This window comes from Microtus pennsylvanicus, chromosome 7 (assembly GCF_037038515.1).
Source record: "Microtus pennsylvanicus isolate mMicPen1 chromosome 7, mMicPen1.hap1, whole genome shotgun sequence".
In the NCBI taxonomy this organism is placed as follows: domain Eukaryota; kingdom Metazoa; phylum Chordata; class Mammalia; order Rodentia; family Cricetidae; genus Microtus; species Microtus pennsylvanicus.
Window position 1 is genome coordinate 10,076,987 of NC_134585.1, and position 558,106 is coordinate 10,635,092.

Here is a 558,106-nt window from a genome sequence, read left to right on the forward strand (position 1 = left end):
AAGTTCTACATGAGGATAGGCAGGCAGCGTGAAGTGAATGAAACACACTTCCTCCAACAAGGCCACCCCTCCTCAGAGTGACCCTCCCTATGAGCCTATGGAGACCATTTTCTTTCAAACCACTACATAATGTCTTCTCTTACATGTGGATGTCAGCGTTTAGGCCTTCCATAGGTATACTATTATCTGAATAATCAGAGAGGTCAGGAATTGAACTAGTGAGAAAAGAATGCCAGGGGAAATAGAATATATAGTTAGAAACGGGGATACTGGAACGAGAGGCTGAATAGAGGGAGGGAGAGAAGAGGAGGGTAAGGCAGGGAATGCAGGAGGGACAGCTAGCATTTGGGGCCATCTGAACACTTATACAGAAACTTACTACAGTAGAGGCTTCTTATAATGCATGTATACATGAAATAAATCTAAATGAAATCTTCAAATAACAGGGAAGAAAAAGCCCCAACAGACATCGTATGCCGTCAAACAAAACCTCTAGAGTCAGGAATGGGTTAGATCTGGGTCCAAAGGGGCCCCATGGAAATTACCAAACAATGCATGCTGCTGTAAAGGTTATTGGTTGCTCCCACAAACTGAGAGCAAGGCCCTACTGCTGAAGACAATGCCTATATAGTTAACTGAGAATGGAGAAGTTGAGCTGGGCCCACCTAGAGCCTCCACCCCACTGACTAGTGTGCATGGTACTGGAAGATGTCCTATGCACTACCAGAGGAGGAAGGAAAACCTTCTCCATCTATAAACCTTTCAGACACAATGGTGTCCTGCCTGTGTGCAACAGCTGCACAAAGGCTATGGGCATAACCAACCACTAGCTGATTTGGGGATGTAAAGCACACTCCTTGAGATGGAACTCAGGCCTGACACTGCTCAAGTGGCCAAGAATCTGAGACTCAATAGACCATGGACCTAGAAGAAAACCAAATAGCGCTGTTCTGCAGAAGGAACATCGCAATACAATGACTACTGCAGCCACTGAGTTACCCCATAAATCGGTGTCCCCCTCAGTCAGCGTCTGAGAACCTCCCTGCTGCAGTAGACGGGAACTAATACAGAGATCCACCACTGTACACTGTGCGGAGAATGAGAAGCCTAGTGACATTCAGTCCTAAACAGGACGTCTTTATCATCTCCTCCCCTCAGGGCTCAGGGAACATGGAAAAGGAGGCGGAAAGACTGTAAGAGCCAGAGAAAATGGATGACGCCGAGGAAACGATGTCTTCTAGACGTGACAGAGCTGACACCCACATGAAGGCTGTGACAGCGTGTGTAGGGCCTGTCCAGATGCGAACCAGTGGGGTCCCAGTGCTGCGATGGGGACACAGAGACAGGAACATAGACTGGAGCTCCCCCACCAATCAAGAAGCTATCTCCAGTCAACCAGCACTCATAACAGAAACCTTAGTTTCTTCTAGGGACTCTCACGGCACAAGAACCATATTTAAGGGTAGGCCCCATACCCACCAGTTAAATGGCTAATACAAAAGAAAATTAAAGGTATGTTTTGGAGTTTTTTTTTTTTTAATCTCATATTGCTTTGGTTTGTTGTTTGTTGGGTTTTGGTGATTTTTTTTTAAATCGTACTGGTCTTTTGCTTGTATATCTGATTTTTCAGTTGTAATGGGTTTGGCTTTTGTGCAAGTCTGTATATGTTTCTCCTGTTCTTTCTTAGCTTCCGTTTTTGATTGTTAGTTTGTTCATTCTCTTTTTGTATTTGTCTGTTTGTTTTCTAAAAAGAGAGAGAAAGAAGTTGGAAAGGTAGGGAGGTAGAGAGGATGGGGAGGAGATGAGAAAGGGGAAACCGTGATCAGAATATATTGTATGAAAATAACTTTATTTTAAATTATCAGCCCCAAAAGCATTCAGACAAGTCCATTATTCACACTGAGCAGATTATACTTAGGGATATATATGCATATGAACATAAGTACATATAACAATTAATGAAGGAAGAGGCATGAATTTGAAGGAGACCAGGGAAAGGGTTTAGATAGAGGGAAGAGAAAGGAGAAATGCTGTCATTATTTCATAATCTCAAAAGTAATAAATTTTAAAGATGGAAAAGAAGGTTGAGTGCCTGGCAGCCGTTCCCCAGCCCTCCTCCTACGGACAGTCTATCTGTAAGTCCAAGACTTCGGAGCTCATCGGTACTGGTAACCCGCTGAGTCTCTAAATTGACCCAGCTGTCTATGAATCATGAAAGCAACATCTGGAGCCACGTAGTGCCCATTGGGCAGCTGGCATATAGGCCAGACTTCAGGAAGGGGAAGGAGCCAGGGCTGCCTCACCCAAAGCAATAGGTATGCAGCAAGGCCTCTGGGCATCAGCATGGAGGCTGGGGGTTGTTACCCCTCTATAGGTCAGGGTCCAACTGGGAGCTGTGGACAGCAGTGTAGTGGAGGAGGCTGGGGTCCATCCTAGAGGCGGCACAGGGATAAGCAGGGAGCCAACCAAGACTCCCGTCCAGACCAGGAGACAGAAACCCTTCAGTCCCCAGACAGGACTGGGAAGGGGGAGGAGCAGCATTGTAGGACCTGTGAGCTAAGGTGACACCCCTCCCCCACAGGCTAGCTTCTCTATTAGGAGTTCCTCTGGTCCTCCTCACAGGTTCTCACTGTTCTTTTGGGCTACATACACAAGGGTAACCACAGCAGTGTGTGAGGAGGGGCATTGATTTTTGAGGAAGTGTATTGATTTTTGAGAAAGGGCATTGATTATTGACGAAGGGCATTGATTGTTGAGGAAGGGCATTGATTATTGACGAAGGGCATTGATTACTGAGGAAAGGCACTTATTATTGATGAATGGCATTGATTATTGATGAAGGGCATTGATTATTGATGAATGGCATTGATTATTGACGAATGGCATTGATTGTTGACAAAGGGCATTGATTGTTGATGAAGGGCATTGATTGTTGACGAAGGGCATTGATTGTTGACGAAGGGCATTGATTGTTGAAGCAGGCAGGATCTGCACGGTCTTGTGGAGCTAACAGACTCTTAGGAGAGAGGACACTGTATGGTCTAACCTGACGGGAATCATGCTGAAGTCACTCATGGGCCCAGAAAATGAACAGCTGTAGGAATATGAGCAGGGTGTGACAGTTCCAGGGTCCCATAGTGTCATCTCTCTCTCCCCATCTACTCTGCCCTGCACTGCCCCTCAACCTACCTGTCTCCTCCTTTGTCCCCTGGGTCTCAAAACCACAGAACAGTGACTCTGTGAGGCCCCTTCCACCAGTCTTCACGGATGTCCCGCCCTCTGAGGAGTTAGCACCCCAGTGTTTGTGGGCTTGTCTGGAGATCCAGGGAGGTTTCTGAGATATTTCAGAGTCGGGGAGGCCAGATTGGTTTCGATATCTTTATCATTCTCTCAGTGCCGCACCAAGTACTAAAGCTCCCTGCTAGACTTCAGATGGCCTTACCCTGGGATTCAGGGTCACACTGAAGAGCATCCACCTCTAAGGCCATCCTGGTCCTCTCCTTCCCTCTGCTGACTCAAGGCCCACTTTTCCCCAGCAGCCTTTACCACAGCTGGAATACAGCAGGCCTGGCAGCACAGCTGTCTCCCATTAAGGCCGCAGTGAAACCCCTAAGAATGTACAGTGGGGCTGCTCTTCTCGAGTCTTTTCTGTTTGGGAAAAAATGTGTCTTCATTAAAAAAAAATAATAAACTCTTTTACTATGTGATGGGTTTATTATATTCATTTTGAATCTATATTTGTTTTCCTCTTTTAATCTTTGATTCAAACACGGATCGATAAACAGTTGCGTGAACAAAGCCCTTCTGAATTTCCACCATCTGGAATGGTGGAATGAAGCTACGAGCCACAAGGGAGACAGCTGTCTACCTGGTGGAGGCTGGGGCCCTGGGTGACTGTCCCCTGGCAGCCCCTCCCATGCCTAGAGTGTGAGCCAGTGAAAGACAGAATGGAGCCCTGGGCAGATGCATCCCGGTTTTCTTGGCAATTTTCCCTGGGGGAGGGGAGCTCTTCCCTCCCAAACAGTGGGACCACCCAGCCATGTTCTTAGCCTGCTTCCCCCACATCCCTCAGGGCTGTAAGGATGCTTACCACCTCTCTCACTCTCGACCCCCCTTTAGCAGCTTCACGGCCCCCACGGAAAAAAGGAGTGCATGCATGTGGCCTAAGAGCCAAGGCCTTGTGACTCACCTCACCCTGACCAGTGCCAATGGACTGTGTTGCCCGCGATCACTGTGGCAACCCTGACCTCAAGCTGACTGTGTTCAGAAAGGGTGGATTTAGTGGGCAAGGTGGGTACACTGGGGTCTCAGGGGTGGGCCTGATCCCTGAGGATTGAGTCATAACAGGGAGAGAGTCAAGAGTATACGCTCCCCATCTCTGTCTCTGTGAGGACAGAGCAAGACGTGTTCCTTGGATGACAGGAGGGCAGCTCAGTGGGGGGTGCTTGTCAAGAATGTACCAGACCCTGCTTGATCCTCCCTGGTACCACAGAGGAGGAGGAGGAAGTGAAGAAGGTGGAGAAGGTAGCAGGGTGTGGAGGAGAAGAAGGAAAAAGAGGAGGCAGAGGAGGAGGAAAAGAAAGAGGAAACGGAAAATGAGGAGGAGGAAGAAGAGAAGGTGGTGGCGTGTGGCAGAGGAGGAGGAAGGGAAAGCTGAACCAACTATGAGCCAGGGAAGGATGCCTCACCAGAAACCAGCCCCGCCACACCGCGATCTTGAGTTTTTGACTCTAACTTTGAGGAGACAGCCAGACATGATGACACACACCTGTGAGACCCAACGTTTAAGCGTCTGAGACAGGTGGACCATGAATTCCAGGGCAGCCTGGCCTACATTGCCATGAGGACACAGAGCTGTCTGAAGCATTTCTGGCTGACACAGGCTCCTACCCAATGCCTTTCAGGGCTGAACCAACTATGAGCCAGGGAAGGATGCCTCACCAGAAACCAGCCCCGCCACACCGCGATCTTGAGTTTTTGACTCTAACTTTGAGGAGACAGCCAGACATGATGACACACACCTGTGAGACCCAACGTTTAAGCGTCTGAGACAGGTGGACCATGAATTCCAGGGCAGCCTGGCCTACATTGCCATGAGGACACAGAGCTGTCTGAAGCATTTCTGGCTGACACAGGCTCCTACCCAATGCCTTTCAGGGCCCATATGGCTGGTGTCTTTTATAAAGTTGGATTTTTTTAATTATTATTATTTTTCAAGACAGGGTTTCTCTGTGTAACAGTCCTAGCTATTCTAGAACTTGCTTTGTAGACCAGGCTGGCCTCAAACTCACAAAGATGGGTCTGCCTCTGCCTCTCAAGTGCTGGGATTAAAGGCGTGTGCCACCACTGCCCAGCCGCCTTTTATAAACTTTTATACTCAGTTTTCTTGAGGTATGTATACCCCACACGTGACATGGGGTTCTGTTTGGGTGGGGGACAGGAGATGGTAATGGGAGCGAAACAGTCAAGCACCTGATGGACTTGATGACAATGTCATCATGAGACCCATTATTTGAGCACTGCACATACAGCTAATAAGAGGGAGGCGTGTGCATTTTGACTGTGCGCTTTAATGACTGCACAAATGCACACCAGTGTGAGCACAGCATCCTCAAGCCGCGGAATCTGTCTCTCGGGTGAGAGTCTGCACCAAAGGGCCAGTCCATACGTGCCCAGCCACACTGACAAGCTCCCAGCCTATGCGGCTGCTCTAGCCCGTTCCAGATGCTACCAGAACGGGACCCTGCACATCTCTTCCCTGTCCAGCTTCCCTCCGTCTGGCTGCATGTGGGAAGCCGATGTCTTCATAAGAACTGAGCAGGTCCCTGTTGCTCACACGTGGGACTTATGATCATATTCACTGCTTAAAGGGGTGAATGAGACCGTGAATGTCCTTGCATTAGCTGTCAATGGCCGTTGTCTTAAGGAAACTCTTGGAAGTGGAGGTGGGTGAATTAGCAGATAGGAGGAAACATAATTGTATAAAGTTGCCAGTTCTCCAAGCTCCTGTATCATTTGAACTCCCAATGTATATGTTCCTGTTGCTCCATGGCCCCATTGGTACTTGGCTTTATGGGGCTTTGATTTTGGATACCCTTGAGCATCAGATGACCGAGATTCACACAACCAGGAGGGAGTCATGGCTAGGGCTGGGCACACGATTCCAGATGTTGAGTCTCCTATCTGTGGCTGTGGGAGGAGGGGTGGCTTTATCTTGACTCTCAGAAAAGCCTGATGCCTGAGGCTCTTCCATGATGGAGGTCGTGGGGATGTGACAACCCACTGTCAGGAAAGACTGGCTGCGACCCCTAGTGTGCCTGATGGCCATGCCTAACCGCCCATATCCATGGGCATCTACCTACAGATGCCAGAACCCTGTGATCCCAGCAGGAGTGGGGTATGTCCTTCCCCTGGGGTTTCTACATCCTGTATTTTATTCCCCTTGTTGGCTACTCTTTTGCGACAACTCAGTGACCGCTCAGAGAGGAGGAGACACGAAGAAGAAAGCGGACATCTTAAGCTCAAAGCTAAGCTCACTGGCAGCAGATTAAACACTCTTCCAACAATCTCTAAATACTTATCTCTTGGGCCTGGTTTTCATTAGGCCGGCCGAGTCTGTGGGTGCTGGTTGGTCTGCGGTATACGCTGCATGGCTTGCATTTCGTGTCTGCATCTGCCTGGGAACGGTTTCCTGCCAGCATTAGTCAGCCCTAAGTTTGAAAAAAAGAAAACCCTTTTCCGTTAACTTCTAATGGACTTTGAGGAGGCTAAAATGGAGACTTTCTTTAAGCAGTTGAGAATCTTAACAGCCCACCTTGGCTAGAGAGCACAGGCTGAGGAGCCAGGAGAGAGTCATGGCTATTAGGTTATTAGGGACCATGGTTCCCTAATAACGCTCCCTGGTCCCTTGTAACAGCCCAGAGAGTGCCTGCTGGCAGGACTCCTACCCCGCCGTTTATCACTGGTGTTGCCAATGGCCCCTTCTGAATGTTGCCATTTATGGTTAGAATTCATCCAGGCTTGGCCACACAGATGGGAACACTTAAACGATCAGAGCGTTTACGGGTTCTCCCAAATGCAGCCAAAGTCAGAGGGGGCTGAGGGAAGTGGGTGGGAGGGGCCGTGCTGTGGCTGACAGTAATAGACGCAGCCCCCACGGTTCCTCAGGTGGGGTCCACACTCAGCTTCCACTGCATCCTTGCCAGGATCATTCAAACAATTTGGGTCCTGCAGAGAACCTGCTGGGGCTCTCAGGGACTCCACACTGATATGTCCAGATGCTGCTTAGTTCTGCTTCCTGGTTGTCTGATGGGGCCCTGAGAGACTGAGTCTTTGTGGCGCAGGGCCCACCTGCGCATGGGAGGGGTGGCCGACGGTAAGGACTGAAGGAAGGTAACACTCATCTCTGCTTTAACCAAATGAACTTTGCCCAAGCATACATTATATGAGGCCCAGAGGGGGCTGCCAACCAGAGGCCAGGGAGCAGGGACAACCTGGTCCCTTGGGGATGCAGTTTAACACCCCTGCACATACACTTCAGGGATCACATTCCACTAGAGATGCCCTGAGCCCCACTGTGTCTGGAAGTCTGTCTTCAAGGACCTCGTTCCTAAGGCTGCTCAATTCTCTCAGAGGCTCTTTCTCCAAGTCACACCCACTCCACCCCCCAGTAGCACAGGAGCCTGATTCCTACGACTTGGGAGCCAGAAGAGGATTCCAAATAAAGAATGAAGCTCTCCAGCAGACAACGACCTTCCGTTGTGCTCAGCTAAAGTGTCACCAAATCACAAAACCATGCTGTGTCCTCTTGGGGTTGGATGTCGATACCAGTCTCTAGGAGACCCGGGGCTTGGTCTCACCACCTGCCACACAGTGGGGAAGTTAACACGGTTGGTGCCTTTGCAACTCCCTGTAAGAAGTACGCTTCTGTGCCTGTGGAAAGCCAGACTTCAAGCGCTCCTGCTGGAGGCAGGGGCAAGCCAGAGCCACCGTCACAGCCTGGAAGGTCCGGTGCCTAGGAGACACCTCTTAAAGGTTTGCCGGGCTCATCTCTGCTGCAGGCTGGTTTTGAGGTTCTCTGCCACACGACAGACAGGCGAGGCCTTGCCATGGATGGCCATCAAGGCATGTTATCGGCATCCAAGGAGAATTTTCAGACAGTTAAAATATGGTGCTTTTGGTCCAAACAGTATGAACACACTGATCACTGGGTACAGCCCATAGTTATCTGTACCAGGGCTATGTAGAAAGGACAAATCCCTCACTGCTGTGGGCTTTAATAGTGGAAAGCCGCAAGCAAGGACACAGGACACACCTGGGCATCCACCCTGGTGTCTGCATGGACAGACGGCTACTCTTTTCTCTTGGCTTTGTTCATTCAGTGTCTTACAGGCAACCATCCCACAATAGCCAGGATGCCTCTACCCAGGACCCTTGCTTAGCCGAATCTTTCGTCCGATGCTCTCTCCATTTGGACACGCTACTGGACCACTGTGTCTCTCTACTTAGAGGGAGCTCTTTAATTGTGCTCAGCTGTAAAGTCAAAACCCTCTACCACCAAGAGCACCGTTGGCTTGTTCAGCATGGTGAAGACAACCTGTGTTCAGCCAGAGCAACCCACCCAACCCCTGAAGGTTAAAGGGGTCACATGCTAAACCGCTACTGAAAAGCACAATGCATTTAAGGGTTTTCAAATGACCAGAGGAAGATGTTTAACTCTCCTGGTGGCAAGCCACCAGCTCAGAAGCAGGCATTTTGGAGCTGGCTCTAGATTTGTATTCCCAACTCCCCTCTTCCCAGATGCTCAGCATGCAGAAGCAACTTTAGCCTGGCTGGGAGCAATCCAGGGAGCCCTGGGGAGCTGGGGGACCCGCCTTTCCCTCTAAACCCTCCATCCACACCCAAAACCATAGTTGCCAAATTCAGCATTGCCCACACCAGCTTGCTTCACTGAGCCTCGATTCTCACACGGAGGTGGCGGTGGTGACAGAGGGGTGCCATGGGAATCCTCTCTGCCAAAGCTCACAGTGGAAAGTAGGTCACAGGGTGACCACAGTGAGTCACGCTGGACAGCCTGGGTCCTGCGGGAACTTTCTGTGGAAAGTCGTCTTCTGACTCAGAGAGTGGGAAGGAATGTGGGAAGTTGGTGCAACCCAATCCATTTGAATGTTCATCAAGCTTGTATGAATCACTTCCAGACGCTGTGCAGCATCCTAGGGTTGAGAAGAAACCTCAGGGGAAGTCTACTCCAGGTCTTGAGTCAGGGGTGGTAAGGATGGCAGAAGGTACTTTGCAGACATAGAACACGAGGGGAATTGGGAAGACCCATTGGGAACATGGGAACATAGGTGGAGCTGGGAAGACCCACTGGGAACACGGGAGCTTGGATGGAGATGGGAAGACCCACTGGGAACACAGGAGCACGGGTGGAGCTGGGAAGACCCACTGGCAGAATACGTTCAGCCTGGGCTGCGCCACTGCTTCTCAGGTCCGTGTATGCAGAGCATCTCTCCACCTAGCCTCACGCCATTCTCCTGTACACCTTCTCACACCCACACAGTAAATATATACAAACTGCTTTGAAGGGGCCAAAGAGACGGCAGGTAAAAACACATACTGGAGTGGACCCAGGTTCAGTTCTCAGCACCCACACGGTGGCTCACGACTGCCTGTAACTTCAGTTCCAAGGTACCAGACATCCTTTCCTGGCCTCTGCAGGTGCCAAGCAAGCACACAGGGCACATGCATACATCCAAGAAAGACACTTATACACATAAAGTCAATCTTTAAAATACTTTGAATGTGGACCTGGGTTTGATCCCCAGGACCTACATGGTAGGAGAGAACCCATTCCTGTATGTTGCCCTCTGACCTCCACATATGTGCTAGCATGCAATCTGCCCACTTGTACATACAAAAAATAAGTTTAATAATTAAAATCTTAAAATGTTACTGATTATAAGTACACAGTGCTGTGTCTAAGCATTGACTCCAGCAGTCTTTAGATTGTAAGCGTTGGTTAAGGATTATCACCATATTCTTCCTCTGAAAAGAGTGAAACGGAAAGGGGATGGAGTCTGCAGACAAACCATCAAAAGTAATTCTTGTACCAGGTGTGGTAGTGCACGTCTTTAATCCTAGCACTAGAGCTGCAGAAGCAGGCCAATCTCTGAGTTCAAAGCCAGCCTGGGCTACTTGAGACCCTATCTCAAAAATACCAAGAAGATGAGGAGCAAAGGAACACTCAGCGATACTCCTACCTTAAGTGGAGATACGGTCTTAGAACTTTTCCATTAGATGGATTTGTTCAGCAAGCTTGCAAAGGAAAGACATCGTGTCTTGCCGCACCACTTCCACCTGTGTGGTCTGCTAGCGAATGAGATGCTGTTGGGCAGCTCATGATACCTTTGATTTACTTCTAGCTGCTAATCAGCTTGGTTTCTTCTATGGTTTGGCTAAATGCCTCCAAAGGCGTTTTAATGTGCTAAAGGTCTGGTCCCCTTGGGTGGCCTCCTTTACACTCCTTCTTTATCTGGAGCTCCAGGCTTACTAGCTCAAGAGGGCTAGCAACTGCCCTCCACTGTATCTCCCAGATCCCATCCCTTGGCCATCTTCACTTAGTGTGATCTACAACCTCTGCTCCAGGCTATTGTCTGGGACCCCAGGCCCACAGGATCCCTCATCAATGTGGGATTTGTGAACACCAACGCACGGATTCTAGAGCTCTAGGTCCCAAGAATTCACAGTGAGTATGAAGTATTGACAATAGAGAGGAATCAGAGGGGATGGGGAACCAAGGGAAGGAGGATCAAGGGAGGATGAATAAGTCACAGTGCAAGAGCCAATGAGGATGGAGGGTCCATAGCCGGGATGAAGGATCTAATGGGGATCAAAGATCCAATGAGGATTGAGGGTCCATAGTCGGGATGAAGGATCTAATGGGGAACAAAGAGCCAATGAGGATGGAGGGTCCATAGCCGGGATGAAGGATCTAGTGGGGAACAAAGAGCCAATGAGGATGGAGGGTCCATAGCCGGGATGAAGGATCTAATGGGGAACAAAGATCCAATGAGGATGAAGGGTCCATAGTCGGGATGAAGGATCTAGTGGGGAACAAAGATCCAATGAGGATGGAGGGTCCATAGTTGAGATGAAGGATCTAATGGGGATCAAAGATCCAATGAGGATAGAGGGTCCATAGTTGGGATGAAGGATCTAGTGGGGAACAAAGATCCAATGAGGATGGAGGGTCCATAGTCGGGATGAAGGATCTAATGGGGATCAAAGATCCAATGAGGATGGAGGGTCCATAGTTGAGATGAAGGATCTAATGGGGATCAAAGATCCAATGAGGATGGAGGGTCCATAGTCGGGATGAAGGATCTAATGGGGATCAAAGATCCAATGAGGATGGAGGTTCCATAGTTGGGATGAAGGATCTAGTGGGGAACAATGATTCACAGTTGGGATGAATGATGATGCAAGGAGGATGAAGGATGCAGGAGAGATGGAGGATCACAGCTGGGATAAAGGAGCTGTTGGAGATGAAGGATACAGAGGGGATGAAGAATTCGAAGCTAGGAACTTGTTCCCCACTTTCTCTGCTGTATCACACACTGTATCTTTGTGTGTCTCTGGATCACACACTTCTCCTAAGAAGCTGTGTTTTATGTGTTCTTCTGTTATTCCCTGGGGATGGGTGCCTTGGACTGTGCTGTGGACTCACTGACCACAAAGACAGCCACAGCCTGGCCCTGGCCCCTAAGTGTTGCATATGCCTCCATTATGTCCCCGTGTCGGGGGGCAGGGAGCTCAACATGTTGTGGTCCTGCGACTCTCTCCTGCCTTGACCCACAGAAGGTACCACCACTGACCTCTAGGTGGGAATGCCAGTGACCCTCACCAGCGTGCAGGGATTGCCTTCTGAAGCTGTGTCGTCTGGGTTTTTCCAAGATCATAAGGTTCTGGGTGATTTTCTGGTATAGTCATGAACATGCCCCCCTGAAAACCAGGACTCAACAAACAAGAGGATGCAGGGGGTCTTATGGCTTGAAGAAATTATTGCTTACCTATGGGAAGGAGATGAAAGGGAAGTCCACGGAGCTGAATTAGAGTCACAAACATTTGTAGTAAAGTACTTTGCCTGCACCGGCACATGTGTGTCCCGTGAGCAGACTGAGAGGCTGGAAGGAAATCATGCCAGCCTGCACCAGGGGCTGGGGACTGGGAGGGAAAAGCATGGACCCTGAAATCTACTTGACACAGAGAGGCTTCCACTACTCAGAGCCCCATCATGGCCGCCTCCTACAACGCGGAAGCGTTGGCTCTCTCTTGTACTCAAGACAACTGTACAGGCCTAGGGTGTGACCATAACTATCTGGCATTGATCAGTAAGAGCTCAGGCCCAGAACGTTTGGCCACTGACTTGGCGAAAGCCCTCCTTCCTGTTCTGACTGGAATGGCTCTCAGAGGTGGTCTGCCATCCCAGGGATGATAAAACGCTCATTTTCGTGTGTGTGTGTGTGTGTGTGTCAGATTCTGAAGTTTCTCTGACCCCTGTCCAGGAGCTGTAGATTCTAAACACACCAACTGGCCACATCACTGACTTCATCCTGGTCAGGCAGGATGAGCAGGGTGGAATTCCCCTCAGAGACTCTTGTCTTTAGAGCCAGGGCAATAGCTCACCCACTGTGCCCTTCTCAGAGTCCTATGAGAATCGTGGGAACCTAATCCCAGGACCCTAGAGGAGACAGGAACTCCATTACGGCTCAGTGAGTGCCAGCAAGGCTGATCAGTAGTTCTCAGCCTGGCCCCGTGGTCACAACTGTCTTCCCATGTAAACATAGGTAAACATAGGTCTACTCCCGTGAGTCACAGGACTCTACCGAGGGGACCGAGGGATGAACTGGCTCAAGAGCTGCTATCTGTCTGGACCATTTCTGCTCCTGAGTTAGTCCCCATCCTGTGCCACTGTGGCTCCTTGTCCCTAACTTTCCCAGACACGTCCTGTACATCTAGTCTAGTTCAACACCTGCTTCCCCAAGAGCTGACGGAAACTTTGTCCTTCTATTGGGCAGTGTCATTTCAAAATCCAGGTCCTATGATTTCCCTTCTTCTTTGGAAGGAGGATTCTGTCCCAGGGGCTCAACTTAGAACTGCAGTAGCTCTGTCTGGGACTGGGCTCTCCCATCGCATTCCTTCACAAGCTGATGAAAAGATTTCCCCAAAAGTGTGTGTCTAGTGAGAGGTACCCCAGAAGCCCAGAAACAGAGGACCTGCAGGCAGAGCTTACTGACCCAGGAAGAGTCCTGGGGTCTCCCAGAGCTGCCTCCTCTCTGCATAAACAAGGATCCGGGGTCTTAGCACCACCCAGACCTTGGCTTTGTCTCCTGGGCCAGGGTCACTATCAGGGGCAAACAGCCCTCAGCTGGTCCTGCCCCGTGTAGCATTAGTACAAAGGCTGGACTGGACGCTCTGGGCAGGGGCCCAGCTTTCCCTGGCTTCTGGCCTGGGTACATTTTTAAAGAGGGTGGGGAATTTCTAGCCCAGATGCATTTGAAGGGTTCTGGGATGGGAGAGTTAGGACTGCTTTTCAAATAACTAATCTGCCTGAAATTCTCTCCCCCAGACTGAATTATAAGTTACTGTAAATTAATTCTGTATGCTCTAAGTATAGCATAGCACGCACTGAGAAGAGATCGTTTAGACAACAATAAGATAACTCTGGCCTTTGTTGCTTTCCAACAGAGGCCAGAGCAGTTGACCATTTGATAAAAGCTACACAGGGGAGCTGATGGGAACAATGGCCATAGGAACGCAGGACACTAGGACCTTTGAGATTTTTATGATTGTCTAGTACTCTACTACTTTAGGTTAGAAAGAAGGCAAAAGAAGTTTGTTGGGAAGCCGAAGCTCCACGTCCCCTCCCTGTCAAGTGTTGCAGAAGGAGTGTGTCCCCTGCTGCAGTGCTGTTCCTGACACTTGCATGCACACCCAGCTGCGTCACACAGGACCTTGCCCTCTGACCAGGAAGCCTGACATTTGGTACTCTGGGCCATGATTTGCTAGGCGAGTTTGAAAAGCCCCCGTGCCGTCAGAGTACACACTAGGGTTCAAAAACTGGATGGAAATAGGGAATTCTTTGTTTAGATAAAAAGAGGGGAAAAAAAAAGAACAAGTCAGCAGAAAAGATTGAAGCTGCCAGATCCCAGGGCCTGCAGAACAGCCAGACAGCACATGCAGCTGCCTCCCCCAGCACCTCTCCACCCCCATGGGGCCACATAACGGGGGACGGGGGCTGGGCGGAGGCCCTTCGTTCTACCAGTTCATTGTGTGGTCTGTCTGGGCTTCTCAATTCTCTAATTCTACCATGTGAAGGCGCTTGTTTGCATGGTGGGAAGAGCATCCCTGGCCTATCCTGAGCCTGCAGATGACCTTCCCAGGAGGGACCTGAGACCAACCAGAGCTCAGAAACCCATCTGGGAGAAGTTAAGGGTTAAGGCTGCCTTTGCTCGGGTTTCTGGCGCCCACAGCCTACTGAGTTTTCCAGCCCTAGGTGTCTGCCGGGAAATGCAGCTGGGAGCCAGGTGACATGGCTATGTGGGTTTGTTTTGGTGTTACCAGAGAAACAAGAGGGAAAAAATAAGAAATGAAGTTTCCACAAAAGATCCAAACTGACTTCAAAAATGTCTGTGTGCGTGGAGAGAGAAGAAACACTGACTCCCTTCTGCTTGGCACATGCCACCCACCTGAGAACACACGCCACACTCCCCCATGCTGGAGACGGGAAGGCCAGGAGGTTTTTCCATGTGGGGATGGGCTGCCCGTGTCTCTGGCCAGGAGCTGTGCCACCTCTGAGGTCATGCCCAGCCCAGATTGGAGACACACTGCACTAACTGTCAGCATTAGATCAGAAGTAGATTAAACAAAACCAACCACGGAGGACAGTGCCTTACTCAGGGTTATAAATAGAAGGGAGGGGTCCTTACTAATACATTAAACATCGGGGCTTAGCGACCGGAAGGGAGGAGTCTGTGGATTTAAAGACAAGGCATAAGGCCAGACACCAATGCCAACTGGGCCTCCAGTCCTTTCCACAGCATCCAACACTGGTCCCTTTGCAAATCCAGGCACTTTGGAGCACTGTCCCTGGCAGAGCAGGGTCAGGCTGGTCTGTTTAACCAGGTTCTGGAAATGGCAGTCCACACAGAAGCCAGGAAATGCCAGGAGTGGGCACTTCAGCGCTCAGCTCTGCTGCCAGCTGGTTGCCCTGGGCAAGCACTCAGCTCTTGACCACTCTGTTAGTCAGTATCTGCTGCTGTGCTAAGAAATCAAGAAAATCAACAGAAAGCAAGATAGGTATATATATATATACCTATATATATGTGTGTGTATATGTGTGTGTGTGTGTGTGTGTGTGTGTGTGTGTGTGTATTGCTGTGATCCTCAAGCAAACGGATCATCATGATGGGGAAACCCTGGTATAGAGAAGCCACCAGGAAGGACAAAGCCAGCTTTGATTTTATGGGATTTATTATTATTTTGTTTTGTTTTTGTTTTTCAACACAGGGTTTCTCTGTGTAGCCCTGGCTGTCCTGGAACTTGCTCTATCGACCAGGCTGGTCTCGAACTCACAGAGATCTGTCTGCCTCTGCCTCAGAGTGGTGGGATTAAAGTATGTGCCACCACTTGCTCGGTCAAAGCCAGCTCTTATGACAATGTCCTTCTCCCTGTGCCCAATTGGCTGTGAGAGAGCGAAATTAGCAAGTGAGTGTCCTATTGAACGTGGGCACAGCCATGCCAATGACCCCAAAGCCTCAGACCCTGGCATAGCAAAGCTTCCCTGCGGAAGGCTCAGAGGGGTGATAAAGCCTCCCTCTTGCCCACGTGTGGATGCTAATAGTATGTGAAAAAATGTTCACTGTAGCTTTTTGCCCATGGATGTTCACTGCCTGATGACGCCCCCTACAAAGACTGCTCCTCCTGAGATTAGCTAAACCTCCCCCCTTCTTCAGCTGCGTACAATAACCCTGCCTCCCAGTTCAGCTGTTCGCAATGATCCCACCTCCTGGTCAACTGTACACAGTACCACACCGAGCTTTTGTGTTGCTGGGGCCTCTCCACCTGAGAACCCAAACTACTGGATCCCAGTTTTTCTGTGTGTCTACCCATGAGTCCATGCTGTATCTTATGTGACTCCAGGGAGAGAATGAAGAAAATGACAAGCATACATAGACCAGGGAGGTGGGATGTCTCTGGACCTATGTGTCGGACAAGCCACAAAGTGCAGTCATGTGACCTATAGCTTTCCGTGTCTGGCCTTCTTCAAGTATGGCTCTCTGGTTCACTCCTGCGGTTGTATATTTAGCCGCTTCTTCCTTTTCGAGGCTAAATAGAATTCCACCCAGCTAGGTCCTCCTTTGGCCTCTGTGAGTGATGCTATTGTGGCTGGCCTTTCTTTGGAAAGGAACTGGAAATTAATGTGAGTGCAGGCAGCAGAGTTGGACATAAGCTGCTTCTCTAAGCACTGACGGAACAATCTCCAGACAGAATGACATGTTGCCCATGACCCAGGGGCCCCAACATCCAGGCAGTAGGCCCAGGCTCTCCCAGCTACCATGTGCTTCCCAGGTTGTGGGGCTGCTTCCTGCAGGTTCAGATGTCCGAGGCAGGTTTTGGGCTCGTTGCTCTCAGTGAGGGGCTTATGGTTCTCTCTGGACAAAATGCCAGGCCTCTTCCTGAGTACAGTGGGGTTCAAGACCCCTGGGGCTGTAGGTTGAGCCCTCAGGTGCAGGCAGAGCTGCCTCGGTCTCCCACGTGCTGAGTTTATCAGTCGATACCACAGGCCCTGCTCAGTGTCCCGGTCTTCACTTTGTGCCATGTGCAAAGGTCTACGTTTGTCAAACTCACCAACTTACAACTGGTACAATTTAAAGATGTAAAGTACGCATTGATAAGTTTTATATTTTAAAAAGATCAGTCAAGGACTCTTATTCTGACAAGGTAAAGAAGTCAACTCCCTGAAAGACAGGAAATACAACTTAAAAGGATAAATTAAAAAAAAAAAGTTTAAATGCATTGCTGACTAGAAATTATAAACCCAGATAATGAAGGTGAAACCACTGACCAAAGTCTGAATTTTCATAAGGATACCCGAAGACAGTTGATGACTCTTTGTTTCTCTGAAAAGTTTTAAAAGGTTATGTCTTAGTTGGGGCTCCTATTGCTGCAGCAAAGCAACATGGCCATCAGCAAACTATGGCGGAGAGGGTCAGTTTCAGCTTAGAGTTTCACAGCCAAGTCCAACACTAAAGGAAGTCAGGGCAGGAACCTGGGGGCAGGAACCTGGAGGCAGGAGCTGACAAGAAGCCAGGGAGGGGTGCTGCTTACTGGCTTGCTCCTCCTGACTTTCTCAGCTTGCTTTCTTGTACACCCTGCACCCCTTGCAGGGGTGTCACCACCCACAACGGGCTGGACCTCCCACATCAATCACTAATTAAGAACATTTCCTACAGCCTTGCCTACAGGCAATCTTAGGAAGGCGGTTTTTTTTTCTCAGTTTAGATTCCTCTTAATTAAGTTTGCATCAGGTTGACAAAAACCCCAAAATATCATTAATATCGCGATATAAAACCTAAATAACTTTAGAAGCCCCACGTACTTTCAAAATTCAGTGCTTTTACAATACCCAAAGTCTCTTTAGAATTGCAGAGTCTCTCTGAAACACCAAAATCTCTCAACGGCAGGCTCCTGTAGCAGAAACAAGTCACACACTTTTCTAACTCTCAAAGGGAAGAATGGGAGACCCGTCACCATCTAAACAAAGCAAACTCAATGCTGTTAAACAGTTCAGTGTCCAGCGTCTGAGACTCACAGGCGTCTACTCCCAAGGACTCACCACGGCTTAGTGTCTCATAGGCTCAGGTCCACTCTGCTCCATGGCTACTTCTGTCCATGGTGATTGTCCCACGATACTGGTTATTTCCAAAACATTGGGGTTCCCTTCTGCAGCTGGGCTGCACTTTCACCCAATAGCCTCTCCTAGATATTCTCCAGGGACTTTGATTCCACCACTGGATGACAAGACTCGACTTTTCTCCACTCTTCAGGCCTGGGTCTTTGACTGCAGCCCAGGCTGCACCCACACTAATGGCCTCTCCTTAGGGACTCCAGCCCTGCCACCCTCTACCATGCCTCTGCTGCCCTCCTATGCCTTCTAAAACCAGTATCCCCCAGCCGACTCTTACACACTACCAAGTTCAGCTGCTGGCATAGGTACAGCCTTGGCCACCTCTGGACCACAGCCTCCGTGTGCTGACCCTGCAGAGGTACCTCACAGAAGATTCTGCCTCCGTGAGTCTGGTCTCTTCCTAATCATAGCTGACACTCCATCCCCGGCTGACCAGCACCCACAGATTCATGACTCAAAATATCAAACTACCCCAAATGAGTCTTTGAGGAATTCTCCAAACTTTTCTCTGGTACTTCATAAGTCAGGCTCCAACATCTGCATTTTTCTCAACATTCTTCTCTCCCGAGATCCCAGTATTGATTGTTCCCCCCCCCCCTCTCTCTCTCTCTCTCTCTCTCTCTCTCTCTCTCCTGTTTTTTTCAAGATGGGGTTTCTCTGTGTAGCCCTGGCTGTCCTGGAACTCACTCTGTAGACCAGGCTGGCCTCAACTGCTGACAGTCTGCTGTCCTAATTGAACAAGTAGGACACAAAAGAAAGTGAATGCCAAACACTATCAAGACAAGGAGGGACAGCCCTTCAAAATACCCTGCCTCCAGGAATCTCAGAATGAGATTGTGTGTGAGAGCTTATATTTGTTTTACATTCCTCTCTAGGACTGGGATAGTAGGTGTGTGCCATTACTGCCTGGTTTCAATGGTAAACTAGTGTGGTTACTGGGATTAAAGGTGTGTGTCCCCACTGCCTGCTCTGTAAGCTCAGTGTGGCTGTTTTAGTCTCTGATCTTCAGACAAGCTTTATTTATTAAAATACGAATGAACTCTCACTACACATGATATAGGTTTCCCCCTTGCCATCAGTACCAGGTTCGTATTCCCTGGAGTCTTTCTGCATTTGGCCCCTTCCACAGCACCCTCCCTCCCATGTTCTGGATCTAACCAGATCAAAGAGAAAAGAAATGGACCTATGTCACCTTTCATGCTTTTAAGTCTTAAGAAGAAAATAGAAGGTTCTTAGTAGGTACATAAGATTCTAGAAAATTCTGGGTCACTGACTAAGCCCGAGGTAGCAACTTTGGGAGGTGACATAGTGAAAACATGGGAGAAGTGACCTCAACAATGAGCAGGGCCTGGGTCCTAAAGGTGGGGAGCATCCCCTGCACACCCTGAAGGACCCCAGAAGCAGTACTAAAGTGCCTCTGGGAAGCTGAAGATTTGCCTGTTCAGAGACCCTGATATCTCTATGCCTGGGTGGCAAGACAACCTGTGTGCTCTGGGGACAGTTGGAAGGATCCTTGGGATGCAGATCAAGCATGAACATTTACCCTTGACCCAAAGACAGAGGCATAACTACCGCTAACTGAGTTGTGGGGACATGAGGTAAAATATGCCCTGCCGCCCCTGAGAACAGAACAGAGAAGGTCCTGGGGGAATAGAGAAGATGCCCCCAGGACTCAATCTCATGCTCACCATGGTAGGGACAGCCACCAACTCATCACAAGTCCCCAAGACTCAGGCAGACAGTCCTAAATGTGGGATCAGAACCAGAAGGCTCTGGGAGCAACAGCCATACCACAGTCTGGCTGAGTCCTGGGCTCTCTGTGGTACTGTGTGGATTGGGGGTCCGAGGAGCAGGTAACAGTCTAAGCACACTCTTGCAGACTATGAGGCCCCGACACGACATTTTCTGTGCTGGCCGGACTCATAATTGGAAACAGCCTGAGTGTGTGACTCAGAGAAAGCCAGCGCTGTCCCACCCGCTCATACAGCACATCCTGTTCCCTCCTTGAGGACTTCTAAGAAGGGGGTTTAGCTTCCTGTGAGCCCCCAGCTCCGCCTGGCTGACATGTGTTGGCTGCTCAGCTGATCTCATCTAGCTGCTGTGTTCTAGAAAGATGTTTCCCACACATATCCAGCCAAATTCTGGGATAAATCATCCAAGTCCAGAGCATCTGGATACATTTAAATACACATTTATATATGTCAACATACACACACTGTGCATATATATATATATATATGAGCATATGCATGACTATGTATACACATGATTCACATATGTATTAGAATGCAGTAATATGTGTACCATATACACATGTGCTCATGGGTATATGCATGAGCATTTATGTGTATTTCACAAGCAATGTGTACATGCGTATGCAAGTATACGCCTACACAGGCATAGATATGCATTTGTGTGCAACACATACACATTTGAAATACATGTTTGTGCCCACATATGCTCCACTTACATGTCTGTGCTCACATGTGTGCCGAGGTGCGTGTGCATGCACACGTACAAAATACATGTATAACCACACACATAAGATACTTCCTGTAACCATTCATGGATGCCCTGAGCACAGGATCTCAGAATCCTACCGATGACCACTAAGGAACCCCAACATTTTGTCTCAAGCCCTTGCCAGGAGCCTTGGGGAGAAACAGCAGGTCCAGATATTCTGCACCACTCTTACTGCCAAGCACCCCCTACCTTGGTGGTGAGGATGTCTTTAGCCACAAGATTAGTGCTGTCAATCAATCCTGCGGAACCTGGTCTAGTTAAAGCCCTCAGCCCCTGCGGTTGGGGTGAGTCTACTGTTCCCACTCTCAGAGGGTGCTATTCACACTGCACCCTGCAGAATGTTTGGGGTGGGTGGGGGCTCCTCTCTGATCTCCTGCTGTGGCTGTCCTCAGGCTGCTCATCGGGATGTAGGTGGGGAACACTGCCAATGTTCTGTGAGCTGGTGTTAGTACTTAGACATCTATACTGCTCCCAGTCAGGGAACCAATGTTGTAATTAAAAAAAAAAATGCTGCAAAGAGAAGTCACGCCACACAGCAAGGCTCACATAGGAGGTTTATTGGAAGAGGCGAGAGAAAGGGCAGCAGGGGGCAGAGATGGGTCCCTGGGGACAAGAGTTACAGTAGAAGAGACAGAGAGAGTGGGAGAGAAAGAAAGAGAGAAAGAGACAGAAGGTGGTCAAAGCCCACCTTTTAAGGGGGAACATAGCGAATGTGCACAGGAGGTGCTCTTAGTGGCTGCAGCTGAGGACGTGTCCTGTCAGGACCCTAAGGGTAAGTCAGCACAGATGCCTGAAGGGCTAGCATTGGACAACCTGCTTCCAGTTTGTCCAGCAGCACCCTGACCCTGTCCCCTCTGTTTCCTGGGCGTTGGTGCAGACATTGTCCTGCCTACATGACTTCCAGCTTCCTAGCTCAGAGTCACGGGGGCTTCTCATCTTGACTGAGAAGCCCAGGCAGTGGCATCAAGGAGAGCTGACCTGCAAGTGGGTGAAGTCCTGAGACACACCCAACCTTAAATCGTAAAACATCTTAAAATAGTAACCAGCCCACAGAATGGTGGCGCTGAGGCTGCTTTGGGAGGAAAGAAAGCTGTGGAACCTAGAGAGGACTACAGGACCTGGAGGTGCCCTTGAGTGACAAGTGCCCTAGCTATAGGACAAATGACCACAGAGAGCAGCCTCAACAGCTTTCTCTCCTCTGCCACTGTCCCCCTGCCCAGGGTCCTAGGCTGTGTTCACTGGGGGCTTAGAGGCTTCCCAAGCTCACTCCCAGCTGTGGGGTTACATCTTCTGGCTGGCCATGTGATGTGGGAGTCCCCTCTGTGTGCTATGATTACCATTAATGAATACAGAAACTGCTTTGGACCTATAGCAAGGCAGAACTTAGGTTAGGGAAAGCTAGGATGGATGCTGGGAGAAAGAAGGGTGGAGTCAGAGAGACGCCATGGAGCCCTGCTAGAGACAGACACTGGAACTTTAGCCGGTAAGCCACAGCCACGTGGCGATATATAGATTAATAGAAATGGGTTAAATTAATATGTAAGAGTTAGCCAATGAGAAGTTAGAGCTAATGGGCCAAGCAGTGACTTAATACAGTTTCTGTGATTATTTTGGATCTAAGCTAGCTGGGTGGCCGGGAACCAACAAGCAGCCTCCTCCAACAGCTCTGAGCTAAGACCCCACTCTACTGCATCCACATGGCCCCACCCCCACAGCAGGTCCTCCTGGGGTTTCAGACATCCCCAGCAGAGGTGCTGTGGGGTTCCTGCGATGGAGAGAGGGTTCCCTATCTCAAGATCAGCTACTTGGCAGCCTTAGTCTCATACAACAGGGCATGGGGGCAGAGAACTGGGAGGTGCAGAGGCTAAGCAGACTCCCCGTGCTATAGGTGGGAACTGAATGCTGGCCCAGAGCAGACCGTGAGACAGTGTGAGTCAACAGAAACCAGAGCGTCCCCCGCTCCCTGCGCAGGCTGCTTGGAAAACGTGCTAATAATCCCTACCAACCCACGGGACCGGACACTCTAGATGTCTGTGGAGTTTCTTTGTCTTTACTATGACCCAAACTCTGCTCCTCTGAGCTCAGACACAGATGTCTGTGTGGAGAAAAACCTGTGTTTAACCGTTGCTACAGTTACTCACTGGAAGCCCAGAGTCCTTCCTGAAATGTGTACTGTGACTCATGTACCTGGACCAGTCACCTCTGGAACATTCTGTCTGAGTAATAAAACTGCCATTTATGAGATCTTGGGGGCCAGCTGGGTTGCTAGATGTCCATAGCAAGGTAAGGGCTGCGAAAAGTTCCTCCAGCTCTGTGGAAACCCCATACCCAGACCAAGGAATGAAGGGTAGACATGAAGTGAAAGGAGGGCAGTCTCTTCTCACTTGGGGTCTCACTCAGCAGGTCCTAAGTTACTCCAGGGTCTTGAAAGACATGGCGGGGAGAGAAACGGACACCAAGCAGTATTCCTTGTCAAGGCATCACCTTTATTGAAGCAAGTTTTATGTCTTATATACTCCTCAGTGAGGAGCTCAGGCAGGGGGGAACTAAGGAAGGGGGAAAGGGGGGAAGGAAAGGAGGGGCTAGGTAGCTAGACAGCTAAGCTGGGCAGTTGCAAGGTCAGTGGCTAGAGCACCTGCTGTTAGTGATAAGCAGCGAACAAAGAAGACACTCTGAGGTGCCAGTCTGAAGCTTGAATATCCAAGGTCAGTATACAATGTCTTAGTTAACTTTACGTTTTTCTGTCTCAAGATTTCCACCTCAAGGCCCTGTGAGACGTGAGAAAGGAGAAGCCTGAAATGGCTCCTGACACCCAAGTAGTGGGGGGAGGCCAAGATAGCAAGCAGCATACAATCAGCCACAGTAGGAAGTCAGAGAGGAGAGAAGAACCCCTACTTAGAACATTTTGGAGAGCCCAATGTATACACACACACATGAGCATGCACACATGCATGCACACACACACCAGGGTTGGAAGAGCATACATTCCAGCCTCAAGTGCTGATGGTTTTAACTGGAGCAGCTTTGTCAGGACTGACCAAATAGCAATAATCCTTCATCTTGAGATGTCATCACAGGCTTCTCAGACAGGTCAAAGAGAGTCGCTGATAGCCATGAATACCTCCACTCCATGGACAAACTCACATAACACATGAGTCCATCTCATAAGTGGGAGTTGTTGGGGCACAGAGGGAGCATGTGACTTGCTTCAGGTAGGACAGCTAATGAGTTTGGGGCTCTGTCTCTCAATTCCTTACAGGATGTGGTGGAGGTGGAGAGAGGACATAGACAGTGAGTGGATTCTGGAGAGCTCTGCAAAGAAGAGAGTGAACTCCATCTACGTTGTGTGTGCGAAGGCTATGGTCCAAGGAGAAGCTGTTCCTAGTTATGCTGTGGCTAGTTGGCCCTGGGAGGCTAGCTATGAAAGTCCAACAAGGCCAATGCCACGGTGCAGGAGATGTATAGAGACCAGGCAGGATGGAAACAGACACTGAGAACCACCATTTGATGCCTACATCATGTCCTGTTCTACAACTGAGGGCACTGAGGGTGGGAGGGGGCCACTTGCTGCTCTCTTTCCCTTGGCGGTGTCCATGGAGTCCGCCGCTTATGGTAAAGAGCATTCGCACCGCTATAGCTGACCATCTCTAACTGTAGCTTCCATGGAGAAAGCACAGCACAGGAGGCTAGCAACAGCTCTCAGAGTCCCCGAGCCCACAGAGAACACAAGCATGTCTGTGGAAGTTTCATTCACTCCAGAAATCCCAAACCCCTCGAGTGCCTGAGCCCTGAAGCCAGAGGCCTTTGAAGTCACTTCCAGCTCTCAAATCCTTGGTCTCCTGCCCTCAGCATCATGCACACTCTCACGCAGGTCTAGAGGAGCTTCGATGCCCCTGGCTTGCTCTGAGCCTCAAAGCTGGTTAGACCTCAGACAAGCTGGTTCTACTTAGGGCTTGAATTTGCTAGACAATTTAACATTTTCTTCCTGCCAAGAAGCTGCTTCTCAAAGGGAAATGGTCCTTCTCTGTGGTTTATGTTGCTAAGCTTCCTCCAGAATCAACTCGTGGAGAGTACAGGCTAGAAGGCAGCACGGGGCCAAGCCAGGATGCTGCACAATTATCGGGAGACCCAGACTCCAGAGGACAGCAGTAGGAAATGAGATCCTGCAGTGTCCTTCCTGCTTTTCTGATGTTAGTACCACAGAGGCGGGGGAGGAGTAGGCTAGTCCTGGAGTCCTGAGCCTCATAGGGAGACCTGCAGCAACCTTCCACTTCAAGGAGGGTTCTAGGACACCTTGTAGGCAGAACTCTAATTTTCTGCGAACATCCATTTACATATGTTGGCTGCATGAGCTCCATGCTTTTCTCTGTGGTCTGTCTTCTGGCAGTCAGAGGATTTAGGAATGCTTCCTGGGTTCAGCTACATGTAATTTATACACTATCACGCCAGTACTAGGTGCTGGGGAAACTAACATCACAGCCCTGCATCTGTGATGTTTCTTACATGGCTCAGGTCTGTGAATGACCCTCTGACAGAGGCCTGCCCAAGAGTCTGTGCCTCCCCATCCTGTCACACAGGCTGGCTACAGGTATTGTTCTCAGGTAAACAACAGCAAAAGTCAATAAAATGAAAAGACTGACAAACTTGATTTTAAAATAAGAATTCTGAAGAAAACTTTAAAAATGCTACATATACTGAATTTGAAAAGAGTCTGAGATGGTGGGGTGGGTCAAAGGTAAAGTGCTTGCTCCAAGACTGATGTCCTGAGTTCAGTTGTAGGCAGAGTTTCTCTGTGTCCTGGCAGCTGCGCCCAAATTACCACTCAGAGACTTCTTATTAATTATAAATGCTCAGCAGTAGCTTAGGCTTGTCTCCAGCCAACGCTTACAACTTAGATGAACACATCTCTATTAATCTATGTGCTGCCCCGAGGCTTGTTTGCCTCATCTATGAACAACCCACATTGCTTCTTCAGAATCTGGCTCAAGACTCCTTAGACTCCGCCCTTCTTCTTCCCAGCCTTCTCTCTGCCCCCCAAATCCTGCCTAGCTATTGGCCAATCAGCTTTTTATTAACAGTGAGAGCAACACATCTTCACAGTGCACAGAAGGGTTCAATCCTTGTGGGCCAATTTGGGGATGAGGGAATCAACTCATGGTATTTTCACACACACACACACACACACACACACACACACACACACACACACACCATATATAAAAGTATCTTTTTAAAAGGTAAAAGAGTAACTAATGATTAATATTGTAGCAAGTAGGAGGCTGAGGCAGGAGGGTTGAAAGTTAAAAGCTACCCTGGACCATAGAGTAAAATAGTCTTTGAATAAATAAGCAAATAAAATTTTTAAAGGAGAGAAAAAAGTAAAAGAACTTAAAAAGGAGTCATCAAAGCTGGGTGGTGGTGGCGCGCCTTTGATCCCAGCACTTAGAAGGCAAAGGCAGGCGGATCTCTGTGAGTTCGAGACCAGCCTGCTCTACAGAGAGAGTTCCAGAACAGGCAGGGCTACACAGAGAAACCCTGTCTCAGAAAACAAACAAAAAAGGAGTCATCACTACAGATCTGACAGTCATAAAGACAAGAGATGTGGTGATCAGCTTTATGGTAATAAATTTAGGCAACTCATAGGAAAGGAACAGAGTCTTTGAGATACACAATTATCTAAACTAGCCAATGAAAAGGCAGCCCTGTGCTTGCTAAGAATATTGAATTCATTATCTGAAAAGTATTGTACCAAACATTTGAGACAGAAGCAACATCGACCCTGCAAAAACGCTTTCAGCTTTCCTCACATCGTGAAGAGCATCTCTCCAATGACGGATATCATAAGGCAAAAGCCAGAAGCTGTTCTCTCACCAGAATATGAAGAGCTCCATTTTCACTGCCTATTATTCAGTGGCTTAACAAATTTATGCATAAATTGCGAAAAAGAAATTCATGCAGCATGTATTGGAAGGAAGAAACAAAAGCTGTCTTTATTCAGAAAGGCTATAGCCTAAGAAATTCTACAGAATCGATTTTGTGTTTATAGTGTGTGTGTCTGTGTGTTAGAGGGACAGAGAGAGAACACGTACATGTAGGCACACGCCAATGTCAGGTGTCTTCCCCCACCTCTCTCTCTCTCTCTCTATATATATATATATATATATATATATATATATATATATATATATATATATATATATATATATTTGAGACAGGGTCTCTCACTGAACCTAAAACTCATTGATTTGGCAAGACTATCTGGCCAGAGAGCTCCAAGGTGCACTGTTCCATCTTTTTGCATGGGTGCTAGGGATTTGAACTTGGGGTGTCATGCTTGTGCGGCAACCACTTAACATACTGAGCTGTCTTCCCAATCCCAGCATCTATTTTTCTTAAACTATCACAACCAGTCGGTCTCTCAGAATGCAAACTGACCTGTACTACCTGACCATTCAGAATCCTATGACAAGGAAGCTTACATTAAATAGAACTCCTATGGTATTTCACACATATCTAATATTTAATCAAAAATTACCTACCAGGCAACTCAAGAGATTGTATCAAAGACTATGTGGAAATATAGACAATAAAAATGTGTAGCCCTGATTTTGGAGTTCTCAGACAAGAACCCTGAAATATATGTGATAAGTACCTCACAAAATTGGAAGTGAGATAAAAGACTGTGTAAGGGACCAGTAAACTACCCTGAAGGAAAGAAACCCCAAACATTCTAAAAAGAGAACGTGGGGGAAGAGATAGTTTAGTCTATAAAGGACTTGCTTGTAAATATGGGATCTGAGTTGGAGTCTCCAGAACCCATGCAGAAGCCAGGCACTTGCTAGTCAGCCAAGTTAGCCAAACCAGTGAGCTCTAGTGAGGAACTCTGTTTCTAAACAGAAGATGGGGGCCTGGAGAGATAATCTGTTTTCCCAGAGGACCAGGGTTCAACTGATGGCACCCACATAGAGGTTCACAAAACTGACGCCACCCATATAGTGGCTCACAACTGTAACTCCAGTTCCAGGGGATCCAATATGCTCTTCTGGCCTCTGTGGACACCAGACATGAATGTGGGGCACCTATATAGCTGCAGGCAAAACACCCAAACACATAAAATAAAAGACTAGTTTCTCGCCAGGCAGTGATGGCGCATGCCTTTAATCCCAGCACTCCAGAGGCAAAGGCAGGCAGATCTCTGTGAGTTTGAGGCCAGCCTGGTCTACAAGAGCTAGTTTCAGGACAGGAACCAAAAAGCTACGGAGAAACCCTGTCTCGAAAATCCAAAAAAAAAAAAAAAAAGACTAGTTTCTCAGAAGGTGGAGAAACTAAAGAAGACATTGACCCTTGGTCACCACACACATGCACATGCTCAGAGAAAGAATAAAAATAAATAAAACAATAGCTAATATTAAGAGGTTAGCTGATAGAGTTACCATCAGGATAGACGTGACAGAAAAGAAAATAAATGAATTGGAAGAGCAGGCAAAGAAAAAACAATAAAACACACACACACAGGAAGAGCAGGGAGATGTGGAAATCGAGGTCCAGAAGAGAATAAAGGCAGAATGGGGCAGAAGTGACATTTTAGAAGTTAATTGCTAAAAGCAATAAAAAGATGTTTTGTCATCAATTTTTAAAACCCCACTTGTACATGGCAAAGAGGCTAAGTTCAAGAAGTAGACTCAGGGACATCAGAGCAAGGCTGCTACAAACCAACAAGAAAATCTTCAAAGAAGCCAGAGGAAGAAAGCTCATTCTCTTCAAAGACAGGCTTTCCCACACATCTGGAAGCCAGAAGACAATGGAATGCCATTGAAAGGAAATACACTAAGCTGGGATTCCTACCCAGGTGAATATCCTTCAGAACTGGAAGTTAAATAAAAAGTTGCTTGGACAAATGGAAATTGAATAATTTGTGTCCACACTACAAAACCCAGTAGAAGGGATGGTGGCGGCCAGTATCTAAAGTGGCCCCCAAATATCCCACCTCTCTGGGCACTCATCATTTGTGAAGAACTTCCCCTTGAGTGTGACCATACCTAATGACTCTTTTCTAACAAGTAGATAACGGCAAAAGTCACAGGTTGTCACTTCTGAGATGAGCTTACCCAAGAGCTGGCTTCTCTCTGACTGGCCTCCATTCCCTTCCCCCACCCTCTGTCTCTTTGTGTCTTATTCACTGAGTCCCCACCTCCCCAGTATCTCTCTCTGGTTTTCCCCTACTCTGAGGAGATGAAGCTTCTGTACAGTAGTGAAGTACTGGCTGTGGTAAGAAAGTGGTGTTTGGGGCCCACAGAGGCTGTGGCTTGCTGCTGGCACACGGGACCTTGAGGAAATTGGAGGGGGGGGCTAGGCACCCACTCTTTATGCTCTTGTCATATCGTGTCTTTTTACTTTTGTGCAAGGAACATGCACTGTCTACACAGAAATAATAACTAATAATACAACTTCAATATACAACTTTAGTTAAAAATTGTAATTAGTAAAAAAATAAAAAACAGAACACACACACATATCTCTTTCCACTCCTGTATCAGAAAGGTAGACAGACAGAGAGAGAGAGAGAGAGAGAGAGAGAGAGAGAGAGAGAGAGACAGACAGACAGACAGACACACACACACACACACCCCTCCTCCACTCCATGAGGAACCATCCCTGTCACCTGGAACGTCCTCCCCTTCTTCTCCCTCAAGAGAGCTGATGAGAATAAAGGAGGGGCCTGACGTGAGAACATCCACACTACCACACTCAACATGGACACAGCAGGGCCTTTGCTAACAGAGACTGTATTTTTCCGACCCAAGCCCCTGACTGGTCAGTCGGGAAAGAAGAGCGATGGCAACAGTGGGATCTTTGCAACCCTTTCCAACCAGAGCTGAGGTCTGGTTCTCCATCTCCTGGATTCTGCTTGGCCTGAAATTGCTTTGATCAACAAAACGTGACAAAATGATACATTTCTGGGCCCAGAGTTCAAGAATCTTAGCAGCTTTTGTTCTCGCTCTGTTTACTGACTCCATGTAAACAAGTCCGACTGGACCTTCTGGAGAGCTACATAAAGGAGCTTAGGTTTCCTGGCCAACAGCCTGCCCTACAACCCTTCAAGACCCAGAAGGAATGCATTTGTGATAGGTTTGTAGATGGGAGAGGGAGACAGGGTCGCATTCTGGAGCCCTGGCTCTGTAAAGGCAATTCTGCAATGGTGGCTGCATTCGTTACTGTTCTGTTCTGTGATATAATACCATGGCCAAAGGCAGCTTAATAAAGGAAGCATGTATTTGGACTTATGGTGTGTGTGTGTGTGTGTGTGTGTGTGTGTGTGTGTGTGTGTGTGTGAGAGAGAGAGAGAGAGAGAGAGAGAGAGAGAGAGAGACAGAGACAGAGACAGAGACAGAGAGACAGAGAGAGAGTCAGTCCAGACAGCCAGAGGAGAAACCTAAGAAATCACATCCTAAGCCACAAACATGAAGCAGAAAGCAAACTAGAAACAGGTATGGCTATAAATCCTCAAAACCTACCCCCAGAGATGTACTTCCTCCAACCAGCATGCATACATCCTCCCATAACCTCCTCAAATGGCACCACCAAGTGGGGACCAAGTGTTCAAATGCACTTATGGGGGCTCTTTCTCCTTTAAACCACCATGATGGTCATAGTGGGGAAACAGATGAAGGCAATAATTGCAGCAATGATAATGGAGGAGATAATGTGGGTGGGTGACAGTGATGGTAGTGACTGCGATGATGATGGCTGTGATGATGGTGACTGTGATGATGGTGGCTGTGATGGTGGTGGCTGTGATGATGGTGGCTGTGATGATGGTGACTGTGATGATGGTGGCTATGACAATGGTGGCTGTGATGATGGTGGCTGTGATGATGGTGGGATGATGGTGGCTGTGATGATGGTGGCTGTGATGATGGTGGCTGTGATGATGGTGGCTGTGATGATGGTGGCTGTGATGATGGCTGTGATGATGCTGGCTATGACAATGGTGGCTGTGATGATGGTGGCTGTGATGATGGTGGGATGATGGTGGCTGTGATGGTGGTGGCTATGACAATGGTGGCTGTGATGATGGTGGCTGTGATGATGGTGGCTATGATGATGGTGGCTGTGATGATGGTGGCTGTGATGATGGTGGCTATGATGATGGTGGCTGTGATGATGGTGGCTGTGATGGTGGTGGCTGTGATGATGGTGGTGGCTGTGATGGTGGTGGCTGTGATGATGGTGGCTGTGATGGTGGTGGCTGTGATGATGGTGGTGGCTGTGATGGTGGTGGCTGTGACGGTGGTGGCTGTGACGATGGAGACTGTGATGGTGGTGGCTGTGATGATGGTGGCTGTGACGATGGAGACTGTGATGGTGGTGGCTGTGATGGTGGTGGCTGTGACGGTGGTGGCTGTGACGATGGAGACTGTGATGGTGGTGGCTGTGATGGTGGTGACTGTGATGATGGTGGCTATGATGGTGGTGGCTGTGATGATGGTGGCTGTGATGGTGGTGGCTGTGATGATGGTGGCTGTGACAATGGTGGCTGTGATGATGATGGTGGCTGTGATGATGGTGGCTGTGATGATGGTGGCTGTGACGGTGGTGGCTGTGACAATGGTGGCTGTGATGATGGTGGTGGCTGTGATGATGGTGGCTGTGATGATGGTGGCTGTGATGATGGTGGCTGTGACGGGAGTGGCTATGACAATGGTGGCTGTGATGGTGGTGGCTGTGATGATGGTGGCTGTGATGATGGTGACTGTGATGATGGTGGCTGTGATGATGGTGGCTATGATGATGGTGGCTGTGACAATGGTGGCTGTGATGGTGGTGACTGTGATGATGGTGGCTGTGACGATGGTGGCTGTGATGATGGTGGCTGTGATGGTGGTGACTGTGATGATGGTGGCTGTGACGATGGTGGCTGTGACGATGATGGCTGTGATGATGGTGGCTGTGATGATGGCTGTGATGATGGTGGCTATGATGATGGGGGCTGTGACAATGGTGGCTGTGATGGTGGTGGCTATGATGATGGTGGCTGTGACAATGGTGGCTGTGACGGTGGTGACTGTGATGATGGTGGCTGTGACGATGGTGGCTGTGATGATGGTGGCTGTGATGGTGGTGGCTGTGATGATGGTGGCTGTGATGATGGTGGCTGTGACGATGGTGGCTGTGATGATGGTGGCTGTGATGATGGTGGCTGTGATGATGGTGGCTGTGATGATGGTGGCTGTGATGGTGGTGACTGTGATGATGGTTGCTGTGATGATGGTGGCTGTGATGATGGTGGCTGTGATGATGGTGGCTGTGATGGTGGTGGCTGTGATGATGGTGGCTGTGACGATGGTGGCTGTGACGATGATGGCTGTGATGATGATGGCTGTGATGATGGTGGCTGTGATGATGGTGGCTGTGATGGTGGTGGCTGTGATGATGGTGGCTGTGACGATGGTGGCTGTGACGATGATGGCTGTGACGATGGTGGCTGTGATGATGGCTGTGATGATGGTGGCTGTGATGATGGTGGCTGTGATGGTGGTGGCTGTGATGATGGTGGCTGTGATGGTGGTGGCTGTGATGGTGGTGGCTGTGATGATGATGGTTGTGATGATGATGGCTGTGATGATGGTGGCTGTGATGATGGTGGCTGTGATGATGGTGGCTGTGATGATGGTGGCTGTGATGGTGGTGGCTGTGATGGTGGTGGCTGTGATGATGGTGGCTGTGATGATGGTGGCTGTGATGATGGTGGCTGTGATGATGGTGGCTGTGATGATGGCTGTGATGATGGTGGCTGTGATGGTGGCTGTGATGATGGTGACTGTGATGATGGTGGCTGTGATGATGGTGGCTGTGATGATGGTGGCTGTGATGATGGTGGCTGTGATGATGGTGGCTGTGATGATGGTGGCTGTGATGATGGTGGCTGTGATGATGGTGGCTGTGATGGTGGTGGCTGTGATGGTGGTGGCTGTGATGATGGTGGCTGTGATGGTGGTGGCTGTGACGGTGGTGGCTATGACGATGGTGGCTATGATGATGGTGGCTATGACGATGCTGGCTATGATGATGGTGGCTGTGATGGTGGTGGCTATGATGGTGGTGGCGTTGACAATGGTGGCTGTGATGATGGTGGCTGTAATGGTGGTGGCTGTGACGGTGGTGGCGTTGACAATGGTGGCTATGATGATGGTGGCTGTGATGATGGTGACTGACGGTGGTGGCGTTGACAATGGTGGCTATGATGATGGTGGCTGTGACGGTGGTGGCTGTGACAGTGGTGGCGTTGACAATGGTGGCTGTGATGATAGTGGCTATGACAATGGTGGCTGTGATGATGGTGGCTGTGATGGTGGTGACACACTTCCTCCAACAAGCCACACCTGCTCTAACAAAGCCACTCCTCCTAATCATGTCACTCCCTATGCACCTTATGGGCACCATTTGTATGCCAACCACCACAGTATGTATTTGAGAATTCAATTAAATCCATGCATTCCTATCTCATAGAAGTACTCATAGGCAAGGTTTTTCTCATACCTGGGGGACTTGGTGCCCTCCAGAGGGGCCCTGTGCTAACATTCTTCCATCCCAGTCGGGCCAGGCAGCATGGGGTTACTTGGCTCAGCCTCCACATGCCAGCGCAGAGCTGAATTACATGACATTCAAGTGACCTCTTCATTCAGCACAGCGCATCTGGTGAAGAGGAAGCTTTTGTCAAAATATAAATATTTTGAAGTATTTTGTAATCTAACTCCATGTCGTTTACATGTTCTCAGAGCGGTTGAGGGGAGAAAAGAAGCAATACCACTGAACTGGAAGTTAAAACAGGACATTCTTCCTCATCCCAGTCGCTCTTCCCTCTGTGAGGAGAGTGGCCTCTGCTGCCTACCCTTCATGGCACACGGTCCTCCAGTTTGGAAGCATGAGTAAAGCTTCTGCAGGGTGTTCCATCGCTGGTCCAGCTTTACTCCCTGATAGATGACTGACTCTCTGGTAAATAAACGCTCTGATAAATGTCACACACACACACACACACACACACAGAGGAAATTAAAAACTACCTCACCATAGCTGTGACTGGGCTCTCCCTGACTGCTCTTGAGACACCCCCCTGAGGCATTTGTCCCCCAATCCCCTGGCCTCCTCATCCCCCCTGGGCCCTGAGAACCTGTCCTCTGCTCCTGGACCTGCTGGAACTGAAAGCAACTGTTCCTGCAGCCCTCACTGCCCTCTATGCAGTTGTAAAATTAGAAGACAAAAGCACAAGGGCCCAGCAACTCGAGACCGGCAAGCTTCTTGAGAACACCAGGGTGTCAACAACTTGAGAAAATGAACCTTGTAACTCTACCACCAACGCTGGATAGTCATGTGGTACCACAGAGCAGCTGATGTGCTCACCTACAGCAGGGGGCTTTGTGGGTTGTTGTTTCTCCTCCCCCCTGCTTTGTCTTTGGAGGACAGTGAAGCTCTGGGAGCTGAGAGATTGTTGGCACATTGACTCTGTGCCTAAGCAAAAGAAACAGGCCTTTCTCTGAAACGCGCTCAGCATTTTCATGCCTGAAACAACACCCCTGGACCTAGAATGATCTCACAGATAACAGTGTAAGAGGGCCCAAAGGGCTCCGCACAGTCCTACTGCAGTCCCCCATAGGCCTGACGACATGTGGGCAGGAGTGATGGAATGGCTTACTTGTCCTTCTGACCATGACAGCGAATACAGCCTGTTATTCCTCACAGGGCATGCGTGTCTTGTTCCAGTCATTCCTTGGTTCAACAGACAGCAAAGTATGTCTGTGTTACTCACTGTCCTACAGTCTCACCCAGAGGGGGGGAAAGAAAAGTCATGTGACTTTGGTATCTGAATTCTCCCTAGTGGCTGGGAATGATACTTAACTGAAGGGCTTCCTTGAGCAGGTGGCCAGCTTCACGGGATCCATCATGGGTTGGCACCCAGAAGGTACCTTATCTGAAGTACTACAGGCCTGGTTAGTACCACGTAGGTGCTGGAATGATGAGCTACCTGGAAACGGAGCTGAGGAGAAGACTGCCTAACCCTCCTATGGCTTTGGAATGCGAGCAGGAGGTGATCTCTTCTCCTCCGTAGGTGTGAAGGCCAAAGGGACACCCCTCCAGAGCCCTCATTCACACAAGCAGATTTTCATGGAAAAAATGGGGTGTCTAGAATCCTTGCTCTGGTGTGAAGCCTGCGCCTCTTGCTCATGGCCACCATGCAGCTGCACACTCAGGCACACCCTGACCCAGACAGATGCTCACTCTCAGGTGCACACATGCTACAGCTCAGGGATGTACACACATACAGAGAGAGACAGAGACAGACAGACAGATGCAAATACCACAAATAAGACACTCCGTCATACGCATGCTCACACCTCCGGCTCTAGTCGCTCCCTACCCACTCAAAGGCCTCTAGAACAGAGAACAGCCATCGCTGGTGCTGCCCATGATGCTAGTCTAGACAGGGTTCCGGGTTCTAGGGACTGCAAAGGAGAAGGGATAGGGGCAGGTAGCTGAGGCTGGGCCCTGTAGGGGCAGTTCTCAAGACATGGCCTTAGTGGCATTTCCTTCCTCCTTACAAGAAATGCTGTTCCCCAACCACTGCTAGGAACAAGGACACAAGAAACTGTCAAGGCGCCTTCAGCCAACTTCTCAGAGGTGAGATATCAAAAGAGAGAGATGACCAAGGGAGGAAGGCCCTGAAGACAAGGGTATCCATAGGGAAGCCACATCCAGTGTGGGCTTACCAAAAGTAGTTCCTCCTGGGACAAGGGACAGGACACAGGATGGGGGAGGGGAGGATAACAGAGTGGACATTTTATGGAGATTTTATCAGTTCTCATGGGAAGCAAGCTACTCTTCACCCTCAAGAACTACCCTGAATTGAGCTACTTTTTTTTAAGTTTTTATTGAGAAAAAGAAAAAAAAAAGTTTCCGCCTCCTCCCAGCCTCCCATTTCTCTCCCCCTCCTCCCACTCTTCTCCCCCTCCCCCTATTCCTCTCCCCTCCCTCTCCAGTCCAAAGAGCAGTCAGGGTTCCCTGCCCTGTGGAAAGTCCAAGGTCCTCCCCCACTCCGTCCATGTCTAGGAAGGTGAACATCCAAACTGGCTAGGCTCCGGCAAAGCCAGAATTGAACTACTTCTGAGCCACACCTACTCCAGGCTGGAAAACCGGAACTCTAGCCACTGCCCGCCTATTCACCCTGCCTGCCAGGGATGTGAGCAGGACCCACTCAAAGCCCACCTTTGGGATTCTTGTAGAAAGGGGTGATATGCCAATATCAAGGTCCTCTCACCCCCTCCTACCTCTATGACAGGTCCTCTTGCCTTTCCAGGGGCCCTTTCAACTCCCAAGGGCCTTGAGAACAACCCACTGTCCAGGGGACCCTAAAGATATACGCATTGTGTGGATCCCTTCACTGTGCTTGGGAGCTCAACTCCACATCCCGCCCAACTTCAATTAGGATACTCGGGGAGGGTGGGTGGAGGAGGGGAGAACCCCGGTCCAACAGGGTGGGAGTAGCTCCTACTAGGCCAGTCCTGGCCCCCCTTCCTTTGGGGAAGTGAGGAAGGAACTTGAGCAAACATCTGGGAGACCTGTCAGCCCAAAAATTTGCTAGGAAAAAAAGCCATCAGGTACTACAGTGCAGACAGGGTCCAGCCCCACCGCTGCAGCAGCCTGTGCTGGCCGCTTCCTCCACCTCGCCTCCCTTTCCTACCCTCCCCCAGCTTCTTCTCCGGCTCCCCTCGCTCCCCCCATACCGCTCCCCCTTAGTGGCTCCGGCATCCCCACCCGCTGACCCCGCCCATCCGCGGGGCCGCAGCGCCTCCCGGTGGTCGTGCTTCCCAGGCATCCGCCCGCCCGGGGCAGGGTTAAAGTGGGAGGCCTCTGGCTTCGTCCCCTCCCGCTCAGTCCCGGTCCCCTCCCTCCTACCCACTCGGCGCCCGCATCTCGGGCCGTCAGGACCGGGCCTCTTCTCGGAAGTGCCCAGATGGCCTCTTTTTGGAAGTGCCAAGTCAGGTAAGCTTCATGTGGGGTCGAGCCTGACTTGGGGAGAGGAGAAACAGGGTTCAGGAGCTGCACCTCAGGGGTGTACGGTGGAGGCTGAGTTCTCAGGGGTCACCGTTCTAGCCAAACTGACTGTCCAGCCTGGGGTTCTAGTATCCAGCTGGCCCCTAGTCTATGCCGTACATAGCCTGATTGGTGTGCAGGTTTCCTCTTGGTCTGAACTCCACAGCTTTCTACTGACCACTGATGGCCCAGACTCCCCCTACTTCCCCAGTCCACAGAGTGCCTGGCATCTGGTCAGACCCATGGCCATTTCTAGCAGGTCTGAGTTATCTCTGGCCTGGAGGACATCTCCCGAGGGTTAAGGAACCTAAATTGTCTCAGTGGGAGGACATGGTGTGACCTGGACTTGAACACGGGCCCTGGTGTCCTCTCTGCAGGCTCCAGGAAAGGGGATTCCTCCTGGGGAAAGTATCTGCCACTTGAACTAGCTCCTCAGATGGACTTCAAGGGTGCTCTGTGTTCTACAGAGGAGTCTCAGGTCCAATGGGGGGCAAGCCAGATGCTCTCAAGGAGATACCAACCCTCACGCTGAACCTCCTCGGTGCTTAGGGAGAGACACAGGAGCTGAGGGACCCTAAGATGAGGGGGACCCAAGTTAATATCTGTCACTCTCGGCTCCATCCCACCCCTGGGACTCCCTGGAGCACAGAGGATAACAGTAGAGACACCTTCCCTAGACAGAACAGCACAGAACAGCCCTCATGAAGCCTGGGTGTTCAGGGACTATCCTCACGCTCACCTGAAGACATGGAGCCAGTGCCACAGAGGGACCAGGTACCTAAAAGGAAGGTTTGAGGTTCAGAATAACTCGCTGGGTTTTTTTTTCCCAATTAAATAGTTCAGGCTTTGAGGCCAGCACTCACTTAACAAGAAAAAAGAAAAGGAAAGGGGCATTTGAGAATTCCTCTTACAAATATTGGCAGTAAAGCAGGTATCTGCGGTCCCTTAGAGAGAAGAGGTAGGGCCAGGAACTGTACTTGGACCTAGGGTTCCAAGGAACAAGTGATGTCAAGTGCCACAGACCAGACCGGGGGAGCTGAATATGGGAGTGTAGAGCAGCCATTCTGAGGACTGTGCGTTAGTCTTGGGGGACAATAAAATTCTCTGTCTAATGAAATGGTGTCAGGGAGCCGGCACAGACTTTGGAAGAAGCAGACAAGGCTGCTGCCACTTGGGCAGTTTGTCTGCTGGAGAGTGGGCTCCTTCCTGTCCAGCAGTGTTCTGCCAGCAAATCCAGGCAGCTGTGCTTTGGAAGGGGCCTCTCAGCAGGACTTGGGAAACACTGGGCACTAGGGGCTTTCTGATATGACTTTCAGAGTCCTGGATGAGAGGGACTGGGAATTTTCACAGACCCTGGCAGACACCAGCCATACCCGCCCTCCTGGAGGAGTTCTGCTTTCTGGTCTCAGATAAGGTCAGACTTAGAAGCACTTACTGGTCTCAGCTAGCAGGGAGTCTGGGCGCCAGGATACACAGTGTAGATTGCTGTTCACCACCCAAAGCACCCAGTTAAGATGTGGGGATGGTATGCTTCCTAGAAGGCAGGTGGCTAGTGTGGTTTTGTTTATGTGTTTGTTTTCCTTTTACATGGTCCCACATTTCAGTAAGTCAGCCTTGCTGTGTCTCTTTCTGCTCATTTATGAAAAATGTAAGAATCTAGGAAACCCCACAAATAGACAGGGATTGTGGGGTACCTTCCTAGTCCATGTGGCAGACAGGGAAACTATCATGGAGAGGAGAGCTCAGTTCTAGGAGCCCCTAGAGCCGTGTGTTGCCAGACACCCACAGAAGAAGCGGGGCAGAACCCGTGTCCTTTGGTCTCTGCTGATGTGCCCATCTTGGTGTGCCTCAGTTAGGCAATGTTATCTGGTCACTGGCCATTTGTAGGCTTATGGTGATTCGCCCGGCCACAGTTTCCCTGTGTTCCTAATAGATGTTCTTTTCTTTTCTTTTCTTTTAACTGCTTGGCTATGTGGTGAGGCCCTGGAGAGGGAGGGGAAGGACTAAATCTCTGTATACGTACTCTGAATGCATGAAGACATAGCCAGAAGTGGAACTTTTGGCAGTTCTGTTTATAATCTTTTGAGAAACCATCAAGGTTTTGACACCAGCTTCACCACCTTACACTTTCATCAACAGGGCACAAGGTGGGGACCTTGTGCTTCATTTTGCGTCATATCCCTACCACTTGTCATTTCCTGATTGGTTGGTTTCACTGAAAGAGACAGACAGACAGACAGACATGTATACACTAGGGCTCAAACCTGGGACCTATGCATGCTAAGCAAATGCTCTACCACTGAGCCACACCCCCAATCCTGCTCTGTAGTTATTTTTATTATTAAATAGGTGTATAGAACTGGTTAATATGTTTCCACTTTCATCTATGATTGAGTTTTCTTCAAAAAGATTTGTTGATCTAGCTAAATATTTTGTCAATTTTGTTTGTGTTTTCTAAGTATCAGGTTTCGTTTCATTGACTTTCTCCATTTTTCCTTAATATGCATCTTGTTTTCCTGTACTCATCTTTATTATTCTCCACTCCCCATGGATTTACTCCGTTGTCCTTTCTCCACTCACTGTAAGGTGGGCTGTTGATGTGAGCTCTTTCTTAGCCTTGGTGTAGCCTCTTACAGCTGTGTGCCTCCCCTCTCAGCATTGCTTCTGCTGTGTGTGTTTTGGAATTTGTTTATTGGTTTTTATTCATTTTAAATGTAATTGGTTTTTTTTTCTTTTAACTTTTTGGTCCTTGGGGCCCACCACCCAGCTCCCAAATAAATCACACACGGAAACTTACTCTTACTTATGAATGCCCGGCCTTTGCTTGGCTTATTTCTAGACAGCTTTTTAAAAAATTATTCTGTCTACCTTTTTACCTTTCTTCTATATTTCTTTCCTTCTTACTCCGTAGCTGCCTGTGTATCTGGGTATCTGGGTGGCTGGGTGGCTGGGTGGCTGGAGGGCTGGGGGGCTGGCCCTTGACATCCTGTCTCCTTTTCTCACTCCCTCCACGTCTCTCTCTTTATTCTCTCTGCCTGGAGCTCCACCTATCCCTCTCCTGCCTCGCTGTTGGCCATGTGACTCTTCATTAGACCAATCAGGTGTTTTAGACAGGCAAAGTAACACATCTTTGTATCATTAAACAAATATTCCATAGCATAAACAAATGTAACCCATCCCAAACTAATATTCCACAACCCTTGTGTTTTTTTTTATTTGTGGGTTGTTTTAAGAGCATAATGTTTAATTTCCACAATTTTGTGATTTTCCGAGTTTCTCCTTGTTACCAATATCTAACTTCACTTCTCTGAGGCTGAAGAAGATGTATTTTTGGGTGTCTGTCTTGGCAAAGCTATTGACCTGGGCATTATTGTGTCTACCTCCCATTGCCACAATCCTCTTCCTGTCTGGACAACATGACTTCCCAAGGACTTACAGGACTGAAACTTTATTCCCCTTATTCTCCTCTGTTCCCACTTTGGAGCCATTCATGACAAAGCCATGACATGACCAGAGGAAATTAGAAAGTTTCTGCAGGTGCCCGTGGACAGGGGCAGGTGGGGGGATCAGAAGGAGCCCAAGAAGGCTTCATGTTTTACTCAAGCTGATTCTTGTCACAGAGGCAGCCTGAAACTGTAAAACACAAACAAACAAAAAAGTCAAGCCATCAGAGAGGAGGAGATTCTGAGGTCCAGAGCTACTCCGTTATTGGACTCAAACCTCCAGTTTTCAGGAAACTGTCACACATAACATGAAAGAATGACGCTTTCCAGGATGGAAGAGAATTGCAACGGCAGATAAACAGTTGTCACATCAGTAGATGTACCAAGAAAGAGGGGAAGGCATAGCTCAGTGGTAGAGTGCCTGACCGATAAAGGAAGAAATAAATCACTAGGACCTCTATATGACAGCAACTCAGTGGTAGGTCTACTTGACAAAGACTTTAGGCATCTTTAAAATGCCTTAAGAACTAATGGAGGATATAAAAAAGTTTGGGGAATAATGTATGAATGAAATGAAAATGTCAACGAAGAGCCAGAAAGAATTAAAAATAAATGAAAAGATCTGAAAAGTACAGAATTGAAATAAAATTTTTTACTAGAGAGAGTCAGAGGCATATCTATCTGCACAATTGGAAGAGAGAATCAGTGAACTTGAAGACAGAAGAAGGGAAATAGTCAACCTGTGGAAAGAGAATTCTTGAGAAAAGTGAATGAAGCCTAGGGGGCCCATGGAGCATCATTGAGATCAACAAAAGCTCTATAGGAGTCTCCTAAGAGGAGAGAGGGCGGGGAGTAGAGAGTTTGAAGAAATGATTTCTGGGAGAACCTCATAGATTTGATTAATGGCATGGATATAAACATCCAAGAAGCTCAAACTCCAAGCAGGATGAACTCAGAGAAGCCTACACTAAGACCCATCATAATTTAACCCCAAGGATGACATCTTGAAAGCCATAAAAAAAAAAAAAAGACTTGTCAAGTACAAAGGAGCCTTGACAAGTTTACTGGTAGATTTCCCATGGACATTTAAGTCCAGAGGCCGAGGGTCAATACAGTCAAAGTGCTGGAGGTAAAACACTATCAGCCAAGAAGCCTGTTTCTAGCAAATTGTTCTTTGAAAGTAAGAGAGAAACAGACCTTACTAGAGCAGCAACTGAACAAGTTCATCATCACTTCCCTTCCCCTGAGAAGAATGCTAAGGGAAGCCCGGAAGGCTAACATGAAGGATGACGGACAATAACTAAGCCAATCTCAGAAAAGGGAAATGCGGGCAACTGTTAAAAGCTAGTGTTACTGTAGCCGTGGAGGGAGCTCCAGTGTTTGTTTTCGAAAATTATTTGAAAAGCATTTTAAAGGAAGCAATTATTAGTTTAAGAGCTAGTATTTCTATTTTTATTTGTAATTTCAAAATTTCTTTGCTATATAATTTAAGAAACTAGTACATTAAAATGTTAGTTATGGGGATGGAAAGATGGCTCATCTGTTCAGAGCACTGACTGCTCTTCCAGAGGACCCAGCTTTGTTTCCCAGCACCCATGTGGTAGCTCATTACAGTATGTAACTCCTGCTGCAGGGGATTGAACACCCTCTTTTGGCCTCCTTGGGCACCAGGCACACATGTGGCACACATACATGCATGCTTGCAAAAAACCTATCCACATAAAATAAAAATAAAATAAAAATTTAAATGTGTATTAGTTATGTTTTTTTTTATTTTAAAGACTTATTTATTAATAATGTATACGGGGTTCTTCCTGCATGTATCCCTTCAGGCCAGAAGAGGGCACCAGATCTCATTACAGATGGTTGTGAGCCACCATGTGGTTGCTGGGAATTAAACTCAGAACCTCTGGAAGAGCAGGCAGTGCTCTTAACCTCTGAGCCATCTCTCCAGCCCTAGTTATGTTTTGAAATGGTAAATGGTGAGCCTTCTGTATTCACTTTTTCCTCATCTATAAATTCAATCAATCACAGATTGAAAATAAAATAGTGTCCATGCTAAATATTGACAGACCTTTTACTCCCTGTCAGTGTCTTTAAATGTCATATAACAAGTATTTATATAGAATTTCCATTGTACTAAACATAAATACCAGTCTAAAGATGATTTCAAGTGTATAGGAGGATATAAGTAAGTTATATGCAAATACTGTGGCTTATTATATAAGGGAGATGTGCAGGCAGACATAGTGCTGGAGACAGAGTTGAGAGTTCTATATCTTGATCTGTAGGCAACAGGAAGTGAACTGAGTCACTGGATGTAGCTTGAGCATTAAAGACCTCAGAGCCCCCCCCCCCCGTGACACTCTTTCTCCAATAAGGCCATACCTACTGCAACAAAGCCACACCTCCTAATAGCTACTCCCTATGAGCTTATGGGAGCCAATTACATTCAAACTACCACACTCCTGTATAGTCTATTTCATCTTTTTTTGAGAGAGGATCGTGCTATGTAGACCAGCTGGTCTTGAGCTCATGGCTTCTGTCTCAGACTCCCAAATGCTGGGATTACAAGTGTGTGTGCAATACCTGATACCTTCCACCCTTAGCATCGAATATGCTGTTTGCTGATGCTACTTATTTTTCAACTAAAATCCTATAACATCTGAAATCTGGAGTTCTTTCTGTGATTGAAGAAATTTTCCAGATGACAAGTTAGGACACAGTCTCCCCAGGAGCACCGCCATAGAGAGTCCAGAGGTTTTGCTGCACCCACAGAAGGGAAAAGGTTGCCCCTAGTCTGCTGGCACCTGGTGGAAAGTTATACTAAAATTCACTGTACCTGACTAACCCTGACCCACTCAGTCCACACCAACGCCCACGTGAAGGAGGATCAGGCTATAGGGAGCGGGTATGCCCGGGTCCCACACTGAGCCTAGGACCTGCCCACGGAGTAGTAAAGTGGGCGTGTGTCTCCCTCCTCCTGTTCCCAGTGCAGGCCCCGGAGAGGGATGTGTAAAGAGACATGCTCCCTGGTGTTTCCAACTCACTCAAATGATCCAATCATGTGTACTCTGCCCCCAGACAAAAGGGAAAGGCTGGATGTCTGAATCCAGCCTAGAACTGAGCCCTGCAGCCAACAGAGTTGGGGAGCCACACTTCCCTGTGGGTGGGGTGATAACATGGAGGCCCCTGTTTCCTCAGGCAATTACCAGCTATGTGCACCCCACCCTGGGAGGGCAGCCATGTGTTTGTGGGGGTGTCTGTAAATGGTCCCCTGTTTTATTGCAGGACATCAGGGCACATGACAGCTGTCAAGATGCTCCAGGGTTCTTTTTCTGTGTTCCTACTTGGGGGACTCTTGGGAGTCCTCCACGCTCAGCAGCAGGAAGTCATCTCTCCTGAGATCTCCACCACCGACAGGAACAACAACTGTCCAGGTACCTGGGCGGGGCTCTGGAGTTCTGGGACAGATCTGTATTCATAGGGTGAGGGTGGGCTAGCCCCGACTTGGCAAGCCCTGATGGGTTTAACATTGTCACGCCCCTCCCCCCTGCCCCCAACTCCAGAAAAGGCCGACTGCCCTGTCAATGTCTACTTCGTGTTGGATACGTCGGAGAGCGTGGCCATGCAGTCCCCCACAGACAGCCTGCTCTATCATATGCAGCAGTTCGTACCGCAGTTCATCAGCCAGCTGCAGAATGAATTCTACCTGGACCAGGTGGCCCTGAGCTGGCGTTACGGTGGCCTGCACTTCTCAGACCAGGTGGAGGTGTTCAGCCCACCCGGCAGCGACCGGGCTTCCTTCACTAAGAGCCTCCAAGGCATCCGCTCCTTCCGCAGGGGCACCTTTACTGACTGTGCCCTGGCCAACATGACACAGCAGATCCGGCAGCACGGAAGCCGAGGGGTGGTCCACTTTGCTGTGGTCATCACCGACGGCCACGTCACAGGCAGTCCGTGTGGGGGCATCAAAATGCAGGCCGAGCGGGCCCGTGAGGAGGGCATCCGGCTCTTTGCTGTGGCCCCGAACAGGAACCTAAACGAGCAAGGCCTGCGGGACATTGCTAACACCCCTCATGAGCTCTACCGCAACAACTACGCCACCATGAGACCCGACTCTACTGAGATTGACCAGGACACCATCAATCGCATCATCAAGGTCATGGTGAGCGCTGGGGCAGAGGTTAAGGATAGTGTCCACTCACCAGTGAGGCAGCAGTCAGAGTACAGTGGATCCCCCTGTGAGTGAGGCAGTTGGTGGAAGTCAGGGTCAAGTCCTCTCATATCCACGATCCCCAACCAGACTCAGGAAGCATCTCACAGGTCCCCAGGCTCAGGCTAATCCAGTCTCTGTCTTTTCTGCAGAAACATGAAGCCTACGGAGAGGTGAGTTGTCCTGTCACTACAGCCCAGCTTATGCTGCCTGTTGGCAACCAAGACTGCTGACCCAGCAGAGGGCCAGGACCTCATTTCCCAGGACCTCGAGCAGACCAGAGCGGCAGAAGGACTGACGTCCACCTGCTCCATGGGGCCAGATACTCTTGAGCTTGCACGAAGCCCTATTCCATCCCCAATCCAATCCTGGCTGTTGAATCCCTAGAGGGCCAGTACTAGAGTTCTCTACCAAACACATGACTTCTGGGGAAGCTGAGGCATGTCCCAGACCGGGGGCTTTATCCAACCCAGACTGGAAGCCGTGTACCTGTCTCGGGGTCCTACAGCCTTGGGTACCCAAAGTCCCACCCACTCCTTCTGTGGAAACAAGCCATCCTAGAGCAGCTACTTCCAAGAACAGCACATCAGTCCCTGTATACAGATGGTGCCTAGCCATGACCAGAGCTCGTTGGTCCTTGTTGTTGTCTGTCATTGCTTATTGCAGCCTCTCTTACCCCAAACCTGGCTAGATGATTTGACTAATCACCGGCCCCCACCTATCTAGTACCCTGTGTGTCTGGTCCTTCCTTCCACTCTGCTTGTCTGTATGGGTGTTTGGGAGCTTCCTCTGAGAGTCTGAGGTTATGCCTGTCCCCACTCCATACCCAGCTGGGGACTTGACCCACCAACCTGACCTGCTGTTTGTCTGCCTCATTCCAGTGCTACAAAGTGAGCTGCCTGGAGATTCCTGGGCCCCATGGACCCAAGGGCTACCGAGGACAGAAGGTAAGAGGCCTGGAGAGCGTGTGGCCCGTGCTTCAGGAAGCCCCTGACCTGCGGGAATTCCACAATGAGGGCCAGCTGGCTGTGGATGACTCAGCACTTCCAAGCTTGGAAAACCTAAACTTCGGATTTTATCCATTCCCTTTCAAATGGTATTTTGAGAAAAGTAGGAAATGTTTAAGAAGTTTTTTTTTTTTTAATATGCCACTTAAAACTCATTTGTGAGGTAAGCAAGGTTCCTGTCAGTGGCGTGGTTGCTGATTGACAAGAGGCATCCACTTGGAGGCTTATTTGATTCTAGGCTTTGAGGACTCTGCTTTGAATGGCTACCTGGTATTTTCCTAACAACAGAGCTGTGTAAAATAAATCCCTTCCGATTTCACCACCTTAGCGTCTTTAACCAACAATTCACGGGTCAGAAAGCAGAGGGGTAGGAAGGAGATGACGCCAGTCACATGCAGAGGCTTAGAAAGGAGGTAGCACATCCTCCTTTCTAAGTGAGTGAGAGCCTCTACAGCAGCAGGCTGGGTGAGGTGTCTCCTGCGCCAGCCACTCCTTGGTCTGGCTTCTTCCAGTCCTGACCGCAAGTCATGCCCACCCTGCTACGGGGCCACCATACCACTTACACAGAAGTGATCGAGCCCTTTGGGTGACCCAGGGACTTCAGAGCAGAGCACAGCTGTGACCTGCAGGATATCTGACCCCTTGCTCTGCTTGATCTCCTCCATCCTCTTTCCTTTGCCTCTTGTCTTCTTCTCTGTCCCTTTGCATTTAAAGTGGAAGGATATTAATAAGTTGTTGCCTTTATTTAGTGGTGTGTGTGTGTGTGTGTGTGTGTGTGTGTGTGTGTGTGTGTAAGGTTAAAACTTTAGCTCCCTGGGAGTCTAATTTTATGTAGTTTTCTGAAGCTCCAGTCTTTCTAGTTCTGTCAGTCCATGTCGTACCCATGCCAATTCCTTTCGAGAGGAATTAATGTCCCATGAGTGCCATGCTGGCCTCTGGAGAGCCCAGGGTCAGCTGTGGTCCGGGCTATGGTACAGAGGTCCCGAGCCCCAGCATCCCCAGCTGAGAAGCTGCTCAGCCCCATTTGCAGTGTGGCTTTATGGAGAGCTGTCATCAAGACTCGGAGAAGAGTCAGCAAGAGCCTGGTGGGGACCACCAGGGCTCTCAGGGGCACCTGACCCTGTCCTAAGATGTTCCTACCTGGGGAGGGACCAACAGCTTCTGCCATACCACCTCTTGCAGATGACAGGATTCCCTTGCCTCAATTTACCCTTTACCCTGTCCTCTACTTTTAGGGTGCCAAGGGCAACATGGGAGAGCCAGGAGAGCCTGGACAAAAGGGACGACAGGTAAGGCCCCCACATAGCCTCTGGCCCCTGACCCGACTCCCAACTACTCTCCCCACCTCCAGGGTTGGGGTCACACCCAAGGTTCATTGTTCCTTCTTCACAGGGAGACCCTGGCATCGAAGGCCCCATTGGATTCCCAGGACCCAAGGCAAGTTCCCTACCTAGGGCTAGGATGGGGGAAGGGAAGTGGAGGAAGGTCAGTTTGGGTCAGTTCCCCACCCTGCCCTTTGGGACGTCCACAGCCCAGCCCCTGTTGCCAAAGAAGAGGAATTCCTCTACAGTTTGAAGATCACTCCAAAACTATGCATCCAGCTGGACCCCTCTTCTCTCAAGCATGCGTTCAGGACCCACATATGATCTCTAGGCATGACAGTCACTGCTGGGTCTCGGCTGTCCGCGTCTGTCTCTTCAGGGTCCCACTGCACTTGCAGGAATGCCCTTGGTAACACACTGTCTTTTCCTTCTGCCCTTAGGGTGTGCCTGGCTTCAAGGGAGAGAAGGTAGGTTGGCATAGAGAGCTACTGTGCCCTGACAGCCCACAGCCTGTGGGCTCCTGGAGGCAGACCTAGGTACCTCCCTCGCCTGGAGGCAGATCTAGGTACCCCCCCCTACTTGGAGGCAGACCTAGGTTCCCCCCCTGCCTGGAGGCAGACCTAGGTCCCCCCCCAACTGCCTGGAGGCAGATGAAGGTTTCCCCCCCTGCCTGGAGGCAGACCTAGGTCCCCCCAACTGCCTGGAGGCAGACCTAGGTTTCTGGCCTCATGTTTGGGCTTGCGGGGGCGGGGGGGGGGGGATCTACATTTGCATCCCAAAGACAACAGTGTCTGTGAAGCTTGGAAACTCACTAACACTTCACTTGCCTCTTGCACAGGGTGAATTTGGATCAGACGGTCGGAAGGTAAGCCTGAAGGGATGGGTGTGCCCTGTCATGTTGCTCGGAGGGAACACGGATTGGGGCTAACCAGTCCTTTCTCTGTCTTCTCCAGGGAGCCCCCGGCCTAGCTGGCAAGAATGGAACTGATGGACAGAAGGTAGAGTCCCCAGCCCCACCCTGACTGCTAGCCACTGCCTCTCCCCACATGCTCATAAGTCTATTCGCACAGATACGTACTGCACACATACACACACACACACACACACACACACACACACTCGTGCATGTGGTGAGGACAGTCCACACCCATGCCCCTGGCCTGATCCTGGGAGTCTGTCATGAAGACAGAATGCAGCAAAGTGGGAATCACCTCACCGTTCTGTGCTCTGACTAGGGTACAGCTGGCGCCATCACTGATGCGTGTAGACCCCCAGATCTACCCTCTGATATTCCCTCTTCTTCTTTCAGGGAAAACTGGGCCGCATTGGACCTCCAGGTTGCAAGGGAGACCCAGGAAGTCGGGTGGGTAACTTCACCATCCTCTCTGTCTATCACATGAAACGTCATTCAGGGGACATGGCTACCAGGCTGGACTGGAAGCAAGTCTTTGGATTCGCTCTTCTGCCCAACCTCTCCCTGCCTGGTCTTCACCCCAGTCTGGAGCTCTTCTAGTCTTGGGGTCCCAACCCACCCACCCCCAGGAGCCTATGAGCCAACCCTTGGACATACACAATTTCCAGACCAGATGGAGCTCGAAGTCCTAGGCTGGGAAGTTCTGAAACCTGGATGCCCATCAAGGGCAGTGTTAGGCATGGCTCCTGTGGAGCCAGGACCTCAGAGCCTGAGTGAGCAGCATCTCTGGCGGCAGCTCTGTGTCAGTGTTCTTGACCCGTGGGAAGCATAGTCCACCGTGGCAGCATTCAGAGAAGCCTTTCTCACCTCCCTCAGGGCCCCGATGGATACCCTGGAGAAGCCGGAAGCCCTGGCGAGCAAGGAGACCAAGGTGCCAAGGTAAGGACTTGGCTAATAGCTCTAGAACACACTGTCACCACCCTCAGGAATCCCTGCCTTGGGACTCCCTATGCCAGCTCACGCCGGGGTGAGGGGACAGCCCAGGCTGTGAAGCCTAGCAGGGAGGTCCCATCCTCAGATTCACTATTCAAGAGCAGGGTCACCAGTCACCTGTGGCACAGCTTGCCCACCTCCCCTTCCAATCTGGCAGAGACCCTGTGTCGTCCCCACCACTGCTCTTGGTAGCCTAGACCTTTAGCCACAGAATAGGCAGCCTTCCCTAGGAGACCAGACCATGCCCCTTCTGCCTGCTTCTTCCTTTGACTCCCCTCCCTAGCAATCCTGCCATCACCAGGGCCTCTCACATAGGGCCCCTTCCCCAGAGGGGGCAGCAGACTTTACACTGGGCTCATGGGCTGGTCTTTTGGGTACCATGGCAAGTTCTTCCCCCATTATGCCTGGCATTCTGCATGCTCCAAGAATATGAGGGAATTTAGATGATCCTGCCCCACTGCCCAGTACCTGTCCATGCGAAAAGCTGATGTCTCCCTCAACCCTTCCAGGGGGATGCTGGCCGCCCAGGACGCAGGGGACCACCAGGAGACCCTGGAGATAAGGGAAGCAAGGTGAGTTGCTGGCCTGTTCACTACCCTTGCCCAGGATGTGATCCACACGGTTCTATGCCCTCACACGTGTGGGGAGGGACGGTACAGAATGACTAAGGGAGACATCATGTCCTGGCCCTGGTGCATTCCTCAACCATGCTCCCAGCCCTGCTGAATTGTCCCTGCCCCACACAGGGATACCAAGGCAACAACGGAGCTCCTGGAAGTCCCGGAGTGAAAGGAGGCAAGGGAGCACCTGGACCCCGTGGACCAAAAGGAGAACCCGTGAGTTTACCCTAAGTCTCTCAGCCTGAACCAGGCCCCTGCTTTGGGCTCTTCTGGGGCACCACTTTGGGCAGCAAGGTTGATGAAGGGCCATTGGCAAATGGCACTGAGGATGGGCAGAACCCTCTGTTGCCCGTCAACCCTTTCACTACCGTTCCAACAAAGCTTCCCCAGGGCTGGACGTGGTATTGGGAACCCCATCCCAGGGCTGATCCTTAGAAGAGACAGTCTGAGGAGGCCTAGTAAGGGAATGATCAGGAATGACCATACTGGTTATCCAAGCCACTCCCAGCCATTGACCAGGACTTCCAGCCTGACCAGGAGCACCCCCACACCGAGCCCTGACTCCCCCGACTGGGACAAAGCTGGCACAGAAGCAGTATGAAGACAGAGCCACAACCCCAAGCAGATATATGGGGAGGCAACACCAGGCTCAGGGTCCCCAGCATCCTAGGGAGAGCAGGGCTACAGGTGGCCTGCGTGGCCCTCCCGGCCATCTCACTCTTCCCTTGTCCTCACGTCCATTCTCTGCAGGGACGCAGGGGAGATCCTGGAACCAAGGGCGGCCCAGGCAGTGACGGTCCAAAGGGGGAGAAGGTGAGTTGCTCTGTAAGGACCCAAAGGGTCTGCTCTGGACTCTCCCCAGAAAGCTGAGGGGCTTTGGTCCCTGCACTGTCTGAGACAGTAAGAACCAGACAGGCGAGCTCCCACTCCCAGCTGTCCGCCGGGCTTCTGGAAGGGCGCCGCCCATCCTATATGTGCCCTATACAACTACTTAGGCTCCGTCTTCCAGTATCTCCACGGCAGACATACACGTTCCCGCAGCTCCCACTGCCACAGTGGAAGGCGGTGAAGGAGTTCTCCCCTGAGCTGGTTAGGGTCCCTTCGCCCCTGGAGTGGCCTCAGTAGGTCTGTGGAGATGAGGGGATGTCAGGAGGAAGGACACTGCCATTCTGACACCGCCCTTCGCACACCAGGGTCTTTGTCCTAGTGGACTGAATAGCTCATTCCTCTAACCCCATCACCCCATCCCCCTAATACTGCCTCTGGAGAGGGGAACTCCGAGTTACTCCCTGGCAAAGCCTGACCAGACCTGTCTTCTCACAGGGAGACCCTGGTCCTGAGGGGCCCCGAGGCCTGGCTGGAGAAGTTGGCAGCAAAGGAGCCAAGGTATGTAAGGCAGAGGGTGGCAGATACCAGACAGAAGGGGGCTATCTCCAGGACAGGAGGAGCAAAGGCCAGGGTGGGGGAGGCCACACCCAGGACAGGGAGTAACAAAGGCCAGGCTGGAGGAAACTGTGCCCATCGTCTTCCTGCCTCACTTAACCTCGCAGATCCAGCCAAGGCAAGACCACTGGTGGGCAGTGGGCCCAGGGCAGGTTGGCCTCACCCTGAACCACGGGGTTGAGGTCAGGACTCTAGATGCACTATTAGACCGCAGCAACTCACTGTCTTCCCCTCATTGCATTTCTTCTCAGGGAGACAGAGGTTTACCTGGACCCAGAGGCCCCCAGGGCACTATTGGGGAGCCCGGAAAACAGGTTGGTAGCAGGACACTAGAAGCCCTGAGGCCATGACAGCACCTGCCCCCCAGCTCCCACCCACTCCTAACCCCATTCTTAATCCCTAACTTCTCCACCCACTTCAACCCTCCACATATCCCCTGTCTTGTTCCATGACTCCCTACTCCCTACCCTTCCCCCAACCTTTTATCAAGTCCCAACTCTGCCCCCAGGCCCCTAGCCCACTCCCAACTCTGCCCCCAGGCCCCTAGCCCACTCACTCTGCCCCAGACCTCCTACCCACTTCCCACCCTACTCCACAGTCCTACAAGCCCATATTTACCTACTCCCCACTCATCCCAACCCCTAACCCCAGGCAAGGTGGTGGCCCTGGTGCCAAGACCTACCATCTTCTCCGAGCTGGTCAAAGCAGGTTAGGTCATCACCATTTCAGGTGACAAGGCCACCTCTGACTGCTCTCCTGCCCTCAGGGATCTCGAGGAGACCCTGGTGATGCTGGGCCCCGTGGAGATTCAGGACAGCCAGGTCCCAAGGTACGTCCCTTCCTCCGGTCGATATGGGATGGGGCCCAAAGCAGTTGCCTGTGGAGGAACCCCAACAGAAAGGTTTCAGGAGAAGCTTGGATGCCTGGAGGAAGAGAGAGGCCTCCAGTGAGCCTCCTGTTCCCAGCTCCTAGTGAGACTGGAGAGAGCAGCAGGAGACCATGCAACCTGTCTTCTGCCCTCCCCAGCAATGACCTGCCTGAGAAGATGGCAGGGTCCTGAGGGATGGACAGCCATTTGGGTACTGCATGATCCTAGTGGCCTCTCTAGTGTGTGCCACAGCCCCTGGCTTATCTGCATATCAATCACACACAATCCCGTCCAGAGGTGGACAAGCAAGGCGAGGCTCACACTTTGTATTCTTACCCTACTCAAGATACCCCCAGTCTTCATCTGCACTATTTGGAAACCACCTCCTCCTCAGTCATTTCAACTAACTCAACCTTCTCCTTCAGGGAGATCCTGGAAGGCCTGGATTCAGCTACCCAGGACCCCGAGGAACACCCGTGAGTCATGGCGTAGAAGAAGAACCCCCAGGAAAACCCTGTGGACTGGGTCCCAAGGCTTCTGTGGTTCCCTTGATGTGGGGACTAGGAATAGGGAGGGGGCGGGGGCCACCTGTCACTTGGTGCAAAGGCAGATCCAGCCAGCACTCAGAGACACCAGGGGTTAGATATAGCTCAGGATTGGCTCAGCATGTGTGGGTTCTGTGACCTTTACCTGAGGTGTGTGTGAGCTTCTGTATAAATTCTGATATCCAAGAAATCATAAGGGGTGATCCCAGCTCCAGGGGATGGTGGGCTTCTCTGCCTGTACTTAGACTTGGGGTCTGTGACTGAGCCACCCGTCGGACCTTTGCTTGCTTCACAGGGTGAAAAAGGAGAGCCCGGCCCACCAGGCCCTGAGGTACTTGGGGGTCTTGTCCTGGTTAGCCTTTTCCTGGTGGGGTCGTGGAAGTCCTGCATGCCATGTCCACTTGGGAACCATCTTTCGGGCATGTCCTTGATCCAAGACAGGTCACATGAGCCCTGGCTGGGCTTTAACTGGTGTGGTGGTTCCTGTGTTGTGTCCTTTTCCAAACAAAACCCAGGGCTTCCCTGAAAATGCCCAGAACTCTGAGTGTGGTTTGTACTACCTCCGAGCTCCTGGAGGTCTGTGGAAAGTCCTGTCATGTGGGGTGGGTGGGTGTATGCCACCCACTGCCCACAACTAACATGTGTCCTGTGTCACAGGGAGGCCGAGGAGACTTTGGCCTGAAAGGAGCACCCGGAAGGAAGGGAGACAAAGGCGAGCCAGTGAGTGTCATCATCCTATGCCCAGGGCAATGGGCTAGCGCATGAGGAGGGCCTAAGATTCCTGGGAAAACACCCAGCCTGTCTGGCAACAAGCCCTTGATGGGAACGGTCAGACTCAGAGGCCTCCTCTACTCTTCACCCCATCCTCAGCCAGCACCTCCTACTGGTCCTTTGGCACAAGCCTGGCCCATATCGTCTTCACTTCCATGTCTCTAGCACCCTTGGGTATCTAGATGGATGTATGGATGCAGGAGGAACAGTGAGGGCAAGATAGCACAAATAAGGATGGGTGGCAGATGATGGTGGGTGGATGATGGATGGATGGAGGATGGATGGATGGATGGATGGATGGATAGATGGATGGATGGATGGATGGATGGGTGGATGGATGGGTGGATGGATGGATGGATGGATGATGGGTGGATGGGTGGATGTATGGATGAATGGGTGGGTGGGTGGATGGATGGATGGATGGATGGGGTTGGCAGTTCAGTGGAGGGATGGTAGGCTGGTGGGTAATGGATAAATGGGTAGGTAGATTAGGCACACAGAGTGACTAGACGACCCTGGGATGTAGCAGCGTGAGTTATCCTGTTACTATCTTTGAGGTCCTCAGTGGCCTTCTACTCTCTCTTGCCTACCAGGCTCTGGTAACAGCAGCTCAGGACGTTCCTGGGGTGATATCAGATTCAGGATAAAATGGGTGATGCAGTCATTCATGCCACTATACTCCCAGCAAAAGCCATTGACAGGGGAATCAATACTTCTATGGGGCAAAGAGACCTGCCAGGGCTATATTGAGCCTACTTTCCTATTCCCCACAGGCTGATCCTGGTCCCCCTGGTGAACCTGGACCTCGAGGACCAAGAGGCATCCCAGGACCTGAGGTAAGCCACCTCTATCCCTTAGGTCCATAGCTCCTGGGCCAGCCAGGCTGATGTACACAGAGCATCCTTAGTGGGCCCATGAGTCGGTACGCACTGAGTGGTGGCACCAGGAGCGACTTGAACCCATCAGTCTCACCTCTCACTGCTGTCGTTTGTCTTCCAGGGAGAACCTGGCCCTCCTGGAGACCCTGGTCTCACGGTAGGTATCACGTAGTGTGGAGTCAGGACCCTTGTTTGTAAGTGTCCTTCTCTCTTCTGAAAAGCAAAATCCAAGAGCATCAAGTATAGGGGTTTGGCAGGGCAAAGTCAGAGGAGGAGCTCAGAGGGCAAAGTTAGCAGGCATCCAGGCAGAGGTCAAAGCCAACAGGTTTGAGGTTGACCAGGGACAAGGTCAGAAGATGAATCAAGGCTGGCAGGAGGTTGAGAGGGCAAAGGCAGCAGTGATCAAGTTGGCAAGGACAAGACCATTGGGTAGGAGTTAGTGGCATGGGTAAGGTCATAGGGCAAAGCTGGAGATGTAGGTACCTCTACTCCGCATATTGGCACAGACACCAGCAGACATGGGGTCAGGGACTCCTATGGAAGCTCTCATGTGATGGCAGGTGCTCCCTGCCTAAATGCACCCACTGGGGCTGTGTTGCAGGAATGTGACGTCATGACCTATGTGAGGGAAACCTGCGGGTGCTGCGGTGAGTTGGCCTAGTGCAAGAGTGCAGGAGGGATGGAGTGTGTGGGGCGGGATCACTCAGGGTATCCCTGGCCCTGTACCCTACGGGTCTTCCCACTCTCTACACACTCACCCTGTCATTCCCCCACACACACATACTTCCAGACTGTGAGAAGCGTTGTGGTGCCCTGGATGTGGTCTTCGTCATTGACAGCTCTGAGAGTATTGGCTACACCAACTTCACCTTGGAAAAGAACTTCGTCATCAATGTGGTCAACAGGCTGGGCGCCATTGCCAAGGACCCCAAGTCTGAGACAGGTCAGTGAAGGCCATGAAGGACCCTGAGGCAGAAACCAGATCCCTGCCTCTAGCCAGGATCATGGCTTTGCCTGTGATTTCATTCAGGGTGGCTAAGCCCAGGTCACCAAGGTGGGAAAACAGGCTGGTAGACACTGTTCCCGTTTTTGTACCCTTGTAGGCACACGCGTGGGTGTGGTGCAGTACAGCCACGAGGGCACTTTTGAGGCCATCCGGCTGGACGACGAACGAGTCAACTCCCTATCCAGTTTCAAGGAGGCTGTCAAAAACCTCGAGTGGATTGCCGGTGGCACCTGGACGCCCTCTGCCCTCAAGTTCGCCTACAATCAGCTCATCAAGGAGAGCCGGCGCCAGAAGACCCGGGTGTTCGCAGTGGTCATCACAGATGGGCGCCACGACCCCCGCGATGATGACCTCAATCTCCGGGCCCTGTGTGACCGAGATGTCACCGTGACAGCCATCGGCATTGGTGACATGTTCCATGAGACTCACGAGAGTGAAAACCTCTACTCCATCGCCTGTGACAAGCCGCAGCAGGTGCGCAACATGACACTGTTCTCTGACCTGGTGGCTGAGAAGTTCATCGATGACATGGAAGATGTCCTTTGCCCAGGTGAGTGGTGACACCCGGTACATTTTCCCCTAGCAGGCTAGTAGGTGACCACCGAGGGCCCAGCAGGAACTAATAGAGACCTGTTCTCTTTTCTCTCTTCTAGACCCCCAGATCGTGTGTCCAGAACTTCCCTGCCAAACAGGTAACCCGGGTGCCTGAGACCCTAACCCCAGACAGGCAGAGCAGGCCCAGCATCCTTCCTGTTCTAATAGCCAGGGATGCAGCAAGGAACTGTGCAGCCTCAAGGGTGTACCATTGTGGAGGTGCTTCCTTGGGGAGAAACCCTTGAAGTTCACCCCTGGCATGGTAGAGTCAGGAGCTCAGGGTGAGGACTGGCTGCTGGGAGCATATAGTGTCATTCTGAACTCCTGTATGGTACCATCTGGGCAGAGACTGCTGGCCTGGCTGTGCTTGACGCTTAGCCATTGGCCAAAAAGACATTTCAAGACAAAGGGAGTCTCATCCAAGAGTCTAAAGTCTCCCCACCACTGGGGACTCTTCTTTTGGTCCATGGGGGCCAGGCCCTGGACAGACTTAGCTGGAACCATCTATTTGCCAGGGCCTGTCAAGCTCTTGCCAAAAGATGCAGCCCTAAAACTGATGGGCAGAGTGGCTGGTGTAAGATGGGGAGGGGGGGGCAAGCATGCTGCTGCCCACCAGTAGTGGCTTTGCTTCTAACCCTGCGGCTGCCTTTGTGGCCTTCGTGGTAGGAGGCTGGAACCCGAGCTGCTACTCCCAAGGGAGCATAGAGGGGGTCCCTGATGTGCTGAGAGTCCCTGCCAATGCCTCCCCAGACACTGCTGCAGAATAACTGGGCAAGAGCCTCAGGGAGATGCCCTGGGGCCTCGGGAGCCTTGCAGTCTGCTCTACAAGCCCTGCCCCTCCCAGGAGCATTGAGTAGGGGGTAGGGTGGTTTTGATGGCCTAAGGCCCACACTATGCAGCTGCATCTCCTTGCAAAGTCTTGACTTTCTCGGCCCCTCCCAAAGACAAGGTGGCCACTGAGCATGTGCACAGGCCCTGAAACCACTCAACAGAAGGGACCATGTGGAACTGGGAGTCAGGGTCTCACATTATTCAGCAGAGATCATTACCAAGAAAACACTCTCAGGGCATGCCTTGGCCTCAGCCACCCCGGGGAGGATTGTGTGAGGCTCAGAGCATGGGCCTCAAGTTGCCGGTTCTGGTATCTGTCAAAGGCTAGGGCTCTGTCTGCAGGGAGACCCCCCAACCCCAGCTCCTGGCACCTTGATTAGCTCCCAAGTGAACTGTACCTTTGGTGTTGGACTGTAGCGCAGTATTATACAGGATGTAAACCTTTAGTGAGGTTTGTGTAAGGGAGGCTGATGTCATAGATGGCTCCATCCCCGCAAGGCAGAAGCGGACCTTGGCCCCTGAGTCTTGCTCCTGATCTCAGTGGGAAACGTCCAGAGTGTGACAGCAGCTGTGGGTTTCTGTGGCTGTCTTTAGGGAGTGTTCCCCCTTGTTGAGCTTCGTCGTCAGGACAGGAGGTGTTGGATCTTGTCGTTGTGACTCCTCATGAGGTTTCTTTAGCTTTGAAAGCGATGGTCGGTCATGTTGATTTTTTATTGTTGGCTGAGCCTTGTTCCTTGAGGCATAGCCCTGGCTCTTGGTCTACCTCGGTTTTGCCTGCTGAATGTGGTCAGTTCATGCCTTATGGAGGAGAGTTTGCTTCTGTGTTCAAAGAGCTGTCTCTCTGCATCTTCCTTTCTGGTGATATCTGTGTCTGGCTTGTATAGAATGACCGTGGGTGACAGGGTGCAGTGGCCCAGGATGGGGGCCAGGATCAGACAGTTTCTACCTGTGGGCACACCAGTTCTGGAGGGTGGCAAGATCAGGAGGAAATGGGGATGGCAGCCTACGCTAAGAGCTTAGGACCCCACATTTCCCAGCTCCCTAACCCCCTTCTACTGACCTTCTAAAGCACATCTGCATTCACTGCTATATGAAATTTCAAAGTGAATTATGGTGTCTGAGGACACAGTGACTGTAGACGGTGTCTTTACGAGTGAGGTCGTGGGTGAGCGTCCTTGTGAGCATTTCTGATGTGAATACAGTGTTAACAACACACTTCCAACTCTGACATAGCCCTGACCCTCTGAACCAAGTAGTCAGCCCTGCCTCAGGCCAGGCATGGGGTCAGTCCTTAGGGACTGCTGAGAGTGTCTGACAAGCTCAAAACTGCAGGGAGAAAATTGGTAATGGCCATGGCATCAAAGACTGCAGTGAGACCTGAGCACTGGTTGTGGAGAAAAGAAACAAGACCCTTTAGAGAAGAAAGTGTCCTCAGGGAGGCCCCGGGGTCCTGGGGCCTAGTTCTGTGTTGGACACATTTGGGTTTCCTCGTGGCTCCTTGATTACCAGAGAAAAGGGAGTGAGTTTGGCCATGACATCCATTGAGTCATCCCTTCTCATCCAAGCAGGCGCTGGAAGCAGAGAGAGGGAGGAGTAAGGGGGGGGGAGGGTAAAAGAGGCAGGGAGAGGAAGATGCAACAAAGGAGAGAGGAAGGAACAAAGAAAGAAAAAAGAGAAATAGAGGCACAAAGGGAGGGGATAGGACAAAGGGACAGAAGCAGAAAGGGATGGAGAGAAAGAGGCAGATGGAGTCACAAAAAGAGAAGAGAAAATAAGAGACGGGGAAGAAGGGGGAAGAAAGAGGGGGTGGCGAGGAGGAGAGGAGGGAAGAAGAGAGGCTCTTGCTCTCCCATGATGTCTGCACCACTATCCTGGACCTTCAAGGACAGGTCCTGGGATAGCAGATCATGTCTGGGACAAAGTGTCAGCAGTGTGGTTCTGTCTGTGGGCGCTTTCCGGAGCTGACTCGTCTAGGGGGGCCGAGACAGAGCACTGAACTGGAGGAGCTTACAAGATTTGTGCACATCTCTCAGTTGGGTTTGGGCGCTAATGCTCCATGCTGAGTTTCCCTCGAGCTCTATGGACACCCCCAAACTGCTACAAGGCTAAGTCTCCTGGGCTGTGTTGCTTGCTCTCAGCTTCTTTACCCCAGCAGGCCTCCCGCCTAGGTCAGATACCACACCTGCTCAATCTCTCCCTTGCTCAGTCTCTTTGGTCCTAACTACTGTCTGTGGTCAGAGGCCTAAGGAGGGCTGGAGGCCAGCCATATCCACTGGAGCCCCTAAAATCTTCTCTGGACACTCCCTTACAGATGAACCATGGCCTGGCAGCAAGCCCCCGGTCACCTTCCTCCGCACGGAAGAGGGTCCGGACCCTACCTTCCCCAAGACCATCCCCTTGATCCAGCAATTGCTAAACGCCACGGAGTTCACTCAGAACCCATCTGCCTACTCCCAACTGGTGGCTGTGATGGTCTACACCGCCGAGAGGGCCAAGTTCTCCACAGGGGTCGAGCGGCAGGACTGGATGCAACTGTTTATTGACACCTTTAAGCTGGTGCACAGGGATATCACAGGGGACCCAGAGAGTGCCCTGGCACTCTGCTAAAGCCCTTGGGTTCACCATGAGCAAACAGCCCGAGCTAACCCCTCAATTCTTACAGCTTCCAGGGCTGCCACCATAAGCTTAGGCCTTAGGCAACGGGGACCTGCCCTCCTAGTCCTGAGGCCAGAGTCTAAGTCTTTACTGTTATTCTCTCTGGAGGGTCCCTCCTACTCCCTTCAGCCACTGGCAGAGCTGCCATCCTTAGCTTGTGGGCACACTACTCCACTGTCATTTCCGTCTTCCCATAGCCTCTCTTTGTGTCTGTGTCCCCTCCTCTTTTGTTCCCCTCGTTCCTCTTTTTTTTTTTTTTAGCAAAGACATCAGTGATTGGATTGAAGGCCCACCTTAAACCCCAGAAGTTCACATCTGGCAAAGAACTGTAAAGGGCATTAATATTGAGGTTCTTGAGATGTAAACTTCTGGGAATCTTTCAGCTGAGCACACCGCCTCAGTCAACCTGAACTATCCTGTGTTTGAAAGCACAGATTGGGATGGGGTGCTATCTGAGTGTTTGGGGAGGTCTCCTCCTTTCCTGCTTCTGATTTGGTGTTCATGTATGTGTTTATAGCCTGCAAAAACCATAGGGATGTAACAAGGGCCTTAAGGTACCTCCGCTTCTGTCATGCCCAGTAAATCAAAGTACCAAAGGTACCAGAGCAGGTCTACCACTGTGCCCCCAACACCTGCATGTCCATCCAGGTCTCTGGATATAGGAAGGCATCTCAGTCACATGACCAAGAACCATAAAGGCATCCTCTCCCGGTGTGGGGTGAGACCTATCCTCCTGGGAGGGTGACATCCCCTCCTTGCTATGAGGTCACAGATAGAAGAAAGGACCCCCACAGACATGGAACGCAGAGATCCCTGAGTCCCCAAACTCACAATTACAAATGGATTTTCACCAGACTTTCCTGGTTTCCCCCAGGCCCTGTAGCTGTTGATGTTAAGAAAAAGTCCCCAAGCCAACCACCCCTACTGTATGTCTGCCTCGGAGCTTGCGGTAGTAGCTGTGAGGATGCCTGTCAGTTATGAGGAGCTAAGAAATCCAGTTGTCTCCCAGAGACAACTTTCTAGACACTCTGAGCAGATCTGAGCAGATTCTAGAGATGGTGACGGGTCAATAAATAAGTTATGTGACTAGCAAGCTCTGTAAAAAGACCCTATCTGCAGGCACTCCCTGGCTCAGAGCTCAGTCTCAGGGGGAGTGTGAGCTGTGTTAAACATGTTATAAAAAGCTGAAACCTGTAACTTAATGCATTGCTGTGGTCAAATGGCAAGCTGGGCTAGTATACACAGGGATGGACCCTCACGCACCACTGGGGTTGGATGGGGTGGGGGGTAAGCACTCTGGCAGCTGGGGCCTGCCTCAATATCTGTGGTCATACATGATTGGAGTCAGGCTATTCTCAATGCGATTCCCTGGGGTCCCAAATGGCTGGGCCATGGCAGCATGTACAGGTGAGCCGAGCTCATCTTCCTCTAGGGAGAGCCTAGATGGATGCCCAATGAATAGGGGGCCAGGCCCCAGTCCATGGTCTCTGACACGTGCATGGCAGTGTAAGTGTGGTCTCAGCTTCCATAGTACTGCGTGTCAGGGCTGGTGACCATCCCCTAGAGGAAAGCATCTCTTGGTGTCAGTGAGGCCACAAAGGGCCTACCTGTACTCCTTCAGCCATACCCTAGCAGCAAACCAAAAGCTACAGTGAGTGACAGGACACACGGGCTCTTTCTCTTTCTGGGCAATGTGCGACTCAGACAGACAGCTCAGAAGTGGCCCCTGGGAGAGGGAGTCAGGTCCAGAGGCCCTATCATGCCTCCCAACAAAGTTATGTGAGTAACTTTATCTTTGGCTGAGGGTGGTCTTTGAACTGTTGAGTGTCCCAGAGGTTTAGGATGAGACATGCTTGGTGACAAAAGATGGATCTTCTGGCCCCTAGCCAGATCTCTAGTCCTCTAGTTTGGGACCACTTAAGAGACAGTCTCAGGGAAAGGCAAGTAGACTCCCAAAGGAGCCTGAGCCAATTACATCACCTGAGATGGCTCTGATGAGGTCCATTGTGGCTGTGGGCAAAGCCCCAAAGTCCCATGATCTGGGATCCAGTGGGCAGAGTGTAGGCAGAGATGGGATAAGTCTGGAGCTGGCCACCCCTTGCCCGCCTGGGCCCACCTTACGTCTTCCCTGCAGAGCTATATGTGGCCCAGTGCACACAGCGGCCTGTGGACATTGTCTTCCTGCTGGATGGCTCGGAGCGGTTGGGCGAGCAGAATTTCCACAAGGCCCGGCGCTTCGTGGAGGAGGTATCGCGGCGCCTGACTCTGGCACGGAGGGACGATGACCCACTCAACGCCCGCATGGCCCTGTTGCAGTACGGCAGCCAGAATCAGCAGCAGGTGGCCTTCCCACTGACCTACAACCTGACCACCATCCATGAGGCACTGGAGAGAACTGACTACCTCAATTCCTTTTCTCACGTGGGTGCCGGCATCGTGCATGCCATCAACAATGTGGTGCGGGGTGCACGGGGCGGGGCGCGGCGTCACGCAGAGCTCTCCTTTGTCTTCCTCACGGATGGAGTCACGGGTAATGACAGCCTGGAGGAGTCGGTGCACTCCATGCGCAAGCAGAATGTGGTGCCCACCGTGATCGCTGTGGGCAGCGACGTGGACATGGATGTGCTTACCAAGATCAGCCTGGGTGACAGGGCGGCCATCTTCCGGGAGAAAGACTTTGACAGTCTGGCCCAGCCCAGCTTCTTTGACAGGTTCATCCGCTGGATCTGTTAGCGCCTGCCCACCGTGCCCACCCATCCCTCCTCCATCTCCTCTCTGTGGTGCTAACAGGACCCCAGCTCGGCCAGTCCATGTTGGACTGTACACTGGGTCTTCCTGGAGAGTGAAAGCCCTTCTCCCAAGGTCGGGACAGGAGGACTCTGGACCCAAGTCCCCTTGCCCTCTTCAGCTCCTCGGTGTTCCCTCCCACTTCTCCATCCTACTATATCTTGCTCTCGAACATTGGAGGACCCCAGAGTTCCCCCGCTGCCTTTGCCCCTCCACTCCCCCCTCCTTTTCATGCATCCCACATTTCCTTCCGAGGCTGTCTGCTGGCCTGCACCAGTCTTGCCCAGGGCCCTGCCCTTCTCTGCCCATTATTTCCTATATCAGATCAGACCTGAGAGCCCTTGTCACACACCCATTGGCCCAATAAAGGTTTTAAACCTCCCTGCTGCTGCCAGATCCCCAGTGTCTGTGCCCAACCGGGCCTACCCTAGGCATGTACCACACTGGGCCTTCTCCTAACGCTAAGGGGACACTTGGGCTATCTATACGCCCAACAGAATCCACCATTCCCTGGCTCCCAGCTCCAGTTTCTCTACCCTCATGGGGCAAGGACTCCCCAAAGGTGCTGACTGTCTACAATGTCCCTAGTGAGTATTCAGCAAATCCTCAACATGGACTCCACCCTGGCCAGTGAGCACTCAGCTAGATTTGCCACCCTGTGATTGTGAGCTGTCTCTTAGTCCCCAATCAGGGCAAGGTGCTAAGAGATTACCCCGTAGCTTGAGTGAGATACTCAAGGAAGGACATATAATTAGTGAATTGTGGATGGACAAGATAAATAACCACCAAAAGTCAGCCTTACTTCAGGTGGGTGATTTCCCCTTGCTCATACCCTGAGGCCTTCCACACTTACAGCCATGGAGGCTCCACAGAGAACTGTGGGTTCTCCAGGACAGGTGGGTCCTGGGCTGTGTCCCACCTACATGACTGAGCATGGCACCTGAGTGGCCTAGAGTTTATTCTCTGCAGAGAGAGAGGGGCTGGCCTGGTGTTTGTGAGGCCCTGGGCTCGAACCCAGCACAGGAAGAAAAGACAAAAGAACTAGAAAGGGGAAGCTCATGGGGTCATGGACATGGAGGCCAGCAGTCCAGGTTTGAAGTTGGCAGGGCTGGGGGCCCTGCCTGCACCATGGAGGATCTGTCCTAGCTCTGAGGCCTGAGAGGTGGCACTCCCCTTGTCTTCGGAAGCCAGCAGCACCACAGCAGGCCTCGTGAGATGTTCTCCCTGTGTCCGTCTGCCCAGATTCCCCGTTTTTCCGTTGCTTTTCAGAACTGGATACATTTTTCCTGCGCCTCCTGGTTTACAACAGGAGCTGATAGGAAAGACAGTTGTACTTCACAGTATATGTAGGGAACTACTTCCAGCTCCGGGGACTTAGAAGGATTTTTTCCCCCAAAAGTTGGACCAAGTAAAACTGGTGTTGACTCCTTGAGTTCTCCACTGGCTCTTCCCTCCTAATAGTAACAAGTTCTAATTAGTTATGCAGCTCTCGAGGCCGATTTTACCTCTACTTTTGGTACTGTAGATCTAAAGCCCTGCTATTTCAATCAACAGCCTCTCATTCCACTTCAAAAGTGGGCTGCATTGGTGGAACCTTGGCATCTCCCTCTCTCCAACCTCTCCCATTCTGGCTCACTCTGCAGCCTTTTCCTGCTCACAGCCATACTGACATCTAGTGTCCTCTGATAAGTTTGCCTGCTCCTGCCTAAGGACAAGGACTTGGCATCTTTGAACTTATTTGTTTATCGATATCAAAAGCAGCCATATCCTGCTGCATTCCTGGATGTGCAGTGAACATCTCTCTCTGGGAGGGCAGCTGGGGTTATCTCCCTGTTTTGCATTTTTGTGCCTTTGGTGGACCCTTCCCATTTCTTTTGGTTTATCTTCACTAAGTACCTTATTTTTCATTTGCTGAACACTTAGGCTTTGTGTATACTTAAACCGCTTGCTTTAAGAAATGTTTATAATCACATGACTCTCACTAGTGTGCTTGGCTACATCGGAGTGTTTCCTAATAACTTAGGCTTTGTAAGAAATGGATCTCAGTTGTGGTACTGCCAAAACTTGGCAATGTCCTCCTCGGGCAGCTGTTCCACAGTCTTCAGCTGCTGAGGAACTGCCACTGTCTCCCAGCTGTCTGCTTTACTCCAGATTGCCCTTTTTTTTTTTTTTAAAAAAAAAAAAAGCCTGCTAATTTTAGCGGACCAGGGCCCTCCATATTCCAGAAAAACCTCTTCTCTTTGCAATGGGTGACATTTACAAAGACCTTCTCTCCGTGTTGGGCCATACTCTGAAGTACAGGCCTTTGGAAGTCAACGCATGCATTTAGACATAAGCATCCCTGCCGTAATTCACACTCTCTAACGTCATGTCATTGCCACTCCACCGGTGCCATCTGGCCACACGGCCTGCAGCAGAAACGCCCTAACCCTAACTCTGTCTCCCTACAAAGAATCACACAGAGTCCTAGCAATAAGCCCTGCAAATAAGTCCCCACACTCAGAGTGTTCACCCAAGACCCTTATACATTTCATTAGCAATCCCACAAGCTGGAGGACCCCTCCACCCTCCAGAGTATAGACCACAGGACTATAACCAGGACCTCTCAGAGGAAAAGGACACCCTTCACTGTGACGGACCCAGGATGGTATGAAAGCCAATCTCACAGAAGGGACTTTCACACACTAAAGATATGGGAAAGGGTTCTGTTTCAGTTAGGGTTTCCGTTGCTTTGGAGAGACACCATGACCACAACAACTCTTATAAAGGAAAACATTTAACTGGGGTGGCAACTCACAGTTTCAGAGGTTTACTCCATTATCATGGTAGGACATGGCGGCGTGCAAGCAGACATGGTGCTGGAGCTGAGAGTCCTCCATCTTAATCAGCAGGCAACAGGAAGTGAACTAAGACACTGGGATGACTTGAGCATATATGAGACCCCAAAGCCCACCTCCACAGTGACACACTTTCTCCAATAAGATACCCACTCCAACAAAACCACACCTCCAGTACCAGTCTCTTTGGGAGCCATTTTCTTTCAAACCACCACAGGTTCCATTCACTAGTGTCCCTTCAACAGTCACCCCAAACCAATAAATGCTACAAAGCCCCCTCACCAACACCCCTACCCAATGCACCCATACCACAGTCTTCGCAAATAACCCTTTACCAACATAGCATCACACTCTTCTTATTTATTATTATTATTATTGGGGGGGTTGGTTCAAGACAGAATCCTATTTCATTCTATACAAGGCTATACCATACTAGGCTTCTCTCCACCATGGTGGGAACAGCCCATCTCCCACCCTGCTTTGGGTCTGTCATAGCCATTGTTCTACTTAGTTTTCTTCCTATGCTGAATAACCAACAAAAAGCAATTTGGGAAGGGACGAGTATGTTTGACTTATATTTTGATGTCACAATCCATCAATGAGGGAGGTTGTAGCAGGAGCTCAAGCAGAAACCATAGAGGGCTCACTCCCCCTGGCTCATACCCAGCCAGCGTTCTTATACAACCCAGGACCACCTGCATAGGGGTGGCACCACCCACAGTGGTCATGGCCTTATCACATCAACCAACAATCAAGCAATTCCCCACAGACACAGACACAGGGCAGTCAGATCTCAGCATTCCTCAGCTAAGATTCCCTGACTCAGGTGACTCTTGGTTGTCAACAAACTAAGCAGGATGGCTCTTCATGAAAATGATAACACACCCAACTCCTCCGCCTACGCACCCCCAGAACACACATGCTGAAAGGCAGAGTGTCAACCCAACCCTCTCTGCTGTCCTGCAGCCTCTCTGGGTTACAGTGCTGGGGATATGGCTAGGGTTAGGGCCCTAAGTCCAGGAGACATAGCAGAATCTCCTCTTTGCCTGAGGAAGGGCTAAAGGAAGCTGTACCCTGGAGAAGTAAGTCTTCTGGGCCACTGTTGTGTGTCTCCTCGGTATGAAGTGCAAAGCCTGGGCCCGGGAACTGGATGGGATCAAGTTCTCTGTCCTCAATGTACTTGGATATCAGGGAAAGAATAGAGAATCATCACCTGACTGCACCACCCCAAGACATCCCCAACCCTGGGCAGGACACGCATTTGAGACTAGCAGCTCAGCCAGCCATGAAAGATCCCATGGGACAGAGCAATATACCATTATACCTCCAAATGCTCTTTGGGGGCAGCAAGGGACAAGAGTCATCCTTGTTCTGTCTTGGACAGGAGCACAGGCATTTGTTATACACAAGTTGGCCAGGACCCCTCACCGGAACTGGGCTGCCCCCCACAAGCACCTTGTTAGGTTCAGTCTAATTTGTAGGACTTCCCGCACTGAAGGATTCCACCCCTTTGCCTGCAACACATGTGAACCATCTGTTCATGTTACTTCCCCTGGTTGATGACTCTTCCCAGAAACAAGTGACTTAAATTTTCAGATAGCAAATCTGTCCTAAAAGGCATTTAGATTTTCTGCCTCACTTAAGAAGAATGTACCACAAGCTGTTTTCTTTTTATGTACTGTGTTGATAACTACAACCATACTTGGGAGACTTTCTCATCGAGTGGCTCATCTGAAAGTCATTGGGGTGAGGGTTTTTATTAGTAATGGAGAATAGAGAGGAATAGTAGGAAATGCCCATGCTAGAGGCCATGGATAAGCAGTGCCCATGCCTGCCCGTGCTGCCACATCCCAGGACACAGAGAACTATGGAACATCTGAGGATGGAGGACGGGGAGAGCCCTGTGATGGTGACATGGAAGCTAGGAGCAGACTGTCCAGTGAAGGGAGAGAATGTCCTCATAGCCCTCAGGAGCCAGACTTTCCCCAGTGTGAGGGCTTGGAGTACTACAGTCTCTGCCCCTTGCTACATGGCTGCTCTTATGTTAACCTGACACAAACTAGAGTCACCAGCAAGGAAAGAACCTCAATTGAGAAAATGTTCCCATAAGATCCGACTGTAGGACATTTTCTTAAATAGTGATTGATGGAGAAAGGTAAGCAGCTCCCTTCCATGGCTTCTGCATCAGCTTCTGCCTCCAGGTTCCTGCCCCGCTTGAGTTCCTGTCCCAACTTCCTTTGATGATGAACAGTGATGTGGAAGTATCAGTCAAACAAACCCTCTCCTCCCCAGGCTGCTTTTTGGTCATGGTGTTTTGTCATAGCGATGGTGATCCTAACTAAGACAATGGCAATGAGTTCAGTGCTCAGAGCATCCTAGAGCTAGCAGCATCCCCATAAACACTCCATCTGGGAATCTGGAGCTGGGGCTTCATTACTCACAAACGAAGGAGTCCCCTGGTCCTGCTCCCGATTCCAGTCTCAGCTTTGCCTTGCCCCCAAACCCAAGCACACCAGGCAGGTTTGTGTTCAGAATTTACTAGAAGCCACAGATAACAGAGGGTATCAGGCTAAATGCCTGCAGTAGACCACCGCCAATCAGACCCTACTCCCTACCCCAAACCACCTCCGTTGCACCTACAGCATCCTACACAGACAGTTGTGTGTAGAGCCCCAACCTGACACTGCTGACGTCATGGCTGAATCTTCCCTCCAAGGAGGCTTGGGTCACTTAGGATAGGTAAAGACCCCTGGAAGTTGGACCATTCGTGGCGCAGGGGGAAGGGGACATCTCTTTATTCCCTCCGTGCTTCTAGGCTATCCAACACGAGTGCAGCCTGGGTCTTGGCTTCCTGCAGAAGGCTGGAGATTCGATGGCGCATCTGACAGACATAGAGAGATATGTCACCCTACCCCCTCCATGTCTGCTGTGACCTGCTGCTCCTAACAGAAAAATCCCAGGCTCCTACTGCCACTTCCCCATGGCATACCCACCTCACAGTGACTAGGGTCATCTTGAACAGCCACTCCTAGATGTATCAGTGTGGGTAGAAGTTTTGGGGACAGCCATACCCACTGGCCCTCCACAGACTCCCATCCCGTTTCTTCTACTTCTGCCCAGACTGCTGAGGGGACAGCTGTATCCATAAGACCCAGAGGGCTCACTCACAGAGGTCATATTATCTAAAGTTGGTCAGGGAGGGGCTAGACCCCAAAGATGCCCAATTGCTAGCATTCTACTTAAGAACTGAGCCCTTAAAAAAAGCTTTTTCAAAGTTGTCACAAATATCTAGGAGACAGATGCTTAAGAATGGCTGTCAGAGCTAGGGTATGGAACAGTGTGTCTGCTAATTGACAGAGGGTTCCTTTGAAGCAATAAAAATGTCCTGGAACTTGCTAGAATGATGGCTATACAATACTGAGAACGTGCAAAAATCCTACCGAATTCTATGTTTTAATATAGGAATTTGTATGTTCTGTGATTTTTACCTCAATAATACAATAAAATTGCCATGCAGCTGTTATAAATGCTGAGATTGGGTTCATTGTTTAAAGCCATTATTTTTCCAGTGCCTCGGGTGTTGGTGCTTGGGGGTCCCCAGCCTGGAATTGCCAAGTCTTCAATTCTACTATAAGAGCAGGGTAGGTGGTATGGGCACTGGGGTACTATTTAGCAACTTTTCATCTCCTAGTCAGGTCTGGACCCATGGGAAGGGGGATGTCAATGTATGCCCGCAGACACCTGATCACCCTGTACCCATGGCTCCAGGAGAGACAGCAAGAGCCTGTTCCTTCAGGTGACCAGCAAGAGTCATCCCTGCCCACGGCAGACATTGCAGGTCCCTGGGTGGGGCCTGGCACCAAGTCTTCCCCCTGCCCACCTTCTCTTTAAATGCATCATCGGTCATGTCCTTCAAGTTGATGAGCACATTGAAGTACGCACCAAACACACCTGTCTCCAAGGCTTTGGCTGCCACCTGAAGAGACACCGGTGAAAGGGGATGGTTCTGGACCCACAATGCCTCTGTGCCTCTTGAAAATATCAACAACCCTCCTGCTGAGACTGAGCAAGCTGACCCATCCTATGGGTTGACAGGCAAGGGCTTCATGCAGGGACCTGCATTCTTCAACCACTAAGCCTGACCCTACCCAGAGATCGGGCTACCGTGGCCATGTTGGTCTGAGACCTGAACTGAGAAAAGGAACCCACTACTAATTTGAAGATGCGGCTCCTGGAGGCCTGAGGAGGCTATGAAGGTTATACTTTAGAGGCTGTGGATCCCTCTGAACCTGCCCTCAGCGGTTATCTGCCTGCGAACTAGAGCCACTCCCAGTAGAGAGGATCAGTTCGCTGGGGCCTCCAGGCCATACCCTGAAATCCACTGCATACTGTAGGGTTCCTGGGTTAGTTGTAGGGGCCATAGGTCATGCCTCTGCTTTGTCCCATCCCCCACACAGGATGAGTGATGTCCACTTCCACAGGCTGGCTCAGGTATCTCCCCGTATCTCCCTGTACGTAAGCTCTGAAGATACCCAAGTTGCTGTTAACTGTGGAACAACATTGAACAAGAATGTGGATACCACCCTGAGCTGCTCTGACACCCTGGAACCCTCATACCTGCAGGTCAGACAAGCAGGCCAGGTTCCCACATAGGGCCAGCTCCTTCAGCACTGGCCACAGCTGGGACACAGTCTCTGCCAGCTTCAGTGGCACAGCAACCGCCTGTCTCAGCCCCTCCTGCAGAGCACAGGCCCGCCTAGAACCCAGGCGGCGATACGTGAGTTAGGGGCTGAGTGCATTCTGACCACAACCATCATGGTCCCTTCCCAAAGGCTGAGCACACCGACTCAGGAGTGACAAAATGATCATGACTCACTACCCATGGTGCACCTGTGCCAACCCCCACCCCCAGACACTGAGACCCATGGCCCAGAGGATCCAGCAGGCCCACCTGGCCAATACCGTGCTCACCTGTCCCTTTCTTCGGCTGTGTTCTTGGGCAGCTTTATTGCCTCCTATAGGGGAAAAAAAGACCAAAACACACATGGTGAGTGGCCACGAAGAACTGGCTGTGTGCCCTGGCCATGCTGGGATAGCAGTGAGGACTGTGTCCTGGGATGTGGCAGCACGGGCCCCATGGGCACTGCTTCTCCATGGCCTCTAGCATGGGCATTTCCTACTGAAGCGCATCATATGCTACAGGCCACAGGCAGGGACACCTTCTGTGGGGATGATGTTTCTGTTGGTATCTGTGGTCTCCAGCACTTGGTGTCTGGGTCTGGGAGTCATAGGTCCCCACAGCCACCTGGAGAAGACAGGTGAGTGGCGTTCTCTGGGGACCTTTAAAGGCTCCTGGATTCTTCCAGTCATCCTCCCTACAGTACCAAGTTCTGATGGTGTGAACAACTTTACCGTACGCAGTCTAAACACACAAGGGCGGCGCTGACATTGGAAGCTCTAAGGCCTTTTCCACCACGGTGCCGCACCCCTTGTCCCTGGTCATCTGTAGACCTGGCCTTTTTCCTGAATGGTGACAGGTAGTGTTTGTGATTTCATGAAAAGAGACTCTGTGTGTGGTGAGTGCTGCAGGTCTCAGCTTTCCATAACACCCTCCAATCTTGCAGGATGGGACAGGGCAAGAGAAAGCTGGGTAGGTCGCACGCACTCTGGTGTTGGTGTATTCACCCAGATCTCAACCAGTCTCTCTGTCTCCATGTGTATCCCTGTCTCTCTGTCTCTGTGTATGTCCCTGTCTCTGTCTCAGTGTATATCCCTGTCTCTCTGTCTCCATGTATATCCCTGTCTCTCTGTCTCCATGTATATCCCTGTCTCTCTGTCTCTGTGTATGTCCCTGTCTCTGTCTCAGTGTATATCCCTGTCTCTCTGTCTCCATGTTTATCCCTGTCTCTCTGTCTCCATGTATATCCCTGTCTCTCTGTCTCTATGTTTATCCCTGTCTCTCTGTCTCCATGTATATCCCTGTCTCTCTGTCTCCGTGTATATCCCTGTCTCTCTGTCTCCGTGTATATCCTTGTCTCTCTGTCTCTATGTTTATCCCTGTCTCTCTGTCTCCATGTATATCCCTGTCTCTCTGTCTTTGTATATTTCTCTTTATTTCTCTCTGTGTGTATCTCTCACTTCTAATCATTTCTTTCATCTGTTCAGTCTGGCCCTGCATCCTTGCTATATCCGCTCATCTGCCCACAGTCTGCAATTATTTTTCCAAATGGGTTTTCCACCTCCAAACTCTCCTGGTGGCACCTGTTATGTTGTGGCTGAGGGGTTCTTTCTAGTCCTTAATCTTCATGCTTCTTCTGTCAAGGTTTCTATGACCTCAGAGCTCTAGCCTGCTAAAGAGGTCAGGACAGGGGGCTGCCCCGGCAGTTTGCCCCTCATCCGGGTATAGTGCTGACCTCCAGGATGGCCCAGATGACTTACAGGCAAGAGGCTTCCTTCCTGCAGGTCTCTAGAATCTGGGGTCCAGATCTCACATATCTCTGGCCTGGAAGCCAAGATCCTGGCTGGCCAATCTGAGACATGTCTGCTGTTGTCTTCAATGTTACCAGCTAGTATCCTTCCAGGATCCCCAACCCCGGGGCACCCCATTCTGGGGTCCTGCCCTCCTAAGTTCCCTTTCCTGGGGCAAAGTCCATGCTCTCCAGACCTAGACCCTCAAGGTTACTGAAAGTAGGGGCTCCTAAAATACTGGCAGATCGTGCCACCTTCCCAGGGTCCTGCCCCTGGCTCCAAATTTACAGGTTACTAAGGCTAGCAAGTCCAGCCTGGCCATTGAGCATGCTTACCAGACAGGCAGCAAAAGCCTGGGCATCAGCATCCACCAATGGGATTAGCTGGGCAGAGGCCGCATGGAATGGTGGGATCAGGCGCCGCATGGTGGAGTCCAGGTGATCAAACTGGCGCCGCCCGTAGGTCATCTGGCCCACCATAGAGGCCAGGGCTGCACCCTGGTAAGGGGCAAGCTGTGGGAGCTACCCGGGGAGGGGGAGCCTGGCCACCCCAAGCCAGAACCCAACAGGGAACCCCAAGTTCAGGGAGATCAAGTGTGGAATCTCACCCAGCAGGGTCCCCCACTACAGAGTCCCACCCTCCAGAATCTCCCACTATCAACCCCAACCCGGCCTGGGTCCTGCCATTTATGGCTCTGCCCTCAATGGGTTACCTCAGGTGCTCACCATGGCTGCAACAGCCGCTGCTACAGAGCCGCCGCCTGGGGCAGCAGAGCGGGCGCCCACCTCCCGAACAAAATTGAGCAGTGACTTGTCCATCAGGCTCTGCTCAGGTCCACTAGCTGGAACCAGGTACCTACCAATGGGAGCCGCTTAAAGAGGCGGAGACACACCCCATTACCCCCAGCCCCAACTGATAGGCTGGAGAGAAGAGCAGGAGGCGGGCTGGGAGGGGGCAGGACCGAAGCGTGCAGAGAAGTTGGAGGATCAGGCACCTGGTTTAAGATTTGGTGATCAGAGATGTGAAGATGAGGAGGAAGTGGAAGAGGAGGGAAAGGGGTAAAACAAGGAAAGGAGGGGCAGGGAGCGGGCAGGGTGGAAGGGTGGGGAAGAGATGCGAGGCCTCACTCAATGATCCTCTCCTTCGGGTCGAAGGGTGCCAGGGAATCCAGGCCCAGCCGGTTCACCACCTGCAGAGAGGACATCACACCCACTGCTCAGCTTGGCGCCACCTTAACGAGTTTTTCCCCCCTCCCTTCCCAGGAACCTTGCCAGTTCACTTCCTAACAGGTTGGTATACAGACAGAAAGACTCCATGCTCCCAGGGCAAACAGGACAAAGAAAGGGTTGCCTGCCCTTCCCTCACAACAGAGCCTAGGTGGCCATGGGAAGGGCCAGCTAGATCCTCTTCTTGGGATTAGATTCTAATTCAGAATCTAATAGATTCTTACAAACAGGGGCAACTTGATTCCTCTGCACATAAATGTGAGGGAAACCGAGTTTCACCCAAATTCAGGATACAGTGAAAACAGTCCCATCTAAGATTCGAATTCATCTCAGCAAAACCATTCGACCCATTATGAAGCCATGCAACGGGGACAACACATTTCACTTTCTGAAAGCAGAAAGGGACACACACACACTCGGAGGACACAAGCAGGGTGCACCCCAAAGATGGTTCTGGGGGCGGGTAAAGGATGCCGCCTAAGAGTGGGGCCACAGAATCAGCAAGCAGTGAAGGATGGATACTCTAGGGAAGGACGGACACTCTAGGGAAGGACGGACTCTAGAGAAGGACGGGTACTCTAGGGAAGGACAGGTACTCTAGGGAAGGACGGGTACTCTAGGGAAGGACGGACACTCTAGGGAAGGACGGACACTCTAGGGAAGGACGGGTACTCTAGGGAAGGACAGGTACTCTAGGGAAGGACGGGTACTCTAGGGAAGGACGGGTACTCTAGGGAAGGACGGGTACTCTAGGGAAGGACAGGTACTCTAGGGAAGGACGGTACTCTAGGGAAGGACGGGTACTCTAGGGAAGGACGGGTACTCTAGGGAAGGACGGTACTCTAGGGAAGGACGGGTACTCTAGGGAAGGACGGGTACTCTAGGGAAGGACAGACACTCTAGGGAAGGACGGGTACTCTAGGGAAGGACGGGTACTCTAGGGAAGGACAGACACTGTAGGGAAGGACGGGTACTCTAGGGAAGGACAGGTACTCTAGGGAAGGACGGACACTCTAGGGAAGGACGGGTACTCTAGGGAAGGACGGACACTCTAGGGAAGGACGGACACTCTAGGGAAGGACGGGTCCTCTAGGGAAGGACGGACACTCTAGGGAAGGACGGACACTCTAGGGAAGGACGGGCACTCTAGGGAAGGACGGACACTCTAGGGAAGGACGGACACTCTAGGGAAGGACGGGTACTCTAGGGAAGGACGGACACTCTAGGGAAGGACGGGCACTCTAGGGAAGGACGGACACTCTAGGGAAGGACGGACACTCTAGGGAAGGACGGGTACTCTAGGGAAGGACGGACACTCTAGGGAAGGACGGACACTCTAGGGAAGGACGGACACTCTAGGGAAGGACAGACACTCTAGGGAAGGATGGATACTCTAGGGAAGGACGGGTACTCTAGGGAAGGACGGACACTCTAGGAAAGGATGGGAAAACAATATCGCTGGAGATGCGGCCACCCCCAGAGCAGATCCTGGGCCCAACAAGACGAGAAAATGTGCTGTAGACAAGCAGAACTGCTTTCAGAGAGACTCATGTGTAGATGGGACCAGGAGAGCTACGCCTGGGACATATCTACCCAAATCCGTGGACTGTGTTTTACTGGGGTAAGGAACCCAACAGAGGGGGCTGGCAGCAGACACGGCTCTTCAGAGAAGCAGCCAGACTAGGAATTAAGAAGGCAGAGAACATAAAGTTTATGTAGTACCAGTTCCAGAGGAGCCCTTCATGAGGTTCTACAGGGCCATGAAAGTGGAAAATCTTCTACCTACGAGTCAAGAGCTGGCCACAGAGCTTGCTCAGTAAAGTGCTTGCCATGCAAGCACAAAACCTTGAGTCAGGCCCCCAGGACCCCTATCAAAATCAATTAATTGGTTAATAATTAATTAATTAAAAAACCCTGGCATGGTGGTAAGCCCATTACTTGTAATTTCAGTGCTGGGGAAGTGAAGACAGAAGGATTAGCCTTCTTGGTGGGTTCCAGTGAGAGACCCTATTTCAAAAAAATAAAAAAAAAGATGGATGGCCCCTTAGAAATACACACACAGACATGCATGCACACACACACATGCACACACACACACATGCACACACACACATGCATGCACACACACACGTGCATACACACACATACACACGCGCCCCAATAAAACAAAGGAACTGAAGGAAGAAGAGGGTTTTGGATTTGGGATGGGCCCGTCTGGAAGCATGAGCTTGCTCCTGGAGCAGCTGAAGGCCTACAGCCCCCATGCCTCCCTTGACATCTCACTCCCAAAAGGAGCACAGCCCACCAGCCGTATCCGGTGCTCCTCCTCCAGAACAAACAACTTCTCCTTGTTGCAGTAGAAGGCCGCGGCATCCAGCAAGGCCTTCAGAGGCACCAGGCCCACCAGCTGCGAGCCCACCACTGGGAGGTTCAGCTCCTGTGAGACAGAGGCGGTGAGGTCAGCGGCTGGGGGTTTCCCAGTGTGAGAAGGGTGGGGGCAGCTGCTCCTCTACCCACCTGAGCTTCTCTGCAGGCCTCCTCATAGACTGTGTGCAGAGCTGTGACCTCAAAGTCCAGGATGTTTGTGGACACCTGAGCCAGGTTCTTCTCATCCAGGTACCAACCGATGCCCTGAACCTTTTTCAGACGTCCTGGCTATGAAGAGATGCATTCCCCAGCCTGGGCTAAGAATCTGGGCTCTGAATGGCCCCTGCCCAGCTTTCATCATGCCTAGCTCTGAGAGCCTCTTGTGCTTGTGTCCCCTAGCCAGATGAGTCAGGCGAGGTGGCCCCCCGATAGCTGGGTCGGCACTGTGACTTTCCTTGCTCTATCATCCTTGGTCTGGCTAGAGAGACGAGGCAAAACCTCACCCACCACATGAAAACTGAGACCAGGTTTGGTGCAGGTCTTTGATCAAACCATGTCTGAGAGACCTAGGGACACTGATGTGGGAAGCCAGGGAAAGTCCAAACTCCCCTTGTCATCCATACCTCACCTGCTTGTCACTCTGATCATCTCTTTGGAGAAAGGCAGACACTCTGACCTCATCTTTGGAACAGACATAATGGACTCGAGGGTCCCTGTGCTTTGTGTTGTACTTACAGGCTGCTGGTTCTGCAGGCAGCTAGGATCCTGGAGCCTCACTGTCTAGCAAGATGTGAGGCTGGGACAGATGGGAAGATGACTTCCTGTGTCTGATACGGACTCTGAGAAGTGATGCTCAAGCTAGCTGACAGTTTCTATGCAGACCTGGCAGGGCAGCCTTCACAACACATAAAGCTTTACTGAGGCATTGTGGGGAGGGGGCATATTTAGAGCAACTGAAGAGACGTGAAGACATCTCGGGTGACTGAGGCAGTTGTCAACACAGAAGCCTGACCCTGTCTGCTTCTGTGGAAAAGTCTGTTAAAATAAGGGCAGCTGGGGTTGCCGGAGAGAGATGGCTCAGTGGTTAAGAACGCTTGCTGCTTTTCCAGAGGACCTGGGTTCCAGGTACCTACATGATGACTTCTAACCATTAACTTCAGTCCCAAGGGACCCAGCACCCTCTTCTGGACATATGCAGGCAAAACGCATACAAATTTTAAAGGGGATCCTCAGATTCAAACACCGAACTCTAAGGCTGAGCCCCGCCCCCCAGGGCTGTGACACTAAGGGGAACAGTTTCCCTGGGGATTCCAAGGAAGACCCCTGGGGCATAGGACAGCAAGCCAGAGGCTACCCACCTGGTCTTTCCCGCGGCCCTGCTCCCGCAGGTTGAGAGCAATGCGATGGGCCTGTTCCTTGGTGCTGAGCAGGTTGATGTTGAATGCAATGAGGAATTTCCGCGCACCTGTGACAGTGGCGCCCCAACTGGGGACAAAGGAGCTAGGGCCGAAGTCAGGCACCCACTCTGCCTGTTTGAGCTGCAGGAATATTCGCGTGGGGTGAGGTGGTGGGGCCCCAGACCTGCCCACTCTCCCCAGGGGAAAAAAAACGGCAGGGAGACCACCTTCTCACACCCGGGCACCTATTGGGGCAGCACCTTCTCAGGCAGGGCCTCATACTCTCCAGCCCGGATAGCCGGCAGGGTCTGCCGACTGGGTGTCTGCGCTGCCTCACCATAGAGGTACACTGCAAAGGAACCCAAGTGGTCAGATGCTTAGCCAGGCAGAATCCAGTATATCCTCGGTCCCACAGGGGCCCAGGCAGGGCGGGTCCTTCCAACTTCAACTGGGGATAGATCTTCCTTAGTTGGTTCTCTCTGAGGAGCCCCCGCCTTCTCCACACTCTTGGAGTGGGTACAGAGGTGCAGATGGCATACCATAGACCTCTATCCACGCAAAACCAGTGCCACTGAGGAGGGCATGCTTATAGGGGTTAGGGTAGGATATGTGGGGAGTGATGATGGATACACTCGGGTTTTGTTTTTTTTTTTTAATGTGTTTTTACCATGTGGTGAACCTGTCCTCATAGGAGAAAAAAGCAGAACTTGCCATACACATGGGCCTTAGTCTCAGAAGTTAACTTATGTTCATGGCAACAACAGGGCCTGGTGGGGCCCCACCCTGTGCTGCCATATGGATGGTCTATCCTGGGGTCTCCCCACCCTGTGCTGCCATATGGACGGTCTATCCTGGGGTCTCCCCAACACCATGTTGTGTTTGTTTCTAGTTTGTCTCCTATCATTTTCTTCATCTAATTCCCCAAATGAAATCTTCCCCTCATTTTTCATGTCTATATGGTATGCATTTGTGTATGCAAGCCTATGCCTTTGTATGAGCTCATTACATGTGTGCATATGCCTGGGGAGGCCCAGGCTTGGTCATTCTTCTTCAGTGTCGTTCATTGAGAATTCCCTGGCATGCTAATAAGTTTCTTCTGTCTCTGCCTTACACAGCTGGGATGACAGGTGGGTCATCACACCCATTGCATGTATGGAGGTTTCTGGAAATCTGAACTCTGGTCCTCATGTTTGAGTGGCAGGTGCTTAGACCAGTGAGCCATCTCTCCAGCCCCGAATTCTTTCTATTTAGTAGGCATGGACTTTTTAGTCTCCAGGCTCAGCAAGCTAAACTGTGTCAAATAATGTTATGGAGTAACCTTTTTGTACACTGTGAAGATACATCTTTGCCAAGGTGCCTTCTGATTGGTTTAATAAAAGGTTGACTGGCCAATAGCTAGGCAGGAAGAGGTTAGGTGGGAGAGCCAAACTGAGAGGGTGCTGGGAAGAAGGGTAGCGTGACAAGGAGTCACCAGCAAGATGGAGACAAACATGCTATGCTGAAAAAGGGTGCCGCCATGCAGTAGAGCACAGATAAGAAATGTGGGTTAGGTTGTAAAGGCCAGATAGTAGCAAGCCTAAGTTATCAGTCGAGCATTTATAACAGTAACAAGTCTGTGTGGTTATTTGGTTATAGGCTGCTGGGACAGAGATGGCTGATGACACAGAAAAGTCTGCCTACAAATATCCACTGCCCAACAAGCAGGATGGGACATGCATCCGCACTATGCTGTGGTTGTGATTTCTGCTCGCGTTTGTTTCATGATCTAAGAAGCTGTGGCTGGTGGCTTGCGCACAGAACTTTCTTTTCCTTCCTTCCTTCTTTCCTTTCTTCCTTCCTTCCTTTCTTCCTTCCTTTCTTCCTTCCTTTCTTTTTTGGTAGTGATCTGCATTCTTTTTGTTTTTGTTTGTTTCTTTTTAATATTTATTAATGTATTGAGATAGGGTCTATGTAGCCCAAGCTGTCCTGAAATTCTCTATTGTAGAGCAAGCTGGCCTTGAACTCACAGAGATCTGCCTGCCTCTGCCTCGCCTCCTGAGCACTGGGATTAATGTGTGTACCTCAATGCTAGGTATGATCTGCATCCTTAGAAGGTGTCAAGGACAGAGAACCAGAGCACGTGTCAGAGACTGGAATCCAGAACCTGGTTGATCCTTCCAGGACACTCACCTGGTACATTGAGCTCCTCTGCCAGCCGCTGGCCAAAGGCCTTAGCACAGAGCACACACTCGTCCATGCTGATGCCCCTCACCGGGATGAAGGGGCAAACATCCAGAGCACCCATGCGAGGGTGCTCTCCTGCGGGAAAGGGTGCAGGCCATCACCCTTACAGATATCCACACTGATCACAGAAAACCACCAGCTTCAAGTGGTTGGCAGTAGCAGTTCCTCCCAGGCTGGACTATTAGGAATGCCACAGAACATGGGGACTATTGTTGCTATGGTTGGCATAGAAAGACCTTAAAGCCCTGGAGAAGGAGTAGGGCTTACATAAGCTGGCCCTTTATAATAATTTTTAAAACATCCCACAAAGCAAAGGCCTTCAGGGAGACCTTGCCAGGCTGAAAGTATCTGATAATAAGCCAGTTCTACCTTCTCTGGCAGCAGAGAATCCACACCACATCTAGAATATTGTGCCTGTCTCCTCCTACCCTTGACAAGCCTGTTATCTCCTCCTTACCATGACCTCTGAAAACGGCTCTCCGAGAATGGACAGAGACCTTGGCTTTTTGCCCAGCTCTGTGTGTCCACCAACCTTTGACCCTACCCACCCCTGCCGTTGTGTTTGGTTTTGAGGCAGTTGACAAGTTTGCTTCCTAGTACCGTGTCCTCTTCTGTCTCCCCGAGGCCTCCGTCTAGTCAAGACCTTGTCTTGAGTGAGCCCCTGTAGATGCACTGAACCCCACTGAACCCCACTCTAGGAGGTTGCTGATCTCCATAGCCTGTGTCCTAGGGTCATCTCCCCACCTTTCCACCAATCCACTCCTGCAAATAGGGAACACCATGTAGCCCTGATGCTAGTCCTAGGGGAGCCTCCAAGGAGAAGCCTGCCCACAGACCTGTTGCACTGACACCCCGTGTCCGCGCCCTGAGCCTGCCCCTCTCCCAGGATACCGTGGCACAAGCTCAGCCTGGGAACTGAGACATGGGAGGCCTGGCCCAGCTCAAGTCCTCACCCTTGTGCTTGCTCATGTCGATGAGCTGTGAGGCCACGCGGGCAGCATTGAGAGCTCCCTCGACCACACACTCTGGCCGCCCCACGAAAGTATAGACAGTGCGGTTGGTGGAGGGCCCAGCATCAACATCCAGTAGCACACAGCCTGGGGTCTGGGAGATGGCTCGGGAAATGGCATCAATCACCTGGAGATAGAGGCCCAACACCATGCCCCTCAGTCCCTACTTGGAGAGGTTGTAGCCCCACACCCAAGTGTGATCTCAAGAAGGAGGTTTGAGGGATCCCCCAAAGAACTAAGCTTCAGTCCCAGAACCCACAAGGCACAAATGGAAGGCCCCCGTGGTAGTGACTATGGCCACCCCAGGTTCAGGGTGGCCCAGAAAAATAATTGGCCTGCTATCACACCCAGACTCTCAGAGGGGGTGAACAAAGTGACAGCCTTCCAGTGGGAACAGCAGGGTTGGGACCGTTAGCTAACATGGGAAGGAACCCTGACGAGTGCAGAACCTGCCAGGTCAGGAGCTGGACTCAGATTTCAAACCCTATCCTAAGGAGCCCTCTGGCCTCAATTTCCCCATCAGGTAAGAGGGCCAATAATAGTGCCTACTTCACAAGCCTCCATGGGTGAGGAAAGAGTTAATACATATGGGAATGACCTTTCCTGTGACCTCAAATAACTCTGTCCTCTGCCTCTGTATTCAAGGGACTTTACTGTCAGATAGAAACACTGAGGTCACAAGATCCACGACCCCCACTAGGAGCACTCCAAAATCCCCAAGCCCACTTGCCAGTTCTCCAGAGTCCCCCCAAATCCATGGAACGTTCCAAAGCTGACAGTGATGGCTCCTTTGAGGGGGCCAGTAGGCTGTGGCTCTGCCCATCCTGGAGGCAATCTCCTCCCACCCCAAACTCACTCCCTTCCTGTGCCCAAGGTACCCACATATTCTGCCAGCCCCGAAGGAGCCTCACCCACCTCCTGGTTGTTCCCCTCTGAGAAGTTGGGGACACATTCCACCAACTGGGACATCGTCAGCCCTGGGTCCAGTCGCTCTTCTCAAAAGGCAGTAGAGGTGTGTGGAGTGATGGCCCTTTGGTGGCCCTGGGGCCTTTATACCTCCTCACAGCTAGTTTCTTATTAACCAGGGACCGCGCAAAGGGAGCTGGAGAGTGGAGGGTGCTCCCCAGTTAAGTACATGCTCTCCAGAATGGGTTCTCCAAAAGTCACATGATCAGGGTCAGAGGGGCACATGCTGAGGACTCTCGGGGGCCTAGAGGGGCAGAGTTAAAGCTAGGGCATCAGGCCAACCTGGGTTCAAGGCCCAGCTTGATCCAGGGCTGCCTGTTGACCATCCAGATGACACAGCTTTGCCCTCAGGACATGGCCTTTCCAGAGGAGGACCCATGGGGCTTCTGGGTTGGTATCTTTTCATAGAGGACCTGATCCTCGGGGATACAGGCGGAGAGGCCATGTGTGAGGCCTAGAGTAAAGCCTGGTCCTCCACAGAAGTCTACTTAGCTCAGAGAGGCAGGAGAGTGTGTCGGGTGAGAGCGAGAATGTTTGGAACCATGGGAATTTATGTGTGCGTGTTTATATGTGCAATCCATGGAGTAGGTGTACATATGGGTGAATGGAGTGGCTATGGGTGTGAGTGTATATAGGAATATATGTGAATCTGTAGGGGTTGGTGTGACTGTGCAGGTAGTTATTAGAATACATGCACTGTAAGGATGATGGCATAGATGTGGATGTTGGTGTTTGCAAGTGGATGATGTTAATGTGTGTCAACCATGATACAGGAAAGATGGATACTGGTGTTGTATGTAGGCACTGATGTGAACAAACCTGCGTGGGGGGGATGTATCTGTGTGTGTGTGTATCTGTGTGTGTGTGTATCTGTGTGTGTATGTCTGTGTATATGTGTGTATGTATGTATGTGTGTATATGTGTATGTGTGTGCATGTATATGTGTGTATGTGTATGCATGTATATGTATGCATGTGTGTATATGTGTATTGTGTATGTATATGTGTACGTGTGTATATGTGTATCGTGTATGTATGTGTGTATGTGTGTGCATGTGTGTATGTATGTGTGTGTATGTGTATATGTATATGTATGTGTGTCCTAGTTTGCTTTTCTGTTGCTATGGTAAAACACTCTAACCAAAAGTAAGTCAGGGAAGAAAAGGTTTATTTCCACTTACACTTCCAGGTCTTAGGCCATCCTTGAGGGAAGTCAAGGCAGGCATTCAAGAGGCAATGAAGCAGAAACCATGGAAGAACACTGTTTAGTGGTTTGCTTCCTGGCTCACTCCTATAGTCCAGGACCACCTGCCTAAGGGATAGTTCTGCCCATAATAGACTGGACCCCACTACAGCAATCAAGAACCAAGCCAGCCAGGCGGTGGTGGCACATACCTTTAATCCCAGCACTCAGGAGGCAGAGGTAGGCGGATCTCTGTGAGTTCGAGGTCAACCTGATGTACAGAGCTAGTTCCAGGACAGCCAGAGCTACACAAAGAAACCCTGTCTTGAAACACAAATGAACACACACACACACACACAAAAAAAAAAAAGCCAATTCCTGGAGCTAGAGAAATGGTTCGGTATTTAAGAGTATTGTTCTTGCCGAGAACCCAGGTTCAATTCCCAGCACCCACATGGCAGCTTACAGCCATCTGTAATTCCAGTTTCAGGGGATCTGACACCCTCTTCTGACCTCCATGGGTACTGAGCACACATATATTCCACAAATGTATATGCAGGCAAAATATCCACACATAAAATAAATCTAAAAAACAATTAAGAAGACAATTGCCCACAGACATGGCCACAGACCAGTCTGACCTGGGCCATTCAGTTGAGGTTCTTGGTTCCCAGGAGACTCTAGGTTGCATCAAGTCAATAATAAAAACTAACCAGCACAATGTATATGTTGTTGTGTGTAAGCATGCCTGTGGGCACTGGGATTAGTGTTCATGTACAGACGTTAATGCTTGCATCTATGTGGGTATTGCTATGTATCTATGTATTCAGGTATTTGTATGTGAGTGAATGTTGGTGTGTGTGTGTTGGTATATGTATAGATATTTGAACACACACACATGTGTACTTGTTGAATGTACATGGGCTGTTGGGGCAAGTGTTAGGTAGGGAGTATACATGTGGTAACTGGTGTGAAAGTGGGGGGTGATCTGCTGCATATGATTTGCTATCTGGTATTGTGTTCCCAGGGAAGGGCATGTTTTTCTCACTACTGATTCTGGAGCCAAAACTTCTTATGTATACAGGTAGAGCACTGTATACATAATAAATTAATTCTATGTAGAGGCTGGTGTATCCCTTCCATATGGGGTCCACAGATCTGGACACAAATGAATACCCCTGTGCCAGAGACAGAACCCTTCTCAGGTACTGTACGTACCCACATACTTCACAAAGATGCCCCAGACTCCACAAAACCTTTGGGGGTATCAGAGTGTCAAGATACATCAGCTCACAGTGTTGATGGGCCCGGAGGAAGTGATGCATGTGGACTTGGAGACTCAATCTCCCCTGTTGAAGGTACCACAAACCAGTACCACAAAGCTGGAACAAACGGAAGTGAAATGCTGGGCCCAGACACAAATGCAGACCAGAAATCCATTGCCCATGCAGAAGTGTCCCGAATCATTCATGCAGGCATTGCCCCTAGGCAGGTGGAGCATGACTCCACCCCTCCAATGTGGGCACAGGAAACCAGTCACAACCTGTACCCATCTCCGGGGGACTCAGCCAAATTATACCACTGTCAGAGCTTGCCTGAACACCCCCCCCCCCCACACACACACACCCCTTCACCACTGCCACATCTCCTTTCATGCAGGAACATCCTCAAGCCTTCTAAACAATGCACCAGGTACTGCATTTGGGGAGGGCTTATGTTGAGGTACTGAGCCCTGATCTCTTAGCACCCTCCCAAGCCTGGGCCCACCGTGTGAGCCGAGGATAGTCAAGTGGACACACAGCAGCCTGGAACCACTCAGAGCTGACCTCAAGAGCTTGGGTTTGGAATGTTCCTAAAAGCTCAGCATTGAAAGCCTGGTCCTGATGACAGTGACGTTAGGAGAAAGGGCTTTGGGAGCATGATTGGATCATGAGGTCTCGGGTCTCTTGGATGGATTAAGTCATTGATGAGTTTGTATTGAATGGACTATTGGGAGCTGGTGGAAGCTGTGGGAGGTGGAGGCCTGGCCGGAAGAGGTAGATCCTGGGAGTTTGTCCAGGATATAACTTGTCCCATATCCATGTTCTCTCTGCTTCCTGGACACTGACATGAGCCGCTCTGTCTCACCGTGTACCCCCTACCCTGATATTTTGCTCCATCATAGGTACAGATATAATGGAGTCAGCCAAACATGGCCTGAAGCCTCTGAAATGTGAGCTAAAGATATCTTTCCTCATGAAGTTGACTTTCTCAGGTGTCTTACCTCAGTGAGGGAAAAACCAACGCAGAGACTCACGGTCAAGTCCCAGGCCCAGTTCTTCCGAGCCTGAAGCCCAGAGTCCGCCACGTCACTTGGTCCCCTTCTCCCCAGGGTTACCTTTGAGCACTTGCACTTGTCCTCTATTTAATGGTTTAGAAAACAGTGACATCCGGGGTGCCTTACTATTTGGAAAGACCAATCTTTCCACTGTGAGCTAGTTACTGCCTGGTATATAAACGAGCCTTCGCTGTGCAAAACGACCACCTCAAAGCCCCTTCCTCATTTAACTCTCCCCAATCCAAGGGTCCCTGACCTCCAAACCACACAGGGCAAGACACTTGGTCAGTAGAAACACCCTCCTGTGTCCTAGCCTATGGAAGTTGAACTCTCTACCCCCATACCTGTTCACACTCACCTACCCTACCTCACCCGCTCCTTCTCAAAGAAGCCACCACAGGCCCTTGCTCCTTTGAAGCATCCTGGCTATCCCTTACAAAGCCCCACACAGAAGCAGGATACACTTCCTGCTGGAATTGTGAGCAGCCCACTCAACTCTCACGCCACGTCCGCCAGCCTGTTGTATCTAATTAAACAGATCCAGGTATACTCACCCTTATTTCTTACCTCGGGTTTGCAGGAAGCATCCAGTTTCTGACTCCAAGGGGAAGTGGCTGTGGCTTATCTGGCCAGGACAACAGACATAGCTACAGGCCTGTGGTCTGACAGCTCCTCGTGAAGTCTTTCTGGATGTGGTCATGTTCACCGCCTTGCTTTAATCACCCTAAAGGTGATTCCAAAGGGCTAGGGTGATGCCAACAACACTGAGCCAGAGCCTCTCAAGGGCTGAAGCAATGCCAGGTAGTCTGGGCCCTCCAGCCCTGGTATCAGGTTTTGCCTCTTCCTTCACCAAGACTCGGAACTCCCTTCCACCGATAGGCATCTCAGAACTGAACACATAGACCAAGCAGAGTGGGGTCCCCTTAGAGTGTCACTCAGTATTCTGGCTCCGACAATTTAGTGAGCAAGACAGAAGCCCTACCCTCAAAACTCAGAGGCTAGCACAGGGAGCAGCTTGGGGTGGCTACCTGCGTTGCCTGAGCCACTTTGGCTCCTACACCTGCCCAGAACCACAGCACTCCAGGTCTTTGGATGCCTGGCCCCAACCCCACTGATTCACTGAGGCGTCCATCTGTTTGCTGTAGGGTTGACGCTATGGCAGTGTACACGCTCCTGTGGGGTGGGAATTGACGGGAGTCACAGCAGCCTTGCCACTCTGGCCAATGTCCAAGAGCATTGTAGGCTCCTGGGAACCAAGAACTAGGCCCCGGCAGCTCTTAGTGGTCCCTTCCCTGTGTTCCTGCTCCACAGAGCATATCCTGGGCACAGTACATGCTCGGTCACACAGGCCAAGCAGACTTGACGCACACTGTTGTCATAGACCAAAGTCCCTAACTTTGATTGCAGAGACATCTGTTCTGAAAGGCTCTGCGGGTTCCACAACCATTTTGCCTCCAGCTCTGCTTCTGGGGAAACCCAAAGTGCAAGAGGACTTGCTGGTCCTCTCAAGGGTGAGACAGAGGCCTCCGAGGATGCTGCGCTACCTCTGAGAGAAGGCAGGTGGCCACAGTCCTGGAGTCAAGGGTCCCAGCATGAGCCCAGCCCCAGGTTCTGCTCATAAACACCGATCCACGGCTCTTGCGGGCCAGAAGAGACCAAAACACCTCACCACGCCCTCAAAGAGCCAGAGGTAAGGCAAACAAATAAATAAGCTTTTAATAAAGCAACAGGTGCCCCACAGCTGTGAGCAGCCCGACCTGCTGGCTGCCTGGGGCAAGCGCAGACTTGGAGGAGGCCTCTCCCCACTGTAGCTGAGCAGACAGCTTTCCATGCGGGAGGACGCAGGGGGCCCCCGGGTTTGGAATAAACACGTTTATTGCAGGAAGGGTGAGACGAGTGGCTCACCAGGCGAAGAGTGGCTTGCTGTCCTCCTTGGAGAGCTCACACAGGCAGTTCAGCAGTAGCAGGGAGTCACCCAGGAACTTGGGGGGCACAATATCAATGACTAGCTTGCGCAGCGCAGCGGGGCTGCTGTGCAGTGGATTGGCCCGCAAGTCCGGACGCTGCTTCAGGATGCCGTAGGTATTGATGAGAAACTCGCTGAACACCGGGTGCACTTCGCGGCTGTAGCCCAGCTTCTCCAGTCGCGCTGTCAGGGTCAGATAGCGATGCGTCAACTCTCGCAGCTTCTTCTCATCCACGGAGCCGTCTAGGGACTTGATAGATGTCTGAGGGGCACAGAGTAGTAGAGACAAGGGACCAGGTCAGAGAAGTCTCTGACCCTAGTGGAGGTAGGCGGGACAGGGCAGACTTGCGGGCTTAGAGGGGAAATGGAGGCCCTGGGCCCCTTTCAGCACTTTAGAAGGACGAGCCCCTAGGGGGTTTGCACTTGGACCCACAAAGAGTCAAGGGTCTTCAAGCACTCGCCAGCACCAGGATATAACCCCAGGACCAGCCCTGACCTGGGCCAACAAAGACAGTGTACCTGTTTGATCTTCTCAGGGATGTTGGATACTGTGAAGCCATAGAGGCGCGTCACCCCTGGGAACACATAGGCCAGGATACGACGGTCAAGCTGGAACGCGATCTCCCCGACAATGCGGCCATCCTTCTCCGCACCCGCAAAACTCTGGATTTCTGGATGAGACAGGTGCCATCCTGACCATTTCAGGGTACCAAGATACCTTTGCCCCCCACTGCCAGAGTAAATAAAAGTCTTTAAAACTAAGATGTTTGGAGCCAGAGAGGGGACTGTCTCCTCTCTCAATCTCCCTTTCTTCTCTCTCTCTCTCTCTCTCTCTCTCTCTCTCTCTCTGTTCTCTGCATGTTTTCCTGGGATGGGACCTGGGCACAGTGGTTCCATTCTCTGCCTGAGATTTCAATGTGGACCTGAACACAGTGGGGTCCCTGGGGAGGATAGCACCAGAGTCTATCCAGGTAGAATGGGGTGCTCCCTGTTGTTTCCAAATGCTATTCTGTCACCCCACCAGCTCAGCTTTGTCTGAGGACTGTAGAGCATCACAGCCTAGCTCTGGAAAGGGCCAGATTCTAGGGCTCCGCAACATCGCCCTCAAAGACTGGCTAGTGTCTAAAGTTCATTATCAACCCAATCTTGCCTATGTCTGTGGAGAGGATAACGGGCAGATTGAGGATTCTCTTCTTGGAACATTTGGATCACTCTTCATCCTGGCATACCCCCCCCCAAAAAAACAGCCCCCAAATAACCCCTCTGCCTAAAGCAGCCTCTGGTGTCATAGAAATCATTATTAAACAATGTAGTATTATATCAACAGCCTTTCGAAACCTTAGGCTCTTTGAGAAATGAACCTCTTCTGACTTTGAGAGAAAACTCCGGTATCTACAGGATGCGTATTGACCAGTCACTCTGAGGGGGTCAGCTCTACGTCCCCTCTCTGTCCAGTTCCTACATGACAGAGCAGAGCAGCACAGGTAACTTGACCTGGGGGGTCCCCACCCCACATCCCACATGCTGCTCTCATTTAGAATCATCTCTCCTGAGCTTCACACGCCCATCCTGACAGAAGACATGGGACAGCATGCTCACACCTAGGCACCTTCCAGACCAGCCCTGGGACACAAGCCCTGACCGGGTGTCAGTTTGGTGAGGTCCTATGGGTCCAACCCAAAGACTGCAACTATAACGATCACATGGCTGAGGAAGCCTAGGACCTGTGCTCACTGCAGTAGCTCAGCATCCATACACAAGATGCTGATAACCACACTGAGAAGTGGGCCCTGGACCTGCTGCTGGTGCCTTGTGTCCTTGAGCATTGTTGGTATGTCCACATCGGCCTGAGACCCTGAAGGACTTGCTGACCTCCTTACAGCCATGATGGAATGAAGGGGCAGGCCCAGAGCAAGCTCTGCCAATGCCCTTGGTCAAGCAGTTTTCCATCAGGTGTCAGGTCCTCAGCCAGGGGCTGGGATACACATTGACCAGGACAATGCTACCAAAAAATCATGTATACCTGTGAATACCGGTTCCTCTGGTAAGTGAAACAACCAGAGAGAAGCTTGAATAGACAGGAGAAACAGGAACTCTGACCCAGGTTCACAGAATAGGGGACAGGGCAGATGAGGGGCCAGGCCATTCACTGCTCTGTATAGCAGGGTACTTGGAAGTAGGATCAGCTGGTACCCTCCTTGCAAGACCAGCCTCTCCCAAAGCTAGATAGTCTATGTACTTCCCAAGTGTGCTCTGGAAAGCTCGTCACTGCCAGTCAGTGTAGAGAGGCCAAGGGCGCACATCCTGGCCGCCTGTACAGACTCTCAAGCAGTAGGACAACTGCTTGAGTCAACAACTTTGGGTTCATGGTACCTGCAGAACTATACTCTCCCCACAGCCTGCTCTGATTATGAAAACAACCAGAGGGCACAGACCAGGAAAGAGAGTGAACTTTGCTTTTCTCTGTGCCCTGACTCAGTCTAGTTGGAAGAAGAGAGCTTTTTCAGAGAGAGTGATACTCCTGACAGGGAATGTCCTTCCAAGCATGACAGAGCAGCAAGCAGCCCTGTTTTCATTTCTTAACCTTGACAGAGTTGACTCATCCACATGAGAATCCTTTGAGAGAACCTCAGTGTTGGGGGCTATGACCCCCAGACCCCGAATCTCCTGTAAACAACTTGCTATGCTTGCAGCTTCTCTGAGCAGAACAACTTGTTTTCCTGTGTTTGCAGCTGCTCTGAGCACGAGACCCTCAGGCATTCCTGATGGCAGGGGAGTGGTTTCTGGTGGGTTTGACTGGGGCATGGCTATCAGTTAAGGATCCCTATATAAGCTGCCCTGGATCACAATAAAGGGGGCATTCTTGGGGAATTCAAGGATGACCCATGTCGCAGGGTGTCTTTGTGTATTTAAATCTTCAGCCTCTTTCTCGGCTCATGAATCATTGGGACTTTACACAACAGACACTTTACCAACTGAGTCGTCTTCCCAGCCCCTGCATTTCTCATGCTGGGGTCTCGTCTCTCCTCTGTATCCCACAAGCATTAATTACGCAGATGAAACATATTCTACCTAGAATTCTAGGACTCATTCCTAGACCTACCTAGAATTTCAAAATCTGCCTGTACATCAAGGAAAAAAGTCAATATAATTGATGTATCTCTAGCTAGAGATATTAGGGTAGAATAAAATACAAAAATAGCTGTGATTGAAAATTAGAAATGATACCACTCTAACGACAACACACGGGATAATAAGAAAATATTAGGAATAGCTTTACACAAAAAAATAGCAACCTAGATGAAACAGAACACGTCATCAGAAATATAAAAACTACCAAATCTCATGCAAAAACAAATAGATAACTACAGAATATACTTATTCAGCAAAATGTATTTGTAGTTACAAAACATTCTTTTTTTATTCATTTATTATGTATACAATATTCTGTCTGTGTGTATGCCTGCAGGCCAGAAGAGGGCACCAGACCCCATTACATATGGCTGTGAGCCACCATGGTGGTTGCTGGGAATTGAACTCGGGACCTTTGGAAGAGCAGGCAATGCTCTTAACCTCTGAGCCATCTCTCCAGCCCCTACAAAACATTCTTACAGGAACTGAAGGATGGCACAGAAGTTAAGAGCACTTGTTCCTCTTAGAGGACTTGGGTTGGTTCCCAGCACCCACATGGTGGTTTGGTTGTGATCTTTAACTCTAGTTCCAAGGAATCTGAGTCCCTCTCCTGGCTGCACAGGCACTGTACATGTAGTCAGTACACAGAGATACATACAGGCAAAACATGAATACACATAAAACACAAATAAATCTTTTTTCTAAAAAAAAAGATCATTAGAAATAAATTTCAATGCATTGGCACAGGAGACCACTTCCTAAATAGAACCCCAGTAGCACAGACACTGAGAGCAACAATTAATAAATGGGACCTCCTGAAACTGAAAAGCTTCTGTAAAGCAAAGGACATAGTCAACAAGACAAAACAACAGCCTACAGAATGGGAAAAGATCTTCACTAACCCCACATCAGACAGAGGTCTGATCTCTAAAATATACAAAGAACTCAAGAAATTGGTCATCAAAAGAACAAATAATCCAATAAAACAATAGAGTACAGACCTAAATAGAGAACACTCAACAGAGGAATATAAAATGGCTGAAAGACACTAAAGGAAATGTTCAACATCCTTAGTCATCAGAGAAATGCAAATCAAAACAACTCTGAGATTTCATCTTACAACTGTAAGAATGGCCAAGATAAAAAACACTGATGACAACTTATGCTGGAGAGGATGTGGGGTAATGCATTGCTGGTGGGAACGCAAGCTGGTACAGCCCCTTTGGATGTCAGTATGGCGATTTTTCAGAAAATTAGGAAACAACCTTCCTCAAGACCCAGAAATACCACTTTTGGGTATATACCCAAAGGATGCTCAATCGTGCCACAAAGACATGTGCTCAGCTATGTTCATAGCAGCATTGTTTGTCATAGCTAGAACCTGGATACAAACTAAATGCCCCTCGACCAAATAATGGATAAGGAAAATATGGTACATTTACACAACGGAGTACTACATGGCAGAAAAAAATAATGACATCTTGACTTTTGCAGGAAAATGGATGGAACTAGAAACATCATTTTGAGTGAGATAACCCAAACCCAGAAAGACAATTATCATATGTACTCACTCATAAGTGGTTTTTAACCATAAAGCAAAGAAAACCAGCCTACAAATCACAATCTGAAAGAACCTAGACAACAATGAGGACCCTAAGAGAGACATACATGGATCTAATCTACATGGGAAATAGTAAAAGATATGATATTCTGAGTAAATTGGGAGCATGGGGACCATGGAGAGGGTTGAAAGGGAGGGGAGAGGCAGGGAGGGAAGCAGAGAAAAATGTATAGCTCAATAAAATAAATAAAAAAAGAAAGAAATTTCAAGGTCAAGGTAGTTTCAGTGGTGAATTCTGACAAACATCTAAGAAATAAATAAAAACTGGGCAGTGGTTGTAAATGCTTTAATCTCAGTACTCAAGAGGCAGGTGGATCTCTGAGTTCGAGGCCAGAGCAAGTTCCAAGACAGCTGGGGCTACGCAGAGAAATCCTGTCTCAAAAAAAGCAAGGCAGGGGGAGAATAAAGAAAGAAATAAGACAAACAAGACATAAATTCTTCCAGCTAAATAAGAAGACAGTAACACTGTCTATCACATTCTTTGGGCCAACAATTTATACCAAATCAGAAAATTGTATTAGAAGAAAATTGAAGAATGGTATCTCACATGAATAGCACACAATCTTAAAAAAAAAATAGCAAGCAGAATTCAACAAAGTAAAATATATCAACATCAAATAAGGTTTATCTCATGAATGAAAGGTTAGTTTAACATTAAAAAAAATAGTCAGTATGATTTACCATAAGCAATGGTATGAATGGGATCTCCAAAGGTCCACATGCCAAGTTTTGGCTTGAGGGTGGGTACTATGGGCCTTTAAAGGAGTGAAGCCTGGTGGTAGGTCCTTAGCTCACTGAGTGTGTGCCCTCACACGGCACTGTGGGACTTGAGCCCCCTGTCCTTAGCTCACTGAGTGTGTGCCCTCACACGGCACTGTGGGACTTGAGCCCCCTGTCCTTTCTCTCCACTTCTCACCTGTGCCTCCCTCACCAGAAGCACAAATACAGGGGGCACCTTGATCTTCGACTTGAGTCTCCCAAGCCATGAGCCAAAAAAAAAAAAAGCTCTCTTCATAAGTAGCTTGCTTCCAGTGTTCCCTCACAATATACAATATTAAAATATCTTAACGCATCACAAAAAAATATTCATCTCAATAAATGCTGAAAAAGCATTTAACAAAATTCTACCATGTGCTTGTGATAAATCAACAAACTAGAAAGCAAAGGGAATTTCTTTAGCCTAATAAGAGGCATCCACAAGAACCTTAACTGGTGTCAAACTTCATAGGTAACACATGAAAGTTCCCTAACTAGAAAAAGATGACATTGTCTTCATTCCCACGCCACACTGGTTTACAGACCTAGCCAGTGTAATAGAATAAGAAAAAGGAATTAAAGGCAGAGTTAGAAATAAAACAATGAGCTTGTCTTCCTTCGCAAGTGACATAATTGGGCAAGATATATAGTTCAGGAGTAAACAGGGTGCTTGCCTAGCATGCTGGGGAACCTGGGTTCAGTCCCTGTATAGCAAACAGCAACAACAACAACAACAAACACAGAAGGAATCTATCAAAACAGTTACTAGTTTTGTAAGTATTTAGGACACAAATTGTATTTATCAATGTTCTCCAGAGAAATAGAACCACTGGGAGTATGTGTGTGTGTATGTACGCGTGTGTGTATGCAGAGGGATTCATTATAAGGGATTCACAGGATTATGAAACCCCACAGATCTTGAGAGCTGCAGTTGGCAAATGGAAAGTCAGGAGACCTGATGATGTAGGTAAAATTCCTACCCAAAGGCTAGTGTCATAGAGCCCAAAAAGAACTGATATTTAAGGTCCAGATCTGAAAGCAGAATTCTCAGGGGATCTCTTCAAGGCCTTCAACTAATTCAAAGACTACCTACAGTAAGGATGGAGATTCACTTTTTCTAGTCTACCAATTTCAATATTAATCTCATAAAAAATCTTTACTAGCATACGCAGGATAATGGATGGCTAAATGACTAGGTGCCCTAGCCCAAGAGGCTGCTATATGACACATAAATTAACTATCACAGAGGTCAATATACAGGTATATAGTAACTATAGGAATATATAGAGGTATTTGCATGTATAAGAGATGTAAAATGTTGTTAATAACATTTACGGCCAGTACATGATGCTGCACACCTTTAATACCAGCACTTGGGATGCAGAGGCAGGCGGATCTCTGTGAGTTCAAGGTCAGCCTGGTCTATATAGTGAGTTCCAGGACAGTTGAATATGCTTAGAAAGACTCTGTATCAAAAGCAAACAAATGAATAAGTAAACAACATTTACACACCTCAATTAATATAAACATACAGTGTGCATTTAAAAATTCAAGTGGCAGCCGGGCGGTGGTGGCGCACGCCTTTAATCCCAGCACTCGGGAGGCAGAGGCAGGCGGATCTCTGTGAGTTCGAGACCAGCCTGGTCTACAGAGCTAGTTCCAGGACAGGCTCCAAAGCCGCAGAGAAACCCTGTCTCGAAAAACCAAAAAAAAAAAAAAAACAAATAAAAATTCAAGTGGCCAACTCTTGGTATAGATAGAAGTAAAATTATACAGAACGAGCAGGTTGTGTTTATTTATATATTTAGGAACACACACACACATGTATCGACAACTAAAGAAAAAGGAGCCATCATGAATTTGAGAGAAGGGGTACATAGGAGGGGTTGGAGAGAGAAAAGAGAAGGGGAAATCATACAATCATGTTCAAAAATTATTAAATAAAAACTAAAATATGTCAATTTCTCAAAGCTGCTGTTTGTCTAAAAATTAATTGGTCTAGCAATCCAAGATCCTTCCAGCCAAGAAGAATTCTAAAAGAGAATCTATAACCTCGTGTATAACAAGGACTTACGAAATTGAACACAGAAAGTACGAACTGCAAAAGAAAACTATCAGGAAGTTGACTTGACTATGTTCAGTAGTTTCCTCCTTCCCCGAAAGAACCAGTAAACAGTGGAGAACACGCAGGCTGGGAGGCACCCCCCCCAAAAGGACTTATATCCAGAATCGCATACACAGATTTTGCAACTAAATATAAGGACAAGCAACTCCATTTTTTCCCAAGAGGCCAGGACAGACAGACACAAGCCTGGTCCCTGGCCCTCCCTGGCTTTCCTTCCTGCTCATCACTACTGGGGAAGCTAGCCTCAGCCAAGTCTCCTGAACATGGTTTTCCCCACCCAGGGCTACCTGTGTGTACCATACCATTGAGGTAATAGGTCCGCCTGCTCCTATCCCCAGTGGGCAGGTTACTCTCCGAGAAGCACACCTTCTTAGGCCGCGCGATTTCCCTGGGCTCGAGCAGGGTTTTGTCAGCCAGGGAATCCTGCAAGGGGCTCAGGAGTGGCGAGAGCTTCCTGTCGGCAATGCGTGAGTGCAGTTCTGGAGGGCTGAGGAAGGCCTTGAAAGGGACCTGAGAGGAGGTGGCACAGCCCGGGGAGGCGTCGTCCTCACTGGAGAGTGGGGCGTGTGAGCACAGCAGGTCCTCCAGGGAAGACGTCTGTAAGTGAGAGGGTGTGTCAGGGACACTGGCAAACCTTCCGAAATCTGGACCTGGGGAGGAGAAGAAAAGAGCATTAAGTCAGACTGGAGGTACTCAGGCATGGCTGGAAGCACAGAGATGCGGATGGAAACTCTCGCTCCCAACCCAGAGCTCTGGCGCCTTCTTAGCACTTCACCCTGAGATGGAGGGAGCCCCGTCCCATTAACTCAACAGCAAGCACGCGGGCCTTGCTGTGCTCACAACCAGATCCACGGGAGTGACGCCTGCGTGGTTTTTAAATCCATCACAAATGGTCTCATCCTCCAAGTTTTCCTGCAACGTAAAATTTAGCCATACCCAGCCACTTGTGAACCACCTGGTTCCTCTGCCTCCTGGCCCATGCCGCTTGCCCAGTGACTTTTCACCCCTTTCCAGTCTAAAAGCGAAGCTGTGGTTAGGGGTGGTGGCTCAGTGGTAGGGGACTTGTTTAGCTGGGCTAGGCTCTGAGTTCAAAGCTCAGTACTTGAAAAAAACAAAAAGGGCAAAGCTGTGGCCCGCCTCTCGGGATGTGCCCCCTTGCTCTTGGCGAGCCCTTCTGCGGCCACGCCTGAGCGCAGGTGGGTGCAATTGGACTGCCCTTGTTTCCCACACACCTCTTCAGTCCACTCTTTGACTTGGGAAGTTCTCATCTAACCAGAGCTTGTTCTTAGCAAGAAAGTAAGCGTACTGAGAAAGTGTTTTTAAGAGCCTATCAAAAGTTCTGTCTTAAAATGTACACATGCAGGAACCAACTGCTCTGTCCCCAAAGTGTTTTCTAAGAAGCTAAGACAACTACTCGCCAGCAAGATACTGCACCTCCTGTCTGCCCTGGGAGACCCCTTGGCCCTTGAAGGCCTCACAGCCCCTACCCAGGACACTCCGCAAAGCACCAAAGAGCCTTATGGGCAATTGGACCCCACTAGAAATGTTGGCAGGGGAGCTTCTCTTGGAAATGGATGTAAAATGGCTCTGTAAGAAGCAGAAAACTGTGCCTCTGGAGGCAGAGGCAGGCAGATCTCTGAGTTCGAGGCCAGCCTGTTTACAGAGCAACCTCCAGGACAGGCTCCAAAACTACAGAGAAAGCCTGTCTCAAAAGTAAATAAATTAAAAAAATAAAAATAATAAAAATAAAAATAAAAAAAGGCAGAAAACCAAAACTCAAGGGAGGTAGAGGCAGGCGGATCTCTGTGAGTTTGAGACCAGCCTGGTCTACAAGAGCTAGTTCCAGGACAGGCTCCAAAACCACAGAGAAACCCTGTCTCGAAAAAGAAAAACAAACAAACAAAAAAAAACAAAACTCAAAATTCTGAGAAAAGGGTCACTTCAACACATAGTTCTGGGAACTGCATTTCACATGCGGGAAGTATGAAACTAGATCCCTGTCTCACACCCTTGGGACCTGGTCAGGTAGCACGAGGCTTGTCAGTCTCCAACAGTGGTCAGCAACAACGAGACACAGGGACTAGTACCTCCACAGCCACCACAACACACAGTGTCACAAATTTCACACATTCACTGCAGGACGTCACACGCGACCCAGTTGCATGAGCACAGTCCCGCCAACAAAGGTTCTGTTTCTCGACCACTTGTCAGCAACCCCATCTCCATCCCAGCTCCAGCTCCCACAGAAGTCCCCTGTCTAGCCAAGTTCCCTCTTCAAGGCTCTGCTTTGGACTCAGTGATGGAGATGTGGTGAAGAGCTCCTCTAACCCTCTAGGCTTTGTGCCTACCGGACCGCAGTGTGCTCCAAAATGCCTTTCCAGTGCTGGCTGGGCTCAGAGGACAGAGGCAGACATCCAAAGTGGACCCTAAGAAGTCACTACCCCAAACACAGGTCCTCAAAGTCTCCCTTTCGACAGGTTCATCGCTAACCTCCAAGACACCCCGCACGAGTGGGCTACAGCTTGGCCAACTCCAAAGTTTGCCACCAGGCTGTTTGTCTCCCTAAGGACTTGGGGAGTTGGAACGTATCTCTAGCCTCCCACTCTGGCTAAGTGGTATGAACAGCGATCACTTCCTTAAGGAAGCCAAACCTACTGGATCATTATAGTTCTCAGGCATCAGTGATGGGGGTCCTCTGTCCACTGCCCACCACTCCGACCAAAGTCCCAGGTCGCATCTGCCAAACACACTCCAAATTCAACTACTATGTATGAAAAGAGAATTTTTTTTTTTACCAAACCTTTTAAAACACAACCAACTACGTTCTGCAGAAACTGATCACCAGCCCCACACACGCTTTTCCCTCTTTTCTGTTAAAAAAAAAAGTCATAGGGTTAAGTTGATATTATTTGGTGAACAAATGGTTGCCAATCTTCGCCACCCACTCACACCCAAGAGTTGACAGCAGAGTCTCCCTCTGGGGCAGGAGCTGAACCCCCCTCCTGGAGCCAGGTTCAATCAAGGGACTCTTAAAACCCATGGCAAATGAATGGATGAGACACACTCAGCTCAACCAAAGGGCACCTGTCTCACGGCAAGACAAGAATATGGCACCAGTTGCCACAAAGCAGAGAAAGAAACACACAAAGCAGGATAAAAACACCCAGCTAAGCCCAATGAAACGGAAATGACTTCAGCAGGCCTGGAGCCACGCATTCACACCCTGCCTGTTTTAATCCAGGTTACAGTGTCTTGAGAAGACATGACCAGCGGGCATAACTACCAGCTGACATTCCCGCTCCACCATTCAGGCGTAGACTGAGTCCCTGAGAGAAGGGCTTTCCCTGGGACATGCCACACAACAGGTTACTTGACCCGAGAGGTTGGAAGGTGCCCCATGAACAGGACTGCACCTCACCTCCATTCCCAGGGGAGCAGGCCTCAGGGTAGTTAGGGGCCTTGGGAAAGAGCAGGTCCCGGCCCCCTCGACTACAGCTCTCTTGGCAGCTCTCACTGAGAAGTCGCTTCAGCATCTGGTTCTCCTTCAGGAGGCGCACCTGCTTCTTCAGGTCTGCGTTCTCACTCATGAGTCTGTTCATCAGCTCACTGCCCTCTGCCATAGCGTCCTAGATTGTTTACATGTGGGCCTGTGGCCCCATGGAGATGGAAATACAGAGTCCGCAGACCCCACAGAAACAACCGAAGACCTCGGAGTTCCACGCTGCCTGGCCTTCCACAGCCTTGTGATGTCGCTACCCTTAAAGAGACAGCGCCACAAGGCCAGCGCCCTTCTTCCTCTGGTCCTCAGTCACCTCCCCAGACAATACCAACCTGGGCATGGTGATACACTCAGGAACCAGATGCATACAGAGGATGTAGGCAAGCACTTCAAACCACAGAGGGATTGAGGGTGTCAATAACACAGACAGGGTCTATGGAATGTGAAGGCAAGAGAAGGACCTCCCAAAAGACAGCCTAGACAGGGAAGATGGCATGCATGTACCAAGACCCCCAAGGTTAGACCTCAACAGCACCTTCCAGAAGCAGCCAGAACAGGCCATGGGAGGGTCATGCTGTCCACACTATGTGAAGACTTCAGGCCACAGTGGAGACTTGGCTGTCATCTCAGTGACTGCTCTTCCTATGACATGTGCCAATGAGGTTACCCTGTCATTTCCCGACTCCATGGGATCACAGGCCAGTGGGCTCACAGAATATACAGGACATATGACATGCTGGTTTTGAGTCACTCTCAAAACCTATATAAGAAATAAAAGGGCCATGAGAGCAGAGGAGATGACTGGCTTTGGGCAGGACCCCACTATTGCCCCACAGTCCCAGGGGAGCCCTGGCAGGACTAGAGGCAGAGGCCACTTACTGATCACTGAAGGCAGCACATTGGAGTCCATCACAGACACCAAGCACTGAGTGTCTGTCTCCATGACAACTACTCAACAAAGATGAGGACCTATGGATCAGAGATCATGAGACTGGGGATTAATGTAACTGTCTAGAAACTCACCCAGGTACCCTGCTTTTCCTATTGCATGGAGGAAAAAAAAAAACTCTATTTTTGAATCAGAAGGTCTTCCTGTACTGGCCATTCAGAGACGCCAGTGGTTGTTGCCCAGTCCCGCTTGATGAGAAAGAATGCTAACTTGAAAACCCCAATCCAACATCTACCAGGTCCTTCTCAGCCAATGTTGGGCTTTCCCATCAATATCTGGGGCATTCTGTACAGACATTAACGTGGTCCCCAGGTAAAACTCTATTCAACCCAGGCAGGCATGTTAGTATAGTATTTCAAGTACAGCAAACACAAATTTTTGTGAAGAAAAGAGATTCTAAACATTACTTTCTGGATCAATTGGTCTCTCGCCTCAGGCAAGGTCAATGGGAACCTGAAAGGAACCACTAAGGGCTTTTGGTAACCTTCAAAGACTGAGACCAGAGAACGTTATCGCCTGGGTCAGAAACCAGGCATTCCCAGGTCCCAGGTCCTGGCATCCGGTGCTTGAGCGGCTTCCCCTCCATTGCTGCTGCTCCTCTTCTTTGTTTGTTTGGGTTTCGGGTTTGTTGTTGTTGTTGTCTTGTGGGGTTTTTTTTATATTTTGTTTGCTTTTGTTTTCTGAGACAGGGTTTTCTATGTAGCCCTGGCTGTCCTGGGCTCTGTAGATCAGGTTATCCTCAAACTTGGAGTTCTCCCTGCATCTGTCTCCCAAGTGCTGGGATTAAAGGCGTGTGCCATCACTACCCGGTCCCCTCCACTAGTGTCTAACTGCACTAAAATGTCACCTCTTTCCTAAGCAAGGAAAACACATTTAGTCACCAGCCTGTCAACATCCTGTTTATTTACTTATCATGATGCACTGTCATTATTCCCTTAAGTTCAGTTTCACATATGTGACAGGACTAATCTGAATCCCCTTTTCTTATATTTTTAATTTATTTATTATCAATTTATTATCAAGGTGTCTTGCCTGCATGCATGACTGTGTACCTCATGCAGGCCAGAAAAGTTGTCTTAGATCCTCTGGAACTGGGGTTACAGAAAGTTGTAAGATACCATGCGGCTGGGTGGTGGTGGCACATGCTTTTAATCCCAGCACTAGGGAGGCAGAGGCAGGCGGATCTCTGTGAGTTCAAGGCCAGCCTGGTCTACAAGAGCTAGTTTTAGGACAGGCTCCAAAGCTACAGCGAAACCCTGTCTCGAAAAACAAAAAACAAACAAACAAACAAACAAACAAAAAGACACCATGCGGGTGGTGGGACTCAAACCCAGGTCCTCTGGGAGAGCATCAATGCTTTCATCCACTGAGCCACCTTTCCAGCCCCTAAAAGCCTATTGCATTTCCATCTACTTATTTTGTATTTGTGTGTGGATGCACATACATGTCATAACACACATGTGGCAGTCTCAGGACAACTTCCAAGGGCCAGTTGTTCTCTTTGTATCCTGCTTGTTCTGGAATCAAACTTATGACCTTATGGGTCATAAGGTTGGCAGCAGCTGTCTTTACCCAGAGGCCTCTCGGCCTCGTGGTAATGTCTTGATCTGGTTTTGTATTATACTATCAAGTTACAAAATGAGTTGCCAAGTGTCCCAACTCTGGCATTCTGGTATTCATGTTAAATTATTTCAATTATTAATTTATTTTCTTAAATGTTTGATAGAATTTAGTAGTAAAACTATAGGCCTAGATTTATTCTGGGGATATTTTAAACTTATAATTCAATCTTTTTTTTATTATGTATACAATATTCTGTCTGCGTGTATTCCTGCAGGCCAGAAGAGGGCACCAGACCTAATTACAGATGGTTATGAGCTACCATGTGGTTGCCGGGAATTGAACTCAGGACCTTTGGAAGAGCAGACGATGCTCTTAACCGCTGAGCCATCTCTCCAGCCCTTATAATTCAATCTTTATGTCATCACTACAGATGTTCAACTGTGAAGAAAACCAGCTTTGAAACGGTGAAATTCCTGACTCATCAAGTTATTTCTGCTTTAGTACATATGAGATAATTCACTGTTGTTAATGCCTTTTTAAAAAGCAATTGTGTAAGTTCTAAAACTCGTGATAAATTGTCTTCAAAGACTGTGCTTTGGTCAGCTGTCTATGACCAGTTACCTACCTCAGGGAAATATAAGAAACAGGGAAACAGGCCCTCCCTGTTTCCACCAACCAAATCCTCCTAGCTTGGGAGCTAGGGCTAAGCAGTTATTTCTTCTGAGTTTTGTCTTTTCGAGACGGGGTTTCTCTATAGCTTTGGAGCCTGTCCTGGAACTAGCGCTTGTAGACCAGGCTGGCCTCGAACTCAGATCCTCCTACCTCTGCCTCCTGAGTGCTGGGATTGAAGCAAGTTAATTAATTTAGTTCTTAAATTTTATTGCTTGTATTTGATGATGGATGGCAGTGACATTTCATAAATTCAATGCCCCTGCTGCTCTGAGAAGTGTAGATCCTAGTGAAAATTACGTAGTCATAGGATCAATGAGGCTTTGTTCTTCCTTTTTTTTTTTAAAGGAGCTGTGGTATTACTGGGTCTACACATCCTAAAATATCCTTTGTGGACGTCCATACCGAATGCAACAGCGTCCATGTGCCTAGCACATTTAACAGCCTGGATCTCTCACAGGTTGCTGTATTTTGCATTAGTTAAGACAGGAAGTTGGTAGCTCAGTCAGAAGGGGAAGGGAGAATCTGCTGATAGGTACTGAGTGCCGTATTCATCTGGGTCAGATTTGGGAAGTACAGCCTCTGTACATAAAATTGAAGTCAGTTAGCTATCACATAGTAGACAGCCATTAAATTATTAAAAAATAATTTTATGAAGACCTTTCTTTTTTTTTTTTTTTTTTTTTGGTTTTTCGAGACAGGGTTTCTCTGTGGCTTTGGAGCCTGTCCTGGAACTAGCTCTGTAGACCAGGCTGGTCTCGAACTCAGAGATCCGCCTGCCTCTGCCTCCCGAGTGCTGGGATTAAAGGCGTGCGCCACTATCGCCCGGCTATGAAGACCTTTCTTATAGATAAACAGACTTTCATAGCAACCACTGACCAAGAGCTAATGCTTTCACTCTACTGAGCTGCGGGACTCCCAGGCGACTCTGGGTCAAGGTGATTGCGGTTTCCCTCCTGGGACTCGTTAGACGCCAAAGGCTGTTTGGGAGCTGTACATTTGATCAGGTTGTTAGCTCTGATTTATTTCTTCTGAGAACCTTTAAATAAAAACTTCTGAAACTTTCAACAATAGTAAATAAAAACATCTGAAACTTTAAAAAGCAGTAGTTTATACTACAGGTACATAAAAATATTACCTGTATAAAATACAGAGATGAAATAATTAGAGTTGAGGTAAAAATAAGTCAAGTTGAAAGTTTGGTGTAGTGGCACAAGCTTTTAGTGCCAGCACTTGGTAAGCAGGGGTAGGTGGATCTCTGAGTCTGAAGTTAGCCTAATCCACAGAATGAGTTCCAGGACAGCCAGAGCTACAGAGAGGAGGAAGGCAGGGAAGAAAAGGAAGGGAAAAAAAGGAGGGAGGAAAAATAATAAATCAAGTCGACTATATATTACTGTAGCTCATGACGCCCAGCTGTGCTCTATGCGCTACTATTCAGTTCGTGAGCCTCGGGCAAGGGGCTGGAGACTGAAAGACACAGAGACACGGACTTCTAGTCACTGGTAAAGAAGCCCTTTATTGAATAGCACCACAGAGGCTTATAGACCCAACACAGTCAGGTGGGCCAACAGGTGAAAACCTTATCCTCTGATCCTCAAGGTCAAGGCAGCACGAGCTCGTGAAGCAGAGCTGGTAAACAACTTTGACACAGCTTTCAGTAACTCAAATCAGAAGGAAAGTAAAGATCTCTAGCAGGGAAGAGCAGCTGGAGGCCAGGACTCCAAATGGTCCCAACATATTACCATATAGTTGTATTTGCTAAAATAGAGAATAAAAAATCAGCATACAGGCCACAGGCCAGACGGTGATGACACACGCCTTTAATCCCAGCACTCAGGAGGCAGAGGCAGGCGGATCTCTGTGAGTTCAAGGCCAGCCTCATCTACAAGAGCTAGCTAGTTCCAGGACAGGCTCTCAAGCTCCAGAGAAACCCTGTCTTGAAAACAAAAAACAAACAAAAAATCAGCATACGGCAAAATTTTATTTAAAAAAGAAGCTCCCATCAAGTCCTTCAGCAGGGCATGTAGCACATTGTAATCCCAGCACTCAGGAGACAGAGGCAGGAGGACTGCCCTCAAGCTTGGCCATTCTCGACTACATGATGAATATCATATCACAGTGAGTACCACACAGGAAAGCTTTCATGAGGGAAAAACAGTCAACACATCCTACTAAAGAATATGTTAGAAATGGGTGTTGAGGTTCCCATCACAGGGAACACAGGGACTCTACTACAACTCCACAGGAAATGCTTCCAGCAGATTCTAAAGTTGTTCCTTACAGGCTAAAACTTCAAGAATCTTCAAGGACTTCTGAACTGTGATCTGGTGAGTGTCCCCCACCAACTCTCTAAACTGGGGCAGGTAATCCTGTGCACCCTACTGACAGCCCCACAGCAGGCTGGTCTGCAGGACAGACAAGCATGACACGCTACGGTGTATGTTCATCAGCAATCTGTTTATTAAGAGAACTGGTCCCGTAAGAGTATTTCGTACAGTGATCTGGTCGTGACTAGGAATTCTGAGGAACAGTTGCTGCTGCTAGAGGCAGATCTAGTGATACACCACCCATCTGCTCTGCTGCTGGCAGAGGCCGAGAGACTGTGCAGGCAAAAGCACAGGTTGTGATCTACGGGGGTAGAGCCCGACGAGTCACAGCACAGCTGGCAGTGGTGGGAGCTGGGCAGGAGGCAGGTGGCACAAAGCCTCGGGGAATCTGCACCATGGCAGAAGGTTGGCCTAGAAGATCCTGGGCAGGGAAACCAGATCTGACAGCTCTCTGCTTGTCTGTGGGAAGACCATGAGCCAGGGAGAGGGTGGAGTCACCACCAGTCCCCATGTAATAGAGGTAGAAAGCATTAGATTGAGAAGGCACCAAGATGGACCCTGCTCACCATGACCAGGGAGAAAAGTAGTAACTTCAAGAAGAACTTATTACTTTATCAACCCCAAACTCTGCCTGCACGTTGGCCAGACAGAGTAAGATATCAGGAATTCAGAGCTCACCCCAAGAAGCATCACCCTAGAAATCTGGCCCTCATTTGAACTCAAAGCACAGTTGGCAAAAGGGTTCATAATGGCTTTTGGGTGTCACAGATGCTTTCCTGGGTCCCAGGAGGACTACAACTGCCTGGCTGACTGCGTGGGTCTAAGTGGTGCGCTGGATGTCATCAGCTGTCCTTGCTACAGTGTTGTCCCAGAATGAACACCACAACCACTATCTACCCTACCCTCTTCATTCTATGTGTGGCTACCCACAGTGCCTCTATCCTAACAAGATGACTGGAGAGCATAACTTGTACCCAAGAAAACATGCAATGTACATGCTTACACTCTAGGGGCAGAATAGGACGCTGCATCTGCCTCTATGCCACCCAGCCTCAGGAAACCGTAGGATCAAACGCCTGGGGGTTTTGTTGTTGTTTTGTTTTTAATATTTTATTTTCGAGATTTATTTTTACTTTATGTGCATGGGTGTTAGGCCTGCATGTATGTTTATGCACCATGTGTGCAGTGCCCACAGAGGCCAGAAGAAGGCATTGGATCCCCAGGAAACTGGAGTTATAGAAGGTTGTTAGTCACCAGTGGGTGCTGAGAATCAAACCCAGGTCCCCTGAAAGAACAGTCAATGTTCTTTACTGCTAGGCCATCATTCCAGTCCCAAAATGTCTATTAAGGGAGTCGGTGGTCATTGAAATCACTTTTAGTGACATTTTTAGTATAAAGCGAGTTTGTATTTCCGTTCTGGAAAACTAGTATTTCAAGAACAACAGCCACTGCTCAGGACACAGTAAAGGGCCCTGCCTCACTCCCCACTGAGCCTTTTTCTGAGTAAACCAGCACCATTGGGTTGCCAGAAGTCTGCCAGCCCAGCAAACAGGAGTCTGGTCAGAGGCCTACTGCACAGTAGACAAAGGAGGAGGTGAAGAAGCCAGCTGCTCCTCTCACAAGGAAGTCATTGGCCATAAAAACTCTAGTTTCACTCATTCAAGAAGGATGTACCCACGAGCTGTAGGGTACAGTGTGTTTCCTTGGATTTCAAGGTTTATCTGGTTCCCTTTCTCATGGAATCTAGTTTCAGAACTAAACATATACTGACAAGAGCCTAGAGATACTAACCTGACCCTATCCCCAGCTTCATGTCTACAGAAATAGACAACAAGGCCCAAAGCAGGGGTAAGAAGGCTCCTACCACCTAGCCTAGAAACCCCAGCCTTGCCTGGACCTGCATGGTGATGATGCTGGCCAGCTGCAGCAAAGGCAGATATGCATTCAAAGGTGGCCGGCGAGGGTATTATCAGGGTACAGGCTGGAGAAGCGGCCTAGGGCCCAGATGGGGAAGACATTCCTGTAACTTGTGTAGCTGATGGCACAGGACTTGTTGAAGACCCCAGAGATGTTCTCCTGGAAGAACACAGAAAAATGAACAGTTAAGGAGCCTGTCCCTAGATGGCGGTCCTGACTATTGAATTTCCCAGCCCCAGAGCAAGTTTGGAGAAAGGTGGGGAGAGCTGATGAACTAAAGACAGGCAACCAAAGGCAAGGAAGCACAGGTTCCAGCTCAGAGACTAGAGCTTGAAGGAAACATTCTTCCTTGGAATAGTGGTCTCCAAAACTCTGGTAACCACAGGGACAGATGAAAACCCATCTGCACGTCTTGTCAGTGAAGGTATGATGGTAAAGCCAAGGTTCTGGAGGAAACATCAACTATCCAGTCCCTTCCCCACCAGCGCCCTTACAAATAGCAAAATGTGCTCAATATCTCAAGACCCAGCAACACATCCCAGATCTCCAAAGCACCCTAGGAGGAATGTGGGCACAGCAAAGTGAGCAAGCTGGAAAGTGACCACTGTCACATGGTCCTCACACACCTGAGGCCAGTCTCCATTGGGGAACTGCTTCTCCAGCAGACATCTGATTCCTCTCTCCTGAGCAGCAACATCGGGATGCCTGAGGGGCAAGAAGACAGGCTTGAACAAACCTAGCATGTGGCATCAACATGCATCTTAGGAGGACAAACATTCCCCAAATACTATGCTGATGATAGAGACAGCTTAACAACCAGAACACCTGGGACTCCTACTGCAATCTTCCCAGGAGCCCTGAGAAGCAGGGCAGGTGCAAGCACAGGGACGGACAGTGAGCAGAGTAGGCATGAGGCTTGTCTTCCTCTCCTTGGGAATCTTTTTTTTGTTTTGTTTTGTTTTTCGAGACAGGGTTTCTCTGTGGCTTTTTAGAGCCTGTCTTGGAACTAGCTCTGTAGACCAGGCTGGTCTCAAACTCACAGAGATCCACCTGCCTCTGCCTCCCGAGTGCTGGGATTAAAGACGTGCGCCACCACCGCCCAGCGCTCCTTGGGAATCTTATCAGCACCGTGTGCCAGCCCTGTCAGCATGTCAACCATGTCTTCTATGGAGAGAATATCCTCTGACGTGGCAATACATGTAACTCGGTATGAGCTACGGACACGGGAGGACCCAAAGTAGCTCTTAACACTGAGGCAGTATTCTCCACACTGGAAAGCAACTTCCCCACCACAGCCACCTCACTCAGTTTCCTTGGGCCCCAGCTTCTCTTGCTCTGCCAACAGCTACTGACTCTGAATAGATAAATAGACCATAGAAAGGTTAAGTCTCTCTAAAGGAAACCACCCAGCCACACAGGCTGCCACTTAGTCTAGGAATACGGTGTGTGGCTTCTGAAGCTGCTGATATCCACAGTAATGGAGGGATAATGGCTCAGTCCTGTGGCTCCTTTGACCTCTTCCCACATCTATCACCCTAGTCGAGCACCCCTACTATGCCCAACAATGGGTCCCATCGCCCTTACCGCACAGCCATCAGGCCCATCAGGGCCCAGCATGTACTGTGGACCTGGGACCTGGCACTCTGCACATAACGCCGTTGTTCACATGACTCAAAGTCCTCCCCCCAGCCTCCATCTGCCATCTGCTGGGACAGGAGGAAGTTGCAGGCCCGGGACACTTCTGTACATGCAGTCCTGCAGAGAGGAAGAGATCTGAGACACCATGTCTTGGAAGGATCTAAGCTGTCTATACCCTACTACTCTGACAGGCTGCCTTGGGTCATGGGAGGGGCCTGCTGAGGTGAGTGGCTATAGGTGTACATGTCTCACAGGGCTGCTGGGCACAGAGAAAAACACTCTGCAGCTACAGGCATATGCAAGCTGACTATGTGGGCACATGGAAACAGACCCAGGATCCCTGGGCCACATCTAGCTTAGTACAACTTCCCTACTCCAAACCCACTAGGTCTAGAAGCATCGGCTAAGCAGTCAGAGGCAGGGCCTGAACCAAGCCCTCTTCCTGAGTTCCTGCGTGAGACCCTAGTACTTCCTCACTCAAGATGAGAGACAAAGATTTGTAAGACTCTGAGGTAACACCTAGCCAAGGCTTATAAGCCAAGAAAATAAGTACTCAGAACTCCCTTCTTCTGAAACAGTGATCTTCACTCATTGTTTTAAAATAGTAAACAAATAAAATCAATTATCAAAGGGAAAAAAAACAAGCAAAACATTACTAGGCTGGTTTTACTGTCAATTTAACACAGTCACCTGGGAAGAGAGGTCATCAACTAAAGAATGTGGGAAGGTCCAGCCCACTGTGTGAGAAAGCCAGCGGAGTGGGGTTTTTCCCAGGGTTTCTGCGTCAGGCCCTGCCCTTTCATCCCTCAGTGATGGACTACGACCTAGAAGTATAAACCTAAAGTAAGCCCCTTCTTCCCCGAGGTGCTTCTGGCCAGTGTTTCATCACAGCAGTAAGACAGCCCAGAACAATTGTCATGGCAATGCCCTCGCTTGACATCAGTCTAAGAGCTACACTTACCCATCCTGGTAGGTATGCCCCATGCAAGCGAAAGCTTCCAGGCCAAACCAGGTGCCGTAGGTGAAACAAACCCCCCAGGAGCTAGAGGGAGACAAAAGAGAAGGTCAGACTTGGTCTTCATTCCAAGTGAGAGTACAGGCACTCTACACAGGTATGGGACAACCTCAAGCAGAGGGCAGAACTGGGAGGGAGCATGGTGGTACAACCATACATTCATAGCACTGGCTGAGACAGGGGGGTTGCTATTTTAAAGACAGCCTGAGATACACAGCAAGATCCTGTCTCACAAAACCGAAGAGTAAGAGACATACAGAAGAGGACAGAGGGTTGGGAAGGGAAAGCAAACAGGGGGAAGGGACTTGGGCAGCTGCTAAGAGCAGCGTTCACACACATTCCACACAGTGCAAGTGTGAATGCTGTTTCAAGAGGCGCCGCTCACCCAGCTCAGCCACTGCTCCTCCACAAGACACAAAGAACTGCTGATGTACACAAGGAGGAGGGCAATCGTGTTTAGGCCACAGAGCCTCCCAGCATGCAGCCCAAGTGCTCCCTCAACACAAGCTCTCAGCTAAGGGAAGGCCGAGCATCAGTCAGGGAATATGACCAGCCCGGAAGTCCCTCTTCCTGAGCCCCTCAGGGAAAAAGCAGCAAGGGCAGACTCCCAACCCCATGCACATGTCACCACCTCCCACCAACCCCTCTGCAGGTGAGCCCAGGTGCCTACTCACCCCTCCCAGGAGCCATCAGCTCTTTGTATCTTTCGGCAGAACTCCAGGCCTTGCTTGAGGGTCTCCCTGCAACACGGGCAGTGAGCCCAATGAACACTGCAGGCAGAATCAATGCCTTCCCCAACCGCACCTACACAGTGGTCTCAGAAAGGTGAGAATGGCCTCTCCCCTTCAAACAGATCAAAACAAATGTTCAAAAATGAAAAAAAAAATGGCCAGGCAGTGGTGACACACACCTTTAATCCCAGCACTCAGCAGGCAGAGGCAGGCGGATCTCTGTGAGTTCAAGACCAGCCTGGTCTACAGTACAGGCCACAGAGAAACCCTGTCTTGAAAAAGAAAAGAGAGAGAGAGAAAGAGAGAGATGAAAAAATGTAGCTATAGGACACAGAAGGGGCACACAGACTGTCAAAGTTCAGAAGAAACACAAAGGAAAACAGCTTTTGGAGACAAAGACCACATGAGAAGTAGCGCTGAAAACTACCAAAGCCACTGCCAAAGACACTAGTGTCAGGGGCCAAACAAATGCTCTAAAATGAGCTAGATAAAACCACCCACAACAACAAAGTGTTTTGGGCTGCTCACTTGAGATGTTGCCTGGTCCCCCTGAATCATTTACAGCAGCTTTCATTTAGAAAATTCTTCAGGCCATCTATTTTCACGAGCTGGTGTGGTCTGGCCCTAAGGGTGCTTCTCCATTTATTCCATTTCAGGCCAGGCCTCTCCTTAATTTCCTCATCTCCTCCTGCACAGGCCTTGGCTACCGCATTGCATTTCCAAGTGCTCTTTCTCCCCTTCAAACTGTCCATTTGTATTTCTGCCCCCATTTACTCCTGTCCACTGTGCACCTGCATATGAGCAATTACTATCACACAGCCTCAGGCAAGTTCTTAGGAGAGGGCAGAAATTAGCTACTATTTGCCAAAATATCACAAGAATAGTCTCTAGCCCAGTTGCTGATATTGTTCCCAAATGGAACCCCCTGAGCTGGGCCTCTGCGGTCTCTGTGGTCTGCACAGTTCTCAGCACTGTCTTCCATGCTCCTACTAGGACGGTCCATCGAGCTCTGTTAAAAATCCTCCCCAAAGCCATATGGTTAGGTCTGTCACAGCAATCTACCCTGGTGCCAGCTTCTATACTGGTTACTTTCTATTGCTGTGATGAGACACCATGACAAAAGCAACTCATAAAAGAAAGAGTTCAGTTAGGCTCACAGTCTCAGGCGGTGAGACGGAGGCACTGGATTAATGTTCCCTGGGGACAAATGAGATCAGTCTGAATGTTACTAACTGAGCCGTCTCTCCCAGCTTAATCTCTTTTATGTGTATTGTTCTATCATGTATGTTTTTTATGAACTGTCTCAATGTTAGGAGTGGGCTTCTAGGGCGACCTCCCTAGAAACTGTTAGCCAAGCCCCTCACACCATAGGGCTATTGCCATTGTTCATGGCTACAAAACAAAACTAGATAGTCCTTTAGTATTAAAGATACCATAAGCTTTGGCAAAATTAGGCTAAGACAAAAGTAGAAAATCCTTCCCTGCTATCTGGCTTTCATAATACTGGAAGACAGCATGCAGGCTGTTGGGGCATAACCAAGGGTCCAGCTCAGCTATGAGGCCTGCTTGCTACAGTGCAAACATCAGGTAAGACACGCCTGCTCATACAATAGTAACACAACACTAACACAATAGTAACACTGCAACGTCGCTGCCTTCTGCTGCAATGTAACTCATGTGATATTGGAAGCCAAGGCAAAGCTCCTGGTTAGAAAAAATCATGGACCCCAATAAGGAGTCCATTGCTATTGTTTTATTAAATGGATATGATACGCCTATCACATTTCCTGCTAAATCTGTTTACACCCTTACATTACTGCTGCCTTCAGTCTTCATCAGTAATAATGAGAGGTATATCACAAAGAGTCGTAACTAGTCACGCCTCTGAGACCAACGAACTGTTGCTGTGTCATAGTGGCCCAATATTAAACCACAGACGGAGAGAAATGAACAGCTGTACCAACCCCTCCAAGATGCAAGAAACATCACAAACAATGTGGACCAAAAGAATGCAAGAACCAGAGGAAGGGAGAACTGTAATGTGGTTACTTCCACAGAAGTGAAACATTCCCTGCACGTCTGTGTAACAGTGAAAGAACCATCGTATATCCACAGGGGGGACTCCATCAGGCGGGTTCAAAGTGAGCAACAATCTGTGACTGAGAAGACAGGAGGGCAGTCCCTTCATGGAATGATAGGGGGTGTAAATCAGTTGACGGCAAGGGTCTCCACATGACAATCTCAAGAGCGTCTGACCATTCACCGGCTCTCAGTACGAAAGAACACTTAGCACTTATTTACCTGGACACTGATGAGATATGTATGCTCATTTGAAAACATGTTCAAGAAGATGGGAAAAATAACCCATTCTTGTGTTACAGTTGTACTGTCTGGTTCTCCAGACCAACACACACACACATGTACACTCACAGACTTACACAGACTCACAGACTCTTGATGGATATGTAGGCACCTGAAACTGTTCCTCTGTTTACTCCAGCCACTATCCTGTGAGTCACGGCCTACTGTCTGAGAACGCTGCCCTCGCCTTCCTTACCTGATCTCTACTGCCCTGTGGTCTGGATAATGCTCATGGAAATGCTTCAGAGACTGCATCACTGCTGAGGTACACTCCACATATGTGTAGTCAATCATGATGTCTCCTAGAAAGGGAAAGGAGGAGGCACCTGAGCTTATAGTTCAGGCCAAGAATGTAGTGAGCACGTGTTGGAGCATGCAGGACTTACACCCAGATGTCACCCCAAGATCAACCTGGGCAGTGTGGCTAAAGTGAGTACGATGGGCAGAGACCTGCACACCTGTGCTGCAAGGCACACGGCTTTGCCATTAGCAGGAGAGTGGAAACCTAATATAAGGTCTCCATGGCCCGAGACAGAACCACAGCCACTCATCAAGAATACAGATACTCTATACTCTGAGGCCCAGAGAGAGCTCTGCACAGACCTGCCAGCATGCCAGGCCTGGCCTATACGCCAAACTGCTAATCAACACACTCACCGAAGACCTCTGAGGGGTTCAGCAACTCCAGCAAATGCCCCCCACGCTTGGTCTCGTAGGTAGCAAATCCTCCATCAGAATTCCTCATGCCCAACAACTGTAACAAGAGGGGGACAGACTGAGAACCAAGCACACAACTTACAGCATGACTTTCCCAAAGCACCGCAGGACTGACAACCTATAGGAGCGAGGGGTAAGAAGCCAGTTTCCATGCTGAGCCCTTAGGTGCTCAATGCAGCTGCCCACAATATCTGGAGACACATTCCAATGTCAGGCCAATGCAGAGCTCCACAGTAAGACACACATAGGACATGTGTGCTAAAATCCACACAGAAATGAACAGACATTTCCAACTTTCCTTTGGATACCACCAGGCCTTCCAAATGAGACCTGCAAAAATCTCAGCACAGATGAGCTCTAGAGCCAAGATGACAAGCCCCAGGGACCATACAGCCTCCTTGTAACTTCTGGGACTGTTTGGACACCATCTCTTAAAGCACAGGGCCCTTTGTACACACCCAGCCGAAGTTTCTAACCCTGGGTCTGTCCCAGGACTCACAGTCTCAGATTCTGATGCTCCTACACCCTCACCTTGGTCTGCTAAGACAGAACCACAGAAGAGGGCGTAAACACGAGGTAGGACACTCACCACAGCCACAGCATCACAGAGCCGCTCTCGGGGGATGTGCTCGGTGATGAAGGGACACTGCTTCTGCAGGAGCAGCACGGCCTTCAAAGCCTCGGCTGTGCAGTCGGCAACGATCCAGCCACAGTCCAGTGTGCTGAAGCAGAAACCGCCCTACAGAGACAGAGTGTAAGGGTGCTCCTCCCCTGCAGAGCTGTAACAGGAGGGCAGAGGCCTCTCTACCGCACAGTGGTACCTAAACTGGGCATAGCTGAATAGACCTGAGCTTCAGTACAGGGACTATCTAGGACTTTATGTCCATCCTGACGGCCCTTGGAGTTTAGCAAAAAAGTGGTCTGGACCTGAACAGCAACAGAGGTGCCCTATGGACCCCACTATGGGAGGCAGCAGCTACGTCAATGTCTCATTCCACAACCTGCAGCCAAAAGCAGGCCCTTACAGCAAAGGAGGTTAATGCTGGCTCTGGGTCCTTTATGTCCTCTGCCTTGATTTCAACACTCCAGCTCAGCATCTGTGCGTGCTAGCCATCTGAACTGCCCTGAAGCCTGGCCACAGAGGTGTAGGCTATCTCAGGGGATGATGAATTCCTGACATGAGGCATCTACAGAGCAAAAAGCCAGAAAGCCCTCCTCAAAGGGAAGACAGCTGGGCGTTGGCTCGGGTGGGTTGCCCACACATACCTTGCACATCTGGCGGTAATACTTCTGATAGTCAGGAAGGTTGTCTGGGACCTGGAGAGCAGCAAGGAACGTATGTGGAAAACAGAAACATGGTCAGTGCAGCATGGCACCCATGAGACCCGTCACCATATCACTACTAGGAAATAAGATCATCCAGAGAGGGCTACACAATCCACTCTCCTGCCCAGCCTCGTGGGCTCACTACTGAGCTGCATGACTCAGGTCAACGAGAAAGCAAACAGGTCCGCAAGTGCAGCAGGGTCCACTGAGATGGGCTAAAGGCCCATTGCTCAGTGTAGGGCCCGGATCAGGCCTGGTTGTGGAAGACAGTGCTGACTCACTCCCAACAGCCCTAGACGCACATGGATAACAGCTACATGGAGGCTCCTGGGGAAGCTGTATCCTGGTGGGATCAGAGGACAGAGGGTTAGGGGCACGAGGACTCTAGGGCAGGAGGATGCCAGTAGGATCAAGGCTGGAGGCATTCACTGTGTCTGAAGCAGGGTATGCAAGACCAGCCTAAGAAAGCAGTACATGATGGGGTGTAGGTGGCTACGAAAGGCAAGGATGAGAGATACTGATATGGCTGTACTTGGTCTCAGGGAAGGCAGGCACTGGCAACTCAAAAATGGCTAGGATGTCCACAGGCTGTTGATCAAAGACACAACTCCTGACTGTGCCACAGGCTGGCTTTGGCCCCCTGCACACAGGTGTTTTGGCATGAAGAACAGAAATCACTGGCTGGTGATGGGCTACCACGGGCCACAGCCAGAGCTACCATAGGATGACTAGTTGTACCAACACGGCAAGGGCAGGGCAGAACAGGGCAGAAACAACCCAAGAAAGCCAGCTTGGGGCAGCAGGACAGATGAGAAAGGGCATGGGCCTCACCTGTGAAAGCCGCAGGAATTCGTGAGCCTTCTGCAGGCAGGGAAAAAACTCAGGTCTGTGGTGTGCACCTGCCTAGAAGACAGCAGAACAGCATGGTTAAGCCAGTCCTCCAGTGCCCTGGCGACATCCTGCCACCCCACCCCCAGAAAATGACGCATCTTAGAGTTGTCTGGGGAAACGTTTCCTGAGGCTCTCATCTTTAAAGACAGAAAAGACAGTGAGACACAACTAAAGACAGTAATGGACAGAAGAGACCACCCTGGACAGTTACCAAAGTCCCACTTGTTCTGCCAGGCCTCACTTTAGGCAGCCCAACTGTCCAAAGACACCCTCGGGATTTCACTGCTTGCATTCCCACAGGCAAGGAAACACTTTTTCTCTAACTCACATAGCAGCTAATGTTCTAAGAGCCTCAAGCCCACGCGGCCCCAGGTACCACCCTGCTCTCCACTCCCTAGGCTTATTTCCCAGTTTAGCATCCAGTTCCAGAGAATTATCAACAGGAGATTGGGAGCCAGGCAAATGGGAAGCTCAAGGGGCAGAGGCAGGAAGCAGCATCATTTTCCTCAGGGTGAATGTGTGGCTCACACACACACAGGAAGTTCACATGGGGCTGCAGAGAAACAGAGCCGCATACTTACCTCCAACAGTGCTTGGATAGCAAATGACGTGTCCCAGATCTGTGATCCATTGGTGCCCTGTTCACAGACAACGAGCTGTTATAGCAACCCCATCCACTGACTCCTAGAATCCGAGGGTGTCGGAAACATACCCAGCTAATACCGTATATCCCAGAGTCTGAGCCCTGTGCACCAAAGCAGCTGACAAAGGTCAGAAAGAACCCTAAGCCTTGCAGGCAGCCATGGATAACAGAGCCCTACCTGCCTCTAAAGTCCCAGCAGAACAGCACTTTCTAAGGACACATCCAGGACCACATGATCCCGTGAAGGCTCCTCAACACCCATGACAGCAGGGTACCCCAGTCATGGGACAGGCAGAAATAAAACTCCTCCATTTCCAAATATGCCTGAGGGGTTAGGGACCCAGCTGACACATTACTGTGGCCCTGACAGGGTGAGGAAGGTCCACTTCAAATGCCACCCTGGAACCCTGAATTTCTGGACAACAATCTTGGGTCTCAGTGGGGGAAATGGATGATCAAATCCACAATGAGTTTTGTTCAGGAATCTCTAAATATTTGACAGAAACCCCAGCTCCCAACACTACAGGGTAATCATAGACTCTAAGTTTCTCACAGCTCCTTGGGGGCCAAAGATCCCAGGCAAACACCTGACCAGAAAGAAGCATTTCAAAACTGCCCACCCTTTGGCCAGAGCCCTAGGAGGATCTAAGGCAAAGGTGACCAAACATCAAGTGCTATCCCCATTACCACTGGGTACCAAGAAAGGAACAATTTTCAGGGCCTGCCCCTCTGCCCCAGAGGCTCATACTGTACTGGTGGCTAGAGGGCAATCTCTAGGGTTATCCTCTTAGGAACAATCTCTAGGGTTATCCTCTTAGGAACAATCTCTAGGGTTATCCTATTAGGTGAGCACACAAGCTCCTAGTGACCCGCCAGAGGAGTTCCATGTGGTCTCACAGAGAGCCCATTCCCACCCAGAGCCACTTTCCCTCACAACAGCAGGAGGATGGTTCCGGGAGGGTCTGAGCTGAGTTTGGATTTGCCATAGTTTAGTCTACCCCGATAAAAGACTACAGATGGACCCGTGAGAACAAACAGCAACCAAAGAGACCAACCCCACAGACACGAGTAATAAAAGGTGATTCTGTCTCTCCTCTTTTTCTACAAGAACTGTATTGAGGATGGTTTTCCAACCCTGTCCCATTTTTTTTAAATTCAGAAACAGGGTCTTGCTGTATAGCACTGTGTGGCCCACACTCAATTGTTCTGCTTTAACCAACTGAGTGATGGTACTACAAGCAAGCGCCACCATGCCTGACAGGCACTTCTGAATCATGATAAATAAGCAGAGATGGTGACAGAGAGAGGCAGCCTCAGTTCTATAGCCCTTACCTGCATTTTCATGCCATCAAGGCCCAGCCTATGGGGATAAGAAAAGATTACATCAGGGACAGTGTGAAAGCTGGAATTCTAGCTGTCCATCAGGAGCCACACACAAGCAAAAGAGCACACAGATCTCTCACCTCCCGCCATGCTGACTTCAGGGCTGCCCAGCTGGTCTCACAAGCACAAGGCCTACACCCAGCAGGAACAAGACAGGGGCTTACCCAGGGAGCTCTAATCCATGCCAGGTTAAATAGAACCTTCTATGGCCAGGTCTACTTTGCTATCCTCAGCTCACACCACACCGCCAGAGAGAAGATGGCCTTTACGTGCCTAAGCCTTCCTGCTATGGTCACTGTGACAGTCCCCACCTTGGACACAGTACAGGGCTGACAAGCCTCTTGTCCGCTGGCCTTTTTCACAACAATCTAAGACTGCCTGCTTCCAGGCTTCCTGGCTCTGACTCTGGGAATTATCCATAGTCACCGCTAGGTAATAAAAAAAAATCTTCCCAAAGACAATCTAACTGGCAGTGCCCCTGATTCCATAAAATATTCTCAGAAGTTTGACACCTGGCACCCCTATCTAGATGAGGCATAGGGGTCAGCATTAAGCTGCATGCCCATGGTCAGCACTTGGCACCACACCCCAGCCACCACTCAGTCACACTCACCAAAGGTAATCTGGGATCCTAGAGATGTGCTCCTGGAAGGCAGGGGAGGAGGGCCCATCCACTGCCCAACGAACAAGCATGTTGATGGTTTTTGAGATCTGCAGGATATGTGGGCTTCAGGACCCATGCAACTTTACCCTGGGACAGGGCCCCATCTGTTCTAATACAAGCTTCCTAAGTGTTCTCTATGCGTTCATGCCCCGAGACTCAAACTAAAGGCAATGTCACTCAAGATTCTGAATCATCTTAGGGTGTGACAAACAAGGACCAAGAGTCCACAGAGAGGGAGGAGGAAGCTCAGTTTATCCAGAGAACCTATGGTCAGCCGACCACAGTGCAGTCCCCAATATTACAACCCACATCCTGTTCGTCTCCCATCTATGAGAACAGCTTCCTTGCTGGGTCTCCACTAGCTCTGGTCACTATGTGCTGACTACTCAGCTTCAGACATGTGCTCTGTAAGGTCCCAAAGCCTGTGCACAGTTGGTCGGACTAGAAGCCTGGCATCCCCAGCCAGATGGGAGAGACCAGAAGTGAACATGAGGATCCTGCTGTTTGCATTACACCCCTAGGCACTTATAACTCTTATATAAAGGGTATAAGATGGATTATCTAGGGTCCATCTATGAGGGAGTAAGTGGAAAAACACACCCCACTCAGTTGACCATAAAGCTCAGAAAGTAGTCTTCCAGGAGGTTCTCAGACTCTTAGACAAGAGCCAGGTAGGAAAACGGGAATCTAGGAAATGAATATTAAGTGGTGCTTCAAATACACTGACCCAGAATCTAGGAAATAAGCCTGCCACATTCCTAACTCCACAGAGCCTAGCTCCTAGGGCATCTGACAAGATCTCACTGCTACCAAAGGTGCCGCAGGCACCCAGGATGGGGGCACTGACCGGGCCAATGCTGATGCACTTAGTGAAGCGGTCATCGGCAACAATATGGTCATACAGCATTTGGATGGCCCGCTGCCGCAGGCTGGTACTATGGAAGCGTTCATACAGGTTGAGGATTCCTGAAGGGGAGAAGGCATTGGGGACACTGAGCAACAGGAGAGGACAACTGGCATTCCTGGACAGGCTGTGCCCTAGTCCTACAGACAGGAATGGATCCTACACAGTCCAGCATCTGGCCTCTCATTTCCCCGGGGATCCCTCCTCCCACTCACTCTGTTTCATCTGTGCTTCCTCCTTCTCATCTAGGAAGGGCTGCTTTCTACCTCCCACCGTGACCCTGCCCTGCCCTACCTAGGTGACCTGACAGCAGCTGGTCTTTGCTGGGGGACCAGAGCAAGGTTCTATCTTCTGAGTTTCCACTCCAGGGCCATTTATTTATTGCATTGACAGAGTGAGTCAGAGTGAATGAATTATGTGGAGGGCTGACCATCATCTAACTATTAACCCAGACTCTCCCAACCCTCAGGAAGCACCTACCATACACCACATGCAGCAGCCAGCTATGTGGTGTGTATAGCTCATCTGGGGACACGTTGTTCTTCTGTGCTGGCCAATCAATGCTGGCATAATCCTCCACGTAGAGCTCCTAAAGGGCAGGGGACACCTGAGTGCCTAGCAGAAGCAGCAGGCAAGCCTCCCGAACATAGACAATGGACTAGCTCTAACCAGGGGTGATCTCTGGCTGTACATTCTCAGGGTTCTGGGTCACATCCTTTCTCAGCGGTGGAGACACCCAGCAAACCACCACTACAGGGTGTAAGATCCAGCTAGTTCAGTGACACCAGGGCTAATCTGAGGAGCTGTCCCAGTCCAAGAGCCGAAGTCCCACCCTAGTGCAAATCCTGTTCCAAAGTCCATCTCAGGGCTCTTTCCCAAGAACAATGACTACAAGCACGGGTTAGGACTGCAGCCTGTGAACTCTCCAAGCCCCTCTGTACAATGGCAGATGCCTTTCAGGCCCCTGTGAGCAGTTTATCTTTTGTTTACAGGTGAGAAGGCAGAGATTCCTCTGGACCCCAGAGTATAAAGATGCATTTAAGCTCTAGGGACTGTGAGCCATAGCCTTACAAGGTCCCTAGAGACCATAAGGCTTACCTGGCGGAGGCTCTGAACCAGTGGGTCCTCTGAGGCACTTAGCCGAGTGGCATAGCAGTAGCTCATGGGCAGATAGACCTGCCGGCAGTGACACCAGAGAGTGGAAGGGTGTGCAGGTACCCATTCAGGAAACAACCTAGAAGAGAGCATGTGTCAGTGGGACAGGACATAGGCCTTAGGCTCTTCCAAGCATGGACACTTATGCTGCTATGAGTACATCCATCCATGTGTGTGCATGCTTGCACTCTGCATTCTAATGCCAAATGACTGTGGAGTCCTATGTGGACACAGACCAGAAGCCTCTCCAGCCCCAAACTTCAGCCCCCTACTCTAGCCTGGCAAAGCCTTCCTCTGCCTGCACCTCCCCAGGGAAGCCTAGCATCGAGCTGGTAGAGCTGCCAATGAAGGACCACTGGATGTTAGCTCAATTGTAGTATATACCTCCATACTTCAAGAAACAGTACAACCGCCCTGCCCCACACATGGAGAGCTCTCTCCACGCCCCTCACTGGCTCAGGCATTTGCCACGTCTTCCACTTATTCAACCAGGCTGTAGAGCCAAGCCTTTTAGTCCTTGTTTCAGGACCCTGTTGTCTTCCAAGCAGTCCCTCACATCCTATCTTTCTGCATATGAAAGCTATCTACTACAGGAACCCTCAACTCTGTCTTCACTAGGACAGCAGGCTCTGCCTGAACTCTGTATAGCTCTGGAGATCTTATCTAACCTGGGGTAAATTTATATACACATTATATAGAGAGCCAATGTTCTTATAAGATAGTCACAAAAAAAGATAAAAACACTGACAATAGGTTTCAGTTAGTAAGGAATAGAAATTTATTCTGTTGGGTAAATATTAAAAAATAAAAAAAATTTAAAGATGCACGTGGAAGTGTTCATTGGTGAAATGATATCTAGGACTTATCAAATCAGTTAAGAAAACGAGATACAGGGAAGGGGGAGGCTCTTCCTTTACTCCTAAAGATGCTCCAAGTCTTTGTAATTACCAGGTATGATCTGCTATCTATCCCCACAAAGACCAAGCCACACAATGGGTCTGGAAATACCCTCCAGGGTCCCACAGCCTGCTCCATTGCTGTGTGGTTTGACAGCTTGCTCTTACTGAAAAGAGAACCCCCTTCTACCTATGTGTAGAACACATGAAGGGCCTCTAGTGAGAGGCCAATCCACCCCGTTAGGTCCCATCAGTCTACTACAAGGCAGTGCAATAGGCAGAGGGCAAACATACCACATCTCAGGGAATAGGGTATTAAGTCCTTCCCAGCTATAAACATTCAGGATGGCCAGCCAGAACTTCCCCCAGGAGGGGATGGCCACAGCACCGCCTGGAAAGATAACAGGAAAAAGTAGCTACTATTACGTGTGAACACTGGCTTGAAGCTATCTCTTGTACCCCTTCTTGCATGAACTGCCATGGGTCCGGTAACTCCCAGTCAGAACTAAGTGTGACCAACCTTAGGAGAGCTGTTTACAGCCCTTATCCCTAAGAAGGAACACATGAAGGCAGCCACCTGTGAAGGCAGCTCAGGGAGGGAAAGAAGAGGCTAGTGCTGTGCACTGTGCATTGTGCTGCACAGCCAAGACCAAGCTGCGCATCTGTGCATTTCCACTCAGCAGACAGTCTAGCATGCAGCCCACATTCAGAGCCACTCCTGCCCTTACCAAGCAATGGTCAGCCTTTTGTGCAGCACATGGCAATACTGACTTATACACATTTTATAAGTTCTCTCCTAAGTCCAAATGTGTCAAAGTTAGAAACACTGAGAAAGTTGCTAGCGGAAGCATGGTTCAAGCACGTCCCTCCTCCTTGCAGGCCTCAGAACAAGACAGCAACAGGGAAACAGAGAAAACTTTGAGAGCACGTGATCAAGACCATCAGAGGTTATGATGACTTACTTAATTACAACAGGAGCAAACACTTGAAAGGAGATTGAAGCATTTCATAAGGCACACAGAACACTTCCTCTAGCCTGGGAAGTCAGAAAGAGAGCCCGAAGGAGTGAAGTTTAAGATATACCATGAGTGTAAAGAGGAGTTTCCAAGACAGCACGGCGAAGGTGGACAGTGGGGTGAGAGGACAGAGCGCATGGGAACCTAGAGGTAGGAAATCACTTTCATCAAATGAAAGGAGACACTTGATCATGGAGCAAAGAGCGAGACAGGAGTGCAGGTTCTGGACCACATGACGAGCTGCAGACTGGTAATGCAAGACAAGCTCTGTTCTAAGAGCAGGGGGAACCACAGAGCCTGCGAGGGTTGGAATGGTCTCCAAAGGCCACTGGTGAGTTGAGAAGTAGCCATGCCCAGGCCCAGAGATGTAAGTGAAGAGGGATAAGCAGGGCCCTCACTGGGGACGTGCACCCGAGCTCAGCTGCCTTCCGTGGGCAGACTCCATGAACTGTCCCACAAATACTGTGTTAGTATGGCGCCTTTAAATCTTTACCAATCCATGAAGGAAGCAGAATATAAAATATCAAATTGTTTTGAGCTAAGGATAAACTTAACTGGTAGAATGCTTCTCTAGCAGGCACAAAGCCCTAAGTTCAAGCCCCAGCACTACATACATGAAGCATGGTCATGCATGTCTGTAACCCCAGCACTACATACATGAGGCATGGTCATGCATGTCTGTAACCCCAGCACTACATACATGAGGCATGGTCATGCATGTCTGTAACCCCAGCACTCAGGAGGAAAAAGCAGTTAGATCAGGAGTTCAAGGCCAACCTTGGTTACGGGATAAGTTCAAGGATTGCCTGGGAACATGAGACCCTGCCCTCCCCAAACAACAAAACCATGGCAGCACTCAAGTTGTAGCTGTGCTAAGTGGGCAAAGAACTGGCCACACAAGCCTGGCATCCTGAGTGTGATCCATGGAACTCAGGTAAAGATGAAAGGAGAGAATCAACTTCACAAAGTTGTCCTCTGACCTCTCCATGTGTACTGTGACACACACACAATCCACACACGCACCTCACAAAGCAAACACACACAGAAAATAATTAATTAAAAATAATAAAATTAGGGCTCAGAGGACCTGACTTCAGTTACCAGAAGCCACATGGCAGCTAGCAGGTCTGTATCTCTACAACTCCAGAGGCTCCGACACTCTCTTCTAGCCTTCACGAGCACTGCATACACGTGGTGCACAGACATATGTGCAGGCACCCACACACATAAAAGTGAGTAAGTCTCCAGCTGGGCAGTGGTGGCACACACCTTTAATCCCAGCATTTGCGAAGCAGAGCCAGATGAATCTCTGAGTTTGAGACCAGCCTAGTCTACAGAGTGAGTTCCAGTACAGCCAGAGCTACATAGAAAAACCCTGACTCAAAAAAATAAATAAATAAATAAACAAAAAACCCAAAAAAGTCTTTTAAAATAATTAAAATGAATAATTAATATTACTAATCATTACACAGCTCAACAATTTCCACTTACTCATGTTTTTCCCAGTGTTTCAACTAGAGGTGCATCTTACTAATTCCCATTTATAAGAGCTCATTGTGTCAGTATGACACAAACCCCGCGTGCCATACAGGACGTACATACCTTTTTTGTGAAGAATGTTCCGAGCACGTACAAGGTCAGGATCATCAGGCCCAACACCCAGGATTCTGAGAGCCACATAGTTCAAGGCAGTCCCAAACACCGTGGACTTGTCCTCAACATGCCTAACGGAAACATGAGACTGGTGGGAAAGGGGCTTCTGTCATCCGTCCCTATTTCTAAGAAATAAAGTCATACTGGGAGTGAAGTCTGCCTAGAAAAAACTACTAAAGCATCTCCTACCAGCATGACAACGCGGGAAGCACGCTGTGGGAAAGTTTAGTCCACCCAGCAGGAGAGCCAACTGCTCCAAAACTAGCTGGGCAGGGCCTGCCTACCCCTCTGCTCCCAGAATGTCTACATCAGAAAAGCAGGTGGAGATGGGTCTGTGGGGCCCCTACATTTGCTGCCATCTCTGCTGCCTCCACAATTTTAAAACACCATGGCTTTAACTTGGCATGTGAGTCTCAAGACTCACAACATTAGAAGTAAAACCCTGGTCAGGCTTCATATAGGTACCAGCTGCTCTCCTCCCACCAGGCTTTCTCCCACGCCACCTTAGGTCCATGGTTACAGTTATCCTGTTGCCTGGAAACCCAAGCAAGAGTTGCATAAAAACACATGCAAGCACACACAGGTACATATGTGCGATTGGACACTCACAGGCCCCAGCCGCCATCAGGGAGCTGCACTGATCGCAGGTAGCGTATCATCTCCTCTCTGTATCCAGCCGGCAGGGGGATGTGTGACACATGGCATGTAATCAGGAGACCTGCATGGTGAGAAGGATGGCCCACATTAGGAACGACGCTCAGCACCACTAAGCCCAAGCTCTTCTTCTTAAGGACCCATCCTGACGCACAGATGCCCTGTGGCTTCCTTCCCGTGCAATCTCCCAGGAAGGCCATTCTTCCTAGGCCGAATGACTTTGGAAACACCAGGAAGAATACAGTTAACACTGTCAGGTCAGCCGGGCGATGGTGGCGCACGCCTTTAATCCCAGCACTTGGGAGGCAGAGGCAGGCGGATCTCTGTGAGTTCGAGACCAGTCTGGTCTACAGAGCTAGTTCCAGGACAGGCTCCAAAGCCACAGAGAAACCTTGTCTCGAAAAAACAAAACAAAACAAAACAAAAAAACCCACCACTGTCAGGTCAGGGCCTGCAGAGCCCAAGTGGTGATGCCTGGAACCCATACCACAGTCTGGGTCAGGGAAACATGGCAAAGCCTTGAAGAGGCCGCCCACAAGTGCTCTGAAGGCCTACTAAGAGCCAGTTCAAGATCAATGGGACCACAGGGGGTGACCAGGTCTTGCTTTAACATCTGCTTGGGGGCTGGAGAGATGGCTCAGAGGTTAAGAGCACTGGCTGCTCTTCCAGAGGTTCTGAGTTCAATTCCCAGTAACCACATCACGGCTCACAACCATCTGTAATGAGATCCGGCACCCTCTTCTGACCCACAGGTATACATGCATACAGAACACTGTATACATAATAAATAAATAAATCTTTAAAAAAAAAAACATCTGCTTGGGACTGAAATACTAAAATGGCAACCCCGGATAGGATAATAGTTATTGCTCAGATTTTAGTGTTCTGTTTTATAAACTTTTTACATGTATGTGCCACTTTGCACATATGGGGACAGACGATACTATACAGAAAACCTTGATCCCATGCCTGGTCTTTGAGTGCGCACTCGTATCTTCATCATTCACAGGCAGTTCCATATCATATGTCCATGACATGGCGTGGTATGGGAAGGGGATCATATGGCAGCTACTATAGAAACAAACCCACATTCTCCTAAGAATTCAGGCTACTGAGATAGAGTTAAAACTCAACGAGGAAAATGGTCTGGATACATGAATATGGGTTGCTTTAAAGAAACATTGCCAGGATGTGAAAAGTCTTACCTAAACTAGATCAGAGACCCACATGTTCAAACACAATCGTGTTACCACTCACCAACCTGGACCTATGGTTTTCCTGCCAGAACTCCCTCAGCCACCGTTTGACAGCAAGCTCACAAAGGATATTTTAGTGTTCAAACAGCACAGGCATGGATACCAGCTCCTCACCAATCCTCTTGCCTATCTACAGTGTCCTGGCACTGTCTGGGCCTTCTACCTAGCTAGAGTGCCATTTTGCACTGGGATTCAAGAGCACCCGTCCCCCTCTCCAAGAGACCCCTTTGCCTCCATTATTAGAGCATTCGCCAGTCTACCCTGGGCTAATCGTGCTTCACCATCATTCCCTATCCTTGCAGTTAGAGGACTGGGCTACAAGGCCACCCTCCCCCAGAGCTCTTCCAATGCACTGCCGGGTTTCAGCCTGCTTTACCAGTGTAGGTCAAGGCCCCACCCACCGACAGTCCGGAACAGCCTTGCCCTCGAGTTAGGATAGCACGCGCCTACCTGGCAAGAGGAAGAGGGGTCCACCATAATCACCCGCCCAGTGTCCATCCTCAGCCTGCAGCTTGGCATAAAATGTCACTCCATTCAGGGCCCCCTCACGGGCTGTTTGAGCTTTAGGTAAGTCTGTGAAATAATTCTTCTGTGAAGGGAAAGAAAAAATGAGAGTTGAGTTTGCCTGGTGCCCTGAGGAACCCTCCTCATTCACAATCCACATCAAAACAGTGAGTCCAGTTTACTTTAAAACTTTGAAACGAGTCTTTGATGACAAGATCACACCAGCAAAGTAAAAATGCAATTCTCTGTTGTCATGATTTACTTTCCAGTCACCGATCTGCAAATTTCTTCAAAACATCTTAAATAAACACAGCACAGAGCATAGAGTACGGCACAGATGCCCAACTGATACTGAGGGGACCATCTCAGACAGGGCCTACATAATAGCATAGCAGATCACCAGAGCAGGTTTTCCCAACTCATGGCCAGGACTCACAGGAAGCCTGTTAGTGGCCGGGTGGTGGTGGCTCACACCTTTACTCCCAGCACTCGGGAGACAAGAGGCAGGTGGATCTCTGTGAGTTCGAGGTTAGCCTGGTCTACAAGAGCTAGTTCCAGGACAGCTAGGACTGTTACACAAAGAACCCCGGTCTCAAAAAAAACAAGAAAAGAAGAGCTAACTGTTCTATGACTGGCTGAGTTTCTTGTGTACATGCTGTGCACACAACAAGGTCAGATCCAACAACAAGGTCAGATCCAAGTACTTCACCTTGTAGATGACTGGATGCCCATGGCCTGGGAGTTGTCCCGGTCTGGACTCCAGCTCCCAGCCTGCCAAGCGCTGACCCGTCCCCTGGAGAAGGTCAGGGCCACTCCCACAGGCTATTTAAGTTTGGGCTTTTCTCCCCACCTAGCTGTCTTGGTCCACATTTACTAAACAAGTGCATTTTAATTTGGTCTAATCTGCTTTGATTGGAGTTTCTTGCGTCAGCAGAGAAGCTTTTATTAAGATTAAACCAAACCGTACATACGAGCAAAATCACACCCATCTTTGTAATTCTCTTACAAATCAAAGATTTTATCAAAGTAGAGTGCTCAAAATAAAATCACATTAGGGCAACTTCTTCCACAGGTCTCTGGGATGAAGTGATTGAACATGCTTCAATCATGTCTCTGCAGGGGAGCATGGTCCCCAAGTCACCACACTTTTCACTGTTGTTGTTGTTTCTGTTTTGGAGATTGAACTTAGGTAAACATTCAGTCACTGAGCTGCTCATCACTTCTTTTGCTTTGCTTGTTTGCTGCTGTTTTGAGATGCGGTAGCCAGGCCTGATCTAGAAGTTGCTTTGTAGACCACATGGGCCTCCAACTCAGAGACCCACCTGCCTCGGCCTCCTGAGCACTGGGGTTAAAGCCACACCCAGCTTCTTTGCTCCTTTTTTTTTTGAGACAAGGTCTAACTAAGTTGCCAAGGCATATCTCAGATCCTGCCACAGCCTCCTGAGTGGCTGGAAATACAGAAATGCCCCAAGCCTAGGTTCACACCGCTCTATAAAAACTGTAAGCTTCATTACTGCAAATAAATAAAACCATCACACACCAAAACGAGTCGGACACAAAGTCTATTCTAACGAACTCGGCATTTGAAAAAGAAGCTCAGCCTTAAATTTTATACTCTCAGCCCCAATGCATTTTATGCATTAATCCACCACCCAGAACAAAAACGGCAAACCCAGCTGGCTTTACACCTTCTTTCATAAGTCGAGTCCATTATCTGCACTTCGTCCTTCCCCATCCCTTTATATGGAGCTTTTCTTCGTGTTACACTACACTCACAAATACTTTGTTTACTGGAGAGCTGCCCGCTTTTTGAACAAGGCTCTCTCCTGTTTCAGGGCTCTGGCTCAGGAAAGACAAGGCAGAGGTTGGTCTGTGGTCACTTCCAGGTTTGGGGTGAGATGGCTCCTGAGGATGATGGTAGAAGATACAAAATAATCTGAATCACAACACTTACTGTGTCCAGTCCCAAAGAGTGGGCCTCCAGCCCGGTCTGTTCTCGACCGGGTTCGTCCTCCGCTTGGAAATACGTCCATGTCTGCCGACCCAGCTCATTGCGGAGCCGCCAGCGGGTGAGGTCAGTGGCCGGCTCGGTTTTATAGGGTCCCCCTCGCCGCCGCAGACACCTGAGCGGGCCAGCGACAGTAAAGCAGCGATCGTTAGGCTCCACCCAGGTGGAGCTGCCTGCAACCCAGGCGTGCAGAGCCACCCGCCATGCCACCCTGCTGCTGCCCGGGCACCTTCCCTGCCACTGCCCTGCCGCGTCCCTCGCCAGCACCCGCGGGGAGGCCCAGGGTCCGGGACTCACGTGCCCTCAGTCATGACAGCACCGCACTCTCGGCCACCGGCTTGCCAGCACCTTACCTGACTGACAGCTTAGCGCACTGCGCAGGCGCGAGCCTGGGCCGACCGGAATAGCTGGGTGGGCCGATGCTAGCGCGGCCAATCAGAGCATCACGAAGGTGAGCACGACAGCCGCACAGCAACCGCAGTGGTTGAGCGCCCGCCGCCCCACGCCGCCAGGCTCCCAGGAGGCGGGGCCCGAGGAGACGGGGGAGAACGTGGGAGGCGGGGCCCGAGGAGACGGGGAGAACGTGGGAGGCTGGCCCTACAGGAAGGGCGTGGCCTTGAGTGGCGTGGAGGGGAACTTGCTGGAAAGAGGCCGCGGAAGCTTCGGGAGCTTCAGGAGAACCACCGAGGAGGCTAGAAAGGCCTGAGGTGAGAGCGGAATAAACTAGCGTTGATCGGTGGTCAACAGGGGCCACGCAGGCAGCCAAGGCCCCACGACAGAGGATGGGACCACCTTGGGGCAGGGGTTTTGAGTCTACGGAGCACATTGTGATGACGTGGTTGGGAAGAGGGCCAGGGCCGCGTTCTTGGAAACTAGGCACAGCTTCTGATAGGGACTAGGTGAAAGGCCTGGTCAAGGCTGGCAAGACAGCTTTGACTTCCTAGCTGCCAGCAGCGGGGGGAGGTCCACCTTCTTAGCTACAGAACTCAGGATTCTGGGGCTTGGGATCTCAACAGCTAAAGGGGGAGGAGGGGAAGGCTTTGATTATGTTTGAACATAGGGAGGAAAGCGGGAAAGCCTGTGGTGTAAGGCAGAAACTAACAGTGAGTAACTGAAAAACCCTCACCCACTGGGTGCCGGCCCAAAGGGGAGAAGCCCCGCGACTCAGCCAGTCCAGCAGATGCAAGAAGCAAGAGGGTTTATTAACGATCACGTGACCGGATGTCTCTAGTCTCCGTAGAGGCAGAGCAACCCCGAACAGCAATTCCAGCAAGTTTTTATAGGCAAAAACCACAACATTAGCATAATGGGTATGAAATACAGAATGATTGGATATAATATTTTATATTATGTTTTAGCATACTGGATCAATTCTAGGCCATAGCTGTTAGTTCCTTCTATTTCCCAAAAATACCATAAAAACCCCAAACCCTGTCCTGGAAAGTCCCCAAGCCCTATCATGGGTGGTAGGTGTTTCCTCGCAGGCTGGTGGTGCAGGGTACTGTGGTCAGGGTGCAAGTGGCAGTCAGGGCTGTTTTTCAAGTTTTGTACTTTTCCATTGCGGATTATCATCCACCTAGGGCATATGCTTAAAGCAGTTGCAAACAGGCTTTTTGAGTTGGGGTCTTACAGAACAATGTAGAAATGGAGGCTACTTGAGAAGCATTACTGGCATGCAGGGACAACCAGAGAACTGAAGATAGAGCGCCAAGAACCCACCGCTGCTCATTAAGGCTTCATCTGCCCTACAGAGTGCAAACCTTGTTACAGCTACCCAAACCAGATAGTCACAGCTACCCAAACCAGATAGTCACAGCTACCCAAACCAGATAGTCACAGCTACCCAAACCAGATAGTCACAGCTACCCACACCAGATAGTCACAGCTACCCACACCAGATAGTCACAGCTACCCAAACCAGATATCCTCCCGCACCCAGCCCTCCAACCGCTGCCCTTGTGAAACTTGAAGAGCTGTGTACCACAAGTCAGAGGAAGATGTTAGTGAGAGAGAACACCCACACACCTTCCCACGATGGAATTTTGGAGTTTTAGATGGCTAGTCAGGAGCACTAACCTCATCCTAGCCTGACTTAGAAACTTGTAAAGATACAAGATCATAATGGCATCATAATGACGGCCTTGCCACGGGCGGTTGCTGTGGGGCCTGGAGAGTCCAGTGCTTAACAGCGCTTGCTGCTCTTGAAGAGGACCTGGAATTGGTTTCTAGCACCCACATGGCAGCTGACAACCATCTATAACTTTTGATCCCCTCTTCTGACTTCAGGCACGAGACATGTAGGCAGTGCACTGCTGGACTAGGCATCTTATAAATAAAATGTCAAACTTTTAAATATCTAAGAAAGAAAACGTCAAGTCCGTCTGCAAATTCACACAGATAAATGTCTAGAGACAATCATCAGAAAGAAATGTTTCTCTCAGCTTGTACCACTTTTATTCTATAAACTAAATGCAGAAGACTCTCAAGTTTGGGACCTGGACAGCTAGGCATAGAGTGAGCTTCCCGTGACAAGGAAGGCAATATCCAAGTTACCTCCTTAGCCATATGAAGACTGAGCAAGCTTTGGTGGCTGGCAAAGATCCTGGAGCCCAAGGGTTAGAAGATAGGCCAAAGGCCAGGTGGTGGTGGCACACACCTTTAAGCCCAGCACTCAGGAGGCAGAGGCAGGCAGAGCTTTGTGAGTTCGAGGCCAGCCTGGTCTATAAGAGCTAGTTCTAGGACAGGCTCCAAAGCTACAGAGAAACCTTGTCTCGAAAAACAAAAACAAAAGATAGTGCAGTCAGTAAAGTACTTGGCTCCCAAGCAGTGGAATTTGGATCCCTCGCGTTCATATGAAAGTCAAGCAGAGTGGCACATGTCTGTAAACCCAGTGCTAGAGGGGCAGAAACAAAACTCTCAGGGAAGACCCCATTGTTAGCCACGTGAGCACACACACACACAGACAGGAAAGAAGAAAGCCCTACAAGTATTGGATGGGATCTAGTAGAAAGCTAGAGCAGCCCATCCACAGGCTGACCGTGCTCACTGACTCAGTGCTCCACGGCCCGCATGAGCAGAAGAAAACAGTGCAAGAGCCCCTCTGCGTGTGTGGGGGTGGAGCCCAGTGCCCCAGTGCGGCACCTGACATCTGCACCTCAGCCGTTATCTGACTAAAGGACACGGAATGTGAAGGACAAGCTGCTCAGGAGATGCCTCACTTTTAAGCTAGTATGTTTAGAATGGATTTGATAGTAGTACAGATTAGAAAAAAGAACTAATAAAGGGCAGGGAGCTGAGAAATGTGAGAATAGCATGGGCAGAAGTGGTGTAATACAGTACTTTAAATTTTAATTTATGAAGTGTATACACTATATTTTGATCATATTCAACCCTCACACTGACTTCTCCAAGCCTACCCATCCCCCTCCCCAGAAGTGACCCTAACAGTTTCAAGAAAGGGCCTGCAAGATGGCTCAGTGGGTAACGGCCCTTGATGGCAAGCTTGGATAGCAGAGAGAATCAGATCCACAAAGCTGTCCTCTGACCTCCATGCACACTCTGTGCCATGCATGCCCCAAACGTCATACACAGCACGCACAATAATAACAACAGACAAGGATACAAGGTAATGATTTATCATCTAAAATGTTATTCGCATTGAAATGTTGAATCAAATATAAAGATAGAAATAAAAACATTTAGATGTAAAAGCTTAGAAGGCTACTAGAGCATGAGTTTCATTTTTTTTTTTTTTGAGCATGAGTTTCATAAACTGAGAAAACGGACCAGGGAAGAGAAAGCTATTATTCAAAACCCAGGAAGTGTTGAAGGCATTACAGAGAGACAGGGTTCCCAGAGGGCATCTTCAAGCGGAAGAGGAACTAGTACTGTACCTTATAAACATGGCTGTGTTCGATGGACTGAGAATTTGGGGTGAAGTAGCCACAAGAGCTCAGAAAACAAGGCAGGGAAAGCCAAAATTGTATCAAAATGATATAAAGCCATAAATCAGTATGGATTCAGCAGCTAACAGTAAATATATAGCTATACTGAACTTTGAATTTAGCCAACATTAAACTGTTCATGGTAGCAAATAATAAAATATATGTATATATGTATGTATGCTATAGGGAAGATATGAGGCCTAAGTCTTTTATTGTAGTAAAACAATGTCATGGTTAAACCAAGGTGAAAGAGTGACATTAAGGAGCCTACAGGATGGCTCAACAGATCAGACTGCTTGCCACCAACCATAAAAGCCTTTTGAATGAAATGAAATTTATGCCCTGGCAATGCTGAAGCATGCATGGGCAGCCTGTATATGGCAGTTCTGTTCAACTTGTCCATATTGGGTTTCATGGTCTAAGTGGTTGATAAAAGCCTTAGCTAAATTCAAAATACAAATGGAAGGAGAAAACAATGTTTCCCCCATGTGCATTTAAATAATTGGTCCCCTGTTGATGGAACTGTTAGGGAAGAATTAGAAAGTGTGGCGTTTTGGAGGAGGTGTAACACTGGAGGTGAGGTATAAACTTACCGCTTACTGCTATGTTTCCTGCTATGATCTCGTGAATTCCATCCCTCTAAACACTCCAAATGATTTCTTTTATAAGTTGCCTGTGTCGATGTAAGATGGCGGAGTAGGAACGCGGTGCAATAAGTGTTCAGGCTACCGGCTGACTTCGCATCCAGTCTCCACAGCGGCAGTAACCACTGAGCAAAGAGCGCGTCCGTGTAGTTGCCCAAAATGCCGAATATCAAAATCTTCAGCGGGAGCTCCCACCAGGACTTATCCCAGAAAATTGCTGACCGCCTGGGCCTGGAGCTAGGCAAGGTGGTGACTAAGAAATTCAGCAACCAGGAGACCTGTGTGGAAATTGGAGAAAGTGTACGTGGAGAGGATGTCTACATCGTTCAGAGTGGCTGTGGTGAGATAAATGACAATCTAATGGAACTTTTAATCATGATTAATGCTTGCAAGATTGCTTCAGCCAGCCGGGTTACTGCAGTCATGCCATGTTTCCCTTATGCCCGCCAGGATAAAAAGGATAAGAGCCGGGCTCCCATCTCAGCTAAGCTTGTTGCAAATATGCTATCTGTCGCAGGAGCGGATCATATTATCACCATGGATCTACATGCATCTCAAATTCAGGGCTTTTTTGATATCCCAGTGGACAATTTATATGCAGAGCCAGCTGTCTTAAAGTGGATAAGGGAGAATATATCTGAGTGGAAAAACTGTACTATTGTCTCACCTGATGCTGGTGGAGCCAAGAGAGTGACCTCCATTGCAGACCGATTAAATGTGGATTTTGCCTTGATTCACAAGGAACGGAAGAAGGCCAATGAAGTGGACCGCATGGTGCTAGTAGGAGATGTGAAGGATCGGGTGGCTATTCTTGTGGATGACATGGCTGACACTTGTGGTACAATCTGTCATGCCGCTGACAAACTTCTCTCGGCTGGAGCTACCAGAGTTTATGCTATCCTGACGCATGGAATCTTTTCTGGCCCAGCCATTTCCCGTATCAACAACGCATGCTTTGAAGCAGTAGTAGTCACCAATACCATACCTCAGGAGGATAAGATGAAACACTGCTCCAAAATACAGGTGATTGACATCTCCATGATCCTTGCAGAAGCCATCAGAAGAACCCACAATGGCGAGTCTGTCTCCTACCTGTTCAGCCATGTTCCTTTATAACAGAATAACTTGTGAAGCTTTTTGAAAATAAACCAACCCCATTCCCTCATGTTTCTTGGTATTTGAGTTCAGCAGAAGACCCAGCTTGCTCCAGTGTAGATGTTTACATCCCACACTAGATGCATTAGAATTTAGCCTAAATTGGAAAAGGACAGATTGTGGTTAACTGCTAGGATGTCCCACTGTGTTGTTTCATCCTGACTTGCTTGTTTATTGTGAGCCTTGCAGCTTTAACTAGAGGTCAGCTGCTGAAAGAGGTATAGACTATTGAGAATATTCCACAAGGTCCATAGGACATAATTGACAGAGCTCATACTCCATTGCTCAGGAATGCTTTGGGATTTTTCTTCATTCAGAATGACTAGCAACAAAGTCAGCCCGTATGTGATATATTTTCAGAGGTTTGTGCTAAACTATAGCAAGAGCCCTGAGCATCCTTAAACATAGTTCCAGTAGTTGAGCACCCTGTTAGGCAGAGGCAGGTAGTTCAATGCAGTAATTAGCCTTTGGGAGGAAGAAGCCTGATCCATTGCCATCTGTTTAACTCTATAGCTTGAATTCTCTACATCGGTTCCTTTCCTTTTGGCTTTACCTTCAGCCATCTTGACCTTTTCCTAGCCAAAAATATCTTGGACTCAGTGATCATGGTACTTGTACCATAATCCTGTGTAAGAGACTTGCTTCTTGCTATGTAGCTGCTAACTTTCTCGTTAGATAACTTGCTGTAGTGTAGTCTTCCCTAGCCTATTACCACTGTGGTAGCTTTGAGGTGGTGTCTTAGTGCCTTTTGATTAAGTATTTAATTTTCATCTTCCTTGGATCCATTTGGTCTCTCAATTGAACAGATTTCTGCTAAACAATTTGGTGTTATAGTCTCTTGCTGAGAACTTAATGTCTGTTAATGTATGCAGAAAAAAATAAGTTGCCTGTGTCATGGTGCTATATTACAGCAATAGAAATGTAACACACCATAAATAAATGTTTAAAAACTAACGGCAAGTCTTTATTAATAAACAGTGTCTCACTGAGCGGGGGAACCTGGTGAGATGGCCCAGCAGTAAAGCGCTTGACACACAAGATTACAACCTGAGTTGATCCCTAAAACCCACGAGGCAGGAAGCAGTGGTGTGTGTCTGTAATCCTGGCACCCCTATCTGGAGATTGGAGATGGAGAGAAGAACTTCCTGGAAGGGACTGGAGAGGTTAAGAGCACTACTGGTTTTTCCAGAGAACCTGGGTGTGAGTACCAACACCCCATGGTGGCTTGTAACCATATATAACTCCAGTTCCAGGGGATCCCACACCCTCTTCTAGCCTCTTTGGCACTAGATATGCACATGGTACGTGGGCATACATGCAGACAAAACACTCATAGACATAAAATGAAGAATTGGCTGGAAGCTAAAGGGTCAGCTAGCCTGGGTTATATGGTACAGCCCCACAGATGAGAGCCCCTGAGCCCTTCACATCCACAAGTGCACGCACACACGTGCAGACACACGTATATTTGTGCCCGCCAGATGGCTCAGTGGGTAAAGGTGCTTGTCTCCAAGTCTGATGATGGAAGTTCAATTCCCAGATCCCATATGGTGGAAGGAGAGAACTGACCCTGAAAATCGTCCTATGATGTGCTACCACACTTAACATGGAAGTCAGAGGGACGACTTGACCTTCACATATATACTGTAGCACACACTTGTCCACACGTACAGACAAAATGTAAAGTTTCCAGTAAGATACATACAATAAACATGTTTTAAAGCCTAAAGATGTAGTGTTTGCTTGGGGAAGAGAGAGACTTGCTGATGGTTTTGATGATGAGATAGGCTTTCTTCCTAGTGCTTTTGTGCTCAGTGAACGAAACAATTACCAGGTGTGGTGGCAGGGTCATCATCTGTATCAGGTTTAAGAGAACCAGAGATGCTACATACTCTTCTTGAATGCAATATTAGGGGCTGTAGGAAGATAATCTGGAAATGCTTAGTGCACAGTTTTAAAAAGGTGAACATCAAGTTTATTAATACGTTCTTCCCTTCCTTGCAAAATGCCATTTTACTTATTTAGGTGAATGGGTGTTTTGTACTCATGTAGTGCACCATATGCATGGTACCTGCAGGGGTTAACGGAGGGTGTCAGATCTCCTGGAACTGGAGTTCCTAAAGGTTGTAAGCACCATGTGGTGTTGGAAACCAAAAACCAGTCTTCTGCCAGAAATGTTCCTTTAAAAAAAAAAAAAAACTCCTCTCACAGTGTTCTTAACTGCCAAGCTATCCCTTCCACATGCTTCTTGTTTGTTTTGTTTTTTAGAGACAGGGTTTTTCAATGTAACAGCTCTGGCTTCCTGGGAACTCTCTGTTGACCAGGCTGGACTCAGAGATCCACCTGCCTCTGCCTCCTGAGTGCTGGGATTAAAGGCGTGCACCACCACCGCCTGGCTTCCATGTGCTATTTTTACAGGACCAGGTCACTTCTGTCTAATGTTCTTCCACAACTGATTCCCATGGCCCTCTGAATATATTCTGAGCCTGCTGACCTGTTCCTTTCATTTGGCCACACAAACAACTAGTGCCTCTGGGCTTTCATCATGCTCTCTCATGTATGATACACTCTCAGAACCATTTAGTTATATTAAATATGTATGTACCCATACACATCTTCCAAGATGTACGTATATATGTTTGTATGTATGTATTTTAGGGGTTCTACTGTGGTGAAGAGACACCATGGCCATGGCAACTCTTGTAAAGAAAAATGGGGCTAGCTTTCTGTAGCATGATTAATAAAAACAGATATTGGGGTTCAACCTGAAGATTAGAAAAGCAAAACAGCCAGCCACTAGAGTCCTTTTGCAAATCTTCAGACTGAAGGGGCAAGATCCCGTCTCCATGAGCTCCTGTCTCTTCCCCTGTATATTCCTCTCTCCACCTAACCATATCGCTCTTGTCTCCACCTCCCTAGTGCTGGGATGGGATTCTTGTGCCAGGATCACCTTTGTGTGAGCTGTTTTTCCTTTAGACAGACTCAATCTTGTGTAGCCCAAGATGGCCTTAAACTCTCAGAAATCCGTCTGCCTCTGTCTCCCAAGTCCTGGGATTAAAAGTGTATGTCACCATTGCCTGGCATGTATGGCTGACTAGTATGGCTGCTTTGCCCTCTAATCTTCAGGCAGGCTTTATTTATTAAAACACAAATAACATACCACTATAGCTTTCGGTTTAGAGATTTATTATCATGTCAGGACATGGTGGTGTGCAAGCAGACATGGTGCTGGAGAAGGAGCTGAAAATTCTACATCTTTACTCTCAGGTAACAGGAAGTAATCTAGGACACTGGGCATGACTTGAATATATAGAGACCTCAAAGCCCACCCCCACAGTGACACACTCCTTCCAACAAGGCCATACCTACTCCTATAAAGCCACACCTCCAAAGGGTGCCACTCCCTTTGGGGGCCATTTTCTTTCAAACCACAACAGCATGTATGTATATGTGTAAGTATGTATTCATGTATGTATGTATGCATAGGTCTGCTGGCTCTCCTGATGAGCAGAGTTGACCCTGTCCCTGCATTTCTGATGTCTAGCACACCAGGGTCAGAGACTTCCCTAAGAAATTAATCATCTATTCAAACAGTACAAGCAGGGAGGATCAGGTTCGTCAGGGAGGAGACCTGTAATAGGTTCTCCAATTCCAAATGGTCAGCCCTAAACACATACACATATCAGCAACATTATACAGACTCAGTAGATTGTATGCATATGTATATATATGTAACAACCATTAAAGTAGAATGCGTCAGGAATTCCAGAGTGGGGGGAGGGGCTGAAATGATGTAAATTCAGCTACTTATACACGAAATTCTCAAAATGTCTATGTACAGAAAACCAGACACTTATAAAAACTTCCTCAGGATTCTCTGGGGAGTGCCAGTCTAAGGTTACAGCACAAATACTATTAAAGACATCATACCACCTTTTATTCAAAGACTAAGAAGGATCTCGGATGACTCAAATAGTTTATTTGCATAATTGATAATCTCATTTCTGACAGGACACCAAGCATCTGAGTATAGCATAATTTGGTTGAAAACAAAACCATTACAAAGAAAACAACACCTCACATGTCAGACTGTTCAAATGTCCACCATGTCCAGCAGCGCAGACAGGTGGAGCTCAGAGGCAACGTCTTCTTCCCTTGAACTTTGAATCAGCCTTTCCAGGTGCTTCAGCCTTCCAGTTAGCGACATGTCTGATATCTCTGAGAACTGCAATTGCTCTCCTGCCCCTTCATTCTAGTTGAATAAGAAAGAAGCCAAAAGTAGTCATCTGTGAAGGCATTACACCTGGTTCATGTTTACATCATTTGGAGCCTCTTGGACTCAACAGAATCCTCCCTTGGTATCTATCCTATATTTTTCCAGCTTCATCTACAACACACACTATTCTATGGACTGAAATTGCTTAATCAGGCTCCCAGCTTGGGATATTTGTTGACTATACATACATCTAATATCACAGTTGTTTGTATGATACAGTGAAGTTTCACTTTGCTGGGACAATGGATGCCAGCTGGGACTGAAGAGCCAGCTGTGATTAAGAGCTGAGGTGAAATCTGTGAAGTGTTTACACAGGCTCAGCACACAGAAGCTGTGGTCCAGAGGGAGCTGAGCCTGGCAGTGTAAGACTCTCCCAGCTCGTACTGGTTTTGAAAGTATGAAGGGATCATGAAGAGCAGCTGAGACTTGGCACAGTGAAGGCCAGGCCAGGCTGCTGGTGCTCTCAGCCACAGTAGAAGCCCAGGATTAAACAGGTCCTGGTGAGAAAAGGCTTGGTACCATGGGAAAGGGTCAGAGTCCCCGACGACAGCCCAAGAGAAAGAAGTTACTGGTGAAGGAGCAGACCAGCTGCAGTGGAGACGACCACCAGGGAAAGCAGCAGCTGTGGGTGGGGCCAGCCTGAGCCTAACAGACAAGCTGTGTGTGCTACACACAGCTGCCCAAGCATTTCCTCGGAGCCCAGAAGATCATGAGTGAATACCACAGTCTGACGCTAAGCTTTACACTGCCGGAGTCTGACCATTATGACTGTGCCCTTATTCTTCCTTCTTGGAATAAGAATATATGTAACTCATTTCTTATTTTACAAGTACCCATAGTTGAGAGACTTTTAACTTTCAAAGAGACTTTGGAATTTTAAAGAGACTGGATATTTACAGAAACTTTGGCTATTTTACAGAGATTATGAATATTTTAGGGAGTCTTTGGATGTTTTAAAGAGATAGAACTTTTAAAAAAATATTTAAATGTTTTTGGTTGGTTTGGTTTTGGTTTTTTCAAGACAAGGTTTCTCAGCCTGCCTCTGCCTCCCGAGTGCTGGGATTAAAGGCATGCACCACCACCACATGGAAAGTGTTTAAATTGTTAAAACTATGAGACTTTTAAAAGTTGAAATTTTTTATACTGTGATATTCATATTAACATGCGATCTTGGATGGAGAAAAATCAAAGAGGAGCAGTCCTGGTTGGACAGTGGTGTGTCTATGTCAAGATGACAAACAGCCAATCATGCTGGCTAGTTTTACATCTAACATAATCTAGTCAACTGTGGAGGAAGGCACCTCCTCCAATAAGCAAGCAAGCTGAACAAACCAGGTGGAACAAGCTGGTGACAGATTCATACACGGAATCTGCACTAGTTCCACTTCTGGGTTCCTTCCCTGACTGCCCTGCTGCTGAACCGTCATGTGGAGGGAAACAACCCCTTTCCTCCTCAAGTTACTTTTGGTCATGGTGTCTTACCAGCTGTAAAAAGCAGCTAAGACAACGCCATATTACTCTGTTTAATGCACACTGGCACAAGTATGTACAGGTTTGCTCTGTTCTTTCCTTCAGCGAGCTCTGTGGCCAAGGATGACCCCGAACTTCTGATCCTCCTGCCTTTAACTCTAGGGTTTTCGGTGCACGGTTTATTCAATGCTAGGGAATGCACCCCAGGCTTTTTCCATGCCAGGTAAGCGCTCTACCAACTGACTACAGTCCTAGCCCCTAGTCAATTTTTTACTGTGTTTAGGTCTCTTCTCCATTTATTTCATAGGTAGGAACTCAGTAACATTGTCATATGAAGTTTAAAGGTCTAACTTCCATGTGTTAATGCATCACAGGACGAAACTAACACAGTGTTCCAGGCTTCCTGTGTAGCCCTGACTGCCTGGAACTCACTGAGTAGACCAGGCTGGCCTCACACTCTTGCAGTGCAGGGATTAAAGGGATGGTCCCCTGAGGCTGGCACATTCTCTCAGTCTTTAATTCTGTACATGTCAAATGCCCCCCGTTCTCACCTGAGGTCTCCTTGTTGTAGATGTTTTCAGCACAGTCTGAGTTTTGATAATGTCAGGGAAAGATATGAGTGTCTGAGGAAGGTAGAGAGGAAGGCAAGTTGCCTCTGCAAATGCCTGTGAGTCTTGAGATACCCACTGCTGGAGTTGCTCCTCAAACCTGAAACAGGAGGACAGCTCAAAATGAGAACGATCAGAGCACTGGAAAGCAAAAGCTTAACTACCACTCATCTTACGTTTTTCACCGACTCTTCTGTGTGCCCGTGTATACATGTGGACGAGGATGCCCATGCGGAGTCAGAGGACAACTCTGTGGAGTTTTTGGATTTATTACAAGATTGATAGTATTTAAATACTCATGAAACTGGATGAAATTATGGAGGCGTGAGTAGGCATATAAGAAGCAGAGATGAAGTCCAGAGAGAGAGTAGATCTGGATGCTGGAGAAAAACAGGAAAATCCTTGAAGGTGACTAGAAACAAGGATGAGAAGCGAGGATGCGATCACTGACAGGGCCAGGGCGCATGACCAGGTTCAAGTGTGCAGGCTGAAAAGGCAAAAGGGACGAACAATGACTAACACCGCTAGCTTTACTTACAGTTTTACTATTAAAGGAAAAACATGCAGTGGTGGGGAGAGAGAACTGAGGCCACACAGAAAGATGTGTCTGTCTGCAGGATTGTGGGCTGACATACATGATCGAGTAGAGGGAAGGGCAATGTCTCAGAGAGCCCTAGGTGCTGGGTGCTGTGAGGAGGCTAGAAGTGAAGTCGCAACCCAGGGCGAGCTTACAGTGACTAGAGATGGGGTGCTCGGCTCCAGCAACTGTGGGAGAAGTACAACAAGCCCACGATACTCTGCTGGGGAGAGAGGGCAGACAGTGGTGGGGGGAAGACAACCTTTACAAACGTCTATCTCCCAATTCTATCTCGCAGTAAAAAGACCATCCAGTGAGGACCAGAAGAGGACAGGACAGCAGAAGGGAAGTTGAGTTATGTGGAGGAGCTCCTCTCACCTAGTAGGAAATGATCCACTGAAGCCTCAGGCTCCCCAAGGGACAAAGGCTGTGACCAGTCATGGCAGAAGTTAAGTAGCCTTAGCTAAACATATTTTCCTCTAGAAAATTGACTTTAAAATAATAAACAACGAAGCCAATGATAAATGATAAACCTTAGACACATTCTATCTAGAACATGGTCATCTTCTAAGAGCTTATACTTTTAAAGTCAGGTGGTGGTGGCCCATGCCTTTAATCCCGGGTCTGTAAATTTGAGACCAGCCTGGTCTACAAAGCTAGTTCCAGGACAGTCAGAGTTACACAAAGAAACCCTTTCTTGAAAAATAAAAAACAAGAAGGTTACAAGATTAACTAAAAAAAATCGATAGCCCTCCTTTATACAGAAGATAAATGGGCTGAGAAAGAAATCAGAGAAACATCACCCTTCACAATAGCCACAAACAGCATAAAATATCTCAGAGTAACTCTAACCAAACAGGCGGAAGACCTGTATGACAAGAACTTTAAATCTTTGAAGAAAGAAATTGAAGAAGACACCAGAAAGTGGAAAGATCTCCCATGTTTTTGGGTAGGTAGAATTAACATAGTAAAAATGGCAATCTTACCAAGAGCAATCTACAGATTCAACCCAGCAAAATTCTCCACAGATCTCGAAAGAACAGTACTCAACTTCATATGGAAAAGCAAAAAAACTCAGGATAGCCAAAACAATCCTGTACAATAAAAGAACCTCTGAAGACATCACAATCCCTGACTTCAAACCCTACTACAGCCTAGTATTGGCATACAAACAGACAGGAGAACCCATAGAATCGAAGACCCAGACATCAATCTACACACCTATGAACACCTGAGTTTTGACAAAAAAGCAAAAAGTATAAAATGGAAAAAAGAAAGCATATTCAACAAATGGTGCTGGCATATCTGGATATCAACATGTAGAAAAATGAAAATAGATCCTATCTATTGCCATGCACAAAACTCAAGTCCAAACAGATCAAAGACCTCAACATAAAACCAACCATACTAAACCTCATAGAAGAGAAAGTGGGAAATATACTTGAATGCATTGGCACAGGAGACCACTTCCTAAATAGAACCCCAGTAGCACAGACACTGAGAGCAACAATTAATAAATGGGACCTCCAAAAACTGAGAAGCTTCTGTAAAGCAAAGGACAGTCAACAAGACAAAACAGCAGCCTACAGAATGGGAAAAGATCTTCACCAACCCCACATCAGACAGAGGTCTGATCTCTAAAATATACAAAGAACTCAATAAATTGGTCATTAAAATAACAAATAATCCGGGGCTGGAGAAATGGCTCAGTGGTTAAGAGCACTGCCTGCTCTTCCAAAGGTCCTGAGTTCAATTCCCGGTAACCACATGGTGGCCCACAACCATCTGTAATGAGATCTGATGCCCTCTTCTGGCCTGCAGGCATACATGCTGACAGAATATTGTATACATAATAAATAAATAAACAAATATTTTAAAAAAAAGAACAAATAATCCAATTAAAAAAAAATGGGGTACAGACCTAAACAAAGAACTTTCAACAGAGGAATCTAAAATGGCTAAAAGATACTTAAGGCAATGTTCAACATCCTTAATCATCAGAGAAATACAAATCAAAACAACTCTGAGATTCCCTCTTACACCTGTAAGAATGGCCAAGATCAAAAACACTGATGACAACTTATGCTGGAGAGGATGTGGGGTAAAGGGAACACTCCTACATTGCTAGTGGGTACAGCCCCTTTGAATATCAGTATGACAATTTTCAGAAAATTAGGAAGCAACCTACCTCAAGACCCAGCAATACCAATAGTGAGCAACGCCAAAGGATGCTCAATTGTGCCACAAAGACATGTGCTCAACTATGATCATAGCAGCATTGTTTGTCATAGCCAGAACCTGGAAACAACCTAAATGCCCCTCAACCAAAGAATGGATAAGGAAAATGTGGTACATTTACACGATGGAGTACTACACAGCAGAAAAAAATGACATCTTGAAATTTGCAGGCAAATGGCTGGATCTAGAAAACATCATATTGAGTGAGGTAACCCAGACCCAGAAAGACAATTATCATTTGTACTCACTCATAAGTGGCTTTTAGACATAAAGCAAAGAAAAACCAGCCTACAGTTTACTTAGACCAGAGAACCTAGACAATAATGAGGACCCTAAGAGAGACATACATGGATCTAATCTACATGGGAAGTAGAAAAAGACAAGATCTCCTGAGTAAATTGGGAGCATGGGGACCATGGAAGAGGGCAGAAGGGGAGTGGAGAAAAATATATAGATCAATAAAAAAAAAAAGTATTATATAGATATGTGTGTGTGTGTGTGTACATCTGTGAATACACGACTGCTTAGAGAAGCCAGATGTATCAGATTCTGTGAAGTTGGAGTTACAGATGGTTATGAGCCATCTGATGTGGGTGTGGGTACCAAACTGGGTACTCTGGAAAAGCAGCAAGTGCTCTTAATCTCTGAGCCATCTCTCTAGTCCCAAGCTTTTCTTATAAACGTCTTCCTTCTTTTCTTTTTTAAAACAGTCCCATCATTATAGCCACTGCTGGCCCAGCTGCTCCTCTACCACTGGCTGTCTTGACTTACCCGAGCAGGAGTCGCCCTCTCCTGCATGAAGTGGAATGAATAGCACACGAGCACAGGAGGGGAGCAGACCCACCTTTTGTTCTCTTCCTTTTCCTCCAGCAGACTGCTGGACAGACACTGTGCCAGGAGCTCTTCCGCTGAAGCTCCGCGCATCAGATTGTCTGTACTGAGGTTCCCCTCTCGGCCACGCTCCTTGTTTTTCTTCCCTTTATGGTGCACATGAAGCAGTGGAGTAGGAAAACTGCTTGCAGAAGGATGAGAAGTCTTTGTCCCCGAACTGAAAGCACAGGTGTGGAAGTTCTTATGGTTAAGAAGGATGCACAGCACACAGACACCGCTGGACACATGTTTAGTTAAGAAGGATGCAAAGCACACAGACACCGCTGGACACATGTTTAGTCTATGAACAAAGTCTCAAGATCCATGCACTCTATCGGACGGTTTATGCTCATGTCAGCCTGTGCCTGCCTCAGGACTTCCCTCAACAAGAGACAGTGATTCTCATACACATTAAGAGACACTGTTGGCCAGGTATGGTAGCATGTGCCTTTAGTTCCAACACTTGGGAAGCAGAGATATTGTAGTTTTAGGCCAGCCAGAGTTACAGAGTGAGATCCTGTCTCAAAAAAACAGAAAGAGAGAAAGAGACTACTGCTTTCAAAAGTTCCACTATCTAGAGGCACTGGGTTCTCAGAGCTGCTTCAATCTAGGGCTTTATTTCTTATACCAGTTAGTCTGTCTGTCTGTCTGTCTCTCTCTCTCATGTGTGTTTGCATTTTAAGATTTATTTTATGTATACATATTTGGCCTCTGTTGAGTTTATGTGTACTTCAAGCATGTAGAAGCCATGGAAGCAGAAGAGGAAATCCAAGCACGGGAGTTCCAGGTGACTGAGGACCACACGGGTGCTGGAAATCAAACTTGAGTCCCCCAGAAGAGCGACAAATGCTCCTAACTACTTAACTCTCTTCAGCTCCATATAGTAAGCTTACAAGTAGATCTTTTTTAAGATTTAGTTTATGTGTATGAGTATTGTATGTATGTGTACTACACATGTGCCTGGTGCCCAAGGAGTTCGGAAGAGAGTATCAGCTCCCCGGAACTGATGTTATGGGTGGTTGTGGCCCACCACTTGGAGACTGGGAATCGAGCCTGGGGTGCTCTGCAAGAGCCAAGTGTTCTTCACCATTGTTAGTGCCAACATGGACAGCAAAGGCTGGTTCTGCCTTTCCTGTCTAATGTTTTATTGAAGGGCAGGATTTTTTTGTCGTTGTGACTTTTATTTTACTGGGTTTTTTTAAAATTAGTTTTATGGTATGTAGTTTGAACTATCAGCTTGAAACAATGCAAGATCATCATGAGGGACTGTCTAAAGCAAGCAGGTCTGCAGGCATGTCTGTGGGGACTGTCTAGAGTGTGCGGGTCTGCAGGCATGTCTGTGGGGACTGTCTAGAGCGAGCGGGTCTGCAGGCATGTCTGTGGGGACTGTCTAGAGTGTGCGGGTCTGCAGGCATGTCTGTGGGGACTGTCTAGAGCGAGCGGGTCTGCAGGCATGTCTGTGGGGACTGTCTAGAGTGTGCGGGTCTGCAGGCATGTCTGTGGGGACTGTCTAGAGTGTGCGGGTCTGCAGGCATGTCTGTAGGGACTGTCTAGAGTGTGCGGGTCTGCAGGCATGTCTGTGGGGACTGTCTAGAGTGTGCGGGTCTGTAGGCATGTCTGTGGGGACTCTTGATTCCGTTAGTAGGTGTGGGAAGACTCTACCCACCACGTGCAGCACCAGTCTCTACTGAGGGAATCAAGCATGCATGCATGCATTCTAACTGTGACTGCTGCTTCAAGTGCCTGCTTTGACTTTTTCAACTGATAAACTGTTACCTGCAATAGGAAGCTAAAATGACCCCTTTCTCCAAGTTTCTTCTGTCAGAGTTTTTTACCATAGCAATAAAAATGAAACTAAGACAGCAGCCTAGTTCATGGTACATATAGAGGTCAAAGAACAATTCTGTGGAGTCGGTTCTCTCCTTCCACCTTTAAGAGGACACCAGGGTTCAAACTCAGGTTGCCAGGCTTACACGGCAAGTACTTTGACCCACTGATCCATCTATCTGACCCTGAGTTTAAGTCTGAAGCTCATTTTAGGGGTGACATAGATGAGCCAGCAGTTGAGTTCTCGTCCAAAGAATCCAGGTTCTTTTCCCAGCACCTGCATGCTGGCTTACAACTGTCTGCAACTCAAGTTCTAGAGCAGACAACAGTGGCATGCAAATGGTGCATTGTCATACATGTTGGCAGAACATCCTTATATACAAAATAAATAAAAATTTTCAAAAGTTATTTCAACACTTACTAAAACGACCATATGCTTTTCTAGTGTAGCAGCAAATTTTATTAATAAATTCTACTGCTGAGACTGTTTATCCTGGGGCAAAGGCTGCTCGGGAATGCTTTTAGGTGTTGCAAGACAATGAATACTAAGACATCATCTGGTATCTGTGAACTGGGTTTAAGAGACGGGAAACCAGCATTCTTACCACACACTGACAGAGAACTCACCGTCTTTGACTCAGCTGTAGCTCCCTCTGGGTCTGCATTCTGGCTTGTTCCCATGAAAAGGGAACATCATATTTTCTTAAGAGACTTTTGAAAAAATATACACATATCTGGCCATCTTCACTCAGTGCCTCTGAGAAAACAGGACAAAAACAGATTTAAGATGTATGTAAATATACATATGTATATTCATTCATGCAGAATGGAAGGGCCAGGAATAACCCTCTAACCTAGGGAGTCTATGCTCTACTGGACCCCCACCCCTTTTTAAAAAAAAATGTGTTTATTTTTTTCAAGATAAGGTTTCTCTGTGTATCCCTGGCTGTCCTAGAATTCATTCTATAGACCACAGTGGCCTTAAACTCAGAAATCTGCCTGCCTCTGCCTCCCGAGTGTTGGAACTAACGGTGTGTACCACCGTGCCTGACACTGTTCTTGTTTGTTTTTTTAACGATTTATTTATTTATTATGTATACAGTGTTCTGTCTGCATGTATGACTCCAGGCCAGAAAAGGGCACCAGATCTCATTACAGATGGTTGTGAGCCACCATGTGGTTGCTGGGAATTGAACTAGGGACCTCTGGAAGAGCAGTTAGTGCTCTTAGCCTCTGAGCCATCTCTCCAGCCCTCTCTCTGTTCTTGTTTTTTTGTGACATGGTGTCTCTATGTAGTCCTGGCTGTCCTATAACTTGCTATGTAGACCAGACTAGCCACAAACTCACAGAGATCCTCCTGAGTATTGAGATTAAAGATATGAACCACCATGCCCAGTAAAACCTTAGTTCTTACCCAAAGTCAAGTCACCTGGAAACCAGTGACCTTAAAGAGAAGAGCTAAGAAAAGGGAAGATGGGACACAGGAAAAAGAAAGACTATCTAGAAACATTTTTCAATCAGGTATGGTGATGCCTGCCTTTAATCTCACTACTCAGGAGGCAGAAGCAAGTGGATCTGAGTTCAAGGCTAGCCCAGCCTATTTACTTATTGAGTTCCTGGCTTGTCAGAGGTACACAGTGAGACCCTATTTAGAAAACAAACAAAAACTCAACCCCCTCTTTTGTTAAAATTAGATGAAGGAGGGCTGGAGAGATGGCTCAGTGGTTAAGAGCATTGCCTGCTCTTCCAAAGGTCCTGAGTTCAATTCCCAGCAACCACATGGTGCCTCACAACCATCTCTAATGAGGTCTGGTGCCCTCTTCTGGTCTGCAGACATACACACGGACAGAATACTGTATACATAATAAATAAATATTTAAAAAAAAAAAAATTAGATGAAGGAAATCTCATGAAGACCCAGCCCCTACGGCAGCAACTGCAGGATGGCAACTACCTGCTGTGATGGGAAGTCTGGGGGGTGTCCAGTCACTCAGCTTGTGATTGATGCACAAGGTGATGATGTCATCCCACGGGATCTCAGCAACTGAAGGCCCCGACTCCTGGCCTAGAGAGAGGCTCTTGCTCTTCCACTTCTGGTAAGTCCGGCACAGCAGGTTCTCCACCCGGGACTGGAGGACAGGCTGGGTCTGGCATGAGCTGGGAATCTGGGAGGTATACTGAACGATCATGGAACACACAGGGAGCCAGGGTGCTGCAAAGAAAGTTACCAGTGAACACGAAATATTACTAATACTCTATCTCCTTAGAAGAGGGCTACTGTGTAGTTACGAAGTATTGAGAATATATAATAAGGCTACAAGCTCTGTCAGCTAAATAGCCAGCAGGCTCCCACCTTCCCAGTGTCATTAAAATAGGAAAGAACAGGCCCTGCATCAGCAGGTTTGAGCCAGCCCAGACTACCTGTGGGGTCTGCATCAAACAGACCACAGGCCCCATCCTCCAGGCACAGTAGGCACAGCCAGGCTCACAGGAGCACTGGCATAAACTAGCACTTGAGTGCTGTGGCCCCAGCAGGGCCAGCAGCTCAGAGACAGTCGCATCAGCCTCACACATGGCGGCTAAGTAGGACCTGTGGGGCAGGTGGGACAGTCTCAGGACTGTTATGGGGAAAGGACAAGTTCTATGTCATAAAACCCTGTTTCCTTCCACCTCAGACCTAACAGTTGATGTAGGTAGGTGCACAGAGGCGACTGTGAACTTCACACTGGAACCCAAACCTGGTACAATGCCACTAAACAAGAAGGGAACAGGAAGCTAGCCCTTAGAGTGGGTACACACCTCCTGTAGGTGGGAGATCCATCTGTGGAAGCTGGAAGCCAAGCACAGCTTGCTTCAGCCAAGCTAGATGCTCTGCTGAGTTCCAGTGCAGATGAGGAAGAAGCTGGCTGCCTCCCACCTCGGCAAACTCCGTGACAGGCCAGGAGATGTCACACAGCTGCTCAGAGGACACCACAGAGGCCAGGAACTGGAGCACACTATTGAACAACTCAATAATGGTGCTGGGCTCTTGGGAGGCCAGGCCACCCAGGCGCCTCTCTCTTCTGTCGTGGAAAAACCGACCACTGAACTCACGGCTGATCCCATCTTCAACATATTGAATAAGGGTCTGGCAGCAAAGGTCCAGGTCTTGAGGGCATCGGGAGACCAGCCACTGGACTGCTCCAGAAACCTGAGGAATAAGACAACTGGGGGATGGAGTCAAACAATTCACACCCTCTTTAAAAAGCAGCTTTCTAAAGGGGCTTAGCATTCTTCCCATGGCTATGGAAGGAAAGTAGTGCAAGAACAGAATCTCAGGCACTGCAGTAGGGGAACAAGCCCTCTGTGCTGGAGTGTGGATTCCTAGAGCCCTGGAGACAGGCCTTACAGAGGCACCAAAGGGGGGGCCCATGAATACTATCCAACCAATTAAGTGTAGGCTGCAGAGCCCTCCTGGAAGGACGTAGGACCTCAGTTCCTCCTCTGCCCACTGAAGCAGAGCCACACCATCTTAGTCCTAGAATTAGCAGCTTCTCTGAATTCCAGGATGCTTCACAACCTGTGGTTACCTCCTCCTGTAGGACTTTTGTTTTGTTTTGTGTTCATATAGTGCTGGAAATACAACCTAGAACATTTTACATAGTAAGGGGATATCGTACCACTGAGCTACATCCTCAGGCCATATAGTTAGTCTTACTAATTCCTATATTTCTTTTCCTATAATAATTTTAGCAGACCTTTTTAGGAAATCTCTACTTCTTTATCTTTTCCAAGAGCAATCACTCTAAAAAAAATTGAACCAATATGACATTTTAAATTCATAAAAGTCAAAAAAACTCATGTGAGCAATTTCATATATTACTGAAAGCATAACTATGGGGCATTTTTTAAATTTTATTTTTATTCCTGCCTATATCTTTAGAAAGTTATATGTATATATATGTATAAAGCATAAGATTAAAATGGAAATCCCTAATATAAGCTGGACATGACGGTTCATGCTACAATCCCAACAGAAGAGGGAGCGGCAGAATGATCAGCTCTAGGTTACCCTGGCTACCGAGCAAATATGAGGCTAGGCTGCCCTACATGATGTTATCTTTAAAAACCAACCAACCAACAAACAAAACCACCCATTAGAATTTAAGATATATCAGAAGAGGGAGAAACAAGTGTCTTGATAGAGCTTTAAAAATGATGGAACTTACCTTCACTGTCCCTTGTAAATCATTAACAGAATCAGGGATCTCAACAACAATGTAATCTGAAATCAGCTTAGCTGAAACCAAATCCTGTAACATCAGACCTGTAAGAGAAAAGGAGAAAGGTCCCATCTAATAACGTTCATTTCCACATGTGACATATCCCAGTGCTAGTCTTGGCCCACCATTCAGTAGACAAGAACCTTCTAGTCTCAAAGGATGTACTGCCTGCCATCCATCAAACTCAAGCTCCACCCACTAATTAAAAACTAAAACCATGAATGAAACGTCTTTCACAAACCATCCTCCACTTCCTTCTCCATGGAGTCTCCTTTGGAGCTGGGCACGAGAACCACCAGCGGAAGCGCAGGCTGGAAGGGCTTGGCCTGAAGCAACTGCTTGAGCTGCAGCAGGGCTGACAGCCAGTACAGGTCCTCCTCTGCCACGTCCTCAGTCTTCACTTTGGGAGGAAGCAGCAGCATGAGCCCACTGGCTCCCAACAGATCCTTCCGTGTCTCCACAGCATCAAGGGCACTGTCACTAAGGGTGCCATGGGCGACCTGCAACAGAACCAAAGACATCAGGATGAATGTACCAGAGAAGAGAACATAGGAAGCAGTCTGCCCCAAGGTGTTCGTTCCAGTCACCACTGTGTCCTGGGGAGTCCTTCAGAGACAAAGCTGGACCAGGCATACTGGCACACACCTTTAATCCCAGTGCTCACAGGGCAGAGGCAGGTGGATCTCTGTGAGTTTGAGGTCAGCCTGGTCTACACAGTGAGTTCTAGAACATAGAAAAACCCTTCCTCATAAAACAAAACAAAACAAAAGACAAACAAAATCCACAGCCGGGCCAGCCCTCCACAGCCTGGTCAACAGATACAAAAGCCTGCAGCTACATTTATGTTTGACCACATAACTGCCATCTTAACAACTGTGAACAATTATAAAAAGGTTAAATCCATCACAAAACCAAGCCTGCAGCAGACAAGAGATTCGTACTTATTTCTTTACACCATTGAGGAAATGGGACCAATCTCTGGATAAATGATGTAGAGGAAGCCATGATAAGGCTACAAGGATACTGGTCACCTCTGATTCTGACCTGAGTACTAGCAGTTGCACCAGGGAAGAATGGAATGAAGCTGCTCTAGAAACTGAACAGCCCACAGAATAGATGCCCAGATCCAGAAAAAGGTTTGCTCGCCATTCAGTGACCATCTACTGCTACCCAAACAGAACTTCTGGCCAACGTTTAAGGGCCCTGTTCAGGTACAGACAGTCAGCCTCGGCTAAGATATCTGAAGAAAGAGCTGCCAACATAAAAGAGACCCAGAGGAGACAACTCAAGAGACAGTTCTTACTGTCCAGATCTTAGACCCAATAGCACTGACCTCCTCTGAGAAATAAGGTGACCCATCTGGTGGGTGTGTTGTGCCAAGACTATGTTTCAGAATTCGGTGTAATGACACAGACAGACACAGGATAGAGAGAATAAAAGATCAGAGGATCAACTCATGTGCTTCAACACCTGTCTAATAAAAAGGTAACAGAAAGAAGAGCAGGTATCATAAGGAACTCTTAGGGGAAAGGAAGGGGACGAGAGGGAGGGGCAACTTGAAATGGTACAGTGATCTCTATATATAAAACGTTACAATGAAACCCATCATTTTTTTCCTGCAACTTAAAAAACAAAACAAACAAATGAAACCCTACAAAACTGACCCAGAAGTAACATAAGGTTCCACATCAGGAGACTACATGCCTAAAACTAGTTATAACCAGAACTGCTACTCAGGGGAGCTGAGGCAATGAGACTGCAAGTTGAAGGCTAGCTCAGAAACTCACCAAGATCCTTAAGACCTAAAAACTCTAGGAAAGCCTGGGTGAGTAGCTCGAGGTGGAGCTCGAGGTGGAGCACTTTCCTAGCATGCCTGAGGCCCAGGTCCAACTCCACCACCACCCAAACAGTAAGAATCTCTGCCTAAAGACCTGCTAAGCTCACAACCAATGAAGGAAATCTAGCACACTTGGCACTGCAGAGCAATTTCAGAACCCTATGGACAGAAAGGAAAAGTTACCAAGGAAAATCATAACAGCAGTGGTTGATACTAAGAAGTAAAATAATTTTCTACAAACCTAGTTAAACAACAATAAAAAAAAATAAGAGGGTACACTAAGTATATTTTCAGAGAAGAAAGGAGAAAACTTCCTTCCTACACATCCTTTCTTCAAAATCGGCTGGAGGATACATCATGTCAGGAAGGGAATAAACCAAGGAAAAGTACTATACTGTTGCCAACACCAACAGACGAGCTCCAGGTGTCTGCCAGACACTGCTCTGAGCACACTACATGGAAAAGTTTACTTCAAACTCAAGGACCTGGTGAGCAGAGCCGCAGCATTTAACTATTTCTCTGGGTAAAAGAGACATAGGGAGAATATTGTGTTTTGTGTTTAAGTGGTTTTGGGATACTTGTCAGATAAAAGTGCTATCTGAAATAAAGTAACTGGGATAAATGCTCAGCAAAAAATGACTCTAAGGTATTCTATTTGGATAGAGGCTATACCTTGAGTCAAGCAAAAAATAAAATATAAAGGTATAATGTAGTTTGTATCATGTTCTCAAGAAGGTCTGTGGCAGCCAAAGCTCCATGCTTGCTGTAGTCTGAATCCTGACTGCCCCACAGAAGCCCAGGAGTTTAAGCTTTGGTCTCCAACTTCACACTATTAGAGGGGGCTGAGTACCCAAGAGTTGGGTCTAGTGGAGATTTTAGGTCAATGGGACATGCTTTTGAAGGAACTGCAGGATGCCAGCCTCCCCGTCTTCTCTGCTGGTTCCTGGCTGTCAAACACACACTTTTGCTTCTGCTGTGTCCCCTATCCACCTCACAACCAGGATGTGCTTCCTCAAAAGACCACCAAGGTCAGGCACAGACTGAAACCATCAATACTACCAGCAAGAGTAAACTTCCTCTCTTCAAAAACTGACCATCTCAGACACTTTTAACAGGGACAGAAAGAGAAAATATACTAAACCTTACACAAGTAGAGGGTGACTTGTAAAGATGTAAGATGTAAAGAAAAATAGATAATGCCATTTGCTTCTGATCTTCTCAAAATAATTTAAAACCACTTTTGAGAATAAATAGCAATTTATAATTTCAGTAATGTCTGAATAAAGCAAATGAAATCATAAAGGTAAGTAGATGGAGTGACTGTCACTCACCTTTATGCACACGTTGACAGAAACTGTTTGATCCCCTTTACTACTGAGCGCATTAAAGACCGTGAGTGTCTGGATATCACCGCCATCATCACGTATGTCATCCACCAGGCTGTCATCTCCTGTGAACTTCACCTTTAGCCAATTCTCCAGTATTCTGTAGATAAAAGAAAATACCATTAGAGGGAAAGTTTAATTCTAAAATAAATTACAGAAATCTTCAGGAAAACAAAAGAACTACTATATGGATACAGGGTCAGACACAAATCGCATGGTGAAGCTGGCCTGGACAAAACAGGCTGTTACTTTGAATGGACTTAGGACCTCTACCAAGTTACTTATTTGAGTAAGTGGAAAGGACGACCATGCAAGTGCTCTATTCTGATGTGACTTAAAACAGCAAACAGCAAAGGAAAGGCCTGAGCAACAGAAACCATTGCTGGAGTTACACACCCATTTCAGCCAGGTGTGGTGGCGCACACCTTTAATCCCAGCACTTTGGAGCAGAGGCAGGTGGATCTACACAGAGAGTTCCAGGGTACATAGTGAGGCCTTGTCTCAGAAAACCACCAACACCACCAACAACAAAAAACTGTTTTACAGAATCAAATTTCTCACAATGGACCTGCGATACAGTTCAGTAGATAAAGACACTTGGTGCCAAGCCTTGCCAACCTGAATTCAATCCCTAGAACCCAAATGATATAAGGCAGTGTTTCTCATCCTGTGGGTCACAATCCCTTTGGGGTCAAATGATCCTTTTACTGGGGTTGCCTAAGACCATTTGCATATTATATATTTATATTATGATAACAGTATCAAAATTACAGTTATGAAGTAGCATCGAAAATAATTTTATGGTTGGGGAGGAGTTGTGTTAAAGGGTCGTAGCATTAGGAAGGTTGAAAACCACTGTATAAGGAGAAACCAAGCTTTCTGATCTCATGTGGTCTGTGGCACACAGGTGCACACACAAAACAAACAAACTTTCTTCAGGGCCTGAGAGATAGCTCAGCAGTTAAGAGCACTAGCTGCTCTTCCAAAGGATCCAGGTAGAACTCAACTCTCAGCAAACAAGGCAGCTAACTCCAGTTCCAGGGGATCTGATGCCTTCTTCTGGCCTCTGTGGGCACTGCAAGCACAAGGTACGCAGACACATGCTGGCAGAATACCCACACACATATAGTTAAAAAAAATGTTATCATGCCCGAGTCTTTAAGAATTGTTACAGGACACACATTTCCTAAGGAACTCAGCAAACCAGATGATCACTACTTTAAAAAATACATCATTTAATTACTTTAAAAAATGTCACAATTCTTTCATTGTTCAACTGTCCTGTGAAGTGAACCTCATGATTTCCTTATTCTCTTTCCGTAGCCTATGTACCAACAATAACTGGTTAAAAGTAATGTATTCAGACAACTTGGAGCTACTGTGCAAAATATGGCAGTTCTTCAAAGACTATAACAGAGTTACATAAACCAGCCATTCTATTCCTAGGTACGTAAGAGAAGTTAAATGGAAACGCAATGGCTATCAACTCATCAGATAAATGAAAAGGGGTATTTTCTTACATTCTTACATGGAAGATCCTAGACAATGTGCTGATATGTACTTTATATGTACAGATGACACCATTTACATAAGACACCTATGTTAGGCAGATCTCTAAACATAACAGAAGAGCTGGGATCAGAGGAGAATGGAAACTACTAATTAACATGGTTTATGTTTAGAGCAAAAAGGTTCTTGAATAAGATAAAGATGATGATTGTAAAGTATCATGAATAAAAGTCACTGTGAATAAAGTTTACAATACATGAGCTACATTTTAATAATTCTATTAGAATAAATGTAACTTACTCTGTAGCTGGAGGGCTGCTTGTTCTGTTTTGGGATTGTATATGGGAGTTTGTACATACTGAAATGTATTTGTGCATGCATGCATATGGAAGGCAGAAATCAACCTTGACTGTCACTCCTTAAGGGCCTCCCAAACTATCTAGTGAGACAGGGTTTTCACCATGGGCTGGGGTAGCTAGCTATTGAGCCCCAGGACACTGCTGTCACTGTTCCAGTGCTGGGATCGCGAGAGTATGGCTACCACAATTTTACATGAGGTCTGGCATCCAAACAGGTGCTCATTGATGCACAATCTCAGCTGAGGTCTCTCCAGAGCTTCTACATGGTGTTTTTCAGAGACAAGGTCTCTTAACTCTATAGCCTAGCCTGACTTAAAACTCATGGTAATTCTCTTCTGCCAGCCTTCAAAGTGGGGGGTTGGGGTTACAGGCATATGCCAATCTATATCAGCATCATAGTTGCTTTATTATAATTTCTGGAAGCTATTTGATTATAGAAAACAGGGCTGGAGAGATGGCTCAGCAGGTAAGAGCACTACCTGCTCTTCCAAAGGTCCTGAGTTCAATTCCCAGCAACCACATGGTGGCTCACAACCATCTGTAATGAAATCTGGTGCATACACGCAGACCACTGTATATTTAATTAATAAATAAATAAGACAAACAATAGGGTGGACTTATAAAAAGAAAGAAAGGAAGGAAGAAAGAAAGAAAAGCAGAAAGAAAACAGTATCATTGCTGGGCAATGGTAGCGAGTCCAGCCTGGTCTATAAAGCAAGTTTTAGGATAGCCAGAACTACACAGAGAAACCCTGTCTCAAAAAACCAAAATGAAAAAGAAAATAGTATATCATTTTTCAATTTCTTAAAATGTCAAACATTTTTTCCTAAGATGAAACACACAAAGTATAGCAAAGTAAAAACTAATTCCTTGCAAAATCTTAAATAGAGCAGATACTAATCCTCAACTATTAAAGCTTTTGGACTAAGACTATATATGGAGTAATGCCAAGTATATAGAATAATGACAAAAATCTAAAGATCATGAGCAAAACAGACTAAAACATAAAGCTTTAGTGTCCATACACAACGAGACAGTCCCACCAAGAACCACAATTCTGCCTGCGTGCGACTCTCAGTGGAGAAGTCCTTCTCCACATCAGCACCCTACTCCCCACATAGAAAACCTCCTGACCTGCCAGGACTCTCTGGAGTCTGCTCTTCTCCATCAGGCAACACCAGCACCAGTTTCCAAAACATGCGCTCATGCTTCACAGGGAGGTGCTCAGCCACGAAGGACGGCAGGTCCAGGGGTGCCCATGCAGCATTACTGGAAGGGACAGATCACAGTGAGTGAGCCACTGTACAGTCCCAAACAGGAAGAACACACACAGTGAGAAAATGACAGACCTGAGCAGCTGCTGGTGGAAGTGCTGAACCTTCATCTGATGAGCTGTCTTGTTTCTAAGCCGCCTCAACCTATGAAGATTAAAAGAAGGAAGACACCAGGACTACAAAAGGTTATTTTCAAGCCATAGAAATAAATTAGTAGTGTTTACTTGACCTACTACCATGAATGGATTACATTTTTTTGATTGGTCAAAGGGATCCCACAGGTCATGGGCCCTAGGGGAACACTTACAATTATTAGTCTATAAAATAAATACAGCAATAAAATGAATCCTAATAACATACTACTAGGGCTGGAGAGATGGCTCAGTGGTTAAGAGCATTGCCTGCTCTTCCAAAGGTCCTGAGTTCAATTCCCAGCAACCACATGGTGGCTCACAGCCATCTGTAATGAGATCTGGTGCCCTCTTCTGCCCAGCAAGCATACAGACAGACAGAACACTGTATACATAATAAATAAATAAATCTTTAAAAAAAAATAACATACTACTATATCCAAAGACAGTCCATCAATCAGTCCTCACTTTCTTCTAGCACTAGGTGGTAATTAACAGAGACCTACAACTAGACAATAGGCAGACAGTAAGAGACTGGAACCCTCAGCTCTAAATGGGTTATCTCCATCAATTTCCTCCCCTCAAGCCTCCAGAATCTATGCACAACAAGAGGTGGAAAAATTGCTAAGAGACCAGAGGTCATGAAACAAGGAAAACAAGGAAACAGCAATCCCCAGACACACTAGGACTAATAACACATATAAACTCTTAGAGACTGTGACAGCATACACAGGACCTATACAAGTTGAAGCCAGACAAAATGGCAGCATGGAGAAGTGGAAGTAGGCACAAAGTTCAATTCCTGATCAAGAAGCCATTTGCAATTGATAGCTACCAAGAGAGGGAAAATCAGTTTTCCCCAAAGGAGTGACACTGTGTAAATCAGCCACAGGGCAGACCTCATGCTCAGTGGTGCAGGAGAATTGTCTATATTCTGTCAATTATGCTTTAAATAAACGCTGATTGGCCAGTAGCCAGGCAGGAAGTATAGGCGGGACAACCAGACAGGAAATAGAAGCGAGAACAGGAGTATTCTGGGAAGAAGGAAGCTCTTCCCCCAGTCCTGTCCAGACATGGAGGAAGGAAGATATGGCCTGCCCTGCCGAAAAAGGTACTAAGCCTCATGGCTAATAGATACTAGAATGGACTAATATAAGTTATAAGAGTTAACAAGAAGCCTGAGCTAATGGGCCAATCAGTTTATCATTAATATAGTCCTCTGTGTGTTTTTCTTTGGGGCTTACTGGCTATGGGAACTGGGCAGGTCAGAAACCCCAACAAGCAGGCCCTCATGTTACAGCTCAGGAGTAGTTGACCAACACAGATCAGCCTTCATGGGTTTTATTTTATTATTCTTACTTTTTATTTTATTTTTAAGAAAGAGAAAGAACATGAAGTTGGGTGGATGGGTGGACACTGGGAGGAGTTAGGGGAGGGGAAAGAATACAACTAAAATATACTATATGAAAAATTTAAAAATAAATATTATTTACTAATGTTTCTGAGTGAAAAGTAATTGTCAATGTTTCCTGGTGGAGAGCATTTAGACTTTGATAAGCCAACAGGTCATACAACCCCATCAAACATCTGCTGAACTATTCACAGTGAAGTGGCAACAGGAAAGACATTCTAGATATGCCATTCTAGATATGCTCTCATGGAAGAGAAGAGCCTCTGTGATGGCTTTATCCTTCACAGAACATACCTATAGGCCAGGAGAGGTGGTGCACACCTTTAATCCTAGCACTTGAGGGGCAGAGGCGGGTGGATCTGAGCTGGAGCCCAGTCAAGGCCCTGACTTTGGAGTATGTGCCAAACTATAACTCCCATTGACACAGCACACAGAGGTGACCATGGGATCTGAGAATCAGATGAAACCGTAGCAGGAAAGGCTCAGAGAGACCATCCTGTGATGACCAGGGGAAGAATAAACACAGCCCATGCAGGCAGTGCCCATGGCACCTCCATGTTGTCTCCCTAGGGCCTCCCCATTAAGAGGCAGACGGCTTTGAGAGCCCCCATGAAAAATGACATTGAAATTGGACCTGAAGAGAAACACCAAGCCCAAGATGGCAATGATTGAACAACCTGGACCTCAGGAACTGAACTGCTCAAGGAGACTGGAAGGAACAGCAGAGGGCCTGGCTACGGGGCACTCAGGAAGAAAAAGACAGTTGTACAGAATACAGAAGGTGGAAGATGAAGGGAGCACAGTGGGAGCAGTTCTAGAAGCAGAAACTTAGGGCAGACTTAGGAATCACTAATGCTAAGTTAGAGTCTACCAACAGAACCTGAGCCTTTCAAGGTCATGGAAAACTTGAGCCTCTTTTCCTAGTGGTAGGGAACACAACCCTTAAGATGCACTCCTACATCTGTCCTTACTTTCTGGCTCCACTCATCTTCATCCACAAATGCATCAGTCTAATGCATGCTGAAACTAGTTGAGGCACAGAGCCCCGAGGACATGTCGCTGAGCACTGACCTGGTACAGGAGATGCCTACTTTCCCCGCATGGCCCAGGTCCAAGAGGCCCCTGGCCAGGTTCTCCTCAGCAATGGGGCACTCTGCACTGGGCACTAGTGCCTGCAGTCGGTCATTCATGTCCACACAGCACGGTGCAGCAGGGAAGGCCCGCATCTGACGCCGGAGTTTCTTCCGGGCTGCAACAGCTTCCCTCCACCTTCAGAGAAATCAGCATAGCATTATTGGACAGTGTGTTTATGGCTCATTCTGTGGGGAAAATACAAAGTCCAGTATAATAATATGTAAATGGGGTTTTTGTCATAAAATTTTTATATTTATTTTCACATGTATGAATGTTTTGCCTGTGTACATGTATGTGCATCTTACACATGACTGTGGATAGTTGTGAGCCACCATGTGGGTGGGAACTGAATCCAGATCTTCTGCAAGAACAGCAAATGTTTTTGCTTATTATAATATAAAGCGTATTACAGGTATACCAAACAATTCTACAGGTCAGGCAGTTATAAAAAGATCAAATCAAACTGTAAATGATAAGTTAACAAACAGAAAGGGATGGGCTGGAGAGATGACTCAGTGGTTAAGAGCATTGCCTGCTCTTCCAGAGGTCCTGAGTTCAATTCCCGGCAACCACATGGTGGCTTACAACCATCTGTAATGGGGTCTGGTGCCCTCTTCTGGCCTGCAGACGTACACACAGACAGAATATTGTATGTATAATAAATAAATAAATATTAAAAAAATAAAGGTGTGTACCAACATAACCAGCAGCTTTTAAAAACAAACAAACAAACAAACAGAAAGGGATGAAAAATACCCCCAGAAAAAAATGCGTAATGCTTTATTCGCCTTAAATTTTCTTAACGCTAATAAAAAAGAATGACAACAGAGTGACATTGGATAATAGAAAAAACTTCTAAATTAAATCAGCTGGTGTATTTCAAGGATGTGTTGACATCACAATAAAAACCAGGAGATGTGCTACGTTAGGGAAGGGGTTTCGCTCGTTTCCACAGAAGAAAAGCTTATAAATACCATCAAAATTAATAAAGATTCAGTTTAAAAAAGAGAAACCTCTTGAGAGGTGACAATTATACAGGTGGTAAGGAAACCTCATAAGGGTTGGGGCATGGTTCTGTTCTTGTCTTTACAGGAAAATACTCATCTTCAAAAAGTCAAGAACCCTGAACATTTGGATGCCTAAAGAGAAAAAAATAACAATCCAAAAAGTATCACCAAGTAAAGAAAACTGTGATTTATGAGGGCAGGTCATCTGAGGGGTAAAACTTCATTGTGTGTGTGTGTGTGTGTGTGTGTGTGTGTGTGTGTGTGTGTGTGTATGTATTCCTATAGAGTTATAAAGTCACTTAAAAATCAAAGCAGGCTTTAGAGTTGGACAATGGCTATCCTTCTCTAAATCCAAGCATGTTATTAAAAAAAAAAATCCAGAGTTTCTGTCTCATGTCAGGAGCCATCTGGTATGGGACAGAAGAAAGAAAAAGTTTAGAAAACCTTTTGCTTTTCCCCATGGCTATTTTTTGTTTCTATCATATCTTTCGTTAAGTATATATGTATATAAATAATGTTTAAGTTTTCCACAGTAAACAGAAGATTTTCCTGCAGTAATATTTGAAGTGTCCAGGAAGAAGCTGGAGCCCCACAACGACTCCACCTGGATGATATAATGTCATGATGCTGATAGCACTACTCTAAGACTGGTTTTGGGTACCAAAACCAAGATGGTTCCAACTTAGTTAGCTGAAATGGGGCAACTTCTTCCAACGTTCTAGCCAGAACTTCCAAATAAAAAGTTCAGAAAAATCCTAATGACTACTTAGAGATTATTTGCAACTATACAAGACAGTAATCTTGAAACTTAATCATCATTTTACTTTTACAAGATCCCATAAAAGAATATTGCCCTCACAACAGCTGGAAGCAATTCTAAAAGATGATGTCCCCTCTCCCAACAAAGTTTGTCCTCAGGGTTAGAGAGGAGTTGATTATTGGTCATACAGTGTTGGGGGCTGGGGTGGAAATTATGTAGAGATCTCCTAAAAAGGGGGGGGGGGATTGAATGGAATAATAGGTAGATTTGTGTGAGCTTACTCATACTAATAATAATAATAATAACAATAATGAGTAATAAAGTGAATACTTGTGAGTTATTACTTATGGACAATTTACATTGGTATATATCCTTATACAATGATACAAGTTCAAATTATATTTGTTATATTGAATATTATCCTATTTCTGTTTACAATATTTATATACCTATGCAAAGTTATTTTGTCAGATTGTATGCATGCATGTTCTACATTTGTTTAAGGCATTTGATATATTGATACAATTTTAGGATATATTTATCACATTGCATTATATATTTCCACCTCTAATCAAGATACTTATACATTATTTACATTGTGAGGTCATTGTCCTCATTTACCGCACAGTTGTTTAAAGACTGTTTAATATTCTGATATGAAGTCTTAGTCTTTAAGTTATGTAGGCATTAAGCATTATAGGTCAAGTCATTCATGTTTGTCATACTTATAGTCAGACTAATTAGGTTCTTTAGCTACACAGAGACTGTATTCTGTACAGATAGGTAAGGCACAACTGTTCATTTTTCTCTGAACTCCTCCCTGCTTTTCCCCTCCCCTTCAAGCCTCTCCAAAGATTCTTTCTCATGCCCCAATTTACTCAGGAGATCTAGTTTTTTTTTACTTCTCGTGTAGATTAGATCTATGTATGTCTCTCTTAGAGTCCTCATTGTTGTGTAGGTTCTCTGGGATTGTGATTTGTAGGCTGGTTTTCTTTATGTTTAAAAACCACTTATGAGTGAGTACATATAATAATTGTCTTTCTGGGTCAGGGTTACCTCACTCAAAATGATGTTTTCTAGCTCCATCCATTTGCCTGCAAATTTCAAGATGTCAGATACATTTTTACAGAACATGCTCTGAGCCATCATCGCTGGCTAGTGGAACTGATGGCTCACAGACACTGAACTGATAAAGGACTTCCTGTGGGTGGACAATTCCTGACAGAACAGAGGACTCACCGTTGTAGATACTTGCAGAAGCACTGAAGTTCCTGGAGTGTCTCTTTTGCAGTCTGGAAAATTTCCTCAGCAAGAAACAAATCCAGCAGGTGTGCACAGACGGCTTCACAACAGCGGGCCATGCGGACCTTCTGGTCTGTCTCAACTGCACTCCTAGAGTACAGAGCAATAGCACAGAAGCTGCTACCCAATGGCTACTGACACCTAAAGACTCGCTTTAAACATGAGTCTGGGCTGGGAATGTGGTAAAGCATCTCTCCTGGTTAGTTTTGTGTCAGCTTGACACAGAGTTATACAGTAAGAGAAACCTCAGTTGAGAAAATGCCTCCATCAGATTACCTATAGGCAAGTGTGTAGGGCATTTCCTTGATTAATGATTGGTATGAGAGCCCAGCCAGACAGAGTTGGTGCCATTTGGCTGGGACATGCGGGACATGTATAAGAAAGTAGGCTGATCAAGTAAGGAGAGACAAGCCAATAAGTAGCAATGCTCCATGGCTTCTGCTTCAGTTCCTGCCTCTAGGTGCCTGCCTTGAGTTCCTGTCCTGACTTCCTTGAGTAACGAACTGTGAGGTTGCACTGGATGCCTAATAAATCCTTTCCTGCCCAAGCTGCTTTCACTCATGGGATTTATCACAGCAGCACAAACCAAACTAGAACAACATCTGCCAAGCATGGGCAAGACCCTCATTTTGACTGCTGTGCCGATCCCAAAAGAGCTAGAGTCCATTTTCATATGGAAATATAATTAACATCTCCACTCTAAGAGAAAATTTAAGACTTTTATTTTTACTTATAAGTAGATACCTGAAAGAGAAAAATATCCTACTGGGTGCTGGATCAAGTTCAAGTAAGCCAGTGTAACAATCCAGAAACAAACTTTTACCCCACCAAGGTATGGTAGCCTATACACATGTTCCTAATACCCGGGAACCTGAGGTGAGAGCACCACTTGGACCCAGCAGTTAAACTAGTGTTAGTAACAAACAAGAGCCTACACTCCAAGCCTACACACATGCTCTATTTAATTCAGTGGGGAAGGGGATTCCAGTGTACCATGGGTTCATGTGGAGGTTTCAGGACAACTTTTGAAAGTCGGTTTTCTTATTCCACTATGTGGTTGTGGAGATTGAATTCAGATCATCAAGCTTGGCAACAAGTACCTTTAAATTTTAATCTGAAATGACCCCTGAGACAACCCAAAGTCTCATCAGCAATATAAGGTGTCTGCAATTAGATGGATCTCACACACCTGCCAAACACTAGTGGCTACTAGGAAGGCTTTCCCTCCGATATATCACTCTCAAGACTTCTCTATTTTTCAAAGTTAAAGTCTCCTTGTTAACCCCAGGTGACCTAGAATTTGCTTTGTCACCTAAGCTGGCCTCAGACCTATGATTCTCCTACCGCAGTCTCACAAGTGCTGGGATAACAGGCATATACCACTGTCCCCATACACAAAAAGAAAACAACAGGAAGTGCTGCATGTATGTACACCCCGTGTGTGGGTGCCTGCAGAGGCCAGAAAAGGGAGCCAGAGCACTGGAGCTGGAGCTATGAGTGACTAGAGTCACCCGGTATAGTTACTGGGAACTAGACATGGGTCCTCTGGGAGAACAGCAAGCATTCAAATCACTGAGACATCTCTCTGGCCCCCAAAAGAAATTTTTAAATGACAAAATTCTATCAAGCAGGCGGCAAAAAAACTATGAAATATATTAGTGACAAAATTGACATAAGTTCAGTTTAGAGAAGATTCATTTCCAGTAACTAGAGACAGCTCAGGACTAAGCCAAACTCTTAAGACAGCTGAAACTGCGAACACTTCCCTCATGTGTCATCAAGCCCTGGGTTTTTATCTGTGTCCTAACATTTCTTCCTGGGATTAAAAACGAATTCACTAGCTGGGCATGGTGGCACTTGGGAGGTAGAGACAGGTGATTTTGTCTGAGTTTGAGGCTACCCTGGTCTACAAAGTGAGTTGCAGGCCAGCCAGAACTACACAGTATTTTGAGACATACTGTCTCAAAACAAAAACAAAAACAAACAGAACAACCCAACATACTAGTACAGGGAGACTGATGTAGAAGAATATCATGTTCACAGCCAACAGGAGCTACACAGTGCAGCTAGGCTAGTCTAGGCTACTAAGTGTGACTCTGCCTCAAAGAACGGACAACTTGCCATCATTCTGTGAAATCTCTTCCTTACAATAACTAAAGAAAGAGGATCCCAACTAACAGAAACAGAAAGAACCATCCACTGTCTGGGTGGGCTTCCATCCACTGGGAGCTGCATGTACACTGTGGTCCACCACTTCATGCTATTTCGGGGAAACAAGCACAAGAACAGACAGACAGATCTTCCTTCACAACCGGCACCCTTTCTTTCCTGAAGCTCAACAGTAAAATGAAGAAAGCTCTTAGGTGAAAAGTCTCAGGAAATCTAACACATACAAGTAGAAAGGTTCTCTTACTTGAAAAACAATGGCATATGGGCCGGTATAGAAAGGATTCAGCTAGTAAACCTGCTCACAGACACAACACATGCCTCCTCATGCAGGGTCCATAAGGAGAATGAAGCAGAGCTCCCTATTAGAAAGGATATTACATCTGGCTATCTAAAAGGCAAGTTTCTCAGGGGGCATGGCAGTGCATGCCTCTAATGCCAGCATTTGGCAGGCCAGACAGGTGGAGCTCTGCATGTCTGAGGCGAAGGCCAGTCTGGTCTACAAAGAATAACCTTGGTATGCACACACTATAACTGACTTGGCCATCACACCTCCTGCCTCCTCCCACACTTGTGGCACTCAGGGCCCCAGCGCTCCACTCACTTTAATTCCTGGGAGCAGGTTTCCCGCACACACTCTGTCACCATGAGTTCTGTCAGCTCTGCAGCCAGGCCCTCGCTCAGCTGAGTCAACACCAGTTCTCTCTCTTGCTTCAACCTATGGGCAGAAGAAAAGAAGCACAAAGGGAATACTTATGAATAAAAATAAATGAGGGCTGGAGAGATGGCTCAGTTGTTAAGAGTGCAGAGTGCTCTTGCAGAGGACCTGAGTTCATGTCCCAGCACCCACATGCAACTAACTGCCTGTAACTACAGCTCCAGAGACCTGACACCTTCTTCTAGCATCCACAGAACCTGCATTTACATATATATGCCGTCCACCTCCCAACACACAACACATACCCCCCCACACACACACACACAACCCTTTCTCTTCGTCAAATCATGAGGATGTTGAATAGCCCAACAGGGGTCAGATGGCAACACAATGAACAGCAAAAGGGGTATCAGAGGTCAGGGCTGGTACAAACTGACCTCTGTACCCAGCTACAGGAACAGGAAATACCCACCTTTCCTCTTCAGCCTGCCGCTTTTCTTCCTCTCTTCTCTGCCTTTCCATGGATACTTCTTCAGCAGCAACATGCCTCAAGATGCCTGTGGTTTCAGCTGTTATCAGATCCTCCACGGCAGCATTAGAAACACTTCACAAAACGAAACAGATGGCATCAAACTCAGCAAAAGTATAAGCCACCATTCACTCTTTCCAGGTGAGATTTGCTTGTGAAATGCAGAGAGAGTTCAATACATGAAAACCAATCACAGGCTGCAGGATGGCTCGCCAATAAAGTATATGCATAAATGAGCACAGGACATAAAAAATAAGGACCAAAGCCATCAGTCATGAGAGCACAGAGTCAAACTTATAGTGAGATAGCACTTCCTGTCACAAAGAAAGGGAGGAGGAAGAAGAACCACTACACTGGATGTGGTGGTTCACGCCTGCAACCCTAGTGGTCAAGAGGCTAAGGAAATCAGAGCCAGAACTCACGGAGCCAGAACTCAAGACTACGGGCTGGGGATGGTGGAGCACACCTTTAGTCCCAGCACTAGGGAGGCTGAAGTAGGCTGAGTTGGAGGCTAGCCTAGCCTGCATAGTGAGACCTTGTCTCAAAAGCAACCCCCCCCCAAAAAAAATTAGGGTTAGGGGTAGAGAAATGGCTCAGCAGCTAAGAGCACTAGTTATTCTTCCAGAGGATCTGAATTTGATACTCAGCACGCACATGACACCTCACAATCATCTGTAACTCCAGTTCCAGGGGAGCTGATGTCTTCTTCTGGCCTCTGCAGGTACCAGACATGCATGATATATTCACACATACATGCAGGCAAAACACTCAAACACATAAAATTTAAAATAAACAAGTAAATAAATAAATGACAGGTAAATAAATACATTTCAAAACATTTTAAAATAGCAACCACAAATGGCAATCACGTGCTAACAAGAAATAAAGGTGAGAGCTGGGCGGCAGCAGCGCACACCTTTAATCCCAGTACTCAGGAGGCAGAAGCAGCAGGATCTTTGTGAGTTCGAGTCCAGCCTGGTCTATTTTTTCTGCCTTGAAAAAATAATCAAGAAAAAAAAAGAAAGAACTAAAGGACAGGAACAGGAGAAAACTACATCCATCTAGAAAACAGAGGAAACATTTAGGCCTCAGAGAGAGAAGTGCAAAGCCCTTGAAATTGGCACTGTGGGTCATAACCACATAGAACTGGGTCTTGCTGATGAATGAGAACAGCTTATAAGGACATGATTGTCCCCAGAGAGCAAATAACAGCTGAGCAAGAAAGGCTGGCATGTCAGGTGTCACTCACCCCAGAGCTGCGGCTACATAGGCTGCCCCAGCCGTGCTAACTTCTTCACAGTCCACTTGAAGAGTCTCCTGGATGAGCTCGTCCACCACCTGCACCAGGTCCTACGGAGAGACCAGTACAGGGTTGAATACTTCTCAGTGGATACTCATCAAGGTTTTCCTGGTAAAGCACACGGCCTTAGTCTGCACAGTCAGGAAGACCGCTGAACAACAAGAACAACAAAAGGTGCCTTCCCGAAGGGCTGGGACAAGTCTGCTATGACTGCCCTGGAGGTAGCCCCCAACAGCACCTTTATACATCATTTCTTGCTCACATCAAAATCCTCAATTTCTATGACTTTTAGGCTGTTGCTCAAGACTCCCTGATCCTCCAGAAGGGCCAGTGATTCACAACCAAGTTCCTCACTTATGTAACAGAGAAGTTCTGCTCAAAACCAAAGCCACCCGCTGTCTACAGGCACAAAGCAGTTCTGTGACCCCACAGGCCCTGGTCTGTCCATCCACTGGTGTCACCCAGGAGCAAATACTGAACAGTCGGAAGAGACGTGTGAATTCAGGTTAATACTAGGGCAGGAGCCACTCAAGCGTACTCCTGACTGCCATAAAGATGAGGTCTCTGGGGCTGGAGAGATGGCTCAGAGGTTAAGAGCACTGACTGCTCTTCTGGGGTCCTGAGTTCAATTCCCAGCAACCACATGATGGCTCACACTCATCTATAATGAGATCTGGTGCCCAGAACACTGTATACATAATAAATAAATAAATCTTTTTAAAAAGATGGGGTCTCTGCAGCTACCCTGAAGACTTACATCTATCACCTGAGACTAGGACCTGGATAGGCCCTCTCCTTCACTTTCCCAACTCTGGTTCCTATCCAATGAAACCAGGCAACACAGTCCCCTCACATAAAATGTTTATAGAGTTCATGAAGATGCCTACCGAGTCAGAGTACAGAGGAGCAGGCTTTGGAGGCAGCAGCTCGGGCTGTATGGAGGACTGGAAAAGACCAGGGGCCAGTGGTGCCACATGAATCACTGGTGTGGATGAGGGTGCAGGAGGCGGCTGTGGGAGGAGAGCCAGTGGGGGCACATCCACCTCTGCCTCATGCTCCTCTCCTCGCCCACCACCTAGAAAGAAACACACAGGTGCTTGTCACCAGAATCACATAGCTACAATCTCTATAAAAGGCCCAGAGCTATCCAAACCCTATGGAGTGGAATGCCCTCTTGACAACCATCCTTCGGGTATAGGCATAATATTTGCTTTGTGTGGAAACTGCATCAGGGTATCACAAGCACTAACAAGGGCTTCAAAACTCCAAATCCAGGCAAAGTGAGAGTTATCCAAGCATCTGGCCAAGAGCCAGACCTGCAGACCCAGACAGAATCTTCTGTGAGAGGGAGGCTTCAAGAGGGAAAGCCCTACAGCTTCACTCACCGGCTGCATCGGCACCAGATCTCTGAGCGCTGATGGGCAGCTCTGTTGCCAGGCTCTCCCCAACGTACTTATTCTGGGAGTTAAAGCTGCACACAGGCGTGTGGCGAGGTACAGGGGGCAGCGGCCCTCCATTCACGACTTCTCCAACAGACACAGTCAGCTTCCGGGCAATAAACACTGACTTCCTGGCCTTGGATAATCCCTCTGGTTCCATGAATGCCGACCGATTAAGCTCAACACAGCTACAAACACAGAGAGCCCACAGAGAGAAGTCAGGGGGAAAAGAAGACCACTATGCCTCCTCAAACCCAACTACTGGATCCCTGATTAGAGCAAGACTGGACAGATATGAGGAGAAAGCTTCCAGTCTTGAGGAATCACAGGACCCGGGGCATTATCAGCCGTGCATGGAATGACACAAACCACTGTGCTCCTCTTTCAGAGCTGCAGCCCACTCATTTAAAGTCACAGTACTTCCCTGAGGAGGAACTGCATTGGGCCAAGGAAACAAACAGAATGTCAAGTGTAACGGTGCCATCATCTGGGAAACAGTTAGTACCATCAATAGCCTTCAAGCCCTGACTACAGTTACAGAGTACTTGACATGGCCTACTGGACTCCCAGCTCTGCTACCAGGTGTGCAGGGGTCAAACAGGGGTGAACAAAAGCAATCTTCAAAGAACACAGTAGAAAAATCCTTTTTATCTTTAGGATCTCTGGTTGCTGATGAAAAGCAATGATGTCTGGTTCGTTTTATTCTCAAATCCCTGGTTGAGCACACCTTTAATCAAACCACTTGGAGCAGACCACTGTGAGTTTGAGGCCAGCCAGGGCTACATACCCTACCTCAAAATGAAACAAAAGCAAAAGAACGAACTTTGGTCTTGACCTGTGTGTGCCCTGAGACTATTCCCTAGGTTCACAGTAGGGAAGCAATACACAAAACAGCCTTCTCAGAGGCCCAATAAGTAGCCCTTTATCAGAATTTTAAAAAGGTGTCTGTGTGTTGTGGGGGCGGGGCAGAGAGAGAGAAGCATACTGGTGTGGTCTCAGCTCTTACCCATCAGCCACAGTGAGGCCATGGCAATTGAGGAAGTCTGTTGCTTCTTCACAATCTCTGAATAACAGCATGCGTACGACACCATCCAGGGGGAAGACAGTAGAGCGTTGTGTGCTCACAGTGTATGCAACATTGAGTGCTCGGAGGGCGTCCTTACGGATCTGAAAGAAGCCACGTGGATGCAAGCTCAGCGGGAAACACAGTTAAAGGAAGAGCATGGCCAGCCAGCCACACAATCCTGAGCTCCTGCTACAGCTCAGTCCCTACTTCCCTATCTAGGAAGAGCTCACCCTGATCTCTCTCTCAGTGCTCATATTCCGTCAGACTGCCTTTCTTCCCTGTTGTACACAATTACCATGAAATGTACTTTATGTATTCACCATCTTTAGCTCTGGCCTCTTTTCTATTGTCAGTAGTGTTGAAATGGGAACTGTGTTGGTTTTGTTCCCATGCACTCTGAGCATTAGGAAGAGAGCCAGGCAGAAGAGCCAGGTGGTGGTGGCATAATGTGGGATGTCCTTCTGTATATGTGTTGCTCTTATTGGTTAATGAATAAAGTTCCTTTGGCCTATGGCAAGGCAGGATAAAGCCAACCTGGAAGAAATAGAGAGAGAGAGAAGCCATGTAGCTGCCAAAGGAGAAAGAGCCAGAAATTACTGGTAGGCCACAGGCTCGTGGTGATACACAGATCAAAAGAAACAGGTTAATTTAAGATGCAAGTGTTAACTAATAAGAAGCCTGAGCTAATAGGCCAAACAGTGTTATAATTAATATAGTTTCTGTGTGACTATTCAGGTCTGGGCAGCCAGAAGCTAAAGAGCAGGCTCCGTCTACAGTAGCACACACCTTTAATACCACCACTTGGGAGGCAGAGGTAGATGAATCGCTATAAGTTTTAGGCCAGCCTAGACTACAGGGTGAGTTCCAGAACAGCCAGGGATACACAGAGAAACCCTGTTTTCTTATTTAAAATGGCCTATAGCAGCTAACATTATAGTAACATTACTACTATTCAATTCAACAGTAATAACTACTCTCTGCCTCCTTAGCTGCCTGAGGACCACATCATGAATGACACGGTAACTATATGGACCAGGAAGTCCATGACTAACTATCTGCTTCAGATAAAACAAATTGTCACTGACGCCCTTCACACTGGGAAAGCATCCATATCAAAGACAAAATTTCAAGAAAAGCTAGTCAAAGTGGACAAAACAACACCAGATGTCACCACTGCATTGGGATTTAAAACAACTGGGCAGTAGAAAGACAACTGACTTTGGCTTGAGTTGTGATTCTCTGGATTATAGCAAAAAGACTAAGCTTACACACAGACTTGACAGACTTGGGAGACATGGCCTCGTAAGAAGAAAGAGGCCTCCAGAAAACAGGGAAAAAACTTAAGAGCAGAATGAGGAGGGTCAGAGGTGGCACTGCCAAACAGTGACCTGGAGACTGGGTAACAGCAAAAGGAGCAGAGCTTCTGCAAGAATGATGCAAATGCCTAAGGAGAAGGCAAACCGTAAAAACATCAAAAAATTTAAAAAAAAATAGTAACTGCAAGTTCCACTTGACAAAATGCACAAACTTCCCTAAAAGGAAGGTTATTAGTAACATTTTCATTTGTTCCAGAATTGGTGACAGGCAAGTCTAACAACAGCAAGCAAACTGGTCAAAAAGTCTTTGCTGGAGCTGTAGAGAGAGAGCAGACGTGTAGACAGTGGAACAAAGTCAAGTGCATGTTTAACAAAGATGTCAACTCGCCCTGGAGAAAGGAAAGCATCTTCAACAAACAGGGCTAAGAAAACTGATGTCCGTGTGCAAGAGGAAGAAATCAGATCTGTACCTATCACTTTGCACAAAAAAAGTAACTCGGATCAAAGACCTAAATGTGAGCCCTTAACCACAGAAACTACTAGAATAGACATAGGCAGCACCTACATGATAAGAAGTGTAGGAAAGGACTTTCTGAGTAGGACTCCATCTGCCCAAGAGTTAAGGCCAACAACTGAGAGCTGGGACTTCAGGAAATTAAACTTTTGTATAATTAAAGAAACACGCAATAGGGTGGAGAGGAAGCCTACGGAATGGGAAAAAATCTTTGTCAATTGTACATCTGACAGAGGATTAATATTCAGAATACACAAAGAATCAAAAACATAACAAAACAAACAAAAAAATCAACTCGTTAAAAAAATAGGCCTGAGACATGAACAGAGAGTTCTCAAAAGAAGCCAAAGGAATGGGGAGTCTGTCATGAGATTGTGTCAACTACAGATATCAGAAGCTACATCCATGAAGGCTTACGGACATGACTGTTTTAAACATGAGCTCAACAGGGACAACAACAGATACACTAATGTGGACAGGAGAAAGCCCAGGAGGCCTCAACTCTATACAAAGAACTACCGACAACTAATGACATCCCAGGGGAGGCCTTACCCTCTCTGAGGAGTGAATTGGGAGGTGGGGGAGTGGGAGAAGAGGAGGAAGGGGGAACTGGGATTGGTATGGAAAATAAATTTTAAAAAACTTCCAACAACTAAAGAATGCTGAGAGTGGGAAGAAATATTCTTCCTCGGGCTGGAGAGATGACTCAGAGGTTAGGAACACTGGCTGTTCTTCCAGAGGTCCTGAGTTCAATTCCCAGCAACCACATGGTAGCTCACAACCATCTGTAGTGAGAGCTGGTGCCCTCTTCTGGCCTGTACATACCAGCAGAACATCACACACATAGTAAATAAATAAATAAACAAACAAATAAAAAAAAGAAAAGAAGAAAGAAAAGAAAAGAAGGTCTACCTCAAGGAAGAGCACACCAATTGATTATCTAATACCAGTGGTAACCCCTGAAAACAAATATACAAAAAACATTATCTAGACTAAGCAGGTTGTCCTTATATCTAGGAGTGTATGTGTGTCCGCTCCAGATAGCCCCCTCTCCTATCTGCAGAGGCCAAGCAGAATCACCCCATGCCCAGCTGAAGTAGTATGTTCATGGGAAGGGCACACTGGGGAAGAGTGACAGTACCAGTCATTTCTCATTGGGTCAATACCTGCAGACTAACCTGGTCTCTACTGAAATCTCCAAGCCAATTAAAAATGCTGAAGCTAACAACCAACTAGAACTAAGACCAAGAATTTTAAATCCCTTTATTTAAAATAAATAAATAAATAAATAAAGGTCTTCTGAATGCCTTTGACGTCTCAAGACCAAGCACGCACAGGGCAGAGTGGAAAAAGAGGTATTTAAGCATCATCAGCCTCATTCTCAAAACAGTTGGCTAGTTTCTGTTTTTTCCGGAGTCTTTCTATGTTACTCTGGCTATCCTCTCAAAATTTTTATCAATACTAAGAATTTCGAAGTTAAGCACTTGTAGTATTTGTGGTTTAGGGTTTGTTTTCATGAAAGGCAACTGTGTTGAACTCAAGCTGCCATCCCAAAGGTTTCTGTGAGCTGCAGAACTCTTCCCACTGCATGCTCTCTCCTGGTGGAGACCCATGACAGCCCATCATCCAAGGTTAAACCAGAAACACCTTGCTGAGCTGTGACAGGCTCCGAGAGCCAACTGACGGCTGCCCATTTGGAAAAGTACAGGGGCAGAGAAGCAGTTCGACACTTCAAGTTACCGCTTTTGTTCCTATGTTGCTAGTGGTGCTTTTACCCACCTGGTTAAAGTAACAGTGTAGCAGGCACGCATTCAGGTAAGAAGCAGACTGGACCAGTTTGAAGAATCTCACGAAATTATTACTGTTCAATGCAGCAAAAGCCTGGACAGCAAAGTTGACCTCGGGGGAGTTCCTAACATCAGGGTGGAACTGCTGCACTTCTCTGTAAGGAGCCAAAACCGTTAGCGTTGATTTAAGTCAGTCCGATATAACTAGATCTCAGCAATAACGGTGACAGCCACCAAGCCACCACTGAAATCTAAGCTCCATAATCAGCTGCCAAGTCTCACACTTAGCTGACACACACGGGTCTTCTTTCCTTTTTATTTTATTTTATTCTTTGAGATAGAAACTTATGCATCCCAGAGGCTTCAAATTCACTATGGAGCCAAAGATGACCTTGAACTCCCATAGAATTACAGGTATGGTTTTAAAAGCTTTTCTTTGAAAAGATAATAAACTGTGGGGCTGGAGAGATGGCTCAGAGGTTAAAAGCACTTGCTATTTTTGCAAAGAACCCAAATTCGGTTCCTAGCACCTATGTGAGGTAGTTCACGACTGCCTGTAACTTCAGCTCCAGGATATTCGACACCATCTTCTGTCCTTTACAGGAGCCTACATTCATGTACATATGCCTACACAGACACACACTATACACAATTAAAAATAGTAATAAATAAAGTCTTAAAAAAGATGATAAAGAGCTGAGCACGGTAGCAAGCATCTTTAAACCCAGCACCTGGGAGGCAGATCTGAGTTTGAGGCCAATCTGGCCTACAGAGTACAACACAAAGAAACCCTGTCTCAAAAAACTGAAAAATAAGTGAAAATAGCAAGTGGGTTATGGTGGCACATGCCATTTATCCCCACTCTTAAGGGGTAGAGAAAGGCAGATCTCTGTGAGTTCAAGACCATCATGGTCTACAAAGCAAGTTCCAGGCCAGCCAGGGCTACAGAGTAAGAATCTGTCTCACCACGCACCCCCCCAAAAGAACAAAAATAAAATAAAACTAGGAACTAGAGAGATGGATAGCTGTTGACGGCACTTGCTACCCCAGTGTTCAATTCCCAGCACCCATGTGGCAGCTAAGAACTGTCAATAACTCCAGTTCTAGGAGTTCCAATGACATTCTCTGGCTTCCTTGGGTGCCAGACTACATGGTACATAGACATACAAGCAGGCAAAACCCTCATAAACATAGATACAAACAAAGTAACATTAATAAAAGAAATATATTTAGCCAGGCATGGTGATCTACACGCCCTTAATCCTAGGAGGCAGATGCAGGAGGATCTCTGTGAGTTTGAAGCTAGCCCGAACTACATAGCGGGTTCCAGGACAGGGAGGACTGCTACACAGAGAAACCCGGTCTCAAGACCAGGCTCCCCATTTTTTTAACTGCTTTATTCAAAATGGGTACAAATGATTGTCATATATGAAGAGACACCAGCCAATTTTTTGTTTGTTTGTTTGTTTGGTTGGTTGGTTTTTCAAGACAGGGTTTCTCTGTAGCTTTGGAGCCTGTCCTGGAACTAGTTCCTGTAGACCAGGCTGGTCTCAAAATCACAAAGATCCATCTGTCTCTGCCTCCCAAGTACTGGGATTAAAGGCGTGCGCCACCACCACCCGGGTCTTCCAGACAATTTTTATAACCTGTTTATCTGCTGTAAAGCTTAAATCAATCATACATATAGACTTACAACAATAGGTCTTGGAGAAAATATTAACAACAAAAATCAGCTAAACACAGCTATAACCTATAATCTCAGCTTTCAGAAGGCAGAGGCAAGAAACCTCAAATTTGAGGTCAACTTGGGTCACATCTCACAATGAGATTATATCAAAGAAAGGAAGAGTTAGAGAGAGAGTTAGAGAGAGAGAGAGAGAGAGAGAGAGAGAGAAGGAAAGGGGAAAGGAAGGAGGAGGAAGGGAGAGAAGGAATACAAAACAACTAATTTCAATATAAATAAGGGCTTTTTTACAAATAAAAGGAGGCAATGGCTACCACTGAGTTTAGTTTACCAAATGTGGGTCAGGCAAATATGCTGTATCTCTTTCTTATTTAAAGGTCTACTGAAATATCAAACCAAAATTTCAAATCCTCTCACCCAGTAACTTATCCACTCGGATCTAACTTTTCCTTCTACTATATGCCACCAAGCACACATTCTGAAGCTGAATTAGCACACTAATGGGACTTCCTACCTTACATGTCCTCATTTCCTACCTATGCCATTGAGAGGATCCCTCTCAGGAACAAACATGAAGGGATTATACACAGCATGCTGGTCTCAGGACATGCTCACACTTGTTTATTCCTGGCTCAGTTTGGCAGCGACACCATGGGCTTTCTATACATCAAAGCCTAACTTCTGAATCTGAAAACACACCTCAAAATGTCTCCTTTGTTGAGATTGAGCAGGACATTGTAGCCCTGGAACTCTGCCTCGCTGGTACAGAAAACACCTTTGTTCCTCAGGTCCTGGTACATCTCCTTCAGACTCTGTAGACACTTGGTCATATTCTCATTGTTGATCTTGGCATCGAAGGAGGACATGGGCTCCTCGCACATGAAGTGGGCACAGTGGATATGGAATCGGGTACATTTCTCAATCAGAGACACCGTCAGGGGATCGCAGAGGTGCTGCTGTGTGATGTCCTGTTCACACATTAGAGAGGATTACATATGCACACATGCATTCCTCACTCACACCTACGCCACATAGACACACAATCCATGAAAAGTCAACTTTTTTAAAAATTATGCTTATGAATTGAATTACATTTCAACTTGAAACTAACCCAATGAAACACAATCAAATAGTTTTATAATGGCTCAAATAAAATCATTTCTATTTCATATAAAATATTTGCGTAAAAGAAACGAAAGTTCAATTTGTGACTATACATGCATTTCCTAGTCATGTGATTGGAGGGAGCTGATACCTTCCGTATACCCCGTGTGCGGTTCCACACGAAGTCGTACCAGTCCCGAAGGCTGCCTTCCTTTTGGTCCATGATCTGGGTCACCAGGTAGTCCATGGTCCTGCTGAGAACTGCTGAGGGCCTCAGCTCATGTGGCAGGGGCTCCTCCTGATCTGCAGAGGACCGGCTGTACTCCTTCACGGCTGCTGCATGGTCTACCTGGGCAAGGGGTAGAGACAAACTGCTTCATGCAGGTCTTTGAACCTTAAAATGCAGGAGGAAATCACATACACACCCTCATGAGATCAGTGCTTGGGAACACAGTTTCTCAATGAAAATGTTCTGTTAAAGGTGACAAATTTTAAGGACAAATAAATTAAGAAACTTGATTCAGGCAAATAGAACAGGGTATCACAGGAGCAGGCAGGTAAGGAAAGACCCATCTGCTCACCCCAAAGCATAGTGGTAACAGATAAAGGGGCTTCAAGCAACAGAAAACATATTAAGATCAAAATTAAAAACAAAAGCTGTGCCTCTGTGTGGTGGTGCATGCCTTCAATCCCAGCACTTGGAAGCCTGGTCATAGAGAGAGTTCCAGGACAACCAAGACCATAAAGAGGGTCTCTGTCAAAAAAAAAAAAAAAAAAAAAAAAAAAAAGGCCAAGCAAGATAGCTCAGCATGGGTTAAGGACACTTGATACTGATAACCTAAGTTCAATCTTCAGAACCTACAGAGTGAAGGAGAAAACCAGCTCCTCTAGGCTATCCTCTTACATACATACATTGTGGCACATATGCACACACTCATATACACACACACAAAGTAAATAAATGCATTTTTTAAAACAGTGGGGAAAAAAATAGCAGCTCATTAGGACAGACAGGGATCTACCTGGTCCGTCCCTGGAACCACTTCAAACACGCTCAGCTGGCTCCGGGTCTCCCGCAAGTAGCGCTCCTTCTCAGGACACATGTCAGGGCACGTCCCAACAAACGCCCTTGCTTTGTCCAGATCAGTCCTCTTCACCCGAGCTGAAGGAAACCAAGACACAAAGGTGATGGTGTATGCACCACATGGATACTAAGAATTCACAAAGTGTAGCTCCATAAAAGGAAAAAAGAAAACAAACAAAAACACTGCCTATAATCCCAGCACTCAGGAGGCTGAGGCCGGCCTGGGTCACATGAAGTTCAGGCTAGTCTAGGTTATACGGTGAGACCCTATCTCATCTGTGCACTGTCTCCCCTCCACCCTGCCCAAAAGTCATACTCACAAAAGAAATGTTTCTTCAACTTTGAGCTACGGAAAAGAAACTGTGGGTTATCCTGCCAGGCAACAGCCATCTAGGCTCACAAAGGCTCCTAGCCAAGGCTATACCTCTCTCCAATAATCAGACACTTTCATTACAGACTTAAGATGGAAGACAGGGACTGGAGAAATGGCTTAGCTATTAAGAGCACTTCCTGCTCCTCTAGAGGACCCAGGCTTAATTCCCAGCACTCACATGGCAGCTCACAACCATCTATGACTCCGGTTCAAGGGGATCTGGTGTTCTTGGGCATGATGCAGACAAGTGATACACAGCTATCTATACAGGTATGCAAAACACTCATACACATAAAATAAAAACAAACTGAAAAAATTTTACAAACAGATGAAGAATGCCATCACTTCTGCTTAAAGAAATGTGCGATGCCAGCATTCTGTAATTCTTATCATGATCTCAGTAGCAAAACAGGAATTTAATCAAAGAATAAATTTGTGGGTTGGACACCAGTGGCACACACCTCTAATCCCAGCATTTGGGAGGCAAAGGCAGAAAGATCTCTGTGAGTTTGAGGCTACCAGGGGCTACATAGGGAGACTATATTTCAAAATAAATAAATACATACAACTTAAAAATTTTAAATAAAATATTAAATATAAATTCTCAAAATATATCAGTATTCTAAGATTCTGTCTCAGCACTCAAAATTACATAATCTAAGTTAGCTGGGTGCCTACCTGAGTTAAGAATACCATTATTTTTACTCACACAACACATACACATTTTGGTTACACTTTTAAAATAGCCTTTAATCCCAGCATTCAGGGGCAGAGGCAGGTGAATCTCTGTGAATTCAAGGCCAGCCTGGTCTACAGAGCTAATGCCAGGACAGCTAGGGCTGTTACACAGAGACTATCTCGAAAACGAAACAGAAGACAAATGCCTCCACAGGATAAGACTGTAGGACATCTTCTTAATTAGTGATTGATGGGGAGGGTCCAGCCCATTGTGAGTGAGCCATCCCTGGGCAGGTGGTCCTGGGCTATACAAGAAAGCAGACTGAACAAGCCAGGATGAGCAGAGCAGTAAGCAGCATCCTCCATGGCCTCTGCATCAGCTCCGGCTTCCAGGCACCTGCCCTGTCTGAGTTCCTGTCCTGACCTCCTTCAGTGATGAACAGTGAGTGTAAGACAAACCCTTCCAACGCGCTTTCTGGCCATGGTGTTTCACCACAGCAACAGCAATGCTAACTAAGACGCAAATGCATGAGAAATGTAAAAAGCATTGATTACGACAGCAGTTTTTATTTACCATCGTAAGAGAGTTCTGTTATAATTACAATTATTCTCAGCTTTTAAAAAAAATGCCAGGTGAGATAGATATGTGTAATCCCAGCACCCAGGAGGCTGAAAGAGGAAAATTTTAAGCTCTAGGCCAACATGGGCTATATAGCTGTGAAAAAAAGGAATCAAACAGCTGAAAATTAAGGGAAAAAATTGTAGGGGGTAGAGGTTTAGAGGTTAAGACCAGTGGCTGCTTTTCCAGAGGCCCTGAGGTCCAATTCCCAGCACCCACATGGCAGCTCACAACTGTCTATAATTCCAGTTCCAGGGGACCTGACACCCTCATGCAGACAGACATGCAAGCCTAACACTAATGCACATGAAATAAAAAAAAAATAAAAAAAAAACTTTTAAAACTTTTTAAAAAAAAAGAAAAAAATTGAAAATATGGGTTTCCATTTGGGGTACCACATAATTGTAATGTTAATTTATCAGTTTGAAAGTAATGCATTCAGTTTACCATTCCAAAGGGAAACAATGCCTGAAGCAGAGCGTCACCTCCACTTCTGCCTTTCAGACACTGTCCCTCTCTATCAGCAATCACTGTGAGCTGTTCCTCTACATACTCCTAACATACATAAACACATGCACTCACCACACATTAGTACAAACACAGCTCACACCTCCAGGAAGACCAGAGCACAGTCACACCAGGCATGGCATAGAAGAACTCCCAAGACTCAATGCCTCCCAACCTTGACCTCACCAGGGACTCTGGACTTGTCTCTGTGCACTATACCTTGCCGCATTATTCGGTCTCTCTGGTCCAGAAGGCGGTACTTCTCCTCAGATGTCTCAGCCACAGTTCCTATCAGGATGCTAAGAGATGACACGCATGAACCAAGGCCCTCAGGGCCCTCAGATCCAGAGTCAAAAGGGTCTACCTCAAACTGGTGGATCTTTAGAAGGCTTGGCTTCTTCACTGGAGAGCTACAGAGAAAACAACACATTCATGGCCCTTGTACCATTTCCACTTCTGAATCAAGACTTTCTGGTCCTCTAAAGCTAAGAAAGCACAGCATCAAAATTAAAGAAGCCAGCCAGGCATAGTAGCACATGACTTTAATCCCAGCACTAGAGAGGCTGATTCAGGGAGATTTCTGAGTTCGATGCTTGCCTGGTCTTCATAAAAAGTTCTAGGACACTCAAACGCCCCTCCCCGCAATAAAACAAAATAAATAAAACAAAGCCTAAATAAAGGTGATCATGAGATTTTTTTTTCACTTTAAGTTAAAATAAAAAAAATAAAGCTGCTGCTTCAACAACTCAAGAAGACTGACACAGGATTGCCTGAGCCAGTCACCTGAGGTTAGGCTGAGGAACTAACAAGACCCTACGAGAAGGGCAGCAGTGTTGAGAACAAAGATGTTAGATTTATTGGTTTTTTAAGAATTCTGAAATATTTCATACTTAAGAAAATGAGATAACGGATTAAAAATGTAACTCGGGTTAGAAGAGCAGAGTCCTGGGTTCAAGCCTCGGCACCTCATACTTGGGGTGTAGTGGTGCATGCCTATAATCCCATTACTGAGTAAGTGGAAGCAGGAGATAAGGAAACTTCACAGTCACTTTCCACTACACAATGAATACAGACAGTCTGGTGTAGGTGAGACCCTGTACCAAAAAGGGGGGTGGGTTGGACCGGAAAGATGATGCAACAGTTGAGAGTATTTGCAGATCTTGCAGAGGACCCAGGCTAGTCTGAAAGAGATAAGTCCATGTCTCAGAAAGAGAGAGGCAGGGGGTGGGAGGGGGTAGAGAAAGAGAAGGAGGAGGAAGAGAAAGAGGAGGAGGAGGAAAGAAAAGGAAGAAAGAGAAAAGGGGGTGGATGCTAAAGAGAGATGCCTCAGTGGTAAGAGTACTCACTGCTCTTACAGAGGACCAGGTTTGGTTCCCAGCACACACACACAGTGGCTAACAATTATCTCGTAACTCTAAATTCCAGAGGATCTAACCCCCTCCTTTAGCCACCTTGAGCACTGAATATGTGTGTTGAACAGACATACATACAGACAAACATGTACACATGTACATAAGCAATTGAAAACTAAGGTAATAGCCGGGCAGCGGTGGCGCACACCTTTAATCCCAGCACTTGGGAGGCAGAGGTGTCTGATCTACAAAGCGAGTTCCAGGACAGGGCTACAGAGAAACCCTGTCCCGAAAAAAAAAAACAAAAACAAACAAACAAACAAAACACAAATACACTACACTCCATCACTGCCAGTTCAGTTGGACATATAAAAGTGAAAGTTATTCCGTGTGGATTTACATGCCAGGGTGTGGGACTGAGAGGGACAAGAGAGGAGTCGTGTGAAGATAACTTGCATAGAGCACCACATTCTATGCTCCCCTGGAGTGGACAGCCCTGTACAGACATGCAGACACAGGCATAAAATGAAAACAAATAATTTATATTTGTTTATTTTTTGAGACACTGTTTCTCCGTGTAGTCCTTACCTAACTTGGAACTTGCTTCATAGACCAGGCTGGCTTTGAACTCCAAAATCCACCTGCCTCTGCCTCCTGAATGCTGGGACTAACGGCATGCACTGGCACCACCCAGCTAAATATTTTTTTTTAAATAAAGGACTAGGGCAAAAATGGCAGTTTTGTAATAAGACTTTCCCTAAGAAAATCTCCTAGAAGTCAGACCCGGATTAAAGAGGGCCTTCCCAAAATCCTAGGTCCTGAGGAATATTAAAACAAAACAGAATCACCAATCAAGCTGGCAACTGCTCAGATCGGCTGTCCTAAACCATCCCACTGACCATGCTCACTGTGGGGGAGGGGATGCAAAAGTAGCTCTTCCCTGTCCCTGCCCCATGGCCCCTCAGTCCCTACTAGAATGTCAGAGCTCTCCCCTACTTCTCTTCTTTTATGACAGTTACTAAGAAAGATAAACCCCACCTTTTATTCAGCAGGCTGCCAGCTGCAGGCCTCACTATGGGCTTGCCAAGAGGGGAATGCTGAAAGGGGGGATCCTCTATGCCTTGACTGGTTTCACCATCACCAAGCTTCTTCTCCTTCACAGAAAAGGGTTTTTTGCTGGGACCTGAAGACACAAGGGTCAGAACAAGGTTGATAAAAGCTTCCAGAAACAACGATGAGATGCAGGATACAATTGGAGCTAGCCACTCCACTTGAATGTCAAGGGCCTGCACAGAGCATCAGACTATGGAATCACTAACTGAAAACTCACTTATTTTCTTCTTGTGCCAAAAGATAGACATATCCTTATGCAGACTTTTCCCCTTCTTCCTAGCCAGCGCTGCAGATGCCTGAAAAACAGTTCAGAACCACCGACTATGAGGACATGTAGAGACCAAAGAAAATGAGACTCAACACTCAGAGGCTGCAATCAGAACAGACTACTTAAAAGTAAATCGGAGGGCCAGCAAAATGGCTGAGCAGGTACAGCTGCCTGCCACCATGCCAGAAGACTGGAATTCAAGCTCCTGGAAAAAATGGCCCTCCGGAAATTATTCTCTGACCTCCACATCACTCACCACGGCACACCGATGCCCCCTACTCCAGTCCCCTGCCCTGCCCCCACACACAGAATGAAGACATAAATGTTAGGAGCTGGAGAGACGGCCCCATATTCAGAGAGCCTGCTGCTCTGCTCTTCTGGACTCAAACTGGGTTCCCATCACTGCATCAGATGGCTCGCATTACATATAATTCCAGCTCCCTGGAGATCCAACCCCCGCCCCGCCCTCTTCTAGCTTCCTTGGGCATACTCACAGACACATACACACGACATTATTTTAAGAAAGGCTAGATGAGGTAGTGCTCGCCTTTCATCCCAGCACTTAACAGCAGAGGCAGGCAGATCTCTGAGAATGTGAGGGCAGCCTGGTCTACAGTGCAAATCCCAGGACGGCCAAGGCTACACAGAGAAACCCAGTCTTAAAAAGGAAAAAAAAAAAAGAGTAAAAGGTCACTCTCAGCAACACAGCAATTATGAGGCCAGCCTGGACTACATGAGACTTTGTCTCAAAAACAATGATAATTAAAATATATACACAGATACATACATACATATTACATTTTATTATTTTTAGGTGTTACTTATTTTTACTTTATGCACAAGTGTTCTGCCTGCATGAATCTAGGTGGATAAAACTCCTCAGTATGCAGTACTGAGGAGGCCAGGAGAGAGTACTGGATCTACTGGATCTGGAGTTACAGAGAACTGTGAGTCACCATCTGGATGCTATCAGCTGAACCTCAGCCCCCTATAAGAGCAGCAAGTGCTCTTAACCACTGAGCCATTTCTCTGACCTCATATATAACATTTTTCAAAATGTAGCTCATAAGATACAGCAGTTCGCCAGGCAGTGGTAGCACACAACTCAAAGGTCCAAATCAGGAGCAGAAGGAGAGAGAGTACGAGCATGGAACTCAGGACCGCGAGGGGTGCATCCTTCTTAAATTCTTATATGATTTAATCTTTCTACAAGAATATTTAGAAAAATAGCAAAGATATAAAGTCCCAAAAGGTGAAACCACACAGCCAGTGCTTTAAGTATACACTGGAAGCAGGCCACAAGCCCAACAGCTTTTCCTAGGGAATAGGATTCTAAGAGATTCCTTTTCTTTGTATTGCTTGAATGTATACACTAATCATGAACTTATCCAAATGAAACAAACCAAAACCAGAGAATCTGAGCTTGGGAAAGTACTCCGCAGCTACACGCGACTCTCAAGGCTTTCAGAAGAACCCGACTCCACCTGCGCCCACTCACACTCCCCAGAAAACTTCACTCTACAGAGGCCTCAGACACGCACACCCCAAGTCAGGAAAGTAAACACCATCACAACCTCAAGTGAAGAATGAGATTCTTAAAAAATTATTTTAGTAGGCATATCTACTATGGGATATAGATATATAATACGTATAATATATATGTATATGCAATACATATTATAAACAATATACATATTACATATCATATCTCATTATGCCATTTCATGCACATGCTCCCTTCCCTTACTCCACCCCTGTGCTCCTGTTGGCTATTTCCCTACATTCCCCCAGTCTCCCTTCTGTTTCCACAACACATGTCCACCACCTTCTTTATCACTCTCCCCTGACCCTCTTTTGGGATCCCTTTTCTAACTTCATGACCCACCCAACACACACACACAATTTTAAACTTCAGATGAGACAGTTAAGGAGAAGAGAATGCGATGCCTGGGTGCTTTCCCTACAGTGTGTCAAGCAAACCACTTACAGGTGGAAAGGGAAAAAGTTTAAAAGGCACAAAGTTGGCAGTTGAGTCAGCAGTTAGGAACGCTGGCTGCGCTTCCAGAGGACTGGATTTTATTCCCAGCACCCACACAACAGCTTACAACCATCTGTAACTCCAGTTTCAGGGGAACTAAGGCCCTCTTCTGGCCTCTAGGGCAACAGGCATTCAAGTGGTGCATAGACAAACATGCAGGCAGACACCCAGAAACATAAAATAAAAATAATAAAAAGAATCTTTCGAGAGACCAGGCTGAGGCCTCAGAACAGCAGCTCAGTGCTACAGTGCCTGCAAGCACTGGGTTTGATCGTCTGCACGAGGGAAAAACACATCGCTGAGTTCAAATCTGGAGTAACAAGAGGCAAAATGGGAGAACTCACGTGATCAAAAAAATGCACCACTGCCAGCTTTTTGCTGCGCCGGGTGAAGATCCGCTGTACTTTGGCGATTTTGCCGAAGTGGTTCTCCAGGATGGTCCTGTTGTTGAGACAGTCAGGGATGTTCTTGCACTGGATGGCTGTGGACTCCAGGGAAGACAAGCCCCCGAGACTGTCTGTGCTCTCACTCCTTTTGCTTGGGCGCGCAGATGCTCCCCTGAGGGAATCTAGAAAGTCAGAAGGCAGACACGTAAGTCCGTGGGGTAGAACACGTCCAAGCACAAGAAGTCGCTACTGTGTAAAAGCAAAGGAAATGCTCACAGACGCAAGGCCGGCCCCAAGGCGCTGTTAGGATCTCCAATGCTTTGGTGGGGACTTAAACCAAGCCAACACCGGGAAACAGACAAGAGTGTGGCAGCAAGGTGTCCTGTGCCATTCACACCTAGAGCTCACCTTCTTTTTCATCTCTACCTTCTGCCTCTTCCTCTTTACTCACAGCAGGAAGCCGGGAAGGTACCAGGGCAGACTGATTTCCTCCTGGGATGGTCATGTGGTCACTTTCCCCAGATTCCACAAAGCCTGTTTCCTTTTTAGATTCCTTGCTGCCCAGGCGACCAACTTCTTTATTGCTTTTGAAGACATCCTGTATAGTCCGACCAAACAAAGTGCCTCCCCGGGGTCTATTTAGGCGGACGGGTCGTTTATCTGGAGGATGGTCGCCCCGGGACAGGGGGTCGGAATCTTCTGCTGTCTCATGGCAGTGTCTCCTTGGGGAGCGATCCTGGTCCTCTTTCCTTTTTAGGCCTTTCATGGGGGTAGGAAGCGGCTCCACCAGGGAAATGGCTTCCTCACATCCTTGATGGATACCCGTTTTGTTGCCTGGGAAGTGCTCCCCCAAAGATCCAGATGACATGGAGAAAGTGGCAAAACCAGTATTCGAACTTCCAAATACTGACTTAGGTCCCCTCTTCTCTTCCTCCACACTCTGGCTGGGCAAAGGAGGGATAAGGGCAGATGTGGTATTACTATCAGCTGGCTTTGAAAAGGCAAAATTTGAACTAGTCACTGAACTACTTGTCGCCTGAGGAAAAGGAAAAGGGGTGAGGCCTCCAGAGGCACTACTAACAGGCTGAGAAAACTTGAAAAAGCCAGACGCAGCTTGACTCTGGGTTTTCTCTGGCTCTGACTCCGCCCCCAGGATTGGTCTGAATACTGCATTTTCCAGGGGTTTAAACTTGAAATCTGTTTTCCTAAGACTAGAGCTTGCTACTTCTCCAGTCTCTGGCCCAAAAGTAGAACCGCTTGGGAAAACCCCAACGCTAGAGGGTGATTTAAAACTAAATCCTGTATTTCCCGACGCAGATGAATTTGAAGGCCCAGAGGTAGCTGGAAAAGAAGGTGTGGATTCAAGACTAGTAAACAGTCCAGCACTAGAGGTTTGGGGAAGTCCAAACATTGGCAACGAGGAAGAATGACTTATTCCAGAGGGTGCTGCAAAGCTCGATGATACCTGTGAAAAGCCAAGGTTCTTGCTCAGTGTGGTGTTTTGTCCAAAAAGGGAAGGCTGGCCAAATCGAAATGGTGACTTCGTCTGGAATGTTCCCGTGGTACTAGAAGATACTGCAAAAGCACTGGGCTGCTTCCCAATGAAGGGGTTCCCTGGGTTCATCTTTGAAGGCAATCAATACAGTCTGTCCACAACTAGTCCTCTTCCTTAAACTGCCTGTGGCCTGGGGAAGCTCTCCTTCATCCCTCAGGATAACCTGAAAAATAAAAGTTCAGAACATTGCAGCACACTGTTACAAGTCTTAAATCACGAATACTCTAAGGATAATTTAAAAGGCACGTTCACAATGGACCGACCACTCACAGAACCAATAGGTTCTTCCTGTTTTGGACACAGAGTAAGAGAGTACAAATAAATTACTGTGTAATGGAGGTTTAAAGGTTTTGTTTTGTTTTAAGACAAGGTCTCAGCCCAGGCTTGCATCAAACTTATTATATACTGCCAAGCACAGCCTTACATTCCTTTCTCCTGCCTTGGTTTCCCAATTGCTGGGATCACAGGCATGCCCCACCAGGTCTAGCTAAGGCTAAAAATGTCAGCATTAAGACGGAAAACATCACTTACGCCTGATTCCTGCGATCTCCAAGGCCAGAGAATTACAGCGTAATACTATTAAAATGTCACCGTTCTGATTTTCTACCATCTCATCTTTCAATCAGTAACTCGAACTTGAGATGCCTTGGCCTGGCCTAGACCTAAGTTTTGTTGCCTTCGCCGGCAGCTCTTGGTAAACGGGTGGCACCGCCGACAGAGACCTTCGGGCGAAGATGGCGAAGCCAGGCCTTCAGCAACTCGGCAAGAACGCAGTGAACCGCGGAGGCCGCCGCAGGAGCGTTTCCACCAGATATCGCCCTGCCGCGAGGGCCGATGCTCATTCACTGCCAGCATCCGTTCACCACCAGGCCCATCGCACTATGGGTTCACTACAGACCACTGGGACAGTCCCTTAGATGTGTGCGGCGGACGACAAATTCGGCGGACCGACTTCCGGCCCTCCGCATCCTCCTTCCGCTCTCTGGGGTGTGCTGCTATTGATCTTCCGGCAGGCGAGCTATCTAGTTCCCAGCTTCCCACGTTACCTGCTTCGGTAAGTGTGCAGCGATTTCTCCTTGTGTGGCGTAGAAACACCACGCTCGTGTGTGGATCCACCCTCCCAAGTGTCGGAGAGACCCTGGACCCACAGAGACCCCATCTTTTCACCCATACCTGGTCCTACACCATAGCAACTGCCCCAAACCGCCTTATTCCGCACACTGTGCCCAGCCTACCCTGTTTCATAGTTTCCTATGGTAAATGTAAATTCCCTGACAAGTGCCGATAGATTCCACCAAATAAAATTTTTGTTTGTCTGTTTTGGGTCGTTCGTTTGTTTCTCAGGATGGTTTCTTTGTGTGGTCCTGGCTGTCCTGGAACTAACTCTGTAAATCAGAGTTTGAAGTCAGAGATCCGCCTGCCTCTGTCTCCTGAGTGCTGGGATTAAAGGCGTGCGCCACCACCACCCAGCAATAAGATTGTTTTATTGTGAGTGTGTATGTATTTTTACATAATTTGTCACTTTCTAGAAATGATGGGTCTTTTCTCGAACTCTAACCACAGGTTCCTTCCAACCATTTTTAAGGGGCTGGATGTTCTTCCCAAAATGAGTTTGGTGATTAAAAATCTGCAGCGGGTGGTCCCCATCAGAAGAGTGCCACTTCGCAGCAGGATGGATGTGGTCAGGAGTATTTTAGGAGTGAAGGATTTTGACCTGGGGATCATCTGTGTTGACAACAAGCGTATTCAGCACATTAATAGGATCTACAGGAAGAAAAACGTCCCAACTGACGTGCTGTCTTTCCCATTCCATGAGGTAAAAAAAAAATATGTTCCTCACGTGTAGCCCACCTTTCTTCTAGAACAGTTCCTGTTAGTTACAGATATGGTTTTGGAATTTTTCAAAAAATGCATTGACACCTGGCCTGGTATACATGCCTTTAATTCCATCTATTCAGGAGGCAGAGGCGACCACAGCTTTGTGAGTTCAAGGCCAGCCTTGGTCTACCTGGTTAGTTCAAGGCCAGACAGGACTACATAATAAGCCCCTGTCTGAGCCAGGCAATAGTGGCCTGTGCCTTTAATACCAGCACTTGGGAGGCTGAAGCAGGTGGATCTCTGAGATCAAAGCCAGGCTGGTCTACAGAGTGAGTTCTGGGACAGCCAGGCATATACAGAGAAACCCTATCTTGAAAAACTCCAAAATAAAAACCCTGTAGCAATCACGATTTTCTAGAGTCATAGAACGTAAGGAATGAATCTCTTTGTGTTTGGGATTGGGGGCATTTATTGTCATGGACTTACAGGCTGCAGTCCAACTAATCCCGTAAATGAAAATTCCAAGAATTCAGTAGTTGCCCACAAGGCTGGGTGTCTCCGCTGGTCTCAGTAGACGCTGGAATCCCGAAGAGGTAGACTCCAAGGCCAGTGAAGGAGTCAGCTGATGGGGCGAGGACAAGCAGGCAAAGAAGAACAAAACCTTGCTTCTTCCAAGTTCTTATAGAGGCTTCCAGAAGATGGTGTGGCTTAGATTAAAGGTGTGTCTTCTCACTTCAAAATCAGGATTAAAATCGTGTGTATTCCAGCCTCGAGATCTGGATCACAGGTGTTCCCTCCTTTCCTGGATTGTAGTTCAATCCAAATATAGTCAAGTTGACAACCAAGACAATCACAAGACTCTGCCTCAGAAACAAGCAAATAAAAACAAAAGAAGTGAAGCAATATGACCTATGACCCATGCCCGTTAAGTATGTCTGTCCCTAAACATCACAATTCCTCTATGCAGGAGCTGCCTTCCTCCCTCTGTGCTGTCAGGGAATTCAAGTAAGGGCCTTTCAAATTATAAGTGTACCTCAGTAGTAAATGCTTGGGTAGAAAAATGCACAGTAAAAAGTGGTAAACAGTTTCAACAGATACCTTGTGATAGCTACAAGTAGCTACATTATGTAAACACCTTTACCCTTCGTTAGCCGCATAAATTGGAATAATTCTTTTGGAAAGCAAATTGAAAGTTAACAGTGTTACAAAGACTTAGAATGTATATGTCATGATCTACCCCTGTCACACCTACAGAAGAGAATCCAAAGAATGTAGAAGGTACAGTGTAACGTGATTTCCTTAGCAGGAAGAAAATAGAGGCAGACAAGTGGGAAAGAATGTAACTGTGTCCATATGCCAACTTAACGATACAGAATGTGAATTACTTTGGTAAGGATAAAAGAAATGGAATAATGAGATGAGATCAAAGCATGTGAGGGCCATTGTGTGTGATAACTATGCAGTCCCTCCATCGGCCTCTTTGATGGTATTTATCCTCCATGACATGGTTAGAGCATCTGAGCATCCATCTTGTGGTCAAGATTTCCATGTCCTCTGCTGGACAAGTGAGCCAAGTCTTTGGGGTTAGGCTACTGTTTGAAAGGCCTCCAACTCTCTTTCCTCATTTTCAGAATCTGCAAGCAGGGGAATTTCCTCAGCCACACTCGCCAGATGACTATAATTTGGGAGATGTTTTTCTAGGTGTGGAATATATCTTCCATCAGTGCAGAGAAAACGAAGATTTCTATGACATCCTTACGGTAAGTGGCAATGCAAAATGGCATATACTCACTAACAAAACTCAAGCCATAGAGAAGGCTGAGAAGGTACGCTAGTGTCTACAGGTACCATGGTATTATAGATTAGCAATTGTCAGCCCTGTTCCCAACTTCCCCTTCCTTCTATTTAGCCGCTCCTTGCTGCTTAACTTTTTTTTTTTAAGAGATGTAGGTTCAGGCTGGAGGGATGGCTCAGTGATTAATAGGACGCACTGTTCTTCCAGAGAACCTGAGTTCTAGTCCCAGCACCCATGGGGTGTTTCACAGCTGCCTGTAACTCCAGCTCCAGGGAATCCAGTGTCCTCTTCTGGCCTCCCAGGGCATCTGTATTCATTTGTACATACACAGACACATACATACAATTTTAAAATAATAGATAGATAGATAGATAGATAGATAGATAGATAGATAGATAGATAGATAGGGTGTCATTACTTTGCCCAGGTTGGTCTTGACCTCTTTGGTCCAATCAGTCCTTCCCTCAGCATCCTAGATCTGAAACTGCAACCATAAGCCACCCTTCCCTCCTGCTTAGTTCTAATTGGATAGCAGAGATTGCCCTACCAGGGACAGTCAACTCTCTCTTTACCTGTGTGCAGTCCCAAGCAGTGATGCTCCACACTAATTAAATGAACTGTGTAAAATGTTCCATATTATTTCATCTTACTTTTTTAAGATTTATTTATTATGTATATAGTGTTCTGCCTGCAGATCACATTATAGATGGTTGTGAGCCACCATGTGGTTGCCGGGAATTGAACTTAGTGTTATGCCTGCACCATGAGCCCCCCAGAGACCACCAGGAGTCTGAGTTCTTATGCAAAAGCAAAGAGCCTTTATTGCAAGCTTGAGCTTGGTCCCTCCATCCGTTCTGACACAGCAGTTGGATCATTGAGCTCAGCTATGGCAGGGTTTTAAGGAGTAAAGGATAAGCAGGTAGGGGAATTCTGGATTCAGATGGGGCTCGAACTCCCAATTGGGCCGGAGTGAGGTAACAGAAGTCTGGTCAAACAGGGATTGGTACTGGCGTTGCTGTAAGGAAATTGGCAACCTATATGCAGGTTAGGTAAGCTATTCTCAATGTTCTGGAGCATCTCGTACTTGTTTGTCTCAAGTCTGTTTGGTCCCCTGCAGGGTACAGTCTGTGGCTTTTCCTGGTTACTGTAATGATGAGGCCCAGTCCCAGTATTGTTACTCTGTAGCCTGTCATGGCCTCACTGATGTTAAGTTTAGCCTCTTCACTCAGGACTTCTGGAAAAACAGCCAGTGTCCTTAACCTCTGAGCCATCTCTCCAGCCCAAATGTTCCATTTTAGACAGAAGGGAACTAAGGTTGGAATGTAGCTCAGTGGGGAGCCCTTGCCTAGACAGGAGGGAATTGAGGTTGGAACGTAGATCAATGGTGAGCACTTGACTAGGCAGGGGGGGAACTGAGGTTGGAACGTAGATCACTGGTGAGCACTTGACTAGGCAGGGGGGAACTGAGGTTGGAACGTAGATCAATGGTGAGCACTTGACTAGGCAGGGGGGGAACTGAGGTTGGAACATAGATCACTGGTGAGCACTTGACTAGGCAGGGGGGGAACTGAGGTTGGAACGTAAGTCTCACTGGTGAGCACTTGACTAGACAGGAGGGAACTGAGGTGTTTTAACTCCTGCACAGTGAAGCGACTAGCTACCCCATTGTCCTGGCACAGGATAACTCAGTCTTACAAGGGTAGTCTGTGACCCTCAAGGGGCAGGTTTCTGGTAGATCATCCCCTGAGCTGACTTCTCATTTGCTCCAACAGGTGACAGCCACTCATGGACTCTGTCACCTCCTGGGCTTCACCCACAACTCTGAGATCGAGTGGCAAAAGGTAGGGGCAATACCTGTGCAAGGGGCCATGTGCTATCCACAGATGTAACCCTAACCTCGAGGCATCCAGCCCCATGAACCCTATGACAAGAAGCAGAAACTATGGCTTCCATCCATCTGGCCTAAAAAGATGAGGTAGTAGGTATAGTACACACCTTTAGTCCCAGCACTTGGGGGAAGGGAGGCAGAGGCAGGAGGATCTCTGTAAGTTCAAGGCCAGTCTGGTCTACAAAGCTGAGTTCCAGGACAACCAGGGCGACGAAGGAAACCCTGTCTGAAAAGATAAAGATGACATACTGTTTTAAGTATCTGGTTCCTTATGATACTTGTATAGTTCTCTGCTGAAAGAAGGCACCTGGACAAACAGATTAAATGTTAAATTCCCTGAAGTGCTAGCTATGCTAGCTATTATTGGTGGGAGTCAAGATATATTTAATGTTTAGAAAAACCTCACACATAGAAAAACAACAACAAAAAAAAACTTTCCTTATCAGTTGGCTACAGGTAATATGAAGTAATGGTTCCTTTGGGTTTTGGGGATTTTTTTGTTTGTTTGTTTGGTTTTTTTTTTTTTTGGTTTTTTGATTTTTTTTCCAAGACAGGGCTTCTCTGTAGCTTTTGGAGCCTGTCCTGAAACTAGCTCTTGTTTACCAGGCTGGCCTTGAACTCAGAGATCTGCCTGCCTCTGCCTCCCCAGTGCTGGGACTAAAGGCGTGCGCCACCATCGCCCGGCGGGTTTCCTTTGTTTCTAAAGGCTGATGAGAGCCACGTTTATAAAGCCCACTATGGCATCTAATAGGCTTAGGTTATATCTGCAAGCAAATAGTCTATTACTTGAAATAAACTTTAAAAAAAAAGATTCTCTGTTTATGTGTCTGTACCTTCATGAGTCTATGCGCACCGTGTGTGCAGGTACCTGTAGCGGCCAGAGGAGGAAATTGATCTCCTGGAACTGGAGATACAGTGGTTGTGAGCTGCCTGGTGTGGATGCTGGGAGCCAAACCCAGGGCATCTGTAAGAGCAGCAAGTGCTCTTAACTGCTAGGCTCTCTCTCTCCAGTCCCCATGAATGAACTGGTTCTTTCTTCAGTTAAAAGTAGACCGCCTTCTGGCTCTGCTCCCACCCAGTCCTTTCTTTGCCCACTCCCTCGCTTCCCAACACTTTCCTGGTACTCTTGGGTATCCAAGCTTCTCCCCCAACCCTTTGAGGGTCCCCTCTCTGTTGTCCTTATTCCTTTGTAGCTCCTGTCCACCCATAGCTCTTTCAGTCTCTGTTCGGGTGTTGCCCTTAGACTTGTGTGGTGTTGAGATGGGGGCCTCTGCAGGAGGTACAGGGAGGAGTGTGACTGGGGACAAGGGTCCCAGAAGTGCCCTCTTATCAGCTTGTGTGCTGCTGTGTTCCAGATGTACAACCAAGAGAAACTGGTGCTGGAGGAACTGAATCGCTGCACCGGAGCCAGCCTCCAGCCCCTGACCAAGGGCCTCTACTAATGTTTGAATACTGTGAGCTGGAGACATTGATGGACGGAGTCCTGCCCCTCCAGAATGGATCTCTGCTAGTCATGCTGGCTTGGGTGACTTCGGCCCACACGGAAGCTCAATTCCATGAGTGGAAACTGGCTTCAGGAAGTACCAAGGAGGTGTCAAGTTGGCTCTTGCTCTGTTTAAAAAGCTATCTTAGAACTGGGCGGTGGTAGCGCACGCCTTTAATCCCAGCACTCGGGAGGCAGAGACAGGCGATCTCTGTGAGTTCGAGGCCAACCTGGTCTACAAGAGCTAGTTCCAGGACAGGCTCCAAAACCACAGAGAAACTCTGTCTCGAAAAACCAAAAAAAAAAAAAAAAAAGCTATCTTAATTATTATAAACAGCAGTTCTAGGCCATTCGTAAGAAAAGAAACATGTAAGTTCTATCAAATGTGTTGCCATCAAACTAATAATTATATGAGAGAAATATCGTGTCAGAAATCATCATGAAGAAAGGAAACTGTGTGAGGTCTTTAATTGATGCTTTTAACAAAAACAAAATTCTCTGGAATCACGTCCTAAGGGACACTGAAAAATGGTTCTGTAGGAAGTGGATGTCACCACCCTGAAGTTCTTGGGAGTGTGTTGCATTGACTTGTTCATCCACATGGACATCACATCACTGTCTTCACTGTGTGGTAGCCAGGTCAGTCACAGGGAAGGTCCACACGGGGCTAACTGGCAACTCTGAATCATCTTGCCTCTGACCTGTAGTGATCCAAGGATTCAAAAGTAGGGACCAGCTTTTTGGTGAGGAATGTAGCAAATGAGAGCTTCCTTTAATACTTGAAAATAGCATCTGTAAAGGCAGGTGGAATGTAGCACTCCAGTGATCCCAACTACTAGAGAGGCCAAGACAGGAGAATTACAAGTTTGAGGCCAGCTTGAGCAACTCAGTGAAATGTTGTCTCAAAACGGTAAAAAGGAGATGGATATTAACTTAGTGGAAGAGTACTTGGCTAGTGTGCTCAAAACCTTGTGTTCAATCCACTATCACAAATAATAAATCTTTAAAAACAAAACATTAAGCCAGGGGTGGTGGTGCACTCCAAGCTCTCAGGAGGCAGAGCTTGTGAATGTAGACCGGCCTGGTCTACATATTGAGTTCCAGGACAGCCAGAGCCACGTAATAAACCTCGTCTCAAAAAACAAACAAACAAAAACCATTAAAACAACTAGGAAGCTAGGCATGGTTAGACATACCTTTAGTCTCAGTACTTGATGTGGGATTCCCCTCTGTATGCTGTGAATATGTTTTATTACCTTTGGTTAATGAATAAAGAATTTTCTGCTTAGTGCAGCAGAGCCAGGAGGGAAATCCAAACAGATACATAGAGAAAGTGGGCAGAGTCAGAGATGTCATGTAGGTGCCAAAGGAGATAGGTGCTGGTTCCTTACCAGAAACCACAGCCTCATGCCGATACATAGATTAATACAAACAGGTTAATTCAAGATGTAAGAGCTAGCTAAAAATATGCCTGAGTCATTGGTTGAACAGTGTTGTAATTAATACAGTTTCTGTGTGATTATTCGGGTCGGAGCAGTAGGGGAAACAAACGAGCAGTCTCCGCCTACAGATGGCACTACACGCTCTCAGAGGCCAGAGGCAGGTGAAGCTCACTGAATTTGATTTAAGGTCAGCCTAGTCTACATGTAAGACCCTGTCTCAACAAACAAAGGAGACAGGCATGATTGTACATGTCTGAAACCCTAGCAGCAGCCAAGCTAAAACAGGATTGTAAGTTTGTTGTCAGCCTGGACTCAGAAACCAACCAACACCAAAACCAAAAAGGAAGCCAATTTTACCAAAACAACAAAAGAGACACCAGAAAATCAAGGAAGCATGCACACACATGTGAAAAGAAATCTACCAGGACCAGAGTACAGATGGGACGGGGAAAGCGATCATCTCCCTCGAGGAGGCACGAGCCAGGCTATTTGTGGCTTTTAGAAAAATTCCTTGTAGACAGTGTATGAATCATCCTTATTTATTTGTTTATATATTTATTATTACTTGATTCTTTTTTATTATTTTTTTTATTTTTCAAGACAGGATTTCTACCTTTGGAGCCTGTCCTGGAACTAGCTCTTGTAGACCAGTCTGTCTTCAAACTCACAGAGATCTGCCTGCCTCTGCTTCCCGAGTGCTGGGATTAAAGGCGTGCCCCACCACCGCCCGAATCCATCCATATTTACTCAGCCTGCAGGCCACACATGTTCATAACTTACACGTGTTTCTTGTTCTTAAGATTTTAACACTTTATGTGTATGAGTATTTTACTTGTGTGTGTGTCTGTGTACAATGTGTTTGCCTGATACCCATGGAAATCAGAAGAGGACATTAAAGCCCCTGGAACTGAGTTACAGACATGAGTTGCCATGTGCTGGGAATTGAACCGGGGTTTTCTTTTTTTTTTTTAAATATTTATTTATTTATTATGTATACAATATTCTGTCTGTGTGTATGCCTGAAGGCCAGAAGAGGGCATCAGATCCCATTACAGATGGTTGTGAGCCACCATGTGGTTGCTGGGAATTGAACTCAGGACCTTTGGAAGAGCAGGCAATGCTCTTAACCTCTGAGCCATCTCTCCAGCCCGAACCGGGGTTTTCTTCAAGAGCACCAAATGGCCTTAACTCTTAACCATTGAGCCATCTCTCCAGCACTTTCTTGTTTTCCGAAACAGGGCTTTTCTGTGCAACTCTGGCTGTCCTGGAACTATGTAGACCAAGCTGGCCTCGATCTTAGTGATCTGCCTGCCTCCACCTCTCTAGTGCTGGGACTAAAGGTGTGTGCCACTGTGCCCAGCTCCTTATTTTATTTTGAATTGCACTTAATCAGCGATGGTGTTGGAGTGTATGCACACCACAATGCAGCAATGCAATGCAGTCGTAGAGGCAAGAGTGACAGCCTGCAGAAGTTGGTCCTCATTCCCCATCTCCCACCCACCATGTCCTGAGGCTAAAACTCAGTTATCAGACTTGACTACAGCGAGCACCTTTAACTACTATGCAATCTTGTTGACCCTGGATATTTGAAAAGAAAGCATGTCACACATTCTTCAGCTTGCTTCTCTCACATTGGAATGAAGTGATCACTCCAGGCATGATCATCAGGTCTTTCTCTTGGTTTGTGAGTGGGCAGGTGTAACACATCAAGGACATAACATAGGGCCTCACCTGTGTTCAGCAAGCTGTCTGCCACTGAGTTATGTCTCCGGCCTCACTTTACTCTTACTGCAACCTTCCACAGGAATGTTAAAATGGGTTTGCAGCTGTAATGATGGATTCTGATCTGGAACTGTTTTTCTAACAAGTCTTTCATAATAAAATGTTTGTGTTTCCCCTGGGTGAGGCCTCAGTCTCCTAGCTTTCCCAGATGGCCATGGAGAGTAATCAAGCCTAGAAGACCATGATGCTTACTGAGATAGGCGAATGGCCTGACACACCTGGAAAGGCAGCATGGTTTTCAGTGCAGCTCTGTGAGAAAATCAAGGGTGTCGAATGAGGGGTGCTGTGGGACCTGGGCTGAGTTGAAGGACACTTTATGGGACCAGACCTGCTGGACTGCCCAAAGATCTAAGGCATAGCCTTCCCAGGGGTGACAGGCTCCACAGGCTTGACAACTGGTGCTGAGACCTGCAGCTGACTTTTTTTCTGGCTCCTTCCAATCTGCCACAGTGCATTGGCTTGACCACAGGATGTGTGTGCTTGTTGGCATACATGGAGGAGAGGTGGCCAGGCCCATCCTTCCACTTACCTGCTGCAAAACACTAGCTTTCTCCCTCCAGGCGTATGTGCTACGGGTAGCTGGGATGGGAAGTAGTTGGCTCAGTCAGGTGGCTCACAGTGGGCAAGAAGCTGGCTGCATGTGGGAGGGTGGTAGCTGCCACCACTGGAGGCCACCCCGGATATCCCGAAGGGGCGCCAGCTGTGGAGGCAGCCTGCAGCGGGGCAGGGGGTGCATAGTGGTGGTGGTGGTGCACTGGGGGTGGCTTCTGCTTTTCAGCTCGCAAGACTCCGTGGTGCGCCCATCGTGGGTCCTGGCAGAGTACACAGCCAGGTCAGGACGGCAGCATCCTTTCCCTATGCCTGGGCCCAGATTGGTGAGAAGGGCAGCAGACTGTGATGGGAGTTCTCTGTGCCCCAGCTACCTTACCTGCTCCCCATCACCTTCACCACATACCCACAAGCCAGAGATGCATGCACAGGTACCCAGGAGCAAGCCCGCCCCCAGCCAATGACGAATCTCAGCCCCCAAACCTACCTGGAGGGTAGTGGCACGTGACCCTGTGGGCCCAGGGGGCAGGGCTTTGAGCATCATGTTCTGCATGAGGATCTGGTGCATCTGGGCATTCTGCATTAGCATCATCTCTACCATGTCTGAAAGGAGAGTCAGGGCTTATTCATATGTTGGCACCTGATGATAGTCTCTGCTCTAAAACTGACTGCTCCTTATGTTTGTTAAAAACAGGCACCAGGCAGTGGTGGCATGTGCCTTTAATCCTAAAACTCAGGGGGCAGAGGCAGGTGGATCTCTGTGATTTTGAGGCCAACCTGATTTACAGAGCAAGTTTCAAGATAGGCTCCAAAGCTACACAGAGAAACACTGTCTTGAAAAAGAAAAAAGAAAAAAAAAACACAACTCTTGCTGGGCGGTGATGGAGCACGCCTTTAATCCCAGCACTTGGGAGGCAGAGGCAGGCAGATCTCTGTGAGTTCAAAGCTAGCCTGGTCTACAAGAGCTAACTCCAGGACAGTCAGAGTTACCCAGAGAAACACTCAGTAAAACAAAAACAAACAATAAAAAAACCCTCTTAAAGCTGGGCGGTGGTGGCTCACGCCTTTAATCCCAGCACTCGGGAGGCAGAGGCAGGCGGATCTCTGTGAGTTCGAGGCCAGCCTGGTTTACAAGAGCTAGTTCCAGGACAGGAACCAAAAAGCTACGGAGAAACCCTGTCTCGAAAAAAAAAAACCCTCTTAATTGTTCTTAATTGTTTGCTGTGGTCAACAGTGCCATTTTATTCACACCACTGTAGTGTGCATCTGTGGTCGTTTGAATGTAATTGGCTACCATAAGCTCCATGGGGAGTGGCATTATTAGGTGTGGCCTTGTTGAAGTAGGTATGGCCTTTGAGGAAGTGTGTCACTGTGGGGGGCGAGCTTTGAGGTCTCCTATGCTCAAGATACAGCCTAGTTCAGATCATGTCCTGTTGCTTGTGGGATCAAGATGTAGCTTTCTCCACTTTCAGCTCCTTCTCCAGCACCATGTCAGCTTGTATGACACTATGTCCCACCATGATGATAAACAGACTAAACCTCTGAAACTATAAGACACTCTATTAAATGTTTTCCTTTATAAGAGTTGTTGTGGTCTGCTGGGTGGTTGCGGCGCACACCTTTAATCCCAGCATTTAGGAGGCAGAGATAGGTGGATCTCTGTGAGTTCGAGGTCAGCACGGTTTACAAGAGCTAGTTTCAGGACAGGCTCTGTAGAAACCTACAGAGAACAGAGAAAGTCTGTCTCAAAAAATAAAAGAGAGAGAGAAAGAGAGGAAGAGGTGTGTGCCATGAAGCCTGGCTGTTGGGTTGGTTTTGATGTTTTGCTTTTTTGTTTTCTAAGAAAAAGGTCTCATGTATCTCATGTAGCCCAGGTTGACCTCAAACTCACTATGTAGCCAAGGATAACTCTGAACTTTTGATTCTCTTACCTCTAGATCCTAAGTACTGGGATTACAGATATGTCACTATTGTAAACAGAAGTTTCTGTCCTGCCAGTCCCACAGCTGTTTAGTCCCAACAAAACACACACAGGCTTATATTAATTATAAACTGGTTGGCCTATTAGCTCAGGCTTATTATTAACTAGCTCTTACAACTTACATTAACTCATAATTCTTATCTATGTTTAGCCATGTGGTTTGGTACCTTTTCTCAGTGTGGCATCTTCATCTTGCTTCATCTCTGTCTGAGTGGGAACTGACTCTCTGCCTTTTCTCTTCCCAGAATTCTCCTAGTCTGGTTGCCCCACCTATACTTCCTGCCTGGCTACTGGCCTTTCAGCATTTTATTAAACCATTTTATTACGATTGACAAATCTTTACAGGGTACAAGAGCATTATCCCACAGCAACTGTACCTGGTTTATATAGTGCTGAGGAGAAAGTAATGGCTCAAACTAGGCTTTTAAATTCTTTTCTAGGCTGGGCGGTGGTGGCACACGCCTTTAATCCCAGCACTCGGTAGGCAGAGGCAGGAGGATCTCTGTGAGTTCGAGAACAGCCTGGTCTACAAGAGCTAGTTCCAGGACAGGCTCCAAAACCACAGAGAAACCCTGTCTCGAAAAACCAAAAATAAATAAATAAATAAATAAATTCTTATCTTTGGATTTGAGTATGAAGGAATTATGGTCTTTTATAGGAGTTATTTTGACTATGCTCTCTATTTCCAGAGAGCAAAGAACAATTGTATTGGAATTATTATTGAGTCTGATGTCACCAAGGTAACCTGCCTGGCTTTCCATTTGGCCTTCACTTGTACAATGTGATATGAATACACTCCCGCCCCCATGGCTAAATAAATGTAATCAAAAATAAAACACGTGCCTGGAGAAATGGCTCAGTGGTTAGGAAAGCTCAGTGGCACTGTCTGTTCTTTCAGAGGGCATGGGTTTGATTCCCAGCATCCATATGAGAGCTAACCATCGTCTGTAATTCCAGTTTCCGGGAGACCTGATGCCCTCTTCTAGCCTCTGAGAGCAATGCATGACCATGGCACACTGATATACACGCTGGCAAAACACGCAGACACAGAACAAAAATCCTTTCAAAGAATTGCTTAGGAAGTGTCAGATCTCAACTCCTCTAAAGGACAATCTGGGCTCAATTCAATCTGGCCTCTGACCAATGCTAAACACTCAACATTCCTCACAAACCTTGTGAAGTGGGTTTCTGTTTGCCTGGAAAAGCTGTTTCTTACCTGCTCCTACAGCCCCCAGCCTCCAGAAAAGGCATCTAATCCTCTGTTAGTTCATACAAGCCTCCAACAGATCAAAGCCCAACAGAAGCAGAAAGTAAACAACTCACAAGTCTCAGGAAGTCTTCAAAATGTGCTAGATACACAAAGTACCTCCTTCCACAGTTACGCGAGCAGTAAGGACTGCTGAGGGGCTCAGACCAGCCAAGCTGCCCAGAAGAGACTCTTTGACCTACTGATTTCTAGAGCTCTGGGATCCAAGCTTTCATGAGTCATTACCCACCCTGGGATGAACTTTTGGTGATCTGGCTGTCCTTTTAGGTGTCTGTAAGTAACTCCAATAAACTCATTGATTCATCAAGTTAGACTTTAGTGGTATTGTTACTTTTGTCTGTTACTGGTTCTCCTTCTGGTGTGAATAGATATTTCTGTTGCACCTCACCAGGAAAAGTATCACACAACACCTACTTACAAAAATACTTTCCTGTAGTGATATTTTATATGTATTTTAATAAATAAAGCTTGCCTGAAGATCAGAGAGTTAAAAAAAAAAAAAGCCCCGCTGGTCAGCCTTACAGACCAGGCATTGGTGACACACACCTTTAATCCCAGTAACCACACTAGTTTGCCATAGAAACCAGGTGGTAGTGGTGCACCTTCAATCCCAGCCCTAGAGAGTACTATAAGACAGGAGGGGGCAGCTCTCACACACAGTCTCATTCTGAGATTCCTGGAGGCAGGATTGCCATTTCAGACTGAGGTAGAGGGAAGAGCCAATGACTGGCTGTTTTGTTTTTCTGACCTTCAGGTTGGACCCCAGAATCTGTCTCTGGGTTTTTATTAATCATGCTACACTTTTCCTTTCAGTGTATAATTTCACAACCCTAAAGTAATAGCAATGGGCTGGAGAAATGGCTTAGTGGTTAAGAGCACTGGCTGCTCTTCCAGAGGTCCTGAGTTCAATTCACAACAACCACATGGTGGCTCACAACCATCTGTAATGAGATCTGGTGCCCTCTTCTGGAATGTGGGCATACATGGAGGCAGAATGTTGTATACATAATAAATAAATAAATATTAAAAAAATAAAGTAATAGCAATGTAGAACACATACGCACCTTCCTTGATACTTCCCGATCTTTGAGTGGGAAAGACCTGAGGAGGAGAAATCTGTGCAATCAGTGGCTGCTGCTGGGGTAGCTGCTGAATGATGGTGGCAGGAGGCTGCGGGACCTAAGAAGGCCAGTTGGTTAGCTATGTGAATGTACAGACTTCACAAGGCTCCTCCATCCATCTATCTGCACACTTAACTGACTATCCATCCACCCAGTCAGTTATCAGTCTACACACCCCTTCCATCTATCTGTCCTCCTACCTATCCACCCCATCCACCCACCCATTCACCCATCCCCCCATCTATCATCCATCTGAAGAGAAATTTAAATGATTAACACTGTAAGTTAAATAAACAATTGCATAGAATTTTTTTTACATCTGGTTAGGATTTGGTTTTGTTTTGTTTTTGAGGCCAGGTCCCCCTGTGTGGCTCCACCTGGCATAGAATTCACCAAGTAGACTAGACTGGCCTTGAACTTACTGGTCTTTCTGCCTCTGACTACAGAGTATAAGATGTAAATATAGCCGGGCGATGGTGGCACACGCCTTTAATCCCAGCACTCGGGAGGCAGAGGCAGGCGGATCTCTGTGAGTTCGAGACCAGCCTGGTCTACAGAGCTAGTTCCAGAACAGGCTCCAAAGCCACAGAGAAACCCTGTCTCGAAAAACCAAAAAAAAAAAAAAAAAAGATGTAAATATATACCACAGCATGCAGCATGTACATGATATTTTTAATGATTCTCATATTTCCTACCTTCAGGAAGGTAGTTAATGCCTGGTTAATTTTGCTTTAATAGATTTAACATTTGATGTGTCCAGTCTGTTAACATTTATGCATTTTAAGAGGAGTATGGTGGAATTTCATGGTGTAGAGAGTCTAGGGTAAACCTGCTTGATGAAAGTCGGGTGTTCACAAGTCTCTTCCAGCGGCTGGTCTATAGTAGTGCCATTCCCAGCTTTGCTGATTGCTACAGCTCTCCATACATAGGACAGGAATGTCAACCTTGTGCACTCTTAGCCTCTGGTTTCTCTTCTGAGTGAGGTAAATAAGTAGCAATTTCAAGCAAACACCAGAAAGAACTGTTTACTCCTCGTTGCAAGTCTTGAATGAACTTGCCTCTTCTTTCTATTCAGAGTCAGTGGCCTAGACCAGACTTGGGAGTTTTTACCCAGAGATGTAGTGAATTAGCGCTCATGGGCCACGTGGGCTCAGTTGTTAAAAATGAGAGCAGCCACAGACGGACATCAACATGCATCCTAACCCGTAACTTTTTCATGAAAATTGAACTGTGTCTTCCTGTGTTACAACGTGTTTTTCCTCTATTTGCCTGAAGACATGTGAGAACATGAAACCAACAGGTGGTGGTGCATGGTTTTAATCTCAGCACTTGGGAGGCAGGGCCAGGAGGCATGGTCTATACGGTGAGGTCAGCCTGAGTGAGTTCCGGCTAGCCAAGGATATACAGTGAGACCGACCCTGTCTTTGTGTGTGTATGTGTGTGTGTGTGTGTGTGTGTGTGTGTGTCTGTCTGTCTGTCTGTCTGTGTCTGTGTCTGTGTCTGTGATTTTTCGAGACAGGGTTTCTCTGTAGCTTTGGAGCCCATCTTGGAATTAGCTCTTATAGACCAGTCTGGCCTCAAACTCAGAGATCCGCCTGCCTCTGCCTCCCGAGTGCTGGGATTAAAGGCGTGTGCCGCACAAACACGATGTTCCTGACAGCAGGTAGAAACATGGGCTGGAACATCTGGAACCCGGGTACAGATAGCTCACCAGCAAAGGGAGTTCTGTGGGATCCATACCCTCTGCTAAGTGATGCTGCCAGTTTTCCTGCCCATAGGGAAGATGTCTTCCAGGTCACTAACATGTCTAGAATGTTTTCTTCTGTGCCTATTCTCCTCGTTCCTGCATTCCCTCATACTGATCCCAAAGGCCTCACCTGAGCCTCTTACCCCTTCTGCTTAAGAACATTCTTTCTGAGCCAGCGAGATGCTTAGTAGATAAAGGTACTCAGCAAGAGGCTTGGCTACTTGGCTTTGATCCCCAGAACCCATATCACAGTGGAAGGACAGAACCCATTCCATAGTATTGGCTCTGACTTCCACATACGCACTGTGGTGCGTGTGCGCCATAGATGCATCACATGCACACACTAATTATACATACAATTAAAAAATAACTATCATTTGCTTAAGATGCTTGAGTTTCTTTTGCTTGTGACTCAGAATGCTGTGTGGGGGCCACACAGAATGGTATATTCTGCTGTTTGTAGCTCTGTCCCTAAGCCAGGGTCTCAAACATCCCGAGTCACCGAGAAGTATCAAAAGGCTGTGAATTCAGGGCCCACTGGGGCTAAACTCCCCCAGTCCTTCCAATGCAACTGTTAGGTTGGTCTAGTAGGAGTCTGTCCTGGGAGGGTAGCCATCCCCACGCCAGTCCTCCAGTCTTTCCCTGGGCAACCTATGGTGCCATGGGCAGCAAATGAAGCTGCTATTGGCTCTGAACAGAGTGAGCCTCTCCAGAGCACTGGCATCCTGCTGGGACCCCTGGAAAAGACATGGGAGAGTCCTCGGCCTCCCTCCTTGTACGTTGGAGGGAAGAGAGAGAATTGCCTCTGGCCTCCCTGACTGGACGGACTGCGGGCAACACAGTGTACTTCTGCATTGCTCTGAATTCTCAGTTCTGACCCTCCTACCCCGCTAGAAGCTGCTGTGACCCAGGAATCCTACCGGGTGCTGGATGATCCTTGGTGGCTCTGGGGGTCGGGGCAAAGGCGGGGAGGCAGCAGGGAAGACATTCACGGGAGGCACCTCTGGGTTCAGGGCTGGCGCCATGGTTCTTTCCTGTGCCCTCCTCCAGGCGTGGACTGGGGAGTGCTCATTCACCAACTGCTGTTCCTAAAAGATCGGCAGCCTGTTGGTTATAAAGCCACCAGCAGAGACCTATGAACCTCACTGGGTGAACAGGCTCTAACCAGTATGCTTTTCCTATCCTCATCCCTGCCAGAGACTATGGCACCCAAATGTTCAGTGTGGACCCTGGAATTAGGGATCTCTTTGTCTCTCTTCTCAATGTGATCATAATGAATAAATCATTTTTTTCTGCTTTCCACTGATAATTTGACTTTTAATTGGCTTATTGAGAATGAATGGCCAAGCTGAACTTGGGACACAGGTTGTGACCCCAAGTTCAATAATACTCCTTGGTGGGGCTGGAGAGATGGCTCAGTGGTTAAGAGCACTGACTGCTCTTCCAGAGGACCTGGGTTCAATTCCCAGCACCCACATGGCAGCTCACAACTGTCTGAAGATCCAGTTGCAGGGGATCACAACAGTGCACATAAAATAAAAAAATCAAATAAACTTTAAAAAAATAATAATACTCCTTGGTAAATATTTGGAAATTCTGCTTCTCTTAGCATATACCAAATACTTGTAATGAGTTTCCGGTTGTTGCTGTTTCCCAGCCAACAATCTAATGGTTCTTCACGCATTTTGGCATCTGTCCAATGCAGAAAGAGCATTTCTCGTGTCTAAGGGGATTGTGGGGATAACACCCATACAGATGCTTCTAGGCATGGTCTCTTCTTGCTGCTGGCCAGTTTAGTTTATGTGAGCTCCATGCCCTATGGCAATGGACCTTGGCTCATTGCCTGCTCTGTGGCAGTGGGCTAAGCAGTTTCTAAGCTCACATACTGCCTATACCTGACCCTTTACCTCCTCTAATTTCCTCAGGGAAGTGATGGGCTGGGAGTGTTAGTCTCTTAATGCTCACCATTCAGTTACCAGCCCCCAGTGTGTAAACATTAGCTAATTGATCTCAGGAGTTCAGACAGGCATTAATTGGAGTCTCCGAGCCAGTGTATTAGCCCACGGAGAGTCAGGCCCAGGCTTGGCTGAGGGTGCAGGCCTACCCAGAGTCTCTGTAGAAGGTCCTTCCTTCTCCTCAAAGCATTCTGCAGGGCAGTGTCTGGCTTTTTCTGTTGTCCTGGGTGGAGAAGGCACACATCACTGAGAAATATTCTGGCTGCTGGCTCTGGTAGAGTGCCCCAACTTTCCTGCACCCTAGGAACAGCCTAGGAGCCTCCTGAGCTCAGGTCTGTCATAAACATCCATCCCAAAGAAGGAAGGACCAGGGCTAGGGAGGGTAGAGAGGGGAAGGCTTGGTTAGAGTCAGCCCAGTGGATCTTCTTGGTTCTGAAAGGCACTGAAAGTCAGTAGAACAGATCTCTCTAGTCTCCATAGCCCTGGCCCTAAGCTGTACAAAAGACAAGCATGCTCACCAATGTGGTGGAGGAGAGGGTCTTACTCCAGAGAAAGCTCTGAAAGGGGTTGGCTTGCCCTGACATTCTACTGGAACTGGGATATTTGTGATGCCAGGGCTGGCTTCTCTGGAAGCTTTACCTGGGATGCCCTCTGGCACATTTGTGGCTATTGGGTTGTGTGTAGGTCCCCTGGATCATGTGGCCTGGTTTGTCATTTTCCATCTAGATTTGAGGCTCCCAGGTTCAGCTAGTTGCCTTCAGTGTTCCCAGAGTTACCCAGAGCCATGAATATTCCATGTTCTAAAGAATAAGATATGCTCCTCTAGCCTCGGATCCCCATTCAGATGTCCATAAACCTATATTCCGGTCCCAGGTATTGAGAAGGATAAGACTGAGGCTCTGCACATCCCTGGAATTAATTGGTTGGGACAATTTCTGCACTGAGCAATCTGAGGTTTGTTACCTGACCTTTCTGTGCCTACATTTTCTCAGCGACAAGATACATTCCCTCTAAGAGCCAGCTGGCTAAGGGGTCAGCATGTGTGCTTGCCAGTGTGAGTGTATTTGTATATGTGTGTGTGTATGTATGCAGATGCGTGTGTGATTGCGAATGTGTGTGTATGTGTTCGTGTGTGAGTTTGTGCATGTGTGTGTGTGTTTGTGCGTGCGTGCATGTGTGTTTGTGCATGCGTGTATGTTGTTTTACAGGTAAAAACAAAAGCCAGGGCCTGCTCTGCCTGCCGCTCTTCTGGTTGGTTCTCCTTCCTACCTGTATGTGCCCAAGCATCTTAGAACACTTACCTGCTCTGTCCATGCTTTCTCGTTCCTGTTCCAGCATCTGTAAGGAAGAATCTGTGATGGGGACTTGGCTCCAGGTTGGTGAGTAGAGTTTGCACAGCCCACCCGCCTATGTAGCAGATATTCCAAAAGCTCTGGGGGTGGTCAGCACCCAAAAGGAAGTACGGAGGGCAAGAAGCAGTTTTCGAGTTGGTAGATGGAGCAAGGGTCACCATTCTCTTAAGGGTTCTTCTGGTCGTGTTCTCGAACATAATGTATGCTAGCCATCTTAAACCCAAAGGGGATACCCTGAGGGGCCCCAAGGGATGATCTGATGAGATACAAGTAGAGCATCCTGGTGCACAACAAGGGGTACACTGATGGACCCCATGGGGTTTCCCTGCTGGGACCCAAAGGGGACACTCTGGTGGGTCCCAAGAGGGAACTTTTATGGATCCCAAGGGTTACCCTGAAGGACCCCAAGAGGGATACTCCAGACATATTTCTGAGTAGCAACCCTTGCAGAGACTACCCTTGGTTTGTATCCAGGGCCACTGGGGCCTTGAACTAGGGGTTTCGGGATTGGTAATATGTAGGAAGTAGAAGAGGAATAATGCAGGCAGAGCATATGGAGAAGCTGCCCATGGGCAGTGTGAGTCCCCATGGGCCCTATGCATCTTTTCTTGCAAGGACAAGGATTTCTTGTTGGTCACGGATCACTCAGAATGTCATAGATTGTTGAGAAGGTAGAGAAGACTGGGTGGGCATGACCAGGTTTTTTCCAACCAGGATGTTGGTTGCATCTCCATAGGAAGCAGTCAGCATCCCTTTAAACACGAGCCTGCAGGTACAGGAGTTTTATAGGGATGTGTCCCAGAAGTATGCTTGCTGGTAGGCACAGCCTGCCTCCGGCCTTTGAGGCAGGAGATCGGAACTACGGGTTAGAGCACAGCAGTAGGTAGGCTCTGTCTTACCTGTTCCAGGAGTCGCAACGTCAGCCGGGTCATCTGATCGGCACTTGAGGAGTCCAGCATCCTAACAACTGTGTAAGAGGCCTGCAGAGAAATAGAAATAGAAGGCTGAGGTCCCACCTGCTTTGGCCCCTGCTTACCTGCAGCAGAGAACCCCCTTGGGGGTCATGGTGCCGCAAGACAAGAGAAAATAGGAGAGTGACCAGCCCCTCCCTGGACTCCAGTGCCAGAGCCCGCTCTGGAGTTATGACAGTTGCCAGCCTGTGGAAAGGAGGTCTTGGGTTGCCAGGATGGGTTCTGTGTCCAGTAAATGTGTTGCCTGTAAACACTGATTCACAGGCGTGGCCAGGCACAAACAGATCAGTAGGGAGGTAAAGAGCTAGGGGGCAGGCTTTAGATGGCGCCAGACACCACTTACCCAGGGAAATAGAGCAGAGGGATGAGTGGAGGGATGAATGAGTGGAGGCCTCCCGGGCTCCCCTAGACCCACACCCCCTGCTGTGGTCAACCCCTGCCGCTCTGCTCCAATCTCCTGCCGCCGCCTGCAGACTGCCATGAGTTCCTGCTCTCGGAACAAGCCTTTCCCCAGAGTCTGGCTTCATGTGAAGAGCTATGACTTCTTGTTGGCTTTTTTTCTGCAATGTAGTACCAATGAGGTTCTAGCAATTTCTAAAGTCGGCAGACAGGCTCTACCTACTAGCAAGTGTTCTTGTGGTGCACAGCCTTAGAAAGCTGCCTTGGTGACACTCTTGTCCTTACCTGGAACCTTCAAAGCAAAAAGGCAGAGTGGCCGGACACCCAGGAGGACCATAGGAAAGGATCTCCCTGAGGGGTCTCAGGAAATTTATTTGTGGCAGAGACTTTGGCCAGAGAGGGGTCAAGTGCACCTCCTTAGGGGACAGCAGGCCAGAGGGTGCGCTGGCATAGAGGATGCAGACAAGAATAAGGAAAAGGAAGTCACATATGGGAACGGAGGTTCTGAATCAAATGGGATCTAAGTCAGTGCCTCTGCTTGAGAAAGGAGATGAAGCTGGGCCACAGCAGGGGCTAACTACGAACCTAAGAGACAACCGGGGTACGGTCAGCACCCCTGGAACCCAGGTAACTCTGGAAACTGCATCAGATTGCAGGAGAGTTAGAGGATAGCAAAGGCAGGCTCCCCGAGATGGTGGCTTCTTTTCCCAGAAGACATGCTAGAAGAAACAGCAAGGCATAGGAGGAGGTATCATAAACAGGACCAGTAAGGGAAAGGGGACACTATCCTCAGTTGGGATGTCTGTCATGTTTTCTCTCAGTTTGACTTGGCTTGTGGCTTTCTGGGAGTTGGTGCCTTTCTTATGATGTTGTACCGAAGGCACAACCTGTCAACACCACTTTCCCCTGCAATGCTGGCCCTAGAAGCAGCTAACCCGTTTCTCTATTGCAAAATGCCTTCCTGGACCGGCCTCTTTGGTAGGCAGTTGCTAGGCACAGTAAATGTTTACAGGGTAGGGAGCCATGTCCAATGCCTGGGAGAGCATCCATGTAACTCGCTTCAGTAGCTTTTAATACTAAAAATAAATTGAAATAAGATCCAAGTGCGACGCTTGCGGGGCTTCTTTCGCTTGTCTGTGTAAAGGACTTTCTGTGGATGTTGGCTCGGGTGAACTGGGCACATGCTCCCCTACTGCCCGTTGTAAATAGATAAAAATAACATTAAAACTCGAGATTCAGGTCTGACTCAGGGCTCTGGTCGCTCTTGGGAAATCTGATCTTGCTATCCTTCTGGCCCCTTCTTCTAAAGAGCCTATCCTCACATTTGCACAAAACACCCGACTCCGAATCTGGAAGTCAAGAGGATTCCACTCACCAAAGGGGACGGCGATTTGGCCCAGGGAGGAGTACTTCTCTGTGGCTTCGGTTCCCAAAGCTCCTCAAGTTTTGTTTATGTTGTCGTCACTTAGGTGCAGGGCTTCCCCTACAGCTGTCTGACAAGTCTGTTGGTGAAGTGTCACTCACCACTGTGAGTCCAGGGAAGGAATTGTTTCTGATTTTGTCTGAGAGGAGGGAGCAAACCCAACCGTGCAAACTTCCACAACAAGCCATGTTCAGCTGGAGGTGTGGGACAAGTAAACTGAGCAGAAAGTACCGCAAATCCCACTGATCTATTTTCAAGAAGGAGTTCAATGCGTTAAGAGAGTGGGGTTTATCTGAAGACATGGGAGAGGAAAATGCTCACTCAGGCCTGTCCTCCCGTGCCCCATCTTTCTTTCCAGGTCATCTAGCTACGACATACAGGGGCTGTTATCCCACTAGCGTCACCAGGCGGGGCTGCAGCATGGTTAAGTTTTGGGGGCATCCACTTTTTCCTTCACGGGGAAACCACCAGAAGGTACTAAAATAGCTTAAGAAAGGTCAGGCTGCCCAGGCTCCACAATTCCTACCCTAGGAGCTACACTTGCCAATAAACAAAAGACCTCTCATTCCTCTTTCTAAAGATTTTGCACCACCCAAAGGGCCCTCCGTCCCTGCTGAGATATGGTCCTGATTGTTAGGAATATTTTTTAACGCGAGCTCTCTGCCAACGCAAAATAATTGGGAAATCAAGCCAAATCAAACCAGATTAAAAGATATCCAAGTTTAATTAGACACCTGTGCTCCCGGGTGGCCCAGAGAGGAACGGAAAGTCACCAACGCAACCACTACGGGAGAGGAAAAGGGAAGACCACGTGTTTATTTTCTGGGGAGCAGTTTAAATAGTGTATGAGAGTGGTCTTGACCTTTCCTGGGGAGGGGTCAAGGTTTGAGGGGCACAGGGGAGGGGCCTCCAAAGATGGAGGCAGGAGGCTGGGATTTACACTGAGGTGTGAAAACAGTCTGGAGGTGTGGCCTCACATGATGTTTACAGTATCAATGGTTACTTGTAAAGGCCACCCCCCCAGCTGCACAAGGGTGGTTACAGAATTTTGAGTTTAAAAGCCTTACGCTCCTTTGTGTCCAGTCCAAGAGTCCCAGACACCAGCCTGTCCTGGTGAGCCAGCCAGAGGACTCAATATTTACTGTCAGTTGGCTTCATAAAGCATGGTGATCTGTACTTTCCTCTAGTGGCTTATTTTAGTACAACTGTTCAGTGTTTTCTGTTTCCCCGTTTGCTACTCCCGCCCATCCTATTTACAGCCTCTGTGTGCGTGTGTGTGTGTGTGTGTGTGTGTGTGTGTGTGATTCACAAGGAAAGGTTTTAATGAGATGAAAAGCATCTACAGAAGTATACATGATAACAGAGAAAGGAATCAATTACGAAAGAAAGGCATCAATTACGGGGCTCTCAAATCTCCTTCTTTTGCAGATTTAAAGGATGGGAATGAAGCCTCATTTCTGTCTTCCCAGCACAGTGGACTGGAAGGAACATTTCCTTCATTGTGAGTACTATTCTTTCAGTCAGTTGAGCATAATTTCTCAGTTTTGACATACACCCCAGAAAGGGACATGCGCAAAGTCCTCCAGCATCACAGCCTGCACGGGGCCTTCTGAGCGAGTGTCAGTGTGGTCCATTCTGCGCAAAGTCCTCCAGCATCGCACCCTGCAGAGGGCCTTCTGAGTGAGTGTCAGTGTGGTCCATTCTGCGCAAAGTCCTCCAGCATCACAGCCTGCACGGGGCCTTCTGAGCGAGTGTCAGTGTGGTCCATTCTGCGCAAAGTCCTCCAGCATCACAGCCTGCACGGGGCCTTCTGAGCGAGTGTCAGTGTGGTCCATTCTGCGCAAAGTCCTCCAGCATCACAGCCTGCACGGGGCCTTCTGAGCGAGTGTCTCCTGACCCATTTCTGCTTAGTGCAGTGCACAACCACATCTTCAGAATCGTCGGTTTGGGGGTTCTGCTGAAGGAGGCAACGTCCGTCATCAAATCCTTTATTCCCATCGTAGATAAAGGTAACAGTTTCAGGGCCAAGGGCTCCGAATGGCCTTGCTTGCTTTTCGGCAAGTGGAGGATGAGGACACCACACAGCCACCCTCACGGATAGCATCCGCAGACCTTAATACTGTCACCTTAAGCCCCACAGTTCCTCAGCATTGGTAGGACGCTAGCCTCCCCTTTAGTGAATTATTTGGTCCACTGCAGTCAGCCTGTAGGTGAGTTAGGGCTGTCAAGGTCAGAGGCATTTAAATTGCCCTGGAGCTGGCATCATAGGCAGTTGTGAGATGCCTCTCATGGGTGCAGGGAACCAAACTCTGGTCCTTTGCAAGAGCAGTATGCCATCAGCGCTGGCTCCTAGTTTTATGCCAACTTGGTACAAACTAGAGTCATCTGAGAGAAGGGAACCCCAGGAGAAAATGTCTCCATAAAATTAGGCTACAAGCAGGAAAGTCTTTAGTTTCTATGTAGGCAGGGCCTCTCTGTGGAGCCCTGGCTTGATGGGGGAGTGTCATATCAATCTGTTGATTTCATTGTTTAAGCAATAAAGAAACTGCTAGGCCCATTTGATAGGCCCACCCTTAGGTGGGTGGAGTAAACAGAAGGGAAGGCTGGGAGGAAGAGGAAGTGAGGTCAGACTCCACAGCTCCGCTCTCCGGAGCAGACGCAGGAGAGACGCCATGCTGCCTGCTCCAGGGAAGACGCACACCATGCCCCAGCTCCGACCCAGGATGGACTTAGGCTAGAATCTTCCCGGTAAGCGCACCTAGGGGCGCTACACAGATGATTAGAAATGGGCCAGAGCAGTGTTTAAAAGAATACAGTGTCCGTGTAATTATTTGGGGCATAAGCGAGCCGGGCAGGCGGCTGGGGTGTTTGGGGACGCAACCCTGCCGCCGTCCTTATTACTACAGATGACGCCCAGACGTGTGGCTAACTGAGTCCACAAAAAACTTGAGAAGGCTTAAAAATAAGGGAGAGAGAGTTTAACACAGATTTTTGCTGTTTGTTGGTGGCGTGCTGTAGAGAGATTTCCTGATTCGGCAACAGCAGCAGAAAAAACGCTGTGTCATTTCAAAGAGTGGCTTCCTGGGGCTGTGCCGCCAGTGCAAACTCTGGCTTTATGTTTGTGTTCCCGCTTGGGATCTGAAGGAGAGTGCTCTGAGACCTTGACGATGACTCAGAGCTCCGCGCCTGCTCCTGGGCAGAAGGCAGAATCAGGCTTAGGCAGGCGGAAGAGCATGGCGGATTTCTGCTGCCATACAGAGATGTGTTTTCAGACTGCGTAGTGCTCTGCGTGTCAGATCTGGATGTAACTTGGATGAAAAGAATTTCTGTGCTGCACGCTCAGTCTCAGAATTAAAGTGCTGAGTGCCGCTCCTACCTGGTAGCCTCAAGAGGCTTCCTGACTCAGCTTTAGCTGCAAAACTCTGCGGCTCATTAAGAGGTCCTGCCACAAAACACTTAAACAGTGTTGATGAAAAGCTGAACACATGCTTTTCGGTTTTCAGCCGTAGCAGGAAAAAAGCTGTGCCGTTTAAAAATGCCGGCTTTCTGGGCTGTCCTGCCAGGGCAAACTCTGACTGTTTGAGGCAGGAGGGCCGGCTACCGAGAGAGGATTTGAGTGTTGTCTGTTGTAGCTCGCTGGCTGGCAGGGACCTTGCAGCCTGTACCTCAGCCATGAGGCTGGAAAGCTAAGGAATGGACTGGATCTAGCTGGCAAAGCCACGCCTTTAGTCCTACTGATATTGCTTGGCAAATTAAAGGCTCTTGTCATCAGAAAAAGAGAGATATACAGTAAAGAGAGATTCAAAGACAGAAAATTTCTGAATGGTTTAAAGTGTGTTAAAAATATATGCAGACTAAAAGTTAAAATTCTTAAAGCAAACTTCTGTGACTTCAAGGTGTGGTAGCACACGCCTTTAATCCCAGTGCTTAGAAGGCAGAGATAAACAGATCTCTGTGAGTTCAAGGTGTAGTAGCACACGCCTTTAATCCCAATGCCTGGGAGGCAGAGACAGGCGGATCTCTGAGAGTTCAAAGACAGCCTGGTCTACAGAGTTATTCCAGGTCAAAGATATGCGCTCAAAAAGCAAAAAGTTAACCTAGAAATGTTGCAGCTTAGCGCCTAGTGATTTAAAGGTGTAAATCAAAAGTGCTCCTGGATAGTAAAAAATTGCAGATTCACAATAGGACAGATTCAGACCACTAAACGAGTCACACTGTTGGATGAATGTACGTAGGCTTGAGAGAGAGAAGAAAAGGAATATAGAGAATAAAGTTAATGGTTAAAAAAAAAAAGGTAAAGTCTTTAAAGAGACAGAATAAAGTAAAGTGATAGAGTAAAAATAAGCCGCGTAAAGATGAAAAATTCACAGAGAGTCTGGATTCTTTGTATTATTGTGTTTTCTTTAAAATTTTTTGACTGTGAAGGAGCTAAGTACAGAGAGATATTTCATTACATGGGCTGCCAAGCTAAACCAGAATGGATATAAGGGTATTACGATTTCAGAATTTGGGTCTAAGGATATGATGCTTTGGAGAGAGTCTTCTTTTGTTTTCACAGAGGATGAGACTATGGATTTCTTCTATTCCGATTTGGTATGATGGACCACGTCCTCCTGAAGGGTTGCTCTGAACATCTTCAGAAAATTGCCTTGCTCAACTGCCAACTGAGATAAACCTGGCACACAGGTTACACCCTAAAATCATTAACGACGCCCCCATTCAGCAGGAAGCAGTTTGGAGAGAAAAAACTGCGCCCATGTTCCCAAATATAGTTTATAAATGTTCTTTTACATTTAAAGGGGGATATGATATAGACATGAATAATTTGCATTAGTATAGATTTTGCTTTATTGATAGAGATTTACGGTCAATTTTGTTATATGTATAAATGTTTCTGATGTAACTTTTACTTGATAACTGTTTTGTTATATGTAATTTTGCTAGGTTGAAGTTAAAGCCTTTCTTTTTTGTTTAAACAGAAAAAGGGGAAGTGATGGGGGAGTGTCATATCAATCTGTTGATTTCATTGTTTAAGCAATAAAGAAACTGCTAGGCCCATTTGATAGGCCCACCCTTAGGTGGGTGGAGTAAACAGAAGGGAAGGCTGGGAGGAAGAGGAAGTGAGGTCAGACTCCACAGCTCCGCTCTCCGGAGCAGACGCAGGAGAGACGCCATGCTGCCTGCTCCAGGGAAGACGCACACCATGCCCCAGCTCCGACCCAGGATGGACTTAGGCTAGAATCTTCCCGGTAAGCGCACCTAGGGGCGCTACACAGATGATTAGAAATGGGCCAGAGCAGTGTTTAAAAGAATACAGTGTCCGTGTAATTATTTGGGGCATAAGCGAGCCGGGCAGGCGGCTGGGGTGTTTGGGGACGCAACCCTGCCGCCGTCCTTATTACTACACTGGCTGACCTCAAACTCAGAGACCCACCTGCCTTTGCCTCTCCAAGTGCTGGGATTAAAGATATACGTGGCTACACCCAGCACGGACTTTCTTAATAAGTGAGTGATGGAGAGGCCCCACCCAGTGGGGGGATACATCTGAGCTGGGGGGATACACCTGGGGTCTGTAGCAGGTTGAGTAAGTCAGTAAGCAGTACTCCTCCATGGGCTCCACGTCAGCTCTTGCTCCCAGGATCCACCTGTTTCAGTTCCTGCCTTGGCTGGCTTCTGTTAACGGACTGTACGCGATTCAGGATATGTAAGGCAGATAAACCCGTTCCTCACCAGCTTGCTTTTGGTCATGGCGTTTCATCATAGCAACCTTACCACTAAGACATACTCTAAACCACTAAACCAGCTTTCCAGCTTCTGACATTTTTATTTCTTATATTTATTCTTCTTTGAGACAGGGTCTCATTATGTAGCGTTAGCTAGCCTGGAATTCTCTATGGAGATCAGGGTGGCCTCAAACTAACAGAGATCTGCCTGCCTGGGTCTCTCAAGTGCTGGGGTTATAAGACTGAGTGACAACACCCAGCTCTGAGCTCTATACACACACACACACACACACACACACACACACACACACACACACACGAGAATTTAGGTCCCAGAGCACACATCTGGCAACTCAAAACTGCCTGTAACTCCAACTTTAGGGGATCCAATATCATCTTCTGGCCTCTGAGGGTATCTGCTATTTTCACACAAAGACACGACATAATCATTTTAGTTCAAGTTTTTTTATTTATAGTTAGGTGTGTGAGTGTTTTGTTTATATGTATGTATGTGCACCACATGTGTGCTTAGTGCCGTCAGAAGCTAGAGCTGGACATCAGATCCCCTGAACTGGAGTTACAGATGGTTGTGAGCTACCATTAGGTGCTGGGAGAGCGTTCTGAAAGAGCAGCTGCTGCTCCCAACTGCTGAGCCATCTCTCTAGTTCCCCAGTTTTTAATATATAAAGTGTGCCCTCCAAACAGTTTAGAAATACTGCTCTGCCTGGCAATGGCACACGCCTTAGTGCCAGCACTGGGGAGGCGGAGTCAGGTGGATCCAGGCCAGCCTGGTCTATAGAGTGAGTTCCAGGACAGCCAGGGCTTCTAGAGAAACCCCATATGAAAAAAAAATCGCATTGCTCTAAGATACCAACATATCCGGAAGGACAGGTCAGCCCAGAGGGAACACCTCTCCCTGCCACCATTTCCATCAGTGTGAGAAACACTTCATTAGACTCCCGGAGATTCTGAGTAATCAAAGTGAAGCAATTTATTTGGTGAGAAGGTTAAAAATGGCTGGCATGCAGATTTGGTATAAAATAGTTTTTATAACCCTAAATGCATTTCCATGCACCCAAATTCCTCATTGCTGAATCCTTTAGGGGTTACAATCTTCCAGGAGTTACCCCATCTCCAGATTCCCCAACCTATTGATGCAGGATGCAAAGCCTTATCTAACACATATTCTGGAACTCAAGAGACTCTCCGTTTTCAAATACATTGGCTTAGTCACATAACAGCCCATAAAAGACAAAAAGAACTCAGACAAGCAGGCGTCAGCTGTTGGCTAGGGAAGACAGGGGCCTGATCTTTCCTGATCTGATTATTTGTGACTCATTGACGAGCTCTAAACGCGCCTCTTATTTAAAGTGGACAGTAGCTGCTTGATTTTCTTACACCAGGGAGGCTGTTTCCAGATAGAGGTGGTGGAGTCACAGTCGGGAGCCGGAGCACACTGTGACTCTGTGCATAGAAGAGTGTGCATGTGCAGGACGGCCCTCTCAGTGGCAACTCCGGGCCCACTGGGGACACCAGTCCAAGTTTTTTGTGTTAAACAGGAGTCCGTATTTAGGAGGGGCAGAAATGGTCAAAGCAGGGCCAGGGAGGTAGGAGGAATCTAAGTGAACCTACAGGCTGACTGCAGTGGACCAAGTAATTCACTAAAGGGGAGGCTAGCGTCCTACCAATGCTGAAGAACTGTGGGGCTTAAGGCGACAGCGGATCATAAAAACGACTTTTGCAAGATCCACGGAGAGTGGAGAGAGCGAACCCGAGGCTTGGACCGCCGCTCGTTTGTGAGTCCTCCTCTTGTCGGGAGGGGGCGCCGGGTAGGGCCGCCGCGGGGAAACGGTTTGCCCGAACCTTGCCGCCGGACAGTTGACTACCAGCCGCCAGCCCCGGGCATCTTGCATCCCGCTTATTGGTGTTGCCGAAGAGGGTGGGAGCGGTCAAGGCACCAATGAAGGGTCGGAAAGATGGCGCTCCGCCCCGGGAGCGTCACCGGAGCGCGCGTGCGCAAGCCCGCACACGGCTCCGGATTGGTGGTGCAGCGGGGCGGTGCTGACAGTTGCGTGTGTGGGGGTGGGGAGGTGAGTGGGTGAAGGGAGGGAGTGTAAATAGAGCGAGGGAGGTTTCCCGGCTGCCCGGCCACTTCCGAGCGACTCCTGAAGAGCCCCGGACGGAGATGGAAGAAGACGAGCAGGAGGAGCGGCGCAGGAAAGTGGAGGCCGGGAGAGCCAAGGTAGCGTCCTTCTCTCCGCTTTGCTGCGGAGAGAAATCCTAAGGAGGTTCTGGCGCCCAGACCACCGCCTGGCCAAATCCGGTGGTGGCGGAGCAGTGGGAGCCGCCGAGTGCTCGCTCTTCCCGCCGCTTCTGCGGAATTCACTTCCTAGCCGCCGCCATCTTGAATCCACCGCCCTCGGCCTCGCCCCGCCCTGTTGCAGCCGCAGCCAATCAGCGTCGGAGACGCGCGATGCCTTGTAGGCGGGTCGAGCGCCGTGGGCGGGTTCTGGTCACCTAGCATTCCTCGTTGTTGTGCTTCCGGTGCCCAGGGTCGAACTGTCCAAAGCTTTTTAAAGAAATTGTCTTCAGACTTGGTTTTCCCGGGAACCGAGAGCTTCTGCTCCCGAGTGGTGCCCTGGCTGTGTTTGGTTGTTCGCTCTCTGGCCGGGCCTTGCAGCTACGATACTTCTGATGATGTTCTTTTCACCTCCCTCTGTTCCCGATTTCGATTTTGTTTGATTCTCCACCCCGGGAACGTTTGTGACTGTTAAGACAATTGTGTGGAAAGTGATGGGGACCTAGAGGAAGAGAAGGTGCAAACATTTTGGAAGAGGCTCCCTGGCCACCAGCCATGGCTGTGGCACCAGAGTACGGTTCCCCACTCTGTCATCCTAGGACTGGGTATAACCACCTTGAAACGGTTGTGTTGATTTTGTGGTTGGCCTCGTTACCCAGTAGGAGCAGTCTTTCAATTGAATCAAACACCCTCTCCTCCCCTCCCCTCCCCTCGCCCCACCACGCGGACGCGCTAACATACAATATGTACACAGAGGAAATAACAGCACAGTAGTGTCAGATAACAGGTGATGGTCAGAAGACATGGTGGTCTTTGTCCCTCTGATAGGCAGTGGGTACGAAGAGGGATGCAAAGGCCACCTCCCCCTTTTATAAGTCAGATACTGAGAAATGAGAGAGTACAGAGTTTAGCCCTTCAACTCGGGGCACTAGTGTCTGCACTTGGGTGGTTTGTGAACACCAGTAGATGTAACTAAGGGAGATGAAGGCCGACGAGACGAACCTAGAGGCCACCGTCGAATGACCATAGCCAGAGACCAGGTCTGTGCTGCAGAGGAGAACTTTCTACCAGATGGTTGCGTCTGATGGAGGAAGGTAATAGACGAGAACAGAGTTGGTGCTGCAGGCTGTGCCTGTTCTTCCCATTTCTGCTCACACAGATAAATGGCCTTGTTTATTTTCTCTGCCAATGAAATTGTGTTTTGGTTCTCATTGACAGTGGCACTTTTGCCTGCGTGGCCGTGACTGTGACTTGTGGTACTAGGCGGTCCCCTGTGAAAGGCTCGTGTGCTCCAGCACTTGCTTTTTGAATGGGGTGTGAGCAGGAGATGGTGCGGGAATGCAGCTGACAGCCTCACATTGGAGGGACGGAGAGAAGCCCGGCTGTGCCTCTGACTGGCAGGCAGCATTCCGCGATGGTCCCTAGTGCTTTGCTGAGCCGTGTCATGAAAAATAGAACATCTGATTTCATAAAGGAAGATGCTGGGGTGACCTGGCTTGATTAAGTTTTTGCTATTTCTGTACCTTGTCTCAGAATCTATGGCAAGGAAGTTTTGGCTGGGCGATACATTACTTCGATTAGGGAAGAATGGGGGCAAGAAGAGAAGGATCTAGCTTTATATAATAGTTTTAAGGCTTACATGTGCCTTAACTAAGCTCTCAGTGTGTTAAATAGATACATTTTTAATTTTCCGAAACTGCCAAGTATTAGAATAGCTATTCTTCTAACCAGCCATGTTTTCTTTTGTCTGCATCTAGGCATAATTAATAGTCATTAGTAGACTCGGCAAAATTTTTGAGCTTAATGCCAAGGTCATAGATGTCAATGAAGGCAGTGTTTGGTGGAAAAGTGGTCTCTTGGCCTCCTGTGGCTGAGTGGCCTGAGCTAGCTCAAACCTCATGCTCCCCACAAGCGTGTTGACTCTGTGGTTTTGTTACTTTTTTCTCGTTTACCTCTGTTTCTACTACTTCTCTAAATTTTTTCGCAGCTTGCTAGCTTCCGACAGAGAAAAGCAAAAGGTGACGGTCCGAATTCGAAGAAAAAGACGGCGAAGAGGAAGGGTTCGGCTGTCAATGCGCCTGTCCAGGAGGAGGGTTCGGTAGCCACTCAAAACAGCGAGCTCCCCCAGGAAGGAGCTGGTTTTGAAAGCAAGTCATGCAGCAGCACCCTGGAGGGGACCCGAGGGGCGTTTGCAGCTCAGGTAGGTTTACTCATCATTATGTTAATGTGTTGCCTATCTTCTAGTTATTGTTGTAGTAATTAACAAAAGTGGCCTTCTGGCTTTTGCCTTTCAAAAATGGGGAAAGAGACACTTTAGTTCGTAATAGGGGAGCAAACAGGTTTTGTGTAAATAAATGACTTGTCTTTAAAGTTTGTTTTATTTATTATTGTGTGTGTCTGGGCACTCATGCCGCAGTGTGCACGAGGAAGACTTTGTAGAGTAGGGGCCTCTCCTTCCAACTTCATATGAGTTTTGAGAATTGAACGTAAGTTGCTTGGCTTGTGTGGCAATGGCTTTACCCGGCCATGACTTTAACAGCCAGTGCCTCGTCTCTAATATGATTTTGAAGAGTTTTGGACAGCCGTTCAAAGACAGATGTCAGTTTGGCGCTAAGGGACCTTTACGGGTGACAGCAGTTTGCGTGTGTGTGGTGTGGTTCTGTGAGTTCCCTGCGTGGGACATTCCTTTGCCTACTTTTGGATGCAACACGTGCCCCCTCTCTGCTTTACTACCTTCCTGAAGGTAGGGTTAGGGGAAAGGGAGGACATGTAGCAGAAATGGTGTGTGGCGGAAGAAGCTGCCCTCTGGCCACTTAGGTCTGTGAGTTGTAGGGAGCCCACGCCATGACCTTCTCCCCTCCCAGGCTCCTCAGTGGACTCTCCTCGAAGCTCCTGTGCAGATGGTAAGCCAGTGTGCTGCTCAGACTGGTAAACTCCAATTTCTCTTAACCAGAAAAGAATTTAAAGGACAAATTACCCAGGCAGCAACAATACGTTTTGATTGTGGCCAGCATGGGATCTACCTACAGATTTGCAATTTTGTTTTATTTTGAAAGCTCTAAGTCCTTACTTTCATGCACCCTTGTGCTTTGGCAAGCTGGAGCTCTCCAGGGGTTTCTACTTACGCCGGGTTACTTTCTCTGCATGGTGTGCTCTGTGGGCCTGCGTTGGCTATTAGCTGCCATTCACTGTAATTTTTCCCTAGCCTCTCTCAGTGGTAGAGAAACGAGAAGCCATGTTGACTGGCCCCTGCTTACTATCTGCGGTACTGTTTCGTATGTCTCCCGCTCAGGCTCTTTGAGGAGAAGCTTATAATGTACAGTTAACATTTTCTGGTTTTTAAAATGTTTAAATCAGGCCTGGAGAAATGGCTCAGTGGTTTGGAGTACTTGATGTTCTTGTGGAGGACCCAGGATCCTAGCTCCTACCCCAGCCTGGATCTCTCTTCTTTACTAGACTTTACTCATTCAGATTGTTAAATTTCTAGTTGCTTTCCAGTTAGCTTGTTTCTTCTTCTTTTAATTCCTTTCTAAGGTAATTCTTTTCCTTATCCTCAGTACCATTTAAAAAAAAAATTCACTTGGGAGGCAGAGGCAGGCGAATCTCTGTGAGTTTGAGGCCAGCCTGGTCTACAGAGGAAGTTCCAGGACAGACTTCAAAGCTGCAGAGAAATCTTGTCTTCAAAAACCAAAAACCAAAAATAAAATAAAATAGTTAATTAATTAAAAAAATTGTCTTTGATGGGGTGGTGATGGTGGCATACACCTTTAATCCCAGCACTCTGGAGGCAGAGGCAAGCGAATCTCTGTGAGAAACCCTGTCTCAAAACCAAACAAAACATCTTTTGGTGAGTTCTGAGGGTTAAGGGCTGCAAGTATGTGCCATGGCTCAGAGTATGAAGGCCAGAGGAGGACCTTTCACGGGTCAATTCTGTCTTTCCACCTTCATGGGACGATGTTGCTCTCGTTTCTGCTGCTGTACTACGTCCGTGAGCTCCCAGCAGCTTCTCTGCCTCCCGTCTTGCACAGCTCTGTTGGGACTACAGATGCGAGTTGCTGCTGCATCTAGCTTTTTCATAGGTTCCAGGGATACACACTCTTACCCACTGCACGGTGGTGCTGGCCCTCCTAGGTCCTCTTTTATTTTGATAGAGTCAGGGTTTTGCTGTTATCCAAGGCTAGCTTTTGAGAGTTTGCAACTCTCCTGCCTCAGCTCCAGTGCTAAAATTACAGGTGTGCCACTATCCTTCACTCTTTAATCTGAAGATTGAGTCCTGCTGTATATCCTATCCTGGGCCAAACCACGTAGCCCAGGGTGGCCTTGATCTCCAGCTCCTGTCTTTCAGTTGACATGTTTCAGTTTGCCTGTACTATAGTGTGTGTTAACAGTTTTTCCTTTTTAGCTCTGTAATATTTCATTGTACTAAAGTCAGCATTCCACATCCACAGAGCCAGCCAAATGCAGACTGAAATATTTGGGGGAAATTGCATTTGTGTTGGGTGTACAAACATTTTTTTCTGTTTACCTAGCATCAATACTGTTAGGTGTCACAAGTAACCTAGAGAGACACCTGGGGATGATTTGCCTTTTGTAGGATATACTATACTATTTGCCCATTCCTGAAGATACCAAAGACACCTGTGTGCTATTTTGCTGATGTGTTCATTCATCCCATACTGTGTCTGTCATGCGTAATGCTGCTGTGACTATTTACATACCTCCCCCTCCCCCATCCAGGACATGGTTTTTCAGTTCTCTAGTCTATTAATCCTTTTTTAGACACTCTTTTCTCATGTGAATTCATTCTCTAGGCTACATTCTTTGCTTTGCTTCTGTAGGAACGACAAGACTGTGAACTGGATGAGACTGGTCTGCAGGCACAGCAGCAGCAGCAGCCACAGCTGCAGCCACAGCTGCAGCCACAGCCACCCCAGGTGATCTGCTTGGCCCGCCTGTGGCTCTCAACCTTCACAGGGTCATAGCCTGTGTTCTGCCATTCTTACCAGGTCACAGTGGGTCCTGGTTGCCGGGGATCATTGCAGGTGGGAGAGACTCATTCCAAGTAGACAGGTGGGGGCTGTGGCGTGTTCTCTCTTCTTTGGCTATTTCCACACTGTCCCTGTGAGTTCATTCCCCAAGCAAATGGAGGGTCACATGTGGACACCTGGGGCTGGGAGTCTGGCACGCCTGTGACGTGTGAGATAAATGTCCGGTACGCGCTGTCAGTCATAGTGGTTTAGCATGGAGACACACGCCAGCATGGAGGTGGGATGGTATCCTTGTGTTACACGTCACTTTTCTTCTTTGTCTTTCTCTTCTTTTTTTCCAATTTCTGCTGGGCGTTGCCCTTACCAGCCCGGTTTCTGACCTGGATCTCATCAGGCCTGGTTCTTCTCTGCCTGCAGACAGCCCACAGCCTTGAGCTTGAAGCTCTGCGCCTGAGCCTGAACAACATGCATACGGCACAGCTAGAGCTGACACAAGCCAACCTGCAGAAGGAGAAGGAGACAGCGTTGACGGAGCTACGGGAGATGCTCAATGGCCGGCGGGCACAGGAGCTGGCGCTGCTGCAGAGCAGGCAGCAGTGTGAGCTGGAGCTGATGCGAGAGCAGCATGCCCGTGAGAAGGAAGCGGTAATGCAAGAAACAGGTACCGAGCAGATGGAGGGCGTGACCCCGTGTCCCCACTGTCTTCATTTTTTTTTTTTTTTTGGTCATAATTTCAGATCCCTCCCAACACACACACACACACACACACACACACACACACACACACTCACTCACTCACTCACTCTTGAAGCAGCAGGCTAATTTTCCAAATAAGTCTTACTTAAGTTCATGCTCCTGTTTTTTCTCTCGGGAGGGAGGTGAGCCTTCCAGGTTCCTCTGTGTTGGCCAGTCCTTTATAGTATTCAGACCCAAGGCCCCCTTCAAGTACAAGGAAACCTGACTGGGTCTATGTTGTTAGCTGGGCACTGCTTGGGTTTTGCCTGGCTGTTCATCTTAGGTATGGTAATGCTACAGGTCCTCATGCTGGTCAAATGCATTCTTAGTCTGCTGCCTGCTGCCCATTGGCCAGCCCACAGTGGACTTTTCACTTTAGTTAGATAGTTGATTAGATTATCAATATAAGATCTTTTTAGCCTTTTATGGTTTTCATTCTAGTTGCCAAGACCCCTCTTCTCTGTGGCCCCTGGTTAAGCCTGCCGTTCCTAGGAAAGGAAAGGAAAGGAAAAAGAAAAGGAAAGGAAAGGAAAGGAAAAAGGAAAGGAAAGGAAAGAACTTAGTGGCATTCTCGGGTGATAGCACCTTGCTCTTGAAGGATGGATCCCAGCCCTTCAGTCACCTTTAGACTTGTCTGCTGCCACCTTGTCCTGCCCCATGCTTCCTGCCGCTGCTCATTTTCTTCAGTCCTATCCTTCCCTGCCCTTTACAGCAGGCTCTCCCTGGAAGGCTCATCAGCTCCAGAGACACTGCTAGAACCTGTCTGTTTGAGTTGGCAGCTGTGGGACCATAGGACAGTTTCTCATGTCTTAATATCCAGTCCTTTACCTTGACCCTGACACAGTGGGCACATGAACTAAAACACCTGCCTTTCTCTTGTCCGGAGGTTCACATGGCTTTGGGGGTGTCGGTGATGGGACCCCTGCCGCTGATCTTCAGCTGTACTCTTAGGGGAGCCTGAGTGCCTGGGAATTTCAATATTCTTTATTTTCATGTGAATACATTTTTTTATTTAAATTAACCATCGTCCGGACATCTTGTCCAGTGTGCAATGGCAACTCTCACAAGTGGATAGTGGACACTAGAGCTCCATGTCTCCTGAGTGATGAGATCATGAAGGTTGAGGCTCTGTGGTCTGAGCAACTTGTTCTGTTTGTCTTGCAGCTGAACTGAAGGAGAAATTGCGTTCAGAAATGGAGAAGAACGTCCAGATAATAGAGGTGCGTAGTGGACTGGAAATACAGTCTGTGTGTGCACTGTCTTACTTTCTTCTCATTCCACTGATCTGCGCCGCCTTGATGCAGACAGCATCAGTCCGAGGGAATTGTAATGTGCTGGTAGAAAGTCAGTTCCGTTATCTGTGCGTTAGCAGACTTGTTTTGCTGTTTGTGCTGATTCCTGAAATGTGAGGCTTCTCAGCTGCCCTTTTACATAGTGTTCTGGACCCTTCCCGTTTTTATGGACTTAGTCTGGTGGGGAGAGGTGAATGTAGCCAGCGGTGTGAATGTGGCGGATGCACCGAGGTGCTGGCCAGGTTGCCATTGACCCCGTGTACGAAGATGGTTTCGAGAGCCTTTGAGTCTGTGAGATACCTAACATGCAGAGATTGGTTGTGTTGTACCACAATCTACGGTTTCTTTTAAATTAGACTCTGAAGCAAGACTGGGAATCTGAAAGAGAGTTGTGTTTGGAAAATCTCCGCAAAGAATTGTCTGCAAAACACCAGTCGGAAATGGAGGGCTTGCAAAACCAGTTTCAGAAAGAATTAGCGGAACAGAGGGCTGAGTTGGAGAAGATTTTTCAAGCCAAGCATGAGGCTGAAGGTGAGCCCCTGATTAAAGTGAGCATGTCTGGGGGGCTGAGGGTCTGCCATGAGGCCAGAGTGAACACCATTGCAGGTGGACTTGCCTTTCCCACCTTTGCTTTCCAGCGCACGCTGCTGAGGACATCCACGGTCATGAGTGCCCAGGAGGTGCTGTGGCTGTTACCTAACTGCCCAGCCTCTGTTTCATAGATCCCTCTTACCTATTCAATTACTAAATTATTACTGAAGCAGTAGTATGCGGCCGCTCACTCTTGCTACTCCAGATGTTATGTAGCATGGTGATTCTTGTGAGTTGAGACGGTATTTCTTGTCTGTGCCTGTGTGCTTCTCCCTTCCCTCCATGGGAGGAACAAGCTGGCTCCTGTGGTGGTGTCCAGGTGGAGCCTGCTCAGCTTTGCCTCTCTGTTTTTGCCGTTGGTATATACCCTTGTCCAGAGACACCCCTGGGTGCCCAGGATGGAATGTGGTGGGCACAGTGCTCTGCATGGGAATTGTGGCTTTTTTTTTTTTGGTTTTTCGAGACAGGGTTTCTCTGTGGTTTTGGAGCCTGCCCTGGAACTAGCTCTTGTAGACCAGGCTGGTCTCGAATTCACAGAGATCCGCCTGCCTCTGCCTCCCGAGTGCTGGGATTAAAGGCGTGCGCCACCACCGCCCGGCTGGGAATTGTGGCTTTGATATGAAATGCCGTTCAGAAGTGCTGCTGGAGAAGCGAGCACCATCTCGTCATAAGCTAGGTTTCCTCTGTGCTGTTTTATAGTTTCCCTGAAGAACCTGGAGACCCAGCACCAGGCAGCTGTCAAGAAATTACAGGAAGACCTGCAGTCGGAGCACTGCCAGTATTTACAAGATTTAGAGGTCAAGTTCAGAGAAAAGGAGAAAGAAAAAGAGTTGGAGGTAGGCAAAAACGTAACGTCTTTTTGTTTGTTTGATTGATGTGGGGATGGGGTATGCGTGTTTGGGCATTTGTGGGTGCGGGCGTGGGTGTGTGTGGCTATGCACGTGCACACGGAGGTTGATGTCAGGCGTCCCTTCTTTTGCACTCCGTCTTCTGAGACAGGATTTCTCACTGACTCTTGAGCTCACTGATTGGCTGGACTGCCTGGCTGGCAAACTTAGAATCCTCCTGTCTCTGTTACTCTAGCGCTGGTGTAGTGGTGTTACAGTACTGGTGTTACACCTAGCCTGCTGTTGTTGTTGTTCAGCTGAGACAGTAAGAAAGATGAGTTATTGTACATGAGTTACTTTTGGCCACAAATGAGAACAGAGTTGGTCCAGAACGCCACAGGTCCCGGGCAGAGGGCCAGAGGGGCTGCAGTGAAAGCAGTCAAGTCTCTCAGGTGGTCTCTGCGAGCAGATGGTGGTGTTCCAGGTTCACTGAGACTTATACCGACGGTAGCACACAGTTCAACATCTCGTCCCAGCGTCCCAGCCCTCAGCATCCCTTACTTCTGCTCCTTCAGCCTTCGTGGGTGCACAGTACCCTGGTTTACTTGGACCTCTGCCTCATCTTTCTTCTCTTGTGCTTCCGCCTGCGCATTTGCTTCCTGCTCCTGTTCACTCTCTTGCTGCAGGAGTTTCGAGGAAGATGGCGCTGAGGCTGACAGTCCACCCAGCTTTTTACATGGATGCTGTGGATCTGGACCCGGGCTTGAATGGCTGATCTTTTGTATACTAAGCTAGTTTTCTACCCCAATTCTTTGGTTTATTAGAGAAGTTCTAGAAAGGTTTGGAGTTGGTCCACTTCATATTTTGATATCTACTGAACCTAAGTCCTGAATTTGTTGAGACATAAAGTGCATAAGGCATAGAATCTGCCAGGCCCATGAAATAATGTTCAGTCTTGAATTTGGAAATATATTCTTCTTCTTTTTTTTTTTTTTTTTTTTGGTTTTTCGAGACAGGGTTTCTCTGTGGTTTTGGAGCCTGTCCTGGAACTAGCTCTGTAGACCAGGCTGGTCTCGAACTCAGAGATCTGCCTGCCTCTGCCTCCCGAGTGCTGGGATTAAAGGCATGCGCCACCACCGCCCGGCTGAAATATATTATTCTTTACACAGGTTCCTGATGTAAAAATTCTGAATACTAGAAACATAAAGCTACATTCTCTGATTATACGTCAATAAGCAAAAAGTTTCTAAAAGCAGGGTAACCAAAACCATTTCTTGTGCTTATGTATTCAAGCCTTTTTCCTAGTGAAATACTACAAGTCAGACAGGAATTTGGGAAGAGCCTTCTCAGAGGTCTCTGCTGCAAGGAGAAGCTTCTTTGAATGGGGAGGGGGGCCGAGAGATACACTTAGGTATGCATATACATGTAAGTATTTAGAATACAGTTAGGAATTATACTGGCCTTGTCAAGTGATGGTAGTAGGTTTTCCTCCCAAATCCATGCCCTCACTAGCCGCAGGTAGTTGGCTAGGTTTCTAGTCCCAGGCAGGATTTCCCTCCTGTTGACATTTGGTTGGAGAGCTGTTGGTTACCACTGAACTGTGGGTGCCGCTATTGCACCTCAGGAGCACCTTGCAGGGCTGGTCGTTCTTGAGGTTCATAGATGTCACATTTGCGTCAGGTTGCTGGTTGCTTCCCCACTCGGGGAACTTGTGTGGCACCTCCAGGGACTATGAAAGCCAGGTCCCAGGAAGGAAGCTTTCTGGTCAGATCGCGTTGTAATGTTCTGCATCATGGATCCGGAGTCCATGGTGTCAACGGCAGTCTCAATCATTAGTTGTTTTCTTCTCTCATGGGTGAATTGGCAGATCCTTCTGCTGGTGAGGCTGCTAGAAGTGGAGGCCTTTGTGTGGAAACAGAGGTGCATAGCAGCCTGAACCAGGGCTTCACTTTGGCCCTGCTCCTGGTGACATCTTTTTTTGTTTCTGACACCTGAAGATTAATTCCACAATTAGGAATTACTTGTGCTGTGTAGGTGTGTGAAATCTTTGCGATCAAAAGGTTGGAGGGAACCTACTTCATTAATGTGAAATGGGGGAGCCTCCTTATTTGTGTATGTTAGGTATTATGGTTCATGCTGTTTTCTTAGACTCCCCTAGGTAAACATGGAGTGGAACCCATTGGAATGCTTGCCTTGGAGTTCCACGAGTAGTTTCAAAGTGACCCTGTTGGCTCTAAGTGGGGACCTATAACTTGAAGTGAGCACACATCGGGTATGTGATATAGAAACACACAACCCTAGTCCAGGTCAGTAGTCAGGAGGCATGTTGTTCCCTGGGCATGGCCCAGGTTAAGGCTGCTTTGTGAACAAACTTACTTTACTTTTTATTTTTGAAACAGTGTTGCTTTGTTGGCCAGGCTGGCCCTAAAGTGCTGGGCTCAAGCAGTCTTTCTGCCTCAGATTCTTTAGTAGCTGGGACAGCAGCGTGTGCACTGCTGCTGCTCTTTAACCTTGGCCTTGTTTGGTTGACGTTAACACTGCGCTGCTGTTTGAGCTGTAGGCTCAGGATCTGAGCTCTTATTCTCTATGTATCTCATGCTTTCACTCCAAGTTTTCAGTAGTTTCAGAGACAGGAACAGTGACACAGAGCCTCACACGTTCTGCCTGTCCGTCTCCTCTGGGTCTCATGGGACGTTTTTCTTCTTCAGTTAGAGACTCTTCAGGCGTCCTATGAAGACCTGAAGGCTGAGTCCCAAGAAGAAATCAGACACCTGTGGTCCCAGCTCGAGTCTATGAAAACCAACAGAAAGGAACTGAATGGTGAGGAATTTTGTGGGGTGTCCTTAAAAGCTAAGCTGTGAAGATTTTCATTTATTCTTTTATTTATCTATTCATTCATTCATTTTGAAGAGGAGTATTAGAACCTAAGGCCATGTATATTCTTAGCAAGGGCTGCATCACTCACTGATCAAATCCCAGTCCTGAAATTGATTTCTGATTGAACCATATTGAGAGAGAGAGAGAGAGAGAGAGAGAGAGAGAGAGAGAGAAGGAGAGAAGGGAGAAGGAGGAGAAATGCAAACTTGTGAACTTGCTTGTACATCTTATTTTGGTTTTTTGAGACAAGGTTTCTCTGTAACTTTGGAGTTTGTCCTTGTAGACCAGGCTGTCCACCTGTCTCTGCCTCCCATGTGCTGGGATTAAAGGTGTGGCTTGTGCATCTTGAAAATGATATATGTTTTGTATACAAATAAAAAATTTTGACATCAGAATGTATTTGCTGCTCTTGCAGACGACACACACTTGGTACCCAGCACCTTTATTTATGGCAGGTTCACAACCATGTATAACTCTAGTTCTGGGGAATCTGATGCCCTCTTCTGGCCTTTATGGGCACTGCTTGCCCATACATACGGGCAGACAAACACTAATAGACTTAAAGTAAAGATAAATCCTTAAAAAAGGAAAGGAAATTTGTACATTAGAGAGGTTTCAATTTTTCTTTTCGTCCCTCAGTGTATCAGCTGAGTGGTGGTCACATGACTGTGCCTCCAAGGGTACAGGTTCTTCGGGTGTACAGTGTCCTTCATGTGTTAGCTGTACCTGGCAGTGCTATTGGGTGATGCAACAGCAGGGTCCTTCTGTTAGTAGAGACTAGAGAAGAGGTAGGCTGACTAGGACTAGTGTGGTCCTCCATGGAACTTCATCTTCAGAAACTTTGATGTAAAACCTTTGGGGATGTAACTTGTCAATCTACATTGTTTGTTAGTGGTTGCCTTAGTTTGTAGCAGACTTTCTTTCAGGCCACCAACCAGCTCCCAAATCATGACAAGGAGAATTATCATTTATGAATGCTCAGCCTTGTCTTATTCTTGTTTCTTGCTAGCTCTTTTAACTTAGCCTGTTTCTCTTCATCTCTGTTTAGCCTCCAGGCTTTTTACCTCTCTTTTTGTAATTCCTACTCCATGTCTGCTGGCTGGCAGCTGCCTGACTGGCCTTTAGGGATCGATCGCTCTTTCTCCCGTTTTCTTCTCCCAAGCCTAGAATCCTCCTACTTATTTTCTCTGCTCTCCAGCCCCACCTATCCTGCTACTGCCCAGCTATTGGACAGTCAACTCTTTATTAGACCAATCAGATACCTTAGGCAATCAAGGTGAAACAACAACACATCTTTACATAGTTAAACATATGCAGCATAAACAAAAGCAACACACCTTTATATAGTTAAGCAAATGCAGCATAAACAAATGTAACACACCTTTACATAGTTAAAGTAATATTCCATAATATTCCACAACACCAGTCGGTAGCATTCGCTGGGTTGCAAGCTTACATGTGTTTTGTGTTGCTGTGCAGAGAATGATCACTTTGATAGCCTCAAATATAAGCTCAAAGAATGTTTGGGGTGCTGTGTCTGTGTTCTCTGCTCAGGAACTCCCTCAGCTCACGTCCAGGGGTCAGCAGCTGCGCCTTGCTCCAAACCTGTTTCTAGAGTCACTGAGATGATGACAGGATACAGTTCTCTGTTGCCAGGACCATGTTTCTTGCCACAACCAGTTGTCCTGCTTCCAAGGTGCTCAGCTTTCTGAGGGGTTGCTAAGATGCTGAGTGACCCCAAGGCAGGAGGCTCTTACCTACTCACAGTCAGGAGGGGTAGGCCCTTCTCAGAGTCTGCTCAGGGACCTGGCTTTCCCACGTGATTATTTGCTTCCTCCTGCCGAAGGGTCCTGGGAGCCGCCGCTGGCCCGAGATGCTCACCTGGAGGAGCTGGAGCACCTGCGGGCAGACTTCGCTCAGCAGCAGCAGCAGGAGAGAGCCCAGCACGAGTCGGAGCTGGAGCACCTGCGCGTCTATTTTGAGAAGAAGTTGAGGGATGCTGAGAAGACATACCAAGAAGACCTGACCTTGTTCCAGCAACGACTGCAGGAGACCAGGGAGGATTCTCTGGAGTGTGGGGAGATCAGGTAATGGAGACATTGTTCCCATTGAGTAGCCTTCTGAGATGTGGGGTGTCTTGGGCTACGTTTGCTCTTCTTCCGTTTGTGATCTCATACTAATGGAGTACAGTAAAGCTGGGCTTTTTGTTGTTTTTATTTTGTTTTTGTTTTTATTGCCTTGACTGGCGTGGAACTCAGAGTCCACCTGCCTCTGTTTCCCTAATATTGGAAATAAAGGTGTGTACCACCACGTCAAGCCCAGGAGAGCCAGCGTGTGTCCCTGTGATCCAGTCCCATGCCCCTGTGTTATATAGCACTGGCTAAACAGCATATAGGTCTAGCATCATCTGGGCCTTAACGCCAATTCTTACCTCTGTGTGGTTGGGCCCAGGAACAGAGTGGGCAAGAAAGGGGTACACTAAAGCTCTTATTTTTTTAACCTTTTTAATGTTTTTTTATTTTATGTGTATGAATGTTTTGTCTGCATATATGTATGTGTACCACGTGCTCATGGAAGTCAGAAGAACGTGTTGGCTCCCCCAGAACTGGAGCTACAGACCCCTTTGAGCCACCATGTGGGTGCTGGGAATTGAACTCAGGCTCTTTGCAAGAGCAACCAGTGCTTTTAACCACCGAGCCCTCTCTCTAGCCCTCAAAGCTTTGCTATTTTATTTATTTTTGTTGGTTTTGGTTTTGAGAAAGGGTCTCACTGTGTAGCCCTGGCTCTCCTGGAGTTCACTGTGTAGACCAGGCTGGCCTCGCACTCACAGAGACTTGCCTGCCTCTGCCTCCTGAGTGCTGGAATTCAAGGTATGTGCCCCCATGCCCAGCACACTAAAGTTTTTCTACGTGTCTTCTCTCTCTAGTTCATCCTGTATATTCCCAGAGGAGACATTTGGCCCAGAAAGAAAGGAGCAACCCGATCCACTTGATCTTCAGCTTGAGCAGCCGCAGGTGACAGGCTGTGTGTTTTACTCTGAGAGGACGTTGAGCGTCATTTGTCTTTACATTAGAAGTTGGCTGTCTTCCGCCTCATAAAATCTGTTCTGTCTTTGTTGACTCCTCACTCAGGGGAACTTGATTTCTGTCTTCAGAACACCTTTAACCTCTCTCTCGTGTGCGTTCTGGCCTGTCTGAGGCTGTGTCCCTCCTCCTCCTCCTGCTTGCTTACAGCGCTGCTCATTTCCCAGCTCTCACCGAGGCTTCCTTTGCCGCCCTGTACACCTGTCAGCCTCGACTGGACATACTGACAGGGGTGAGGCTAGGTCGTTGGGTTTTTAAAAAAACGTGTTATTCAGTGTGTATGTGTGTACGTGGGTGTGCGCCACAGCCTGTCTGTGGAGGTCAGAGGACAATTGTGTGGGTGTGATTTTGCTCCCTCTCCGCATGTGGGTCCCCTAGATAGAAATCAGGTTGTCCCAAGCTTGGCAGCAAGCATCCCCACCTGCTGAGCCATCTTGCCGTCCCATGGGACTGTTTGTCTTTAGTTATGTGTTAAGTATCTTCATTAGTCTTTGTTCTTCAGCTGACGCCGTGCTTATTTCTGTTATTTTGATCCTCTGGAGTAGCGCTATCCAAACTGCTTCCTGGACTCATGGAGCCTGCCCTGACTGCAGACTGTGCAGTGGCCTTCAACACGCAGCTGCTGCGCATTTGCATGCGGCTGTGCACTGAGGTCACCTGATGGTTATTCCCAGCTGTTCCAGCAACCCTAGCGCCTGCCGTACTGGGCAGTGCAGTCTTCAGCGCAGCGCTGTCCAGGCTGTAGGCATGCTCTGCCTCCTCCGGCGCCAGCTCTCGGGGTGATGGCCGTGAGGGATTGCTCTCTGTGATGCTGTGTTCATTGGCTTGAAGCTGCTGTGACAGTCACGGACTTGGGACTTAAAGAACAGATAACGTCCAAGATGAAAGTGCTACAGCTTAGTCCTCCGTGGGATGCTGCTTCTTGACGTGCAAATGAAGTTTTCCTAGTTCTTGTGTGTGTGTCTGTGTGTCTGTGTCTGTGTGTGTCTGTCTGTCTGTCTGTCCTGATCTCATTGATCATCTCTTCATCTCTTGATTTTCTTGTCCTTGTCTCCCAAGTGTTAGGATTACAGGTGCGCACCATCACTCAGTTTTATGCGGTGCTGGGGATCAAACCCAGGACTTGTGTATGTTAGACAAGCGCTCAGTATAAACCGGGTTATATCTCCAGGCCCTTGCTCACGTCTCCTTGTAAAGATGCAGTTGGCATGGATTATGGCCGCTCTGATGTTTTACTTTAGTAACCCTTTTAAACCCCCCATCTTAAATAGCCCTATCCTGAGGCCTGGAGATAGGACTCTTTATAGCGTGTGACTCTCTCTTGGGAGGGAGTCACACTTCAACCTATGACAGGTTTTTTCCAGCCCTTGAAATCCCTTTTGCCCAAATGTCTGTAATAACTGGTTTCTCCCTGCTCTGGTAAATGACAGAGCTCCCCTGTGCTCCATCTTATACCCCACTGTGTGGCTGCATCCTGTGACTCTCGTTAATCCTCCGGGCTTGAGAACCTCACCCCCTACACATACCCTTTTTTCATGCTTGATGCAAGGCGAGGCCTCTGAATCTCGGCTCTCCTCTCTGGGTGTTCAGTCTGGTTGGACTGTTCATTGGCCTGTGTTTTCTGTCATCCGTAGCTCTTGTCAGCTTCATGATTGACTCTGAGAACAAAGACCAATGTTCTTATGTTTTCTCATTTAACTTAGAGCTGTTTGGATTCTATTTTCTGGGTAGGGTTTTGTTTTGTTTTTCTCACTTTGCCAGTTTCTGCTTCTATGCCTGGGGACCCTGGTGTGTTCAGGGAGAGAGTGCTATCCACTTGGTGGGATCTGCCCTGCGCCTGCCTGTCCCAGTCTGAGGTCTTTGCATCCACCACGAGCGTCCATCCTGCCCCTGGTTCTTTTCTGGGAGTCCCGACTGCAGGATCTCTACCTGCCAGCAGTGGGTGGACATTGATTCACGCTCTTCTCTGCTTCTGCTTTTCATAAGTTTATGAATAACATTTTTCTTAAAAGTGTGTGTCAGGAGGGTGTAGAGCTAGAAATGATGGGTTCTGTGTCTAATTAAAAAAAATGCTTGCGGGTGTATGTAAATGTTCACAGGCGACAGTCCTCTGCAGTTTTCCTGACTGGTCTCACCACAGCTGCGGAGTGGATATCACCAAAGTGTGCATGCTCCGTCTCTTGTGTGTTCGTGTCTTTCGTTCTTCCTGAAGCTGATGTCTTTTCACTTGCTTTTCAACTATTATTCCATTCGTTGTGGCTTTCTTTATTCCTTCTCTTTGCCCATTTTGCTTCTGTTGTCTTTGTTCTTTTCTCTAGTTGAATAATTCCCAGCACTGTTCTCCTTTGTACCCTGATGGAGGTGTTTGCTTTCATGCTTTTGCTTGTTGGGCCTGACCATCTCTTTCTTTGGAATGGGCCAAGGGATCCTCGGTGACTCCACCCCTCTGACTCCCATTGCTTATCCCTTGTTTACCCTCAGTGAGACAGCACTGTCCCACATCTTCTTGTTGTCACAGGGCCAAATCTGTCTCAGCAGTTTCACGATCCTTATTTCTCTAGCAATAAGAATATAAGTCTTGTTTTGAAAGGTAGTTTTGAGGAAATGGGTTCAGGGGCTACATTTTCCGTATATGCGGATCCATCCGTTCTGTGCTGAAGAGAGTGCTCTGAACCTGCAAGGGCAGAGCCTGTACTTAGGGCTAGGGACTTGGCGGCAACTAGAGATCCACTTGGGTTGCCTCTTCCTTTTTGTAGGGACTGTATCCTTGCCCCACATCTGAACAAGTCCAGAATCGGGCTCTGAGAGGGATGTTGAGAGGCAGAGAGGATGCCATAGAAGTTGGAATGAGGAAGTGTGGAGGCCTATCCTACCTCCCTGTGGCTCATGGTAGGTCTGAAGCAGAGAAATGTCAGTCACAGCACCCAGGGGCAGTCAGCAGAGACCTCAGGCCAGAGCAGGTTCTCCTGAGAGACATGGGGATCGGCTTCAGGGAGACACTGATTTGAGACTGAGGCTGGCACAGGAATAGGACCTGATGTCAAAAGTGATTGTGTTATGTCCAAATCTGTGGGTCCCCACAAAAGCCAGCAAAAGAGACAGAGTCCCGTATATAAAAGCAAAGAGCCTTTATTTTAATCAAGTTTGCAAACTCAGTCTTTCCGCATGTCCAACATATTGGAATATCCTGAGAGACCTGAGCTCAATTAGAATTGGGTAAAGGTGGGTGGAGGTGAGGGGGGTCTCTAAGATAAAGACCCCTGATTGGCTGACGTCTGTCTAGGTGTGTCCTGGTGTAGTGCCGGCAGGTGATCCTATCTACAGTGCTTGGAATGCCAGGAATTTCCTTTGAATGGTCTGCTCTTGGGTGGGGGTCTGATAATGCCTGGCAGGCATTGTCTCATGGTAAGCTATTGAGACTCCAGACTCCATTTAAATTTATCAATGGCCAGAGTCCCAGGTGATAATGGTTGGAAGAACTTCCTTTGGATGACCAGCCCAAACTTAGCTTTCCTGGCTGGCCCCCACAATTGAAGTGGTGAGCTGAATTTATGGACAGGCTAATCTCAGGATGTGAGCGTGAGAGAGTAGCCTTTAGGAGAGCTCTGATCAGGGCGTGAAATGACTGTCAGAACGGCCTCCATGCTACCTGGAACAGACTTGGGCCAGCGCTCTGAATGCTAGGTATCAGCATCGTCATTACTGGGTGTCAGATCACAGAAGTGCAGAGTTTAGGAGAGGCCTAGGCTTAAGATATGAGACTGGATAAAGGATGCTGGGGGTGGGGAGACAGCTGAACTCTAAGGAGAAGAGATGCCAACGATGGACAGTAGAGGAATCCCGTTAGATACTATAGACACCACTGCGATGGAATGAATGCCCATGGGTAGGATGGCTTCTATTGCTGCCATGGCCTCATGTGCATGCTGTTCTCAGGCTGTAGCCACTGCTTCTGTGGGTCCTGGGATCCTGCCAGGACACTGGTGGATGGGAAGAAGTACTGTGCCGTGTCTGTACCAGGGTCAGTTGTGTGGCGTATGAATCTAGCTGGGTTTATATTTTGCTCTGAGCACAGCAGGAAATGTCCCAAGAGTAGTAGCAGAACAGGGTGATGGGGCTCACTAACTCACCTGTCCTGTGTGGTCCTTTAGGAGAACTCGACAAGTTTACACGTAGGACTGGAAGAAGACCCCAGGCACGAAGCAGATGTGTTGAATTCTTCCCTCGATTTCCAACTCAAGGAGGACAAGTCACACAGCCACCATCTGAGGCCCGAGGAAGCTGAACAGGAGAGACTCCCACTTGGATTCTCAGACCAGCACAGCCAAGGTGTGTCCCATCTATCCATCCAGGCTCCTTATTTTCCTGCCAGTGCCAGTTCTTGGGGCGTGTCTCGGGAGAAGGCTGCCGCTTTCCTCGTGTTTTCTGCCCATGGAGCACCTGGACACATGGCTGCTTCGGCTCTCATTAGTGATGTCCACACGAAGACCATGAGCCTGCCACAGTGTAATGCAGACCCCTGCTGTAAGGACTCATCCCTCGCAGTTAGATGGGGCTGATTCGGGGAGTGCTGGCCTTAGTGCAGGACACCTGCCTGCTGTTGAATGGGGCTGATTCGGGGAGTGCTGGCCTTAGCGCAGGACACCTGCCTGCTGTTGGCTTGCTCTGTCTATAGAGATGGTTTTCTCCAGACCAGGGTTGGGTCTGATGAAGCCACACTCTGGTCTTAGGGAACTGACGTCACTTTTGAGAAGAGACTTGCAGGAACAGCGTGCAGCACCAGAGGTGACTGCTCACCTAGGGGTCTGATATTAGACTCCACTCTGCTTCTTCAGGCCTAGCATAGTGGCTCAGCAGGTCAGACCAAGACTGCGGGTCACCCAGGGAGCGTGAGGGAAGGAGCTCATGTGGGGTGGCCTGGAGGGAGTAGCATAGAAAGACTCTGGTTATCTTAGAGGCGTGGTCCACGGGTCTGGATAGTGGTCAGTCCCAGTGACTCTAGAGGTGGGCAGCAGAAGCTAGCTGCTGTGAAACACGGTGACCGAGTGTGTCCATTGCTGTTGAGCCCTCCTGAGTACAGAGGTCCGCTTGCGGAGGAAGTGAGAAAGCCGAGTTGAGGGCCCCCGCTTCAAGCAGCGATGGGATCAGTTTTGGCCATCGCTTTCTGCAAGGTGAAAGCCTGTGTTGCTCTGGAGTTCCATTCAGCGTTGGACAGGGCAGGGAGAGAGGTGTATAGTCCCGCTTGAGAGCCAGGGGCCAACACGCTCCTGTCCCTTATTGCTCTCGTCCTTGCTGTACAGGGACATGGTCTGTCATCTGTGCTGCTCATGTCCATGCAGTCCCTGAAGTGGAACTTGTTCTTACAAACGCAGGGCTTGTGCCTTAGTTTCCATCTCCAGAGAAGAAGACCCAGGTCTGGTTTAGAGGAGGCCGTGTGCTCAGCTCGCACACTCACTCCCTAGGTGTGCCTCAGTTCAGGCTCAGCCCAATGCCAGTCTCTGTGGGTCTGATGCTGGGCACAGGGTTCACTCTGGGTGACTGGCAGCAGGTCGCACAGCATGCCTGACCTTAAGGAATACCTTGAGCTGCCTAGGTGCATGCCGTGGAGACACCAGGGAATGTAGGCCAGGGATGTACCTGCAGAGAGGACACTGAAGACCTGGCTTCTCTGCTGCCCTGAGTCAGCATCGGGGTGTTCGAAGCGTGGTGTCCTGTTAGCTGAATAGTGTGCAGGCTACTGCCATTCTCTTGGTGCTGCCAGTGGAGACAGGGCCTGTGATCGTCTTCCCTCTCCCTTGTTCCTCAAGAGCTCACACAAGGACGTCTCCAGTATGAACAGGACGTGGCTTTGGAGGTGGATGCTCAGGTGGCTGCCAGAATCCTGAGTTTGGAAGCTGAACAGAAGGTTAAACTTTCACTTCTTCAGACTGAGCTTAAGGAAGAAATTGAACTCTTAAAAATAGAGAACAGAAATTTACAGGAGAAGCTTCAGCACGAGACCCACCTGAAGGAGGACCTGGAGAACGTGAGTAGTGACCCTCAGCAAGGCTCTGTGTTCTTGTGGAAGGCGTGTGGTCTGTGCACACCAGGAGGTCCTGAGGACACCCTCAACTATGCATGGCATTGCTGTCGGAGTGTGTGCACCAGATTCTTGAGGAAAGAAATGCAAGTGGGTTTTCCAGAAAACTTCTTTAAGGTCTGGTACCCAAGACCAGAGCCGGTTTAGCTCGTTAAGGAAATGGCCAGGCATCCTCAGGGACTCCCAGGAAGGGCACTGGCAATCTTCTGATCCGCATGCCACTGTCTTCAAAGTATTCCAGATTCTTCACAGCCTTCATGGTGATTGTTCAACTCCTGTGGAAAATTCAGATACCGAGCTTCTCCCTAGGTATTTGTCAGCTTGAGAAAGTCACGGCCATACCATTGTGGGCATGGGCAGAATGGAAAATGTCAGCCTCTTCACAGTTACAAGGGGGCCTTCATTATGCAGCCAGCACCGCTCGAGGAGTGGAAACTGATATTTGTCTTTTGCTGCCTGTATGTTAACCATGGTCTCTTCATCGTGCTTTTAACCATGTCTGAACACATGTCTTTCACGCCTCTGCCCTCTTCATGCCTTTGTTCTTCTTTGTGAATGACTTCATAGATTTTCATTCTCCATCAGAAAAGAACTTTAGAGAAGTCTCTTTTTGCCTACAAGTTTGATTATCAAATTGCCTTTAAAATTAAGGACCTGGTAAAGACTTGGATAAGCTAGTAATAGATAAAGCCTTGTGGAAAGTTGTGTGAACCACCTTGCCCAAGTCAGCAGCCATTCATGTGGCCTGTGATCTTTCCAGACAGAGTTTCCTAAACAATAGATGTTTGTTTCCCAGGCCACATTTTTATCTGGAGAATCAATTCAAGAAAGAAATGTGGCCAGGCATGGTGGTACATGGCTTTAATCCCAGTACTTCAAAGGCAGGGACAGGCAGATCTTTGACTTTGAGGCGAGCCTGGTCTATATACAGAATTCCATGATAGTCAGGGTTACACACAGAAACCCTTTCTCAAAAAACAAAACGAGCAGCCAGGTGGTGGTGGCACATGCCTTTAATCCCAGCATTCGGGAGGCAGAGGCAGGCGGATCTCTGTGAGTTCGAGACCAGCCTGGTCTACAAAGCTAGTTCCAGGAACTATAACATATAACACATGTAGAGTGTGTTATATAATATTAACTTATTTTGGTGATCTCTGCCTTCAGATTATAGTGCGGAGTCTACGAACATTTAATGCAGTTACTGCTGTTAGATTGAGGCCTGCCACTTTGTTGTTAATTTTCTATATGTTCCTCTGCCCCTTTTTTCTAATCTTTCATGCCGCAGTTTTCTAAGTGTTAACATCCATGTATGTTGTTACCTCAACAAGAACAGAGTTAAAAGATTTGCTCTGAAAAATCAGGGATTTGAAGAAATTAAGGGAGCCACGGATGGTAGTATATACTTTTAACCCCAGTATCCAGTACTCCAGAGACGAGGGAGGCCTGTGATCAGGAGTTCAAAACCATCATCCGCTATGTAGTGAGTTTGAGGCCAGCCTGGCTTATGTTATGAGATCTCCATCTCACAGTAAAAATAAAAACAGAACAACAACAGAACCCAAAAAGTAAATTAAGAAAACTGAAAGCTATCATGGGAACTAATCATCTTGGACTTTCTTAGCATGTCTGATGCCCTTCACTCCCTCCTGAGGTCATAGGCCGTGTGTGCATCATTTCTCCCTATTTTTAGAATTTCCTTTGCTTTGGGTCCTTTGTACAAGTTTTCTTTTATTTAAAGCCTTTTTTCCATCTTTATCCTTACTCTTCTGCTGCAGTGAAATGTCTTTGACAAGTTGTGTTGTTTTGGTCAGGGTTTCAGTTATTGGCTTGAACTCTGTTCTGATGAGTCTATTATCTCTGCCAGCTTGGAACTGTTCCAGATTGATTGTATTATCTCTTTAGCGTGGGTCCCATTTTCCTGTTTTGTTTGCCTGTTTTATATCCTCCAGGTTTGTGTTACATCTGGATATTGTAGGCAATGTGTTGTGAGATTGGATTCTACAGGGCTTTGAAATTGCGTTTCCCCAGGCAGTTATCTTGATGGATTCGGAGTCCACGTGCCATCTCTGTTTTGGGATGAATGTTTTGTTCAGTTCTTGTAGCTTTAGCCTGTCTGCTCTCAGAGCCCATTCTACGTCCACATTAATTGGAGTCAGCCTGGGATTGGGCCATGTCTGGCGCTCTGCTCAGGAAGAGTTGGCCTGATTAGATTTGTCTCCTTGTCACCAGAAGAAAGGAACTTAGTCTTTAGCTTGATGGACAGGTCACACTCACGTTCCTTTTTGGACACTGATTTGATTCTTATTGATGGTAGAGTTTTTTCCCTACTCTTTTCTTTCTTAGAATTTAAGGTATCTGCCTAGCCTTAGCTTTTTTATTTATTTTCCTCTTCAAGTGCTCTTTAGAATTATTTTGTTTGTTATAGATCAGGTGACTTAAACTTGTCTCTCTTGGGTTTCTCCTCTTGCTGTACTGGATGTGGTCCCCCTTGCAAAAGACCCATAGATTCGTCTTTGCTGCAGGCGCATGTGAATGCGTGCCCATGTGCTTGTGTGCATGGCTTCAGGTGTTGGGTTTTATGGCATAAAAGTTTCCAGGTGTAAAAGTTTAACTTTTGTCTATTTTAGGGTATTTTCATTCCCATCAAAATAGGATGGATTCCCACTGCTGTATTTTGAAATAAACTGTAGAAATTTCCGTGTTCAGGGACACACTGAGGTCATCGCATCCAAAAATCTTTTCCTGTAGTTTCTTTCCTCTTATATAAAACCTTCTCATCTTATAGGTCAAACGTAGTCTAGTTGAAGACCATCAGGTAAAACTAAATAAAGCTGAGGAGAAGATTCAGCTGTTGAAACAAGAATTCCAAAGAAAGGAAGCAGAATGGGAGCGTTCACACGAGGCCCTAAAGAGAGAAGCCGAAGAGAGATTAACCTCCATGTTTCTCGAGCTAAGAGAAAAGGCCGAGTGTGAGAAACAGTCCATAATAAGCAGGTTTGAGCTTCGGGAGTCTGGCATGAGGCACCTGCAGGACCAGCAGGCGGCCCAGATCTTGGACCTGGAGAGATCTCTGATGGAGCAGCAGGGCCGCCTGCGGGAGCTGGAACAAGAACTCACTAGAGATGAAGCTCTGCCCTGTAGCCAGTGTGGCCAGGAGCCCCTTGTGGCCCCGGATGAGGAGCATGCCACGCTCCTCCGTGAGAAGGAAGACTGTGCCCTGCAGCTGATGATGGCCCAGAACAGGTGGGTAATGTTGTGCAGTGGTGGGTTTGGTGTGGCGCCTTCTGCCTAGCGTGCTGGCAGGGGTAAGAGGGACCTAGGAGGATGTAGAGAGGGGGCTTGGTTAGGAACCTGGAAGGAAGTGGAACAAGGTGTGTTATACCGCATTTTTACCAACCCAGAAGAGAAGGCTTGTGCTCCACGGTAGGTCTGCTGGGAGTAGCATAGTCACGTCCGTCCTCTGGAGCTTGGGTACCTTGCACGGACATGAGTGTGCGTGCTCCTGGGTGTCTTCATTCTTGTTTGCTTGTTTGGTTTTGAGAAGAGGTCTCCTTTTGGTGCCCAAGCTGTCTTAAAGGTACACTACAGTCCTCTAGCCTCAGCCTCTTAAATGCTGGACTATAAGAACATCCTACCATATCTAGCTTTTGTTTTGAGACATAGCCTTGTCGTATAGGCTTTGTTGACCGCGTACTCTCTGTGTAGCCCTGGCTGGCCCCTAACTCCTAATCCTTCCACCTTTATCTTCTGCATGCTGTGGTTATATGTACTGTGCCCATATATGCTTTTATTCTTTGTTTTCATGTTTTAAAATCTCAGTAACAGATCTTTTTTTATAATAAACTGAATTTTATTTTTTATTCTTTTTAATGTTTTCATATATTTAAATTCTTGAAAGCTATTTTCTGTGTATGGGTAGTGTTCTGTCTGTCTGTATGTCTCTGTACTACATGCCTACCTGTTACCTCTGGAGGCCAGAAGAGAGCATTAAATCACCAGGAACTGGAGTTTCAGGTGTTTTTGAGCTGCCACGTGGGTGCAGGGAATTGAACCCATGCCCTGGAAGAGCAGCCAGTGCCCTTAACTCCTCAGCCATCTCTCTAATCTCTCAGTGACAAAATCTTTTTATTTGGTTGGTTTTTTGAGACAGGGTCTCTCTGTAGTCCTGGCTTTCCTAGAACCTACAATTTAGACCAATCTGGTTTCCAGTGTACCGAGATCTGCCTACCTTTGCTTCCCAAGTTCCAGGATTAAAGGCATTGCCACCGTACCTGGCATGCAGTAACAGAATCTTAAGCCTCACTTATGAGGTCTTATGCGAATGCCCTTCATTGAGATGAGTGTTTTGTGAGTCTTTTCAGCTTTAAGCATATGGTTTTAAAAGTAAACATTTCCTTCTAAGTCACGTTTCCTTGAAGTTACAGATTTAGAACAGAAACTGATTATTCAGCCCCCAGTCCTCAGGCTGGAGAGGCTGATGTATGCTTGCCATGGGACTGTTGAATCTGCGGTGGATTGGCCCCCTTCGTTCTCCACCTTCCCCAGCTTCTCAGCATCCGAATGCTAAGGACTCTGGGTTTGAGATTGGAGTTCAGGTGCAGACCCGTTATTGTCTGGGTCGGATCTCCAATTCCACAGGACCTTTGAGATCCTGTCTTACAGAGATCCTACAGCTCAGTACTCTGTGGAAGACCGAAAGCCCTTGGTCCTGGGAGGTGGCTCCGTGGGGAAGAGGGCGTGTCAAGGCTGGGCCTGGCTGCACGTCCCTGTTAGCTGGGAAATGTAGTTTGTGACTCAGAGGGGCTATGTACAGTGTGCCCATATGCCCTATTGCTTGTGTTCTCCTTGAGTGTTGCCTCAGGTTTTTGGAAGAGCGTAAAGAGATTATGGAGACGTTTGCCAAGGAACAAGACGCTTTCTTTCGGGATGCCCAGGAGAAGCACACCCATGAACTCCAGCTCCTACAGCAGGGACACCAGCAGCAACTTCAGGCCCTGAGGATGGAGCTCGAGACCAAGCACCACTCTGAGCTCGCCTCCCTGGAGAGCAGGCAGCGGGTACTTCTTGAGACGCATGTGTCTGAACTGCAGGTAAAACACAATGCTGAAATCAGCGCTTTAGAAATGAGACATTTGTCCAGTTTGGAGGCGTTGGAATCCTGTTACTTGGCCGACATTCAGACTATTCGGGATGAACACAGAAAGGCTTTGGAGCTTTTGCAAGCAGAGCTCGAGGAACAGCTACAGAAAAAGGACTCTTCTCACAAAGAGCTTTTGACACGTGAGTTGGAAAAACTGAAACTGAAACACGATGAGGAGCTTCAGTCTGTGGAAGACAGCTTGAGAGTCAGAACGCAGGCCAGACACACAGGGACCAGGAAAGACCCGGCCTCTGACCTTCCAGGCGCACAGCAGGTGAGGTGCCGGGCCCCTTCCTTGATTCAGGACTGGTCTCCCGATTACTCATGTATGGGCCACATGTTATATGTGTCTGGGCGTTTGTGCACATGCATCTCTGTGTCTTATTTAACACACCTGAATGTGTCTGTGAACCTATGTCTCTTGTGCCTGTGTCTGCCTCTCTGTGTATACATCTCTGTGTTGGCACGTGTGTGTGTGTGTGTGTGTGTGTGTGTGTGTGTGTGTGTGTGTGTATCTGTATCTCTTATTGGTTGATAGCAGTGTTGATTTATGGGCTCACTGTAGATGATTGGAACAGTCAGGTAGGGTTGCATTGCTAGGTCTCGGAGCTCCCTGAAGCCGACCCAAGTCCCTCCTGTGCATCCTAGTTTTGAGACCACAGTAGATGGATCTGATTTTTATGTTGTGCATGCAAAGCCTTGTTTCCCTTTTTGATTGATATTTCCTGAAATTCAGTGGGTATTTTGTTTATTTGTTTGCTTTGTTTTTTGGCATGAAGAACATGGTGTGATAGTCCCTTTGGCTGGTACTTTAAGTTTTTTATATGAAGAGGAAATTTCTGGCAAACTCACAGTTGGCTCATGTCTGTTCACAAGACATAGGAGTTTGTTACTGTGAATAAGCCCTACCTACCAACTTAAAACCCATTTAGTGTGCTTTACACTTCTTTGCCCTTCCTAGATGGTGGATTCTATCTTCCTGAAATGAGTTAGGCTGTTGTGTAGTAATGCATGGAGCAACTGGGAGAGCCTGCTGTGTGTGGTGCATCCTACCTAATATCTAGACTGACCTACTGTGTGTAGTGCATCCGTCCTAAGGTCTAGACTGATCTCCTGTGTATGGTGCATCCATCCTGATGTCTAGACTGACCTATTATGTGTGGTGCATCTGTCCTAATGTCTAGAATGACCTACTGTGTGTGGTGCATCTGTCCTAATGTCTAGACTGACCTACTATGTGTAGTGCATCCATACTAATGTCTAGACTGACCTATTATATGTGGTGCGTCCATCCTAATGTCTAGACTGACCTACTATGTGTAGTACATCCAGCCTAATGTCTAGACTGACCTCCTGTGTATGGTGCATCCATCCTAATGTCTAGACTGACCTACTGTGTATGATGCGTTCATCCTAATGTCTAGAGTGACCTAGAGACAGGAGCCATTCTGTTTCTCTGGACTAATTTGGAGAACTGTTTTGGACTGCTGGGAGATCTTCAATACCATCCTGTACTCTAGAACTGCAGCTTTGGTTAGTAGACATCTATTCTCCCTTGCCACAAACCAGTACAAGTTAAGGGACTGGACCTTATTCCCAGTCCACGGATCTGAACCTGTGGATCATCTTTTTTTGTTTATTTTTTTTATTTGTTTATTTTTTTTTTTTTTTGGTTTTTCGAGACAGGGTTTCTCTGTGGCTTTGGAGCCTGTCCTGGCTCTTGTAGACCAGGCTGGTCTCGAACCCACAGAGATCCGACTGCCTCTGCCTCCCGAGTGCTGGGATTAAAGGCGTGTGCCACCACCGCCCGGCTATTTTTTTTTAGTTGTTGAAAAAATTTCCACCTCCTCCCCATTTCCCATTTCCCTCCCCCTCCTCCCACACATCGCCCCTCCCCCTCTCCCCACTCTCCCCATCCCCACCCCCACCCCCCCTGTGGATCGTCTTGATTCATTTGGTTTAAAGAGAATTGGGTTCTGGGTTAGAGAGATGGTTTAGCACTTGCTGCTTTTCCAGAGGGTCCAGGTTTTTGGTTCCCAGCATCCATGCCAAGCAGCTCACAACTGCCTGTAACTCCAGCTCCAGGAGGTTCAACACCTCTGACCTCTGCTGACACCTGCTCTTCTATACCCATACCCACATGCAGACACACACACCTTACATAATTAAAAATGATAGAAATGCATCTTAAAATTCTAAGATAAAGTTTATTTTAAAAGTAAAAGCATGCGTCTCACACGAATACTTTAAGTCAGGGTTGAACTTTATTGTTGACAGAATTTAACTATAGGAAGCATTTGGAATGATTACCAATTCCTGCACATATTACACTCCTGGGATGGGGAAATCTGGGGTATACTATGGCTTGACACCATGGAAACTCTCTCTCAGCAGGAGGAACTGAGGGCTCAGAGGCCCCTGCTAGAGAAGGACGGGCATGCAGCCTTGGGTAGCGTGGGTGCTGAGGTCCTGCTGCACCAAGCTGTGCCTGAGGATCTGGGAGCCCCACACACTGTTGAAATGCAGAAGCCACAAGCAGAGTTGGCCAAACCTCCAGAGCTGCAGGCATCTCAGGAACAGGCTGCACAGGTAAGCTTCCCCATGTATCATCCCATATGGTAGCACATTGGTGATGCTGTGCTGTCTAGGGCCATTTGATGACCACCGTGGAGCCACACTGGCCATGGATACTGGAGTTCTCTGCTGGAGCTCAGATCAGTGGGGAGTTTGGTTTTGAGTTTGATTTGTGTGTATTTGTATATGCATGTGTCTATGTTTGTTTGCATTCGTGTGGATGCACTCAGTGTGTGTGTGTGTGTGTGTGTGTGTTTGTGTGTTTGTACATGTGTGGAGGCAGGAGGTTGACTTTCTCAATCATTCCATCTTATTTCTTGAAGTCGAGTCTCTCCCTTGAATCCAGACCTCACTGTTGCAGCTAGTCTAGAGGGCCAGATTGCTCTGAGGATCGTGTCTTTGCCTTCTGCTTGCTGCGATTATAGGCAAGTCCTCTTGCTTTTATGTGATACTGGGGATTTGAACTCTTGTCCTCAGAGTTAGGGCAAGTACTTTACCTGCTGCTGTCCTATCTTAAGAGCAGTATTTAAATGCCTGTTCACAAAGACAGAACACAAGTAGGCATCGACTCAGCTGTAGGAATCAACCATGTGGAGAGAGTAGAGGATGTGATGGAGTAAGCTGCTGCACATGGTTGTGACTGTCGGCACAGTGCAGTTTGTGCACACAGGCACATGTATGTATATGTATAACATACACAGTCTGGTTTCTTCTTCAGAATATATATATATTCGGGAGGCAGAGGCAGGTGGATCTCTGGGAGTTCGAGGCCAGCCTGGTTTACAAGAGCTAGTTCCAGGACAGGCTCCAAAACTACTGAGAAACCTTTTCTCAAAAAAAAAAAAAAAAGACAAAACAAGGCTACAATAATATATTTTTTAGCTGTCAGATAGAGCCTAGGTTTGCTAGGTTAATAGCTCATAGTCACTGCGACATGTGGCTTGATTTCTGAAATTAGAATTTGTAAATCACTTACTTTAAAGTCTAGGTATTGGCCTCCGGGTCCTGCTCAGGGCTCAGCCCTCAAGGGATCTCAGAAGACGAGATCTGCCGCAGGGTAGTACTGTGTTTGAGAGCCAGAGAGAGTGGACGGGTCTGGAGGGCAGCCTTATACTCCGAGGCTATAGTCTGCCCGCATGCGGTGCTCTCTAGGTTGATTCTCACAAGTGTTGTCGCTCCTGTCTTGAGGGACCGTCCTGAGCTGCCAGTGTGCTAAGAAGCCAGTACCTTTTTAGTGATTTGCTCTCCTGTTGACGATGGTAGCTCTTACCCATCCTTTCTGTTGCAACACATGGAATTGGCTTTCAGAGCTATGTATGAAGGTTGTTTTCTGGTTTTCCATGCTTGTTTTGGGCGGTAGTGCTGTTGAGTGCTGGGGACATTTGTGGTAGAACTGTCCTGTAGAGGACTTGGGGCCGTCTGTGGCTGCACTGTTGAGTGCTTGGCAGTATCTGTAGTGATGCTTTCGATGCTTGAGGTGTCTGATCGATTCTAGGGATGGTGTAGCTTTGCCCCTGTTGGCTGGGTGCATAATTAATGCCTTTTCGTGTGGGTGCTGTGTACAGCTGATTTCAAAGACAGGAACGGTTGGCTGTGATGAGGTAGAGGTGCTATTTTACTATTTTATGTTAATTGAAAAATTACTACATTTTGCCTGGCAATAGTGGTGCATTCCTTTGATCCCAGCACTCAGGAGGCAGAGGCAGGCTGATCTCTGTTAGTTTGAGGTCAACATGGTCTACAAAGCAAATTCCAGGACAGCTGGAATTTGTGAGGCCTCGTGTCAATTTGTTGTTGTTGTTGTTTGTTTGGAGGGGGATTTCAGTATGCACAATATTGAACGGATCAATAACAATCAGATAAACCCTTAACCCTACTGTTCATCAGGCTGCATGCTGGCGTTGGTGTTTGTATCATCGGCCCCTGTATAGCCTCTCCAGGACCCACACTCGCTGCAACAGACATTCCTCCATCTCATCCCATCCCTAGCTTAAACTTCTGCTTCTTTCAGGCTCTGCACAGCGCCTTGTGTGCACTGAGTCTTTAACCTTTGTTCCTGTACCCTTTGCCCTGCATCCGTGTGGGTGGGTCTCTTAAGCATAAGCAGTCTTGTCACGTGGTCAGTCTTGCCTTGGCTATGAGACATTTCTTCTGGGGTCTTCTGCTTTGACAGACATTTCAGAGAGCCTCTCAGAGTGCTCCCCAGGACGCCAGGACCAGTGTCCCAGAATAGCAGGGACGTGCTGTTCTTGCTGTCCTCCATGCTCTGTTGAGCCACAAATATCTTGCACCTGTCTGGAGACCAAAGTCTCTTCTCAGCAGGCTCATTGAAGAGAACGCGTTAGTCAGGCGGCTGCTTCCCAGATTACCGCCCTTTGGAGTGTGCTTGTGAAAACTAGTCTCTGAAAATGTAAGCTTGATTTCTTTCTTTCTTTTCTGTTTTTGCTTTTCAGAGAGGGTTTCCAGGTAGTCCTGACTGTCCTGGAACTAGCTCTGTAGACCAGGCTGGCCTTGAACTCCCGGAGATCCGCCTGCCTCTGCCTACTGAGTGTTGGGATTAAAGGCATGCGCCACCAATGGCTAGCTTGATTTCTTTTCGATAGAACTGTGTCCCATGAAGAAGTCTCCCTGGCTGTTGACACTAAGCAAGGACTGTGGTCCAGAGTAGCTGCAGAGTGACCACTGGTGACTGTGTAGGGCAGTTTCATATTTTCTTATAGAAAAATTAGACCTGCTCATAGGCTAGTCTTTGGAAGTGGTAAGAGAACTAAGGTTTTATGTAGTCTGAGTGTCTGTACCTTTCTATTAGCAGTGTTTGCCTTCATTGTAAGTGGTGTTCTTTGTGCGCTGTCTCTCCCTTTTGTTCTTTCCGAGGCTGCTTATTCTAGTTTCTAGTAGACAGTACTTTACTGTATTTTTGTAGGTGGTTAGAGAAATTTAAGAGTAACTTTTTAAAAACATTTTTTTGAAAGTTTTATTTTTACTTGTGTGTGTCCGCGTGTGCATGTGTGTATGCATGTGTGTGTGTGCATGCATGCATGTGCACCACATGTGTGTGGTGCCTGTGAAGGCCAGAAGAGGGTGTTGGATCCTCAGGAACTGGAGTTATGAGTGGTTGTTAGGTGACAGATGGGTGCCGGGAACCACACTCAGATTGTCCAGAAGTGCAGCAAGTGCCGAGTCGTCTTGCCCACCAGACACCATTTTTTATATTGACCATACCAGCAAAACGGTTGTAAAGAAGGCCAAGGCAGCTAGAGGTGGGAAGAAGTTGCAAGGGTGGAACTTTTGGTTAGTCCTCTGTCAGATGAACTTTGTAACTGTGGTGGCCCCCGTGAGGTTCCTGAACATGTGCGGTTCTCCCGTTTTGTCCGCTGCCGGCTTTCCTAGGACACTGTGCTCTACACTTATGGCTCTGCCTGGTGGCAGCTTGGGCTGCCTGCTGTGTGCTAGCGTCCCTTGGAATACGTGTGTCCTGTGTACAAGAAGGTATTCCGTGTGTGCCTTAAAGCCCTTCCTGAGACAGGAACAGTGAAGCCTACACTGAGCTGTCCTCTAGCCAGGGGGTTCCTGCTGCTCAGCTTGAAGGCAGAAGGGTCCAGTGTCAGCCTGTGTATACCTGGGTTCCATTGTTGGCTTTTCCTAATGGGGTCCTATGTGAACCCCTTTATTTTTTCTGTTCATGGTCAGTGTCAAAGGACCACCAGCTGAATACAGGGGACACAGTTTGCTGGCTCTTCTGTTTTATTGCAGGAGAAATCTAAAAAGAGCTTCAAAAGCATCATTTCTTTTCCTTTTTGAAGATTTATTTTTATTTACATTGTAGGTATAAATATATGTATGTGTGTGTATAATTACAACCTGCTCAGTATGTATAGTTTACACACATACACACACACACACACACATTTTTATCTGCTAATCCATCTCACCATTTTTTTTAAATTGACTGGCTTTATAATCTATAAAAGTATAAATGCCTTTTCATACAATTAATCTTTGAAAATTGAGTACATCACATGTCTTCCGATAGCAGTCATGCAGGCTTGAAGTTGCTGGTGCCATGGCAGGGTCAGTGTGCTGGTATGTGTATGTCAGGTACTGTGTTGTGTGTGACGGCGTGTTCTCGTTGCTGTATCTCTTACCCTGTGTTTGTGCGCTGGGCACTGGGACCAGTGGGAGTTCCGTGATTTTCAAACTCTCGTGGCTACTGAAAGCTAGAGCCACTGTCTGTCAGCAGAGTCAGATGAAAGAAAGGGACATGGTCCCAACTGCGAGACCTCACTTGTGCTGGGAGGTGGCTTGACGTGACGGTGACTGCACAGGAAGGCGAGTGGCCAACAGGGCAGTCAAAGCCTCGGGGTGTAGTGAGTATTTTAATAAATAAAGCTTGCCCGCAGACCAGAGAGTAAGACAGCCCCACTGGTCAGCCTTACAGACCAGGCAGTGGTGACCACACCTTTAATCCCAGTAGCTCACACTAGTTTGCCATAGAAACCAGGCAGTAGTGGCACACGCCTTTAATCCCAGGCCTAGAGAGGATTATAAAACAGGAGGAGACAGCTCTAACACAGTCTCATTTTGAGGATTCATGGAGGCAGGATCGCCATTTTGGACTGAGGTAGAGGTAAGAGCCAGTGGCTGGCTGTTTTGCTTTTCTGACCTTTAGGTTGAACCCCAGTTTCTCTCTGGGTTTTTATTAATCGTGCCGCACATGTGCAGTTAAAATAACACTGTGAAAAGTAACCATGTCCTGTTACCCAGATTAAATAGTTTATAGCTTATGCCTCCACAGTGTTTCTCTTTGAGCTCATACCCCTTTCCTTCCCACGGACGCTACCATCTTGTATTTTTAGTTTTTTTTTTCACACTACTTTAATGCGTTTCATTTTTTCCTAGTGCACTTCTGAATAATACACTTGTGTAACTTTGTATTTGAATTTCGCACAAGGGACATATTTTTCACACACACACACCCCTCCGTTTATTTACTATTGGGTGGGCAGGCCTGAATAAGTGACATCATACATGGCAAGAGGACAATTTGTGCAAGTTGGTTCTCTCTGCCCTGTGGGAATAGGGTTTGAACTCGGGGTGGCAGGCTTGGCAGCAAGTGCCTTCCTTACCCTTTGAACCCTTTGCTGGCCCAGTGTCTCTATTGTACATTGAGGCTCAGCACGGCGTGTGAAATGCTCGTTGCTGTGCTTCATTTTGTGATGTTACCTCAGCAGGGCCGTTGGCTTTTTCCATTTTCCTGCTTTAATCAGTTAAGTTACTGTGGTTTTTCTTTGGGGTCTCCTGTCCCAAGGGTGTGAAACTTCTCAGGATCTGCAGCGCTCAGTTAGAGCCCTCTGCCGTATCCGACATGATTAGGAAATCGTAGCCTCCTCTACTGGGCTCTTCCCACACTTCACACCCTACTTGTCCGGTCAGCCCTACCTGTCCTGCTGGTTTTGGGGCTATGAAATGATGTCATGTTCCTAAGTTTGCACTTCCTTATTTGCCAACGAAGTGAGCATCTCTTCATATGTTTATAGTCAGTCCGTGTTTTTCAAATGTAAAATGCCTGCTTGTATCATTTGATATTTTTTCTATTTTTGAATTTTTTTTCCTTACACATTTTTGTGGATTTTCTTGTTTTGTTTTGTTTTTCGAGGCAGGGTTTCTCGTGTATCTCTGGCTGTCACGGAACTTACTCTATAGACCAGATTGGCCTTGAACTCACAGATCTGCCTGCCTCTGCCTTCTTGCTGGGATTAAAGGCGTGCACCGCCCCTGCTAGGCACTCGATTATTTCAGATTTATGATTGTTTTGTTCTGAACTAAGATTTTGTTGTTCAGATGGCTTCAAAGTCATGATCCTCTAATGATGTTCCTGTCTTTCGAGCGCTGAGATTACAGCATGTGCTACCTTGCTGGACTTTCTGGGAAAGTGGGGAAGTGGGGGCAGTGCTGCAGCTCACGCATGCTAAGTGAGCTGTACACCATCTTGTTCTTTCCGTATGTTTGGATTGCTGAATTGTCTTGCTACTTTTTTCTCCCTTCAAGCTTAGACTTTTGGTGCTTGCTTGACAGACCTTCCCCTATTTTATACAGACATTCTCCCTCCACGTGGGAGGCCATGAGATGTGGTAGCTGCTGACCTTGCCCATGCCCCTCCCCTTGGGCTCCATCCCTAATCGCAGTGCTCTTCCTCTCACTCCTGCTTGTTAGGACTAGCCCAGAACGCCTCAATAGTGGAGATCGAATAGACTTTGAAGCATTGGTTTCTTTGTGGAATGGAAGTATCAAAACTTTGGAGTGGCTGTTTGTAGTAATATCCCTTACTGGATTTTATAGCGTTCTCAGGAGAAATCTTACCCATCTTTTACAGGCTTGATTTGTGCTTAGAGATGTGGACAAGAGATTTAGGTGTTTTGTTTCTTTGTTTGAAACAAGACTTTACTCTGTAGTCTCTTCCCCCAGCATTGCTGAGGTTACCAGAGCATATAGCTGTACCAGGCTTTTTACCTGGGTACCTGAGATTTGAACTCAGATCCTTACAGTGTGCAGCAAGCACCTTTTCTTACTGAGCCATCTCTTCAACCCTCAGTTTAGTTTTCTTTTAAGTTACCAATTTAATTTTGAAAACATAGCTCTATAAAAAGTATCAAACTTATTCCAACATTCAGTTGTATTTTTATATTAAGATTATTTGACACTTACTATAACTTAAATTCATTACCAGAGGTGTAGAAAACATTAATAAATGATTAAATGCTATATTGAATAAAGTTACTGGAGCATGCATGCAGAAAAGCACGCCTAGCACTGTGAAACCTGTTCACCATTGGAGAAACTCTGCACTTGTGCCATTTTATCCAGTTCTCAGTTACCGCAACACCACAGAGCTGTGCAAGTTTAAACCTTTATCAGTTCCAGAGTGTAAGTTAATAAATATCAAATTTTAATTTTCACTTTGAACCTATATGAGTAAAAAGTACAGGGCAGGGCCGGGCGATGGTGGCGCACGCCTTTAATCCCAGCACTCGGGAGGCAGAGGCAGGCGGATCTCTGAGAGTTCGAGGCCAGCCTGGTCTACAAGAGCTAGTTCCAGGACTGGAACCAAAAAGCTACGGAGAAACCCTGTCTCAAAAAAAAAAAAAAGTACAGGGCACCATGACATAACGAATAATAGCTAGCTCACTACCTGTCGATAGCAACACATGGCTATTTCCAACCCCATAAGTTACTCGAGATTGAGTCAGAACATGGTTCTTTCATAGGGTTCGAGTTAACTTAATAATACTATCATGAATTCAGGGGACCCTCAGCGATTCCTTCAGATGATTTCCTTCTATGTGCAGAACCTGTTCATTCCTTCAGTCCTTTCCAGTTGTTTAGCACTTCCTTCTTTTTTGGACAGGATCCTAGGACTCCCACCACCTACTCAGTGTTGGCCTTTCTTTTTAAAATCCAGTTTTACTAAGATACTTGCTTATCCTTCTTTTCTTGGCTAATGTTGCTCGAGGGCCCTTAGCCCCCACAACCCAAATGTGAGTGGATGGGGTGAGAGAGAAGCAGGTAGATAGACAGAGCTCCAGGACTATGTCAGCCATCAGCCATGGGTGTAGCCACCTCCAGGCCACTTGTAGGGTCAGACATGGCTGTGCCAGGAGTCTGTTGCAGACCGGCTGTTGGAGGGTTAAGTTCCTCCGTAAACTGTCTTAGCACATAATTTCAAGTACCAAGTACTGGTAGCACTTGGTGTATGCTATTCATTTTCTGTCTCCTGGTCATTGTTTTCTATCTTGAAACTTTTTTGCTTTAGCCTGATTCCGCCAGTGGCTTTATGGAGTCTGTGTATTTTTGTGGTCTCTGCACTGACACTGCTTCCAGTTAGCCTCTGTGTAGTGAGCAGTTACAGAATCACATTTCTTATTCCAGTCTGCTCTTCCTGCTGCCCCTTCTTCCTGCTTAAACATTCTTGTGCATGTGTGTGCACAGAGGCCAGAGTGTTAACTAACCCTTCCCCTTTTTTTGTATCACTCTCTACCTATTCTTTTGAGGCAGGATATTTACTTGTACCTGGAGCTCATGTTTTCTCTGCTAGACTGGAAGCCACCAAGTCCCTGTGATCCTCCTGTCTCTAAGCCTCTTGGAGCGGGGTTTATGATAGATTGCCAGAACACCTGGGTTATATGGGTGCCGGGATCTAAACCCCAGGCCTCATGATTGCCCAAATGCTCTTAACTGCTGAGCCATCTCTCTAGCATGCCTGTTTAATACGTTTTTTTTTCAAGACAAGGTTTCTGTGTGGCTTTGGAGCCTGTCCTAGAACTAGCTCTTGTAGACCAGGCTGGTATTAAACTCACAGAGATCCACCTGCCTCTGCCTCCCGAGTGCTGGGATTAAAGGTGTGCGCCACCACCGCCCGGCAATTTCTGTACTTTCTAAGTTGTTTACTTCTCACGGGCCCTTGGCCCGGCTGTGACCTGCTGCAGCACTTGGTGTCATGGGTAGGTGTGCTCCCAGCTTGCTTCTGTGCCGCGTGCAGCTTCTCTACTTGAGACCACGTGTCTTTGGATCCTGACCTGGAGCATGTCAGCTGATCTCTGCCCTGACACAGATGTGCATATGCGTTGGGGGGGGGGTGGTGGCGAGGTGCTTCTGTTTGACTAGAGGGTGATTATCAGATATGTTCCGTCTGGTGTCTCCACAGGCATGGATGACAACTGTGGTCTCCTTTGAACTTTTCTCTTTCATTTGAGGTGCCCATGTTCATGTCAGCAGACCCATGGACTCTTGGAAAGTCTCTGCCACTCACAGCTGGCCTGCCCTTGGATTAAGGGTGCTCTGGCTGGTACCTTTCCCATGTAAGCTAAGAGCCATCAGATTACTGTGATCTGGCTACTACTTAGGACAGCATGGGAAACCTTTGTAGCCAGCAGCAAGAAAGCTGGCCTACCTGCTCCCTGTCCTGAACTACTGAGGCGCTGAGCCTGCCTTGCTTGTTTGTTTGTTTTTTGAGACAGCATCTCTTTACATAGCTCTGGCTCTCCTAGAACTCATTATGTAGGCCAGGCTGGCCTCAGACTCAGATCCTCCCACCCTGTCTCCTGAGTGCTAGAATCAAAGGTGTGCGTCTCCATACCTAGCTCGCCTCCATTTTTTGAAGAGAAACATGTAAGAAGGATCTTTGTCTGCGTGATGATTAATTTCGCTGTGAATGACTAGGTACAGGGGTTTTGTTTTGAATGATTATTTGATAGATGAATTCTGTGAGTTTGCCCATTCGTTTTTCTAGTATCAGGAACAAGTAGAAATTCTTTACATATACGTATTTGGTAAGTAATAAATAATGAAGGAAAAGCCAGTACTTCACCTTCGGTCACCCTCGTGTCCCTTGTTTGTCATTTTTGTCGAATGTACTATAAACTTGGGGTGGCGTCTTCTGCAGTCACCCGCTTGAACTGAGTAGTTTGATCAGAGCTTTCCCTTATTCTCGACAGCTGAAAGGCCAAGTCTTCTCGCTGAGTCGAGAGCTCGAAGAGTGCCGCACCGAGCTGGAGAGGCTGCAGCAGAGGCGGGAGCGGGAGAACCAGGAGGGTGCCACTCTCATCTGCATGCTCAGGGCCGATGCGGACCTGGCTCGGAGCGAAGGGTGCGTGCTTCCCTATCACGTGGCTGCCTAGCTAGCAGCAGCACGGCTGCATCTCCCAGCCCGCTGCACTTGCTGTGGGGGGGGTCTGAACATACTGACACCTGGGGTTTAGAGATAGCACCATTGACTTGACATTAAGTACCTGCATACCTGACACTTTGCCAGCTCTTCACATCACCAAACAGTAGCAAAATCCATTGTTTTACCAAAGTTTTGTTCCCTGTCACCAACTGCCGTTCCCTCCCACCAAAAAAAAAAAAATAGTTTCCTTGTGGAAGGCTTTCCTGTGTTAGCTTAGCATCAGGGTCAGGGATGGTGGTCTTTGGGATATTGTCTTATGGCTTTGGACTCTACCTGGCGTTTGTAGATGGGTGGTCAGCGTTTTGTGACGGGCCTGGAGGATTCCCAGAGCCAAGAGCAGCCCAAGGATGATGGTTGTTCTCTGTCTTAGGAAAGTACTCCGCGATGCTCTGAAGAGACTGCTCGATTTGTTTGGAGAAACACTGAAGGCCGCTGTCACCCTAAAGAGCCGAATCAGTGAGCGTGCGGGGCTCCTCCTGGACCATGTGGATGCTGCAGATACAAGTGATGCCCGGTTAGCAGGTACATACCAAAGATGGTTGTCTGTTAGGGCCTTGTGTCCTGGGAAAGGGTCCGAGAATATCCCCCAGGAGCTGTCTTCACTATCAGTTTCTGTACTCCAGGGGGACAAGTGCCAGGCCTAGGTAAAATTATCTGGTTCTCATCTGCCACCTCCCCTAAATTCTTCAACTGGATGGTGAGCTCCCTGGGTAAAGGTGTGGATATCTGTCTGTCTTGCAGCTGCAGCCCTTGGCGACATGTGGTCTGACGAGGGTCTACTTGAGATAGACAGAACTCTGCCTGAAGGGGCGGAGACGTCTTCAGTGTCAGAAATTAGCAGTCATGTGTGCGAAAGCTTTTTTATGAGCCCCGAAAACACACTGGAGTGTGAGCAGCCCATTAGGAAAGTCTACCAGAGCCTCAGCTCGGCTGTGGATGGCCTCCTGGAAATGGCCCTGGACTCTACTAAACAGGTGAGGCCCACGGCCATAACAGAGGCCAGTGGGGGAGTGGGTAGACAGGTGATACCCTGACAGAGCTGGGCGGATGTTATGTTACCACCGTCACTGCCAGGTACCGATTCTCATTCCAACCTGCAGGCTACAAAGAGTATCTTCGTTTCTCAGGTAGCTCTGAATCCATGGCGTGCCCAGTACCCCTTCTTCACTAGGTGTTTAGAGGCAGAACCCCCTGACTTTTTCTGGGTGCTGTTTGCTTTCCCTTCTTGATTTTAATCTTTGTTACTACTGATAGTGTTCTCATGCATGCTTCTTTTTCTGAACCAAAATTCTCAAGGAAGTATCCGTGAGAATGACAGCTAGAATCTGTGTTTATATAATCAAGTTAAAACATAGATTTCTACTGAGGATATGGTTCAGTTGATAAAGCCCTGGGCTGATCCTTAGTACTATATAGACAGGCCATGGTGGTGCAGAGTTTGAGGCTCAACCTAGGCTATATGAGATCCTGTCTCAAAAGCAACACCAGGGCCAGGAGGAGCAGCACATACTTTTAATCCCAGCACTTGGGAGGCCAGCAAGTTCTAGGCCAGACACTGTCCTTTAAAAACAAAAACAAAAAATTGAAACCTGCAAATCCGCTTTTTTTGCTTTACTGAATACTAATGCTTTCTATTTGGAGATCACACTAAGAAATGGACTTTTTAATTAATTTCTTAAAACATTTTTGGTAATTGGAAAAGATATTAACTAGAAATATGAGCAGGGCGGTGGTGGCGCACGCCTTTAATCCCAGCACTCGGGAAGTAGAGACAGGCGGATCTCTGTGAGTTCGAGACCAGCCTGGTCTACAGAGTGAGTTTGAGGACCGCCAGAACTTTAACACATAGAAACCCTATCTTGAAAAATGAAAAAGAAAGAGAGAGAGAGAGAGAGAGAGAGAGAGAGAGAGAGAGAGAGAAATATGAAGATAGGGAAAGCAAAAGATGAGATTCTTTTTCTGAGGTTAGCGGGTGACAAAATCAATGTGCAGCATTGCTGTAGAGTGAGTGCCCCTCCTGGGTGCTGGAGACTAGAGTTTCTGATTCTTACTTCCCACCAAATGTTAAGCCCAGTTCTTTAGTGGGACCTACTGTCCTCTCTCAGGAACCAACATGTCTAGCATCTTACTTATAATAGGTGCTTTGGGTGGTCTCCATGTGTATCTGTAAGGAAGCCCCCCATTCTGAGAGCATCTAATGGCCCACAGGACCAATCTTTGCAGCGGGAGCATCCTAGCAAGCACCACAGGGCCGCTGTTTCATTAGCTCTTGCTTTGTTAGATCTCTGAGTTCCAGGACAGCCAGAGCTACAGAGAGACCCTGTCTCGAAAAACAAAAACAAATGAAAAAGCATTGCCTTGTGGAAGATGTGTCTTCGGGGAAGGATCTGGGGAGATGTTAGAGGGCCTATCACACCCATCATGGGAACAGCCTTGTGGGAGGTCCAGGAGCTCTCTAAAGCTGATGCAAGGCTGGTAGCAGAAGGCTGTGGGTTGGATTGCAGTCAGACAGGCCTCTTGGCAGAACCACGTTTGACCTTGGCTGCAGGAAGGGGCAGAACCAGGAGGGAGCAGCCTGTTGGAGGATGGGAGGATAGAAACATTAGAACTGGCCTCTGGACCATTTTCAAAGAAGAAGCAAAAGACCTTAGAGGCCTGTGGACATCTTGAGCCTCAAGGAAGGCCCAGGTTGTGCTATTAGTGAGGAGCTAAGGGAAGCTTAGGCCTGGACGCTCTCTTGTGTGCTGGGGGCAGTGGGGTGTAGGTGTTTTGTGTTCAGAGGCCCAGTCCTATAGATGGCCTGGTTCTAGAGATACAAATGCTGGGAAGGGTGTGGTAAAGGAGGCTAATGAGGAGCTGTTAGCCGTGTGGAGACGGCTCTGTTGCCATGGTACTGTCTCTCAGCCCTAGCTCTTCTGCTGGGGACCTGGGGTCTTGGTCCCTTCTTCCTCCTCTTCATACCCTCTGTATTTTTTATATGGAGTTGTGATTTTCAAATGTATTTCAACAGCTGGAGGAAGCACGCCAGCTCCACCGTTGTGTTGAGAAAGAGTTCCGTCATAGGAATGAGGAGATGGCGCAGGCTGTGCAGAAGCAGCAGGAGCTGCTGGAACGCCTGAGGCAGGAGAGTGCGGCCAAGGATGGGCTGACCCTGGAGTTGCACACTGCCGAGGGTGAGTGGCGTACTGTGTAACCAGACTGAGGCATGGAAGTAGGTATGCCCGTCCTGCAGGAAGCATGGAAGTAGGGATGCCCGTCCTGCAGGAAGCATGGGAAGCAGGCTCTTTAACAGCAAAATGTCAGGGTGAAATACTGGCTTTGTCCCTCAGTAGACGTTTTATTTGGTTTATTTATCATTGGCTTGGGGATCCCATGTTGGTGACTGATCTGTTTGTGGGCTCCAGAGGGCCCTGCAATGCCTGCTGTCACTTGGCACTGGGCTTTCCTCTTCTGTGCATCCGTGTCTTTCGAACTTGTGATCCTCCTGCCTCTGCCTCCTTCAGCAATTCCTCCTGGTGTGCACCACCACAACTGGCACATCTGTGTCTCTCGGCCATCAGATGGTGCCTGGCTCTGCCCATGGCCATCCTGTCACAGAGCATTTGGGATCTTTGCACAGGCGAATTGGCTCCCTGGAGTGCAGTTCTCTCCAGGGCTTTGCTTGTCTGGAGACCCAGCCTCCTGCACTGAGTGTTACTGACCCTCTACCTCCCCCAGAAGTGACCTGCGCTGACCTTCTAGTACTCGGGCCACATCAGTGTTTTGTCCAGAGCCCCAGCAGCCTCTCCTCCTTCCCCGTGGGTAGCACTAGAGAAAACCTGTGAAGCATATCTCTGTGCTTGGCCTGTCTTTTAGGGCTCCTTGAAGGACTCAAGGTGGAGAAAGCAGATCTGCAGGAAACACTGGGGAAGAAGGAGGAGTCGGAACAGCAGCTGATCCTGGAGCTGGAGAACCTGCAGAATCAGCTGCAGCAAGCAGCCCAGGAGCTGGCCACGCTGAGGGAAGAAAACTCCGTCCTGTGGAACCAGAAGGAAACTTTCACTAATGAAGCAAAAGAAAGAGAAGCTGGTGAGAGCTGGTGATGGTGGAGGACTGAGTGGGACGGGGGTGCAGCAGCTGACCCCAGCGTACACATAAACTTGGTCTTTGAGGAGGAGGAAATACAAAAAGCAAGGAGGCATGTCTGGGAGTCCATGGTTGGGTGGGATGCTTTATGGGAAGTGCAGGCCACGGGAAGGACAGCTGGCTAGGGTGTAGCATCCAGCTGCTCTGCAGTGGTTCAGAGGGAGATGGGCCTTAAAGGCCACCATTGCTAATGAGCTCTGTGCCTCTGGGGAAGGAACTGCCCTTGGGGCAGCAGGTTAGTGTATCAAGCTCTGGAGAATGACTTGGCCTAAAATCTTACTGAAGATAAGTGTCTGGTATTGGTTCTGACTCAGAACACAACTGTATTTGGGACCATGCCTTCTAACATAGGAGCTTTTGAGGGAATGTTCAAGATTCAAACCACAGTGTACTTTCAAAATGAGATCTATACTTTCTGGAGGCACAGGGGCTTACTGTGTTGCTTAGGCTAGTCTTTTAGCCAGCCTCCTATCTCCGTGTCATGAGTGCTGAGATTGCGGCATGCCACCATGTTCAGCCAGTTTTTATGTATATCTTAGCTGTGTTCAGAATGAAAGTGGATAAACAAGAACCACACCCCGCTGCTTTAGCAGGTTGTTTCCCACGTGTCAGAAGCACTTCCACTTCGTGAGTGCCTTGCCCTCTCTATTTTCTTTTCCTATATTTTTTCCCCGTGATTTTATTTTAATTTCCCTTCTCTGGGACATAGCTGGGCAAACATGACTCTTGGGCCATTCCCTCCTTGACACTGGAGGTCCTAAGTGTAACTGTGTCCTGCTTCACAGGTTTTCAGAAACCCCGGTGCTTCCCTCTGTCCCCACCGTGTGTGTGTGTGTGTGTGTGTGATGAGGTCCCTACTCCCAGCTCATTCAGTTAAAAGTCCTACTTTCTGTTAAGGCTCCTTTTCTATGCTGGAACATTTTTCAAGGGCTGGCCCTTTCTTGTGTACCCTGTGCCTGAATCCTGTCCCTGGACACGTTGTATTTCTTTACCATGATGTAGCATGTAGAGCCTCAGCACCCACGGACTGGTTTGCAGCCTGCTGATGTAGCTCGTGTGTCTATTCGGAGCTCTTTGGGAATCTTTTGGGGCTGTCAACTCCCCATCCCTTACATTTTTGTCTCCTGCAATCATCACATCGTGCAGCACTGTGATGGCAGAGACCCAGGCTGAGGTTGGGCCTCTCCGGGAGCATGTCTTTGGCCGACTGTTCTCAGAGAGTCCCTTCTCGTTGGGCTCTGTCACTGCAGGCTCTTGTAACTTCTCGGCTGGGAGTCACTTGGAATTGTTTCCACAGCCTTGATTTTTACTCTTGCGTCTTTACCCTTCCACCCTGGGGCTGTGGTTCCAAATTGCTCATATCCCCTCAGCCTCTCTTTCTCAGAGCCAACACTGCAGCTGTGGCTTCCTTGGCCACAGGCTTCCTGGGATGACCTCAAGCCACCCGGGGTCCTGCAAATATGGAACAACTTCCCAGGAACCTTGAGAACTCCATCCTGCCTCACTTTTCTTGAGTGTTTCTTCATTTCTTTAGGTGTATGTCCTGGCTACTTTGGGGGTAGTGTTGTTGTCTTTACTGTTTGTTTTCCTAGTTTCCTCTAAAATGAACTCCTGAACCCCCCTGGGGGCTGGACTCTGTCCACTTGGGGCAGCCAGTGGTATCCCAGATGTGCAGGCCTCGGTGCTGCTGGCTGGTTGGTCTGGGCTCTTTCCTTTCCTGTGATGGTTTGTTTCCTGTTGTAGGCACTCCTGACTCTTCCGCACACGAGGACACAGGTTTGTAGAAAGTGTGCCCTCTGCATGATCACTGTATGTTTGCATCAGATTTTTCCAGTTACTGACTAAGAGGAAAAATGCTTCAGAGCTTTTCTGGCAAATTATTGAATGATATTATAGTCTTTAATAATCACTCATTAAAAATGGCAGGATTGTCCCAGATGTTGGGGAACATTATTTTAAGGTGTGTTGCTTTTGTTTATGCTGCATTTGTTTAACTCCGTGAAGCTGTGATTCTTTGCCTGTCTAAAATACCTGATGGTCTTAAGGAGCTGAACAGTCCAGTAGCTGAACAAGGATAGGCAGGGCTGGCAGGCAAAGGGGATAAATAGGAGACACGAGGAAGGGGAGGAGGACATCAGGTGCCAGCCACCCAGCCAGCCACGGAGTAAGAGTGAAAGTAAGATACCAAAGAAAGAAAGATAAGAGCCCAGAGGCAATAGAGAGTCGAGATAACTCAAGTTAAGAAAAGCTGGCAAGAAACAAGGCAAGCTGATGCCAGGCATTCATAACTAAGAATAAGCCTCCGTGTGTGATTTATTTGGGAGCTGGGTGGTGGGCCCCTCTAAACACAAAATAAAGAGTAAAACCTTGCCCAACACAGTGGTATTTACTTTTTTCTCTAATGACTTCTGCAATTTTAAGTCCTGTTTGTGCTGTTTTGCAAGAATTGATGCTTTTTGTGACCATTATGGTGTTGGTTCAGGTCCCTGTGCAGGACTCCTGGCAGGTGACCTGGGGAGGGTCTGGACCTGCTTGTGGCTTTATGCCTTGTCTGCCTTCCATTAGGTCCTCATCTCCACAGCCCCTGTAAGCCACGTCCCCTTGCCTCCCGCTGAAGTCAAATGGAGGGTGCTGTCATCGGCCTTTAAAGGGGCCCGTGTGTTTCTTTTTGATGAGGCAATGCCAACTGGCTGAGCTTACTTAAAGTTTGTAATTGATGTTATAACTGCATGTTTAAGGAGAGCTTACTGTAACTGCTGACTTCCTAGCATGGAGATTTGATGAGAATGTTACATTCATGGTACTAGTTTGTCAGAAAAGATGGACAGTTTTGAGTGCTGATGAAATGAAATTTGTGTCTCTGCCTGTCGATAGTCACTTAGTACTTGCCACTAGTTCTGAGAGTCCTGCAGAGCCACTGTGTCCCGTCCCCACCCCCCACTAAGCTTTACCTCCTGCTGAGTTCATGTTGAAGAACACACATGTGGACAAACATTGCAGAATATTGTGACATATTACTGGCTTACCAGGACACACTGTTGTTAAAGTGGTGCATGAGAGAAAGATGCTCAGGTGGGGGAAGAGGGGAGGGGAGAACGGAGAGCAGCCTCTGGAGACAGGAGTGGCAGAAGAAAAGAGAGACAGGCAGACAGAGAGATAGGCGGAGAAGCAGAGAGAGGGGAAGGAGAGAAGGAAGGAAGAACAGGTAGAAAGAGATATGGGATGTGCGCAGGGCCCTTTAAAAGGGAACGCAGTGAATGTGCACAGGAGGTGCTCTTAGTGGCTGCAGCTGAGGGCATAGCATGTTAGGATCCCAAGGGCAGGCCAGTACAGATGCCTGAGTACTAACAGCCCTGCCTGTCCTGGAATTCTGTGTGTAGACCAGGCTGGCCTTGAACTTATAGGGCTTCACCTGCCTGTGCCTCACAAGTGCCGGGATTAAAGGTGCACCCCCTCTGACTTCAGGACAGACTCATGTTAGGCTTCTATAAAGTTTTGCCATTTTTAATTTAAAAGATGATTTTTGTTTTTGGAAGTAATTTGTTTTTTTCTGAGGACATCTTACAGAGTTGTGGGTATGTTAGGGTGTGGGCTTGAAGTCTGACAGGAGGAGACAGGCTGGCTCAGCTCCCTTGTCATGACTCTGCAGAGGGGGAGGTTTTGGAGAGGGGTGAGGCTTGGCTTTTGTCATGGGGACCATGCTTGAATCTCAGGGCAGCCGAATGTGGTGACTGTTCTAAGTTGTCGCTGCCATTCCAGTTCCGGTTCCTATGAGCAGTCTGTCGAGGTCCGGCACTGACAGTCACCACAAGCCCCAGTTGGGTAAGTCCATGCGCTGAGCTAGGACTCCATGTCTGTTTTCTTGGCATCCTTAGCCCTGCAGAAGGAAGTGGAATCTCTGACCAGGGACCAGTGGGAGGCCAGGAAGCAGTCTGAGAAGGACCGTGCCACCCTACTCTCTCAGATGCGGGTCTTGGAGTCTGAGTTGGAGGACCAGCTTGTGCAGCACCGGGGCTGTGCCCAGCTGACTGAGGAAGTGACCACCCTGAAGCAGCAGCTGGCTGCCCTAGACAAGCATTTACGTAGCCAGCGTCAGTTCATGGATGTAAGAAGTTTTGTTTGCTTGTTTGTTTACATCACTTAACCAGCCGAGAGCACGGATAGCTTCTGTGCCATCACGTTGCAGACTGGTGTGTGGTACTCATCTCAGTGGCCTTGTCGCCTTGACTGGAGTGGGTACTTGGCGTCCTGTCTGCATTTTGGAAGATGATTCTGAGTTATCCTGGCATCTTCTTGTCCCATATTCCTTCCTATGGTCTTGGGAGAAATTTCTAGCAGTCCAGCTGCATTCTTGCATCAGTCTGTTTCTACAGAGACTAAAACTGTCTTCCTGCCCAGCAGTTTCAAAATACCATGACTCTTTTGGAGATCTCCTTTGCAATTTAGCGTTAGATGACTTCTTAGCTCCATTTTGAAAGTTGACCGTGGTGAAGGGGATGTTATGGGGTCGGCAGACACGCTTAATGTGTGGTTGGAGCCTCATTCCTTGGCTTTGGTCCTCACATGTGACTTCTTGTTCAGGAGCAGGCTGCTGAGCGTGAGCACGAGCGTGAAGAGTTCCAGCAGGAAATCGAGAAGCTGGAGGAACAGCTCCGCCAGGCAGCCCGGCCACGGCCTCCTGGGTCCCGTGACCGCCAGGTAGGTCAGCATGTGGTGTCCAGTGTCTGTGGGTGACTTAATTACTGCGACATTTTAAAGTGTTGTTTCTCTTTACATTTTGCCTTCCATGGATGTGGAAACAACAGTGTGCACAGCTAGATGAGGAGGTAGGATGACGGCGTCTCCTTTGCTTTCGTCCTTCTGTCAGCTGATGGCTTGCAGCTTCCTAGCACAGCTTTCCCTCACCCTGCATGGCGGTTTGGGGCTGTGCGCACCGCCCTGTTGCTTACTCTTTGTGCTTTCGTTTCGTGCTGTGGAGGTCTGCAACCCCTTGACTGAGGTAGCTGTAGCTGATTTGCTTGTGCTGTTTTAAAAAGTAAACTTATTTTAAGGGAAAGAATGAAGTTGTGAGGAGTAAGAGCCAGATCTCGTTGAGTGAGAGTCCTGCTTTCCAGCCTTGTATTGAAGGGACGCAGACAAGCTGGGCAGCCCTCGGTACCACTTCCTCCTCATGCTTTCCCACACTGTTGTACATTAAATATCAAACAAGGACTGCAACGGTTGGTTCAGAAAAGAGGCGGACGTGTAACACGCAGTTCCCTGTAGGGATGAGGTTTGTTAGATTGAGCAGGCTTCTAGGCTGCGATTGGGTCTCCAGGTGGGATCGAGAGCCTTCGACAGAAATATGTGGAGATAATATGTGAAAGGAAGCATGATGGGACCTCAAACGGGAAGAGAAGCTTCCCTTAAAACCTGGAGAGGACCTTCAGTAAGAGTGAGAATAAGGGGCTGGAAAAAATGGTTCAGCAGTAGGGACCACTGGCTGCTTCTCCAGAGGACTCGGCTTCTGATCCCAGCATCCATATGATGGCTGACCATTCATCACAGCTCCAGGAATCTGGTGTCCTTCTGCCTCTGCGCATGCTGCACGCATGTGGTGCACAGGCAGACATATGCAGGCGAAACAGCCATACACATAGATAAATTTAAAATTCTCTTTCTTTCCTTCCTTCTCTTTTCTTTCTTCTTTCTTTTCTTTTTCTTTTTTTCTTTTTTAAGACATAGCCCTGGCTGTTCTGGAACTTACTGTGTAGAAAGCTTGCTTCAAATTCACAGAGATCCCTCTGCCTCCCAAGTGCTGAGGTTAAAGGCGTGCACCACCACTACCTGGCCTTTCTTTCTTCCTATTATTTTTTTACAACCCTCTTTCTCTTCCTTCCTTCCTTCCGTCCGTCCTTCCTTCCTTCCTTCCTTCCTTCCTTCCTTCCTTCCTTCCTTCCTTTCTTTCTTTCTTTCTTTCTTTCTTTCTTTCTTTCTTTCTTTCTTTCATGCATTGGTGTTTTGTGTGCACATATGTCTATGTGAGGGCATCGGATCTCCTGGAACTGGAGTTCCAGACAGTTGTGAACTGCCATGTGGTTGCTGGGAATTGAGCCTGGGTCCTCTGGAAGAGCAGCAAGTGCTCTTAACCTATGAGCCATCTCTCCAGTCCCCCTTTGAGAGTGAGAACAAGGAGTTGGAAAGATGCCTCAGTGGCTAAGAGCACTTGTACATGGTGGCTCATAACCATCTGTAACTCTAGTTCCAGAGGATCCAACACCCTCTTCCGACACTGGCACAACTGTGTGTGCTTACATACATGTGGACAAAACATACATAGACACATACATACACATACATAAAAACATCTGAAAAACTAAAACAAACAAAAGAGTGAGAATAAGCAGGTGGGGAGCCTTCCCGAGAGGGATGAGGTGGGCAGATGAGTCTCTCCCCGTGAGCAGCCTCCCTGAAGAATCTCGAGAGCTCTTGGACAAAGGAAACACTAGGTTCTTTACAGCTTTGGAGGGGTGGCATGAATTTCACATCACCTGATGTTGTTCAACATGATGTGTGAATGACAGAAAGCATGGAGCAGGTTTATAAACAGAGCTGCCAGGGCACAGCACTGATGACTTTTTGACTTCCAGAGAGAGCTGTAGGCTGTGTAAGGGATGTGGCTTGAAGGTGTAGGCTCCTGGTCTAGCATTTTAGAACTGAAATTATGTGTCACCTCTTTTTGTTGTTTTTGTTTTTCAAAACAGGGTTTCTCCATATTTTTGGCACCTGTCCTGGAGCCTGCCCTGTGTGTCACCTCTTAGGACTGGTTCATCACTCTTCTTCCCCTAGTTCCTTTCATGTTGTTGCTCTCTTTTTATTTTAACTGCTAAAGCGGCATGCCATTCTTTTTGGATTTTTTTTTTTTTTAGTTTATGTGTAAGGTGCTGTGTCTGCATATATGCCTGCATTCCAGAAGAGGGCATCAGATCCTATTATAGATGGCTGTGAGCCACCAGGTGGTTGCTGGGAATTGAACTCAGGATCTCTGGAAACTGCTAATGCTCTTAACTGTTGAGCCATCTCTCCAGTCCCTGTAGTATTCTGTTCTTTTCTGTCAAAATAAGTTTTATTTTACTAATGCATTTGAGGTTATATTCTGCTTAGCGTGTGCTTCTTTTTTCTCCTTAAACACCTGTGCTGATCTGCCTGTAGGTTGCATAGTACACCGAGATTTGAAACAACAGATCATACCTTAGTTGGTTTGTTATAAACTGGTTTATTTGCAAGATTTTTTTAACTCTGTTACGTTCCTTCTACATTTGCTTTTGTGTTTAGGTTGAATTGTTACAAGAAAAATTGAGAGAAAAATTAGATGGATTTAATGAATTGGTCATAAAGAAAGATTTTGCAGAACAACAGTTGTTAATCCAAGAAGAAGAAATTAAACGTCTCGAGGAGACAAATGTCAACATACAAAGACAAATGGCCCAGCTCCAGGAAGAACTGGAGAGACAGAAAAGACACATGGAAGAATTCAAAGTAAAGTCCTGTGCATCCTAGTTGGGGCAAAGCACCAACCTGGGGGTGGTGAACTGTGGACGGGTCAGACACTGTGTAGATCAGCTCGTAGGGAAAGAAGTGTTGGGTCTCTTGGGCATGTGGCATGAGACTAAAACGGGACTTATATTTTGGGGGCCCTGTAGTAAGCCTAGACAGGTCCTCAATTCCTTGTTTGCCTAAAATAAATATCTATTCTTCCCCCTCCCCCAAAATAGGATAAAGAGGTGCTAAAGCAAGAGCACGTGAGTGACTTGCTGCTACCCCCTGTACCACAGTGTAGGGCGGTCGAAGCTGGGTTTCCTGTGCCTTCTCAGGACAGCCCTCCTAGGGGTCCTGAGACCCAGCCAGAGGTGACAGAGAGAGCACTCCTGCAGGATGAGAATGAGGTAAGTAACATGAGCTGTCTGTGACTGCCTAACTGCAGCCCCATGTCCCCTCATGGCCCTGAGCACTTCTGCCTGAAAGATGACCATCCAAAAACAGGTTGTAACCAAAGGATATACTTTGTAACTTTTGGGGATGTATGTCATTCTAGGATAATACCTGCTCTTTGAGATCTTCTAAAGTTGCTTTAATAAATATTCAATCAGCTATAATATTAGATAATTTTCAACACTTCTTCACTTAGATGAAAGAGTTTGGACTTAAAAGAACAGCAAGAAATGATCAAAGATGACTTAGTAGCTGGGTGTGGTGGCATATGCCTTTAATTCCAGCACCCAGGAGGCTGGCAGATCTCTTGAGTTCAGAGCCATACTGGTTTAGTAAGGAAGTTCCAGGCCAGCCAGGGCTACACCGCCCTGCGTCATAAAATAAAATAAAACGACAAAGATGACTTAGTAAGTAAAAATGAAGAAATACTACATCTGGACTTAAAATTAGATAAACAGAACAATGTTGCTGTTGACAGCCTCCAAGGACCTAAGGAGGAGAAGGTGGCCTTAAAGGTAAACTCTGATCTGTCTGCAGAATAAGTGTGTGTTGGTTGTGTAAATGCCGAGGCCACCACAAAGTACCTACAGGCCTCCCTCCAAAGTAGAAGAGGGACCCGTGTAGTAGAGAGCGGAGGCTTCTGCTCTGTGTGCTGCTTGGAGCAACCTTCTTAGGATTCAGAGTGGAGAGCCAGTGGCCCTGCCCCAGGTCCCAGGTGCTTTCATCACTAATGGTTTGCTCAAGTCCTGATGCGCTGGCATTTAGGGGAAGGCTCCTCCACCCCTGGTATAATTAGGGGGAGAGATAAAGCATCATTTGGGCCTTATAGACACACCCTTTCCACTGGTGAGTTTAAAAAACAAAGCAAAAAACCAAGACCCAACAAACCTAAAACCATTATGCCGTCTTCCTCCTTTACATGGGAGAAAAACCACCTTGGCTGCAGAAGCAAAAGAGCTGCTCCCTGGCAGAAACCACACAGAGAGGAAGCCCAACTTGAGCAGTGGGGAGAGCTTTGATACATGTTGTTTGTCTTCCAAGGACCCTGGTATCAGTGAACTGTAACAGGCTCAGGTGGGGGTTTGCGCTGCTGTGAATGGGCAGGCAGTGTAGAGACAGTGGCGGGTAGTGCTTCTGTGACTGTGGTGAATGTTGCAGAACGCTGGGAGACAGTGTTTGTGCCACCGTGATTGGCCAATGTAGAGATGGTGGTGGGGAGTATTTATGCCACTGTGAATGATACTGTAAGACACTGGTAAGTGGGTTTGTGCTCAGGCCTGACAAAGATGTGGAGCACGTGTCGGTTGGTTCACAACTGCCTGTGACTTCATCTCAAGTGGATCTGGTGGCGCCTTCTGGCCTCTGGGTTCTCACCCACATGTGGCGTAGACACATGCACATGAATAAAATAATCTTAAAAAAAAATGAGGAGGATGTTTTCCCACTTCCCCATTTTCTTCTGAAAGTGGTTAACATGATGCGATTTCTTCTTTGATTGCCTTAATAATAAAGGCAATTGAAGTTCATTTATTTATTTAATTATTTATTTTGGTTTTTCGAGACAGGGTTTCTCTATAGCTTTGGAGTCTGTCCTGGAACTAGCTCTTGTAGACCAGGCTGGCCTCGAACTCACAGAGATCCACGTGCCTCTGCCTCTCGAGTGCTGGGATTAAAGGCTTGCGCCACCACCGCCAGGCCTGAAGTTCATTTTATTTGTGCAGTTTTGATTTTGTTTGTTTTTTAAGCGCCATCTGGCCTTGAACTCAGTGATCTCTTGCCTAAAAATATATACCACCATACTTTGCTAATTTGGGGAAAATTTTTGATAATTCAATTTTTTAAAGAATTGTTTATTCATTATGTATAGTGTTCTGCCTGCCTGTATCCCTGCAAGCCAGGAGAGGGCGCCAGGTATCACTACAGATCTTTGTGAGCAACAATGTGGGGGGGTTGTTCACTCAGGTTACTGGAGGGACAGACAGGGCTAGAGCTGGCTGCCGTGTGTGCAGTGTTCGCCCAGAGAGACAGACAGTGCTATAGCCGGCCGCCGTGCGTGCGGTGTTCCCCAGACGGCTGCAGAGACAGACAGGGCTAGAGCTGGCTGCCACGTGTGCAGTGTTCACCCAGAGAGACAGACAGTGCTATAGCCAGCTGCTGTGTGTGCAGTGTTCCCCAGACGGCTGGAGAGACAGACAGGGCTAGAGCTGGCCGCCGGGTGTGCAGTGTTCCCCAGACGGCTGGAGAGACAGACAGGGCTAGAGCTGGCCGCCGGGTGTGCAGTGTTCCCCAGACGGCTGGAGAGACAGACAGGGCTAGAGCTGGCTGCCGTATGTGCAGTGTTCGCTCAGACGGCTGCAGAGACAGACAGTGCTATAGCTGGCCGCTTTGTATGCAGTGTTCCCCAGACGGCTGCAGAGACAGCAGGTGTGGTTCATTCAGTTCTGCTTGCAAACCCTCTGGCCTGTGTTCTCATTTCAGATGTTAGCATGACAGACACCTAAAGTCTAAATGCTGCTTGGGGAAAATCAGACAAGTGAGTTAGGGGTTACAGAGTAAGGAGTCTCATGAGTGTAACTGGCGGTGTGTCAGCCCCATGAGTAGGCACAGAAGAATATAAGGCTGAAGAGAAACTAGAGTTTGAGTTTAAACCCAGAGCTTTGGGGTAGGGAACATGTGCTATGTTGAGATTTGTGGGCATCCTTTCTCTGTACCCGAAGAGTGGGCATAGTGTGTTTGGATTTACAAATCCATCTGAGGATAGTATTGGCTTATTCCTTTCTCTGTGCTTCTCTGCTTCTGCGTGTTAGTATTCAGACATCTATCCGTACTGGCCTGCCCTTGAGATTCTGGCAAGCTACATCCTCAACTGTAGCCACTAAGAAGACCTTGTGCACATTTGCTACATTCCCTTTTAAAAGGGCCCTGCCCAACCCCTCCCCCCCCCGTGTCTCCCTCTGTCTGTTCCTTTATCTTTCTCTCTCCTTCTTTGCCTGTGTCTCTGTCCCTCCTTCTCTCCCTCTGCCTATCCTTTCTCTTCTGCTCCTGTCCCCACAGGTCCTTCTTACCCCGCTTCTTCCCCCTTCTTACGTTCCCTTTCCCCTAATAAAAACCCCTCCACGTGAACTCTGTTGCATGGTGTCTTTCTCTCATGCGCCGTTTTTTAATTACAGCACTATGTACTGGGAAGGAGAAGCTCGTGCTAATTCATTCATGTGCTTCCTCTTCAGGTTGTCCCCAGTAGGAACTCCGAGATTGAGGAGCTGAAAGCCATCATCGAAACTCTGCGGGAAGACCAAGAACAATTACAGAAGAATAAAGCAGAAGAAATTGAGCAGCTCCACGAAGTCATCGAGAAGCTGCAGAGTGAGCTGACCCTTATGGGGCCCAAGGTGCATGAACTCAGTGATCACCAGGCTAACAGTCTCCACGACGAGCTGTCCTGCCTCCACGCAGAAGACCGGCGTGAAAAGGACCTACGGAACGAGCTGGAAGCTGCACAGGCTGCCAAGGAGGTCTTTGGCCAGCTTCTGGCAGACCAGGCACATGGACACAGCCAAGTCCTGGAGGCACTGCAGCAGCGTCTACAAGATGCCGAGGAGGTTGCTGCAAGACGCTTGGCTGAACTAGAACATTGTGTGGCCCTCAAAGAGGCTGAGGTTGAAGGCATGGCCTCCCGGATCCAAGAATTTGAAGCTATCTTGAAGGCAAAGGAAGCAGTGATTGTGCAGAGAGATTTGGAGATTGACACCATCAAGAAGTGGAAAGTAACTCATTCCCTTGAGCTGGAGACCATCCTCTTGGCTTTGACACACTTCTGTCATGCTCTGGAACAGCAGACCTTGGCCACCCCTGAGGAGCCTCCTGAGCTCCAGCAGCTGCGAATGCAGTGCGCTCGCCTCAGCCACCAGCTGCAAGTGCTGCACCAGCGCTTCCTGAGTTGCCAGGTGGAGCTGGACCGGCAGCAGACTCAGGTAGCATCTGTTGGCTGCTCATCCCCTTGTGCGGATACACAGGCGAAACATGACGGTCAGTTGGAGCAGGACAGTGTCAGCACGGGGCTGGCCTTGGTGCCCCACAGCTCGCCTCCACAGGTAGGCCTTTATCGTTGGGGGTGACAGTAGGGAGCTTTCTGTTTTGGAGTTGGAGGTGGGGGGTGCCCTGGGGCCAGGCGGGATGCTGGGTTGTCATCGTCATCCTCCAAGGCTTCTGTCTTCTCAATTTTAGTGACTTCTTTTTAGTCTGGACATTGGGCTCCTGCTGTCATTAGTGGCTTCTAACGGCAGAGATGAGAGCCTGGAGTTTGGGTCACTTGGGCCATCAATTCCAGTGAATCCTACTGGGGTCACACCAGCTTCTTAAACCAGTTCTTTTAAAGTTCGGGTACCATGTGTAGTGACATAGATGTCTCAGCATTAATTTCATGGGGTTTTGTTGTGTCTCCAGCCAAATGGTTTGTTGTCAATAATCCTAGCCCATGGAAACCATTTTAAGCTCATTTCACTTTGGAACAGAAGGTCCTACCCAAGGTGCCTTTTAAATGTTATTTTATTAAATGGTGGCGCACACCTTTAGTCCCAGCACTCGGAAGGCAGAGGCAGACATCTCTGTGAGTTCGAGGTCAGCCTGGTCTACTGAGGGAGTTCCAGGACAGCCAGGACTGTTACACAAAGAAACCCTATCTCAAAAAAAAAAAAAAAAATAGTTCCAGTTTGACTTTGAGTCAAACTTTTGGGATTAGCTGCTCCTTTCCCAACTGCTCTGCTCTGTGGCTCCTTGCTAAGTCCTCAGCCTGATGTTGTGCCCGCCACACTGGTGGGTAGTGAGCGGCCGCTGAAGCCCCTTCCCTTTGGTGTCTCTGCTCGTTGCTATGCGGCGTGAGTGCTCAGGTGTCTGATGGGAAGCCAGGCTGCACCTGAGTCCCTGACTAACCCAGCTCCAGGTTTAGAGGCTCTCTCTGTTTCTTCTGGTTCAGGATAATCTACAGCCTGCCGAGGTCCTCGTGACACTAAAGGATACCAGTCTCCACAAGGCGGAAAGTGTGATGTCGGTGCTCGCAGTCTGTCAGAGGTGGTTGGAGACAGAGTTGCTTTTAGTGAAGAATGCAAAGCCTTTGAGCCTGGAGGATGACAGCGAGGCTCTGGAAGGGGTGCAGGTGCGTGGGCTGGTTGGAGGAGTTGGTAAATGCTGCCTGGGATAAGGTCTGCTGGGTGAGACTCAGCACAGGGGTGTGCATCACGACAGAGGGTTGTTTTAGCCAGGGGTGAGAGTATCCCATAGACTGTTATTAATTCTCCGCGTTCAGCTTTATTTAAAGATACGTTTCCTGTAATGCGAGTAGATGTTTTGTTCATGTGAAGACCAAATTCCCCCACTCTCCATCCTTGAGATTTTTACCTTTCCATTGTCCCTGCCGGTGTCTTTCCAACTTTGAAAGTCTTGAGATTGGTTTTGAGCCTTATGCTCCCCCCACATCTTTTACTCTATGAAAGGTCGATTTTTACTTTAGGAAAGAAGGGCCCCTTGGGGAACTTTGGATTGTTGCCGGGTCATGATTTAATGAGGAGGCCTTGGGTTGGCCCTCAGGCCGAGGGGCTGCTCCCTGTCCTGGACGTGTAGGGTGTGTCACGCCACCAGTGCCTCTGTTAGCGCAAGTTCATCCTGGTGTGTACGTGCCTGTGGCCTACTCGTGGATGCTTACAAAACAGGCCATGGTTCCTTAGCCATCTGTAGGCCCCAAACGACACAGGACACAGCAAAGACCATGATGGCCCCTCTGACGTGAGCATTGTGTACGTGGTGGAAACCCAGAACGCTTGCAACACTCCTGCATAGAACATGAAAGACTTAGGACACCACACTTGGCTGGACCCAGGCTAAGAGCAGGACCTGGGTGGGCTGTGATTCTGAGAGATGTTTCTATCCATCTCAAGAGTCCTTTGAACACTCGGGGAACACATTCTATGCAAAAACTCTTGCCAGCTTGCTACAGCAGCCTCTCCCTGTGCCCAGCTCTGTGGCATCACAAACAGTGCCAGCTACGTGCTGATAAGGAAACTCCACATTCATTACAGCAATTACATTTTTTGTTTTCCGGTGTTTGGATATAGAACCTTCTAGTTCCTTTTTTCCTGAAAACAAAAGAAAAAGAAAGAACAAACCAAGACCTCGAGTCTTAATAAATCAACACTGTCCTTGGTTGTGGTGTTATGATGCTTGTTATTTAGGCAAAAACAAACAAACCAACAAACACAAAAACATAAAACTTTTAAGTTTTAATAGTCTTTCTTCATGGCATTAAATAAACTTGACATCTTAGTGTTTGGAGGCTTCCTCATGGATCCTACTCATAGGTGTTTACTGTCTGAAAATAGTTGAGAAATTCTAGAGAGATAATGGTAGGGGGTGAGGTATCATAACTCTAGAGACATAATGGCGGGGTGTACTGTAACTCTAGAGAGGTAATGGCGGGTGTACCGTAACTCTAGAGAGGTAATGGCGGGGTGTACCGTAACTCTAGAGAGATAATGGCGGGGTGTACCGTAACTCTAGAGAGATCATGGCGGGGTGTACCGTAACTCAGCTGCTTCACTTGGCGTGTTCTCTTCACTCGCAGGCTAAGGAAAAGCAGCCGGAAGCTAGTCAGCTGGGCAGTGCGACTCTCATAGCCCAGGTGAAACAACTTCAGGAGAAACTGAACCACCTGGTGCATTCCATGGCCTCTAGGGACACCAGCACGGAAAATCCTAAATTACCACAGCCAAACCTATCAGAAAATGGTTCCAGTAATAATTGTCATAACGATGAAGAAGACAGTGTGGCCCCTCCAGTTGATGGATTTAATATTGCTAAAATGACGTGGGATCTCATCGATGTCATTCAAAGTCATGATTTGTTGACCCAAAGTGAAATGCCAAGTTTTCCCCCTCAAGAAACATTAATACTACAAGGCGGACCTCTTTCCTCTCAAATCAGTGTGCACACTGACCCCCTCCACACTGAGGAGGCTAAGCCCCACAAGGACCCAGTAAGGGCCCTGGACCTGTCTTCCTGGAGCTCCCCTGAGGTCCTCCGGAAGGACTCAAGCCTCGAGCCCCAGCACAGCCTCCCCCTGACACCCCACACAGACACAGTGAGCCTGCACAGTGTAGACAACTCCTCCCAAGGCTGGACGGACTCACTGCTGCTGGCCGATGCGTCAGGGCTGCTTTGTTACCCGGGCAGGTCAGCAGCAAGACAGGCCCCGCTGTGGGTGCTGGCTCCTTCGGCTGAGAACCGCCATGTGGAGAGGCCAGCTGCGGTATGTGTCTCCCCGCACTCCCTGCTGCAGCATTTGTGGGTGGTCATGGTTTTCGTAGGGATACATCACAGCCAGGCTATTATTGGCTCATTTGACTGTAGGTGCCTCCTAGGTGCTGAGGAGCCTGGTTTTCCAGAAGAAATCAGTCCTACATGTGACTGATTTAGGGGCATTTAGACCGTGTTAGTCATACCTGAAACATGAAGGTTGATTGTCATCCTCAGAAATACACGTGGTGTGTCTACACACATGTTGATTCTGAGTAGCACAGTTGTAATTCTTGTGTGATTCACCAAAGGACTCGTTGTCTGAAATGGTTTAGATTTTTTGTGTGTGTGCGGACACATGGAGGCCAGAGGGCAATGTCACGGCTTCCTCCTCAGTTGCTTTCTACCTTATCATGAGACGGTGTCCCTCTCTCTGCCAGAGCTTCCTGTTTGGGCTGGGCTCAGCCAGCCAGCCACAGGAATCCTGTCTCCACCTTCCAAGTGCAGGGCTTCTAGATCCGCGCCACCCCACCTGGGTTTCCATGTGGGTACTGGGGTGGAGATGCACACACAGCACTGGCTAAGCCATAGCCACAGCCCTAGGTTCATCTGTAGGTCCATGCGCTTACTGCATTGGTATGCATGTGATGCTGATTCCATTTAAGAACACTTCAATTTGCTAGTTTTTTTAGTTTGATTATATTTTTCTATTTTGAGATACTTTTATATGAAAATTCTTTGGGGAATACATGTTACCTAAGATCCGTATGCTGTCGTTTATGCTCATATTTTAAGTATCTGAGGTATTTGCTAGTGGCTACTTATAAAGGTTATTTTTAATAGTGTCTTTTTTTTTTAAATTACATTTTATTTATTGTGTATTTGTGTGCGGCACATGGAAGCCAGAGAACATCTTGTGGGAAACGTTTTTCATTTTACCACGTGGGTCCCATGCCTCGCACTTAGGCTACAAGTGCCTTTACTCGCGGAGCCATTTCTCCACCCCTTAAAAACACCCCTCGTGCTGACGGGGTTGTGGGCAGCACGTGGTTCCAGCATCTCCATCATATCTGCGTGTTCTGAGTGTTTCGAGCTGGGTTCTCTGTGGGAAGCTGATATGTTCTGACCTTAATGATTTTTCGTCTGTTGTTTACTGTTGTGTGACCATCTACAAATCTGCCTGTCTGAATAGGAGAAGGATGTCGAAGACTTTATTGTAACATCTTTTGATTCTCAAGAATTATTAACATCCCTTCATGAGTTAGCAAGAAGAAGTGATGGGAGTGGGAAAAGTGAGTCAGTCTTTCTGATTTTTTTTAATGATGTGTTTGTGTGTGTGTTTATGCATGTGCGTGCATGTTTTTAGGATTCGGAAGAGTCTAAAGATTCTGCCATGTCCTCCTTGTTGTCCAAGCTCTGTCACCTACTTGTGCCCTGAGTATACGTTGCCAGCATGCTGCTGTTTGTCTCCTAAGAATGTCATTGTGTTTTTTGAAGTCGGGGTCTCAGCACAGTGCATAGCACCTGCACTTCATCGTGTCCTTGGATCCTAAGCAGATTGTGCCAATTGTCCCTGTAGTGTCCTTCACAGATAGACATGAGAAAAAGAGCAAGTCAGGTCTTAGCCTTTCGTGCCTCCCCAGTCTGCATGTGGAGCAATCCTTTTGTCCCTCTCTGGGCTTTATTTTTTTTTTTTGTTTAAAATATTTATTTACTTATTATTATTATATTATATTATTATACAGTGTTCTGTCTGTGCAGGCCAGAAGAGGACACCAGACCCCATTACAGATGGTTGTGAGCCACCATGTGGTTGCTGGGAATTGAACTCAGGACCTTTGGAAGAGCAGGCAATGCTCTTAACCTCTGAGCCATCTCTCCAGCCCCCTCTCTGGGCTTTAAACACCAACATTTGCAAAGCGCAGAAGTGGGGATTGTTCACAGGGTCTGGCTTGTGCAGAAGTGGGAATTATTCATAGGGTCTGGCTTGTGCAGAAGTGGGAATTGTTCACGGGGTCTGGCTTGTGCAGAAGTGGAATTGTTCACAGGGTCTGGCTTGTGCAAAGTGGGAATTGTTCACGGGGTCTGGCTTGTGCAGAAGTGGGAATTGTTCACGGGGTCTGGCTTGTGCAGAAGTGGGAATTGTTCACAGGGTCTGGCTTGTGCAAAGTGGGAATTGTTCATGGGGTCTGGCTTGTGCAGAAGTGGGAATTGTTCACAGGGTCTGGCTTGTGCAGAAGTGGGAATTGTTCACGGGGTCTGGCTTGTGCAGAAGTGGGAATTGTTCACGGGGTCTGGCTTGTGCAGAAGTGGGAATTGTTTACAGGGTCTGGCTTGTGCAGAAGTGGGAATTGTTCACGGGGTCTGGCTTGTTCTTGAGGTTGAGCATGGGCTATGGCGTCATCACATCAGGGTGTTAGTGGGGTCAGTTCAAACCCCATGGGCCACAGTTGTGTCTGCCAGGTCCTCTTTTGCATAAAAAAAAATCAGAAAGAGTCTTGGCGACGTGTAAATGTTCTGTATTCCTGATCTACTGTCCTTGATCCCTTCTCTCCAGGTTCTTGTGGGTTCAGTTTTATTAAAGATGTTGGGCCAAAATTTGATCATCTAAATTCTCAATTTAATTGCTTTTCTTTTTCCAAGTCAGTAATGTAGGGTGTTTCAAATCATTATTATCTCTTTCAAGAATTTTAAACAATGAGATAGATCATAATGAAATGTTGTTCATTAGCAATTTAATATTTGTAAAATGCTAATGCAAGAAACTTTTAAAATTTAGTTTCCATTTACTCAGTTGGAGCATATGGCTTCAGCAGTTGAGGGGTCTGTGTTGCATTCCTTAGTTGACTTTCTTTCCAGCCCCCAGCTTGGGTTCAGCATTCCCTGGGGACATCTGTGCTTTAGTATTTGATGTATCTTCAAACCACATTTGCTATTTAAAATAGCATCTAGCCAGGCCTGGTGGCACATGCCTTTAATCCTAGTACTTGGGAGGCAGAGGCAGGCACATCTCGGTGAGTGAGAGATCCATCTCAAACAAAACAAAAATAAATAATATAGCATTTAAGCATAGCACGAATTCCCCTTGCTTCGCTCCTCTTGTCAGCCTTGGAGGTCGGTGTGCCTGTGTTCATCTCTGTGAGTGTTAGCATGTAAAGGCGGTGAGTTCTTGGCTGTCCACCCTGGTTTTCCTACCTCATGCTTAAGAAAGTATCTGGGCTTTCTCTGTACATATTAAGATTTCCTTTTGTTGTTGTGCTTTCCTTCCCAGTATATTTTGGTGTTAATATTTCCCTTCTTGTCTGAGACCGTAGAGTGACTTTCCTTAAAGTGGAGATCCGTTGCGTCCCTATAGGCTGGGCACTGGTGGGAGAATTCTCTCCCTGGGCACCAGACCTCACTGTACCTCATTGGCCAGCGTGTTCCTATTGTAGGCTGGAGGCCTGAAGATCCAGCTTACATGCTCCCAAGAGCTTGTAAAGCCCCTGACTGGTGCCATAAGTTCTGGATTGTGTCCAGTGCTGTTCCTGCCCCACCTCATGTCAAGTCAGACACATTTACCTTTCTAGACCAGATGCTGCAGTTCATCCAACTGCTCCCACCTCCGCTAGGCTTGGTGCCCTGGCTGCTGTATTCTTCATCCCTGTGCTGGGTGTGAAGTACCTAGACCTTAGGTATAGTCCGGTTGGTTGCTCCTCAGTCTTTTCTGGGATGCAGTTGTCAGCGAGGGTTACCAGGTACACACCCATGTAAGGAGCTGAGATAACTCTGAGCTATATGTTTGAGTCACAGACAACACATCAAACATGCAAAGTAGTATTCCCTTCCTTCCTCTTCTTCCTCCTGTTTGTGTTTTATGAGTTTGTTTACCGCCTTTGCCTGCTGCACACCAGTGTTCGATGTGGCGTGAGTGGCTGTGACTATAGTTGGAAATGGATGTTGTGGCTTCGGCTCCTGACCCTGTGTGCTCCTAGGCAATGGCCCGAGCAGTGCTCTGATGCTGACTTTGGGCTCAGGAGGATCCGAGACTCCCACCACCAGTCTTGCAGCTGCTGATGCCCTTCCTCTCTCTGGAAGATTTGTCCACTCCCCAGGAGCAATGAAGGAAAAGGAAATCCACGCAAAGCACATGAAGGTAAGAGCCAAGAGCTACAGTCCAAGAGCATTGTCAGCCCACAGCGAGATGAAAGGCCTGGCCCTTCCTTCTTCTCTAGCCTGCGCCTACAGCTATCCAGGCGCTCAGCCTTAGCCCGTTGGTGGGCACACTCATCCTGAGCCACCACCGTCATGGGAGTCCCACCTGAAGGCCATCTTCTGTGGTCCTTTGCCAGTCCCGCAGGTGGTGGTGTCCCCCTAGGTAGGGACCTTGAAGCATCTTACTTGAGGGTCTCAGAACTAGCTTGTCCTTGTGTGTGTGTTCTGGGGCAGAGTACTGTTTTCTTCAGAGAGAGAAAGGCTACTTGCTGCCATTTGTGCCAAAGACATTCTTGTCAACAAGGCTAGATAAGTAAATGGTATCATGCCAGTATGGTGTCTTAATAAAATAATAGAAGTATCCCAAAACAATATTTTTTTTTTGTAACAGTCTCATTGTGTAGCCCAGCCTGACCTCTAACCCAGTCTGTCCAGTGCTGAGATTGTGGGTTGAGGCCATCTTACCTAATGAAACTTTTTTGTGTGTGGATGTTTTGCACGCCGGAAGAGGGCATCGTATCGTATTGTAGATGGTTGTGAATTGCCTGCGAGTTGTTTGTATACCGTTTGTGTGCCTCTTGTCCACGGAGGCCAAAAGAGGTTGTCAGATCCCCTGGAGTTAAAGTTGCAGCTGGTTGTGAGGTGCCATGTGGGTCCTGGGAACGGAACTTGTGTCTTCTAGTAGACTGGTTAGCACTCTTAACTGCTGAGCCATCTCTCTAACCCCACCAGTAGATAGAACAATTTTAATGTTCTTAATTAAGAACTCTGAAATTATATTAAGGTAAAACTTTATCGCTTTCAGAATGGAAACCAAGGAACTGAGGAGAGTATTCAGAAATTCCACAGTGGCGTGAGGGTCTGAGGGTGATCCTAACACATAAACCAGGGCAGGGCCCCTTGTACCCGGGCAGGGGGCAGTCAGCGACAGGAGGTCCCTGGGGTTCACTGGCCAGTGATGTAGCTGAGGTTCCTGAAGCGGGCTCCGGGTTAAGGGAGAGATTTCGTTTTGAAAAATAAAGTGAGGAGTGATTGAGGAACACACTGGTCTCTATATGCATATGTATAGGACACATATGCGCGCGCACACACACACACACACACACACACACACACACACACACGGGAATTGGAATAACTGATCTATGTTTTATTTCTTTGTGTCTTTCCAAATTTCCTATGGTACAAACCATTGAAGAGAGGTTTTTAGTATTTAAGCAACCTAACAATAAAATAATTTTTTTAATTTTCAGTTAATGAATTGAGGTGTTGGTAGTTCACTGTGTGGATGGTAGGTTTGTGCTGCTCTGTCCCCCTTCCTGATGTGTTTTTTCTGCTGTAGGCTTTGCTGCAGATGGTATTTGATGAGAGCCACCAGATACTGGCCTTATCAGAGAACCAGGACCTCCCCAATTTGCTGAACAAGGGTGAACCGCTGGATGGCCTTCCAAGGGACAGGCAGGCCCTTTTGGAGGTGACAGCCGACAGAAGAGAGAAGGTAGGAAATTGTTGATTCAGTCAGTGAGAAGGAGCCAAGTGCAGCAGCAGAGCTACTTACAGGCCTAGGACCTGTTATAATGTGGGCATGTCGCTGTGTCAGCATGCCTTTTCCTGGCTGGAGTCCCAGGAAGCACAAAACACCTAGCAGAGCAGGTCCAGATAGCTCTGGCCTTCCCAGACCAGGGCCCAGCAGGTGCAGCAACAGGAAGGGGAGGAAAGAGGGTTGCCCATTATACTAGCTTTTCTTCTGTAGCTGTGATCAAGTACGGCGACCAAGGCAACCTACAGAAGGAAGAGCTTCATTTGACAGTCTTTTTTTGTGTCCTTCTTATTCAGTCTGGACACCATACACTTTGTCAGTGGTCAAGGTATGGGCAGTTCCTTGCCCAAAGGCCAATTGTGCCAAGAAGAAAACAAACTCCAAGTGAAATGTCTTCAGTGCTCAACAATCTCTTGGGAATAGATTGGTGTGTCAGGATGTCTCAACAGAATCCTAAGTTATTTAAATGCCATGTTTTACAGATCCTTGAAGTGGTTGAAGATTACCTATCTAGGCAGAATACAATCTCCATGCATTTAAAGAACCTAATTAATTTGACTGTATGTATAACAAACATGAATAACTATAGACCTATAATACTTAATACCTGTATAACTTAAAGACTAAGACTACATATCAGAATATTAAATAATTTGTAAACAATTGTGCAGTGAATGAGGAAAATGACCTCAATATGTAAACAGTGTATAAATATCTTGATCAGAGGTAGAAATATATAATGCAATATGATAAATATATCCTAAAATTGTATCAGTATACAAAATGCCTTAAACAGAGATAGAAACATGCATGCATACAATCTGACAAAATAACTTTGAATAGGTGTACAAATATTGTAAACAGAAATAACAAATATAATTTGAACTTGTATCAATATACAAAAAATTATACCAATGTAAATTGTCCATAAGTAATAGGTCACAAATATTCACTCTATTGCCCACTATTATTATTATTAGTGTGAATAAGTTCACACCAAATTATCTATTATCCCATTCAGTTTTTCCTTTTTTTTTTTTTTTTAAATCTCTGGGCCTACATAGTTTCCATGGTGTCCCCAACTCTGAAGACAAACTTTGTCGGGGGATGTCATCTTCTAGAATTACTTCCTGCTGTCATTTGGGGGCGTTGTTGTTTTTATGGGATCCTGTAAAGTGATGGTTAAGTTTTAAGATTACTGTCTAGTATAATTGCAAATGATTTCTGAGTAGTTGATAGGGGTTTTCAAAGTTCTTATTTGGAGTTTTGGCCAGAATGTTGCGAGAAGGTGCACCATTTTAGCAGCTGGCACCCAAAATGAAAAATATGATATAGACAAAATAGGCACGGATAAAACACAGACTGTGTGGGTGAAAGCGTGCGTGTGCAGGTGAGGGTGAGAGTTTAAAGCAGGTGCCTTGTACGTTCTAGGCAGGCCTCTGCCACAGAGCCTGCACCCCAGTCCCTCACTGAGTCTCTGGTTTCTCGTCCACAGGAATCTTTGGAAACACACCTTACATGGAGTGAGGAGCTTTTGCGGGCCATACAAGAAGTGTTTGCCAGGGAGCAGGAGAATGCCGGGCTGCAGTCTAGACCTTACGGCTTAGGCCTAGGAGATTATAATGCCCTGTTCAAGAGGCTGGAGAAGGTTATTCAAGAGCGGGTGAGCAACAGTTCAATCTAGGCTTTGATTTACCACCTTCTGGAAGGTGTAAGGGATGTGTCTTTTAGGAAAGTTTTGGTTTACATGTTTTTCTAAACTTTGGAACGTTGTGCCCCCTGACCAAGGACACTATATGTGGAATATCATGCTGTCACTTGTTAAGTGCTGTTTTAGCAAAATCTCAATTGTTCAATTTTATCAATAAAGACTCTGGAGCCAGCCAGATGCTGGGGTGAAATCCTGCTAAGCTCTGAGAGGCAGGGAAAGCACCTGACTGAACTTTCTCCTCCGCCTACTCAACATCTGTCCCTTCTTCTTCCTGTGTCCCTCTCGCCATCCTCATGACCCCCTCTTACCTGCTGTTGTTTTTTTTTCTTGATCTTTTCCTGTCAGCTGGTCACTCACTCCACCTCTTGACCTGTGGTTGATTTTATTTAATCCTGATTACAGTATTCAAGAGAAAGTGTGTGCTGGGGCTGGGCTACACTGCATCTAGAAGCAGGTTTTTCTAGGAAATGGCACAATCTCATGGTTCACAGTGAGCAAGTGTCCTGCAACAGTAAGCACTGGTGTGCTTGGTGAATTCGTCCCTGAGTCTTTCTCCCCTGGACCTGGCTGGCAAAAGGAACAGGCTGTCTGGGCTTGCCTGCATGGCCAAGCACACTGCTCATGGGCCAGGGGACGTTAGCATGGTGCAGGACACGAGGAGTCCTGTCTGTGCCACTGCCCACAGATGAGAAGTCTAGACTTGAAGTGGCGGTGCTGATACAGCACTGCCCGGGCCAAAGCTGTCAGGAAAGGGGCTTGGAGGTGAGGTCCTGGGCTACTGTGCTCCTGTTACACCTGTGTGGTCGTCCACCTTGGTCCTACAGCACCAGGGCTTGGGTTTGAAAGGGCGTAGCTATGCAGAGTGGACCACGCCTGACTTCCCCCTCCAAGCTTGGGTGCTCGCCTTCCAACACTCACACCTCATTGTCCTTCCCCGTCCTCCAGGGAGACCTGCAGAAGGTCCAGGAACACCTATGTCTGCCAGACAGGCACAGCCTGCTCTCTGAGGTTCAGGCTCTGCGTGCTCAGCTCCGCATGACACACCTCCAGAACCAAGAGAAGCTACAGCAATTGTGTGCAGCCCTGACCAGCACAGAGGCCCGTGGGAGCCAGCGGGAGCACCAGCTGCGGAGACAAGGTGTGTGCCCCTGCTCCTGTCACTCCACACCTGGCCCACACCTGCGCACGTTACCTCGGGATGCATTAGGCAGGTGGGATTGCCAGACCCTCACGTACAAAGGCCCAGTGGTCCTTTGAGACTCCTGCGATCTCTCAGTGGAGTTCAGGAATTGTTAAGGAATTTTTTTATAGGCAGCATCTGTGAACAAATGGAATATCTCCTTTCTGGCCATTGTATTGATCCGGCCTTAGCCTGACAACCTTCCTGATGTTCAGTTATTTACTCTTGTGTGGGTCAATGTCTCTGTTTTTGTTTGGTTTCTGCTGAGTAATCACCGTTATGTTGGTTCAGGTGCGTGTCTGGGCTATACTCAGTTTTTTGTGTATTTACAAGCATCCTGGTCTGCAGTCTTGGAGTCTTTTTGACTCTTATGTTGGCAAAGCACTGGCCTTTTGAAAACCAGTATCGCCTTCTGTATTTCAGAGGACAGCGCAAAACCAGGCTACTTTCTTCCTGAGGTTCGGGGAGAATTTCTCAACCAAACAATGAGGGCCATGACTCGTCTCTGTTGTGGACATATGTGTGTGGTTGGCTAGTGCCTCAGGGACATGCCCTGACCAGGAGATTAGGACGTAAGAAAAAATGGTCTCAGAAGACAAAGGGGCGTGTCCCTGAGTGGCTTTGACTCCCTTAGAGACAGTGGCTTCAGTTCAGAGAAATACCATTTCTCCCTTAAAGGAGCTCATCTCCACCAAAGCAGCATCATTTGTAATTTGGTTTGTGTGGTACACTGTGGACTTATGGGTAATGTTGTCTGATGCTGATCTTTCTTAGTTGAACTATTGGCGTACAAAGTTGAACAGGAAAAGTGCATAGCGAATGACTTACAGGAAACCTTGAGCAAAGAGCAAGAGAAGGCGAGCGACGTCCGGAAACTCCTGATGGTGGAACAGAGTGCAGTACAGGATCTGAAGTCGGAGCTGCATGCATGTAAGCAGGAGAACACACGGCTGTTGGAGTCCCTGGACAAGGTGCAGCAGGAAGTCCTGCGGCTCAGGTATGGCCATGCACTGTGACTGTTGAGAGGACATACAGCGGAACTCACCTGCTCTGGCTGGCCAGTGCCGGGGGAGCTCTTGGACTTAGATGTGAGAATAGAGGGATCCCCGGCAGGATGCCCCCCTGCACAGGCCTCATTGCTACCTGTTGTCTCCCTCCCAGAGCCGTGCTCGACGGGAAGGAGAATGAACTGAGGGTTGCCCTTGAGGAGCTGGAGTGTGAGCGTGGAAAGGAGCGAGCCCTTCAGGCCCAGCAGGAGGAGCAACAGCTGCGGCACCTGCAGAGGGAAGGCCAGAGCTCAAGGGCCCTGGAGGTGACTGACCTTCTTATTCTTCTTTTATGGCAGCCGAGCTGAAAGGAATTGAAGACAAAATAAGGCTATTTTTTATTTATTTTATTTTTGAGATTATGATATAATTATGTCATTTCCCCCTTCCCTTCTGTTTGAAACCGTTCCATGTAATAATATGCTTTAGTTTGCTCTCTTTCAAATCCATGGCCTGAATTCAACCTGCTCACTCTGCATACTGTTTCTTGTATGTATGTTTTTAGGGCTGACCATTGGTATTGGATAGCCAGTTTGAAATATGCTGTTTCATGAGGAGAACTTCAATTCTCAGCATTCCTTAGTTGCCTATAGTTTTTTTTTTTAATTCTCCCCGCCCCCCGCCCCTGCTCCTGTCACTCCACACCTGCCCCACACCTGCAGTTAACTCTGACTGTTTGGAGCTGGGAGCTTCAGATGAGAAAGAACCTGTGAGTTTGTGCTTCTTGTTGCCTTGTTTGATGTGCGTGATCTTTTCTGGTCCATCCATTTACCTACTAAGGGGGTTTCATCCTTCTTTTCAGTTGAACAGTATTTCATAGTCATGTGCCACATTTTCATTACCTGTTAGTCAACTGACGGACATGTAGGTTGTTTCCACTTCCTGGCTATTAATACAGCAGTGTCTGGAGTGGGATGTCGTGTCCTTTGGGCATGTGCCACACAGTGGTATAGCCGCGTCGTGTGGTAGGTTTATTTTTAGCCCTTTCAGACTTTCCCACACTGATTTTCATAGTGGCAGGACCAGTTTTCAAGTTGAGGTTGTTGGGTTTTCCAGTTCCGTCTTTTTTTTGGCTTGAGTCCTCTTCAGTGTTTCTGTCTCCTTACTGAATTCTTTCCTCAAGTCCCAGAGTGTCTGCATCATCTCCACCAGCCCGTTTGTGTTTTCCTGGGCGCCGCTCAGACATTTCTTCTCAAGTTCTTGCTCCACTATTTCGTTGACTTGTATCTTCTTTAACTCCTGGAATTCTTGTAAGAAGTCAGTGATTGTCTTTTAAAGTCTGTGTTCTGGAGTTCATCAGATAATTCTCATTTTCCTATTTCTGGTGGGTTTGGAGAGAAGATGCTGCCTTGATCTTTCATGTTGTTGTTCCTCCAATGAGATCTGGCCACGTGGACTCATTAGTTCTAAGTCTGTTATGGACAAAGCCGGTTGGGGCAGGATAGAGGACATGCAGCAGGCTGGGCCTGGAGGTTGCAGATGGCTTGGGTGAAGTAAAGACAGGGGACTGGGCTGACGTACAGGATGCGCCTCCTGGTCTAATCCTGGAGTGATTGATAGCCATGCAGGGTAGTCGGACTAGTTCAGGGAGTTGTAGCTGGGATATGTGAGACCTGCCTGGGTAGAGAGGATGCAGCATAGAGGGACCTGTGGATGGTGGCAGGTAGAATCCTGGTGGTTCCTAGAAACGGCAGGAGTGGCCAGACTAGGCCAGGGCACTGGAAATAGGACCAAGGCTCTAGCTGCAGTAAAACAGTGCCTGACAGTGACAAAGGTGGATGGCTGTGACGCCTGGCGATGATTTATGGCCTTCTTGATTGTTCCCAGCTATGGTCTTTGAGTGTTTCCATTTATCTTTTAAAGTGTTTTTATTTAATTTTTGAGAATTTCATGCAATCAATATGCTTGATTAGATTTTTCCCCCTTACCCATCATCATGCTTTTTTTTTCTTTTAAAACAAAACAAAAGCACAAAAACATGGAGTCCAATTGGTTTTGGTCAATTACTTCTGTGGCTGATGTACCCAGTGTCTATCTGAATGAGGCAGTGTCTGAGGTCCCCATAGAGCAGTTAAGTGCTAAGCATGGACTATTGGGGTACCACATGTTCAGCAGGTGCCCCAAGGCTCACAGTCTTCTGCTGCAGTGTATGGCTTTAAACAACATGGGCCAGGTGTGTCTTTGAGCATCCTGGTATTTTGGGATTTCTAAGAAAGGGAGAAAGGGACCCACACACACACACATCAAGATGTGTGCATGTGCTTGCTCACTACTTCTCCCAAACAGTATTTCATCCATGCCATCCTTCCTGTGCACGGTTTTACTCATAGGATAACTTTTGAAAGTTAGGATTCCTGAACGAAAGTATAAATAAGAAAACCACCTAGTTCCTTTTCCTCTTGGTATCGATCATCACATCTTGTTTTCTCTGTCAACACAGGAGTTAAAAATGTCTTTGGAGAAGCAGCGTGCTCAAAATAACCAACTATGCGTTGCTTTAAAACACGAGCGTGCGGCCAAGGACAACCTGCAGAAGGAGCTTCAGATTGAGTCCTCCCGCTGTGAAGCCTTGCTGGCGCAGGAGAAGGGCCAGCTCTATGAGCTGCAGAAGAGCCTAGAGGCTGAGAGGAGCCGCTCGCTGGAGCTTTCAGAGGCCTTACAGCACGAGCGGCTCTTGACGGAGCAGCTGAGCCGCAACGCGCAGGAGGCCTGTGCCCGCCAAGAGGCACAAGTGCAGCATGCCTTATTGCGGAAGCTGAAAGCAGAGAAGGCGCGTGCATTGGAACTGGAAGGCATGCTTGAAAAGGTGCAGAGACAGGCTGCACAAGCACAGAAGCAACTGGAATCTCAGGCTCAGGAGCGCTGTATAGAGCTCAGGAAAGAGAAGGAGGTAAGTAGCCACCTGCGATCAGCCGTGGATGCCTTGCAGAGCCACAAACAGGAGCTGGAATGCTGTCTGGAGAGAGAGAGGGAGCAATCAGCTTGGTTACAGGCAGAATTAGAACAGTTATCCACAAGAGTGAAAGAGCAAGAAGGCCACAAGGAAGCGAGGAGGATGGAGAGGAGGTCAAGCCGAGCAGACGTGGAAACGAAGACCTGGCAGACAGACAAGGAGAAGCTGGTGAGAGCAATCTTCCAGCAGAGATAAGTCATTACAGGTCCTGAATGCTGACGCCTCCTCTCTTGGGGAGCTCCAGCTTCCCACTGCTGTGTGTGATGTTAGTTAGGAAGTTTTGATCACTCCCGTGGAACTAACCACATGTTTATTTTTGTGGATGCTCTTGGTCAGAGGCAATTCTCTTAAAACTTGGCTATTCCGTCTTTTCAAATTCGTTCCAGAATGCAAAAGAGTATTAGATATGGGCAGTGGTCTAGATCACAGTTCAGTGGGGAGAGCGTTTTGCCTTGGACGCAAGCGTGAGGCTTGGGTTTCTAATTCTGCCCCTTCAAAACAGCTTTAAAACTTTCGGTAGGTGTGTTTTCGGTGTTTCTTCATGTCTACAGGTTAGTCTTTTACTTTGTGATAGCATGTTATGGTGACTGGCTTACACTGGATGACCCTGCCGTTCATTCCTGGATAAGTACCATCTGGGCACGGCAAACAGATCTGTTGATCTGCTGTTGAGCTATGGCGATATTAACATCTATCCGCTGTATTCAGTTTGTTAGAATCCTGTTAGAATCTTTGCATCTGTGTTCAGAAGGGACATTAGCCTGTAGTTTTACATCGTCTTTGGGTTTAGATCAGAGTAGTGATGCCTTTATACTGGGAAGCATTCTCCCTCTTACTCATTTTCCCTGAAGTAGGGGCTCTCTGTGTGGCCCTGGCTATCCTGGAGATTGCTATTTAGACCAGGCTGTCATCAGACTCACAGAGATCTCCCTACTTCTGCCTCCCAAATGTCTAATACTAGCCCTAAGAAGCCGAGGTTAGTAGATCACAAGTTCAAAACCAGCCTTAATATATAGAGCAAGGCCCTTTTTGTTTTGGGGATCTTCTTGAGACAAGGTCTCACTACGTAGCATTGGCTGGCCTGGAACTCACTGTGTCTCTCAGAGATCCTAGCAAGGCCCTTTGGTTTTGGTTTTGGTTTTGTTTGTTTGTTTTTTTTCTCTCTTTTAGCACAGAAGTGTAGAACCAGCAGCTTTGTCTTTAGTAGTTAAGAAACACTGGTTTCTAAGGACAAAGCTGTACGTTTCTAAATGTTCAGAAGGATAAATCTGACTAACATTAGCTTTGGAAATGCCTGTCAGGGATGTGCTTAATACTCTACTCTGAGAGGGCTCCCTTCCATGGAGCCCCTAAGCTGTGGGCCGTCTGTGATCTAGAGATGCATTCTGTCAGAACAATTTAGGACATTTATGAAAAGTGACTACATTCCAGTGGGACTCCATGTTCTTGAGAAGCCACTTGCCTTTCCCCGTCCCAGCCCAGGGACTCCCTCATCTGTCTGTCTCTGTGAATGATTCTCTTTGTGACAGTTTGGAGGTGCCTGCCTACCTTGCGGATGATCAGTGGGATCGTAGACCTGTTTCCTAGCCAGACAGCCATAGCCTGGCCTAGACCTTACAGGCAGGATGCTCTTTCCTAAACAGTGTACACTTTTCTTTCTCACCTGGAAAATGAACCATAATGGATCCCTGCTTGCTAATGGGGCAGAAACATTGACACAATGTCGGAAAGCTGGTTTCCTGTGAGCTGTGCTAGGTGTGACCCTGCAGCCATTCTCCCCGAAGCCGTGTGTGGGCTCAGGTCTGACCCGGAACTCTCTCTGGTGAAGCAAGCTCAGCTCTGTGTTTCTGTCCTGAGCTCTTGCAGGTCCAGTCACAAAGTCAACAGTCCTTTCTCACAGAAGGTCCCCTGGCACCGCCGAGAGCCCGCAGTGTCGTGTGATACAGTAGATAACTTCACCCCTGCGGCTTTCCTGGGGCCTTCTTGGCCCCCTTACCTTACCTGCTGACTTGACTCCACCTCCTTGTCAGGTCCGTTGGTTCTCTTCACCCTGTGCCCGTCTGAGGGCTAGCTCCTCTGTAATACTGTGGCACTGCTCACTTCATTGTATGAGGCTAGGTCGATGACCGGTCAGGGCAGGCTCGAGGTCGCAGGGCCACCAGTGGCAGGCGTGATTTGTCATGTGCATGCTGTCGTCGTGCTCTGCTGACTTGTGTGTTGGGATGCACATAGACACAGATGTTTGGCTTATATCAGTCTCTGCCAGCAGGCTGCTCTGCTCACTGCCCAAGGGCTGGCCTTGAACTGGCCAAAACCTGAGCCTACAGTGTAGACTGTCCTGCGTGTGTGAGGGGGGAGGGTTGAAGGTGGTTGGTGGATTTATTGACAGGATCTGGGGAGAGGGTCAATAGACAGAGTATAGACACTTTCTCCACAGGTGCTGTGTTTGGTCTGTGGGCAGTTTCCCCTGTGACGTTTCCCTACATGACATTGCTGCTCTTTGGTCAGATAATTGTTGAGGACTTGTTTTGTTTTGAGATGAGTCTCGCTGAGTTGCTCTGGTGGGCCTTTGTTAGACTTACTCTGTACATGTAGGCTAGCCATCAACTCGTGATTCCCCTGCTTCTACCTCCCCAGTGCCGGCTATAGGCATGCCTCACTATGCCCAACACCCAACAGTTTCTTTTGGAAAACTGTAACGGTCTTTCCTGTTGTTCTTGCCGGGACAGCGAGAATTAGAATTACAACGCCAGCGTGATGAGCATAAAATCGAGCAGCTTCAGCGGATGGTGAGAGAGTTGCGGTGGAAAGAGAAGGTGCCTGGCGGGGATGGCCCTTGCTGGAGCGCCCCCAGCCTTGGTTCTCCGGAGCCGAACCATGTCCAGGAGCAGCAGCAGGAGCTGGAGAAGATACGGCAGCAGCTCCTCTGTGCAGCTGGGCTCCTCACGAGCTTCACCAACCACACCGTGGACAGGTATGCAGCATGCATGACAGTCTGGGGCCACCAGGACCCACCCCCACCCACTCCATGACTGCTTATACTAAGAAAATTCTGGAGTTTAGCTAATGGCCTGTGCCTGTAATTCCCACACCTGGGAGTTAGAGGCAGGAGGACCACCTTACATAGTAAGTTCCAAGCCAACAAGGTCTGTATAGCAAAACTTTTTTTTTAATATTTATTTATTTATTATGTATACAATATTCTGTCTGTATGCCTGAAGGCCGGAAGAGGGCGCCAGATCTCTTTACAGATAGTTGTGAGCCACCATGTGGTTGCTGGGAATTGAACTCAGGACCTTTGGAAGAGCAGGCAATGCTCTTAACCACTGAGCCATCTCTCCAGCCCCTGTATAGCAAAACTTTAAATGGGAAAAAAATGACGTGATTGGCAGCTTTGGTTTCAGGACCATGTCTCAATGGTCTCCTGCACAGTTCATTCCAGGAGTTTAGTTGAATTAGTGGGCAAGGTCTTCTGGAGGAAGCTGGTAGAACCTTATCTTTGCACCCTAGTGTTATAGTCTAGTTATTCATAGTTTCAAGTTGTGCCGAGATCGGCTTTCCACATGCACTAGACGTGGAGAGTCCAGCCCTGGATGCTCCCTCAGTGTGTCCTCCACGTGTCCATGGCCACCAAAGTGGGCACTGTTAGCAGCTGGGATGGCTCCCCGTCCACATCTGGATTCGATTCTCTGAGCAGCATGATTCCCAGGCACTTTTGTTGAGACAGCACTTTAATTTTTATTATTGTATTTATTTATTTTGTGCATGTGTACTTTTGTGCGTGAGCACATAGGTGTGAAAGGACAGCTTGTTGGTGTCTGTTGTCTTCGTCCACCATTGGCCAGGCTTGGCAGCAAGCGCCTTTCTGTGGTGCACATCTTACTCCCCAGGAAAAACTGTCATTGGTTATCTGTCCAGCAGGAAGCAGTGGGGCAGCGGGATGTGGGCAGTTGGCCGCCACTGCCTGCTCACGTCTGAAGGGTTCTGAATACCACAGATGTGTCTGTTTGCTGGTGTAGTCTCTTCCGCCCAGGCTCTGCTCGGAAGAGTGTTTTCCTAGACCGCTGATAAAGATGTTGAGTGAAGTGACCCACCAGCCTGACAGACTCACACGGGAGTGCAGAGCTGGGTGGGTCCCTGGGTTTCTCTCAGAGGAAATGCTGCTGTACAAGTACTTTCTCTGTGCCATTAACAGAGAGTTCCTGAGCAGCTCAAGAGTGTAATCATTTGGGGTATACACAAACCCTTTGAACACCTGCTTGATTTCCTAGGACAATTAAAGATTGGACGTCATCAAATGAGAAGGCGGTGTCATCCTTAATGCACACTCTTGAGGAACTGAAGTCTGAACTGAGCATGCCTACCTCCTCCAAGGTACAGTTGGGATCCTCCATGCTGAACGTTTGCGCTAAAACCAAGCTCCCAGCACACGGTATCTACCGGGGGTTGGTAGAGGATGTCATGGCTTCTTTGTAGCTTGTCTGTTAACCAGCTGTTCCTTGTTGTGTGAGCAAGTGAGTGACCATCTGCCCCATGTGTCCTTGTGGGTGCACTAGGTACTGTGTTCCATATCTTAACATCTTGGGGTCTCAGCTGTACCATTTGCACATACCGTGTGATTATCTATATGGGATGCTCACTGTCTGTGGCCCAGGAGCACCCTCAGAGGTAGAGACTGTGGACAGAAATGGGTCCCTTCTGCTGAGGACAGATGCCTGGAAGGTAGAACCTGCGCACAGCCCAGCCTGTGTCCTGTCTGCTTCTGCTGTGGGCAATTGCAGGTCTTCCTGGGATGCTCTGGGCTCCCTGTGAGTAAGTAGCCTTTGAGGTTGCTCACGGGTCCTAGATGTCCTAGATGTTGACACTGTTGCTGACCAATGTGGTGGTTATGGTTATAGCCTGCTATCAGATGACAGAGAAGCTTTATCACTTACTGTTACCCACAAACCCCTTCTACCCACCCAGCAAGTGGCCTAGAGATGTGGTATGTCCTGTCCCCCTCTCCTCTATGTGCAAGTTCTAAAGTTTCTCCATTAGGACTAAAGGTTTCAATTGTGAAGTGCACAGACTTATTCTAAGTGAATTACGTGTGTGACCTCTCAGCATGAACAGCAATAATTCCTTATTTTATTCAGCACCTGGGTACAGGACTCTTAGACTAGTGAGACCAGGGTTACGTTAGTAACAAGCCTGTGTCACTTTATATACCAGAATATCTGCAGTCCAGTTTATAAAGGGTGAAAAAGAAATGTGATTTGGTGGCCTATTTCCCATCCCATATGCCCAGCCCCACAAGCCTGGTATCAAACGCCAAACTTTCTTAAAACTATAGTCCCTGAAGCAATCAGTAGTACCAAAACACAAAATTCTTACAATTTGTTTGCTCTTTTAAAGAAAAAGATGGCTGCGGAACTCCAAGTCCAGCTCATGAACGAACTGCTGAGAGACAACGAAGCCCTCACAAAAGCTGTCGGCATAGCAACCCGGGAGAAAGCAGAGCTGTGCAGGACCGTCTCCCGGCTCGAGAAGACCCTGAAGCACCACACGCAGAAGGGCTGCCTTCTCAATGTAGGGATCTTTGTCTCTTCCTGGCATAGTACCTGCCCACTGTCTCTATCACAGTGCTGTGTCACATCTATTCTGCTCGGTAGGGAACTGGGCTTCTGCCTAGACCTGGGGCCTCTGTGCCGCTTTTTCTGGTCGACCCTATGGACTCCATCCCTTCTAGTGTGTACAGTCTGACTCAGGATTCCAGGATCTTGCTATGCTGCCCAGGCTTGTCTCCAACTCCTAGGCTTAAGTATTCTTCCTGACTCAGTTCCCCACAGGTACACCCTGCCACACCCAGCTTGATGGGGTTCATTTTTTTTTTTTTTTGATTGATTGATTATTTGAAGGGAGGCAGGAGGTTAAGACAGAATCCCAGGTAGCCCAGACTGGCTTCAGACTCCCTATATAACTGTAGCTGACCTTGAACTTTTGATCCTCCTGCCTCAACATTCCAAGTGCTGGGGATACAATGATGTGCCATCATGCCCCATGTTCAGTGTTTTGGGGTGTGTGTGTGTGTGTGTGTGTATGTACATGAGCACACTGCCTGTGTTACCAGCTCAGGTTGAGGCCAGAAGTCAACATTAGGTATCTCATTTGCTCTCCATCTTATCTTTTTTTTTTTTTTTTTTTTTTTTGGCTAGTAAACACTTTAGCCAGAATGCATGTCTTTTATCCTTGATGTAGCTGTTAACTATGTCTCATCCCATTGGTGGGAGTTCCTCTTCACAATCTGTCACAACTGGCTAATCGGTATGCAAAGTGGAAGGGGAGGGCCCTTGTTAGGCTAACTACTTTTGATAGAAAGGAACCAAGCAAATAAAATTTCTCACATTGTCCCATTTGGCTGGGCTTTTCTTGAGTGGTTTGATGGCGCTAGAACAGAGCCATGCGACTGTGTTTGTCAGCCATCGGCATTTCTAGAATGAGGAACTATTTTTTTTTAAGATTTATTTATTAATTATATAAACAGTATCTACTGCATGTATCCCTGCAGGCCAAAAGAGGGCACGAGATCTCATTACAGATGGTTGTGAGCCACCATGTGGTTGCTGGGAATTGAACTCAGGACCTCTGGAAGACTAGTCAGTGCTCTTAACCTCTGAGCCATCTCAGCCCGAATAAGACTAGTTAAGATTTAAAGCTTTGAATTAGTAGGTATTTTGCAGATATCTCTGGCTTTTTCTTATTAACATGTATCTTTAGTGCAATGACATTTCAGTAAATGAATGATAATTACCTGGAAGTGCTAGCCTTATAACATGACTTGAGCACTGTTGAAAATGATGCCCAGTGTGACAAGGGACAACACATGGTATGTGATCATTGGCAGCAGTGCCTCACCAGATCCTGGCCTTGGAGAGGCATTTTCCCAGCCCCTGCTGTCTCCTCTGTGATAGGCCACCCCACAGCATCCTCGGCTGTGGTGGAAATGATGTGTTCGAGTGTGCCCCCTTCCTTCAGACCACCAGCTGCTGCTGTCTGTCTCTGTTCTCTAGCTTGTCTTTCTCAGGGTGTTCTTTCTTAAGAACACCTCGGTAGAGGCTGGGGAGGTGGCTCAGTTAGTGAAGTGCTTGCTCTGCAGATGTGAGATCCTGAGCTTTGTCCCCGGCCAGTTGTGAGCTGCTGCATGGTGGCACACCCCTCTCATCCCAGCGCTCAGTAGGCAGAGGCAGGCAGTTCTGAGGCTAGTCAGGTCTGCATATCATGTTCCGTGCTAGCAAGAGCTGCATAGTGAGACTGTTTCAAAACCAACAAACCAAAGACAAGTTATGGTGGCACATGCGCTGTAATCCCTATGCTGGGGAAGTGGAGATGGTGCATCTCTGGGCTAACTGGCCAACTCGCCTAGCCTAATTTGTAGACCCCAGGCCCCAGTGAGAGACCCTGTTGTTTAAAAAAACAACTGATAGCTCCTCAGGACCAACACTAAGGTTTGCTTGTGACCTACACCTGTAGGCAAACCCCTGCAGCCCTCCCCCATCAAAAAACAAAGCCCTATATTGCCAGCAATGGTTTTTTTTGTTTGTTTGTTTTTTTGGGTTTTTTTTTTTTTTTACAGAGGCAAAACAAGTCTTCATGGAAGCAAGACGGGACGGTTTTGCAGGGTTCTCCGCGACACCCAGATCCAGAGTGGCACACACCAACTGCAAGTGTGGAAGCAAGTTCCTGCAATACCAAGGTGAGCCATGCAGGGTTGGGTTCAGAGTGTCAGCGTGTCTTAAACCAGGGCTAGTTAACTGCTGGAAAAGGGTCTCCACTACAAGGTTCTTGTTTGTTTGGTAGAGCTGTTGACACACAGATCAGAAATACTTCTTCATAGGAGACCCACTGCCCTGTCTGTCAGATCACTGTGAGAAAGGAAGCTTGCTCAAACTGGATCTAAAACTTGATGTGCCCACAAGGGCAGATACCATGTTTTGCCGTTCGTGGATGAATGAATATGTAATGTTCATGTCGTCAGGAGATTGTTTCTGTAGGCTAAGAAAAGGTTTTTTATGATTTGCTCCCAAAGGACAAGTGCTTCTCATTGTTTGGATCCAAGCTCTGTAGTTTCCATGGTTTCCCCATCACCCGTATCATCTGTGGACCCCATCGTGATATCCCAACACCCCCCCACACACACACATAGCCAGTTTAGACTGTACTTGAGTGGAAATCCAGTGTTCATGGGGGCTCACTTGAGAGTGTTGTGGAGAAGGTATTTCTAGATTTTACCTGATAGACGGGGGGCTCTTCAAGAGGAGGTTACAGATGTGCGTGGGATTTGTGAATTACACTCCCGTTTGGACAACTAACCATGGCAATGTACGGAGCAGGGTCTGTCAGGACTGTGCTTTGTTTTCTCTGATTCTCACCCCATCTCCTCTTAGATGGAAAAACTGTACCTGCACTATCTGAGAGCGGAGAGCTTCAGAAAAGCTCTGATTTATCAAAAGAAATATCTCCTGCTGCTGATTGGTGGATTCCAGGACTCGGAACAGGAAACGCTCTCCATGATTGCTCATTTGGGGGTATTTCCCTCCAAAGCAGATAAGAAACTGACGACATCTCGTCCTTTTACAAAGTTCCGCACTGCCGTGAGAGTTGTCATCGCAGTGTTGAGGTGAATGCGCTGCCTCCAAGCCAGCTAGCAGTGCACCCCTGCTCGCTTCTGTGGTGGCTGTATTCCTTGCAACTACAGTGTTTTTCTCTTTCAAGACCAATGGCACTCGTGACCCTAAAGAAAATATGGCGTTTGTCTTGAAGTCATGCTGTAGGGGCTGGAGAGATGGCTCCCAGACCCCCATGGTCATTCACAACCATTTGTCATTCTAGTTCCTTGGGATATCACGCTTTCTTCTGACCTTCACGGTGGTGCACATACATAGATGCAGGAAAAATATACATACAAATAAATAAGCAAATTCATGCAGTGCCTGGGTATGGTGCCATAGGCCTGTCTGTCATCCCAGAGACAGGGATCAAGGTTCTAAGCTAGCTTGAACTATATATGAGACCCAGTATCAGAAGGCCTGAGAGAAGTTTCCAGGGCCTTGTGGTCTTTTTTGGAAGAATCTATGGTTTTGCCACACCACGAAGTTACAGTGGTGCTATTAGGAGAGCTATGCTGAAAGAAGCGGGAAGCAGCCTTGTACTGTCGCCCTGCCTGTGCCTTCCTGTCACCCTGCCTGTGCCCTCCTGTCACCCTGCCTGTGCCCTCCTGTCGCCCTGCCTGTGCCCTCCTGTCACCCTGCCTGTGCCCTCTGCCTGTGCCCTCTGCCTGTGCCTTCCTGTCACCCTGCCTGTGCCTTCCTGTCGCCCTGCCTGTGCCTTCCTGTCACCCTGCCTGTGCCTTCCTGTCACCCTGCCTGTGCCCGCCTGTGCCCTCTGCCTGTGCCCTCCTGTCACCCTGCCTGTCACCCTGCCTGTGCCTTCCTGTCGCCCTGCCTGTCACCCTGCCTGTGCCCTCCTGTCACCCTGCCTGTGCCCTCCTGTCACCCTGCCTGTGCCTTCCTGTCACCCTGCCTGTGCCCTCCTGTCCTTCCTGTCACCCTGCCTGTGCCTTCCTGTCACCCTGCCTGTGCCCTCCTGTCACCCTGCCTGTGCCTTCCTGTCACCCTGCCTGTGCCCGCCTGTCACCCTGCCTGTGCCCTCCTGTCACCCTGCCTGTGCCCTCCTGTCACCCTGCCTGTGCCTTCCTGTCACCCTGCCTGTGCCCTCCTGTCACCCTGCCTGTGCCTTCCTGTCACCCTGCCTGTGCCTTCCTGTCACCCTGCCTGTGCCCTCCTGTCACCCTGCCTGTGCCTTCCTGTCACCATGCCTGTGCCTTCCTGTCACCCTGTCTGTGCCCTCCTGTCACCCTGCCTGTGCCCTCCTGTCACCCTGCCTGTGCCTTCCTGTCACCCTGTCTGTGCCTTCCTGTCACCCTGCCTGTGCCTTCCTGTCACCCTGTCTGTGCCTTCCTGTCACCCTGCCTGTGCCCTCCTGTCACCCTGTCTGTGCCTTCCTGTCACCCTGCCTGTGCCCTCCTGTCACCCTGCCTGTGCCCTCCTGTCCTTCCTGTCACCCTGCCTGTGCTCTCTGCCTGTGCCTTCCTGTCACCCTGCCTGTGCCCTCCTGTCACCCTGCCTGTGCCTTCCTGTCACCCTGCCTGTGCCTTCCTGTCGCCCTGCCTGTGCCCTCCTGTCGCCCTGCCTGTGCCCTCCTGTCGCCCTGCCTGTGCCCTCCTGTCACCCTGCCTGTGCCCTCTGCCTGTGCCCTCTGCCTGTGCCTTCCTGTCACCCTGCCTGTGCCTTCCTGTCGCCCTGCCTGTGCCTTCCTGTCGCCCTGCCTGTGCCCTCCTGTCGCCCTGCCTGTGCCCTCCTGTCACCCTGCCTGTGCCCTCCTGTCACCCTGCCTGTGCCCTCTGCCTGTGCCCTCTGCCTGTGCCTTCCTGTCACCCTGCCTGTGCCTTCCTGTCGCCCTGCCTGTGCCTTCCTGTCGCCCTGCCTGTGCCCTCCTGTCACCCTGCCTGTGCCCTCTGTCACCCTGCCTGTGCCCTCTGCCTGTGCCCTCTGCCTGTGCCTTCCTGTCAACCTGCCTGTGCCTTCCTGTCGCCCTGCCTGTGCCTTCTGCCTGTGCCTTCCTGTCACTCTGCCTGTGCCCTCCTGTCACCCTGCCTGTGCCCTCCTGTCACCCTGCCTGTGCCCTCCTGTCACCCTGCCTGTGCCTTCCTGTCGCCCTGCCTGTGCCCGCCTGTCACCCTGCCTGTGCCCTCCTGTCACCCTGCCTGTGCCCTCCTGTCACCCTGCCTGTGCCCTCTGCCTGTGCCCTCTGCCTGTGCCTTCCTGTCGCCCTGCCTGTGCCTTCCTGTCGCCCTGCCTGTGCCCTCCTGTCACCCTGCCTGTGCCCTCCTGTCACCCTGCCTGTGCCCTCTGCCTGTGCCCTCTGCCTGTGCCTTCCTGTCACCCTGCCTGTGCCTTCCTGTCGCCCTGCCTGTGCCTTCTGCCTGTGCCTTCCTGTCACTCTGCCTGTGCCCTCCTGTCACCCTGCCTGTGCCCTCCTGTCACCCTGCCTGTGCCCTCCTGTCACCCTGCCTGTGCCTTCCTGTCGCCCTGCCTGTGCCCGCCTGTCACCCTGCCTGTGCCCGCCTGTCACCCTGCCTGTGCCCGCCTGTCACCCTGCCTGTGCCTTCCTGTCACCCTGCCTGTGCCTTCCTGTCACCCTGCCTGTGCCTTCCTGTTGCCCTGCCTGTGACTTCCCTACACTCTTGGTGCTGTCCCGTTGATGGCTCAGCCAGGCAGAAGCAGTGTTTTCCCAGTTTCTGGTGACACATACAGGCTTGAATTTTGTAGTGTGATATGATGCAGATAAGCTGTGGTGGGTGTGGGCAGAACCAGCTAGTTGTCAAACGTGAGGTGCCAGGGGACTTTTTTGTTGTTGTTTGTTTTTCAAGACGAAGTTTCTCTGTTGTCCTGGCTGTCCTGGAACTAGCTCTTGTAGACCAGGCTGGCCTTGAACTCACAGAGATCCTCCTGCCTCTGCCTCCCAAGTGCTGGGATTAAAGGCATGTACCACCACTGCCTGGCAACTAGGGGATTTCTTTTTTTTTTTTTTAAGATTTATTTATTTATTTATTTATTTACACAGTGTCCTGCCTGTAGGCCAGAAGAGGGCACCAGATCTCAGTATAGGTGGTTTTGAGCCACCATGTGGTTGCTGGGAATTGAACTCAGGACGAGCAGTCAGTGCTCTTAACTGCTGAGCCATCTCTCCAGCCCACCAGGGGACTTCTTTAGATGGTGATGTAGCATGGAAGTTCCTTGTAGGAGGAGGCCTCTTGTTCTTCCCAGCCACCTAGAACCGAAATAATCACACAGAAATTGTATTAATTAAAACACTGCTTGGCCCATTAGCTCTAGCTTCTTACTGGCTAACTCTTATATTAATTTAACCCATTTCTATCCATTTGTATATTGCTATGTGGCAGTGGCTTCCTGGCAAAGATTCAGCATGTCTTGACTCTGGCGGCTCCACTGCATCCCTCTGACTCTGCCCTCTTTCTCCCAGCATTCAGTCCAGTCCTCCCCACCTGCCTAAGTTCTGCTCTATGAACAGGCCAAGACAGTTTCTTTATTCATTAATGGTAATCACAGCACACAGAGGGGACTCCCTCATCAGTTCCTACGTGATATGAAAGTACAGCTAGCTCTCAGCTGATGGGTTGTGGAGTCTGTCTCTCCTGTGGGCAGGGAGGGCAAGCTCTGGTGGTTTGGTCACATCAGGAGTGTCTCTGCTTCCTTCGTTCCTGTTTTCTCTTGTTTTAAATGTATTTTGTCACCTTTCTGTATAGGTTGCGATTTTTGGTTAAGAAATGGCAAGAAGTGGATCGGAAAGGAGCGTTGATCCATTGCAGAAGCACCCTCCAAGGTGGGCCTCCGGTGTCACTGCCTCCCTGCTGCTTGTGGCATTTCCTTGAGCGTTTTGGTTTGGGGGTGTCGTAGAACACAGGAAGAAAGGAAACCTTCAGTGCAGCCACCCTTGAGTAGTGAGAGCACGGGCAGACCAACCAGGTCAGTCAGGAAGGCGAGCTGAGCGCGATTCTGGAGAGTCGGACAGACTCGCCCTTGCTGCTTTCCAGAGTCGGCCAGAATTCTGCTTTATGCGGCCATACTTGTCTGCGTGAGCCCTTGTGGTTGTTTAAGCTCTCTCTGGAGCTCTCTGCTGCTGCCTGCTGGCAATCAGAGCTAGCGTTATCCATGTAAATGTAAAAGTTGTTTGTGTAAGCTTAGATTTTTGGTAGATGGGTCCCCCTAGAATGTGCGTTTCTTTTCCTAATGATTTCTTGTTTGATCATTGTTGGGAAGGACATCGAATGTCCCGGAGACAGCATTCTCCATCAGAAACCAGAACATCCCTGCCAACCAGAGAAGTTTCCTCAGGCCATATCAAGGACTCTAGGCACAGCCCCCGATTCTCGGCAGCAGTCTCGCTGGGCAAGGAGGAAAGGTCAGTTGGGATGCTCCAGGGTTGCCTAGAAATCATGCCAATGAGATCCCGAACCTGTTTAGCTGCCTAGAGAAATGTGGCTTGCACTTACTGTCTTGGTTCTGGCTCAGAGCGAGGCAGTGGATGCAGCAGAAAGCCTTCAAGAGCCTGGGGATCTTGTTCTGTTCAGGAAGGGCTATGATCCCGTGTTCACTAAGTGAGGCACGCTCTCCACTCTGAAGAGGTTTGGGAACTTGTCTCATGGAAAGGGAAAGGGACACTGTCCCAGGAGGAAGGAAGATCAGGGTGGGAATTAGACAAGCTTGGGTTTTGCTCAAGGAAGTATAGGCTGATAGGTAGACCATCTTGGTCACCCGGTGAATTGGGGTAAAAGGTATAATCTCAAAATTTGGTGAATGAAAAAATACATAATTGTTGTTGCCACTTATTCTGACTGCAAAGTGGGATATAGAAGTTGTTTCATTTTTGGTGTTTGTTTTATTTTGAGACAGAGTCTTACTGTGTAACTCTAACTGCCCTCCAGCCTACTGTATAGACCAGGCTAGCCTTGAACTCTCAGAGTTCCGCCCTCTTACTTTTGTCTCCCATATCCTGAGATTACAGGAGTATACCAATGTACTGGACCTTAAAAGTTGATTTTTTTTTCCAAATAAAAACGTGTTTTCTTTGTGGTAAATAATGGACATGAAGATACTAGCCCTAGTGGAGACCCATCCTAGATCCGTAAGCTGATCCCGGATCCTCCTCTGGATCTGGTCAGCTGATCCCAAGCCCTCCTCTTATGCGCTTTTGATGTAACACCACCTGTTAATTTAATGTTTTTGCTTTGATTTTTTTTCTTCCTTTCTTTTCTCCTTGCTATGGTCCTTTGTTTGCAGATCAACTTCCTCACCAAATTCAAGGTTAGAAAGATCCCTGGCTGCTTCTCAAGATGCAGAACATTCCTTGACAGAATATATTCATCATTTAGAAATGATCCAGCAAAGACTCGGGGGGTTGCCACCAGGTGAGAAAGTGCTTGTTACAAATAGTCTCACTGTACCTTAGAAACATAACAGCATAGAAAACCCCGCTAGTAAGTTGGTACAGCAGTACTCATGAGTAATCCTAGCCCTAGACAGGCTTTGGCACTAGGGTTACCAATAGTTTGAAGCCAGACTGGTCCACACAGGGACTACTAGGCTACCCAGGGTGACAGAGCAATGTGCTGCCTCAAAACAAAATAAAAATCTGCTAGTTTCAGCTCAGTAATTTTTAGTTTGGATGAGTACACGCAATACATACACACTTAGCAGCTTGTGGTAGGTAAGTCCGGTTCAGTCGCTAGGTGGGTCTTTTTGTCCTCTTACACTGGTAGGGCAATGTAAAGATAATTGTATTGATTACTGTTCCATCACTGTGATCAAGCATCTGAGAAGAAGCAGTTGACAGGGAGGGCACTGCAGAAGGAAAGGCTCGTGCGACTTTTTGTTCAGATCCAGGTGGATCAGAAAGTGGAGCAAGGGCAGGCAGCTGGTGGGCTGGAGAACCTCAAGGCCTGCCCCAGTGACCCACTTCTTCAGCACTGCTCAGCCTCCCCAGGCAGCACCGCCAACTGAGAAACTAGTGTTTACCACGTGATCCTGTGGGAGACCTTTCGTACGAAACCGTAGAAAACCATGACCCAGCTCGTGGTCATCTCTTAATGCAAAATGAAGTCTACCTGTAGAAGTCTCCAAGGTCCTAAAGTTTTAAAAGTCCAAAATCTCCTTTTACTGGGTTTGTCCATTAAGCTCTGCTTGCAGCATTCTGTTCTTGCAAATTGTTGAAAGGGTCTGGCCAGTGGCCTTCCCAGCCGCGTAGCCATGGTTTTCACAGGGTCTGGCCAGTGGCCTTCCCAGCCACATAGCCATGGTTTGCACAGGGTCTGGCCAGTGGCCTTCCCAGCCGCGTAGCCATGGTTTGCACAGGGTCTGGCCAGTGGCCTTCCCAGCCGCGTAGCCATGGTTTTCACAGGGTCTGACCAGTGGCCTTCCCAGCCGCATAGCCATGGTTTTCACAGGGTCTGGCCAGTGGCCTTCCCAGCCGCATAGCCATGGTTTGCACAGGGTCTGGCCAGTGGCCTTCCCAGCCGCGTAACCATGGTTTCACAGCAAGGGCTCCACTCTCTAGCACCAATTCTCTGTGTTAGAAAATTGATCACTGGCCAAATATCCTGATAAGAGACAACTCCCGGACAATTCGTTTTGGAGATAGTCCATCATGGCAGGTGCGCCTGCTGCCTGGAGCATCTTGTGGTGGGAGCAGGAGTTTGTAGCTGCCCGCACGCTTGTTCAGATTGGGAAGCAGAGATGGGACAGGAAGTGAAGACAGGCTGTACCATCTCACTTCCTGCTTCCAGTAAACTACTTCCTCTAGCAAGGCTTCATCTCAAAAATGGTACACACCCTCCTAAACCTGTCCCCGCCTGAGACTGAATATTAAGACATGCAGTCTCGTGAAGGATATTTTACATTCCAGTCATTACCAATTAGGATTTGGTCTCTATAATAATCTGTGGAATAGTTTCTTAAACCTAACCTATTTTCATTATAATTCAGTATTTTTCCCAAACCTCTGAGGTGCTGGCATTTTGAAGTTATTAAAAATTAAAAATTCGTAACAGAAGTTTTATAACAAATTTCTATTCTGCTTTAATTTTAGATTCTACTCAGAAATCCTGCCACCAGAAGATTAAACAATGAATAAAGTCTTGTGGCTCTTTACCTGTGATGGTTGTATCTGAGGAGAGATGGTTTTCCTAAGGAAAGCTCATGGTATGGTCTGGGACACTGCAGGAGTCATGATACCAGCCCGTAGCAACCGCCGAGTTTTTCCAACTCAACACACTGCTAAATGGAGCACTTTTGGCTCCTTCCCTCCTCCCAGTGAGCGATGGCTGTGTTGTACTCTGTGCCTGTTGACAGAGCCGTCTGCCTCCTCCGTGTCAGAGTGCAGAGTGGTTCCCGTTGTTTATTTTCTTAACGTGTGAGGTTGGAAAGTTCATTTGAAAGTGAGCACACAGGAAGGGAAAAATAAAGTTTAAGTATTGTTGTTATGTGTGGTCATTTTCTTTTTTCATTCACTTAATTCTTAGATGTTAGACTTGTTTCTCATGGCTATATCCTCTATATAACTTACTCATATTCATATATATATATACCACGTTCGGTTCTGGGACCCTTCACCAGAAATGAGTAGAAAGTCGGGTATATGTGTAAGTGTGTCACACAAACAGCCACATATATACGGATTCAGTAAAATGGCAAAGTCTTTTTGAAACAGTAAATATAGTTAGTGGATATAGTGTTTAAAACTTTTTCATAATATAAGAAAGGCAAAATTCATCATGATCAATTAAAGTTATCCCAGAAATACTTAAATCAAATACGTGATATTTTATTAGTCAGAGCCCAGGTTAGACAACAAAGCAGTTCTGGTTTTCAAAGGGAATTTAATATGTTTGGTTACTCTGATTTAGAAGGGCTGGGACAAATGGACAAGGTAAAGCAACCCAGAGATGAGCCACTATACTGAAGCTCGAGGAATGACGACACTGTTCTTAGGGCTCTTCAGTCCCCTAATGTCAAAGATACATATATAATGCATGTGTGTACGTGTGTGCGTACACACACACCCCTACCTACCTGTGAGTGATCTGTTTTTTTCATCTTTTCCCTCCTTGAGTGCCTGGGCAGAGTCCTTGAAGTGGTTAGCACATAGAGCCTATTCTCTGGCTATTCTGGATTTGTTCTCATTTTCCTCCCCCATTTAATTACTGAAATAGAATTTAATGCAATTGCCTGATGTAAGGTATTTTCCATTAGAAGATGCTTCGTCTTCTGGGAGTCTGGTAAGGTTCATGTTCAGTAGTCTAGGGTGCCCAGGTATCACACAGATCTCTTCAGGACTGAGGCCGGCTCTGAGATCTGGCAACAACTAACTAATTTTTAAGGCCAGTGTGCTGCCAACACATAAAATAGAAGAGGAGGTGTAGGTGGGTTTTTCTTCAGAACTCCTGGTCAGCTTTGTCCCTTCAGCCACTCCCAAATAACCACACAGAGACTTGTTAATTATAAACACTCAACTGATAGCTTAGGCTTATTACTAACTAGCTCTTATATTTTCAGTTAACCTGTATTTCTTATCTACACTCTACCATGTGATGGTGCCTTTTTTCAACATGGCGTGTTCACCTTCTGTGTCTCTTGCTGACTCTGCCTTCTACTTCAAGCTCTTTTTGTCTGCAAGTCCCACCTAACTTTTCTGCCCAGCTATTTGCCAGTCAGCTTTCCATTAACTAACAAGAGTTATGCACATTTACGGTGTACCAAAAGCTTGATCCACAGAAGGTGAGCAGTAGGAAGCAAAACTTCCTCCAGTGTTACTCCCATCTTCATTCTCCAGGTTCCCAGGTCTGTATTCCTGTGGAAGAAATGACATGAATTATTCACCCAGAGCATTTACTGCCTGCCATTATTTCAGCATTCCACACTAACAGGGCACTGTCTTCACCTGCCTTTTCACCACCCACAAGACAAAGTGGCCACCACACCTTCCTAAGTCAGTCATTCTTGGCATTTTAACCAATCATAAGTCTCTTGAGTAAACTTGAGTTTTCTTACTATCAGGACAGACAATAACAGTACTCAAAGGCAATTTGGTAGGCATATTACAGTCATTAAAGAAGAGCAATTGCTTCTCCACTGGGACCTATGACCTGCTTTGTCGCAGATCTCTGTCCAGGTTTACAGTGCCCCATGCAAATTCCCTCTGGAGAAGGCTTTAAATCCAACCAGAAGGTTGTTTACTGTACCCATAGCTGTTGTGCTGCTATTTCTCCAGCAGTCCAGTCTGCCCTGGTGTCTTGGTAGTGTAGTGGACAGTGTATGCAACCAAATAGGTGTAAGCCCACTGCCAACAGTTCTGCCTCAGCAGCCTGTGTGAAGCTTAGTGTAATTGACGCTCATCATCTCATTGGAAGTGGAACAGTAAGGAGGTGTGGGCTTGCTGGAGGAAGTGTGTCACTGTGGGGGTGGGCTTTAAGGTTTCCTATGCTCAAGCTACAGCCTGGTGTCACAGTCTACTTCCTGTTGCCTGATACCAACATGTAGCAGCTCCTTCTCTAGTACCATGTCTGCTTACACACCACCATGCTCCCTGCATGGTGATAATGAATTAAACCTCTGAAACTGTAAGCTGCCACCTCAAATGTTCTCTTTTATAAGAGTTGCAGTGGTCATGGTGTCTCTTCCCAGCAATAGAAACCCTGAGATAGCCTGCATAGTATCTTGCAAGCACTTTAAAAAGCTAGCTGAGCATAGAGGGGCCTTCCAGTGCAGTCCTGACATGAATTACTTATGTACTACAACAAAAGCATATGGTGTCTTTAGCAGCAAGGATTTACTAATCTAGTTCTGTCATGCAGCAGAAGTGGTGCCTTTACCCAGGGGTCTTCCTGGATATATCAACGGTTCATCCCCAGCTATGGGGATTAACAACTGTGTGGCTTCTGGGGGAGTATGGGTGCCGTCTTCCAAATCCTTTAACTTGTTTAGATGCCTTTACAGATCTCTAAGACCTTCAGAAACCAGTACTGTGTCATCCGTGTAATCAAGAGCCACCGCTCTCCATTCCAGGCAAGTGCCAGCAGGTCTCAGAGGTTGGCAGTTAAGAGGTTGCTGGAGAAAGCTGTTAGCAAAGCCCAACACAACGTGGAAAGAGCATTGCTTGTACCCGTGGTCTCCTCAGAGCAGTGGTAGGGACAATGGCACGTATGGGAGGTGGTATCCTACTTAGTGTTCTATCATCCATAGTCATTTTCTATAAACCTCTGCCTTCTCATCCTGGGCACTGCATGGGCAACATTTCACCTCCCCACGCCCAGTGGAGCCAGCTGAAGCTGCTTAGCAGTAGGAGGGTGTGGCTACACCCGCTGCTCGGGAGTCTGACACACTCTGGGCTGGCACTGCGCTCTTGCTGCTGCCTCCCTCAGCCCCACCTGACTGCCGAGAGGTCCTCAAGCTGGGTAAATAAGTCTCCCTCAGCATACATGCTTCCCCATACCCACCCTAATCTGAGGATTATCCTCCTCAAGGGTAGCTGCCCACCGAGTGAAATGTATTTACTCTTTTACCTACACCCTGTTGATCATTTATGCTGTCCGTGAATTGTTCTTACACTAAAGCCTTATAGGCGCTCACTAGCATAGCATTTGGCTTTTTTGGGTTTTTTTTGTTTTGTTTTGTTTTGTTTTTTTGTTTTTTTCAAGACAGGGTTTCTCTGTAGCTTTGGTGCCTGTCCTGGAACTAGCTCTTGTAGACCAGGCTGGGCTCGAACTCAGAGATCCACCTGCCTCTGCCTCCCGAGTGCTGGGATTAAAGGCGTGCGCCACCACTGCCCGGCACATTTGGTTTCGCATCTCTGCTTCTGCTCCCAAGAATTTTCATCTTGCCAGGCATGGCAGTGCATGCCTTTAATCCCAGCACTCAGGAGGCAGAGGCAAGCAGATCTCTGTGAGTTCTGGGTCTTCCTGGTCTACATAGAGAAATCCTGACTCAAAAAACAAAAAATTGCAGCTCAACACAAATCTTGTCATATTTGATTTTGAGCGACCCAGATAAGACCCCTTTGCTTTTTATCTGTTGCTTGCTTTAGCATGCAGTGAATTGGCTTATATCCTGGTCTCAGTCACTCAGATCCACCAGAGCATCCCGTTCTTTTTATAGGTCAGCTCTATCTTGGGGTTCAGAAAGGTCATTAGGGTGCTTTACCAGTCCAGGGATGCCTACTGAATCAACTCTCCCCCCTTCCTGTGCCAAACACATCTCCCATTCTCCATTCCCTTTGTAATGCCTGTCCCCCCCCCACTGTCATCCAGGTCCCAATTGTAGGCAGGTTTTCCTTTGGGCCACCAGCTCAGACTTATTTTTAATTATAAAAGCTTGGCCTATGGCTTAGTCTTGTCCCACTACTCTTAGAACCTAAATTAACCCATTTCTATCTATTTAGAATAGACTTTTACCTCTCCTGCATGTCTTGCTCCCTCTGCATCTGACTGGTGATTCCCCCTTCCCAGAGCTCTCTGTCCAAAAGTCCCTGCTATACCTCCTTCCTAGCTATTGGCCATTTAGCTTTTTATTAAGCCAATCACAGTGACATATCTTTACACGATGTAATTAAATATTTGCAACACCCGATATTCATAGAGACCTCAACCAGTGACAACAGAGTGTCCCTAATGGTCTATTTGAGCCAAACCACCAGGATTTCTGTTTTCTCATGTGATACATAATCTGTCTTAGGAGGGATGCGTAGTTACGGTACTCAACTCCTGTACCTTCACATCGCCCAGACAAATCCCATCTGTTCCCGTGGTTTCCAAGCTGGGCTGGGAGAGGGTCTTTCATTTCCTGCTTTTCGCTTCCCACTCAAGCAGTTCAAATGCAGTCTGCCCCCTCTCATGGTTTCATTCCCTGAGCTATGCCGAATCGTGGATTTTTCCTCTCCGTGTTAAAGGTCAAACTTGAATGCATCTTCTCCTGCGTTAGCCTCATTTTCCTTCTCGTCCCTACCTGACTTTTCCTGTGGGTCCAAATGTTTGGATCCCAGTAGTTGCTCTCTGACACAGATATAATTTGTGCTTGTCTCCCTTTTGGTGTCCCAGCCATTCATTATAGAGAAAGCTAGTACTGCTATATTCATCTCTTATCCAATTATCCTAAAACCCTTGTCTGTGGCGTGTCAAGGTCTTGGCTGTGCCCGAGTGGCGGTCTCTAAGAAGTCCTCAGACTATACAACTGGCAGTGTCAGGCTGTGTCTCCTGCTGCTGCTGATGGCAGGGAGTGCAAGGGGTGGTAAATTTCTTATTTTGGGGTGTCCTGGAGCACCCCTGATCAATTAGGATACAGCAAGCCTTTGAGTTCTCGCAGGGTTTATCTCTGAAGCAACTGTGTATCGCCAGCTTCTAGCACCTTCTCCATGTTACCCATCTGACTGATCAATCCGAATGTAAAGTTCTTGACACATGAAGGAGTTCATTGCCAGGGCATGGAGGCTCATGGAAGATTCCTTATATGACAGTGGACTCTACTGCCCAAGTTTATGCTCTTGCTTGTTTCATTAATCAGTCCCATAACCCAACTTCACTCAGTCCTCCTCAGCTCCTACCAGTATATACATGTCTGTGTGTTATGATTTATGGGTTGAACTGTACTGCCACCCCAACCAAAGGGATGTTTCAGTCCTAATTTCAAATGCCTATATATATGACCTTATTTGAAACATCAAATATTAGCAGTAGCTACCAGAGGCTGGGAAACAGCTATGGGACAGATTGTCCTTTGCAGTCCCAGATGGAACCAACCCTGTCCCAACACCTTGATCTTAGACTTCTGGCCTCCAGAATTCTGGTATGGTAAACCGTCTGTTGAGCTGGCTCGTTTCCAGTACTTTGCTACTGTTGTGTTAGCGATTGAATACACAGCTCTTTGGAGGGAGAAGTGGGACTAACAAGTCACTTTTCATCTTGTTATGTTCACCTGAACTACACTCAGAAGTAACCATAATTCCGTGTCTAGTATCCAATAGAAACTGAATTGGGTTGGAGAGATGGCTCAGTGCTTAAGAGCACTGCCTGCTCTCCCAAAGGTCCTGAGTTAAAGTCCCAGCAACCACATGGTAGTTCACAACCATGTGTAATGAGATCTGGTGCCCTCTTGAGGGAGAGACCTGGTCAATCATCCTCATCAACTTAAGACCACGAAACCCGATATGGACAAGTTCAACAGAACCGCCATATATGGGCTGCCCATTCATCTTCAGCACTGCCAGGGCATAAATTTCATTCATTTCATTTTCATCCAGTAGGTGGGTGTATTAGTAAGGTTTATCTAGAGGAACAGAACCAATAGACTGTATATTGAAAGGGGATTTACTAGAATGATTTCTACAATACAATTATTTGGCCAGTGAAACACTGGTTGTCTGCATGCTGGAGCGACTAAGAGCCAATAGCCGCACGAAGCTAGATGCCTCAGCATTCCCAATCTGGTGCTCAAGGCCTGGAGGATACATGGACAGTCACTGGTCATTAGTCCATCTTGGAAGAAGGACCTAGGTTCTGATGTCAGTAAAGGATGAGAAGAGCTGCAGCAGCAGCAACAGTATATCTGAGCCACCCACTCTGGAACAAGATTGTGCTCTCTTGGAAATGCCCGCACAGACTCATTCAGAGGGTATGTCTCTCAGCTGATTTCCAGAGCCTGCCAAGTTGACAATCGAAATCAATCATCACAGCGGCTAAGGTATGAGGAGGAGTTCCGGGCTTTGTTATGAAATGAATCTGTGGACAGGCCATAAGGGTATCGAAGCAGTTTAAGGGGTCAAAATCTTTGAAAATTTCTACACCGGTGTCTCCAACCTGTGTGCCACAGGCCCAGCTTTTCCCAACCAAGGTTCCAGACTCGGTTTTAGAAAACTGTTTCATTTCAGCATGTGTTTGGAGTTACTCTGGAACATTCCTTCTTGGCCTTTAATTATCCTTCTGTGAAAGACTCTTTTTGTTTGTTTGTTGTTTGTTTTTGGCATGCAATTTCATAGAGTTTGGGCTCCTGATTTTCTGTTGCTTGCTATCAGCTGCCCATTGTTTCTATGAAGTGGTTTCCTTCCTTATAGTTACTATGTATGCCTGATATTTCACCGGCTGTGTATACAGTTTCACTAGTTCCCCTTACATCTGTCTAAACGGATAACTGAGTCCGCCTCAAATCCGTTTCATTGCTGGCGTTAACTGCAGTGGCATGAACTCACCAGAAATGGGATGCGAAGATAGAGTTTTGGGTATATCTTGTTTATCTGGGATCAGCACCTGTTGTGAAAAGAAGAAGGCAGAAAGGGGTAAAGTACATGTTTTCTAGGCAAAATTTTGCTCAGCCTGTTGAGGAGCTGCAAAGAAAGACAGACAGAGGGATGCAACTTTCCCTAAAGCAGTGGCTAAATCCTTAAAAATAGATAAACAGGGAGCTGGAGAGATGGCTCAGGAGTTAAGAGTGCTTGCTGCTCTTGAAGAAGTCCCAGCTTTGGTTCCTAACACCAATATGGTGGCTAAGCTTTCTGTTGAAGAGCGTCACACGCCCTCTCTGGTCTCCTTGGGCACTGCATGCATGTGGTGCACACACATATATGCAGGCAAAGCACTCACCCATTAAATAAGCCTTAAAAAATTGTTAAATGCTTTAAAGCATTGTTAAATACTGTTTAAAATGTCTATTTTTTTTGTGTGTCGGAACTTTTAAGTCTTTCTTGTACACCGTTTTCATTTCCATGTGAATAAGCAAAAGCTAAGGACTTTGAAGGACAGGTAGATGTGTCTGTCCCTCCTGCCTGGCAGCCTGGAGTGAGGGACTGTCAGCTGGGCAGCCGCTTCCCTAGCCACCTGCTGGAGTGCCTGCAAGTCTGGCTGTTTTGCATACATTACAATCACTATGAAAATACTCCAGCAGCAAGATAACCTACAGCAACTGAATCCCGGATACCTGATCCAGGAAGCCTTGCTCCGATCACCTTGCTCTAGTCACCACCACTCCAGACAACCTGCACCAGCTCTGAAAGGCCAAATCCCAGGTGCTTTCTCACCAGCTTCAGGGAACTTGAGCAGCTACGCTCACTCAAGAGGACACAGGATCACTTCCTTCGGAAGAAAAAAACAGTGATTGAAGAAATGGGAAACCATCGACCAACTTTCATGCAAAGCTTGTGGCTGGTTCCTCTGTGAGCCGGTGATTTGTTTAAACAAATAGTCTTTCGTTTGCATACCACACATCCTGGCTGTATAACTCGATTAGTCAGCTGGGGATACCTTCCTAGGCGGTTTCCTGATGATGTGATGCTATTAGGCCCACTAAAAGCCTCCAAAATGGTCTTTTTTTTTTTTTCCCCTACCTGGGCTTTTTTAAAGTCTGAAGAGAGGGCTGAATGATATGGCAGGCAGTGGCAAGAGGGTGGCTAAAGAGTACTAGAAAGGCTGTGAGGTGGTGGTGCCACACTTTTAATCCCAGCACTCGGGAGGCACAGGTAGGTGAATCTCTGTGAGTTCGAGGCCAGCCTGGTCTACAGAGCTAGTTCCAGGACAGGCTCCAAAGCCACAGAGAAACCCTGTCTCAAAAAACCGAAAAAAAAAAAAAGAGTACTAGAAAGAAGTGTGTATTGGGGGGAGGAGATTGAGGAGAGCAGTAAGAGAAAGCAGGCACTCTGGGCTGGGAGAGTTTCTGGGAGCAGCCAAGACCATAGACAGTGAGAGTCTTCATTCTCAGGGCTTGGGAACAACGCTAGTAGCTGTAAAGACCACTTGGAGCCCCCTGAGTCTGTCAGCCCAGCTCATAAATCTTCAACACTCTAGGGCCCGCTATTAACACTAGAAGGGACCCTACTCACCTACTTGAAGTTGCCACCTGAGGGGAACTAAAGGGCCTGGCTAGATCTTAGTCACAGAAGTACAGCTCTTGAGACATTTAGTTTGGACTCAAAGGCCAGGCTTTTGTTCTCCTACCCTATTATTTAGGCGATGAGGTCTGCACCAGGACAGGACCTGTGGCAAAGTCTGGAATGACACCTCCTCCAGGCCACCAGGCTGTCCTTGCACCACGTATAAATGCCCCCCAGCTCTGGGAACAGCTCTTTCAAAAATTCCACTAAGGCCCAACAGGTCACGCTAGGCTTCTAAGTCCCAAGGTCATCTCAAGGTCTGAGACACTGCTGGAGATCCTTCTTGGTCCACCGCTGAGTACTTCCTTCCAGGGTTATAGTGAAAAGCAATAAGCAAACACACTTTTAAGAAGGGAGAAAAATGCCAGAAGCGGTTTGCTGACTTCACAGCAGGAACGCCCACAGAGTTAAGCGTGCCAGCAGGGTTCCAGACGAGGAAGGGGCCGGGGAATCCGCATGAGGGTCACCTGGGAGGACAGTGAAGTCAGTTTTCACTGGGGGTCGCCAGCATCCGGAGCCACTCTGTCCCCCTTCCCCGCCCACCGCTCCTCTAGCGCCCCCAAGCTCCCCGTTTCTCCGACGTGGCTTACTGGCCAATGGAAGCGAGCCTTTAGAGTTGCTGGGCGGGCCCTGCCCGACGTACCCGCGCAAGCGTTGCCCCGCCCCTCAGCCGCGCACGCGCGTCTCCGGCGCGCTCCCGAGTCGGAGCCGCCCGCGCTCGTGCCCGCGTCGGTGAGCAGCAGCCCCGGCCGCGCCCCGCCCGCTGCCGGCTGCGGGCAGCCGCTGCGGGTCTGCAGGCCCCGGGGGTGGGACCGTCTCAGCCACCGACCATGGCCGACCGCGGATGCCCTCTGGAGGCGGCGCCGCTGCCCGCCGAGGTGCTCGAGAGCTTGGCGGAGCTAGAGCTGGAGCTGTCGGAAGGTGAGAGCTGCGGGACCCTAGCTCGAGACCCCGCCCAGGGACCCCCGTCTTCGGGAGCGTCACCCCGGGAACCTGCTGGCTACCCTCACGCGGGATCCCTGCCGACCTTGCCTCGGCATCCCTTGCCCCGGGAACCTTGCGCCGCTGGGCCGCTCGCTGGATACCCCGCCAGCTTCTGCGGAGTGGCGGGTGCCCGGCCTCCGAAGGACACCCGGAGGGGCTGCCTGGGAGGTGGGCCTAGGCGGACTCTTCCGAAAGGCCGGCTGACTGCCCGAGCTGTGCAAGGCCGTGGTCTGTGCTTCCCGAGTCTGCCTTGCAGCCTGTGGGCAGGCAGGAAGCCCGGGATGCAGAAACCGAGCCCCACCCCTAGAACTCCAGACTGCCTCGTGAGCCTCAGTTTCCTCATCTATACAACGGAGGCTCTAAGAACACTTGATTTGTGGCTGCGAGGCTAAAGTGCGTTCGTGTAGTAGATGTAAAACATGTTAACATGTAAGAGGAGGTTTGTTCATTTAGGGGATTTTGAGACGTTTATTTTACACTTTTAGGGGGCAGGCAAGGGCCACAGTGCATGCGTAGGGACGTCCGAGGTCAGTTTGCACGGAGCTGGTTCTTCCTTCCACCTTGTGGGTTCCGGGAATAAACTCAGTTTGTCGAATTAGAGGGCAAGTGCCCGCCGAGCCACCTTGTCAGCCCTCTACGTGAAAATTTTAAAAGTTAAAAAGTTAAATGAGTGAAACGGAATTGGGGAATAAGACAGCTTCAGAGATGGTGAGGGGCACCCTCGATTTGGATGCTATACCTCTCAGGAGGCCTGGGAAAAGAGTTAAGTTCTCCATAAACTGCCCCCCCCCGGGGGGGGAAGTACATCTGATTGCTGACTCTGATTTTGAGACTTCAGTGCATTCTGACCTTTTAGAACCCATTTTTCTATAATATTGTTTTTTAACTTTAGATTGGTATGTTTTGCTGAAGTTGGTTTAGTGAATTTTTGACCTACCTTCCCTTTCTTTCCTTCCTCCCCTCCCTCCCTCCCTCCCTCCCTCCCTCCCTCCCTCCCTCCCTCCCTCCCTCCCTCCCTCCTTTGAATGGGTATTTTCTCTGCATGTTTGGATATCACATGCATGCCCGGTGAGGCCAGAAGAGGGTATCAGATCCGTGTGGGTGCTATGAATTGAATCCAGGTCCTCTGGAAAGGACGGTCTGTGTGATTAACCACGGGGCCATCTCTCCAGCTCCCCCCTTTGAGAATTCTTCATTCTCTTTGGAGGTGTGGTTAGGAGCGATTCTGAGAAAAAGTCTATTGTACTGGATTTGATATGACTCCCCGGGGAAAACTGCATAGTTGTAGCTAAGCTTTTACATGTCAACTGTGTTTTTGCAGCTCGCTCCTAGTCTCTGTTCCAGAATATCTGCTGCTTTTATTCCATGGGCTTATATGTGTTTGAGTTTGCTTGCTAGGAGCTGATAGTTAACAGAATTATTTCCTCGAAGCAAAAACTTGGTAACTTGCGACAGAACCAGAGTACATCAACTGAGGAAATATCTATTAAGTCAATTAACTCTACTTACACTGTTGCTTTTAGACATATATAGGGGTATATATGTAAGTAAAGGGTATAAGATTGTGTGCCCTGGAAAGAATATGAAAAAAAATAGCTTATAGTGGAGAAAGGAGGCAAAGGAGTGTCCGTAGAAGGAGATCACCAAGTGCGCTGGCGGCCCCCGAGTCCATGTAGTCCCAGCTTCTAGCCCTCTCTTAGCACAGTTCATTTTGCCAGGTAGACTAGTGACTATCTTTGCCCTGCTCACAGAGACCTTCCACACTCTCACGTTGGAGCGTATGATTTGTGGTGGTTGTTGTCACGGAGCTTTCCTGGTGGGCTTCGAGGTACCCAGTGATAGAGACTGTGTTAAGCAGACTTTTGGGGTTTTTGCATAGATGCTGGCATCTGGCAAGACACTTACTAATAACATTTCTGAACTTGGGTTTGGCCAGCTGTAAAAAGGAGGTGAACGTTTTATTGACATTTCAAGGTTCTTGTAAAGATTTACTCAATGTATGTAAGTATTTTGCAACCGGAGGTGTTTTATTTATAAATTAAAGGAATGTGTTATTAATGAGTCATAGTCCTAAAACTAGTATTTCATTATTTTTTTAACTTTAATTTTTTTGGCATACAAAATAGTTTGATTGTGACCTTTTCATACATATTTGTTATACTTTGCTTATATTCACCCCATTGCCCTCTTTTGTCCCCCAACTTCTCGTTCCTTTTCTCTCCCTAAGCAGTTCCCCTTCTGCCTCCAGTGTCACATAGATAAGTGTGTGTAGAGAATTAGATCTGGAGTCCACATCTAAGCGAAAGCTTAAACAATGTTTGTCTTTCTTTGTGGCCTCACTTATCCTCTTCCTAGGTTGTAGACCCCTTTCTTTCTTGACTGGGTTCCTCTTCTACTTTCAGAAATCGTGAGTGTGTGTGTGTGTGTGTGTGCGCGCGCACACATATATATTCCACATTTACCATTATTTTTTACATTTTGCTCAACCAGAGTTTGTAGGAATGGGAATTTATCTGTCCCGGAGCTCCCTTTTTCCCATATTCGGGGCAGAGAGATAAACTTCTGGTTTAGAATGGAGTAATGTCAGTTTCATAATGCTTACATTTGTATCAGGGAGAAATTCCTTAGCACTTGGATTTGACACTGCTGGGTACATTGGAGGGAATGGGAAGAACTCAGTGCAGATACGGAGCTGCCTTCGTGGGAAGCAGTAGTGAGAACCAGTACCCGGACAGTCTCGGAAGTCTGTGTACCTCCCTCAGCCACACACAGGCAGGGAATAGTTAGTGTTACCTGGATAATCTTGAAAATCCTGTGTGTCTCCCCTCAACATCATCAGTGACTAGACAGAAGGAAGCAATTCTTTGTCTTTATTCATAAAATACGGCCCATTGTCCAACATTATCATGCGTTCTTATCATCTACATTCTGATTGGGGTCAGCCCTCAGGGAAGGTTCTGGTCTTAAACTCTATCTTCTTACAGAGCAGGTGTGCTGAACGCTGCTGTGGAGTCGCCAACATATAATAAGGCACACCTATTTTCTTGCTCCTCCTCCTTCTCCTGCAGAAGTTTCCCTTCTGCATTCAAGACTACTGTTAGGTGCATGTATATGTTTGTGAACGCTGTGTGTGTGTGTGTCGCGGTGGCTGAATGTGCACATACCGTGGTCTGCGTTTAGAGGTCAGAGGACGACATTTGGGAGCCAGTTCTTATGCCACCATGGACTTCAGGGGTTGAACTCATCTCGCCGGGCTTGGTTGAAAAGCACTTCTGTCTGCCGAGCTGTCTTGGCAGCCCTGAAACTTGAACTTGTTAAAATAAATCTTAAGTCCTTTTAAATTGTCTTAGGTATTTGTCACGGCAGCAGCAGCAACAACAAAAGTGGATCAGCAGCGGTTAAGAGCACTTGCTGCTCTTGCAGAGGACCCTGGTTCCTTTTCCAGCACCCATGGTGGCTCACAGCCGTCTGTAACTCCAGTTTCAGGGGATCTAACTCTCTTCTGGCCTCCGCAGGTACCAGGCACACAAGTGGCATACATACATACATGCAGGCAAGACCCTCACACATAAATTAAAAAGAATAGCAAGAAACAGAGTGGACGGGCGATGGTGGCGCACGCCTTTAATCCCAGCACTCGGGAGGCAGAGTCAGGCGGATCTCTGTGAGTTCGAGACCAGCCTGGTCTACAAGAGCTAGTTCCAGGACAGGCTCCAAAGCCACAGAGAAACCCTGTCTCGAAAAACCAAAAAAAAAAGAAACAGAGTGGAACCAAAGCAATAAAAAAATTCTCCTAACACACAATTATATACACTTTAGCTAGTGTTCTACAGAAAGGCATGTTTCGTCCCATCCTTTTGCCTTCCTTTATTTGGTAGAGAGAGGGAGGGACAATGGGAAGTTACTGCAAACTTGTGGTGGATATCTCGGGTGGCAAGAGGGGCACCCCAAGTAGGTGGCTTAGTTAGGTCATGGTCACAAGAGCAATGGGATAAATTGCTTTATACTGAGCAGATGTGTAGCTAGCAATGAGGCTGAAATAGGAGTAAAAAGTCTCCCATCTGAGAAAGCCCAAGACTAGATGGATTTACTGCAGAACTTTAAAGAACTGATATCACTACCACTCAAGTTATTCTATAAAGTAGAGAAGGAAGGGAAGCTTCCAAACTCTCATGAAGTCAGTATTGCCTTGATATGAGAACTACATAAAGCCATCGCCTGATAAAGAAAATTACAGACCTAACTCCCTGATGAAAAAAGATGCAAAATCCTCAATAAAATTCTCAAGAATGAAATTCAACTTCACATAAAAAGATCATTTATTGTGACTAAATTTGCTTTCTTCGAGCATTGTTCGGTGTACAAAGATCAATCAGTGTAATCCAACACATTCATGGACTAAAAGAGATACCACATGATCATCTCCGTAGATGTAGGAAAAAAAACGCTTAAAACAAAAAATCTAACAACCCTTCCTGATAAAAGTCAGGGAGAGCCTATAGATGGAGGGATCATACCTCAGTATAATGACGTTTGTATATGGCATATCTACAACAAGCACCATACTAAATGGGCAAAACCCCAAAGCATTCCTGATGGTATCAAGGACAAGGCAAGAATGTCTGCTCTCTCCACTTCTTCAATATAGTGCTTGAAGTCTAGCTAGGACAGTGTTATAAGGGAAGCAAATAAAAGAGATACAAGTAGGAAAAGAAGTAATGTATCCCCTTTTTCAGAAGAAGTGATTTTTTATGTCAGAAACCCCAGAAGACTCCACCCAGAAACCCTTAAGGGCTCAGAAAGACATCAAAGTGGCAAGGTGCAAAATCAACATACAAAACTCAGTAGCCTTCTCATAAACCGGTGACAGAGAGGATCAGGGGAGCAAACCCATTCGCAGTAACCACACAAAAAGCGAAGTACCTGGAAATAAATTTGACCAATGAAACAGAAGACCTCTACGTGAAAAATTGGAGATACTAAAGAAGAAAAAATGAGAAAAACACTAGAAAGTGGAAAGACAGCTCATGCTGATGGATGGAAAAAATGAATATTGTGAAAATGACCGTCCTGCCCAAAGTAATCTGCAACCTCAATGCAATTCTAATAAAAATTCCTGCACTGTTCTTCACAGACACAGAGAAAAGATCCCAAAACTTAACGTGAAGGCAGAAAAGAACAAAGATCGCCAAAGCAACCCTGAATGAAAAGAATACTATGGGAAATCTGGGTTTCAAAATGCACCGAAATGAAACTAGATCCTTATCCGGCCCCAAACTGAACTCCAAATTGATCAAGGATCTCAACTGTCTGGGCTGGAGAGATGGCTCAGGGGTTAGGAGCACTTGCTCTGCCAGAGGACACAGGTTCAGTTCCCAGCACCCACATGGCAGCTCAGAACCGTCTGTAACTCCTGTTCCAGGGGATCCAACACCCTCACGCAGACATAGATTCAGGCAAAACACCAATTACATAAAATACAAATAAAATTTTAAGAATATGAATGATACTGTGAGATTGTTGGGGGGAAATAGGGAGTACACTTCAACTTATAGGGGCATGGGGTCTCTGAGCAAAAGCTACTGGGTTCCTCCAGTAACCCAGAAAGTAAGACCAACAGTCAGCAAATGGTACCTCATAAAGCACAGCTAAGACAACATGAAGCGAAAGAGGAGGCCGCTTAAGCCAGGATGGGTGTGGGATATAGGGGAAACCAGAGAGCAGAAGGGAGGGTTAACCCAGAGGTAGTGTGTATTGTTAGCCTATGGTCTAACAATCCATTTGGAAATCTGGTAGAATACATGCAATCAAAGAGGAGGGAGATGAGCTGGAAATCAGGGCACATGAAGGAGAGAAGCAGTTGCGGGTGGGTTAACCAGAACTAGTGATGTATGGGAAGCCCTTAGTAAGCTCATCTCAAAACGCAGCTCTCAAAGACAGTTTGAATAGAATTTCACCTCATATGTGGACAGCATTACTCCCAAAATATATGGATTATTAAATGAAAATCATGGTGGAAGGCATGGATTACCTTCCTACTAGTTATTGATCAAAAAATGTCCCAGAGGTCTCCAAAATGACACCGGTTATTTCCATTGTCCTGGGTTGCCCGTTGTGATTACATGGTAAGAACACATTGCTGAAGACGCTACTATGTGTAGGACATAGAGAAATCAATTTCAAACTGACCAGGGACCTTTCTCCCTACTGGCTACCTTCCTAGTTCCAGAAGGTCCTGTGCAGCCTGCTGAGAGAAAAAGACACCAATGGTCTTACCAGTGCTTGACCTCACAACACCAACTGGCCAGTCAGGATGTGTCCGTTGCTGTGGTAGCGGCATGACTGGCATAGGGTAACGACTGGATTTGGAGTGTACGCCACAGAAGGGAGTTTCCTGCTTGGTACTGTAATCCCCATCAAAAGCCCATGGCTGAGGAGGTCACAGGTCCTAGGGCAGAACCGACCTGCTATAGTTAATTTGCTAAGTGGTCATACTCTTAAGAGTCCTCTCAGTATTTATGTTTATAGCCATAGATTCCCTGTTCTTAGCTGGTCAGAGAGGCTTCTTTTTGTAGCGGGTGGCAGTCAGTGGAGAGATGGGTACTGAGAATAAAAGACTGAGTTGCTCAGCACTAAATAGGGCCTCTGCATCACGACCCCTGCCCCATCATCTCTCATAAGGCTTGGAGAGGCAGAAAGAATTTAGGCACCAAAAGCCGGGGAGGGGGGCTTTGCAGGGCTGTGCTTTGGACATGGGCTGTTGTTGCACTCATGAAATGTGCAAGTCCTGCCGGTCAAAATCCTGGCATAGACGGGGTGGGTGATGTCTAGGCCACACTCCCTACTGCAGAGCTGTGGGCAGCGGCAGTTTGTGGGGAAGAACAGCATTCTTTTTGAAGATGTATACTGATAGGGGCCCTGTGATCCCGCTGGTGACACCTCACCAGTGCACACAAAGGCAACAGCAACTGGACTCAGTGGGCTATTAAAAAAAAATGAAATTGGAGTGGGGAATGGGGGTAGTGTGATTATACTTCATTGTATACATGTATGATCTTCAAAAATAAAGAAAAAGTAAAAAGAAGTTTTGTCTAAAAACCAGTGGCAATTGTTGAACAGTGACATCCACCAGTATTCCATATATTCTCTTTTTTCTCTTCTCCTCCTCCTCCTCCTCCTTTTTTTTTTTTTTTTTTTTTTTTTAGACAAGGTCTCATTATGTAGCTCTGACTGACCTGAAATTCATTATCTAGAACAGACTGGCCTCCAATTCAGAGAGACTGACCTGTCTCTGCCTCTGGGATTAAAGGTGTGTGCTACCACACCTGGCTTCATTTGCAGAAGAAAAACGAGAAAAACCAGCTGGGAAGCGGTGTTTCCAGATGAGAATGGCTGCTCGGATTGGGTTGTGGCTGAGAGGAAGCGGGGATATTCAGGCTTTCCGTGACTGCAGAGGGTGGAGTTGGGGGTGCAGAGTGGGCGGTGAGAAATGAAGGCTGAAGACCTAGGCCTGTAGGTAGAGTCACAGATGGCAGAACTTGAGGGGAAAAGGCACGGGAAGATGTGAGCGTTTCAAGAAAGAACCTGTCTGAACAGAACCCTGGGGAATCATTGTGAATTACAGACTTCCAGTCTGAGTTCTAAGGAGAGGTTTGGGCCACAGATGGGTGTTTCGTTCATTGTTGCCCTGCACTGTGTGCTGAGGGGTTGGCCCTGACGTGGATGTGCTGTCTGAGGGACCATAATGTTCAGGAGAGGGGACAGGGGTTTAGGTCATGCTAAGGGTTGTATAGACAATGCAGAACAGGTGGGTGAGGGTGACTGCATCTGTTCAGGATCAGCAGGCCTGAGTGTCCTTGGGGCTCAACAAGAAAGGCATTTAAGGAGTGACATTTAAACCAAAGGAGAAATCTCGGGGGGCTGGAGGTTGTTTAGGACTCTGAAGATGGGGAGTCCTTGTGCCGGTGAGGGTCTCTTCCATCAGAGAACCATGTTCATGGAGCATAGGTAGACAGGAAGGGTTGGAAGCTCTCTTCCAGCCCCTGTAACCTCCTCGGGACTGGCGTTTCCTTGAAGAGGAGGAGAGCAGCAGAGGATGTGTAGGAGAAACCCCATTCCTGTGATGAGACTGGCCAAACGGGAAGAGGCTGGCAGCTGAATTGGGGCTAGACTAAGGCTGATACACCTCGGCAGCTTGGTGGTTTGGGTGTTCTGAGAGTGCGCCTGTTCCTGTATCCTGTGTATGTTAGTTGAATGCCCTTGCGTGTAACGTGCCAGTTTGCCACCCTCGTGATATGTCACTTGCGGTTGGTGGTTTTGAAGGTGTTTGTACGTGGACCGGCTCTCGCATGCTGGTTACAAATCTTTGAGCTGAGAGCGACTAGCAGAACTGAGGGACCGTCTCGCTCTCATTCAGCTTGCTGAGTCTTCCTGTGTGATTGTAGCACCCTCTTCTCTCCCCTTTCTTTAGGAACACCCATGTTTATCTTCCCCACACAGCAGCACTTGGACTCAGAGGAGAGTTTCCGTACTGTTCTGGTGGTGTTGGCCAGGCCTGGAGATGGCCTAGGTTTCTCACCTCAGGCCCTTGCTGACAGAGAGGAAGGAGTGTCTTGTTCAGGGGAAAACCCTGTTGTCTGTCCAGGCCAGGCCCTCTGCCCGGGTGGTGGAGTGTGGATCCGGCTGTGCACTCTGAGGGCTTCTGTTGGCTTTTAGGCTACCCTTTATCCTGAAGGTCAAAGTTCATTTCTGCCAAGAGAGGGGAGATGCACCTAGGTCTTAGAGATTTGAAGAGATTTAGGGTAGGGTGCTCATCTACTGGGGTGAGGAGCCTTTGCCAGAAGACGCATTCCCATGGAAACAGCGTGAGGGACCAGCATCACCCTTGTGCCTCTTGCCTGGCGCCCCGTTCCTGTAGTGTGTCCTCAGCGAGCAGTGGCCACATGTTGTGAATCCTCCTCTCATCAGGGCAGCGCATCATCCTGCAGTGTAGCTGGGGCTTACAGCTGCATCCTACAACATTAGCTTCCTGAGGGCATTCTGAAACAAACAGAAGATGAGCGGTCTGCTGAGCTGGCCCCAACATTTTTCCACAGTCCACTCAGTAGGCTAGAGAGAGCACCTAGCAGCATAGACACACTGACACAGAAGAGCCCAGGAAGAGAGGGGACTGGACTTACTATCATGGGCCAGGCCCCGGGTGGCAGCTGCTGGTATGAAGTAGAGGCATCAGCTCTGGACACATCGCTGGAGGGAGAAGAACTATGGCACCCTGGGTTTTTCTCAAAGCCTCACTTTTACTTTATAGGTTGATGTATCTATAAATATGTATCCAGAAATGTGAAGCTGGTATAAACCATTAATAAGAATTGGTCGGGGGTCAGCAAGGTAGTTCCTTGGGTAGAGGTGCTTGCCACCAGATGTCTTGAGTTCACATGAGGAAGGAAAGGTCAGAGAATTGGCCTACATGTGCTTGTCATATACACATGTATCAAATCAATAAATGTTTAAAAGTGAGAATTTAGGTAGAGAGATAGCTCAGAGGTTAAGAGCACTTGCTGTGTTGGCAGAAAATTCAGGTTCAGTACCCAGCTGACTGACTTGTAAGCTTAATGACTGCTTACAACTATCAGTAACTTCAGTTCCAGGGGATCCTGTGCCCTCTTCTGGCCTCTGGGCACCCAGAACATAAAACAGTGCTCTTACATACATGCAGGCAAAACACTCATACACATAACATAAAAAGAAATCTCTTTTAAAGATATGATTTTGCAGGGTTTGGTAGAGTGGATGTGGTAGCATTAGTCTAGGGAAGCTTGCCCGAGGCATGCCAGGGAAGGCTGTGTACCCTTTCTAAGATGCAGGGGAACTAAGACTCCAGCTGTGTCTACATCTGTATGTCCACGCTTACATCTGAATCTGTGTCATTGGGTGCTCACTTTAGTATACTTAGGACCTATTCCTGGGTCCAGTTATCAGTTCTTAAACCCTGGAACTACAACCAGTAACTTTGTGGATGTGGCTAAGGGTCCTGACTTGAGTTATGCAGGGTTCGTGTTGGGTCCTACATCCCATTACAAGTGTCTTTGGAAGAAAGAGGCAGAGGGAAGGTTAGACACACACAAAGGTTGGGGAAGGCCATTTAAGTGTCTGGCTAGGTTGCCGTGATGCAGGCACAAGCCAGAGAATGTCAGCATCCTGAAGATGGAAGAGCCAAAGCAAGACTTCTCCCAGAGCCTTCAGAGGGAGGGAGGTCCTTCTGCCACCTGCTTTTGGCTCATTAGAACTAATTTTGGAGCCCAGACGTCTAGAGCCATGAGATGAAAATACTTTTCTTCTGTTGTCTGTCTCCAAGTTCATGGTGATTTGTTACAGTAGTCACAGGAAGCTCATCTAGTCCCCTCCCGCCGCGACGTTTCAGAGAGGAGAAAGACTTCCCATGGTTGTATCTTTTCACCGCTGAGATTATTCACTATATTAGAGGGCTAACGTGTTTTATCTCTTCCAGTGTGAGTAGTGTCCTTTGTGTCCAGGTTTGGAGTTCTTTCCCTGCTCCTGGCTGTGAGGGTAATTCCTGTGTGGGTTTTTTTTTATTATTATTTTTTATTTTTATTTTTTATTTTATTTTATTTTATTTAGAAGCTCTGATCTTACCTTTCACACTTCAGTGTGAATGGAAATTAATTCTGTGTATGGTATGGAAGAATTTCATTTCTGCTGCAACATGGCTCTTCAGTCACTGGACACTCATGGAAGTGACAATGTTTCCCATTGCCTGGATGACTCTGGCCCTTGCTCCCGCTTGTCGGTTTTAGTAGCTACTCTAGTCTCTTCTGTAGCATAGTAAGTCTGTATTCAGAGCATTAAATCTGTCCTTTTATTCTGCTTTGATCTTTAAGCTTGATACAACTAACTTCGGCCCTTTGTGTTTCCACATAGCGGTTTAGAGCCAGCTTGTCAGTTTTCATGAGAACCGCCCCCAACAGCTTTAATAGAATTACTTAGATTGACTCCAGAGAGCCACGTAGATCTTTGGTTGTTTTGCTGGTGGTGTAGGATTTAACCTGGGACCTCTACAGGTATGAACTCTGCCATTGAGTTGTAACTCCAGCTCTTTTTAATTTTCCCCTGAGATAGTCTCCCTAAGTTGCCTAGGTTAGCCTTGAACTCACTGTGTAGCTTAGGCAGACTTTGAACTTGTGATCCTCTTGCTGAAGCTTCTCAAATAGCTGCTACTAAAGGCATCATCCATCTTTGCAGTTTTGATGGCGTATCTGTATGTTTCCTTGATCATCTTTAATTTATGGTTTGCCTATATGATTAAATTCATTCTTGGATTTAAGATGGCATCTTTTAGCTCCGGGTTTAGGTATTTACATTCATAATCATGCTTTTTAATTTATTCATAAAACATAGTGATCATGGTTATTTTTGAATTCCATGGATTTTAGCTGTCGTTTCATCCTGCCGTATCTGCCTAGTCATTTCTATTCAAATGCTAGACTTTGTATCTGTGGTGTGAATTTTTGCTTCTAGTTAATGTCATGTTCTCTCCATAGCAGGTTCACTTTTGCCTTGGCATGTGGGTGGGCACAGGCAAGCCAAGATCTCATTATCTGCTCATGGATAAAGTGGGCTAAAGTGAGCACCAGACCGTTTCTGTCTGTCTGTCTCTCCGTGTGTGCGCATGTGCATGCGTGCCATGGAGTGTGTGTATGCGGAGGTCAGGGGATAACTTGTAGAGGTCTGTTTTCTTCATCCACCATGTAAACTCCAGGGATCAGATTCAAGTCACCAGGCTTCACCCACTGAACCATTTTGCTGACTTGGATCCTCTGTTTTCTGTGTACTTCCCAGGGCTCCTTTTCTTTGGTGAGCTTGGAGCTCTGTGTGTATCTGTTACAGCTCAGCTTAGCCCAGTGACCTGCTTTCGACTTTTTTTTTTTTTTGGCAGACTCTCACAGCAGGAAATTAGCCTCTGATTCTTCACTTCTTTTCTAGTTTTATTCTTCAGATTAAAAAAGAAAACTAAAATGAAGTCTTCCTAGTTGTTTCAATGAGGAAGCCTTTTTTTTTAAGGGCCCAATAATTCTGCCGTTACCATAAGTGGAATCCCCTGTGTGAATATTCATTTGGTGAATACATTTTCCATGTCTTTAAAAACTTTGAGATAAAAGAAGATGCTTATTAAACTTAACATGTACAAAGTCTTTTCATCAAAAATGGATGAGCTAGACCTGCAAGAGCTCTGGAAGCATGCTCAGTCTTCACTTTTCAGTATTGACCGTCTGTCCATACCGCAGCTGCGCAGTAAGGTGGATTGTCTTTCTGGGTTCTACGACTTTCGACCCTTGTGTTTGGAACTAGCCCTCGGCCACCCTTTTACAGTCCCAGCCCCCAGCCCAAAGAACCTGCAGCTGTGGATGTCTTCTCTATCCGTGTCATTTAGTGTCACGAAGATACGCCTTTCTGAAAATGACTTATTTGTTATAATATCTTAGAGATTCATCCATATCCATCCATCTATCCATCCATCCATACATATACATATATATGTAATTTTAAGCTGTCTGTAATCCATTCCTTTTTATTGCTGAGTCATTTTATACGGTGTATATACCAAGACACCAATTACCAATCAGGGATGGAAGTGGCAGTGTTGCTGTGGACCCAAGTGTTAAGGGGTTCTTTATGTTAAAGAGCTCTGCATGTTCAATAGCTTTTGATAAAATGAATCAATTTCTGACAAACAATGACTGCTCAGACTCAGTGAAGTGATAACTAGTCCCATAGTTATTAAAGAAGTCACATTTATAATGTAAATGTCTCCTGAAACCTAAGTCTTCTATACTATAAGGTACTGCTGGCAGGCGTCAGCAAGCATATTTTTAAAAAGAAAGAAGAAATGTGGAACTGAACAGATGGTGCAGTGGTTACGCACACTTGCTGGCTGCTGTTGCAGAAGATCTGGGTTTGATTCCCAGCACTCACATGGTCCTCACGAACGCCCTTAACTAGTTCCAGGGGATACAATGCCCTAATCTGGCTTCTGAACGCATCGAGCACACACATGGCTCACATACATACATGCAAGCAAGCATTCGTACATATAAGATCAAAGTAAATTTTAAAAAGAAATAATACTAATTCTATACAGTTTTCCACAAATATTTTTTAACTTTTTATTTTGAAAAAAAAATAGTTTCACTAGAAGTTTCAGAAATGATACATAGAATTTACCTAGTTTTCTTCAGTAAGTTCTTGTATAACCAAAGCATTGCCAAATCACCTGCCACACATTCTTCCATACAAAAGGGCACATGGTTATATGCTAAAAATTACAGAGGTGTAGAAGTATATGAAATAAAAATAGAAACCTGTCTCACACCCTGTCTGAAGCCAGATAGGCAGGATTAATGCTGTGTTGTTCCTCCCTGCAATAGTCTCTGCCCATGGCACATAATTCGCATTGACGTGCATGTATATGTGTGTATATATATCATGTCAGGGATCATCTGTCTTCATATGTAACCAGCTGCCATTGTTTTCATATGCCCAACAAGGTGGACATTGGTCCCATGCACACGCCATGGCATAGCCACACAGAATAGGTAGGATTCTATAATATATATGTGTGTGTGTGTGTGTATACACATGTATATGTAAACACACATATGCTTAATTTTTTCAGAGCAGGATCATTTTATATTGTTGTTCAGCTTTCTCTTTTTCTTGATTGGAGGTGATGAATCCGTGATATCCATCCACAGTATGGCAAGTACCAGGATGTTTTACAAGCCAACAGATTATGTAGCAAAGATGTGTGCCTGTCTTTTTCTGATAGACAGGCCATCCAGTTATTTGCTATCACCACAGCATTTACTACCTGCCTTTGTAGAGTAATTCAGTGCTTCTGGTAACGACTTTTACTGGGCTTTGGGATCCCAAGTCTGTTTCTAAAGTAGTGGCGACTTGCTGAAGTTTCATGTTGTCCCTACCTGGAAGCCTGGGAGAGCAGCTGCCTGCCCTGTGACCACCAGAGAACAGCCCAGTGGTAGGCTGGGATTCTCTCCAGAGCCCACAGATGCCTGGATGTTCCGGCATAAACAGTGCTATCTGCCTCCTATCAGGGCCGCACCAGTTTTGCGCAGTGGTTGGGGAACAAGGCTCTGTTGTTTGCCTTTGTTTGTGTGTTATTGTTCTCTGTGAAAGAGAATTGAACTTGGGTTTAGAAAACTTGTACAGAGTCCCCTCTTCTCCAGGGAGCCAGCTTTGTGCCAGGATTCCATTCTAGTCCATTCAGACCCTTCCTGCTCTCTGTGGCTGTACCCCGGTGTCAGTCGTGGTGGGCATGTGAAAATGAGGGCAGCAGGCCACACGGGAAAACAGAACGCAGGTGATCATGGACGTAGTGGTCTGACTTAGCATGTTTCAGCTGCATGTTGGTTTGAAAGTGACCCGTACCCAGTAGCAACCAGACCTTTTGCCGCTTGGTCTTTTTCCATTTGTGACACTCTTTCACAGCAGCCTGCTGAGAGCCACTGGGCTTGAAGCCCAGGCTGAGGTGCGATACTTGGTAGTCTCTGTGTTAAATTAATTTTTGAGTAAGGTTTCATCTAACTTCTAGTGGGTTCATGGGATGTATCCTCACTGTGATGTGAGCTTCTGTGGGTTCATGGGATGTATCCTCACTGTGATGTGAGCATCTGTGACTGGTTCTGTGTCAGGTGACAAAATAAGATCGCTTTTATCTTATGGTGAGCATCAAGTAGGCACCTGACATGTTTAATCTCTGTGCCCTTTGGTACTCTCACCATTGTAACCTTCTTTTAAGACAGAACTATAGCTGGTATGGTGATATATGCCTTTAATCCAATGTTCAGGAGGCAGAGGCACATGGTTCAAGGCCAGCCTCATCTCCATAGGGAGATCCATGGCTGCATAGTGAAACCCTGTCTTAGTTTTTTAATTTTTGATTTAGTCACATTTGAATATATTCTAGAGTAAATATAGTTTTAATATATGTTTAAAATATTTATGCTTTAACATTGTACATAAGTTGAATTTTTGGGGGGGGGTCGGGGGACAGGGTTTCTTTGTAGCTTTAGAGCCTGTCCTGGAACTAGCTCTTGTAGACCAGGCTGGTCTCGAACTCACAGAGATCCACCTGCCTCTGCCTCCTGAGTGCTGGGATTAAAGACATGTACCACCACCACCCAGCATAAATTGAAATTTTAATAATTTAAATCATGAAGTATTATCTTGAATCTAATGAGACTAATCCCCATGACCCTATGTGTGCTGTAGTGATGTTGGTCATGGGAATTGGGGTTTGAGTAGCCAGTAAGATGATAGTACCCTTCTAGAAGATACTATGGGTGTGTTCAAGGCCCAGTGTCGTCCACTGATGGGTGAGGTGAGGATGGTGGCTCTCCAGGTATCCTCAGGTCAGAGCAGTGAATCAGATTTGCTCACCCATTGAGGATGGGTTGGTGTTACAAATGGAGCACTTAGGGGAAAAAAACAACAGCAACAGGAGAAAGATTTATTTGTGGAATAATGCCAGCTCAAGGTCAAGTGAAAATATATAAGCACAAAGAAGTACACATGCACATGCGTGTGCACACAGGGCCACAGAACAAGTTGCTTGTAAGGGTGGGACAGAACCTCAGGACAGTGACATCTCCAGATATCCGACTGCCTGATTGCCCAGGCTGCTCTTCAATAGGCTGTAGACGAAGGACTGGCTAGTGGGAAGGGCTTTGTGGTGGCCCAGCTTGTACTCTAGTGACTGCCTGTCTGTCCCACAGGACTGACCTTCCCTGGCATAGGCCTCCCTTGTACAGGAGAATATATTACTGTACGCCTAGAACTTTAGTGAGCCTTAATGGAAATGTCCGCCACTCCAAGGTGTCTGTTTCTATCCTGACACACCCTAGTCACGATGAATTCTGCTCAAGGAAATACTTGGCTGGGCACTCAGCAGCTGTGTTTTTTAGATACTCAGCATCCTTCTACCTTTTTGTCTGGAAGGAAGTGGAAGATGAAGGAGGAGGGCTTAGAAAACACTAGAAAACCCCCCAAAGTGGTAATAGTTAAAACTATATTAACATTTGAACTATGATTTAGTAATCAGGATTGTTGCACTATACATTTCTGGTCTAAAATCTTCATAAAAATAATGAAGATCCCCTGTTAGCACGCGTAGTTTTGTGTAAGAACCAGGTACTATGCTCTCTCTGATTCCCACTGCATCATAGGAATGCTGGGTTGAAGTTATGCGCTACAACATCAAGCTTTTGGTGGGCTCTGAGGATCCAAATTCAGGTTCTTGTCATTATTCAGAATTTTACTCACTGAGCTGTCTCTTTTAATTAAAAATCTTAGAACTGGCTGGAGAGATGGTTTAATTGGTAAAATGCTGGCTGCACAAGCACGAGTTACTGAGTTTGATCCCTAGAACATACATTAAAAGATAGCTGTGGAACATGCCTAAAATTCAGTGCTGGAGAGGCAGAGAGGAGAATAGTCCCTGGGGTTCCTGGGACTCACTAGGGAGGCAGAGAAGAAAATGTTCCCTGGGGTCCCTGTGGCTCACTGGGTAGTCAACCAGCCTAGCCTTCTTGGTTAGCTCCAGCCTACTGTGTCTCCAAACAGAGGGTGAGTAGTTAGGGGTGCTAAGGTTGACCTCTGGCCTCCATGTGTACACACATGTGCACCCTCACACGTACACACAAATCTCTTTGGAGCTGTATGAGTAATGACATTCTCTTTTCCCATGGCTGTTTTAGGTGACATCACTCAGAAAGGATATGAAAAGAAAAGGGCGAAGCTGCTGGCTCGTTACAGTCCCCTCATTCAAGGTAAGGCCAGCACTTTCTTTTGTTTTAGTGACAAATACACTGTCCTAGAAAACATGATATAAAAGCTGACTTAATGGCCTGGGGGTGTGGCTTACCGGTAGAACACTTGCCTAATGTGATCTTGGGGATGATTCCTAACACTGCAAACTAATAATAATAAATAAGGACTAATTTTGTATTTTAAAAATTGGTATACATTTTATATTTTATTAAGGGCTGAATAATACGTCTGTTATTAGATGATAAAATAAGGGATGTAGATTATAATTTACAACTTTGGCTTGATACCGATCTCACTACCAAACAGGACTTTTTGTTTTATGGTTTTTCGAGACAGGGTTTCTCTGTGCAACAGCTCTGACTGACCTGGAACTCACTTTGTAAACCAGGCAGGCTTCAAACTCACAGAGATCCTCCTGCCTCTACCTCCCAAGTGGTGGAATTAAAGGTGTGCACCACCATCTGGCAGCTTATTCTATTTTTGTGGTCATAGAGTGTGCCTGATATATTTCCTTACTACACAAGGACACATAGTGTATATTTTTTAATTCTTTGCACATTAATTTATAGATTTGATATATTCATTATTTTGATTTTGTTTTGTTTTTCTGTTTGTTTGGTTGTTTTTTTGAGACAGGGTTTCTCTATGTAGCAGTCCTGGCTGTTCTAGAACTCGCTTTGTAGACCAGGCTGGCCTTGAATACAGAGATTTGCCTACCTTTGCCTCTCAAGTGCTGGGATTAAGGCATGCACCATCATGCCCAGCTGCTATTTTGAATATTTTTTAATGGAATTTCACAATGTCTTAAGTACAAAAGATCAGGAGATCCAAAAACGTGATGGGAGAATTTGTCTGGCGAGTCACTCAGTTATTATAAGGCTGTCATCACCGAGAATGGGTCACTTTGCAAGGACAGGTGGCACAGGAAGGCCAGCTCAGATGCACACATATTACACATGGTCTTGGTTTAGGAGAGGGCACGTGACTAGGGTGCTGGCATAGCTGCCTGTACCTATGTAAAATATATAAAACCGACACCAAAGTTAACTTCAGGTTTGTTAGGCCCAAGTGTGAGAGGCAGAAACTGCAGCGTCCTTGGGAGATCTTACAGGGAGGTGTTGCCATCTCAAAATAGGAAGGGTTTCTTAAATTGCCAGAGATGTGACTAGTACAACAATAGCCATAAAAGAAAAGATTTATAAGTTGGGACACTTTAAACTTCATAGCTTCTCCTCCTCCTCCTCCTCCTCTTCCTCCTCCTCCTCCTCCTCCTCCTCCTTTTTTAATCAAAAGATACCACAGAGAGATTGAAAGAGGATGGTTATGACGTCGTGGTTTAAGAATGGCCCCAGGATGTACAGGTGGCCTAGTGGCTCTTTCTGCAGCAGAAGACATGTTGTCCATCTGCATGGCTAGGGGGATAGCAAGAGGCACGGGGACAACTGAGCATGAGGAGTCTAGCCTGTGCCACCAGGAGCCCAAATTTCCTAGTGTGATGAGAAAAATGGGCAAAGACTTAAATAGGCATTTCATAGAATGAAATAGCCAGTCGGTAATAATAGTAATAGTAATAGTAATAATAATAATAATAATAGTAATAGTAATAGTAATAATAATAATAATAATAAACAACTCTAACCTCTCGGATAATCAGAGAAGCGCAGATTAAAGCCAGAGCCTGACATCCACATTGGAGTCTGTGTCGCATGGTGCCACAGTTCTCCACTAGGTACAAAGGATGTCCATCGTGACCCTCAACTCCAAGATCTCCAGTCCTGCTCAACAGCACGGAGACCATGGAATGCCACAGCATCTAGACAGCATCAGTGATGAGCCTCAGTGAGATGATGGTTTGGAAGGGCATCACAGAGCAGTGTGGCCAGCATGAGCTTTAAAAACACACCAGACACTGGGGAGGCAGAGGCAGGTGGACCACTGTGAATTTGAGGCCAGTCTAGTCTACATACTGAGTTATAGGCTAGCCAGGGCTGTCCAATGAGATCCTGACTAAAACAGTAGCAATGATAATATAAATAAGTAAGCTGTGAAAAGCCATACCAGGGACCCTTATGAAAGTTGTTAAAGAAGGAAAAGGAAACAGATTTATACAGAATGGAAATTGATTTCTAGGACACCATTTCCTGGTAGAGGTGAGATTGGATTGGGTAGGCCATATGTGATCTTCAGCTACCTGAAAGCTGTACTTCTTTTTCTTTTTTTAAATGAGAGAGAGAGAGAGAACTCTGAGTGTGCCCAAGTATAGTATGTATGTGCTAGTTAGAGGATAACTCTTGGAAGTTGCTTCTCTCCTTTCATTTGTTGAAGCAGGTCTCGCTTTCCTGCTGTGCTGTGAACTCCTGTAGCTAGCCAGTGAGCTTCTAGATGACTCTCTTATTTTTACTTCCTGTCTATCCATAGACGTGCTGGGATCACTGATGTGTGCTACCACATCCGACTTTTTTATATGGGTTCTGATGATCAAATCCAGCTTGTTAGCATGGTACAGTTAGCACCTTACTTGCTGGTCCTTCTTGTTAGTCCATGCTTAAATAATAATAATAATAATAATACTGTTGCTGCTTCTTCAAAAGATTTCTTTTTTATGAGTGTGTTTTGCTTATGTATTGTGTGTGCCTGTGCAACACATACATGCCCTGGAGACCAGAAGTTCTAACTTAGAACTGGAGTAGAGGTGCTTGTGAGATGTCAGATGGGTTCTGGAAACTGAACTCCAGTCCTCCGTAAGAACAGCGAGGACTGGTGAGCACTGAGCCATCTCCACCCCCATGCTTTAACCTGGGCAGTGACTGCATTTTCCCCTCTGTAATGCTTCTCAAATTGCACGTGCTTTCTGCTACTTATAGTACTATAAGTACTAGTATACTTATAAATAACAGAAAAAGAGTGTTAAAGATGCAGGTTATATATTGGTATTTGTTCATTCAAAGCAAAAACTGTAAATTGAGGGTGTGGTGGTGCACACCTTTATTCCCAGCATTTGGGAGGTAGAGCTTTGTGAGTTCGAGGACAGCCTGGTATACATAGTGAGTTAAAAGCTAGCCACAGCTACATAATAGAGAGAACCTGTCTCAAAAAACAAACAAACAAACAAATAAAAAGCCACACTAAAATTGGCATTAATAGAAACTGTTAAAACTTCTTAAAGCCTATTTTTCCAAAAATCACAACCGACCATTAAGCATGTCTCAGCTGTTCCCAGTCCTGGCCAAGGTGTAGAGGGTGCTGGTTTCCCTCACAGCACACAGTTCTGTTGGTCGCATTGATATCGGGAGGTGTGGGGGCAAAGCTGGGTAAGTGCTAGAGAATAAAGGCAGTGATCTCTGTGTGCAGGACATCGCTGTGTGCTTAGAAGGCTGCTTAGTTAGCTGTGGTAATGGTAAGAGTTTTGGGTTTTATTGCTATTATAACGAGAGAATATGTGATAATAAGTAGCTTTTATTTTTCTTTCTGTTTTTGCTTTTTTTTTGAGATAGGTTTTCTCTGTGTAACAGCCCTGTTTGTCCTGGAACTTGCTCTGTAGACCAGGCTGGCCTTACATTCAGAGATCGGTTTGCCTCTGCCTCCCAAGTGCTAGGATTAAAAGCATGTGCCACCATGTCTGGCTCAGCTTTCATTTTTCAATAGTTCTATTTTGAAATGTAAAAAATTCATTTAAAATGAAAATACACTGTAAAATACTTACTAATATGCTTAGCAAGAAAAATAGAGAACCTACATTGGGATCATAAAATATATTTGGGCCTGGCGTGGTAGCGTACGTCTTTTGTCCCAGCACTCGGGAGTCAGAGGCAGGCAGAACTCTGTGAGTTTGAGGCCAGCCTGATCTACAAAGCTAGTTGCAGGACAGCTAAGGCTACACAGAGAAACCCTGTCTCGAAAAAAAACCATATGTGTGTGTGTGTGTGTGTGTGTGTGTGTGTGTGTGTGTGTGCGCGTGAATAGATATTATATATATAATATATATTTAGAAGAAATAACCAATATCCAGACATATGAAAGAACATAAATTTCTATGTGGAAGAAAGAAATTCAAAGAACAGGAAATATAAGTGGGTAATAAACGCTAAATCATGTCCAACTTTACTAGTAGATATGGAAATGCATAAAGTGAGCTCTCCTCTTGGGTTGGAAGAATCCTTAAGCTCTCTCTAAACTCAGCGTTGAGCAATGTGTGAGGATGTAGCACTTCCACATGTTGCTTGTAGGAGTGTGAATCCCTGCAGCCTTACCGGAAAGTTATCTCTCAATACCTGCTAAAATTAAACGTGTACCGTGTGAGGGCTGGAGAGAGAGAGAGACGGCTCAGCAGAGGAGAGCATGTCCTGCTGTTCCTGAGGACGAGAGCTCTGCTCCAGAACCACCTGTAACCGCAGCTCCAGGGGATCTGACGCCCTCTCTGGCCTCCACAGGCACTGCACTCAAACCACCTCCACCACCACATATACATAATTTAAAACAAAGCAAACTTAAGGCTGGTGTGGTGCCTAAGGCTTTTAGTCCTACTACTTAGGAGGCAGAGGCAGGTGGGCCTTGGTGAGTTCCTTGAATTCAAGACCAGCCTGGTTTACATGGCAAGTTCCAGACTGGTTAGGAATGCACAGTGAGATTCTGTCTCTGTCTCAAAACAACAATAACAACAACAAAGTAAACCAGGTGATGGTGATGCACACCTTTAATCCCAGCACTTGGGAGGCAGAGGCAGGTGGATCTCTGTGAATTTGATACCAGCCTGGTCTACAGAGTGAGTTTCAGAACAGCCAAGGCTGTTACGCAGAGAAATCCTGTCTTGAAAAATCAAAAACAAACAAAAAAAATCAAACAAACAAAAAAAACCTCACCTTTATCCAGTAATTTAGATCAGTTTTTGTTGTCTTTGATGAATATTTTATCTATCTAAAGGATAAAGGCATCCATGTTTTGGAATGTACATATACACCTCTGTGCAGTGTACCACTTCGTAGTCGTGCCTGGGACTAAGTGTTCTTCAGTGAAACTCTAAAGTAGTTCTTTAGCCCAGTAGGGCCACTGTTCAGGATTGTCATGTATTTGTATATGTGCCATGCGTGTGTGCGTGTGCGTGCACATGTGTGTGTGTGCGCCTGTGCGTGCGCCTGTGTGTGTGTAGGGCGCACCTGCACGCTCAGATTTGGAAGAGTTAAGTATAGGTCTGTTTCTGGAGTAGCCTTTCCCCATTCTCCAGGCTGTATAACCGGCCACACTAGACAGCACCGCAGATCTGTTGTGCTCAGAGACCTGCAGCTGGGCCAGCTCAGACGCTAGCGCTTGTGGATACTGCCAGAGTCCAGCGATGAGCAGGTGGGCTGGGAGGCCCCCTCACCTGCCTCCCTCGCCTGTTTTCTCACCTGGTGCTTTTCACGCCGGGATTCACAGGCATAGCCGAGTCCAGTAGAGAGTTGTGTTGCTTCGTGTGACCAGCCTTAGAAGTCAGGTAATACCACTTCTGTCGCTCTGTTCCCGTGAAGGACACTGACCCAGGGTGAAGTCGGGATGGACTCTGCTTGTATTGGGGGTGTGGTCAAGGCTGGAGGAGCCAGTGAGACTGGAATCTCCACTGGCTAGTCTTATAAGGCTTTTCCGAACAAAGGCTTACATCAAACTTATTCTTACTGAGTCTCAGCTAAAGGTTTTTGCTCTGTGCTATTCGTAGATGTTAGCAGATTTGGATTGGAATAGTAGCAGAGACTTTGTTTAGTGACCATGCTATTTGTACCCCGCCATTTCTCACTGGTATCCTGGGTGGCTCTGGTCCGCGTGCTATCACTGTGAGCCGTGGGCTGGCTGAGGACGTATGAATAGGTGACGTGCTCTCTGTCCATCCCTGGGAAGCAGAGCCACAGAAGTGCTGCCGACTAGACCAGCTTGCCGCCTCTGGACAGTTTGTGCACTGGAGTTGTGCAGTATCATGCTTGGTGTTTTATTCTCTACCTCTCTGCTTTTTCTGCGTATTTAAGGGCCACCTGTGATGACGCTGTGGACTGTTAAGAGTAACAAACAGCACAGGCCGTTTTAGATTTATGAAGGGGCTATAAACGCAGGAACCACTCTCGGAGGTCGGTGACTCACGTCAGACTTGAAGTGATGGTGCCATGTTGCCAAGGGCACCCTGAGGGTGCAGTCATCGTGATGATTATGAACTAGAGGCTGGACGAGGTCTAGTGGTATGGGGAGAAGGTAGCTTGGATGTGGACATTGCCCTGGCCCGTGTTCATGGCCCTTAATCCCAAGCCAGAGGCTCTTCTGTGCTTTAAGGGCCATGCCAGGAAGGGTGCAGCACACACTGTATGGCCATATAAGAGAAATGCACGTTGTTTTATATGGGGTTTTATAATTGGAAACGCAAATTGTTCACACAAGGTATAAACTGTGTTTCAGGAGTAGACCCATGTCTGCAAACAGAGACTAGACTTCCTGGGCCCTTGATGGCTGCAGCTACACCTAAACCACAGAAGTCTCGGGCTACCAACTCAAGGGATGAGCGCTTCCGGTCAGGTAGGTTCCTAGCCCTGGAAGTGCGGGAGTAGGAGGTGGGGTTACTGAAGGCAGGGCTCTGTTCTGGCTACCGAGGCTTTGGGTTGGGTTTTCTTTGCTAGAATGTCCACCGAAGAAGTAGTTACGTTTCAGCCAGTCGTGCTGGCGCACGCCTTTAATCCCAGCACTCAGGAGGCAGATGCAGGCAGATCTCAGGGAGTTCGAGGTCTATCCTGGTCTACAGAGCAAGTTCTAGGACAGCTAGTATTAGTTTTTAGAGACGGGTTTTTGTGTGTATGTGTGTAATAGCACTGGTTGTCCTGAACTTGCTCTGTAGACCAGGCTGACCTCGGACTCACAGAGATCTGCCTGCTTCTGCCTCCCGAATGCTGGGACCAAAGGTGTGCACCACTACACCTGGCTCAGATAGTTTGTTTCCATCTCTCTCTTTTTGTACATGTTGATTGCCTTAGAGGTTGCTTGCTTGCGACAATTGTGTGTGCATGTATGTGTGCGCATGTATGCTTATACATGCAGGTGCCATCTACTTGCTTTTTTGTTTTTTTATTTTTAAGCTTTGAGTTTGAGCTGGCTAGTGAGCCCAGTGTGCCTCTCATTTCTGCCTCACTAGCATTGGGATTGCAAGTGCACCTAGGTATTTTTAGACTGTGAGTTCTGAGGGTCAAACTTGGGTCCTTGTGCAAGCCCTGTACTGATTAAGCGTCTCTCTAGTGTCTAGAGAACCAGTTCTTTCCTGTCTACCAGGACAGCATGCGTACTGTTTGTATCTACTTCTCCACCAGGACCTCTGGGACGACTCAGTGATGGCTGTGGATATGGAAGTCACTGTATGACTGGTGTAACTTAAATTTTATTTAATAGGTCTTCTCACTATTTGGCAATGCTTTTATAAATATTTAAGTTTGGTTAACTTTTAAAATCCGTTTTGCTTATTTGTTTATTTTTGTGTGTGTATGTGTGTGAATGTGTGCATGCATGTGTGCCACGGTTCACATGTGGAGGTCAGATAACAACTTGCAGGAGTTGGCTTTTCTTTCACTTTGTAGATTCTAGGGATCAAACTTAGGTTGTCAGGATTGGTGGTCGTAAGTTTCTTTACTTGCTGAGCCATCTTGTCCTCTTCCCCTTTATTCTGAGATCAGTTCTCAATCCCACGGAGCCCAAACTGGCCTGGAACGTACTATGCAGCGACAGATGGCCTTGAACTCCTGATCCTTTCGTTGCCATCTTGGGGACTAAGAACATGGTCATGTATCAAAATGCCCTGTGATATGGTACTGGGGTTGAAACGCAGGGATTCATACTTGCTGTTGTAAGCATTCTACCAACTGAGCTCTACATGTGTGTCAACCGACCTGTGCATGTATGTTCAGAAGAGCATGATGTGGAGACCAGGGATGATGTCGGCCATCTTCCTCAATCACAATACACTTAATATTTAAAAAAAAAACAGATGAAGTGACTATTGCCTATGCTGCGTATCATTGAAACATCCTCAGTGGGACCTCACCACAATTCTGACAAGCTGACATTGATTTCCAGGCTGCCGTTTTCAAAACGTTTCAACTTGATTTTTATTTGTTTGTTTGTTTGTTTGTGTTCTTGTTTTGTGAGCCTACTGATTAGCTAAAATGGCTGGCCAGTGAACCTCTGGGGGGGTCCACAGCTTTTTATTTTTTTAACTTATAACTGGAAATATTTATCAAGTTCAAAAGTTGAGTCCTCAAGAAAGCAACATCTAGAGAGAAGCTGAAGTGCAGGGGCGAGTGGGAAGGCAGATCATTTTCTTCTGTTCAGGGTAAGGAAAATAAACACTATTGTAACCAGTGTAGTAAAACATCTATCGCTACTGTTCTTTTGTGCAGATGTCCACACAGAAGCCGTGCAAGCAGCTTTGGCCAAATACAAAGAGCGGAAGATGCCGATGCCTTCAAAAAGACGGTCTGTCCTTGTGCACTCGTCCGTGGAAACCTATACTCCCCCAGGTACTGATGAATGGTTTCAGGATGGATTTTTATGAGTGTGTCATAGACCTGGTGCTATAATATTTATTTTCATTGAATTGGAATACCCTGTAACCTGTAATACAAGTTTGAGAAATGTAGAAATTAAAAAGTTTACATATGTGCATATTCCTCACCTAAGAATCTGTATTTTTCTGATATTTTTCTTATCCAAGTGAATATTTATATTATTGTGACATTTTTGTATGGGCTTTACTTTTTAAAAAAACTAAGATGGTATTTATACCTTTTAGTAAAGAGATGAGCCTAAAACAGGCACTTCATGGAGTGCAAACCTAAGGAACTGAATTTTAAACTTATTCTAATTCGTGCCCTTTGACTGTTGTGCAGCAGACCTCCAAGCCAGGTCTCCACTGGGGCCACTTAAGATGCTTATTTGGAGGGTCGGGTATGTTTTTTCATTTGTTGTTACTTCTGGAAATGAAAATGTGTAGATAGGTTTCTTAACGTCCTGCTGAGCCAGACTGAGCTGCTGATGTCTGGTGGCTTCATCCATGCATTTCCATAGATGCCCCTCATGCCACCAAGTCTAAACGTGCTGACCGTCAGTTAGGCTTGACGCGCTTGGATCCGCTGAGATGGCATGTGCAGGCTTTGCAAGGTGACTGGCTGCTCAGTGGGTGCTTCTTCCCTCTCAAGAAAAGCTTATTGTTGGACAAGGTCTTCAGAAATTAGTGTCATATTACTGTTTCTACCAATAACACTATAGGCACTGTCCAACAATAAAAAATGTTTTAATAACTGTAATAAAATAGAGGCGTGCTGACTTGATGGAACCTTAGTTCACAAATAATTTTATGAGCGGAAGCAATTATGTTGCGGAAGGAATCCTTCCCAGAGTTACTTCTCTTGCTTTCCCTCTGCACATAGATGTAGCCAGGGCCGCAGTCTCCCATAACACCCGCAGGGCTGCGGCATCCATACACAGGCTAGGCTATGAGGTGCGGGCCGCAACTGCGCCATGCTGCTGTGTGGATGTGGTCTTAGGCTGCGTGGACGGACAGCGGTGAGTGCTGGACACTCACCAAGCACATACCAGTTGGGATTTCCTAGGTTTAGGGGACAGAACGCTGTTTCCATTCTTAGTGTATAAGATCCTGTGGCCAAGGCCTCTGTGGGGACATTGGCACTGATGGAATCACTTCCCAAGAGTAGGACTTCTTATGTTCTCATCTGAAGGTGATCTTTAAGGTGCCCACTTGTCACATGGGGTAGCACTGTGCTTCAGGCCTGGAGACGAGTAAGAGGCCTCTCCCTCTCTTGACCCATCCCTACATCATGCTTCTCGTCGTTATTTCAATCACAGACACGTCATCTGCCTCAGAAGATGAGGGCTCTTTGCGGCGACCGGGGCGACTCACCTCCACTCTGCTCCAGAGCCATTCCAGCATCGAGCCCTGGCTCGACAGGGTCATTCAGGGCTCGTCCACCTCATCCTCTGCATCCTCCACCTCATCCCACCCGGGAGGGAGACCTGCTGCTGCTCCCGGTGCCACCACTGCGCTTGCAGGCCTCACGGCCCACACCCACGTAGGTCAGTAACAGCTGCCTGGCCCCGCAGATCGGGCAGGGTCAGGAGTGCCTGGGACAGAGCACTGCTGTCAAGTGACTGAGGTCACACGGTGCCTTGTCTGCTTGCGATATCAGCTGGTTTTCGGCTTTTGATAATCGCGTTTGACACAATGGGGTCACACTTGGATAGCTTGGCACCGAGATTAACTTGAACAGAATGGCTCTCTTGCTAAATTTTTGGCTCCATCCAGATCCACCTCTTTCTTATCTGAAATGTGTCCTTTCGGGACAGAAGCAATTCTGTAATTCTGTGGCCTGGCAGTGTCAGGCTGGTGGGGTGTGCCCCAGTCCTCAGCAACAGGCTGTTCTCTTGACGTCCTGTTTTCCTGATTTCCAGGTGATGGTAACGGCCACCCTGGGCCTGGCTCTAGTCACTGTCCTTCCTGTGGCTCTTTGTATGTGTGGCTGTAAGGACTGTCAGTTGTCCTTGTGCACGGGTCCTGAGACGTCAGTCAAAACCAGGCTCAGAGATACAGGTGTCTTCTTAGTCATGAGCTCTTGGATGACAGTCATCTTAGAAAGAAGTGACACCGTGAGCCATTTGAAGCCCTGCGTGTAAGCAGTAGTTGTGTGATTAGCTGTGTGGGAAGCCCACGGGCATTCGTGTTCTCGTTCCTTAAATGTAGTCCATATTAAAGACTCACCCTCATTTTCCCAGATGAAGAAAATTTAAAAAAAAAAACAAAAGTGAGCGTAGCTTGCAGGGATCACACAGCGGGGAAGAGCGCTGGTCCCAGTGCTGCTGGTGCCTCATTTTCTTTTCTTCTTGGCTGGACCTGGGGTGGTGAGCACTTGCAGTGGATCAATACTGCTTGGAGCAGTCAGGGTCTGGGGTGCTGAGCACTTGCATTGTGTCTGGGCTGTTTGATAGAGCGGTTAGGGTTTCTATAAGCCACTGTAGATGGTGCTGGGACCCTGTTCTGAGTTCTTCTCAGGTCAAGTTTGGGGGGCTGGCTGGATGAAGGTGAATGGCCATGTTTCTTCCGGTAGCCTGTGGTTTGTCTCAGCGTCCTCTGTGGGGCTTGTCAGTATAGCTCTTGGATTTTCTCCTGTGTGAGTTGCTATAGGATTCCTGTCTTTCTGCTCACATCTGCTTTACTCTGCCTTGTGTGTCAGGTGGGAACAGGTGGCTCCTCTGCCACACCGCACTTCTCACTCCCAGCAGCCGCATGAAGAGCTGCAGCAGGAGTAGACAGGCATCATGAAACAGCCGCCCAGGGCAGCCGTGGCACTCCCTTCCCGTGCGGCTGGTGACTGTGGCCTACCTTTCCTCCAGGAATCTGACAGTCTGGACCGGGAACAGGAAGGCAGCCAGTGCTGTGCTTTCCTGTTTATCTGGAGGCTTTTGTGTAGTTTTTGTTTTATACTTATATATATTCAACTGTGTGTGCGCACACACACATACACACATCTCTATAGGCTTGTGGGGAGGCCAGACAAGAACACTTGACTATCTTGCTCTATCTGCCCTTTTCCCTTGAGGCAGGCTCTCTCACTAACCCTTGTCCTGTTGCCAGCAAGCCCCAGAAGACTCAGTGCTGGGATTATAGTCATGTCCATCCCTGCTTTTCATGTGGGTCCTGGGATTCGAACTCAGGCCCTCATGCTTCCCCAGCTGCTTTCTTACCCACTGAGTCACGCTCATCCCTTGCCTCTGCTCTGTGAGGCTCCTCCTAAGGGGACAGGACACTGAATTAGAGCTTGTCACTGACAACTTTACTTCTGGGTCATGCCTAGCATGCCAAGCAAGCCATAGCTCGCAACCCTGACGGCTCCCGTGGTTGTGCTACGGATGTCTTAACAAGAACCCTCCGGTGTGTGTCGGAGTTAGCTGAGTTAGCTGTGTCCATTCTCCGAAGAGGACGACTCTGGGTATTTTAAGGTAGCTTTGCTGCCTGTGTTGGCAGACGATCCATCCTGTCTCCCACAGCTGTGCTGTGAGGGCCCCTTTTCCTTTCTCACTTGCTTGGCCTAGCATAGATGTTCTGTTTGATTCTACTCAGTTTCAAAAAAAAGATCTCAACTTGGATTCTATTACCTTACTGCAAATGTAGTTTTGATATGCTATTGAGTTATTATTAAAGAGCACAGTTAACTTTATTTCTAAATTTATTTATTCTTTTAATTTTAAATACATTTAAAGTTTTTTATTTTGTGCGCATGTGTGTGAGGGCACCGTGGTGCACAGGTTGTGGTTGGAGAAGTTGGTTTTCTCTTTCCATCCTCTTTTCATCTGGGGGTTGAACTCAGGTTGTAAGGCTTGGTGGACGTTGCCTTTACCTGTGGACCCAGCCCACCAGCGCTTTGTTACTTTGTGTGTGTGGTCACATGCATGTGTCTGTGGAAGCCAGGTCCCTCCTTCTATTGTGTGTTCTGGGAGTTGAACTCAGGTCAGAAGGCTTGCGTGGCAAGTGCTTCTTTCTATTCACTGAGCCATCCCATTGGCTCTTAACTGGATTTCCAAATACATGTTTATCTTCCTTAACCCCTAATCCAAAATGTAGACCGCATTGTGGAACATTTCAAGGTTTCGGTGAGGAGTGCTTACGTAGTGGAGTGTGTAAGTGTCCCAGATTTGTGCTACTCTGATTTCTGAAATCTAAAGCTTTAGGTCATTGGCACAGGGGATAGATACTCAGGTTGTACGCACCCTCCCCGCCCTCGTTACAAAACCATCATTTTGCTTCTAACTCCAGATAGATGAACTTCAGAAGGACAAAGAAAATATATTGGGGGCTGGAGAGATGGCTCAATGGTTAAGAGCACTCCCTGCTCTTCCAGAGGTCCTGAATTCAATACCCAGCAACCACATAATGGCTCACAGCCATCTGTATGAGATCCGGTACCCTCTTCTGGCCTGCAGGCATACATGTAGGCAGAACACTCTATGCATAATAAATAAATCTTAAAAAAGAATAATATATTAAATAAAAAATTTGAAATGGATCTTATTAGGTAAGGGTATTTTTTAAGCATTAGTTTCAGTTTTTGGATTAAGAACATAAAGTGCATTAAATATTTTGACATAGATATAAGTTGTATTCAAAAACAATGCTTTTAGGGATAGTTTTTATTTGTTTGGTTTGGTTTTTTTGTTTGTGGGGTTTTTTTTTTCGTTTTTTTGTTTTTGTTTTTTGAAACAGGGTTTCTCTGTAGCTTTTGGAGCCTGTCCTGGAACTCGCTCTGTAGATCAAGCTGGTCTCAAACTCACAGAGATCCGCCTGTCTCTGCCTACCTAGTTCTGGTATTAAAGGTGTGTACCACCACTGCCTGGTTAGGGATAGTTTTAAAAGCAGAGATTTTTGTTTTAGGACAAAGTTTCTCTGCATAGGCTCAACTAGCCTGGAACTTGCTCTGTAGACCAGACTGGCTTTGAACTCTGAGATCCGCCTGCCTTTGCCTCACAAGTGCTAGTATTAAAGGCATGCGCCACCACTGCCCCTTGCAAGGTTTAGTATTATGTCGCTGTTTACAAAACTACTTTGTAGTATATAAGTTATCTTCTTTCTATGTCTGCTTTAAAATCATTATTCTTTTTGTGTGGTTTGGAAGCACACGATGTTTCCTTACAAACTGAAACATCTTCCTGAGAGACAGACTAATTCTAGTCTGCTCATCCCCAGGCCTTTTCAAGAAGGGGCGTGAAAACTGTCACTGAAGTTTCAGAGTGTTTTTTTTTTTAAGTGTATTCTGTCTTATAAGAAGTAAGTTTATGTTTTGTTCCTGTGCAGTTTCTTTCTCTCTACACATTCAGGTCTAGCTTTGAATTTTATCTAGGTTGATGAAGTGCTAGGCAGTCAGAATGGAAACATCGGAGTGTTAAGAGCCCCATAGTGAGCCTCACAGTGATTTAAATACTGCGGATCACCAGCCTCCACCACACACAAGCTCACTGCGTTAGCAGTCACATTCAGTGTGTGGTACAGCACCACATTCAACAGCTGTCCCATTGCCATTCTTTCATAGTGTTAGGACCAATAGGAACGAGAGTTCTTGCCAACTTACAGTCAGTACCTGGAACGGGTCAAAGTACTGTTCGATGAAAATAAAAAAAATTATGCTGAGAGAATGAAAGGAATAATTTGTGTCTTATGTACTCTGTTTTAAATGTAGCATTAATTGATTATACATTAAGTTGGTTGTGGTCTTTTAGTTTTTAAAGTATTTTGTTCATTTGAGATGGGGCTGTGCCACGCTACACAGACTGACCTTGAGCTTGGGACCCTTCTGTCTCTGCCACCCAGATAGTTGTACTTGTAGGTGTGCATCACTTATAGGTATATCAGGATCATTGCAGGAATTTTTAACTAGTATATGCGATACTTAGTTTTTGTAGTTAAGTTTTTAAAATTGTTCAGACACAGGGTCTCAACATATATCTCTGGCTAGCCTAGAGCTTGCTGTATATACTAGGATAGCCTTAAATTTAGAGAGATCTGCCTGCCCCCGTCTCCTAAGGTACTGTTATTAAAGGCTTATTTAATGCCTGTCTAATTTTGTATTTTTTTAAAGATATGTTTTTATTTTATGTGTATGAATGTTTTGCCTGCGTATATGTATATGCCTTTTGGGAATGCAGTACTCAGGAAGGCCAGGAGATGGCACTGGATTCTCTTGAACTAGAGTTACACAAAGTTGTGAGCTGCCACTTGGGTGCTGGGCACTGAATCTGGGTCCACAAGTGCTCTTAATTGCTGAACCATCTTCCCATCCCCTGGGTATGTACTTTTATTCTTAGACCTACAAAGATGATGTCTTCGTAGCATCCAGCCTACTTTTAGGGAAGTTACAAGGCTCGTTGTTTCTCCACAGTGTAACAAAAAACATGTAGTAGCATTTTATTTCAAATTAAATTTGTTTCCTTGAGAGAAACTTTCCAGCTAAGATCTTGTTAGACTGTTGTGTTAATAAACAAATTTTCTGTGCACTTTGTGATAGAGTTGGTGGTTCTAGATGTGTCTTTAGTGCTGTCGAGGCAAGCACTCTGTGTCTGTCTTTTAAGGGGTTGAACTGAGACGCCTCCCAACACGTGCACACATTTCTACATGGTGCATGTTGGGGTGTATAGGGCCCTGCATCCTTTGTTTATCCTGGAAAACAAACTTTCAGGATAGCATAATTAATCCCTTGCTTAGAGCTCAGACAGTGAAACTCTAGACTGGCAGGTTTGGAGAGACACTTACTGCTTGCTGAACTAATTACTGTTATTCGGGTATGTTTTTCAAACATCAGATCTTCACTCTGCCCCACCCGATGTCACCACGGGGCTGGCGGAGCACTCCCACTATGAGCGTCCGCAGGTGGCGTCTGTGAGAGGTGTTCCTCGAGGGCATGGCAGGACCGTGCTGGAAACTGCGGGTGGTAAGAGCCGCTTCTCTTGCTCTTCTGAAACAGCAACAGGTTCTCTCCGTGACGTCTGACATCGCCTTTGTGTTGTCCCTTTCTCTAATTAAGCCAGACTTCTGTGATTCTTCTGTGCAAATAAACAGAAACCAGTGTGCAGTGAATGTTACCATAGAAAACATCATGTAGAAGAATAACTGGAAATAACTAGGAAACAGCTCCCGCTTCCAGTTTTGGAGAAGGGAAATAAGCAGCTATGGAAAGTTCCTATACTCAGAGTCGCCATGGCAAGCTGGGTGCCAGCCTTTGAGATTGGTGCAGACTTAGTGAAGGATGTTTGGAGGGGATTTAGAGCTTTAAATAACAATATTAGAAAATAAAAATGTCTGAACTCAGGCTTCTAAAAGTTTCCTTAAGCAGAAAAAGAACAAAATAAATCGAAAGTAGAAGGAAAGACATAATATATATAAGATTGAACCTTAATACCCACACGCAAGACAAGACAGTAGAGAGACAAGCTGAAAGCAAGCTTTCGGAAGACCAAGGCAGTTTAGAGTGTCTCCTGGCGTGGATCAGGATACAGCACGGTGAGGCACAGCAAGGATGCCTACTTTATCTGCGCTTCTACTCCACAAAGAAGTGAGAAGTGGAAACCTTAGCCAGAGAAATCAAGCAGAGAAAAGTAAACAAATAAAAGGTATCCAAACTGTAAAGGAGGAAGTAAAGCTGTCCTTGTTTGTAGATGATATGATCTTGTCTGTGCAATTCCAAAAGATAAATGCATTCATACAGATATAATTAATAAATAGCTTCAGTGAAGTAGCAAGATACACAGCCATCACAGAAGGATCAGTTTCAAATTATGTTGAGTTAAATTAGGATTACCCAAAGCACTCTATAAATTCATCATATAATTCTTATGAAAATCTTAGTGAATTGTTTTCAGAAATAAACTCATCCAGAAATTCATAGGAGGGTAAGACCCTATTGTTGAAGGTGCCACATACTTTAGTCATAGGACATAGAAAAATTAAGATATTACCAACCTGTAGGGTTTTTTTTTATCCCTTTTGGCCAGTTTTTACAGTGCTGGAAGGTATTCTCCTGGGAGAGAAAATTTATCAACAATCTGATCTACCTGTGAACCCTGTAAGCTAAAATAATTACTGGCCTGGCAAGTCTTGCCCACTGGTGTAATAGTGGCATTAATGTTATGGGAATAACCAGTCTGATTGGATTTAAGGTTGCTTGTAGTCGGAGTCTGCCCTTTTGTTTCCCAGCCTCCCAGACCCGAATAATCACACGAAAACTATGGTATTTACAACACTGGCCTGCTAGTTCAGGATTCTTATTAACTGACTCTTACATCTTAAATTAATTCATTTCTATTATTGTATGTTTTACAACAAGCCTCGTGGTTTGTTACTTCTTGCTTCTTAGGCAACTACATGGCATCTCTCTGATTCTGCCTACTCTCTCTATCTCTGTTCTGATTTCCTGCCTGGCTTTACTCTGCTAAGCCATTGGACAAACAGTTTTATTCATTAACTAATAAAAGCATCACGTATGCAGAAGGACTTCCCACATCATCTCTCCTTTTCTGTCTAAATAAAAAGGAAGGTTTTAACTTGGACATAGTAAAATTACATATAACAAAATAGGTATGCAAGAATTTTAGTTACAATATTTCTTTGTGAGTCTAAGGTTTCATATCTAATTTATCTTTTATCATAACAAAGGAAAACTATAACTATAACTCTCTATATTCAACTCTACCAAAGTCCCCAGAATATAATTGTAAGTAACTTCCAATGCTCTAGAATTGACAGAGACATCTCCCTGCCTGGACAGTCACCTGAAGTTCTTCTGTACCATTGTCAAATGGATTAGTACAGTATACAGTGACTGACAGGCAGTGCCTGGCTGGATTTGCAGGTCTGCTACACTTAACAGTTTGTCGTTAAACCTCCCACCCAGTGCATGCTCCGGTGGGTGTGGCATTACACACCTTCCTCCTCTCTGCTCTTCCCTTGACAGGTGTGCCCGTGAACAGCAGGGTGTCCTCCAAAATCCAGCAGCTCCTGAATACACTGAAGAGGCCAAAACGCCCTCCGCTGAAGGAGTTCTTTGTGGATGACTTCGAGGAATTATTGGAAGGTAGTGTTCTCTGACTTGGTCTTCCACGTTTTTGTGACTACTGTGGTCACCAAGACTGGATGCAGGCAGCTGTGTATTTCCTGTGAGTTACTGTGTGATGTGACACAGTGAAATACGGGTTAGCATGTGCAGTGGGGAGCCACACTGACTGCTTCCAGGACATGAGCAGTAGGAAATTTAGGGCTCAGATTAAAGCAATGTAGCATTTTTCTGTGCATCCAGTCCGGCCTATATTTTGTTTAATTTAGATTAGTTAAACTTTTCTTTCAGATTATCTAAATTTTGATTTAAACTTTAAACCCGAACTTCTACAGATTTAAATAAAGCATTTGATTTTTAACTTACCTTTGACTTCTTTTCCAAATTTTAGGTCCTCATTTATAAATGAGTATTTATTTAGAAAAGAAAGAGTGTAGATTTATTTCTTAAAAGAAAACTAGCAAAAAACAAGAGAAATAAGGCAGTGTTAGTGCATGTGTGCACATGTATATAAGTGTGTATGTTGTGTTCATGTGTATGCGTATGTATGTGTGTGTTCATGCTTGTGTGTGTGTGTATTTGTGCGTGTGTGTGTGTGGTGCAGGCAACAGTCACTGTACAGCTGATCCTTAGTCTTTTGGGGGGTAGAGGGCTCACCCTAGCCTAAACTTGCAATTTTCCTACCTTCCCCAGTCTTTCTGGAGCTGGGATTGCAGGTGGGTACAACCACGCTCAGCCAGCAGTTTCCTCTTTTCTCTTTACATCAGGGCTGTTGGAAAGAAAAGTCCTGCCCCCACCCCAGCCTAGGTTGGAAACTGACCCCAGGCCTCACACACGTAGCTAAGTAGTCTACCACTAAGCTGTGCCCACGGCCTGTAGAGCAGTTTTATTGAACACTGGGCCAGTTCTCCTCTCAAATAATGCTGGTGATTGTTTTAAATTATTAAGCTTATTCATTTTATTTTATGTGTGTATATGTACCATGTGTGTGGTTGGTTCCTACAGAGGTCAGAAGAGGGCATCTGCTTCCCTGGTACTGGAGTTAATGGATCTGAGACCTAAGAGCAATTACGTTCTTAACCGCCTAGTGGTCTCTCTAGCCCCAGTGCTGGTGGGTTTGCTGCCTGACTGCAGAGTTGGTTCTGCTCACATGATCTGAAGTGAGCCAGTCTCTAGGACCTGTTTCTCAGGCTCTATAAAGCCTTCCTGCTCTGCTTTGGAGCTGCAGGGTTCCCCATACCACAGTGCATCCCCCAGGGAGGAAAGCAGAAATGCTGTCCTGTGGTCAGCTTTATCAGATGGCTTTGTGGTTAATAGAATGGCAAGTAGGTTTTGTCTCCAAATTATTGTCGCTAACCAACTTTTCTTTAGCCCTTTCATTAATGTGTCTGTGGCTGCAATGATGGAAAACAAAATCTAATCAGATTACTGTCATTTTTTTTATAAGTTTGACTACAATGTGAGACCACAAAGTACAGTCATTAGTAAACAGATGTGTGCACAGCACTCTCAAATGTCAGGTTTAAAATCTTGATGTTGCTTTATAGTTCAGCAGCCAGATCCAAATCAGCCCAAACCTGAGGGAGATCAGATGGCAGTGCTGAAGGGAGAGCCTCTGTCGATGGGGACTTCGGGGCCACCATCTCTGCTGGCTGCGCTGCAGCTCTGGGGCACAACCCAGCCCAAAGCCCCCTGTCTGACTGCCTTGGACACAGCGGGGAAGGCCACCTACACCCTCACCTATGGCAAGTATCAGCAGGCGCATGGTGTGTCCTGTTTACCTCGTACTGTTGCGTATGGGCCACGCAGTATTGGTGCACATCATAGAGCAGAGAAGTGCGCCGAGATGGAACACCTTCTTTTTTGTCTTTGCACTTGAGACGGAGTCTTACCGTGTAGCCCCGGCTGTCCTGAAACTCGATCTGTAGACCAGACCTGCCTCTGCCTCCTGAGTGCTGGGATGAGTGGCATGGATCACCCACACCTGCCCTGCCACACTCTTGATGTCATAGCTTTCTGTAACAAGTTTTGACACCTGAGAATCTTCCTCTCTTTTTCTCAGAGGGCATCTTAGCTGTGTGCAGTCCATGTATTTCAGGGTCCGTTTTAGAAGTAGCTTGTTGGGTATCTCTGAATCTCAGACCTTGATGGACATGGCTTTGAATCTATTTGAGAATTACCACCTTTGCATATTTGAGACTTTGTTATCAATAATGTGTTATAATTCTTTCTTTTTTACCTGTGTGTGTGCACGTGTGCACATGCTTCTCGGGGCATCCACACGGAGGTCCGAGGACGGCTTGTGGAAGTCATTCCTTTCTTTCCACCATGCGGGTTCTAGGGATTGAATTTGGGTTGTCAGATTTATAATTTTCCATGGAGAGCCTTGTGTGTTTCTTGTGACACTTAAGTCTTAAATATTTAAATGGTATTGTACCTTTTGTTCTGTCTTTAAAAGTTAAATGGTGTTTGCGTGTTGATAAATCTGGCAGCCTTACTGAGTTAATTATAAAAGATCCTTGAAGAACATAACCACAGCATCCGCAAAGAGCAGTTTTATTTCCAGTTATTTTACCTTTGCTACCCTCTTACTGCTCTGTGTGGAATGTTGAGTCTGATGTTGCAGCGGATGTCCCCGCCTTGCCTCTGCTCAGAGGAAGGTCTGTAGTGTCTAACGTGGCTGTGACAGCTCCCGTCTGGCTTTTAATGACACCCTTAGCTCATTAAGGGACTTGGTTTCCCCTCATCCGTCATTAAATCTGGTATAGTCATTTAAAATTGTGAATCATTATTAATTCTCATCCACCTTTTGAGATTATTACTGTATTTTCCATTTTTGTTTCATTAACATGGCAAATTATGTTGATAATCTCAGAGATTGTATTCCCGGGGTAAAACTGACTTGGTCATGAAGCATTATTTATGACAGACAGCTAGATTCTGGGAAATGTGCATGTATTATTAATATTCCAAATTGACCTTTAAGGCAGCCTGAAACAGTGTTTGGAGTTGAATTTTTTCTCATTGATATCTCTGGTCTCTGTTCACACATGTCAGCATAGCACCTACTTCAGTGTTATTTACATGTGAGCATTCGTTCAGAAAGGGAGCATGGCTGCCAGACTGCACAAGAACTGAAGGGGTCTAGCTGGCATCTGTTTCTTCTTTGAGATAATGCGGACGGTGAAGTTGAAGCTACAGTGGGTGTTAGCAGTGGACTCCGGGGTCTCTACCCATCAGTACCCTTGCCTTTCTGCAGACACATGCCAACCCCTACACCCCTCTCTCTCCTTTCTCAGTGAAGCCTTTTATTTTTGAGGGCTCATCAGGTCTGGGTGCTGAGCACAGCAACTGCTCACCATGCGGGGCAGCATGGTCCTTGGCAGCTGTCACGTTCTGTACCAAGGGCTCTCCCAAGTACACAGCAGAGAAGAAGATATAACTCATCTTGATGTTTACTACTCCAATGATGTCATTAATGAGCGCTTAAATTATAAGACTACACCCACAATGAGCTGTTAGGTGGAAAAAGCAGTGTGAAATGTGATCACGTTCCTTAGAAGTTATACATACTCTGCATACATACATATTTGTAGTATGGCCTTTTTGCTGACTGGTTTTTGTAATCAAACCCCATTTGTATAAATAAAAATAACTTTAGGATTTTTTTTAAAGAAGCTGTGATGGTCCTGGCAATATTGTACTAAACAGTTAATAGCTGGAAACTGAATCTACTGATAGAGAAATGGACATATATATATATATATATGACATGTGCTCCTGCATTAAATGTTAGCTGTTAGCTTCTTACAAATTAACATTGCTGTTACTTTTGTTTTATTTTAGGCAAACTTTGGAGTCGGAGTTTAAAATTAGCGTATACACTACTTAATAAACTGACCAGTAAGAATGAAGCGCTACTTAAGCCTGGAGACAGAGTAAGTAGTGAGAATGTAACTGTATTGGAATGAGTCAAAATCGAGACCTAAATATATATCTTAATTGAAATTGGTGTTCTATCAGTTGTTTAGAATTACAGTTTAACATTAGAAATGGGAAAATTCTTATTAATAGGAAAAACTTGTGATAAGAATGATGTCACACCAAGAGCTCAGCAGCCAGCACGTGTGGCTAATGTGGATTACTAGATACAGAGTCAGGGTGGAGGATTGCTGTCATCGGAGGATGCTCTGGTGGATCGAACTGCTCCGGACAGGCTGAAGAGAATTTACCCCTAGTTACCAGGAGGTCAGGGTGGAAGCTGGGAGAAGATGATGAAAGTGGGGTGTCTTGCTAGCGGCCCTCCAACAGAAAAGTGTCGATTGACAAGATCATGAGAATTCCAGGAACCATTCAGTGCTTTCCTCTGTCGTGTGAGCTCTGTTCCCTGTTTAAAACTGCTCACAGACAAAGCAGAGAGAAGACAGGCTGAATGAGAAAGGAAGGAGGAAAACAGAAAACTAGGTACACAAAACAAGGTTTCTAGGGCCGGAGAGAGGGTTCAGAGGTTAAGAGCACTGGCTGTTCTTCCAGAGGTCCTGAGTTCAGTTTCCTACCAGTCAGCTGGAAAACTCAAGCTGCTATGATAATGTCCAGAGTGCATAAACATCCGTCTGCAGAGTGGATTCCACCCAAACACCCTTTCTTTACCAAATGTCTTGTCTCACAATTATAGCTGAGGCATCCACTGTTAAATCATCTTTAGGAGGAAAGGGTTTCTTGTCAACAAACTTGGTAGATATGCAGCTTGTAAACCGGAAGTACAAAATGAAGGTAAATAGATACAGCTTAAATTTTGTTTTACAAGTTGAGGGCTAAGGTAAGCCACTGTTGTCGTCTCAAAGGCTCTCAGTTAAGTGCTATTCTGGCTTAATCCGTATGATCACAAGACCAGTTATTATATCTGGGTCTTGCAATTCTCTCTCTTTTTTTTTTGTCAGAGTTTCTTTGTGTAGCCCTGGCTGTCCTGATCTGTAGACAAGGTTGGCCTCAGGCTCACAGAGCTCCGCTTGCCTCCAGAGTGCTGGGATTAAAGGCGTGTACCCCCACTGCCCTGCTCAGATAGTATTTTTTAGTGACAGTTGGGATTATGGTGAACCCAAATAAAGATTTATATGATTATAGGAAACAAATTAGACACCTAAATATTTTTTAAAAAATAGAATGCAAGGGAAGAAGTATTTCAAAAAATTTGGACGAGCAAGTTGACATAGTAGGTTATGACACTCGCCACCAAACCTGGTGATGGGGCTGTGGATGTCAGTGCCTGTCAGCAGATGGGTGTGAGATCTGGCTCTCAGTCTGCGTGCATTGAAAGGCCTTGGCCTACAGCTCTAAACGTTTTTGTTCCGAGTGTAGTAAAGGCTGCCACCTACAACTGCTTACTCAAAGTTACATGAATGAGGAAATTTGAAGGGCAAGAATGAATTTTGACATCAGATTTTCTTTGAGACAGGTTATCTCTATGTATCCTTGATCAAAATTAGGTTTTCTGAAGTAAATGTGAAAAAAAACCCATAAATTATCTATTCTTTAACTAACAGAAATTCTAAAAGATGAAAAGTCTCAATCATTCCTGAGCCTCACAGTTTTTGTTGCTTTTTTCTTGTAGGTGGCACTTGTGTTTCCAAATAGTGACCCTGTAATGTTCATGGTTGCATTTTATGGGTGTCTCCTGGCAGAGCTGGTTCCTGTCCCTATAGAAGTACCACTGACAAGAAAGGTACAGAAGTGGATCAGGCCCAGGACGCAGTGGCCCTGCAGGTCTCTGTGGGTGCAGGGTGACTAGCTTCCTCCTCACACTGGGGTGCTGGCTTAAGCAGGTGCTGGCACGGGGCAAGGCTCTAACAGGCCTCCCAGGGCCATAGAGAGCAGCTAGGAGTTTGCCCACAGATGCTGCTCTCCGGTGGGCAGAGCTGTCATTGCCCACAGATGCTGTGCTTAGGTGGGCAGAGCTGTCATTGCATCTGTCTGAATTTCCCAAAAGAAAACATGAGTGTTTTGTCCTCCAGTGAACAGCATTTGTGACTCGACAAGCTTTTCTGGGGATTTATTTATTGAATTAATTGTAACATCAAATAAACAGGACAGGAGTTCTCATGCATTTCTTGTTCACTTATGTGGCAGGCAGTTTCTCACTCATAAGTTGGCAATGTGAGGGACTAGGTTGCTCTTGATGGCTATACCATTTCAGATATGAATATCAGTAGTCTGATTATTGAAAAATACTGAGCAGAATAGTCACGTGTTCTAGAAAATCCGGCATTTCTGCCCACTTATTTTCTATATTCATGCAATTGTCAACATGAATTTTATAAATAATAAGCGCTCAAGAAAGTGAAATACATAAATAAGACCTGTGTATCTCGTGGGGTCTAGTGTGATGACCAGGCACTGAGTACAATGATTCTTAGAAAGAAAACTCAAGATTTGTAAAGCTTGAAGGAAATGATGGAAATTGCAGGTCATGCATAAAAGGAGATCTGAGTGAAGAGAAGGTGTTGTTATACACAGTGTGACTGTGGTGGGCACACCTCCAGAGTCATCTGTATGGTGTTGTGTGCAGTGTGGCTGTGGTGGGCACACCTGCAGAGTCATCTGTGTTGTGTGCAGTGTGGCTGTGGTGGGCACACCTGCAGAGTCATCTGTGTTGTGTGCAGTGTGACTGTGGTGGGCACACCTGCAGAGTCATCTGTGTGGTGTTGTGTGCAGTGTGGCTGTGGTGGGCACACCTGCAGAGTCATCTGTGCGGTGTGCAGTGTGACTGTGGTGGGCACACCTGCAGAGTCATCTGTGTGGTGTTGTGTGCAGTGTGACTGTGGTGGGCACACCTGCAGAGTCATCTGTGTGGTGTTGTGTGCAGTGCGACTGTGGTGGGCACACCTGCAGAGTCATCTGTGTGGTGTGCAGTGTGACTGTGGTGGGCATACCTGCAGAGTCATCTGTGTGGTGTTGTGTGCAGTGTGACTGTGGTGGGCACACCTGCAGAGTCATCTGTGTGGTGTTGTGTGCAGTGTGACTGTGGTGGGCACACCTGCAGAGTCATCTGTGTTGTGTGCAGTGTGACTGTGGTGGGCACACCTGCAGAGTCATCTGTGTTGTGTGCAGTGTGACTGTGGTGGGCACACCTGCAGAGTCATCTGTGTGGTGTTGTGTGCAGTGTGACTGTGGTGGGCACACCTGCAGAGTCATCTGTGTGGTGTTGTGTGCAGTGTGACTGTGGTGGGCACACCTGCAGAGTCATCTGTGTGGTGTTGTGTGCAGTGTGACTGTGGTGGGCACACCTGCAGAGTCATCTGTGTGGTGTTGTGTGCAGTGTGACTGTGGTGGGCACACCTGCAGAGTCATCTGTGTGGTGTTGTGTGCAGTGTGACTGTGGTGGGCACACCTGCAGAGTCATCTGTGTGGTGTTGTGTGCAGTGTGACTGTGGTGGGCACACCTGCAGAGTCATCTGTGTGGTGTTGTGTGCAGTGTGACTGTGGTGGGCACACCTGCAGAGTCATCTGTGTGGTGTTGTGTGCAGTGTGACTGTGGTGGGCACACCTGCAGAGTCATCTGTGTGGTGTTGTGTGCAGTGTGACTGTGGTGGGCACACCTCCAGAGCCGTCTGTGCGGTGTGCAGTGTGACTGTGGTGGGCACACCTCCAGAGCCGTCTGTGCGGTGTTGTTACGCACAGTGTGAGTGTGATGGGGCACACCTTTGGAGTCATCCGTGAGCTCCAAACGTGCTTCAGTGTACACTGCTGTTGTGTTAGCGTTAACTAAAATGTTTCCACATTTCACTTATAAGAATAAGCTTTACGAAATTAATCTACTATCTAGACCTTTATATTTCACTGTAAGTAAAACAAAAAATGCTCTCTAAATTTCAAGACAATTGTCTTATTTTCACGATAATAAAATAACCTGCCAATGATAAGCCTGGGCAATTTTGTAAGTTTTCTGAAGGTCAGTGCTCTTGTCCCCTCCACCTCTGCTGCCATTGCTCTGTCTTCTGCAGGACGCAGGCAGCCAGCAGGTTGGGTTTCTCCTTGGCAGCTGTGGGGTGACCCTGGCCCTGACCACAGACGCTTGCCAGAAGGGCCTGCCCAAAGCACCAACAGGAGAGGTGGCGACTTTCAAAGGTGAGGTTCCCAGGCTCAGAAGGTCTGTGTTCTGGCTACACTGGTACTTGGCTTTGCCTTCTAGGCATGCTGTGCAGAAAACCCCACGAGCCTGGTGGCTCTTTAGCAAAAGTGATACTTAAGGCTTTCGTGATTGAGTATCTTCACGTGTTTTGCCCTAATCATATCTATTTAAGTAAAAGGAAATGGAAATAAAACTTGACCCCCACAGCCCCGGGGCTGGTGACTGCCTGTTGGGCACAGGTTCCACATGTGGAGCAAAGCCTTCTGACTGCCTTCCCCCCATCCTGTTTACTGTCATAGGTTGGCCTCCCCTTGCCTGGCTGGTGATTGATGGGAAGCATCTGACCAAGCCTCCCAAAGACTGGTATCCACTGGCCCAGGACACAGGGTCCGGAACTGCCTACATTGAAGTAAGGACATGCTCATTTGGTGCGCAGATAACATCCCTCTCGGCTTGGGCCTGGTTATTATAAGACAGATAACTACTTAATCGTCTTCAGACCAAGTGTTCCTGTCTCACATCTACCCCAGATGTATAAAGTGTCACATGGAACCTTACTTGGGTCGTTTCAGGTTTCCCTCGTACCTGACTCATCCCTAATTGTCCTCCCTAGGATGCAGGCAGGCAGGATGCAGCTGTGAGCGCTCCTCCAGGTCCCTTAAGAGCTAGGCTAGAAGGCTTTGGATGGTAATAAGAGAGAGAGGACTCCACCTGCTTCTTCTTCAGAGTCCTCAGCCTCCTCTGTCTGGTGTGGTTGCAGAAATATATATTGCTATTTTTCTTCCTTGAAATTTTACAGTATAAAACCAGCAAAGAAGGCAGCACGGTAGGGGTCACCGTATCCCATTCATCGCTGCTGGCACAGTGCCAGGCGCTGACCCAGGCATGCGGATACATGGAAGGTAAGGTCGTACATTCAGGGTTGCAGCTCTTGCTGCCTGCTAGGCATCTGTTGCTGTGCAGAGCACATTAACTTTTAATGCAGCTGCCCCCAGCAGGGGGTACAGCTTCTCCTGGTACCCTTGGGAGAAAGTCGTGGCTTGTGCAGGACTGGGGGGTATAAGGTGCCCCTCTTCAGAGCCTGGGGAAGTCTGACTGACACTGAATTTATGGCGTGTGAGCCTTGTGCACCAGTGGTTCATTGATGCATAATGGGCTGGATCAGTTGTGGATGAACTGAAGGGCAGTGCATTGTGCGTTATAAAAAGACATCCTTTGCTGCGACTGTGTTCACTTTCAGTAAATGTATTTGTGGCCTGAGCAATCATGCATGCAAATGCTTAAGTATAATTTTTAGGATCTTAGATTATCTTTGTTAAAAAGCAGCCCCCATTTACTTTAAATTTTAAACTCATATTATTTTATATTACTAGGTAATAGTTGCGTATGTTTAGGGGATCAATAGGAAATATATTATTTTAAAATCTAAAATTGAACTCATAGTAGTTTTCATACATTACAAACTGAAATTGAGCAAAAGGTAAAACTGAATGACATATTTAAATACATAAAATGTGAATGTTTAATCTCAAGGGTTAGTTTGTGGACATAATTAGAAAAACTTTGTGGAGATTTGAAGGAGGATTTCAGGCACGTTAATGACTTTTAAAAGTTAGAACTCTAGGGCTGGAGAGATGGCTCAGTGGTTAAGAACACTGGCTGCTCTTCCAGAGGACCTGAATTCAATTCCCAGTAACCACATGGTGGCTCACAACCATCCATGATGAGATCTGGCACCCTCTTCAGGCCTGCAGGCAGAGCACCGTATACTAAATAAATAAATCTTCAAAATAAAGTTAGAACTATAAAGCCAACTCGTATTAGTTCTTTAGACTTAGTGCTGATCATTTCCATCATGGCCTCTTAATTTGGCTCTTCAGCTAACAAGGACGGGAGATTGTCATTCATAGTGCAACAATGTTTCTGGCTTGCATGCCACTGCTTTGTGCAAGGAAGACTGCAGGCTGTGGGTGTGAGAATTGGGTTCTGGGTAGGAAGCTGAGAAATAAGAGTGTCCATGGCAGTTTGTTATCCTGTCTCTCTTGACTCTGAGAGGTGGCCACTGAGAATGATGAGGTCGTGCGATGACCTTTCTGTAGCTTCTCCTGTATGTAGTATGTACATAGTGTGTGTAGTGTTCCTTGTGCTTTTGAACTGAAGATCGGCATGGTTCTCTCCTCCAGCCCAGAGCTGTGTTTCCAGTCGTCTGCACAGACAGTTTAGCTTGGTGTGAACTGGTGCATGGTGTCCGGAAGTGCCGTGTCTGTTTCCTTAAGCTCTGGTGTGCCGGTTATGCACTCCTCTTGGGACCGCTCTAGAAATGGGCAGAACTTAAAAAGAGCTGTTCATCAGTTTAACTTTCTGTGTCCGCTTTCAGCTGAAACATTAACGAATGTGCTGGACTTCAAAAGGGATGCTGGTTTGTGGCATGGAGTCTTAACAGTGAGTGTTGTTTGCTAGTGACTGGGGTGGGAACAAGAGATGCGCCAAGCCCGTGAAATGCTGCCATGCCAGTTTGTTGGGTTTGGTTTGCTTGTCGTGGCACCGATGGATCCTGCTTTCCTCTGAGCCGGCCCGTTTCTCTTTTGCAGAGTGTCATGAATAGGATGCACGTCATCAGCATCCCATACGCGCTCATGAAGGTCAACCCACTCTCCTGGATTCAGAAAGTGTGTTCCTACAAAGGTAGCAGAAAGCTTCCATTACTCGTCTCAACCTTCTTTAAAGAATTGTCTCTGAGCTGATCTTTAATAATTAAGAAAACATGAAGGCAACATAGAGAACCGCAGGTGGGGGTGGGAGAGCCTTATTGGGATGTCTCTGTAGGCCATCCTGGTCCAAATCTGCCCAGAGCCCCGGAAAGCTGCTTGCAGTGGAGTAGCTGGGCTTCTCACTGGAAGATCAGGGACTCCTAAGTTTATTCTTTGGAAGTTTCCTTCACGGTCACATCAGTATTCCTAGTCAGATGATTTGAGATGGTTTTAATGTGCAGTTTGAGCTTTTGAAGCCAGAAGTAACAAGGCTGTTGTTCAAATGATACAGTCAATGACAGGCAGGATGGAGTGGATCCTGGGCAGCCTTTGGTCCTGTCCAGTAGAGGTCAGCAGCTTCCCAGACTCTGACCTCCTGCACCCAGCCGGTGCTGGCGACACTACACACTCTGCAGAAACCTCCAAATCAGCATTCCTCCTGCAGAATGTCTTGCATCCTGTTTTATGGAGGAAGACAGAGCCGGGTTGAAGGGAGTGAGGTTCGCTGGGCTCTGCACTTCCTTGAGGCTGAATTAGTTCATTCAAATCCTGGCTCATTGGAGCCTTGCGTAATTATCACCAGAGAGGCTTCATCTAGCACCCTGTAGGAGCAGGTGCAGACCACAGCCCAACATTAGGTGGAACTCGTGGGATTCCATGGAAAAGAGGGAGGAAGGATTGTAGGAGCCAGAGGGGTCAGGGACACCACAAGAACACAGCCCACATAATCAACTAACCAGGGCTCACAGAGGTTCACAGAGACTGGGGTGACAATCAGGGAGCTGTATGGGTCTGACCTAGGGTGCCTGGCTTGTGACACAGAGACATCTGTACTCCCTTCTCTTTGTAGCCCGGGCCGCCCTGGTGAAGTCCCGAGATATGCATTGGTCCCTCTTGGCACAGCGAGGGCAGAGGGACGTCTGTCTGAGCTCTCTGCGCATGCTGATTGTGGCTGATGGCGCTAACCCCTGTGAGTAGACTGTGTGGCCTAGGGTGCCCTGATGGTGTTTGCTCCCATGGTTCTTGACTTCTAGGAGGACTTAGCAACCTGTTGAAATAGAACCTGTTGACCAAAATTAAAGCTTTATCACCGCTTTGATAAGTGTCCTATAATGTCCTGTGACATGTTGTCTATGTTGATGACTCAGTCACTGGCGGGTCTTATACATGTTTATTAAGACACTAAATTTACAGGCAATTTTAATACAGTTGAAAACCTTTAATGAAAGTTATCATTTTTAAGAGATCACAAGATTGGGCTGGGCAGATGGCTCAGAGGTTAAGAGCACTGCTTGCTCTTCCAGAGGTCCCGAGTTCAATTCCCAGCAACCACATGGTGGCTTACAACCATCTGTAATGAGATCTAGTACCCTCTTCTGGATAGCAGGCATTCATACATACAGGCAGAACATTGAATACATAATAAAATAAAATCTTTAAAAAAAAAGAGAGATCACAAGATTATGCTATAAATAGGGTCCCTGATTTGCTATGGTCCCCCCGAGCCCCTGGTCTTTAGTGTTAGGCTCCTACCTATTTGACTCTCAGCCCCAACTTCCTTTATGGGGAAGACCCAACTCTTCTTCCATATGTCACTGACCAACCCTAAGTCTTTCTGAGGGAATGCCTCACGGCTGCGGCCTATGCATTGAGGACCCTCCTGTGTATAACAGTCTGAAGGGAGCTGCTTTTGTAGGTCTGGTGAGCTCTTAGGCCCAGGACTTCTAAGGCCCGTGTCAGGAGTCCTCTAGGAGAGCCTCAAGTGACACTTGTTGAGCAAGAGTTTTCTTTTGCAGCACCAATCTGTTCTCCCCATTCTTCTGTGTACCCCACCTTTCAGGAGAACAGAACAGGCACACAGTACCCCTAAAAGCCTCTCATTCTCTTGGGGCTCACCTGAGACAAGCAAGCCATCTCCTTCCACACCCATGGCTACTTACGCCTGCTCAAGCCCACAGCTGCCCCAGCTCCTGTTCGTCAGGCAGCTACAGTCAGGGCTCACTTGAGCGCAACGCTCCCTCCAGGGCCTGCTGTTAGCCCTGATAGATTTGTCCTGTCTCCTCTCTCCATCCACATCTGGGGATCAGTGTTAGCCCTGATAGCTTTGTCCTGTCTCCTCTCTCCGTCCACATTCCTCCAGGTACCACAGAGCTAGCTCTCCCTTCATAGGCCTTAGCTCGTAGCTCATGTGTTGGCCTGTAGGATGCTGTCCCCAGTCTTGGTAGCACGGAACAATGTGTTGTCTTCTTTTCTTAGGAGACACCACTCTCCCTGAGGAATTGAAGCCCGGAGGCCTCTGTAAATGCCTTTTATGTACCCTCGTGGGGAGAAGTTTATAATGAGACTCTAGAGTCCCCATGGATGTAGTTATTTGAGCCTGGAACAGGCAGAGCCTCCCTGTTGCCAAGTTTTTACATCTCTAGCACCCACTGATAAGGCCCACCACCCTGAATGACCCACGCGTACCCAAAGGAGAGGGAATAGGGAGAGGCAGGACATCCTCAGGGCCGTGCGTAGATCACACATCTCCAGGGCTGCTGCTAGGAGATGCACTCCCTCTGCTGTGGGCCATCTAGTGCCAGGCCTGGCCTTGTTGGGCTGCAGATGCTCCTCAGTTACCTGGCAGGCTCTGTGCTGGTCCTGAACCAGAAGCACCGAGAGTTGTTCCTATCATTGGTCCAGGAAAGGTCCAGAGGGCAGGACCTCAGCAACAAACACAACACTAGCAACAGGCCTCTTTCTTCTTAGAGGCTTCCAGACTCTCGTTGGTGGGTTGAGAACAATCTTGTGTGTTTTACGGCAGTCACTCCTGCTCTAAAAGGTGTTGCTTGCTGAATTACAGCAGTGATCTTGTTAAAACAGGCCTGTGGGGCGGGACTCAGCATGGCTGCCAGGCCAGCCTGGTGCCTCGTAGACCTGTGCTCTTGACTCACTGGTCCTCCAGTTACCTGTCTTGCTCCACTTCTGTTGCTTTACCCAGGGTCCATATCTTCCTGTGATGCCTTCCTCAACGTCTTCCAGTCCAGAGGTCTGAGGCCAGAGGTCATCTGTCCCTGTGCCAGCTCTCCTGAGGCACTAACAGTGGCCATCCGCAGGTAACCACATTGTATGGTGTCTCTTGAGAACTCACATTTGAGTCTTAAGGACAGAGTTGCCTATAGCCCCAAGTTTGTAATAGTTTCTAACTATGGGAATCCTGAAGAAGGACTTAGCATCAGCCTTCCAGCCTCCCTTGGGTAACAGAGGTGCAGCCTGAGTTCTGTGCCCCTCACTAGTCTAGATCCATGCTGGGAGTTGGGTAGTGGGTTCCTGGAGTACACTAATCTCTCAATGCTATTTTCCTTACACCTCTTCTCAGTCAAGATCCTGCTATTTCATGCCCAATCGATCATATGTAAAAGTTATAACTGAGCCACAGTCTCTTGTTCTGAGAGCTTCTGCTGGCTGTGGAGGTCTGCTGGAGAGGGCCTTTAACATTCAGCCAGCCTGACCTGGAAAGCCCAAGCTGCCTTCACAGCCATTCCCCTTGGGTCACGCCTGATAACTTAGACTACCCCGAGAGCCTCCCACTTCCACCCATAGCTACTTTCCTAGTATCTGGGCCTCCGGTTCCTTCCTGTATTTCCTGAACATACCATGTTGCTCTCAGAACACAGCTAGGCCCAAAGGCACTTTTTCTCCCCATCATGAATCACCTGTTCTTGCTGCCCTTGAGCACAATTCTCTGGGGTTTCAGGTCACATGACCACAGCAGAGGACATTTCTACCCTCAACTCTTTGCAATAGAATTGCCTTGGCTCTGGTCATGTATGTGTTGTGCTCATACACAGGTAGTGTGTGCTTATAAATATGTAAGTTCCAAGAAACTGTATTTTTAGTAATAGCATTAAAAGTAATATCTTTATCTCTCACAGACTGATGGGCCGTGTCTTAGAAAAGGCTCCATCTGCTCTGGGAGGATTATTTTGTAGGAATGGTGGAGCTAATCCAGATCTACACGTGTGTAGTATCACAGCCCATTGCAGCACAGTGGCCATGAACAGCTAGTCTGCCCACCTGGCTACCCTAGAGCTCCATGTGAAGGCCACAAGATAACCAGATAGATGACCTGTCTCAGGGTCACATGGTGTCACTTGCTCTGTAGTCATGGGCCTGCCTCTAGTGAGAAGATATTGAGGTCGTACTGCAGAGAGACATGAGCTTTAGGACATACAGTTCCGACAGGTCCATACACAGAGCAGGTGCTTTATGAGGAATTGTACCTCAGCCGAGGCTGGCCCTCAGTGCCATCTCCTCGGCGCGATAGCCCTTGTCACAGGCATGCCCGCGCTCTTGTTCTCTAGGCCCCCGGACCTTGGAGGACCTCCTCCGAGAAAAGCTGTCCTGTCCATGAATGGCCTGAGCTATGGTGTGATCAGAGTCGACACTGAGGAGAAGCTGTCGGTCCTCACTGTTCAGGACGTTGGTCAGGTGATGCCTGGAGGTAAGACACAGTCAGTGCACCGACTGACACACAGCAAGAGCAGAGATGCACCCGGTCCATTAGATTGCCTACTCTGCCGGGCAGAGTCCTTCAGCCTCATGCCTTTGGAGGTATTTAATGTTCTGTAGTCTCTGTGGAGGTGCCTCAGAAAATCTGATGCTGTAAATGCCAGGATGATGAGGTCACCTGACTAGGTTGTGACAAGCACTTGTGGTGACAGGAGGTGTAGAAACTTCCCAGAAATATCCATGGGTTCCAAAAAGAAAACAAAAAAGCAACCCAGGTGCATCCTGCAGAAGCTGGCCCTCGTATCCTACTGGGTTGAGGCAGGGCGGTGAGGAGGGGTGTTGGGATGATGACTTGCGCAAAGAAGCAAAGCATCACTGAGGAATAGGGGCAGAGCTTGGCTCTCGAGCCCGCAGGGATGCCGCTCATGCTGCCCTTAGGTCACTTCTCCTTGCAGCTTCTGGTAGCCGCCCTGCTCTCCCTCCTCCTACCACGACCGGTGTCCTACTCCTCTGTCCGGTGCCGCCGTGACACATTGATCACAAGCAGCATCGAGGAGGGAAGGGTTCATCTGGCTTACACTTTCAGGCTACTGTCCGTCAGTGAGGGAAGTCAAGGCAGGAACCTGCAGGAGCCTGAAGCAGAAACTGTGCAGGAACTCTGATTGCTGGCCCATGTTTAGCTAGTTTTTTTATGCAGCTCAGGACCACCTGCTGGAGGACAGGCACTGCCCACAGTGCTGTGGACCCTCCTACATCAACTAATAATCTAGACAGTTTATCATACGCATGTCCACAGATCAGTCCGATATAGGCAGTTCCTCAGCTGGGGCTTCTCCTCTGAGAGGACTCTAAGCTGTGTCAAGTTAGCAATGAAGGCTCATCAGGACACCCAGTTGTGACTTTCAGAGGTGGGGTGCTTTGTCTCATCCCCCATCACCCCCAATGTCAGCTCTCTTCTCTTCTGCTAGAGGTACATGTCCCCTGGCTGCCTGGCATCCTAGATTTGAACTTTTAACCTGTCTCATGGATAGCCTTGGCGGCAGGTGCTACCTCCTGACACAGAAGATCTAGGTAGACTGGCCCCTGGGTGTAGGCAGAGTTCTGATTGGAGTGAACATAGAAGTTTAAATTATCTTCAGTTCCAGCTTTTAACTAGTGTGGGCTGTATTTCTTCCTGTAATTAATTCTACTTCTTCATAGAAAGCTTGAATCTGTGGTTAAACATGTCCTAAAGCATGGTAGCTGACAGAGGTAATCTCAGCACTTAGGAGGCTGAAGCAGGGGAATCTTGTGTTTGAGGCCTGCCTGGGACTGAAATTGGGGTTCAGCCTAAAGACCTGAAAAACAAAGCAGCCAGGCACTGGCTCTTACCTTGCCCTCAGTCCAAAACTGACCATCCTGCTTCCAGGAATCTCAGAATGAGACTGTGTTTGAGAGATGTCTCCTCCCAGTGTGCACCACTGAGATTAAAGGCATGCACTTCCCGGTGTCTATGTCAACTACTATGGCTACTGGGATTAAAGGTGTGGATCACCACTGCCTGGTCTGAAAGGCTGAACAGTGGGGCTCTTTTACTCTCAGATCTTCAGGCAAGCTTTATTTATTAAAATACAATCGAAATGCCACTACAGCATAGTAAGACCTTGCCTCAACAACAACAAAACAATAAAATCAAAACAGAGAATACAGTAATAATTTTTACTTATTACTATAAAGTAGTAATTGTGACTGGTACTTATTTTGTATCATCTTTATATGTGGAGGAGGATACATGTGTATGCTGGCTTGTGCACATGTATGTGCACACGGGGCCTGAGGACCACCTCCAGTGGTGTTCCTTAGGCACTGTAAACATTAGAGGGCCTCATTGGCCCGCAGTTATCTGATTGGACAAGCCTCAATGACCTGTCTCTGTCTCCCCACGCATGGCTTTAAGCATGGGTTCTGGGGATTTAACTCAGTCCCCGTGCTTATGTGGCATGCACTTTACGAACAGCCATCGCCCCCTCCTTGGTGTTTATTTTGAATACATAAGGGTATTCAGAGTTCTGCTCATTTTTCTTTATTGCTATAATAATGCAAACCTGTCTTGTGTATTCACTGCCCAGTCATATATCTATACACACATATACACACATGTACACATATACACTGCCCAGTCATATATCTACACACACATACACGCACATGTACACATATACACTGCCCAGTCATATGCACACACTCCAATACATCTGTACCTGTGCTTACAGGTGTTCATTTGTGCATGGGCTTGTCAGATGTGTCTACGCGACACTGTTCCTGGGGAAACATGAACCAACGCCTACTCACCTCAGATAGGGAACCATAATAGACCAAGGGAAGGACACCACCAAAGTCCAGCTTGGTGGACCGGTGAGATTTATTGGGGTTAGTTACAGGAGCAGAAACGACTCAGGGACAGCTATACCACCAAGGCCTGCCCTGCTCACAATGGCTGGAAACTGGAAACACTGTACAACTTACCGGCATCTTAGCAGGCTGGCGAGCAACTTGTTGAGGCAGCTCAGGTGCTCTGAGCCTCTTCTAGGCAGCTCGTCTTGTCTGAGAGTGTGTTTCTGAGCCCCTGCGGGTTACATAATTACTTAATTAGTATTGTCCGTGCTATGACACTCCTTATAAGGATTTGCTGTACATATAATGTCTTATTTCTATAACGTTAAATATAGTAGCAATGCCAGGCATGGTGGTGAGCATCTTTTATCCCATCACTTGGGAGGCAGAAGCAGGTGGGTCTCTGTGCTCTCCAGGTCAGCTTGATCTACCTAGAGAGTTCTGGGCCAGCTAGAGCCTCATGATGAGACCCTGTGTCAAAAACAAAACAAACAAAAACACCCACAAATATATGACCAAGTAAGCCTTTGCGAATGATCTATTTAAATATACCCTAATGATTTTGAATTGTTTTCTCTGTTTAGCTAGTGCGTGTGTTGTGAAGGTCGATGGCGCCCCTTACCTTTGTAAAACTGATGAAATTGGAGAAATCTGTGTCAATTCTGTTGCAACTGGGACGGCGTATTATGGATTGCTTGGAATCACAAAGAATGTCTTTGAGGTTTGTATCCTTTTCCTAATCTTTATCTTGAAATCAATCTTGGGCCCTATACCCTGGGCCCAAGGGTATAGGCAGAGAGCCTACAAGACGCTGTGGGGACCCAGAGCTATTCCTGTGCTCCGATCAAGAAGATCTAATTAGGACCTCAATTGGGTTCACATTATGATCCTTGTTATTCATAATACGTCTTAGAAGGACAGGTCCTGCTTAGGTGGTATATCCACACAGTAGGGCAGTCAAGATGAGAAAATGCTGCAAAGACCAGGTGCCCTGGGAGTCTTTTTTTCTATAGAACATTAAACCCTGGGCCGCAGGCGCTTTGTGGTATTTGAAACGACTAGTGGAATGACCAAGGTAGTGCCATCTGGTCCTAACTCTATTTTTTTTTTTCCAGACAGGGTTTCTCTGTAGCTTTATGGAGTCTGTCCTGGAACTAGCTCTTGTAGACCAGGTTGACCTTGAACTCACAGAGATCCGCCTGCCTCTGCCTCCCAAGTGCTGGGTTTAAAGGCATGCACCACCACTGCCTGGCTCTAATATTTTGTACCTGTTTGGGCAGTTTCCAGCCTTCCACCCACCAATAGCCACATCTGCCTTGGCAGTGCTTTTGGAACTGTCCGTGGCCCAGACTGTGGTCCAGATGTATTAACCAAAACAATTAATGTTTGTGCAAACTATAAAACTAAAATAACTAAGACACAGGCTAAATAAGAAATAGCTGCCCTGTAGTGTTTAGAAAATGCCGCTAAGCTCTGCAAGCAGCCAGACACTGCCAGGCCGCTCTAGCTCCCTCACTGATACCTTCCCTCTTGAGCACTGATGGAAGTGTGGGTTTTGTCCTTAAACCCTGCACCCCCGGGCTTCTTCAACTAGAGACATTTTGAAGGCACGTGCCTACTCTTGGTCTGGCTGTTGCTGAGTTCTACTGCTTGCCCCCCTTACCTTTCTGGTAGTCACTGAGTTGCCTGCTGTCTGACACCCTCTTTCCCCTTCTGGTAGACCGTCCCGGTCACTGCAGATGGAGTCCCCGTGTCTGACCGGCCTTTCACCAGGACGGGCCTTCTGGGATTCATTGGGCCTGTGAGTATGACCTGTACCTGTCCGTCAGCCGAGAATGCTGGTGGAGAGCAGGAAGACTTCACTGCAAATGTGCTCTTGTCCCTGACACCCTTGGTTCTCTGCAGCCACCCTTACCCGTTCCTCACCTGCATGCAGTGCTTCTCCAGCCACAGGCGTTTCCATTTTTATCATTTTCTTCCAGTTTTGATGTTTTAAATAAGTTAAAATGAATATATTCTGTGGCGTCTTGGCCCACCTTTTCTCGGGTAGATGATTTTCTTTATCCTTCCCCAGAAACATTGGCTGTCACAGCTTAGGGAGGGGAGTGCTCCCTTGGTGGGTGTCTGCATTCCAGGACTGCTTAGTATCGGTGGCGTAATATGGTCCTGTCTGTAGCTGCACCTAGCTCACGGGCCACTCAATACCCCAGGATCCTTGCCTTGCTGCAGTCTCGGGTCTTCACGTCCTCACCCACAACTCTCTCGCCCTCTGCCTTGACCCCCTTTCCCATCCTTTAGTACCACCGAACCCACATAGTCTTTTCCACCCGACCAAGTCATGAAGTCAATCACTTTTTTTTTTTAATCCCGTGTGAGGTGCTGGTTTCTTTGTCCTATCAAAAATCCTTCTCCTGAGGCCTGACCACACCCTTTTCTCAGGATAACCTGGTCTTCGTCGTGGGCAAGCTGGACGGGCTGATGGTTGTAGGCGTGCGCAGACATAATGCAGATGACATTGTAGCCACTGCCCTGGCCGTGGAGCCCATGAAGTTTGTCTACAGAGGCAGGTGATGCACTGTAGACCCTGCACTCGGGTCGCAGATTTCTTCTGTACCTAAAATCTGGGACGTCTCTGTAGAACAGAAAAGCCAGTTAACCTGAATTTGCAAAATTTAAAAATTTATGTTTATCAGAAAAGTTACCCAAAGAAAAAGAAAAGTATTTGCATTAATGATAGCAGAGTTAAATGTCTTTGTCTTAAAGTGTTTCTTCAGTTCTTTAAGAAAGTAAAGTCTGGGGCTGGAGAGATGACTCAGTAGTTAAAAACACTGGCTGCTCTTCCAGAGGACCTGTGTTCAGTTCCAGCACCCATTAGGAAGGCATACCTCCAGTTCAAGGGTATCTAACACCCTATTCTGGCCTCCTCTGGCACCAGGCACACACGTGGTACATAGACGTATATGCGGGCAAAACATCCATATAGAACAAATAAATTAATTAAAATTTCAAAAAGAGGCTGGGTGGTAGTGGCACATGCCTTTAATCACAGTTTTCAGGAGGCAGAGGCAGGCAGATCTCTGAGTTTGAGTGAGTTCCAGGACAGTCAGGGCTACACAGAGAAACCCTTCCTCGAAAAACAAAACAAAAAAAAAATATTTTTCAAAAAGAGAGTAAGGTCCACATACATGATTGGGTAAAGGACAAAGGGATCCCAGCTGCTAGAAATGAGTAGATTCCAGCTTCCTCGTCGTCTCATACGTGCTGATTAAAAGAGGAGTGTCACTGTGTGAACTACTGCGGGCAAACTGTTTTCTAAGAAGGTTTTGGGAGACACAACATATTCATTGCTTCTATAATAAAAATGTCCTCAGCTTTTCTGTGTTGTTAAGTAACGACTTTAGAGACTCTCATGTCTGTTGAGCAGACGATCTGTACCTCTGGGCCTGTGACTTCGTGGGGAAAGGGCTGAGAAGGGATTTTTGTCTAACTCTTCCCACCCCCTGAGTTCTTTGTTCTAGAGGAAGCTCTTTTCCTTTTGGTCTGTACAGCCAACTGCCTTTAAAGTTTTGTTCTTCTCCAAAGGGTGTCTCTGTTGGGACTAATTGAGTCCTGGCCTTCAGCTGCTCTTCCCTGCTAGAACCTTCTAATTGAAGTTACTAAAAGCTGTGCTTTGTCTAGAGGATCAGAGGATGGGCTTTCTGTTGGCCATTGACTGCAGGGTATTTAAGCCTCCCTGGTGCTATTAAAGAAGGGCTTTTGTACCAGCCATTGGAGGTCCGTGTGTCGGTCTGTCTCTGCGTGTGTTTCCTCAACCTCCAGCCCCTTGCCCGAAGCTTGCGAACTGGATTCTAGCGCATAGAGCGCAGATGGGGGGCGCGGTGTGCGGCATGTGTCTATCCCCCGCCCCTTTTATAACTTTAGTGTACCCATAAGACAGGCCAGGCCCTTCCTTCGAACATCCACTGAAGAAATAATCATGGAGTCGTACCAAGCGGGCAAAAGGTGGTAGTAACCTGGGGCACACATGCCTTGCTAAGGGTTTGTCCCCTGAAGCTCAGGTGCTAGAGGTAGAGATGTCCCTGGGAATTCTCATCGGGGATGTATACTCTCTGGCTCTGAATGAGCTGTGGAGACTGCTTCTTCACATCTTGCTGTGCCTGAGGAAGTACCTTGATAAGGTCAGGCCAGCCCAAGTGACTTACTGATGTGGGTGATCTTGTTCTGCAGACAGGGTAGCCTGCTTCTCCCTTCCTGGGACCTGAGGAATACAGGCACCTCAATGAATGAACATTATGAATAATCTAAAAAAAAATCAGGTTAAGAAACTGCTCCAGAGTAAAGAAATAGAGAGTTTAAAGGGATAAGGAAAAGGGGTGGGAGAGAGGAAGGGAATCCAGTTGGCAGCTCAGGAGGGTGCACGCGGAGCTGGAGAACTGTCTGCAGGATTGGGAAGCTGGCACCCTGTAGATGCCGGCCCAGCTGTTCTTACTTGGTAAGCCATGGGGATACTGAACAGAAGGTGACAGACTCCCAACCATCCCGGAACTGATCTGCTAAAGTAGCAGAGCAATGTTTTCAAGTTCTAAACTAAATTGTATGCCTATGATAAATGCCATGACCAAAACAACCTGGGGAGCAAACGGTTTATCTCATCCTTCACCTTACAATTCATCACAGGAAAGTTAGGGCAGGAGCTCAAGGAAGAGACCTGGGGGCAGGAGCTGAAGCAGAAAGCACGGAGGAACACTACCTACAGGCTTGCTGTGTATGTCTGGTTCAGCTTGCTTTTTAATACAGCCCAGGACCACATGCCTAGGGACCTTTTCACATCAGTCATTAATCAAGACTTGCCTTCAAGCCAATCTCATAGAGACATTTTCTCAGTCAAGGTTCCCTCTTCCCAGATAACCCTAGCCTGTATCATAGGCATACAATTTAGTTTAGAACTTGAAAACATTGCTCTGCCACCTTAGCAGATCAGTTCCGGGATGGTTGGGAGTCTGTCACCTTCTGTTCAGTATCCCCGTGGCTTACCAAGTAAGAACAGCTGGGCCGGCATCTACAGGGTGCCAGCTTCCCAATCCTGCAGACAGTTCTCCAGCTCCATGTGCACCCTCCTGAGCTGCCAACTGGATTCCCTTCCTCTCTCCCACCCCTTTTCCCTTTTCCTTATTCCTTTCAAAACTCTCTCTCTCTCTTTCTTTCACAAGTTGACAAAAAGCCAAATAGCACAGTGCCTATCTATATTGTCCCTTAACTTGTGGGGTCCAAGGCAGATGGATTTCAGAAGTTTTGTCACAATAAATTCCATATTGAAAAGCTTAGACAGACAGCACATTAGGGAAGTGAATCTAGAAATGCTGTAAGAATGGCAGAAAGACAACATTGAGAAAAGCTTGCTGGGTGATATAATATGGTAGTGGGGGGTATATGTTATGTTACAGAATATGTGGGCATACTAGCTTTAGGAGATGATAAGAAAACATAAATATTTAAAGAGTCCTGTATTCATAAAAGGATCTTCTGAACACTAATTATCATAGCATTATAAAAACTAAAGCCTTTAAGTCATTGATATTCTAATAACCCTGTTATAATTAATTAAAGGATATGATTAAAAGAAAAAAAAGAAAACATGTATCTGTGATGATGCAGAATTAGAGCTGTAGACATTTTGGTATAAGGGCTTTGGTGGGGAAACCCAACTTCTCAGCTAGTCCAAACAGTAAAGAAGGTGCTGTGCAAATACATACACAAACAAAGAACAGCACATGTGCATGTGAACACACATGCACACAAACACAAGAAAGGAAGGAGGGAGGGAGGAGGAAGAGAGTTTAGTCCTGGAGCCTACATGGTGCACAACGAGAGCTGACCCCTGAAAGTTTTCCTCTGACCGTACAAGTGCTGCCAGATGTACATGCTGTAGGAAAACAGACAAAATACAGGGATTAGAACATATTTTTAAATTGATTTATTTGTATTTTATGTGCTTGGATATTTTGCATGCATGCCTGTGTACCATATGTGTGCCTGGTGCCCATAGAGTCCAGAAAAAGGTATTCAATCCCCTGGGACTGGAGTTACAGATCACTGGCTGCCATGTAGTTGCATGGCATCAAACCCGGGGCTTCTGGAAGAACTGCCAGGACTCAACCTCTGAGCCATCTCTTTGGTCCTTAGGGGGAAAAAAATAAATGGAAGAGGACTTATTGAAATCTGTAAAGTTAGGTAATAGAAACAAATCCAGATATATCAGTCACAATTAATGTTAACTCATTATTGAAGGATTTGATCTTTTGTTTACAAAGGAAACCGTTTAAAGAGTTGTTCACGGGGGCTGGAGAGATGGCTCAGTGGTTAAGAGCGCTGACTGCTCTTCCAGAGGTCCTGAGTTCAATTCCCAGCAACCACATGGTGGCTCACAACCATCTGTAATGAGATCTGGCACCCTCTTCTGATATGTGGGCATACATGGAGGCAGAATATTGTATACTTAATAAATAAATCTTTAAAAAAAAAAGAGTTGTTCACAAGGAAATGGTACATTAACATTAGAATTAAGAAAATTTCCACTTTACAGGGAGACTCATGTCTTGTCCTAGTCCAGCCTTAACAGGAGAGGAAGTGCCTAACCTCACTGCAGCTTGATAGGCCAAGGCAGTTGATCTATCCAGGGAAGGAATGGAGGAGGAGTGGACTGGGGGAAGTGGAGGTGGTGGGGACTGGAAGGAGAGGAGGGAGGGGAAACTGCAGTCTGCTTTGTGAGCTGAAACTGTTTCGGCTGTGATCCTGGAGCTCAGGGCGGCAGGTCACGCTATGTGTTTGCAGGAAGTCACGTGTTGACTGCACAGCGCTTGGCGCCTTCTGTGCAGCTCTGACTGAGAGGTGGGCACTGCACTTCGGTATAGCCACCTTACCTTTGTCTTCTCTCAGGATTGCCGTGTTCTCTGTGACTGTGCTGCACGATGACCGGATTGTCTTGGTGGCTGAACAGCGGCCTGACGCTTCGGAGGAAGACAGCTTCCAGTGGATGAGCCGTGTGCTACAGGTGGGCTTGCCGGGATGGTCGCTATTCTCAGCGTGTGGAGACTTATTGGATGACAGACAGTAAAAAGGGAACCGGATATATATGCCATGAAAGTCAGAGAGGCCGGGCTTTGTTTTGTTATAGAGCATTTCAGATTCATCAAGTAAAAACAAAATATAGTGGCCCCACACTCCCATCACTCTGCTTCCTGTGTACCGGTTAACAGAAATACTGCTAACACATCTTAAAACTAACGGTTCAGATTTCCCCAACTATCTGATGGTTACTAGGTTTGATGCCCCTGTCATTTTTGTGGCGATTTTGAGAAAATAGGTTATGGGGTGGTATTTCCTCAATCTGGCTTGACCTTGCATTTGTAGACATGTCTTGTGTCTCGGTTCAGTGGATCTGGAGGCTTGGATCAAACTCAAGACCATACGGTTTTAAGCCGCTGTCCTGTCGGTGTGATGGCTAACAGCCAGGCGGTGTCACTCAATGACTTCTGGCCCCTGGCCCCAGAGTCTCACAAGTTTGGTGTTTATGCTGACCCAGACTGGAGAGCCGGGAACAGCTCACATGGTTCTTCTCCCTGGGGATCAACTATCGAGACTGTTTAAAGCCATATTAAACCGAGCCTCTGAACTATGCTGCTAGCTAAATTCTGACTGAGTATATTCTCTTTACTTTCAGTCACAGGGATTGCTTTTTATACACAAGTTGGTTGTAATTGAAATATAAACATAATTCCAAGTTCAGGATGTCTAGCTTCTGTTATCTTTGGTTCACCTCTTCCCAACTAGAAGCCTCACTATGCTTTTGTAGCAACTGAGCCTTGTGTTTTTAATAAAAACAGTTACATAGTCTTATGTGTTTGTGTGTCTTATGGTAGAAATAGGCACACTCTCCGTCTTCTTTACTTCATGAGATGTTTTAAGGGTGGCTCTACCTCCTGGACCTCTGTACCTCAGTGTTCTGTGGTGTGGTGTCCCCTTCCAGCTCTCCCCGTCCTGGGCTGGTAGCTTGTGCTCAGCAGAGTTCTTGCCTTCCAGGCCATTGACAGCATCCACCAGGTGGGTGTGTACTGTTTGGCCCTGGTTCCTGCCAACACCTTGCCCAAGGCTCCTCTCGGAGGAATTCACATTTCTGAAACCAAGCAGCGTTTTCTGGAAGGGATGCTACACCCGTGTAATGTGTTGATGTGCCCTCATACCTGTGTGACCAACCTTCCCAAGCCGCGCCAGAAGCAGCCAGGTTAGTTATATCTAATAATAAGATTGTCTGGCCTTAGAATTGATGTCGACTGCAGTCCTGGCGAGGGGTACAGCCACACTGGATCTTACAATAATGAGTACCCACCTCTCTGGGCCTGGGGTTAAGGATGGGGTAGGTATGCACCAGCTCTTGGTCCACAGAAGGGGATGTTGCTGGTGCACCTGCCTGATGGTTCTATCTGCCTGTTAGGAACCAGTTTTAATGGCAAATTCAAGGGTGGCTTCTTGGAGGTAGAAATGATGTCTGTAAGCAGACATGGGCTCTGGAATCCAAGGAGCCTCTGGTCACCATGAGGTTGCTAGAATGGAAGTTTCTCAAAGGTCAGTTTCCTTTGTCTTATTTAACACAAAACTAAGTGTAAAGGCCAGTTTAACTATCATACTCAGTTTGTCATTGCTTTGGTTCTATAAATAGGAAAAGCTAACCTTTACTGATTATCGACTATATGAAATATCAGTAAGTATAACACACTTCAAGAACTCTGATTTATACATAAAATATAGTAAAGCCATAAAAAACTAATTACTTGGTTAACATCTCAAGAAATGTTATATAATATAGTTTGTATTTAAGAGTGATCTGAATATTTTTTACATTTTAAGAAAAGAGTTAAATACCCAATTCAGATATGTTTCAAAATAACAAGTGTTATATATAAGTAGTGTCATGTGACAGTTACGGATTAGAAGTTCCCACCTTGTCTTTTGGAATTTGTAGAGGTTGGACCAGCCTCGATGATTGTTGGGAACCTGGTTGCTGGAAAAAGGATTGCGCAGGCGTCTGGGAGAGAGCTGGCCCACCTGGAGGATAGTGACCAGGCTCGGAAGGTACTGGGCAGCTCCCGGGGAGGGGCGGGTGGTATCCAGGATACTGTGGAGGAGCTGAACCATCCTCTCTGTGCAGTTCCTGTTCCTGGCGGATGTGCTGCAGTGGCGAGCTCATACCACACCTGACCACCCGCTGTTCTTGCTGCTGAACGCCAAGGTAAGTGCAGGACTTTGGGGGTCTTTCCAGTTTGTCATTTCCAAGTCCTCCTAATTGTTGTTGGGACAATAGAGCGCTATTAGATTTTGGGCCCTTCTGTGGCATTATTCTCTCTGCCTGTTACTCTTCTTGTAGAGACCTGAGCTTTGTGCAGTTGACACAAAGTCCTTCTGTTGATTTTATATTTATCTGGAAAGTTTTGTTGGCTCTCTTTTCTTATTAGGAACTGTATCTTTGTAAATACTCAGGTTTATGAACTAAAAGGAAATGTTTATGTGGTAAAACTTTTGCATTCAGGCTTTGTACATTTGCTTAGATCTTTGAAATGACAAACACTATTTGCTGCTCCAAACTGGTTTCGCTTTGTGGCTGAGAAATCACTGTCATGTGGCCTGCAAGCCTGTTAATGCTCTACACCACGCTCAGAATGCCTGGAATCCAGAGGGGATTCTGTAAGATTCCCATGGCAAGGTTACAGAAACAAGCATTGGGAAGACCCCGTGTGAGTCCCCTGCCAGCGTCATCAAACATGCTTTAAGAGACCTCGATTTTTGTCACCAAGGGCAGGTCCCATGATCTCAGAAAGTGCAAGCTCGACCCTGGTACTCTTTGCTCACACAGAGCTTCACTTTTTTATTTAATTTTATCTGGTAGGCTCTTGGTATAGATGCGAGGTTGGCCTTCAACTCTTCACCTTCCTTTCGCAGCTTCAAGTGCAGGCACAGTCAGAGCATTTACTGACGCCCACTGTGTTTAAACAGTAGACAGTCTTCCTGCTAAAAACTCAGGTTTCTCAGGTCTTGCTTCCTGGTGTCTCAGTAAACTTCCATCTGATAGTTGAATTCTAAGTCATGCTGGCAGATCGTGATTGTCAAACAAAGATGTCGTCAGCTTGTGGGAAGAGCCTCCAGGCCAGTGGAGAGAAGGGAAGTGATGGGTGCTGGCTCTGGACAGGCATTGGGGGCAACGTCCTGCAGGCTCTGAGTGGGGAAGCCAGTGAGACAGATCTCTGGGAAAGGATTCAGGATTCAGATGGATTCCAGGCATGAGTATTCTGGCTTTATACAGTCTTTGGCTCTGGCAGGTACCAGTGAAGTGTTTACCCACGCAGAGATGCCCAACCCTCTGCTACAAGCATCTGTAATACAGACCCCAGAATTGCCTAGCATTGGCATGATTTGATTGCTGAGCACAGGAACCCAGTGTGCAGAAGGATGCACATAGGTTCCAGAGCAGACATTCTCCTGTCTGAAGACATCAGCACACCAATGTACTTGATTCTTCTCCAGGGCACAGTCACCAGCACTGCAACCTGTATCCAACTGCACAAAAGGGCCGAGAGAGTGGCTGCTGCTCTCATGGAGAAGGGGCGACTGGATGCTGGGGACCACGTGGCTTTGGTCTATCCCCCAGGTAAATGCACCCCCAAGACCCTCTCCTGGCCTTTGTGAATGGAGCTCAGCTACTCCCTACTCTTGTGATGCCAGCGCCACTATGAGCCCTTTGGGCGGGGCCTTTGTTCCTACTGGTCTTGGTAGTGTTTTTTGCTATCAGAGTGGCAGGTGCTCAGGCTTATCCTGTGTGTCTTCCTCTAGAGCTGGATTCTCACCCTTCCGGGCACGACATCTTAGAACAAGGGGTGGGGTGAAGGGCAGCCATTGCACTGGCTACTCTGAGCAGAGCTAGAATTTGAAGTGTAGTTGTGTTTCCTTGGAGAGATACTGGTTCATATTGTCCCTTCCTACTCGAGCTCAAACTGGAGAGTTTCACTAACCTAACCCTCTTCTCTAAGATCGTTTTCCCACTGATCGTTTAACCACTTTAGGACAGTGGTTCTCAACCTTCCTGATGCTGTGTCCCCTTAATACAGTCCTTCATGTTGTGCTGGCCCCAGCCACAAGATTGTTTTCATTGTTACTGCATAGCTGTAATTTTCCTACTGCTATGAATCATGATGTAAATATGATTATGATCTGCAGTAGATCTGATATGTGACCCCTGTGAAAAGGTCATTCAACCCCAGAAGGGTTGAGACGCACAGGTTGAGAGCCACTGCTTTAGGACACAGCAAGGTTGGAACGAACTGTTACTACACTTTTTTAATCCCTCGTTACGCAGTATTCTCAAAATAATTATGACAGTACCTCAGGCAATGTGATGATTTTTTTTTAAAAGAACAATTTGAACTTTTTGGCATGTGTTCACTCATCCCCGACCCAATTTTTTCATGGTGCTAAGGAATAAAGCCAGGACCTTGCACGCGCTGGGCAAGTGCTCTGTCTCACCCTCTTATTAGGGATGTGGCAGATGGCAGACGCCATTCTCAGACGGTGGCTGCCACAACTTCATTCTCCCTTCACATTGTCCCATGCTTATGATCCTCTACTAGCCATATATGTGTTCCCCTTAGCATGCCTGTCTCAGTACCAGGGAACTCCATCCCTGGAGGATCCCTTAGGGACCCGTGTGGGATCAGTACTCACTTTTCCCAGCATAACAAATGCAGTGCAGTCTTCACCTGGACCAGTCCCATTTCTCTAGTGGGTGAAAACCTCTTGCTGCGTTTGCCTTTGTGACGAATGAATGCTTTTCCCTGTCTTCAAAGTCTAGTGTGTCTGTAGTGAGCGTTGGTTCTTCCTGCTCGGTGATCTCATGTTCAGGGTCTTTCTGAATGTGAGTCTTCGTGCCTTTTAATTCAGGAAAGTTTCTTGACTCATCGTCTTCCCTCTGTGCTTTCTGATCCTCACTTTCCTTCTGTACTGCTCCTTCCATCTGTGTGCCTTTATCTGCCTTTAGTAACTGACATTTCCTCTTCTCTTATCTCCTTCCCACTCAAAGTTTTAAATGTCATCTTTATCTTTTAAGACTTTGTTGCCTTGTGTTCCTTCAACCTGCATCTTTATCTTGAAATGAATTCTTAAAATTTCTAGTCATGTATGATTTTTTAAAAATTCTTGTTTCTATTAATATCATTTTCTAATGCATTTTAGTATGTTTTGAGATAGACTGTTAAGCTATCATAGATATCTGAAGGAATGGCTCCTCTTGCTGTGGCCAGGGAACCTCCACTGCAAGCAGTTTGTCTCAAAGGTTGTCCTCTGAGGTCTGTGTATGCAGACTTGTCCAGCCCTTCTAAGTCCTGGGTCTGGTGGGCCAAAGGTCTGCTGCTGTACAGGGCAAGGACCTTCCTACTGCAGTATGCGAGCACCTGTTGTATCCCCAGCCCCACATGCTCATGGGCCCTCTGGAGACCCCCTCCTGGGGTATTGGGTTGCCCTCCTTTCTGAACATACTGTCAGTGCTAGGTTTTGTGAACTCCAGCCTTATCCTTTGGAGTTAACCATGGCTGTGTCAAAAGGAAAACATGCCTGCTTGTCCCTTTTCTATCTGTGGACAAATATTCTAGGTTGTCCTCATCAGGCCTGAGATCGTAAACCTACCCTTTGGGACCCAGCGTTGACCATGTGTTCTGTCTCCCCAGGGGTTGATCTTATCGCTGCCTTCTATGGCTGCCTGTACTGTGGCTGTGTGCCTGTCACTGTGCGACCCCCACACCCCCAGAACCTTGGCACTACCTTGCCCACTGTGAAGATGATTGTCGAGGTACGTTCTCTCTTCTGGCAGGCCATGTCCTCTTGGGCGGGGTCATGGCATTTGTCATGCGTGGTCTTCTCTGCAGGATGAAGCTTACTTGGGTTCTTGCTTCCATGTGATGTAGGTCAGCAAATCTGCTTGTGTCCTTAGTACACAGGCCATTACACGGCTGCTCAAGTCCAAAGAAGCAGCTGCCGCTGTAGATGTCAGGACCTGGCCAACCATCCTTGATACAGGTATGTGTCTGCAACAGCTGCTCCTGCAAAGACAGGCAATTGCTTTCTTTCCTGGCTGCTTTCTGTTGTTGGTGTTTCGCTGTTAGCATGCAAAATAAAAATAAATAAACATTGGGGAGCTGGAGAGAGGACTCAGTGGTTAAGAGCACTTGTTGCTCTTGCAGAGAACTGGGGTATGGTTTTTAGCACCCACATGGAGGCTTATAACTGCCTGTAATTCCAGTATCAAGGGAACCAATCTGTCTTCTGACCTCTGCATATATATAATGTACATATATAAACTCAGGAATACACATAAAATAAAATAACATTGAAAAGTAAATGTCCAGATAATGGATCAGCTTGTGTCAATGGCAGGATGACTTGTTGGCTTTATCTGGTAAAACAGGCACAGTGTTAGTGGGGCATTAGGTACCACTGTTGCCTTCATGGCCTGTCTCCCTGTCTAGGATATGAGGTCTTCTCCACTCTGGGCCCACCATCAGCAGTCCCATGCTCATGTTACGGGCTGAAATCCTATTCCCTACTGCCTCCTGCCAACATAGTTAGCTGGTAGTTGTCTACATGTTTTTGCTGATTCTTTGGGGGCACAGTTTTCACTGTGTACCCCGTCACTATCACTGGGGAGTGCCATCATGCTCCTGAGATACCTTCACACCAGCTGGAAGAAGCTGTGTCTTATGGTTGCATCACCAGGGTGGGCTAAGGGCAGCTCCGCTTTGCAGATGTGGACTGCTTGGCCTAGTAGACCCCCAGCACCACTAGGGACCGAGTGCTGGCTTCCTGAGTGGCAGGAACCTCTCCTTTCCATCATACCCTTGCATTCAGAAGTTGTTTTCTATAGGAACCAAAGACTAATACAGCTGTGTGCCTGGTACTGTGGCAGATGTGAGGTACTGGGGCAGCTGATATGGGTCAAAGGTCAGGCTCTAAGCTCCAGTTGGCCAGAATCCTTCATTCTCGAGAGCTCAGCCTTGCCCTTGTTGAGTCTTTGTCTATTTGTACAACGTACAGTAGCAGTGAACCACTACTCATGAACTTGAAGCACGCAGACTCCAAGAGTCAGTCTGTCTGTGTGGCTGTTTTTGTGGCTCTGCCACAGCCTCTGCGATACTGGCATATCCTCAGCACTCCGGCCTTTCCCATCTAGCAATGAAGTGATTTCTTCTCCTATTGCCTTCAGCGTCCAGGCTGCATAGCCATAGAACAGACATGGTGAGCCTGCACCAGTGACCTCTCCTGGACGCTCTCTGATAGCCTGTCTTTCGTGACAAATCTGTCTCTGGGGAGGCTGAAGCTTTGCTTGTGCGTGTGACATTAGTCCCTGGCATCTTCTGTTTAACAGATGACATTCCAAAAAAGAAGCTAGCTAGCATTTTCAGACCGCCCTCCCCAGACGTGCTCGCGTACTTGGACTTCAGTGTGTCGACTACAGGGATCTTAGCCGGAGTGAAGGTAGGACCTCATGGGCTCCTGTTGGCTTCAGCCTCATGGGAACACTGAGGGCACGGGCAGGGGTAAGGCTACAGTAGGAAGGGTGTATGTGCTGCAGCTTTAAGAAGATGCTTTTTATCCAAAGCACAGAGCAACAGTACTGTGTCTTAAAATTTATGTTAAACATTGATGAAGCCCAAAATCAAATACCTGGGAGCATTGCATGTGTTGCTGTTGATAGTAATGCCTGGTCTCTAGATGAGGGTGGCTTCGCTGAGTTTATTTAACGTGAATTAAGAGTCACTTAAAGCGACTGGTGGGAGAGCTCAGCATTAAGAGCACTTGCTGCTCTTGCGGAGGACCTAGATTCTGGCACTGTTCAGGTGGCTCACAAGCCCATGCAAGTCCAGTTCCAGGGGATTTGACACCCTCTTCAGGCCTCTGTGGACACCAGCCATGCACTTGGTGTACATAAAGTCATACACATAAATAAAACAAATAAATCATTTTGTACAGTTAGAATGTGTATGTATGTAGCCATAGCATCTGGTTTCGGAGATTTCTACGTGCAATTTTTGTGGGTATTATTCGGGTTCTCTGGGGGTATGAGCCAACCATCTTAGAAAGTAACTTGGTGCTTGGTGATATGGAGCTGCATGCCCAGCCAACCACAGAGCATAGCAGACATGGCCTTTAACCCTTTCTTCCTTCACAGCCCTGAGCAGGCCTTTTCTTCACTCCTGCAGATGTCACACGCAGCCACAAGTGCCTTGTGCCGCTCCATAAAGCTTCAGTGTGAGCTGTACCCCTCACGTCAGATCGCCATCTGCCTGGACCCTTACTGTGGCCTCGGCTTTGCACTGTGGTGTCTGTGCAGGTGAGGGCATGCACCCATTGCTCCTGGGGCCTGTGACTCTTAAGAACCTTGGACCATTAAATGTTTTATTTGAGTGTCTAGGAATCTAAGATGTGTGAATGGGTTTGTTTATTGGTTAGAGTCTGGGTTCACAACTTAATAAAAGAATAAAGATACCCAGGCATGTGGAGGTATATGCCTTTAGTCACAGCACTTGGTACTCAGAGCTGTTCTGAGTTTGAGGCCAGACTGGTCTACATGGCAAGTTCCAGGCCAGATAGGCCTTTATAGAAAGACCCCGCCCACCCCATCCCCCAAACAAAAAGAAAGAGAAAAGTAAGAATGAAAGAGCAAAAACAGAAAGAAAAGAAAAAGAAATAAAGGCTAGCAAGGTGTATGCAAATCTGGCAACGAGAGTTCAATCCCTGGGTCCACACAAAAGTAAAGGGAGACAGACTTGGTGAAGTGTCCCTCTGACCTGCCCTGGTACACCCTGCATACACACACACACACACACACACACACACACACACACACACACACGATCATTTTAAAAAACGGACAAGACTGAAAGTATCTTTCATTAAATACAAACACTGTCCATTATTAGTGATTGGGAAGGGTGCATTCACACACACACACACACGATCATTTTAAAAAACGGACAAGACTGAGAGTATCTTTCATTAAATACAAACACTGTCCATTATTAGTGATTGGGGAGGGTGCAGTGATGGCGCACGCCTTTAATCCCAGTACTTGGGAGGCAGAAGCAGGCAAATCTTTGTGAGTTCGAGGCCAGCCTGGGCTACAGAGTGAATTCCAAGGCTACACAGAGAAACCCTGACTTGGGGGAAAAAATAGTGATTGGGAAGAATCTTCTGGTTCATTCAAATGCTAAAAATCAGTGATCCGCCTCTATAAATAGGAAGCCTCTTCCACACATTGTTCCTGCTGCTTTTGATTATTTGGGTGGCGTGCAGGACTCCACCACACAGTGGGTTTCTGCTCAACTCCCACTGGGCTTCAGAACAGACCTATGCCCATTCAGGCTGGAAAAATGGTATATGTGAGGAAGGAGCAAGGATGCCTAGGGCTTGGCACGCTGGCTCCCTGCCAACTGTCTTTCTCCTCACAGCGTCTACTCTGGACACCAGTCAGTGCTTGTTCCCCCACTGGAGCTGGAGAGCAATGTGTCCCTCTGGCTGTCTGCTGTCAGCCAGTACAAGGCCCGTGTTACCTTCTGTTCCTACTCAGTGATGGAGATGTGTACCAAGGGTCTGGGTGCACAGACCGGCGCCCTTAGGGTAAGTGCCAGGCTGGGCTACACAGCCATGGTGGTCATTCCCAGACCACACATGTCCGACAAGTTGCAGACCCCGTAGAGAGGAAGGTAGGACGGAGGGTTGGCTGTAGAGTTTTCAGGGTACTTACGGGTACTTCTGCGCTTAGAATTCCCCAGATGGAGGCAGAACTAGAGGAAACCTGCCTTTATGTGCTCAGATCTACGGCCAGACCCCATGGGTATCCCGCAGAGATTCCTTCAGTCAGTGCAGAGGGCGCCCAGCTCTGTGCTGTGGAGTGACTTCTTGCTCTTCTGCAGATGAAGGGGGTGAACCTGTCATGTGTGCGCACATGCATGGTGGTGGCTGAGGAACGGCCCCGGATCTCACTGACACAGTCATTTTCTAAGCTCTTCAAAGACCTGGGCCTCCCTGCACGGGCTGTGAGCACCACCTTTGGCTGCAGAGTCAACGTGGCCATCTGCCTCCAGGTAAGTTGGTGGCACCTCGGGTCACTGGCGCCTGCACCAGAGAATAACGTGTTCACAGACGACACCAGTACATAGCTTTATCTGTGTCTCCACTTTGGGGCTGTGGATGTTACATTTCCCCATGGCCATTCGGCTTGGAGATTGTAAGGACTTTGTTTAGAAAGATAGTCTGTTCTTTCTGATGAACAGGAGTATTTAGATATAAACAAGTTCATTTTTAAGCAGTGACTATGATTGTATCACAAGCATATGCAGCTAATCTTTAAAAGCAAGACTGAATTGCTTTCCTACGAAATCAACAGTAAACTGTGTGTGGAGGCGCACACCTTTAATTCAGCACCCAGGAGGCAGAGGCAGGCGGATCTCTTTGAGTTTGAGCCCAGCCTGGTCTACACAGTGAGTTCCAGGACGGCTAGAGCTCTATAGAGAAACGGCCTTTAAAAAACAATATGTATCTCTATATATTCACAATATGTATATATATATATATATATATATATATATATATATATATGCACACATACATGTCATACATGTACAGATTTTAAATGGGAGCACTCATAAGGGTGATAGTTTGTCCTGGCCACTGTAGTTTAGGACTGTTAGTAAAGTAGGCCTCTAGAATCGACACGAGCATCCCAAGGCTTTCTCAGGAGCTCTCCCTGTTTTCTGATTTTTATACTAGTCCCTGCTTCACTTCTTTCTAAGCATTTCTGAGAGCCAAATACTGACTATATATCTGACATATTAAATGCTGTGGTGACCACAAAGTACCCTTTCTGGGTTCCTGAAGCATAGGCGCGGCTTGTGCACTATTCTCTTGGTGGCTGCATGTGCAGGGCAGGTCTCTGCTCCAGAGTCCACAGCTGTCTGAAAGGTGTCACTGTTTCCCCCTCTGTTTGCTCATATCCTCTCAGCCATGACAAGGCTGTGCTCCAGACTGCTGTAAGTTTCAGGTGGCTGTGTTGCCAGAAGAGACTAGGGGGTCGGGGCTGGGTGCACCGCTGTGGCTGATGTACAGGCTGGTACTGTGTGTTAGGAAATACTAGAGTCTAGCTCTGAAGGTGCCCCCACCCATGCGTATGGGATGGTGTTGGCCTTGTTTGTCAGCATGTGAGTGCCACGTGCAGTGGCAGAACTTGTAACGATAGATCTGTGTTTGCTCTTTAAGATACAGTGATGTGCTCTTCTCTCTCACGGTGTTTCTCATGTGGCCTGTGGCCTTCTGTTTGTTTCCTGTGCTATTTCCTCCCTGTCTCCCTCTGCTGGCCGCCCTGGCCTCTGTCAGCCCAACAGGCTGGGAAAACTAGCTGAGCAGGTAGGACCTTGCCCTAGCCCTCATCCTTGCTAGTGTCTCCATGTCTGTCACCCCTACTTCCTGCTCCTTACCCCCACCCTGCTTCTATGAGTTCATGTGATCTTCTGGTGGATTCCAGAATACATGTTGCTTTTACTGTCTTAGTTTATTCACAGTGAGAATGATTTGACTTTACAAGACCTCCTTTGTAACCAAATGTAAAGAGCTGGTGAGAGGTTCTGCTGTCTAGACACTCTAGGGAATGTGGACCAAGGTATCCATTTAGTTTGATTTTCCTTGTCAATAAAATGGCAATGCTAGGCTAGTGGGGTGGGATGTCTCAGCAGGTAAAGGTGCTTGCTACCAAGCCTGACGACCTGAGTTTAGTCCCTGGGACCCACAAGGTAGAAGAAGAGAAATGACTTCCCAAGTTGTCCTCTGACCTCCACAAACATGCTGTAGGCATGTGGGTATACAAACAAGCACATACAGTTAAATAAATGTGATAATAATAATAAACCTTGGTGAGTGACAGTACAGCCCAGGACATCCTGCTAGCATGACACTCAAGTTGTTTGGCTCATCCTAGCCTCTGCTGTATTTAGTCCTGAGTTAGTAGACTCCAGGCCCTGACAATGCTGGGTGGATCTGTCCCCAGTCTGCAGTGTTGTTCAGAACAGCAGAGGCCAGTAGGGATGAAAACTAATCAGAACTGACAGAAATTCCAGGATTTGATGCTTTGATTCGCAGTCACTGAATTGCTCAGCATCATCTAGCCAAGTAGATGTTTGGATGGACAGCATCAGTTCTGCCACGGGGACCACGAGCCCTTGAGCAGACTGGTTGCAAGATGCACAGCTTCTGTCGGGGTGTCAAAGACAGCCTGGGAAGAGCTTTTACGTGCCCATGCTTGTGAAACCCGGCAGAGCACAGGGATTCTGAAAGGAGTTCCTCTCTTGTTCTCCTTCCAGGGCACAACAGGTCCAGATCCCACAACTGTCTATGTGGACATGCGGGCACTGCGGCACGACAGGTACAGCCCCTCCCTGTCTGCACAACCTCGTGCACACTCTGACTAAGTGCTGTAGGCTATCTCCAGCGTCCTGTGTGGCGAGGATGCCGGCCAGGGCAGGAACACTTGCACCCAGGAAATGACATTGTGGGCTCACTCGGACACATGTGATTTGCCCTTTTAGAAATTACTGTGAAGTAAATTTTATTCTGATTTTTTTTTCTTTTCTTTGTCAATTTTTAGAGTTCGTTTGGTGGAACGGGGTTCTCCGCATAGTCTACCGTTGATGGAGTCTGGAAAGGTAGTAGAAGCTGGTGTGGGCAGTGCTGGGGTTGTGCTTCTCCTGACTAGGACCCCACTGAAGAGGCCAGCAGTGTGAAGTTAGATATCTGAATACCCAGAGCTTAGAGCCCATAGTTGGAGGGCCTGGGTACAGATGTAGAGAAGGGACTGCCTCTTTGCGGACAGGTTCAGGGGTGGGGTAGGCAGGCTGCTCAACTCTGGATCTGTGTACTCTGTCCTGCTCATGTACTTCCTCAGCTTCAGTGGCAGGAAGGGAGGGATGTATGAGAAATAGGACTTGCCCATGCCACTGAATCAGAAGTCTAGGAGGTTTCTTTTCCCCAGGGCCCTTAACAACTTTCCTCCTGCAGATCCTCCCGGGAGTGAAGGTCATCATTGCACACACGGAGACCAAAGGGCCCCTGGGAGACTCACACCTGGGTGAGGTGAGTGCTGCTGGGTGTGGACCAGGGTGAGAGGTCATCATTGCACACGCAGAGACCAAAGGGCCCCTGGGAGACTCACACCTGGGCGAGGTGGGTGCTGCTGGGTGTGGACCAGGTGAGAGCCTTCCAGACCCTGGATTCTCTCTCCTCCTCTCAGAATTCTCTTAGGGTTCAGGTATTCTTTTGGGACTCCATATGTCTTTATGAAAAGATCAATTTTTATTATTATTTATTGTGTGCATGTGTGTGTTTGTGTGTGTGTATGTTCTGTGGGTGTATGCACACAACTGTAGGTGTCTGTAGATGTCAGAGGTTGAGATCTTTCCTGGAACTGGAGCTCCAGGTGGTTGTGAGCCACCTGAGGATGTGCCGGGAACCGAACCTAGGTCCTCTGGAACCTTAATGCTTTCCAGCTTCTGTATGTCTCTTAAGAATCCTAGTAATCTCCTTCCCACCTCTCCTGCACTCTCAGACCCTGCTCGTAATATAGGGCTTTACAGCATGTGGGTAAGAGGCCTCTCCTCTCACCGGGTCACCCCACCAACAAAGTTATGAGAACATTGGGGTGCCAGGGAAGCCACATGGGACCATCATTAGCCAGGGGACAAGAACAGCTGTTTTGGGGAGAACTGATCAGCCACTCCATAAAACTAGATATAGCATCAGTGCCAAGGTCACAGACCCAATGGCATCAAACACTGACCACAGGTTCAAGGCCACACGGGACTTTATTCCAGGCTCAGGATTCTTGGTGACCCAAAGACTCAGCCGTCTATGGGGCAGTTGTGGCACACAGAGCCTGTCACTGGCATTAGGTAGATAGGAAATGATGCTCACAGGGGCAGGAGAGCCCCTCACTTCCAGGTAACATTCACTCACGGGCAGTGCACAGATGTTCCCACTCATGGAAAGTGGGCCAGTGGAGCCTCTTGCAGACAGTGGGAAAGTGGGGTCCATTCACGGGCACTAGACAGGTGGAATACTTCACAGAGAGTGGGCATTGGGGCCTCTCACTTGTGTACAGTGGGAAGATAGGGCCCCTGGCTTATGGGCAGGGGCAGGAAGGGCCTCTTATTTATGGGCACTAGGCAGCTAAGGGCAAGGAGAGCCTGTAAGGGAGTGCCCACAAGACATGGGAGTCTGGGCCGAATGGGAGACCCACTCCTCATGGGAGCTGCCCTCCTTTCTACTTCTCTTTTTGGAAGTTGCTGTGTGACATTGTCAGAGTGGGCAGCTTGTGGGTCGGGGTGGGCTCTGTCTAAGAGGCCCCTTGACACTATTGAGGACTATAGGCCACACCTATAGACTTTAGTCTATACATGGATGCATATGAGCTCATATGTGAGCATGCTGCACGAATGCACATGACCGCAGGTGCACAGGGCTGTTGTGGACACCAGTGTGCCATTTGCATTCTTTAGGCACGAGTGAGTGAGCAGCTATGTGTTTTCCACAGAGTGCACTTTAACCTGCCACGTTGTGAACAGACGACCACCCCCATTCTCTCAGTGTCACTGTCATTTGCTGTATGGAAGTGGGAGCATCCAGACAGGACAGAGCCCTACAGATGCCATTCCCGGAACAAAGGAACAGTTTATTTCAGAAGAGGTTATGTTAGGCACACACACACACACACACACACACACACACACACACACACACACCACAAATCCTGGCAATCAGGATGCTGAAGCAGGAAGATTGTGAATTGGATGCCAGCCTGAGCTACATAGCAAGACCCCGTCTAAAAGAAGGAGGAAGGAGTAGGGGGGAGAAGAAAAAGAAAGCATAATAATAATTAGTCATATTTGTGTTTGCTCCCTGTGCTTGTAGTTGTATTCAATTCGCAAAATAAGATGCTGGAAATGCTACCCTTACCTTTTTGGTGTTGTCTTGAGGTCATCTTGGGCTGTGGACTCTGCAGGACGGAGTCAGTACTCAATGGTTTGCTTGTCCACTAGATCTGGGTGAGCAGTCCCCACAATGCCACTGGGTACTACACGGTCTACGGGGAGGAGACACTTCATGCTGACCACTTCAGTGCCCGGCTGAGCTTTGGAGACACCCAGACCATTTGGGCAAGGACTGGCTACCTTGGCTTTCTCCGCAGGACAGAGCTGACTGATGCCAGTGGAGGTAAGGGCTCCTTGGTAAAGGGCTTGCCCCAGCACTGCAGGGATTGGGGGTTCTGTTGGTATGTATAGCCTGTAAACCTTGCCTCCCCTTTGGGAGCGGAGCCTTTAATTACCTGACACACACACATACACCACTGGCTGTAATTTGTGTTGTTCAGTGTGGGGTAAGGAATAGGCTTCAGTACACTTCTCTCTGAGTGCCGCTGTTCCTCCTTCCATTGCTGCCCTTCACAATCTTAGACTCTTGACCCCTGAAGAGGATTTGGTGAGGGTGGTGGCGGCTATTGGCTGTACGCTGTGAGTTTCCTCCCAAGTGACACAGCCATTCCAGAAACTGCATTCTTTATCAGTGTGGTGTACTCTGCGTGGCTTTTCAGTCTTATTTATGGTGCCCTTTCCACCCTGAAGGTGTGCTCTGCGTGGTTCTTCAGTCATACGTGGTGCCCCTTCCTCCTGCTGGGCCAAGCTGTGATGGTTGCCTATTGTCCAGTCCCTGCAGGCCTAACAGCCAGAGTCAGGACTTTTGTAGCCTGTGGTTGCTATACCATTCTGTAACTAAAATTATTTAAAAACACATTAACACAAGGTGGTGGCGGCGCACGCCTTTAATCCCAGCACTTGGGAGGCAGAGACAGGCAGATCTCTGTGAGGTTGAGGCCAGCCTGGTCTACAAGAGCTAGTTCTAGGACAGGCTCCAAAGCCACAGAGAAACCTTGTCTCAAAAACCAAAAAAAAAACCAAAAAACAAACACATTAACATACACTGCTATAACTGCTGAGATTGTTGACCACCACACAGGTAAGACTAAGTTGTTGGCGTCTCCACCAGCCCTCTTGTCTTGGCGCACAAGACCCAAGGGATATTGGTGTCATGGCCTCCGTGTGGCACAGGGCGCCTGGTAGGGTTCATACCTGGAGGGTAGGCAGACTCACTGTGTAACTTACTCCCTAAGCATGCACATCCTCGTGTTCACAGAGCGACATGATGCACTGTATGTTGTTGGGTCTCTGGATGAAACGCTAGAGCTGAGAGGCATGCGGTACCACCCCATCGACATAGAAACCTCCGTGATCCGCGCACACAGGAACATTGCAGAATGGTAAGAGCTGACCAGTCCTCACACGGTTACAGTCCCTGGTGAGCTAGACTGCCCTCTCCTTTCTCCCAGAAGGACCTGCATCTTTCCTCTTCTAGATACATTTCTACAGAACAGCAGCAGGATGTATCCTGGTCCTTTTTCCCTTCCTGATCAGGTTTAAGTCACACAACTGTCTTCAACATACAGGCAGAATGTGAGATTGCCACTGCCTGAAGGATTTCTAGTTTAAATGTGGTTTTCCTTTTAAACAGTGGTGAGCCATGGTCTCTTCACTCTCTAGGAGCTCGCCTGGGACAGTACAGCTTTGTTCTTGATTCTTATTCCTATAAGATGCAGTTAGTCCGGTTTTAAGATCGTAAATGACGTTAAATGGCGGTGCTGTGCCAGTGATCTGAGCAGGCGTCTTTGCTCAGTCTGGCATACTTCCTAGCATCTGCTCCTGCGCTGTCCATTTCTGACTGATTGTTCTTCTTCAGTGCTGTGTTCACCTGGACCAATCTGCTGGTGGTGGTGGTGGAGCTGGACGGTCTGGAGCAGGATGCCCTGGACCTGGTAGCACTGGTCACCAATGTCGTGCTGGAGGAACACTACCTTGTAGTGGGTGTGGTGGTCATCGTAGATCCCGGGGTGATCCCCATCAACTCTCGGGGTGAGAAGCAGCGCATGCACCTGCGCGACGGCTTCCTGGCTGACCAGCTGGACCCCATCTATGTGGCCTACAATATGTGAGTGTAGCTGGACAGAGCTGGGTGTACGAACCAGCAGAGGTATAAGGAAAGATGAGCTGCACTATTGACGCCCTGGGAGAAGGGATTCAGGCTTCACCAGTTCACCCCTGCGTGTGCTCTTCAGATCCTCTCGACAACATCCTGACTCTCTTGTCAGAACACGTCTGAATCAACTAAAGAAATGTTCTGGGTCTGCCAAGTGTATTTACCAAAACATGGGTGACTGGGAAGGGAAGGAAGCCTGGTGTTACGCTGCGGACATTGCCAACACTACGGCTGTTCCCCGCTCTACTGCGAACTTGCACTTTCTTACCCTAAAAATATTCCTGATTTCTAAATATATAATTTCCTGATTATTTATTCCCACTTGTACTAGCAAGCATATACGTAAAGTCTATGCTGGAGAGAACTTTTGAGCCAAGCCTGCCTAGGAGGGCTGAGGAAAGGAGCAGCCCCCTCTCCATGTTCACAGACTCCACTGAGCCACACAGCTTCCTTTTCCAGTGTGATAACTGGAGCAGGTGTGCCTGGTTGTCTGCGTGTGTTGTCACTAATGCTCAGTAAGTGCCATTTGGACTACTTAGCTCTATTTCAGAACGATAAACCAGCATTTAATTTAAAATCGCTTCCTAGCCTATAACTTAGTGACATTTAAATTGCAAGTTCTCATGACATCACAATATTAATTCTTCTCATGAAGTATAGTGAATTATTTTCATGAACAGGTCTGGGATCATGAGTGGCAACCTAAGGTCTTACCCGTGTGCTAGCTGGGTCTCCTTCACACTTGAGTTGCCGTGGGAGCCTGACCGTCTAGGACAGACACCGCTGCAGCCTCTTGGCTTTGCATTTGAGTTATGTGCCTATAACATTTGGCCAAACCATTTAGTTATTTTATCCAAACTTGAAATCCAAGTGATCTAATATTGTACTTACGTCAGAAAAGAGAATGTAAAATCCTTTAGATACTTCTGAGAATTTGAAGTCGAGCATGAATCTAAGATTATTTTTATATGACTAATCAAAGACTATGTTATAAAGTTGTTGGGATTTGGGGACTTTCAAGGGTAGAGAAGTTGATGACTCATACCTGCTTCACAGAAACAGCTCGATTTTTCTAGAGTTAGCCTGGACTTGTGCGTCAGTGAGTCTAGCTACCTGGTCCCCCTCTGCGTCTCCCTCTTGGAAAGCACCATGTGCAACAGCCTTCTTGCTCATGGTGTCAAACTGTGGTGGAGTATGTGGAAACATACTGGAACTTTACTAATCACGTTATGATCGTGTACAGAATCGTGTAACTTACGACTTGGCCAGAGCTTTAGCAGCAGACCGGTGAAGGCTCACAGTGACGACCGGAACAGACCGCCCATCCACGGTCTCAGTGTTGTAGTTTTATAGTAAACAGCGCTTGGAAACTTTTTGTATTAAAAACTCAGTGGCAGTAAGAACGTATCTGGTAAGTTAAGATTTTAAGAATCGTATTAAAATGTTTTAAAGTTACTCTCTGGGAATTCTGTATATCACACTAATTTTTTATATCATGTTAATAAAAGCTATTGACTTTGTAATTCTGCATTTTGAAATGTGTGAAAGGGTTTTAAATTTTTCCCCGAATAGGGTGTATTTTATTATGCATTATTTCTTTCAGAAATACAAAAACAATTATGCATATATATATATCATATAAAATCTGAAAAACACATTAAAGCGTAAGAAAGGAAATTTAAAATCTACACTCCTACTGATGAAGTAATAGCAGTCTTGGTATTACCATGAATCTCAGGGATTTTTAACCTTTAATTTTTTTTTCTTTACAAAATTAGGACCATATACTTATTTTATAATCTGCTTTTGTACTTAATAAATTGCAGACTTTTGAATCTGTCACAGACATTCTTCACATGTCTTAATGACGACCTTGTGTGGTGTGCACGAGTGCCTGCAGCATTTCCTGGGCTGCTGTACCCGCACCACTCACCACCGCGCCCTGAGTCGCCTCCCTGACTCCCTGGGTAGGTCGGAGTTTGTGGTGGGTGTGGTCCCTGGGTACATTACCCCAGCACTGCAGTACTGGCTACCCCTCTAACACTTCACGTCTCTCTCCTGCTGTGCTGTTCTTGGCTGCCTTTGAGGTTAAAGACTAGAGCTTCCTCCCTGAGCTCCCTGCTCAGCTTTGCTTCGGGCTGCTTGGAGAGGATCTCAGGACCCCTGCAGAGATCTGGCCACCTTAGAGCATCTCTTCAGAGAGGGCCAAGTGGAGAGTGCAGCTTCTCAGCATGGTTGACTCAGGTGCCGTTGTGAGTGTGAACCACTGATCAGCAGAGGACAGACTTCCCCCAACCCCAACAAATAAAAGTGTCATTTTTGGGTAGGTGATATATAGTTTGGGAGCCTGCACTGGCATGAAATTCATGCCCAACTCTCGTCCCATGGGCAGTAGCCTCCTAGAAGGTTCTTGAAGAGAAAGCAGTTAACCACATCTTCTTTCTAGAGGGGTTCAGGAGGCTTGGATAAGCAGATGCCCCTGACCATGTGGGAAGTGTAGCCTCCATGCAGAAAGTCTGAGTCTGTGCAGCCTTTGAACATTCCAGAGCTTCCTGCGGCCCCAGCTACCTTTCACCTAACTTTGGGCTGTGCCTGAGGGATGGGGTGAGGTCTGGGCCGCCCCACTTTAGGGACTTTTAGTCTTTGTCCTGATCTGGTGTGTACTTTATTTTTATTTTTTGTTTAGTGGTGGAAAATTTTTACATTGTTATTTTATGCAAGCACATTGTTCAGTTGACTTAATGAGTTTTTAAGTACCTAGAAAAGGGGTGGATAAGAAAAATTAGAATTTTCCTAGAATAGCTTTTTAATATTTATGATGTGATTTTTCTTTAATTGCAACTTGAATTATTTGAACCTTCATTATTTGAATATCTAGGTTAAAAAGCATGATGTTCAGCTTCCTGCCATTCTTGACTCTCAGCCTCACCAAGCGGCAAGCAGGCCCTATGCACAGCAGATCAGCCATGACTTCCAGCCACTGAAGGGCACATTTGAGGAACCCTTCATTCCCCCAGTGACTCACCCTACAGACTTCAAACTCATGGTCACCTTCATTATAGACAGCAGAGGGAGCCAGGGAGATAGAGCTAGCTGGAAGAAGACCTTACACTGTAGATGGGCTTTTCTTTGGGCCCCAGCTCACAAAAAAGTGACATGAAGACTTATTATTAATTATGAAAGTTCAGCCAATAGCATAGACTTGTTCCTAACTAGGTTTTTTTTTTTTTTTTTTTTTAGTTTTTCGAGGCAGGGTTTCTCTGTAGCTTTGGAGCCTGTCCTGGCACTAGCTCCTGTAGACCAGGCTGGCCTAGAACTCACAGAGATCCGCCTGTCTCTGCCTCCCGAGTGCTGGGATTAAAGGTGTGCGCCACCACCACCGCCTGGCATCTAATTAGTTTTTATAACTTAAATTAACCCGTATCTTTTAATCTGTGTTTCTTTATGTAGCTTTGTTACATTTATTCTGTACTCCCCATCCTGCTTCCTCTCCTTCTGGCTGGCGATTCTACCCTTCTTCTTCCCAGCATTCTCTTGGCCCTGAAAATCCTGCCTAGCTATTGGCTGTTCAGCTTTTTATTAAACCAATCAGAGTGACACATCTTCACAGTGTACAAAAAGATTATTCCACAACATTTTCCCCTTTTTGTCTAAATAAGAAGGGATGGGTTTTTTTTTTAACTGTAACACAGTAGAACTATATATAATAAGAACATATACCTCAGCTCATACGAGAGACTTCAGGACTAGGAAGCAACATTTGGCTCAGTTTGGAACCTTTTTTTTTTTTTTAATTTTCTCAGGTCTTATATATGAAAGTATATAAGAAAATGCAGCCACCATGTTCCACACCCTTTGTAGATGGATTTTCCTTTGGGCCACTGGCTCACAAAAAAAAAAAAAAAAAACGACACAGAGACTTATTATTAGTTATGAAAGCTTGGCCGGTAGCATAGGCTTATTTGTAACTAGTTCTTATAACTTAAATTAACCCCTCTCTTCTAATCTACATTATTTTCTGTGGCTAGGTTATCTTTACTCTGTGCTCCACATCCTGGTTCCTGTCCGTTTGGCTGCTGACTCCCCCCCTTCTTCCCAGCATTCTCTCTGCCCTGAAAATCCTGCCTAGCTATTGGCCGTTCAGCTTTTTATTAAACCAGTCAGAGTGACACGTCTTCACAGTGTACAGAAAGATTATTCCCCAACATTACACTGTGGCCAGTCTCCTCTGTCCATGTCCTACACAAACAACAGTGCCATCCTAAAAGAAGTCTGCTGAATAGAATTTTGATTCCCAGTCCCAAGTTAGAATGTTAATATTAGTTTGTGAGACCTATAGAACTGTTGGCAATAAATATTTACTTAGCAACGACTGCTCACTGGAAGCAGACACTTAAGTGGCCCTGCTCATTTGGGCTGGGGAGGGTGTTGTGATCAGACTCTCTGCTTTCTTGGGCATCGTTGGCACAAACAGGGTAAGGGAGATGTTAAGGAGAAGCAGCCTCTTCCAGTGACAGTGGCTCCAGCTGTGGAGGCTCGGGTCTGTTGGAAGCATTAAGAATGCTGTCCTATAGACCTGCGGTTGGTGGCCTGCCTTGACTCTTCTGGGTCCTGCTTCTACAGGGGCACAGCGGTCTGCAACACATGCTTCATTGCTGAGCATTGATTTCGTCCCTTAAGTGATTCTTCACCAATCCTTCCTAGGACCAGACAGCTCACAGGAATGCCTAACGTAGCAGAAATAATGATGGGCTAACTTAAAGCAGCTTTGGGAAGGCTTCCTGTTTTCCTTCCCAAAGCAAATCAGCTTCCTAATTAGTTACGTGTGGCTGGAAAGCTCAGCTCCTTCGAGCCTGCAAGCCTTCGCTCTGCTTCCGCTTGTGACCTTCGTGTCTGCCACAGGAACGGCGCGGCTCCTTTTCTGTCTCACTCGTGTTCAAAGAACTCGTGGCAGGCTGTAGTCACCATGGAGACGAAGGCCATAAATTCCTGGAAGTCACACTCTCCATCTCCATCTTCATCCAGTGTTTCCATGACTTTGTCCACGACTTCCTGTTCTTTGATTTCCTGAGAGAGAAAAAAAGAAAAGCTGATTAAGTCCTTTCTAGATGTGATATAGAGCTATCAAAATGTTATTAAAAGTACTAGGCTGATCATTTGCATCAGAAAAACAATCCCAATGTAGGAAATGAGAAATTCTAGCAGTCCTCTGTGAGCCAGGGACAGCCAGCCAGAGGGAAGCGGGGAGGGTCTGTGCCTGTCCTCTTCCCTCTGGTCTAGTGGGACCCGGGGTTACTTTAAACTAGGGAACCAAGAAGAAACAGATGGCACTGGAACACGTGTGCAGTGAACTCAGTGCTCCTGAGCACACATGCGTTTGTGAGCCATGCAGACTCACTAAAATAACCCTTGGGGATGTGTCAGAGCTGCTAGTTGTCCTGTCCTTCTGTCTTCTTGAGTTATTCCCTAGGTGTCATAGGCTTTTTCCTGACAGTTCTGACTCCAAAACCTGATGGATGGTAAGGCTACTAACTGATGCCCAGACCAGAAGAAATGGTGAGGGTGCAGACTCTGAGCACTGAAGATCCTCAGTTCTGTTTCAGTGAACAACCCTGCTCCCCAATCCCCTATCCCCCGCAGAAGAGCTCTGAGGAGAAGTCAAGGGCTTCCCTTAGTTCCAAAGATTCAGGTGTAAACGATGGTAATTCCCAGCAGCTCATGAGAACTTTGAAATATCTTCCAAAACATAGAGGGCACAGTATAGTTCCTCCAGTTATACCACAGGTGCTATGATTCTGATGCTACGTGTCCTCCAGAGGCTCCTTGGTGCCAGCCCATGTCACCACAGGGAGGTGGTAGAACCTTTGGGAGGAAGTGATCACTAGGCCATGCCCTTCCTTTCTTTGTTTCCCTCCTTCGGGTGGGCACCGTCATCAAAGGCTCCCTGATCCCCTCCTTTGAGCTGATTATCTCTAGTACTTTTGTTAAGCCAAGCCAGCAAACATATAGGATACCTTGAAATCTTAACATAAGCTATCATTAATAAGTGTGACACCATGTTTTTCAGTCCTACAATCATGGTAGCAGCAAGTGTTTTAAGCTTCTATCTATAGAGCTTTGATTCTGTGTAAAGAGCCCAGCCTGCTCATCTCACAACCACATACTTGCCCTTAAAGATGAAGAGGTAAGACTCTTCGGTTAAGTCGAGAGGTAGAATGGGTGTGGCGATAACTGAATGCCTGAGAAATCAATCCTCCTAAGTGGAGACTTCTCCAGCAAGCCCACCAGCCTGCTACCTACACAGCAATGAAGTAACTGGCTGAAGTGGAAGAAGGAAAACTCCAGCCAGACATCCAGCCACAGTATCAATATGGACCCAGTTAACTTGGGGTGTGACTTCCTACTACCATATGACAGGGCTGTGCACTTGATCGAACACTGATCAGTTTTCCTCGGACTGTGTGGTTTGCTGCGTCTATGACCGGTGAGCTTCCTGTGGTCAGATGCATCGTATACCACCAGTATTTCCATCTTTTCTCACTCAAGGTGTGCCATGAGCCAGCCTTGGTTTAGGGGACCAAGGGAGCATGGGTGGCAGCTGGATTACAGTTCACTTCCACGGGAACTCTTGGCTTATGGACAGTAGAAACACTAGCACGTGATTCCAGGGCCGAGGAGAATGGGGAGTGAGTGCTTTCACCATCCGAATATTAGGCACCAGGAGAAGAACAGGGCCTGCCAGGCACCCTTGTGCCTCTTCCTAAGTGGACTCCAAACTAAACTTGTGCCTGGTCAATGTCATATGTTTCCGGGAGCCCCCTCCTTCCCTCGATCAAGTGTTCACTCATGGATATGCTAGGTTGGGTGCTTGGTGGACCTGTGTCCCTCGAGTATTGAATGCTCAGTAAATGTTTGTTTTCCATCTGACATTTCTTACCTCTGTAGTCAATACCAGACAGCTGGACAAAGCCAAAAGATTTCTTCCCCCCAAAAAAATCTCATGCTTAAAAAGAGTGTGTGTGTGTGTGTGTGTGTGTGCATACATACTCTCAGGCTATGGTAAACGTGGATCCCAGGGTTCAAACTCAGATCATCAGGCCCGGTGGCAGGTGCGTTTACCTGCTAAACCACCTCACTGGTCCAGTTCTGCTTCCGGGTCGAGAGGCGTTATCCTTGCATGGCTGAGCCTGGTCTCCTGCTTTCACTCTAAGTACTAAGACTACAATGTGCACCCCCATGACCAGCTGGCAGTTCTTGAGTGTTAGTGCCGTCATCACCAGTGGACCCTTCGATTCAAGGGACAGAAACAGCCCATCTACGCTTATTCGTGGAGGGCTTAGCTGTCTGAACAAGCTTCCAGAAGCAACCCGGGCATCCAGAGACGGAAGCCGTCTGAGAACCGTTTCTAGCGCAGCTCAGAGATCCTTCTGTAAGGCTTACCTCCAGGAAGTGGGAGAGCTCATTGTTGATGAGCTCCTTGAGTTCTGATTTCTTCAGCTTGTGCTTGTCACCCTCGCGCCCGGAATACTGATGGAAGATGTCAATGAGGGCCACCATGGCCTTCTCCAGCTCAGACATCCTGGAGGCTGCAGAAGAAAGACAGCTTTACATGGTTTCCACCCTGTTCTTTAAAGAGTTTAATAGGCGGCTTGCAGACCTCAGCCCAAATGAGGGATGGAGAAGTCTGGCCAGGAGAGGCATTCTGCGACTCCACAATGACCACAGACCATTCTCTGCCTTCTAGGCCCGCCACGTCCCTTCTGTGTCCCCGTGGGCCACAGGATTAAGTTTCCAGGACAATTGGCTTCTGGTTGGGTTATGTCTATGAGGAAGTAGCAAAGGTCACTCAGAATGCCAGGGGATGATTCCAGCTTTCCCTGGTGGCCCCCCAATCCTGGAGCTCACCAGGGTGTCGCATTAGCTGGTGGATTTGAGGACACTAAGATGACAAGCAGCTGGAACATATAAAAAAATCAAGTCCACAGTTTTTAAAAGCAGTAAACAGTATCCTCATTTAGCAATAATGTCAGGGGTTAGGAAGACAAATGCAGAAGAAAAGAATTGTGCTTCCAGAAGAGCCTGAGGAACAAGAACAGGAGCATCCTGGCGAGTTTTATATCAACTTGACACAAGCTGAAGTCCTATCTGAGAGGAGGGAACCTCCACTGAGAAAATGTTCCGGAAGAGCCAGCTGTAGAGCATTTGTCTTAAGTAGTGGTTGATTGGGAAGGGCCCAGCCTGTTGTGGGTGGTTCCATCCGGAGGCTGGCGGTCCTGGCTTCTGTAAGAAAGCAGACTGAGCAAGGCAGTAAGCAGCCCCCCTCCATGGCCTCTGCATCAGCTCCTGCCTCCAGGTTCCTGCCCTGCTTGAGTTCCTGTCCTGACTTCCTGTAATGATGAACTGTGATGCAGAAGCAGAGTAAACCCTTTCCTCCCCAGCTTGCTTTTTAGTCGCGGTGTTTCATCACGGCAATAGAAACCTAACGAAGACAAGGAGCTTATCTTTATTTGAATTAATATATAAATTTAAGCTGTTGAAATAAAAATTATGAGTGAGATTTTTTGGGGGGAGAGGTGACAAACATTAAAACTGTAAAATTCATCTGGGAAATAATCGTAACACTGCCCCGTTCTGAAAGACAGCAGTGAAATGACCTTCCAGAAACATTAGTCCAAGGTCATTTGATTCTGCTGGTGTCCTAACACCGGGAAACCAGGGCACCACAGCCAGGCGTCCCATGCCTATTCATTAGCCTGGCCCCAGCACAGGGGCTTCTTTGTGAGCAGGAATGCCAGCGAGGAGCAAACAGCCTTCGCAGCGGGCACCTGATGCACAGCCAGCGCCTGAAGAGACTGGGGGTGCATGCTGGGAGGGCCACTCGCTTCTCAGAGTGACTCAGTTAACAAAGGCAGCCTGTGGCTCTGTTCAGAAAACAGCCACTTGGGCAGAGACATGTGACAGCTCTTGGCCTTGAGTTCTGATCCTTAAAGCAGAACCTGCACTGTCATAACTAAAAACAAGCAACAACAAAATGGTTGAAATCTCACTCCCATGTTGAATATTTTACATTTTAGAATAAAACTTTGTTAACTTTTTAGATTTTTTTTTATTAATGATCTTCCAAAGGAAACAGATTGAAGGTTTTTACCTTGTCTGCTATTTGGTTTGCTAAAGTTCTACAAAGTAAAGGTACTTTGTTTTGCTCAGAAATCCCAGACTCCTGGAGGACCTCATATAAGCAGAACTATCCAGAGGGACTAAAGTATAATATTTTATTCTCTTAGTTTAAAAAAAATCTACATATATGGGTGCATGCTTGTCTCTAGTGTATACATGCCTGGTGCCTGCAGAGGCCGGAAGAGGGTGTCGTAGCCCCTGGAACTAGAATTACTGGCAGCTGTGAGCTGCGTATGGATCTCTCCAGCCCCAGCTATAGGTTTTTTAGTTTGTTTTTATGAAAGAAAATAAGTTTAGTTCCTGTAAAGAACAGTGAAAAGGGCAGAGAATTGCTTTGTTTTGTTTTGTTTTGAGACAGGGTTTTACTATGTAGCTTTGGAGCCTGTTCTAGAACTAGCTCTTGTAGACCAGGCTGGCCTCGAACTCACAGAGATCCACCTGCCTCTGCCTCCTGAGTGCTGGAATTAAAGGCGTGTGCCACCACCGCCCAGCTTGCCTTCTTCTTTTTTTTTTTTTTTTAGATTAAGCTAAGGTTTCACTGACCCCAGGCTCTCTTCTAAGTCATGGTCTTCTTGCCTCTGACCCCTGACCGTTGGCCCATACCCAGCACAGTTACTGATTAAAAAAATAAATCTTGAGAAACTCTGTATTATGCTTGACACTTCTCAAGGTCTTGGCTGTGGGAGGAAAGGGTTAACATAGATTTTTGGATGAGGACTAGAAATTAAAAAGAAAAGGCATTACACATATCCCATATGCTAGAAACATCCACCAGATTCAACTGTTTTCATAACCACATTACAAATTCCCGCTGTTCTTCCTTTCATCTAAAGAAGCATTGGCTTGTAGTTGGCCCTCAAAGACAGATGCAGCAAATGCCCCTGTGAACATTCTGCATTCGTCTTTTGTAAGGAAAGCAGAGGACTTGCGCTTCTGGGAAAAATGCCGCCTGTAAGGTAAGAGGCCCTCATGGAGACTGTCCCTCCGCAGGCGGTAATGGAAAACAGAGCCCATTCCTAACCCCTGTTTCTTTATGCCAATTCATAATTATCTGAAAAGATTTAACTTTTTTTTTTGTGGTGTCTGGAGATGTAGGAGCTTAGCATTTCAAATAGAGAAACTAGAAAAGCCTGCAGGGGCGCTTCAGGGTCACGGGGGGGGGGGGGGGGGGGGTAGTGAAGCGGCTGCGAGGAAGGGGGAGCTCTACCTGAGGATTGGGGCTAACCATGCACCAGGAGAGAAAAAGCTTGCCTTCGGAGTTAGAAAAGAAGCAATATATATGTGCCACCTCTGAAAACACCAACGGTCGTTCTGAGTCATCCAAAATGACTTTAGGTTTCCCTGTCTTCATGAAAATAAAACTGCAGACAATATCAATATCAACAACGGTCATAAGAAAACAGTGAAGTCAGGCTTAAATCACAGAATGTCATCGGCAATTTTGAAATGCTGCCGAATGTCCCCAAAGGGCCTTCCATTTTCAGCTCTCCATCCCACCCCTCCACCCCTCACCTTTCTAGGAAAGAAGAGGAAAAAGAGCGGTTTTTCTTGAGTCCTGTCAGTGGCTCTGTCTCACCTCCTGGTCACCTTTTGCTGCTGGTGTCCTCTCTGGCTTCGGTGTCTGAGTGGCAGGAGCGTAGACAGAGCAGCTTCTTATTCCTCTTCCAGAGAGGACTGGGTGTGGGCTTGGCGCAGTCCGCTGCAGGCTGAGGCTGCCAATGGGGGCCAAGGGTAGGGAGGTGCTGGACAGCCAGCCTGCATACAGGGCCCCATTGACTGCACGCCCTGGGGATTCACTGGGCAGTCACAATGATACGATCTAGAGAGAAAATGGGCCTGTCGGGCAGGAAGCGTAGAGTCAGCTTTTCTGGGGTCTTTTAAAAGTATTATTACATGAATATTGATGGGATCCCAAAGGCAAGGATGGGGTGTGGAAAGAGGAGTGAGACAGAATGGATTGATTTTTTTTAAAAAACAAGCAGAAATGCAGCCAAGAACTGGAAGCTTCTAGTGCTGGGTGCAGGAGACTGTGTACTCATGGCTGGCTTCCAAGGAGTGTTGAGCATCTTGCCTGCCTGCCAGCTTTCTGGCCCCCTCTCGCAGGTATGACATGTGGTGGATGTTGGTGCTGGCCAATGGGCTTCTCTGAACCCAGTGTGTTCAACAACCAGGACGAGGTAAATCTGTTACTGTCGCACCTCGGAAAAAGTCCTTCTTAAGAGTGGAGATGTGCCAAGGCTGTTTTAGGTCTCTCTCTTTAGCCTGGTAAAAGATTATGCATTTCTGAGCCAGAAATGCTTTAAAAAAAATAGCCTGTCCAATGCTGTGTCCCTCATCAAGGCACGGATGAACCCAGAAAGCACTCTGCGCTCCCTTTGCCCATCTGAGCAACACCACGCCCCAGCTTCCAACAGACTCAAGTGTGGGCTGTTGCTCAGAATGAGTAGTCCTTCTGACAAATCGTGTGGAAGCAGTGGTCCAGCCTCACCAAGCAAGCAGAGCATAGCCTTCCTGTTACACCTTAAGTATGGACTACTGACATGCCAGGTGGCTTCCCACTATCCCAGAGTCTTCAGCTTGGCTTGGCCGTCAATCTGTCTGTTGGTTTATCTGGACCTGTTGCTGCCCTGTTGCCGCGGCAGCCAGACTCAGGACTGTGCAACAGTGGTGGCTGTGCCTCTCTGCAGATCCCTGCTGGTTTGCTATCTCACCCCTCTCCATTTCTGCCAGTTTCCCAGCTTTAGCCCTCTAGCTTCTTAGGCCTCTTTGGGACTTCTTTAACCCTTTGTTAGCATTCTGTATCATACATATTTATATGTGATACAATTATATCTATATAAATGTCTGTGTATATGTGAATACATATTTTTTGGTGCAATATGAATGTGTGATCTGACAGTTAATAGTAAGTAATTTGTAATAATTAGTAAGTCAGATTGAGGAGAGCGAGAGTTTCCAGCAAGTTGCTGCCAGTGAAAATTTGGCATTGTGGGAAGACACCGAGAAGTCTTAGATTTGGGGTTCAGGGGACGCTGAGGCAGATTCTCCTTTTGAGTAAGAGATTTATTAGAATATTTATTAATACTATAGACAAGAGTTTTATTAGAATAATTACTAATGTTATAGACAGGATATTTATTAGATTAGTTACTAATTCTGTAGATAAGAAATTAGAATAGTTATTAACACTATAGACAGATAACAGCATAGCAGGGCCTTGGAAGAGAGGTCAGACTTATAAGGCAGAGTGGGGGTCCCTTATAGGTTTCAGAGGAAGGAAGGTTTCATGCCATAGAGTTGATGAGTAGACCATAGCACAGGCATGTGGACAGATTCCCAGTGGTGGGGATGGGTGTGTGTGTGTCCTGAATCCTGGAGAAGAATGTGGAGAAGGAGAGGAACATTTAGATGGGTACCCAGGGGCTGTGCTACAATGCCACTGTTAGCTCTTCTGATGTTTTAAAGTCTGGTAATCTGTATATGTCCTTGGAAATGAGAGTTAGGGCACCAGTGTTTCTCTCGGAATCTGGGGAACTGTGGAATCTATCAGAGGGTTAGAGATTCACAGACAGAAAGAGACTGGCCCCAAACCTAACAGACAAACACATTTCTCTATTTTTGAGCACTGTGTTCTTACAACGGTCCCTTTGAGCTCTGTACTCACAGGCATTTCCACAGCGAACTTCAGGGGATCATAGGTGGTGGTTCAGGCTTCCTTGTCCTGGCTCCCTAACCTCGCACTAGGAAGCTTCTGCAAAGATAACCTGTCATTTTCTGCAATGCCCGTCCTTCCGGTTGGGGGATGACAGCATGTTCTGGGCCCTCACTTCTCTGTTGGGTCTGGAGGAGCTGTGGTTTCTGGTTGTTCTGCTTCTCCCTTGCGTGGCTAGAGGAAAGACTCCAGGGCTCTTGTGTGGCAGGCCTGAAGCCTTGGATGAAGTTGCATGTTGAATATATAAAATCCCCAAACATGTATCATAAAATGTTGCAAACACAAAGAGCCCATTTGTTAAGGAAATGTGTACTTTCACCCAAATAAAATGCCGAAGAGTCCAAGTGCCAACCAGGAGCTCTTGGTCCAGCCAAACTCACCGTGAGTGGGTGTTGGCCAGGAAGTGGGGAAGTGACGGGTGTGAAATCACTGGAGAGCACAGCTGTCTCACAGCAGACTCATCCCGTGGTGCTCATGGATGGTTGAGGACGGACTCATGTTCAGTCTGTGGCATCTGAGGATGTTTGGGAGTTAGTGATGAAGGTTCAAATCCCGCTTTGTTTTACAACACATCTGGATACCAAAGGAACCCATGTGACCTCCAATTGAGTAATGAGGCCATGCTGACCCAGGGAATTGGGGGAGGTGGCTCTCAGGCACCCAGACTATAGGGTCCAGGACTGTCATGTTGGAAAAGGGACTCTTCCTCCTGGGCCAGCGTTTCTCCATCCAGGTGATTGACTTGGATCAGCAGACAGCTTTCTTTGGTACCCAGAGCTTCTGCCACCTTTGCCATCATTATTTCCGGTGCGTCAGAGCTTCCCTCCCTCCCGCCCAACCTTACACATTCAGTGGGCCGCTGACTCTGAGCATTTGGAGGAAGAGATTGGCCACGCTTGCTATTTGCAGGAGAAAAGGCAGCATTGTTTCTCAGACAAAGGACCCGCCACCAAGCTGCTCGGGAGGCCGCTTACAATGCCTCATGAAGATGGAGGAGAATGAGGATCTGTGTTCCGGAGGAAGTAGGTGAAAAGACAGAAGCAGCTGTGTGTGGAACAGCCAACACAAGAATCAACCGCCTTCCGACCCCACAGGAAGCCACTGCCCGGCCTGGGAGCTACAGCATTGCTGAGACAGGCTCAAGTTTCTCATGCCTCCACTCTGGTTTGTTTGAATAGTATGTGGTTTTACCCATGCTCACGTATTGACACGGATATCCCCGGTGCACTCAGCTGATGGTCATTAATATTACGAAAGTTACTATTCATGTTTATCAGAAGAAGCTGGGACTTGGTTCGAGAACCAAGCAAACCCCTCGGTTGGAGAAAGCAAAGAGCTACAAATAACAGCGATGCTCTTCTGAGACAGAGACACTAGGATCCACCATGCGAGCCAAATCATTGGCCCAATTGGAGTGTCTTGAGTCCAGGCGTCCCCCTGCTTGGTCAATTGTTATAGAATGTGAGTGTTTCCACATGTATCACATTTTCTTATTTTGTACCACACCAAATTCCATCCAAACATTTGTTTTCATTCGGAAGTCAGTAAAACCTTCCAGAAGAAGAAGCCCAGTGAGAAGCTTGGAACAGAAAGCAGGGCCCTACCATTTCTTTGCTCTGGACCCACAGGGCCAGGAAAACAAAAGGACCCAGTGCAAAGACAGCAGGACTATTGTTTTTGTGTTTGCATTTGCACCCTTGAAGTTTTGGGACAAGCTGGATGCGGGAGTGTGGGGCACAGCCACGTGAAGCTGCCGTGTGAGCGATCCCTGTGTCGTATGTACTTGGTGCTCCAGAAGTTTCACAGAGTGTGAGAGAACTATGGGAACTTCCTGGAAGTGGTGGAAGGAAAGCTGCGTTCTATCGTTGTGGAAGTCTCCCACAAGGAGTTGTTCTCATTCTACTTTTATGAAGAATCGCGGCGATCCATCAAATCATGGCGAGTTTAAGGTTGGAAAAAACTCAGGCTCATCTATCTTTTCTTTTCTTTTAACTCAGAGAAAAATATTATTCTCCACACAGTGTTGTAGCTTTGGCCATTTTTTTTAGGATGCTGTGGGCTCAGAACATCACATGTACTCAGCTACATCCTTCCAGTGAACAATTGACTGCTGCAGCTATGAAAACTGATAGTTCTACATCTTCATTTCAGCTTAGCTCCAGTAAGAATGGCTAGGAAGTGGGAATAAGTTAACTTGTTTTAGAGAGTTAAATAAGGAATAGTTAGAATCTGAACGTGCCATTGAGTGTTAATATACACAAAATGAGAAATACTCAAAGGAAGGATAAGCTATTTTATGGAATTTAAAGTAGCCAGCTGGGCTTGGTGGTGTATGCTTTTAATCCAAGCACTTGGGAGTCAGAGGCAGGCAGATCTCTATAAGTTCAGGGCCAGCCTGGTCTATAAAATGAGGTCTAGGCCAGTCAGAGCTACTTAGTGAGATCCTGTCTCCAAAAATAAGATAAAATAAAATGAATAAAAGGAATAAATCTGAGTAAGTTGATATATTTTGTGATATGTTAACATGCTTAGTATTTAAAGCTAATTATTATTGTGCTTCTGAATCTTATGTAATATTTTAGAACACATATTAGCATACATTAATTATATACAATGGATTTCATTGTGACATTTTGTATATGCATGTAATGTATTTTGCTTTTATTCATGTAATATTTTCACTTCACTTATTTAACTAATGTCTACCTGTTGAAGCCTTCTTCAAGATTCCTTGAGCAGGATTTTTACAGGTTTCTGAATTCAGCCTATGGTAGTCCCTGGCATGGCTTTGGCTGGCACTGTTCCCCATTGGAGGGCCTGAGGATCTGCTTCCAGCCCTGCCCACCTTCTTCCTGTCTGTGTGGGACTTCCTCCAGATGGGTCACGGCACACAAAGCAGACAAAGACAGCGTTTATGTAGCCAGAGCTTTTAAAAGAAAAACTCAGCCTCCAAGGATCAGAGTCCCCGATGCCTGTTGACTTTCCCAGAGAAAGGCCACCTGCTGCCTTAATCACAGCGAAGCTCACATGCATGCTTAGCCTTTGCCTTAATAGCTTCGCTTCCAGTCTGTGTTGGGTCATAGGTGGTGTGTGTGTGTGTGTCCTGACACTAGGCAGTGCAGTGGGGATACAAGTCAGGTCACTGACCCCAATAAGTAGTCAGGTGTCTTTTTGAGGCAGATTTTGCAACATAATTGACAATACCCCCCCCACACACACACACACAACCTCTGGCATAGTGGCCTATGTGCACCCATGTTCTGACCTAGCACAATGACTATGTGTACGCTCTAGGGAGGGAACTCTTGCAGGGACCACATGCTTAGCAATCAGGCCTGACTGCTTCAAGAGTACAGAGCTCTAGGTCCGAGGGGTAGAAATGGTGACCAATATGCACATCCCAGAGCTGGAAACTGCTCACGGGAGCTTGATGAAGAGGGAGTATCCTCAGAGACACACGGCATCCACAGTACAGCTTTTCAAAGAAAGCATGACATTTCCTGGCCAGGGAAAGAAGGTTAGTTGGTTCTTAGGTTTGGCCTGGCCCGGGGGGATGGGGGGAGTGGAGTGGGGTGGGGACGGGGAAGCATCTCTTCCTTGTCATGAGGGAACTTGAGGTTCAGAGGTAGAAGACTTATTCGTATCAGTGGTAAGTGTCAACACTAAGACGTGAGCTTGGGGCTTCCTGTAGAGTCTACGTTCCAACTGTGGTGCAATGCCACCTCTGCACTGAAGCACAGGAAATGTTATAGGAACAGAAATGATTTTTATGCTGGGTCTTTGGCCCAGGCTAAAGCTACTCAGAGGTCTGAGGCAGGAGGATCATGAAATCAAGTCTATTAACAAAGAACCTATTTCCAAATACAATAGAAAAGGTGCTGGAAAGTCTGGTCTATTTAGCAGATTCCTGGCCAATGAGAAACTCTGTCTCAAAGGGGGAGAAAAAGTGCACGCACCTGAGTTTGTCTACTGACCCTACATTCATGAGCACACACATGAACATACACCAACAGCAAAAAGAGGGATGAGATACAGCTAACCGTGGTCCTAGTTAGGCTTCTATCCCTGTGATAAACACCAGGACCAAATGCAGCCTGGGGAGGAAAGGGTTTATCTCATCTTCCTTCCAGGTAACAGTCCATCACTGATGGCCAAACTCGAGGCAAGAACCTGGAGGCAGGGACTGAAACAGGAGTCGTGAAGGAATGCTTTTTGCTGGCTTGTTCCTCAGGGCTTGCTCAGCCTGCTTTCTTACATAAACCAGAGCCACCAGCCCAGGGGTGAAGTGGGGCCTCCTACATCAGTCATTAATAAGACACCTCAGGGTGGTTAAGAGCACTGGCTGATCTTCTGGAGGATCTAGGTTTAATTTCCAGTGCCCACACGGTGGCTGGGAAAGAACACTCCCTTCTAGCCTCTGCAGGCATTGCATTCATGTGGTGTACAGACATGCACGCAGGCAGAATACCCATACATATAAAATTAATGATATTTTTTTCAATTAATGACTTGCACATGGTCAAGCTGATGGAGGCATTTTTCTCAATTGAGGATGACTGTTGTGTGTCAGAAAAATCTAAGCAGGACACACCAACACATTACAGTCCAACCACAACCCTTCCTTTTTGTTTGTCTCCACAATCTCATATTAATACCACGATATAAAACACAAGCGACTTTAAAAGTTTTAAAATTTTCAACACTTCTAAAAGCCCAAGTTCTCTTTAGAAGTTCAATATCTTTTTTCTTTAAAGTCCAAAGTTTCTCAACTGTGGGCTCCTGTCAAATAAAAGACAAATTAAATACTCTCTCTCTTCAAGAAGGAAGAACCAGGGTGCATGCAGTCACAATTAGATCAAAGCAAAACCAAAGCTCAGCAGAATAAAAACTTCAGTGTTTGGTGTCTGGGCTCCAAGAGGCCTGGGGGGGCTTTCCCTGCCCAGCTCTGCCCCCGCACAGTACACACATCATCTCATAGGCTCGGGCTAGTTCCTGCTCTGCTGCCATGGTGCTGGTATTTCCAACATGCTAGGGTCCCCTGCAGCTGAGGCTGCATGTACCCTTACCATCGACCCTTCCTGGCCTGTCTTCAGGACCTCGAGGCCTGCTACACAGTGCCAGGCCTCAGCTGCTTTCCATGATCCCTTCGTGCCTTCAAAACCAGTACCACCTGAGTGACTCTTATACCTGACCAAGTTCAGCTACCAGAATGAGATAAGATGTCACCTCGCCCATCTGGACCACAGCTTCTGTGTGTGGACCCTGAGGAAATAGCTCCAGAAGATTTCACTTTAATGATGCTGGTCTCTTAATCACCCCTAATTTCTCAGTTCCAGCAAACCCGCATCAATGGTGCCAGCGAAGCAAAGGTTTCACTCTAGTGTTCCTGGTCTCTTGTTAATCCCAGCCGATTATCAGACACTGCAGCTCCTTATTCAATATGATCTTTTAACTCGTTTCCCCTTTTATTTTTGAGATTACAACATAGTTACATTTTTCACTTCCCTTTCCTCTTTCCAAACTCTCTCACATGTCCTTCCCACCTCTCCTTTAAATTCATGGCCTCTTTTTTCACTAATTGTTATTGCTTGCACGTATGTATATACATACACATTCTAAATATCTTACTCGGTCCCTATAATGTGACTTGTATGTTTTCAGGGCTGACCATTTGGCACTAGACAACCAATTTGTGTGCTCTTCCCAGAGGAAGACCACCTTGCCCACTCTCGGCTTTCCTCAGTTGCCTGTGGTTCTCTGTGTAGGGGTGCGGTCTCCCTGGGCTTTCCCCATCCTTTATGGCATGTCCATTGGTTTCCTCCTTGTTCAGCTCATGTTTGGGAAGCCATATTGGTGAGACTTTCTGTGTGTAGCTTCTGACATTCCTAGGAGACATAGTCTCAGAAAACTACCTGATCTTCTTACTCACACACTCTTAGAGAACTCAGGTCCACCTGCCCAGGAGTAGCCTTGCCCACAGTGATTTGGGCCCTCCCACATCAATTGCTAATCAAGAAAATGCCTGCAGACTTGCCAGCGGGCAATCTGATGGAAGGATTTTTCTCAACCGATGGTCCTCTTCCCAGATGATTCTTACCCGTGTTAACACAAAATCTTACCAGGACTCAGCCATTTTCCAGCATGTCTGTGACCCTAGATCCAGTTTCCAGCAGCACATATAAAAACTGTGTGTTTGGTTTTGAGACTGGATTTCTCTACATCGTAGGATCTGGATTATACTGGACAAACACATCCAACTAATTACTATGCAAATCTGCTTTTGTCTGTACAAATGGTAAAATTACTCGTGTACTAAAGCTGTTTTAAAATATTTTTTTTTCTGATTTATTATCAGGAAATCTTTGATTTGTATGCCTACTTTAGATACCTAGAGTCACATAAACACTTCTTGCAGAGAAAGGAGATTGCCAGTGGGAAAAGCCTTGCTCAGGGTCACCTGGTATCAGTGTCCCCCTGAGGACAGGATCCTCAGGAGCGCGCCACCTCAGGCCTCAGGTCAAACAGTTCAGATCCTCTAGGAGGCCCCATTCAGCAGACGCTGATGCGGACCAAAACTAGGTTATTTGACAGGCAGAGAGCATCAAACACACCAGCAGCCCCAGGTGCACTCAGGACAGCGTTGATGTGCGTTCTTGCTTTTGCCTACAGGCTGCTGTCCGGGTTCGAATGCGCTGGGGGGGGCGCGGTCTACACCACCTGTGGTCTCCCACCCCAAGTCCAGCTTCCCGGTGAGCTGATCCACACACTTTTCACCTGCTCCCCGCAGCCTTGAGGCGGAACAGGACTAAAAACTAGCCGGCCGGACGCAGGGACATAGGATGCGCCTGCGCTGAGTGGCAGGTTTTTCAGGAGAGAACCTGGGAGGCCTCCAGCTGTGTGTACACGTTGCACACAGGGTTCAAATGAACTGCGCCTGCGCGGGACACAGGCCTGGGCGGGGCGTGCTCTTCGGCCAGCCTGAGCGCTCGGCGCTTGCGCAGGTCTGGGGCGGCGGCTGAGGTGTCGGATGGGCATCATCCGTTCCTCCCCGGTGTAGCCTAGAATTCAGCGGAGAAACACGGCCGAGGTAGGTTCCTTAATGGACAGCTTAGACAGCTGGACTGCAGGAGAGGCCGGACATGCTAGGCAGTAGGTCTGCGGTGCGTGTGTGTCTCTAGCGTGTAGAGGCCTCCGCCCCCTGTCGAGACTTCGCGTGCTCTCTCGAAGGTTCTATTCCAGCCTCAGCCTTTTTCAGTAGCGCCTGCCCTGTTCCCTCTCCTTTTGTGGTGCCCCTCGCTTACCCAGCGCCTTTTCACTGGCTCCCCGAGCCACGCCCTTCCAGGACCACGCCCACCTGCCTTATGTATCCTGAGCCACGCCCCCCATGCCTCTAGACTCCTCTTACCTCACCCTCTTGGCCTGGCTGACCCTCAAATTCATTGTCTTCCTCCAGGCACCCACCTTATCCTGTTCCCAAGCTTTTCACTGAAGATGTACTTGTAAAGCATTTGTAATTCTAATTATTTTGAAGTATGACGTCCAGATCTAGAGCGCAGCAGGCATTTAGACAAAGAATTGCTGTAATTGAAGATTGCACCGCCCCTGAAAAAAGAAAATTAAAGAGTAGGAGGGTGTCCGGGCGTACAGATTTTAATTCTGCCAGTGGAACAGGTCAAGTTCTACGCAAGGGGTAAATTCGAGTTTAAGATGTTAAGAATTCCAAAAAAAAAAAAAAAAGATAGTGATTTATTGTAAGCAAAAACAGGCCTTCAGGGAATAAAATTAATACCTAGCAGACTGAAAAAGGAAGCATACAGTCATTGAAGTTTTTCTAGATTTTAAAACCCTCAAAGATAGCGGTTCTCATCTGGGGGTTGCATATTAGATATTTCCATTCTGACTCATAACAGTAGCAGCGTTACAATTGTGAATTAACAAGAAATAATTCTATTGTTGGGGTCGCCACAATCCGAGGAACTGTATTAAAGGGCCGCAGCATTGGGACTGTTGAGACCATTGCTCTAAAGAGTCGCGATGACCAGCTCCGTTTCTGTGCCCTTCTTTATCCCCGCAGCGAACCGCAGAGCTGAAGTCAATTTAATTATCAAGTATAACAAGCACGTGGTGTTTCTCTCTTTTTCCAAGCAGAAACGGAAGCGAAAATGAAATGACAAACAGCAGTTATGAGGCAGAATCTTATTGAACTATGGAGACACCAGGTGACTGTCCCGGAAATGAGTCACAGGCCATCCCGGTCCTGGTACGTAAGCCATGGGTAACAATTGTACAGAGAAATCAGCACCAGTCACAGGTGTGATGCGATTTTCCTTGTCTCTCAAGGTAGTGGCCAACAGGAGGATGCTTGAATTTAGAGAACACTGAGGCAGGGGATGAGCCTGATCCTTAGTGCCGTGCTGAGTGGTGTTATGAGCACTTCAGGGAATTCTGTAGCATGCCTCAGACACTACAGTCCCCCAGTGTATAGTTGTGTTTAGTGGTTTTAGGCTTAGGACCAGGAAAATGCTCGGTACTCCAGAAGACCCGTGATTACATGCTGATTTCGTCTTGGGTACATATATACAATTTGATTCATGTTACCAGAGGAAAAGTCTCCTTCAGCTTTAAGGAATATTGATTATGTACAATTAGCAATGAACATTCAAATAAAAATGCTTTTAAAAATCAAAAATGTCCATGTCTGTGGTGTCAGCTTCAACATTTTCTTTCATTCTAATGATTTTCCATTCCTTGGGTTTTTAGTTTATTTAATTGCTTACCTTACTGACACAGGGTCTTGCTGTGTATCCCTGGCTGGTCTGGAACTGGTGTGCTCTTAACTCACGGGGCTATGCCTGCCTCTGGCTCCTGAATGCTGGACTTTAAGGTACCTCCTTGCCCAGCTACTGCTATTTTTATATGTAGGAGTCTTATTTATAGTTGGCTTATTTTGTTAATTATTTCCTATTTTCAGCCACAAGATGTTTTAATTCTATAAATGTTCAGGTTTTTTTGATGAATGTAAATATTAAGATAATTATAACATGATACTGTAGACATTGAGTATATGTTGCTCAGAGGTGAAAACGACATTGCGTCTTAGTTGCCTCAGAGCGTACACACAAATAAGATTAACACTGCAGACTGTTCTTAAACCCAGACTCATTCCTTCCACTTCTAGAGGCAAACAATTGCTTTATGTATGCTTCTGCACCTTCTGTATCTTTATAACCTTATAAGGGTTCCAGGCCAGCCAGAAATCAACACTGAGACCAGGTATCAATCAATCAAAACAAAACAAAGGTCCTTGAATAAAGTATGCAATTGCCTGTGTGTTTTCTGAGGCAGCTGTGGGTGGTATTGCTGTTCCGCAGCTATGGAATGTCACTTTGGCGGTTTGGCCCCTCCGCCGCTGGTGTGCCTTCTGCATGTGTGCCCTGTCTGTACTCCCCAGTTTTGTGTAGGTCTGCTGTGGTCCCACTGCTGTGCCGTGGGTTTACATGTTTCTCTGTGTCCATTTTGTTGGGCGCTCAGATGTGTCCACGTCCCTCCTCCTTGTGCTGCAGAGAATACCTGTGGTATCTGATGCTTCATATTAGATTCCCAGTGATGGCCTTTGGAGCCTGGAGGACGCGAGGACCTCTGAGTTTCCAGGTGACATCACAAGTTCCCTTGATGGTGTCATAGATAATAATTTAATCATGGTCCTTTGGGACGGTTAGAAATGGCTTCTAATTGCTTCGGTGACTTGGGAGTCTTAGCTGGATTGCAGCCATCCTCTTAATAACTGCCCCCTAGGGAAGAGGCACTAATACTAGGAATGTGTGTTTTCCTTTTTTTCCTGCAAATCAGGGCGAATCAGTTTTATCTTAAGAATCAGTTTTTGTTGAATTTCTCTTTTGTTACCTATTTGACTTCTGCTTTTATCTGTATTTTCTTATTTTTTTAGTGCCCAGTCTTCCCATTTTGTGACATCTTGAGGTGGAAAAGTGGATTACTGTCCTTAAATACTTCTTCTTTAACTTGAGCTTTAAAGGTTAACTTTTCCTTGAAAAGTTCCTTTATCTGAACCTCATCCATTTAAGTGGTCTGCGTTTTCAGTCTTGTTAAAATATTTTTAATGTACCACAATGGAAATTAGAAAATTTCAGGACTATTGGAAGTATCTTACTTGATTTCTAGATCTTAGGAAACTGTTTTATCTTTATTATTGTTGATTTGTGTTCATGCATGTGCATGTATGGGCACACAAATGCCGTGGCATTTATGTGAAGGCCTGAGGACAACCGTCAGTGGTTTCTTCTTTCTACCTTTTCACAGGATCTGGGGTTGGAACTCAGGTTGTCTGACTTGGGTGGTAAGCTCCTTATCTGCTGGGCCATCTTGCTGGCCCCACACTAGGGAGAGTCTACTTACTGTTTTACCAATCAGTTTTGGCTTGATTGCATTGGCTGGAAAATGAAACATGCTCTATAATGTTAGCCTTTGAAATTTATTTATTCCTTGTGGGCCTAGCTGTTTGTCGTGAGTGATGTGTGTGCCCTTTCAAAGACCATGTGTTCTGCAGTTGCTACAGTGTGTTGTCATTATCACTAAGGTTCAAATGACTTTTGATTATAAATCTTTTTATGAGTGTGTATGTATGCATACATGTATATGTGTACACGTGTGTGTTTGTGGAGGTCAGAGGGACAAGCTTGGGTATTGTCCTCAGGTATACCAGCTAACCCTTTGATGCAGGGTCTGTCATTGGGCTGGAGCTCAGCAGTTATACCTGACCTGCTTGGCTAGAGAGCTCCAGGAATCCTCCTGTGTGCCGAGCACTGGGATTGCGTGTACACAGCACGGTGCCTGGCATTTTTATGTTGTTGGTGGGGTTGTTGTTAGTGTCTGCCTTATGGAATGTTTTAGTTCATCAGCTTTGGCTGTAATTAGTAATACAGTTAATTTTAACATATTACTATTTGTTTTCTGTTTGCTACAGTTCTTCTTTACACCTTTTCCCCTTTTTGCCCAGTTTTGTGTTAATAAGACCCTTGGTATAATTTTATGTATTGCGTTTATTGGTTTGCTAGCTATATCTTTTAAATATTGCCTTACTCATTCTCTAGAGTTGCCCTGCACCTTCCTAGCCCATTTTCGACTTTCTACTTGACAGTATAAAAATCTCACATGTTAGTTTTATTTTCCAGTTTCCAATCCAGGGCAACATGCATTAGTTTACATGTGTCGTGAACCCCAGAAGAGTTCATGTCTGCTTGTACGCTGGGAAAAGGGTTTTATGAAAAGTGACTTCTTGCATTCTTAGTTTCCATGTAGGCTCATTCCCTTCAGCCTCAACAGCCTGTTTACGTGGTTAGTAGCATGAGTTCATTGTGATATGTTATGGCAATGTTGGTTTGAATGAAAATGTGTTTCACTTTCATTTCTTTGACACAGCGACTCATATTGTAGCCTGGTGTGGAAATCACTGTGTAGAGCAGACTGGCCTTGAGCTCGCATAGATCTGCCTGCCTCTGCCTCCCATCACAATGCCTAGCTCTTGTCTTCATTGTTGAAGATAGTTTATATTCTTTTCCATCAAGGACCGTGTTTCCATGTTTGCTGCCCATTGTGTAGGGTGTGCTGCTCTGTGGTCCTCTGCCTTATTCCTTTAAGACAAGGTCTCTCACTGAACGGGGCCTAAGCTGGAAGCCAGTGCTACAGTGACCTGATCTTTTCTCTCCCAGCCGTGCCGGGGTTACAGGTGCCTACAACCATACCTGGCTTTTTGCATGATTGTTGCTTTCCAAAGTCAGGTCCTTGTGTTTACACAAAAGATCTTGCTCACTGAGCCATTTCTCTTGCTCTTAGCCTGACTTTGAGTTTACAAATCCTAAACAAAATAAGTAGAAGAAGAATCTATTTGGAAAAACATTTGCTTAAGATCTCAGAGATCTGTATTATTAAAAAAGTTCTTTTGATGTTATAAAGGTTTGATAGGGAAGCAAAATATATAAAGGAGAGAATAAGTAAATATGTCTTTTATAGAAGAGCTGACTCAAGCAACAATCAGAATATGTAAACAAAACTCAGAGGAAAGCCCTGATAATGTGCTGGAAGAATTGAAAGTAAATAGCTGAGACCCCTTTGTGTCAGTCTCTGGACAGGTTGGAGCATTGGTTATGGCTGTAGTTGCCAAATGTTGAGGCAGAGGGTACCCCATTGCTGGCAAAGTAGGCAGTGGTGGCCCCTAAATTGGAGGAGTATAACATCTCTGACCATTGAGGCTGGCAGTCTGTCCCCAGGAATAAAGTCTTTGTATAAGGATATACACGACACACAAAAATTTTGTGGCATTTTTTATGGTGGTAGAAAAAGGACAGCAAGAAAAAAAATTAGAGGGTGACTGAAGAGTCAAGCAGAATTCAGTATTTTATGAAAATGTCAGAATTTTCTATAAGATATTGTATAAGAAAAGTAAACTGCAAAAAGGGGGGAGAATGCAAGGCATCATTCGCCAAAAAGCTATGTGGGAAGGAAAAAAATCTACTTAGAGAACAAAAGGAGAAAGGGAAGGATTGAGGGAGAGTGAGAAAAAGAGGAGGGAGGGAGGGTCACATGCGCTTGTGCCTGAGCCTGAAGCAGGTCCCAGGGATTATTTAATAGAGATTATTGGGAAGAGTGGTACGGTGGGTGGATGGCAAGCCAAGGGAAAACATGCTATGCTAAGGAAAGTCACAGTACTGCAGTAGGGAAAATGCCTGGCGTGCAAACGGGCAGTTAGCAGAATTAAAATAGGACCAGTAAATGCAGAGAGAACCAGGAATGGCCACGCTAAGGCAGGAGGTGAGTGGAAACGCAGAATGGTAATTGTCCCCCGTCAAACTGGCAAAGATAAAAGTGGCCAGTGTCTGTGGTTCTGAGGGAAATGGATCCTTCATGCTTGGGCTCAATAGAGCTAGACTCACTGAGTCTTCGTCTAGTCCTGGCGGCATTTGGTGATGTGGTGGAAAGTCTTGGGCAGGGTGTGGTGGTACACACCTCTAATCCTGGCATACTGGGGGCGCAGGCAGACACTTGAGGCCAGCCTGGTCTATATAGTGAGTCCCTGTCTCAAAATAAGAAGAAACAAACAAACAAAAAAAAACCCAGACAACAAGGGAAAAAACTGATGGTCTTGACAAGTTTTATAGTTCTGGAATTTATCTTAAGGATTTTCTTGGGTACATGCAGGGTGATTTGCGTTTAAGAAAATTAATAATTGATAGTAGAAGAAACGGAAAGGAGTCTGAATATTAAAAAATAGGAGATTGAATAGGCAATCTCTGGTAATTCATAGATGGGAGTGTTGCACAGTTGCCAGAAATGTGATGGGTTTGTTCTCCACCAGGTGCATCCTCTCAGGTAAAGCTAGAGCCTTGGCTGGTGCAGAAAAGCATTTCTGGGTGAGTCAGAGTGAGGCGAGGTGAGCTCACTAAAGTACTGCATACTTTAGATAAAGCCCTGGCATTTTGAGAGAAGGGTGTGATCACCTGGGCTTTTGAAGTCACATTGCTTAAAGGGTATAATTTATGAGGAGGTTTAAAAATTAAGTAGAGTTAAAAGAGAGATGATTGGTTTACTTATTTTTCTTAAAAGAATTTTGTTTGTGACTGGAACCACAGGTGGCTTTATGAGGCACACTGTTGACAGTTGGGGTTGACAGAAGCGCTCTAATATGGTTAAACTTGAAGGCCATGAGCATCCAGGTCCCACTAAGCAGAGCTTGCTGTTTTTAACATCATCATCTGAGGTGTCTTTGAGAAGCTAAGCATTATCTGTTAATCTGCCTAGGTAGTCTTGGTTTTATTGTTTGTATTGAAGTCACTTTGTCTTTTTTAAAATTCCTTTTTTTAATTTCATGTATAAGGGTATTTTGCCTTACATGTATGTGTGTGTACCACATACATGCAGTGTCTGCAGAGGCTAGGTGTCAGATCTCCTGGGACTGGAGTTCGCAGATGGTTGTTAGCAGCCATGTAGGTGCTGGGATTTGAACTGGGATCCTCTGGAAGAAGTGCTCTTAACTGCTGAGCCATCTCTCCAGCCATGAGTCTATGTCTTTAAGGCATGTTTACTCTGGTAAAAGATGCCTATAGGGCCCAGGACAGAACCTCCCCAAGTCTCATCTGCATAGGTCCTGGCTGGGCTGCTGGTGTTTGTTGGTGAGGTGGAGGCTTCTACTAGTTTCTAGCACCTTCCATAGGTCCTTCTATAGCTACCGTGTATCATTGCCCTTTGAAGGGATCCCTGGGGTCTAACATGCAATGGTATCTCCCCCACTAAAGGAGTATCACTCTCAGGAAGCAGAGCTAGCAGCTCCTCTTTCTTGCTGCTTTGGTTGACATTCTCAGAATGGAAGTCATCCTGTCTTAGAGATACAAAGGAGGACTGAGGTGACTCAGATGATTTGAATAATAAATACTTGGTCACACGAGGTTTGATTTGAAGCAATCCTAACCACTTGGTAGATAGAGAGAGGAAGGTATACATCTGCAACAAAGCTCACAGCGCTGTACTTGTGTCTCTCCTTGGCGGTGGTAGGAGGAAGATCCCGTGGATTATGGCTGTGAGATGCAGCTCCTGCAGGACGGGACACAGCTGCAGCTCCAGCTGCAGCCAGAAGAGTTCGTGGCCATTGCAGACTATACTGCCACCGATGAGACTCAGGTATCCGTGATTACTCACCTAATCGTGCCTTGCGAATCTCAATGTGCTTCATGGCAAAATTCACATTCAACGATTAAACAAGATCTGTGTCTGACTGTTCACTACTTAGCCTGACAAACCACCCCAGCAGGATCCAAAGACCTGCAGGATGGTGGGGAAGCATCTCCCTTTTTGGAGAACTTGGTGTAGAACCCCCTGACCACAGGACAGCGAGGCTGTCAAACCGCCGTATGTTCTTCACTCTGGTAGGAGCATGCCTGTGGAGTCTCCTAACTGAAGCAGCCACCCGTAGCTGCCTGCCTTTGTTTTTAACAGTGTAAGGTCAGGGCAAGACAGCTCAGTGGGTAAAGGTGCTGGCTGCAAAGCCTACCCCTGACCGAGATCCCTGGAGCCTCCGTGGTAGAGGGAATACAGACTCTCAAGTTCTCTCGCCTTATACATATGCTGTGGTGCATATGTGTACCCCTGCATGTATGCGCACACACACCAAGTACATGTATGGAAAGAATGTTGGTTAGGTTGTATTCCCTCTGATGGTGGCCCCATACGTTTTTATCTTGCTATTGTTTTCTGCAGAGTGTTGGTCATCACTGAGGTCATTGTGATTGGGTCGCCGACAATGGGGACTTATTACCCAGCAATCGGTGAGATGCCTATCAGCCGGATTACTTCTCAAATTGTAACTTCCATCCGTCTCGGTGGTTGTTTTCCAGCTCAGTTTTTTGAGAGGAGAAAAAATTCTCATCTTGAGACAAACCACTGCTGATTGGTGGTGGGGCGAGCGTGCCGGCTGCTGCGGCTACATCCCTGCCAACCACCTTGGGAAGCAGATGGAGGAGTATGACCCCGAGGACACCTGGCAAGACGAGGAGTACTTTGACAGCTACGGAACTCTGGTACCTGCTTTCCAAATTCTCTGTTGAGCTGGTGGGTCCTCCTAGTGCTTAGAGCAGAGGCGCCAGGGTCTTATTAGAACATCCAGCGCTCTCACCATGGAGTGAACGCAGCTGTGCATGAGTGACACTTGATGTGAGCGAGCTTATGTGTGGACAGAATATTACGTATGGACATATGTTGTAAGGAGTGGGCTGCTTGTTTGTCCCGGCCGCCCGGTTAGCTTACACCCGAAATAACCACACAGAAACTGTATTAATTAAAACACTGCTTGGCCATTAGCTCTAACTTCTTATTGGCTAACTCTTACATATTAGTTTAACCCATCTCCATTAATCTCTGTATCGTCGCCACTTTGCAGTGGCTTACCGGAGATTCTAACCAGCATCCATCTCAGGCAGAGGATCCATGGCTTCTCTGACTCTGCTTTCTTTCTCCCAGAATTCAGTTCTGTCTTCTCCACCTACCTATGTTCCACCCTATCAACTAGGCCAAGGCAGTTTCTTTATTCATTAATCAATTAAAGCAACACACAAACAGAAGGACCTCCTATACCAGACATAGACATCTGAGATTCATGTGTCTCATATATCACAATGTTTTTTGTTTTTTTTATATTTATTTATTTATTATGTATACAATATTTTGTCTGTGTGTATGCCTGCAGGCCAGAAGAGGGCACTAGACCTCATTACAGATGATTATAAACCACCATGTGGTTGCTGGGAATTGAACTCAAGACCTTTGGAAGAGCAGGCAATGCTCTTAACCGTTGAGCCATCTCTCCAGCCCCATCACAATGTTTTTTGTTTCCTTAAAACTAAAAACTTAAAAAATGTAAAAATCTCTCCTCCTTTTGATGGCCCAGTTGACCTGTGAGTTGTCATCTGACTGTGGCTGGAAAATACTATTAGAACGAGAAATTCTGAGCTCTCCTTCTCTCGGTGTTGAAAAAAGTCTTCGTGTTTAAAGTCTGTTTCACTTTAAAATTGAAGTAGAAGAATTGTGTGACCCAACCAACAGTAGTACTACATCTAGTCTCTTTATTCCCACTCTGACAATCAGTAATCCTGTGGCCCAAGGTGTAACCGTCCTTAAATCTTGAATCTAGGTTAGACACTAACAGCTCGTAAGGTGAACGCCACAGATTTGATGCTGAGTGGGAAGAGGAAGAGCTGGACTATTGCCTTAGTCACTGTTCTGCTGCTGTCAAGAGACACCATGACAGAGGCGACTCACAAAAGAAGGCATTTCATTGGGGGCTGGCCTAGACATGCTGTATCGTAAGACCAGATCTAACTGTTGTATGTTTGTGATTAAAGCTGTTAGTCCATGGCTGGAGAGAGGGCTCAGTAGACAAGAGCACTGGCTGCTCTTCCGGGAGACCCAGGTTTAATTCCCAACACAGTGGCTCAGAACCAAATGCCGTTCCAAGAATTCTGACACCCTCTTCTGGCCTCCGTGAGAACCAAGCACAGACGTACATGCAGACAAAACATCCATACACCTAAAATAATACAAATGACCCATCCCCCGACCACACACACAAACAAAACAGGAAAGCTTGCTTCTAGTCCATTCAGGAAAGGCACACGATGAAAGAAATAGGAGGTGCTTCTCGGCCTGTGGGCCCCACAGCAGCCGCTCAGCTTCCCTTCGGCAGCAGCAAATACTTGTGCCTATGTTGTTAGAACAGCTAGAATTCTGTGCTACACCATGAGCAATTTACTGTGCAATTTATCTGTTGTTAGGAATAAGGTATTTGCCGTAGCTTTTCCTATAAACAACCTGTCTCCAGCTCCAGTTATGGACCAATGCTGAGCTTATCTCACATTGCATTTCTGGGGTCTTTTTCTGGAGTCCCTGTTCATGCTTTTGCAGTTCACAGCTGCGACCACCAACGCAGCTTGTAAGGTCCAAGCCCCGATCTTACACATTTTCCTTGTCTCTTAGGTATTTATGGCTTTGCAGTTATTCTCTTTTTGTACTTTTTCTCCATGGCAAACATGGTACCATGTAGGCGGGCACAGAATTAAAACGACATGATGGCTCTTATATTGACCTCCCTCCTCTGGTGCGTAGGTCTTGTTTTGTGTTGCAGTTTTAAGGTGCTAATCGGACAGGAATATACTTTCTTCCTGAGTTCATCCTTGGGTATGCCTGGTTCATTGTCACTGTTGGGTGAGGGTCTTTATGACTGCCTACTGTCCTGTCTACCGTGGCCAGCTTGTGAAAGGAGGGCCCTGCGGCTCTAGCTGCACTGCTTCCTCTATATTCTTTGGTTACTTTGTGTGTTTGGAAGTTCCGTTATTGTCTCCAAAAGTGTTTAGAATTTGATGCCCGGTTGATGAGTTGACTCCTGTGTTCTTGAACATTCTTCAGCTTGACGTGTCTTGTCTGATGTCACTGCAGTCAGTCACTGCAGCTCCACCTGATTGATTTTAGGATGTCACATTCTCCATCTTTTTGTTTTTAGCCCAGCCTTTATATTTAAAGTAGGCAGGAAAGTGGTTTTTGACTTTTTAATCCATGCAGACAGCCTCCTGAGGAAGGATAGGCTAAGGTGTCTTCCTTTGTTTTCATCTTATCCTCATGTTATTGTGAAATCCCCATCCAGACCTACTGTTTGTGTTGGTGCCGCTTGGGCATTGTCTGGGTGACAGCTGGGAGACAACAGCCCCAGGTCTAGACTCCCCTGCCCTAGGTCTAGACTCCCCTGCCCCAGGTCTAGACTCCCCTGCCCCAGGTCTAGACTCCCCTGCTGCGTGTTTCCCTCCCTGGTACTTCAAGGTTGGTTTTACGATGTGTGTGTTACAGTGGCTCAGCCTGGCCTACAACCAGGGTTCTCCTAACCCCTGAAGAGCCATCTCTGCTTTTTCAAGCTGAGATATTTTCCTACTGCAGACATAGTAGGGTTGGCCAGAGCATTGCTGACCCTGCACCCCATGATAGTTTTAGTTCTTGCATGGAATTAAGTGCTAAGTTTGAGTAAAGAAGGTTTTGGGGGACCCTGTTGCCCCACTGATGCTTTCTGCATCCATCCAGTGTTTTCTCTTGATGGATACTTGGTAAGGATGCAGAGGCCTTCCTGCCTTGGGAAGTAAGTGGGGATGCTTTCTCTTCTCTTCTATGTGGTTCACTTCATTTTCTGCTTATCTGACTGACTTGGGGAAAGTGTATGTTGAAGGCTAAGAAGTGAGTGGTTCTGTTCTGATCCAGGACAGTTCCAGAAATTTCACTCTTTTTCACCGTCACTGTTACTTTTACCTCTTGGCATAGTTGGTCTTTGGTTGTTAAAGCCCATTTGCTGCTGAGACTTTTAGGAACAGGGGTGGGTGCTTGGGCAGTGTCCCAGACTGCGGTTCAGGCTCAGGCTCTTGCAGTGACTCTTGATGTGTTGTTTTCAGAAACTTCACCTGGAAATGTTGGCTGACCAGCCTCGCACAACGAAATACCACAGTGTCATCCTGCAGAACAAGGAGTCCCTGAAGGACAAGGTCATCCTGGACGTGGGCTGTGGCACGGGGATCATCAGCCTCTTCTGTGCTCAACATGCACGGCCCAAGGCAGTAAGTGTGTCTGCCTCCATCTGTGCCCAGCTGTGGGCCATGGTGAGGGAAGTAGGTGGCCCATCTGTGGCTGAGACTGACATACTGTACTGGCCACAGCAGTATAAGTGGAGCAAGACAGAAGTGACAGTGATTCTGTGAGAGGGACATCTGTGAGACGTTACTCTAGTTCACTATAAGAAAAGAAGGTGGGTGTGTATGATTATCCTGGGCCACGTAGTTAACTTGCTCCGGTACAGGCCTTTGGCTCTCTGATGTAGACCTTGTCCTCTTACCTTTTATGGCATATTTCTGCTGAGCTGTGGCCTCATGACAACCTGATATGGTGGCCAAAACGTCAGTTTACAGGGCAGTGATGACTAGACCAGTCCAGGAGCAGCATCCAGAGTCTCTTCCACTTCCCCCTCGAACTTCTGGTATGGTTGTCTCCAGGCTATAGATCCTAACATCCTCACTGTTCGTTATGGTTCTGGGCACCTGTCTTGTGGTTACGGGGTGCACCGGTTGCATGTGGAAGCTACCTGTAGAGCTGTGGCTCCGCCCACCCGCAGTCCTGGTAGAGCTGATGCTCCGCCCACCCGCAGTCTTGCTCACATTTCCCTGCGGAGGCTCAGGCAGGAGGCAGACTCGGCAGTGGCGCCTCGTTCCCCACACTGTCCAGGCCGCAAGAACGCCACTTGGCTGGGCATACCATTGGCGTCCACTCACAGCACATCGTCCTCTGTCTTCCATCTCACGTGTCTGCCTGTGGGGTCAGGACGTGTGCTAACAAGTGCCCTTCCCTCCGCAGGTCTATGCCGTGGAGGCGAGCGAGATGGCACAGCACACAGGCCAGCTGGTCCTGCAGAACGGCTTTGCCGACACCATCACGGTGTTCCAGCAGAAGGTGGAAGACGTCGTGCTGCCTGAGAAGGTGGATGTGCTGGTGTCCGAGTGGATGGGGACGTGCCTGCTGGTAAGTTCTCACCTGCGGTGGTCTGGGTGGTGGGGGGTCTCATGTCTTCTCAACCTGGCACCTGGGCCCGTCTGAGGAATCTTTAAACAATCATAATTAATTATGATTTTTTCTGAAATGGGGTATTATTAATTTATTGAATGATACTGGCTCAGTGTCTGAAATCTTAAAACCATAAACAAACAAAACCTCGAGACTGGGGTCTGAAATGAATTTGACTCTCAGCTCTCTGATTCTTCTGCTCTTTCCTGGGGCATCGTCAGAAGGCCCAGACTGTTCCTTCAGTCAGTAGTGTTTCCATCTTCATGACTCCACTTCCTGTAGGATGGCCCTACACTATCTGGGGACGCTCACCGAGGCTGTCATGTCCCCAGGACTTCATAGAGTTTCTGATGGCCGTTAGCTTCCCTTGAGTCCCAGTTCAGTGAGAAGTGACATGATTCCAGCCCTGGCTGTGATCCATACGTGACAGTTCATTAGAGTGTAGATTAAATCCCCCCGCCCCCTGCTGTGATCCATATGTAACATTTTCATTAGAGTGTAGACTAAACCCCAAGTTCTCAAGTGTGGCTCGCTGGGCTGACTGGGATGGTTTGGGGCTAAAACTGAAATTCCACAATGTCGCTTTCTGGCGGTGGTGTGGGGGACCTCGGTGAGATGCCCGCGTCTCTTCCTCCCGTGCAGTTTGAGTTCATGATCGAGTCCATCCTCTATGCCCGGGACACATGGCTAAAGGAGGATGGTGTCATCTGGCCTACTACAGCCGCCTTGCACTTGGTGCCCTGCAGCGCCGACAAGGACTACCACAGCAAGGTGCTCTTCTGGGACAACGCCTACGAGTTCAACCTCAGCGCACTCAAGTAGGTGTGCACGACCGTTTGCAGGGTTGGCTGCTGTGCAGGTGGGCTCCTGGCCAGAGAGAGGAGCTGCATGGGCAGCCAGTGGAGGGTTTTGATGTGCGCCACCCTGGTGCCACCTCTACCTCTCAGAGCCATCTCTCCAGCCCAGCAACCATATGGTGGCTCACAACCATCTGTAATGAGATCTGGTGTCCTCTTGAGGAAGAGACCTGGTCAGTCATCCTCATCAACTTAGACCATGAAACCCAATATGGACAAGTTCAACAGAACCGCCATATATGGGCTACCTATGCATGCTTCAGCATTGCCAGGGCATAAATTTCATTCATTCATTTCAGAAATAAAAGTGAGAAGTAAGTTTACCCTCGCTGGGCAGAGAATGGACCGAGCCAACTTGCAAGAGTAAATGGCTCCTCTAGTATCTGGATTGCCCACCTGTGGAGTGGACTGAGGTGGTCCCTTTCCTAGAAAAGATGGAGGATATCTTAGGAGCCATCCTTACCCACAGTTTCATCTGTCATAATTAGATGCATTAGATATAAGAACATGTAAGAAAAGGCTGGGTGTAGTGGCACACGCCTTTAGTCTCAGCACTCAGGAGGCAGAGATGGGTGGATCTTTATGAGTTTGAGGCCAGCAAGCTAGTTAAAAGTCGGCTTCAGAGTGTTACCAGCAGTGCAGCTGGCCCAGTCACCCATGGGCCCTGATGGTTGATGCTGACTCAAGTGTAGTTATTTTGGCTGTTAAAATCGGCAGGGCTTTTGCTCCAGGAAGCCAGAACAGAAAGGCAGAGTATAATAGCCACTAGCTAGGGAGTCAGATAGCCCTATCGCCGATGTTTGTCCTGGAAAATGAGTATCAGAAGCAGTAGTTACATTAGCAGATTTTAACAATGTTTACCTACTCAGTGTGTTCCTCTTACCTATCTTAGGAAGGTAGAGACTTGTAAAAAACCATGGTGGAGGTCTGGACATGGTGGCACACATCTTTAGTCCTAGCATCCTGGAGGCTGAGGCAGGCAGATCTCTGATGTCTGTTAGAGGCTAACCTGGTCTACACAGCAAATTCTAGACCCTGTCCCCGAAAAACAAACAAAACAAAAAGCGGTGGTGGAACTATAGCAACGAAACAGTGCTGCCCCAGAAGGAAAGCCGATGAGTAGGGCTCAGAGCAAACAGAGTGGGATGATACAGGGCAGACTTGAATTGAAGGGGGGCGGGGCTGAGTCTTCACAGTCCTCCTTGATTAGCCCTTTCTTTCCTTCCTCCTTCACACCAGGCACTAAAACTGTTACCTTTATTTAAAATCTTTGTTTGCTGTTTTAGGGAATTACTGCTGTGCCTAATTTAAAGGAACACTGCAGGTGCTGTCCCGACACCACAGTGGGCCAGGGCAGGTGTAGTGAGGGTGGCAGGCACCAGGGGGAGGAGGGTTGACATGGGGCACATGCGCACAGGGAGAGTGGGAGTGGGTCTCAGCACCTGTGGGTCCTGCTCTTTACCTCTTGCTGCACTTCCTTAGCTACAACACACAGGATTTTTGCCTGTTTTATTTTTCATTTTTCCTTCCTGAGATTGAGGCATGGGCACCTGCTCCTGTCCTGCCAGTGTACAAGAAGAGTGGCTAGATATCAGACTGTCCTTTGAGTTCTCTGCATAGTAAGAGGTCCATAGAAAGTATTTTGAGGTAAGTGGATTGAGGAAGTGTGCACACTGCACAAGAATCCTCTGGTTTGTCATGGTTGGCTTCTGACTGCTCAGGTCCCTATATTGATATGATGAGGATATGGCAGGCTCTGAGGGGTGACTGATGGGGCTCAGCAAGGCTGGAGAGCCGATGAGCTTTGCCAGCAGGGGATGGCTCGCCAGGCTCATTTATTACTGCCAGTATATTTATGGCTAAGTCCTTGCCAATGCCTTGAGCCTTTCCTTTAACTTTCCCCCTAGGTCTTTGGCAATCAAGGAGTTTTTTTCGAAGCCCAAATCTAATCATATCTTGAAGCCAGAAGATTGTCTCTCTGATCCATGCACCATATTGCAGCTGGACATGAGAACTGTGCAGATCTCTGACCTGGAGGTGAGCGGCCGACCTGTTGCTGTCATTAGATGGCTGCATGAGGCATCAATAGCAGACCTGCAGCAAGTGTATGTGTGGTGGTCTGAGTGACAACTGCTTCACCAGTAACTGAGCTGTTATATTCCATTCGATACCATTTTTTCCTTCTATTTTGGTTTTGTCATTTAGTTTTTTATATTTATATTTAATCTCTTTACTATCTTCAATTATTTTTACATTATATTTGATGTTCTTGGCATCCTACGAACCATACAAATTATATTCCATTTATTGTAGTGTAGATGGAAGTTTTTGTCCTGCCTGGTTCTGCAGCTGTTCAGTCAGAGGTTTATATTAATTATAAACTGTTTGGCCTATTGCTCAGGCTTATTACTAACTAGCTCTTGAATTAACTTGAATTAACCCATAATTCTTGTGTATGTTTAGCCATGTGACTTTCTCAGTAAGTCATTCTCATGCTTCCTCTGTGTTTGGCTTGCAACTGTGTCTCTGCCTTTCTTCTTCCCAGAATTCTCCTAGTCTGGTTGTCCTGTCTATACTTCCTGCCTGGCCAGTCAGTGCTTTTTTAAACCAATACAAGTGACAAATTTTTACAGTGTACAAGAGCATTATCCCATAGCATTTCCCCATGCTTTTCTTTTCAAAAGAAGAACCTTGAATCTAATCTACTTTGTTTAGCTTTTTTCCTGACCATTATCCATAACAACTTGTTAACAAAACTCAAAGACAAACATCCATAATCCTTTTTTTTTTTTTTTAGGAATGTGGGCATAATTTTCTAGACTACTTCCTGCTGATTGGGGGCACTGGTAATCTTTGGGGGACCCTGAGAAAATTTAGGATTATGGTCAAATTCTGACTGGAGTATTCTGTGAGGTTGGGTCACCTCAACCAGTCACCTGGAAGCTGTTCTGGCTGTAGAACTCAGAGGAATTTCAACAGAGGTACTCTGAGATGCTGGATCATCTGGGCCATCAGCTCTGATATATCAGAGATTTTTTTAGGGGGGTCTTCTTCGACCTAACCTGGTTTTTCTTAATCCAGAATGAATCCACGGTCTCTTACTTCATGTGGAAATAAAAGCAGAACCTCTTTCCCAAAGCAACATATCTTTTTGACTTAAATTTTGAAGTCAAAATATTTTTAAAAATATATTTTTCATTTTAATTCAGCAGCATTTATAATCAAATGTCTTTTATCAGCTGTTGCTCTTTCCTTAACAGCATGATTAAACAAATATGAGTGACAAAACTTTACAGGGCATAAGGGCATTATCCCACAGTACTGTAGTACAGTAATTGAGAAACAAATTCATTCAACTCTTTACAACCACTATCAATGACAAAATTCTCGATACTTTTCTCATGGTTAGGGTTAGGTCCAATGACTACTGTATGGGCATAGGAGTTTGGGATGGATGAGGTCAGTGGAACCTAAGCCATATGACACTATCTGCATGACCCAGGGTGGCTTGCTGTGTTGAGGTCAGGGTTGGTATAGAGATTAGCACTGGCCTGTGGCACCAACATGTTATTCTGTGTTTGGGTGCAGACCATGCGTGGTGAGCTGCGATTTGACATCCAAAAGACTGGCACCTTGCATGGCTTCACAGCTTGGTTCAGTGTGTACTTCCAGAGCCTAGAGGAGGGTCAGCCTCAGCAGGTGCTCAGCACAGGCCCGCTGCACCCGTAAGTGACCTACTGGAGGGAGGCAGGAGGAGGTGGGATAGAGCAGGTGGATAAGGAGTAGATGGAAACAGGCTGGTCTGCTGTGCTCCTGGTACCCTTGGCCAACCATGTGGGTTGGTATGGGATGCCTCTTGCCTTTGCTTTGCTTCTGCCAGAAGATTATACTTCCCAAAAAATTTCCCTAGTGTGGAAGTGCATCATAGACTTGGGGCTTTTCCCTGACCTCTCCTAACCCCTAAGCCCACAAGCTTGGATGCATGCTGTGCCTGGCCTGATGCCATCCAGCCTCTTATTCTTCTGTAATGTTGTAGGTGGGATCAGTTGGGTGTGCCTTGCCCCACCCCTGTGACCCAGATCAGGGAGTAGAGAATGAACAGGAACATTTGAGGAGCGAGTGGAACCACAGGGCAGTGTAGGCTGGGGTGCTGTATGTTATTGGTACATGGGCTGACATGAGACCAAAGAGCTCAGTACAGCACTGAAGCAAAGGAGTGAGAGTCCCGAGCCTGCGCTGCCTGCCTATGGTGTTACAGTTGACCGGCTCACTTTAAACATCCCTCTTCCAGAAATGATGTTTGGCCTGCCTTGGTTGTATGTGCCACTGATTAACAATGGCAGAGTGGACTCTATCCACTGGGCCTGGGGACACAGAGCTCAGTGTAGCCATTTGACCCTGAGCTTCCATCCAAAAGGCCACCCAAGTGAACCTTCCTCACCTCTACAACATGAGCTGTCTCTGTAATGTCTTCCCCTCTGCACCGGGAACGACATGCCAGCCCCTCATGTTGTGGTTTGATCCCATAATGACTTCAGATCATAAGATCGGCTGTGGAAGGGCGGCCCTGTGCCTTGTTGAACATGAGATTAAGCTCCATGTTCCTGGGTTCCTGGGCAGCACAGGCAGAGGACCTTATTGGGTCTGCCAGGTGAGGCTTGTAGGTAACTGTCCCTGTCTTACAGCACCACACACTGGAAGCAGACCTTGTTTATGATGGATGACCCAGTCCCAGTCCACACAGGAGACGTGGTCACAGGCTCTGTTGTGTTACAAAGAAATCCGGTGTGGAGAAGGCACATGTCCGTCTCTCTTAGCTGGACCGTCACTTCTACACTCGACCCCACATCACAAAGAGTAAGACATTTATTTGTAAAATCATGTGTTGTAGATGCTGGATCCCAGACAACTCTGGGTGGTAATTAAGAACTGGGACGGGACAGGCTCCAAAACCACAGAGAATCTGGAAAAACCAAAAAAAAAAAAAAAAAAAGAACTGGGACAGACGTGTGTCCCCTGCCGTGGTTGGGCCAACCTGTGTTGTATCATTATATAATCTTCACACAGGACAAGTATGCTACTTTTAGATTTCTATAAAATCTAAATCACGTTTCTCCTTTCATGTAGTAGGAGGCGGAAGGTGTAAGAAGATAAGTGTCTAACCCTCAAGGGACACAGCTGGTCAGAGGAGTCCTGAGCGCAGCTGCCTAGGGCTGCTACTTGTCGTCTTCCTGGACGAGCTGTGTGCAAGGCGTGGAGGTGTCAGGGCTGCACAGAGTCGGGTGGGGTGTCAGGCCTCAGGTTTCAAGGGCTTCTGGAAGTTGGAGCTCTGCTTTTGGATACAGGGTTAATGTAGGAGAGAAGAGAAAAATAAATGGTTCTCGTTTACTTTGTGGCAGTTTTGCATTCAGTGTCAAAATGTTTGTCTTTAATGGTGCACTGGGAATGCCGTTCCATCCAGTGTTAAATTATTTGGAAATACTGTGTTAATCAAGTAGAAATGATGACTTACTTGATAGAATTCTTTTCCCTTCTGACTTTACAGGTTGGAGAGAAAGTCTTTCCAATCTGGAGGTGACGGTTAAGCCCGGCTTGGGAGTCAGGGCCATGGTATGCATCGTGGTGGAAGAAGATGCACCTGGCCACCAGCTGTGACATCCCTACGCATCTGTCCCATGCTGACCCCTTTCCACCTCGCAGGTGACATCGGGCCCTTCACAGATAAGCCCCCGGGCTCTCTCCTAGTGTGTTTCTCTTGTAGGCTGTGTATATAGGTGTTCTTCCTGCGGTGCCCACCAGCTGCTGGTTGTGACCGCATTCCCGCTGGGAGTAGTTGTAGCGTCCTCAGACAACACATTTCAGCCTGTGTACCTGTGACCGTGGTGTCCACATCTTGTGTCAGTGGTGTCCTTGATGTCCTTGCCCAACTGCTCTACATGTGGACTGTGGCTTGCAGAGCCGTGCTTTGGTGTAAGAGATAACTGAGCCCCAGAGTCCCAATGCAGGGACTGGTGGTGGCAGTGTGTGCGGTGGGCTCTGCATGGGTAGTACAGTGTATGACATTTTATGGGTAAATTATATGTGAGACATAGTATGTGCTCAATAAATATTTTTTAAAGAACAAATATTCTCTGTCCTGTTTCTATGCACATACACTGTTTCTCATATGTCTGGTGTGGTTTGAGTGAAATTGGTCCCCACAGGCACATAGAAAGTGGCACTATCTGAAGGTGTGGCCTTGTTGGAAGAAGTTTGTCACTGGGGGTAGACATAGAGGTTTCAGATGCTCAAGTGAGGCCCAGGGTCACTTTCTATATATTTCAGATATAGAATTCTTAGATACCTCTCCGGCACCTATCTGTCTGCCTGCCACCATGCTTCCTGTCCTGCTGACAGTTTTATTGTTAGCCCACTCGCTGACAGATGGGGAAACTGCATGTGGCAGTTAGCTCTGCAGCCATTAAAGGTTGTTACCTAAAAGTTGGGTCATAAAAGGTAAAACGAGTCAGGAAGCATCTCTTCCCTCTGGAGCTGGAATTATCCAGAAGCAGAACAAATGCAAAACAGGGTCTGATGTGTATGTGTGCCCAGGAGTGCCTCTTCACCCCACAGTTAAATAGGGTATTCGGATGCATTGTGTGTGTGTGTGTGTGTGCGCACGCATGCGTGCACGGTATGTGTGCCCAGGAGTGCCTCTTTACCCCACGGTTAAATGGAATATTCAGTTGGTGGGTGAGTAGAGGTGTGTGGAAGATCTGGGAGGAATTCAGGAAAGGAAGGAATATGATCGAACCATATTGTCTGAAAAAATATTTTAAAGGAAAAATGAGATAAATTTAGCTTGGAGCTCAGGGAACCCTGAGGAAGAGAGGGAGCAAGAATTTTAGGAGCTGAAGGGGTTGAGGACACCATAAGAACGAGGTTCATAAACATCAACTAAGCAGGGCTTGTGTGGCTGACAGAAACTAAAGCTGCAGTCCCGAAGTCAGCGTGGATCTGTGCTAGGTCCTCTGCGTATGCCATGGCGATGATGATGATGATGATGTCATGATGTTTTTATGGGACTCCAACAGTGGGATGGGGTGTCTCTGACTGTTTTGCCTGCCTCGGGAGTCTCTTTCTCCTATTGGCTTGCCTCACCCAGCCTTGATATGAGATTTTGTGCTTAGTCTTATTGTATCTCATGCCATGTTCGGTTGATATCCCTAAGACGCCTGCTCTTTTCTGAAGGAAATCAGAGAAGTGGATCTGTGGGAGAGGGGAAGAGAGAGCTGGGAGGAGTCAAGGTAGGGGAAACTGTAGTTGGAATATGTTGTATGAGAGAAGAAATAAATTTAAAAAATAAATAAATGTGTAGTCAATGACCATAGTGTTCTTTATAAAAGAGAAGTGGAAAAACTGGAGATATGGTGTTTATTAAATTACAATGTGTATATTATGTGATAGTTATTGAAATAGTTAAAAATCCTATAAAGTAGAAAATACCCATAAAATATCACTGTTATAAACATGAATATATGATCTCATCTATGTAAAATAATTTATATTTATATAAAAGTTACCTCTGTGTAAGTGGTAGTGTTTGAAAAATTTTAAGAAGCAATGGTATATAAAAATCAAAGTCCTAACAGAATACATAGGAGAAAATTACATCGAGTTGTGTTGTTGAGGGTGAAATAGAGCTCAGCCAAAATAGCCATAGAAAAAAACCGCCACCGCCAGGAGGACAATGGCATTGGTGTTCATGACATTCCTCCAGAAGGGCTCCTCTGTGGTGTCTGTGAGTTTCTTTTTCAAGATTTCTTCCTCTTCTTTAGTTAGCTTGGGCTCTGTTTTTTGCAAACCACAGAATAAATCATAAGTCTTCTTGAGACATCCACGAGGTTTCTCCGTTTGATCTGGAACAAAGAAAGGGAAATAAACCATCATCAAATATGGACGAACATCTGTTCAGTGCTGTAGAGATGTCTGTAAATGGCGATCACAATTTTTATAAGAGCCAGAAGAATACTGAGAAAATATTTATAAATTTGACTATATAAAGGTTGAAAAGTATCCCCCAAAGTGAGTTTAAAAACTGACTAAATGGGGGTAACAAGGGGAGGGATTTGCATGCAATACCACAGAGGCTTTTCTGGTCTCAACATACAATGGGTTTTTGAAATTAAAAAAAAAGAAAAAAACCATTTAGAGAGCCATTTAAATACTATAGAGTTGATAAACAACTTAAAAGAAGAAGTTATCTTAAAATCACTTCAAAAATTAAAAATATATTACAATACTTGTTTTCACAATTGTTGGCAAAAATTCCAATAATGTGCTTCATGAAAATATCTTTGTGACACTATCCTAGGATCTTGGTGTGTGTAAAGAGAGCCGAGGCATCCCTCCTGCTGTGGCTTTACTGGGGAGAATACTAAGAAATGAGGTTGAGGCTAGACACTTGATCAAAAGAAGTGAAGATGGAAGTCACATGTAACTGAATGTCATCTCAGCACCTGGCAGGTAGAAGGATACACATCAGGTGAGTCGGTGGATGTATTTCATATCTATCAAGGTATCTTCCTTATTATACCAGTGTGGGATTTGAATACTTAGTTTGTTATAAAACAACAACTTCTTAAGAATTGGATAACTGAAGAAACCAGATTAAGTATAGGTGTCATCTGTCATCAAAGAAGCTTATCTCCACAGTATATGAAGTCCTTACAGAAAAGCTCAGCCTGACGCAATGCCGAGGTCAAGCCACGCTCCAGTGGATACATTTATATCTCACTCAGATGCTGGAACTGAGATAAAAGATCTTGGAAGAAGGGTAACAAAGATTGTAAGCGCCAGAATACCAGAAGATCTGCTGTGAAACATTCTTTCACAGAAATGGCTGTGTCTCACAGGTTCTTATTGCTGTATTGAAACAGAGTGGCTGAAAAGCAAGCTGGGGAGGAAAGAGTTTGTATTTCATTATGCTTCAGGTAACAGTCCTTCATCGAAGGAGGTCAGGACAAGAAAACAAGCAGGGCAGGAGCCTGGAGGCAGGAGCTGATGCAGAGACCACGGAGGGGTGCTGCTTACTGGCTTACTCCACATGGCTTGCTCAGCCTGCTTTCTTATAGAACCCAGGACCACCAGCCCAGCGATGGCACCACACCACCAGAGCTGTACTCTCCCTAGTCAATCACTAATTAAGAAAATGCCTTACAGCTGAATCTTATGGAGGCATTTTCTCAATTGAGGTTCCCTCCTTTCAGATAACTCTAGTTTGTATCAAGTTGACATAAAACTAACCAGCACAAGCTGTATAAACGAGACAAGAATGATACCAATATTAATAGACTTGCTGACATAGAAGGGGAAAAATCTCACCACATTCTACTCCTAGGCAAAGAACTACAGGCAACGAATGACTGCCAAGAATGGGAGAATTCACCTCTCCTAGAAATGAGCCCCTTAACTGCTTGTGTAGCCCAAAGCGGTCAGCTCTGAAACCATATACACATAACAGAAATAGATTCATTAGGCTATATTCATGCATTTCTGAATACATGCACACGCATGCATGCGTGCACACACACATATATAACATATTATTTAAAGGAAAAGAGACTGTAATTGTTGGGAGGAGTGGAGAAAGAGGGATTGAGGAGCAAGAGGGAGCAAAGGGAAGGGGAAAGTGATATAATTACACTTTAATTGAAAGGATATATTGAGCTTAGCCGGCAGGCAAACTTCCTACAGGTAGGCTGCTCCAACACCCCCACCCCATCCATCATACCCTGCAAGCTACAAGCTACAACCTAGATACCCCTCAACCAATGAATGGATTTTTAAAAAAAGTGGCACCTTTACACAATGGAGTACTACTCAGTGGTAAAAAATAATGAGATCTTGAAATTTGCACGCAAATGGATGGAACTTTAAAAATAAATATCCTGAATGAAGTAACCCAGACCCAGAAAGATGAACACGGTATGCACTCACTCATAAGTGGATACTAGCTGTAAAGCAAAGAATAATGAGCCTATAATCCATGATCCTAAAGAAGTTAAGTAACAAGGTGAACCCTAAAAAATATATGTAGATCCACCTGGAAAGGAGAAATAGACAAGATCACCTGACAAAACTGGGAGCTTGGGGGTAGGGGAAGAAGGAAGGGCAGAAAGGAAAAAGGAGGGGAAAAGAGGAGGAGGGCAGGAGGGAGGAGAACTTGTGGGAACCGGATAATGGAGATGGAGGAAGAACAGATATGAGAGCAAGGAAAGAGATATTTTGATTGAGGGAGCCATTATGGGGCTAGCAAGAAATCTGGCACTAGAGAAATTCCCAGGAATCCACAAAGATGCCCAAGCTAAGACCCTAAACAACAGAGGAGAGGGTGCCTGAATTGGCCTTGCCCTGTAGTCAGACTGATGACTATCTTAAATGTCACCATAGACTTTTCATTCAGCAACTGATGGAAGCAGAGGCAGAGACCCACAGCAGAGCACTGGGCTGAGCTCCCAAAGTCCAGCTGAAGAGTGGGAGGAGTGAGAATGTGAGCAAAGAGGTCAAGACCATGATGGGGACACCCACTGAAACAGTTTACCTGAGCTAATGGGAGCTCACCAACCCCAGCCAGACAGGGAGGAACCAGTATAGTACCAAAGTAGGCCCTCTGAATGTGGCTGACAGTTGTATGGCCGGGACAGACTGCAAGGCCACTGGCTGTGGCACCAGGATTTATTCCTACTGCTTGAACTGGCTTTTTGGGAACCCATTCTCTTTACAAAGATACCTTGCTCAGCCTAGATATAGTAGGGAAGGCCTTGGACCTTCCCCTAATCAATGTGCCTTACCCTCTCTGAGGAGTGGATGGGGGTGGTTTAGGGGGATGGGTGGAAAAAATGGGAGGAGGGGAGAGAGTGGGAACTGGGATTGGCATGTAAAATGAAAAATGATCGTTTGTTTTCTTTTTAAAAAGATAAAATTAAAAAAAGATAAAAACGTATATATCGAAATCCCCAGGAAGCCACACTATGAAAACCAATGCTGAGTGAGTGAGTCGTTACCGTCTTCATTCCTGTCATCGGTTTCTTCCTCCTTTTTCTCCTCTGCATCTAAATCGATTCTTTCCTCTTCACTGTTCCGGAGAGTCCAGCACAGGCGATACAGCTGAGAGGAGACCACAGAGAGCATTAGCAAAATGTACATGTTTGTGAAAACTGAGCAGCAGTCTCAGTTTTATATAACTAAAAAAAAATCAGACTGCACAAAAGAGTATTATGGATTGTAATGAATATTACAATATCCAGTCATATCATGCTCCCCAAAACACACAAACCATTTAAACTCATTTCTGCTTTTAATTCTTTGGGAAATATTTAAAAATTTAAAATTTCTAAAACACTTTGGGTTTTATACTTTCAGAAAAGTAGGAGATTAACCTAGCCTAAATTACACCTGGCTTCACTCATTGCCTTATTGTCCACTGTGAATGGTGACGTCATTTGTTATTTCATTGTCCTTATTGTCTGTCAATATTAACTTCATTGTTATTTCATTGTCCTTATTGTCTAGCTGATAATAGTAATTTTATTGTTATTTCGTTGTCCTTCTGTTCTTTCAATTGTAACTTCGTTGTTTAACTGTGAATAGTAACTCCATTGCTATTTCACTGTCCTTGTTGTCTGTTACTAGTCTCTTCATTGTTACTTTCAATCTGGTTAGATATTGTCTTTGCATTTAATTTTGTTGTTGTTGTGACATAGTTTCTCAGGTAGCCCAGATTGACCTTGTACTTGCTTTGTAGCTGAGGATGTCCTTGAACTTCTGACCTTCCTGCCTCCCCCTCCCAGGTGCTGGTGCACCATCATTAAAAAATTAACAATAAATTATGATTATTATGTTAGCCATAAGGAAATAACACTATGTTTATTGGTTTGGAAACTATGACATGGTCGGTCAATAGCCAATACTCAGAATACATATTTAGTCATCAATTCTGTTGACGTATTATTGGCAAAGTAATTTTGCAACCCTTGGCATTGACTTTCCCCTCCACACACTATCTACTGCCCTCCTTAAAAAATGCAAACAAGATTGCCTTAAGATTGAGTGATGAATAAAAAACACATAAAAAGTTATATAATGTATAAAATGGTAGTAATAAGGAATATTAGTAATGCATATACTATATACTATTTGTAATAAATATTAGTATAATTATATGTAATATATGAAAATAATAGAAAATATAAATACACATGCTTCATTAGCATGTAAATATAATACATAATATATGAATATATATAATGACAGCCTCTCTTCCCTACTCCCACTCTGCAAAGAAATAAACAGTCTAGACTAGAAAGTCATGGAAGAGAAATCTTAAAATTATGATGAAGATGCTGAAGTGTAGTTATTCACAGTTGATGGTTTCTGGACGGGTTGGGGTTAGGGAAAGACTCAGTTTACTTTAAAGGGCTGGACACTGAGAATTTGACCATGCTCCAGTGAGTATATGGGCAACATAAAATAGAATTTTTATTTTTTTCTTCTTCTTTTGATTTGGGGAAGGTCACACATGTTTGGGGTGGGCCTGGGAGGACTGGGAAGTGAGTGCCAACAAGGTACATTATGTGAAATTCCCAAGTAATCATAGAAATGTGTAAAAATATTTATATTTATAAAAATAAAATTATAACATGACAACTGTAATATATAATATACTTACAATATAATATATAAAATACAACATATATTTGTATACTAATATTGCTTATTACATAAAATGAAAAATGATAAATATTTGCTTGCCCTTCACAGTGTCTGCTAGTGTCCCAGAGATAATAGTGCTGAAAATTTCAATTGTCTTTCTGTATGTTTTTGTCTACATGTAGACACACACACACTATTTATATTCCACAAGTGATAGTATAAGATCCCATATGGTTTTGAATGTGTTTTTCTCTCTGAATAACTTTATAGACATTCTCAAGTAATACAGCTGCCTTAAACACCTACAGAACATTTGGCACACTATTATTATAGAGTCATTTTCTTAGAAGTGGCAATTCGGGTTGTACTCCAACTTTTCCATTTTCATAGTCAATAACATTTGCAGGGAAAACCCTGATTCATATATTTTCCCTACACTCCTGAGCCCAAGATTAATAACTCCCGAATTGAGAGGATCAGAGTTTAATAAAGAACGCCCAGTTGCGTGCTTACCCAGCACCAATTGCCACACTTACCAATAATTTTGGATGCTGAAATTTTACTAAATCTTCACCAACATTTTATATTAGCAGTGGCAAGCAGCATTTTTGTCAGCTTGAAAGACAAAAATGTACCTCATTGTTCCATTTTGCCTTTTCTTGACCACTGTTACTCTGCTTTTGGAAAACATATCTATATAGGCCTTCATAATGGATCTGAGTTTCTGCTCAAACCCAGAGAGGCCAAATGGACAGGTCTGCTGTGAGGTCTTTCTCCATCTACAGAACAGGAGGGACTATTCTCTTCACAGTGTGTATAACAATGTCATAGACACTCTCTCCAACAGTACCGTGAAGCTTTTGAAGTAGAATGCTCACTGTTTTTATTATTTGTGTGCAAGGACACGCATGGCAGCTGGAGGAGGATTTTCTGGACTCAGTCCCCTCTTTCTACTTCTATGTGGGTCCCAGAGATTGAACTCAGCTTGTTGCTGGGCTTGCTTAGAAAGTCCCTTTCCCTGTGGAGACATCTCACTGGCCTTAAAAATGTAATGCCCATGTCTTTGCCTGTTAGCAATAGACTGTTGCTTCGCACATACACCATCAATTTGTTCAGTTGAAAGCCGATTGATTATCTTTTAGGTTCCTCCTAAATCTAATAGTTCAACAATCCCCTTGGCCTGACATTAGCTGAGGTTGCCATTATGCAAATATGAAAAGCAAATGATACCAGTTTGTGCAACACTCACGTGTACATCAGAGATGGGTTTTGTTAAGAAAGAGACTCCCAGAGCAACCAACATAGACACGAAGAAGAGGATGATGGCATAGTATAGATAGTGCACTCCACAGATGATCGTGGGACAGTTACTGGCGACCAGGCAACTCCCTGTCCCATAAGAAAACTCTGCGATCATACGGATAAGGCCCAATAAGAGTCCAGCCATCAGACCCCAAAATGCTCCCTGTTAAAAACAAAACAAGAACACATCCAAGAGTGCTTAGGAAAGATGAGACGCTCATTCAGATAAGTCATAATTAATTACTACTGTGTTCTTAGACAAGGACCAACAACTGGGAAGGTTACGAACACAAACTACCAGCAGGAACTTGTCCTCTGAGGTCTTGAAATACCATCACAGTGTTGACTATACAACCACAGGACTCTACTGTCAACACTGACCCAAAATGAAAATTTTCTAAGTTGTCTTTTATATGTAGAATAAAAACTTGTGCTTTATTTTGTAGAAGAAGGAGAATCATGATGTTCATGCTACACAATTTGAAGAGCCGAGCAAGCACTAGACACTAAGTGGTAGGAATCTGTCACTTGCCTGAAAATCACATGATATAGTGAACAGCTAGAAACACACAAGGGATGAGACATAGACGTAAGCAGATCAACTATTCTCACCACAATAACAGTGAACGTATTTTAATTTTTACTAGCTTTTCCAGAAGTGTTTACTATCTGCCTTGATTCTCATAACCACTCGTTTAAAGTGGGCACTGTTATCATCCTCACTGGACAGAGTGGAGTTATTGGCTTCCGACCACTATGGTAGAGTCCTGATGGGACACGGACAGCCCATCTCCTAAACTGTCCTCCAGCACGGCACTGTGCACAAGGTGGCAAATCACTCTTTAGTAAGGATCAGACATGGTGACGACAGTAGAAACTGAGACAGGCCTTGAGTACACACAGAATAGCAAGAACACATCGTGTGGCACCAGGAGAGAAACTATTGTTTCCTGCACCTGCTGGGAAACCCCTCCCCGTTTCCCACTTACTTGTTCATTGACTCTTTTACAGAAGATGGCGAGCACGAAGATAGCTGCGATGGGAGGCCCCAGGTAGCTAGAGATGGACTCTGTATAGTGGATCAGCTGTCCACCCTGAGATACTTCTACTATGGGGACCCACAGGATGCTGGTGACGATTAACACAGCAACAAACAGCCTGTAAAAGTAATTCAGACATTAAACAACAGTACCACATGTATATTTGCTGAGTTTTTCAATTTATCCCTGTGCCACTCATTCATGCTCAAAATAAAACTCTGTTTGCTGAACTGATAGGAACCCATGCTGTGCTAACCGTCTGTCGGTTCACTGTCGACAATTCTTACCTAAACCTGCCGTAAGGCTTCAGGTAAGCTTAGCGCTTCCTGGTCGGATGTCAGCAGTAGTTAATCATCCTTAATACAATGCATACATCTCAGAAATTAATACTGTAGTAGTTTTGTTAATTGGCAGTTATTTGTATAATAAAGTAGAATCCATTTTATCTTCTTCTTAGTTAGAGAGAACTGAAGGAGTTTCCGTAAGAAAGAAAACCAAATGCTTCCCAAGCCACTTCGATTGCTTTCTGTCACAGGCTCGAGTGGTCAAGCATGACCTGGCTTCTGGATACCTTGGTAAGCCGTGTTCATCTTGTTTTCTCACTTTCTCCCTGGGGACAGTCTTATTCCTTGTTACAAAGCTGCCACATGTATGACTTGCATGGTGTTTTCACTGTTCCTGTCCCACATAGCCATGGACTCCCCTGCCGTAACTTCAAGACCTCACTCAAGTGCCACCTCCACAGGGACCTGGCATCCTTTCACTCTGACTTACTTTCGTCTCCTCCCCCTACTATTTTTAGATTATTCTCATAAAATTTATTCTGATTCTGATTCACCTGCTGCAGCTGTGTTTATCTATCTGCCCTACAGAGACATAGCGTGCTAACATGAAGCAAGCATTTTTGTAGTGGGTTTTTTTTTTTACATTTGTATTTTGGGAGATTGACATTTGATAAGAAAGATGAAACAGATATTACTTTGTTATTGAGACTTAAAAAGGATTTGCCTCCAAGGTGATGTATTGACTAGTGGGACCACCGTATCCTGAAAATCAGCCTGGAAAAACAAAGAAACAAAACTATGGCTTTCCGTTTTCTTCTCCGATAGCCTTTCTCCAGTTAATATCGGGGGCAAGTGAGGTTCTCCAGGTTTCCATCCCCAAGGGTTTAATTTATTAAAGCTATTACTACTGTCAAAAGCAAGGAGGACTATGTAAGTAGGTGGTGAGTTTCCCTTGATACCAACTTCACAAGAAAGCAGGCAGTGCCCTTCCGAGACTGCTCTTTGCAGACATTGCGCTTCTCAGTATTCTGTGGGAGTGCTTCTAGCCCCAAACCACAGTGAGAAACCATGGAGAACAGGCAGGTCTCATATAAGGAAGAAGGATAGGATTATTCCAGTTTCTCTTCTAACTAGCTGAGGAGTTCAGAGATGGACTTGAAGGGATCCTCCACAGGTAAATGATAACTTGTTTTCATTAATGAAAAACCATACTCTAAGTACATTATTCAGTATTGGTAACTGTAAAAATAAAATTACTGCATTTTTACCTTACCACCTATTTTACCAATCTATTTTTTTCTAAGTCAAAATAAGTCATAATCATGAAGAGAGTTAAACCAAAGCCACATGGCCATGAACAGTAGAGCGGATGAATGCCAAGGTTTTAAGATATTGAATACCATACAGCAAGGTGATGGGGGAGAGTCTTCTGTTTTGTGTTAATTTCATTGGTTAAATAAAGAGACTGCCTTGGCCCTTTAATAGGAAAGAAAATTAGGTAGGTGGAGTAGACTGAACAGAATTCTGGGAGAAAGAAAGCCGAATCAGGCAGTCGCCATGATTCTCCCACTCCAGACAGACGCAGGTTAAGATCTTTCCTGGTAAGCCACTTTGTGGTGTTACACAGATTATTAGGAATGGGTTAATCGAGATGTGAGAATTAGCCAATAAGAGGCTGGAACTAATGGGTCAGGCAGTGTTTAAATGAATATAGTTTCCGTGTAATTATTTCGGGTAAAGCTAGCCGTGCGGGAGCTAGGCGGCAGGAAGCAGCCCTCAGTTCCTACTATAGCAAGGAACTGAAAGAAAATGCACCTGGAAACATGGCTACATGCCATAAAATATGTTGAGCCAAAGACACCACCTATCATGAAATGTGTGCCGATTTACTGTATTTTTGATAATCTAAAGCAGGAAGACTCAATTAATAGCATTCAAAGTTATAGTGGTTAATTTTGGAGAGGTAGGAACTGAGGGGAGTTCTGGGCCATCATAATTATTATTGTTATTATAGTATGTGTATTAATATTAGTGATTAATTGTAATATGTGCAGTAACTACACATTGTTCCTTTTGAGACACACCATTGAGCTGTATACTTATGTTATCCATGTCCTCTGTATGTATGTTGTACTTTAAACTCAACAAAATGCTGTGATACTACAAGAGCTAGTTCCAGGACAGGCTCCAAAACCACAGAGAAACCCTGTCTCGAAAAACCAAAAAAAAAAAAAAAAAAAAAAAAAATGCTGTGATAGTGTTGGGTCTACTTGACAGCAATGAAGAGTAAAATAGGGTCTTTCTTAAATATTCTCCCTGGCTGTTCATTTTTACTTCATGTGTCTTCTGGACTCTCAGACTACTTAGGGATTGTTTGGTTGATGTACTCTCTAAGTAGCCTCTAGAAGTAGTCTCTTCCCCAAGTCTGTCCCTTTCTAACATCTAATCCTTCATGAACATGAAGTTGGTACTCTCATTTGTAATAGTAACTGAATTCATTGTCCCTTGCACATAGTAGTCTTGAGTGAATCTGCAGACGAAGCATGAAGAGAAGATGGTGATTTGTGAAGATGTGGTTGGATGGGGTTGTGAGAAAAAAGTCAAAACAAAAAAAAATCATCGAAGCCCTTAAAAATGGAAAAAGCAACCATCTCATTTAAATAGCCTCAAATTTTGTATGTGTAAAGAGAATTATTTGTCCCTAGTGTTCCTTCTCCCACTGTAGAAGGATGATTATTTTCACTGAAGTCAAGGATATGCACACTCTAGTTCATCACTCTGTCTACCCTTCCTCAGAGGAGTCTTAGGCCGAGAGCAGGTTCCCTCACCGTCCGGCTATCAGGAGCTCTCTCTCAGACGCCTTCTTCCTGATCTTGGTGTAGAGATCCACAGTGAAGAGGGTGCTGGAGCTGTTGAAGATGGAGGTCAGGGAGCTCATGAGAGAGGCCACCATGACTGACAGCATCAGGCCTCGAAGTCCTGGGGTCAGGAGAGGTGAAGCTCTGATTAGCGGCTGTGTATCCTTTTCTTTATGTGCCAGGCTAAAAAATAGGGAGTCGCTTCAAGACAATGGGTTTGTCTGGAACATTGAGTATTTGAGCAGATATCCAAATACACACAAGATAGAAATCGTGTGGTACTTCCTGCATAATTCCCTCCTCAATATCACACAATGGGGGAATTTAGTCCCCAGTGCAAACTCAGATGCCCATTACTGGAAACTAGTCTTAGAATAGAGTAAGCCCTGTCATGCCATCTTTCTTTGCAGTGATCTCCTGAATAAACAAAGCTTTAGTGGGAAAATCTAGTTAATGAGTCTGCTGTTTCTGGAGAGGACAAAACCAAGTATTTGGAAAGATTACAGGGACCTGATGCTCTAGTTCGCTCTGGTCCCACATTTGCTAGGACAGAGGATGGGGGAAAGTGGTTCCAGATCTGTGGGCCTTGTTTCCTTCACTCTGAAAATGTTCATGTGTGTCAGGATGGAGAAAGAGCCATGGAAGTGTTAACTCAAGTTTGCAACTGGTCACAACTGAGTTCTCTACCTTGATCTGCTTCAGTCCACCACCATCAATTTCCAGCATCTTAATACTTTACTTACTTCATGGTTTATTTGATATATCAGGAAACTGAAATATTAATTGTCAGTGGTAGGGGAACTTATTTTTGCAACTTCACCAATGTTTATGGATTCCCAAGTTCGTGTCTGGGACATAATACATTCAATAAGCGATTGTAAATTAAATATATTGAGATCTAATGTCTGAGTGTTACTGGCCCATAATTAACCCTGATTCTTCTGGATATATATGTTTGTGGTTAAGCAGTGCTTTGCATGAGCAAAAAGAAAGTTGAGATCTTCTTAATTTTCTTCAAAGAGTCTTGAGCCTAAAGAGTCAAGATTCTTCTGCTCCAATACTGGAATGTCTAGGCTCAGCAGACAATTGGAAACATGTAAAAGGTGCCCAAGAAATATTGATGAACAGGGCTGAGTTAATGGAAGTAAAGTCATAGTTGCTGAGGATTTTACCACAACCCTTTCTATGTTCATCTACAGACCAAGCATCTGAGGCTGTGTGAGCCCAGGTTTTTACTTACCCATGGGCATCAGCTTCAGCACCAACATTGGGTAGGCATAGTTGGTGCAGCCAATGTCAACACCACATTGCTTTACACACTCAGAAGGCACAACACAGGCCACCATATCTGGGGAGATATTCAGAAGCTAGTTCAGTGAGCTAGACTTAAGCAGGCATTTAACCATTGGACAAAGAGGTAAGCTCATAAGTGGGAGAAAAGACATTTGCCTGGAAATAGAGATTCATGTTTGAATTTTATGTCGAAGATCTGGTACCTCTTTACCCACAGCATGCCATTGGCCTTGTCTCATTTTCATAGATGTCGATGGTCTGACCCAACAGGCAAGACTGTCCCTCAGATATGCCCAGTTAGACCTTCAAAGCATGTGGAAGGAGCTGATCACCCTTCAGCATTCCATGAAAGCTCACTACCAGGGAAGCATCTGATGATCTTCACCTTCCCTCTACTCCTCTAAATCCACTCCATTAGTCTCCACCCCCAGTTCTGTAGTATATCACCTACCTGACCCCCCCTTTTCTGTCTGCCCCTATCTCTAGTGGGGCTTACAGCCTTCCTTTGTCTCAGCCACCAAATCTGGGGGCATTCTCAAGAATCCTGCCAGTTGGCCGGGTGGTGGTGGCGCACGCCTTTAATCCCAGCACTTGGGAGGCAGAGGCAGGCGGATCTCTGTGAGTTCGAGACCAGCCTGGTCTACAAGAGCTAGTTCCAGGACAGGCTCCAAAACCACAGAGAAACCCTGTCTCGAAAAAACAAAACAAAAAAAAAATCCCTCCAGTCATGGAGGTAGGTGGGTGGTCCTTGGACTTCCCACACGTCAGGGAACCCTGATTGCTCTTCAAGCTGATGAGGGAGGAGGACTTGGTGGGGGAGGGAAATGGGAGGCGGTGGTGGGGAGGAGGCAGTAATCTTTAATAAATAAATAAATTAATTAAAAAAAAGAATCCCGCCAGTCACAAAGGCCAGTGAATCAGGTAGGCAATCTTCATTCTTCCTCCTCTGTTCCAAGTCAAATTCCCCATTCCCAGCTCTGTAGCAGACCAACTGTTCTAGGCCTTCCTTCCTCTCTACCCTCATTCTCAGAGGACTACATAGGCACACTCTGTCTTCCTCCTTCCTGTGGACCTCCCAGCTTCCCCTTCTAGCTCACTCCCATTCTGTCGTCTCCCAAAACCTAGAAAAACCTTCTACCCAGATGTGTAATGGCCACACCGGCAGGATCTCAGAAGCACTCCTTACCCGGCAACCCACAGACACCACACTTTCCTAAGAACCAGAGAGAGCAACGGGAACTAAGGGACAAAACACTCACCAAAGACAAGAGCAGATATTATTATCAAGAATTATAATCGTCTCAAACTCAGATACCTAGATACCAGCATAAAAACACAATCATTAACAGCCAGGGCAATATGTCTCCACTAGGGACTAGAAATTCTACTAAAGTGGGCAATACAGCCGATGCACAAAAAAAAAAAATGGCTTGAAAATAGCTGAGCCCCCTTCCACTCTGGTGACTCTAGCTTGTGTCAAGTTGACACATAAAACCATCCAGTACACCACCAGAATACAAGAGATGGAAGAGAGAATCTCGGGCATTGAAGAGAAGATAGAAAAAAATAATATCTTGGTAGGGGAAAATGTTAACTCTTAGAAAATTCAGGCATAAAAAATACAGGAAATCTGGAACACTATGCGTACTGGTTACTTTTATGTCAACTTGGCAAAAGTTAGAATCGTCAGAGAGGAGAGAGCCTCAATTGAGAATTCTTCCATAAGATTAGGAGGTAGGCAAGTATTTGGGTGTTTTCTTAATTAGTGGTTGATAGAGGAGTGTCCAGTCCATTGTGGGTGGTGCCACCCCTGGACTTGTGTTCCTGGGTTCTATAAAAAAAGCAGACTGAGAAAGCAAGGAGAAGCAGGCAGTAAGCAGTGCCCCTCCATGGCCTCTGCATCAGCTCCTGGCTTCAGGTTCCTGCCCTGCTTGAGCTCCTGTTTTGACTCCCTTAAGTGATGAACTGTGATGTGGAAGTATAAGGCGAATAAACCCTTTCTTCCCCAAGTTGCTTTGGTCATATTGTTTCATCATAGTAATAATAACTGTAATTAAGAAGACACTATAAAAACTCACGTCTACTAATAATAGGAATAGGTGAAGAAGAAACCCAGGTCAAAGTCATAGAAAGTATTTTCAACAGAATTGTAGAAGAAGATTTCTCAAACCCAAAGAGGAGGTGTCTAATAAAGTACAAGAAGGATGCAGAACACCAAATAGATTGGACCAGAAAAGTGATTTCCCAGGGCATATAATAATATAATGTACAGAACAAAGAAAGAATATTAAAAGCTGCAAGGGGAAAAGACCAAATAATCTATAGAGGCAGACCTATTGGAATAACTTCTGAGTTTTCAATGGAGACTCTAAAAGCCAGAAGGGCCTGGATGAATCTTCTATAAACTCTAAGAGAATACAAATGCCAGCCTAGATTACTATGCCCAGAAAAACTTTCAATCACAATAGATAGAGAAAGACATTGCTTGATAAAACCAAATTTAAGCAATATCTATCTAGAAATCCACCCCTCTAGAAGGAGAACTTCTGACATCAGGTGTTAAGCACACCCAAGAAAACACAAGGAATAAACAATATCAGATCATTAAATCAAAAGAGCAGGGAACACCCACACCATAACAACCAAATAATAGGAATCAACAAACTGCTTGTTGATAATGTTCAACACCAATGGTCACATTTCACTAATGAAAGGACACGCACTAAAAACAGGCTCCATTCTTCAGCTGCATCCAGTAAGCACACTATTACAGCAAGGACAGACATAGGGTAAAGGAATGGAAAAAGTTATTCCAAGACCTAAGAAACAAGCCAGTTTAGCCATTATAATATCTGGCAAAATAGACTTCAAAGCAAAACTAATGAGAAGATACGGAAATGACACTACATACTCATCAAAGGAAATATCCGAGAGGATTTTTGCAGTTCTTAAGTATGCACTGAACACAAGAGCATGCGAGTTCATAAAAGAAAAACTACAACAGCCTAAATCACTTATTGACCCTCACACACTGGCAGCTGATGACATCAGTATCCCACTCTTGCCGATAGACAGGTTATGCAGACAAAAAACAAAAAAGAGAAGTGCTGGAGATGAATGAGGCCATCAAACAATTGAACCTACCAGATATTTACAAAACATTTAACCCAAATATGAAACAATATACTTTCTTCTCGGCAGCTCATGAAACTTGCTGCAAAACTGACCACGTATTTGGACACAAAGAAATCTCAACAGATACAAGGAAATTGAAATAACCCCCTGCATCCTATCGGGACCACCACAGATTTGCCAGGGAAGTGGGACCAGGATCTATCCCTGGTGCATGAGCTGGCTTTTTGGAGCCCATTTATATGGTGGGATGCCTTACTCCGCCCTGTTGCGTGGGAGTATTTATATCATGTATAATAAATATAATATTCTATGGTGAAAAAAATAAATAAAAATAAAATTTGCCAGGGAGCAAATTCAGAACAAATCAACAAGAATGATAGATTACATATTCAAAAAATTTGGAATTTTACTCATAACACTAAAAAGGGGGGGCTGGAGAACCAAATTAACCTAGGATTAACCCTTTAGGAATAACTATATGGCATCTATAGCCAGGTGGTGGCTCACACTTTCAATCCCAGCACTTGGGAGGTACACAGTCTAATACTTAAACCTGGGAGGAAAAGGCAGAACAGAAGAATTGCAATGATTTCTATTTAAAGCTACTTGCAAAATAGTGCAATTCACATAGTGAATGTCCCTCGTGATCTAAAAACAGATTTTATCCTTGAAATTTTACATAAAGAGAAAGGGGAATATAGGTATATTTACCCACATATTTAGTGTCAAAATTTCAAAGAATTTTTTTTTAATTAAAAGAATATTTTTTTTCTGTTGCCAAAAAAAAAAAAAAAAAGAAAAGAAAAAAGAAAAAAAAAAGTTTGGCCCTAAGAAAGATATGACCTGCCAAAAGAGGAAACACCCTAGAGTTAGGGTTGGGGCAGGGTTTTGTTTTTATCTTTCCAGAAGAACAAAAGCATCCAACTAAAGAATCTAAAGACCACTGGACAAGTGAACCATCTGATGAAAAAGGACAGATCATCAAGAAAAAATGTTCCAAGAAAAAGAGTAACTTGGCCTGATGGTATCACCCACCCCCAATAGGGTAGACGGTTGTAAATCTTCCCAAATGCTTGTGTGTGCTGCCCTCTACAGACACAAGTGGGAAATGGTCCTTATGTGTTCCCAATTCAATTAATTAATGCTGACTTCGTGGCTGTAGCGTGGCTCTCTCTCTCTAAAATCACTCATGCTTGTTAAAGGAAAATCAAAAATCTCTGTCTCATTTAAGAAGAGCCACCTGGTATGGGACATCTGAAAACAAGGGACTATTATTGCCACTAATCTCATAATCCTGTGGTTTTCATTTGACTCTTTAAATAAGATTATTATTCATATGTAACCTTTCCATCACGATATTAGTGGTCATATAGAGTACTAATTCTAGAAATAAACTTCATCTAGCTTTCTGTACACATTTGAGGGCTAGAGTCTGAAGCAGGTAACTAGAAACTAAATTTGTGTAGGCCGGATAGACTTAATAGATTATGGTCCTCTAACCTGCTGAATATGGCATTTGAAATGTTTAAGTTTTCTACAATGAACCATGGCCATTCCTAGCAGTGACCTTTGAGGTCTCCAAGAAGAGGATGGGACCCTGAAACAACAAGCCCACCTGGAATGTGGTAATACCACTAAGCTGATAAACATCACCTGAAGATCAGCTTCAGATTACAAACCACTCGGGAGTTCACAAGAGACCAACACTGTTGGGAGCAGTGAGACCCCAGATCCTGAATTTCTTGTAAACAACTTGTTCTCCCCTGATCTGAGTGCCTACAGCTGCTCTGAGCACGAGACCTTCAGGAGTTCCTGATGGCAGGAGAGTGGTTTCTGGTGGGTTTGGCTGGGGCCTGGCTATTTCTATATAATCTGCCCCTGAACACAATAAAGGGGGCATTCTTGGGGAATTCAAGGATGACCCATGTCGCTGTCTCTCTGTCTCTGTGTGTCTGTGTATTTCAACCTCCAGCCCCCTTGCCCGAAGCTTAGTAACTGGGTGCCACCGCACAGAGCACAGACACGGGGGCGCGGTGCGCAGCACAACACATTTTACAGAACTCTGAACTCAGAAATATTTTTAATCCTAAGACTGCCAAACACAACCAAGCTGGACATTGTGAAAAGCTTGGCAGAAATAGCTTCATTATTGTGAATAGTTTTACTGTGTTAGAGTTAAAACCTTTCCTATTTATCTAGACTAAAGGGGGAAAGGTTGCAGCATATTTGATCACACTGTTAGCCCAGAGATTGCATTATTTACTGGAAAAACCTGTCTCTGGCTGTGGTGTGGTTCGGCCCTAGTACGCACCCTTAATTCAAAAGCTTTCTGTTTATTGCAAATAGGAATAAATAAAATCAATCATCGGTCAATAGGCAAAGCAAGTAGATATAGACAGTAAGAGGGGGTCAAGAAGACAGACAGAGAGATGCCCAGGAAGTAGTAAGGTGGGACTTTGAGTTTGGCAGTCCTTTTAGGTTTGGGACAGAAGAGACGCTCTCTTTTCTGGGATATCAGAAGAAGGAACGTCAGCTGGTTGCTTTCTCTGCCTCTCTGAGCCAGCAGGTTTTCACCACAGCATCTGACTCCTGAGCTTTTGTTGATAAAATAATAGGATAGAGAATTAAAAACAATGTTTGTCTTCCTACTTGGAGGCAGCTGTGGAGAGCTGTGCAGAGGCAGCAATAAGATCAGGTGTAGCCGCTGTGCCACAGATATAAAAACAACACGAAGGTAGAGAGAGAAGATGCAAATTACCAAATTTAGAGATGAAAAGGGAGGCATAAAAATAGATACTGAGTAAATCCAGAGAACCATTAATCCTCTATATAAACATTCTGAAACATGATTTTCTCATTAGATGCGGAAAAGGCTTTTGGAAAAAAATCTAACACCCTAGGACAGTGGTCCTCAATCCCTAATGCTGTGACCCTTTAATACTGTTTCTCATGTTGTGGTGACCCCAACCATAAAATTATTTTTGTTGCTACTTTATAACTTTAATTTTGCTACTGTTGTGAATGATAATGTAAATCTCCATGTTTTCTAACGGTTTTAGGCAACCATTGTGAAAGGGTCCTTTGGCCCCCAAAGGGCTCAAGACCCACAGGTAGAGAACCACTGCCCAAGAAAGATTAGGGTACAGATGACATACCTCAACATATTAATGGCAGTTTACCACAAACACATAATCCACATAAACTTAAGTGAAGAGAAACCCAGATCATTTCCACTGAAAACAGGACTCAGACAAGGTTATGCTCTCTCCGTATTTATCAATGAAGTTCTAGCTGGAGCAATAAGGCAAGGGAGGGAGATCGAGGGCTACAAATCAGAAGGGAAGAAGTCAGGGTATCTTTATTTGCAGATGGTATGACAGTATACATAAGTGACTCTAAAATTTCCATTAGGAAACTCCTATATCCGCTAAGCACTTTCAGCAAAGTAGCTGGATACAAATTTAACACACAAAGATCAGTAGCCTTCCTATACACAAGTGAGAAATGGACCGAGAACAAGATCAAGAAAACAAAACCTTCCACAACAGACTCAAAATATATAAAATACCTTGGGGGTAAATCAAACCATGCAAGTGAAAATGTGAAAGATAAAAACTTTAAGATATTGAAGGAAGAACTTGAAGAAGATATCAGATGATGGAAAGATCTCCCATGCTCATGGATCAATAGGATTAATACAGTAAAAATGTCCATCCTACCAAAAACAGTCTACATATTCATTCAAAGCAGTCTACATCAAGATACCAGCACAATTTTTCACTGAACTTGAGAGTATAATTTATACTTTAGTGGTCCTTCGGGTATATAATATGGCTTCCGTGTGTGTGTGTGTGTGTGTGTGTGTGTGTGTGTGTTCATGGGATCCCTCTGTGTACAGTCTTGTGTGTCTAGGTGTCTGTATGTGTTTCTTGTGCTTTCTCTTTTGCTCTTCTCTTGTTGTATTTTCTATTTCAATCTGATTTTTTTTTGCTTTCTGTCCTTTGTTTTATCCCTTTGATGCCTGTTTTCTAACAGGAGACATAAAAGGGTATGGATTCTGATAGGAAGAGAGATGTAGAGGGGTTGGGAGGGGTTGGGGAGAGGAGAAAGCATAATCAGACTATATTGTATGAAAAGAAACTGTTTCAAATAAAAAGAAAAATTCAATTGAGCAGTTACCCTCAGCTTTTGAGGAATCAATCCATCACCAATACTTAGTTCCACGGCAGAGGAAATCTATGCAAATCCACCTGTTTCAGGGATCCAAGAAGCAGGTCCATCTTGTGTACCTTCCCACACTAAACACCAGCAGCTCACCAATTCATCCCTGAAAAATCCTACCATATCCTACAGTGTCCTCCTACCATATTCCCCAGACTTCTGAAAACAGGACTTGCTATTTCAGATGCCTCAAAGGACACAAGCAGAGTATAAAGAGAAATAGCGTTGGGCATACCAAACCGGTCTTCCTGCCTCTGATACCGCGATACAAGCTCTTTTCTCATCCTTGATTTCTCCTTTTATTTTTACTTAGAACAGGTTTCCTGATTTACTAAGGTTTTGCTATATCTTAAAAATACTTGGGGTTGGAGAGATGGCTCAGGAGACAAAAGCACTTGCTGTTCTTAGCAAGCTTGGGTTTGGTTCCCAGTATCCACATAGCCGCTCAAAACCATCTATAACTCAAGTTCCAGATATTTGATGCCATCTTCTGATCTCTGCAGGCACCAGGCATACATGTAACCCACAGGTATACATGCAGCAGAACACCCATACACAGAAGATAAATCTAAAAAAGCTTAAAAACACATATAGGATTTAAGCCCTAAAATCAAGATTAGGTATCTGCGACTTGCCTGTGTACAGGATGCGGCTGATCATCCCTGGCATCACCATGAAAAACAGGGGCAGTATCTTCAGGTACCCACACACTATGCAGGCAGCCTTTACGTGGGACATGTTCTTGCCACATAAGCAGCGCTGTACAATGACCTGCCACGGAAACGCAACGCAGTGAGTGAGACAAACAGAAACCGATGTCCAATCTCCCTTTCAGGGTTTAAAACCTCAATAAGAAATTTTGGCGCTGGTGGAAACCAAGGGGCTTTGGAGGAATACTATGATTTAAAGTACAGTTTAATTTGTATGTTATGTGGCTTCCTTCCTCAAGCAGTCTTACCCTTCTTACAACGTTCTGAATATGAGCAATGTATGTAGGACGCGGTACATGGAGGTCAATACATGTTACCTATAGTTATGTTTAAAAGCTCCCAGGAGATGTCTCAGGGGGTGAAAGCACAGGGGCCCACGTTGGGGTCCACGGAACCCACGCAAACCTGGCACCCTGGTATGTGTCTGTAGTCCCTGTGCTCTTATGGTCAGTGGGGAACAGAGATGGGAAAATCCTTGGGAACTTGCTGACCAGCTAGCCTGGCATATGAAGCAGTGACCAGGAGACCCAGACGGAATGTGAGGGAGGGACTGAAACCTGTGACAAGCACATGCCTATATTCATGAGACTGCATAGTGTCAAGGTCGCATTAGATAGTTCTAGTAGTAGTAATACAGACACATGTTGTGTTTTAGGCTGTGAATCTAATATCGCAGGCATCAGCAGAATCTTCCTACTATTATGAGGTAATTTTGACTCTGGCTAGTCACACCTGTATGTTTTTACATGAGATAAGAAGAAGCAGCAAAAGTCCCCCCCCACACAAGCACCCACACACTTAATCACTTACCTGGTCTGTGCACCAGTACCACATAGCTGTAATAATCATTCCAAATGCGGTTCCCGGCCATGGAATGTCTCCAGTGACAGCATCTCGGAAGATGTGGAAGGAGTCCGGCTGAGGAGTGTAGCACTTGGAGCTGATGGTCAGGTTGTCCCCCTGGATTACAGAGGGGATGGCGTTCATGTACTTCTCTGTGAAGCTCTCATAGCCTCCGACTTCGATAAATGCTGCAAAGGCATCAGAGAAATGAAATGTCTCCTGCACAGTGCACCAGCTACTGCTTATGATAATCCCCTGACGTGCAGCTCTTGCAAACCTCAGTGACCTCTCCTGATATCCATCCCAATCACAGCTTCCCACCCCTCCCCTGCGCTCAGTCGCCCCTCACAAACCTTCCTCTCCCTCAGGTCATCTACCCATCTATTTCTCTTCAGAGAAGAGCAGGCCTCCCAGGGCTATCACTCAATCGTGGCTTAACAAAATACAGTAAGTCTAGACACAAATGCTCATATCAGGACTGGACGAGGCAACTCAGTAAGAGGAAAAGAGTCCTATGGTTAGGCAGGAGAATCAGAGAACACTTCCTTTTAATAGATTATTATATAAAATAATACAACTGGTTAATAGTTATTAGAAATTATCTAATACTTAATCCTCTATTTAGTGGAAGGTCTAGATAAATCAAAAGGTTTTTATTTTAGTAAGTTTTGTTGTTTGAAATTGATTATTTTGGGGGTTTTGTTATGTTTTGTTTGTTTGCTTGTGGCTTCGAACTCAGAGATCTTTCTGCCTCTGTTTTCAGAGTACAGTGCTGGGATTGAGGGCCTGTGTCTCATTCGCAAAGCTGTTTTTTGAAATTGAAACATTATTTTCACTCTTCTCTATATTCCTCTCCAATCCCTCCCCTGTACCCATCTCCCCTCTCAAATTCATAGCTTTTAGGTCACAAACCAGGTCCCTAAATGGCATTGCTAACAATGTCCCAAGAGGAGAACCCAGGCCCAACCCAGTCTGGTTTTTACTGGATAAACATAAGAATTTATGCCAGGTAAACAGAAACCTAAACTGAGCATTCCTCAGAAAACTCCATAATTTGGGCTTCTGTTTGTCAGGAAAGTCATTGCTTCTTTTCTCTGCCCTAACGGTCAACTGATGGGCAAAATGTATCTGGTTTTGATTAACCAGAACAGTCCGCACCAGCTCAAGGACCAACATCCTGCTGACTGCCACAGAAAATTCATCTGTTTTTCTGGCAGAACCACCGCTCTCTATTCCCGTGAGATAACCTGGCAGGTTGTTCCCCAATAAACTGTTTTCTACCCATAGAGTGGTCTAGTTAGGGGTTCTGCTGCATTCAGCTTACAATGGCCCCTTCTACTTTAATATTTACTACCTTACTGATACAACTACGACAGAGATCAAAGGCTCTGATACTTTCAATCCAATGCACCAGTGTTCCACCAAGGTTATCAACCAAGGGGTTTCATCCATTCTGAGCACAAGGAAATGGAGGTTAAATATCACAGTTAACCAAAGCAATATTTTAGAGGAAACAAAACTCACTCATTTCCTCTTTTTGATAAAATAAAGCAAGAAAGAAGCTAGGCAAACATCCCCATGGTGGGAATTATATACATGAAAAGAAAATAGGACCCAGGAGAGTTTGAAGGAAGCAACAGTGAACAGACAGATGGAAACAAGGATCTAGGGATCTGTGGATGCAGTCTCAGCTTACCAAACACCATGAGGATGAAAGATCCAACCAGCATGATAATGGCCTGGAAGGTATCAGTGTAAATCACAGATGCCAAGCCACCTGTAATAATAAAGAAAGGAACCAGCATTTAATTTACATGCACTTATGTATTTGCCCTGAGAGCTGGCTTCTCCTCCAGTCCAGCTGTCTAAAGAAACATTAATATCCAAAGCTCCTGGCTGCCAGGAGTGAGTCCAGCTACCTGGGAGGTTGAAGACAAAAGGTTGTAAGCCTCAAGGTCCTCTGAGGTCCAGAGTCAGTCCAAGGACAGACTGGGCAGCTTAGACTTTGTAACCAGAAAACAAAGCAAGAAAATGAAGACTCCCGGCTGACTGGCAAGCTTGACTCTTAGTTTGAGATTGGGTCTTATTCTGTAGCCAAGGCTGACCTTGAATCTTTGTGTTGGCCATGCTGGTCTTAAACTCCTGGCAATCCTTCTGCCTCAGTAAACCTGTTCCCACAGCATTATCTCCCTGGTATGTTCTGCTCTATCTCTAGCCATAGTCTTTTTTATTCTGTTTTCTCTTCCCCTTTCCCATCTTCACCCCTCTCCTTTTCCCACCACTTCTGATCTCCTTTCTCCTTTCCCCTCCCTTCTTCTTCTTTCCCCTCCTTTCTTCTCCCCTCCCCTTCCCTTCTCCCTCTACCTTTGTCTCTTTCTTGTTAGGACCTTACTCCGTATCCCAGGTTAGCCTTGAACTCTCAATCTTCCTGTCTTAGCTTCCTTAGCTCTTAGGGATAATGGGACAGGAAACCATGCATGACTCTTGCATCTGTCTGATACAAAGTTTCTCTTACAGTGTAGCTTCACTGTTATGCTTAATTATAAATATTAAGTAGAAGAGAGGGCAGAATTTTATATTTTGGTTGTGAGCCCAGCCTTTAACGGCTGAGCCATCTCTCCAGCCCAGGGCAGAATTTTAGTATCACATTAGTTTTCCCTAATAATCCTCCAATTTCTCCTATTTACCTCTTCCTTGTGCAAAGCCAGCTAGCAAAACCATTTTTGCTCTAGTGTAGGAATATATCATTATTTCCTTAACTGAATACCTTATTGAGTGGCTATGCTTTCCTCAATAAGATACAGGCACAAAACCAAAAACGCACACATGGGTGGGATCACCAAAAGGTTGCACAATTCAACCAAGGATACCGAAGACTCACCCGTGATTGTGAAAACAGCCGTGATAGCCAAAAGGATGAAGATCGCCAGGTAAAGGTCCAACCCGAAAGCCAGCTTTATGAATATGGCTCCAGAAAATATATTGGACTAGAAAAGGAACAGTGAAGATGGAGAAGCGTGCATTTCAGGCCTCTGGCTTCTGTTTTCAACGTTCAATGCCCCATCCTCTTCCCGGTGAACTTCTATTCACCCCTGAAGATCCTACATAAATAATCTCGTAGGAAGAAAAGCAAACAGCAGTTTCTCTCCTCACTTGCTTCATTGCTCCATCAAGGCACTTAATAAAGAAGATGCCATGGCCTGAGGAGTCTCTGTACCATGGGCATTAGGGATAGTCTTTAGTTACCTATGGGAATCTCTGACTCTGATGGAGTAAAACATAAACTCCTTTTCAAAATGCGTGTAGTGTGTATGAGTGATGTGTGCATGCGTGTGTGTAGAAGGCAGAGGAGATGCCAGATATCCTGCTCCATCATTCCCCACCTTACTTCCTTGAGACAGGATCTTTCAGAGAACTACAGGTAGGCAGGTGGCACACAAGCCCACTGTCCTTGATTTCCCCTGCCTTGACCCCCACTCTGGAGCTGTAGGAGAGTTTGTGTACTGTGGAACAATCGTTTTGTACACCATGAACCTTTGTTGTTCTCACTGGTTTAATAAAGGAATAACTGACCCAATAGCTAGGTAGGAGAGGACACTGGGAAGAAAAAGGGTGTGGCCATGGGAGTCTCTAGGAGATGCAGAGGAAGCAGGAGATGAGCTATGCTATGCTGAAAAAAGATGCTGCCATATGGTAGATAATAAATATTGGTAAATTTAAGATGTAAGAGTTAGTTAGTAATAAACCTAGGCTAATGGCTGAGCATTTATAACTAATAATTAGTCTCTGTGTGGTTATTTGGGAGCTGACTTGCGGGATAGAACTGACCGATGGAACAGAGAAAGTCTACCTACACACATGACCATGTCTGTATTGCTGCTTCAGTGCTAGGCATTGAAACTCAGGTCCTTATGCTGGCACAGGAAGCATTGCTACTCATGGAGTGTTTGCTTTTATTTTATCTTTTTTTCTTCTTCTTATTTTAGATGCCTGTTTTATTCCAATGAGAGAGGAAATAAAGGGTGTGGGTGGGAAAGTGGAAGCATCAGAGAAGAGTTGGGGGAATGGAAACCATAACAAGAATACATTGTGTGAAAAAAAATCTATTTTCATTAAAAAAATAAAATTATGGGTGGGAAAATTAACTAACTAGTTAAAAAATAAAGTCATGAAAGGTCTTGAGAAAAAGGGAAAACAATGAAAAAGAAACATTTCTAATAAGGAGGGAATTTTAATAACAGGATTTTCTTTTGCTAAAAGAGAGCATTTTGGAACAGTTGCTAATATCTTGGTTCACTTCCCAGTTTTGTTGTTTTCCAGCAGAGCAGCAACAGTTCTGAGGTCCGAACTGAAGTACCTGGGGATGACAGACATCTACCCACTAACGAGCCTCAATGTTTACGCTGCTGGAGGTTGAAACCTGGGATCGACCTTTCCTCGGTCCTGCCAGAGGAGATTCCACAAACTCTTCCATCTTCAGTTCTTGTAATGATTTGTTTAATAAGTAGCCAGGATATAACTGGCTATCGATGTGTGTGCGTGTATAAACAGACATGTCTAAGGTTAATCATTCTTTATATCACTCAAGACGTAACCTTGCAGGCACACAAGGACGGCTGCTGTACTGTCAGCGGATTACAGATACACATGGAAGACACTCACCTGCGCGTCGATTCCTTGCACCCCACCCAGCTACCCCAGATTCCACTCCTTATTTACCACCCAGAGCCGTGCCCTCCAGAAGGCCACATCTCTCCAGGGTTCCTTTAACTGATGCCCTTCTGTTTCGGCACACACTCACGATCTTTGGAACCATAAAGCTGTGGATGTCTGAGGGGACTTCAGAGATTAGCAAGTCCTACCCACTTGTAGAACATGTGAAGACAAAGTCTCTGGCGCCAAGGTGTTCTTCTACTCCTTCTTACCTTCCCACCTCAGGGACTGTGTAAATGAAACGTCATTCCAGTTCAACCTGACAGGAGCTAGCACCTTTCCTGGTTGTGCGGGGCACACCTTCTGCTTATATATTCAAAAGTAGTCAAATATTAATGTGTAAGTCCTCATCTTCCTGGTCTTTGGCAACTCCCGTTGCTTGGGAATCTTTGCTAACATCAATCACAGCTCAATACAGGTAGCAATGCTCACAGGACTTTAGTAAAGTTCCGAGCATCTGGGCCCAGCAGCTGGTTCCCTTGTAACGAACGCAGTCCAACAGAAGAGCAGCAACAAAGGCCACTTTTCTGTCCTAAACACCAACACACGTGCCTGCTTTAACTGGGCATTGATACATAGGAATACATAAGCTACTCTTTCTTCGCACGCTGCTCAAAGTTCAAATGCCTCTTGTCTTCCATCAGGGATAAGTTCTAAGGCATAATCATTTTAGCCACTCATTTATGATACAAGTTTTACAAGGACAATCTTCGATAAGGCAAACTTAAGTAGGTTTAATAATACAAAGTACGTCCCTTCTTATTTGATAATTAAACTGAAAAAAAAAGTCAGAGCTGGCTCGGAGAAATTAAGGAAGTTACTGTGCAGGGCAAGTGGGCAAGGCACAAGCCAAGAGGGCTCTGTAGGAAGCAGCTGCTATTACTCACGTGACTGACATTTGCTCTGGCCACACCTGCATTTCGACACGTGGAGTGCTTTAGAGGGTGGACCTGTACTCTTGTAGTTCCCAGGACATGAAAGTCAGCTGCTTTAGGGATGTGGAAGTCCTGAGCATTTTCCCACCCAGGAAGTTTGAGTCAACTGGGAGTTTTATCCACAGCCTATACACACAAGTCTCCAATTTTAGTAGCTGGTCCCAACAGGCAAACTGTGGAATCTCCAATGCCAGGAGGCAGGGCACTCACTGGGATATTCAGAATCACCGAAATGAAGAGGGAGAGGACTGAGAGGTATATCTGGAGCCGCTGCCCACCGAACCGCTTCCTGAGGTATTCCGGCATGGTCATCACCTAAAGAGAGAGAAGACAACAGGAATTCACCTCGAGCCCAGTGCATTCGGATGATTTGACATTTGCTAAATGACTTCAGGCAGCTAAGCACTATGCATGGATCCTGGGGATACAGAGGCGAGAAAGACACGATTCCTCTGTATAGTGACAGTTCTGGAATGCTATCAAGCGCTGGAGGCAGAACAGCAATCTCCTGACTCTGATGTTTACTGTGCATTATGACACTTTCGGCAAATACAGAAGAGAATTAGCACAAAGGTATAAAGCACCTACAGCATTCCCAAATACCTGGACGACACTGAACAAACCATTTTTATTTTATTTACCAGTAAATCTGCAGTACAGCCAAAAGTAATATTTGTAAATTATAAACGGTAATATGATTATATAACACATTGATTATTGAGAATATTGTAAGCATGCATTTGAGCATGTATTTATATGATTTCCTTTATTGAAAATAAGATTTACATTAAGTCTGAGCTTAGAGAAAAATCTTAACTTTCTTTACTTTACTTACTTACTGAAGTAAGAGATTGCTCATGGAACACCTAGAATAAGCATACAGCTTTCTGTGTTTTTCAGAGTGATTGGACTCATTATTTAATCTTCTCTGATAAAAATACGTTAATAAACACACATACATTCCTTTTGTCAAAAAAAAGAGGGATTCTTAGCAGACCACCAATGGAGAGCAGCGCTGGAGACATGGTAAGCTACAGAAAAGAATAGACATACATCTTCTGGGGCATGCGCTCTTGAACCAAGGATAGCATCTTTCAACAGGGATATCAGGAATGAATACATTTGCCATCTTCTGCTGATGTGCAAAGGAGGGGCTTTTTACCCAGGGTGTCTGTCCACGGAGGCAATCCCCAAAGCTACACATGACTCTGAATCAATGTTTCCAAAGAGCAGGATGCTCATATTAGTTCTCAAACAGATCTCCTTCCTGATCAACCTGCACATATCTGCATGTCTGTCCTATAGACACACATACACACACACACAGCTACACTGTTACTTCATTATCATCCTATTCTATATCTCTCTTCCCACCCTTTAGTTCTTGCTGTCTATAGAGAGCTTGTGCATCCTGATCCCCAAAACTTCAAGACTTCAAATTGTTTGCACCACCTTTACCTCTGGTCTGCTAACAAACATGTCACAGGTATCCAAGAAGTGGCTTCCCTTCCTCTGTTTCCTTTCTTGGGCCTCACTTTGGATGAACTTTTAATTTATTAAACTTGTTGTATAGCCAAGCTCCTCATCTTTCTACTGGTGCTTCCTAAATTCTGGTATTACAGACATGCCCTGCCATTCATAGACAAGATTTCATGAACATTTGTGTTTGTATATATGAATATATGTATGTGTGTATGTGTGTGTATGCATGTGGAGCTCAGAGCACACTCATGGGTGTTGTCTCTAAGGTACCATCCACCTTGTCTTTTTGAGACAGCGTCTCTTAATGGCCTGGAACTTGGTGATTAGGCTAGGCTGCCTGTCTAGGAAGCCCTAGGGATGTGCTCATGTCTGCTTCCTCTGTGCTGGATTACAAGCACGTGCTATCATGGGCATTATTTTTACATAGGTGCTGCAGATCAAGCACTTCACTGGCTAAGCTCTTGTCCCAGCCCAAGATTGCATGAACTTTTGTTCAAGTCCATTGTCCATTCAGATCCCCAAGTTAAACTTCATAAATGGAAATCTGATTACAACCCTTAGAAATGGGAAAGTCCTGCACTTCCCATTTCTAAGAAGATATAGAACACTTCAAAGTTTTATTAAATTTATTTTTGTGTGTATGTGAATATATGTATATATACACACATAAGTACACATGCACATACACACACACATATATACCTAGGTGTACACGTGGAGGTCAGAGGAACACTTCCTTGAATTGGTTTTCTCCTCCTTGGGTCTGAAGCAAGTGCCTTTACCTACTGAGACATCTCTCTTACCCTAGGACACTCTTTTGTAAATGGCGTCATCACTTTAAAATTTAGCCATTACGGGGTTTTGATCCTACGTAATGTGCTGGCTTTGTGGGAGCCTAGCCAGTTTGGATGTTCACCTTCCTAGATATGGACGGAGGGGGGGAGGACCTAGGACTTACCACAGGGCAGGGAACCCTGACTGCTCTTTGGACTGGAGAGGGAGGGGGAAAGGAGTGGGGGGAGGGAGAGAAGGGTGGGAGGAGGGGGAGGGAAATGGGAGGCTGGGAGGAGGTGGAAACTTGTTTTTTTTCTCCTTTTCTCAATAAAATAAATAAATAAATAAATAAAATTTAGCCATTATACTAAGTATATATTAACTTCATAATTGTAATTTTATTTTATGTGTATACGTGTTTTCTTACATACATGTCTGTGTACAGTGCCTGAGAACATCAGAAAACAGTGTTGGAGTCACTGGGACTGTGCTGTGTGAACTCCTTTAGCCAATAGCCTTTAAGATACTGGCCCAGTTGGGTGTGGCCACATGTATTATGTATACAGATGCAGAACATGCACAGCCCTTGACTGCTGGATTTGGTTCCTGTTCCCCACACATGCAGAGAACTGCTGATCTGTGAGTCTATTCTAAATAAAGAGACTTTTATGATACCCCATTCTGAGCTAGTGCGGGATTACTTTATTATAATCAGCTGTAGGACTGGAGTTACAGATAGTTGTAAGCTACCCTGTGGGTACTGCTAATTGAGTCTGAAGCTTGTGCCCTTACCATTGAGGCAATCCTCAAGCCACTATACCATTGTACTTATATTAGCACGCTTTAATTGTATAAAGCAATGGGTATCACTGCGATAGTTTGGTGTGCACTCAAGCACACTTTGACCGTGTCCACTCTCTTTCTTTCTCTGGCCCCACCCCCTCTTGCCCTCATTCCTCATCGCAGGTAAGCACACACTGGGACTTTCACAGCTGAGCCCACCCCCTCTCTATGCCACCTGACACCTCTACTTCCCACCACTCTTCTCCCACATAACCCTCTAATTAGTCTTCATCTTAGCCGACCTCCAAATGTTCCCAGAAAGAAAGATTTTCAGCTTCCATATTCTTATTCTATCATCCAATTTTCCTACCTGAGAAGTCAGCCTTATCCCCCAATACTTAAGCCAGACCATAACTGAAACACTTCTCTTAGGTCATGCCCGTGACCCCAGCTTTGCTCCTGACTCGGACCTGGAATTTACCTCGCTGACCGTTAGACAGGGCCACCATTAACCTGGCAACAGACATTCTATACTGTGGACCCTATGGGCAAGCAATTTGATATATTTTCTGTATATTATCAGCAATTGGACCAATGAGGGCCAAACACCCAGGTTTAACGATTTAACATAAAGAACAAGTGTGTAAATAGAATCATCAGTTACTCACCCCTGCCTTGATGTAGATGGGCACAAAAAACCACCCCAGGAGCAGCAACAAGAGGAACGACTGTAAGAGACCAGGAGCAGCGTTAAGTTAAAGGAGCTTGGCTGTGGCCCTATGATGTTATGACTTCTGCCCCTGCACAAACAAACCTCTTCTCTTGGTTCCTGTCTAATATAGTATTGATATAATGTAATATCTACTATTTGGCAGAACAAGCAGAGGATGAAGAGTTTGAGTTCACCTGGACTAAGAAAAGGTTGTGTAAGCTTTGTCAAAGACAATGAGCTTACCTGGGAGAATTACACACGCGTGTCAAAGCACGGAGGAAAAGAACTTTGGAAAGGGAAGAACATCCGCAGGTCCCTTTAAGTCTTGCCAAATATAGCTGGTGCTACAGACGGGAATTAAAGTACAGTTTTATGATGTCTCTACACACAGCTCCACTGTTCTTGCCTTACCTAGTGAGGCAGGTCTAATAATGGGCAGTGTTACCATTGCCATATATAGGAAAGATGTAAGCTTCCTCAAGATGAAAGAAATGAGAGGTTGGAAGCTACAGAAACAGATATCTGCAATGTGATAGCAATAAGCATTGGGTTATGGGTTGCTTTCTTCATGCCTGTGGAGGCATCCTTCATTGTACGGTTCATGGCACCATCAGATCAATTCCCAGGCCACAAAGCATATAGAACAATTTCTGGATATGTTCCTGATATTTCGGAGGCAAAAATAGGCAAAAACAAAACAGCCTTCAGCGTTGGAAAGGCAGAGGCTTTTGTGAGTGACCCAAGGTCACTTCTTGAGTCCGGTTAGGGTGGTTTGTTTAAAATTGCACCGTAGTCCTACTTGGTCTATACAAAAACACTAGAAAGGATAAGATAGAAGCCTGTGGGAGCTTATTTGGAAAAAGTACCAGCTGTACTAGCCTCATATCAAAAGTTTAATCCCCAGAGACCACGGTGGAGCAAACAGCAGACTCCTGAAACGCGTGCTCTGACTTGTGCTGTGGAGAAGAGAGAAAGCACAGCTCCTTGAGCTGTGTGTGATGCTCTCACCACGTGCCTGGCTGTGTGCTGGAGTGATGTGTGGGCGCAGGGAAGCCAGGTTCTCTGCTCTTAAGAACTCAGGGTCTAGTTAAGGGAGGCAGAATGGTAACAAGTCAGCCATAAAGTCCTGTAGGTTTGGTATGGCATCTTTCAAAATGTTCATTCCTTACCACAGCACCACTGCCTCCTTGGGTCTCACTTGGGTTTCTGCTCATCCTTCTGGCACGAGCATCCGTAAACGCTCATGGTATCCGCCAACAACCTCTGTTGTCTATGATGGACCGCAGCTCCTGTGTGGTGTCTCTTCTAAACTTGTTTTGAGAATTGCCTATGCATACTTGTCGTCCAGTCAATTGCTATTCTCTCCCCAACTCCTCCTCCGCCCCTTACTCCCTCTCATGACCTATTTTCCTTCACTATTGGTGTGTGTGTGTGTGTGTGTGAGATCTACTCAGTTCATTTAGTGTGGCTGGAATGTATATGTGTTTAATGTTGACCCCTTGGCACTGTTTAACATACCATGGGGAAAAAGCCACAGGGAAGCATTTACACAGTGTGATCTCTCAATACGGCACATGCTCCTGTCTCTGTGCTTTCCGCTCCAGTCAGTGCACGCTTGTCTGTCCCACGTGATCATGAGCTGTGTCAAATAGGAGACATTGCTCTTTCTGCTATTTGTCTATTTATTTTGGGACAGGATCTCACTGTGTACTCTGCCCAGTATGTAACTCACTAGAGTAGATCAGATTGATCTCAAATTCACAGAAACCAGCCTGCCTCTGCCCCTTCCCCTGTCCTTACCCCTGCCCCTGCCTCTGTCATCCAGTGCTAGGATTAAATGCCAAATGCCTGACCTACTAATTTGCCTTTCAGTGTGTCTATGGTATGCACACTTATGTGCCCAGGGTTGCACGCTTACATGCAAAGGCCCACGGCTAATGTTTGAATTCCTCCTCAATTGTTCTTACATATTATTCTTTTTTTTTTACATCTTATTCAAACAAGCCAAAAGCTCACAGATATGGCTAGTCTCGCTAGACAAGTTGACAAATTCCTCGTCTCTACCACTGAGGCAGATGGGCTGCCGTGTCTGCTCAGTGTTCTCGTGGGACCTAGGGATCTTAACTTGGTCCCTTTGCTTGTGTGGCAGGTGTATTAACCTTAGAGACTCTGCCCAGCATGTTTTCTCTTACTTGTAATCTTTGATTCTGGCTCAGGAATGAATATACAGTGTGATGTCTCAGAAAAGAGACATAAGAGCTCAAACAGTCAAGGGACCAAGTGTAAGTGGGGCTTGAACTACACAAAAATGAAATCCCTGGTAGGAATAACTACTTATGAAATGTACGAGGCTTCAGAAGTGCTCAGAGACAAAGACTGGACTAGTTGAGGAGAAAATAAAAACCAGAATAAAAGTAGTTCATCCGATACAGACTTCCAGGAAAACCAGGGATACATACCTGGTTGAAAACAGCCAGACATAAATTTGACTTAAAAGAAAAATACATATATAATTTCTGTCACTTACATGTGATTCAAATGCTGTCACGGCGATTCCTGAAGCCGCACCTGTCCCAGCCAGCCCCACAAAGTGGCCACTGCCAATGTTGCTGGCAAACATGGAGGCACCCATCTGCAAGGAAAGCAATCAGACCAATGTTAGATTCAGAAAATCGAAATAAGATTCCTTGGAAACAGGTGACTGTTGAGATGTTTCAGTCACTACTTCTTGGAGGAAAAACAACATAGAACTGTGTACAGAAGGAATCTAGCTTGGTAGCAGTTATTCTGTGCCCATGAGCCAGGAACACTTTTCCCGCTGTGAGTGGTTACAAATGGTTTTTAAGGATCTGAAGAGTGAGTCATGCAAATCTGCAATTATGTGAAATTTAAAGTTCAGCGTCCGTCATACTGGTGCTGGAACACAGCCGTCAGCTTCCTATGCCACAGCACACCCATGGCAGGTGGTTTGGGGTCCGTCATACTGGTGCTGGGACACAGCCGTCAGCTTCGTATGCCACAGCACACCCATGGCAGGTGGTTTGGGGTCCAGCGACATTGCTGTGCAGTCGTCATAGACTCTGGCCTTCAAAGTACAAGATACTTACAGTTAGGCCATTTATAGAAAACGCCTGGCGAACCCTGCCTTATGGAAACATCAGAAAATCCTTCTATGTGTTCTGAGTGGAGCCTCAAAATTCCAGATCTCCAAATAGCAACTTGACTCTTGAGTCGGTAACAGACTCCCAAGTTGCATCCGAGGGAATTCTCTCTATCCTCCCAGCCATAGCACCCTGCTCCTTAGAGGCATTTTCCATAACACTGGTTTCTATCATTGAAGTTCAAAAATGAGGAGAGCGCTCGCTCGTCAACGGACAGACACTAGCAGGAGCCCTGGGAACAGAATTAGAAAGTGAGGTCCTGCAGGGCTGTCTTTGCCTCTATTATCCCTCTTCACAATCCCTCTTTGTAAGAAGGTGTTTGGGGTCATGGCAGGACGGAGCTGGTTTGCTACTCTAGGATTAGTTGTGAATCACAGGTTTCACAAAGAGCGCAGCCAGAAGGCAATGCCTGGTTGATTGTGCTCCCAAGGAAAACTTTTCCTACCCTACCCACCAGATTGTTTAGTAATTCTAGTTCCTTGTCTGGAGTTTAGACAAGGCAGAAGATCTCTTGAAGGGAACATTTTCTGAGCACTCACTGTGTGCTAACCCAGATCTGACACTCTCTCGGTTCACAGAGGAATATCCTGCCTCCACTGCAGTGAAAAATCTGGCTGAGTAAGTCAGATACCAAAATTCAGAAAACATATCTGGTGGGCAGCTGTCCAAGAACGTAACTGTAAACACCACCACAGTGGACACCGACTGCATCAGCAAGTGTGCAGCAGAGAACACTGTGTTCAAGGCAGGACTGCAGTGATCAGGAAATGAGCTGGCACTGCCGTGGACGACAGAGAGAAAATAATCTCCCAGAGAGGAGCAGATTAGCTCAGGACTGGGCGCAAAAAAGGAGTTCAGAGAGCTAATGGGAGCTAAGAAGGTTTTTCATGAGAACCAAGTAGAGACACATGGAATAGAACTGAGTGGTAGGTCTCCTAAGGCTAGCCCAAAACTGCTCTAATGGATTATATGAAATGCCAGGTTTCCAAAGGCTAGACCAAAGCTGCTCCCATGGATTATATGAAGTGGCAGGACTCCTAAGGCTAGACCAAAGCTGCTCTCCATGGATTATATGCTATGATCTCTCTGGGATCCCAAGTCATAGTCTTAAAGTGGAGGGTTTATTAAAGAAAACAAAGCATGTTGGCAGGGGTACCTGCCAACATCACAACTTGTCCTCAATGTCTATCTCCCGAAGCCTCTAACCAACCCACTTACTGGCCACCAGGTCATAGCTCGACCTGCCAGGAAGAAGCCGCCAACAGTGCTTCGGTTCGTCTTCAGCATTGCCTGAGCAGAAAGGAAACCATCGGAAGGTTAGAGGCAATAGGTGCCCCCCGAAAATCAAGGAGACCCCCAGTTCTCCACACAGCTCACTGACATTGATATATCACCATTCCCACAGGGAGACACGCTTTTCTAGACAGACTAACACAGCATCAGTTTTTGATGGACATAAAAGTCATGAAGACTCAGAGGGAGAACTTCAAGAAATTATATTCAAAAACCTGATATTTAGTTTAGCTTATGAAAAAAATATTACTTGTCTCTAAATCTGTCTTTGGAAGAAGATTTTGAGCCTCAGATTCAATACCGAAAAGAAAGAATGAACAGGATACAAATGGTCTAAACTTCTCACTCAGTAAGTGAGAAAATAAATAAAGAGAAAAGGGAAGTCATTAAAATGAGATGACAGAAACGGCATTTGTGTCTTTGATGCCCGGTGCTGGGCACGCCAAGCAGAGCAAGCACTCAGCCCTGGTTCTGCCAGAAGAGGCTCATTCAGGGCTAACATGATTTGTGCCACACACAAGCAAATTATTCAGACAGAGAGGCAACGATACTTGGAAAATCATTGTCCCAACTCATCATTCTACACATCTACCAAGGAGACATGTTTTCCCATGCAGTCTTAGTGTCCACCCAGAAATCCCATGTTCTCCCACTTACTCCTAGCATGAGATGTTTTCCCATGCAATGTTTGTGCCCTCCCAGAAACCTCACTGGACTTTCACATACCCATATTCCAACAGCTAGCACCACCACAAAATAGATGACAATGACAGAGATGTCAGCTGCATTGTTGATGTTCTGGGACAGAGAAGACAGGTCTGAGCTGTCAGTGCTGACACTGGAGCTTACGGTGGTGGCCATGGCTGTAGGCAGTGCTTGTCCCCATTGCAAGTACTGGCGCTTCTTTATATATACATATATAAGTAGTACGTTAATGATCAGCCTCGGGTAGGCGGGGAAAGATATCAGAGCCGGCTTCTGTCCACAGGAGACCTTTAAACCCCTCCTGTGTGGCCAGGCTTTCATCTTACAGTGACTAGTTCTGGCTTCAGTGGAATTTGGTAAAACAAGGAGAGAAGCCAGAAATAGTGAGAATTAGAGGAGGAAAATGATATGGCAAGTATTTAAGAAAGAAAAGAGTATTTAGGAAAACCGGCCAGCAAGAGGGAACACAATGGGAAGATAAAGGAAAATAAGGGACTAGAGACGTAAAGAGAACAGGACACAGTCAGGTGGGACACATGGTACAGGTTCCTTCTCAAACATGAAATTCCTGGATAAACTTGTCCCTTGAATTACCTAGAATGGGTGGTCTAAGTGGACGTCATAGGTCACATCACGACCCCAGCAGCAGGTGCAGAAAGGGCAAGTTGCTGCACCCTTGCCATGTACAGAAAGGTGTGGGCGGGGCTGGAGGGCGGGTGAGTCAGAGGCTCTGAGGAGTGAATGAACGGACAGCCACGTGCTGGTGATCCTCGTGGCTCAGGATCCTGGCTACTTTGAAGACACCTGCTTGACATTAGAAGCAAAGTCTCAGCATTCTTCTCCGTGGTTGTATATTTAAAATACGAGCCATAAAACTTACCTCTGTCAAATGTAGAAGCCGACAAAGATCTCTCCCCCGTCCTCTAGGCTGTCTCTTCAATCCCCTTCCTCCTGCTGCGCAGTTGCTCTTTCATTTCTTGAGTTCCCCTTTGCCTGTTATCGTCCTCTCTACCAGCTGAGCGGAGCCCTATGCAGAAAGTCTTTACCCAGGTCCCTGCCTTATAGTCTCTCTTCCGTTTTCCTCCAGCATTTCAGACTTTCATGTCTTAGGTTGAGGTCTTTGATCCATTTGGACTTGATTCTGTGCAGGGTAAGAGAGATATGGATCTAGTTTTATTCTTCTGCATGTGTAATTCAATTTCCCCAGCACTATTTAAAGAAATTAGTATTTTTTCTTACAATGTATTATGATCATATTCTTCCCCCCTTAGTTGTTCATTCATACATTTCTAGTCATCCAACTCTGTTTTCTCCCTCTCTGTCTCTCCATCTAAAAAAAAAAAAGTAAAAAAATCAGGAAAAACAAATAGAAAAACAAAACAACAAAACAGAGTCCATTTTGTTTTGAGTTGTGGCCGTGGAGCCTGTCCTGCCATGTGGTTGATATACCCAGTGGCACTCCATTGGAGAAACTCCTTTTCCTTCCCAGCAGGTACCAATTGCCAATGGCTTCAGAGTTAGGGACAGGACTTTATGTCTATTTCCCTTTTCAGTGCTGGGCTTTTGTCTGCTTTGTCCTGTCGTGAGCACTGTCATCTCTGTGGATCTGTTGTGGCCATTGTTACGGCATTCTTCTCCCTCATCCACACTTGTAATTCAAAGGTTTGGGTTTTTACAACAGTTTCCCACATTTCTTGTATGTTTATTTTGCACGTTTTTTTTTAAAGATTAATTTTTCATGTTCCCTCTCTATTGGTCTAGATCCTGTCTACTTTATCTTTGAGTCCTGATAGTTTATCTTTGGCTTGGTTCATTCTGCTTCTAGGTCTTTTTTTTGAGTTTTATAGTTCAGTTGTTGGGTTTCCAACTTCATCTTCATTTCAGTGCCAGTTCTACAGGGTTTCTGTCTCCTGACTGAATTTTGTTCTCGAGTGCTGGACTGTCTTCATCATCTGCATCAAGCCTAAGCTTCTGTTTTCCCTGGGCATCAACTGAGCACTGTTCTCCACAAGTTCTTTCTCCTTAGCTTCCTTTAGCTGTTTCTTTGTGTCTGCATCAGACTCCTTGAATCCTTTGATGGAGTTTGTGAATGTGCTTTTGAATTCTTTGTCTTGGGGTTCGTCTAGGTCATTCTCGCTGGCCAACACTTCTACAGGACTGGTGGGTTTTTAGGAGAAGATACGGGCTCAGTCCTTCACATTGTTGGTATTTTTGTGATGAGATCCGAGCCTGTGGACTTCTTTGGTTAGTTCCTGGTTTGATAAGGACACAGCAGGCTGGGGAAGAAGAAAGGCTGTGCAAGCTGGTCTCGCCTAGAGATTGGAAATGGCAAGGGTGAAATGAAGTAGGGGTGGACAGAGGAGACTGGCTGTATCTCCTGGTCTGACGCTATGGTTCGCGCTATGGCATGATTCATGAGTGGGGCAAGGGGCTGGAGATTGAAACACAAACCACACACACACACACACACACACAGAGAGAGAGAGAGAGAGAGAGAGAGAGAGAGAGAGAGAGAGAGAGAGAGAGAGAGAGAGAGAGAATCCTTGAAACAAGAATGCCAAGAATGCCAATTTTACTGTGTTTCAGGGCAGCTTATAAAGGGTTCTCCTTGATTAAATGGCCACACCCTAACTCTCGGGACTTTTCAGCTGCAAACCCACCAGGAACCACTCCCCTGCCATCAGCAACTCATGAGGCTCTCGTGCTCAGAGCAGCTGCAAGCATGGGAAAACATGTTTACTCCGGCAGGCAAGGGGTCACAGGAAATTCAGGATCTGAGGGTCTTCAGTCCCCATCAGTCGGGGGCACGGGATGTGGAATCCAGCCTAGATCTGGTGGTTAGGAAGAAGGTGTGGATGATGAGGTCAGAGAAAATCACTAAGTTAGACCTTGGGGGAGGAAGTGAGAGCTTTGACTGGACAAAGGGTTTGGATGCAGTGCGGAAGGGACCTGGAGTCGGTAGGGCAGGTCCTTGCAGCAGCCTAGAATACGGCTGCAGTGAAGGTGAGGAATGTCCAGCGTTTGCCATGACACCCACTGTGTGTGAGATCTGGGACAGATCCAGTGGGCTGGGGAGAAGTTGTGGATGGGGAGGTCAGGGAGAGTCACTGGGCTAAGAGCCTGGAGAAGGACGTGTGAGGTCTGGCTGGTGAAGAGCTGAGTGCAGTTCAAAGGGACCCGCGGATGACCCGTTCATGTGTTTTTAAAGAAAATTCCACTGATTTACCTTAATGAGCAAAATGATCCAGTTCCCGTTCCTTGCTGTCATCTATTAGGGAGTCTACTGAGGCGTTTTCTTTCTTTTGGCTGAATTTTTCATTTCTGGTATTGTTTCAACCTGATTCTTCTCCAGTACTTCAGTTTCTTTGTTGAATTCTGTTTTCATATCTGTCTTAAAGTTTCTATTGCTGTGAAGAGACACCATGACCACAGCAACTCTTATAAAGGAAAATATTTAATGGGGTGACTCGCTTACAGTTTCAGAGGTTTAGACCATTATCATCAGGGCAGGAAACAAGACAGCACGGTGCTAGAGCAGGAGCTGAGAGTTCTACATCTTGATCTGTAGGCAGCAGGAAGAGAACTGACCAGCTTCTGAGATCTTAAAGTTCACGCCCACAGTGACACACTTCTTCCAACAAGGCCACTCGGATGAGGCCAGAACTTCTAATAGTGCCTATCCCTATGTGCCAAGCATCCAAACACACGGATGTATGGGGGTCATACTCAAACCACCCCACCGCGTTTAGCCTACTGCTTTTGCTCTCTACTCCTGACTCTTCCAGATGCCTCTAGCTGTGCTCTGCCCCATCTCTCAAATACAAACCTTCCTCTCAACCATCCATGGAGTGGCCATGTTCTCCCTTTTTACAGGAGGAACTTGGACAAACCGACTATAGTGGTTTGAATAGGAATGCCCCATAGACTCATAGATTTGAATGTTTGGTCACTGAGGAATGGCATAATTTGAGAAGATTAGGAAGTGTGGTCTTGTTGATGGAAGTCTGTCATTGGGGGTGAGATTTCAAAAGCCCACGGTAGGCCTAGTCTGTCTGTCTGTCTGTCTCTCTCTCTCTCTCTCTCTTCCAATCTGGATATAAAACCCTCAGCTATTTCTCCAGCAGCGTTTGCGCCTGCGTGCTGCCATGCTGTCCTCAGGATGACAATGGACTGAACCTCTGAAACTGAAAGTAAACCCCCATTAAATACTTTTCTTTATAAGAGTTTCATGGCCATGGTGTCTCTTCACAGCAAGAGAACACTGACTAAGACACGGACCTGCTACGGTCAGGCTGAGTAGGGCAGCCAACCCAACAACGTCCACAGTCTGGGAAGGACCCTGACCGCGGGCAAGGCATGTGCCGTTGTCCCCCCGGAGGTTAGCGCCATCACACTCCAGGTGGAGTTGCTTGTGCCCCATTGACTTTTTCGGAGGAGACCTTAGGGGCACTTCTAGGGGCTGGAATTTCTGTCTACCATGGGCAGCTTCTTATTAAACATTTTAAATGCTACCTTCTTCAGATCTTCAAGAAGTTGGAGGGCCATCATCTGTTAAGTATATCTGATTTTAAAGAATGTTTACTTAGTTTTAGTTGCAACTATATACAAAAATATAAATAAATAAAGCTTGTCCTATCAAATAAATTATATCTGTAATTAGAAAGATTTATGAGCACATTAAAGAATTTGACCTACATGTCTAAATTATCTTTAACGACAGTTTACAAACGTTAGTAGCTTTTATAAGATTAAGATTTTACAGTTTTATCTTTGTTAATTTTGAGCCTTAAAAATTGATTAAAGGTTTAACTGAAGAACTTTTAACTTAAAAATAAAGCTTTAAGTCATAGTAAGGCCACGGAGAGATGGGAAACTTTACTTTCCTGGTGAACCTTTACAGAATGTCACAGTTTCTTGTATGATTCAGTTTATTCAAACAGCCAAGGTTTAACAAACTTAGCAAAGACAAAGAAGTGAGACAGGCATCTTCAAGTCAGGTATTGTTAACCTGTGTAGAGCTTAGGCATTTCTGTCAAGCATATCTTGTTTATCAACATATGCTGCTCCTTACCTAAGATTTTCTAGAAGCCTGATGTGGAACACAGCAAAACATAAGTGGTTAGACACACATCTCTAAGTCAGCTTTTGCTAATCTGAATAGACCTTTATAACCTGATGAATTTATACTCCTCTATTTATCAAACATACCTCATTAATCGAACATGTGTTGTTCCTTATCTAGGATTTTCCAGAAGCCTGGTGTTGAACACGGTTAGTAAAGACTTAAGTGCTTAGATAGACATCTCTAAGTCAGCTTTTGTTAATCTGAGGAATTTATCAGCCTTATTTTCTTTCTTTCTTTTTTTTTTTGTTTTTGTTTTTCGAGACAGGGTTTCTCTGTGGTTTTGGAGCCTGTCCTGGAACTAGCTCTTGTAGACCAGGCTGGTCTCGAACTCACAGAGATCCACCTGCCTCTGCCTCCCGAGTGCTGGGATTAAAGGTGTGCGCCACCACCGCCCAGCTATCAGGCTTATTTTCAATAATACCTTATTCAAACATATGCGGTTCCTTATTTAAATTTTTTACTATCAGGACAAAAACCCTCATACAAAAATCCATCCTGATCCAAAATATCTTGGGGATCCGCTGCTGTCTCCTTAGTCCAAAAAACGATGCAGGGATAAACAAAGGGCTCACTATAGCTGAGAAGTTTTATGAATGCCGCCTCGCTTGGTCTATAGCACTTGGCCATTCTATCAAGATGGTTTTGAAGCTACATGGCATTTACTCTCTTTTAACCATAGTAAAGATGGCTACCAGTCACATGGTCGCTTCCATCCTGATGGGGTCATCAGCCAAATTGGAGGCAAGTCACATGGTTGCTATTGAAAAACATATTTTCCTCCATAAGGCTGAGACACATACAAAGTATATATACTACAGCAGATCTGTTTTTCTAAACAAGAATTGAATTACATATAATATACTGCAGCAAACTAAGATTTCCTATGCATCGATATTTTAACTATCCATCTTTTATTGCAAGTTTTAAGCTAACATTTTGCAACAGGTTTTACAGATCTTTCACCAGAATTTAGTCAGTTCCTTTAATGTGACACCCCACTCTCAGTACAAACATTTCTGTGGCTGTGATGAAATCCTATAACCAAGAACACTTGTGAAAGGAAGAGCTTGCTTTTGCTTATGCTTGCAGAGGGATAAAGGTCCACATGGTGGCAAGCCTGGCAATAGGCAGTCTTGGCAGAAGGAACGTGAAGATAAGAAGCTGAGAGATAACCTATTTTACTGCTAAGGCTAAGAGAGAATGAGCTAGATCTAGGGCAAGGTTATGGACTCTCCAAGCCTGCTCCCAATGACACGCTTTTTCCTGCAAGGCACACCTTATAGACCTCCTCAAACAGAAAGATCAACTAGGGGCCAAATATTCAGATCCCTGCTTCTACACAGGTATTTCTCATCCGAGCCACCACAGATGTTGAACACTTTTAAAGATGGTTCGTAGTTCAAACATATCTCCGATATCCCCAACTCTTCAATTATCACCTGTCCATTCATTTTTTCCTACACAATTTGAGATATTTATTTTATTTATTTATTATTTTCTCCAATGAGTCTAGTTTGTGTTGCCCAGATAGCCTTGGGAGAGAGGCCTGTCCTGGTGTGTGGTCTACTTGCCAGCAGATGTAGCTTGCATATAAAGATTTTTCAACTCTAGTAATAAGTCATTAGGAGTCATTTTAATACTATGTTTGTTTAACAGAGTAAGAGAACTGGAGTCTTCTCTAGGGCCCAAGATGTATCAAGTCCCAGGTTATCAGTCACATTAAAGATGCCATTTATGAATTCCATCTTATGGAATAAGCCTTAGATTCAATCATAAAGTGATTGGTTACTTTAATAACATATAAGCCACTGTGGCATCAGTGGGAATATCTTGCCAGGTTCGTTGTAGCCTGCCGAGTTCACAGCTGGGTGAGACTGAGGATAGCATTTCTCCCCCAGCAGCATGCACACCACCTTCCAACTCCATGAACACTGGCCAAGATGGAGGAAGTTTCCAGGTGAGTAACAGTTTGATCACTTCTGTAACTCAAGGATATGGCATCTTCAGCAATAGAATATTACCATAAAGCTCTCATTCAAACTACCACAGATGCTGAACACTTTTAACTATGTTTCTTAGCCATTTTTATTTTAAACTTTTGAGAACAATTTGGATCTGTAACTCATTCTAAAGATTGGTTTGCTTATTTTCTCGACTCCCTGTTTTTTGAATTTTTTATATATTCTGGATATTAGTCCTATATCAGCTGTGCAGCATTCAAAGCTTCCCTTCCACTCTGTGGGTTTGCCTGTTCTTCTATTGAATGTTTTCTTTTCTACGCAGTTTTTTAGTTAGATGAAGTCCCATCTATCGATTGACCTGAGTTCCCAACTAGAGTCCTATTCAGAGAGTCCTTTCCTACAGCTGTAATTTGTAGTCTAATGCCTATATTTTCTTCTAGCAGTTTTAGCATTTCAGGTTTACAGTGGCATATTTGGTACCTTTGCAGTTGATCTTTGTGCAGGGTGATGGATCAGGTCTAATTTCATTTCTACGCATGGACATTGCTTTTCCCAGGACCGTTAGTCGAAGATGTCTTTTCTCCAAGGAGTGGTTTTCGTATTGCTGAGAAATGGTTCAGGTGTTTCTAGTTACGCACGTTGAAGACTGGTCTACATGCCTGTCTTTGGGCCAGTACCAGGCTGTTCTTATTGCTATATATCTGTGTAAGAAACCCTAAAACCTAGTGCAATCTCTCCAGAATTGCTCTTCTTGCTCAGGATTGCTTTGGCTCTCTGAGGGTCTCTTGTGATTCGGTATAAATTTTAGGATGTCTTCTTCTCTATTTCTCTGAAGAATGTAGTGGGTATTTTGTTTGGATTTGCATTGAATCTGCATCTTGGTTTTGCTATGATGGTCATTTCCACAAGTTTAATTCTATCAATCTGTGAATATGATGGGGGTGGAGCCTTCCTTAATCTCTTCAGCGATTAAAAGTTTTTATTGTAGAGGTTTTTCACCTCCTTGGTTAGGTTTATTCCTAAATATGCTATTTCTTTGAGGCTTTAATGAAAGTGAATGTTTCCGTTATCTCTTTCTTGGCATGTTTCTTATTTGTATCCAGAAATGCTACAGATTTTTGTGAGTTGACTTTGTTGAAAGTATTGCCCACTTCTGGGAGTTTTCTAGTGGAATTTTTGGGATGTCTTTTGTATCATCTGCAAATAGAAATGATTTGACTTCGTTTACTATTTATGTAGCCTCATCCTCCTTCTCTCTAGCTAGCGCTTCTAGCACTCTATTTTTAAAAAGGGGGGATTCTGGTTTTCATCAGATTGCTTCAAGTTTTTCTCCATTTAGGATGATGTGCTGTAGCTTTTATTAGTTTTAAAAACTTCTTTGGGGATTTCCACATCATGCACCCCAATTCAGTTCACCTCCCGCTCCCCCTATATCCTGCCATCCCTGTTGCTCCCCCCATGAAAGAGAACAAAACAAAGCAAGCAAACAAACAAAAGCAAGAGCAACAACCAAAAATGACTCTCTAATAAACCAAAGCAGAACAAAAACTACAGCATGAACACAAAAATCTCTGCTTCTCCTTCTTTCCTGACTCCCCACCACCTCTTCATCTATCCTGGTGGCATGGGAGGCTTCAGTGTGTCATACAGTGTACCTCTTTGGCCCACCAGTCCTTGCTCTGGTTCAAGGTCACCAGTCACTTCATGTGCTCCAGTGGGAACATTTGGAGTCCCGGCCTCCAGCTGCTCTTCCCTGCTAGAGATCTTTACTTTCCTTCTGATCGGAGTCACTGAAAGCTGTGTCAAAGTTGTTTACCAGCTCTGCTTCACGAGCACGTGTTGCCTTGACCTTGAGGATCAGAGGATAAGGTTTTCACCTGTTGGCCCACCTTGCTGTGTTGGGTCTATAAGCCTCCGTGGTGCTATTGAACAAGGGGCTTCTTACCAGTGACTAGAGGTCCGTGTCTCTGTCTCTGTGTGTGTGTGTGTCTTTGTGTGTTTCAGTCTCCAGCCCCTTGCCCAAAGCTCGCGAACTTAGAGCACGTAGAGCGCAGACAGGCGCTGTGCGCTGCACTCCAGCAAGACCTAGATGAGATAGATGCTAGGGTGGGTCAACCCAAGGCCCAGTTGTGGGCATGGGTGTTAGCCAGGCAGGTCAGATGGAGCCACTGGGGCCACCCACCGCAGGTGCTTTGGCGGAATCAGCTACCCTACATGCATGCCCTCAGGGTAGGTTCATGTCACCTGTGGTGAGGGGTGGGGTCCTCCCTCCTGAGTGCAGGGTCCAGCCCTCTGAAGTGGCACAAGAGGGGGAAGGCCAGGTTTGTCAGAGCAATGAAGGGCGGGACTGACTCAGTATAGCTCTCTGATTTTACCTTACATGATTTCTAAGGCCTCCTGAGATGACACTGGGCACAGACACCAACACGGACCCCAGCGGCCACTAGACCATGGACCTAAACATGGCCTTAGGCAACAGCGTAGGCCTGGGTGACAGCCTGGCTCTGGGTGGAAGGAGCAGCCACCCAGGTGGGGACAGTCTCAGCAGTTGTGTGATCACAGGACGCCACCAAGGCCTCAGGTTGTGGCTCCAACCCTGGGCCTCTATGTGATCATTAGTGACAATGCAGGACCTGGGCCTCAGGACAGACCCCAGTTACATTGGGACCATGAACCCCAACATGGTCCTTAGCAGCAATTGGGTCTGGACATCACCATTTTCCCCAGCGTGTATAGCTTTTATTATGTTGAGGTTTTGCTCCCTCTAGTCCTTGTCTCTCTAGAAGTGGTATCACGAAGTCATGTGGAATTGTGTCAAAAGCCTTTTTGCTAACTGAGATGATAATGAGAGAGTACACACCATGTTCATCTTTCTGGGTCTGAGTTACCTCGCTCAGGATTTTTTCCTAGTTCCATCCATTTGCATGCAAATTTCAAGATATCATTTTTTTAAACCACTGAGTAGTACTCCATTGTGTAAATCTACCACATTTTCTTTATCCATTTTTCAGTTGAGGGACATGTAGGTTGTTTCCAGGTTCTGGCTATTACAAATAAAGCTGCTATGAACATAGTCGAACAAATGTCCTTGTGGTATGATTGAATATCCTTTGGGTATATGCCCAAGAGTGGTATTGCTGAGTCCTGAGGTAGGTTAATTCCCAATTTTCTGAAAAACTTTAATTTCTTTCTTGATTTTTTTCCTTGACCCAGGGGTGGCTCAATTAAGCACTGTTCAATTTCCATGACTTTGTAGGCTTTCTGTGAGTAATGTTGTTGTTAAATTCTAACTTTAAACCATGATGATCAGATAAAATACAGGGGGTTACTCCAATGTTTTGGTATCTATTGAGGTTTGCTTTCTTACCAAATATGTGGCCAATTTTAGAGAAGGTTCGATGAAGTGCTGAGAAGAAGGTTTATTCTTTTGTGTTTGGGTGTAATGTTCTGTAGATGTCTGTTAATTCCACTTGAGTTAGGGCACCTGTTAGTTCTCTTATTTCTCTGTTAAGTTTCTGTCTGGTTGACCTGTTCATTGGGAAGAGTGGAGTGTTGAAGTCTCCTACAGTTAACATGGGGTTTGATGTGTGATTTAAGATTTAGTAATTTTCTTTTACATATGTGGGTGCTCTTTGGGGCAAAGATGTTCAGGATTGAGACTACATCTTGATGGATTGTTCCTGTGATGAGTATAAAGTGTCTTTCTCCAGCTCTTCTGATTGATTTTAGTTTGAAATCTATTTTGTTAGTTATTAGGATAGCTACACTCACTTGTTTCTTAGGTTCAGTTGATTGGAAAATCTTTTCCCATCCTTTTACTCTTAGATGATGTCTGTCTTTGAGGTTGAGGTGTGTTTCTTGTATTCAGCAGAAGGATGGATCCTACTTTTATATCCATTCTCTTTGCCTGTGTCTTCTTATAGGTGAATTGAGCCCATTGATAGTCAGAGATATTAATGACCAGTAATTGTTAGTTCCTGTTCTTTTTTTGTGGTAGTGTTTGTGTGTTTTCCTTCCTTGAGGTTTGATGGTGTGAGGTTATCTGTTGCCTGTGTTTTGTGGGTGCAGTTAGCTTCCTTGGGTTGGAGTTTTTCCTTCTAGTACATTCTATAGGGCTGGATTTGTGGATAGGTATTGTTTAAATCTGGTTTTATCATGGAATATGATGATTGAAAGTTTTGCGGGGTATAGTAATCTGGGCTTGCATCCATGGCCTTTTAGTATCTGCAGCACATCTGTCCAGGACCTACTGGCTTTCATGGTTTCCATTGAGAAATTGAGTGTAATTCTGGTAGGTCTACCTTTATATGCTACTTGACTTTTTTCCTTTGCAATTCTTAATATTCTCTATTTATTCTGTATGTTTTGCATTTTGATTATTATATGGCTAGCAAACTTTTCTCTTTTTGGTCCAGTCTATCTGGTGTTCCGTAAGCGTTTCATACCTTCATAGAGTTCTTTAGGTTGTAAAAGTTTTCTTCTATGATTTTGTTGAATATATTTTCTGTGCCTTTGAACTGGAGTTCTCCTTCTTCTTTCCCTATTATTCTTAGGTTTCGTCTTTTCAAGGTGTCCCAGATTTCATGAACGCTTTGTGTTAAGAATTTGTTGGATTTAATGTTTTCTTTGACCAATGAATCTACTTCCTCTATAGTATCTTCAATAACTGAAATTCTTTGTTGGAGTTGAAGATAGTTATAATTATAAAAGATAGATTAAATATAAAACTTTAGACTCACAAATATAGAATAGATGATAGAGTTTGTCAAATGCAAATAGACTAAATATTAAAACTATAATTCTTGCTTGATAACTGTTTGGTTATATGTAATTTTACTATGTTAAAGTTAAAATCTTCCTTTTATTTAGACAGAAAAGGGGAGATGATGTGGGATTTCCCTCTGTATGCTGTTAATATCATTGGTTAATAAAGAATCTGTTTGGGGCCTTTTGCGGTGCAGAATAGAACAAGGCAGGAATTCCAAGCAGACAGAGGAGGAAAGAGTAGGCAGAGTCAAGGAGAAGCCATGTAGCTGCTGCAGGAGATAGATGCTGGATGCTGGACAGAACCTTACTGGAAGGCTACAATCATGTGGAAATACACAGATTAATAGAAATGGGTTAATTTAAGATATAAGAGCTAGCCAATAAGAAGCATGCACTAATGGGCCAAGAAGTGTTGTAATAATACAGGGATTATTTCAGGTTTGGGTGGCCGGGAAACAAATGAGCAGCCTCTGCCAACACAAAGGGGGATACAAGTCTCCTACCTGAGTCCCAGCTTAGTGTGTCAGCTATGGGTCCTGTGCAGAGAAAGGATCTATAAAGTCACAAAAGAATGGACATGGTAGAAGAAAAGGCTGAAAGGGGCCAGAGGAAGAGCTAGTGGAAGAAAAAAACTTCACAGTTAACTTAGTTTGTCATTGGTTTAAAAAAATACAGCATGAGTGTGTGTGCAAGCGTTTTTATTTCTGCATCAGCTGTAATTGATAGTTTTTCTAGGTATTATAATCTGAGCTGGCATCTGTAGTCACTTAGAGCATGTAGAACACACACACACATATATGTATATATACACACATATATATGCATATACATGTGTAGAAATATATATATATAATGCATTTAAAAGCAATTCTTTCATAATGGTTTCACATTGCTAAGAAGATTTTAGCCAGGAGAAAATTACAGGCATAAAAGGATGAAAAATAAATATTCTCTTTCTCTCTCTTGAAGAAAAATATCAAGTCCTAATTTCATATTTCACAGACTTTCTTTACAAGAGCACAATATAAATAATTCAGTCTCTATGTCTTTGTTAGAATAAAATAGTAGAACATGGGTAATTAAGGATGACCATAATGCTTTATAAAAGTACCAATGTGAAACATTGGAAACAATTATTTATGAACAAGCACTGCCCAATATCAGATTGTGTGAAATATTTGAGCCACATAATCTCCCTAGGAAAGGGGTGTGTGTGTGTGATGTGTTTGTGTTTGTGTGTGTGTGTGTGTTTGTGTGTGTGTGTGTGTGAGAGACAGAGAGAGAGAGAGAGAGAGAGAGAGAGAGAGAGAGAGAGAGAGAGAGAGAGAGAGGTTAGAGATTTCTATTAAAGACAAAAATCAAGAGATTTAGTTCATTATTATAAAATTCATTTTTAGTTTATTCAAATTCCTTTTCTCAGGGGTGGTATATACACAAAGCAAATGTACAAATGTATAACAAATATTTGTAAGTACAGATGTAATGCATAAGGCAGCTCACTCCTCAGAAACAATTGTTGAGGAGAAATTGTCTTGACTCAAGTGTAGAGGAGAAAGCATACTTGTTTATGCAGTCACATGACACTAATTCATTTACATCTTACATCAAGGCAGCTCTTATACAAGCAAACATTTAACTGGGGGTTAGTCCATGATATCATGATAAAAAGCACACAGGTGATTGGGGAGAGTCTTCTGTTTTGTGTTAATTTCATTGGTTAAATAAAGAGACTGCCTCGGCCCTGATAGGACAGAAAATTAGGTAGGCAGAGTAGACAGAACAGAATGCTGGGAGAAAGAAGCTGAGTCAGGTCTGTCGCCATGATTCTCCCACTCCAGACAGATGCAGGTTAAGATCTTCCCTGGTAAGCCACCTTGTGGGCTACACAGATTATTAGAAATGGGTTAGATCAATATGTAAGAGCTAGCCAATAAGAGGCTAGAGCTAATGGGCCAAGTAGTGTTTAAAAGAATACAGTTTCCATGTAATTATTTCGGGTAAAGCTAGCCATGTGGGTGGCTGGGTGCCAGGGACGCAGCCCGCCATTCTACAACACACAGGCACACAATGAAACAGTAGCTGAGAACTTTACATCCTGATAAGCAGGCAGCAGGCAGAGACTAAGACATGGGCCTGGCATAAACTTTTGAAACCTCAAAGCCCACCCTCAGTAACACATTTTCCCCAACAAGGCCATGCCTCCTAATCCTTCTAAACCTTCTCAAATAGTTCCACTCCCTGGTGGCTAAGCATCCACATCTATGAGCCTATGGAGGCCATTCTCATTCAAACCACCACAAATATTGACTGTCCAAGATTTTATAAGTTGTAAATAGGGAGATATGATCAAAAGGAATAAACTTTTAGATACAAAAAGAATTCTTGTATGTGATCAGCATAAAAATAGTCTAGTATGACTGAAATGTACTAGATGAGCAGTTTTAAGTATTGTTGCCAAATATATATGCATGACAAAATAGAGTGATGGATATGTTAATTAGTCTGATCATGGCAATATTTTCAAAGTGTGGGCGCATTTCAAATCACTGTGTGTATCTTAAATATATACAATTTTCATTTCCAGTTATATCTAAATAGAGAGGGGGAAAAGAATTTTTACCCAATTGACACAATGGCTTGCTAAAAACAAGATATTTGTATAGTAACCTAATTACTTAACATTTTCAATTGGTCAACTAACTGTGACAGAGCAACATTTATAAAAGGAAATTTAACCATTATTCTTTGCTCCATTCAGAGTTCAGGCAAAATAGGCATGAACAAAGACGGTCACAGTCAGGAGGACGATGGCATTGACGTTCACTACATTCCTCCACAAGGGCTTCTCAGAGGTGTCAGTAAACTTTTTCCTCAGGGCTTCTTCCTCCTCTTTGCTCAGCTTGGGCCCTGTATTCTGCAAACCACAGAATAAGCTACATGCCCTCTTGAGACATCCACGGGGTTGCTCAGGATCATCTAGAACAGGAAAAGCACCAGCAAATCACCAACTAAGACAGGTAACAGAAATCACTGTTGTTGCTGTACAAATGACTGAGCTATGTCACAACCACTTACCAGTGTCATGGAAATCTATGGGAAAATACGGTTGAATCTGACTATATAAAATAGAAAATCCTGCATGGTGAGAATCTAATAAACAAAGTAAAAAGAAATGAAAAGTAGAGTGGTAGTGGCCTGGACATGCCACAATAATTTCTTTTTGGTATTCCAGTATTATAACACGTTTATTTAAGAGAGACACTGTGAACATTTTTAGTTATTGTACATTGGATTCTTTCTTTTTAAAAATATTTATATCAAAATAGAATTGCATCATTTTCCTTTCTCCTTCTCCTCCCTCCAGCGGCAACTAGGCTCCCTAGAGCCCTTCCCGTGCCCTCCCACTCTCAAGTTGATAGCTAATTGGACTTAAGGCCCATTAACAAGAAGGAAATCATGGCTGATACTGTAAACCTCTCGGTGATAGTGATGTCATTAGAACTTGGAGAAGAATTTACTACCACCACTTCATTAGAGCAACATAATTCCTTACGATATTCTAAATCTTATCTTTATAGCTAACAGGTGAGTGTAACTGCCACCCTTCATCAAAGTTCTTTTTTGTAACAGATGGAGACCACCTCAGAAGTCCACAACTCGATATGGAGATCAACAGATCCTAAAGACCTCAGCCCCATTGGGTACATCTACATCACAGCACCTATGCCTCAGGGAGCATCCCGAAGGAGGCAGGAAGGACTGTGAGGGCCGGAGTACCAGGAGATCTTCTAAACAGTCTCTTCTAGAAATGGCTGCATAAACAAGACTAGAAAAATGAGCATATCAATGGACATGTGAACATGGGAGGGGGGACATTCTGAGGACTCCCAACCCCTTGACAAAGGACCACAGACAACTATTGATTGCTAGGAGGAAAACTAGCTTTTCCCGGGATGACCAGCTAAGGGGTTATCTAAGACAAAGTGGTCTGTCCTGAAACCATATTATACACAAACAGCTAAAACAGATTCAGCAGATTTATGAATACACATACATATATCTATATATGTGTAACAATAATAATATCAATGAGCTTTGTAAAAAAAACAGGTAAAAGGACTATCAACAACCTCATGGAAACATGCTAAAGACGTGAAGAAGCCATGAAAAGAATGTTGACAGGTGGTCCATAAAATCACTCAGCCGTCAGAAGACGACACACAAGTGCTGGCCCTGGTCCCCACAGGCCCGGCAGCGGGTGCCACTACAGTGAACAATACATAATGGAGAGATGGAAAGGCAGAGTGTGATGGAGAGAGGGGAGGGAAAGAGAGCGGAGTGGTTCGTGCACTGTGGAGAGAGGTGGAGCTGGAGAAGAGATGGCGGTGAGGAACAGGCCGATATGAGGAGCCTGCACTGCCACCTGCAGCCATGTTGATGTCCTGAGTCCATGCTGCTGCTGGGTGTCATAGTGATCTGTGTGGTCCGTGCTGCCACCAGAGGCCATGTCTGGGTCCATAGTATATGTAGTAATATAATGCAAAAGAAAATTTAACTCCCAATTGGAGAATACAGCAAAGTTATACAGGCACTCGCCCTTCGATCCAACAGTCAAGCTTCTTCAAATCTTCAAATGGTTAGGGGGTCACATACAAAAAGCTCTGTGCAATGCTCTTCATAGTGGAACTGGAAAAATTTGAGACATGCTTCTAAACAGAAATCTATGAAAAATTCTAATAAAAGTGAGGCAAAACAGAAATAAATAAATGGTAACAACACAGATACAAAGCAAACGGAGGAGATGCAGTGGAAGTGGGTGGAGGGCGGTGAAAATCGTGAGCTTCGTTATTAAAGGAGGCTGAAATTAGGAAGCTGATAACCAATCCCCGACCCACATCCAACCTAAGTTCAGACTACATCAAGTGAAGGGACTCTAAATACTACAAATGGAAGGATAACCATAAAAGGTCATGAAATAAGACAGAACAATAATGAGGAAGAGAAAGGAACCTGAAAGCTAGTTCGCTGATAAAAAAAAATAGACTAGATTAGTCTTAGTTAAGACTTATGAAGGAGTCTGCCTGCCTGGAATAAAAGATGTATTGTGAGCAATAGTGAGGAAAGGAGGCTGTGTCAGACACTCAGGCTTGATCAGTCGAGACTAACTTGTTGAGTACAATATGTAGTTAGAGCCAGGGCGGTCTGCAACTAATTATTGGTTGGCAGCTGGCACTCAGCTTCATGGACAGATGATGGAAGATAGGTGGATGGGCTGGAGATGAAGAAATGGAACCCACATTTAATGATCACTGGATATTGAGGGCACGTGTTAAACATTTTTTTTAGTTTTACACATATACATTTAAATCTCAGAAGCTGGCCGGGCGGTGGTGGCGCACGCCTTTAATCCCAGCACTTGGGAGGCAGAGGCAGGTGGATCTCTGTGAGTTCGAGACCAGCCTGGTCTACAAGAGCTAGTTCCAGGACAGGCTCCAAAACCACAGAGAAACCCTGTCTCGAAAAACAAAAACAAAAAACAACAAAAATAATAAAAAAAAAAAACAAAAAAAATCTCAGAAGCTGAATTTAGAGAGATTAAAAACAAACATAACCCATAAAAGCCCACACAGCCAAACCATACCCAGTGTTCTTACACTAAAACAAGCGTAAGATTGAGATTACCTTCTTCAAGAGCACTACCAACTTCTTCGTGACTTTCCTCTTCTGCATCTAAGTCAATACGCTCTTCCGTGTTGTTCCAAAGGCTCCAGCACAGGCGGTACAGCTAACCAGAGGCAACACACACGCTCATTAATGTTGGGAAGAGATTACAATGATTCAATGATACCTTGTTTAATGTACGGTTTAAAACCCTAGCTCCTCCAGGACATTACAGGTTAAAAAGGAAAGGTGTCCCACAGACTCTCTAACCAAAACACACCAACCATTTTGAATTATTTCTGTTTTTAATTCTAGTATTTGTCTACAATTCCAAGTAGTCTTCTTAGACTCCTACCTCTGAATTTGGGATGTCAAGAAAGGCATGGACTTAGCCGCGCAGGACCTCCCCTGCCTCCACTGTCCTCTCCAGTATTTTCAGTGCTACCTCATGGTTGCTTTCATTTGTTCTAATAGTTACTTTTATTCTTTAAAAAAATCTATTGATTAGGTATAGCAGTTCATGCCTTTAATTCCAGCAACTGGAAGGCAGAAGCAAGTGGATTCCTGTGAGTTTGAGGTCAGCATACTCTGCATAGTGATTTCTAAGATAGCCAGGGCTATTAGACAAACCCTGTCTCAAAAATACAAAAATAAATATTCTATTTGGTTCCATTTCTGGATCCATCATACTTAGATAGCATCTGTGAGCTGTTCTTGATTTCCACCTTTCTGTGTGCCTTTCCTGACACACATGCAAATTTCTACCAGCTACTATTCTAGAAGTAAATCTGTTTTCATTTTCATTGCTATCATTTCAGATTTTCAAGCTTGATCTGTTTGTTTATTAATACCAGCAGCAGGGAAAGAGAGACAGGAAGATTATGTGAATTCAAGATTAGCCTAATCTTCACAGCACGTTCCAAGCTAGTGAGGGCTAAATAGTGAAACACTGCATCAAATTTAATTTTTCAAACTTAAAGGAAGTAACATATATAATATCATTTCTGGCCACAGATGCAAGTAACAGGATTAGACACAGTGAATAAATACTAATTTTGGGTCATTCTGATGAAACTGTTTTGAATACCAATACATCTTTCAATTTATAATGACAATGTCGTCAAACCTATGCAAATTGGTCCATGATTTTCTTCAACCAGTTTGTGAGAATTTAGCTTTCTTTTTTTTTCTTTTCTTTTCTTTTTCTTTTTTTGGTTTTTCGAGACAGGGTTTCTCTGTGGCTTTGGAGCCTGTCCTGGAACTAGCTCTGTAGACCAGGCTGGTCTCAAACTCACAGAGATCCGCCTGCCTCTGCCTCCCAAGTGCAGAATTTAGCTTTCTTGTTTGTTCTGGATCTATCTAAAAACTGGATGCTTTTATGTTATCTCTAAGATTCCCTTACCATATAATATAAACACTTAAGATATCATCTCTCATATTAGTCCACTAGGGTTTGCTAACCTTCCTTCTTCAGAGCCCTGGAACTCTGACTCGCACTGGCTTCGTTCTAGTCTTCCCCCGCTGCCTGGACTGCCTCACTGCTGCTGTGGTGGGTGAGTTTATAGCAGCGCTCGTGCCTGTCAGCCTGCTTCAGAAGTTGAAAGTTCGCAGGCTATTAGAACCAAACGATAATCTCATTCACCCTTGAGATGAGCTCTTTAAAAATTAGTACTGTTACAATCATTCCTACTGTCCTATGTCTTCATATTTCCATTTTCCTTGGGCGAATAGTGCTTTCTTGTGCGCTTTTGTTCAATTCCCACTACCAAATGGAAAGTATTTAGTAATGGATTCTGGTAATATGTCATTAATAAAGCTTTTGTTGTTGTTGTTGTTAGCTACCACATGTTTCAAGTTCCCAAACTAGACATCTTGAACTGGCTACTCCTCAAGTATATATGCAAATGGGTACTACATTAAAGATTATGAAGGATAAACACAAAATACATAGCTTATTAACACATGTATTATTACATGCTAGCAATAAACTGAAACAATGTGATTCAATAATAGCATACATATTTTTAAAAGACTGGTGTTCCCTGTTCTAAAGGTAAGTCTATTTTATTTTTAAAATGGTATCATAGGGTAGTATAATATTTAATATTCTGATTTTTTTCCTGATTCAATCACATTAAGAACATTTAAATATAAAGTAGTACTTCCTCATTGTATATTTATTCTCTAACTAATATAAATCTATTTTTATAACTTTATAATAATTTACCTATTTTTCCTTAGAAACAATTGCAAAGAAACTAATTTTTGCAAACAAACATTTGCATACAAACTCATTTTGTGCATATATTTCTACTTAAATTACTAAAGGTGGAATTATTAACTCATAGATACAAAATTTTTTTTAATGGCAGATACAAGTATCCTCCTAGAAATCATAAAATTCACATATTCACCAATAACTGTAGATTTTAGAAATTAGAAGTTTTTCTGCTTTCTTACCAACACAGGACATTTTTTGGTCAGTTTGAATGACGAAAATGAATATCACACCTTCCCTGTTTGTGTCCCTGTTGCTGTATGCATTTTATCTCCGTTCTCATTGTGGATGAGATCTGGTTTGCCCCTATGCTGGCCTGGCTCAGGTGTCTCTTCCGCTCTCAGGTGTTTTGTGGGCTCTTAGGCAGTACCAAGTGCTGTCACCCTGGTCTCCTGAAGCAGGGGTGTCGAGTTATCATCCCCACCCCCAGCTCCATTAGGAAGATTTTGAATTCCCAGTTCATTCCCTAATCTCACATCTCCGTTCCCTGATGTTTCGCATGTGCTAAGTGCAAAGCTCTTGTTTATTGGATTCTAGCTCCAGTGTTACAGTGATTCCATTGACTAAGCCTGTAGAGTAGCCAGCAGTGTTAGGAAGGGAAGAAATGTCATTTTTAACTGAGCATGGGGTTATCATTCATTACTCACGTGAACATCAGGAATTGGTTTCGTTAGGAAGGAGATTGCCAGGATGACTAGTATGGTAACAAAAAACACAATGATGGCAAAATACATGTAGTGCACTCCACAGATAATCTCTGGACAGTTGCTGGGAGCCAAGCAACTCCCTGTTCCATATGCAAACTCTGCGATCATACGAATAAGGCCTATCACAAATCCAACCATTAGGCCCCAGAATGCACCCTGAAAAAAATAAAAGAATAAAATCAATGCTTAGAAAACATGATATCCTTGAAGTTAGCACAGTTACCATTCTACCTGTTCCATCAAGGAAAAGTAAGTGGTAAGCCATGAGGAGAGATCTTCAAAGCAAAGGAAGTTGCAGATACATCTTTACTAGTGGGGCGGTGTTGTTCCTGTCTCAGGTATCTGAGCACTTTAAAAAATATTTGTTTTGATTTATATATATGTGTGTGTGTGTGCCTACTTATTTGTATGAGCACCACAAGTATGAAGTACCTGCAGAGGCCAGAAGAGGGTGCTAGATATCCTCAACTGTGGAATTGCAGTGGAGAGCTCCCAAGTGTAGGTACTGGAAACGAACCTAGGTCCTGTGCAGGAGCAGCAAGTGTTCTTAACCTCTGAGCCATCTCTCCTGCTCACTCCTGTGCATTTCTTTCCCTTATATTCTATTCACTATTGACAAGTAATATTTGTATACACTTATCGCTACAAATAGCTAATATTATGATTCACATATTACAGAATGATTTCAATTATTTAATTTCCATATCTGCAGCATCACATGTTAATTTTTTTAACTCCAAATCTCTGCTGTCTACTCTAGCCAAAGCTGAGGTCTTCTTCACTTTTGTTTTTCAGTCTATACATTAAAGTGCTGAATAAGCAGATCTATGACTTATATAACTTTCAGGGCTGGTAATAAGCCAAAGCTTTTCTTTTCTCCCAGAGATCAACAGTGTTGGAAACACTTGCTCTAAGAAACTAGCATGGCATGGGGATTAGGAATATGAGCTTTAGATGGCAGAAAACCTCATCTGAATTCCAGTACCATACTTATTAAGTAAAACATAGCAGGCAAAACAGATATCAAGTTTTCCATAAAATTTTTTAAATATTAAGCAGCATAGCTAGCACTAAGTCTGTTTTGCCTTTTGGCCCTGCCCCATCCAACATGGCGGAGGTACGTTTACTGACAGTTCTGTGAGTCATGCTCACTGACCCAGTACTAGGGACATAGTGGGTCTATGTTGCCGTTAAGCAATTTGTAACATGCTGCTCATAGACCCCATTTAAGTGCAGAACCTCTTGAAAGAGACAGAGCTGTTTGTGCCATTAGCACCAGCACGAACCAGAAAGATGTTTTTTAATGAAGTCATGCATTTTTTTGCTACTAACGTTGAATCAGGAAGCCTTCTCTCAGAGAAGCCACACCTCTGCTCACTGCCAGCAAACCAGGCCTATCTGAAAAAAAATGTGGCTACCAAGAAGCTGTGCTTAACTCTATTTTTTGTGTCAAGAATTCCTTCCCAAGCTCTCTCAGTTTTTATGTGGATGTAGTTGCCCCACGTTGGGTGCCATTTGTAGGCAGAGACTGCTCATTCATTTCCTGGTGGCCCAGACCCAAATAATAACACAGAAACTATGTTAATTATAACACTATTTGTCCAATAACCCAGGCATATTTAGCTAACTCTTACATCTTGAATTAACCCATTTCTATTAATCTATATATTGTCACAAGGCTGTGGCTTATCAGAAAGGTTCCTTCTTCTTTGGAAGCTACATGGTGTCTCCTTGACTCTGCCTACTCTCTCTTATTTCTGTTCAGATTTCCTGCCTGGCTTTACTCTGCTAAGCCATTGGCCAAAACAGCTTTATTCATAGACCTATAAAAGCAACATATATACAGAAGGACATCCCATATCACCTATAAGAAACAATCATTTATAGAATTCATTTAACATATTTGAGTTTCTAGTAGTATGGTAATTTTTTAAAAAACATTTTGCTTGTCTTCTATTTCCACACTTTTAGCACTTAAATAAGGTAGGTACAACTTTTTATTTTTTTTTTTTATTTTTTTTTTTTAACTTTTGATTTTGTATTACAGATTTTCATGATTTACTTGAAGTCAATACAGTAAAATTGTAAAGCCATAACCAGACCCTGGAGGTCTCTCTAAAATGTGTTTTTGCCAGCATTTTGCCATGACTTACATAATTTGTGAGAAATGTAAAGAATTTTTATATGAATGGGCAGTATATGGTTACATACTTTTGTGAGGAATAGAAATTATGGTTTACCACAACTGAAATTGAAATAGCCTTAAGTGACAGACATAAGTTGGACAGAATGCAGTAGTTTTGAGATAGAATGTCACTGTGTTCCCCACTTCTTAATTCAAGATGCCTTCCTGACACAAGCTTCTGACTAAGACTCTAGAACTCTAGATGTGGACCACTAGACCTGAGTAAAAGAAATCTTCCTATCCCAGAAGAAGTTATTTTTGCCTCATTTGTGAAAAATTTTCCTTACCTGTTCATTGACTCTTTTATACAATATGCCAAGCATGAAGACAGCACCAATTGGAGGCCCAATGTAGCTAGAAAATGATGACATATAGTGGAATAGCTGTCCATTTTGTGATGCCTGTACCAATGGGACCCACAGGATGCTGATGACAATTAGAACAATGGCAAAGAGCCTGTTTGAAAAAGACAGTGATTTAAAGATTAAACAAAGCATTATGTCTGCCTCCACGGTTCCTGCTCTTTTATTGGTTTTCCAAGCAAAGTCAAGCTGCTTGACCTTACATGAACCCACACCATGCCCAATGATTAATAGAAATGGGTTAAATTAAGATGTGAGAATTATCCAATAAGAAACTAGAGCTAATGGGACAAGCAGTAATTTAATTAATACAGTTTCTATGTGGTTATTTTGGGGCTAAGCTAGCTGGGCAGCCAGGATGAACAAGCGGCCCTCCTTGCAACAATATCATAGCCTGTTCATTGATTATTGTATAGAAGATGTAAGATAGAAGATTGATGCAGTCAGAGATCCAAAGTAGCTAGAACTTGATCCTAGGTATTGGAACAATTATAAACAGTGATAAATAATATTCTGACTAAAAAAACAAGGCTCAATTCCAGATGGATTAGTATAAGAATTCTACCAAACTTTCAAAGACTCTTATGACAAATACTTCTTAAATTATTAAATAAAATAGAAACAGAAAGAATGCTTCCAAACTCCTTGTATTGGCCAGGATTACTCTAATACCAAAGTAATGTAACGACACAACAAATATCAAAACCCACAAACCAAAATTGCCAATAAACACAAGTGGAATACACAGAAACTGCTAAAGGAAACACAGTTAGCTATCAGAATTACAGTGTAAAGTATATTCCATTAAACATGGATGGAGTTTTATGAAGATATGGTGTAAGAACAATGAAGGAATAAGTAAGTATGGCTAAAATGGTTATGTCTGTAAAGAGAAAGGTTAAATTGAACATTCCCTGATGATTCTTCCCATTGTAGAGCTACATTTTTAGTTTCACTGAATACAGAGATGCAGGGTCTGTAGTTCCTGTCTACGTCCACCCTCCTCAGAGGAGTCCTAGGCAGAGACCAGGTTCCCTCACCGTCCAGCTATCAGGAGCTCTCTCTCAGATGCCTTCTTCCTCATTTTGGTGTAGAGGTCCATGGTGAAGAGGGTGCTGGCGCTGTTGAAGATGGAGGTCAGGGAGCTCATGAGAGAAGCCAACATGACAGACAGCATCAGGCCTCGAAGTCCTGGGGTTAGGAAGGGTGAAGCCTGGTTAGACAAGATGTCATGGCTTATGAGTGGTTTGCTACATTAAAGAGCCATGGAAAGACAAAACTGTCCCTCACAGAGTTATTATGTAATCATCAATGTACATCATCACTTAATTTTTAAAGGTTCTTGGAGATTTAATCACTTAAAGCACACAAAAGGTTTAGAAAGTTATTTGCAACACAGTAAAGGCTCAACAGTGTATTGGATACAATGATTATTCTTATAAAGTTAATACATCATTACAGGATATTTATAACAAGGTTTAATCAAATTAACCGTATTTGAATATAGAAAAACAATGTAGTAGTAAAATTCTTGACTTTTAATCTGAGAATTTAATTTTTAAAACACAAAGCTATCATGTAGCTAGTTAGTCTCTATGCTGTGGGAAAGTGCTCTTGTACCCTGGAAAGATTTGTCACTTGTATTGGTTTAATAAAACACTGATGAACCAGTTTTCAGGCAGGAAGTTTAGGTGGGATGACCAGACTAGGAGAATTCTAGGAAAAGGAAAAGCTCAGTCTACAGTCCAGATGCAGAGGAGGCAAGATGGGAGTACTGCATTGTGAAAAGGTATCAAGCCATGTGGCTAAACATAGGTAAGAATTATAGGTTATATTGTAAGAGCTAGTTAATAATAATCTTGAGCTAATCAGCTAAACCGTTTATAATTAAGATAAACCTCTGTGTGTTTCTTTGGGACTGAAAAGTTGCAGGACCAGATGGGACAGAAACTTCCACCAGGCAAATGACTCTTTCATGGATTTATGCTTCAAAAGTTGGGTACCATTTGTAGATGGAGACTGTGCTTTTGTTTCCCAGCCACTCAGACCCACATAACCTCATAGAAACTATATTAATTACAAGACTTCTTGGCCGATGATTCAGGCATATTTCTAGCTAGCTCTTACATCTTAAATTAGCTCATTTCTATTAGTCTATGTATTGTTATATAGCCATGGTGTAACCTCATTTTCTACATGTCTTGTTTCCTCTGTGGCTGAATAACATATGCTTGACTGTGCCTACTTTTTATATACCTCTGTTCAAATTTCCTGCTTGGATTTACTCTTCTAAGCCATTGGCCAAAATGGGTTTCTATGCAGTTGGAGATGCAAGTCTAGAATACCTATCTGAAGAGAAAGCACTATGCAAATGAGAGACACATATTCTGTAGGGAGGTCATTGCAGATGGTGGAGTTAATGGTGTATGCCTAGTGACTCTATCTGGAGAGGAGCAGTTCTTGGGTCATGGGGATGGATGGAGTTGTCATCCTGACTCTTGTGTCTTCCCAGAGAGGGACTCTAGTATGCACCGTGGAATGGGTAGACTTTGTGGGTTGAGTGAGGTTGGTGGTGGGAGTATAAGATGAATTCCTAGAGATGGGGGAGTAAGGAACCTAAGCAGGAGTGGATAAGTCTAGCAACATATATTTGGCCTCCATAACTGGTGCGGGAGAATTGTCTGTATTCTGTCAATCATGTTTTAAATAAATGCTGATTGGCCAGGCAGGAAGTATAGGAGGGAAAACCAGACAGGAAGTAGAGGTGGAACAAAGAGAACAGAAGTATTCTGGGAAGCAGGAAGCTTCCTCTGCCAGTCCAGCCCAGACCACCAAAGAAGCAACATATGACATGCCCCTGCTGTGAAAGGTACCGAGCCATGTGGCTAGCTAGCATAGATAGGAACAATGGGTTAATACAAGCTACAAGAGGTAATAAGAAGCCTGAGCTAATGGGCCAATCAGTTTATAAGAAATGCAGACGCGGGCTGGAGAGATGGCTCAGTGGTTAAGAGCATCGCCTGCTCTTCCAAAGGTCCTGAGTTCAATTCCCAGCAACCACATGGTGGCTCACAACCATCTGTAATAGGGTCTGGTGCCCTCTTCTGGCCTGCAGGCATACACACAGACAGAACACTGTATACGTAATAAATAAATAAATAAAATATTAAAAAAAAAAAAAGAAATGCAGACGCTCTGTGATTTTCTTTGGGGCTTGCTGGCTGTGGGGTACCGGGCAGGACAGAAACCCCAACAAGGCGGCCCTCATGTTACACACACCAGACAGCAGCATGACAGAGTGGGCACAGAAGGCCAGGCTCTGGGTATGTTCTCCTTAGACAGGTCACAAAATTATTGCTTTTTCCTCTGGTAATCTGAGAACGATTCAGTGTATAAATTATGCACCTGAATGTTTACTTAAAGGTCATGAGCTGAAAACTACTTTGGAAGAGCGGAAATAACATGGTATCCTCTTTCTTTGGAGGAGAAACTCTTAGCTTGCTGAAGGCTTTGAGAACTGAGTGCTACTAGGTGATTTTGCTGACAAACCTTTATGGGCAAAATTGATGGTTTTGAACCATTGTGAGAGCTTCACACTTCAGTTCCTGTCGTCCATTAATAATGGCTCCAGTCCTCCCAGTACAGGGCAGGATGGCATGCACACTACTTTGAGTTCATAGACTATATTCCCTTTATCCCGAATATGCTTGTTTGTAACAGGGAGAAGAATCAGCACAAAAATGTTAGACAAGATCCCAGACCATCCAGTCGCTCTGCCTTATTCTCTGTTATACCCCCCACAGCAAGGATCACTTCTAGAAATTCCAATAATCTGGAACCTCATGCAGCCTATTATATATACTGCAAAAATTATAATGAGTTCCAAGGTGTCGGGCAATTGTGCATACTTTACTGATCCGAAGCTGTGCCTGAACTGGTATGCACTTAGGTAGGAAGCATGTAGATTGAGAGATATTGTTACAAAGACATCAAGGTAAGACTAACTTCTAGTCTCCTGAGTTTGCCCTTTTGCAGCATTGCAACCTTTTCTTTGGCTAACAAATCATTTAATGCTAATTGAGCTGGAAGTCAGTCTCCACCCTAAGCAGTATCCTCTAGCAGATGTGAGCTCCTCTCTGAAATCTCCAGGCCCAGCCAGTGTGTCTGGTAGACTGTGACTGCTTCTCAAGAGACATCTGATGACTAGGACTGAATCAATGGAGGTTTACCAAGGATTCTCCCCCAATCCTTCCTCAAGACCCACGTTTCCCTCTAAGACATGGTATGGATGTTGACTAACCATCAGGCATCAGTTCCAGCACCAGCATAGGGTAGGCGTAATTGGTGCAGCCAACTTCAGTGCCACACTGTTTCACACACTCAGAAGGCACAACGCAGGCCACCTTATCTGAGGAGAAACACAGTTCGGTAAGCAGGACTCAACTCAGTACAGTCTGCAAATGGGACAGAGGTAAGAGGCAAGGTCATAGATAAGAGAAGCTATAATCACCTAAAAATTGGATACTAAACTTTGAATTTGACACCATGGGTCTCATTACTCCTTGCGTAGTGTCTCACACTGGTAGCTTCCCTGGCACTGACCTGTGGGGCAGGGATGTGGTCTAGCATTAGGACAGACAAGGGAGATGATCCTAAGCTCAGATAAGAGGCAGGAGACTCAATTTTCTCAGAAGCAGTGAATTCCAAATATAAACAGCACCTCCTCCCCTCAGGAAGCTATTACCCATCAGGCTTACCCAGTTCTAAGCACCTATAGTGCTACTCATGAGAATCAACTGGGTGACAATTCAGTAGGCAATGGCATTTTCCAGTTTGAGGTATGCACAATACCTTGATGAAATTTTTACTTGGGGCATATTATAATGGTTGTTTAAAAACTGATAATGAACCACCTAAACCAATAATACTTTAACACATTGACTTTTCAAATATTATTTTTGTTCACTTGTAATTCTTGTTCACCAAGAAAGTGTATTCATGTATGCAGTATATCCATTTCATGTTGTATGAACACAGCTGTATGGGTATATGTGTCTATTTGTACTAGACATTAGTACTTAGAAATTAGTTTTTGCCAAACAACATGATTCCAAACATTGAAAAGGAATTTAATTTGGTGGTTGCCTCAGAGGTACCAAGGTGTGAGTGTGCTCCTCTGAGACCTTCTTGGTTAAACACATTGCCACATACAACCACATCAGCTTAGCTAACTCATCCTAGCTCAGTTCCACCTCATCACCCAGCGCACTTCTCAGCTATCTTACATTACATCCACTCATGTGAACAGGATTCACAGTGTGGTGGTTTGAATGAAAATGGTCCCCGTAGGCTCACAGAGAGTGAGTACTAATGGGAGGTGTGACCTTTGAAGGAAGTGTGTCACTGGGGTGGGGTTTGCGGTTTTAGAAGCCCAAGCCAGGCCCAGTGTCACTCTCTCTTCCTACTGCCTGCCATTCTGGATATAGTACTTTCAGCTACCCCTCTAGCACCATGTCTGCCTGGATGCTGCCATGCTTCCCACTATGACAGCAATGGACTGATAGACCTCTAAATCTGTAAACCAGCCCCCATTAAATGTTTTACTTTATAAGAGTTGCTGTGGTTATGGTGTCTGATGTGGGAGTGTTATATATCAATCTGTTGATTTCATTGTTTAAGCAATAAAGAAACTGCTAGGCCCATTTGATAGGCCCACCCTTAGGTGGGTGGAGTAAACAGAAGGGAAGGCTGGGAGGAAGAGGAAGTGAGGTCAGACTCCACAGCTCAGCTCTCCTCTCCGGAGCAGACGCAGGAGAGACGCCATGCTACCTGCTCCAGGGAAGACGCACACCATGCCCCAGCTCCGACCCAGGATGGACTTAGGCTAGAATCTTCCCGGTAAGCGCACCTAGGGGCGCTACATAGATTATTAGAAATGGGCCAGAGCAGTGTTTAAAAGAATACAGTGTCCGTGTAATTATTTGGGGCATAAGCTAGCCGGGCAGGGGAGGCGGCTGGGGTGTTTGGGGACGCAACCCAGCCCCGCTGCCGCCTCATATTACTACAAATGACGCCCAGACGTGGGGCTAACTAAATCCACTTAAAAAACCTGAGAAGGCTTAAAAATAAGGGAGAGAGCATTTAACACAGATTTTTACTGTTTGTTGGTGGCGTGCTGTAGAGAGATTTCCTGATTCAGCAACAGCAGCGGAAAAAAAGCTGCGTTATTTTAAAGTGTGGCTTCCCGGGGCTGTGCCGCCAGTGCAAAATCTGGCTTTATGTTTGTGTTCCCGCTTGGGATCTGAAGGAGAGTGCTCTGAGACCTTGACGATGACTCAGAGCTCCCCGCCTGCTCCTGGGCAGAAGGCAGAATCAGGCTTAGGCAGGCGGAAGAGCATGGCGGATTCCTGCCGCCATACAGAGATGTGTTTTCAGACTGCGTAGTGCTCTGCGTGTCAGATTTGGATGTAACTTGGATGAAAAGAATTTCTGTGCTGCACGCTCAGTCTCAGAATTAAAGTGCGGAGTGCCGCTCCTACCTGGTAGCCCCAAGAGGCTTCCTGATTCAGCTTTAGCTGCAAAACCCTGTGGCTCATTAAGAGGTCCTGCCACAAAACACTTAAACAGTGTTGATGAAAAGCTGAACACATGCTTTTCGGTTTTCAGCCGTAGCAGGAAAAAAGCTGTGCCGTTTAAAAATGCCGGCTTTCTGGGCCATCCTGCCAGGGAAAACTCTGACTGTCTGAGGCAGGAGGGCCGGCTACCGAGAGAGGACTTGAGTGTTGTCCGTTGTAGCTCGCTGGCTGGCAGGGACCTTGAAATGCCAGTTGTGGCTATAAACATGGCTACAGCCAGTACCTCAGCCATGAGTCTGTAAAGCTAAGGATCCAGCCGGCAAAGCCACGCCTTTAGTCCTACTGATATTGCTCAGTAATTTAAAGGCTCTTGTGGTCAGAAAAACAGAGAGAGATACAGTAAAGAGATTCAAAGACAGAGAAAAAATTTAAATGATTTACAGTGTTAAAAATATATACAGACTAAAAGTTAAAATTCTTAAAGTAAACTTCTGTGACTTCAAGGTGTGGTAGCACACGCCTTTAATCCCAGTGCCTAGAAGGCAGAGAGGAACAGATCTCTGTGAGTTCAAGGTGTGGTAGCACACGCCTTTAATCCCAATGCCTGGGAGGCAGAGACAGGCGGATCTCTGAGAGTTCAAAGGCAGCCTGGTCTACAGATATACGCTCAAAAAAGCAAAAAGTTAACCTAGGAATGTCACAGCTTAGATTCTTAAGCGCCTAGTGATTTAAAGGCGCAAATCAAAAGTGCTCCTGGATAGTAAAAAATTGCAGATTCACAATAGGACAGATTCAGACCACTAAACGAGTCACACTGTTGGTTGAATGTACGTAGGCTTGGGAGAGAGAAGAAAAGGAATATAGAGAATAAAGTTAATGGTTTAAAAAGAAAAAAGTAAAAGTAAAGTCTTTAAAGAGACAGAGTACAGATAGTTATAGATATAAATAAAAATAAGCCGCGTAAAGATGGAAAATTCACAGAGAGTCTGGATTATGTACATTGTGTTTTCTTTAAAATTTTTGACTGTGAAGGAGCTAAGTACAGAGAGACATTTCATTATATGGGCTGCCAAGCTAAACCAGAATGGATATAAGGGTATTATGATTTCAAAATTTGGATCTAAGGATATGATACTTTGGAAAAGAGATTCTGCTTTTGTTTTCACAGAGGATCAGACCTTGTGGATTGCATTTATCCCGATTTGGTATGATGGACCACGTCCTCCTGAAGGGTTGCTGTGAACATCTTCAGAAAATTGCTTTGCTCAACTGCCAACTGAGATGAAACTAGCACACAGGTTATACCAAGAAAGACCTAATTAACGACGCCCCCATTCAGCAGGAAGCAGTTTGGAGAGAAAAAACTGCGCCCATGTTCCCAAATATAGTTTATAAATGTTCTTTTACATTTAAAGGGGGATATGATATAGGTATGAATAATTTGCATTAGTATAGATTTTGCTTTATTTATAGAGATTTAAGGTCAATTTTGTTATATGTATAAATGTTTCTGATGTAACTTTTACTTGATAACTGTTTTGTTATATGTAATTTTGCTATGTTAAAGTTAAAGCCTTTTTTTTGTTTAAACAGAAAAAGGGGAAGTGATGTGGGAGTGTTATATATCAATCTGTTGATTTCATTGTTTAAGCAATAAAGAAACTGCTAGGCCCATTTGATAGGCCCACCCTTAGGTGGGTGGAGTAAACAGAAGGGAAGGCTGGGAGGAAGAGGAAGTGAGGTCAGACTCCACAGCTCAGCTCTCCTCTCCGGAGCAGACGCAGGAGAGACGCCATGCTACCTGCTCCAGGGAAGACGCACACCATGCCCCAGCTCCGACCCAGGATGGACTTAGGCTAGAATCTTCCCGGTAAGCGCACCTAGGGGCGCTACATAGATTATTAGAAATGGGCCAGAGCAGTGTTTAAAAGAATACAGTGTCCGTGTAATTATTTGGGGCATAAGCTAGCCGGGCAGGGGAGGCGGCTGGGGTGTTTGGGGACGCAACCCAGCCCCGCTGCCGCCTCATATTACTACAGGTGTCTCTTCATAGCAATAAAACCCTAACTAAGACACAATGCTTCAAATGTCTACAAAGAGACAGGTAGAATGTATGTGATACAGAAGAGGGCCTAAGTTGCCAGTGTTCCTCCTCTGACCCTCCACCTCTCATTCTAACCCATCAGAATTGCTCTTATCTTGAAAACCACAGACATCAAATGTAGAAGAAGAGGATGCATGCATCCATGGCTTGCCTGTGTACAGAATTCGGCTGATCATCCCTGGCATCACCATGAGGAACATGGGCAGCAGCTTCAGGTAGCCACAGAGGATGCAGGCAGCCTTCACATGAGACATGTTCTTGCCACATAAGCAGCGCTGCACAATGACCTGTCAGGAAAATACAATGTACTAGTGCAACAATCCAATAATGACTTCAAAGAGGCTGAGAATATATTTTCAAGTTTGATTTTATAATGAGAAATCATATTGTTGACAGTGGAGAGATGAACACGGATTAGAAAAGTTGACATCCTTATCATCATCCTGATTTTCTTTTTAAAGATTTGTTTTTTAGCCAGGCGGTGGTGGCGCACGCCTTTAATCCCAGCACTCGGGAGGCAGAGGCAGGCAGATCTCTGTGAGTTCGAGACCAGCCTGGTCTACAAGAGCTAGTTCCAGGACAGGCTCCAAAACCACAGAGAAACCCTGTCTCGAAAAACCAAAAAAAAAAAAAAAAAAAAAAGATTTGTTTTTTAATTATATTTACAGTGTGCTGCCTGCATGTGTGCCTACAAGCCAGAAGAGGGCACCAGATATATACATATATGTATATGTATAAAATGACAAAAGTAACATAATAAATACATTCAGCAAGATAGCAGGATACAAAATTAACAACGAAAATCTGTAGCCTTTCTATATATAAATGATAACTATACCAAGAAGGAAATAAATTAACCAATATCATTCAAAATTATTTTTAAAAGATCTTGGAATAAATCTAATGAAGTAAAAGGCTTTACAATGAAAATGTTAATTCACTAAAAAAATAAAATTGAAAATTATATCAGATGTTGGAAAAACATCCTGTGCTCATGGATTGATACGATTAATGTTGTGGAAAATGTCCATCTTATATGTCCAATGAAATTCTTATTCAAATTACAAAATAATTCTTCATGGAAATTGAAAAAAACTCTTAAATTTAATATGAGAATAGAACAAAAACAAAAACAACCCTGAAAAAGAAAACACTGCTAAAAGGTTTTGTTTTGTTTTCAGGCTATTCCAGTGCTATAGTAATGAAAACAGCATGGTATTGACATGAAGACAAGGTCATTGACCAATGGGAGAGAATTGAGAGCCCACTTAGAGACCCACACTCACACACCCATGTGATATTTTTTTACAAAGAAGCCAACAATATACATTGGAGGGAAGGCAGCATCTTTAACAAAGATAGTTACATGTAGACGAACAAAACTAGATTTTTAATCTCCCACCCTGCACGAACCTCACTTCAAATGGATCGGAGACTTCAATATGAAATTTGCTATCCTGAACCCAATAGAGAGGGAAGTAAAGAATATGCTTGAGCTTTTGGCACATCAAAGACTTTCTGAACAGGATCCTGATAGTGCAGGCATACGACCCATATTTAACTAAGGGGACCTCATGAAATTGATATGTTCCGTATAGCTAGAGTAAAGGGACAGTCTACAAAACTGGAAAAATCTCTATGAGCTGTACATCTGACAGAAAACTGGTATCTAGACTATATAAAGAACTTGAACAACTTTAAACAGCATAGATAGATAGATAGATAGATAGATAGATAGATAGATAGATAGATAGATAGATAGATAGATAGATAGCATATAAATGTGTATGTGTGGTAACTAAAAAAGGAAAGTTGAATTCTCAACCAAAAGAAAAGTCCTGAAGGTAAAAAGTCTCAAGAGAGAGAGAGATAACAAGCATTTGAATCAATTCCAACTTCCAGGAAAGTTAATGACAAAACTCTGATCTCAGTGTGTCACTGTGTATTCGGAGAGAATCTATTTCTTCAGAAATGACAACAGTTCTGATGTGTCACAGAGGATACTAAATACAATGATTTGGAATAGAAATAAATACTAAGACATCTGAGTGAGAGAGCTAAATGCATTCCTCTCTCAGGGGAGGGAGACATAATGTAGGGAGGAGGGACCAAAACATCTGTTTTCTAGAAGACAAGACATAGAAGTGTCTGACACTTTAAATACTCTTTATGTGTACAAAATAGAAGCTAGATGCTTTTACACGAGACAAAAATAAACAAGCACAGTCACACACGCAAACATACATGCTCACCTGGTCTGCACACCAGTACCATATAGCTAAAATGCTCATTCCAAATATCAGGCCCGGCCATGGAATGTCTCCAGTGATAGGATCTCGGAAGATGTGGAAGGAGTCCGGCTGAGGAGTGTAGCACTCGGGGCTGATGGTCAGGTTGTCCCCCTCGACGACAGAGGGGATGGCGTTCATGTACTTCTCTGTGAAGCTCTCATAGCCTCCGACTTCAGCAAACGCTAAAAAGGCATCAGATAAAAAGAGAATTTCAAACAGTTCACCTTCACTGCAGAGAAGTTCTTGAGTTCTGCCTGTTAGCATGGTCATGTCTTCAGTACTTTCCCCAACGATCCATGCGCGCCTTTATTGTTTCTCCTTTGGGATTGCCCATGGTAGAATATTGACGTTCACAGCATACTCAAATCAAATAATTCTTTAACACTGTTTCTTTTTACTTAGTGAACTCATAAGCAAAAATAAATCTGACAGCTCCATTAAGGTAGCATTAGAAGCATTTGCCCTTCAGTGGGCATGGGTCGTTGGGGAAAGAATAACAAATTCAGCAGCATCTTTTGAGTCTTCATCCCATGTTGTATCAGGATTTTTTTTCTTGGTATCTTAAAGGCTCTTTATGTATGTATTATGGCTTCTACTTTTGTATTTTTTTTTTTTTTGGTTTTTCGAGACAGGGTTTCTCTGTGGCTTTGGAGCCTGTCCTGGAACTAGCTCTGTCTGGTCTCGAACTCACAGAGATCCGCCTGCCTCTGCCTCCCGAGTGCTGGGATTAAAGGCGTGCGCCACCACCGCCCGGCCTACTTTTGTATTTTTATGGGATTCTTGTGTGTAGGTATGTATGGATGAATGTGTGTCTGTATCTATACATGTGTGTGTATGTATGAATGTGTGTCTCTGTATCTATACATGTGTGTATGTATAAATGTGTGTCTGTATCTATACATGTGTGTGTATGTATGAATGTGTGTCTCTGTATCTATACATGTGTGTGTATGTATGAATGTGTGTCTGTATCTATACATGTGTGTGTATGTATGAATGTGTGTCTCTGTATCTATACATGTGTGTGTATGTATGAATGTGTGTCTGTATCTATACATGTGTGTGTATGTATGAATGTGTGTCTGTATCTATACATGTGTGTGTATGTATGAATGTGTGTCTCTGTATCTATACATGTGTGTGTATGTATGAATGTGTGTCTGTATCTATACATGTGTGTGTGTGTATGAATGTGTGTCTCTGTATCTATACATGTGTGTGTATGTATGAATGTGTGTCTCTGTATCTATACATATTTCCTTTGCTCTTTTTCTTCTGCTTGTTTTTTCCTTTTCTCGTTTGTTTGCTTTTGTATCATTATATTACTATTCCTTGGATTCCTTTTTGCTTTCTAACAGGAGGCAGGAAGAGAATGGATCTGGATAGGGGGGAAAGTGTGGGGTAACTGAGAGAAGTAGGGGAAAGAGCAACTGTAATCAAAATATATTATATGAAAAAAGCATCTATTTTCAATAAGAGAAAGACGAGGATTAACTCCAGGAATCAAGTATAGGTTAGGGACTTTATTAATAATTTTGAGGCAACACAGTGTGTCCTCATTTCATTTCTATTACTCTTATTTACACACACACACGCACACACACACACACGCACACACACACACACACACACACACAGCCACAGCGGGGATTTGGCCCACTGCCTGTTATACTCCATCCTCCTAAGGAAGGCTAAGAGGCAGGGTCCTGAGACAGTTGATCACAGCCCATCCACACACACGAGCAGAGAGAATAATGACCCGAGAGACTCATGCTCAGAAAGTTTTCTTCATTGTTATGCAGTTCAGGGAACAGTCATGAAAATGGTTGCACCCACACTCAGGGTGGGCTTTTACATCTCAATTAACAATAAAACAACCCCATACAGAAATGCCTACAGGCCAACCTGATGTAGACAATCCATTAATTGAGGCGCTCTTCTTGGTGATTCTAAATTTTGGCATATTGGCATTTAAAACATACATACATACAGGTTACAGTATATAGACTGAGCAGGTTATATTTAGGAATATATGTATATGATATGTATGTATATGAAAAAAAAGAGGCCATGAATTTGAAAGAGAACCAAGAGGGTAATAGGAAGCTTGAAAAGAGGGAAGGGAAGGAAGAAATGTTGTGATTGTATTATAGTCTCAAAAGTAAGAAAAATCCAACCATCAAAAAAAAAAGTCAAAGTTCCATACATTTTCCTAATACAGGGAACAAATACTTATATGCTAATGGCTTCCCTGGAGAATTGGTCTTGCTATAGGAGAAAGGTTTTCAGAAAGCAAATTGGAGAGTTCAACGTGGTGAGTATGATGTTTTTGATACTTGTGAACTTGACAAAATCTAGAATTGCCTAGGGGACATCTATATAGGCATTGATACAATAATGGAAAATTTTTGCTGGGTATTTCACCAACAGAAAATTGCATATTGAATCTTTTAAAAGCATAAAACCTCTGAACTTGAGAGGTTAAAGAATGTGACAATTGTGATCTTGAGGCCAGCCTAGTGAGCTTCTGGCACCTCAATCTATATAGTTAGACCATGCTTAAAAAATAAACTCAAAAACTTCAACATTGAAAGGACGAATAACCCAGCTTGGTGGTAGAAATGGGCAATGGGGTGACCCGTTTTCAAATGAAGAATAACTGACCATTAAAAATCTGACAAAATGGTTAAACATCTTGAGCCATCAGTTAAATCCAAGCCAAACTACACCAGGATTCCCTCCCACCTCTTTTAGAGTGGTTATCATTGAAAAAAACAAACAATAATAAATGCTGGCAAGGTTTGGGGACAAATTATAATTTTCACTATTGACGTGAATGCAATTTAGTCCAGCTACTACAGAAATGAGTAATGATGCTCTCTCCAAAGTTAAAAACAGAACGAACCACCACCTGATACAGCTATAGCACTTCTGGATAAATGCCCTTAAAAATTAATAAATATGTGTATACCCTTTTATCATGGCACTATTCACAGTTGTATCTAGTAGCCTAGGTGCCTGTTGCAGAACTCTGTCCCCTGGCATGACATAACCATTCACATCTCTAAACACCTTATACTAACAAGGTAGATCCCACGAACATTCTCTACTGGAGGGCAAGGGGGTTCACAGGGCACCACACTACATGTATAAGGCACCTCTCATCCCTGAGAAAATAAGCAGTTGTTGGTTGCTGGGTAAAGGGATGCATTTTCTTCAGTGGTGTAACTACTAGTGATTTGCTCATGTTACTGTAGGTAACCCATGGCCTATGCTCCTATAGGTAACCCAACTAAACTCATTGGTTCATTAAGTTAGACTTGGATGGAAACACTTTAGGAAATCGTTACTCAGTTCCCTACTGGGTTTAATAGATGCTCGTTCACATTTATCCAGGAAAAGTTTATATTACAGTGACTATCAACAGATGAATGGGCCTGGAACCACCAGGACTGAAGAGATTTTCTTTGTCTACCCACATTCTCTATCCACTGGAGCTGAAGGAATCACCAACTTACTCTTAGCATCCCTAATAAGGGAACTATATGATATGGAAATATGACCTAGTAAAACTGAGAGGCAATACTACAAAGCAAACAGACAAAAGCATCTCCCACAATTTACCAACCCAGGGTAAAATACACTGCACTTACCAAACCCCATGAGAATTAAAGAGCCAACCAGCATGATGAAAGCCTGGATAGTGTCTGTGTAAATCACGGAGGCCAAGCCCCCTGTGGAGACAAAATAATAAACCGAAACATTTTATCCATGCATTCGTATTTCTTTATCTTCATCTCTGGTCTCTCCTCTATCTCAAACACGGAAGTGAGTCAACAGGCAACATATCATAGCTCCTATGTGAGCCACAAGCTTGCCTTGACATCAGTTTCTCCTAAGTGCATATTAATGTACTTAGCTCATTTCCTCTTTCTCTTGTCTTACTGTGATTCAAAGTTCTTTGAGTTAGGGTGAGTTCCATCTTGGTAAGTTTTTGAATATTACATAAGAAGAAAATGAGATTTTTATACCCTGAAAGGTTATCATCTATTCAATTATCCCAGTTTAGGTGGGTAGAGCCTGTCTCAAGTGTAATCACTTGAGAGATAATGACTGGCTTGAGCTTTGTAATCATGTTGTATGAAAAAAAAAGAATCTTCTTTAAATTCTAGACTCTTTAGAATTTCCATCCAAAGGTGTAGATGAAGAAACAAGGATGATCTGGGAAATCAGAGGTCAGGGCCCATCGCTCATGAATCTGAAATTGTATTCATTGCAAAACAGTCACCTCAGATTATTTTAATTGTTCCCACTTTTTAATCCTTTCAAGTAAGCTAGGACAAAGTATGCCAGCTGATTTGAAATGTATGAAATGGGTTTAATATAGTATGCATGAGACATTAGACCAACATCTAAGGGTCATGAAAGTCTGTTTGGATTATTGCCACATACTTTACACAATCAGCTGATCCCTGCAGTTCCTCTATTTCTGTTGTGAAAATTGTGGCTCAATTCTGTGATATGACTTTTTTTTTTTAGCAATTTTAGTCTCACATTGTGTTTGCCAATCTTGTGTTGGAACTGCTCCTTCATTTAAGCCTTCTTCTATATATCTCATAGGAATAATTTTAAATAGTGATTTAGGTGCCAAACACACAGCTGAGTGAGACCATAACTTCCCCAACCCACCTTTTCTCCATCAATCCCCTGGAATCTAATGATGAGCATTCTGATGTGTTAACCAGTTGTGGTTCTGGTCCTGAGCTCTACTCCCATGGCAGCCCCAGAATGGTACCCTTGGTTTGGCAACCAGAAGGCTAGCACCAAGGTTACTAATCACAGATTGGGGAAGGAAAAGAGAACACAGTATGGATGAGTAAAATAAACTGCAGACTCACCAGCAACTGTGTAAATAGCAGTGATAACCAAGAGGATGAAGATCGCCAGGTAAAGGTCCAATCCCAAAGCTATTTGAATGAATATGGCTCCAGAAAATATGCTTGACTGAAATACCAACAGTGCAAATGAGAAAGAAACATTATTTCACAAATTTGCTTTTTGTACTGCAACATTTATCTGTCCTTTTTCTGATAGACTTGTGTTAAACTGTTGAGACACCACTTTTCTAAAACAATATCCCTATTAAACCATCAAACGATTTTCACTCTCTCTTCTGTACACTGATAGTAGGTACTCAAAAGACATGAAATTCAAGTGGATTGTTGACGTGGGATTCCCCTCTGTATGCTGTGAACACCATTGGTTAATAATAAAGAAATTGTCTTGGGCCTGCACATATTAAAAGAAAGAAAAGGCAACACCAGGAACAGAACATGTGTGAACTCTGTGACACCGTGAAAGACCAACCCTATGATAGTGGGTAAGCAAGAAGGAGAACCCCAGGTCAAAGACACAGAAGAAAAACTTCCTAAATCTAAAGAAAGAGACGCATATCAAGGTCCAAAATTTGTACAGAACGCCAAACAGATGGGAGGAGTAAAAGGAACCCCCGCCCATGTTACATAATTGTCAAAAGACTAAATACACAGAACAAAGGAAGGATACTGAGAGCAGCAAGATAGAAAGATGAAGTCAAATATATAGACAGGACCATTAAAAAAATAACTGGAAAGCTGTTGTACCCTGCCTAGCTTCTCTGGCGACAGAGTTGGTCTCCAGGCTTATGAAGGATAGAAGATGTGTCCTCTATTGCTGAATAACTATTAAAGAGAAGTTTTGTGATATATATATATATATATCTCCAATGTCCATATCTTTAATGAGAGCAGATTTATATTCTGAGGGCTCATAGGATTTGATGGTCTACACCTCTGTGGATACATGGACACAGCATGTCTGAAACTCTCCTTTATCTCACTGATGCTTTGTAGAAAGACCTCAAGGAGGTTAAGTTAGCTTCAGGCTGTTGAGCAAGCACACACTCCGCTTGTGACCTTATCTCTCCAATCCTATCAAGCAGTGTCTGACAGCTAATATAACAGGGGGCGCTGAACTCACGGAGATTTGGATGGCCACCATGATGAAGAGGGAGAGGACCGAGATGCTGATCTGAAGTCTCTGCCCACCAAACCGCTTCCTGAGGTATTCTGGCATGGTCATCACCTGCAGAGAGAGACGTCAACAGGAAGTCACCTTGAACATATGTCTCCTAAGCACCTAAGGACGGTTAAGAGCTATGTATGGTGTCTTGGGAATAATCAAGTGGGAAAGGGTAGTAGAACCAAGAAGCAATCTGATGTAGCTATTTTAATTTTAGACAAAATAGCCTCAAACCGAGACTAACCAGAGGAGATAGGGAAGGACACTCTGCACCAAACATTTATGCACCAAGCACAAGGACACACAGTTTCATAAAAGAAACACTACTACATCAACAATCATACATTGACCCTAACACAGTGATAGTGGGTAACATCAATTCCCCACTCTTACAAAGAGGCAATTGTCCAGGTAAAAACTAAACAGATAGCTCAAGCACTAAGCTCAACAATTAGTAAATGCGACCGCATGAAACAGAAAAACTTCTGTATTGCAGAGGCCACTGTCATTCAGACAAAGCCACCACCTAGAGGATGGGAAAGAACTTTATCAACCCCGTATCTAAAAGAGAGTTAGTATCTAAAATAGTTAAGGAATTTTAAAAATGGAATATCGGGAAAACAAATAACCCAATTTAAAAATTGGGTACAGATATAAGCAGAGCGTTCTCAAAAGATAAAACACGAATGGCTAAGAAACACATAAAGAAATGTTCATTGCCCAAAATCATCAAAAAAATGCAAATTAAAACTGTAGCTACTATGGAAATCATTGTCGTGGTTCCTCAGGAATCTGGGAAGAGATATATCTCAAAATCCAGCTATTCCACTCTTGGGCGGGTACCCCAAGGATTCTCCAGCCTACCACAAAGATCCTTGCCCATGTCCATTGATTCTCTATACATAATAGCCAGAATTTGGAAATAGCCCATGTGTCCATCAGCTGTTGAATGGATAATGAAAATTTATTACATTTACACAATGGGATATCATTGAGCTGTTAAGAAAAACTAAATTTGCAACCTACTGATTGGGAGAAGATCTTTACCAACCCCGCAACAGACAAAGGTCTGATCTCCAAAATATATAAAGAACTCAAGAAACTAGGCTTTAAAATGCTAATTAACCCAATTAAAAATGGGGTACTGAACTGAACAGAGAATTCTCAACAGAAGAAATTCAAATGGCCAAAAGACACTTAAGGTCATGCTCAACCTCCTTAGGGATCAGGGAAATGCAAATCAAAACAACTCTGAGATACCATCTTACACCTGTCAAAATGACTAAAATCAAAAACACCAATGATAGCCTTTGCTGGAGAGGATATGGGGTAAGGGGAACACTCATCCATTGCTGGTGGGAATACAAACTTGTGCAACCACTTTGGAAATCAGTGTGGCGGTTTCTCAGGAAATTTGGGATCAACCTACCCCAGGATCCAGCAATACCACTCCTGGGAATATATCCAAGAGATGCCCTATCATACTACAAAAGCATCTGTTCAACTATGTTCATAGCAGCATTATTTGTAATAGCCAGAACCTGGAAACAACCTAGATGCCCCTCAATGGAAGAATGTATAAAGAAAGTATGGAATATATACGCATTAGAGTACTGCTCAGAGGTAAAAAAACAAAGACATCTTGAATTTTGCATGCAAATGGATGGAAATAGAAAACACTATCCTGAGTGAGATAACCAGACCCAAAAAGATGAATATGGTATGTACTCACTCATTAGTGGATTCTAGCCATAAATAAAGGACTTTGAGCCTATAATTCATGATCCTAGAGAAGCTAAATAAGAAGGTGAACCCAAAGAAAAACATATAGTTTTCCTCCTGGATATTGGAAGTAGACAAGATTGCTGGGCAAAAATTGAGAGCTTGGGGGTGGGGGTGGGGTGGGGGTGGGGTGGGGGTAAGGGGTAATGGGGAGAGAGAAGTGAGAAGAGGGGATGGGGAGAGCTTGGGAGAATGGGTCGGTTGGGATGGGGGAAGAGTGGATATGGGAGCAGGGAAGTATATATCTTAATTAAGGGAACCATTTTAGGGTTGGCAAAAGACTGGACTCTAGAGGGGTTCCCAGGTGTCCAAGGAGATGTCCCCAGTTTGTTCCTTGAGCAGCTGAGGAGAGGGAGCCTGAACTGGCCCTATCCTATAGCCACACTTGATGAATATCTTGCATATCACCTTCATCTGGCAATGGATGGAGATAGAAACAGAGACCCACATTGGAGCACTGGACTGAACTCCCAAGGTCCAAATGAGGAGCAGAAGGAAAGAGAACATGAGCAAGGAAGTCAGGACCACAAGGGGTGCACCCACCCACTGTGATGGTGGGGCTGATCTACTGGGAACTCACCAAGGCCAGCTGGACTGGGCCTGATGGAGCATGTGATCAAACCGGGGAAGGGGGAGGGAAATGAGAGGAGGAGAGGAGGTGAAAATTTGTAATAATAATATAAAAATTAAAAAAAAGAATTTGTATTTGGACTTTTGAGCTGCTTCTAAATTGACCTCAGGTTTTGGAACCACTGCCCTAGACTGAGTGTGTTTTTTACTGTGAGAAAGGCATGCTCTTTGAAAACCAGGGATGGAATTCTATGACTTGAATAATTTGTCTCTCTAAGGTTTCATGAGGTTCAGATGTGGTGCCCCATGTGATGGTGTTGGGCTTGGGCTGTCTGTACAAGGTAGGGCTCAGTGGGAAGACAGTAGGAGCAGGAGGTCCCCCAGCGGAGATGGATTCTGCTGCTCTCACAGGAGCGAATTCTTTAGAGAATGGAGCTTATCAGGCACTTGCTTGACTCCTTCTCCAGCAACCATTTCCTTCCCATTTCTTCACCATATTTTGATGTGGCAGCAGCCAAGGTGTTTCAGGTACCATGTGGTTTGACTACCCTGGCTGTGAGCTAAATAAAGTTGTTTTCTATACAAAGTATTGGCTTCTGCCCTTTTAATAGATACATGGAACTAACTGAAACATAGATACATGGAATTAACTAAAACATAGATACATGGAATTAACTAAAACATAGATACATGGAATTAACTAAAACATAGATACATGGAATTAACTAAAACATAGATACATGGAATTAACTAAAACATAGCTACATGGAATTAACTAAAACATAGATACATGGAATTAACTAAAACATAGATACATGGAATTAACTAAAAAATAGATACATGGAATTAACTAAAACATAGATACATGGAATTAACTAAAACATAGCTACATGGAATTAACTAAAACATAGATACATGGAATTAACTAAAACATAGATGCATGGAATTAACTAAAACATAGATACATGGAATTAACTAAAACATAGATGCATGGAATTAACTAAAACATAGATGCATGGAATTAACTAAAACATAGATACATGGAATTAACTAAAACATAGATACATGGAATTAACTAAAACATAGCTACATGGAATTAACTAAAACATAGATGCATGGAATTAACTAAAACATAGATACATGGAATTAACTAAAACATAGATACATGGAATTAACTAAAACATAGCTACATGGAATTAACTAAAACATAGATGCATGGAATTAACTAAAACATAGCTACATGGAATTAACTAAAACATAGATACATGGAATTAACTAAAACATAGATGCATGGAATTAACTAAAACATAGATACATGGAATTAACTAAAACATAGATGCATGGAATTAACTAAAACATAGATACATGGAATTAACTAAAACATAGATGCATGGAATTAACTAAAACATAGATACATGGAATTAACTAAAACATAGATACATGGAATTAACTAAAACATAGCTGCATGGAATTAACTAAAACATAGATACATGGAATTAACTAAAACATAGCTGCATGGAATTAACTAAAACATAGATACATGGAATTAACTAAAACATAGATACATGGAATTAACTAAAACACAGCTTCATAGAATTAATTAAAACATAGATACAGGGAATTAACTAAAACATACTTCAAAGACAACTATTCCCGTTCCCAAGAGGAATCATTGCTTTCCCCGTTGACACATTAACATCCCGCGGTAATCTCAGCTCCCCTAATGGAGGTTTCGCACTTCACACCCCCTCAGTTCTCATTTGCCATTAAGCCAATTGTCTCTGTCCCAGGAAGATCTCTCCTTCCAACAAAACTGTGATTTATTTTGCAGTGTCCTTGTTAAATTGCCACCCAGAGGTCACCTAATCAAGTTCATTCTCCTCTCAGATGACTGAATAGAACACAAATCTAATCATGACCTCTGAGGATCTAAAAGCCCATGCTGCTCACTTCCCAGAGGGTGAGAGGATGCCTGTCTTTCACAATTTAACCCCCCACACACACACATGCAACCCCAACTCTGTTTCCCACCATACTTCCTGAACGTGGGTGAGAGGATGCCTGTCTTTCACAATTGAACACACACAGACACCTCTGTCCCCTACCACATTTCCTGCATATACTCTCTATTTTTTAACTGACTTTCAAATAATGCAAGATCTTTCATGATGTTTAGTGTTTGTATAGTTTTCCCTAGCACTCTGGGGTCTGACTTTTCCTGCCTATAAAGGTGATGCCCCTCAGGATAATGCCAGGTCATTTCTGATTCCTTCTGATGAGCCTCCCTCCGTTCTAGACTCAAGTTCCTGCACCAGGGAAAGATGGCCACAGTGGTCACTACGCAGGGCCGTACAGATTCCTCACCAGTCTGAGCCACATCCTGCACTGAGCCCTTCCAGGAAGGGCATAGGATTTGTGTCACTTGTTTACTTTTAGCAGCAGACCAGGAGAGGGCTGGGTATTAAGTTTCACTCCGGAGATGTCAGTGAAGCAAAGCATACTGGACATAACTTCCGGCAGGCTCGTTTGAGGATGTACGATACTCACCCCAGCCTTGATGTAGATGGGGACAAACACCCACCCGAGAACTAGCACCATAAGCAGGGCCTGTAAGAAAGCGAGGAGAGAGTGTCAAGTTAAAGAGGCATTGCTTATGAGACCTAGACCATTGGGTAGAAAACCAGAGAAAGACGTTTTTTATATCTTGTTCCACTGAAACCATTAAGATCCTTGGACAGCTATCTCTTCCTTCCTTACTCTGTGTTCATGACTCAGAGGCCAACACCTTCTGAGACATAGGCCTTGACCCAAGACATGAGGTAAGAGATGACCAGGTGACATGGCAGAGTGGGGGTAGTTGGGCCACTAGAAAAGCATAAAATCTTTATCACCAAGTATTGTCCTTGAGTGGCAGGCAGTGAGCACGGTATTCTTGAATGGTTAAAGCAATCAAAAGGATAAAGGAAATCTGGAACCAATCATACTTTCCAAGACAAAACAGTAGCAGAGACACAGTGATTAATACATGGTGTTGTAATTAATATAGTTTTGTGTGATTATTCGGGTCTGGGCAGCAGGGAAACTAAAGCACAATCTCCGTCTACACACAGTGTCACAGGTTAGCTGAAGCCAGCTGAGTTATCTGCAGTCCATGAGCCACACCGAAGAGGCCATCTGAACGTGACTACGGAGACAAAGTCCACAGCACTATCAGAATCACACTCTGGCCAAGGGGCGTGTCTGGAAGATGGGTGTAGACTAGAGGCCCTCATGCTACTCATGTAAAATTAGAACACATATATAACAAGGGAAGAACAAAGGTATTTATGATGATTCTCAGATACGCCTAAGTCCGTTCAGGGATGAGCTGTCTAAACTTTGTCCATAATCGGATTTTCTTCTATACTGGTGTCATCCCCTCACCAGCATGCACACACTACACAACACTGGGGGGGGGGGGAGATAAGCTCAAGCTCCTGCAGCACGTGCCAAGTTCTGTCCCTCATCTATGTGGCACATCCTCCCAAAGCCACCCCTCAGTATGCTGTGCAGATTCTCTCCCGATGTTTTCTACACTCCCGAGTTCATCTGGAAGTTCCTCATGAGGCAAAACCATTGCTTTTGTATTTTATATAGTAGGTTCCTAGAAATACAGGGTCCAGGAAGGGGAAAGAAAATTAGGAGTGCATTTGATCGATGGGGAAGTGAAAGTGGATGTTGGGTCACAGAAGAGCCTTGGACGCTCCTTACGATGGGGAAGTGAAAGTGGATGTTAGATCATAGAAGAGCCTTGGATGCTCCTTACGTTCCATTCCACCGCTGCAGTAGCAATCCCTGAAGCTGCTCCCGTTCCAGCCAGGCCCACAAAATGGTTACTGCCAATGTTGCTGGCAAAGAGAGAGGCGCCCATCTGCAATGCAAGAGAACAGAGTGTGGCTGAAGCTAAAAGAGCCAAAGTAGAGCTATTGACCACAGACAGAGGATGTTGTGTTTCAATCACTTCTTAGAACAGGATTCCCAAACCAACTGCAGTTCATCATCTAAAAGTGTGTGTGTGTGTGAGTGTGTGTCTGTGCGCGTGCGCGTGCACACATGTGTGATTTGGGGGGAGTCTTTCTGTTCTACTGAACAGAAGACACATATATGAGGCAGAAGAAAACCAGATGTTTACATAGGATACATCATTGAATTTCAATGGAAAATACCCTCCAATTATTTCCTGTAAACATTGCCTTGCAGGGACTGGAGAGATGACTCCATGGATAAAGCACATTTGGTGAAAGGTTAAGGACCCTACTTAAGATCCCAGAACCCAGCAAATCCAGGAAGTTGTGTCTGCCACCTTAGTCTCAGAACTCAGGGGTAGAAACTGAGACTTTCTGGGTCAAGCTGGGTTTAGTTAGAACAGGTTCGGGGAGAGATCTTGTCTAAACCAACAAAGTAGAGAGTGGTCCAGAAAGAAACCCAGTGTCAACTGTAGGCCCCTACATGAGGATATACCCGTACAAATGCAGAACTTCATACACACATACACCCACACACATGCAGACAATCTTCCACACATATACCGAACATTGCACACATACACGGGGTAAAACTATCACCTTGCGTGTTGGGTCTGGTGGCATATGCATGAAAACTAAGTAGGTGGGAGGCTGAAGTAAGAGGATCGCAAGTTCAAAGCTAGCCTCCACTGTACAGAAGACCCTACTTCACAAAAAAAATAAAATAAAATAAAAATAAAATAAAAATAAAACAAAGAGCAGCTGACTCTGCCAGGTACAGCAGTGCATGCCTCTGGGTCAGTACTTGACGGGGGGCGGGGCAGGAGCACTGAGTCTGAGAGCAGCTTAGAAATTAGTTTCAGAGACCCCAACTCAAATTAAGAAAAGCATGAAGCAAAATACCTCTTTTAAAAAAGAAGAGCCAGGCAGTGGTGGTGCACTCCTTTAATCCCAACATTCAGAAGGCAGAGACAGGTGGATCTCTGAGCTCAAGGCCAGCCTGGTCTACAGAGTGAGTTCCAGGACAGCCAGGGTTTTACTAGAGAAACACTGTCTCAAAAAAAGAAAAAAGAAAAAGAAGAGGATGAAAAAGAAGAAATTCTACCACCCAATCTCTAAGGCACTTTTTCTCCTTGACCAGTCCTAAAGACTTCATTGGTCCATTGATTGTTAATTCTCATAGGATCTGAATTTCTTTTCACACCAGTTTAAATAATTTACTTCATCTTGTTTTAGCTTTGGTAGGTTGTGTCTATCTAGAATTCATCTTTTCTTCTAGATTTCCCTGATGTGGGATTTCCCTCTGTATGCTGTGATTACCATTAATGAATAAAGAACCTGCTTTGGACCTATAGCAGGGCAGAACTTACTTAGGCGGGGAAAACTAAACTGAATGCTGGGAGAAAGGAGGGCAGAGTCAGAGAGAAGCCATGGAGCTGCCGGAGACAGACACTGGGAACTTAACTGGTAAGCCAGAGTCATGTGGCAATATACAGATTAATAGAAATGGGTTAAATTAATATGTAAGAGTTAGCTAATAAGAAGCTAGAGCTAATGGGCCAATCAGTGATTTAATTAATACAGTTTCCATATGATTATTTAGGGGCTAAGCAGCCAGGACTAACTAGCAGTCTCCTTCTACATTTCCCAGTATATGGGATTCTTACGAATCTCTTGAATTGCCTACGTGTTTGTGATAAGACTGGCTTTGGCTCCTTATTTGTGATCAGTTTTGGTGAAAGCCAAAACTGCTGTTTGGGTGGAATGTTCTGTAGACAGCTGTTAGGTTCACTGAATTATGGTATTGTTTGACTGTAGAGCTTCCCAGTTTTCCCCTGTCGCCTGCCTCTTGGTGAGGAGGCGTTCTTGCATGGCACAGAACAAGCCTAAGCCCTCATCAACACAACAGATTGAGGAATGTGATTTAAGGATTTTGAACGGCTAAATTGTTTTAAACCCTCAAGAGTACTGGGTGGGGGGAGGGAAAGTAAAGGTTTCTTTGCCATAAACGGATCTGTTGGAAGACAACCAAGCTCACTGGCTTATCACATTGACTATGGCACCTTCTGTGCTGTGGTGGCAGGACTGGGTTGTTGGAGATTACACAGCCTGTGAACCCTAACATGTTTACAGTTTATTGGGCGCTGCCTCAGAGGTACTTTGCTGTTTCTGCCAATATACTTTTAAATAAGCCTCTTTGGCCCACTGCCAGGCCCTCATAAGAGTTTTATGACTTAAACCAGTCTTAAGGACCTCGTACTCCAGAGTGAGGGAACCCCTCCCCCAGCCTCCTAGCCTGGGATGCTCTTGTCAGTTGCCTTCTTTTCTGTGGTGTTGTCTACAGGCCGTAAGCTGCAAATGCTAAGAGCGGTCTTGTGAGAGGCCATGGATGAATACCAAACTTTATTCCGCAAAATTGGTGTTTGAGACCTCGAAGTGCTGTGTCTGTTCCCACCCTTTCAGCCGTCTCCACATCCCTCTTTCTATTCAACTGGACGAAATGGAGATACGCTGCTAATGCTGACAGGTTTGGGGAAGGCAGTGTCTAACAGCCTGTCAAAAATGAAAGTCTGGCCGGGCGGTGGTGGCGCACGCCTTTAATCCCAGCACTCGGGAGGCAGAGGCAGGCGGATCTCTGTGAGTTCTAGGCCAGCCTGGTCTACCAAGGGAGTTCCAGGACAGGCTCCAAAGCCACAAAGAAACCCTGTCTCGAAAAACCAATAAAAAAAAATGAAAGTCTGTTTTGTACTTGCAGCAAGCCAGGTCATTTCTCAATCCCCGTCTCCTCTCATCCTATGTAAACGAGTAAACAGATTTTGATAGAGTCCCAGTCCTGGGGACCTGCTACATACAGAATCCAGCTCTAACACTTTCTAGGGTCAGAGAGGAAGATGCAGCCTCTTGCGATGGAAATCTAGCCAAAATAGTTACACATTAAAAAGCAGGAAGGAAAATGTCCAAAAGGCAAGAGTCAAAAGGGATGGCCATGAACACCATCACAGGGGCACAGCATACTATCAGAGACGGCATACAACATAGGGCTCACCAGAAAAATGTGGCAGGTCAGGAATGATCGGGGACTTATCTGAACATTGAAAGAGAAGCAGAGTGGACGAATCCAGACACAGGACAGAATTAGCACAGGACTGGGAACAAAGGAAGAGGGTGTGGAGCCAAGGCAGAAGGTTCTTGGTAATACTCCTGAGGAAAGAACACGAGGAGAGCTCAACGGGGCCTCCTAGAGGCAAGGCTGAGCCTCTCCGGTGACGGCACTCCAGTTTCTCTATTATAGGCCACAACTATGATGTCAAGGATTTCAGAAAGGTGCCACAGCACATCTTTAACTATTAATATTCCCAATGGAAACACAGAGAGTGAATGAATGAATTTATCTCCAGAAACCTCCGGCCCACTTACCGGCCACCAAGCCACATCTCGGCCAGCCAGGAAGAAGCCTCCAACAGTGCCTCTGTTGCTTTTCACCATGGCCTGAGTAGGAGGGAAGAAAAGAGAGGATAAACCGCAGCAGGCACGGCGCTAAGCTCCATTTACACTGGCCAGGGTGCTAGCAGGGGTGAATTGTCAGCATTGTTGCACGGACCAAGTCTCAATGGAATTCACGGGCCAGGAGGATTTTAAGAAAGCATCCTCCCGGCAGAGCAGCCACTGGCTGTCAGCTGTGAACACAGCCTGAGGGGCTGTGCTGTGTTGGGTGAATATCTGCATCATAGACTTCAGTACTGAAAACGAATGAAGAGAACACAGTGGTTCCAGCGGCCTCCTCACCAAGTCAGAAATTCAGACAATACGGGGAAATAAAGAAGGTGAGATAGTATGTTTTCCCCCTTTCTCCGGGTGCTGGAGATACAATCAGGGTAAACCTGTTGTTCTCAGTCCTCCCTCTATTCAAATAATTGTGTTGCCTTAAAAATGAGCCCACCCGGCACTACCACATGCCAGAAAATGATTCAGATCCAACAACGACGTCCGTAACAATCTATTGTCGCCTCCGTTTATCACGACACACGTCTTCCATTCCAGGACTCTGTGCCCCGAGCCCGGTGCCCACCCAGAAGCCTGCATGGTTCCCACATACCCACAACCCCACAGCTAGCACGACTATGAAGTAGATGACAATGACGGAGATGTCAGCTGCATTCTGAATGCGCTGTGACATCGCAGGAGGCTCCTCAGTCTGAGTCGCAGGACTTAATGTACTCTCCATGGCTTCAGGTGCTTCTGTTCCCTTCCCAGGGAAGACTTCTATGTTTATGTAGGCGCTGGATTAATGATCAATCCTCAGACAAATGGAGCAAGATATCAGAGCTGATCTTGAACTCATGGACCTTAAACCTCTCCTGTGTGTCCCTGTTTGGGGACCTTGGCCCTTCAGCCGTCAATGTCCTTGGTAGTGTGTAAGAGTAAGTGATAAAAGGGAGAAATGGGTTACACATCAGAAGCGATGAGCAGAGTGCTCACTGATAAAAAAAGACAACACATTCAAGACTGGACAGGTTCAGCTGCAGACACGGGAAAGAGCAAGGCAGGGAGCCAAAGAGGGAAGATGTAAAGAAAGACAGAGCAGAACAGGACTGAGAATAGTTTCTTTTTAAAACACAAATATTCTCTATGGTGAAAAACGTCATCTCTTGAAAATAAGGATTTCCCGGGTGGTGGTGGTGCACATCTTTAATCCCAGCACTCGGAGGCAGAGGCAGGCAGATCTCTGTGAGTTCGAGGCCAGCCTGGTCTACAAGAGTTAGTTCCAGGACAGGCACCAAAGCTACAGAGAAACCTTGTCTCAAACAAAACAAAACAAAACAAAATAAATAAGGTTAATTCTTTATTTATTTCAAGGTTTCCAAAGCGTTGTATTTCTTTGGGGCTTATAATTTGAATGAAGTTGATGTCACAGTTCAAGACTATGGTGTTGTGGGATTCTGGCCAAAGGGATGGGACTCCAGGGCTTCTTTAGGAAAGAGCTTTTATTTATGCTACCACACTGGGCAGAGTCCCGGATCAAAAGAACCAAATGACAAGTACAGTATAATAAGGCTTTGAAAATGTGATTTCTGCTACTTCATCTCCCACACCTGATAACTTATCATTTTATTGGCTATTTTAAAATCTCAAGGTATGATTCTGTAGATGGCCTGGATGTGGAGGAAGAGGGGGCTGCTTGAGCCATGTAGCAAGGTCTCACATATGCATTTTGGCAGATACTAGGCCACACGGTAGCTGTGTTTTTCTTCTTTCAAGGTTTCTGGAAAGGCTTACTGTGGTAGTTTGAATAAAAAATGACCCTCATAGGCTCACAGGGAGCAGCAACATTAGGAGGTGTGGCCTTGTTGGAGTAGGTATGGCTTTGTTAGAGGAAGTGTGTCACTAGGAGGTGGGCTTTGAGGTCTCAGAAGCCTGCAGATCAAGATCCAGAACTCTCAGCTCCTTCTTTGGCACCATGTCTGCCTCCATGCCACCATGCTTCCCACCGTATGAGAATGGACTGAACTTCTGAAGCTGCAAGCCTGCACCCAATTAAATGTTTTCCTGTGTAAGAGTTGCTGTGGTCGCTCTTTCCGTCTCCGTCCGCCATAGAAGAGGAGGCGCCGCCATGTCTGCGCATCTGCAATGGATGGTCGTTCGGAACTGCTCCAGTTTCCTGATCAAGAGGAATAAGCAGACATACAGCACCGAACCCAATAATCTGAAAGCCCGCAACTCCTTCCGCTACAACGGGCTGATTCACCGCAAGACGGTGGGAGTGGAGCCCGCGGCCGACGGCAAAGGGGTCGTGGTGGTCATGAAACGCAGATCCGGTCAGCGCAAACCAGCTACTTCTTACGTAAGGACCACCATCAACAAGAATACACGGGCCACCCTGAGCAGCATCAGGCACATGATCCGAAAGAACAAGTACCGCCCTGATCTGCGCATGGCGGCCATCCGCAGGGCCAGTGCCATCCTACGAAGCCAGAAGCCTGTGGTGGTGAAGAGGAAACGGACCCGTCCCACCAAGAGCTCCTGAGCCCTACACCCCAGAAGCAATAAAGAGTCTACTGACTTTTTTCAACCATCAAAAAAAAAAAAAGTTGCTGTGGTCATAATGTCTCCTCATAGCAATAAAACTAAAGCTAAGACAGAAGCTGGTGCCAGGGGCCGGGGTTTTGTTGTGAGAGGTCTGACCATGCTTCTCTTTGGAGGAATGTGGAGGATGGGACTTTGAATTAAAAAAACAGTTGAATACTTTAAGTAGGGCTAAATGGAGCATACTCGTAGGAACATGGAAGACAGATGTACTGTGGATGATTTGAACTGTGGGGACCTATCTCAAATGATTTCAGAGGAGAGTTGTTGAGAGCTGTGAACCCCCCAGATCCTGAATTTCTTGTAAACAACTTGTAATGCTTGCAGCTGCTCTGAGCACGAGACCCTCAGGAGTTCCTGATGGCAGAGGAGTGGTGTCTGGTGCATTTGGCTCGGGCGTGGCTATCAGTTGAGGATCCCTGTGTAAGCTGCCCCTGAACACAATAAAGGGGGGCATTCTGGTTTCAAGGATGACCCGTCTCTCTGTCTGAGTGTCTTTGTGTGTTTCAGTCTCCAGCCCCTTTCCCGGTTCACGATTGTATGGCAGCGCATAGAGCGCAGACGGGCAAGGTGCGCTACAAAGAATGATAGCGTGTGGCCTAGAGACATTTCTTGTGGTATTTTGGCCAAGAATGTTACTGTTTTCTGCCCTTTTCAGAAAAGTTTGCCTTAGAGCCACCTTAGGGTTGGCAAGAGACTTGAACCTAGAGTGGCTCCCAGGAGCCCAAGCCGAGGTCCCCAGTTAGTTCCTTGGGCAGCTGAGGATAGGGAACCTGAAATGACCCTAGCCTATAGCAATACTGACGAATATCTTGCATATTATCATAGAACCTTCATCTGGTGATGGATGGAGATAGAGACAGAGACCCACACTGGAGCACTGGACTGAGCTCCCAAGGTCCCAATGAGGAGCAGAAGGAGGGAGAACATGAGCAAAGAAGTCGGGACCACGAGGGGTGCACCCACCCACTGAGACAGTGGAGCTGATCTACTGGGAGCTCACCAAGGCCAGCTGGACTGTGACTAAAAAACCATGGGTTAAAACTGGACTCTCTGAACATGGCGAACAATGAGGGCTGATGAGAAGCCAAGGACAATGGCATGGGGTTTTGATCCTACTTCATGTTCTGGCTTTGTGGGAGCCTAGCCAGTTTGGATGTTCACCTTCCTAGATATGGACAGAGGGGGAAGGACCTAGGACTTACCACAGGGCAGGGAACCCTGACTGCTCTTTGGACTGGAGAGGGAGGGGGAGAGGAGTAGGAGGAGGGGGAGAAGGGTGGGAGGAGGGGGAGAAGGGTGGGAGGAGGGGGAGGGAAATGGGAGGCTGAGAGGAGGTGGAAACTTGTTTTTTTTTCTTCCTTTTCTCAATAAAAAAGAAAAGAAAAGTTTGCCTTAGGCTAAACTGAAGAGTGTTAGATTAGCTGTGCTGGCAGAGGAAATCTCAAAGCAGCCTAGTATAGACTCTGCTGTGTGGTTTTTAGCATTCACTCTTGTGCAGATCTATAAAGAAATGGAGCAAGCTGAGCGATGAGAAAGAGAAAATGTACCATTGAGGTGAAAAAAGGAACCAGGCAGTGGAATAGAATGAAATCCTGTGCTCAAGGGGGATAAACAGATTAAAGAAAAGCCTGGTGTAATGGAGCGGAAGGAGTAGCATCCTCAGGACAACACTCCACCCAGCTAAATTTCCAATTTGCGAAAAGAAATTAAAGAACACTTTAGGTCCAGAAGTGGTGGTATGGGTCTTTAATCCCAGCACTCAGTAGACAGAGGCAAACAGATCTCTGAGTTCCAAGCCAGACTGAACTACAGAGCAAGTTTCAGGACAGCCAAGTTTAGGCGGTAAAAGGAACCATCAGAACGAGAAAGTTGGTAAAGATACAATTGAACAAGGAGGCCATGTTCCAGCCTCAGCAAGCAGCAGAACTTGGCAGTTTCGGTCACATGATTCTGGCTTTAGAGTCAGGATAGAAGAAAGGGGTTATGGAGTCTCCCTCCTCAACCAAGTAGGAAAGCTGCTGAGGCCAGGTATGTGCCAGGGGTGTCCCTGCATGGAGGCCTAGAGAGGCCATTGTGTGAAATTGTGAAGATGAAGCCCGGATTGGCTTGGAAACTCTAAGATGTTGGACAATTACACAAAGACACATTCCAGGTCCCAAACTGGTGGGAGGTGGGGGTGGGGGTGGGGAGTGAGGGTATGAGGTGAGGGTGGGGGGTGGGAGTGGGGGGTGGGGGAGTACTCTACAGTAAAGGTCTTCTTTATGAGTGAGAAATGCTTTCCAAATAAACAAAAACTGAAGAACTTAACCACTGGCAGCCTAGACTTAAGAGAAATGCTTAAAAAGACAAAGAAACGTGGCATTTAGAAGTAAAAGGATAATAAATACCATCATAAAAACACAAAAGTATAAAACATGCCTGAATTTTTATTTTGAGAGAGATGGGAGGAAGAACATGAAGTTTGTGGGAAGGATCAGGGAGGAGTTGGGAGAGGAGGAAGACATGATCAAAATATATTGTATTTTAGAAAGGTAAAATGGCATAAATCTTTAAAGACCCAATAGTTGAGCAGGTTCACCAAACAGAGAGAGAAAAGGAACCAACTGAGAAGTTACCAACCCAGAGTCAACAAACCGTGAGAAGGCGCAATAGAGGGAAGAGGGATGAAACGATACTGGAAACAGACAGAAAATAAAGAACACTGGGACTGGAATATGCCCTTACCTATCAGTAACGATCCTGAAAGATTTCCGAAGCCAGTTGGTTGACGGGACACTGTCTCCATGTGATAGCATGTGTGAGAAGTGGCCGGTTACTAAAGTGTAGGCTCTATTCTGAACAGGCAAAGAGAGGGGATCTTCAGAAATCATGAGAAAGATGAAAAGGCGGCTGAAAAACAGAGAAAATGGTGAAGAAGCAGTTTGTGGCTTCAGTCCTTGCCCTGCTTAAATCCTCAGAGTAAGATCCCTAGAAACCCTGGTGAAGAAAGAGTGACCATCCCAGCGTCAGTAAAAGTTCACCGTCCCGGCCAAGTCTTTCGGTTACACATTTGGTGTAACAGGGCAGCACTGGAGATGAAATCAACTTCTTTGCCCTCCATATTCCAAAAAGGCTGGTTTGCCATAGCTACCCTGGAATCGTCACAAATTCAGGGAGCGTAGGGGCACAGTCTTTATAGGTGACCACTCACAGTAACTGTGGAGGTGGAGACGAGCAGAGACTTGGAAGCACGGGTGGCGGGAGGTGCAGGCTGCAGAGAGCTTGGCTAACGCTTGTCCTGACGTCTGAAATGAGCGATCAGCTGTAATCCCCTGGAGCCTGGTAGCCTCTGCTCGACCACTGTTAGACCGCTCAGGCTGAGGGGCTTCAATGACTCAGGGTCTGCCACCGTTGTAATTGACAACTCTGACACAGCCCTTACCTCCTTGGCCTCTTTCCGTCCGCAGGGTTTCTGCTAGGTGGGATCTGAAAACCTCAGGCTGGTTCTTCATAGAGATCTCGATCGTCTCTTTTCCTCACTCCTCAGCACCCTCAGAGCATACAACCTGTGGCTTAGACGTAAGTCACCCCTTGGTATGCAAAGTGATGGAAGAGCATCAGGGCTCACGGGCTGCAATGCCAGAAGCAGCCAGCAGAGGTTGCTGCTACATAAACAATAAGTTGGTGGGTGGGGGAGGGGCTGAACCTTGACCCATCTGGTAGAAAAGACAAGAAACTTTTACCACAATCAACTGTTCTCTTCATGTCTGTTTCGTGACGCTGAGTTTAACCAGGGTTGTCTGATTTGATCATGGATTTGGAGCTATCCCCTGGGGCCCAGTGGGCTCAGAATACATACCCAACAGGGCACCCAGAACCTACCAATGGCCAACAGTTCCCCAGTCATGGATAAGGCTCTACAAGCTCCTCTACTTCCGTGAATGTTGACAAGGCCTGTCATGTTGTAAGCCTAGTACAGGAAACTTTGCTTGTTGTAGTTCATGACTGTGGCAATTCTAAGAATCTAGAGAGAGCAAAATCTTTTTAAACTTATCTGAGAATTTTGTATATGAGACCTATTTTCGTCCAACCCTCCTTTCCTCCATCCCAACTCATCCAGCATCTGCCCCCCCTCCTCCTGGATTCATGACCTCTTCTTCAATCAAAGTATAAAAACGCAGTTGGAATCTATATTCTATAGTAACAACACATCAGTAATGTTTTCCTCTCGGACCTAGGACCTCTCCAGCCATGGGTCCATGGCTAGGTTTATAGTACTAGGCATGAGTTCCCGACACATGAATGGGTACTAGGCCCAAATAAACAATTATTGATTATACCCAAGATGAAAGTTCCATTAATGTATTCTTGAAGGAAGGATATTGCATTGATCCACCCATGGTTCTTGGGCTTTTATGTGTGTGTACGTGCACGTGTGCGCATGTGCACACACGCACATTGTTATTTTGCGTGCATGTATGCCTGAGTATATGCCCCACTCTCCCGGACCTTACTGGTGGGCTAGAACAGAGGGGCCCCTCCACAACTCCCTAGCTTTTCTGGCCAGCCAGCTGGGAATCCTACAGGGGAAGGTTAGTGTGATACACTATATTTTTAGGTGGTTAGTAAAGGTTTATTTTCAGTAAAATTATGAATAGGGCACAGATTGTTTAAATCAGTGTCTGCCTTTTTCCTCCCAGCAAGCATAGTGGTTACCAGGTAACCAGGGAATCTAGCGGAAGCTTTTGATCAGATAGCACGTACACCAGATGCTGCAGTTTCTACAGGCCTAGGTCTGGAGCTAGATTTGTCGCTCTGAGCGAAGAAGAGACCCGGGCCTCTAAATTATCAGTTCCGGGCTTTGCTGTTACCAGCTGTTCTGATTGTGGGTGTTGAGGGCCTTTCTCTGGGTTGCAGGTAATTATCTCTTCTGCTGCATTGAGAGTCCAGAACTAAAATCACCAGTAAACTGGGGTGAAAGTGAGCATGAGGAGTTGAGAATCTTTTAGGTGAGGTAAAAGCAGAGCAGCAGCTTGGCAGGAAGTAATTCTATGTCCTTGGAGATCTGTGACTATCTTAGATGGGCTGCTCTACGCCTGGACCCTAAGCACTGGCCAAATGTGTGCTGGATAAAGATAATTGCAGGAAGGCAGATCTCTGCATTTACCTAGGAGAGAGGAACAAAGGCCTGGCAGTGGGAAACTGTTCTGAACTAGGGAATTCATTTCAGTTATACAACAGCATTTTTATGTATACTCTATTGGGGGCCAGCCTCGACAAAAATACCTTTCTCCAGAGTGGAGGGGTGGGGATTTAGAAGTATAGTAAAGAATATAAAGACACAAATGAAAATAATAAGACACAGAAACATATAGGATAGTATCGGGAGAGAATTCCAGTGAGTACTGAAAATTTGCCCACGTTTAATTTCCAACTGCTTAATACACCCCTGACCCCAAAAGGTAGGAGCAAAACAAAAGGCTGCATTAACAGACAAATTGTAAGTCACAGCCTTACACTAATTGCTCACGCCCTAGACTCCTGCCTTAGACCAACCAAACACTCTGTAGGCAAACCACTCTCTGGGTGGAATCCCAAGCTATTTCCATAAAGGGAACTGGAACTTAGTTGGAGCCTTAGACTTTTGTTTGAGGTGGGAACAAACAAATTCCCTTTCCCGGGAGTGGTGAGGTCTGGCAACTAGTCACACCTGTTGACAATAACCTTGAGAGAGCAGAACTCTTGGGTTTACAACTAGGTGGGAACTTTGCCTAAGGTTGGAGCACAATGACCTTGAAGGAGCTAGAAATAAGTCCCAACTCTCTGACCTTGGCCTTTGTGGGCCTCCACGATAGTCACAATTTGCATAGATTCACAGAATTCATTTTTATCCAAAAGTTTATGCCCTTTGATCAACATCTCTTTCAAAAGTTTATAATTTATGAAAGCTTGGACTTCATTGGATATTAAGTGAAGCCCCAATGAATATATATCACATGTCTATAAAACAAGTTTGCCTTCTTCTAAGCACGTGTTCCAGGACAATTTCTCCTTATCAGTTGTTTCTGTGGGATAAACTTCCTTATATTTACAAATATTTGTAATGCATTTGTACATTTGCCTTGTGTATATTCTACCCCCTGAAAAGGGAATATAAATGTGATAACAATGGATGCATTAAAAAGCTTGACATTTTCTTTAATTGTAATCTGTACTCTCATATTCATATATTCATTCTCTCCTCTCTCTGTCCCCTTGCAAGACTTGGATAAATCCAGACCCCTCTAAGCAGAAAAAATAGAGCGAAAAATCTAAGCAGGGAGAGAAGAATCAAAAATCTAGATTGATCAGTTGGTTCAGCAACTGTTTCAGAAACTAGCTGAAGATAAAGTTAGATTATAATCTTCAGAAACAGGGAGTTACCTCCTTGTGATTATCACTGGTATTTTCAGAATTTTTCAATGATCACTGGTATTTTTGGAATTTTCTAATGATGCCCTCCCTACCCCCTTTGGATGGTTTCTTCCCTTAAATACTCCTTCTCCCAGCTACTCGGGGTCGAACTCTCTACCCCTGTGTGGGAAATGAGTTTTGGCCCCAGTGCACTGGTTCCTGTCCTGTCAATAAACCTCGTGTGGTTGCAGCAAGGACGGTCTCTCCTGAGTTCCTGGGGGGTCGTGTTATCCCAATACTTGAGTGAGAGTCTCTCCACTCTGGAGGTCCTTCACCCTCAATCCCAGAGAGGTTATGTGGCTCATTTATATTCACACAATCTATTAGTGGGCAGGGCTTGGACATCAATCCACACTTTTCCAGTTCCACATAGTTGCCTTCAGACAAAAACCTCATGGCTCATCCTTAGTGTGGATTTCAATATTTAACTCTAACAGAAGCAAATGGATTGGGGTACTATATCATAGTTTGGTTAGAGAGAAAGAAAGAGAGAGAGAGAGAGAGAGAGAGAGAGAGAGAGAGAGAGAGAGAGAGAGAGAACAGTCTATCGTGAGCCACCTTTTTGGGGTAACTTTTGCTGTGATCCTAGCCATGTTGGGTTGGTATGTGTCAGGGTAGAGGCATGAGGATTGGAAATGTTAGGTAGGAGGTACCCCAGTACCAAAAGAGGGTACTATTCCCTCTGGCAATAGACTGCTTTAACATGACACAAAGGACACCCAGAACAGCTGTTTGTTTTAATACTTTGAGACATCAAGCCATTAATTCCAGAGTAAAGCGTGTATTGTTTGGAGCAGTGAACACACCCTAGACCAAGTATCCTGCAAGCAGCCACTCCGTAAGTCAATCCTCCTGTTTCAAAAGAAGGAGAGGTGGATCTCTGTGAGTTCGAGACCAGCCTGGTCTACAAGAGCTAGTTCCAGGACAGGCTCCAAAACCACAGAGAAACCCTGTCTCGAAAAATCAAAAAAAACCAAAAAACAAAAAACAACAAAAGAAGGAGAGGAAGTATGCTTGAATTCTCTGACCTTTGGTCAGGGTGGAATGGATCCTTATCTATCGGCCATCTTAATGTCCAAAACACCAAGTAGCCACACCCTACTTGTTTTGTAGCCACGCCTGTTTTCAACAGCTTTAACAGAGCAAAGATAAGTTCAAACTCTCTGACCTTCAGACAAAGTGGAATTGTAATGGATTAAGTAAAAATGCTGTGGATCCTGGAGATCCACATGGCTGTAGCAGCAGAAATGCTGCAGGTCCCCAAGCAAACAGCAGCAGTGGGCAGTGGGTCCCTGAGAGCAGCCAGTCCCAGGCAGGGAAGGCACAGTCTCCTGAGTGGCTGCAGCAGGCCACGTGTCCCAGGCAGGGAGCCATGTGGTAGATGAGAGACCTCAATGGGGCAGCCAGTCCCACTTGGAGAGACAAACAGATGGGCATGCCATGAGACCATGCTGCCACAGGTCTCCGAAGGCAGCTGGTCCCAGGCAGGGAGGCACACAGTAAGCAAGAGACAGATAGGCACACCATGAAGAGTGAGGTTGGATATTTATTTAGTGGGTTATGGAAGGGAAGGGGAGAAGGGAGAAGAGCAGAGAGGCAGAGAGGGAGAGAAAGAGAAACAAAAGGGGGGAAGGGGAGAAGTGGGGAGAGACAGAAGCTGCCTCTTCGAAAGGGAGATGGAAACAAGAGAAGGGACTCAGGCTGGAAGCTGAAGATCAGCTTGCCTCAGCTGACAGGGGAGGGAATGGGCATGGCTTGTCTCTCAAAGGGACAGGACAGATCATTACAGGAATAGGCTTGCATTTTGGGGTCTCCACACAGTCTGTACCATTACCATGTACTGTACTAGGACTAAATGACTTTTTCAAAAGACTATAGATGCTTGAAACACACATAGGGGGCACTCTCCCATCCACCCCTACTGCCAACACTATACCTACCAAACCCTAACTCCTATACTGGACTTGTCTATTAAGTCCAACTTCCCCTCTCTCATGAGGGATGTCCAAGAAAATACAAATATGTAGCTGAGCAAAACCATAAAAACAATCCAAGATTTAAAATCTGAATTCAGTAAAAAAAAAATATTACAGAGAACTCAAGTAGAAATGAAGGTCCAATTAAAACTCAATAACCTAACTAGAAAACTCAAGGGAAACTTTAGAAATATAAAAGGTCAAGTAGAAAGAAAGAATATCAGAACATGAAGATAAAGTAAAGGAATTAGACAACATATGAATATGAATATGAACAATGAATATGAAAAAAAAAAAGATCAAGCACTGGAAAGAAACATGCAGGAACTATGGAACACCATGAGAAGATCAAATCTTCAAATTATAAACACAGATGAAAGTGAAGAGTCCCAGGTGGATGGCATAATGGCATAGATTGGACCTTCAACAAGATTGTGCTGGTTGGTTTTATTATTGTTGTTTTGTCAACTTGACACAAGTTAAGAGTTATCTGGGAAGAGGAACCTCACATGAGGAAGTCCTTCCATCAGATTGACTGTAAACAAGTCCAAAGTACATTTTCTTGATTAATGATAGATAATGGCAGGTCCAACATATGGCAGGGAGTGGTGTCACTCCTGGACAGGTAGTCCTACATTGTATTAGGAAGTAGAATTACCAAACCATGAGGAATATTCCAGTACCCATCATTACTCTGTAGTCTGACCTCCTTCAGTGATAGAATGTGACCTGAGAGTTGTAAGATAAAATAAACCCTTTCCTACCCAAGTTGCTTTTAGTCTGGATTTTTTATCACAACAATAGAAATGCTAATTAAGACAAAGTTCATAGAAGAAAATTTTCCCCAAACTAATGAAAAATATACTCATACAGATCGAAGAATCACACAGAATAGTAAATACCGAAGAGCAGAAGAGAAACTCCACATCATATAAAAGACTCCCTTAATCTGTCTCTTTAAGGATTTTATTTAACTCTCTATACTCTTTTTCTTCTCTTTCCTAAGCCTACGTACATTTTTGAATACACTGTGTCTCATTTAGAGGTCTTTTATGTCTGAATCTGTCCTTATTGTGTATCTATAATCCTTTTCTGACCAGGACGACTTTTCTTAAAAACCTAAGCGGCAGCATTGCTAGGACAAATATGGCCCTGCTTGCTTGCTCCGCCCAGTCCAACATGATGAAAGTCTATTCATTGCCTCTGAGACTGCCAGGTGGGAGCTGTCCTCACCACCTCAACTCTGATAACCGTTGGTCCATGCTGCCATCAAGTAACTTGCAGCATGCTGCCACAAACCCTATTTAAATGTTCGACCTCCTAAAAGAGCCAGAGTTTGTGCTGGCAGCACAGCTCAGGAAGCTGCCATTTCAAAACTGCATGGCTTTTTTTCTGCTATTGCTGAATCAGGAAAACCTCTCTTAAAGGAGCTGCAGCATGCTGCCAGCAAGCAAAGCCCATCTGGGGAAAATAATGTGGCTAAAGTTTGTCTTTTAGGTTCTGGCATTACTTTTTAAGCTCTCTCGGATTTTACTTGGATTTAGCTAGCACACATTAGAGCATCAATTTGTTGTAGAAGGATGCTTGTTTGTTTTCCGGCCACCCAGCAGCTCAGACCCAAAAAAAAATCACACAGAAACCATATTATTTGTAATACTGTTTGGCCAATAGCTTAAGCATATATCTAGCTCACTCTTACATCTTAATTTAACCTATTAATCTGTATATTGCCATGAGGCTGTGACTTACCAGGTAAAGTTCCAGCATCTGTTTCTGGTGGGGTTAAATGGCTTCTCTCTGACTCCGCCTTCTTTCCCCCAACATTCAGTTTAGTTTTCCCTGCCTACCTATGTTCTGCCCTGCACAGGCCTAAGACAGTTTCTTTATTAACCAATGGTATTCACAGCATACAGAGGGTACTCCCACATTATTGTGCCTTTAATCTCAACACTCAGGAGGCAGAGAAACAGGCATATCTCTAAATTCGTGGCCATCCTGGTCTACAGAGTAAGTTCCAGAACAGCCAGGACTACACAGAGAAACCACTGCCTCAGGAGAAAAAAAGAATTTAACAAAAGAAAAAAGAAAAAGAAGCAAAATCCATCTTTCTGCTTCAACAACAACAAAAAATCATCCTTTCTGTTTCTGTTTCCTGTTTTCTTTTTTTTTTTAAACTTGGGTTTAAAGATAGGTAAAGGCGCCACAGGTAACCATTTGTCCCTTCTTCCAGTGACAAGGGAAACCAGTCCTTTTGGTAGAGGGGACCAGATTTACAAGTTCCTTAGGAATGCTGGCTTTTATCTAACCTCCCTAAATCCTATAGTCCTGGTGGAGCCCATTTCTAGATATCTGGACTCCTTATTAGAATGTGAGAAAATGGTGTTTCCTTTGGACTGGGCAGTAAGTATTGTATTTTTGCAGCTATTGTAGGTAAAACTTGCCTTATTAATAATTTCTATTTCAGATGATTTGCTGTTGGTGTGTAGTACCCTCTCCCCCCATAGGTCTGCCTTTAATGTGTCCCAGAAGTCTTTTGGGGTCTTGCGTTTTCATTGTCATTTAGTTCCAGGAAGTTCAAATTTTCTTTTTTGATTTCTTCTTTGACCCATTTACCATCCAACAACAAATCGTTCAATTACCAGGATTTTGTGTACTTGCTAGATATTGATTTTAAGTTTTATTGCATTGCGCTCAGAACATGTAGTTATTTGCTATGATTTGTTTTGTGTCCTAGGATATGATCTGTGTCACAGTAGGCTACTGCAGGGAATCATGGAGTTGGCCTGGTCTAGCTGCCTTGAGATGCATGACTCAGAGTTTTTCAGGTTAGAATCCATGGTTCCTGAGTCACTGTGTGTTTTTCAGTTCCTGAGAAACAAATGTTCTCCCTCAGGCATTGGAATGTGGCTTTGTGTTTCTTTAGAAGCCAAGGAAGCTTGACACACAATTGGTTTTAGACACTAATCTTCTGTAACCCGTACATCTTGCAAATGTCACTGTGTTGATCCTGGCATTTGCCACTCTGTTCCTGCATTCTGCTTCAGCTAAGGGTATAAAAAGTCTGATTGCTCTCAATAAAACTGACACATCCTCAGTCGTGTTGTGGCCCCCCAACCTGAGCCTGGTTTAATTCCTCAGGGGTCTATCGGGCAGCCTCGGCTTGGTACAGGCTTTGTACTCCAAGAACTGCTGAGTAAAATGTATATTCTTTGGTATTTGGGTGGAATATTCTGTGGATATCTGTTTGGTAGGATCTGACACATTTGATGTATGAGAACATTTATTTATTTCTAACATTTCTTTGTTTCTATCCAGATGGTTTGTCTATTGGAGAAAGCAGAGTATTGAAATCATGTATTGTTAATGGGTTGCTGTTATTTTGTGTCTTTAAGTCCAGTAGCACACTTCCGATGAAACTGGGTGCACCATGCCTTAGTACATACATAGTTAGGGTTTTATGTCATCTTGGTTAGTTATTCTCTTGATTAGAGAGAATTGTACTTGTCTATCTCTTTTGATTAGTTTTAGTTAGAAGTCTTTTGTCAGATGTTAGCATAGCAACACCTGCTTACCTTCTTTTTTGGAATACATTTTTTTATGTTTTTACTCATGGTGGTGTTATTCTTTTTGAAAGATCTGGCGGGTGGGGGGAGCTGGTCCCATGAGGGGCTGCGGTGGGTCACCCCAGGTCTCAGTGGGGTGGCAGCAGGTCACCTGAGGCCTTGGTGGGTCCCCAGAGGTCTTGGCAGGTCGGTGGATGGGAGACCATGGCGGGTGAGGGATAGATACTCCATGCAGAAAGAGAGTTTGGATATAGAGTTTATTTAGTGGATTATGGAGGTGAAAGGAAAATGGGGGAAAGGGAGAAGAGGGGAAGAAGAGAGAGAGGGGTGGGGGGATGGGGGAGAAAAGAGGGAGAGAGAATAGGCTGAAGGAGGCCGGAGATCTGCTTGCATCGGCAGAAGGGGAAGTGGGCGGAGCTTACCTCTTAAAGGGACAGGGTACTCAGGTGATCAGGCCAGCAGATCATAACAGGTGGTACCTATCTTTAAAGCCAAGTTTAAAGAAAAACAGAAAACAGAAACAAAAAAGATGAATTTTTTGTAGAAAACAGAAAGATGGATTTTGCTTCTTTTTCTTTTTCTTTTCTTTTCTTTTTTTTTTTTTGGTTTTTTTTTTCGAGACAGGGTTTCTCTGTGGCTTTGGAGCCTGTCCTGGAACTAGCTCTGTAAACCAGGCTGGTCTCGAACTCATAGAGATCCGCCTGCCTCTGCCTCCCAAGTGCTGGGATTAAAGGCGTGCGCCACTATCGCCCGGCTGCTTCTTTTTCTTTTTCTTTTTTTTTTTTAATTCTTTTTTTTTCTCCTGAGGCCGTGGTTTCTCTGTGTAGTCCTGGCTGTTCTGGAACTCACTCTGTAGACCAGATGTGTCTGGCTGTTTTCTATCTATCTACAATAAAGCCTCCCCTTCCCCTTAACCATACAACAGAGCGGTCATGTTGTCAGTTTTATAGACAAAACAGCCCTACGACAAAAATTACAAAGCACTGATAAAAGAAATTAAGAAAACGCACATACACACATACATTGGAGGGGAAAAAAAATAATGCTGAACTTTTTGTTCTACCGAAAGCAATCTCTATTAAAATACCAATGACATCCGTCTAAGAACAGAGCGGGGGAAGTGGGGACAATCCTAAAATCAGGAGGTGTTGGTGCATAACTTTAATTCCAGCACTCCAGAGGCAGAGGCGGGCGACCTCTAGGTTCAATGCCCGCCGGGGATACACAGAGAAACCCTGTTTCAAAAACAAAACAAAACAAAATACTAAAATGTGTATGATACTTACAAAACAATAAACAGCCAAGAGTCAGCCCTATCTTGAGTAAAATGAACAAAAGCTAAGGACATTGTCCTAATTCCAATCCGTACTACAAAGCTTGCAGTAATCAAAATGAAAGGGCAGGCATATAGACCAATAGAGAACCTAAAATTAAACTGACCCACAGGACAGAGGATTTCAGCCCTCCCACACTGGCATCAAAGCTCTGGTAAATCACCTTGGACCATAGTGTTTATGTGTGTGGAAAACTTGTCTGCTCCGCTTTGGTTTCAGAGTTTCGTAGACCCCAGTTCTTGCATTGCATTCATTAAGGCTGAAGGACCTCTACAATTAACTTAGTTTTATCATAGGAAAAAAGTTTATATAGTCCATATAATACTCTGGAAGTGATATTTCTATAGACATTCCAATATAATCACACAGTCACACACACGGCCTTAGAAACAACTCAACCTTGATAAGATTATAAATTACAGTCCTGTGTAGGAGGGTAGCTCAGTGAAGCACTTACTATTGTATTAACCCACAATGTCTCATAATAAAAATGAAGCACTTAGCCTGTAAAAGCTCAAATCTTTTGAGTTAACATGTGTTTTTTAAAGTGTTAAAAATGAAAGGACCCAGCCAAAAGCCTAACAGGCTGCTTGGTCTTCTCTCGGAGATCAGGCCTCCATTTCAGTTTCCTGAGACTGAACAAGCGGTTTCTGAAAGAGCCGCCAACAAAGGACAATCCCCAACACCCCCACAACGAAGAGGAGGCCTGGCTCGTGCAGTACCAGACGAGGTCTGAGCCGTAATCAGCAACTCAAGGACAAGGCCTGGGACTTGTCCAAGCCTGCTCAGAAATGGAAAACCGTAGATCTGACCAGCCTGACCAGCCCTGGCCAATTAGAGTGCAATATATGATTACTACCTGAGTGAGCCAATTCCAGACAAAATGACCTCACTGCCTTAGGACCTCCTTTCTAGGCTTAAAAGGAGCCTGCGAGCTCCTCTCAGGTCAGCCCCAGCATGCTGGAATAAAGGCTCTCGCTGATTGCAATGGCGGACAGGTGGTGGTCTTTTGTGGGACTTCTCCAGGACCCTAACATTAAGAATTAAAAACATTTAAAAGTTGTGCATCAAAATACTTGGGATTCTGGCAAAGCTATAGAGATAAGCAAAATCTTACATTCTTGTCAGAACAGGGTCCAGGAATAGAGTTGTGTGAGAATTCTGAGTGCTTGTGAGAACAGTCCCAGAAAATAAGAGTCCTGTGGCCTGTTTCTTCAAAACCAAATTGTTCTTCAGATGTCTCCATGCTCCTCCCGGGAGTAGCAGCATGAGCTTCCTTCCGACTACTTTGTTGTTGTTTGCTTCCTGCTCCTATTCAACTGAATGGTCAATCCATCCTTCCTATGCCACAGATGGCCTGTCCTTGTGACTGTACACTCTACTCGTGATGTTCTTAATCCTCAAAGGATCGATTGTCTGGGGCTCTGAATAAAGTTGGCTACCACTTGAGACTTGAATCCACTTCGTTTATGGGCTCCATCCTCCCAACCCAAGTTCTAGAAGGTGACAAATCCTGACTTCACTGAAACAGAGACTAAAGCTTTGGAGACAGCACAGAAAAAGCATGATTCCCCAAGTAAGCAACTAAATATGACAAAAAGTAAACTACCTGGGGGCTATCCAATAAAATCCAACCATGTGATCTTTAAAGATTCTAAAATGGAAACTGAACTTCTTTAAGCAATGTACTCATGAACCCTAGACAGCAAGTCTCATTAAAACCAAGAACATCATGTCAGTAAGATGGCTCAATAGGTAAAAGCCTACTGGTCTGAGTCCAATTGCTGGACCCCAGAGTAGAAGGAGAACCGACCCCAAAAAGTTGTCCTCTGAACTCATATATGTGTAGTGACATACACGCTCATAGCCCTACACACAAATCATAAGCACAACAATAATAAAAATCCTTATATTCAGTAAGCCTATTAACTCTACTGAGCATGTCATTTTGAAGTTCTAACCATTGAGATAATAAAATGAACCCAGCTGAGGAAGACACAAAAGTTAGCGAAAATACACAGTGTTCAAAGCTAAAAAGAAAGACAATAAAGCAAAAGGTTTTCACAAAAATGCTTTATTTCTCTAGTTGCTATTTCTTATAAATAACTTTGGCAACATTAACAAAATAATAACTTTTATCTGAAAAAAGAAGCAACAGACTTCACAGAGTAACAAAATAGTAATCTTGACAGCTATTTAAGACGTGTGTAAACAGAACAAAGTGACATTGCTTTAAAAATAGATGAGCTCTCCGTATAGAACGGAGCGCTCCAACACTCGGCTCACTATACTTCTTTGTGTTATAGGCACGGAAATGGACTTAAGCTAGCTCACTTTGAAGACAGAACCAAAGCTCTTGCTAATGGTTTATTCCTGAAGTTCTGTGACTAGGAAACTTAGCTAGATTGCAGAGGGAAGAGAGGTGCAGCAAGAGGTAAGTTGCCTTCAAAAAGAAGGGATAAACAGGACTTCAAAAGCGGGTGGGGGGAGGAGTTTCTAGTCCTCTAAAAATCTCGACGAGCTCAATAAACCACGCGTGAGGTAGCAAGCCATGCAGGCCTGGGGAGAGCACTGAGGAAGCCTGTGCAGTCTTTGCATCAGGAAGAAATGCGAAACTGAGGAACAAGGCCAATACAATAGGTCAGAACAGTGCAGCAGCAGGGAGACTGGGAGGGGCAGCAGATGGGAGCCAGGCCGGAGCCCTGGGGCCTCCTTTAGCAGTAAACAATCTATACTCCTTAGGAGCATGCTGAAGTGAAACAGCAAACGACAGCCAAGTTGCTGGAGACAATAAGCACTGGCCAAAGACAGGTCTGAGGTGGTTCTTCTTTTCTACCACAGACAGCACACAAGTCTGCAGATTCATTCAAGCACAGTAGGACAAACAACCCTTTCCACATCTTAAGGAAAGGGACAGGGAAAAAAGTTAGTGTGCCTTGGCCCAAGAAAACTCATTCAAAGGGCCTATCAAAATAGTCAAGATGCAGACCACAATCAATCCACGGGTCAAGCACAAGCAAATATGACACCAAAAGATATGCTCATCTCCCTCAATCTTAACAGGGATGCGGGGCCTGGTGATGGCCTCTTCCCAGGTTTCCATGAAATCGAAGGAAACTTCACTAGACTGAGGAGGGAAAAGGAACTAGGGGCTTCTAAGGTACCCATCCCCACTGCCCCTTTCTTCTTTTTGGCTCTAAGGGGCAGGGTCTTGCTGTGTAGTTAGTTTGGCCAGGAACTTGCTGAACAGCCCAGGCTGACCCTTCTGCCCCAGGCTCCCAAGAGCAGGTGCCACCAGTGTGTGCTACCACACTCAGCTAGGTACTTCTAAAGAAAAAGGGGAGCCTCGGGAGAACTTTCCAGACCCATGTGTATAACCAGCATGCACCCAGACTCCTTGGCTGATGAAAAGCAGCAGCTGGGCACCTGGGCTAGACATGGAGGAACAGCAGGCAGCTCCGGACCAGGCTCGAGAAGAGAGCCCTGATAACTCCAGAAATGGCTAACACTACGGAAGCTGCAGAGGACCAGTCCTCGGAGGGTGCTCTACTTGTTGCTCCTTGTGACCAGCTGAGTCGTATGATACATTAGATGGGAGAAAGCAAGTCTTCATTGAGGACGTTATCTTGCACACCCAAGTGCTTCAAGTAAGACCCAAGCAATATTAGCGTGATCAACTGGGAAATTATGCATACAACAAGGGAACGCACGTCATTATAATCCCTCAAATATGAGGCAAGACACAAACTGGGACTAGGGATCTAGTTCAGTGGCAGAGCCCTTGCCTGGTACACGTAAGGCCCTGGGTTTAATCCCTAGCACCAAGTGGGGGCAAAAAAGCACCACATCACCACACTCACGCTTCACAGGGTCAATAACCATGAGCTACACGTACACTGAAAACCGTAGTGAAAAGGCCACCGGGGGCATGAGTCCTGGTCGCCCTGGGGTATTTCTTTGTGCTACATCCAGTATCACTGGGCAAGTCCCTACTACAGTTGAGAACTAAACTTTACTTCAGTCCAGGGCACAAACTGGACAGATGCCAGTTTGAACCTTTTAAATTAAAACTAAGGTTCAATACACTTCAAACAACAAAGGCCAAGGCTTCTTTCCCCAGACCCGGGAAAAAGACAATGCACTTTACTGCTCTGGCCAGCTCATTCTCCAAACGCAGCTAACCAGACAGGAGAAGAGAGGGCATGAATCTCACTACCCTCAAGTATCAAGCGACAGGAAGTCCGTGGACACTGGTTCCCATTCTTGCTACTTCAGGTGGCACTAAGGATACACAGCTGTGTTTTTAATGTTTGCAGGGGCCTTTTACAAAACGTGGGCATTTTATAATAGCCTGGCCTCCTTGGATCTTCTCTTCGGTAAAGACATTCGGGCAGTACTCTATCTTTGGCTCCAAGACTGGAATGAACATATGCCCATCCACTTACCCATGCTAAACCTCTCCCTCCTGCAGCAAGCATTAACTACCTGTATATAGATCTTCAAGGAGAGGTGGGGCCGTGTGAGCCCCACAAACTCCAAACTTTTAGGTAGAAGAACTCTCAAGCTTAGGAGTTACATAAAAATACTAACGAATAGGTTTAGCTTCTGTTTCCCATTCATGAGGATCCAGGCATAAGCACCTTCCTTGTGCTGAGCCAAACAATCTTAAAGCAGATGTATTTTAAATACCACTCACTGTTCATTCAGTAAATACTGTAGGTCAGAGAATGGGGTGATAGAGAACTTGCTTATTATTTGGGAGGCCCTGGATCCAGTCCCAGCACAAAAACAGAACAAAATAAACCCTCACAAAATAAAAACAAACCAACAAAAACCCTGCATTATCACAATTTTTTTTAAAAAAAAAAGTTCACTTATGAATAACAAATGTATAGCTTGGACTCTCATCTCTAGGAAGGGTTTGGGGTTGACTTAGATCAGTGGGGCCTTTTTGAAGGTCTACCTTGAGATCTGGGGGCAGATGGTTCCCAGTCAGTAGTGCTCACAGTGATTGACGCTACTTTCCCAGATTCTGACTGCACAGGCTCCGCGGACACCTGAATGACAACCTTGGTATCAGGAGGTAGCCCTTCTAGCTGCTGAGGCTTCTTAAACGTTTGGTGACACCACGTCTTATGCTCCATTTTCTCCTTGAAGGTTAAAAACTGCAGCCGACACTTGGAACACTGGTGACCGCTTCTTTCCCAGTGGCCCCTGTAGTGACTCATGTACGGCGTAGCAGTTTTGAAGATCTTAAGACAAAACGGACACAGTAGGTTCTTAGTGTTGACATGGCACTTCCTAAAATGTGTCTCCACGTCGGCAAAGGCAGACGACCTGTAGTTACAGATCTGGCACACGTAGGGCATCTCCCCGGGCTTATGATTGTCCTTCATGTGCTGTAACAGAACATGGTCTGTCTCAAACGACAGGTCACAGATTCTGCAGACCGTAGTGGGGTCGGGGGCGGTATGCACGCGGTCAACGTGACACTCCAGCTGGAAGGGGGAGGGGAACTGGCGGTGGCAGTGCTGGCAGGTGGTGTGGGTCTCCCAGCCGTCGTTCCCTTGCCTCTCGAGTTCCAAGTGATGTTTGGCATGATTCATAAACTTGATGTTTTTTAGCGCTTTCAAGCACTCGGGGCACTTGAAGGTCGTGTGAGTCTTCTGCTCTGGCTGCCCACCTCCTCTGTGCTGTCCATAATAAAAGTCACTGAGTAACAAGGTCAAACTTCCCTTCCTGGGGTCCAAGGTCTCTAGACCAGCTAGACTTGAAAAGCCCACTCCTGCTGGTCCTTTCTCCTGGCGAGGGTGTACCTTAGAGGGACTGACACGGAGGACTGGAAGGGGGGCTCCATTCATAATGTGGTTAAGAGATCTGGGAACATCTCTGGAGCATGGACTCGGCTGGGGACTCAGGGTATGGAAAGTATCTGAAGGAGACGATGCTGATGAATGGTCTTCTTCAATTTCAATAATTTCAGGCCTCTGCGGATTTATGACAGTGACTGCAGAAGAATGGCATTTCGAGACATAAGGACTCTCTTTTAAATCTCCTGCTGAAAGTGCTGCCCTTGCTGGACGAGGCTTCGAGCTGGAGGTTACACCCAAAGGGGAGCCCTCTGAGGAGCTTTCAGGCACGATCTGTGGTGAGTTACTTCTACAGTCAGGTTCGGGCAAAGGGTCAATAATAATAGGACTATCTGTTGACCTTGACTCAGTCGGAGACTCTGACAAGACGATCACTGTGTCCGAGTTGGGGGCTGCGCCTGAGGGCTGCTGTCTTGGAGGAGTAGTTGTTGTCAGGCAGTTCCGTTTTCTTTTCAACCGTGAACCTGGGGTGACCCTGTTCAAAATGTTCGAATTAGCAGGTTTTGAATTTGAACTCGTTCCAACAAAGATCAGTTCGGGCTCCTCACGCCCATGCTCAACCCCTACAAAGATCAGCTCGTCCTCGTCGTGGGCTTGACTGGGCTCCTCGCTGCACAGCACATATGGCTGCTCCATTTCTAACGTTTCGGTTCCTGACGGGTGTGGGCACAAGTGCCAGTGCCTCCTCTATCCACACTGCCACCTGAGAACAAACACATCACACATCAGTAAGCACAGAAGGACTTATCCTCATGAAAGACTCTGAGGTGGCTATAAACGCTAAGATGCTCATTCAGTGCCATTACCATTCTGCCCTCCCCAGCCAGTCACACTAGAGGACTTTCCAGGGCTTCACGCAATCCTACCGTACCCTTAAGGCCCCTGCAACACATTCATTACAGTGAGCTGGAGCTACGCCAGTCCCTCCAGTCAATCATGAACACTGAGTATCTCAAGGTCTAACGGGCTCACTCCTACCGGCCTTGAAATGAACTACGCTCAGACAGAGCAAAAGCAGAACACACTCCTACGCCACGAAAAGGCTCGAGACTGAACTCAGGCTGTCACACTTGGCACTAGAGTGCACTGCACCTGCTGAGCCATCTCACCAGGCCCAGCATAACCTTGCCTATAAAAATTAAACTAGCGTCTAATATATATCTCGCATGACATTTTTAATTTGAATATTAGTATCTAACTTGTAACATATCATTTGTTCCTATAAACACCTTGGAAGTTCTGTTAAGCATAATAATAAAAATTATCTGCCCTTTTCCTCATTACTCTATTTACATATTTTATTTTCCCAATGCTGGTAATATACATGTCAAGCACTAAGAAAACAGTGACGGCATGAAACTCACAGTCTGGTGTGTGATACACAGCATTGTTCACAACTAAAATTTAAGATCAAGGATATACACACACACACACACAAACACACACGCTTCCTGCCATAACAATATGGACTGAACCTCTGAACTGTAAGCCACCCCCAATTAAATGTTTCCTTTATAAGAATTGCCATGGTTATATTGTCTCTTCACAGCCATAGAAATCCTGACTAAGAAAACATACAAACAAAAATCTAAACCAGAATGACCACATTCTTTCGGATAGAACAAATACTAGAAGGTAAATTGAGAAGTAATATGGCTATCAGGCTTCTGTAGCCCAAAAAGATTTATTTTATTGAGGGTTTTCACAAAGCCATTTTACACGATTCCTGAATTCTAGTTTAGATGATATGAGTCTATTACAGAAGAGATCCCAATGACTCCACCAGATAAATCTTCAGAACCATAAGCACTTTTAGCTAAGGGGCAGGATACAAGATAAAGATTTAAAAAAAAAAATCAATATGCTTCCTATAATACCAATGACAAACACACTGAGAAAGAAACCAAGAAAACAATTCCACTCAAAATCACCTCCAAACGAACCAAGAACCTTGGAATAAACCTAATCAAGATGTGCATGAACTCTAGAGACCTCAACAATGGACATTTTAAAACACTGAAGAAAGAAATTGAGGAAGACATTAGAAAATAGATGGACCACTCATGACCAGGGATCAGAAAAGTCAGTGTCATGAAAATGCCCATCCTACCAAAAGCCATCTACAGATTCAATGCAATCCCCATCAAAACCCCCTGAAATTCTTCAAAGACACAAAAAAAATAATCTTTAGTATCATAAGACCCAGAGAGACAAAGTAACCCTGAGCAAAAACAATACTTATAGAGGTATCAACATCCCTTATTTCAAGTTTTACTACAAAGCCACAGCGGTAAGAATAGCATGAGACTGAAACAGAAACAGTATCAATCAATGGAATCAAACAGAGACAGGTATCAATCAATGGAATCAAACAGAAACAGGTGTCAATCAATGGACTCAAACAGAAACAGGTATCAATCAATGGAATCAACTGAAACAGAAACAGGTATCAATCAATAGAGTCAAACAGAAACAGGTATCAATCAATGGAATCAAACAGAGGACACAGACACGAGATCATACAACTTCAACCACCTGACCTTTGACAAACACTGGAGAAAAGACAGCATCTTCAATACGCAGCACTGAGAAAACGGGAGATTTATATGTAGAAGAATGAAACGGATCCCTCTCTTGCACCATGGACAATAAATTCTGTGTGGGCCAAGGACTAACACAAGATCTGAAACTACTAGATGGAAATGCAGAGTTCATTTCAAGACATAAATGTAGGTGCCAACTTTCTGGATACAGCACATTTATGTCTGAACACCTGATTTCAGCTCATAAGTCAGTTTTACATCCAGTTTAGGAGTTAACAACTGTAGGTATCTGGGATGCCTTCCCTTCACAGCTATAGGTATAGCCAGGGGCCCGACAGTCAGGACATCTTTCTCTTCAGAGCACTTCAAGTGAGGGCACCTACCTACCAGGCCTGAGCCAGTCCTCAGGCCAGTCCCAGCCCATCCAGGAAATGTAGGTAATAACTTTCTAAGACTCAAATCACATGCAAAATAAGAGCAATAATTGACAAATGGGATCTCATGGAACTAAAAAGCCTCTGCACAGCAAAAGAACTTGCCAGTTGAGTGAATGGGAGAAAATCTCTGCTAGCTATATATTTGACAGGATTAATATCTAAACTACATAAAGGACTCAAGAAACTAAACATCAACAACACAATCAAATAGCAGACTATGGAACTGAACAGAAAGTTCATGAAAAAATACAAATGGCTAATAAACCATTTTTTTTTAGTTCAGAGAAATATATGTTAAAACTACTTTGAGATCCCATTTCACCCCAGTCATAAGAAGACAAATGACAACAAATACTGGCAAGAATGTCGTTTAGAAGAATGTTTATCCACTGTTGGGGGGAGACTGTTAATTGGTGCAGCCATTACGGAAATCAGCACAAAGGTTTCCCAAAAAGCTAAAAACAGAACTTCCACAATGTCCTGGTTAATTCCAATCATCGACACAACCAAGAGACTCCTGGGAAGGGAGTTGCAAGTGAGGGATTGGCAAGATCAGACTCACCTGCTAACAGCACTGTGGCTGGTGCTATTCTCGGGCAGGTGCTCCTGGGTTGCGGAAGAAAGCTAACTGGCTAAGTGTAAGCTGGGGAGTGCCACGAGATGCCGTTCACCCATGGTTTCTACTTCAGTTCCTCCTTGAGTTCCCTCCCCCATGATGGACTGTAACCTGGAAGTGGAAGGTAAAGTGCCTGTCCAGGTACCGTTTCTCACTACAGAGACACCTGCACGTCCGTGCTCACTGCTGCTCTATCCCTACAGCTAGGAAATGGATCCGCCTAGACATCAACTGACAGATGAATGAATAACGGAACTGTGGTATATACATCAATGGGATTTTATTCAGCTGTAAATACACACAAAATGATGAAATTTTCAGGAAAATGGATAGAATCGAAAAATACACTGAGCGAGGTAACCCAGGCCCAGACAGACAACCAGCACTGGTTTCTCTCCTTTATGGATACGCTTTGAACTTTTAGTTGTGCATGGAATTTGAAGCCATCAGGAGGCTATGAAGATCACATGAGATGGGGAGTGGGGGAGAACAGAAGGCTTTACCCAGAGGCTGAAGGCAGAGGAAGGCAGAACTGTTATAAATCTGAAGGAGGGGATACCAAGAGCTAAAGCTTTCAGGATAATGGTACAGAGTGGAGGATGTGGTGGGATGTTCATTACAACTAAGGACATATGGAAAAACCTTGTGGAAACATACTGCCCCAGAAGCTAACTTAAATACATTAGTTTAGTGGGGTGGAGAGATGGCTCAGAGGTTGAGAGCACTGACTGTTCTTCCAGAGGTCCTGAGTTCAATTCTCAGCAACCACATGGTGGCTAACAGCCTTCTAGAATGAGATCTGGGGCCCTCTTCTCGCCTGCAGACATGCATGCAGGTAGAACACTATATACATAATAAATAAACCTTTAAACACACACACACACAGAGAGGTTTACGTTAAGTTTAAACAGAGGCATCTTACAACATGGGTGAGCAATACTTCCTCTAAAAAACATGAGTTATTGTTGATTGAGTTTTCTGTCCTGCCCCGTTCCTGCAGTCGTCAAGTCCCAAAGAAATCATACAGAGGTCTACATTAGTTATAAAATGATTAGCCCATTAGCTCAGGCTTTTTATTAACTCTTATATCTTATATTAGCCCATCATTCTTGTCTATACTAGCCATGTGGCTTGGTACCTTATTCAGCGAGGCAGTCACATCTTACTTCTTCTGTGGCTGGGTCAGGATTGCAGAAAAAGTTTCCCTCTTCCCAGAATTCTCATCACTCCACCTCTACTTTCTGTCTGGTTGTCCCGCCTATGCTTCCTGCCTGGCTACTGGCCAATCAGCATTTATTTAAAATATAATTGACAGAATACAGACCATTGTCCCACACCACTTCCCCCTCTTTTTAAAAAAATAAAAAAATAAAAAACAAGAACTCTGAATCTAATATTCTTTGTTTAGCTTTTCTTCTGTCCATTAGCCATAACAACTTGTAACCAACATTCTAAACAAAGGATAGTTGGGTGTGGTGGCACACACCTTTAATCCCAACACTCAGGAGGCAGAGGTAGATGGACCTCTGCAAGTTCAAGGTGTGGTGGCACATGCCTTTAATCACAGCACTTGGGAGGCAGAGGCAGACAGATCTCTGTGAATTCAAGGTGTGGCAGCACACACCTTTAATCCCAGCACTTGGGAGGCACAGGTAGGCAGATCTCTGTGAGTTCAAGGACAGCCTGGCCTACAAGAGGAAGTTCCAGGACAGCCAAAGATACATAGAAAACTTGTCTCAAAAAGCCAAAAATTAAAAATAAAAATAAAAGAAACAGAGGTTAAAATAAAGCCATGTAAAGATGGAAAACACAGAAAATCTGGATATTGTATGTTATTTGTCTTTGAATTGTTTGAATGCTGAGGAAGAAATAACAGCTGCTAAAAGATATTTGCTTATAAATGCTGCTGAATTAATCCAAGATAAGTATTTTGAAAATACCTTGGCTTCAAAATTGAAGTCAAAATATATGTTAGTTTGGAGAAGAGGTTTTACTTTTGTTTCCACAGAAAATGAGAGGCTATGGATTCATTCTGAGTTAAGAAAAATCAGGTTTGATCAAGGAAGACCACCTGAGAAATCTCCGACAGGAGTGGATGGCCTACACGTCTGAGTTCTACATCCAGAACAGATTCAAGACTGCTGCCTGAGATGATCAAACCTCACCAGTCAGGACTTGATGATAATTCTAAATTTTCTTTAGGTCCCCATAAGATTATCAGCACCCCCAACCAGAAGGAAGTAGCCTGGAAAACTATGTCCACATTCCCCAAAAATGGACTATGGATATTTTCCTTTGTTTAGAATGTTGATTACAAGTTGCTATGGCTAATGGTCAGGAGAAAAGCTAAACAAAGAATATTAGATTCAGAGTTCTTGTTTTTGTTGTTGTTTTTTTTTTTTTTTAAAAAGAGGGGTAAGTGGTGTTGGACAATGGTCTGTATTCTGTCAATTATATTTTAAATAAATGCTGATTGGCCAATCGCCAGGCAGGAAGTACAGGCGGGACAACCAGACAGGAAGTAGAGGTGGAGTGATGAGAATTCTGGGAAGAGGGAAACTTTTTCTGCAATCCTGACCCAGCCACAGAAGAAGTAAGATGTGACTGCCTCGCTGAATAAGGTACCAAGCCACGTGGCTAGTATAGACAAGAATGATGGGCTAATATAAGATATAAGAGTAAATAAGAAGCCTGAGCTAATGGGCTAATCAGTTTATAACTAATGTAGACCTCTGTGTGATTTTCTTAGGACTAAACGGCTGGGGGACCAGGAGGGATAGAAAACCCAATCAACAGGTTATCCCAGATGGTGGTGGCGCAACCTGTAATTCCAGCACTCGGGAGGCAGAAGCAGGTGGCAGATCTCTGAGTTCAAGGCCAGCCTGGTCTACAACATGAGTTCCATGACAGGCTCCAACGCTACAGAGAAAAACCCTGTCTCTCAAAACCAAGAAAAAGAAAAAAGAAAAGAAAAAAACCCACAGGTTACTAAATGAAAAGTCTTAGTCCTGGTGTAGCAACATCCCTGTTACTGATGTAGGGAGCCCCAGGGCTCTCCAGCAACACAGGCCACTGCCATTGCTCAGCTATTTGCCATAACTGGATGGTAAGACCTACTGCTGAAGACACCCCAAGGTTTGGTAGCAGGGATACACAAAAATCAAGCTGGAACTGCCCTAGAATCCTCCTCCCTGATGGCTAGCTTTCAGGGCTGGAAGGGGCTATACAGGCCACAGGAGAAGTCATTCCTAGATTTGTCTAGTGGGGGACTCTGCATGCTACAGACTAACTTGACAGAGATGTGCCGACTGGTTCACTGGTATAATGGTATGTTACACAGGCATACCATTGGAGTTAAGGTCTATACCACAAGATATAATTCATTCCTGGAATTGTCAACTTGGTCAAAAGCCCATGGTTGGGGAGGTCACAGGTCCTAGGAGACAAAACCTCCTATTGCTCCACCTTCCAAATACTGGCATTTATACCTATAGATTAACGCAATTCAGTGTTGGTTTAAGTCTTCTTCCTACAGTGGGTTAACACAGAGACTTACAACTGCACCTTCAAACTAAGTCAAACAAACTTTTGCCAGGTATTTTGTCACGGCAACAACAAAAACCAATACAACAACCCAATTTAAAAATGGGCAAAATGGGGCTGGAGAGATGGCTCAGTGGTTAAGAGAACTGGCTGTTCTTCCAGAGAATCTGGGTTCAATTCCCAGAACCCACATGGCAGCTCACAACTGTCTCTAACTCCAGAGGATCCAACAACTTCACACAGATATAAAACCTTTTTAATTTATAATAATCTAACGGGCAAAAGATTTTAATAGACATTTCTCCAATGATGATGTACAAACAGTCAAGAAGTATATGGAACTATTTCCAACATCACAAATAATCAGAGAAATGAAAATTAAAATTATTACTTATCACCTCACATCGATTAGGACAGCTACTACAAATTTAAGAACAGAAAGTAACCATTGGCAAGGAGATGAATAAATTGGAATCCTCAATTGTTGAACTGTAAAAGGATACAGCTGCTAGGAAAAAGGCATGGAAGTTCAAGAAAAAAAAATGTTTTAAAGAACTATCATATGGGGGCTAGAGCACTGGCTGCTCTTTCAGACAGACCCAGGTTCAATATCCAGCATCCACAGGGCAGCTCACAACTGTGACTCCAGTTGCATGAAATTCGACACACTCACACAGACCCATGCAGTCAATACACCAACATACACAAAAAATAATAATAAATTAAAAAAAAAAGAACTATCCAGCAGTCTAACAGCTAGGTATACATTCAGAAGAAATATCTTAAAGAGATGGCAACATACTTTTTCTGCATCTCTTGAGATGATGATGACTTCACTTAAAATGGCTCCAGAATAATCTAGAAGTCGATACAATGTAACCAACCAGATAACTTCCTTGACAACAAAGACTGTATTCAACATGCCTTCAAGATTAAAGTCTGAGACAAAGTAGGACTGGGAGAACATACTACAACAAAATAACAGCCTACACCATCCTAAATGGAGAAAAGTTGAAGTAATTCCTCTGAAGTCAGAAAAAAGGCAGAGATGATAACAACTTCCTAGCCTTCTCACCTATCTTTTTTGTTTGTTTGGTTGGTTTTTTTTTTTTTTTTTGGATATGTTTTGTTTCATTGATTCTTTTGAGTATAGTTTGAGTATATTTTCTTGGAAGAGAATAAAAGCACACCACCTTGATTGCCTTAGTTTTGGAAGGGAAGAGTTACAAATGCCTAAACAGGGACTTGAACCCTGATTAAAGTCTGATGCTCTACCAATTGAGCTATCCAGGCCCTTCCTATCCTTCTCAATATTGTGCTTGAAGCACTAGCTGGAGCAATAATGCATAAGAAGGAAACACAAGGGATACAAATAGGAAAAGAGGAAGTCAAACAATTGCTATTAACAGATGACATATTATACATAATAGGTCCCCAAAAGTCTAAAAAATAAAAAGGCTAGAAGCAATAAACAATTTAGCACTGTGACAAGAGAATTAACTGGCAAAAATCGGTATTTTTTAATAACCAACAACAAATATATAGAGGAGATTGTTAGAGGACCACTCAAATACAGTTTAGAGCCAATTGAAAGTCTTTATTCCAGTCAGCTGGCACCCTATCTGTGTATTTGGGACTCAAATGTAGCACTGAGCATTTAAAGTAAGGGGTTTTTTTTAAAGGCAAAACCATTTTCTGTTATCTCTCTGCACTGCAGGGGGAGGTTTATACAAGCAAGCAGTTTAACAGTAGTTAGGATAAGCAGTTAGCTAAGGGGGGGTGGGGGGGCTTAAACAAGCGGTCAGTTTACAGAAGTCAAGATAAATTAGGTTCCTAGAATAGAGTAGGACAACTTTACACCGGGCTTTCCATTGAGGAGATCAAATCCTAATCAACCTAAAATGGCTTCAGCAAGAATACAAGATGGAGGAACCCCTGCACTGTCTTGCCCTGTCACACCATCATGACTACACTCCCATAACAAAGAACGCTCAAAGAAAACAGAGTATCTGGGACTAAACCTAAACACAGAAATGAAAAACATCTATACTAAAAAAACTTTAACCTCTGAAAAAAAGAGATAAAGACACTAGAAATAGAATGGAAAGACATCCCATGTTCATGGATGAACTACTCAGAGTTAGTATCTTGAAAATGACTATTCTACCAAAGCTACTTACAGAGCCAATGCAATCTCAAAATTCCCATCTCATTCTTCACAAAAATAGAAAAAAATTATCTTAAAATTAATATAGAACCACAAAAGACACCATATAGCCAAAACAATCCTGAATAAAAAGAACAGGGCTGGAGAGCCTACTATACCAGATCTTAAGAAATATCACATGTCAGGCATGGTGGCACATGACTTTAATCCCAGCGCTCAGGAGGCAGAGGCAGGCAGACCTCTATAAGCCTATCCTAGGAGTCGTAGGACAGCCAGGACTATATAGAGACCCTGTCTCAAAACAAAAGGCATTATAGAACCACAGTAATGAAAACAGAAACAGACAAGTAGACCTCTGGGACAAAACGGAATTCCCTTTAGCCACTTGGTATTTGACAAAAATGCCAAATATAAACTGAAGAGAAGAAACCAACTTTGACAAACAGTGCTTGGGAAATTGGAAGTCCATATGCAAAGAATGAAATTAGATCCATATCTAAACCCTGTGCACAAACTAACTCCAGTGGACTTCAAATGGACAAAGCTCTAAATGTAAAACACTGAAACTACTAGAAAAAAAAAACAGGCAGTCTCCTACAGGATCTAGTGTAGGAAAGGACACTTTGAACAGGACTTCATTTGTCCAGAATAAGGCCAATAACTCACAAGTGGGAAAAGTAAAATCAAGCGAAGAGGAAGCCCACACAATGGGGAAGAACCTTTGCCAGCTCTACATCTGATGGAGGATTCCCTTAGAAAATGTACAGAACTCAAAAAGCATGAAGTTAAAAAAAAAATGAACCATTCAAAAAATGAGCTTGGGACCTGAACGGAGATGTCTCAACCAAATAAAAACAAAAGTTCACTGTCTCTAGCTATTAAGAAAATGTAAACAGGGGCTGGAGAGATGGCTCAGAGGTTGAGAGCACAGACTGCTCTTCCAGAGGTCCTGAGTCAATTCCCAGCAACCACATGGTGGCTCACAACCATCTGTAATGAGATCTGGTGCCCTCTTCTGGCATGCAAGCATACATGGAAGAAATGTTGTATACATAATAAATAAATAAATCTAAAAAAGAAAAAAAAGAAAATGCAAGCAAAAACAAGTATTGAATTTCATTTTATTGCAGTCAGATTGGTGAGGATCAACAAACAGCCAACAACTTCTGGAGAGCATGCAGAGAAAGGGGAATCCTCATTCAGGGTTGGTGGGACTGGGCACTAATTGAGCCACTTTGGAGATCAGTGTGGAGAACTGTCCAAATGCTAAGAAGATAGCTTTGGCTCCAGACAGACCGCTCTTGGGCACATGCCCAAAGGACAGTCTACTTCACAGACACTTGCTCAGTCACGTCCTTCAGCTGATAAGTGGATAATGAAAATATCACACACAGATAGATAAACCCCAGAGAAAACAGAAACTAAAAGTCTCCCAACCAAAAGAAGTCCAAGCCCGGATGAATTTAAGGCAGACTCTTCCTGACTTACTTTCTTTCTTCCTTCCTTCCTTCCTTCCTTCCTTCCTTCCTTCCTTCCTTTCTTTCTTTCTTTCTTTCATCAAACTTTCAAAGAATTAATGGCAATATTACCCAGACATCCATGAAGTTTCCCTAACCACCTCAACATGACCTCAACCAGAACAGCACCCAAAGACTTGCAGAAGAGGGAAAGCTCCGTGAGGCTTTAACCTTACACAAAGAGCTACGGTCAGCTAAAGAATACTGAGAATGGGGGAGGTCTTCCTCAGGGAAGAACACCAAATGGTCAGACCTGAAAACTTACATATAAGTAACAATACACAGACTTGTATTTATAGGTTTAGGTGTGTCTGTGTCTATATGTGATACATACATACATACATACATGTAACAACAAATAAAGAAAGGTAAGGAATTTTGAAAGAAAGCAAGTGAGGTATGTGAGAGGGCTTTGAGAAATCTCAAAAAAAAATTTTAAAAAAATAAAAAAAAAAGAAATATCGGCATGTGCCTTTAATCCCAGCACTCGGGAGGCAGAGGCAGGCGGATCTCTGTGAGTTCAAGGCTAGCCTGGTCTACAAGAGCTAGTTCCAGGATAGGCTCCAAAGCTACAGAGAAACCCTGTCTCCAAAACAAAAAAAAAAAAAAAAAAAAACAAAAAAACAAAAAAGAAAAGAAAAAGAAACATTGCAGAAAAAAGGTTAAAAGTGAGCATTTCACTTCCTGCTATTATTTCTTTTTTTCTTTTTTCTTTTTTTTTTTTTTTTTTTTGGTTTATCGAGACAGGGTTTCTCTGTGGCTTTGGAGCCTGTCCTGGAACTAGCTCTATAGACCAGGCTGGTCTTGAACTCACAGAGATCCGCCTGCCTCTGCCTCCCGAGTGCTGGAATTAAAGGCGTGTACCACCATCGTCCGGCTGCTATTATTTCTTGATGTATCAAACTGACCCTAAGGTAATATTGGCGCCTTAGAATTTCTGGAGTTGGAAGAATAAAAAATCCAGAAGTCAGGCTTGTGCATACCTATAACCAGAGTCCTCAGGAGGGGAAGGTTAAATAAAATCAGGAGTTCAAGGCAATTCTCAGCTACATCTCTTCCTCAAAAGACAGAGTGGAGACTAATCCAATTTAACATTTTAGTCATTGGCTGAATCTTGAGTTACCTGTATCAACTCACTTTTGCCTCCCACTATGATAAAAAGAAGTCAGCTTCCTGAAGCATCCACAGTGTTTACTTTCTTGTTCAGGATTTCAGATGAAAAGGGCACATCTACCACTTCTTCCTGTTCCGGGAAGCAACTGAGAAATTTCCAGAATTACATACATCAACCCTTGCCCTGAATTCCTTCCGGAAATTCTAAAGGACGCTTTATTTTGTTTGTTTTGCTTGTTTTCTCTTTCTCTCTCTCTCTCTCTCTCTCTCTCTCTCTCTCTCTCTCTCTCTCTCTCTCTCTCTCTCTCTCTCTCTCTCTTTTTGAGACAGAGTCTCATTGTGTAGTGCTAGCTGTCCTGGAACTCACTCTGTAGACCAGGCTGGCCTTGAACTCATAGAGATCTGCTTGCCTCTGTCTCCCAGCTGGTGGGACTAAAGGCGAGTGCTGGGATTAAAGGTGTGCCCCACCATCATCGGGGGTAATGTTTTACTTTATCAAAGGAGCGAACAAGAGACAGAAAACGAAGTAGAAAAGGCCTTCTCTTACCTCAGATACACAGTGTAATTTTTAGTAACTTCAGCGGGTCCAAGAGGCGAAAGTCAGTCACATGCCTAAAAAAAACAAACATGAGAGAAAAAAACAAAACAAAACTCTGTAAGATTCAGTTACATTTTATATGTTACAAAGATTTAACTCTACTTTACTACCTACCAGGTACTTAGTTACCGTTTTGTTTTGTTTGCTGTGGTACAAAAGAAGTTTGATCCTACTTACCAAGTACTTTGTGTGAGGCCAGCACAAGCGCTTTGTGGAGTACTGGGAATCAAGTCCGGGGCTTTTGTCCACCCTATGCAAGCACCCGACTAGCTAAGCTACCCACCCCCACCCCTGTCATTTGGATGGTTAGTACAAGCTGCTTACAGGCTACCGTCCAATATACCATACCTCCGTAAACAAAAGAGTTCACTTGTGCCCTGCTCAAATCAAAATTAACTATCTAGGAGAATCTACTAGGGAGCCCCGAGAGCTGCCCTGGAGTTCAAGGAAGCACGTAGTCAAGGGAATACGCAAACAAGATGGTGCTGTATGGGAAAGAGACAAATAAATGGATTTTAAAATGCTTTAAAAGCCTCAAAGGGCCTGTGGATCTCCAAACTGGGAGTGGGGCTCAATTTATAAAACTAGCTTACAGTTTGTTTACTGACTTAGCTACCTAGTTTTTTGAACCGGTCTCACTATGTGGTCCTTCCACCGCCTCCCTTAGAGTGGCCGGGATTTCAGGGAGGCGCCACCGCGCCCTGTAACAGGTCTCCTGCCTTCAGGATTTAACCTCAGAGATGGGGAAGGCATTTATGGGGAGCAGGCCCAGCCCTAGGATGGGAGGAGGGGAGAGATCGTAGGAGAGGGGACGCGGGGACTCACGCCTGTTCCAGGGGTTACCAGGCGGGATTCCCGGGGGGCCCGGCCTACCCGCGCGCGCGCTTCCTTCCCTGGGGCACGCAGAAGGCCCTCCACCGAGCGTCCCAGCACGGGATCTGGTGGCCCGCCCCTCCCGGTCGCCCCGGCGGAGGTCAGGAGCACCACACCCCTGCCATTACCTCCGCCGATTACCTGAGCCTCCCGGATCGCCTTGGCCCGCAAGGCGTTGCTCGGAAAGCCCCGCAGCACGACCGGCCGAGCCCGCCGCACAAGCGGCAGAGCCCAGGCCGCCACACACTGGCCCACGGCGACCTGTGATTGGCTGCCAAGGGTGGACGCGAGGTCAAGTCGTTGGGCTCCAGGCGTAGCGCCGATCTGATTGGTCGCAAGGCCCCTGGGAGCGTTCTCCCACTCTGGCACCCCTAGTGGCTACAGCGGGCCAAGGGGCCAAACCGAGATGGACAAGGCAGTGATGAGAGACTCCTGGCCCTGTGAGACTTGAAAGTCAAACCCAGCTCTTTCATTCCAGCACTTAGGGGGCTGAGGCAGGAGGATTGCAAATTAAACATGGCTACATAGTGACATCCTGCCTCAAAAAAGAAAGAGGTGGGGGTAAATAGATACGAGACAAAGAAAAATAATAACTGCAGGTAGCCAGGGCCCGGGGCCAGAGACGCCTCCCAGTCCCTTAGGAAATAGTCTGCCACCTGTAATACAGCTATGATAATCCTCAACTGTGTGTCTTTTGCAGAAACACACTCGCTGGCTCACGCTCTTAGATAATGGCCAAGCTACCGAGTTTGAAGCCCATCCCCTTAAAGCCTGCCTCTGGGACTAATCCAGCTAAGCCTGCCACTGTTTTAATCCAACTGGAAGCAAACTCAGAACAGATGTCGCTTTTTAAAAACTGGTCTGTGGAGAAAAAAAAAATCAAAAGACGAATATCTTTTGGTAGCATACAAAATTTATATGAAAATTCAAATTTCAGTATTCATAAGGAACACAACATAGTCATTTTTTTCCTATTGCCTGCGCTTGTTTTCTTACTACAACAGAAAAGTTTATTAGTTACCAGAATTTTTTTCTTTTTCTTTTTTCTATTTTTTTTAATGTTATTTTTATTGATTATTTGGGAATTTCACATCATGAACACCCGAATATAGTCACTTCCAGTCCTCCCAGGTCTGACCCCCCCACACACCCTTGTGACTCCCCCACCAAAAAAAGAAGAAAAAAATAAGACCAATTTGTGTTGCCCACATACTTATGGGAGCATAGCCAAACTCCCAGGGATCAGCCTTATAAGGAAAACGGAGTCCTTCTCCTTCTGCACCCTCCCCTCAAGCCATCACCCCTAGAGGACGATACTTCAGCAACCTTATCACAGTTTTTAAGAGTTCTCCTTAATAGCTTTTGTAGTAGGGAGGCTGCTTGTTCCTTCCTTTCCGGCTGCTCAGCCCCAAAATAATCACACAGAAATTATTTAAAACACTACTTGGCCAATTACTTAAGTGTATTGCTAGCTAGCTCTTACATCTAGAATTAACCCATCTCCATTATTTTATATTTTACCACAAGGCTCCTGGTCCTACCGCAATGTTCTGATGGTGTCTGTCCCCTGGAGGCTCCATGGTTTCTCTCTGACTCCACCCTTCTTCCTCCCAGCATTCAGCTTAGTTTCCCCTGCCTAGCTAAGTTCTGCCATACTATAGGTCCAAAGCAGTTTCTTTATTCATTAATGGTAATCACAGCACACAGAGGGGACTCCCACATCAAGCTATGTCTAAGCTGTTACTTTGTGGGGGAGGGGTTGTCACAGATGCTGTGTTTGTCCCTCTTTCTCAACTGTGAGTCTGCAGTCATGGATACCATGGCAAAAGTAGCTTCCTTGCCCTATAGAGTCACCTGGAGCACGGATCATGGACTTACACATGGTTTCTGGCAACAGCACAGACAACGGACATCCACATGGATGAACAAACTTATGTGTTTTTATTTTATTTTTTTCGAAACCAGGTTTCTCTGTAGCTTTGGAGTCTGTCCTGGAACTAGCTCTTGTAGACCAGGCTGGCCTGGAACTCACAGAGATCCACCTGCCCCTGCCTCCTGAGTGCTGGGATTAAAGGCGTGCACCACCACCACACCAGGCTTAAAAAACTTTTTTCTATCTGGCCCTTTAAAAGTTCAGGCCAGTGAGATGGCTCCCTAGGTAACAAAGCACTTGCTGCTTAGGCCTCACAACCTGAACTCTGTCCCTAGATTTCACAGCGGAAGTAGAAAGCCAGCTCTCAGAAGTTATCCTCTGTCAGGCATGGTGCTGCAAACCTTTAACCCTATGCCTCCCAAGGCTACAGCAAACAGACATCTGGGTTCAAGGGCAGCCTGGTCTACAGAGAGTTCCAGGTAAGCCAAGGCCACACAGTGACATACCATCTAAATTTTTTTTTGTTTTAACAAGAGGGAAAAAATAGTGGCGTTCATGAAAACACACACACACACACACACTCATACTCACATGCATATACATGCACATATCAAATGTCTACCATCATAAGGAAAATATTTTTCCCAAAAGGGAAAAGTTTGCCCATTCTCAGTTTATTGGCAGCTCTTAATGTGCCAATGTGTATATGGTATGATTGTATTATGTGTTTGTATGTGTGCGCACATATGCATACATGTGAAGACCAGAGGTCAATGTCTTTCTAAATTATTCTATACCTTTTTTGGTCTATTTTTTCTTCTTTTGTTTGTCTTTTGAGACAGATCTCAATGTAGCTCTGACTGTCCTGGAACTCACTCTGTAGACCAGGCTGGCCTCAAACTCACAGAGATCCTCCTGCCTCTGCCTCCCCACTGATGGAATTAAAGGTGTGCACAACTGTACTCGGTTAAATAGAATCTGAACGCTATGTAATTTTATATAAGGTACTTAAGTTTCAATGGATTCTGATGTACTCAAGGGACACCTGCAACCAATTCCCTGTGGTTCCAGCAAAGGTAACTGCGTGTGACCTTTGTAAAATATATTTGTGAAACCGCTACTATAGCAGGTTTTAGACTGTGCTTTAGAATTACCCTGGATTTTAGAGACACCAGTAGCCAGTTTGCTCCATCTTCCCAGATTCTAAATGACCACATCTATAAAGGATTAGTGGTTAAGGTGACAGTCTCACTTCCTCTGGCAGGAGAAAATCTTTCCCTTTTCCATTTCCAGGCTCTTTTTACAGTGCATGGCCCAGGGTATACCATCTTCCAGGGGCACTAAACAGTGGGACAATTTGAATGAGTACTGAAACCAGGAGTGTACCTTGAATGGCTGAACAATGACCGTTATTATTTTTGGCATCCATCTTAGAGGAATCCAAAAGGATGAGCAGCATTCCTGTAAGCAAACTCTGTGCTCATGGACTCTCGCGGTTCTCGGCATTTTCACTCAGAACAAATAGAATCATGCATGGAGTGGAGGCTGAACTTTGTCTTATTAGTCAGTCTCAGCTCTGCCCCCAGGAGATGTTAGAATGCCTGGAGGCAAGTTTGATTATCTCGTCGCTTTTCCGCCCTGGCCACTAGTGGGTAGAAGACAAGAGATTCTGTAGAACACCCTAAGAGGCACAGGATAGTTCCTTCCCACAAGAAATCGCCCTGCTGAAAATGTCAATAGTGCCTAGGTTGAGACAGGGTAGGCAAAATGGTCCCACACTTCATCTACACAGTGACCATGGTAGAGTACTTCTGTGTAGAAGTTAGCAGATCTGATCAAAACATTTAGACAATTATATGATGACTTTGATGGGATCCAGGTGATGCAGATGTGTATTGACTGCCATCTACTTCCTGGTCCTGATTCGGCATCACGTTATCATAAGTGGGAGGAAAGTCTGAAAATATTGCATTGTGACTTATGGTTTATGTTTCCTAACCAAGAAAATGATTCATCTCTATTAATCTAGAGAGAGAAGTCCAAACAAGGGGTGGTTCATCTTCTAGAAGTTGAAGATCAAGACTTTTAAAATTACAACTGAGTGTTGGCCAGAGCTAAGAGTGGTGTTGGGCAGGGGAGGTCTGGGCATTTGGAATGAAATTTAGTAGGTTATGCAACTCAAGATGAATTATTTTGTTGGGGATAATCCAAAGACTTTTGCCAAAATGGACTTGAGCAATTACAAGGTGAAATCTTTTTTTTTTTTTTTTTTTTTTTTTTTTTTTTGGTTTTTCAAGACAGGGTTTCTCTGTGGTTTTGGAGCCTGTCCTGGAACTAGCTCTTGTAGACCAGGCTGGTCTCATTCGCCTGCCTCTGCCTCCCGAGTGCTGGGATTAAAGGCGTGCGCCACCACCACCTGGCTACAAGGTGAAATCTTAAACCTGGGAGCTGAAGCAGGAGCATTCCTTGAGTTTAGTTAGAAGTGTGAGGCTAGCCTGGGCAGAATAGCAAAGTCGTCTTCAACCAGCCCTGGTGGAACCAGTCTGTAATCCCACCTACTCGGGAGGGTAAGGTTAGAGGATTAAAAATTCAGGCCTGCTGGGGCTAAGAATTAAATGACAGCCTGGGCAATTTGGTCAAGATTGATGCACAATCTTATTTTTATTTTATTTTATTTTATTTATTTATTTATTGGTTTTTCGAGACAGGGTTTCTCTGTAGCTTTGGAGCCTGTCCTGGAACTATCTCTTATAGCCCAGGCTGGCCTCGAACTCACAGAGATCTGCCTGCCTCTGCCTCCCAAGAGCTGGGATTAAAGGCGTGCGCCACCACTGCCCAGCCGATGCACAATTTTAAACAGACAAACAAAAAAGAATTTTTTAAGAGCTGGGGATACAGCTCTGATGTGGGATGTCCTTCTGTATATGTGTTGCTTTTATTGGTTGATGAATAAAGCTGTTTTGCCCAATGGTTTAGCAGAGTAAAGCCAGGTGGGAAATCCAAACAGAGATAGAGAGAGAGAGAGTAGGCAGAGTTGAAGAGATGCCACATAGCTGCTGAAAGAGTAACATGCTGCACCAGTAAGCCACAGCCTCACGGCAAAACACAGATGAATAGAAACGGGTTAATTTAAATAGTTAGAGCTAGAAGCCTAAGACATTGACCAAACAATTGTAACTGATAATAAGGCTTAGAGTAGTTATTTCATAAGTGGCTTCGGGAACAGACAGGTGGAGAAAAACCAGTTCAGGGGGACCAGCTGAATGGGGACTCCTTCTAAATACACAGCTCTCAGAGGTAGAATATTTGCCCAACATGTGTGAGGCCCTAGGTTCAAATCCTTAGAGCTAACCCAAACAGCAACAAAACAACCTGCCTCAGGAAAGTGTGGGGATGCAGGGATAAAGTTCAAGAAGACATCTGGTAGAATAACCAGGCAATTCAGTCTTCTCTCTCTCTCTCTGTCTTTCTCTCTCTCTTTCTTTCTCTCTGTCTCTCTCTCTCTGTCTGTCTCTCTCTGAGGGTAAAAGATATTTCTTGCCAAAGAACTGAAACTCAGACAGGAAATTAACCTGAGATAATCAAAAGCATAAATGTGGGCTAAGGAGGGGTGAGGTGATAGTGTTAAATCTGTTCATCTTAGAGCAGACAGTTTTGATAGGCTCAGAGCTAGCAGACAGAAGTTACTGTCCTATTTAGTCCTCTGCGGCTGTTCAGTCCCAAAGACACACAGAGGCTTATATTAATTATAATCTGTTTGGCCCATTAGCTCTTACAACTTAAATTAATTCATAATTCTTATCTATGTTTAGCCACGTGGCTTGGTACCTTTTCTCAGTGAGGTGTTCTCATCTTGTTCCCTTTGTATCTGGCTGGTGACTAACTCTCTGCCTTTCCTCTTCCCAGAATTCTCCTAGTCTGTTTGCCCCACCTATACTTCCTGCCTGGCCACTGGCCAATCTGCATTTAATTAAACCAATATGAGTGACAAATCTTTACAGTACACAAGAGCATTCTCCCACAGCACCAGAAACCAGGTATTTTGAAATTAAACTGATGGAGGAAGCATTAGAGCAAAGTGAAGAAGTTTCTTTTATAGGTCTCAGGAGTTATTTGAGGCATCCATTGCCTTTGGGCTAGTAGAAGATGGGGGCTTGTTTGCACATTCCAAAAGTGTTATTAATACCATAAGGATGACTGTTAGGCCACACCCAGGGTTGAACAATGAACATACATACATACATACATACGTACATATGTGTGTGTATGTATAAAGAATGTATTAAATCTGATTATGTTGAAATAATAACAACAGCTGTCATATCTGAGAGGCTGAAAACCAGGTAGTTGCTCCATCCATGAGGCTGGTTACAAAGCAGTCCCAATACTGAAAATTGTTTGACTGGAATCTCGAGCTCACCCGTGCTTGATCCAGGAATCCCCACTCCTCTCTCCAAACCCATCCCTCTCAGATAATCTCCAACAAAAAGAAAAGCCGCCAAAAGCCCAGTTCCATATTCTTGGTGACCACTGCAGTGGCAGGGGCTCCTCCCAGGAAGTTGCCCAGGGCCCAGCCCCCACCTAAAGCATTATAATTGAGCACAAATCCAGCTTGTGGCAGACACACTATCACCTCCACGCCTACAGGATATTGAAGCTCCCTCCTTTAGTTCAGCCAAGAGATTTTCTCCTGCCCCTTCTCCCTCCCACCTGAATGTCTGGGGGCTGGAGAACTCACTGGAAGTTGCTTTGGTCAAAATAAACCTGTCCTTTTAATTTTTCAATTTGGCTTGATCTGGCTTACTGCGTCAGTGGAGAAACTTAGCTGGGGTACAGAAAATCTATTAAAATACTGGAAGGCTCTTGAGAGTTGCTGGCCCTTAGTCAATGATGGAAACCTGAAATTGCTGGGTTTTTTTTTCTTTTTTCAAAATGGGGTTTCTCAATAACTTTAGAGCCTGTCCTGGAACTAGCTCTTATAGCCCAGGCTGGCCTTGAACTCACAGAGATCCACTTGCCTCTGCCCCCGAGTAAATTGTTGGGTTTTCTATTACCAAAAGAATCAGCAGCAGCAACACCAGGGTAAATCAACTCTGGAAAGAGGGAAAGCCAAGTAGGCAGATGGTGAACAATCTTCCGTCCCACTGCGACAGGGCAAGACAGTCCAAATGTTCCTCCATCAAGTGCATTTGATAAGGCCATTTAGGGTTTAAATAGAATTGGATCTCCTTGATGGAGAATCCCATTAAAAAATTAATCAGCTTGATTCTAGTATCCTGGCTTTGCTAGGGTTTTATTGCTGTGAAGAGACACCATGATCACAGAAACTCTTACAAAGGAAAACACTTGCTCGGGGCTGACTTACTGTTCAGAGGTTTAGTCCATCATCATCATGGTGGGAATGTAGTGACAGTTCTACATCTGGATCCCCAGGCAGCAGGAAGTGACAGTGGCACCCTGTCAGACTTGAGCTTCTGAGACCTCGAAGCCCACCCCCTAGTGACACACTTCCTCCAACAAAGCCAAACCTACTCTAACAAGGCCATACCTCTTACTAGGGCCACTCCCTATGGATCTGTGAGGGCCATTTTCATTCAAGCGCCACAGATTCCAAAGTCAAAATTCCCTAGGTTCTGTTAAACTGCCTGCTGCGTGTGCAGAACCCCCTCCAGCTAACCGCTTATCTCAGCTTCTGTCAATTTGCTTGCCCCAAAGCCTGTCCCCTGTAGCTGCTAAGTAATAGGCCAGAAAATGCTTTCTGCTTCAAAATTCCTGTGCTCTGAACATTCGGGGCTTCATTTAGGTCTCAAATATTTGAGCACAATCCTAGGCAGATGTAATAGAGACTTCCAGCTGGCTATAGACAATGTCTGAGCAGTCATCTCTGCTGGGCTCCCCATAACAATGTGTTGGTATATATGACCCAAGGGTAGACTAGGAATGGGTCTGGGAAAATGCTTATTGACGTTAGTGTTACTAAACCATTTAGTAAGTTTCTTGTTGCAAGGGGCGACAGTAGCAAAGGAAGAATTAAATAACTTAATTGCTAATGAAAGACCCGGATAAATCCGGATCCCTCCAGCAGAAAGAATAGAGCCAAAAATCTAGCAGGGAGAGAAGAACCAAAAATCTAGGCTAGCCAGTTCAGTGACTCTGTTCCAGGAACTAGCTGACCATAAAGAAAAGTTAGATTATAATCTTGAGTATAATCTTGAGAAACGGGGAGTTACCCCCTTGTGCTGTCACTGCTATTTTCGAAATTTTCCAATGATCACTGGTATTTTTGGAATTTTCCAATGATGCCCTCCCTACCCCCTTTGGGTTGTGGTTTCTTCCCCTAAATACCTCCTCTCCCAGCTACTCTACCCCTGCGTGGGAAATGAGTTTCGGCCCCAGCACCCTGGTTCCTGTCAATAAACCTCGTGTGATTGCAGCAAGGACGGTCTCTCGTGAGTTCCTGGCGGGTCGTGTTATCCCGAGACTTGAGTGAGAGTCTCCCCACTCCCGGGGTCTTTCACTAAGAGATGAATCTCAGAAAAAATCTCAGGGATGTGGGGAGTTGGGGACAACAGAGTTGGGGGGACTTAGCTTCTTTTGATTATCTTGAACAGCCTGCAGAAGATCCCCTAAACCTTCAGGATTGTTGTAAATTCACATCAAGATGAGATCTCTCTCTCTCTCTCTCTCTCTCTCTCTCTCTCTCTCTCTCTCTCTCTCTCTCTGTGTGTGTGTGTGTGTGTGTGTGTGTGTGTGTGTGTGTGTGTGTGTGTGTCTTTATCCCTTTTTTGCTTTAATACCAAAGGACTTTTATGGCTAGCTTGTATAACAAAGATGTTTTTCCTTAAGCACAGTCAGAAGAAGAAAAAAAACTTGCTCAAGAAAAACTAAAAATCAAAGATAAAGAAGCAAGGTGAGAGGAAGAGAAGGGTTGGAAGATATTTTAGGCTTTACTTTTAGTTGATAAACTCTAAAATTAATTTTTTAGTTTAGCCTCTAACTTAACTCATTTATTACTTTTGGAGAGCTTTTTATTATGTATTCCAACTTTACCAGTTTGAGCTTGTTTTCACAGATAGTTTACATTTTAATAAAGCAAGATGTCTGTGAAAGAAAAAAAAATTTCATTTCCTAGGGGTTTATTAAGCACTCCGGATAAATAAATTTGGATATGGTTATGTCTAGATCTCCCTGTTTTTTCCCAAATGGGTTAATGATATCACACCCAAAACTCCTAGACTACCCAGGGCAGATTATCTCTAAACATTGCCTCCTTTTGGAAGCTTTCCCGTATGTATACATTTGTTTCCCCTGAAAAGTTACCTGTCTGTGCTAACTAGGGAATGTGTATTTCCGATCAAATCAACTTTCTCAGCTTTCACCCTAAAACGACTGCACCCGTTGGATCTCTGCTTATCCCATATGCTTATGCAAATGCAGCAGGTCTCAAGAAGCTGGATGACCAGATTTCTTATCTATGTCTTCCCAGGATAGCCACTACAGTTCCTTATGAATCCGGATCGGGGTGTTTTCGCTGGGTTTCTCTATGAGGAGGCTCAGTGTCATGGGGTATTTCCATGACACCTCTTCAAGTGCCTCTTTTTATCCTCATTTCTGTTCTCCAAGACAGGGTTTCTCTGCACAGCCCTGGCTGTCTGAGAACTTGCAGAGATCTGTCTGCCTCTGCTTCCCAAGTTCTAGGATTAATGGTGTAAGCCACACTACTACTTACAATACAACAAAAAACAAGAAAAACAAAACAGAAATGCCTTCAAGTTCCCAAAAATAATAAAATTCTGATACCAGGCTGCGCAGCCAGAATCTAAATTATAAAATTATAAAATTATAAAATAATAAAATTCTGATACCAGGATGCACAGCCAGAATCTAAATTATAAAATAATAAAATAATAAAATTCTGATACCAGGCTGCACAGCCAGAATCTAAATTATAAAATAATAAAATTCTGATACCAGGCTGCACAGCCAGAATCTAAATTGCCTAAAGATCTGAAAGCAAACAAGCAAGCAAAATCAAATGTCTAGACCAAAATGCTTTTCGTGCAAATGAAACAGATAATGTTAATCACACTGGGTGAGAATAAGACCGAAAAGGTCCCCGCCAACTCAATAATCAGAATCAGACCAAATCAAACTAAATTAGAAAAAGCCCAGGTTTAATGGATACTGATGTTCCCAGGTGTCTCTCCAGTGCCCCAGGGAGGACACAGAGAATGAAGACCAGAAAACCTCATGTTAGTTTTCTGGGGTACAATGTAAATACCCAGTGAGAGTGGTCTTGAACATTCTCTGGAGAGGGATTGTCTTTTGGTGGGCTGCCTTGGAGGTGGAGTCTGGACTGAGGCAACTCCCAGGGGAGGGAGCTTGGGATGGAACTTCCATGATGTGGGAGTGATTTCTTATTAATAAAGAAACTGCCTAGATCCATTTGATAGGCCAACCCTTAGGTGGGCAGAGAAAACAGAACAGAATGCTGGGAGAAAGAAGCTGGATCAGGGAGTCGCCATGATTC

General features: G+C 46.2%; 14 protein-coding genes, 2 long non-coding RNA genes and 2 pseudogenes across 43 annotated transcripts; 8 read left to right on the forward strand and 10 right to left on the reverse strand.

Moving 5' to 3' along the window:
• Window positions 1–36,156: 36,156 nt before the first annotated feature.
• On the forward strand, window positions 36,157–61,853 carry Col6a2 (collagen type VI alpha 2 chain). Of its 2 annotated transcripts, none has more exons than XM_075979893.1 (28): window positions 36,157–36,529; window positions 43,315–43,463; window positions 43,593–44,191; window positions 44,392–44,412; window positions 45,121–45,186; window positions 46,482–46,535; window positions 46,639–46,683; window positions 47,009–47,035; window positions 47,407–47,433; window positions 47,522–47,566; window positions 47,878–47,931; window positions 48,358–48,420; window positions 48,984–49,046; window positions 49,221–49,310; window positions 49,845–49,907; window positions 50,418–50,480; window positions 50,789–50,851; window positions 51,304–51,366; window positions 51,831–51,881; window positions 52,246–52,281; window positions 52,608–52,670; window positions 53,495–53,557; window positions 53,721–53,756; window positions 54,201–54,246; window positions 54,390–54,542; window positions 54,703–55,155; window positions 55,259–55,297; window positions 60,820–61,853. In XM_075979893.1, the coding sequence occupies exons 1-28, from the start codon at window positions 36,501–36,503 to the stop codon at window positions 61,416–61,418; spliced, it is 3,123 nt and encodes a 1,040-aa protein (XP_075836008.1). In that variant the 5' UTR covers window positions 36,157–36,500; the 3' UTR covers window positions 61,419–61,853. The 2 variants fall into 2 exon arrangements, with proteins under 2 accessions (XP_075836008.1, XP_075836009.1); XM_075979894.1 differs by having other exon boundaries at window positions 36,354–36,529; window positions 58,342–61,853.
• Window positions 61,854–66,830: 4,977 nt separating this feature from the next.
• On the reverse strand, window positions 66,831–80,036 carry Ftcd (formimidoyltransferase cyclodeaminase). 3 transcript variants are annotated; one of them, XM_075978836.1, is made up of 14 exons: window positions 79,916–80,025; window positions 78,944–79,127; window positions 77,937–78,065; window positions 76,028–76,116; window positions 75,729–75,908; window positions 74,521–74,658; window positions 74,309–74,440; window positions 71,905–71,966; window positions 71,503–71,632; window positions 71,113–71,274; window positions 69,281–69,324; window positions 68,927–69,065; window positions 68,190–68,285; window positions 66,831–67,190 (listed from the first exon to the last, which is right to left on the reverse strand). In XM_075978836.1, exons 1-14 carry the CDS (start codon window positions 79,967–79,969, stop codon window positions 67,104–67,106), a joined length of 1,626 nt encoding a protein of 541 aa, XP_075834951.1. In that variant the 5' UTR covers window positions 79,970–80,025; the 3' UTR covers window positions 66,831–67,103. The 3 variants fall into 3 exon arrangements, with proteins under 3 accessions (XP_075834951.1, XP_075834953.1, XP_075834952.1); XM_075978838.1 differs by lacking the exon at window positions 78,944–79,127 and having other exon boundaries at window positions 79,916–80,036; XM_075978837.1 differs by lacking the exon at window positions 68,190–68,285.
• Window positions 80,037–85,366: 5,330 nt separating this feature from the next.
• Spatc1l (spermatogenesis and centriole associated 1 like) lies at window positions 85,367–96,685 on the reverse strand. The gene is made up of 4 exons (XM_075978839.1): window positions 96,484–96,685; window positions 93,368–93,715; window positions 85,951–86,102; window positions 85,367–85,693 (listed from the first exon to the last, which is right to left on the reverse strand). The coding sequence occupies exons 1-4, from the start codon at window positions 96,683–96,685 to the stop codon at window positions 85,367–85,369; spliced, it is 1,029 nt and encodes a 342-aa protein (XP_075834954.1).
• A 4,733-nt stretch (window positions 96,686–101,418) lies between these two features.
• Lss (lanosterol synthase) lies at window positions 101,419–125,783 on the reverse strand. Of its 3 annotated transcripts, none has more exons than XM_075979897.1 (23): window positions 125,702–125,783; window positions 125,351–125,519; window positions 123,343–123,481; window positions 121,592–121,700; window positions 120,932–121,053; window positions 118,608–118,704; window positions 117,361–117,496; window positions 116,743–116,851; window positions 116,206–116,324; window positions 115,308–115,405; window positions 114,644–114,671; window positions 113,250–113,306; window positions 112,609–112,680; window positions 111,718–111,768; window positions 111,041–111,190; window positions 110,392–110,488; window positions 109,931–110,036; window positions 107,317–107,382; window positions 106,589–106,669; window positions 105,574–105,744; window positions 104,616–104,694; window positions 103,970–104,148; window positions 101,419–101,503 (listed from the first exon to the last, which is right to left on the reverse strand). In XM_075979897.1, the coding sequence occupies exons 1-22, from the start codon at window positions 125,713–125,715 to the stop codon at window positions 104,017–104,019; spliced, it is 2,202 nt and encodes a 733-aa protein (XP_075836012.1). In that variant the 5' UTR covers window positions 125,716–125,783; the 3' UTR covers window positions 101,419–101,503; window positions 103,970–104,016. The 3 variants fall into 3 exon arrangements, with proteins under 3 accessions (XP_075836012.1, XP_075836011.1, XP_075836010.1); XM_075979896.1 differs by lacking the exon at window positions 101,419–101,503 and adding an exon at window positions 102,185–102,531; XM_075979895.1 differs by lacking the exon at window positions 101,419–101,503 and having other exon boundaries at window positions 102,185–104,148.
• Window positions 125,784–125,994: 211 nt separating this feature from the next.
• On the forward strand, window positions 125,995–132,101 carry LOC142854397 (ribose-phosphate pyrophosphokinase 1 pseudogene; annotated as a pseudogene).
• Window positions 132,102–134,316: 2,215 nt separating this feature from the next.
• Window positions 134,317–183,869, reverse strand: Mcm3ap (minichromosome maintenance complex component 3 associated protein). Of its 4 annotated transcripts, XM_075979900.1 has the most exons (30): window positions 183,452–183,869; window positions 182,831–183,083; window positions 181,774–182,305; window positions 181,324–181,547; window positions 178,891–178,969; window positions 178,599–178,743; window positions 176,428–176,618; window positions 173,970–174,109; window positions 173,099–173,296; window positions 172,543–172,811; window positions 170,152–170,314; window positions 166,483–166,643; window positions 165,423–165,664; window positions 164,925–165,112; window positions 163,987–164,087; window positions 162,681–162,812; window positions 162,155–162,268; window positions 159,322–159,474; window positions 156,253–156,450; window positions 153,715–153,783; window positions 153,500–153,634; window positions 150,444–150,597; window positions 147,517–147,775; window positions 147,222–147,319; window positions 145,813–146,203; window positions 144,968–145,225; window positions 143,641–143,770; window positions 141,161–141,364; window positions 137,445–137,601; window positions 134,317–135,399 (listed from the first exon to the last, which is right to left on the reverse strand). In XM_075979900.1, the coding sequence occupies exons 2-30, from the start codon at window positions 182,987–182,989 to the stop codon at window positions 135,241–135,243; spliced, it is 5,403 nt and encodes a 1,800-aa protein (XP_075836015.1). In that variant the 5' UTR covers window positions 182,990–183,083; window positions 183,452–183,869; the 3' UTR covers window positions 134,317–135,240. The 4 variants fall into 4 exon arrangements, with proteins under 4 accessions (XP_075836015.1, XP_075836014.1, XP_075836013.1 ...); XM_075979899.1 differs by having other exon boundaries at window positions 176,428–176,507; window positions 181,774–183,083; XM_075979898.1 differs by having other exon boundaries at window positions 181,774–183,083.
• Window positions 183,870–183,917: 48 nt separating this feature from the next.
• Window positions 183,918–193,246, forward strand: Ybey (ybeY metalloendoribonuclease). 2 transcript variants are annotated; one of them, XM_075979919.1, is made up of 5 exons: window positions 183,918–183,974; window positions 184,484–184,736; window positions 186,370–186,498; window positions 188,306–188,374; window positions 189,777–193,246. In XM_075979919.1, exons 2-5 carry the CDS (start codon window positions 184,527–184,529, stop codon window positions 189,861–189,863), a joined length of 495 nt encoding a protein of 164 aa, XP_075836034.1. In that variant the 5' UTR covers window positions 183,918–183,974; window positions 184,484–184,526; the 3' UTR covers window positions 189,864–193,246. The 2 variants fall into 2 exon arrangements, with proteins under 2 accessions (XP_075836034.1, XP_075836035.1); XM_075979920.1 differs by having other exon boundaries at window positions 183,930–183,974; window positions 184,506–184,736.
• On the reverse strand, window positions 185,230–204,256 carry C7H21orf58 (chromosome 7 C21orf58 homolog). Of its 2 annotated transcripts, XM_075979918.1 has the most exons (8): window positions 204,000–204,256; window positions 203,050–203,086; window positions 201,898–201,971; window positions 200,714–200,881; window positions 197,990–198,104; window positions 194,165–194,280; window positions 193,658–193,940; window positions 185,230–185,598 (listed from the first exon to the last, which is right to left on the reverse strand). In XM_075979918.1, the coding sequence occupies exons 1-7, from the start codon at window positions 204,057–204,059 to the stop codon at window positions 193,698–193,700; spliced, it is 813 nt and encodes a 270-aa protein (XP_075836033.1). In that variant the 5' UTR covers window positions 204,060–204,256; the 3' UTR covers window positions 185,230–185,598; window positions 193,658–193,697. The 2 variants fall into 2 exon arrangements, with proteins under 2 accessions (XP_075836033.1, XP_075836032.1); XM_075979917.1 differs by lacking the exon at window positions 185,230–185,598 and having other exon boundaries at window positions 193,649–193,940.
• A 9,386-nt stretch (window positions 204,257–213,642) lies between these two features.
• On the forward strand, window positions 213,643–299,925 carry Pcnt (pericentrin). 8 transcript variants are annotated; one of them, XM_075979902.1, is made up of 46 exons: window positions 213,688–213,858; window positions 215,903–216,115; window positions 218,754–218,849; window positions 219,321–219,564; window positions 220,803–220,858; window positions 221,287–221,461; window positions 222,221–222,357; window positions 225,057–225,168; window positions 227,072–227,312; window positions 228,152–228,239; window positions 232,460–232,637; window positions 234,116–234,333; window positions 237,173–237,630; window positions 239,249–239,801; window positions 241,919–242,116; window positions 251,593–251,744; window positions 252,196–252,347; window positions 252,567–252,799; window positions 254,836–254,998; window positions 255,681–255,893; window positions 257,694–257,726; window positions 259,826–260,055; window positions 260,532–260,648; window positions 260,756–260,776; window positions 263,265–263,468; window positions 263,705–263,875; window positions 267,149–268,012; window positions 268,894–269,073; window positions 270,535–271,218; window positions 272,398–272,497; window positions 275,180–275,340; window positions 276,742–276,897; window positions 278,435–278,602; window positions 279,596–279,788; window positions 280,605–280,827; window positions 280,992–281,142; window positions 283,317–283,997; window positions 286,559–286,803; window positions 288,101–288,203; window positions 289,224–289,397; window positions 291,442–291,561; window positions 292,253–292,485; window positions 296,194–296,270; window positions 296,708–296,849; window positions 297,728–297,855; window positions 299,532–299,925. In XM_075979902.1, the coding sequence occupies exons 1-46, from the start codon at window positions 213,802–213,804 to the stop codon at window positions 299,570–299,572; spliced, it is 9,537 nt and encodes a 3,178-aa protein (XP_075836017.1). In that variant the 5' UTR covers window positions 213,688–213,801; the 3' UTR covers window positions 299,573–299,925. The 8 variants fall into 8 exon arrangements, with proteins under 8 accessions (XP_075836019.1, XP_075836025.1, XP_075836022.1 ...); XM_075979909.1 differs by having other exon boundaries at window positions 283,317–283,766; XM_075979906.1 differs by having other exon boundaries at window positions 263,765–263,875.
• A 371-nt stretch (window positions 299,926–300,296) lies between these two features.
• On the reverse strand, window positions 300,297–308,887 carry LOC142853648 (uncharacterized). Its single transcript, XR_012911226.1, has 4 exons — window positions 308,819–308,887; window positions 307,403–307,557; window positions 306,678–306,735; window positions 300,297–301,292 (listed from the first exon to the last, which is right to left on the reverse strand). It is a non-coding gene; the product is annotated as an uncharacterized LOC142853648 (long non-coding RNA).
• A 179-nt stretch (window positions 308,888–309,066) lies between these two features.
• Dip2a (disco interacting protein 2 homolog A) lies at window positions 309,067–387,294 on the forward strand. 4 transcript variants are annotated; one of them, XM_075979911.1, is made up of 39 exons: window positions 309,067–309,272; window positions 326,126–326,197; window positions 332,613–332,729; window positions 334,595–334,714; window positions 336,060–336,287; window positions 341,558–341,686; window positions 343,706–343,825; window positions 345,352–345,549; window positions 347,651–347,742; window positions 349,416–349,526; window positions 351,805–351,928; window positions 352,232–352,341; window positions 352,732–352,834; window positions 354,310–354,374; window positions 354,524–354,617; window positions 355,533–355,652; window positions 357,663–357,777; window positions 359,026–359,165; window positions 362,131–362,267; window positions 363,267–363,347; window positions 363,986–364,113; window positions 368,483–368,597; window positions 369,626–369,827; window positions 370,566–370,675; window positions 370,752–370,832; window positions 372,122–372,245; window positions 374,314–374,435; window positions 374,551–374,662; window positions 376,008–376,117; window positions 376,843–376,973; window positions 378,091–378,259; window positions 378,556–378,726; window positions 380,015–380,044; window positions 380,995–381,056; window positions 381,279–381,336; window positions 381,689–381,763; window positions 383,725–383,899; window positions 384,875–384,998; window positions 385,475–387,294. In XM_075979911.1, exons 1-39 carry the CDS (start codon window positions 309,182–309,184, stop codon window positions 385,725–385,727), a joined length of 4,719 nt encoding a protein of 1,572 aa, XP_075836026.1. In that variant the 5' UTR covers window positions 309,067–309,181; the 3' UTR covers window positions 385,728–387,294. The 4 variants fall into 4 exon arrangements, with proteins under 4 accessions (XP_075836026.1, XP_075836027.1, XP_075836029.1 ...); XM_075979912.1 differs by lacking the exon at window positions 380,015–380,044; XM_075979914.1 differs by lacking the exon at window positions 336,060–336,287.
• A 2,397-nt stretch (window positions 387,295–389,691) lies between these two features.
• On the reverse strand, window positions 389,692–396,985 carry S100b (S100 calcium binding protein B). 4 transcript variants are annotated; one of them, XM_075979922.1, is made up of 3 exons: window positions 396,461–396,985; window positions 393,212–393,357; window positions 389,692–390,838 (listed from the first exon to the last, which is right to left on the reverse strand). In XM_075979922.1, the coding sequence occupies exons 2-3, from the start codon at window positions 393,347–393,349 to the stop codon at window positions 390,698–390,700; spliced, it is 279 nt and encodes a 92-aa protein (XP_075836037.1). In that variant the 5' UTR covers window positions 393,350–393,357; window positions 396,461–396,985; the 3' UTR covers window positions 389,692–390,697. The 4 variants fall into 4 exon arrangements, with proteins under 4 accessions (XP_075836037.1, XP_075836038.1, XP_075836039.1 ...); XM_075979923.1 differs by having other exon boundaries at window positions 396,525–396,887; XM_075979924.1 differs by having other exon boundaries at window positions 393,212–393,374; window positions 396,461–396,615.
• An 8,617-nt stretch (window positions 396,986–405,602) lies between these two features.
• Prmt2 (protein arginine methyltransferase 2) lies at window positions 405,603–425,790 on the forward strand. Its single transcript, XM_075979915.1, has 11 exons — window positions 405,603–405,747; window positions 406,809–406,920; window positions 413,223–413,348; window positions 414,062–414,244; window positions 417,650–417,811; window positions 418,602–418,766; window positions 419,451–419,626; window positions 421,573–421,702; window positions 423,254–423,390; window positions 424,351–424,522; window positions 425,211–425,790. Exons 2-11 carry the CDS (start codon window positions 406,867–406,869, stop codon window positions 425,241–425,243), a joined length of 1,338 nt encoding a protein of 445 aa, XP_075836030.1. The 5' UTR covers window positions 405,603–405,747; window positions 406,809–406,866; the 3' UTR covers window positions 425,244–425,790.
• A 1,465-nt stretch (window positions 425,791–427,255) lies between these two features.
• Window positions 427,256–462,767, reverse strand: LOC142854402 (solute carrier family 5 member 4). Its single transcript, XM_075979916.1, has 15 exons — window positions 462,624–462,767; window positions 461,823–461,894; window positions 459,971–460,075; window positions 457,400–457,459; window positions 453,903–454,007; window positions 450,926–451,031; window positions 449,741–449,821; window positions 448,012–448,232; window positions 447,127–447,262; window positions 439,083–439,190; window positions 437,813–437,963; window positions 434,650–434,818; window positions 433,608–433,823; window positions 430,711–430,813; window positions 427,256–427,563 (listed from the first exon to the last, which is right to left on the reverse strand). The coding sequence occupies exons 1-15, from the start codon at window positions 462,756–462,758 to the stop codon at window positions 427,349–427,351; spliced, it is 1,983 nt and encodes a 660-aa protein (XP_075836031.1). The 5' UTR covers window positions 462,759–462,767; the 3' UTR covers window positions 427,256–427,348.
• On the forward strand, window positions 434,707–438,634 carry LOC142854408 (uncharacterized). Its single transcript, XR_012911328.1, has 3 exons — window positions 434,707–435,275; window positions 437,867–438,001; window positions 438,466–438,634. It is a non-coding gene; the product is annotated as an uncharacterized LOC142854408 (long non-coding RNA).
• Window positions 462,768–476,101: 13,334 nt separating the features above from the next.
• LOC142854409 (solute carrier family 5 member 4B) lies at window positions 476,102–518,658 on the reverse strand. Its single transcript, XM_075979926.1, has 16 exons — window positions 518,543–518,658; window positions 517,846–518,010; window positions 512,452–512,523; window positions 508,836–508,940; window positions 507,578–507,637; window positions 502,637–502,741; window positions 501,517–501,622; window positions 500,272–500,352; window positions 496,580–496,800; window positions 494,479–494,614; window positions 489,949–490,056; window positions 486,689–486,839; window positions 485,574–485,742; window positions 483,042–483,257; window positions 480,138–480,240; window positions 476,102–477,431 (listed from the first exon to the last, which is right to left on the reverse strand). The coding sequence occupies exons 3-16, from the start codon at window positions 512,518–512,520 to the stop codon at window positions 477,217–477,219; spliced, it is 1,845 nt and encodes a 614-aa protein (XP_075836041.1). The 5' UTR covers window positions 512,521–512,523; window positions 517,846–518,010; window positions 518,543–518,658; the 3' UTR covers window positions 476,102–477,216.
• On the forward strand, window positions 514,608–515,104 carry LOC142853649 (large ribosomal subunit protein eL28 pseudogene; annotated as a pseudogene).
• Window positions 518,659–530,490: 11,832 nt separating the features above from the next.
• On the reverse strand, window positions 530,491–547,972 carry Znf280b (zinc finger protein 280B). Of its 5 annotated transcripts, none has more exons than XM_075979927.1 (3): window positions 547,832–547,972; window positions 546,780–546,844; window positions 530,491–534,999 (listed from the first exon to the last, which is right to left on the reverse strand). In XM_075979927.1, exon 3 carries the CDS (start codon window positions 534,930–534,932, stop codon window positions 533,364–533,366), a length of 1,569 nt encoding a protein of 522 aa, XP_075836042.1. In that variant the 5' UTR covers window positions 534,933–534,999; window positions 546,780–546,844; window positions 547,832–547,972; the 3' UTR covers window positions 530,491–533,363. The 5 variants fall into 5 exon arrangements, with proteins under 5 accessions (XP_075836042.1, XP_075836043.1, XP_075836044.1 ...); XM_075979928.1 differs by having other exon boundaries at window positions 547,845–547,954; XM_075979929.1 differs by lacking the exon at window positions 547,832–547,972 and adding an exon at window positions 547,656–547,805.
• Between the last annotated feature and the right edge of the window lie 10,134 nt (window positions 547,973–558,106).

What these genes read in the sequence shown, in the direction of transcription:
- Ybey (XM_075979919.1), top strand. Translation starts at nt 184,527, where the DNA reads ATGAGTTTGGTGATTAAAAATCTGCAGCGGGTGGTCCCCATCAGAAGA. An exon ending in TGTCTTTCCCATTCCATGAG is followed by an intron (nt 184,737 to 186,369) that starts GTAAAAAAAAAA and finishes CCTCATTTTCAG; the next exon opens with AATCTGCAAGCAGGGGAATT. An exon ending in ATTTCTATGACATCCTTACG is followed by an intron (nt 186,499 to 188,305) that starts GTAAGTGGCAAT and finishes TTGCTCCAACAG; the next exon opens with GTGACAGCCACTCATGGACT.
- LOC142854402 (XM_075979916.1), bottom strand. Translation starts at nt 462,758, where the DNA reads ATGGCCACCACCGTAAGCTCCAGTGTCAGCACTGACAGCTCAGACCTG. An exon ending in GGTACTGGTGCACAGACCAG is followed by an intron (nt 447,263 to 448,011) that starts GTAAGTGATTAA and finishes TTTCCGTGGCAG; the next exon opens with GTCATTGTACAGCGCTGCTT. An exon ending in GAGCTCCTGATAGCCGGACG is followed by an intron (nt 434,819 to 437,812) that starts GTGAGGGAACCT and finishes TTACTTTTACAG; the next exon opens with GCTGTTTGTTGCTGTGTTAA.
- C7H21orf58 (XM_075979918.1), bottom strand. Translation starts at nt 204,059, where the DNA reads ATGCTGGACTCCTCAAGTGCCGATCAGATGACCCGGCTGACGTTGCGA. An exon ending in CAAGGATCATCCAGCACCCG is followed by an intron (nt 198,105 to 200,713) that starts GTAGGATTCCTG and finishes TGGCCTTCTTAG; the next exon opens with GTCCCGCAGCCTCCTGCCAC. An exon ending in ATCGGGAAGTATCAAGGAAG is followed by an intron (nt 194,281 to 197,989) that starts GTGCGTATGTGT and finishes CTCTCCTTTCAG; the next exon opens with ACATGGTAGAGATGATGCTA.
- Znf280b (XM_075979927.1), bottom strand. Translation starts at nt 534,932, where the DNA reads ATGGAGCAGCCATATGTGCTGTGCAGCGAGGAGCCCAGTCAAGCCCAC.
- Dip2a (XM_075979911.1), top strand. Translation starts at nt 309,182, where the DNA reads ATGGCCGACCGCGGATGCCCTCTGGAGGCGGCGCCGCTGCCCGCCGAG. An exon ending in TGGTCAGGTGATGCCTGGAG is followed by an intron (nt 359,166 to 362,130) that starts GTAAGACACAGT and finishes TTCTCTGTTTAG; the next exon opens with CTAGTGCGTGTGTTGTGAAG. An exon ending in CGTTGATGGAGTCTGGAAAG is followed by an intron (nt 381,337 to 381,688) that starts GTAGTAGAAGCT and finishes TTCCTCCTGCAG; the next exon opens with ATCCTCCCGGGAGTGAAGGT.
- Lss (XM_075979897.1), bottom strand. An exon ending in TTGATGGCATGAAAATGCAG is followed by an intron (nt 113,307 to 114,643) that starts GTAAGGGCTATA and finishes GTCTGTGAACAG; the next exon opens with GGCACCAATGGATCACAGAT. An exon ending in GCTGATGGCTCCTGGGAGGG is followed by an intron (nt 106,670 to 107,316) that starts GTGAGTAGGCAC and finishes GTCTCCCTCTAG; the next exon opens with CTCCTGGGGGGTTTGTTTCA.
- Prmt2 (XM_075979915.1), top strand. Translation starts at nt 406,867, where the DNA reads ATGGAGACACCAGGTGACTGTCCCGGAAATGAGTCACAGGCCATCCCG. An exon ending in CTGCCACCGATGAGACTCAG is followed by an intron (nt 413,349 to 414,061) that starts GTATCCGTGATT and finishes GTTGTTTTCCAG; the next exon opens with CTCAGTTTTTTGAGAGGAGA. An exon ending in AGCACAGGCCCGCTGCACCC is followed by an intron (nt 423,391 to 424,350) that starts GTAAGTGACCTA and finishes CCTGTCTTACAG; the next exon opens with CACCACACACTGGAAGCAGA.
- Spatc1l (XM_075978839.1), bottom strand. Translation starts at nt 96,685, where the DNA reads ATGGCAGAGGGCAGTGAGCTGATGAACAGACTCATGAGTGAGAACGCA. An exon ending in GCGGACCTATTACCTCAATG is followed by an intron (nt 86,103 to 93,367) that starts GTATGGTACACA and finishes TGTCTCATCCAG; the next exon opens with AAATCCAGAGTTTTGCGGGT. An exon ending in TCCCTGAGAAGATCAAACAG is followed by an intron (nt 85,694 to 85,950) that starts GTACACTGTCTT and finishes TGTGCCCCTCAG; the next exon opens with ACATCTATCAAGTCCCTAGA.
- Mcm3ap (XM_075979898.1), bottom strand. Translation starts at nt 182,989, where the DNA reads ATGAACCCAGGGAACCCCTTCATTGGGAAGCAGCCCAGTGCTTTTGCA. An exon ending in CTCCTCTGTACTCTGACTCG is followed by an intron (nt 164,088 to 164,924) that starts GTAGGCATCTTC and finishes GTCTCTCCGTAG; the next exon opens with GACCTGGTGCAGGTGGTGGA. An exon ending in GGATCTCCCACCTACAGGAG is followed by an intron (nt 145,226 to 145,812) that starts GTGTGTACCCAC and finishes CTTTCTTTGCAG; the next exon opens with CACCCTGGCTCCCTGTGTGT.
- S100b (XM_075979922.1), bottom strand. Translation starts at nt 393,349, where the DNA reads ATGTCTGAGCTGGAGAAGGCCATGGTGGCCCTCATTGACATCTTCCAT. An exon ending in AGCTCTCCCACTTCCTGGAG is followed by an intron (nt 390,839 to 393,211) that starts GTAAGCCTTACA and finishes TTTCTCTCTCAG; the next exon opens with GAAATCAAAGAACAGGAAGT.
- LOC142854409 (XM_075979926.1), bottom strand. Translation starts at nt 512,520, where the DNA reads ATGGTGAAAAGCAACAGAGGCACTGTTGGAGGCTTCTTCCTGGCTGGC. An exon ending in TGGTGGCCATCCAAATCTCC is followed by an intron (nt 501,623 to 502,636) that starts GTGAGTTCAGCG and finishes TTGGTATTTCAG; the next exon opens with TCAAGCATATTTTCTGGAGC. An exon ending in ATAAAAGAGTCAATGAACAG is followed by an intron (nt 483,258 to 485,573) that starts GTAAGGAAAATT and finishes TATTTTTTTCAG; the next exon opens with GGTGCATTCTGGGGCCTAAT.
- Ftcd (XM_075978836.1), bottom strand. Translation starts at nt 79,969, where the DNA reads ATGTCCCAGTTGGTGGAATGTGTCCCCAACTTCTCAGAGGGGAACAAC. An exon ending in AGGGCCGCGGGAAAGACCAG is followed by an intron (nt 74,659 to 75,728) that starts GTGGGTAGCCTC and finishes ATCTCTTCATAG; the next exon opens with CCAGGACGTCTGAAAAAGGT. An exon ending in AGGAGCACCGGATACGGCTG is followed by an intron (nt 71,967 to 74,308) that starts GTGGGCTGTGCT and finishes TCCTCTCTGCAG; the next exon opens with GTGGTGAACCGGCTGGGCCT.
- Pcnt (XM_075979902.1), top strand. Translation starts at nt 213,802, where the DNA reads ATGGAAGAAGACGAGCAGGAGGAGCGGCGCAGGAAAGTGGAGGCCGGG. An exon ending in AGCCAAGCATGAGGCTGAAG is followed by an intron (nt 221,462 to 222,220) that starts GTGAGCCCCTGA and finishes GCTGTTTTATAG; the next exon opens with TTTCCCTGAAGAACCTGGAG. An exon ending in CAAGTTCCTGCAATACCAAG is followed by an intron (nt 291,562 to 292,252) that starts GTGAGCCATGCA and finishes ATCTCCTCTTAG; the next exon opens with ATGGAAAAACTGTACCTGCA.
- Col6a2 (XM_075979893.1), top strand. Translation starts at nt 36,501, where the DNA reads ATGGCCTCTTTTTGGAAGTGCCAAGTCAG. An exon ending in TTGGATTCCCAGGACCCAAG is followed by an intron (nt 46,684 to 47,008) that starts GCAAGTTCCCTA and finishes TTCTGCCCTTAG; the next exon opens with GGTGTGCCTGGCTTCAAGGG. An exon ending in GGAAACCTGCGGGTGCTGCG is followed by an intron (nt 54,247 to 54,389) that starts GTGAGTTGGCCT and finishes ACATACTTCCAG; the next exon opens with ACTGTGAGAAGCGTTGTGGT.